This window comes from Pleurodeles waltl, chromosome 12 (assembly GCF_031143425.1).
Source record: "Pleurodeles waltl isolate 20211129_DDA chromosome 12, aPleWal1.hap1.20221129, whole genome shotgun sequence".
Taxonomy (NCBI): Eukaryota; Metazoa; Chordata; class Amphibia; order Caudata; family Salamandridae; genus Pleurodeles; species Pleurodeles waltl.
In genome coordinates, this window is record NC_090451.1 from 620313976 (window position 1) to 620890691 (window position 576716).

Sequence of the window (576716 nt, forward strand, 5' to 3'; positions counted from 1 at the left end):
CGCCGGCCCAGCGGGAAAGGCAGAATGGCATCCGCGGTCTTCTGTCGCGGAGCGGCCATTTGGCGGTTCCCGCCAGGCGGGCGGCTCCCGCCGCCCGCCAGGGTCAAAATGACCCTCTTTATGCCCCTCCACTCTACAACACTTTACTCCACTCTATGCCCCTCTACTCCCCTCCACTGTCACCCACCACTTTATAACCCACCACTCCACAGCATTCTATGCCACTTCACTCAGCTCTAAGCCACTTTACGACATGTTACTCCACTCTGTGACACTTTACCCCACTCTGTGCTACTCCACCCTTTTTGCACTTCACTCTACAGCACTCCACTCTTTCCCACTCTGCAACACTCCACTCAACTCCTCTCCATTCTACATCACCCCACTCTAACACTTCGCTGTATGCCACTCCATTCTATGCCACCATACTCCACTATAGACCACTCCACACCACTCTACTCCACCCTACTCTACTCCTTTCTATGCTCCACTGTTTTAATCTATGCCACACCACTGTACTCCACTCAACTGCACTCCATAACACACGACCCTCCACTCTATGATATTCCACTCCGCTCTACTCTATGACACTCCGCTCCACTCTATGCCACTCCACTCTATGCCCCTCCACTCTAAGCCACTAACTTTTAGCCATGCTGAACGGCAACTATGCTGATGTACATTATGGCTAAAACACATTAGCAAAGCCAATAGATCTTGCATTGGTGAGAGCTATTGGCTTTATCCAATGCTTGCTGTACTTTTACATGTGCCTTTTTCTGTCTCCTAAACCCTCCAGCACACCATTGAAAACCTAGCTCATCACTTAAAGCTACATCGTATACAACTCCCTGCCGAGGACCTCAAGATCTTTTTCTTTTTTTTGTTTGGCGGCACAGGAAGTCATAGCATCTTACCATTTAAATTTTGGGAAGTCAATTCAACACACTTCTGATACCTGCAGAGGTGCAGCCAACAACTGCTGCAATGACACCGGGGCCCAGTATCCTCTGCATCCTAAATATAGCTGTCTTTTTTTTTTTTTTTCACAACCAAGTCAGAGGTTGGCTGGTGGCAATTTCTTTGTTTGCATTAGGGCTCATTGCAACTTTTTTATGACGCTTATGCATACTGTGTTTGATTTGCCCCTCAGCCTGAGCAGGGATGCATCTGTGGAATGTGCGTGTTTGTTGTCAGTGTGGAACTATAAGCTGTTACATCTTTTTGTGGACGCTCATCAATGGATTCCTAGTTCTGGTGCAGTGTTCATCTTGTAACGCTTCTCTTTCCTTGGGGTGTACTCGGTAACTGGGGGTTGCATAAATATATATTTTATGTTTTTGTTTAAGAGTGCTACCATATCATATTGGCTAAATAACTTGCATTGTTTCAGCTACTTTGGCTAAAATTGGTTGCAGGAGTAAATTACCTATGCAACAAAAATATGCAGTTCATTTGTTGGTTCGGGTGCTAGGCACAATACACCTGATTTAGATTTTCAAACTTTCATAGCTAAGTGCAATACACAGTAGCCAATGGGAATGTAGGTTTTTGAACTCTTGAAGAAAGGTAAAAGGCAGAGTAGCCAATGGGCCCAGAGCAGGTGGTAAATGAGAGCGTGGGGTGGGGCTGGTGTCAAGGACACAGCAGGATCAGGAGTTGCTGGGGGAAGTGTTGCGAGCTCCGGTCGTGGTGTTAGTGTGGTTGGGTGAGGGCCAGACTTTAACTCATTACCCTGCCTTCCCCATTGTCCCTGGTAGAAATTTGCATCCGGTAAAATCGAGCCTGCTGTTCCCATACCAGGTAATTTTGGGTGCGTTATCACCAGGCCACACTGGACCAGCTGGAGAAGTCTCCGACCACCCCGCAGCCCACCTGGATGGATCTCTTCAGCAGGTTTGTAATTGGCCTCAGTGTTGGACAGTCCTGTCTGGCACTCTGGGCCAGATTGAAAGGGCCAGTATTGGGCATCTTTTTATAGTCTTGTGGACCAAAACAAGACAACATTTTTTTTAATGGTCATACAAAGAGGCATAGTACGGGTATCATGGGCCCTAAAGCGAGCAAAGAAAATGGGCCCCAGTAAAATGGTTTGATAACGGAAACATACATTAATTGTTGCAAAATCAGCCCGCATACTTCTGGGCCCTGTGCCACTGCACCTGCGTCCCTGTTGATTGCTGCGTCTCTGCACATCCACTGGCCCTTTCAAGATGGTCTATCTGGCAGTGCCAGTGTGCCTGACGAGCCAGCACTGATTGCCTTTCTAGTCTTTAAGACATATTCCTTCCAAGCCTCTGACCCTATAATCAGCCTCACCCACCTCTTCCGAGGGGCATAGTGCTGGCCCCTGTAGCACTTGCGGCACACGGTGGCCACACCCTTTAGGAGCCCCTCTCAGCTCAAGACCTATAATATTTGTGGGGACTCCACCATCTTTAGGTCTCGCCTGCCAGACAGTTTTTAACTGTCAGTAAGTAAAAGCCTCTTGGGGCCCATACCAAAAACTTAGTGAACGTGGAGTCACCCATTGCTTACCATTAGTTAGATTTCTGGCCCCTCTCATTTCCTTGCTTCTTATTCAATGGCTTCCCATCACATTGTTGTATTTGTCCCTCCCCTGGAGCTTAGCCCCTGTACTGTCCTTCTAATTGTGTCACTAATATCTTCCCACTGCTCTCATTCAGGGAACTTCTTTTAACACTTCAAGGTGAGTTCATGTATATTCTGGCTCTCTCCCTCATATGCTATTTCCCTCAAACACTGCTCGCAACACACCCGCTCCATGTCGCACCCTCATCCCTCCCCTCAAGTTAATCCACTGCTTCCCCAAACATTCCTGGCTTTTGTGTTGTGTGTTTTTTAAAGCCTCTCTGGGCCCCGTCTGAAGGGACTCCCCACTGCCCATTGTTTCCTCCCATCGGATCCTTCATTGGTTCTTGAACCCGGTGCGACCCACATTTATTTTTATTTTATTTGTATTTTTTGAAGGGGACGGAAGTTCATGCTGCTCCGCAGTGCTAAAAGTGCTTTGGTGCCAATAAAATGTATATATATTTTATTTACCAATCCAGGGGGCGTCTGCCATCTTGGATCGGTAAATTAAAAAAGTGCCACCAGCGTCGTTCCTTAGGCCCATATGTGCGCACATACCTCATCACATCTGCAGCCAGCAGCAACAGATACATCAGTGGCCCTTTTTCCCCACTTTTTTGGCAATGCCACACCGCATCAGCAAAAAAAACGACAAAGCCAATAGGTCAAAACGGTGAGATTTACTGGGTTTGCCAATGCTTGTTCGGTACGCCACTGCCGCTTCTTCCGCTCTCTGTCCTTTGCAGCGCACATTCTCCCGCCCTCTCCCTATCGATCCTCACTCTCCATTTCGGAGACAAATAATCTTATTTCCCGTTGATTCGCCTGTCTCCGGCTGGGAGAAGGATGGGTTATTGTCTTATCTCATGAAAGGTGCCATTGCAGGCCCGGATAGTAGAACACAGAAGCTCGGCCTGTGCTATTACTGATTATTTGAATTGCACTAAATGCCTCGTTAGTGCATGTTCCTCTCATCTATTACCTCGCAAACCTCACCTTGAGGTATAGCAGTGTTATGGTGGGTTATTCTTGGCCTCTGAGGTCTGAGCAGGAACTCGGAGTGTATAACTTAATTTTATTTTCCTAGATAGAAAAATGTATACTCTCTTCCCACATACGGATAATAATACATTTTACCTGGTGGTAATCGTGGTGTGTGTTATGAACAGAACTTGCCCAGATAATTCAGGATAAATGAATGAATAAGGCACTTATTCGCCTAATAGGTATCATTGCGCTAAAAAGGAGGTACTCAAGTGGGGTGTAAGGCAGTCGTTCCCAACCCTTTTACTTCTGTGCCCCCCCCCCCTTTTTTTTATCATTACTGGAACCCGGAGGCCCCCACTGAATCATTAGAGGAATCTGGGGACCCTGCCCCCAGTCATTCCTGGAAGCGGGACACCCAGGCCTAAACATTGTTGATGAATTGAACCACAAAACAATAGACAAAAAATAACACATACTCAAACGATAACACAAATTTGCAATAAAAAAAATGTTAACTTTATTAGGAAGGTTGGACCTTTTCTGAATTCAATTGAAGGCACACATATTCCATATTATATTCTGTTTGATGCACAGCAATGCTCCCACAAATAAATCTGAGGATACTAATTTAATTTTTAGCCTATAATTTCAAATTCCTTGACATTTACAGTACGCTTTAAAATGTTCAATTGCACATTCAGCCACTCAATTTAAATACAATTTATTAATCTGTTAATGTAAGTTAATTTTTTAAGCAGTCACAGACCCTCTGAGGAGGCCTTGCCTACCCCATGGGTCCCCGGACCACAGGTTGGAAACCACTGGTGTAAGGGAAGACAAGACAACAACCTGGGAACTTTTTATTCCTAGTAAACTACTTCTAAAAGGTATTTTCTTTTCTTTTTTCTGAAGACATTTTAGCTCGCCTGCAACAGGTAGCTGATTCCAGACCTTCGATGCCAAAAACACAAACCCTCCCACATGACTTCGCCTGAAACGGGGGACTGTTGTCAGAACCATAGAGGCGGACCGGGATGATCGGTTTAGAGAATACCTATTAATCCATGTTTTATTTGGTAGCAATTGGGCCTTCTCATTTTGGACAAAGCCACTTTACTCTGGTATGTAATTAATTCCTAGCACTCAGCCAAGTGACCTCATTCTACTCCAGTGTGATGCAGTTACTCTTTGTTTGGGTTTGTATCTTAATTTCAAGACACTGCAGTATACCTAATGTAAGAAATGGCATTATTATTTGTGGTGGCTGTCTACCCACCTCAAGACACAATCACAACCCTTGTCAGGGTGAACCCTCAAAGTTACTAAATTAACCTGAGCTAAACCTAGCACCAAGCAAACAGGCTTAACTTTGGGTATTGTGTAAAGTATTTATGTAGTAATAAAGTAACAAGCATTTGCAATGAAATGGGTCTCGCATTTGCTCGAGTTAAAGCTACTAGCGTTGTAAACTCCTAACCGGACTTTTCTTGCCACATAAATTGAAAATGAAAAGTAAAACAGTTGACATAAGCGAGCCAATTGAAGGCACCTCTGTCGCCATGAGCATCAGCCTGAATAAACACAGAAAAGGCAAAAAAAAGTTTGATCGCAGCCAAACCTATCGGCAAAAGTGTAATTAGCCATGTAATAGGGGCGATGGCCTATGCGGTAACAAAACCTCTCCGAGGAGGGACAAACTGAAAACATTTACCAATGTCATCAAAGGATTTTTTAAGGGCAAGCCCACGAATAAGTGATAGTGATGGGCGTGCAGTAGGTATGGTTAAATGCCCAGATACATCCCAACACGTCGGAAAAGCAGTGCTGGGGTGCTGCTATGCTCAACCTAAAAATGCCAAATAATAAAATTCCTACATCGAATTAGAAAAATAGAGTCACATTTAATAAATAATGTGAGAACAAAATGACGGAAATCGAACGAGTGGGACCCAAGATATTAATTTTTAAAGTTTTGAGTAGAAATCGCCCCAAGAAGGACTAAGTACCAGTGATACTCTGTGTTCACTGAAGACTAGGACCTAGGTGCAATTTCAGGCTGGCTCCATAGAGCGCAGGTCAGATACACGAATGAGGTATGTCCAAGTCAAAAATTGTAACTTCTGAATTAAGCCCCAATTTATTTCTTGGCAGTCTGCATACTCTGTTGCAATGGCGAGAGAATCTGCATACTTCCAAGATAAAGATCTGCCTGCCAGATTTAAAAGTGGGTGGATTTAGGTTTAATCATGGTGGAAACTACTCCGTCTCTGCCATGATTAAACTGCTCCTGTGCCCCTGTAGAGTAAGGGCCATTGGAGGCAGACCTCTAAATCTGCCCATTTAATCTACATGGATAGAATTATAGGTAATTTTTCACTTCCTGTCACAGCCTCGAAAACCCTGAATGCTGAGGGGTAGTGAAAACTGCTAAATGCTCCCCTCGCCATGGGAGTCCTCTCTTCTGCTTTGGCATTTTCTTTCTGAACATAAAAAAAGAAAACAATTTGGTGCAGGGCTCCAACATTTTGATGGAGTTCTGCATCAAACAGCATTGACAGGAACCGCAGTGACAGAAGTTCCTGCCAGAGCTTTAGGAAAGACTGCTAGCTTGGCGGCCATTTCTAAATTAGGCGGTGGCACCTTTGCCGGGGTGAAAGAGTAATTTTTCTTAATCTCCCTGATGGAGAAATGGGCCTCCCGCCTTTGTATAAATTAGACTCTCAGGGGGTCATTACGACCTTGGCGGGCGGCATCAGCCGCCCGCCAAGATCTGACCGCCGTGCAGCCGCCAATGCGCCCGCACCCCGCCACAGCCATTTGGAGATCCCCGCTGGGCCGGCGGGGATCTCCGCCGCAACATAGGAAACGGCTCCAAATGGAGCTGGCGGTGTTGCGGCCGTGCGACGGGTGCAGTTGCACCTGTCGCACTTTTCACTGTCTGCATAGCAGACAGTGAAAAGCTGCATGGGGCCCTGTCAGGGGCCCCACGACTCCCTGTTCCGCCAGCCTTTTCCTGGCGGTGCAAACCACCAGAAAAAGGCTGGCGGTCGGGGACTCGTAATCCCCTGGGTAGCGCTGCCCTGGCGGATTATCACCGCCGGGGCAAAAGTGGCGGAATACCGCCGGCCCCGGCGGTGCGACCGCGGCGCTTCCGCCGTGGTCGTAATCCGCCTGGAAGCACCGCCCTGTTGGCGGTGCTTCCGTCATTTTTAGCTCTGTTAAGACCCAATTCATCACAGAAGTGTACTTAAAAAGCCCCTCAAGAGACACACTTAGAGACTCACAGGGTGCCATGCAGAGGCCAACAGAAGGGTCCAGTCCAGGTCCAGTTGTCACTGGTCATTTCAGCACTTCCAGGAAAAGAATGCCTGCAGCTTGCTGCTTCCCTGTAGTCAGCAGGAGGTTGGTCAAACAACCATTGGAGCCCACTCCTCTGTCATGGGTACAAGTAGGAGCAAGTCCTTCCTTTCTGGGCTTCTCTCAGATTACAAGCAGGAGGTCCAGTCATCTTCCGATTTAGTGCATGTCCAGAAAGTATTCTGCAGTGGGTGGCTGGAGATGCTACATTTATGACTGGCACGAGCTAGTGGATAGGGGTGACTCCTAGCCCCGCCCTAACCAATGGGGTAAATGTTCCCTGGGGTAACCCTATCCACGATTGCAGCAGTTCCTGTTTGCCTCACTGCAAAAAGAACAGATGATGGACGAAATGTGGAACAGGGAGGACCTGGCTTGACAGTTTGGGCTGGACTGTTCCTATGGGAGCAGGGTCAAGACTGATTTGCATACAGCTGGGTCCAAACTGGGGTGATGTGGCGAGCAAAATAATGATGGATTAAACCCAGATCTGTGACCGGGGGTTGGTGTTTGAAAAGTTTCAACATTCCGTCCATCATTTTATTTTATGTTTTTGCCTCACCGCAAACAGGCCCATAGTGCCATGTATCAGAGCGATTTCAAGATGGTGAAAGTCCTTGGCCACACTAAAAATGGGTTCTCAGGGCTGGGTGTGTGTGTGGGGGGGGAGTCTACCATGTTAATCCTAGTGTCAGCCCACAGCTTATACTAAAATCCATTTTGGGGTTGGCTCTCTGACCACAACAAACCTGGATACAGAAGTCTAGAAGGATAAAAAGAAAAGTCCATCAGCAAACAAAGAGTGGATCCAAAATAATTGTCTTGTCATTGTGTTTTCTACCTTTCAAGTGCACCCCAAGTGTTTCATGTGGCTCAACAGATAAGTCAAGCAGGATGTGACACTGTGCAGTCAAAAATATTCCCATAGCACCCACCCTGCATATTCTGTGGAGTTCAAAGGATCATCTCTGCCCATTCATGTCAGCCTATTGTTCGCTGCTGGGAGGTATTACATACTTTTTCACACTTATTGAAGGCTGAGCACAGCCTGAGATGTGACAGAGGCTTTTGTATTTAGCCTTCTGACAGTTCAGGCAGGAAAAGGGTAACTTTCTAAGTTCCTTTTTCCTTAATATGTATTAGGAATTTGACTTAACTGTTGAATTGTTTTTAATAACTATTAAAATAATACTTTAATTATTCTTCTAGCTGGCTCCATTCCTGAGGTTCAATATTAGCATTTTAATTGTAACTCTGGTTTTCTACAAAGGACAGTTAAGCCCGCCACAGTGAAAATAGCTTTTAGGCCTTTATCACTGTATGAACAGGGTAATATTCATTTTCTACAAGTCCCACTTTAAAAACCATGCTCCCTGCCTCGTGGTCTACAAGGCTTACATGGAGCAATTTACTAATATTGAAATAGGAGGTCTTTACCTGTTAAAGGATTATTTTAACAAGTCACACTGCACCAGTCAGTCTGTGCAGGGTAGCCCTGAAGTTATTTTTGTCTTGCCACTATTGTTGGTAGCACCATAGGTGCTGCAGACCACTAGTGCCACTTAATGTCCAAGCCCTAACTAGACTTTGTACACCATGTACTAGGGATTTATAGACATGTTAAACATAACAATTATGTAAAGGCCAATTCAACAATGTTTTAATGGGGAGCACAGGCACTTTACATTTGGTTAACAGATGTAAAGTGCAGAGAGTTCTAAAACCAGCAAACAAAAATAGGGTCCATCAAAGGGGGGAAATCTGGGATGACCTTGCAGAAAAGGAAGATTTCATGGGGATGATATTCAAGATGAACACCCTTAGTAGTGACAACACTCCTTATGCCAAAACGAAATAAGAACAATTTTCATAGTTCTCATGTGGCTTCAACCAGTCCTGGCTTTTCAACCAACAGCACGTTGTAAGGCAGGTTTTTAAGCACCCATTTAGAGAGGTAACAGTGAACCTATAATTCCAAGAATGCATCATTATTTTATTTAAAATGTCTGGACTAGCTGAAGGTGTCACTCATTATATAGGGGGTCATTCTGACCCTGGCGGTCTTTGACCGCCAGGGTCGCGGATGACGGAAGCACCGCCAACAGGCTGGCGGTGCTTCCATGCCCATTCTGACCGCGGCGGTAAAGCCGCGGTCAGAAAACCGGGACCGGCGGTTTCCCGCCGGTTTTCCCCCGGCTGGGCGAATCCGCCAGGGCAGCGCTGCAAGCAGCGCTGCCATGGGGATTCTGACCCCCTTCCCGCCAGCCTGTTTCTGGCGGTTGTCACCGCCAGGAAGAGGCTGGCGGGAACGGGTGTCTTGGGGCCCCCTAACAGGGCCCCATGAAGCTTTTCACTGTCTACCTAGCAGACAGTGAAAAGCGCGACGGGTGCAACTGCACCCGTCGCACGCCTGCAACACCGCCGGCTCCATTCGAAGCCGGCTTCTGTGTTGCAGGCCACCTTCCCGCTGGGCCGGCCGTCGCTACCATGGGTAGCGCCGGCCGGCCCAGCGGGAAGGTTGGAATCCCGGCAGCGGTCTTTTGACCGCGTAGCGGCCAAATGGCGGTTCCCGCCTGGCGGGCGGCAACCGCCGCCCACCAGGGTCAGAATGACCGCCTTAGTGCCATTTGGCAGCTATGAATATACAGGGAGTGCAGAATTATTAGGCAAGTTGTATTTTTGAGGATTAATTTTATTATTGAACAACAAGCATTTTCTCAATGAACCCAAAAAACTCATTAATATCAAAGCTGAATATTTTTGGAAGTAGTTTTTAGTTTGTTTTTAGTTTTAGCTATGTTAGGGGGATATCTGTGTGTGCAGGTGACTATTACTGTGCATAATTATTAGGCAACTTAACAAAAAACAAATATATACCCATTTCAATTATTTATTATTACCAGTGAAACCAATATAACATCTCAACATTCACAAATATACATTTCTGACATTCAAAAACAAAACAAAAAAAAATCAGTGACCAATATAGCCACCTTTCTTTGCAAGGACACTCAAAAGCCTGCCATCCATGGATTCTGTCAGTGTTTTGATCTGTTCACCATCAACATTGCGTGCAGCAGCAACCACAGCCTCCCAGACACTGTTCAGAGAGGTGTACTGTTTTCCCTCCTTGTAAATCTCACATTTGATGATGGACCACAGGTTCTCAATGGGGTTCAGATCAGGTGAACAAGGAGGCCATGTCATTAGATTTCCTTCTTTTATACCCTTTCTTGCCAGCCACGCTGTGGAGTACTTGGACGCGTGTGATGGAGCATTGTCCTGCATGAAAATCATGTTTTTCTTGAAGGATGCAGACTTCTTCCTGTACCACTGCTTGAAGAAGGTGTCTTCCAGGAACTGGCAGTAGGACTGGGAGTTGAGCTTGACTCCATCCTCAACCCGAAAAGGCCCCACAAGCTCATCTTTGATGATACCAGCCCAAACCAGTACTCCACCTCCACCTTGCTGGCGTCTGAGTCGGACTGGAGCTCTCTGCCCTTTACCAATCCAGCCACGGGCCCATCCATCTGGCCCATCAAGACTCACTCTCATTTCATCAGTCCATAAAACCTTAGAAAAATCAGTCTTGAGATATTTCTTGTCCCAGTCTTGACATTTCAGCTTGTGTGTCTTGTTCAGTGGTGGTCGTCTTTCAGCCTTTCTTACCTTGGCCATGTCTCTGAGTATTGCACACCTTGTGCTTTTGGGCACTCCAGTGATGTTGCAGCTCTGAAATATGGCCAAACTGGTGGCAAGTGGCATCGTGGCAGCTGCACGCTTGACTTTTCTCAGTTCATGGGCAGTTATTTTGCGCCTTGGTTTTTCCACACGCTTCTTGCGACCCTGTTGACTATTTTGAATGAAACGCTTGATTGTTCGATGATCACGCTTCAGAAGCTTTGCAATTTTAAGAGTGCTGCATCCCTCTGCAAGATATCTCACTATTTTTGACTTTTCTGAGCCTGTCAAGTCCTTCTTTTGACCCATTTTGCCAAAGGAAAGGAAGTTGCCTAATAATTATGCACACCTGATATAGGGTGTTGATGTCATTAGACCACACCCCTTCTCATTACAGAGATGCACATCACCTAATATGCTTAATTGGTAGTAGGCTTTCGAGCCTATACAGCTTGGAGTAAGACAACATGCATAAAGAGGATGATGTGGTCAAAATACTCATTTGCCTAATAATTCTGCACTCCCTGTATGTGCAGGATCAAATCCATTTCCATGTAGATTCGGGAAAAGTGAAGAAAAACATGGAAGCACCCATAAATTGAAAAGAAGACAAAGACAGTCAACCTAAATAGTCAACTAAAAGATATGTCTTCAAAGCCTTCCTAAAACATAAGCATGGTGTTTATGTACCAAATATACAGTGACAATTTCTTCCATGGTACAGATGCCATTTCTAAGGACCGATGATCCCCTCTACATTAAGACTAGCAATTTGGCACCATTAGATGGCAGGACTAATGCTATTAGTTCTTAAACCCCATTATGGTACACAAGGAACTTCTTTTGGTACAATGGTCTTCAACCATGGACACATTTGAATATCAGACACAAGATCTGTAAGTAGATCAGCGCCTCACAGATAGCAAGGGAAACCTTGAAAGAGTCTTGAAGATGGGGGCAAATTTCTTATAACAGTGAGAAGTCGGGCGACAGCATTCCACATGTTCTGGATAAGATTAAACCCATAATCTGGGAGTTCTACAAAAAGCAGTAGGGAGATTGCTAAAAAAAATTAGGCAGTAAAGTGTTTTATACTATAAATTGTATAATTTGAGGAATTACGGGAATTGCCTCCAATGATATGCAGGCATTTCCTTCTTAAACACTATTTGAATATAATAAAGTCTTGAGCTATTAAAGGTCCTGCTCTAGACACATCAGTGTTAATAGATGAAAGGCTGAAAATGCAAGAGGAATAAAAATGGGAGAGAATGGGTGAGAAAACTAGTATGTTTTGTAATCAAGGGCCAGATGTAGGAAGAAATGGGATTGCGACTCGCAAATTGCGAGTCGGAGCGACTCGCAATTTGCGAATCGCAATCCCATATGCAGGATCGTGTCCCTGACACCATCTGCGAATTGCAAGGGGGTCGCAAAGACCCAACTCATTAATATTAATGAGGTGGGTCTCAATTTGCGACCCCCTTGCGATTACCTGCACTCACAGGGATGGTGGCCTGCTGGAGACAGCAGACCACCATGTCTGTGACTGCTTTGTTAATAAAGCATTTTTTTTTATGGTATTGCAGCCCGTTTTCTCTAAAGGAAAATGAGTTGCAATACACTTGAGAAAATGAAATCATTTGGTTTCATTTTTTCAGAGTAGGCAGTGGTCCGTAGGACCACTGCCTGCTCTAAAAAAATATTTTTTGGGCCATTCACAAAGGGGAAGGTGTCCCATGGGGACCCCTTCCCTTTTGCGAATGGGTTAGCACCCAATTCACATGGGTGCTAACTGTGAATTGCTTTGCGACCGAGTTCGCGGTCACAAAGCAATTCTGCATTGCGATGCGAATCGAAAATAGGAAGGGGAACACCCATTCCTATTTGCGAGTCACATTCCCATTTTGCGAGTTGGTAACCAAGTTACCGACTCGCAAAATGGGAATGTGCATTGCAATGCTCATTTTGCATGGTGCAAACTGCGAATTTCGCAGTTTGTGCCATGCAAAACGTTTCGTACATCTGGCCCCTAATCTTTTTAAAAAATGTGTTTATTCATTTCAGGAAGGAACAGCAAAGCAAGACAAGATCACAGGAAGAAAACAGAGGGAAGGTGGTAGTGGGTATTATTATACATGCCTCGCATATCAAATGACTTCCTCTTGCAGTAGACAAAAAGTGTGAGAAAACACCATAAGGGATTACTCTTAGTCCTTCTCCCTTGCCTTCCCCCATAACGAATGAAGCTCTCTTGCCTCCAACTAGACTGCTCCCTTCTTTGAAAAAAACGCCTCCAAATCCTCACCTCCTGTATGTAAACAAGCCAAACTAGAAACTCAGTTGTTCTGTGTCAGGAGGGTGGGAGGGAACCTGAAGGAAGGCAAAAGAGAAGAACTAGGAGTAATGCAATTATTATCAAGTAATAGACACATTACCTCTGGTCCCTCCCTCGCCTCCCTTCATAACAAATGAGACATAGGAAGTTAACAGAAATGGACAACTGAGTTGCAATCACACCCAGATTCATACACAGAAGCAACCCTATCCCTTCATAGAGGACAAAACTCTGTGACCCAGAACATTATCAAGACGTTCCAACTCAGCAATCCTATAGTGACTGTATTCTTAGTTCACAGGATTATATTGTGGGTCTTGAATGTTGAGAAGGTAAGTTGGACTCATTTGGAAAATTCATGGCAGTGCTGCAAAAGGATACTTTTATGTAATAAAAAATCTAGACAGAAATTCATTTATGTTTATATTTTCAACATTTTGTCACAGTGCTCAGTATGAATCTTTGCTACCTCTGCATGGGTATGTAAGTATATGTGTATATGATAGTTCCATAGTGCAAAGCCAGCATAAAGGCATCAGAGCGCTGTACAGAGTCAAAGGCAGAGATGCAACGAGAGATTGCTTGCAGGTTGGGGGTTGCTCGGTTCTGAGTGGGTGTGGTTTCTTTACTGTGCCTCAATGTGGTGTTCTTTAAAGAGGTGTGTATTCATCTGCACTCTAAACTCGAGAATGATATGGGTGCTCCTGAGGGTGTCTCCTTCCAGATCCTGAGGCCCATATTTATACTTTAATAGCGCCGCATTTGTGCCGCAAATGTATTTTGTAAGTTTGCGCCGCTTTTGCATCAAAAAATGATGCAAATGCAGCACTTAGAAGTATAAATATGGGCCTGAGTGACCAAATCGGGAAGGCACGTTCATTAGTTATTTTCTTTCCTCCACTTCTCCATCTTTGGTCTGAGGGTGTCCTGGCTGCAGGGGTGCTGCCCGCCACTGAAGACACTGAGCTCATCAGCCAGATAGGAAGAGATACTAGTAACGCTGGCTTTGTGGATATTGCAGCAGGCCTTGCCTACGTGTGGGTGGGCAAGGAGAGCCATTTGAGTATGAGTGATGCAGTCATCTATTTAGACCTTATGTCATTTTGTGTACTTTTTTGACATTTTGCATTTCTCGGCAAATAAAATTTGGCAATTTTCTCCCAAGCTTGTCGTATTATATTAAATATACATCGGAAATAAAAAATATATTATTCATAAAACGAGATGTGTATACAAAGGGATTAATATTGCATCATTGCAAAAGTAACACGACATAGAGCGTGTCATATTCCACAACCGACACACCATGCACTTCTAAGAGCAGTGTAGCAACCAATCCATGACTGGGAAGGAAAAGGGAAGGGGGCGGGGAAGAGGGAGAAAGGAAAAGACAAAAGTTGAGAAGGTGGAACACTTTCTCATAATAAGAACAGATGTGAAGGGAAGATGTTGGTAATATTTAAAAAAAGTAACTTCATAATTTGGTCTACATTTTTGAGGTAAGAAACTAAACAAAACTCATAAAGTTACATTTTTGAGGTAAGAAACTAAACCAAACTCATAAAGTTGCATTTAGCAACAATTCTTTATTATAGTAAATGTTATGCTCTTCAGATCTGTATTATGCAAAATCTGAACATTAACAATTCAATCAAGTGTTCAACTGCTTACACTTAAGTAATAACATTATAATAGCATAATAACATAAGAAGCGAAGACTGTTTTTATAAAAAAACAATAAGCAAAATGATTGTATTATTATTACATGTTGTCAGGGGTCTGATTTAGAGTTGGGTGGTGATAGAAAATGATTGTTTAAAGGAACACCCAATATTGAGGAGGAGCCACATGCAGATTTTCTCCCATTGCATTAGTTCTTTGGTGGGATAAGTTGCACTTGTGATTCTCCTCTGGTTTTAACATTCTCTGAAAAAATGTTTGTTTTCTCCATTACCGGCCCCGAATCTGCATCAGACCCCAAGCGCTGACATTTATTATGTTTTTCCGAGTTGTATATGTTGGTGCTGGATTAAATGCGGAGGAATACGTGTCATTGCGAGTCAAGCTAATCACATTACTATACGCTGGTCATAAACAATGAGGGAATAGTCCTCATAGCATCAATTGACCTTGTTAAAGCAAAACCTTCTGCAAAACATGCGTTAGCTAATTGTGTTTCTATGAACTAATGAATAGAATACCCCATTGCCCATTTAGGTCTTCACATCCTTATTTTTCAGTCAAAGAGACCACTTTTAGCATTACTCTCCACAGCAGTAATCAAGTCTAATGCATTTTGGTGGTGCTTGCGAGTAAGTTGAATGCTATTGCATCAACAGAAACAGACAGCACTTCCAATCAGTGCTCAACCCCTGCGTCTGACTTGCATGGATTGGCCTACACTCACCACGTACTTCTACTCCTAGCTACTTACCTCTTTCGTTCCCAAAAGGTATCCTTCTCCGAGAGCCGATAAAACAAGGTCACAGATTTAGAAAATGAATGGCAATGAAGCAGGCGCTGATAGAATTGGTTGCAGTGAAAAGATTATGGCCCAGATTCAGCAAACTGTCACACAAAGCAGCACAGCAGCAAGTTGCGCGTTGCGTTGCATAACGGAGAGAGAAGTGAAGCACCATGGCTACAGATATACAGCACTATTTTGCTATTTGCCAACAGCTGGCGCACAACTATACTGCAGGGCGACACTCACATACCTTTGCACTGTAGTGTCAGGATGCCTGTGTTAGTCTAGCATATGTTGTGTACTCGAAGGGTACCCTTCCAGTACAAAAAACTATGCTTAGACTAACTTGAAAACTTTTGCCACTTCGGATGTGTGCTGTATAGGGCAGCACACATGCAAACTGGCAAAAGTTAGGCGACTAAGGCCCTTATTTATACTTTTTTAGTGCCGCATTTGCGTCATTTTTTAGGCAAAAGCAGCGCAAATGTACAAAATCTAATTGTATTTTGTAAGTTTCCGCCGCTTTTGCACAAAAAAAATTATGCAAATGCGGCACTAAAAAAGTATAAATATTGGCCTAAAAGTATTTCACCTGTTTAACTCCTCCTTCATAGTGGCGATAATTTGTGGTGCAAAATCATGTCACTATTGTTAGTAGATAGCATTTGTGCCAAAAACCAGGGGTTGTTTCATGGGAACACCCATGTAACATCCATGGAACACCCTTTTGATGCAGCGTAACGCCAAACAGCACTTTGCACTTCTCTGTGTTACTGTCAGGCAACTTACCAGCGCAAAAAAGTAAATCCAACAAAAATCGTTTTGCACAGGTGAAGCAGACCCAGCCCAAAAGATGCAAGAATCTGGCCCCATATGTGGTAGGCACCTGCACAGACCAGGTTAACTATCAAACCACTTTTTTAACAAACCACATGGAGGTAAATTTGTTTAGAAATGTTGACAGTGTTTGCAGGTATCTGGGTTTTGATGGCTCTCGACTGTCACTATTGACTCTCTTGGCCCCTTTACAGCCCTCAAGTGGTGGCTGTGCTTCATTTGTGCTTATTGTTTCTGTTGCTGAGCACCGGCACTTATTTTTGAGGGCCGGCGCTTACTCTTCTGCATCAAGCATTTGCTGCAAGCAAAAGACACATTTGGGAAAGACGAAGAAAGAGAAAAATGAAAAAGCGTCACAATGGGAGAGAGCAGAAAGCTGCAGGAGTGAGCTGAAGGAGCAGGGAGTGGCTTTAAATATATTGAAGAGGCCCGAGATGGCTTTAGGATTACGCTGCCTCAGTATTCCGTGCTCGCACATTTAATTGCAGCAGCTGCATGTTTCAGAGGAGAGCTCTGAGCACCAGAACGTTTTTATTTACAAATTAAACACTGAGTGGTGGTGTGGTGTGACTTGTCTGAGTCAGAACCAGGGGCGGCTCCTCTGTTAGGGTGGAGGAACGTCACCCCCCCTCAAGCCAGCAGCAGAAGCTGCAAAACCTTTAGAAGATGAAACAATAATATTATCGTTTTGTTTGTTAAAGGGGCAGGGCCACATGGGTGACGAGCAGTGAGGGGGAGTGCACAGCACTCCCCCGTGCTGCGCGTGTATGTTTGGCCTGCCAAACACACATGCATAGGCTCTCTCCAGCCCAGCAACAGTTGCCAGGCTGGAGAGAGCCTGCATAGTCTGCCAGCCTACCTGGCAGCACCCTTGCTGGGCTCTCCCAGCTGATCCTGGTGCCACTTTGAGCAGCGTGTTGATTGGCTGCAGGGCAGGCTGGGAGCCTGTGTCTGCCTGCAGCCTGCAGAGAGGAGACGGAGGAGCGGCGCGCGGTGGTGAGTGTTTATTTAAAAAAAATATTTTAAAATAGATTTTATCCCCTTCCCACACACCCCCACCCCCATGCGCCGCACCGGCTCCACCCCATGTGATCCAAGCGAGCTGCTACTGGTTTTTATGGCTGCCGAGAAGCAGTCCTATATGAGGCGGATTAGAACCCAGAAGAGGGGTAAAATATCCAGTCATCACATTTTGGTGAGTTTTTATCACGTCATCACTTTTACACTTTGGTGGTAATTAAAGTGAAATTACACAGTTTTTACCAACAAAAGATAGGTGTAGGTTATGACTCTACCTTCCTGCCATGCCCCATCTTTACCTCACAACCTTTAAACATGGCGGTAAGGGCAGTGCTTAATTTGAGCCAGTGATTGCCGGTGGGGGCACCAGCACTTAGTTTTGGGTGCCAGCACTTATTTTTCTGCCTCAGGCATCTACTATGTGCAAAAGACACTTAAGGAAGAGAAAAACAAAAAACGTCACAAAGGGCTAAAGCAGAAAGCTACAGGAGTGAGCTGAAGGGGCAGGGGATGGTTGTAAACGGATTAAAGAGGCCCGAGATGGCTTCAGGATTAGCTGCTTCAAGGAGAGCTTTGAACACCAGCAAGAGTTCATGCCATTACATTCATGCTTAATTGCTGTCTGGACACACTTCGACCTCACGTTTAATCCAAAGCGGCCACAGCTTGCACCAACACTAGGGGTGCACAAGCGTCTGATTTTCACCATTCACAAACTTTGAGAAGTCTCTCGGTTTCAGGTTAGCTTCACCCCTGCAAAATTATTCTGTGGATTGTAAAATTATTTTTATTCCGTTGCAAAATCGTTTAGTCTCATAAACCCAGACAAAATGGAAAATGCATTCATAATTTTTCTCTGCAAAGTTTAATTTTTGTGACAGAAATTATCACTTAAGCCCAATTTTTAATGTAAATATGGGGAACACCTATAAATTCCCAACTCTGTGGGGGTGCACTTCCATTTAGAGAACCTCACAAAGTTGTGCCGAAGGGCTTTGCACATTATCTGCCGCGTCTGCCACAGTAACCTTCGTGGGGATGTTTAACATTGCTCGATCTGCCGCAGGAGTTTGCAGGTGCTCAGGCCCAGCGATCATATTTGGGGGCCGGAATTTATTTTTCATCATCAGACTTTGATCCAGGGGTGTAACAAAGGCCCCCGCAATGCGGGTGGGGCGCCCAAGCTCCTAGTCCCCCCTTCAGCTTCTGGCCTGAGTGAGTACGAATGGGGGACCCCTTCTTGCTCTTTTGGGGTGTGTGGGGGGGGGGACTTTAATCTCAGAACAAGAAAGGGAAAAGCAGTCAAGGGAGAAAGAACAGAAACACCAGCAGCAAGTGGAGAATAAAGGAGTGATGAGACAGCACCTTCCATAGGCGTTTAAAGAGGAAATGAGTAGGATGGTGGAAGAAGGAGGCCTGTAAAGCTTGGAAGACCTTTTTTATTTTCGGGAACCTTCGGGTTCCAAGCTAAACCTGGGACCCCTGCACTTTTTTCTCTTAATTAAGTCCAGCTTAAATTAAGCACTGCTGGTTAGACACAGCAGGGAAGAGGTCTCGGGAGACTAGTAAGTCACATTTTCGAGAGAGGTAGAAAGAGAGAGAAGTGATGGATGGAACGCTTTGGTGCACAGTTGGGCTAGAGTGACCATGTGTCCCAGATTTGCCAGGATGGTATGGTTTTTCACCACCTTCCCCAGTGGATTTCGGGAAATTTGGCTCATGTCCTGTTTGTTAGAGAGGGTCGCCTGAAAACAGTATGAGGAGTTTTATTTTGTTTGCGAAAGTAGAGATAGTTATCTGGTGTTATCCAGTCGCAGCTCGCTGGAGTTACAGGGTGGTGGGGTGGCGCACGGGGGGAGGTTAATAAAATGAATAAGATATAAAAAAAGAAAAAAAAAAAACTACCTCCGCGCAGCTGATCCTCAATCGTCTCCTCAGTAAGCATGCACAGGCTCCCGGCCTACCCTGCAGTCAATACTGACGCTGCTCAAAGCAGCGTTAGCATTAGCTGGGAGCACCCAGCCAGGGCGCTCCCAGTCAGAATGGGAGCCTGTGCCTGCTCTCGCCGGCCCGGAACACAGTGCTGGTATGGAGAGCACACTGCACATGTGTGTTTGGCCGGCCCGAGGCAGCCGGCAAAACACACATGGTCTCTGAGGGGAGTGCATAGTGCACTCCCCTCACTGCTCGTCACCCCAAATCCTCCGCCCCTTTCACAACAAAAGGATAATAAACATAGATCATTATACTTTCGTTGTGAAAGGTTTGAGGGCTTCTGCTGCTGGCATGGCGGGGGTGGAAATTAGGGCTTCTAGGAGTAAAGCCTCTAGTAGAAAGGTACGTAGTGGGCAGTCAGGGGAGAGAGCTTGATTGAGGCTACTAAGTCCTTGTTTTGTACAGCTTCCCGTTATCTGTTTGATCTGAGAAAAGAGAAGGCAGAGAAACTTGTCTCTTCTGTTTGTGAAATGAGTTTATCAAGCTCGACTACATCATTAGAGCACAATCTAGATCTGCAGTTTGGGCAGAAGTCGGTTGTATGAATAATTGCCCGGCTACAGTGCTTAATTTATGCCGCTCTTGGCCGGTGGTAGGCACCAGAACTCATCCTCTAGGTAGCAGGACTTATTTTTCATCATTAGATGTTGACCAGAGCTTGAGAAATAAAGAGTGAAAAAGGGGAGAAAGATGGAGGACGGCAAGAAAGGAAAACAGTGACAAAGGGAGAAAGGCAGGGATGAAAAAGGACCAGCAAATCGGGATAGTTGTAAGAATAAGATAAAGCAACAGTAAGGGTACGGTGGTTGAAGAAAAAGGCACGAGATGGAACTAAGACCTGGAGAGTCCTGACTTTCAGCAATACTTGCAGGTCCACAGAGGGCTCCTATGAAAAACTACGGCCTCTGCATTTATATGTGGTTTTTCAAATAAAGTATTACCTAGTTAGTGAGTCTGTTAAAAGTTTATTGTTTTGCCAGAAGTGTCCTCATTTTGATCAACTCTACATGCGACCAATAACCAGGGCAACTGGAATTATGTAGCAGAAAAAGGCCAAATTATGTGGCAGTTTTGAGTAAATTATGTGACACGAAAAGTCAAATTATGTGCTATAATGCGGCACATTTTGGTATAGTAATACTTCATTAGCTGGTCATTTTAAAACTTGATAACATTGTCTGGGCTTTGGTTTCACCTCATTAGTACCAATTTAACAACCAAATATAAAAATAAGCAACAGGAAGGTGACCAGTCCAGCGCTGTGTAGGGCCTTCCACCATGCAACAACATGTATCACTCCATTTTATGTAACCTTTGAACCGTTTGAGCTAAAAACATTTTTTTGTTACAATTTGCAGATTATGCGGGAGCTGATGGATTATGTGACAAATGCAGCAAATCTCTAATTATGTGAAAAGTTCAGCGGCCACACAAACATAATTCAAGTGGCCCTGCCAATAACTCACAGAACGCAAATTGTAGTATGTGTGGTATCTAAAACCATTTAGCTACCATCCTGTTTCTGTTTTTAGTCATCGCCTGTGGTCCCTGTGCCCTGTGTCTCATGCCGTACCTCAGCTCTTAACCTACCTTGCTCATTACAGAAGAGCATAGTGTTCCTATGCACCCTACATCCTCTGTCAGGTGGAAGAACTCCCTGCTGTATCTTTCTCCAAATCAAATCAAATCAAATCATTAACATTTATAAAGCGCGCTACTCACCCGTGCGGGTCTCAAGGCGCTAGGGGAAAAAGGGGGGGGTTATCGCTGTTCGAACAGCCAGGTCTTTAGGAGTCTCCGGAAAGCGGAGTGGTCCTGGGTGGTCCTGAGGCTGGTGGGGAGGGAGTTCCAGGTCTTGGCCGCCAGGAAGGAGAAAGATCTCCCACCCGCCGTGGAGCAGCGGATGCGAGGGACAGCAGCGAGTGCGAGGCCAGAGGAGCGGAGGAGGCGGGTGGGGACGTAGAAGCTGAGGCGTCTGTTGAGGTATTCCGGTCCCTTGTCGTAGAGGGCTTTGTGTGCGTGGGTGAGAAGTCGGAAGGTGATCCTTTTGCTGACAGGGAGCCAATGCAGGTGTCTCAGGTGTGCGGAGATGTGGCTGCTGTGGGGTATGTCGAGGATGAGGCGGGCCGAGGCGTTTTGAATGCGTTGCAGGCGATTTTGGAGTTTGGCTGTGGTCCCGGCGTAGAGGGTGTTGCCGTAGTCCAGGCGGCTCGTGACGAGGGCGTGGGTCACGGTTTTTCTGGTGTCGGCGGGGATCCAGCGGAAGATCTTGCGGAGCATGCGGAGGGTGAGGAAGCAGGTGGAGGACACGGCGTTGACTTGCTTGGTCATGGTGAGAAGAGGGTCCAAGATGAAGCCGAGGTTGCGGGCGTGGTCTGTGGGGGTCGGTGCGGTGCCGAGGGTCGTGGGCCACCAGGAGTCGTCCCAGGCGGACGGGGTGTTGCCGAGGATGAGGACTTCCGTTTTTTCAGAGTTCAGCTTTAGGCGGCTGAGCCTCATCCAATCTGCGACGTCCTTCATACCCTCTTGTAGGTTGGTCTTGGCGCTGGCGGGGTCCTTGGTGAGGGAGAGTATAAGTTGGGTGTCGTCGGCGTAGGAGGTGATGATGATGTCGTGCTTGCGTACGATGTTGGCGAGGGGGCTCATGTAGACTACAGTCGAAACGCCAATATTGCCCTCACTACAAGTTTCCCAGAAATCCTGTTTGGACAACACACAAAAATTTGCATCTAAATTGGGATAACGAACTTTACAAAAAAAGAAAAAAATCCATGTTTGTGATTTTCCCAGAGAAAAGTAATTGGAACGAAGGAACATCTGTGGAAATTGAGGCAAGAACATTATTTAAATCTGGTTTCTGAAGTTCTATGTTATCTAGAGCTCTGCAAATGAGTTATGAGACAATCCTGAACCCAGCCATTTAGTCACACCAAGGATTTACCAGCAACATCTCAGTTAAGCATAACATTTCCATTCCCATCTAAGCATCTCATGGGAACTACATACCTGCCTATTAATGAGAGCTGAGCATCAGTCAGAGCTGTATAATGTAAAGGGATAGATGAGAAATATGTTACAGTGGTTTGAAGATCAAAGAATTGCGTGGGAGACATATTTTGGAATCTTGTGCTGACTTAACTACAGCTTGACAGAAAGTTAGCAAAGCTAAACTATACCTCTGTAACTTAAGCAGTTTGCAGAATTATGCATTTAAATTTGTTTTGTAGAAGCTTGATGCATTTATGTAAATTCCCATGCACAATAATTCCAGGCAATCCCCATTTGATGCATGGCAGTTTATTTAAAGGAGTAAGGCATTGCAGTAGTATATTTCTTACATTGCTTGCTTGTAATTTAAAAGTGGGTAGAGCATCAAGGTGTATACAGAAAAGTATTTCGTAGTGCCACCATATCCCATCTTCCAAGACTTGGGTCATAGTTTGCCACTGTGCCTATATTGTTTCGTCATAGTCTTCTTTTTGCGATGATGATGAGGAGGAGGAAGAAGGTATTACAACATTTTTTGTTTCCCAAAGCTTTGTTGTTAAAATAATTTGCATGGGCGAATCTGAAGTTGTGTTGTGGTTCAGCATCTTCCTTGTTGTGAGTTGAATTTCCTCTTCTATCTCGACTTCCTCATCCTTGTCCTCTTCCTCCTTCTCATCAGAGATTTTTTGCACATCCTTGTCACGCATTTGAGAGAGCTTGCCTCCATGCTTCTGCATAGCCTCTTCTTCCAGATAGAACTCTTTCTTCTCTGGACCTCTTGAAGTGGAGGGCTGATCACTACGCGCAACGATTTTCAGTTTTCTAGCAGGAGACCTTTGTCTTGCGGCTTTCTTAAGCAAAATCTCCATGATATATGCTCTGAGGTGCAGATAAGTTTTCTTCATCTATAAAAACATAAGCAAGAAAGGCTGAACCTGGTCCAGAAATGACAAATAACTTGACAAGCATGATATGTGTATAAATAAAAAAATGCATACTAAAGACTTTGAATCAAATGTTAAAATGACTAATGAAAGCAGGTGAAGTCTGATACTCCTTTCTAGTTTTAAGGAACTTTTCAAAATAAGATGGAAGTTGTCTGGACATATACTATGCAGTATCCTAAGGGGCACCATGCAAGCCTTCCTACATCCCTAGTTATTCTCTCATAGACAAGAGACACTTGACGAAGACATTCCAAAGCCAGAGTAAGTCAAAACATGGAAAGGCTCCAGAATCTGGCCCACCCAATTAAATTAGGGTGGTGTCATGGCTGGAGAGCCGCGAGAATGAAGAATTCTAGATTAATGGAATCCAATGACTTGTGTTTTTTTGGTTTAAATAGAAGTTTGTTTGGACATTAGTACATAAAATCATAGCAATCAACACCGCAATCTTAAATCGCATACATTTCATACATTTCTAGTGGGATTCATTTATGACTGTCCATATGTCTCGTAGAACTCAGAAAGCATCCCAAACCCACAACTTCCTCGAGAAAATTAACACTAGTTAAAAACATGAATTTACAAAAAACAAATACATTAAAGTCAGTTTTAAATATTAATTTGTGTAATGTAGATTTCAATAATCTTCAAAATCACTCCAAACCCTCAATTACACCTAAGAAGCGAAAACTCACTAAAACAACGATTGCAAGAAGGTGAGATATTGCACCTTTTTTAAAAGAATGCTCTTAGAAATTTCGAATGCTTAATTAAAAGAATAGGGCAGCCAGTTAGCACATGATTAATAATGCATTTTCTTTGTAAACTGCATCTACAATATCCTTTGTTTTCCCTATTTTTTTCAGCCAAAACGGGGATAGCTTTGAAAGGATTAAGACCTATTCTAATTTTTTTAATTTCTAAATGATGTAAAGGATGCGGCAGGTAAGAGAAATATGGGTACATATCTCAACTACCCAGTGAGGACACTGTCATTTGGATTGAGAGTTTTTCGAGATAAGTACTCCTCATCTTTCCAATAGGTCAAAATCCAGGCAGCTTCCCGGAGTAACTTCATATATGGGAAGGGCTCCCAACTAGCAAAAACCTGTGTGGATAAAATATGATCTTCGAGTTTTTGTACATTTCTCATGAGAGTCCAAGCCCATTTCAGCTCACTCCATTTCTCTCCAATGCAACATGCCTGTTTTATCCTTTCAGGGCTATCAAACCGAATAAAATTGTCTAACATTTTCAAAAAACGTATTTTTGTCATATATGCACAAGAGATTAAATTTACTTCATATATAATACTCTATACCCTAAACACTTTTGGGGGATTCAAAACTCTTTTTAAACACATATTTTCCAATGTGTCTAAAATATCACCTTTAAACATAAAATTTGAAACCTGTAAAGTGCTAAAGAAGGTCGTTTGTGCAAAAAAAGCCTTTAAAAGTGGTGTCAGTGACAGCCCCCCATTTGTATCGATAAACTTCACTAGGGAGCCCGCCTGAAATAAGGCCCTAGATCTTATATCCTACAGATGCTCATTCCGCTTCAACTTGGCATTGAAGTACAACTCCAAATAAATATGTTGTAACTTCTTCTATTTTATATTACTAATATACCAATTGAAACTGGGTACTTTTTACCTCAAAATAGGACCCTTGCCTTATCTAAATGAATCCTCAGATGATTTAATGCACAGTATGCTGACAGTGCATCCAGCTTCTTCTGGAGATCTCTCGAGGTATAATCTGAAATGACAAAGATTGTCTGCATACATCAAACGGGGAATGTGAACTGCTCCCATTTTTGGGGAAAAGGCATTTGTTTCATTCAGACATGTGGGGAATCAGCTACATAGAGACAAGAAAGGACCAGGTTTAACACACAGTCTTCACGAATGTCATTATTAATTTTTATTCTTTTAGTTAGTCTCCCCATCTCAACCTGAGTCCAATTTGAGCTTTGTAATGCCCGAATCAAAAACAGCTATTCTGTCGGGGCATTCCAAGTATGCACTTTATCCCATAGTTCCCCCCTATACACTGTATCAAAGGCCATATGGACGTCACAAAACAACCTCAAAATCTTGGATTTATTTCTATAGATTTTCTGCTTAAAGCCCATAGGGCAAAACAATGATCTATTGTGGAGTGTCCTGCCAGAATGACATCTTGTTCTATAGGAAGGACTGTTTTTCTAGGACCCAATCCTCAAGCCTTTTGAGCAATACTTCAGAAAATATTTTTGCTGACATCTAAAAGACTGATCAACCCATAGTTTGCTGTATTTCTATCATCTCCTTTGATAATGGGTTTTTTCGGAGTCCCTCCAAGACGCCAGGATAATTTCCATTTCAGCTATCCAACTGTACAAGTACTTCAGGTTTTTTGCCACCAATCAATATTAGTTTTTTGTACAATTGATGGGATGATATTGGGTTCTGTGACTTTACATAACTTAAACCCTGCTATTGTATTCTTTATCTGCTCTTTAGAAAATATCTTGGGAGTCTCTAGATCAGTAATGTAGGCATAACTCTGCTCATTGACAGAGAGCGGGCCGTACATTTAGTTCACATATAACACCCGATCATCTTCGGCAATATTGTGTGTGGGGGACACAGCGTGTGTATCAGCTATATTACTCATCAACCCCCAAATTTTTTATGATCCTCAGCCTGTATAACCTCCAGCATTTCATTCCATTTTAATCATAAAAGCTTGCTTTCTTATTTATAATCAGGGTCTTATATTGTCTTTTCAGCTGTCTGACTTTAATGTAAGACACCTCCTATTGAAGTGTCCTATGAATAGCCTGCACTATCCCTAACTCTTTTTGCACTTTTTACACTCTTCATCAAACCATCCTCAATTATGTTTGGTTACATAATTATTCCAAGTATTACCCCTTTCCTTAAAAGGTACTTAGACATCTAAGCGCGCAGTCTATTAAGGATGCAAACCAATCTAGTTTATTAAGAAAAGCACTACAATTAACACCAGGAAAGACATAATTTCAAAGTCACTAAGCTCTCGCACCTGCACTGGGGCTAGCCAAGTGCATAATCAATGAGGAAAGGCTATGACTAGAGGTAATACATGTTCAATTAAGACTGATTCCTTTAATATAAAAACCCTGTGTAAGATCAAATGGTCACTTCCTTCATGATATAAATTTTACAATCCCTAAACAACCTAAATGTCTCACAGGGGATGAAACTTAATTAATTGAGTGAGACTTAGAGCCAAATATATAAGTGGTACCTGCTGGATTATGAAGGTTTCAGCAACCATCTAAACTAATTAGGCCGCTCCTGCTCAACCAGTCACCAGGGAATCACTCCCTGTTATACATCTACAGTATATCATACAATAATTCATCTATTCTAATATGGTATATTTCAATATTGAAGTCACCTGCTATAATTACAACCCCCTCACTGAATTCCGTAGAGATCAATAACAACTTTGCTTCCAAGCATCCCAAAAATTCAGACAAATTAGCCTTAATCTCTTTATGCAAATAAAGGTTAACTAAGATTATAATATCCCATTGCGTTTGTTACATCTGAATTTTAACCACTGAAATGTGGGCCCACAAGCTTAAAGTTTCGACCCTACATACACTCCCTACAATTCTAGAGGAGATCAATGATAAGAAACCCCCACACAATCTGCCCTCACCCCTTGCATGACCTGCTATCATCTAAGAGAGGTTGTAAATCACCTTACATTACACGCTGTTTGTATTCATGTATATTCCAACTGCAGAATTTTATGGTCCTTCACAATACAGTATCCTGTGCATAAAAGCCCTGGCTTCCCCAGGGAACGATTTCAGCACATTTGCTAAGAGGGGAGAAACAATTGCTTATATTTAGGGGATCAGAGCAACTCTCATTTGTAATCACAATCCTAAGACTCTCTCTAGACATATTATTATGACTTTGTGCACAAAGGCTCACATTCCTAAGATGATTGTAAGAAGGGTTCTGCTGTTGGTTAAAACAAACTTGATTGCCTACCACCCCTCCAGGATGCCTCAACGCCCCTTGTAGATGTCTCCTTTGTGCTTTTGTTACCAAATCAAGCAAGGCTGGACAGGCCGTACCGGGTATCGGGTATTTCCATGCAAGGCTGCAAGTGTGGTGGTCCGTTTTTGTTACGGGGCGTTTTATTTGAACAGTGCAGCAGTTTTAGAAGAATGGCAGAGTTCCTTGAACATCCAGCAGTTTTCATACAACAACAAAAGTGCCATAATAATTCTGGTGATTAATGTACTCATCTAAGGGACAGCAGAGGGTTAATATGCCTGTTGCAAGAACATTTACTATGCAGATCACAGAACAGTATTTTATGTGCGTAGCTCAGCTGGATACTGCATTTGTCACAGAGCCCCTTTGTTACTATTCAGTTCATAAGTTACAATCATAATCTAGCACAGTGAGCTATGAAGTGCCATAAAAAAGCTGCATGCAAACTACATGGTAAAAGTTAAAAAGTTATGTTTTTTTCCCAGTCTTTGATTATCCTAATTTTGCTAAAAAGGGGTTGAGTGGGTAGTAATAAATTGTTATTAGTAAAGTCAACCATAACCCCTGTGTTACGTTATGAATACTGAGTTTAGGCTTTCCCAGACCAAGCACTCTTAAGAAATGCCTACAAGTATTGATGGCTTGTGAATAGTACATCTTGGATTAGTTCCCTATGTCTTATGTAACATTTTTTATACAATAATTAACACATGTATGATTTATTTTGTCTGTATGTGATGTAAAGTGCTCCAACAGCAAATGCTGGTAAAAGAGGCACTATAAAACAAATTAAATACATGTGCGAGAGAGGGGCTATGGAGAGATGAGAGGAACTGTTAGAGGGTAATGGTGAGGGAATCATTGAAAAACCCCAGGAAGAATTGTCATATTCTGGTGAACTGTAAGGTCATCATTTACTACGCTTTAGCAACTAATTAAATTTAATACATAATGAAAAATGTTTTGTACAATTCACAGTTTTTGCCATTTTTTCCTAAATTGCCTGGAGGGGGTACCCCCAGACACATTGTAGTGAGCAAGCTCACACACTATGCATCCTATGGGGGCTGGCCTGACACAATTTGATAGGGCTGCTGTGGGTTCCCAGTCCCGCCCTGAAATCAAGTGACACAGATAACCACAAACAGTTCGAATTCCCTTCTGCCTTGCAAACTATATTAACCATCAAAAGAGAAATAAAACAACTTAAATTAAAATAAACTTTAGTTACTTCTCTTTCATCATTATTTGTCATAAAACCCACAGATTTATGTCGGTAGACCTGATGTTTGATAATCAGGATTTTTTTTAACAGGGAAAGGACCTCTGCTCTATTTAGAGGTTGAAGTTACCTATCTTTTTTCCTTTTGTGGAGAAAGCCAAACACCAAAGAATAGTGACCATGGTGCTACTGAATCTGAAGAGTCGACACTGAGTGACTAGAATATTTTTTTCTTTCTCTAGTTCTGACTTTAACTCCTGGCCTTAGTTTTTTGTTCTTCTGGCCAGCTTGAATGGTACATTTCTGCTTATTCTTTTTGAAGGATAATTTTGAAGCACCCACAATTTTACCTTTCACTTTCTCAGAAGCGCCATCATCATCATAAATACCATTGTTAGATTGCTCCAGAAGTTGTTATTTTTGTCTTCTTTATTTTTCCGGGTATTATCTCACCTGTCTGAATAGGTATTTTTTTCCTTTAATTTTCTTGGCTTCCTTAGCTGTAATTCTGTGCATTTGTCTGCAACCACCTTCTAATGTTAGGCAGAAGATTTTGATACCCACCATCATATATTCTACTCCTGACCAACATAGGCTTGTAGATGAGATATATGGAGCCCTTTTTCCCTTCAATAGTATCTGAAGTTCCCTCTTGAGCTTTATTGCCATCTATTATTTTATCTTCGGTCTCCTTTATTGGCACTTCCACTTCTGTATTCTCCAGAGATTCAATTACTGGTCTTATAAGCATGGGTAGACAAATATTCACCTTTTGTAATTCCACATTTATGCTTTGCAGTAAGAAAGTGTGGTACTCTTGATGATTTATGGAGATTGAGAGCTTTCCCTGGAAATGCTTGCCTTCTAACAATGATGACTTTATAAGCAATATTGGATCACAACCAGAACTAATTTAGCAATTCTACAATGCTTGAGTTTTGCTGTCACGTTTAAAATCTTGAGGCATGAGAGTAATGACTCCCGAGTCTTGTTGACTGTTTCTTACACTTTGCTGCTATACAGCACATTGATGAAGTCAAGCTCAGAAGGTAACTTATTAATATTAATTAATCACAAGCAAAAACAATTGTTGGCAAGGCCAATAGGCCTGGCATTGACAACATGCCTTTTATCTTTGTCAGTGCTTGCTCCCTTTTGTCATAGTTCTTATGAAGCTTTATTGCTGGGTAAGCTGCTGGGCGCTTAACAATGAAAACACATTTTTGACTCAAAATGCACACATTGCCATAGAAGACCCTGGGTATTAAGGGAACTATTTTGTGAATGGATGTGCTCCTTGTGAAAGGGCAGAATGCCATCACACTCAGCGAAGTTATCCAATTGCTGAAGTGGGCTGACCCATTCGTAGTGGGTGGAAGAAAAATGTGATGTAACAATACAGACCAATGGAGGAAGAGGGCTGGCTGAAAGCTCCTATAAGTAAGTATATTATATATACAATTTTAGTAAAATCAAAATGTCTTTGATAATGCCAGACCTAAAAACGCAATGCATGACACAACAGCTAATAATTTCACTGCAATTTACATAAAATCACAAAGGACAGGTATAATAAAAATCTATTGCATGATTCCTGTACCACATTCTACTGCATGTACACATCACACTGCTTAACAATAAATAGATATTACAAGTTAACTCAAATCTACTGCAGAATATTATAACTGGCAGCAAGGAGGAACAGGTCTGTTCATCTTTAAGGGTTGCCTCATTATAATATTCCGAGACGGTAACATAGATTTTATATGTTTTATGGACATTTTATGCTTTGCCTTTTGGCTCATTTCGCACCACCTTTTCCACCTCTTTTCCTCACAATTATCTTTTGAAAATTGGTCGTCTGTCATCTGTGTCTTTTCATCAGAGGAGTACATTTATTAAAACCTGAGGATACCGTATGTTGTACATTAAGCGACAAAGATCATGGATACAATATTTTGAGTTTTTATTTACTTATTTCTTTAAAGAGGTTCATAAAGCTTGAACATGACCCAAGGGTATCAGAGAGCTGTAACTAGAAAAAAACACCCTGTTACAAAATGATTATAGTTCAAAGACAAAGGGTTTGTCGCCTGTGGTCATTCTCCGGAAGCGAGCCCGGAGGCTCAAGGCTTTTGCTTTTCAGTAAGAGTGCGTCAGTTAACACTTATCATTGTATGCTTTTCTTTTATTAAAAACAAATAGAAATTGTTTGAATAAGAAAAAAAGTGAAGGCCTTCAATGTCTGATTCTTTTCTTGAACATCATGTACAAGAATACTGTGGCACACACACCGTGGAGAAAATTTCTAAAGGTAAATGCAAGAGGGGAGTATAGATTTACTCTCTTAACTCCACACCTGTACCTTGAAGATATATATATCGGGACGGTACCTAAATGTAGAGTTAGGTATATAAAATCTATGCATACTTACCTGTTGATATTTACTTCCTCAACATGTTTCCATGATATGTCTCCCATGACCAATTGCTTCAGTATCCTACCTGGAATCACTCTAGGATTACGGAAGCACGCTAGCAGAAGGAGGAGTCTCGCAGCCTCGCAAACCGCAGCCGAACCGCTCCCACCCACTTTTACCGCCCTATCAGAGGGCACTCGCCACTGATTCACCCACAAAGCTCGCAGGTCACACGCAGCCCTGTCTACAACCGCATTGGGCCTTGGTCTGCAGCTTTGAGCTCTGCCCGAGAGTTGCTGAGAGGCCGAGCAGTGGAGCAGTCCCGGGGCGGTCTTGGAACAGAGCCATAGTGTGCACTAGGGAAGCAGCGAGGTGGATGGCTCAGGGGTGTTACTGGTGACAGTTGGCGGCAGCAGGAGCAAGGAGGGAAGCTGCACAATCCAAGGGGGAGCCGTGCCCAAAGACCCCAAGTACAGAAGTAAGCAGCCTTCCTTTCTACTCCAGCAAATCACCTGCCCTCACACTGCGCTTATTGCTGCTCACCAACCCAGCCTGTTGCTGCTGTCTGTTGCTTGTCATGACTAGACTACATCGGACTGTGGCACTGTGAGGTGTGTATGACCCTAGGTGTCGCTGCACTAGTAGGTACAGCCTGGTAGCCATGGAAGTGACCTGACTAGGGTGAGGTGGTGCTTGTGGCCTTGGTGTGCTCCCTCCCTCCCATGCCCCCTGCCCTGTAACCAGTTCATCGGTGGTGTGTTGTGGTGAAATCACTTCTGTTTGTGCTCTATACCAAGACAAGCACCTTTGTACTCCCGGTTCCGCAGGCTGTGTGGCAATGAGGTCTGGTAGGACCAGGAGAGCATTACCAGTGGCCCTTTAGAGGAGGAAGAGCAAGGCCATCTGCTCATCTGCAAACACTAGAACAATAGGTGTTTGATGGCTGGCAAATAGCGATCGCCATGGTGGATAGCATTCGTATTTCTAATATTTTCTAATCCCACATTCATCTCATAAACCTGACGGTATTTCTCTAATCTCAACATTGCTCTCGCTTGAATCACGGTATGTTAATTATTTTATACATTATTTGCACATAAATGTGGCCCATATACATTGTGAGTATTTAGATATTTTCCAAGTGCTTTATACCAACAATGCAGTATTGACATGGAGTCATGGAACTTCATTTACTTATGTGCATTACAATACAAAGCGATCACACTCATACCAATTAGTTCAATTATTAATAGGATCACGCACTTCTAATTGTAATTTAAAATCCAAGACAACAATTTGTCATTTAAAAGTTTGTCATTTAGGAAGGATGACACCAAATTCTCTTACATTTCCTATAAAATGATAGATACTAAGGTTCGTGCTAAAATATAACTCTATCATTAAAGTGACATGTGCCGAAATCCATCCATATCCTATTACAATGCAGTGATGTTCACCAAGTTGGTCATCTATGTACTGCTATAGCCTGATGGAAAATTGGTTACTGTGTGAAGACTTAGATGTCAAATTAATTAATTGCATGCAATGATCTTACTGGTTATCATCCCTCTAATAAAGTGACATGTGCTGAAATGTGACCATGTTGTTATTATGAAAGGACATGAGTGTAAATGTCAATTAATTCAAAAACATGATATTATTCGTTGTCCTTCCCTCAATGAAATGTCATGTGCTAGAGCGTAATCGTGGCGTTCCATCATGTCATTCATGATGATGATGATGATGATGGAAAGATGTTTGAATTTCAGAACTCCCATAATGGATGTTTGCTATCTTTATGTACATCCATAATGCTAAAGATAAAGTGACATGTATTTAAAATGCAATTGTATGATCCCATCCCGTCATCCATAACATCTAGATCTCAATCAATACAGTAAAATAATGCTATTAATTATTCTTCCTTTCATAAAGTGACACGTAATAAAACAATAATGTTGTTCCACCATATCATCTATGGCAATGAATTTGGGATAGATGCTACCAACCCCAACAGTACATCCATACTATGATCGATAAAGCGAAATGTTAACTAAGTGCGATTGTGTCCTTTCATCACATCATTCAGAACATTGGTTAGGACGTGATGTTCTAATTCCATGATTCAAAATAATTATTCCTCATCCTAGAAGCTAAGGCTTAGTTCTCCTATTAGCCCAGCCAATAAAGTCCAGTAGTTGACATGAGACATATTCTATCCACTGACTTCATACAAATACAATAATAATTCAGATTCATAAAGTGAAATATGACGACTTGATTTTATGCAGACCGAAAGTCCAATACCTTCTTTCCACAATTTCCTAAGAAAAACGTAATCTTAAAGATCATTAACATGCAGGTGAACATGGATTTCTATATAGTAGTAATTACCTGTTTTGACCTCAAAGTGCAGCGCACTTATACATTTCTCAATATAAAGGCTTCTGGGTGGCATTGGAAGATGTAATGCCATTCCCAATATTGAAATATATCAACTCTATAGATGGACATGTAGTTCAGCGTCTGTACTGTGTCCCCACGGGGCTTCTGTACCCAGTAAAACAATTGATTTGGATTCTTCTTTTCTCAAGCCTTTTTCTCTGTCACCTCCTTGTACATGTCTTTTTATGCACTTTAATCCATAAAATTTGAACCCATTCAGGGAACGGCCCTGAAATTTCTCAAAATGATTAGGTGTGGGGTAATTTTTGTCCCCATTCATTATTGCACACATATGTTGCAACACCCTGATTTTCAGTTTGTGAATAGTGCTGCCAACATATAACATCGCATTCACATTGTAACGTATAAATTACATAGTCCATATTGCATGTTATTCTGTCCCATATGGAGATAATGCGGCCTTCAGATGTCCAGTATGCTTTCTGGCTCACGCCATACTGACAGGCTTCGCACAATGGCATTTTGTGAAGCCCCCATCCATATTCGATAGACAATTTCCCTTCAAGGGCTCAAGGTGACTACGTATGAGGCTGTACCCCAACAATTTGTTTTTTTTTTTAGATGTTATCCCAGGGCCATTTCCAATTACCAGTTCCAAATGTTTGTCTTTTTTGTAAAACATGCCAATTTTTTGTAATATTCTTTTCACTGTAGATAGGGCTGAATTAAATTCTAAAAACAATCTTTTTAGGTCCTCCTTCTTTTTATCCATCACCCCTCCTTCCACATGATATAACACTAGCTCTCTAGTTAAAATTTTTGCTCTTAATTTAGCATCCAGTAATACACTTTGATGGTCTCCCCGTTGTCTGAATCCTTCCATCATCTTTGTTGTCTTTGACTCAAACTCTTCACTTGTAGAGCAAATTCTTTTTGCCTGTAACATTTGTCCATATGGAACGTTCTACTTCAAGACAGCAGGATGCCCACTATTCATGCCTAGAATTGAGTTGGTGGCCATAGAATTTCTATGAATTGTTGTTATCAATTTTCTATTCACAACATTCATTTCTACATTGAGGAATTCACAGTGTGTGCTACTCAACATCATAGTCAGTTGGATATTTACATAATTACAAAATAGTTTCTTAGTGAACTCCTCCAATATGAATAAATCGTCTATGATTTGAGACCACAGTACAACATTCTCCATGTGCATGTCATTGCTCTCAGCCAAGGAGACCTCCTTCTCCCACCACCCCATGAACAAGTTCAGATAGGTGGGGGCAAAGGAGGTGCCCATGGCTGTCCCTTGCTTTTGCAGACAGTATTGACCATTAAACATGAACACATTGTGTGTGAGACCGTATCTCAGTATATCCAGTACTATCTGTGCATACTCAAAGTGCTCAAGGGATCTGTATCTGAGGAAGTGCTCACATGTTTGTATGCCATCCTTATGATTGATGGAAGTATAAAGAGATACCACATCAAGTGTTACCATAATGTATTCCACACAATTCCATCAATATTTTCAGGAAGTCAGTAGAGTCTCTTAAATATGAAGGTAGGGCTGTCACATAGGGCTGGAGAAACAGGTCCAAATATCGTGAGCAATTTATATATATATATCCACCAAAATTCCTGCTGGTTGCCGACTACTACCGGCAAGGGGGTTGGTGCTCAGCAGCGGGCACAGGACCCCTTAAATATCCAAAATAAGTAAGACTGCAACGGTTGAAACGCATCAGCCGATGTAATACAGCCGATGATGGATGAGATGAAAAATAAATCAATTGGATAAACCGAGTCTGGAGTGCCGGCTTTTCCTTTCTGAAAATATGTGGAAGGTTATTTTGCATATATATATATATATATATATATATTTTTAATCAAAAATTAGCAGTGCACTCCATTAGGGGTGATAATTCTCACGTTTATTTCAAGTTCAAGCTGGAAAAATAAAACGAACGACGCGTTTCGACCGTCTGGTCTTTTTCGAGTTCGAAGAAACTCATTACTCTTGCAGCTTCTATTTATAGAAACGAACAGTGCTTTACAGTGCATGTTGGGACTCGTGGTTCCAAACCACTTAATCCTTCGACAAATATAACAAACAAACAAAAGTAATGTGTGTAAATATTATTACATTTCAAAAAGAGGACATGGGTCAATTTATTTAAACACCAATGTTTTGAATTCAAGGACTGTAGTACCACCATATGTTGACAAATGATTATAAATGCATGTAGTCGAAAATAAAAATAAATTATTGAAAATGTATCAATTTAATTCTCAAATAAATTCTTTGATTTTTATTGAAAATAATCATTATTGTTGTACTACCGAAAGTAGTGCAAAATTTCCTCCAAAATTGGTTAATTCATTGATATAATTCTGTGTAACTTATACTAATATAGCTATTGAATTGTAAGAAAGAAAAAATATAAAGAAAAATTATAAAGAAAAATTATAAAGAAAAATTATAAAGAAAAAAGAGAGAGGAGAGATCCAAAGGAGTCAAATTCAATAATTTTCAAAATAATATATCTTATCTTATGTTATACAGGTGATAAGAGCAAATGTTATTGTGGTAGAATTTATAACTCCACATTAACATTAGATATTCTTTTAAAATTAAGGCTAGAACTACAAATGAACAAATAATTCTTCATCATTGTTCATCCCAAAAGGGACCTTAGTTTTCATCTGTATTATGAATCTTGATTCAAGACGCTTTAACTTTTTAACTCTATCACCTCCTCTCTCATGCTCAGGAATGTGAACAATACCATAGTATCTCAGAGTTCTCCAATCATTCTGTGTGTGAGTTTGTAAGTGTCTAGCTGTGGCATATGTGAAATCCTTATGATTGATTGCTCTTATGTGTTCCAAAATTCTTTTCTTTAAAGCACAAATTGTGCTCCCAATATACTTGGAGCCACAATGACATTCAATTACATACACCACAAATTTTGTGTCACATGTGATCTTATGCTTAATTACCAACTCTTGTCCATTTGGAAATGTGACCTTTTTCAAAGATTTTCCAATTTTACAAGCTTTACAATGATTACATTTAAAGAACCCCTTTTGGGTTTCCCCCAGCCAAGTGTGTTCCTTCTCCAGGCAAAAATGACTTTTAATAATCATATCCTTTATACTGGGTGCTTTCCTGTATGAAAATAAAGGCATAGGGCTCACTAGGGATCCTAAATCTGGATCTCGTTTTATAATTTGCCATGTTTACATAAAATGTTTTTAATAAAATTACTTTCTTTGGTAAACTGCATTATCATTCTTATTGGCTCTTTTGAAGTTTTCTCCTTATTTTGAAACAGGAGGACTTCTCGTTTTTTTGACTGAATTAAATTGAGATTTTTCTTGAGAATGTTCTCATTATAACCTCGAGTTTTGAACCTCTCATAGGTTTGATAACATTTTAATAATGACTCTCTTTCACTGGAGCAATTTCTCCTCATTCTAATGAATTCACCCAAGGGTATACTATTAATCAGAGATTTGGGGTGAAAACTTCTACCATGTAGTATACTGTTGCATGCAGTCTCTTTTCGAAAAACCGTGGTTTCTATTTTGTCATTCTCAATATAAATCGTAATGTCTAGAAAATTAATCGTTGTATTACTTATATCACAAGTGAATTTAAGACCCACTTCATTGTTATTCAGAATATCAAAATATTCCATAAATTCCTGCCTTGATCCATTCCAAATGATATATATTATAGAGTTATATATAGTGAAACCCTGCTTGCATTTAGAAACTTACCTTCGCAATATTTTTGTCCTCGATATTCTTTTACGATATTTAGTCTGCTGTATTTTTGGTTCTGATATTCTGTCTAAACACCCTAACAACACCCAAACACCTATAGAAAAAACCTACAGGAAGGTCTGTTACAAACACTGGGACAGCCATTCCAGAGTAGAACATCTGCAGCAAGGACTCCACAAACCAAGTTTAAAAAAAATTGTCAATGGTGTAATCACCCTCAAATTCCTTTACCATAAGGCCTACCCAACCCACCCTGTGTATAACAGAACTTCACTGAACAACCACAATCCTCTTATTGGGGTTCCTGTGTAGCCAGTGTAATACTTTATTCATGAGCTGCTCTATAGCTTCAGGCTTGTTGCCTGTGAGCTGTGGCATGTTTGCCAAAACATAAGAACTGGCCGCCGGGTTAAGTGACAAACCAAATGAGCTGCATTTTTACCTATGGCATCCCTTGTTGTATCAGAAGAAGTTGTGCCCAATCTAGCGCCCTGGAATTCGCCTAGAGCAGAGTTGACAACGTCTCACTACGTTCTCAGAGACAACAGATATCAATGGACCAAAATCCCGACCCACAAACACCCTACTGTTCTTAGAGAAAGGGATGGGGTAAGGGATATAAGGAGGGGGGGGGATTTTGTTGTGACTCTCAACCACAGTGACCACCTTTCCTCCGTCCTGATCATGGGTACAACGTTGTCAATCAAATACGATTCTGTTTTGTCCAAACGTAAAATTAAAGGGTGAAGATGTTGTCCAGAGCAACCATAATTTGCTCCATGTTTTTGTTCATAATGTCGAAGTTAAGAGTTTCCAGTTCAACTTCATATCCAGACAGAGGTAAAACCGGGATGGAGCTGTTTGGTGGCACACTATCTGTAGCTCTGGGTCCCCTTTTTTCTCTTTTGGCATTGGTGCTGCATCTGTCACAGGAGAAGAAATAGGGAAAACAGAGGTGGATGCCGCCCGACTATTTTCACTGGGCCTTCTCACATCAGCAGCAGGTACCTGCCTCACAATAGAGCCCCAAGGACTGCCTGCACTTGGCGACCCCAGCGACACTGGGGCAACTGAAGAGGCTGAGAGGGAGAGTTGCCATTGTGCTAACTGAATCTTCTGAGGCCTATGTCTGATGAAGACGGGCCTGATATTGGCTCAGCCACATGTCCGGGAGCATCCTACGCTGCGGGAGAGAAGTAAGCACTAAATAGCGCTGGGGCAGAAATGCTCCTCCTGCTGCTGAATTATGGGCCTGAGAGTCCTGACCCCGTTCTGGTGATAATGCTGGTGGCCTACGCTGCAGGAGAGAAGTAATCGCTAAATACCGCTGGGGGTGGAAGTGCTCCTCCTCCTGCCACAGAATTATGGGCCTGAGATTCCTGGCCACGTACTGGTGATGCTGGTGTACTTTGACTGATTCAATGTGACTGCTACTTCATTTATATTTCTTCACATCTCTGTATTACACATAGATTTTAATAAGCCTTCATGGTTTCTAATTTCTGATCTCAAACGTTCTTTTTGAGTCAAACCTTTCTTAATGACTGTATTTTAAAATTCTGTATTGAATCTTGTCTCCAGGAACATATTGCCTCATAGTTTTTGAGGTTAACATTGTCCCCGACCTCACAAACTGGGAGCCTTTATAGTGCTGATTATTTGAGAGCGCGCCAACCAACTCATTCAATCAGACAACAGAAAGACCATAATGCTACTCAGACCGCACATACACATGAATTAGGAAAAAAGTCAATGAATGAGGAGGAGGGACCTCAGAAAAGAAAGTCATCAAATGACGGGCAATGGGTGGACACAAATCCCCCTCTAAGGCTATTTCGGTTACATAAGGTCTGTTGCCACGGAGCTATCTGTAAAAAGATCAGGGTGTGACTGAAATATAGATACCACTTGTAGTCACCCCTTTTTCTCAAGCCTCATGTTTCTGTGAGGAGGAGACGGTTCTCTAAAGCTGCTTCTATTTACACAGGAACCGATGAGCTATTACTGTACTTGCTGTCCTAATGGGGCAGGCCAGAGTGGAGATAAAGCATTTAACGAGAGCGCTCTTGAGAGGCTGGGAGCGGCGCGAGACGGCGGGGTTTAATTTCCTATTATGGGGAGAGTTCCACCAGCGGCCCGTGGTGAATCTGCGCGGGCTCTCATTAAAGACAACCCCTCGGTACCCATCAGCACCGCTCCCGCCGAAGAATCATAATTACAAAAGAGATGTGAGAGGGCATGGAAAAGTACAGTGATGGTTTCAGAGCTGGGCACAGTGTCTTTTTATTTCTCTCTCTCCCTGCAGGTCGCCGGCTATTCTAATGTTCAGGTCAAGTACACAAAAGCGATATGTCTTGGGCAGGAATATCCAGAAATTGGACGAGTTCTTCCTTAGACTGAAAGGCAGCCGCCGTTTCACAAAACTCGACCACTGAAAATAAAACGTTTGTCTTTACGATTTTTGCAGGTCATTCCCTCGATTGCTGGTCCCTCAATTACATGAGTAACCAAGCCGGTGAGATGGGAATAGAACATGATTAACCGCCTCTGGAACCCCTGGGGGGCACTTCTTTCAGCTTTCACTATGTGTCATATTTAGGCCTAGGCAGGAGCTTTTGCTTTCTCAGCAGCCTCATGTTCTCCCCCAAAAAAAACACATTTACATAAACATGCAAGGGATTTAGGTCATCCTTATTCATCAATCGGTCTGTTCAAGTGTGATCCACATTTTGCTTATTTATTTGGATGTTGTTATTTATTTATTTAATAAGGCTCACTGCCTCAAAAACTGGGTTCAGCCCCTGCGCGAAAGAAATACGAGTCACAGGGATGGGGATCAGAGAGTGGGATAAGGTGAACGGCAGGAACTGCACTGCGCTGATGGATGGAGATTCACAGAAGAGATGTGTTATAAAGGCCTTGCAGGAATGGTGTTGACATTCATTATTTTGAATGTTGCATGGGAGCTGGACCTATGGCACTGCGGTCATATATCCAACGGGGAAACCTCTAATAGGCACCCTCAATATATGAGGGCCCTTAAGAGTGGACAGATTTGAAGCTACAGTTTACGTGAGGGAACACGTATGTCAAGGAACAGGGAGAGTGAGGATTTTTCTGTGGCAAAGAAAATTCTATAAACAAATCAGAGGAACTTGAACTGGGTTGCCATTTAAGGCCTCTCCATGCTTCTGAGAAATGGTTATCCTGGCATGGACTCCAAAAAATCGATACTGTAAATGTCTGTATTTTCTCCAGCAGTGCTAAAAGAATCTGGTAACCCCCAGGTATAAGCCATGGCAGTAGTCTAGCCTGGACAGTACACAAGTGGCTACTACCTGGGCATGCACAGCCTCAAAAATAAAGGGTAGGATTTTTTTGAACGGCAGGAGCACCACAAAACATCTGGAAGCCATTCAGCATTCCCGGTGACCCCCTAAGGTTGCCACCTTTGTAAGAGAAAAAATCTGGACATTTGTTGTTGTTTTAAGAGTCTGAAAAGGCCCAGACATGATACTAAACAGGACTTTAAACAGAATTGAATGTGTTCATTTGTAACATGACTTTTCTGCCTTTCTTAATTTGAATTATTAGTCAGGGATTGTTAACGTAGCTCTTGAACACATTCAAAAGTGCTTGCTATTTATATATGCAGTTTGAGGTATGTAAAATAAGAGCTAAAACACCAGCTTTGGGTGATTTCATTTATTTTTGTATCAGCGGGACATTAAAATACTGGTGGTGCCAATAGAAAACAGGCCAGGTGGCAAGCCTGATCGCACATGTCCCTCTGCGGGCACTGCTTTACATTGGAGACATCAATAACTCCTACGATAGCTTATGCAAGAAGCATCTGATTCATTTATCAACAGTCTCTGTTATGAAACGGAGTCCTGTAGATTTTCCCTGCATATTTATTATGTGAAATGCAACACCACCAAGGATGTCAGCCAGCCAGTAGAGCTCCCAGTCCCTAACTGACACACATGAACTTCACCTCCACGGAGACTGTAAACTTTCCTGGCATTCGCTGCTTACATGTGCTTAAAGAACACTACACATGCAATACAACCACAAAACATCCCCCTACATAACAATAAAGAAAGTAAAAAGTATAAAGGAAGGAAAAAGGAACCATATTGTACTAGAACCAGAAAGGCACCAGCAAGGTGAGTAATTATTTCATGTCAAAATCTTTAAATCAAACCGGTACCCTTCTAAATTTCATGATCGATTTGACTCTAAGACCGTTCCCATAAGCACCCCTCCTGGAAGAGGTATCAGATGATCCCTATATTTATGAGAGTACTGACAAGCCACCAATCAGTAGTGGGGATGGAGATCCCTCAGATGACTTTGAGATGCCAATGAAAATGTTAGAACAAAACTCTGGAACGCAAATCAACATTGTGTTACAGTGACACACATTTTGGTGAAGGCCTTTTGCAGAGAGCTATGAAGACCAGAGTTCCACTCAAGGGGGTACTTAGAGACATGTGATGGGCTCTACCATGCTAGCAAACCCCTTTATGAATTTTGAGTACTGAACAGCAAGCCCAAGAAATTACCTTACTTGTTCTTTTTCACATAGTGTTGGGGAACTCACTATGCTATCTGCCAACTCCAATTTTTTCTGGATGCAGTCACCTGATAAAACATGACCTAAGGAACTCCAAAACTGTCCTGGTTCATACCGTATCCACACACCAGATTGTCACCCAATCTGAAGTGTGGTCCACTAACAACAATACAAACCTTTCTCTTGGTGGCAACAACTCGAATGGACCCATAATATTTAGATCAAACTTGGTCCACGGTTTGTCAGGCACAAGAACAGGTGACAGGAGAACCGAGTTGGAGATGCGGGTCTTATCATTAGAGGCCCAGAGACAGCATTATTCGACCACTGGCTACACCTGACAAGCCATGCCTGACCACCGATATCTCATCCTCACCTGGGCCTTTGTGAGGCTCCTACCAAGATGTCCCTCATGGCTCAAATTGATTACCTTGGATCTTGTGCTTTTGGGAGGGACAATTCTTCCCCCCTTATAAGGCCATCTTGGTACAATGTGAGTTCATTCCTTACCAACCAAAATGGCTTCAAGTCCAGATCCAAACCCCTTGCAGTCAGGCCAATCCTTTATAATATACGTCTTGATTGCAGAAAACAACTCATCATCCTGCTCACTCTTCACCCACTCATCTTTGTAATGGGAGGCTCTTAAACACAGCTTACACAACTCAAATCACTATTGATCCCATCCTCGTCGCCAGTTTTATGAAGCTGAGTCCTGTAGATTTTCACATTGTATTTATTAGGTCACATGCAACACCACCAAGGATGTCAGCCAGCCAGTACAGATCCCAGTCTACAGCTGCCAACCATGGAACTTCACCTCTATGGAGACTGTAAACATTCCTGGCATGAGCTGCTTACATGTACTTAAAGGAAACAGCACATTTATTGCAACCACAACACTCTCCTAGTCTGTTTACAAAGGTTGTAATGGGTAACTGTATCAGATGCCGCTGCGAGGACTTAGAATATCATTCCCGCAGTATTTCCCTTGTCTAGCGGTCATTTATCAAAAGAAGATTTAGTTTCCCATCTTTGGAGAAAATAAGTTTGCCATGGACTAAGAAACCCGTTTTATTCTTGGTTGGTGGTCAACTGTTTTGCTTTTTTGGCATCTTGGCTAAGGCTGGCGGTAGGCTCACTGACCTTTTATGGGTCCTACGCTGTAGGGGACAAGTAATATTTTTTTTGCACTACAGTGACCCGGGCAATTTTCCATTGTCGGGCTGTTCATGGCAGAAGGCCAGCATTAATGATCTTAATAACCTTACTGGTAATAGTCAAAGCAAGTTTAAGTAGGGTTTCTTCCGAGCTCGCATCTTCCAGAGACACTGACTAAATGCTGGACATTAACACATTTGTCACTTTCAGAGAGGGGCCGAACGCAGTGCCAAATGGTATCTACCCATTAAACTCCTTGCGAGGTGGGCATAGCTTTGTTAGATGCCTATGTTAATCCTTCTAAATAAGCCTCTGTGTTCATTCGTTAAGATGTAGGTATTTTTGGGTGCTGAACACTTTACAATTGATCAGTTTCTAAAATTCATTATGTGCCTCAAGAAGTACCCCATCCAAAAGGCTTTTGGAGTGCAAACACCCTATGACCTGCTATTAACCTCCAGTTTGCTAATAAGCCATCCTGTTACTTGAAATCTCTTTGGCGTTAGAAGGAAACAATTAATAAATTATGATAAAAAGGTTTCGTGCAAAGTATGAATTTACCAGGATCATGTAGTCTAATAAATTAGCCTCAATGTTTAACTATCATATTTTTGCCCAGGACCCAGCTCAATATATATTTGCTAGGATTCATGCACGGTTTAGTTCAATTTCTGCTTCTATCAGTCTTCTTATAATGAAGTACAACAGTTTTTGGGTGCTTGATTGCACTATATAATTTAGAACATACATATAATACATTTTATAAAAAACACTACTCATGTTCCCTCTCTGGTAAGTATGAGAAGGCCTGAAGGGACTAACTCCACGTAACCACTGAGAATGGTGAAATATGGTCACCAGTGGAAATCTTTCACTAACTATCTTGGCACTTGAGTCAGGTCATCATAATGCAGGGATGATTGCATCCAGGATTGGCTGCTCATTTGTACAAGGGATTTAAGATGCAAAAGTCACAATGAGAAAACAAGAAGTTGTGTTTTCTGGTCACTCGGATTACTGTCAAAAACATCTGTTCCAGCAGACTGATCATGATTCCAGCTGGATGCAGTGCTTAATTTGAGCTGGTGGTTACCGGTGTTCGGCACCAACACCTAATTGTCAACACTGGCTCTTATTGATAGTCTGCCACATGGTGGTGCTGTTTTTTTTTTATTTAGAGACGTGCATGCCAACAGTTATTTGTTAATTAAATGTAACTTCAAAATGACTACTACCTGCCACCCAAGCCATTCCAATAGCTTTAGGGGCCTGGAATAGTCTAAACTGTCACAGTTGCAGATTCTGTCATGGTTAGTTGTTGTGTTTGTATTGTCAATGGCTACGCTGACAACGGCAAAGAATGGTCAAGCTGCATTGCCATCCTGACAAGGGCACCAGCACTTATTTTTTCACAAATTAAGCACTGGCTAGCTGGCTCTTATATCTGATATGTGTTGATAATAGGGCCAATGAAACCCTTGTGCTCATGAGGCAAAAGGGGCCCATTCTTGAGGTTGAGCCTCCAACCAAAGAAGCTTCAACTTTCAGATTTTACTCTTAGGTGAGAGCCACGTGTACTCGCCAGTATTCAAAGTATAGATTGACTAATACTCTCTGCTTAAAGAATGGGCACTAATGTTTCAAAAATATCTTTGAATAGACTTCGGCATAGGAGCTGTCAAGTGAGGTTGGAATTAACCACCTTGACCACTGAGGGCAGAAGGAAGAGGCAGTGGCAGTACATCCATACATGGCAGCAGATCCAAATCAAGCAGGAGACTACCAATGTTTTTAATCCCAAAAGGGCTCTATTTGTTCTGCCTCCTGCCTGAAATATCCTCTTTTTCAATGTAAGTCAATGGGGAAAATCAATTCTCAAGGTTTTGTTTTCAAATACTCCCTGTTACCAACTTCAAAGTGTCAGCAAGTATGGTACATTGGATCACCAAGGGCAGGAATAATGGGCTAGGGATATGGAGTCAGATAACAGATGGCAGGAGGGAGATGGGCAGGGGCACCAAACTGACTGTACAAGGCAAGTGTCAGGGGTTGCAGCATCACAACACACCACACAGGGCAAGTGGGCAGCAGTGCAACACAGCAGGCTGTAGAAAGCAATAGGAAACGGACAGGGCCATGCACATGGACAATAGAGTGCAGAGGGGAAGGAGGCAAAAGCAACAAGCTGACCATACTAGACAGACAGGCTGCAGCATAATGGTCCATGAAGGGCAGGAGGGAGGGGGAAGTGGCAGCACATTGAACCATATAGAGCAGCAGGAAGGGGGATGGCGCATGGACCCAGGAAACAGAGGATAGGGAAGAGGTGGATGTGGCAGCAAGCTAACTGTTCAGGGCAGGCGAGAAGAGCAGTGGCAGAACAACAGCCACACAGTACTGTGATGAGGGACCAAGGGCCTGGACGTGGACAATGGATGGCAAGGAGGAGGGGGGGGGGCAGGAGTAGAAAGGTTGGGTGGGGGCAGAACAATGCCAGGCCAGAGCATGCGTCCAACCCACCCCCTGCCTTGCACGGCAATAGGCATCTTACTTAACTTAAAAAAAAAACTAGAAATTCACAGTAAAAAACAAAGGTTAAAGGAACATTATAGTTAGGAAATAGAATTTAAAAAACTTACAAATTCACTAAAAAAACAAAGGTTACAGGGACTTGTAGCTAGGTTCAAATTTTACACTAACAAAACCATAGCAATTCAGCTGTTAGAGTTATTTCAAGTAACTATAACGTGTGCCCTAAGGTAACTATAACTCGTAAACTCGTCATGCACTGCTAATTACCCCAGATATCACATCACTCATGACATCTTCTATGACATCATTGATAATATCACTGTAACATTTGCAGTATAAATTTGATGAGAAAACTGTGCATGGCGAGGGCGTGAATCACATACCCCAATCAAGAAACCACTTCTGAATATATATATATATATATATAGATATATATATATATATATATATATATATATATATGTATACATATACAAACATATATATATGTGTATACATATACATATATATATAAACTCATTTTTCCATGTTAATCCAACAGGTTTTTATTTTTTATTTTGGGAAATGATAGAGAAAAAATGGCTGAATGGAATTGCAGCAAATTTGGCAAAGAAGTTAGAACTCTATTCTGAAGGTGTTGTATTCATTATTTCCTGTAAATCCGTGTCTTTTCCATGAAAGTCACATTTAAAGGGGTGCTTGGGTGGTCATGAAGGGTTTAAAAATAAGAGATATTTGGACGGGTTGTTCCAGGGGAGTCCTGCGGTACTGAAAATTTTGGTACCACACATTGAAAAACTGGGGCTTTCTGATTCACCATTGGAGGTTTTTCTTTCATCTGCATTTTGGTACCAAGGGGCCCCCAGTATGGAGCAATCTGGCCACAAATTGAGCAGAACATTATAGCTGCCTTTACAATGCACAGGGATTTGGTACACGTGTCCTGAATTTGTTTTAAAAAACACATAAGATGGAAAGAAACAACACTCAGACTCCTCGGCACTCATGTGGTGGACCCAGGCGGTGTTGGCCAGGATCACTGGCAATGTAATGATGCCACAGGCTCAGGCAAGTAAAATGCCCCTTGTAGGAAATATGCTTTTTCTGCATGGTTGCCCCAGATTTTGCACCATTTTTCACCTTTTGCTGGACCCTATGTTTATGCTGGAATTGGTATGTTCTGGAACTAGGGTGTGACCTGAAATCATCTTGCCCACCTAGCTGGTTCCAGACATAAATGTGGCATCTCCAGGAATCCACTTTAGAACACTAATAAACAAACTGCTGAAGTTCAGAAGAACAACTGGCTTGCTGTCTGTGACCTAAGAGGAGACCTGAAGGGCTAGATCTGCTCACTCTAGATCTGTTTTTGTCACTGAACAAAAAAGTGGACTCCAAATGTCATTTTGCGGACCTCTTATGTGGCTTCAGGGAGACAAGCTGCAAAAAGCCTTTTCCTATAAGTACCCAGCTGATGAGTGCCAATGACCTGGAATGGTCCCTGCTCTTGTCCTCTGCTGGACACCGTGTGTTTCTAGTGGTTGCCCCTGAGGTCTAGGGTGCTTTATAAGTATACGAGTTCAGCAGACAGGTTACTCAGTCACAAACGTGAGGAATTTCCCATCTGCCATCTTACAAGAGCCATTGGATATTGTGCCCTTGCAGGATATCCGGCTCATTTGTGGTGGAGTAACCTATCTGCCGAACTCTAAATCAGGAAGGACAAACCTGGCTAGTGTATCCAACCTGCACTTCATCACCATCCGCCTTTAATTGCACCTAGGCCACAGTCTACCCTGACTATTGAATAACATTGGCACTTTGTGGTTTTTGGTACTCTTTCTTCTTAAAACATTAAAAAATAATTTCTCCCGCTCCCATTATTATTTATTTTGCATTTTGATGTCATTTTGTTTACAAAATGTACTCTATATTTTAATTTGGTTTATTGATTTTTATTGTTTTGCATTTTTACTTTATTACTGTTTTGGTACATCATAAATACTTGGTACACCGCCTTAAGTTAAGCCTGTCTGCTCCATGCCAAAGCTACCAGGAGGTTGAGCTTGGGTGAATTTAGTCCACTTAATGGATCACCCTGTCAAGGTCTGTTTTTATTCTTTGAAGTGGACCGTCACCCTATCCAAATAATTATCCAATTTCTTACACCCCTGTACCTTGTATACTTGGTGCAAGACAACTATAATTGGAGTGCATGGGGTCTGTTACAGCTATGGGACCCGGTGCCACTGTACCTTCTGCGCTAGACAGCTACAACCCTGGCCAAGGCATTAGTGCACCACTTCCCATTCTTGTTCAGTTATACTCTGTAAGATCAATTATGTAATGTCAAAGATTTCATTGTGTCTTTACCATGTGAGTAACTTCTGAATGCAAATGTGTGCAAATTATTGCTAAAATGTGAGTGATCCATTAAATAGCAATATTTGTTTATAATGACCGGGGATTGTTTTGGAGTTGGGGGTTTACGTTTGAGTTCTGGATTAGGGTTAAAAGTGTTTTCAACCAGGTGTCAGTTCAGAGAAAGGGGTATCATAAGGTTAGCAGGAAGATTTGTCACACATGCCAGTATCTGATTATTTTCAACAGCATAAAGGCTGCCAGGAAATCCACAAGCCTCTTCTCTGGTTTTAAAATTTGTCTCGGTCCATAGTTCATTGGAACATGAAAATTATTGGGTACAGACACATTATTTGCTATTCTAACTCGGTAAAGCAAGCATATTATATGAACAAAGCACAAGAGCCATTACCTAGAAAACTCAAGCACTTGTTTTGCTGCTTCTAATTTGTATAATTGACCAAACAAAGAAGTGCCCTGAAATGCTCAGGGGATAAACTGTTGCAATATGAGATATGAAACAAATGCAGAGAGGATGGAATGAATAGAAATCATTTTGGCAATCTTGGCTGACAAGCAGGGCAAGTCATTAAGTGCTGTGGTTCTGCGCGACCGGCACAGGGCGCCACACAGCTTCTAAACATAACAATTCTACTTTTCCTCATCACTTCTCAGGGCATTACGAGCCTTGTCCAAACCAGGCTCAAAGGGTCTGCTTTGGAGACCCTTTATGTTAGAGGGTAATGCTACTGTGTGGTGAGGCAGCACTCAGGACAAGAGGTTATGGCATCACTTTGCAGCTTCCCTTATCCCGAACACCTTACTCAACCCTCAAGCAAAGCTTCAGGTCACCACCTCATCCCACCAGCCCAACAAAAGGTCTTATCAACCAGTCATCCTCATGGCACACCCCCTCCTTCTGTTGCCCCTGCACATTTATCCCCATAAGCCACTTCCAATGAACCTTCTCCTGAAGACCCCTTGGCACCCTCAAGAGGGGACCATGGGAGAGCTAAGGGCTGTAGACTCCACAATTCCCTACTCCAGGACGTCCGGCCCACAGGGCACCATGGAAGAGGAAATGGTCGACGAGGCTTTCAGAACATCTCAGGGAATCATATAAACTTTTAAACCTTTGTTCATCGCTAAACAAAGGAAAGACATTTAAAGATGGACGCTGCTACACTTCTACAGGATAGCAACGGAAAAGTGTGTGAGCCTTCACTGCTGACCTTTAGAGTTTCTTTAACAACAGACTGGTTAGCTAGGGCTGGTGACAGACTGGGGCAGCGTTACCAGGGACTGTGGTTGTAGCCCCTTCGGCCGACTACTAGTGTATGGTCCACCTCTGACTTTTGAGTCATGAAGCTGTGAGACAGCTCAGACCTCTGAGGCAGCTAAAAAGTCTAGCAGGGCAGTAGCCAGCATTTTCCTGCCCCAACCAAACTTATTTGCTCAGTTGGACACCTCCAACACCTGTTTGACCCCGTTTTGTCTTTTAACAATGGGACGTTTAGTTCTTCAGTTGTGTAAAACTCTGCAAGAGGGAGCCACACTGGTGTGAATCTGGTTCTCCCACAAAGAAGACCTTGCCTAGGTAAAGCACCTTCACTCCCACAAGGTGGGAGCGGTTCTGTGTCTACTCCAGGAAGTTCCCAGACATTTTGAAATGAGAGCAAAATACTAAAGAGCCCCATAAGCAGACTTGCTGTAGACATTTTCTCTCTTTTTTGACTCCCAAGCCTGGCAATCCACACACCTTTTGGACTTCCACTCATAACTAACAGCATTTAAAATCACTCAAAAAACACATTTCCCTTTTTTATCCATGTTTAAAGAAAAAATAGCTGGATTTCTGTCTGTATTTCTCTATAAAAATAAATTAAAACGAAAAACTGGGAACCTTGGTTGTGATGCAGCAATGCCATTGGTTCTACTGGGGGACTTTACTTTTGCCCTGCTGCACCCCTATAGGCTTATTTAAACCTCACCCGCTGTAGGGCGTTACAGTTTTCTACCTCTTTGAGCTCTTTTGGCGCCACTTTTCCTGCGCTTTCTACTGCGCCTCCCCTCTCAGCTCCCAGCTCAGTCTCCCCCTGAGGGGGACTCGGTGACAGGGCCTGACCATTGACCAGCAGCGGGGGTAGCCGCGCTTTTGGCACCGTCTAGGCTGGGACTGCAAGGTTGGCTTGTTGTTCTGTGCCTTCACTCATGTCATTGTCTATCTGTCACACACCTATAACTTGCGCAGCAATAAACCACCTGCTCTTTGCTCATGATGACACTCTAGTTGGGGATCTCAAAATGAAATTTACAGACAAATAAAATAAGCCCAACTCTTTCCTCCAGCATGGTGGATCTTCAGCCTACAGAAGTATCTGATCCACTGTGTGACCTACGACTTCATCGTCAAGGTAAATATATAGGGGGTCATTCCGACCCTGGCGGTCATAGACCGCCAGGGCCGGGGACCGCGGATACACCGCCAACAGGCTGGCGGTGCATCCAGGCCAATTCTGACCGCGGCGGTAAAGCCGCGGTCAGAAAAGGGAAACCGGCGGTTTCCCGCCGGTTTTCCCCTGGCCTGAGGAATCCTCCATGGCGGCGCTGCAGGCAGCGCCGCCATGGGGATTCCGACCCCCTTCCCGCCAGCCTGGTTCTGGCGGTTTTGACCGCCAGAACCTTGCTGGCGGGAACGGGTGTCGTGGGGCCCCCTAACAGGGCCCCACAAAGATTTTCAGTGTCTGCATAGCAGACACTGAAAATCGCGAAGGGTGCAACTGCACCCGTCGCACCCTTTCCACTCCGCCGGCTCCATTCGGAGCCGGCATCCTCGTGGAAGGGGGTTTCCCGCTGGGCAGGCGGGCGGCCTTCTGGCGGTCGCCCACCGGCCCAGCGGGAAACTCAGAATTACCGCGGCGGTCTTTTGACCGCGCAGCGGTATTCTGCCGGGGGAACTTTGGCGGGCGGCCTCCGCCGCCCGCCAAAGTCAGAATGACCCCCATCGTTATTATTCTTAACTCCATATAGACTTCCTCTATACTTATGCTAAAGGTAGTGGTTTTGTTCGAGATAGCAGATGCTAATTTTTTATCATGCAATATATGGAGAGGACCAAATTATGCAGCAGGCCTGACTATGTTATGTGGTAAGAAAAGGTAAATTATGAGACATAATGCAGCACATTTTGGTGGAATATTTACGTCACTGTTTTATCATTTTTACACGTTTACACTGACCTAATGTTTAACCTTATTAGTAGCAGTTTAACACCTAAATACTGAAATCAGCAACTTAAAGTCACTGCGCAGCGAAGGATATGCCACTGTGCAGCAACACCGTGGCGGTGTTTTCAGTAATTTGTAATCCTTTTGAGTAGGAAATATTTGTTTCTAAAATGTGCAATTTATCCGAAAGATTATGGACTATGTGATAGTGTGGTAAAATTATAACTATGAGTAAAATGCAGAGGACGCAGAATTGCATAATTCGGGTGACACAGGATATAATTAATGCATGCAATGTAATTGGAAAGTTTTTATAAGCACTTCTGCTTGAGTGACAATTTCCCCAGCACTCAGTGCCCAATCAATGACGGGTGGTAGTGGGGAAGATATGTCTCAAAGACGATGTTCTGCGACATGCACCACACCAAGATGGCATCTGGCGAGCATCAGTGCTCTGCAGAAAAGCCCTTGCAGATTCATAGACAGACTGATCACTGAATACAGTGGGTGCTCCTCGCCCTTGTCTTATTTCCTAAGTATAAGGTCCACAGGAACTCGAATCTGTGAACATGATCGAATTTACACAAAATGTCACACTGCATAGCTCCACCGTAGTGTGCATTAAAACTGCGCTTGCTTCATTCTCTGAAGTCTTTCACAGTTTCAACAAGATATACAATCAAATTAATAAATAGTGACTGTAAGACTTTTTTCTATAGATAGCGATGGTAGTAGGGGATACCAATCCGGTTCAAATGTAATAATGCATATCCTCCGTACTCGCTGGATTCTTGCATAAGAACTGCAATCATTAGGCAAAAATCTAACTTCCGTCACTATACAGTGACATCTGCGATCAGATGAAGGTCGAAATCAATAAAGATAAGTGGCCAGTACGAGATAGTATTTTTTTAAAGTTATGTATCCTTTACAAAAATAATATAGTAAAAATTAAAAAACAAATAAAGCCTTCGAGTTCTAGCCAGTTCCAGAGGTATGATCAGAATCAGCTTTGACTCAAAAGCGAGGGCTACCGCTCACGCGGAATGTGGTGGCCTGTGTTATCGATTGATGTAATGTTGCTGAATTTGGGTATTCATGAGTTCTTCAATCAGGAAGAGTCATGTGTTATCACAGGGATATCCTGTGAACTTTTCAACACCTTGGATAGCTAGAGAGAGATTTAAAATGCTGATGTTCCACATAGTGGAAGGAGATAAAAGGACTCAGTCGACATAAAAAATAGAGTACAAAGCATAGTGATCATCATAGTCTTGCTATTCAGTTTTTCACTATACCCTTTGATGGTTTGTGAGATAAGCCAGGGGCATTTAAAACAAGTAATTTCTTCATATTACTTCATGTTCCTTATGTCATATTTAGTTTTCTTTCCCAGGGACCCCTTCTATGGCTTATCACTAAGGATTGGTGCCATCGGGGTGTACAACTATCCTTTATTCAAAGTGTTAACAGCCATGACCAAATATGTCTAGTGCCCAATGTGCCTGGCACTTTGTGATTAGGCTTGTGGCCCACTGGTACAAAGTGGAACGGTATCTGCATTTTAGGAGACTGGTCAGGATTTTCTCGTTCAGAATCGCCCTGAGCCGTGAAGGTTTTTCATCATGGACCTCAGGTAGGCTGTACCTTCGTCATAAGTGGCTTTATTTTCTGAATATATGGGCTCATCTGGCCTTTACTGCTTCAGGGTTGGAGTCAGGGGCTGCAGGAGAAACAGAAGACTTGGAACTAGAAGTTGTGTAGGTTAAGTGTTCATAAATAAATATATGGTACATCAGACACCAGCAGTACATTTATACAACACTAGGCTGAATTCAAAAGAATACCTATTGTACTTATGCATAGCCACAAGACTGGGATGTCACAGACAATTGCTCAGCGTGTACTCATGTTGGACATGAGCAGCGAACGTCTTATAGGACGGCATCTTTTTCAAAGGAGCAGGAGGAAGGTCTCACACACAGACTTCTGCTGGGACTCTGTGGTCTATGTGGTGCTTTATGAGGGGTGCTTCCAACAAACTGATCACAAGCCTTCGACGTAGAGTTATAGATTTGCTGGTACCGGTAAGTGCTCAAGACTGAGTCACTACAGTTTTCTCACATGTATGTATACCCAGGTTTATCTGGTCAGTCTCCTAAATTAGGGAAGCACTGTATTTGGCATCAACTTAAACTGAGATTATGGGGGTCATTCCGACCCTGGCGGTAAAACCCGCCAGGGCCGTGAACGACGGAAAGCACCGCCAACAGGCTGGCGGTGCTTTCCTGCCCATTCTGACCGCGGCGGTAAAGCCGCGGTCAGAAAAGGGGATCCGGCGGTTTCCCGCCAGATTTCCCCTGGCTGGGCTGAACCTCACCGCCAGGAGCAGGATGGCGGGAACGGGTGTCGTGGGGCCCCTGGTGGCCCCTGCACTGCCCATGCCACTGGCATGGGCAGTGCAGGGGCCCCCTAACAGGGCCCCAGCATGATTTTCACTGTCTGCATAGCAGACAGTGAAAATTGCGACGGGTGCAACTGCACCCGTCGTACACCTGCAACACCGCCGGCTCCATTCGGAGACGGCTTCTGTGTTGCAGGGCCTTTCCCGCTGGGCCGGCGGGCGCTCCCTTGGCGGGCGCCCGCCGGCCCAGCGGGAAAGTCTGAATGGCCCCCGCGGTCTTTTGACCGCGGAGCGGCCAAGTGGCGGCGTAAGTTTGGCGGGCGGCAACCGCCGCCCGCCAAACTTGGAATGACCACCTATGTCTTATACCAGCTCAGGGTGCACTTGCCCTCCCAGCTAGAAAAGGAAGAAGGAGCCGCTCCAGCTTCGTATTACCGAGCTCTTAATGAATTTCTGTGAGTCCTCAAGATAATTTTGCTCTCTGGCTCAATATATATATAAGTTGGAAAGCTAAAGATTGGCTAACGCTCCCACACTGGAAGGAGCATTGGTCAGTTTTCAAAGAGTCGAGGTACTAGAAATCCATGCAGTATGCAGGTTTTTTCCGACGCACATGTAACTGAGATGGCTCGTGAGAAGATTGTGTATTCTAGCTAAACCGTTCACCCATGCACAAAAACATATCCTTATTTAGTCATGTTCCCATGTACAAAAGCGACAGAGGAGACTTCGTAGGGATCTTAGTTGGTTTGCACACTGCAGGGTTACGTTCCTCAAAGAGCGGACTGGCTTGGGAAGGACCAGGATCGGGGAGAGTTGCAACTCCCAGGTACTGGACCCTTAAAAATGGTAACAGACTAACACCTGCTAACCAACTTCCCCACAAGACGTCTAAGGAAGATGCTGCTCTGCACAAATAGGATAGCTCAGCTCTCCTGGTCACTCTGGCCCCTTTCACCCTATCCCCACCTCAGCTAGAACATCCTGATGCTCATCGACTACAAGCACCTTCACAGCCTGGCACTGCGGCGGAGCAGCACTCTCACGGTGTGGGTGCACCTGCAGAAATCAAAGATAGGACAGGTTCTGCTCACAGTTTTTGTTTTTCACATTAGCAACCCCCAAAATATTGACCTGTATATATTATCATAATAGCGACACCCAAATACCATCAGTGTAGGTGTAGATTTGTAACATTATACTCTGCTCTCACGAGCTGTATTAGTTGCTAAAGGTCAAGTTGAAGGCCCACACAACAGACATGAGTCTATAACAAATAGGAGGGCTTCAACAGCCAGTATAACCCAAGGCAGAAGGGATATAACACTATTAGAGCATCCCCCCATTGAGAATAGGATGTTCTAAATGAAGAAAGGAAAAACAGAAAGCCAAACGCTGGGATGTTGGAGCTGTAGGTCTGGTCTCTACAAGCTGTTGTTGACCCTGTGGTGCTTCATTGTCTTCAATGGAACTCCCAACGTTCCAATGTCATACTGTACATTATTAAGTAAGACACGACGAGGAGTCGGTATTATGGTCGTATGTATAGGTCGCCATTACAAACACGTGGGTCAACACCCTTATAGCAGTGGACTTTCGTCTTTACATTAAATACATATGTCATAGTGATAATGAGCGTTCTGAAGGCCCAGGCACAAACATCCCTGGCTCCTCCTCATCTGTTCATCACACAGCATAGGCGTCCCACAGTCGCTCAAATTGTTTCATCGCATTTGGTTCTCTGTTTTGTCAAACGCCTCCAGATAGATTCACTGTGTCTTAACCAGAGAGAGACAGAGAGAGAGACGGAGGGAGAGAGAAGGCGCCACCCAATTACCCAGAAAGGAAACGGCGAACGGATAATACCTTCCTGTTTAATTAGCACACCTTGGGGTTTCTAGGAGTTCAGACGCTGCAGCTTCCAGACATTTGTTGATTGTTTGCCTCGGTTATTTTCCATTCATGCTTTTGAAAAGGACCTGCTCAGCTGTTTTTTTTTCTTGTCTATAACCTGCCGCACAAACCTCAGTGACAAAGGTGAGGGCAAATGCATGCCGCAGCTCTCTTCAGCGGTAAGTTGGGATATCTACGCTCTGTTGGTTGTATGTAAGGAACTCCCCACATACATGTGAGAAAACTGTAGCAACACAGCCTTGACCAGTTACCTGCATACCTGCAAACTGTTTGAAGCAAGAAAGAGGGAGATTTAGAAAAAAAATAGGGTGACAATTTTCTCCATCAACATAGATTGCAGTAAAGGCAACTTTAAATGGGATAGAGCTCAAATAAAGCCATTTTTGGCTTTAAAAAATCGCGAGTCTCCCACCTGATTCCAGTCTGTTAGCATGTATGCTTACCTGTAACACCAAACCTAGAAATCTGATCCCAGGCCTCGTAATCCAGCCTGCTGTGTTTCCAAACGACACATTTTTTTGTCTTAAAGCAGCACCAGGTCCTTTAGTGGACATGGTCTGATTAAAAAATGTTACTGGTTTGGGAAAACAAATGAAGTACTGTGGTATGCTGCTTTCTGCAGGCCTCCTTCCCTGCATTCATAGGTAATCATAAATTGAAACCTGGTTAATTAACCTTTATTAGGCCGGTGCTCTGTTATCACCTAGTGAATATACAACTCGTGATGCAACCAATTAGTACATAGGTCCTGTTACAAAATGCATTCCCACTCGCAAAGTAGTATGTGTTCACAATGCACATCCCTGTTTGTAAACTGGAACAGGGCATCAGGGTCCTGGTTCCTGCACAAGCATAGCTTAGAGGCGTTTCTACAACAAGATTAAGGGAAATTCAAACAACAGTCAAAGTAAAAGGGACCATACTTTGGAACTTGCATTTTTCATTTTCTCTGGCAAGAGGAGGGCTGGAGTTACATTAAGTGATAGCAGGCAACCATCTTTGGGTGTAGCATCCTTGTGGCTCCATACTGAAACAGAAGGGACCTACAAAACTGACATGTTGAATGTCTGGAGCTTCCAATATCATTGAACCTAACCTAAATTTGAGCAAGCTATCTGAAAACAGATGTAATGGCTTAGAACAATGACAACACCAATTCTGCACAATGACACACAGATCTTTGCAGTGTTTTCGGGGTGCAGTGTTTTTCTGAACTATTCACAGAAAAAGAACATGAACATGTTCACCCATTGCAGTATTAAAAGGAATCACAGATGGTGGTCTACTCTAGGGACGAAGACAGAAATAAATGGGAGAATGCATTTTTGTTGCAAGTCCCATCATAACCAAGTTACAAACTGTGTATCGTCCAGTAGAACAAATTACTTGCCTATTACACACGAGGAAGGGCTTGTTTTTAGGGTCGAGCCTGTGTAGCATGCGCTTGCGAGAAGAAAAGGGCTCGGAGCCCTGCCCATGTCACGTCAGTGTCTTTCATTGGTTCGTGGGCTTGCCTTTTAAAATCTGCTTGCTTTCATTAGTGAAAGGCATGCATTCGTCATGACTTTTCCGGTGGTTAGCCTTCCTCGAGCGCAGCGACCAAGTACTGAAAACATATGAGGCTCGCTGTTTTCCGTCCGGTTTGTGGACTACTTTTTCTCTTTTTTCGCAGTGCGATCTCACTTGTTTAGCTGCGCGATCGTGCTTTTTTTCCATTTAACGAGGCAAGAAAATTCCAGTTGGGAGTTTACAACTGCTAATAGCTCTAACTCAGAGAAATGCGAGACCCGTTGCATTGCAAATGCTTGTTTAATATTGAAAAATAACTATTTATTTTTAAAACCATATTTACCACTTCAGTTTGCAGTTTCAAAAATGTTACATATATAACATTAATTCCTAGAAGATACAGAAGTCCTTTTATTTCATTCTTTATGAAGACAACAGTCAATTTTTCAATGTGTATCAAATTGCTGGAAATGCTCTTATTTTGGGGGGTTGACTTTCTGCCTCCTTTCCAAAATGCCAGTGTTACTGTCTAATTATTTCTTTTAAGGTGTATAGCCTATTTGAATTGTTTATGCATTTCAGCCTCTTGATAATTCATTAGTCTTCCTCAGAACATACAAGGACCTATGAATTTAAAAAAAATCAAAATGAGTAAATGGATTGCTGCGCTCCCAAAGAATGAAATACAAGGACCCCTAAACATATTGCTCTTTCACACCAGCAGGAACACGGCCTGAGTAAATGGCGGACAGGAAAGATTCTGGGATATTGAATGGTGGCGAGAACATGGTCACTCCATCTTTGTGGCATGAGCAATGACCTCCTGTTGCACACCGGATGTCATCTTAACTTGTATAATACAGTTTTCCGGCTCATTATTGGGTGATCGACATAAGAGAGACTCTATATAATTACCCAAATATCAGGTAGCCCTTTGCAAGAGCTGCAAAGGGTGACTACATAAGAACTTGCTATCACCCAACTGTTTAGGGGGTGACTGATTCTCTGGCTGCCAGTATCAGTTGCATTAGTTGAACCACACTGTCATTACCGCCCACTATGTTTTTAATTTTCTTGTTTCCATTGAAGTTTCCTGATCCATTTAACTTGGGCCCACAGTCCGACTCACCTATCTGGACGAGCCGTAATGTGGCTGACCTTCTACGGTAGGACACCCTGACCTGGACAGGATGCCAGTTGTTTTGATCATGGGCTGGAAATCTTTGCATGAGTGAAATTGGGCCAAGGAAGAAAATTCCACCCAACTTCGCCAAAGCGAACATTTCCAAACTGACCGCGACTTGGGAGGCAAAGGTTATACTCTCGCCCACCCCTAGTCAAAATTTCATTAGAGCTGGTGCCTGAATGTATAAAATTATGTGTATACTATGTCCACCTTTAGGGCTTAAATCACACAGCTAGTTGCACAACTACATGTAATTTAGATTCACAAATAGAAGCATCAATAAACGCAAAATCCTGTGAGATCTTGCCCTGGTAAGCGGATAGAGGTGGCTTGTGAGGCTTCCACACTAAGGAGTTTTGTCAGTCAGTCCGAGTATCTATTTTTAAGACATGTAAATTAGGGCAATATCTAGGTTTTTTTTCTTGCAAGGTGTAATAATTGGACTTGAGCCTGCTACTCACTGCTCCCAATGTTAGCAATGTAGGAACCCAATAGCGAGGAAGCTGCTGGCCAGAAATCGCTCAACTTGGACCTGCACAGAGGCATTCACGGATTCCGCCCTTTTCGGGTCAGCTGAGGGTGTGGTTTGATTCGAATGGTTTGTAAAGAACACAAATATAGCCAGCGCTGCCGAATATTTTGTAATATCATTCATCAATATAAAATTGTATTCTGGCTGAAGAAACGTGTATACCAAAAGACATAGAAAAGTCCGTAGATCTTTCAAAAGCATAAGTATATTCCCATCCCATCCTTACTCTCAATTATCCTTGTGCGAAATTTGAATTAGGAAGGTTAAATCTCACAAAATTGATGAATACTGAATTATGCAAATTCCTCAATCGCTTTTTTTTTCCTTTAACTGCTAACTGTCATCTTTTTTTGTATATGGGAAACTGTTTGAGCACACAATAACTCATGAGAGACATTTTCTCCTTCAACGAGCCTATTACGTGCCTTTGTTTGGGACGAATGTCCTCTTGTGAAATCTTTTCACAAGACATACTGGCCAAGTAAATAATGCAAGATAGGCTCATTTTCTATAAAAAAAGTAGGAGTATTTTCACAAAATGTTTTTTGAAACTTTGCCCACCCACCCCTCCCACCTCTACAGAGGACATTCTGAGAGGTAGACCTCTACACAGCCTCACATAAGGCTGTAAATAAGTGGACCGGACTTAATGCAGTCATGAGTGGGTCAAAAAGGTGTTTAGAATGCATGGTCATCCAGTCCGTGGCCCCTCTGCAGAGCGCACGGAGTAATGGTCACATATTCCAGTTGCAGTGGTGATTCTTTGCAAAGGTGTGTGAAGGAGGTACACATCTGTCACAATATTGACGATGCAAAAGTAAAAAAAAAAAAAGGGTGCTTACATGTGAGCCGTGAATGTATGAGGCAGTGAAGGGAAGGAGATGTGATGAGGTGCATTCCTGAGAAAGTGAAAGAGGGTGCTGAGATCAAAGTGGTGAGGTGTAAGATATGCAGATGGGCGAGATGTGGAGAGAAAAAGGATTTACATGTCTCACAACCAGTAAACATAACAGGACTGTTTGAGACATTGTGAGGACCAGTACCCCTTCCACAGGCATCAATAATGCTTAATTCAGAGTCTCACAATTTGAGAATTAAAACATTTTCAGTATTAACTATTTATAACAAAATCATTGTTGTTGCTTATTAATCTTAAACAGTGAACAACCACCGACAAAGACAAAAGTCCTGGCTGGTTTTAGGTATATGTCATTTGTTGTACTTTATATCTGATGCAACAACAAGAATCTCAGAGGGGACCCAAAATGCTGCTTGAGTGACACACTATGCATGTCATAGAAACTTTGTTTACATGTTTGGGCCACACCGTTAATTATATAGGCCCGGTCCCTTTTAGAGACCACCTCCCGCTTTTTTCTAGTCACTGAAAACTGGAGCTAGATGCTGGCTCCATCTCAGCTTCAGGTCCTCTTGCACCATCAAGCCCAAGATCAGCCAAGCTTTCATTTAAAAAAAATAATCATTTTTATTAGTTTATAACACAAATAAAAACAATACAAACAGTAGGGACAGCAAGTCCAATTGCACCCACGGATATACAGTCAAAGTGTCCCCCAATGCCGTGCATAATCTGAAGCACGAGGCCGGGGATAAGGAAAAGTGATGGTAAAGGGAAGGGGCGCGGGCCCCAGTCATGATCAATGTCGAATACTAGTACATGGGGACCGGCGTTGGGATGAGGGTGTCAATGACTTGGACTCTGGAGAAAAATTAGCAGAACTGTGAGAGGTAGGCTGCCAACGGCAGGAGGGCAGGAAAGTTGTAGAAGGAGCGGGGAAGGTAATGGGGAAGAACACTAAGGGGAGGGGCTCCCTGTTTCGCAAGTATTTTACAGGTTCAAGGGGGCCGGTGCTGGTCAGGACAGCTAGCTGGCTGTGAGGACCCAGAAGAGCCGGGGGGTCAGTTAATCGGGCAACAGGTGTTTCCAGGCGTTGACCATCGGTATGGCGCAAGCCTCGTACCTCCTCCTGATGAGGGGCTGCAGCTACGGCTCCTGCCCAAGGAATTAGAGTCGACTCCCAGGCTGCAGCAGTGGGGGGAAGTGAAAGCTTCCACTTTATTTTGATGGAGTGTTCAGCCAGAAGAAGGGCCATCAATGTCCAAAACCCGAAAGGCTGTCATACGAGGTTTAGGGAGAGTGGTGAGTCCTAAGGTACAAACCTCCCAGGAAGTGATCCCACCTATGCCCATGGCCCTCCCAAAACAGAAGAGGACCCCGTCCCAGAAAGGCTGGACATTGGAGCAGTCCCAGAGGATATGTTTTAAAACAGCGGCTGAGCAGAACACCTGGAAAACACATCCTGGGCTTCCTGGAAGATCCTGGAACTGCTTTGGGAGGGGAGATACATCCAGTGGAGCACATAAAATTGAATCAGCTGGTGATGGGCATACTTACAAGCCCTGCTTTCATGTGGCTTTTGTCTGCCACCCATACTCTGATCTTAAATTATTTAAAACAGGAAAAAGCGACAGTTAAATAGATACTCATCTAGTGACTGAATTGCACAATGTTTAACCAGAAAACCTGGAATCAATCAGGGCTTTCCGACCTGTCCAAATTGCATGATCTTTGGGCAAACTTTTTTCTCACAGAGACTCTTGTTTTTTCATTATCCCATATGAGAGCACCTGCAAAAACGTGCGTTCAGGATGTAGTCTGAAGAAAAACCTCATGTTTGATATTAAAGACAATAACATAGCTCTAGTTCTAAAAGCAGTGATGTTATCGATTAACTAAGCAGAATTGCTTCAGCATGTTAAAGAAATACACTTTTTACAATTCTGAAGAGACTTTACCATATTTTTCACATGATGTTTGTTGTATAATCTCCATGGCAATTATTTTCTCTGCTCGGCTCGTGCAAGAGCTCTTGGAGACAAGGCAGAGCCTAGGCTCCAGCGGCAGCACCTCTGCTATGGCTGATGAGAGTGATTCCCCCCAACCCCCTCCTCCCGCCAGCAGCTGAAACCCTCAAAAATATATTTATATTAAAATATGCTTATTATCGTTTTTTTTTAAACGGGGCGGGGCCATGGGGGATTACAGGGACACTCCATTCAGTGCGCATGTGTGTTTGGCCAGCCGTCTCGGCACTTTGTTGCCGGGTTGGAGATAGCAGGCCCAGGCTCCCAGTCTGCCTGGGAGCGCCAAGCCAGGGCACTTCCGCCAATCCTAACACTGCTTTCATGCTGCCAGCAGCATTAGAGCAGCGTTAGGATTGGACGCAGGGCAGGCTGGGAGCCTGTGCCTGCAAGTTGAGCAGGAGGGGCGGCGCGGCTGCGGGGAGTCAAGTATTTTTTAATTTAATGTTTTCTGTCCCCCCCGCAGCTTGCCTCCTCGCCCCTTTAATGCACCGGGAGCTGCGCCTGCTAGGCTAGGCTCTGGCTCGACTCTCCCTGTTAAATTGTGGGCTCGCCTAGCTCTACTTTTTTTGTCAACCCACTTAAAGCCCTGGTCTCACACGATGTAGTCATGCTGGCTCTGCATGCGCTCCCGGAGCTTAGGTAGTGTTGGCAGGTGACAGAAATTGATGAAGGACTCGTAGATTCTCTGCAGCTCAGCAGCAGCGCTGGGATTCCTCCTGCTCGCTCCTGTCAATGGAGGCCCAAATAATTCCGTGACTAAGACTGAGAAGCGATCCCTGGTCACCTGCTGGAACATTGGTGCTCACATGCTTCGCATGACTCAGACACGAGGCAGGCCGCGGGCATTGCCCAATTAACTAAACTGCCGGGGAGTCTAAATCAGGAGAGGCACCTAATGAAAATAAATTTAATTTGTTCTGTAAATCTCAGTCCAGTTCCGAGGTTGGAATTGGTTTCAAAGCGTACATTGCAGTCCATGGGCTGGGATCATTTTATTGTGTTACTAGTCACGTGTAGAGAGCATGAGGCACAGAGAACCGGTCAGACAATTCAATAGCCTTCAGCTTATTTCAAATAACTGAACGCTAGGCAGAAACCATCAAACCCTGATCTTAGAAGTAAAATTGAAAGCCTGGCTTGTACTGCTCTTCTTTATCACTCAAGTGTGAATAATACTTATGATTAAAAGGAGGTGGGCGAGCCAGCAAGTTCATAGGAAGTGCCATTCTTTAACCGAGACAAAGGTCTGGCTTGGCTGTAACGCACCTGCCCTCACAAAGGGAGATCCATCAGCATATTTGGCATGTACATTGTGCAAAAATGTCTTATGCAAGAAAGATAAAGGCTCTCCAAAATTAGGGGCGCAGCTTAGTCAGTGAGACTCCTGGAGTGTGAATCTCAAATTTCCTAACTAAAAAAGCAGTGAGCTGCACGGTGGAGGGATGAAGTGGTCAAGGATTAGGGTGGATTGTTTCCATGAGGAACTAAGGTTGGTACTCGTTTGCAAGAGGGGGACCTCTGTCTAGAGTGGCACAGTGAGCGAAAAACAATTGGTTGGATTGCTACCCCGAGCGAATGCCACTGATTAGACTATTTGCAAACGTTCATTCCATTAACGTTTGATTGACTGATTGCCAGTAGTATGCCTAGAAAATAAGTGCCTATGGGAAGGGCTCCATGTTTCTAGACCTTGACTTTTATTAATCATTTTATCAAATGACCGACGACCCCATATACTAAGTCTGACTGACAAATAGACTAGGAAGTGCAGGTAAATTAATAGAATGTGCTGAGCCAGAGCCGAGACGTGGGTGTGTCTTGGGTCTAAGTGTCCATGCACGAGCCGAACCATGAATACGTTTGGCAGGTATATTGTGCAAAAAACATAATGTAAAAATATGATACAATCTCTTCAACATCTTAGTACATCAGATTACATCACAGAACAAACATGCATTTATTAAAATGTTAGTGTTTAGAAATATCCCTTGCTATGCCCCCAAAGACAATGCTATTAGTGAACTAAGAGGCAAGTCAGTAGTCATGCAAACCCTAAGCGGGGCCTAGATTCTTATTATTGATGGAGCAACATTACAGTCAAATAATCAAGTATAAAAGGAGCTTGTCAAGCACTCTCATATCCTGAACTCAAGTATTTTAAAGTGTCCTCATAAGTGAAAACAAAGAAAAAGGATGCTCTGTGAAATAAAATATGTGCCTATGATTGCACAACTTGAACAAGCAGGGAACAGGTATTGAGTTCAGGTTCTCTGACTTCACATTTTGAATTTCAGCCACCCGATGGGTGTCTCTGTCTCTCTCTATCCCTTTTAGTTCAAAGGGCACTGTTTTGTCTTTCATTGTTGGCTCACAATGAGAAAAACCAACACATAGATATCAAACCTGGCTCAGGACCTCCCACCCAACTACCAAGCCAAGAATTTATCTATTTGGGGGTACCACACCAAATACACCACCCCACTGAAGCTGGATGTTTTTTTTATTTAGTATAGTAGATTATTATGCTGCACTGAGTGCCATTTGTTAAAAACGATTCTTTCTAAACAGGAACTTAGAAACATTTATGATCTGCCATGTATGCCAAAGGATTTTTTTTATTTTTTTTGCAGTTTTATGTACTGCAAACTTGACGCAAAGGTACTGGGGAGCTTTATATGAGCACCAGTTATGACACACAAAGTCAATTTTTTTTCAGGCACAGGGGATTAAATGATTTGTTCCTAATTCGCAGGATGTTTCGCCGAGACTTGAACCTGGTTCCCCTGTTGCGAAGTCGGTAGCTCTGGCCATACCCACCCGTTTAATTAAGCAAGATGGCATTTTCATATGCCCGCTATACATTTTCAATATTGTGAAATATGATAGATCATGATGGAGCAACAGGGCTGGACTGGGACAAAAAACAGGCCCAGGCACCAAAATAAAAGTTGCCCCAAATAGTGGTTTAGGTCGATAAAAAAGTTTACAGCGCACATACTGAAAAGTGCACTCAGGTGTGATGATAAAGCAAAAAGAGGCCAGGAGAACTGAAGTAACTGCCAATGTAGCCAAGCAGGGAAATCCAAATCCGAGAATGAGCTCAGGTTTGGCAGAGGCCACCCTCAAAATGGGCATCAAGGGCCGGCGTCTTAACAGATGCCTTCGACCTAGGAAAAACAATTTTTTGCACTAAAGCATGTACACACCCTTGTGATAATTAGATTGGATTATGGTAACGCATTGTTTTTTGAGATGTGGAACCTTCTTTTCTCGTCTGCAGGTAATTCAAAATATGGCTGCTAGACTCATTTGCAAAAAGATAGATTTAGCTCGTACTCGGCTTGCCTAAAAACCTTGCACTGTCTTCCTATTTGGCTAAGGACTAAATTCAAACTCTTGTGTCATGCACACAGGGCACGTTATAGCACAGGCCCTGCAGTTATCCAATCCAAACTGGAGTTCCACAACCTCTCAAGAGGTCTGTGATCTACGAATCTTGCCCTTCCTAAAACTAAGCGAGTGAAAAAAGCAAGATCTAGTGGCCGCTCTTTTACCTTTTTGATGGATGTTCATTGGAACCTACTGCCATTAGACATCCATTGCACTAACGATTATCTCACATTTAGAAAGAAGCTTAAAACTTGACTCTTTCCTTATTAATGACATTTCTAGTCTTGCCTTATTCGGTAATTTGGCTATGTTACTTGGCTTGGTTTAGTGCAGTAATATCCCTTCCAAGATTAATATAGCGCTTTATAAAAACTGGAAATATATAAATAAATAAATTGGTTGACATACATGTGAGGGCAAACAGCAGGCCAGAGTTCAGGGACCAGGAGCAAAGCTCTTTAGGCCTGAAGTCCTACAACATCAGGCGAGCCCCTATCACCCATTGAAGTGTGGGGAAGCACAGTAGGGAACAAGGGCAAAGGGCATGGAACCGAGCATTGATGGGGCAGGCACCAGTGGCATACACAAGGTCCACACTAGGGCAGCTCTCAATGGCCATGAGGGCCACAGTCTTGGCGAGCCTCATTCCCCTGCCAAGGAAGGAGAGGATCTGGAGGAAAGAATTTCTAGATTTCTTTACCTTGTTAGAAACTCAGCTGGAGGGACTAGACTTGGTGGTGTATGATAAGAAAGAGGAGGATGGGGAGAAAGGAGGACAGTAAGAAAAGAGGGATACTTTGACAATTGATTAGATGCATTAGAATTATGCCATGCATCATTGTGGAGAAATTCCGAAACTCCCCCACAGGATCTATAACTTTATAAAGTGAGGATACATGAGGCACACAGACAATTTGCAGGGGGTGTGTGACTGGAATACTATGAGGGTTTTAGATTGAAGATGCTGACACACCCCGATAGAGGTGGATGAGGAAGATGTATCTGGGTTCATCCATAGGATTATGGCAGCTAAAGAAGCCGAGCTATGGTCAGGAAAAACAGAGCAGCCCTTTTGGAGCACCCCATTTAGAGTTAAGCAGGACAAACAGAGATCCTTTTAGAATTCAAAGCTGTACTCATACTGGATGCCAGAAGCAGACAAGACTAATTTTAAAGGTTTTAATTAAAAATAGCACTAAGAAGCATAAAGTACTAAAAGTGGTTATGTGGTTGCGCTGGACCGGAACAAAGTCAAAAGTTCAGGGCAACCATGATGGAGCGGGGGCCTGCTACAGGGACCCATTAAGGCCAGCTGATCAAAAGTACCTTAAACTGAGGTCGCAGAACGCTGCGTGGATTCGGGTCGGAGATGCATCGCACAGCTGGTCCCAAGATGCGGCGAGGCTGCAGTGCAAGATCCTGATGCCTTGATGTCAAGGATCTTGTCAACGGGGTTTGTGATGTGAAGTCCTGTGATGCACTGCACAGACGAGGCAATGCGTCCGTTCCAATGAGCAGTGAAGCTGTGATGTGGAGTTTTGTCGTTGAGGCTGCCATTGATGGTGATGCAAAGAACAGGAACCGCAAAAGTGTCTTGCAGTGGCGGTTCTCAAGGCGATGGTTCCAAGATGCCGGGTGCAGCTGTGATAAGAATCTTTTCCGATGAGTCCAATCCACGTAGCAGCACGATGCGCCAGTTCTGCTCGAAGATGTGCTGCTAAGCCAAGGCTATATGTCGGTTCAGCTCGGAGATGCGTGGTCGAACAGAAGATGCATTTGTTCCATTGGATCAAACACCTTAGACCCACTTCCAATGATCCAGGACTAGGGTGGCACAACCTGGCTGGGAAGACTCACAGATGGCAGAGTCCAGGTGCAGGAGCAGAGTGTTTGGAAGTCTTTACTGTGTCTGAGACTTCATATCAGGAGGCCAGCCAGCTAGCCCTTGGAGTCACTCTGGGCTGCAGGTCCAGTCCTTCTCTCACAGGCAGGGCAAATAGCAGGCAGCAGGGCAGCACAACAAGGCAGGAGTCCAGCAAAGCCGCAGTCCAGCAGAGTGGCAGTCCTTCAGCAGTACAGCAGTCCTTCTTCCTGGCAGGGTATTCAGAGGTCAAGAAGTGTAGTGAAGTGGCGGTGTCTGAGGTCCAGTACTTATGCCCACTTGGGCCTTTGAAGTGGGGAAAATTTCAAAGATAGGCCTTTGAAGTGCACAGAGGTCCTGCCCTGGCTCCAGACTCACTACAGGTAGGAATGCATCCCTTTGTATGGGGACAGGACACAGTCTACTCAGGTGTAAGTGAGGCTGGTCCCAGCTCCTCCCTCCCATTCTGCTGAGGTGCCCATCAAGTCACACCTAAGCTCCCTTTGTGTGTGGCTTTCGAGTGGGAATACACAAAACCTCACCCACCCCAGACATGTGATCAGATACAGGCTGCCAGGACTAACATACACATAAACTCAGATGGCTAGCTAATTGTTTAAACAACAAGAAAGAGGCAGCACTGTTGACATAGAGCTTTGAAGAAGGCTTCAGGATCCCATGTGAAGGTTCCATCACCACAAAGATAGCAAAAAACCTAAGGTCGGCCTATGATTACCCAGAAATAGTCAGCCAAATGATTCAGAAAGAGAAATCCTTGAGTCCTATAAAGAGCCCCCTACCCCCCTCCCCCTTTCCCCACTAAGGCTAAGGATATCCCTGCTGGGGGTGGTGCACAAAAAAGAACTTGACTACTTCAGATTAATACATCACCTATCAATCCCAGAAGGAGGGTGGTGCCCAAAAAGGAACCTGGCCAATTTAGATTAATACATCACCTATCATTCCCAAATAGAGAATGAGTGAATGATGGGATCGATCCATAGGCTTGTTCGGTGTGTTTCTCAACTATAGACAATGCCATAGGCTTGATAAAGGCAGCAGGAAATGGGTCTCTCATGGAAAAGGCAGATATCGAGTCTGCTTCCCGGCTCCTTCCGGTACATCCCCAAAGTTACCACCTCCTTGGTATTTAGTTTGAAGGGCAGACATACTTTAACAAGGTGATGCCAGTGGGCTGCTTGGTGTGTTGCTCTTACTTTGAGTGGTTTAGCACATTTCTGGAATGGGCCCTGCACAAACAATTCCTGGTGGAAGGCAAATTACTCAACCTGGATGGCTTATTGTTTGTGGGGAGGTGAGGGACAAGTCAGAGCGGGAGCACCTCGATGGTATTCCAAGATCTAGCCACAGAGCTGAGAGTATCCCTGGCAGCAGACAGCACAGTGGGCCCAGCAACAAAACTAGTGTTCATATGGATTTAGTTAGACTCCATAGTGCGCACGTCCAGAATACCAGATGACAATGTGGTGCTAGATCCTGGAAGATTTTAACGGCCTACTCATATGGAGAGAAGAGAGGGTGACTGCCAAACAGATAGCCCTCTTTACGAACGCAGCAGGAAGCCAAGGTTTTGGAGCAATACTAGAAAGAGCATAGAGTGCTGGGAGATGGCCCAAGAGGTGGGAGAAGCTAGCCGTAACCAAGAACATCACTTTTCTAGAGTTGTTCTCCATAGTGGTGGCCATGACAGTCTGGAGAGAGAGGCTGGGAGACATTAATTTAACACAGTGGTCAGATAACCGACGGGTGGTGAATGCAATCAACAAAATGGCCCGCCCGGTGTCCTTATGTATTGAGATTGATGAGATACATGGTAAGGTTCCAGCTGGAGGGCAACTTAGACATTAAAGCGAGGCCCGTTCCACAGGTGGATAACTCACAAGCAGATGCGCTCTCTCGATTTCAGATGAACAGGTTTAGGAAGCTGGAGGCAGAAAATCAGATGAGTCCGTTCCCAGAAGCAATGTGGGAGCTAAGAGAGCAAACTTCTCGGGTCTGATACAACACACACTGACACCCAATTTAGCAAGGCGTTATGAAAATTACACAGCCACATTTATGGGGATGACAGGGCTGCAGACACTTGTTAACCGGAACACACGACCAGAGCTGTGGAACAATTCATCAAATGGGCTTATGACCAGAAACAATCAAAGTCATGGGCTCAAGCTCATCTATCAGCAGCGGTGTGCTGCACCAAATTGGTCCAAGTAAACGATCCTACCACCTCCCACTAAATAAGGTCAGCAATGAGAGGCTGGAAACGCCTGGAAGGGATGAGACAGGACACCAGATTACACATAGATTTCAAAAGTCTGACCCAAATCATGGATGCAGTTGAACCAGTGGCACGGGACGCATTTGAGGTCTCCCTTTTTAGGGCGACGTTTGACATTGCATTAGTTGCGGCATTCAGAGTGAGTGAGCTGGTGGGTCCATCAAAAGGGGTAGCAGGCAAGGTATGCTTGTAAGCATCAGACATTAAGGAAGGCTTAGCAGAGGTGGAGCTGCTACTGAAAAGATCCAAGACAGACCAGCACGGAAAGGGGACCTGGGTGAAGGATTGCCCAGTGTGCTGTTAAAGGACCGATGTGGCAGTACGGCCTGAAGGGGGAGGGCCGCTGTTCAAACACAGGAATGGCAAGCTGCTGTGCAAAGTTCAGTTCACAGCAGTGATGCTCAAGGCCAATGGGAGGGCGGGCCTGCAAGCGTCACAATTCAGGTCCCACTCATTCAAGATAGGGGCGGGTGACAACGGCTACACAACACAGGATGCCGGTGGTGGAGATCAAAGAATTGGTCAGATACATACAAATCATATGTGAGGCCACAAAATTTAGAACTATGCATGGAACACGTGGTTCCCGAATTGATACATGTTGTTGTCGTCTTTTAAAGAGACAGGCACAAGACAGTCTGGGCCTGATTACAACTTTGGAGGACGGTGTTAAACCGTCCCAAAAGTGACGGATATACCACCTACCGTATTACGAGTTCCATAGGATATAATGGACTCGTAATACAGTAGGTGGTATATCCGCCACTTTTGGGACGGTTTAACACCGTCCTCCAAAGTTGTAATCAGGCCCTCTGTGTGGTCCATCACTGAATCATCCATCGGATGCAGGCTTGTTGGAACGGTTGCTGGAGTACCCGGGTGGGCCAACCACACTCAATCATCATAAAATGGGGGTACCACAGGAATCAAATGGGGACAGCTGGTGGCAATACTGTCCAAACTACAGGCGGCAGCTGCCCAAAACCCAGATATTTTGATTATGCACCTATGCAGCAACGACCTTACTCAGATGGGGAAGAAGGACTTCCTGCAAGACATCCAAGTGGGCCAAGAGAAGCGGCAGGATTGTTTGGAAAGATCTCTATCATTTGATCTGAGATAATCCCCAGTCAGAAATGAGCCATATCAATTGGGGCAGTGGATAAATCAAGGGGGAAGCTCAACATGGCAGTCAGCATATTTTGTAGAGCAAATGCCTTTGAGGGCATCAGGCATGGGCTGATCAACCTGAGGCACCCAGAATATTATGCAGAAGACATGGTGCACCTCTCAGGAGAATGCACAGAGGAGTTCTAGGTGAACCTATGACCAGCCATGGCAGTAACAGGCTTCTCTTAAAAGCAAGGAACCTGCACATGGAGGGAGCTGCCTGAGGACAAGAAACTCCCACAGGTGGCGGTAAACCAAGGAGCAAGTATTAGCAAAAGGACACACCCCAGCAGGCGGGGGTGACAGATGGAAGCTACGTACCTGAGGATGCCTTATGGCAGGGTAAGAGGGCTGACAGGGTGGAGTGCAGCACCCGCAGCCCAGACTCACGGCCGGACAACAGGGGACAAATGGACAGGCAAGGTAGCGAGTTGAGGGTAACATCAGAGAGATGTTACTGCCGCCTCGCGGGCAGAAGATAATTCCAACACAAAAAATACAGTTACCTTCCAAGTTAACATGTATGACTTGTGGGATATCGATGATTGATGCTTGAAATTATTTTTGACATGATTTACAACTAACCTGTGACTGATTTATGAGTGGGCGTGATTTATGACCATGTCAAAAGGATTTACGGTCCTTAGATAATGGACACTTGTCAATCATACATGAGAATAAAACTGCGGGCATTAATTTGAAGCACAACCATGTCTCATGTCTTTCTAATGTAAATATTCAAGATTTGAAGGGTTTGGAGTGGACCAAGTACGGGAGTTATCTCAATTACACATTTTACAGTTCAGCCACAGGACGGGCAGTGTCTTCCCTTCCCCAGTTTAACACCCAATGAAGGCAGTGCTTTGTAATTTGAGAAGCAAAGTCAGTCCACTGTCTTAAATAAATACACCTATCACATCCCAATTCAAGCTAAAACAAGAGGTCACAATGAAAAAAGAGAAACTTAAGGGAAGGGAGCACACTCCTTTTATGCTGATGTCAGGGCTCCCCCATGCACCACCTGGACCTAACAAAGAAAATGACTTCAGGAGAGCCTCAGCACCTCACAACTAAATGAATTATCAAACCATGGAGCCTCAGAACACAAAGGTTATTGAGTACGGTTATCAATTTTTTAAAAGCAAAAGCCGGGCACTGAAAAGAAAAAGAAATAGGATTTCAATTCTTCGAGGATCAATGGGCACAAAATTACTTAAATCAAACACAGCTTTTAAACCCGGCATTAACTGTTTTAATTAACCTGGTGTCTGATACACAATGATAATTAATTCTGCACTGGAACATATGAAAACATGTCTCCTCGGTTCTCTGCAAACTAGAAAGTGCTAAATTTACTGAAATATGCTGGGACAGATGGTGGAAAACCACGAATGTTCTAACAAGCCCAAAACATCTGCCCAACTTATCATTGAGACATAGGTGAAGTGCAGAGGCCGGCTGCAGCCGGACATCAAGGCAGAGCTCACACTTTGTTTTGTTTTTCATTAAACGCCGTGGGTGATAGGTCGGTGGTTCACTTCAGATAGGCTGATTGTGAAGATGTTGCTGGATGCTAAGGGAGTGCTCAGAGAACACTTTTCATCACTCAATGATGTCCACACAATCAGCCTATCTAAAACTTCCCCCTATCAGGAGAAAGGTCTGGGCAGAAGCATCATTATTGTGCTACATGTTTTCAACTCAAAGGTCCAAGAGAGCCTTGAGCTGAGCTAGAAGAAAGCATCCTCCTGGAGCCTGGTTCAAGCCTTCAGTGTCTCGCCCACCTCTATTATTAGAGGATAATGTAAAACCTGAAGTTTACAACAGAAGTGCACAAGCTGCCTAGACTCTTGGCATGTTGTGTGACATACTTGGAAGACGTTTACCAACCAGATGCATGCAATAGATTCCTTGATAAAAGATACAGAGGCGATCCTAAAAGCCGCACACGTCCCTGGTGGCGATGCACCTAGTAAATTGCAATACCACTATGTGTGATATTTACTATGTGCACAATTATTGCACCACTCTGAGTTTTTTTACACCAAAATGGGGATGTTTAACCATGGGTAAATTTTAACTATGGCACTAAAATTGCAAAATGTTCAGATTTCTTTTCACATGAAAATCTCACAATATTCTGATATTTTTCATCATATGATTTTGTGCAATATTTGGCTGCAGGAGACTGTTTTACAGAGAAAATGTTATAGTTTAAGTGGTGTCTGTACTCCAACTAGTATCCTAACAGTATTCTGTATGACTTTTTATGCTAAATATTCCCTCATGTGAAGCTGCTATCTGCAAAATGGTTTAAGTGTAATTGTGTGCAATTTTCCGGAAAGTTTGTAACACAATTTAAAAAAATTGCACACCCAAAATTATTTCTGGAAATTTTCTAAAATTACTCAATTTTGCTTAGTCCCAGAAGGATAACAAAGTAATAGGGCTTATTACCCCTGTGTCGATATGGGCCAGTTGGGGGGGGGTTCAGGCAGCTTTTATTTTATAAAAAGTGACAAAAACATGTTACTACCACACCAGTTATAATCGAGATTGGACGCAAATTCTTGAATCGGAATTTGCAGGGCACTCAGAAGAGGCTCATGGTCTCTGTAACGCTTAACAATTAAAGGCTGAAACCCAAACTCTTAACAGAAAGTGATTCCTAATCTAGGCCTAACTATTTAACTAACCATGGCTTCCACCTTAGGCTATTTAACTGTGCATTTTCACTGCCTAACCATTTAATTGTGTTTATTCGTCTAGGCATAACTAGCTACAGGTACTCTACGGTAGCCTAACTACTAAACTATCCTTTTTTCCTAAGACTAAAAAGTAAACACATTTTTTAAATCCCTCTAACTATAGCTGTCTAATTATGGGCCCTATTATGAGCCTAATGATTTATCTAAGGGCCTGACTTTAGGTTTGGTGGACAGGCTACTCTGTCACGAATGTGGCGGAGTACCTTGTCCGCCACGCTAACAGTCCGCTTCTCTGTTTGGGGCCGGGCAGACCGTCATGTTTCTAATGTCGGCACCCCTGATGGCTTCGCTGTTAGAAACACTATACGGATGGCTGACAGAGGTGGGGCTGTTAGTGTATAATGCGATCGGTCCTAGTTAGTGTTCTAGCAACTCCAGTTGAAGATGTGCGTGATTTTCTTTTCCATATTTAAGGAACATTTGAGTGTTTGATCCTCTCCGTTGCTGAGCACGCAATCAAGGGCACTAAACACTTCTTTGACATTTTGTTGCAATTTGGATAGGAGTGCACTGACAATACTCTGGCCACCCAACTGCTCTTCACGTTTTTTTTCCAGTTTGGGACTAACAGGGGAATCTGGGAAGTCGCAAACATAAAAAATGCCCCACAATCTAGGAGAAAGCTCCCAGGATGTCAAGTTCATTAGATTTTTGTTTTTTGAAAAACAAATTGCCACTTTTAGAGTTTGTTTTTTAAAAACAAAAAAAGTTTTCTTAGTGGGTACCTGAAACATGGTGACTGCTCAACAAACTGTTAGTGCCTTAATAGAAGCCATCATGGAGGCTGCTCCTCTGAAGGCACAGACATTTCTACATGGCCTGTGGAGATCTTTAAACATGATGTACCATATTCTGGAAAGGGTGGCTGAAGTAATTTAACCGTCATCCTGACAGATGAGGGGGTCTGCACTCCATACTTTAAATGAGGCCCTAAGTGTAGGGTTTTTAACTATGCCTAACTTATTGCCTCACTGACTAGCAATCTACTTTTATGCCTGACCATCCTGCTGAATATGGGTTGTCATCTAAGCCTTAATATCTCTCCCACAACATAGCGCTTCATCAAATCCATACTGTCCAATTCTCCCTCAAACTATTTTTTATGTGAGCCTTACTATCTAATGATGGGGGGTAACCGCTTGACTATATAACTCACACTGTAATAGTGGGGACTGTGACGGTAGGATGAGCGCTGTCCCCTACAAAGCCTCTTATCTTACAGTTCAAGTGCTTCTCCAAAACTAATATAATTCACTTAAAGATGAAACACCTTGGACAGAGACCACTGACTTGAGCCAGACTGGCCCATCTGAATACTGTAAATCCATCTACTGTGGATATCCGACTTACACTCTAAAAGGGACCCACACCTCCTGGACCTAAGTTGCACATCCCTCTCTAGAAACACGTATGGTGCATGGAACTGAAGCTACATGAGTCGTACCATCCTTCCAGGGATATCATACATCTTGGAAATATCTCCATCGACTTAAGGCCAATCTATCCATCCACTCCACATAGGACAAAAAAATGTATTTTAAGTTAGCATTGAACTGTAATGGTTATCTGTCAGTCTTAAATTACTAAGGCGGTTATTCTGACCGCGGCGGGCGTCGGTAGCCGCCCGCCATGCAGTCACCACCATTTGGCCGCTCCGCGGTCAAAAGGCCGCGGAGGCCATTCTGGCTTTCCTGCTTTGCCAAAGGAGCGCTCGCCGGCCCAGCGGGAAAGGCCCTGCAACATAGAAGCCGGCTCCGAATGGAGCCGGCGGTGTTGCAGGGGTGCGACGGGTGCACCCGTCGCGATTTTCACTGTCTGCTTTGCAGACAGTGAAAATCATGCTGGGGCCCTGTTAGGGGGCCCCTGCACTGCCCATGCCAGTGGCATGGGCAGTGCATGGGCCCCCAGGGGCCTCAAAACACCCGTTCCCGCCATCCTGCTCCTGGCGGTAAAAACCGCCAGAAACAGGGTGGCGGGAAGAATCGGAATCTCCATGTGGAGATTCAGCCCAGACAGGGGAAAATCTCCTTTTCTGACCGCGGCTTTACCGCAGCGGTCAGAATGGGCAGGGAAGCACCGCCAGCCTGTTGGCGGTGCTTCCGTGGTCCTCCACCCTGGCGGTCGATGACCGCCAGGGTTGGAATGACCCCCTAAGTACCGGAAGTGAATCCGAATCAGGGTGAAAGTAAGAATGCAGTTTTCCTGATGTACCATCAGTAGTTGGTAATCTATGCACACAAAGGTTTATCTTTATTACATGGTATTTACATTCCTATGACAAAGATACGGTACTCAATTGAAAACTCCTGTTTACCAACAATAAACCACTTTCATGTATAAAGTGATAGTCATCACGTCTTCAACAGGGCAGTGCGGTCTGTAAGAACATTGAAGGTGATTTTTTTTTTTATTAATGCCTATCAAGCTTTAATAAGCATCTGCAAAGTCAATAGCTCTGTCTCTAGCAAGCTGGTACAATGGCCATTTTTTATTGTAAGCATATAACACAAGAAAGAAGAAAAGAAATCGCTATTGCGGCCAAAACATTATGGCCATTTGCTTGGAATAAAAATTACAAATGTAAAAATAAATTCTACATTGCATATCATTTTGATAAAACGCTTTGGGGGTCATTACAACCTCGGCGGTCTTTTAACAAGACCGCCGAGGGACCGCCGTGCGGAAGACCGCCAGTAGTGGCGGTTTGCCGCTCGACGTATTATGACTGTTGGCTGCTCTCCGTCCTTTTTACGACAGAGAGCCGCCAACAGCCATACTGGCGGGCGCGGGGAAGTGGAGGTTGCTCCACCTCCACCGCCACGCCAACAGAACACCGCCCAGCGAATCACGTCCTGTGATTCGGCGCGGCGGTGTTCTGTTGGCGGTGTGGTGTCGGCAGAGCATGCCCCATGGCTCCCGTCCCCTCCCGGAGGATCGGCGGACAAGGTAAGTCGATCGTCCGTTAGGGGAGGGGGATGGGGAGGTGTTGTGTGGGTGCATGGGGGTGTGCATCTGTGTATGTAGACGTGAGTGTGTGTATGCTTGTGGGTGTGTTGCGTGTTTTGGGAATGAGTGCGTGTATGTCTGTATGTATGTCTGTATGGATGTGTGCATGTATGTCTGTATGTGGGTGTGCGTGTCTGACTGAGTGTGTGGATGTAGGCATGTATGTTGATGTGTGTGTATGTATGTGTGTTGGTGATGCCTGCGTGCGTGTCGTGTGTGTGTGAGTTATGTGATGTTGGGGGTCGGGGTGGGGGGCCCTGCCACCTTTGGGGGTTGGCAGGGGTGGTGGGGGGTGTAGGAGAGGAAGTCGGGGTGGGGGAGACCCCTATCAGTGCCAGGGAAGGAATTCCTTGGCACTGATAGGGCTTACCGCCATGGATTTCATGGCGGTTCCTACCGCTGGAAATCTACGGCGGTAAGCTGGGTCAAAATACCGGCGGCGGTATTGTGACGTCTGCCGGGCTGGAGACCCAGGTCTCCAGCCCAGCGGTCGTCTCTGCCCTGGCAGGCGGAACGGTGAAGCGGCGGATGACCATGGCGGTAACCGCCATGGTCATAATACTGAAAAAAAGACCGCCAGCCTGTTGGCGGTCTTACCGCCGCTTTAACACCATCCGCCAGGGTTGTAATGACCCCCTATGTGTGCTTCCTAGAATGCCAGTGTTCATGGAACAGGCTTAACAGAGGTATAGTCACCCTTCTTTGCTTTAATGCACAATATCAGGAACATATGATTGTCATTTCAGCAAATAGAAGATAAAATAGGCTTTGAATTACTATAACCTGAAGACGTCATTTAAACATGAAAGGATGACAAAAAATAAGAAGGGATGAAGAATAGAAATTAAAAAACATTGTCCAAGTATAATAATTGTCTGTTTGGTCTAAACTTAGAACAAAAGCCTAACTTTACTACGAGCAAAGTTAGACTTTAGGTCTAAACTTAGACTTTTAGTCTAAGTTTAACTTTGTGAATCAGGCCCATTGAGTAGCACTTCATATGGTTTTAAGGTAGCTCTATGTTTTCCCCCTGGGATTTTTTCAGAAGTTAGTTGCCAGTAGTGCAGCTGTAATGACGCTAGGCCTATACCTTTGGTCAGAAAGGGTAGGCTTTATGGACAACACTGAAGATGGTTGAGGCTCTGTATGCCTCTAAACAGCTTGTTAGGAGCATTTGATGAGTCAATTTTGATGCTTATATGGTCTTGCAGTGCTAAAAGAGTTTGGTTGTCCTTCAAACCTGGTTTTGAAGATTCCACCGCAGGCCAAATCTCGTTTGGCTTCTGAAGAAGTTCCATCAGTGGTGTCCTTAGCAGTATTTCTGCTGTGTTTTTTTATTTCAATGAGACATCATATGTAATTTCTTGGCCTCTGATGGATAATGCCACAGGGCTCGACCACATTTTTTATGTGGTTCTTCTGGCTGAAATGTGGTGAGGAGCTCCCTACAAGTCTCTAATTAGTAACAAAAAAAAGTGAAAGGGACAGAGTTTTCTTATAACACTGCTGATGAGGCTGTGAATGTTAGGAGAGACCACCTCATGTCTCTGTTTCCACCACCCTATACTTTATGTTTCGTTATCTCCGACTTGCGCATTATTCTTAATCTCAGCTTTCTCTATTTGTCATTGTATTCCAAAATTTCTCTACCTACTTTTTTTGTGCCTTTCTCTGAATCAAAAGTCTGAAGATGTAAAAAATTCTTAGTCCTCAAAAATGAGCATTGATGCACATCTCCTGAACCAAATTAGGCTTTGCTCTTAATATGCTTCACTTCAACCACAGTAGAGTGCCATTTCATCCACCATAGCCACAGTATCTGCCGTGCTATGTAGAATATCACCCCCCTACTGCTCCAGCACACTACATGTGCTTCGTGCCAGAGACGTGCTGAGCAGCACGCGTTAGTCCTCCGCCTTATATGTGGAGCCCCATTGAGAATTAAAAATGTATCTTCACGTGTCCACGTGCACAGAGGAAACAGATCGACTTAAGTCAATTAATTTGCAATGCTGCAGGCAACGGCAGCTAATTGCCTAATGAATCAGTGCTTCTGCTTCTCATCTCAATTCCTGGTATTTCATTCCACTGCCTTCCCATCCCTTCTCTTTTGTACTACTACAATCGTACTCCAACAACCCTGGATTTTTGAGGACGTGTGATTGTTTTGTAATGTGTTATAACATTTATATAGCACTTCATACCCGCCACTGTGTGCAGTGCTTAGCAGTGGGATGGAGGAGGGAGACTTAAAATTATACACACAAATTACACCTGTAGTTGGCTGGTGCTTTTAATTTACTCTGAATGTCCAGTGTGATGTTTCATTGTTTTTTTATGTTTTCCATTTATATCCCGTGCTGACTGCAGGAGTTAGGTCAACCACTCTAAAGTTTTGTGAATCTGGGAGGAAGACTTGCAAAGAGAAGAGGGGAAAAGAGGCAGAGACCTCTCTCCATGGATGGTCTGTTTTATAGGTAGTCCAGTTGGTTGGGGGTGAGGGGACTAAAACAGATAGGCAGATGAACCATAGAGGCAACCTGGGGCTGTCTGCATCTACACCAGAAAAGGAGCAAATCAGAATAAAAGTTGGTGACCTGATCAGTAGCTATGCATCCTTTTAACAGCTGGAACACTGCTTCTTGCTGTACAAATAAACCTCATGAAGGAGGAGGGAAGTGGAAGAGCTGTACTAAGCCACTAACATGCTCCAGAGAGTGGATGAACCCTAGATGGAGATTAACCCTAGTTGGGTCTATATTCAGATGGTAGCCTGACTGGCACCCCATACATATGTGGGTGAGTGACAAAACACGTGGTAGGTTGCTGCCCTGCCAGAACATTAATGAATCCCCCCCAGAATGGGTTCCCATTCTGTTCTTACACTTCCATGCTAGCCAGTGGTTTCCTGAGATCTCAGAGTCCCTGCTCCTTCTATATCACAGGATGAAAAATCTTGATGTCCTTGTAGAATTTCTCACTCTTATTATTAGTAGGAAGTGATATTTTGTGGCAAAAAGAAGCAATCTGGGGGACATACCATGCTTCCATTGTTTCTGCTGGGACAGCTGCATGGCCTAGATTTAGTAGTTCTAATTTTGATACATTTTAACCTACCTCTTTTGTGACCTGAGAGTTTTGTGAAAAACAGCTTTTATAAATGTCTCCACAAGTTACTTTGATTCCGATCTCCTCTGCCTAGTCTCTTCTCATTCTCCACGCGAGTCGCCATGAATGGTGGTCTCGCCTCTAGCAAGATGTATTTGTTTGAAACAGTAGTAGCTAAACAGATGTCATTTCCAGTCGTAAACAACTTCTGATTCAGCCTCTCTGAAGGCCAAGCCTAGCCAATAAAGGGTGTTGATGGGGTCTACTGGACACAGCAGCTCACATCTGCCCATGAGAAAGGACGCATTGTCTGCCATGTTCATCAAAGAACTCTGACCTTGGGGCCCTCTAAGAACATTTTAGGAAAAAAATCTGACTTTCTTTTTGCTGGTTGCAATGTCTCTGGATAGTTTTCCTGAGTCCTGGGCAATTAGAAGCGTCAAACTGACCCTTACATTTGCAGAAATATTACTTAAGGCTTTTAATGGAATCTGAAGGTTGAAAACTCCACCTAATCCTACCAACTAGTAATCTTCACACCTCTATCGGGAAGAGCAAAAACACCTTTAGGATTAGATGAAAATCCAGATCTACGAACCTAGCATGACCTTGGTTTGCTGCAAATGAAAACAGGCACAGACAATGGGAGAGCAAAGTATTGTGTGATCGGACGATGTGTAACGTGTCATTTTCAGAATATCACACATTTTACCTACCTTATCTTGGCTGCTTGTCAGGGTGTACAAACTTGTGCTGGAGGGCGTCATTCAAGTACACATCTGACACAAGGCACTGCTTGCTCGTCTTTGTGCCGTGGCATAACAATTAGCATCACAATAAACTGCCATTTTTTTCATGGCTGATGGCATCACCAACACATGCTGTCTCAATATAATGCGGTTTAATTTTTCTGAATTTATACAGCACTGCAGTGCAGCTATTCATGCAGTGCTGGGCCGTCTAAGTAATTTTACAACTATTTTCTCAAGAATTGAATTAAGTGGCAACAAAAACTGCAGAATACACCACTGAAGATTGTGGGTGGAGTCCTCTGCCCCAAGTAATTCACTGTAAAGCATTAATCTGTTTAGGTGACAAATGTCAGAAAGACCAACTAACAAAAATCCGCGTTGTGCCGAGAATTGAGTCCAGTTCATGTCCAAAATTCAGACAGTCGTTCTCGATTTTGGGCGTGCTATTAATCAGCAAAGCACTTTAGCGCCTCATTAGTAGTAGTATGAACTATACAGATACTCCTACCAGTATTTAGTTATTGCATTCTGTTGGAAAAGGACTTCATCAGTTGGTTGTATGTACACTATAAATTACAGGTACATAAATAATTGTGTTGGGGGGGGGGGTAGGGACGTAGCTACTGTTGGTGAGCTGGCACAGTGGCACGGGGCCCCAGAGCCCTAGGGGCCCACTGAACCCTCATACCTGCAGTATGTACTCCCCCAGCAGCAACCAAAGGAGCCCTTTTTTCCTGCTTGTACCTTCACGTGTATTCCTAGCTCCGCACCCCTCCCCTGCGCTGCCTCTGAGTCATGCCTGCCCTGTGTTGGCCGGCTTTCTTCTCAGCTGCCGAGGTGTGATGGATGACATCCCCTGGCCCCCTGCGGCTCGGAAGTCCTTCGGATGTCAGGAGTGGCGAGGAGGCGAAGTACACACCAGTCTCGGGCCCCGTCCACCCCTGGCCACGCTCCCGCTGGGTGGGAGGCATCACCTCTGGGCGAGAAGCCGAGAGTGCGTGCCGCACATCCCTCAGCCTCCATTAGACGTCCTCACGCTCCTATCTGGTCCCTGCCACGCATGAAGCGTGGGCCGCTGTGACATCAGCGAGCGGTGCCCCGCGGATCTAACATTGGCTGGTTTGGCCAGGGCCACTTGAAATATTCGATTCTGCAGTGTTAGCTGCGTAATTATAGGTGTGCCTGACTTTCTACATACTCCATCATATTCTGTATAAATTGCAAATTTAACCAACAAAAATGTCTCTAGCTCGGAAGGGGCAAAAGTTACTAAACCACTGCCCTACGAGTTGCTGCGAGGTCAGGTGCTTTGGTGGCAGTGGAAGGGCACTTGTCAGTTGTTGGTTGCTGTATTTAGTAGTAAGATGAAACATCTGCCCAGACAGTGTTAACATGTATAAAAATGACACAATAGTGAAGGAATACTGTCATAAAATGTGCTACATTATGCCATATAATTTGCCTTTTCTTGCCACATGATTTAATCATCCTTGTTGTGTAATTTGATACTCAGGTGCCGCATGATTGCAGAGCACCTGAGTATATCTCCTAAGTATGCAGAAGGGGGGCAAAAAGGGTTCACCATCACTAATGTCAGATTTATTCCATTTGTGGTAAACCACTTGATGGTCCAAGAGCTGGAAGAGGAATTTGCACCCCAATGATTATTTAACAGTCGTATTTGGTAGCAGACTCAAGAGAGCAGCCTGAAAAATAAAACACCTCCCTCTTTGAATATCTGAAATAGTACTGAGCAAGCGAGTGATGCACGTGAGCCTGCCAATCTTTTGGGGGGAAGTTTATCATCTATGTTTTTTCCTTCCAGCCATTCCTCCCATCTTCTTTTTGTCTATTTACATCTGTCCTTCCTTCCAACCATGCATTCTTCACAGTCTTTCTTTCTTTGTGTTTTTCCATGTATTCTTCTCTCAATCCATCTTTTTTGTCTGTCCCTTCCACCCTTCCTCAAATTCCGTTACCTATAGAGCCATCATCCTGCCTTCATTTTCAACATCCATCTCCCCATCCTTCCTTCTTCCCATCCATCCAATCTACTCTCTGTAATTCTCCATAGCCATCCTTCTTTTCTTCATCCATTCATAATACTCTGACACCCCTTTCCATTTATCTATCGATCCTTCTCTCCTTCTGTCCAACCATCCTTCTCTCCATCCATCCACTCATTTCTGCATCCAGCGGCCCATCCACATTTATCAGTGGGGTAATGAAACCTTAGGGGCCCACTTTTAAGAACCATTGAGTGGGCCCCTATCGTACCCACGCCACATGCCCTGCAGATGTACTTCACCCCTTTCACCTTGGCAGCAGCGGTGCAACACATCTGTAGGAAATTCAGTGATAAGTGTTAGCTGTGGATGAATAGTTAGTTGGATAGCTGGATGAAGGGTGAATGTATGGAAGGGTGTTCAGATGAAAGGGCTTGACAGACATTGAGATGCAGAGAACACTGTGAAAAGAAAAATTAAAGAGGAAAGAAAACATGGAAAAAGAAGTGGGAGAATACTGCAGCAGAAGGAGAAAGATTCAAAAGGAAGCGCCAGAGAGAAAAAGAGAGATGGAAGACAAAGAGAAAAATCTGAAGAGTGGGGAGATATCCTGATAGAGGGAATCAGAGAAGTAGAGGAAATTATAGCTGTGAAGAGATGCAGAGAAAAAGAGGCTAAGATGGTGACATGGGGAGCCGTGGTTTGGTCGTCCAACATGCCGGGCGCAAGACTCTGAGATCCTGTCGACTCCGCTCCTAAAACCCCATCTGAAGGTGCTAGCGTGCCGTATACCCAGGGAGAAATCAGCTGTTGCAATCTGAGTTCTGTTTCTCTCCCTTCCCGGACACAAGGCAACAAAGTATTTGCCTGCCTGGGTCATTTCCAACACTCCTGAACTCTGGTGTGGCACCAAGCCTGTAAGAGCTGACTTCAACATGGTGGCCAGCAGAAAAAGGAGGCTTCCTTGCAAGGTTGCAAAGACTAGGACGACCACACATTCTTTGCGGAGGCCCTTGTGTGACTATTTGCAGGTGTTCTGCCCAAGCGGTGGAGGGTCACCCTCCCACCAGGGACCTGCTGGATCTTTCCCTTTGGGCCTGCCGGGACTTCGGCTGGTTGGACCTCATGCGGATCCCCAGGTAGACCTGCCAACACTGTTGCAGGACTTAAGACTCCTTCCCCTGGGTCCCAAGGACTGCAGGACCAGATGAGGTGAGCCGCTGACTGGGGGAGCCATAGACCAGGGCTGTGCGACCTTCCCTGCACCACTACAGGCCCTGCTTGGTTGTGGGACACTACCTGGCCTGCCTGCCCACATCGATCCCTGGTGATACTCTATGGGGACCCCTCAGACCGGGAGACACTTGAGGATTGGACGCATACCCGGGGGTCCCCACTTTTGTTGCCCTGGACCCTCCAATTGGCTCAGTGACCTCCTGGCTCTGCGGGGTAGGCTGGACCTGCTCCCACTCACCATAGGTAGGGTCCTGTACTTGTGGGGGCCCCCAGGTGGCACCGTCACGTGGCCCGGAGATTCCTGCTGGCCGTTTCTAGGCCCTTTATTAATCTTTGACCCCACCTGTGCAGCTTCTCAGCCTTGGGGGGGGTGGGGGTTGAGGGGGGGGGGGGGAGGGCTCCTGTGGCTACCAGTCTGTTATCCACTAGACTGGAAGCTTTTTGTTTGGGACATGCGACGGGGCACTCCCCGCATCACATAGGCTGGACCTGGAAACTGGTACCAACTGCTCGTGCTGCCCAAGCACCATGTCTGGCGCAAGAAGGTCGGACGCATCTCAAAACATTACCTGTCTGCACACTCCCTCCGCTGTCGCAGGGGTGAGTCCTAATCTCACTGTCCACTGCATCATATTTTAACTGCAGGCCACAGAGATCTGACCAAATAGGATGGGCCAAGATAAGGGTCAATCTGGCAAGGCCATGATGGACAAATACACGGCACCTCTCATGAACACTGGGGGCACCTCGGGGACAGGTTGGGAAGCTCTCCCACTGAACACAGCACATCCCTCATTTTACAAGCCATTAATGACTCTAAATTACTGCTGGAAACTAAAATTAAGGAGGTGCGGACGGATGTTTCCCTGCTGCATCAGGACCTTCGCCAAACTGTCAAAAGTATCTCAGAGGCAGAAACCCAATTTTCCATTCTAGAAGACACTGTTAAACATCTCTCCTTAGAAATAACACAACCTCTCCCAATGCAAAACGTCTTCAGGACTGCGCTGAGGTCGCTGAAAATAGAGCCCGGCTAATAACTTACACTTTATTGGGTTTCCCGAGGGGTCCAAAGGGCAGTCCGCCGAAAACTTTTTGAAAAAATGGATTCACGCCTGGTATCAACCTGTAGAACTCTCTTCTTGCTTTTGTCCTCCAACGGGCACATCGATCGTTGCCCAACATGCCCGCACCGGGATCCCCTCCCCGGCCTATGATTGTTTGTTTTCTTAACTACGGGGATTGTGATGCGGTCTTGAAGGGCAGTAGGGCTCGAATACTGATTTTCCCAGACAACACTCGCTCGGTCCAGGCCCAATGCAAATCTTTTGATCAAGTCAGACTAGGTTGCATACCCTGCACATTTCCTATATGCTTGTATATCCTCCCAAACTCAGGATTATTCATCAATCCAAAACGGTCTTCTTTGAATCCCCGCAACAGGCCTGGACCTGGCTGACTGAGCAACATTCCCTCAGTATTAATGCTCCTGTCCCTTGGGAGCCTCCGATTCTCCCCAGATGGAAAGGCAGTGCCGGGGAGGAGGGGAGCCAAAGTCTCAACATCAGCAGAAACACTTATGTCACCACCTGATTGGCCACGTGGATATGGATGCCACTACAGACTCTGAGGGGGAGAGGAGCCGCCTGCCCAAGAATTCCATGGGCGAGGAACATCCAATACCACATCCCATTCCACATACACAATCTGGTTGACTGTTCATCACAAAATTAAATTTCTATTTGCACGCAAGAGCCATTACACCCTACACAAATATTGTTTTAAGTAGTTTGGGCACACCAGACAGGAGACTCTTTGGTCTGCTCAGAATTATCTCCACTCAATAATTTTGTTTTTCTTTTGTTGGGTACGTGCGACAGATGCTTCCTATGGGTGGGAAGTATAGGGTGGGGGGTTGGAGATGTTGGGGGAACGTTCAGCTTGTTTTGGTTATGTTTATTTTGTATTTTTCCTTTGCATTGCATGCATTTCAATATCAATGGCCTACTAGAATGCATTAAGAGGGGGGCTGTATTCCGATTCTTTCAGCGACACTCAGCTGGTAATGCTACAGGAGGCGCACCTCTTAGGAACCAACTGCCATTCCTGGCCCGCAAGGGTTACGACAGGGTGTTCCACAACGGGCCCGCTAGGAGCTCTAAGGGGGCTGGCATCCTTCTTCACAAATCCCTCCCAACGGCAGTTACCATGGTCACACAGGACACCCAGGGAAGATATATCCTGCTGGAGGGTTCACTTGAAGGCACCTTGCATAATCGTCTATGTTCCCCTCACCCTACACCAGACTACATTGGCAGCCCTCAGGGACCTAATAGTTACTCTTCCCCAGGCAATGACGATCGTAGGGGTGATTTTAATGATACCATGGACCCGCGAGACTGGTGTGGGCTGGAGAATTCCAACCCTAGATGCAGCCAGGGCCTAAGGGATTGGACAAGGGGACTTGGCCTTTGCAACTCCTGGCGAATGTTGCACCCCGATGACTTAGGTTTTACACATGCCTCAGTAGCCCACGGCTCCCACGCCCGACTGGACTATCTGCTTCTGGCAGCTAACAACCTTCTCCCATTGACCTGTCCCCCAGGGGCACCTGCCCTGTCTGGCGACTCAATGCTTGGTTCATTCGGGACGAAAATTTCACAGACCACCTTTTCACTGAATTAGATTCTTACTTTGTGAATCACGAGGGCCCAGTGGAGTCAGCCACAACCCTGTGGGAGCGTGCAAGGCATACATGAGTGGGATGGCCCGTTCCTTTATTCAGGGAGCAGACTGGGAAAAACGTAACCGAATAGGTGAGCTTGAAACCTCACTGATGCATACTGACTGTAGGGAATGGGGCAATTACATCCAGGGAGACACACCAAGCAGAACTGGATAGGACCTTGCTGTGCCAGTTGTGCTAGGAAGAGGCCCACAAGTGTTGGATAGTTTCCACACGTCGGGTCTATGAATGGGGCGAAAAATCACGTTAACTGTTGCACAGGCTCACTACACACCAGGCAGAGAACAGGGTAATACCCTGCATCACAGGCAGCTCTGGAGCATGGGTGGAGGACTCGATGGAAACTTCCAAAGACTTCGTCCAGTATTATAAGGAGCTTTATGCTCATAAAAAACACCCCGAGGATGCCACGGCGAGCCCTCTGGTAGAGAAGCCTCCCATTTCCCGTCTAAACCCCCTTAGAACAGGAAATTACTGCAGAGGAAAACTGGGAGGCCTAGGCAGGCTTCAACCCAGGGAAGACCCCGGGAACCGATGCATTCCCTATGGAGTAATATCACAGGCTCTGTTCTGGTTTGGTTCTGGCCCTCCTCGAGCTGTACAAATTGACAATATCCCTTGGCCACTTCTCCCCAGAGATCAACACGGCCACAATCATGGTGTTTTCCAAGCCTGGTCGAAACCCTGCTACCTGTGCTTCATTTTGCCCCACCTCCCTCATCAACAGCAAGGTCAAAATATATGCTAAGATCTTAGCTAATCGGCTAATGCAGGTCCTTCATGTCTTAGTCCACTACCCCGACGTAGCACCAGACACTGTGGGGGTCATTCCGACCCTGGCGGTCCATGACCGCCAGGGCCAGGGACCGCGGAAGCACCGGCAACAGGCTGGCGGTGCTTCCTGGGCCATTCTGACCGCGGCGGTAAAGCCGCGGTCAGAAAAGGGCAACCGGCGGTTTCCCGTCGGTTTACCCCTGGCCCAGGGAATCCTCCATGGCGGCGCTGCTTGCAGCACCGCCATGGGGATTCCGACCCCCTTCCCGCCATCCTGTTCCTGGCGGTTTTTACCGCCAGCAACAGGATGGCGGGAACGGGTGTTGTGGGGCCCCTGGGGGCCCCTGCACTGCCCATGCCGCTGGCATGGGCAGTGCAGGGGCCCCCTAACAGGGCCCCATAAAGATTTTCAGTGTCTGCAAAGCAGACACTGAAAATCGCGACGGGTGCCACTGCACCCGTCACACCCCTTCAACTCCGCCGGCTCCATTCGGAGCCGGCTTCATTGTTGAAGGGGGTTTCCTGCTGGGCCGGCGGGCGGCCTTCTGGCGGTCGCCCGCCGGCCCAGCGGGAAAGCCAGAATGGCCGCCGCGGTGCGGTCATTTGGCGGTTCCCGCATGGCGGGCGGCTCCCGCCGCCCGCCAGCTCCCGCCACCCGCCGGGGTCAGAATGACCCCCTGTATCTGTTGTGTACACAGTAGAGCTCTTGGAGGCACAGCACTTCTCCTGCTATTAGATTTTGAAAAGTCCTTCAACACGGTGGACTGGGTCTACCTCGATGAAGTGCTTGGTGGAATGGGCCTCGGCCCTCTGTTCCAAGCATATGTAAGAGTTCTCTTCTCGGGTGCCTGGGCTCAGGTGTGGGTCAATGGTGTCTTATCAGACCCCTTTCCGGTGCAGACAGGCACTATGCAGGGGTGTCCGCTGTCCCCACTGTAATTTCCACTCTCTATTAAGCCACTGGCAGTGCAGATTTGGCGTGATGCCCAGGTGTGGGGTTTCGACTGGGGGATATCGCTGGAGGAGTGAATAACCCCATACGTGGACTATGTCCTCTTGTTCATGTCCAAACCACCTGATACAGGGCCTAGAGTGCTACAAATCCTCATTGTTTTTGGGAACACCCCAGGGTTCCAAATCGACTCGGGGTAAATCTTTGCTGGTTGCCAAACAGTGGGAAGAATGCAGAGACGAAGCTTGGGAAACAACCATTCTGGTGCACTGAGTCAGTTATCAGTACCTTTGGTGAATATTTCTTGGGAGCTGGATTTGATATGGAGTTTGAATCTCACTCCATAATGTGCAGGGCCAAGGACAACATTTACGATGGCTTCCTCTCCCTCTCAACACCATGGGTAGGATAGCCCTGTCCAAGATGGTGATTTTGCCCAAATTTCTTTATGCCCTATGAAATTATCCCTGCTACATCCCAAAATCTTAGTTCAATTCCGTCCAGGCCATGGGGCGCAGATTTATCTGGGTTGGAGGATCCCCGTGTGGCTTTTAGGAAGTGCAACACGTCAATGTATGACAGCGGTTTGGCCATGGCGGACCTGCAGTTATACTACTGGGTTGCCATTTACTCCTCATCAATGACTGGATGCATGGGGTGTGGGATGACCCAACCCACAGGGGCGAGCTGGCTCAGCTGGGACTTGATAACATGCTTCATGTCCAAATATGGCAGTCCCATTCTCTCAGATCTTCCTGAGGGCACCCAGGTGGCCTTTGAAGTTTGGAGGGAAACACTGCCTGCTGGGCTGGGACTGTAAACTCACTTCTGAGACCCCACTTTGGGTGGGCAAGTGGTTGTGGCAGGTGCCCTCACTTGAGGGTTTCAGGATATGGGACTCTGTCACCCTCTGAAGACGTGGCAGCATGTGAAAAGGCCAAAATATGAGATCTTTCCAGGAACATTAGACAGAATTTCAGATGCTGTCCCCACAGTTCTATTGCTATTTGAGACTTTGCCAAGCCCACAGTGACAAACTCCACGACCTCCCTGAATACAGTCCCCTGGAAAATAAAATCCTTATGTGTCCCCTGTGGAAGGGCTGTATATCCCAAATCTATATATCCCTTGTGATACATTCGCCAACTTCATTACTCCCGCCGAAGGAACATTGGGAAGGCTGGCTGGGATCACTAGTCGAGGCTGATTGACGCAAAGCATGTGTGGCTCATTGCACCTTGGCTATATCAGCCAGACTCAACTTGATTCAATTCAAATACTTTCTTCAGGCCTATATGACCCATCTCCACTTTTGGCAGGTAGGGCTGACAAACTCCCCAGCTTGGTGTATGTGTAAGAACCAAATGGGGGACCTCTTTCATGTTGTACGGCAATGTCCTGTAAAACAAAGATTCCGGTCTGCTGTTTTTACTGTGCTATCTGAGATGGTGGGCCAAAGTGAGACAGAACCTTGGTGGGCCTGGGCACATTGATTGCTGAGCGTGACACTGCTCGCAACTGGAACTCCCCAGGGGCCCACTCAATAGCGGCATGGGCAAAAGGGATGGATAGGTGTGGCAAGATGGAGGAGACGATTTATGAGGCCCTTGGGTGCCCCAAGAAATATGATAAAGTATGGACAAAATGGTGGGACTATCATGGACTGGCAATGTGGATGCTCTCTGTGATGCCCCTGGGCTGTGGGGGGTCATCTTGTGGGATTTATTCTTATTTCATGTGATACTGTTGATACATTGTCTATTGATTCATTTTATGTACAATGCAAGAGGTTTCTATACAAAGAAAATTATGGTGACGTGGACTAGAATGAGGAATAGAGGAAACTCAATAATGGGAAGCATAAACAATGTGCGCTTCACTATAGTAATAATTGCAGCATATTTCTGTGGAAAACAATCTTTGCAGAGGTGTCCCACCCAGTGTGCTAAGGAGCCTAACCCCCACACCCAGACTCAGGATTCCTGAAAATTAAAGTAACAAAATGTTTTGTTTCTTTCAATATGTGAGTTAATAGGCATTTGTCCAGCATAGCACTCCACCATGTAGCTTTGGACATGAGTATGCATGTATTTATGTACGCATTTAAAGAGCTTTGCTTTCTGCAGCCGCTGATAATTTTATTTTTGTTATGTTAGCTTGTCTTAAAGCAGCAGATCAGACTAAGGGTCTTCTACAGGATGAAGAAACTTGTGGGCCAACCCGCACCGTGGGGTCTGCGGTGCTTTGTATTAGGCCACTAACTTTTATCCATCCATCATCTGACCTAATCTCCTTTTATATATTCATCCATCTCTCCAGCCATCTCTCCATCAACCCATCTCTCTGACTTTTATTCATCCATCCATCATCCAATCGAATCTCCTTCTATCCATTCATCCATCTATCTAGCCATCTCTCAATTCATTGACCCATCTCTTGCCCTCTTTCTGTCCATTCTTCCCTCCATCCTTCTCTCCTTTCATCCTTCTCTCCATCCTGCTCATCATCCATCCCTCCATCTGCTTCTCCCGGCCCTTCCTTCATTTTGTGCTCTTTTATTCCTTTAGTGCTCCAAGTCCCACCCTATGGCTCCATCATACGATTGTCTTACAGTGGCATTTTTGTGCTTCTAAATGAGAAGAAATAGCACAGAGACCTTTAAAAACAAAAATCACAAACTTCAATGACAATCATAAATGGGAAGAAAGCAACAAAGATCTCTACACCATGCCTACCTCCAATTTATGGCTGCTCACTGCCATGAACTTTAAACTATACATTTCAGAATTGACAACCAAGAACCATACTCAGCTAAGTGGAGTGCGATGATGATAAAACAATACTACAAAGAGACTTGCGGAGCTGCTCAAAATATTCTGGCAAATGGAAACCATAAACAGCGCACCTATCACTCACACTTCTTCATACATCACGGTGCTAAGCACTGCATCCCTTAACACAGTAACAACACCCTGGTAGTCATCATACATGACATGGAAACAGTTCACACATAAAATCCAAACAAAGACAACCCCTTTCCAACCACAAACTCTAAATGGTGTAGCATGCGACCAGTGTAGACATGCACTTCAAAGCCCTACATTGGGGTAGTAAGTGCTATATAGATCTTACAATACAATACAGTACAAAACAGGGACAGAAGTGACCCAAAGAGAATATTCTCCTGGATGTCCAGCACTGAAAAGGGATATGTCTCCCACCAAATTTACCATAAATATAATGGATACTGTTAGATATGGGGTCTCTGTTTGGCAGTCAGTTTGCACTCTGTTCAAGCAGGGACCCTGCCTCCAGTCAGGGTAAGGGAGTTATGCTCTTCAGATAACCCCTGCTCACCCCCTTCGTAGCTTGGCACAAGCAGTCAGGGTTATCGCAAAGGCAATGTGTGACGTACTTGTACAAACATACACAGTAACACAGTGAAAACACCACAAAAGCACTCAACACTAGGTTAGAAAAATAGCCAATATTTATCTGAGTAAAACACTTCCGAAATGATAAAAGTCCAACATACACAAGCAAAGTTATGATTTTTTAAAGACTAAACTTCAATATAGTGCTTCAATTTGGTGATATTACGGTGTTGTGACTGAGTCGTTCCCAACAATCCAATGCCAATGGCACCGGTCATGGAGTCGCACGCACCCCCAGGTGCAGCACATTGTGAAAATGCGGAAACAAGCTGGTGCATGGATTCAGGGATCGAGGCGTCGCTGGATCCTGTATGGTGTCGGTTCCTGGGCTGCGAAGCAGAGGCAGGTCCTTGCTGCAGAGCTGTGAAGATGAGGCGGCATCGGTGCAAAGCATTGGTTCCTTATACTTCCGGCAGAGTCGGGTGTCACGGACTTCGGTGACACAGCACTCCGAGAATCATGGAGTCGAGGACTTCAGCGAGGCAGCATCAGGCCTGTGGGATTGGTTGGAGTCGTCGCACTCCAGTGGGGACCACAACTTCACTTGCAGGTGGCGTCGCTGGATCCAGCAGCAGTGTCAGTCCGGGCATCATCCGAAGTTGGTGCACTTGTTTATTCTTGGCTTTTCATCAGCTTCTCCTATTAAGGGCCCAGGGACTGGATTAGGCACCATTTGGCAGGGTAGGAGTCTCAGCAAGAGAGGCCAGAAGCTGGTAGGTGAAGTGTTTGCTGTCCCTGAGACTTCTTAACAGGAGGCAAGCTCAGTCCGAGGCCTTGGAGAAACTTCACGAGCAGGATACACAGCAAAGTCCGGTCTTTGCCCTCTCTGAGACAGAAGCAGCAACTGCAGGCCACCCAGTAAAGCACACACAGCTAAGGGGCAGTACTCCTCCTCCAGCTCTTCTCATTGGCAGAATTTCCTCTTGATCCAGAAGTGTTCTTTAAGTATGGGGTTTTGGGTCCACTACTTATACCCCTTTCTGCCTTTGAAGTAGGCAAACTTCAAAGGAAAGTCTATGTTGTTAACAAGATCCTGCCTTGCCCAGGCCTGGCCCCAGACACACACCAGGGGGTTAGAAACTGCATTGTAAGAGGACAAGCCCAGTCCTTTCAGGTGTAAGTGTCAGCTCCTCCCCCCCCCACTCTAGCCCGGGAGACTCATCAGGATATGCAGGCTACACCCCAGCTCCATTTGTGTCACTGTCTAGGGCAGATTCACAAACAGCCCAACTGTCAGTCTGACCCAGACAGGGAATACACAAGCAGGCAGAGTCGGGCAAGAAAATTCCCACTTTCTAAAAGCGGCATTTTCACACAGACAATTTTAAAAACAACTTTACCAAAAGATGTATTTTTAAATTGTGAGTGCAGAGACCCCACACTCCACATCTCTGTCTGCTCCCAGTGGGAAACTGCACTTGAAAGATATTTAAAGGCAGTCCCCATGGTAACCTATGACAGCGATAGGCCTAGCAACAGTGAAAAACGGATTTGGCAGTATTTCACTGTCAGGACATGTAAAACACATCAGTACATGTCCTCCCTTTAAAACACACCGCACCTTGCCCATGGGGCTACCTATGGCCTACCTTAGGGGTGCCTTACATGCACAAAATGTGAAGGCTTGTGCCTAGCAAGTGGGTACACTTGCCAGGTCAACTGGCAGTTTAAAACTGCAGACACTGCAGTGGCAGGTCTGAGTCATGTTTACAGGGCTACTCATGTGGGTAGCACAATCAGTTCTGCAGGCCCACTAGTGGATTTGACTTACAGGCCCTGGGCACCTCTAGTGCACTTTACTAGGGACCTACTAGTAATTCAAATATGCTAATCACGAAAAAACCAATTACACATACTGTTTTTTCACAGAGAGCACTTGCACTTTAGCACTGGTGAGCAGTGATAAAGTGCCCAGAGTACCAAAACCAGCAAAACAGAGTCCAGCACACAGTCAAAACATAGGAAGCAGAGGCAAAAAAGATAGGGAAGACTATGCCAAGTGTGCCAGGTCTAACATATGCCCCCCCCCCCCAGCTGAAAGTGGGAAGAACTACCCAACCTCATGGGAGTTCTCATCACTAAGGTGGAAGAATCTGGACAGACCATCAACTTTGGTGTGTTCTTCACCACGGTGGTGTTCCACTGTAAATTCCACTCCCTGCATTAACCATCTGGGGGGCATGTGGTCTGTCTGAACCCGGAAGTGAGTCCCAAACAAGTAGGGTCTTAGATTCTTCAGCGCACAGACCACAGCAAAAGATTCTTGCTCAATTGCCCTCCACCTACGTTCCCAGGGAAGTAACCTCCTGTTAATTAAAGCTAAATGCTGGTCTAGGCCCTCTTAATTTAGCTGTGCAAGTACTGCTTTCACACCATGCTCTGAAGTGTCAGTCTGCACAACTTTTCCTTGGAGAAGTCGGGTGCCTTCAGCATGGATGCCTTCAGGGCATCATAAGCAGTCTGGCACATTTTTGGGTTGTTTTTAGAGGTCAACTCAGTCAAGGGAGCAACAATAGTGCCATACCCCTTGACAAACCTCCTGTGGTATCCTGTGAGACCTAGAAAGGCTCTCACCTCTGTCTGGGTCTTCGGAGGCTCCCATGCCAGAATGGTATCAATCTTTGGTTCCAGGGGTGCCACCTGGCCACTCCCCACCTGGTGTCCCAGGTAAACCACAGATCCCTGCCCTATTTAGCATTTATTAGCCTTAATAGTGAGGCCTGACTTCTGAAGAGTGTTCAACACTTCGCAGAGTTGCTGCAGGTATTCCTCCTATCAGGAGTTGAACACTGGAATGTCATCCAGGTCGGCTGCACTGAAATCCTCCTGGGGAGGGTATGCGTGTCAGACTTTGTGACAGCGTGAAGTCCATGGTAGTCCACACAGACCCTGAGTTTTGGGGTGGCACCAGGGGCAGCAGCCTTTAGGACCAAGACCACTGGGCTGGCCCAAGGACTGCTGGAGAACTCAATAACTCCTAATGCCAACGTTTTGGAAACCTGATCCTTGATGCTAGCCCTGACCTTGTCAGTCACCCTGTAAATCTTGTGTTCTGCAGGTAGACTGTCCCTAGTGTCCACGTCATGTGTACATAGATGAGTGACCCCTGTGGTCAAGGAAAACAAGAAGGCAAACTGTCTGAACAATTGGTGACAGTCCCTCTGTTGCTCTGGGGTCAGGGCGGAGGAGAGGTTCACACCCTGCAGAGACCCATCTTTCTCCTGGGCAGACAGGAGGACTCTCCTCTTCCACCCCATCATCTGTTGCCAAGAGCATGGTTAGCTCAGACCTCTCTAAGTGAGGTTTGAGGTGGTTCAAATGCAGGACCCTTAGAGGGCCCTAGGAGTCTGCATGTTCACCAGATGGGTGACACCATGCTTGCACTCCACCACCTCAAAAGGCCCAGTACACTTATCTTGAAGAGCATGAGGCTCCACTGGGGCCATGACCATCATTTTCTGGCCAGGCTTAAGCACGACCAGAGGGGCATTCTGGTCATACCAATGTTTCATGTCCTCCTGCTTTGCTTCTAGGTTCTCCTGAGCAAGTCTCCTGAAGTGGGCTGTCTGATTTCTAAAGGCCAGCATGTAACTAAACACATCCTGGGAGGGCTTACTGGAGGTTTTCTCCAAGCCCTCCTTCAACAGACTCAGAGGTCTCCTCACAGGGTAGCCATACAACAGTTCAAAGGGGCTAAAACGAAGCCCCTTCTGTGGTACCTCCCGGTAAGCAAACAGATGGCATGGAAAGAGTACGTACCACTTACCCCTCATGGGCCCTGACAGACCCATAATCATACCCTTCAGGGTTTGGTTGAAGCTCCCAACCAAACCATTTCCGTTGGGGTGGTAAGGAGTGGTGAACATGTAGGTCATCCCACACTCCTACAGAGACTTTATATAAGTAGATATGAAGTTGGGACCCCTGTCAGATACCACCTCCTTGGGGAATCCCATGCAGGTAAAAATCTCCATCAATGCCTGGCCCACCATAGGGGCTGTCATCGACCTCAGATTGATGGCTTCTGGGTACTGGGTGGCTTGGTCCACCAAGACCAAGATAAATCCATTGTCCATGGCCGTCTTAGGATCCAGAGGCCCCACAATGTCAATCCCCACCCGCTCAAAGGGTGTGCTGACCACAGGAAAAGGTTGGAAGGGAGTCTGACATTTCCCCCCAACTCTTGCCACATGCTTGACAAGTTTTGAAAGACCTGCAATATGCATCCAAGTGCCTGCGCATTTGGGGCAAGTAGAAGTGGGTGACAATCCTTTCAAAGCTTTTGCCTACCTCAAATGTCCTGCTAAAGGCACACCATGAGCCAAACCCAGTAGGAAAGCTCTGAAGCACTGGGATACCACCAGCACATGGGCTGCCCCAGGATCAGCAATGTTAGGCTCACTATACAAGAGGCAATCCTCCCAATAGATCCAGTGTGATCCAGACTCTTCACCAGATGTCTAGTCTGCAGTATGCCGCCGCAGACCCTCCAGAGTAGGGCATGTCTTCTGTGCCTCACAGAATTCTTCCCTGGTGGGACCCTCTTCCTGCTGCCAATGGGTCAGTTTGGGCTCCTCCCCAAGTTCAGCCCCCTGTTCTTCTGTAGGCTCTGGGGCGCCCCCCTCATGTTCCGCCTCCCCCCAGACCATGGGAACTTCTGGGGCAGGTTCCCGCACCCCTTGCCCCTCCTTTTTCTGGCAAATACCTGGGCCACTCTTCAGGCTCCAGGGCCTCCTGATCACCCTGACTGGCTGCCATAGATCAGGTGGTCACACACGCCCACCCAGGCAGACCCAACATCTCCAAGTGTTCCCGGAATTCCACCTCACTCCAAGGGGAATCCTCCAGGTCACTGCCTAGCCGGCCATCAACAGGCATGGTTGTACTCACAGCTACCCTCAAGGAACCTGAGACCAAACCCCACTCAAAGGGAACCTGTGCCACCTTACACAAGTGCTTTGAGTTGTCTACTGCAACTACTTGGTGAAGTACATGGGGAACTACCTGCTCTTCAGATACCAGGTGGCACCTTACAGTAGTCACCGTGGCTCCTGTGTCTCTCAGAGCCTCCACCCTCTGTCCTTTGATGGTCACCTACTGCCTGTACATTTTAGTGTTCTCAGGCACGAGGGTCCTCTGGACCATCTCACTGCCTGTTAGTGAGACAAGGGTAATCTCAGAGGGCTCCCACCCTTCTCCTGGAACCAACTCCTCCCCAAGGCCTACACTGGCCAAACCCTGTGACTGAGCACCAGTGGGTGCATGTGACCACTTGGGACATTTGGGGTCCCCCCGCATGTGACTCACCTGATCACATGCATAGCTCTTGCGGGGACCCTTCTCTGCAGGATTCCCTGTAGAGACCCATGGTTTTTTCTCACTGGGGGGCTGGGAATCCTTATCCGGGGAACTAGGTTGGGGCTCTTTAGAGAACTCACCCTGTTTACCCTTAAATCCCCCCCAACTTCTTCTGAGAGGGACCCTGCCCACCCTTATAAAATTAACTATAGCACCTTTCCAGGATATACTTCATGTAGCTGCTCGCCTTGTTTTTGGTGCTAAGAAGGGGCCTATGTACCCCAAAATCTACAAGTGTTCTTTTATCTCCCCCTTATTTGCCAACATATGTTTATCGTGGTGGCATTGCAGAGCTTCCCACTCTGCACCAAGAGTGCTGCCATCTAACATCACATTGGCAGGCCGCAATGTTTTGACGAATTAGCTTCTCTGCTACAATTTATCTTTACCGATGTGTCAATGTAATTGGTTTGATTGAAATAATCAATGACTACGACTCCCATAATGCATTTGGGTGTCAAATAAAACCGTAGGTCTCGAAACATTGTGTTGTGACCTCATGTGCTTAGGTAGAAATCCTGGCATCAGGACACTCTTCAACACTGCCCAGATAAACAGGGAGTAAAGAGTGGTAAAACTGTTAAAACTCAAAATATAACCAGCTAACCAAGTCTTAGAGGCCATGTGGTCCTCATGTTATGGGGAGCCAGCCCTGGCTTTTTAACAAAGAACATGTTACATTTTGGGAATTATGGTTTAGCTGTTAACACTGAAAATGTGGGCTCGAAGATCCCATAGTACAAGGTGTTGTTGGTGTAAAAGTCATGCAAGGATGAAGGTGTCACACATTTGTATTGTATTTATGTAGAGCTTACTACTCCTGACAAGGAGATTAAGTCCTTTTCAGTGAGTAGCATGCTACTCTGGAAGCCAAAGTGGATTAGCAATGGATTAGTAGAGGAAAATCCAAGTTGTTAGTTCAAGCGGTGGACATGTGAGCCTGTTAGTCTGATTGAGCAGGATAATGGATGGATAGAGGAGGGAAGATTCTAGAAATGTTTTCAAGGAGATTATAGTAGTAAAATGAGATTTGGGCTGAATCAAAGAATGGGAGATTCCAGAAGCGTTTATTAGCGATTTCTTAGGGGTAAACAAGGTTTGAGAAAAGTCCGTGCATGGAGGTAGAGGATATGCTAAAAGAGGTTTAGGATGAGGCACGGAGTAGTGAATTGGAGTCAATGGGTTTTTAAAGGCCCGTATGTACATGTATGGATAAAAAGTTAGAAACTTCAAAGCTAATATATTTATATATATTTTAATTAATGACATGGGCCACTTGCTATCTATGAATCATTGAACAACTGGACACCTAGCCAAGCCGCAGTGAGGGCTGTAGTACCCAATATATCACAACAGTTTTCAGGACCATTCCAGTGTTTTGGAGAGGATAGAGAGAGCTTTACGAGAAGAATATATTTGCTCTTTAAATTCAAAAGAAGAAAAATAATGAAACCTAAAGGAATAGCGTGAGAACTAGACTACGCAACATAATACCGGCCTCTGTGGTCCTTACAGTCCCCTAGCTATTGTCTACCTGAGAACTCTCAAGTTTTTAAGTCCACATGTGAGTAGCTAATCTAGTCTAGGTCTTTCCCTTGGCATTCTGGTACATTTAATGTTGTTGATTTCATTATGAAATCGGGACTACAAGTCCCAGAATGCAAAAATAAACTCTGAACTAGATAAACGAGTCACTCATGAACCGAGGAAGCTAGAGGCTCTTCCTGATCCCAAGAGGTGCTAAAGACATTCTGTCATTGGTGGCGTAAGCCAGTTGCTGCAACACTTATCATTTAGATGTTCACAAAGTACATCTGTAACTACATGTCCCGGGGTGTAATGTGCTTTTGGCTGTGATATAGGGTTAGCAGTAGATGGACCTTACGTCGTGCAACGAGATGTCAATCCAACCATTATCAACAACTGGAGATTTAGGCCCATATTTATACTTTTTTAGCGCCGCATTTTGACGCAAAAAAGTCTCAAACTCACAAAATACAATTGTATTCTGCAAGTTTGCGCCAAAAAATGACGCAAATGAGGTGCTAAAAAAGTATAAATCTGGGCCTTAGTTCACATGTGGTGAACCAGGACTACAACTGCCAGGGTGCATTGTGTGCTTGATTGAACAGTCAGGTTTGACACTTGGTGACAAATTATCATCTAGCTACACCTCTTTACTTTTTTTTGCTTTCCATCGGAAGTGGAGGGCAGCATAGGGGGCAGAAATGCACTGTAATCATTAACTCTCCAGAGCCAAGCTCGTGCCCTCCCGCCTCTTGCATCCAAGCTCGCGCTCCCCGGGGATCACTTATTAACTATTAAACGCGCCCCCCTGCCACGGTCCCCTCTAATTAGACAGCAGAGAGGCTCCCGGCTTTCGCCCCCCTCGGTGCTGCCTTCTCGTGAAGTGGTGCGGGGGGCAAAAGCAAGGATTGTTTCTGTGTGGGTTGCATCCGCCCCCCTGTACAGAGGCATCCAGAAATACTCCCTGTGCCCATTAATGTTGCGCCATTAAAAAGGACATTACACTGTCTTTTATCGATATCGCAAAAACGTGACATTGTTTGCAGACAGCAGAGACTGCATAATTTATGCGGTGAGAGGCGGTGGTGGGGCGGTGTTAATGAACATACCATGACGAATGCCAAACGTTTGGTAACGCCCAAGGTGAGCAGAGACTCACGCAAAAGCGGCCGACTGCTGCGGTAGAGCGCAGGGTTCCTTGTGACTGCCGCGGTAAACTTTCGAAGTTTGGATTTATGTGGTTGAAGTACTGCCTCATCACACCGAGTGCCACGCGTTGGGATGGGCAGGAACAAGTGGCCTTGAGAGTAGCTCTATTTCATCCTCTTGCCTTTTCCGCACCATTCACGCATAATTTTTTATGCCAAATCATGCTACTACGAACCCTCTTCACAATCCCAATGAAAACACGCACTCTGCACCAGCCCCTACACGTGTGCCGCATAAACCAACATCCTTTGCTTCCCCTGATGCATAGGAGCCGAGGGTAGAAAAAACAGCGCTTTGGCCACACTGGAACAGCAATGAGGTATAAACGACAAAACTGCTGACACCCCACACGTCCAGCTAGGAAGAAAATAGTTGCTATGTTTTGGTAAATAGTACTTCTTGATTAAAAAACGTATTGTAAGAGCTCTTTCCCATCGTGCCACTCCAGGCTCTCATCCCACCCCGAGCGCTTCTTTCTCTCTGGCCCTGGGTGTGCGTTGACTCCCCTGAATGTTCAGTGGCGGACAGTGTCATAGAGTGGAGTGGGAAGGAATAGGGTGGAATAGGGTGGAGTGGGTTGTAGTGGATTGAGGTGGTGGGGTGGATTGGATTGGGGTAGAGTGGGGTGAGTTGGTGTGGTATAGGCTGGAGTTGGGTGGATTGAAATGGGGTGAGGTGGATGGGATTGGGGTTGATATGAGTGGGGTGGATTAGATTGGATTGGGGTGGGTGTGAATTGGAGTGGTAGGGGTGGGGTGGATTGGATTGTGGTGGGGTGGACTGAAACTGGTGAGGATTGGATTGGGATAGAGTGAGTAGATTGGGGTAGAGTGTGGTGGAATGGAGTGAGTAGGGTGAATTGGACTGAAATGTGGTGGGGGTGTATGGTGGGCTACAGTGCAATGGATTGGATTGGAGTAGGGTGGGGTGAATTGGATTGGGTGGGGTGTGTTTGGATTGGAGTGTGCTGGACTGAACTGGGAGGGGTGGATTGGAGTGGGGTGGGGTGAACTGGAGTGGGGTAGGTTGGATGGATTGGATTGCAGTGGACTGAACTGGGATAGGGAGGGAGGGATTGGGGTAGAGTGCAGTGGATTGAAATGGGGTGGGGTAGATTGGGGTGGTGTGAGGTGAAGTGGGTTGTATTGGGGTGGATTGGATTGGACTGTGGTGGGGTGGATTAGGGTGAATTGCATTGAGGTGAGGTGAATTGGATTGGCGTGTGGTGAATTGGACCAGAGTGGGGGTAGACCGGAGTGGGGCGTATCAGACTGGGGTGGATTGGATTTGGAGTGAGGTGGATTGGATTGAGTGGGGTGAGTGGATTGGATTAAGTGCAGTGGGTTAGAGTGAGGTAAATTAAGGTGGGGTGGACGGGATGGAGTGTGGTGGATTGGATTCTTATGGGGTGTGGTGGATTGGGGTGGGATGAATTGGAGTGGGGTAGCCTGGATGGATTGGAGTACAATGGAATGAACTGGGATGGGGTGGATTGGGGTATGGTGGGGTGGATTGGAGTGGGGTTGATTGGAGAGGAGTATAGTGGATTGAAATGAGGTGGGAAGGAATGGAGGGGGGTGTTAGATTGGGGTGGGTTGATTAGAGTGAGTGGGTAGGTTGGACTGGGGGGAGTTAGATTGGAGTGGTGTGGGGTGAACTGGAGTGACATGGAGTGGAGTGGGGTGGATTGGATTGGGGTGGAGTGGAATGGATTTGAGTAAGGTGGATTGGACTGAGTGGGATGGATTGCAGTGGGGTGGATTGGATTGGGGTGGGTTGGATTGGAGTAGATGGGGTGGAGTGGATTGTGGTGGATTGGACTGGAGTGGATGTTGTGGATTAGATTGGCTGGGGTGGATTGGACTGGTGTGGGGTGGATTGGATTGGAGAGGAGTGTACTCTATTGAAGTGTGGTATATCAAGGTGGCTTGGAGTGGGGTGGGTTGGACTGAAGTACGGTGGATTAACGTGGACAGGATTGGACTGGAGTAGGGTGGACTGGACTAGAGTGGGGTAGATTGGAGTGGGTTGGATTGGGTAGCAGTGGACTTGATTGGGGTGGGTTGGATTGGAGTGGGGTGGGTTCAATTGGAGTGGGGTGGATTCATTTGGAGTAGGGTGGGTTGGAATGGGGTGGATTGGACTGGAGTGTGGTGGACCGGACTGGAGTGGGTGGATCAGACTGGAGTGGGGTGGATCGGTATCAGACTGAAGTGGATCGGGTAGAGTGGGGTGGTTTCGATTGGGCTGAGGTTTATTGGATTGGGATAGATTGGACTGTGTGGATTGGGGTGGAGTTGATTTGTGTGGGGTGAATTGGATGGTAGTGGGATGGATTGTGGTGGGGTGAATTGGGAAGGAGAGGAGTGGATTGGATTGGGGTGAGGTGAGGTGAGGTGGATTGATTGGAGTGGGGCAGATTGGAATGTATTGGAGTGGAGCAGGTTGTTTTTGATTGAAGTGGGCAGATTGTTTTAGATTGGAATGGGGCAGATTAGAGAAGGGCCGATTGTTTAGAATTGGAGAGGGGCAGACTGGAGTTGGGAAGATTGTTTTGGACTGGACAAGGGAAGATTGTTTTGAGTTGGAATGGAGCAGATTGCAGTGGGTCAGATTGTTTTAGACTGGCGTGGGACAGGCTGGAGTGGGGTGGATTGGAGTGGGGCGGATTGGTGTGTGACAGATTGTTTTGGATTAGAGTGAGTCAGCCTGGAGTAGGGCGGATTGGAGTTGACAGATTGTTTTGGTGTGGAACTGGTAAAATGGGAGCAGGGCAGATTGGAGTGGGACAGATTAATCCAAAACAATCTGCCATACTTCAGTCCACCTCACTCCAGTCTGCCCGACTTTACTCCAAAACAGTGAGGCAGACTGGAGTGAGGTGGACTGGAGTGGGGCAGATTGTTTAGGATTGAGTGAGGCAGATTGTTTTGGATTGCAGTGGGACAGAATGGACTGGGGCAGATTGTTTTGGATTGGGGCAGATTGTTTTAGTTTGGAGTGGGGTGAATTGGAGTGGGGCAGATTAGACTGGGGTGGGTTGGAGTGGATATGTGGTGAGTGGTTTGGATTGGAGTGGGGTGGATTGGGGTGTACTGCACCATTATGTGTTAAAGCATCATTTCAGAAATTACACATAATAAAGAAACAATGTTGCTTTGCAATATTTCAAACAAATTGATTGTCATCTTTTGAGAACAGCTCCCACGAGCAAAAACAAAAGAAAACATGAGTGGAAAGTGAGAAAAGATGACTTGGCAAAATAAAAGAAAGTTAGCTTTAAAAAATAAACCTTTGCAATCTTGTTTGTCCTGCTATGCACGTTTTGCCAGTCACAAGCCTTCTGTTTGCAGGGCACTAGAAGTTAAAAAGAACACTAGTACTTCGATCACGTTAGGAGCACCAGAAGGGCACTAATTAAGTTGAATCAATTTGTGCTTGGTCCCTACCCCACACAGTGGAATAGAAATGATGCCTGGTCTGACTTGACGAATTACGAGGCTGTAAAGAAGAGTGTCACGCTAACAAACAAATGTTGAGCAGCAGGCAGGCTTCAAGCCCTTTACTGTACTCAACAGAGTCTCGCAAGCGAGACGCATGCTCGACCATAAATTTATTTTTATTTTTGGGGTAAATCGCAGATGGGGAGTAAGCAACATGGAGGCAAGGGTGTGGGGTTGGAAGGTGGGGACCCAATAGCAACAGAAGGGCTTGTTTGGGGAAGTAGAACCAATGGGTGAGCAAGAAGGAGGTGGCAGGAAGCAAGTCAGAGGGCAGGGGAGAATAAGCAATGGGCAAGACAGCAGAGATAGGTTGGGCAAGCAACACAGAGGGCAGGGGTTGGGAGGAGAAGCAACAGGTGAGAGTTCAATATGGAGTTGCTGGAGCAGAAACACACGTGAGGAAGCAATGGGAAAGTACACAAGGGTATGTACAACATGAGAAGGTGGGGAGAATCACATGGTCGGCAGAGAGCAGAATGGAGTGCAGTGGTAGAAAAGTACCCAAGGGAGACAGCTGGAAAATACATGCACTCCCATGGACTGATTAGCTAAAAGACATACATAGTGCTTAATGTAGGCTTAAAATGCAAACAATGGAAGCATAGAAGTCAGCCAATCAAAATATATTTTAAAGTGCCAATGCTCCATGAGTGGCATGAATACAAGACTGACAAGCTGGAACATGAATAAGAAGCAGCAAATGAGAGCTCAAGGAAAGCCCACCAATGGTAAGGAATGGGAGGGCTTCAAGCCCCTGTATGTTTTTGGTAAGCCCACACTATGTCTTGCAACAGACAGCACATGCACTTGCTAGAATTCTGGACCTAAAACGTACATATGCACTTTTTTAAAACAAGGGTGGGTGTAGCAACCCGGAGGGAGCTGGTGGGGGAAGGAACAAGGAGGGCACAAGTGGGGCAACATAGAAAAAACTGATGCGGGAAAGCAGGGTGGCGGGGTGGAGAAGAGAAGCAGTGGGTGTCAGAGAAGGAAGGTGTGGGTTTGGAGATGCCACATGGAGGGCAATGCCGATGGAAGCAACATAGAGGACTGGGGTGGGGAGAAGAAGCAACAGGTGATATTGCAACTTGGAGCAGGCGGGTGACAAGCATACGGGCAAGAAAGAAACAGAAAGAAGACACAAGAGCAAGCGCAACATGAGGGAGTGTGGGAAGAAGCACACGGGTGACGGTGAGCAACAGAGGGCAGGAGGAGAGATGTAGACGAGGGAGACTGCTAGAAAGCACATGGTCTCTCATGGAGTGCTTAACCAAAAAGAAAAACGTAATGCGTTAAAAGCAAGCAGAGGAAGCACAGAAGCCTGCCAATCAAAAGAGATGGTAAAGGGGCTATCGTCCATGGGAGGAACAAACACAAGAGTGACAAGCTGGGACACAAATAAGTAGGCAACTAAAAGTGACAGGCAAGCCAACCAATGGTAAGCAGGGGGTATGTTCCAAGCCTCTGCATGTTCCTGGTAAGCCACAATCTAACTTTCACAACCACACAACTGTGCTGTGTTGTAGGCTTAACCTAAACAGATAATTGGAGGTGGAGTGGAGTCTGTTCTAACTAATTTGTAGGCTCCCACTCAACTCTTTAAGTCAATCCTTGTTTGATAGTTGTTGAAAAGATTCACTGTGTACCCTACCTACATTTAACACTTTCTAGCATGATCTGAAGACTACTGTTGCTCCACTACTGGATTTTCTGCCTTTAATATTATGCATCACTCCACCCTACTTTAGCGACTGAGCGACTTCAGCATTCAGAGTACCATCCTGACCTAGTCTGGACTTCCTCCCACTGCACCGAAAGACCCAACATCATCATGCTTCCACATTTTTCTGGAGTCTTCTACACCATGTGGATTGTACACCATGTCTTTCAGCACAGTGTCCAAGCCTACTGTGACTTGACTATGTCAATGGACTATAGCTTTGACCATTTAAAAACCTCCAGTGGAGACTCTGTGTATCTTAGACATCTCTGCTGCTCATTATGCTAAAACTAGTCTTACACGGGCTAAAGTCATGCAAAATTTTGCACCAACATAAAATCTCACAGTATTTGAGGAAGGTTTCCTATAGTGAAATTCACAGGTTTCATAAAATTTGGCCCATGTAAAAACTTTTTGCCTACATACAACTACACCACTATGGAGGGATGGGGCACCACCTCAAAGGCACAGGATGTGTTCCATGGAAGAAGGGGAAGCTAGGACAATTCTATTAAAATAAAAGGTTTTTAGAGCTCATTGTTGAGCAGTTAGATGGTGGGCAGAGAAAATCTCAATAGTGCTCCAATGTCGTTGCATTGGTGGGACATCATTTGGTAAGTAAGCTACTGCACTGTTGCACAGTGGTGTAACAAAGGTCCCCACAGCCCCTGCAGTGCGGGGGCCTGGCGAGCTTCAGGGGGACCCCTCAGCACAGTTCCCTGGCCTGAGAGCTCATGAGTGAGTTCGGAGGGGGGGCTCCTTCATGCACTTTGCAAGGGTGGGAGAGCTCAGGTTTCCTTACGCCTCTGCTGTTTCCACGGTAATTTTGAAACTAACCATCGGTGCACACCGCAATGATTTTTGTTTGCTGTTTTATTTGGCGCAAACCTGTTTCAAGGGCATTAGAGAACGTTACAACAGAACCAGTTTACGTCACATTTTCACATTTCATATGTCCTCTGAATCATGAGTGTTAGCTGGTACAGTCAGTGATTGTATCTTGCATGGTAAAGATCTTTGGTGACCCCCTGTCTTGCAAACCCCCCTTGTCTCTTCCAGTGCACACACACACACACATTCCTTTTCCAAGACAACAGGCAGCCCTGGGAGAGGTATTACGGTACTTTTCCACTGTGCACGGTCTGATCATGGCCCTCCCAGACAGCGATAGCTGGTCAATGTTTAACAGGCAGGAATTCAACCATAAACCCGTCCTCCTCGCCCCCTGCGATGTATGCTCCAGCTGCTGCAATATTTACCTCCTCTAGAAGATCAAATATATTGTCTTTGATTAGCAATTAACTATGTAGAAGTAATGTGTTACTTTCTGTTTTCCCAAACTTGGATTTGATTGGCCTAGGCTGAAATTCAAGTTTTGAGTCTGATTTATCGACTCCAGCTTCTCCTGCATAGATTGCAGAGTAAATAAACACGCATTGACAAAACCAATTGGTTACTTTTTATATATCTATTTTTATTACGAGCGTATGGCACCAAAATATAAAAAAGAAAAAATACTAACATCTAAACGTGACTGCTTATGCTTGCAATAAAACATTAATTGATGTGACTCTTTTACAAGTGGCTGATTTGAAAAATAAGCCTTTCACTTTATTCATTTGCTTTTTTTGTGAAGGAAACATGATGTAATCACCACCTGATTAAGCACTCAGATCACAGGAGGCAATGCTACAATGTAAATACTTTAGAATATATACTGTAAAAAGAAGAACAGGTGAGATAAATAGCCAGTATTTAAAGTTAATATAAAAAAGCAATACAACAAAAACCGTCTCTGAATCAGCTCCACAACTGAAGAGAAAGGAACTATATTTAGGTGAGTGTGAACCATGTGCACAGGCTTTGTGCAGTCAGTCAAGGTGCCCTAGGCAGTATGCTGTGGTGAGCAGAAGCAAAATGAGGGTGGCAATTTAACAGGCCAACAGAAGAAGCCCCCTAACCATAAGCCCCTTTATGTATGTATATATGTATGTATGTACGATTGTTTGAGAGAAACAGTAGTCTGGCGAGATAACGAAAGCTGCCTCAAAGGCCAGACCTAAAAGTTACGATTGCCCTGTACATGCACTGCGTGCACAGTAACAGCGGTGGATTGTAAATGTCCAGCAACTGATACAAGGCCTACCACTATCCGCTTTGATGTATACTGACTTTTAGGGTTTTGGCTTCTAAAGTAGACAAGTGACTGTGCAAATAAAACCTATGCTCTCTGAAGTTTGGAAACATTGAGTAAGACCATATTAGTCTCTTCAGAACCTTTCAAGAGTTCTGAACAATGCACCTTCTACCCAGGGCCCCAGCTATCAGTGGTACAGCAGGTGCAGTGGTGCCGGTGCCCACAACGATGAGAGACCAACCACAGCCCATTTAAGTATGTCTTTTACAACCGAACCAGGGTACACAGGTGGCACTTTCATTTTTGCATCAGGGCTTAGGGTTTCATCCGTTTCCACTGTTTCCACTGTGCTTCTAAGGCGCTTCTGATGTCGCCCACCACTGCCCTACAGATTTGAGATTTACCGCGAGTCTGGGCCATGCATAGAAGGCTGGCAGCCTAGGTATGGCCACCCTGGGATTTAAAGGGAAAGTCTCTTAGGAGCACGGAGAGGTCCTTTCTAGATTTCTAATGTGTCTTGCCTCCCACATGCATATAGCAAAAAGGGAAAAGACGGGCTGCATAACTGGCAGTACCGTAGCTCTCACCCTTCCAGCCTTGTGCTGATTACTGTGAGGGAGTAGAAACAGCCTGTCCCTACAGCCTTCTCCGTAAGAGTTTAAGTCAGAGAGTACACATCACTCACACAAAGGGACAGAGTGATGCTGATGTGCAAACAATAAACAAAAGACCAATATGCCAACTATTGACTTCTAGTTGATGTTATACCTTGAAGACGGGCTCAATAGGAAGATTGGGGCTTAGCGACCTTCCAACTTCTTAGTATGAGTGTGATCTGCGCATGTTCCCACATATTCCAAGTGTGTTCTAACCAATCCATGCTATGAGCTTTAATCATATGACATACTTTTATTCTCTCCAGCTCATCCCATGTACTGTGCCGGATTTCAAATTGTAGCTTTCCCATTTGACATTTGATGTGATCCTAGGCAAATTATGTTATCTTCTTTTGAGTTACGACCACATGTACTAAACATTTTATTGGTGTTTAAGACTATAAAAATGCCTTTTCAAACATACTACTCCCATTTTAAGAGTCAATAAAATTTTATTTCAATAATGATTCACCCAAGCTTTAGAAGTAGCTTACAAGCCCTGGTGCATTTTCACCTGAATAGTTAGAAATAATTTCTTGCAGGACTCCCGTAAACCACCACACACCTCTCGGGGCTATTCTCAGCCCAGCTTGTAACAGATGCTAAAAGGGTAGACCACATAACCTCCCATCCTGATGAAACGGCCACTGGCTACCACAGTGTTAGAAACTGGGTTACTGGTTGACTGGGATATTAGACCTGGTCATGCAGCAAGCACAACTCTAGTCAGGGTAAGATCCAGGCAAACCGTAAATTAACCTGTGCTCAAACTTCGGGAGCTTGGCACAGACCGTTCAGGCTTAACTTGCGAGGCAGTGCTTACATTATTTGTGCAACAAGTCAAACAGTAAAACAGTGAAAACACAACATAAAAAGATTCCATACCAGGTTAGAAAAATAAAGCAAAATTTAAAGAATAAAACAAGTCAACAACAAAAATTCAATTTGTAAAACCTGAGTCATGCATTTCTAAAGAATAAACCACAATATAGCACCTAAAGTCACTGCCAGGATGGCCTACCAAGTCACACCTAAGCACCCATTGTGTGTGGCTGTCTAGGTAGAACACGCAAAGCCCAGCTGTTACCCATCCCAGACATGTGATCAGAGACAGGCAGCAGGCACCAAATGGCTAAAGCAAAAAATTTTCTAAAAGTGGCATTTTTGAATTGCAATTTAAAATCAGAATTCATCATAAGTTTGGATTTGAAATTGTTATTCCAGAGACACCAAACTTGACAAGTCTATCTCTTCACAATTGGGAATTACACTTATAGAATGTAATAAGGCAATCCCAATGTTATCCTATTGGAGAAATAGGCCTTGCAGTAGTGAAAAATGATTTTGTGAGTATTTCACTACCAGGACATGTAAAACCTAAAAGTACATGTCCTGCCTTTTAAATGCACCCTGCCCTCTGGTTTGCCAAGTGTCTACCTTCAAGTGAGACTTATATGTATAAAAATGGAAGGTTTGGGCCTGGCAAAAGTTTTTTTTTTTTGTCAGGTCGTCATGGCAGTGTAAAATAAACACACACACAAGCTCTGCAATGCAGGCCTGAGACATGGTTAAGAGACTACTTAAGTGAGCAGCACAATCAGTGCTGCAGGCCCACTAGTAGAATTTAATGTACAGGCCTTGGGCACATGCAGTGTACTTTACAAGGGATTTATCAGTAAATTAAATATGCCAATTGGAGATAAGCCAATACTACCATATTTAGGGCAGAGAGCACAAGCACTTTAGCACTGGTTAGCAGTGGTAAAGTGCACAGAGTCATAAGGCCAACAAAACAAATCCAATAAAAATAGGAGGAGAAAGGCAAAAAGATTAGAGATGACCCTGCAGAAAAAGGCCATTTTCCAAAACACAGGAAGCAAGAATTACCTTCAAAATTATGGGTATTACATATACATCAAGCATTCTGTTGTCTGGCCCTGACACAATGGATCCATCTATAAAAAAAATCAGACGTATTACTACCCCCTCTGCATGCAGATTGACTTATAGACTGCCTTAAAGACTGACCTTTTCCCTTCTGATTCCGTTACACATAAACTCCCTATCTCACTTATGCAACTGTGTTCTTCCATCCCAGTGTTACCTGTAAAGCAGTCCTCTGCGCTTGTGGGTCCTCACTAAACAAATACTAACAACAAATTCTGGATTAATTGCATCTAGTGCTATGCATTGCATTTGTATGCCACATCCCAACCAGTTTGTTCTATGCACTTTGCTCATTTTCTCAACATGTACTTTCTCCATCTCACGCTACATAATGTACCCCATATGGCCTATGCACGGCAGACATATAGAGTCTATGTAGCCTGTGTAGTCCCTGCTTAGCACTGTATCCATTTACACCATATGTAACCTGTCTACTTCATGCTATGCACTGTATCTGTTCTTCTTGGCTATGTGTAGCCCAACTAGCTCATGCTATACACTGTGACCTTTTACGCTATATGTGCCCTCTATGGCTCCTGCTACGCACAGTATCTATATGCACAGCACATAGCCTGTCTAGCTCAAGCTATGCACTGTACCTATGTATGTTATATGTAGTCTGTATAGCTCAAGCTATGCACTGTACTTATGTATGTTATATGTAGCCTGTATAGCTCAAATCTTGCACTGTATCTATGCACATTATATAAAACCTGTCTAGTTCATCCTACAAACTGAAACCACATATGCTATATGTAGCCTGTCAGGCTCCCACTACGCACAGTACCTATATACATAGTACATAACCAATATAGGCCAGGATGTGCACTGTATGTTTGTATGCTGTACGTAACCCATCTAGTTCATGGTATGTAGTGTACTCGCTTACACTGAATGAACCCCTATCACAGCATGGAACCCTGTGCAGATCATGCCACGTAGTTTACTTATTTGCTATAAATGAGTCCCATCCGCTGTGTGCTGTGCATTGTACAGGCATTCCCCCACAGCATCAGTGGCAGCTCCTTCACTCTGGTGAAGGAGTGTCGCCCCACTGGCTGAGCCAGTAGAAAGAAAAACAAAACCATATTTGTTTTATTTTACTGCTGCTGGATCAGGCAGCAGTGCAGGGAGGAGTGGGGCTGAGCCACGGGAGGTGGGAGGGGTTAGAAGGAGAGAGTGCACCTAAGTGCGCATGTGTGTTTGGCCGGCCCGAGACTTGTGCTGGTGTCCCAGTGAATGCTGGGATACCACATCGAGGGAACAGGAGCAAGATGGCGGGAGACAGCGGTGAGGTAAGTTAATTTTTGTGTTTATTTATTTTTACATTTTCCCCCTCTGTCTTCTGGTGGACCCCAACGCCTCAGAGTTTTCTAGAACCTCATACTATAGAAACCTTGGGCTTCTGGGTAATAAACCTAAAGGAGCCCCTGCGAAGGCGGACGGTGTCCTTGAGCTGACATTACATTGAATCGAGTGGGAGGGAGGTTGGAAACAAAGGTCACACTGTTAGAATCTAAAAAATGTAAGACGCTGGCTTAGTCTCTTTCTGACGCAGGGCATCGTAAGCTTCTCTTTTCAGGTTCTAGAAATCTGTATTGTTGTATTGTGTTTATTTCAGCACCGCAGAACCTTCCAAGAACACGATATCGGAATTGGATTCCAGTTCAATTCAAAGACAGAGAGAGCAGCAGTTTGTCTCTGAAGGGCACCAAAGAGCTACAACGAGGAAAGTTATACAATCTGCAAAGTCAGTAAAAATGCCTTTCTCGCATCATGCCTGGAGTACAGATGAGACCTTTTTAAAAAGTGCGTGTAGGGATTCATATTTTATATGCCATATCATTTCATATCAGAATATAGATTAAAATAACAGGTATATTTGAAGTTCCACATAACGGATGTTTTGTGTTGCCCAACTCATTTTACTGATTTCGAAAGGATGAACTGCTTGCTGAGTGTCAGAGTTCGTACCTTCTGACTACGAAGTAATAAAACAGATTCCTGATAGTGGGTGCATTGGTATAGAGGGCCACCAGAACTGACATATAGAATTGACATAAATATTCACAGGAGTAGGGCCCCATTACCACCGCCTGCCAAATTCGTTCCTCCATCAGGCCGCCTGTGCAGCCTGAACAGCGCTGGCACTATTAAGAGTTCACCGCAGGGCCTGCAGATAACAGGTCCTTAACACTAACGCCAGCGCCAAGGTGGCGGTGCGGCGGGTGCAGCAGCACCTGTTGCGCATTCCACTGCCTGTAATTCGGGCAGTGGAATGCACAACAGGGCTGTGCATGGGGGCCCTTGCACTGCCCATGCCAAGTGAAAGGGCCGTGCAGGGGCCCCAGGGCCCTCCGACACCCCCATTCTGCCAGCCTTTCCACGATGGTGTAAACCTCCATGGAAAGACTGGCCACATGGGGACTCATAACCCCCAAGGCAGCACTGTTTGCAGAGCTGCCCTGGTGGATCACAACCGCCGGGACCGTCAGGCTGCTGGCTGGCGGCAGCCTGGCGATGTGTCAGCCGTCAGATCGTGGCGGCTCTGCCATGGTCATAATGTGACGGTCGGACCACCACAACCGCGGCGGTCTGAACGCCACCATGGGTCTGACGGTCTGAAAACTGCCAGACTCATAATGAGGCCCATAGTGTTGAGCTCACACTATGCACTGTACTCATAGGTCAATTGTAATTTGAGACTATTTTTCCAGTGGTCTTGGCATACTTAACTCACACACTTCGTTATGTAGAGTTTGGCAGTCACACAGATGTTCACCTTTTGGCAGATAAGTTTAGATTTTTTAGACCAGAGGGTGGTCACCAGCCCTAGTGTGCTGATTGTTCCATTTAACATATGAGTGACGTACTCTAGGTTAGTTTGTGTCAAGGGATGATGTTGACATTTATTGAAGCTGTAGATGGGTGGGGACAGATTCTGTCTGGTCGTCATCTTAGGACCTATCTACTACAAAGTAGAACCTGATTCACAAACTGAATTTTGTAGTATGTAAAGCAGTGCTTCTGTAGTACTACTCACAGATTACAAAATGCAATTCACACACCCACTGCAAAAAACCTCCATCTCTCCTGTCTTTTCTGCGAGGAGTACTCCACCATGTGTGCAGAGATCTCAAAACACAGGTATACAATAAATGTGGGAGGGACAAGGTGCAGAGGCAGAAAAATTGAGAATTCTTTGTTTTTAATAGGAGGGGTTTAAGACAAATTTAAGGAGGGGATTGAGAGGGATTGGTAAATACAAAGCAACAGCCGCAAAAGAGTAAGACAAGTGTAATTCACAAAATACACTTCCAATTTACCACTACTGAAAAGGCGTTAAAACAGGTATAAATGTACAGACCAGGCTTGGAGTAAGTCAAGCACCACACATGGCCAACCACTACTATGCAACACGCTCACATAGAAATTAATGGAGTCAGGTAAGTATAATAAACCTACACAAATGAATTAAAGTAGTTGAAAATGCTTTTAAATGAATATATATTTGTGTGTATATATTTATAGATAGTGAATAAAAATATATAATAATTATATACTTTTTAAATGTAAAAATACACTTTTTTAACAATACAGTAAACTTCAAAGCAGCAAACCAATTAAAGAATCTATAAATTAAAAATATATATTACTTCTAACAAATGTTCCTAAACAAAAAATGCAAATAAAAATGTTAGGGAGGTTGAGTCATTTTCAAACTGTTTTACAAAATATTTAGAAATATTTTTTAATATACTTGTATTTTTACATTATTTAGAACATATTTAGTTTAAACAAGTCATGTGCTGTAAAATTTTATTTAATTATCTCCAAGTTAATAATAAATATTTAGAATTAAGTTACATATATATTCTACATAAAATATTACTTATTTAAAAAAAATAACATTTCTCTCTACTTTCTCACAGGGAATATCTTCATCTCCATGGGAGAGGTTTCCGCCCCGTGGCATGCATGTCCTCAACTAGTCAGAATGTAAAATATGGTGGTAATGTTAGCAGTAGTATCTTCACTGTTGTAAATACAATTCTAGAAGATTCTACCTCTCTTTGGAGGGGTTGAAAAAATATGTCTACACCTAGGTGTACCACTCCACTTTGAAATGGTGACTAGCATAAATGTGGGGAGTTACACCTAGGTATGATAGTAAACATACACTAGTAAATAAATACATGTACATTCACCTTTGTGAATGGGGACCAGAGTGTAGTCACTCTTGCAAACTGGGCTCCACCTGGTTTGATTGCTGAATATTTGTTAATGTATTTTTTACTTAAATATTGTCTCATTAGTTGAGATCCAGTATGACTCACATTGTTCTTCAATATATGCAAGTCCTGATGACAACCCCCAGACTTTTATACCACTGTTAACTAATCTTACTGGTACCAAGAGTGTTCAACACGCTTGAGTGGCTCTACTATGAGGACTGTCATGAAGATACTCCTTTCCTTCTCAGTAAATTGAGGCCCACACCCTCAATGTATTTGGCTTTTCATTTTTTCACATATTCTAAAACTCATTACAGGGTCATGATTAGTGATTTGCTGGATTGCTTACTCCTTTGAAAAATGTACTTGGTGTACACAGCTTCAGGGAGGCCTTAGTAGATTTTTTAGCCAACAATCCTTGTTGGGCGCACATCACCCGTCTTGATTTTCACACACAGTTGCCCTTAAAACTTCCCAGCAGCACCTTCGCCTGTAGCGTTAGCCCCCAGGGGTTCACTAAAGTTCAGAATCGTGAACAGTGCTGCTTTTGGGTACACCGCCTTCCAGTCCCTGCACAGTTGACGCCCTCACCCAGAGCTGCAGACTGCCAAGGCCGCCTCCCCTCAGGCCAACTCACTCCCTCAAATCCCCAGACTAAAGCGGGAGCTTCTAGCTCTGCAGCACCTGTTTTATGTGGCTCTGTGGCGGCGGGCCAAGCCTCAGGTGGCCGCTGGTACTGGGCGCTGCACCGCCAGTCTACACAGCCCTCCCCACGCTGCCATGCGAGGTAGCCTTCCAGGGGGAGTCAGGGCCTTTCCAGCATACCATCTTCTTTCTGCTCAGCACCAGCATCATCACCAACGGCTTCAATGGGCTCTCAGCGGTCTTCCTGTCCGCCACCCCGGAACACCGCTCCCTAGAGGAACACTAGCCTGCCACTGAAGAAGCAGGCAGCGGGATCCTGGAGGAGAGCGGGTGACGCCGCTTCCGGCTTGTGCGTGCTGTATGTGTTGCACTCTCAGAGTAAGCCGTTTCCACCCACACTTGCATGCTTTGTGTTTTGTTTGTTTATGTGTTGAGACTATGCAAAAGCAACGTATGTTTGGTGGACTCTGCAAGTTTCACCCTCCCTTAGTTCATTCCTGACAGCATTTCCCTTGAGGAAGGAAAAGCCCTACAGACACTTAAAATAACAGTTCCCTGATTAACAAGCCTGCTGATAAGGGAGGATGGATAGTTCTCTAGGACCGGGAATCCTATAAAAATGAATTAATGCATCAACTGAATAACATTGAGCATGATGTTAAGCTGCCTTCTGGCACCACAAAAGAACTTCAAGAAACAATTCCGACGATCATGAACAAAGGGTGAGAGAAAGGTGTTTGGAGTCAGAACAAATTTCTTGTTTTTTAAAACAAAAAATAATCATACCCCCAGGATATACATGCTCCCTAAAATACATTTTTTTTTTTTTTACAATCTTCCCCTGGAAGACCTATAGTTTCCAGTTGTAGGGTTATCCTTTAACCCACTGGAAAATACAATTATTTCTTCATAAAGAACTTTATATAGAATACCCCCTGTTCTGTGGGCGGTACAATGGATTTTATTAACATGATAGAAAACTATTTTTTGACCACTCACATTCCATCTTAACAACAATGGACCATAACACCCCCAGCCTAAAGGTATTGCAGTGATGGAGAAAATATTAGACAAGAGACCTAGGCCTTATCAAGTCCCCACATCATTCATCATTGAGCTACTTCAACTGGCACTAACTAAGACTTGTTTCCTGTTTGATAATGCTTTTTACAAACAGAAGAAAGGGACATCAATGGGAGGGGTTTTTGCTGCCAATTTTGCAATTCTTTTATGAACAGCATAGAATCAGAGACCATTCTAATTGGCTCCAGTCCTTTACGTAGCCATGTACTTTTGTGGATGTGTTGTATATCGATGACACGTTTTTGATATGGCAGAGAGAGGAAGACCAGCTGTCAGAGATTATTAAATGGCTAAACACAGACTGCAAGGGACTGTAATTTACATTGCTTTGAAGTAAATCTGAAATATCATTCCTTGACCGTTGATCAGTGCAGAGAAAGGCAAATTGTGCAATACTTTATATTGCAAGCCGACAGAAAGGAATCTGCTCCTAGCCTATTCTAATCATCACGCACTAGCTTTTCGTGATTCCCTCCAATTTTCCAAAATCCTCAGAATCAGGAGAAATTGCCAAAATAAACAAGATTTCTTCGAAGAGGCAGAAATGTTTTCACAAAAAATGATAGACAGAGGCTACCCAGGACGACTAGTAAAACAATCCTTAAAAAGAGCATGGTAAAGGTCCAGGGAGGGCTTTACTAACATCTAAACAAAACAAGAACGAAAGAAAATTAATGTGTCATTACCTTCTCATCCATTCTCAAACAACGTCAAAGTATTTTGAAACACGGGAGTGTGTTGAATACTGATGACCTTACACTTGAGTTACATTTCTTTACATTCCTAAAAAGGGAAAATGTAAAAGACCATCGAGGTCTGGCAGCAATACCACAGCATAATCCCAATCTAACCATCAACCACCTCTGGCGACTCCCCCCACACGCTGGGCACTTTAAATGTGGCCAATACAGCATGTATGCTTTCACTATTGAGTCAAACATGACAGACAATGTGCTCTCCAAATTAAAACCATTTTCTAATTGCAACACCACTAATTTGATATATGCCAAAACCTGCCCCTGTGGTCTGGTTTGTACTGTGCAAACTACCCAGGAGATCCGCAAAAGAATTTGCCAACACACGAGCTGCCTCACTAGTAGAAGATTTTACACAAAATAATCATACTGAAGATGAACTACGTTGGCAAGTTATTTCAGTCAAGGCAGCATTTTGTTGCTGCTAAATAAGAGGAGCTGAAATGTATCCTACGAGTGCCTACCCTGAATTCGAGCCTCAACAGAATAGAGGACTGCACATCTTTGATATAACAATGTCACTTGTTCATTGTAGAATTGCTCCTGTTAAATCAGATATAATGGAGGAAAGCAACATATGCATGTTATTTATTTTTATATTTTCTGTAATTCAAATATTGAAAATATCTCAGTTTTTCTCTGTAAAATATAAACATAGGTTGTCCTCACCTATATATTTTCCTCAAGATGGCGCCTGCTTATTTAGTCCTATTTTCATTTCAGCCCTACCAGCCTGTTGTAGTTCCCATAGCCTCAGCCACGTGAGTCCCTTCTTTATTGCAGCTTCCCGATAGACAGGCAGTACAGCAGTCCTGTTTTTTAGGTCAACTATGCGCTGTGAGCAAGACATGCTGTATTCAATCTATGGGCTTTTAACCATGCCCACTACTGCCATTCTTTCTTTATTGTGCTTACCTTAAATGTTTCCTTTTTTTTTGGTGCACTTTTCTAAATGTCCCCCCCCCCTGTGTGCTTAGTTCTCTCCCAGGCGATTTCACTAAGTGAACATTTTTGTTCCCTCCTCCCGAATGTTCATTGCAGCCTTAGTGTTCTTTTGCTGGCACTAAGCGGCGCTGATAAACTCTGGGATCATCTCTGGTCAGCCACCACCATTTGCCAAAGCAGTTACATTCCAACTGTGACAGAGGTGTCACCAGCCCTTTTTTTTGCACACCTGTGAAATCCGAGCAGCAGTTCCTGGAGTCAGTGCGGTCTAGTCGCGGTCTAGTTATATGCAAGACTTCCAGAAGCAGGTGAGTTGTTATCAGTGTGTCTGGGTTGCTGGGGGCCACGGTGGGTGGTTCAGGGGCAGAGGGAAAGGAAGATGCACGCAGACAATGGAAGTTGGGTGAGGGCGAGCAAGGCAGAGAGAGACTCTGGGCCTTCAAAAAGCAACAGCGAGGGTAGCTTCTTGAGACATGTTTGGAGGTTCTAGCAGGGGAGCGCAGCTACTCGTATACCCAGGAGACGGACCGGAGACCGGTTCTTCGATCGGGGAGGAGCCGTCTTCTACGATCGAGCTCACAGCTTCGGGAGGGACGCACATGGAGTGGTGAGGGAGGAAGGGGACACCTGCCTAGCCAGTCAGATCAGCCGAATCAACCCTAGCGATCAATGGGGTGACAGATGCCGCAGCCAAATCGCCCTCACATCCTTCTCGAGCGCAGCCTCTTTTAGTGAACTCTTCCACGCTGGCTCCTCACCATGGGCAGGACATTATTATTTTAGTAAACAGTGCGACAAAAGCAGCTCACGTTATTTCAGCCTCCTTTTATTTTTCGATCTTGGTGCCTGTTACTCTTGTCCCACATTGCGAGTCTGCAAGCCTACTTCCAAAGAAAGCTACACAGCTGCGATATTTTTAGGCAGAAACCATATTTTTCTGATTAAGGTTAAACATGAGGTAAAAGTGACTTCCCAACTATTGCCACATACTGAACCTGTGAAGCCAAAGATATTAACATTTTCACAAGAGAAATGTATTAGACCGCGATTCTGATGCCTGGCGTGCTTCGTTTGTGATATAGGGCACAAAGGATCAAATACTGGGCACATGAATGCAGATAAAATTAAAAGATTGTTTGTCCAAGGCTTTCAGCACATGCTGACTCTAAGATCTATAGATTCATTAAGTAAAATATCATCTTCCAAGCTTCTTATATTTGTATAAAAGGAGCCAATGGCTTCTTTCATGTATAAGCAGGTCAACAGGGGTGGGGGTCCAATGGGGGTGAGCGCCTCTCCTTAGGAAATTATTTATAACCCTGCATTTGCCAATTGCATGGCCTCTGGCCACAACTGAGTATTTCTGAGATGCATGTTGTAGTCTGCTGTTTACTGCATACCCCGAAAACTCTGTTTGGGATTAGGTCTCGCAAACGTGTTTGATTGTGATCAGTAGAACTTGTGCTTCAGGTACAGTGCATGTTGTTCACTTGTCTCAGTGTACATGACTGTGGGGGTCATTCTGACCCTGGCGGTAATTGACCGCCAGGGCCAACGACCACGGAAGCACCGCCAACAGGCTGGCGGTGCTTCCTGGCCAATTCTGACCGCGGCGGTAAAGCTGCGGTCAGAAAAGGGAAACCGGCGGTTTCCCGCCGGTTTTCCCCTGGCCAAAGGAATCCTCCATGGCGGCGCTGCAGCAGCGCCGCCATGGGGATTCCGACCCCCTTCCCGCCAGCCTGTTCCTAAGAGGCTGGCGGGAACGGGTGTCGTGGGGCCCCTGGGGGCCCCTGCACTGCCCATGCCACTGGCATGGGCAGTGCAGGGGCCCCCTAACAGGGCCCCAGCAAGATTTTCAGTGTCTCCTTGGCAGACACTGAAAATCGCGACGGGTGCCACTGCACCCGTCGCACCCCAGCAACTCCGCCGGCTCCATTCGGAGCCGGCTTCATCGTTGCTGGGTCTTTCCCGCTGGGCCGGCGGGGGGCCTTTTGGCGGTCGCCCGCCGGCCCAGCGGGAAAGTCAGAATGACCGCCACGGTCATTTGACCGCGGTGCGGTCTTCTGGCGGTCTCCGCCCGGCGGGCGGCGCACGCCGCCCGCCGGGGTCGGAATGACCCCCTGTGTCTCTTTGTCAAAGTACTGCCAGTGCGTTCTTTCTCAGTGTGCGTCTGTCACAGTACACTGGCATATTCTTCCTGACATTCTGCTGCCAGTATCTCCTGTCTGTGTCTACCTTCCTCTATGTTGTGTCCTAGTCGCATGTACCAGTGTGCGTGTTAAAATTGCCTGGTCACATTGCTGTGTCAGCGTCTCCACCATTGCATTGTCAGTGCCTCCTGTCCCAGTGTGCTGTCAGTGTCGTGGCCCAGTGGGCGCTTCAGTGTCTACTGTCTCAGTGTGCATCAGTGTCTGCCCGTTGCTGTGCACTGTCTCCTGTCCTAGTGCCTTATCAGTCCTGTTCCAGTGTGCTCTGGCCAAGTATTCATAAGTGTCTCTCTTCTCCATTGCACCTTCACTGTGAGGGAAGCTTGAGTTGTACCTTCTCTGTGAGGGAAGTTTGCATTGTACCATTTGCGTGAGGCAAGCTTGCATTGTATCATCTGTTTGAGGGAAGCTTGCATTGTACCTTCTGTGTGAGGGAAGCTTGCATTGTACCTTCTTTGTGAGGGAAGCTTGCATTGCACCTTCTGTGTGAGGGAAGCTTGCACCAGTTCCTAATAAACTACCTATCCCTCCCTATCTTCCTTTCTATCTATTCTGTGCAGCTGTCACCTATATATATATATTCACCATGCCACATAATTCCACTACACAAATAAACTCTGTTCCACACAACTCCACATTGCACAAGTAACAATTAAACTACAAACCACAAATTTCAACTCCACACCACATACATCCCCTACACTCTCAACCAAAACACATGAATAAAAGACATTGGCCCTCATTACAACATTGGCGGTAAAAGGCGCTTACCGCCGTGCAGAAGACCACCAATACACCGCCGCGACTGCGGTATTCCGCCACAGCTATTATGACACACATCTTGGAATCTGCCGAAATTCAGACACCCACACAACAACGCCACACCAAAGGTCAGTGATAAACTGGCGGAAACAAATCCTCCACGCCAACAGAAACACGCCCATGCTATTACGACCCACGAATCCACGCGGCGGTCTTTCAAACGCGGTATTCCATTGGCGGTACACACCCCCACGCTCAAAATACACACACATCTCCAAAACACCGCCATATTGGACAATTCCAAATACACACACCTGATACACATACAAACAACACTCCCACACACCCAATACTATATAAAACACATACCCACATCACCCACAAACCCCTACGACCATAATTCACAAACGAAGGACAGAGAGAGAGCACAGAATAGACAACCCCATCACACAGAGGCACACAACACCATCACCCACACAACATCCACGCACAAAACACCACACACCACTACACTCACCACACGCATCACCACATACACCACCCCACACATCACCCACACCACCCCATGTCACGCCAAAGACACCCCCGCTTCTCCAAGGAGGAGCTCAGGGTCATGGTGGAGGAAATCGTACGGGTAGAGCCACAGCTATTTGGCTCACAGGTACAGCACACATCAATAGCCAGGAAGATGGAGTTATGGCGCAGAATAGTGGACAGGGTGAACGCTGTAGGACAGCACCCAAGAAATAGGGACGACATCAGGAAGAGGTGGAACGACCTACGGGGGAAGGTGCGTTCAACGGTCTCCAGGCACAACATCGCGGTACAACGGACTGGCGGTGGACCCCCACCTCCTCCCCAACAACTACAACATGGGAGGAGCAAGCCTTGACCATCTTGCATCCTGAGGGCCTCGGAGGATGGGACACTGGTAATTCAAATCTTATCTATCATATACCCCACCCTACCTGCATGTTATCACACACCCCCACCCTCACACCCTCCCCTATCACTCCAAATCCTCACTAATCTACCCATAACACAAACCACCCATCCCAACACCAAGCCCTGCATGACACAACTAAGAATGAACACCACTCACTAAAGCATGCCCACTGCACATACCCAGAACACCCCCCCAACCATCATCACACAAACCCACACACAGGAATGCTTGCACTGGGGTACACAAACACCCACCCATTGCACACCATCACACACACACATGCAATAATCATGCTCTCATGCCCCTGCAGGAACCCGAAGGACCGTCACCACACCAGAGGGTCCAGACAGCACCACTCCACCCCCAGAAGAAGCCCACAGTGACAACAGCAGCTGTGCCCTACTGGATCCTGATGACCAGCCCGGACCATCGTGGGCCTCGGGACAGTCGGTTCCCCTTGCACAGGCAAAGCCCAGCACCGACCTTCCACCCTCTGGTAACACCAGCATAGCACCCACCCAGCGGGCCCAAACCTCCCTACCCAGTACAGGTCAATCAGGGGTGTGTCCACCACTACAGGGAACCCAGGCTAACCCGCCACCCCAACAACAACAGGGACCTGGGGGCAGTGGTAGTGGGCACACGGTCCAGGGGACGGAGGCACAGGAACACAGGGGAACTGGGAGGGCTGCTGTGCGACAGGGGGAGGACAGGCCAAGGGAACCCACTCTCCACGAGGCCCTATCCTCCAATATGGGAGCATACCACCACTCCCAGGAGACGATGGCGACGGTCCTGGACAAGTTGCAGGAGACCCTGCGCCTGCAGGACGAACTGTATTTGGGGTTCAGGGAGGAGCTCAGGACCATCAGCTCCGCCCTGGGCACCATCGTAGGGGTGCTGAAGGACATACAGCAGACCTTGAGGGACACCGTGGCACTCCAAGGGGCCCCTGACACTAGCCAGGACGATGAACTGCCCACCATCTCCGCCGGCGCAAGTGGACAGGACGCCCTGCCACAGGACCACCACACCAGCACCCCACCCCCTGCAGACGGACAACCACCACGCAAGCGGGCCCTGAGATCCAGGAACAGGACAGAGCAAGATGGCAAGACCCCCACCAGGAAATGAGACCAACCTGATTGTCCTCCCACTGTCCCACTTTGTTACCCTGTCCATACTTAAACTGCACCAGCTCCACTTCCTATGCCCAGATGGGCAGTGCACCTGTGAGACTAATAGACTGGACTCTGCCATGGACATTCCTCCACCGTCTACCATCACCATATTACTACCCCCCTCCATTTTTGAGCACTTAAATAAACACCCTTGAACCACAAAACAATCTGGAGTCAGTCTGTGATTTAGTAAATATGTATTATCAATGACAGTGGCATAATGGGTTTACCATTGTAAGGCTAACATACCTATGTCATACATCACAAGCCCTTGAAGGATGCAAGCAGTTGACACGTAGGTAACCACACCTGTGAAACCGTAATGGAAGGGTACAACTCAGTTACCAAATAGTGATTTAAATCGAGAAACAGGATAGAGGGAGTTGTGTGAAAGTTAATGTAATGTTAAAAATGAAAATGTTCTCACCTGTGTCTCACTGGAAATATTGCTGTATGACTGACTCCCTGTTGTCTTCTTCCTCAGCTTCATCCTCATCACTGTCCACAGGCTCAACAGACTCCACAGCTGCCACAACACCGTCATCTGGATCATCCTCCTGCAGAAAAGGCACCTGGCGTCGCAAAGCCAAATTATGGAGCATGGCGCAGGCAATGATGATGTCGCACACCTTCTTCAGTGAGTAGAATAGGGATCCACCTGTCATATGGAGGCACCTGAACCTGGCTTCAGGAGGCCGAAGGTGCGTTCGATCACCCTCCTAGTTCGCCCATGGGCCTCATTGTACCGTTCCTCTGCCCTGGTCCTGGGATTCATCACTGGGGTCAATAGCCAGGAAAGGCTGGGGTAACCAGAGTCCCCCAATAGCCATACACAGTGCCTCTGGAGTTGACCCATCATATCAGGGATGCTGCTATTCCACAGGATGTAGGCGTCATGCACTGAGCCAGGGAACATAGAATTTACCTGCGAGATGTACTGGTCTGCCAAACAGACCATCTGGACATTCATGGAATGATAACTCTTCCTGTTCCTGTACAGCTGTTCACTCCTGTGGGGGGGACCAGAGCTACATGGGTACCATCAATGGCACCTATGACGTTGGGGATATGTCCAAGGGCATAGAAGTCACCTTTCACTGTAGGCAAATCCTTCACATGAGGGAAAATGATGTATCTCCTTACGTGTTGCAGCAGGGCAGACAACACTCTGGACAACACATTGGAAAACATAGGCTGGGACATCCCTGATGCCATGGCCACAGTTGTCTGAAAAGACCCACTTGCTAGGAAATGGAGCACTGACAGCACCTGCAGTTGAGGGGGGATTCCAGTCGGATGGCGGATTGGTGACATCAGGTCTGGCTCCAACTGGGTACATAGTTCCTGGATTGTGGCACGGTCAAAGCGGTAGGTGACGATGACATGTCTCTCTTCCATTATCAACAGGTCCACCAGCGGTCGGTACACCGGAGGATTCCGCCATCTTCTCACATGTCCCAGCTGACGGTGCCTACGAAGGACAACAGCGAAGAACCAGTCATTATTCCTCCAGGTATGTACCCACAGTTACACACAAGACTACACCACTCACAAAACCCTTCCTGTATGTGTGGTGAGTGTAGGGCTAGCTATGTGTGACGCAGTAGTAAATTAAGCCATGTGGGCCCCTGAAATGGCGGCTGCCTGACCTCTAAACTGGGACAATGGGATTGTGGGGTAACAGCGCTGGAGTTGCACACCATCGTGGTAGGTGGTCGTAGACCGCGGCGCAATGCTGCATTGGTTAACATTGGACCCTATGGGTCCCAGGAGCCAATAAACAGGTGCGCCGACGGTGATGATGTGCACCGGCACGGACGTCACCGCCATTTTCTATCTGTTCAATCACTAGATACCTGACCTTTGACAGGAGAGGACCTACACTGCAAGTGCTGCTGTGACCTCGGTCTGGAAGCGACGATGGCTGCTGCGTCTGGGAAAAGGGCCCCTGCCTTCACTGCACAGGAGTTGGAGAAACTGGTAGATGGGGTCTTCCCCCAGTACACGCTACTCTACGGCCCTCCAGACCAACAGGTTAGTACACAGGGAGCACGTTGTATGGGCTAGGCCTGGGTGGAGAGGGCTGGTTGGAAGAGGGAAGGGGGCAGAGTTCATAGAACAACAATGCATGGGAATGAATGGGCCACATGGCCAGAGTAGGGAGGGGGCCACTCACAACGACGGTGCAGTTGGTAATGACTGTTCCTCTTCCCTTGTGCATGTCATGTAGGTCAGCGCCCACCAGAAGAGGGACATTTGGCGTGCCATCGCCAAGGAGGTCTGGACCCTGGGGACCCACCAGAGACGAGGCACCCACTGCCGGAAAAGATGGGAGGACATTCGCCGCTGCAGCAAGAAGACGGCGGAGGCTCAGCTGGGGATGGCCTCCCAACGTGGGAGGGGTGCCCGACGCACCATGACCCCCCTGATGTTACGGATCCTGGCGGTGGCCTACCTGGAGTTGGATGGGCGCTTGAGGGCATCACAGCAGACACAAGGGGGTGAGTACAACCTCATTCTGCTGACTTTGCGCGCAGTGGAGGTGTCTGGGTGGGGGAGGTGGGCTGTGGGTGTCCCTACGCCAGGGCGAGTTAAGATAGGCAAGGCCCCTCTGTAATGTAGGCCATGTGGCACTCTACCCCACCTCAGCAGAGTGCCAAGTCGAGGTACAGTTGTCCCTGTGGCATCCATGTGCGCCGATGTCCACCATTGCCATGTAGGCCAGATCCCAGAAATTGCATGTGCAGAGGGCAGGAGCACGGCGTAATGCAGGGTGCTGCTGTGTCTGTCTTGTCCGCCAACGGTAGCGGTAATCCATGCACTAAAACTCTCTTTCTTCTGTCTCCCCCCCTTTTTCTACTATCCCTGTCCTTTTGTACATCAGCATCAACAGGTGGAGGTACAGTGGCACCGGAGCACGAGGGAGCTGCATCCCACATGGCCATGGAGGGCCACACCACGGACTCTGAATGCACCAGTGGGACGGAGGCGAGGGGAGCTTCACGTCGGCCACTGGATCACCAAGCAGCGACACGGACTCGTTCGCAGATGGTGGCTCCCTTGTGGTGGCGGCACCATCTGTGCCCCCCACCTCTACAGGTACAGCCGCCACCTCCCCTACCAGCACCGCCCTCCCAGCAGCCCCTCAGCGTTCGCCCCGTGCCCGCTCGCCCAGGAGGGTGGGCATCACCTTCGCCCCAGGCACCTCAGGCCCTGCCCCAGTCACCCCTGCTGCCCTCAGTGAGGAGGCCATTGACCTCCTCAGGTCACTCACTGTTGGGCAGTCTACCATTGTGAATGCCATCCAGGGTGTAGAACGAGAGTTGCAACACAGTAATGCATTCCTGGAGGGCATTCATTCTGGTCAAGCTGTCCTTCAGCGAACCCTGCAATCTCTGGCCTCAGCACTGATGGCAGCCATTGTCCCTGTGTCTAGCCTCAACACAAGCCGCTCACCTGCACTCACCACCTCCACTGCCATTTACACGTCCCCTGTGTCCTCTCCCAGTGTTTCTGTGACGCCCCCTCCCAAAGTACACAAACGCCGGCAATCACTCATCCAACATCCATCCACCTCACGACAGCCTCCAGTACCTGCACCCAAAACACCTAAAGTGACACCTCCGACAACCACCTCCTCTTCCTCCACTCCCAGACCCCCTCCAGCTACCCATCCCAGTGTTCGTCAGAAACTGTCCCTGTGTAAAGTTGACCTTTTTGCCCACACCCCCCCCCTCCAATTCATCAGTCCCGTCGTAGCGCCTCAGCCAAAAAGCCTCCAATTCCAGTGGTGCCTGTTCAAGGTTTGTGGAGTGCACCGGCCACCAGGGCAGGCTGTAGGACCCGGAGCCAAGGCACTGGCAGCCCACCCCCTGTAAAGGCTCTAAAACTGGAGAGTGGACGACGGGACCGTGTTAAGACTCCTGGTGGGAAAACAACTGACATGGGTTCCAAGGGGATTGGAGAGTCAGCTGTGACTCCACCAAAGGTGGGGAAGGGCCAGAGGAAGTCTGCCCCGCCTGTTGTGAGTGTCACGGCGGAGAAGTGCGCCATCATTTCCGGCGGTCGACACACAACCGCCAGCACAGTCATCACTGGTCAGGAGACCACCGCTGGAGTCATATCCCCGGAGGGCCCAAGTATCGTCACTGTTCAGGAGACCACCGCCGGAGTCACAGCCCAGGAGGGCCCAAGTATCGTCACTGGTCAGGAGACCACAGCCGGAGTCACAGCCCAGGAGGGCCCAAGTATCGTCACTGGTCAGGAGACCACCGCTGGAGTCACAGCCCAGGAGGGCCCAAGTATCGTCACTGGTCAGGAGACGACCGCCGGAGTCAGTGCCCTGGAGGGCCCCGGCTGCCACAGCCCCGCTGGGCAATGATGGGACGTCATGCCACACACCAATGCCCAGTTTAGGGAACGTCATACCACACACCAATGCCCAGTGTAGAGAACGTCATGCCACACACCAATGCCCAGTGTAGAGAACGTCATACCACACACCAATGTCCGTATCAGAACCGCCATGGCAAAGCACCGCTGAACAGTCCGGAACCGCCATGTCAAAACACCGCTGAACAGGGCAAAGACCGCCATGTCAAAGCACCGCTGAACAGGGCAAAGACCGCCATGGCAAAGCACCGCTGAACAGTCCAGAACCGCCATGGCAAAGCACCGCTGAACAGTCCAGAACCGCCATGGCAAAGCACCGCTGAATAGGGCAAAGACCGCCATGTCAAAGCACCGCTGAACTGGGCAAAGACCGCCATGGCAAAGCACCGCTGAACAGGGCAAATACCGCCATGTCAAAGCACCGCTGAACAGGGCAAAGACCGCCATGGCAAAGCACCGCTGAACAGGGCAAGCACGGGGTAGGAATGAATGGACTGCCACATCAGGCATCCTTATCCCATGTGCAGCTGGGACAGTGACAGGACAGGAACTTTCACGGGGAGACTCATCAAGTCTGGGCACCAGTCCCCCCCAGTACCAGTAGAGACCTGCATCTACTTGAGAGACTGTGGCTTTGCACTCCCCAGAATTGAACAGTGGGCAACCCACCCACTGTAGACACTTGAGAGACTGTGGCTATGCACTCCCCAGGATGGTAGAGTGGGCAACCCATCCACTGTAGAGACTTGTGAGACTGTGGCTTTGCACTCCCCAGGATGGTACAGTGGGCAACCCACCCACTGTAGAGACTTGTGAGACTGTGGCTTTGCACTCCCCAGGATACATCAATGGGCATGGAGCCCTGTCGTGGATCTGGCTTTGTAGTCATCCGGCTGAGGTGCCCCCCCTTCCCTTCCCCCTGAGGTGCTGTAGTATTTCTATCTGATGCCCCGGCAGTGTTCTCTCCGATTGTGGTCAGGTATCCTTTGTGGGCCTTGCCCATGCATTTTTGGACTGTTGGTGCACGGACATTGTTATGTACATATCTGCACTACTTCTCGTATTGTATATAATTATGGCTGATTTTCAAATATATATCTGTATATTTTTGTATGACATATATATTGGCACATTACAATGTTTGTCCGAATTTCGCATTGTCTTTTCATTCTTCCGGGGGGATTGTGGGTTGTTACTGTGATTTTTGTGGATGCATTGGTGTGTACGTTGTAATATGCGAGGGTGGGGGTGTTTGGTGGGTGTCCCCCTAACTTTTGCCTCCCCCATGTCGTAGGTGCAGTACTCACCGTTGTCTTCGGCGCCTACGTAGCTGTTGGTCGTAGAGGAGCAGAAACACAAGGGCAGGGAGTATTTGGAGTTCCGGCTCCATGGAGTCCTCGTTCCTCGTGGGATGTGTTCAGGTGAGCGTTTTCCCATAGCAAAAGCTGTTTCCGCCGTGTTTTTATCTGCGGTGAATCCGCCCCAGAAAAGGTGGAGGATTGGCGGGTTGTGATACTGTGGGCGGTAGATTGTCTTCCGCCTGTCTGTTGGCGGTGACCGCCGCGCTGTTTGTTTATACCGTCGTGGCGGGCGGTGTGTTAAAGTGGCTGTCTTTGTTGCCGGTTTCCACCAGGGTGATAATTCCCTTTTTTTGTCCGCCGGCCTGTTTGTGGTCTTACCGCCGCTTTAACACCGTCCGCCAGGGTTGTAATGACCCCCATTGTCATTTACAAGGCCAATAGCTCTAACTCTCGCCAATGCGGGACCTATGGCATTGCAAATGCTTGTTTGCCTACTCATTCCCTGTATTCTGTTCATTTTGACAGAGTATGCTGACATAGGACAGCGGCCTAGTGACAGAGCTGTCTTGATTTTTTGCTACATAAGCCCTCACTAATTTTCTGAGTGGCTCTAGCACTAAGGATGCCTGACACGGATCAAGGCCACAGCGTTCCTCGCGTTTGGGTGTGACCGATCTCACAACCATCAGCACCTCATAACAAGTAACTTTGCCTTGTCTGAGCTCATTGTCACTTCATATCTGTGTCCAACTTTCCCTCTGATGTATTTTTCATCCCATTTTCAGATTCAGCCATATCTGCCATTATTTGCTACTCCACCTTCTGTGGAACTTTTCAGATAATTTTCCTAATTACACCTTTTAACATATATCCAGTCTAGCCTGCCTTGTTCCCAACCCAAATTTGTGATATTTGTCAATGAACAGACTTCACTGGTGCCTCACTCTTTGAGTGACTGTTTTATCTGTCAACAGACACCTACATGCCGTTTGGCAAGGCATTTTTGCACATATGGTTTATTAGATTGACAACTATAGATAATTTATTATATTGTGGGACCATAAATATGTACATATTGTACCTTGTGCAGGTTAATTTTTTAAAACGTGTTTGTGTTTGTATGTTCTTTATGTATGCCAGTCGCTGTCACTCAGGCTCACATTATGCTTGCCATGATGATGATCGTACTGTTCTAAAGGATTCAAATTCCATCATCAATATACAAAATCTCAGTCCCTATTCACAGATTGTATATGTTATCGGCTATGTCCATGCTGATGTAATTGTGATACACACATTGCACTTTTGATTCACATATACCACATCTTGCCAGAGAACTCTCTTCACCCTATGCACGTCACGTTTTCTCAAATCACACTGCAGAACTTGATTTTGGAATTGTACTTATTAAAGGATTGCTATATATTAAAAACATTGTTTTAAGTGGAAATATTGTTTGGTATTCTATGTCATCCTTTTTCGCTACGGACCGCCGTTGTTCTACAATACCTTTACTGAGGAACCAGCATTGGTCCCGGTCAGATCTGGTATTCTTTTCAAAACTAGGACCCTCATTCATATAGCACTGGCTGGCGACGTGCAAAGTGGAACAACTTTTCACTGAATTCTTTCTCACACCTCTTCAATTGGGTGGTAACCCCCAGCACATCTCCAGAGAAATGGTAACAAAATGCAAGAGAGATCTCCTGCAGTGGATGCAAGTGCATTAGAGATCACTCTGCCTGAAGCTCTTAGACATATAAAGGGGTTTCTGGATTTAGGAGAACGATAGGGCTGGCAGACGTGTTCCAGTACTATGAGGCCACCGTGCGCCAACATGCACTGAGATGATTTGATGACGACCATAACGTGAAGAAATCTCAACTGGGTCAAATCTCTTCAGAACAGCTGGAAGATGCACTTGTTTTGATTTTCTACGTAATTCTCTTTTGTGCTTCAATGCCCATTTTGGGGGTCTTTAATGCTATATAAACAACTGACTTCGTGCTTGATGGTAAAGAAAGTGATTTACAAAGCCGGGAATGGAGGCAAGCAGGTACTAAAGGCTTTCTGAAATTCCAGCTTCTTTTCCCAACCTGAGAAATATCAGTGGTAAAGTTCCACCATTTTCTGAGAAATTCTGTAATATTTTATGACCCTCTTGGGTAAGTCAGAATTCCAGAATGCAAATTGATGATCAGAAAAGAGTCCCTTGCCTTACTAGGCACATTGTAATATGTTGGGCATCTTAAATCTCATTACGTAATGAGACATACAGCCAGTTTAAACATTTTATTGTGGAAAGAGTTCCTTCAATGTATTAAGACTGCATCCAAAACAGGCTTCAGCGCTCTAGAAATAGTGTAGTCATGCTCCTGACCAAGATGAAATGCCAGAGTAAATACTACTCATTTAATAAAACCGGGAGAAAATCACAGCGTTCTCCACCATAGAGGGACACAGCACGGGAAGGTAAAAAATGGATAATATTGCATGAATAAAGATAATTAAAGACTATTGGCCTTGGTATTGGGCACGCTGACATCTATTTGCACATGCTGCCGGGTTCTGAGCAGAGCTTCAGCACCGGCACTCTTTCTTTCACAAATTAAGCACTGAATATGGATAGGGTGTATGTGGCATGGACCCGGATATGAGTCCTGATTCCACAGCAAACATAGCTGTGACTTCTATGGTCAAGTACTGTGCTGGTGGCTCTAAGAGACAAAACTGAAATGCTCCACATGCATAAGACTTTCTATATTTAGATAGGAATTCTCAACATTTGCAAACTGTTACTATTTTCACCATCCTATGCTGAGATGTCGATCGGCTTCTTCGCGACTGACCCTGTTAGTGTACGCCCTGCTGTTAGTTGGTAACAGGCGCAGCGATGTTCGCGTCTCATGTTGTGAAAATGAGTCAACACTCTCAAAAAATAGGGCACGCACAGAAACAAAACACCATTACCAGGTAATACTGAAATAAATGTTATGTCTCAGTTCAAACAATTTTTCAGATAACCTACATATTGTCCAGTTAGTCCTGTTTGAACACCCAAACAACTCCAGGTTTTCGATGTATTTTATTAAACTACTAGAGAATGGCTGACAAAATACTTCTTCTGAGGCGAAATACAGAGCTGCCTTGGCCATTATGAATTTCTGCACAGAAGAAATAAATAGGTGTTGCAGCTCAGGACAGCAGATCTCTAGGTTGGGTATCCTCATTGGTGCCTAGATGCCAAAGTGAGGATACCCAGGCTTGTCATGTTACTCTTGGTAGCACCAGTGCTTCATGTGTTTAGAACATAAATGCAGAGACCCATAGTTCTTCCTCGGAGCTCATCCCCGGCACTGTTGAAGTCTGAGGTTTCTAGACCCCAAGGCGCCATCCGGAGTAGTTGGGTTGGAAGGAGAGAGCAGAGCACTGCCAAATTTACTAAGAAAGGGTTCTGTCTTATTCACTCCCACAGTCCTTTTAGCTGCCACCCACCAACCACAAACCCTCGAACCATACTGCAAGGGCATTAGTGTGTTATTTCTAGTACAGGGCTTGTAAATAGTTGAATACTTTTCAAAATTTCTGCGTGTTCTATACAGTACAGCACGCATGCAAAATATAAAAAAGTCTGCAGAAAGAAAACTTTTCTCCAACATTATGCCTGCCTCGAATAGGCATACATTTTTGGTGCAAAGACCTGTCTACATTTCTTAATAGATCGTGCTTTGCATCTAAATCCACGAGTGGGTGCATGGGCATGCCCACGTACAACCCATGACACGCTCCTTGGCCCTAAGTAGTTCATATTGCTACTTTGCATTACTTTTGTGCTGCTTTATACCTTAAAATACGTTTTGCACTGAGAACTAAGGGCCAGATGTATTGAAAGCATTTTGCGTTTGCAAACAGTGCAAATGCCCGTTTGCGAATGCAAAATGCCATTTCAGAATGTATGAAATACATTCTGAACGCAATTTTAAGGAATCGCTAAAATAGCGATTCCTTAAAATTGCGACCCTGTTTAGAGAGTCGCAAATTGCGACTCTCTAAATTAGAAATCTCAAATAAGGATTCCTTATTTGCGATTCCTTAGCACATGTATGAAGCATTTCCTAAATGCAATTTTGGCATTTAGGAATCGCTAATTACCATCAAGTTGAACTTGGTGGTAACCATGTGCAAAATTTAAAAATGCATTCAAAATGCATTTATAAATTGTACATGTAAAGCACACATGCCCTTTTGGCATGTGTGCATCTTACATGTACCCCAAAAAAATTTGGGGTGCAGCAGAGGGGGCCTTAGGCCCCCAGCACCCTGGGGTTTTGCATTTCCAAAATTGCGATTTCTGGTTCAGAAATCGCTATTTTGGAAATGCAAAAAATTCGCAAATATGGGCCAACAGGCCCATAGGTGCGAATGGGGCCGGTATCGCAATTTGCGAATTGGTTACAGCATTTGCGATTTTTAAGAAATCGCTATTACCGATTCGCAAATGTGATACATGGCACTTTGCGAGTCGGAAATAGTGATTTCTTAAAAATCGCTATTTCCGAATCGCAAATGGCCTTGATGATACATCTGGCCTCTTATCCCAATTCAACACTTTGCGTCAAATAATACAAATGTGCAAATTCCTCGAAAATCTGGGCCTAAGAATTCCTGGTGTTGAGTACACATTATGCCTCCTTTTTCCACCACTACACTTCCTGTCTCTGTCGCACTTTTGCAGTTTCTTTCTCGTTCCTTCTTTCTCTGTAACTGACTCTTTGCCTGTCTCTCACATCCTACTCCTTTGGTTCCTTTTCAGCCTTTCTGTCTCTTGATCTAGACAACACTCTGATGATGAAAAATACATTCTGGTCCCCAAAAATGAGCTAAATCTTTAGCGCGGTTCCCCTAGAACTAGGTTCTTCAAGGAACAGATAAGTTTGGGGTTGTGGTATGTGGCAATCAAGTGACATGTGCCACTCACATAGGGCCAGTTGTATCAGAGGAATTCACATGTGCAAAATCTATGCTGCGTAAAGTGGCAGGCTTTGCACACACCAACTAGAGGGGAAACAAAGGCACACAGCTTGTCAGCACTTTATGCATACTTGAGAGGCACGCTTTCGACTATGTTTAGCCTCTGTATATGAGAGATATGCAGGCACTGTAAGAATGTCAGATGTGTTGGTATGTCCCAGTATTTACACAAAATAATTTAAATAATGCTATTTTGTATTTCTGTTATAGTGCTATTCATCAAAATGCAGGGTGTGAGAGCGCTGCACACCACACATACTCATTACATTGACAATAAATCTTACAAATTTGTACATCAATGTGCAGGGTATGTTACATAAGACAGTGAGGGTTATGAGGTTTAAGAGTCACATATAGTCCTTCATAGTTCACTGTGCTATATTAGAAGGATTACAGTTTATGAACTGCAATTCATTAAAGAATCTCTGTGTTAAAGGCAGTAACTCGCCTATCTACATAACTGTCATCTGCATGTTACATGATGTGCTTTGCCGGAGAGACATTAACCCTTAAGTTATTTTGAGTCAAAATGGGCACTAGACAAAAAACAGATCCTTCTAACAATTACGTTAACCACCAAAGTTATCTTACCATTATTATTATTCTCTCAGATTTACTGGGAACCCAAAGATCTCTGCAGCAGCTGCCTTTACCCCATAAGTTATTTTAAAATTCTGACTCTGCAACCAATTAAGCAGAGCATATTGACTCTCCTGTTTCTCCTTGTTGCCAATTTGTTTGTGGCAGACATTTTCCAAACAAATGTATAAGTTGAAGCGCACATTTTGCGTCAGAGTTGCCTCACTTTTTTGGCACAAAACTGATGCAAAATCTCTTTTGGGATTTAGAGTGCCACACAAATCCTGGTTGCGTTGATTTATTTAAAAAAAAAACACAAACTCAAGGCAGTACGTTGCCCTGCATTGCGTTACATTGCAACAGGCAGCTAAAGCAATTTCATCTACATGGAAATGTGGTAGATATGGACTAATATGCCTGGTGGAAGTAGTTTGTTCAGTCCTTGGGTAAAGAAAGCTGTACGTTGACAAAAGACAAGATTGTTTGATGTGTAGCTTACAAAAAGATGAGTCTTCAGTGTAAATCAGAAGTGTTTTGCATGCATACTCATAATGTGCTCAAATGTACTTATGATAGACCTGCTAAACATATATGTGAGGTCTTAAGATCTGATGTCACTTCTTATGATGTCACTTCTTGTAAAGTCACAGGGTGTGCTGCCACTTCCTGTTATGTCACTTCCTGTAATGCCACGTGATGTCACTTGCATACTGCCTAACTTGGTCAGACCTCCCACTTCTGTTTTTTAGGACTTTTGCCCTGGTGATACTTCTGGGAGATCTAGTGGGTGAGTAAGGTGTGTCTATTCATTGGTATTCTACTAACATCCAACTTTATCTATTTACGTCCTCCAGATGAGAAATGTCTGGGGTATTCAACCCAAGAAAGAGTTTCTTATTTGTCCCCCTGATAGGAACAAACTTTCAGTTCAGCCCTGTCTTTCCGTTCTTGCACACCTGCACCTTCTCTTGTTTTCACTCTGATAGGTCAATGTGGTTTCTACTTGACTCTAAACTGGTAATACAAGCACAAATCACCTGAAAAGCTCATTAAGTTTGCCATATTTTATGGCACTTAACAACTTCTCCCACTGGCCTGCATTTTTGATTTCTAGACTGTCCAATTTCTAGCACTGTCTTGTTTAAATGTTGGCAATGTATTACTCTCCATATGTGCTCTGTGGTTCATAGGAATGTTGCATTCTGCTGCCAGGCTCATCCCCGATGCCAGTAAGTTCAAACGTTTTACACCAGTACTTAAATCCTTATATTGGTTGCCCATTTAAGAGGATGCATTAATCTTGAGCTGAATTCCATACAGCAACCATTGAAGATTAAGATCTAAAGATCACTTGCAGCTAGCTTATAGCCTCTCTCTCGCCATGGCATTTAACAAGAAATCACATATCTCCAACAGGCTTTTTTTGTTACCACCACTGACATGTTTTGGAATTCCCTACCGCCTTCCCTTAGACTCCAGCCAATACTTGTTTTTGGAAACTTTGAAACTTATACTGTTTAAACAATCATTGACTTGGGTTCTTAATTTTATTATGCTGTCTTTCTCTGCTTTTTATAAATTATTTTGCACAAATTACACGTCAGGGCAGAATTGACTCCATGAACAAATAAAATGAGAAACATCAAGGCATAGAGCCAGTTATATATCAGTTGAGCAAACCCCACTATTAAGTCAGAGGGAAGTAAGGAGAAGAGACTAGAGAGAGTGTGCAGTGAATCAAAAGCACACAGGATCCTTTTTGGTCTACCTGGATCCTCATATCATTAACAATAAACCCATTCTGAAAGTGATCACATCAGGAATGTGTTACGTGTAGTGCAAACCGGACAGTTAAAACAGTGCATCTCAATAGATTCAGCCTAAAGTAGAATCATACCTCTGGATGGTTCATGCCATTGATAGGTTGTTTTTCAAACTATTGAGAAAGGATCTAGCAGACTGCACGTAAGAGAAGATATATAGAATTACAGATGAGTAACAATGATTTATAAGATGTTTTTTGCGAAGTGGTTCTGAATGACATCAGATAGACAGCGAGAGCGAAGCTTGAGTTATCTATGATTAAGATGACCAGGCTTCCCGGATTTGCCTGGACAGTCACGGTTTTACGGGCGCCGTCCCAGCAGATTTAATCAAATTTGGCTCGTGTCCCGGTTTTTAGAGGGGGTCGACCGAAAAAAGTGAGAGGTACTTTTTTGGGTATTATAAAGCAGGGCTAGTTAGCAGTTGTAAAATGTAAGGAATTCAATTAACAGGTATGATGTTGGTTTAAAAAAAATACATTTTATTTTATTTCATTTCTAAGTGCTTTTTCTACGTTCTGATGTTGATTAGAGCTGTCATTATGCAGTGCTCTGTTGATGTAGAAATTTAGTCCTTCTTCTATTTTTGCAAAATGTCACGGTTTTTGGTTCTCAAGATCTGATCCACCATAGCTATGATGTCACTTAAAACCCCAAGGTGAAAAACATCATCGTAATTACTTTTTACCCACTTATAATTGACTTGCTTTCCAGAGCTGCTTTGACAGGCTCTCAGAGTGCCCAGCCAGAACAGCCTAGAATTCCTCTATGATATAGCAACAGTGGTTAGAAAGTTCTGTTTCATTTGTTACATCACAGCAGTGAATAACTATATTTAGAATCCAGTCAATCTCGCTAATGGCGCTCGATGACAGCCATATAGAACATAAGGTTTGGTCCCATTACCACCTCAATTTAGCTGACTTCACACTGAGCTTTAACTTAACCAAATTAGTCTTAAACAAAACCAACTAATAAGGATAGGAAATTTCTAGAAAATCTAGCAACTATATCTTGTAGTGTTCCACAAGGTTCCATCTGTGCTGCTACTTTTTTAAATTTATAAATTGAATCAATGAGATACCATTTAGGGAATTTTGATGTCACAAACCACTAATACACATATGACATCCTGAATAATACTAAATATTACCTTTTCAAACTTCTCAAAAGGTCAAACAACTTAAAAAAAATAAACAGGATTAATCATGTTTTGCCACCACCATAAATCCAAATGAAACCACAACTGGCTTGCAGAAAAGCGCTTAGTTGACCCCCCGCCTCCCCAACCCCACCCCCACTCTCTTCACTGAAGTTAGATCTCTGGGGCATTTGGCCAGAGCAGTCTCCTTTCCTTGAAAAATGTATACCCCAGCTCAAACCTAATGACTTTTGCATTATCATCCAGGGTCTTGTCATTCCATGGCTCAATTATATTAACTTAATTCTGTCAGGCATAGACAAATCCCCCTGGCTCCTCTCAAAGCTTAGATGAACGTTGCTGCCAGACTACATTCGGGAGTCAAAAAATTTGACTGTATCACACCTATTTATTGTGACTTACACAGCATTCCTGTGGAAGTAAGAATTTATTTTATTCTTGCCTTAATCACATTCAGATCCATTCATATGTAAAAACCTGCCTATTTGTCTGCTGCCTTAAAAATCTCAGATGGATTTAAAATCTTCTGGAGCAAACAGATCTTCAGACTTGAAACCAAGAAGTTCAAAACCCACTCCCTCGTCACCCAGTCCTTTGGTGGCGCTGCTCCGTATTTCTGTAACTTTCTCTATTAGAAGACCTCCATTGTCTTGAAGGCCTCCTTCTGTTCTCCAAAATGCTAAACCCCTCCACTTTGAACTCAATGTTCACCTGTAACCCCACTTCTCCATTCTCATTTTCCTCCTGATCTCCATTATTACAATTCTTTGTCTCCCATGTTACTGTCAATATGGTCACCACCACATTGTAATCCAGAGGTGGAGTCAAGCCACTAAAAATGCGCAATATATAAATAAATACATGGATGAAACTCCAACGTTCAACAGTTCCTTGTACACCACAAAGATGAGTTTGCTACTACATTGAATCTCCGCGCTAATGCCCTGGACAGAAAGAACTCGCTCAGCTTTGTGTTACAGAATGTATTTCAGAGCAACTTTCAGATATTTCCATTTCCTCCTTCCGCAGGTGAATCAAACACATGATGGGAAATTTTGCAAGCTGCTTTTGGTTTATTACGAATGACTGAGCTTTGGCTATGCATGTTCTCATTGCATGTTTGATATCACTTTGGAGGTCAGAGTGAAAGGCTAAGCCTGGCAGCAGTTCTAAGCACTGCGTACTAGAGTATTTGGTTAACTGTACACACTGAGAGTTGCCTTGGTAACTACACGTGTTGACCTGAGAGTTGCATTTTGAGGTTGAGTCTGGTTAGATTCTATATAATTCTGCATGTGTCAAAGCTGATGCTTTCATCTAAATCTGCAAGGAGATGTGCAAAGGATGGTGCATACACATAGGTGTCCAAGCACAGATACAATGGTGCAAATGACGTCGGGAGTATATGAAGAAAGTAACAGCATAGTTGGCATATAGAACTATAAATTGACCCTGGCACTCCAGGTGAGGAAGTCAAAGATAACAGTACTGCTGGACAGGAGAAAGAAGGTAGCATTTGTTGTGTCATTGGACAGCAGATTTTCTGTTCCTAGTATGGTTAGGAAACATATTAAGTAGGGCATTGGTTCTGGGGAAGGAAGGTGAACAGCAAGATAGTATAAAGTGTGGAAATTTACCCAATGAAATGTGTGAAGTATCTGATTGATTGCAGATGAAAGTTAAATTATGAACAATGGTTACAAGATGAGCCCAATGTTGGTAAGATGAACTGAGAAAAGTAAGGAAAAGAGATCAAAATGCAACAGATTGTCAATGTGAAGATAGAATATTCCCAGTACAGTCTCCCTGCTCATTTGACTATTGATAAAGTGTGTCCTGTAACGGGGACAAAGCAGGTGTTGTTAATGGGACAGGTAGAGTGGATAGAGAAGATATAGAAGGTAGGGTGATGTGGTGTGACAATGGAAGAGGTATGGAGATCAGAATAGGCCTTGCCAAGTTTGCTGAACAGTCAACCTAATAATAAGATGGTAGCCTCTTGTTCGCCAAATACCATGATTTCCTACAAGTTATTTAAAGGTGGTGTTTGGGGGACATTTAGTTCAGTAAGCACCAACAGGAATTACCCTGAGGGACATGGGAATTGACCTTTAGTAAAAAAGAGCGATAAAGGTTTAGAATGGGTACTGAAGATACAGCTTTGGGGGAGATAGGTGTCAGTGAAGGTGAAAGAATATACTTGGGGACAAACTGTGTCAGTTTGTAGGTCAAGGGAGTCCATTTTTCGCTGTTTCTAAAAGGTTGTGCTACTCTTCTCCTGACAGCAAAAACCATACATCCAACTGGGTAACATATGCACTCCTCCAGACTCCTCTGTCAAATTAGCAATCAATTCTATCCCCCATATGGTTGAAGCAAGGATTAAGAAGAGACTAACCACTCATTCAGTGAGTGATAAACTGCAGGACAGGAAATAACCCTGCTCTAACTCCTGGTAACATCTACTGAATTGTTGGAATCAAAGAAGCAAAGCAGATGATGTGATCTCTCGCTGAAATTACCCCAGTGATCTGAGGGGTTGGCAGCTCCTGCTGATCAACGGTCCCTTAATAAAACCACTGCAATAGGATGAGAAATAAATAGCCCTGACGTCCTTTCTCTCCAGCAGATCCTGGGTGGTGTTCTCTTGGCCTCCGTGACTTCACCTGTTAACTCGTGGCATGAGTAAACCAACACACTTTGTTTTCCAGGAGCCCACCTCCACCAGGTTCCATTGGGGCAAGATTTCCCATAAGCGTTTCCTCTTTCCATGGCGGAAGTTTCTGATCAACCAGATACAGAGTCAACCAAGACGATTTTGTTAGCTTTGTCTCTAGCTTCCTGAGGCTGTACTTCACAAAGGGTCCCATGTGTGCAATTGATGTTTGCCCCTGTTTTCTTCACCAGAGAACACTTTAGTATTAACAGATGCTTGTGCAGCCAGTTCTGTAATATGGATCACACTAGTTCACATGAAGCAACAGGTTGAGCTCAATGGAGCAATGTCCTCATTTGCCTGGGGATGTGGCCCCCTCATAATTGAGGGAATCGTTTGTGTTTCTGCTAGTGCCAGAGAGGCAAAGTGGTCATCAGGAGACACACTGACTGTGCACTACACAGAAAGGACATGTGGATCTCCAAGTGTGTTTCTTGGGAGGGGTGCACGGGGTCAGTAGGACTATCAGACATCCTCCTGAAAGAGTGTGCCCATGCCTGCTGGTTGATTCTTGCCCCTTTAAATATGAGGCTATATCTACCATCTCATTGAGAAAAGGAATAGTGGCTTGAAACAGTTATTCCGTTTTTCACTAATGCATTCTTTAAAGTGTGCCAGACTGACCCAGCACTGGAAACATGGCATGGACAGCAGGAGGGCACCATGTCCCAGTCTGCACCTAACACACTCAGTTATTAGTGCACCGTGGCATGCGCAGGAATAGTGCACCCTATTGATAATTTGGTCAAGGGACTTTTTCATGTCAACCTTCAGGACCAAGTAATATAATGGAACCAATACCGGTTCTTCCAGTTTTTCACAGCTAGGGCCCATCCACACTGGTAGACCTCTTGAATCCCACTGGGACCCCAGCCAGCCCTACAAAATGACAAGGCTCAAAATCATCAATGAGGAATGTGATAATAAGGACTTGGATTCCACAAGAAAACTTTATTAACTGTAGTATACTAGACAGTTAATCGCAGATCTTGTAAATGTTTTGCAGTCATGGTACGTAGAAATCACAACTCTTACACCAAAAAATAAAAAAGGTTTATACCTGGGTAGCTACATATGCTCCCAAACGTAAGCATTCACTCCATTTTGAACCAAAAATACTCACACTGCCACAGGAGGTGTAGCTTTTTGTCTTTTTTCCATATGTTCCTAATCTAGTGGGATGAAGAAGGTCTGTGTAACATTGATGTCAGGAGTTAACCTAGACTTCTAGACTTTACTGAAGAACGCCAATCCTTTGATCAACTCTTGTTTATATGTAGAACTGATGTGGTTAGAGTACCCTTGTGGATCACTGTTGACCGATGGATAAACTTCTGTAACCAACACTGTTACACCTTACATGTCCACGCACACTACTGGAAAGCCGAGGTGGCTCAATTGCAATCTCAATCTGACAGTGTGACAGAGATGCCTTCTGGGTGGCTAAGCATACAATTCCACAAGCATTCTGAAGGCATATTGTGCTTTAGGTTTCTCACTGAAGCAATGTGCAATTCAGCACGAAGTCTTATTCCACATGTTTGTTTCAGCCATTAGTTAGATGTGAGGACGTATATTAATAATACCAATCCAATCTACCGCTCTTCCATCTTTTGGAATAATTACATCAATAGGCTCTTAATTATGAAGGAACTGGTTAGAGTACAAACACATAGGCCCTCATTATGAGTTTGGTGGGAGGCGCAAGCCACCCGCTGAACTCATCCCGCCGAAGACCGCCAGTGCGGTCATGACCCCGCCGGCCCTATTATGTGTTCCCTGCAGGGCAGGCAGGCGGAAACAGTGTTTCCGCCCGCTGGCCCTGCGGTGAACAGGGCCTTTATATTGGCGGCAATGTGGCGGTGAAGTGGGTGCAGCAGCACCCATCGCGCATTCCACTGCCCGTAATTCGGCAAGTGCATGGGCGGTGCAGGAACTCCCAGGGGGCCCCCAAATCACCCATTCCACTAGCCTTTCCCTGGCAGTGTAAACCGTCATGAAAAAGCTGGCAGAAGGGGACTCATAGTCCCCATAGTGGCTCTGCACACAGCTCTACCCTGGAGGATTACAAACGCTGCGACTGCCAGGCTGCTGACTGGCGGCAGCCTGGCAGTGGCGGCGTTTCAAACATGGCAGCTCCACCATGTTCATAATATGGTGGGCGGCGACCACGACCGCGCGGTCTGCTCGCTACCTTGGGTATGGCGGTCCCAGGTCTGCCAGACTCACAATGAGGGCAATAGTTTGGAAGGGGAGCTGCAATGCCCTGCATGGCCAGCCATGTCTAGGACCAAATGCGCATGACTGCTGTTTTTTATGATGTGGCCTGACGTAGCAGCTGAGGCCAGCCAATTATGTGAGAATTATCAGGAGAAGGGCTTTAGCTCTGCTAGCAAGTTGGGAAGGAATGGTTTCTTACCTGTAACTCCAGTTCTCTCGTAGGGGTATTTCCATGATAGTCATAAGCACTGAATAGTTCCGCGCGCCTGCGGGGACCCCGGAGCACTGTTGTGTAGTATATTCTTAAGTGCAATCATCAGCTCCTTGACAAAAAAGGTCTGTGAAAAACACTTAAGAATAACAATGTGCAGCCTATGTGAACAACTACACAGACCAAATTGTTAGAAGAAAAAACAGTTGTAGTGTAAATTCACGTTTAAACCTCTATTTATTCTATAAATACATAAATAAATACATTCTCATATTTTATTTACACCTCTCATGAGAGTAAAACAATGTAGGGCAGTGTAGCCCATAGGCTGCCATTATACAGAATGAAAATAGAGCTGTGCCTTTAAGAAAGTAAAGTCTTCCTGTTTCCCATCATGCACAGCAAAAGGCAGTTGCCTCAGTTCTTTTTTGGAGGCTATTAACCTGACATGAAGAAAAACAAAACATTTGTTGGAGTACCAACCTCCATAATATTCATGTTCTATGTCAACTCCACCGGGGAGGAGGGAGGGTTGCTTATGACTATCATGGAAATACCCCTACGAGAGAACTGGAGTTACAGGTAAGAAACCATTCCTTCTCTCGTAGGGGATTTCCATGTATAGTCATAAGCACTGAATAGAGTAGCAAGCCCATCCCCATAACCGCGGTGGAGTAGATATAAGAATACTGAGAAAAACATGAATCATGCAAACAAATTCTTGAGCAAAGCCTGCCCAACCTGAGCATCTGCCCTAGCGTCTGTATCAAGGCAGTAATGCTTAGTAAAGGTATGGACCGACCTCCAAGTGGCAGCCTTGCATATTTCTGCCAAAGGGACATTTCTCATCAAGGCTACAGTAGCTGCTTTCCCTCTGGTAGAGTGGGCTTTTGGCCTACCACCAAGGGATTTGTTTGCTAACTGATAACATAACATTATACATGAAACAATCCACCTGGATAACGATTGTTTAGATGTGCCCAAACCTGTTCTGATTGGGCCATAGTTAATAAAAAGCTGTTGTGATTTTCGAAAGCTTTTTGTCCTGTCCAGGTAAAATTTCAAGACTCTCTTTACATCCAGAGAGTGCAGAGTTCTCTCAGCAGGGGTAGCTGGATTCTGAAAGAAAGTCGGTAATGAAATTGTTTGGTTCACATGGAAGTCGGAGACTACCTTAGGTAAAAATTTTGGATGAGTTCTCATTACCACTTTCGCAGAATGAAAAACCGTGTAGGGTTCCTGAGCGCAAAGGGCCTGGATTTCGCTGACCCTACGCGCTGAAGTGATTGCCACCAGAAAAGCAGCTTTCCATGTGAGATGCTGCAGCGATGCCTTATGTATCGGCTCGAATGGCGGCAGCATCAGACGTGATAAGACAACGTTCAGTTCCCATGGAGGAGAAGGCTTTCTAATGGGAGGAAAAACCTTCTTTAAACCTTCTAGGAAATCCTTAATAATCGGAATCCGAAAAAAGGAAGTTTGTGAAGGACTCTTTCTGTATGCTGTTATCGCCGCCAAGTGAACTTTTATTGACGACAGTTGTAAGCCCGATTTTGCCAAACTTAACAAGTATGGCAGGATAGATTGTTCCCCACAGGAAACCGGGTCAATGTTGTTGTGTAAACACCAAATGCAGAATCTCTTCCACTTGCTTGCATAGGCTGATCGTGTGGAAGGGCGCTTTGCTTCCTTCAGAATTTCCATACAGTCCTGAGGTAGGTTCAAGTGTCCATATTGCACTAGCTCAGGAGCCATGCTGCCAAACTCAACGATGAGGGGTTGGGATGAGATATCTGCCCTCTGAACTTCGTGAGAAGGTCCGGACGATATGGTAGCCTGATGTGTGGTTTGAGTGACCGGTGAAGAAGGTCTGGGAACCACCACTGGCGTGGCCACTCCGGAGCAATTAGGATCATTTTGGTCTGAACATTGGACAGCTTCTGGAGGACCACCGGAATCAGGGGAAGCGGTGGAAAGGCGTAAAGAAATGCTCCTGACCAGCTTATCCACAGGGCATTCCCCAGTGTCCCTGGATGGTAATATCTGGAGGCGAAGTTTTGGCATTTTTTGTTTTCTGGGGTTGCGAATAGGTCTGTAGAGGGGGTACCCCAGAGTGCGAAAATGGAATGAACGACGTCGTCGTGTAGTACCCATTCGTGGTTCTCGTCCATTACCCGACTGAGGGCATCCGCTTGAACATTCTGGATGCCGGGCAGGTGAGTTGCCACTAGTGACAGGTTCCTGGCTAGAAGCCAATGCCAGATTGTCTGAGCCTCTCTGGATAAAATTCTGGACCTGGTGCCTCCTTGTTTGTTCACGTAGTACATAGTGGCCACGTTGTCTGTCTGGAGAAGGAGAGTTTCCGTTCTCAGAGAGGGAAGGAAGGCTTTGAGCGCAAGGTGGACTGCGCGAAGTTCCAGCAGGTTGATGTGATAGAGACTCTCTCTCTGTGACCACTCGCCTTGGACTCGAAGATGTTCCATGTGCGCCCCCCATCCGATCAGTGACGCATCTGTTACGATGGTTTGAGATGGAGGCCGTTGTTGGAACGGAATCCCCACCAAGAGATTGCTGGGTAAACACCACCACTTGAGGGATTGTAGGGTGTGAGGAGAAAGAAGGACTTTGTTCTCTCAATCGTCCCTCAGTTGACACCACTGATCCTCCAGATTTTCCTGCAATGGTCTCATATGGAGGCGAGCATTGGGAACCAGATGGATACAAGACGCCATCGAGCCCAGTAGAGAAGCTATTATTCTTGCAGTGGCTTGAGGTCTTTCCTGCAGTTGTTTGCACTTCTGGAGAATCGATAACCGTCGTTCCTCCGAAGGAAACACCTTTCCTAGCCTGGTATCTACAATGGCCCCTAAGTAATGCAACCTCTGAACAGGTGTTGCTGTAGATTTCAGGAGATTGACTTGAAGACCAAGTTTTTGCAGCAGTTGTAGAGTCCATTCGAAATGTTGCTGTGTCTCGAGACAACTGGAGGCCTTTATGAGCCAATCGTCTAGATAGGGGTAGACGAATATTCGCTGTTTCCTCAAGTGGGCGGCTACTACCGCCATGCATTTGGAAAAAGTTCTTGGCGCTGATTTTAGGCCGAAAGGTAGAACTGCAAATTGGTAATGGCGTTTTCCGACGGTGAACCTTAGGAATTTTCGATGTTTCTTGGTTACTGGGATATGAAAGTAAGCGTCGCAAAGATCTATCGCACATAGCCAGTCGCCCTGACGTAGATGTGGATAAATTTGGTGTAAGGCTAACATCCTGAATTTTTCTTTGCGAATCCATTTGTTTGCTGTCCTCAGATCTAAGATGGGATGAAACTCTTGTTTGTCTTTTTTCGGTACAAGGTAAAATCTCGAATAAATCCCCTTCCCTTGTTGGCTGATGGGAACGGGTTCTATGGCTCTTTTTTGCAATAGGATATTGACCTCTAACTGTAGAGCTTCGAGATGGCGGTTGGCTGTTTTGGGTGGAACAGATGGTGGAGAACTGGTGAATCTGAGAGCGTAACCATGTCTCACAATATTCAATACCCAGGCGTCTGTTGTGATGCGTAGCCACTCGTCCAGATGATTTGAGATACTTCCCCCTACCGGAGTGGATAACGGAGGAGGGGGAAGCAAAGATTCAGGGCTTAGACGTGGGAGCCTGTCGAGTTGCCTGAGTTTGAGGTGTTGAACGACCCCTTGTCGACCTTCGCTGAGTAGAGAAACCCCTTTGATACTGCTGTTGTTGCTGCTGCTGGGGGCGCGAAGACATCCAGTGTGGCGACTGATACCGGTGGGTGAAAAGTCGTCGTTGATATGGCCGGAAAACCTTTCTTTGTTCTTTCGGTCTTTCCATGCCTACCGCTTTCAAGGTATCTAGCTCAGCTTTCATTCTAGCCATCTCGTCATCGGCATGAGAACCGAACAAGGTGGAGCCCGAGAAAGGCAGGTTTTGTATTCTCTGCTGCGCTTCAGGTTTGAGTGATGTAAGTCTCAACCATGCATGCCTTCTGAGCGCTATCCCGTGTGCATAATTGTGTGCGGATAGCACCGAAGAGTCAGCAGCAGCACTTATAATTTGGTTAGACACCATGGCTCCCTCGCCCACGACCTCCAGGAAATCTTCCCTTTTATCCTTAGGAAGATGTTCCGCAAACTGCATTAAAGAGTCCCAGAGGGCACGGTCGTACCGCCCTAATAACGCAGTAGCGCTGGCTGCCTTCATCGTGACGGCTGCAGTAGAGCATACTTTTCGTCCTGCAGCATCTATCTTTCTGCTCTCTTTATCTGGAGGCGAAGAAGAAGATGGTGAGGTTGAATGCAGTTTCTTTGCCGCTACTATGACCACCGAATCAGGAACTGGGTCCGACCTCAAGAATAGAGGATCTTGTTCTGGTGGACGATATTTTTTAATAAGTCTGGAAGGAGCAGACTTTGTTGCGGCCGGTGCAAGGAAAATATCCATTGCTGGTTCAAGGAGACCTGGAACCAGTGGAAGCAAAGGTCTGGAAGATGTCCTGTGATGCAAGGTCTCGAAGATCACTGACGTCGATGGGGCAGGTACCGCCAGCGGGATGTTCAGCTTGGTTGCCCCTCGTACTAAGACCTCCTGGAACGTATTCACATCATCTATGGGGGACACTCTCGGGGACGGTGAGTCCGATAGGGTTGGAGAGTAGTCCCGTGTAGACGAAGAAGAACGCCTGTGATGTGAATGCTGAGATCTCTGTGAGTCATGACGGTGCCGAGAGGAAGAAGAGCGTCTAGAGGAATGTCCCGAACGTCTTACAGACCGCGTTGGAGTCCTCAAAACAGACTCTGAAGGCGGAGCCGGAAGAGGCGCCATAGGTGTTACCGGCGTCTGTGGCAATGGTGATTGTCGAGGAGAGAGTTGTGGAGACGCTGGAAGGAGGATGAGTGAAGCCGAGGATTCTGAGGTTGTATAAACCCTCCTAGGTCTTTTTGATTGTCTCGACGTCGACACACTCCTCGACGTCGAAGTACGGTGACGGCGAGTGCCCTTCGCCGTCGATTCTTCTCGCCGTTGAGAATCTCTCGACGACGACCCTCGACGTCGCCGTGATGACGGTGAACGTCTACGACGTCGATCACCCCTCGACGTTGATCGATCTCGCCGTTTCGACGGCGAACCGGATTCAGATCTCCTCGACGTGGAACGTCCTCGCCGTGTCGACGGTGACCCAGATCTCGACGGCGAAAGTCCACGCCGTCTCGACGGCGAAATCGTCGTCGACGGCGAGCGATGTCTCTTTCTCGCCGGCGAACCACTCCTCGACGGCGAGCATGTTGGCGCCGTTCCTTGCCTCGACGTCGACGCCCTCGACGTCGTCGGAGACCTGTGCCGTTTTTGAGCCGGTCTGGTCGGAGTTATAGAGGAACCAGTGTGAGCCCTGGTAGAAGACTGACCTTCTCCTCGCTCTGTGGTAGAATGACCACTTTTCCTCCTGTCCTCTTTCGCCTGGAGTCGGATCTTCTCCCTGTCACGAAGGGTCCTTCTGGAGAAGGTTTTGCAGATGTCACACGACTCCGGTTTGTGGCTGGATGGAAGACAAATTATGCAGACCCGATGTGGATCTGTTTTGGCCTTTTTTCTGCCACAAGAAGGACATTTGTCAAACAGTGAAGGCATTTCTGAAGTAGAAAAACCTCAAAATTCTGTCAGAATCTAACAGAAAAAAGCAGAAAATTATCACTCAATGTTAAAAACGTCGAGTGAAAATGAAATTCAAAAGATTTTAAATGAATTTCTGTCACAAAAGGATTTTGTGAGGTAGAGCTCAATGCTTCAGGGTCCTGTCAGAAAGGAGCCGGAAAAAAGAACTGAGGCAACTGCCTTTTGCTGTGCATGATGGGAAACAGGAAGACTTTACTTTCTTAAAGGCACAGCTCTATTTTCATTCTGTATAATGGCAGCCTATGGGCTACACTGCCCTACATTGTTTTATTCTCATGAGAGGTGTAAATAAAATATGAGAATGTATTTATTTATGTATTTATAGAATAAATAGAGGTTTAAACGTGAATTTACACTACAACTGTTTTTTCTTCTAACAATTTGGTCTGTGTAGTTGTTCACATAGGCTGCACATTGTTATTCTTAAGTGTTTTTCACAGACCTTTTTTGTCAAGGAGCTGATGATTGCACTTAAGAATATACTACACAACAGTGCTCCGGGGTCCCCGCAGGCGCGCGGAACTATTCAGTGCTTATGACTATACATGGAAATCCCCTACGAGAGAATCAGGAGTACACGTTTTGATTGGGCAGAGGCTGTGTGCCTCCACAAAAAAGGGGTTTCCTTCCACAAAGCTGTGATGGTTTTGTTTATTGTTCCTGCTGCCTGAGCTTGCACTTTGTGGCACACATAGGCCATTGCAATGCTATTAAATTGTGTTAGATAACTAAATAATTGATAGTGCTTTTCTCTGAAAGCAGCACAGATGTGAGGAGGCAGTCATTAATGTAAATCGATTTTTCGCTCTGACTTGACAGTGCATTTATAAACCACACCTATTGGCATTGCTAAAGTTTGTTACAATCTTTGAGTAGCAGTTTTCATTTAACCATTAGGGGGTTAGGTACCCATGGGCTGGGAATAGGAGAGAGCCTTACAAGGACCATAACAGATGCACCATAGGGCAAGGTTATCCTTTTTTGAAAAAAAGACTCCCTGTTTGATAATTGAACCACACATGAATCTATCAAATAAAATTCTGAAGAATTCAATTTACAGATAAATTATATTTTTTTCATACTATGTCAGAGGTCTCACATGTAACGTGAACGTCCTCCCACATGTTGTACCTGTCCTTGATAACCCATTCAACTCCAAGCCTTCACCTTCATTTTTGGAATAGCAGCCTACACAGTCGCCAAGGCAACTTCTCATGATCCCAGCACAGGTTAGGTTGGAATTCAGAATTTCTAAAGACCTGGCATTTGAAAAGAATATGACTCACTGGTCCTCGTTGTTGCTGTTCCCTGATACCTGCACAGCATCTTGCGCAGGGAGGGGGGGGAATTGTAGGATGATAGATAATTAATTACAACCTTGTAAATACAGCCCTAGGTGATCAACCTGTTGGAATAAGGAATATCTTGGAAAGTAATATCTTGGAAAGTTTGGGAGAAGGGTGAGCGAGCAATGAGTACTACCCTATCTGTTATCTGTTATTCTCTGAAACATGCACACTTAAAAATGAATAACTGCAGTTTGCAAGCTGGTTCAGTATTACGCGTTTACCTGATGTACATATCAGATGTTTCTTTAAAAATTCTATTTGATGCATGCCTTGCTTGGGTTCCTCTGTTATACGTTTTTGCACAGCGCAGCATTTTTCAGATCCCAGGCCTCTTGGCACCATCAAGGTTCTAGGGTGCAATTACCATCTGTTGGTGGAGGGGTCCCTCACTGGATGAAGCTTTGTGAGGAGGGAAAGTGGTTCTTACAAATTTCCACATGACCCATTTGAGTGGAGTCAGTGTCTCCTGTAGATTGTTGGTTATCCTGGTGGCAGTGTTCACAACTTACAACATTTCACATAGTCTGTGTGAGTATGAAGAAGGTGATTGCCACCGTGTCCTCCCTGTGTCTGTCCCGGTGTCTAAATATCCCTCTATTCCTCAGTCTCTGTCCTTGTGCCTTCTTGTCTCCCTTGTTCCCTTACCCTATATCTTTTTGTTCCCCTTTCGCCATGTGCCCGTGTCATTCTAAGCCAATTGTCAGCTACGTTTCCTTCTTCCTGATGCAAAATCTTCCTTTAAGGTGCTCCCAAATGTACGCATGCATAAGAAACTCATGCCTTTTCTGCCACCTCCCTGCATCAGCTACACTTCTCCATGGTTAATCCACTCATTTTCCTTAAGACCAAGGGGGTCATTCCAACCCTGGCTGTCGGTGTTAATCCTGCGGCCAAACCGCAAACAGGCTGGCGGGGTAAAAAATGGAATTCCGACCCTGGCGGAAACCACCAACAGAGACCGCCACATTACCACACCGCCCGCCACGGCGGCACAAACAGCGCGGCGGTCACCGCCAACAGACAGGCGGGAGACAATGTACCGCCCACTGTATCACAAGCTACCAATACGCCACCTTTTCCGGGGCGGTAGCCCCGCCGATAAAAACACGGCGGAAACAGCCATTTCGAAGGGAAAACGCCCACCTCCATATACCCCACGAGGAATCAGGACAGCATGGAACCCGAACTCCACATACTCCCAGCGATAGTGTTCCTACTCCTCTACCAGGAGCACGAACGCCGGCGCAGAAGACAACGGTGAGTACAGCACCTACGACACAGGGGAGGGGGGAGAAGAACATATTACGGGTACACACATACGCGACACACCCACCCTCACCCACTACAACTCACACATCAATGCATAGCAACACATCAGAGTGACACCCCCAAACCCGCCGGAAGAATGCAAATACAAAAGGAAATGATTCTAAACATTTGAATATATTGTATAACTGGCTTAAAAATATATCTACACATCAAAAAATCTTATATAAATAAATGTACAAGTCCGAGCATTGTAGCATGCATTGTCCGTGGACCACTGGGCCCAAATCACATGGGCAAAGCCCACACAAGATACCTGACTCCAACGGAGAGAACACTGCGGGGGCATCAGATAGCAAAACTACAGGCACCTCAGGGGGAAGGGAAGGGGGGAACCTCAGCCAGATGAGTGAACGACGCCAGATCCACGAGGGGCCTCCATGGCCACTGTTCAATCCTGGGGAGTGCAAAGCCACAGTCTCACAAGTCTCTGCAGTGGGTGGTTTGCCCACTGGACCATCCTGGGGAGTGCAAAGCCACAGTCTCACAAGTCTCTGCAGTGGGTGGTTTGCCCACTGGACCATCCTGGGGAGTGCAAAGCCACAGTCTCACAAGTCTCTCCAGTGGGTGGTTTGCCCACTGGACCATCCTGGGGAGTGCAAAGCCACAGTCTCACAAGTGGATAACAGTCTCCACTGGTTCTGGAGGGGGCTTTGTGCCCAGAGTGCTTCGTGCAGCCCTGCCCAACACAGATGCCGGCCAGCCCCTGCCGCTCATGGGGCAGCGGTGCTTGAGACGGCAGTGCCCAGTTCAGCGGTGCTTGAGATGAAGGGCCAAGTTCAGCAGTGCTTGAGATGAAGGGCCCAGTGCAGCGGTGCTTGAGATGAAGGGCCCAGTTCAGCGGTGCTTGAGACGGCGGTGCCCAGTGCAGCGGTACTTGAGACGGCGGTGCCCAGTGCAGCGGTACTTGAGACGGCGGTGCCCAGTGCAGCGGTACTTGAGACTGCGGTGCCCTGTTCAGCGGTGCTTGAGATGAAGGGCCCAGTGCAGCAGATCTGGCCATGGCATGGAGGTCATTTGCCACCTGTCCTGTGGCTGGCGGAGCCTTCCTGCCCATCTGTCCTGTGGCTGGCGGGGAACTCCTGGGCTGCAGTGCCGGGCCTGTTGGTGGCCTCCTGCCCACCTGGGATGGGGCTGGCGGGGCCCTCCTGCCCACCTGGGATGGGGCTGGCCGGGCCCTCCTGGCCAGCTGGGCTGATGGCGGTGTTGTCGGGCGTGCTGCCCTTCCCAGCCTTCCCTGATCGCCTGTGTCCCTTCCCCACCTTGGGCGGTGTGCCAGCTGTCTCCACACTTCCTGCCGGAGCCATGATAGGGGTTTTAGTCCCTGCTATTTTCACCCTCTCGCGCCGGCCACTGCCTATCTTTGGATGTTTCTCCGGGGGTGGGCTGCCCGTGCCTTGGCTCCGTACTGAACTTGCTGCCCTGGAGGGTGAGGGACTCCACAGTCCATGGCAGACTGTCATGACAGGGCCCGGTTTTGTTGTGGCTGAGGTGCTGACTATAGTCCTATGACATGGACGGGGTGGGGGAGTTGGTGGAAAGAGGTTGAGTTTGGACAGGAAAAGCTTCTTAGGAGCAGTGGGACGGGTAGGTGTAGTGGGTATGGGAGTGGAGGAAGAGGTTGTGGTTGAAGGAGTATGAAGTCTGGTGTCTTTGGGTGCAGGTGCTTGGGCTGGAGGCTGTCGTGAGGTGGATGGCTGTTGGGCGGGTGGCTGCCTGCGTTTGTGTATCTTGGAAGAGGGGGTCACAGACACACTGGGAGAGGACACAGGGGATGTGTAAATGGTAGTGGGGGTGGTGACTGCATGTGTGCGGGGGGTTCTGGTGTGTGTGCTGGTGATGGATGTAGTGGCTGAAGATGTTGTGCATGCAGGTGTGAGTGGAGACGTGACAGGGAGGGAGGAGGGAGACGAGGAGGAGGGGGACACAGTGGAGGCAGTGGGTGTTGGTATGTCTGTATGTGGATGTTGCTTGGGTGAATGCCTGTGTGATGTGAGGTGCTTATGTCTGCCTGAGCTTCCCTTGGGTGTTGAGGTGTGTGCAGGCTGGTCTGATGGTTTGTCAGGGATAGGCAGAGGTACAGGTGATAGGGTCTGGGTGGAGGAAGTTGGAGGGGGGAGGCTAGAGACAGGGACAATGGCTGCCATCAGTGCTGAGGCCAGTGTTGAACGATCGCTGTAGGGCAGCCTGACCAGAATGAATGCCTTCCAGGTATGCATTACTCTGGTGCACCTCTCTTTCTACACCCTGGATGGCATTCAAAATGGTAGACTGCCCAACAGTGAGCGTCCTCAGGAGGTCAATGACCTCCTCACTGAGGGCAGCAGGGGTGACTGGGGCAGGGCCTGAGGTGCCTGGGGCGAAGGAGATGCCCACCTTCCTGGGTGAGCGGGCACGGGGCAAACGCTGAGGGGCTGCTGGGAGGGCGGTGCTGGTGCGGTGGGTGGCGGCTGTACCTGTTGTTGCGGGGGACACAGATGTTGCCGCCACCACAAGGGAGCTCCCTTCAGAGGACGAGTCTGTGTCGCTGATGTCTGCCCGAGTCCCCGCTGTGGAGCTCCCCTCGCCCTCCGTCCCACTGGTGAATTCGGAGTCCGTTGCATGGCCCTCCATGGCCATGTGGGATGCAGCTCCCTCGTGCTCCGATGCCACTTCTCCTCCGCCTGATGATGCTAATGCACACATGAACAGGAAGACCACAAAAAAGGGGGGGGGAGAAAATAATGACATGTTGAGTGCATGCATTGGCGACACCGTTGGCGGACAGGACAGACACAGAAGCCCCCTGCTCTACGCCGCGCACTTGGAGTCGACTACTCAATCCGTGGAACATGGCCTGCAAGCCTATGGACAACATCTGCACACATAGATGACACAGGGCCTTGATTAGCTGTACTTGGCACCCTACAGAGGTGGGGGGCGGGGGCACAGGGCCATGCCTTACGGAGGGGCCTAGCCTACAGAAATCGCCCTGACACAGCCCTCCTCCCCCACCCAGACACCTCCACTGCGTGCAAAGTCAACAGAATGAGAGTGTAATCACCCCCTTGTGTCTGCTGTGATGTCCTCACGCGCCCATCCAAATCGGGGTAGGCCGCCGCCAGGATCTGGGACATCAGGGGGGTCAAAGTCTGACTGGCACCCCTCCTACGTTGGGAGGCCATCCCCAGCTGAGCCTCCGCCGTCTTCCTGCTCCAGCGTCGGATGTCCTCCCATCTCTTCCGGCAGTGGGTGCCCCTGTCTCTGGTGGACCCCCAGGGTCCAGACGTCCTTGGCGATGGCACGCCAAATATCGATCTTCTGGTGGGCGCTGACCTATGTGAAATGTACAGGGGGGGAAAAATAGTCATCACCATCTGCATGCTCAATGTGAGTGGCCCCCCATCCCTACCCTTGCCATGTGGCACATGCTCTCACCGTCGTTTGATGCATGCCTCAATCGCTCCCCTCCCCACCATCATTCATCCACCCCACTCAACACAGGCATCGCCCACAAAGCATGGTCCCAGTGTACTTACCTGTTGGTCTGGAGGACCGTAGGGTAGCGCATACTGGGGGAGGACCTCATCCACAAGTTTCTCCAATTCCTGAGCAGTGAAGGCAGGGGCCCTTTCCCCAGTCGCATGAGCCATTGTCTCTTTCAGACCGAGGTCACAGCAGCACTTGCAGTGTAGGTCCTCTCCTGTCGAAGATCAGGTATCGAGTGATTAAGCTGATAGAAAATGGCGGTCACGTACGCGGCGGTGCGTACCGCAGCGGTGCGTACCGCTGGCGCACTTCTTCATTGGCTCCTGAGACCCATAGGGTTCAATGTTAACCAATGGTGCTTAGCGCCGCGGTCTTCGACCGCCTACCGCCACGGTGTGCCACGCCAGCGCATTTACCTCACATCCCATTGTCGCACTTCACAGGTCAGGCAGCCGCCATTTCAGGGGCCCACATGGCTTTCTTTCTACTGCGTCACACATACCTAGGCCTTGCATCAACACTCATACAAGCCATTCAATGCATTGGGAATCGTGTTATGTGCAAGCTGTGGTTACGTACCTGTGGGTTGATTGACTCTGTGCTTGCTGTTGTCCCTCATAGACACCGTCCGCTGGGACATGCGAGGAGATGGAGGAATCTTCCCGTGTACAGAACGCTGGTGGACCTGTCGACAATGGAGGAAAGACATGTCATACTGACATACAGGCTTGACCGAGCCACTATCCATGAACTGTGTGCCCAGCTGGAGCCAGACCTGATGTCACCAATCCGCCAACCCACAGGGATCCCCCCTCTAGTGCAGGTGCTGTCAGTGCTCCATTTCTTTGCAAGTGGGTCATTTCAAACAACAGTGGCCATATCATCAGGGATGTCTCAGCCTATGTTTTCCAAGGTGTTGTCCAGAGTGTTGTCTGCCCTGCTGAAACAAATGCGCAGCTACATCGTTTTCCATGAGGTGGGGGATTTGCCTACAGTGAAAGGTGACTTCTATGCCCTTGGACATATCCCCAACATCATAGGTGCCATTGATGGGACACATGTGGCTTTGGTACCCCCCAGCAGGAGTGAACAGGTGTACAGAAACAGGAAGAGGAAGAGTTATCATTCGATGAATGTACAGATGGTGTGTTTGGCAGACCAGTACATCTCCCATGTGAATGCCAAGTTCCCTGGCTCAGTGCATGACGCATACATCATGCGGAATAGCAGCATCCCTTACGTGATGGGTCAACTCCAGAGGCACCGTGTGTGGCTAATTGGTGACTCTGGTTACCCCAACCTGTCATGGCTACTGACCCCAGTGAGGAATCCCAGGACAAGGGCAGAGGAACTCTACAATGAGGCCCATGGGCGAACTAGGAGGGTGATCGAGCGGACCTTCGGCCTCCTGAAGTCCAGGTTCCGGTGCCTCCATATGACAGGTGGATCCCTATTCTCCTCACCAAAGAAGGTGTGCCAGATCATCGTGGCCTGCTGTATGCTTCACAACCTGGCTTTGCGACGCCAGGTGCCTTTTCTGCAGGAGGATGGTCCAGATGGTGGTATTGTAGCAGCTGTGGAGCCTGTGGAGAGTGAAGACGAGGAAGCCGAAGAGGACGACATAGACAACAGGAACACAGTAATACAGCAGTATTTTCAGAGACACACAGGTAAGAAACCACACCGGCATATTACATATACTTAACCACTACTACGTCTCTACTGTCTGTCCTTTTCCCCCAGTGTATGGTAACTGAGTTGTGACTTTCCCCTCCGATTTCAGAGATGTGGGCCCCACTGCGTGACATCTGCTTTGTTTCCCCATGGACTGCAGCTGTGTGACAGTGGTATGTTGGCATCACAATGTAAATATGCATTTTGGCACAGTAATCTCTAATACATTTGTACTAAATCACAGCCAGACTCCAGAATGTTTTGTGCAATAACTGTGTTTATTTCTGTTCTCTATATTGGTGGGTGGTTGCAAATCGGTGAGGGGTGATGGTGGAGGATTGTCCATGGCAGAGTCCAGACTAGTATTATCACAGGTGCATTGTCCAAATGGCTGTGGGAAGTGGAGCAGGGGCAGTTTAAGGATGGACAGGGTGACAATGTGGGTCAGTGGGATGACAATCAGGGAGGTATCCTTTGCTGGTGGGGGTCTTGGCATCTTACTCTGTCTTCTTCCTGGATCTCAGGGCCCGCTTGCGGGGTGGTTCTCCTTCTGCAGGGGGTGGGGTGCTGGTGGCCTGTTGGTCCTGTGGCGGGGCCTCCTGTCCACTAGCACCGGCAGAGGTGGTAGGCAGTTCTTGGTCCATGCTAGTGTCAGGGGCCCTTTGTGGTGCCACAGTGTCCCGCAATGTGGTGACTACCTGATTCAGAGCCCCTACAATGGTGCCCAGGGCGGAACTGATGGTTCGTACTTCTTCCCTGAACCCCAAATACTGTTCCTCCTGCAGGAGCTGGATCTCCTGAAACCTGGCCAGGACCGTCGCCATCGTCTCCTGGGAATGATGGTAGGCTCCCATGATGGAGGAGAGGGCCTCGTGGAGAGTGGGTTCCCTGGGCCTGTCCCCCCCCTGTCGCACAGCAGCCCTCCCAGTTCCCCTGTTTCCCTGGGCCTGTGTCCCCTGGACTGTGTGCCCACTACCACTGCCCCCAGGTCCCTGTTGTTGTTGGGGTGGTGGGTTAACCTGGGTGCCCTGTAGTGGTGGACACACCACTGCTTGACGTGTCCTGGGGACAGAGGTATGGGCCCGCTGGGTGGGTGCTGTGCTGGTGTTCCCAGAGGGGGGAAGGTCTGCTGTGGCCTGTGGCTGTCTGAGGGGAACCGACTGTCCCGAGGTCCCCGATGGGCCGGGCTGGTCATCTAGATCCAGGTCGACAGAGGTGCTGTCATCACTGTGGGCCTCTTCTGGGGGTGGAGTGGACATTTGTGGACCCTCCTGCGCGGTGACGTGGCGTTCGGGTCCTGCAGGGGTATAAATGGATGGTTATTGCATCTGTGTGTGCCATAGCGTGCAATGGGTGGGTGCCCGTGTACCCCAGTACTGGCATTCCTGTGTGGGGGCTTTTGTGACGGTGGTTTGGGGGGGGATGGGGATGTGCAGTGGGCATGCTTTGGTGATGGGTGTCCATGCTTTGTGGTCGCATGCAGGGCTTGGGGTTGGGATGGGTGGGTTGTGATGGTGAGACATTTGCAAGGAGTAGGTGTGATGGGAGTGAGGGTGAGGGTGAGGGTGGGGGTATGAGTTGGCATTCTGGTGGGGTGGGGGGGATGAAGTTGTGAAGATGAGACTTACCAGAGTCCATTCCTCCAGATACTCCTGCGAGGCCCTCAGGATGCAGGATCGCCAAGACCTGCTCCTCCCATGTTGTAAATTCTGGGGTGGGGGAGGAGGTGGGGGTCCGCCGCCAGTCCGCTGCACCGCGATGTTGTGCCTGGATACCATTGAACGCACCTTCCCCCGTAGGTCGTTCCACCGCTTCCTGATGTCGTCCCTATTTCTTGGGTGCTGTCCCACTGCATTTACCCTGTCGACTATTCTGCTCCATAGCTCCATCTCCCTGGCAATGGTGGTGTGCTGCACCTGTGTCCCGAAGAGCTGTGGCTCTACCCGTACAATTTCCTCCACCATGACCCTGAGTTCATCCTCAGAAAACCTGGGGTGTCTTTGCGGTGCCATGGGGTGGTGTGGGTGATGTGTGGGGTGGATTGTGTGGTGTTAAGTGTGGTGATGTGTATTGGTGTGTTGTGTGAAGTGCGTGGTAATATTGCTGGGTGAAAGTAAAATGCGCGTCTGGGTGCTCGGATCTCTATTTCTCTGTGCGTGGTCCCGATTCTGGAGGAGTGGGGGTTTGAGGGTGATGTGGGTGTGTGTTTTATATTGTGTTGGGTGTGTGGGAGTGGTGTTTGTATGTGTATCAGGTGTGTGTATTTTGATTTGTCCAATGTGGTTGTATTTTGTAAGTGTGTGTGTATTTTGAGCGCGGCGGTGTGTATCACCAATAGAATACTGCGGTTGAAAGACCGCCGCGTGGATTCGTGTGTCGTGATAGTGTGGGCGTATTTCTGTTGGCGTGATGGTGGAGGTTTGGTCATCGCCAGTTTCTCGCTGGCCTTTGGTGTGGCGGACTTTTGTGGATGTCTGTATTTTGGCGGTTTGCCTGTTGTGGGTCAGAATGACCGTGGCGGTTTACCGCGGCGGTATGTTGGCGGTCTTCTGACAGCGGTAAGCTGATTTTACCGCCAAGGTTGGAATGACCACCCAAATGTATTGTATTGTATAGGTGTAAAGGAAGGACATCCAATATGTCCACTGAATGCTAATCAACACTGTTACCTCATTCGTTTTTTGTACAGTGGTGGGGGGACCTTGTCCTTAAGGAATCATAATATTGTGTAAACATATGTAGTAGGCCATAGCCGTAAGAGAAAAAGCCTGGAGGATAGAAATACGAGAAGACAAAACTACAAAAGAAGCCTAGAGACAATGGGAGAAAGTGTACAAGAGTTAGAGAGCCCAATGAAAAATAACCAAGTGCTAAGATTACAATGGGGCTGATTACTATGAGAAAGGCACCAGGCCCATGGGCAGGAGTTGTGCCCTTTTCACATTATACTGCTCGCCACCTTAAGTGAGATGCTCGCAGGTGTACCTTATATTTACAAGAATAATACATTTGAGATAGACCACGAAAGCACTTCAAGAACCATTACAGGAAATTGAACAAAGATCTTTGCTCCAGGCCAGTGTAGCAATTGTTGTGCTTCTAAACCCCAAACAGTCCCAGATACCAAAATCTGCGTACATTTAAACCCAAATGCTATCGCTGTAATTCAAAATATAAATTTACACATCAACACCCAAATCAGTTTCTGGATAGCAGAAATGAACCAGCACTCCAAAACATCCTTGAACATATACTTGTGTTCCAACACTCATACTACTCATAAAATACAAAAAACTGAATTCTAAACATGAGACCAGACTTCAAGTACCATCAAATAAATATACCTTTTGGAATGCACATATGCTTTATGAACATAACTGTGCACCAATGTGGACACATTATTTGTACCAAGTCACTGTGTATTATTTAATGTTTTTGTTTAAATGCATTAGCACAGTGAAACCAGACCTACTAGCTTTACAATGCTTGGATACTTTTATAATTGAGATTCCTTATTTTCAAAGATATATCCAGACATGAGTCGCATGCAGACTGTGCCACCGGGCTCTGGCTCACTTCCCTGTTGGAAGCCCAATAGGACTAGGCATGTTTTGTATGGCACATGTTCCAATTCAGAAGGAAATATAGGGGGTCATTCCTACCCTGGCGGTCCGAGACCGCCAGGGTAGGGGACAGAGGAAGCACCGCCAACAGGCTGGCGGTGCTTCTGGGGCTATTCTGACCGCAGCGGTAAAGCCGCGGTCAGAAAAGGGAAGCCGGCGGTTTCCCGCCGGCTTCCCGCTGCCCCTGTGAATCCTCCACGGCAGCGCTGCAAGCAGCGCCGCCATGGGGATTCCGACCCCCTTCCCGCTAGCCTGGTTCTGGCGGTTTTCACCGCCAGAACCAGGCTGGCGGGAACGGGTGTCGTGGGGCCCCTGGGGGCCCCTGCAGTGCCCATGCCACTGGCATGGGCACTGCAGGGGCCCCCTAACAGGGCCCCACATTGATTTTCAGTGTCTTCTTGGCAGACACTGGAAATCGCGACGGGTGCAACTGCACCCGTCGCACACCAGCAACTCCGCCGGCTCCATTCGGAGCCGGCTTCCTCGTTGCTGGTGCTTTCCCGCTGGGTGGGCAGGCGGCCTTTTGGCAGTCGCCCGCCAGCCCAGCGGGAAAGTCTGAATGACCGCCGCGGTCTTTTGACCGCGGTACGGTCTTCTGGCGGTGCCCGCCAAAGTAGGAATGACCGCCATAATGTACTAGTTCAGGTGACTTCTACTTTCTGGAGCAGAACCAAGGCCGGTTTGCATATGGTTGACCTGTGTCTCAAGTGGCAGTGTGAGCATAAAAGAAGGATGGACAGGTGTGAGGTCACAATAGCTACTACTGGCTGAGATGTATTCAAGCATTCCATTAATCATTTTTTGTTTTTCTCAGTGATTTCAACTATTGTTGCTGCCCAACTGAAAGGCTTTGTTGTTGTTCCTGCAATCGTAGCAGATGCAGTCCCTACTGTGATCACTCCTGTCAAGACAGGTGTTGTTGCGGCTGTGGTTGTGGTGGCAGAAGCAATTGCCCCTGTCATAGCTGCTTTTTCTACACCTGTGCTTGGTTTTGTGGTCCCTACTGTAGTGCATGTCATACCTGGCCCTGTGACAGCTCTTGCCTACTGTTGTTACAGTTGTGATCACTGCCACTGTGCATGTTGTGGTGGTATCATTTATCACCACTGTGGTTCCTTCCCTGCCTGCAATTATTGATGCAGCTCTTGTAGCTAATGTAAGGCTGTGGTGAAAGCTGTTGTGGCCACTAATTTGGCCTCTGTTTTTACAGCGGATGCCCTCAATGGCAGAAGCTGTTGTTGTAGCTGTTGGTGCTGGTGGGGGCTGCCATTACTGATGTTGCCCCTGGTATAGGTGCATTTGGGTCACTGTCCTGTTCCTTGCCATGGTGGCAGCTGTGGTCTCTGCTGTCAGGTGGCTGTTGTGGTACCCATTATGACAGTGGTGCGTCAGCTATTGTTGGTTCTGTGGTTACTACTATAGCGCCAGTTGCTATTGTTGCTATGGTCCCGCTTGTGATTCCTTTTATCTTTGACTCCATGGCAGGTTTTTTCCTTGATTGCATGACAGCTGTTGTAACTTCTGTGGTCTCCATTGTCCTGGCAGCTGCTTTCCATACTGTGAGAGAAAATGGTTGGTGTTTCTGTTGTCTCTGCTATGGTGACAGGTACTGCTCTTTGCTCTGGCACAGTGTGCAAAGTAATGATGGACTGGCATGTGGCCCTATCAATTACTAGCTGCTGAGATTAATTCAGGCATTCCATCCATCACTTTTTGTATTCTTGAGTGTGCTACAAACGGAGATGTGTATGCCCAGACGTGGGTACCATCCACACTGTGTCACTAAAACCAAGCTAGGGCGAAACCGCAGTTAGGTTGCTTGTGACCAGGCTCAGGAAGGGGGTGACCTGGTCATTCTGGCTGAATTTTTCCCATTGGAGAAGGGTCAAGACTGATTTGTATATGGCTAGGTCCAAACTGAAGTGCATAGTGTACAAAATAACGATGGACCAGGATGTGGCCCAAGTAATTACCAGTGACTGAGATTAATTCAAGCATTCCATCCATCCCTTTTTGTATGCTTCGCTGTGTCATCCCAGGTGGAACAAGTATGCCCAGACCTGGGTCCCATGCACACAGTGTCATTGGAACCAAGCTACAGCTGGCTGATAAGCCTTAGGGGGTCATTCCGACCCTGGCGGTATATACCGCCAGGGCCGGGGACCGCGGGAGCACCGCCAACAGGCTGGAGGTGCTCCCTTGGGCATTCTGACCGCGGCGGTTCGGCCGCGGTCAGAACAGGAAAACCGGTGGTCTCCCGCCGGTTTTCCGCTGCCCTGGGAATCCCCCATGGCGGCGCAGCTTGCTGCGCCGCCATGGGGGATTCCGACCCCCTCACCGCCATCCTGTTCCTGGCGGTTCCGCCCGCCAGGAACAGGATGGCGGTGAGGGGTGTCGTGGGGCCCCTGGGGGCCCCTGCAGTGCCCCCCGGCCCCACTTTGTATTTCAGTGTCTGCATTGCAGACACTGAAATACACGACGGGTGCCACTGCACCCGTCGCACACCCTCCACTCCGCCGGCTCCGTTCGGAGCCGGCATCCTCATGGAGGGCTGTTTCCCACTGGGCTGGCGGGCGGCCTTTTGGCGGTCGCCCGCCAGCCCAGTGGGAAACCCAGAATGACTGCCGCGGTCTTTTGACTGCGGTACGGTCTTCTGGCGGTTCCCTCCAGGCGGGCGGCTCCCGCCACCCGCCGGGGTCAGAATGACCCCCTTAATGAAGGTGAAACAGTCCTGGGTTAATTGTGTTCTGGTTCAGGGTGGACCTGGCCTGGCAGTTCCAACTGCTCCCATTGGAGTAGGGACAAAACTGATTTACATATGGCTGAGCCCAAACTGAACTATCATGGTGTGCAAAATAACAATGAAACTGGGTTGCGCCCATGTAATTACCAGTGTTTGAGATTAATTCAAGCATTTCATTTGTCACTTTTTGAAGGCTTCAGGATGACTGCTGAGGGCACAGCTTTCTCCCCTTTATGATGGCTACTACTGTTGCTCTTGAGGTTGTGGCAGGTGTTGTTGCTACTCTGTTTCTTACTATGTTGGCAGTTGTTACTGCTGCATTGGTTTGTATCTTGGAGTATCTATAATGAAAATATTGCCTGACATAAATATTGCGGCCTGAATAACATTTGAAAAGATAAGCTATGGTGGCTGTAAATTTCTGAGATATTTCTGTAAACATATTTAGGACAAAATATTTTGTCAGACAATATTCAGGCCACAATATTCTGATATCATACCCACTGTGATCCCTACTGTGCTAAATGCTGTTGTCATTAATGTTGTCCATACCATGCTTACAGCTGTACTATTTGTTGTTACAATCTGCTGTCTGCTGCTATCCTGGATGTTATGGCACTTGTGGTTACGCTTGTGGTCCCTGTCGTGGAAGCGGCTGTTGTGGAAGATGCTGTCACTGCTTTCATCCCTGCTATGCCTGCAACTCATTTTTCCAGCTGTTTATTGCTACTGTGGTGGTGGCTGTGGTTACACGTTACGGATCCTTATTTGCTGGTGTGTTCTCTTCTGTGGTACAAGCACTGTCACTGATGTATGGAATGGTGTTAGAACTTAATTCACGCCATGGCCCCTGTCGAGATTTCAGGTGATGTTGCTGTTGTGGTGTCTTTTTCAGCAGCTGACATGGCTGCTGTGGTGACAGCTGTTGTTTCTGGTTCCTGCTGTGGTGGTAACTGCTGTTGCTGCTGTGTTTTTTCAGTGATTTTTCTTGTTGTTTTTAACTATTGTACATTTTTAAGGGGGAAGTTTGGTCGATGATGTAGTTTCCCAGTTGTTGAGAGGTGTTGACTTTCATGGTGCCAGTGCTGGTCACTGCTGTGGTCACTCCTGGTGCAGCAGCTGTGGTCTTTGTTGTCATAACAGCTGTCGATGCAGCTGTAGTTCACGCTGTAATTAAAGATTTGCTGGCTACTGTGGTCTCTGCTGTAGTTACAGCTGTTGTTACTGCTATGGTCCATATCATTGTGTTAAATGTTGCACCTGTGTCCCAGCAGCTGTCTTTCAGCTATGGTCCCTAATGTTATGACAGTCGTTGTCATTGCTGCTGCTGCTGGTTGACCTGCTCTGGTCTTTACTATTGTTTTTGCCTGTGGTTACTTTTGCCTCCCTCGTGGTGGTAGATGTGTTAACCGCTGTGGGCCCTGGTGTGCTTAGAGCTGTTTTGGAAGCTATAGTTCCTCCTGTATCCAACTATAGTCTTATGTGATCTTGCTACTGTGGTGTCTGTGTTTGCAGCTGTGGTGTTTGTTTCAGCAGCTTTTGTGACTGCTGTAGTATGGCGATTATTGGTGATCCCTGCTGTGGTAGCATTAGTTGTTGTTGCTGTGTTTTTTGTCTTGCTGTTTTACTGTTGTAGATTTGTACCATTATAGATTTCACTACTGAAAACGGTGGTTCCTAGTTTGCTGACAGATATTGTTTACCTTCCATATTGCCAGCTATGGTCATTGCTGCGGTCCCTGCTGTGGTCACTGTTACTGCGGCAGCTGTGGTCCCTGTTATCATAACAGCTGTTGGTGCAGTGTAGTTCCTGCTGTAATGACAGATGTGGCTGCTACTATAGTCCCTGTAGTTTTTACAGCTGTGGGTGTTGATATGCTCCCTGTCATAGTGGCAGATGGTGCTGATGTGGTTCCTTGCTGTGCTAGCAGCTGTTTTGCTGCCTTGGTCCCTAATGTGATGAAACTAGTTGTCACTGCTGTTGTCCCTGCTGCGGGCAGCTCTTGTCTTCGCTCTGTTTTACCTGTGGTGGCTGCTTTTATCCCTATCATGGAGGAAGATGTGTTGACCACTTCGGTCCCTGTGGTGCTTACAGCTACTGTGGAAGCTGTTGTCACTTGCTGTTCGGGCTGAACTGTTCGAATTTGGACAAAACCAACCTACGCTCCAAAACATATCTGAGCCTGCAAACACGGAATTCTAAAGCAAGATCTGTCATCAAATCCCAAAAATCAATTTATGTTCAAGCATCGAGATTATTCCTAAAATACCAAAATGCAACTTGTGTGAGGAAACAAATTCAAAGCCCTGTGGGTCCCAGTCACAAGCGTCTAGAGCCTGTGGGGTTTGAGTATCAAAATGTTCCCCAAATAGAATGCAACATGATGCTGGCACGCATGTGTGTGTGATTTTTTTGGGGGGCTTTTTTTAAATAAATACTAACCATTTGTGCGCATGCTTACATTCCAAGTAATTCACCCTTCAAATTGTGGCACCTTTTCAAATGTCAAGCCCTGAGTGTTGGTGAAGTGTAGCACACCAGGACACAGCCACCCATACTAAAGGGAACATCATTGCAACATGTGACTGTGCAAACCTAAGTATTTGTGTCAATGAAAGTATGAGACAACCTGCAAGGGGTGCCATGTAGTAAAATGCCACAGAATTGAGGCATGCAGATGTGTGAACCAAAAGGAACTGCGTAATTACTTTGGATGTATTTTCACTGTTGTTGCGAATCAGTCTTGGCCCAAAAAGGACAGTGGAGTCCAGCAGCCAGGTCCCTTAGCCTTTGATGGGGATTACAAGAAACTCCAAACTGTTCCCACTTCATGGACTCTCGTCAGCGAGGCCTAGTTGGAACCTTGAAGCACCGCAAGCTCGGAATGCAAATCTGGGCATACCCGTGCCAACTCATTAGAAATGAGTAAAGGTCACCCAGCAGGAAAATTATCCAGCACAGCAGGCACCCTGCCTGCAGACGTTCTGCTGGGTGCTCGCTGCAGAACCAGGATGAGTGCTGACGATGCATATGTTCACCAGGCAAAGTTCACTTCTCGAGTTCAATGATTCCAGGTAAAAAGCTGAAATAACCACCTATATTAAAGCGGTGTCACCATGGGCTTTTTTTTACCACTAGCGACTGGCACTGCTCATGTATGTTCAACAATCACAGATACATTCCACAGTGTGATGCTGCAGACGTGCATTGACAGTCATAGAGAGTGGCTAATGTGACTCGACCTCAGCCTGATATGGTGACTAAAGGATGGGAAACGTAGCAGATACTTCCTCACATTAGTCATCACACACAACCCAGCAGCTCCCACGGGCGGGGGAGTGACACGGTGTTCGACTAGGACTGGCGCCCCCTCCCCACTTCCCAAGTGCCACTTAAAAACCAGAGCCAGGCTGCCTGGGGGAATGTGGCTTTGCTTGCATTCTTCCCCGGTCAGGTATCTCGGATGCTTACCTGGTGAAAATTACCATTCCTGACATTCCACACATTCCAAAGGTGGACCAGTCTGATGTCACCTACCCCCCTGGCCCGCCCCCTGCTGAGTGCCAGCGTCACCCGGTGCCGGAAAGGACAGGAGGGGAGCCGGCCGAGGGGGCAGCTTGTCCACCAAGCCTGTCTGATTACTTCGTAACCATACCTCCGGCCTTTCGAACTGTCGGGGCGCCCAGACTCAGAACAAGGCACTTATGGCGCAATGCTCTTCGTGCCGGAGATGTGAAGGGTAGAGCGACTTGCAACAGGGGCCAGTGAAACGAAATGACACGAGTTAACGGACGCGATGTCCCCTGCCCCCCTCACCTTCTCTCTCTGTCTCTCACACGCACACACACCCACATCCCCCCCCCATACACTCTCACCCCGCAAGCACTGTGTGTGCTCCATTTCAGTCCCTCAAAAAGGCAGCTGACAGAAGTTTTGATTTTGGGGGTATGGGCAATTATTTACTTGTGTCATTCAAGCAGGACTCCAAATCCAACCCGCGTCAAAAATATGACATTGGGAAGGTTTAATGTAGGTTATGGTCTTGTGCTGACTGGCAGTGCTTAATCTGTAAAACCATAAATGCTAGCGCCCAGTTCTTTTACGAAGCCCGCTAGCGCTGCTGCTGAATGTCGGGGTTGCTGAACACCAAAACTTCCTACTTCTACCTTGCCTCGTGCCTTTCATCCAATCTATCTACTTTTCCTGCCGGCACCGTTGCGGGTTCCTTTAATTCCCCGGGTGCTTTCTCTCTCCCTTTACCACGTTATGTATTTCTTGTCTCATTCTTTCTCCTTTGATGCTTTCCCTTTCTTGTTCTGAGTCACAGTCTGATGATTAAAAATGAGTCCGGGCCACTAAAAAGAGAGCCCGTGGGCCCCACCACCTGCAACCACCGGTTTGAACTGAGCAGTGCTGATTGGAGCACGGACTTGCCCTAGAGGCGTTAGTTCGTTTAACGAACTAAAAAGACTAGTTACACTTGTTTAGACGCAGGGCGACGGGATGATTGCCCCAAGTTCGCTGGAATTTAACCGAGCCTGGGATTCGCCTGTACAAAGGTCGGCAGCGCTAAGACCTGTACTCTTCCTGTGAAGAGCAGCAGGTGACCATCTTTAGCAACGGTCCATCTTTTTTCACTTGACAGTTAATGGAATGTGCAGCATTTTTCTGGAAAACCAGTAGCTTCTGAAAAGTCTGTAAATGGACCTCATAACACAACAGAACACAATAACAGCTCTGTAAGCCAAAATAGCACACATTAAAAACAGAATAGAACACAACAATTACAATCTAACTAAACAAACACAATAGAATATATAACAACATAAAACATCAAAACTCAACACAACAAAAATGTAATCCAATAATGCAGCACAAAATAAGACAACAGTGGCAAAAACAATACTATATACTACCACACAAAATGTTTCACTAAAACAGAATCAGCAATACCCAACAAAGCCACACACAAACACAATTTAACATGAAACCAGAACATAAACTTACACAGCCATTCAAAAGAGTAACAACATAGCAATGACACACAAAAAAACGGCACACAGAACTCAACAATAGAACACTACACACAAAACAACTGCAACAAAAGACAATAACAACTGAACCACCATAAAACAATAACACAAAAAACGCCATAAGAACATTATGGCGTAGCATAGCAATATGTAGAATGGTACAGCAGAAGAGATATCGGCGGGAGTGTGGTGGGATCTTGTCGATTCTGAGGACTATGCGGAGAAGTGTAAAACAGCGCGGGCATTTACTTTGGGATGGTGCAGTTTAAAAAGAATGTCTTGCGGTTGATACTGAAGAAGAGGGGGTTGGGGGTTCAATTTAACCTTTTCAGGGATTTGTCTCCATAGTTTGGGACCCAAGCAGGAGAAGGCTTGATTCCAAGGCATGCTCTTCGTTGCTTTAGGAACTTTAGATAACAGGCTGTTTATTTTTCTATTGCCATCCTTTTGCTTTTGATGGTGTGATGTTTGGTAGAAGGTAGGAAGTGAGCCCATATATCGGGGACCATGTTGTTAATGCAGGCTATTTTTACATTAATGCACGGCCCTAGGTGTTGCCATGGCAGTAGTTGTAACATTAGAGAGATGTGGTCTGATTTTTTAGCATTGGAGATCAGTCAGGCTGCTAATTGTACGGTGACTTTGAGAGGCATAGTTTTGTTTTTGTTTAGGCTAGCGGGGGTAGTATTACCTTTGGGGAGATGGGAGAGAACAAGTGATTGGCTCTTACAAAGTGTAGCTGGTATATATTTTTTTTAAACACATTTTTATTGGTATTTACAAAAGGTTAATGATATCACATTTATAGCTTCTAACAACTATTCCCATTGTAAAGACTCAGTCTATGCAGATCTTGTCAACAGTTTCCATTTCACTGATTCTCTAAAGGGTTACTGTTACTCCCTCCCTTTGGGTAAGATAAATTCAGGCTTTGGCTCTGGAGGGTCTCTGCTGTCAGGTGTGGGGTGGCTGAGTCTTATCAGTGTCTCTCACTCAGGGTCCAGAGCATTCTGGGTCGTCTCTCTCATAGCTTCCGCTTTATTGTCCCATGATCTTGCTACATCTAAGGGTCTCATCCCTCTTTAGGCCTCTCTGAGTAGGGTATCTTCTTCACATCTAGCCCATTTTTAGGGGCGAGCGCAAATCTCTCTTTGGGCTTCAAACCACGCCCATGTCACGTCAGTCACTTTCATTGGTTCGTGGGCTTGCCTTTTAAAATCCGCTTGCTTTCATTTGTGAAAGGCATTCATACGTCATGCTTTTCCCGGTGTTTAGCCCACCTACACAGCACCGGTAAACTACTAAAAACATAAGAGGCTCGATATTTTCAGCATGGTTTCCGGATTGCTTTATCTGTTTATTTTCCACGCAGCGCGATCGTGCTGGGGTTCACATAGTGCGATCGTGCTCGGTTTTTCTGTTCTCAATTTCAGCACGATCGCTCTGCATTTTACATAGTGCGATTGTGCTGCGTTTTTTTTAAATTTTAATTTGTGTGGCAAGAAAAATCCAGTTAGGAGTTTACAACGCTAATAGCTCTAACTCGAGCAAATGTGAGACCCGTTGCATTGAAAATGCTTGTTCTAATTCCCTGTGTCAGACAGTTATTCTCGGACCTAAGGGGTTCTTCCAATTCATTGGAAGCTGCCCCTTGGCTAAAATATAAGCTAGGTCCTGGAATCTGCTGGTAACCTTTGTTTTAGACGTATGTAGAAACCATCCAATTAGGCAATGACCCATTGTGCAAGGACCCACCTTGTCTATTCGCATCTGCTACCATTTGGGTCACCTCCTTCCAGAACGTCCCAACCTGTGGGCAATCCCAAAACATGTGTTTAAATTCTGCTCCGAGGGCCCCACATCGTGCACATTTCACTCCTTCCGTGCTAAAATGCCTATTAATCTGATCGGGGGTTAAATATACCCGATGCAACACATAAAAGTTAATTAGCTTAAACCTGCCATTTCTCGACCCTTCAGGGGTTCCCTCTAATATTTGCTCCCAGGCCTTCTCAGGGATATTGGTTCCCAAGTCTCCTTCCCATTTTAGCCTCAATGAAGCAAGCAGGAGTCTTGTATCTGTTCGTATTCTATTATATAAATTTGTGATGGCCTTTATCTTACCCGTTGAGGTTTCCAGATAGGTACAGGTTGTCTTTGTTTGGAGTTCCCCCAGTCCCGCCCACCAGTACTGTCGTATACCGGCAGTGACCGAGCCATGTAGCAAGAAGCGACCCCCCTGGCAGGTCGAACTCTGCTCTCAGTCCCTGAGATCATTATTCCTTCTTTAAATATAGTACCAATTGTCAACACTCCTGCTGCATAAAAGGCATGTAGCCTTCCCAATTGCCACATTGCGGCAGTGCTGGCAAAAACAGCAGGGGGATGTCTGGGGAGTAGGAAGTCTTTATCCCCAATTTGCGCAGGTAGCTAGACCAGCATTGTATGATTGTTTTAAATTCGGGGGAGTCCTCGCCCTTGTTACGACAGATTCCCAATAAGACCTCCCCTAGTCTTGTCAGTGGAGGGGTGAATGGCCTCATCAATGTCTCGGGATCCGGTCTGCTCGCTATCCAATGTGCGAGCACTTTGAGCAGTGCTGCTAGGTAGTAGACCTCGAAGTCAAGGACAGCTAACCCTCCGTCTGTAGACGGTTTTTAAAGTTTAAACAGGGCCACTCGTCTTCGCCCGCTACCCCAGACGAATGATATTACTAGTGCATCCAATTCCTTGAAGGTTGCCTTGGGTATCCATATGGTCAATACTGTAAAATAATAAAGTAGCCTAGGCAGGACTATCATTTTGAGAAGCGCTACCCTACCTGCTACTGACGATGGCAGCGCTGCCAAAAGGCCATGCTAGTGTGAATAGATCGTAGGGCTCTCCCCACATTTCCCTCAAGGATGTCTTGTGGGTCGTGATATATTTTAACCCCTAATTAGGAAAAGCAACGTGGCTCCCAGATTACAGTGTTCAGCTCTGGGAGAGGGAGCCCCAGCAGGTCCCAGGGGGAACAATCAGGTCTTGTCCCAGTTTAATCTGAGTCCCGAAATATCCCCGAACTTGGCCAGTATCAGTTAGGCCCTTTGCAGGTCCCTTTGCATTTCCCTCAAAAAGATTAGCAGGTCATCCGCGTACAGGGCAATGCGGTGTCTCCTCCCGCCCGCTCGTTTCCTTGGCCTTCCTCCCCACTGCGAGCCACAGCTGCCAATGGCTCCATTGCTATCGCAAACAGCAGCAGACACAGGGGGCAGCCCTGCTTGGTCCCCCTGCTCAACTGTATAGCTTTCTGATATTTTGCAGCCAGTAAGGACTCTAGCTGTTTGTTCAGCGTCGAGTAGTCGCACCCATGGAATATAGTGTTTCCCCAATCCCATCCTTGCCATCACCGCGTATAGTAAACACCACTCTAGGTTGTCAAAGGCCTTCTCAATGTCCACTGCCAGTACACCCGCCATCATAGGAAGGGTCCCTCATGACCCCCAGCAGTCAGCGTATGTTACCTGCCTTATTCCATCCTGGGGCAAAGCAAGCTTGGTCTGGATGTATCAACTTCGACATGTGAGGGAGAAGTCTCATTGCCAAGCTCTTACTAAGGATCTTGTAGTCCAGATTCAGCATGGACAATGGCCTGCATTCTGACAGATATTTACCAGGTTTCAGTAGGGGTATTACCACTGTCTCTCTCACTGTTGCTGGCAATATTCCCCTTTCCCTTGCAGCCATATAGAGGGGTTCCAGCCTTGGGGCCAACAGATCCACTTACAGGAAATAAAACTCTACTGGAAAGCCATCACTCCCCGGTGTCTTGCCTCTGGCTAATTTCTTAATGGCCCCTTAATCTTTTGTAGTGAAATGGCTCCCCCAGCTGCTCTGCTATCTCTGGTGTGAGTGTGGTGAGTGGTATCTGTTCCAAGTATGCTTCTGTGGCTTCACTATCATACTGAAGGGTGCTTCTATATAGCCGCTCGTAAAAAGACAGGAAGTAAACATTAATCTCCGCCTGCTTGTGAAGTCTATTTCCCGTTGTGGTTATCCCTTCCATAATGATCGATCCTCTCTTGGTCAGTGACGCCACCCATGCCAGCATACGGCCCACCTTATCTCTCTACATGAGCTCTAGCTATGTAATTCTTATAGTCAAAGCAGCGAAGGTGCTCAACATGTTCAGCTACTATTTCTTTTAGTTCTAAAATTCCCTGCTGATGGTCTGGCTGCTCTGATCTAGTCTCTTCTGCCTCCCTCAGTTTGCTCTCAGCCTCATGGTGTCTCTGAGTAATGTTCTCCATACTCTCACCGAGCCCGCCATGCACCTACCCCTAAACACTATTTTAAAAGCCCATTCTATCAATGGGCTACTGGCTGTGGCCTCGATATCCACGAAACATTGAGCAATATGTTGTCTCACCTCCTCCTGATATTGTGTGTCCTCCAGTGATTCTGGTTTTAGTTTCCATGTGGGAATGTGGGGGAGAGGTGAACCCCACCTCAGTGCCAGCAATATTGGGTTATGGTCTGAGATGGTGCGGGCCAAATTTTCAGCATTATGTATGTTAGAGAACACCTCAGGTGTGCAGAGGAAGAAATCCAGTTGCACATGCAGCTCATGTAAGTAGGAAAAATATGAGTAATCTCTGGTGTCTGGGTATGGCCTCCGCCATGCATCAACCAGGCCCCAGTGTGATTGCCAGGCTGTGAATTGCTGTGCTACTCTTGTGATGGGGGAGACATGTAATGGGGATGGGATCGATCTTTAGTGGGGTCCGCCATGCAATTAAAATCTCCACCCAATACTATTGATTGCTGTAGAAATGGGGCCAAGCGGGTAGAAAGTTGTACAAAAAATGTTCCCTGGTCTGAATTGGGTGCGCAGACATTAACCAATTCAAGCTCCCAGCTCTCCAACCTCCCTCGTACAGCTACGTATCGGCCCTCTGGGTCTAGCATTTGAAACTGAACCCCTGCTTGTATCCATAACAGGGTCCCTCTGGCATACGCGGAGTGGGTAGTGTGGTATGCTTGGGCCCTCCACCGTTTCTGTATAGCAGTCCCTTCTGCTTGTGTGAAGTGCGTTTCCTGTAGCACTGCCACTTGGAGTCCTCTCCTCTGTAAGTACGAGAATACTTTTTACCTTTTAGCCATTGTGTTCGTGCCCCCGATGTTCCATGAAATTAATTTATATGAGTTTAATGTGACCATAATACTGCCTAGCGCACAGGCGTGTCAGCACTCATCTTTTCCACCCAGACACCTGTAGTCGGTCCCCCTGCACCACACACTTAGATTCGCAGTGAATAAAAAGTGAGACTCATAATTCCCTATGTAACTAGCCCAACAATGAACTTCCAACTCCCCTTCCCCAGGACAAAAGGATTATTTTCTCTCATCCAAAGCTAAGCAATTACGTCAACTAGTCTATCGAAGCCGGGAGCAGTCCTCTAGTTCATTTAGAGGAGTCTGCCGTGTTGCCTGGTTCTCCCCCCCATCTTACTTTCGTGACTGTTACTGCGCCCTCCCTCTTCCCATCAAGTTTCACCCACTCATTCCCTTTGATTCAAAAGGGTAATTCCTGGACAGGTCTCAATAGCTGTATGGTTTTTGTATGGATCTCCTAGAAAGTCAGGGGAGAAAGGATTAGATGATACAGTCCGATGACACAGGCGTCACCTCTGGTCCCGCCTCTTCAGATGTGCGCATCATGTTTGAGTCTCGATCTGACCCTGATTGTTCAATTTCCTCACTCAGCGTATGGGAAGGGCATGGGTCCGGTCCGCGCAGGGAAGCCACTGCTTCCATTACCTTCTGGCGTTCTTGTTGCACTTTTCTGTGAGAAGGGTCCGGTAGTCTGTGGGTCAATCTGTGCCGGGTTCGCCTATTGTGTCACTGCTCTAGGTTGCTTGGGGGATGGACCCCGCTAGATGAAGATTGAGTGTCTATCTACTGCCATATTTCCTCCGGTGAGGTAAAGAATTGCATTCCACCCTTGGTCGTCACCCTCAATCTTGCCGGGAACATCATTCCGTACTGTATCCCCATTTGTCAAAGCTTTTGTTTAGCTTTGGTTGTTGGACAGTGCAGAAAAAAGGTTGTGACAGACCATCATTTGCTCATGAATAACCTCTTTATGGGGGAATTAATTGTCCTCCAGTATAGGGCAACAGAAGTGCTAATAGGGATCTCGGTAAGTAGTGAGCTGCCAGAGAATAAATATTTGGGAGCCTGTGTGTGAATTCTGTCTTTCCAGCCAGAAAGCCCTTCAATAGGCTGGGCCAGGATTTCTCATACATTTATGTACTTGCTAGCCAGATATTGCACAAGAAGCCTTTGTATACAAGATACATCAGCTTAGTCTAATGGTACTTTTGACATGCAGTTCAGAAGATGCAGTTAGCTCTGACAGACAGCCATTGCAGTGAAATTAAATCTATGGTTCTGTGTTTAATAAGCGGCTTCCAAGATAAATCTGATTCCTGTTAATTTATTCTAAACATGGTCACTGTTTGCACACTTGTGCACAGTGAAGAGTCAAATTAATGTCTTTACTTTCCACAGTATATATAGTTAATATTAAACTTCTATTTCCAGAATATTGGTATGCGCTTCCAGATGTAGTTTTTTGCAATTTGTCAATAAAATGAAAGTTGCTGACTTTAGGTTCATTCTTAGATGTTTTTTAAATGCCATTCCCAAATAATAAAGCGATTTCATAGCCTTTGCAAAGTTGATCAATAGGGCAACTAAATGCCTCATAAATGCTTGGCAAGTCTTTTGGGACTTGTGGGAAACATACGGACTAATCTTACGGATGTAGGGCAGAGGTGTCCAAGGTAGATATCTGTAGATCTGCCACTGAACCTACATGTTTTTTACTCTCTATGACAACTAAAGAAGGTTTCGTAGAGAAAGGAGCCACAAAAAAGGCAGTAATTAAACTGGTCGAATAGTCTGGATTTGTTGAGCAGGCATTCATCTCTGAACTGTATTGGCATCATCAACTCTTAACTTTTGGAAGCTATCAGAAGAAGGCCCTAAGAACTGATGGGCAGATTCTTCTAAGGTGCCTCAGCTGTAAGGATTACTCTCAAGCTGTCACGTTTATTACAGATCATGCTGAGTTTGTTATCTGCAGATCCTATTCAGAACGTCATGTGGTAAGCAAGTGGTATGGACCAAAAACTGTGCCCATCCTACTGTGTGTATGCACCCTTTCTTTACATGATACTAAAGAGAGTGAAGAAGAGCAACCAAACTCTCCTCAGGGAGGTTCAGTAGGTCACAAGAGTTAGAAACTCAACAGTCAACCAAGAGACACAAAAACACATTGCCAGTACCAGTGCTTATATTTGTCTTAAAAATAAAGTATTTTATTCTTGGAGCAAAACAAAACACTAGCTATTTCAATGAGGTTACAGTTACCAGGTTGTGACTGCATCTCTGGGTTTCATTTTAGTGCTACAGCCACTTCGTTGTCTTCTAGCCACTGTATAAAGTCCCCCAAAGTCTATAGTAACATATGTGCTGTACTAGGACAGGTATTAACCAAGCACAGGTGCAGACCTCCAGCAGTTAACTCACTAGATAATTTGCAGGGTTGTTCAATACTTCTATGAGCCAAAAGAGATTGCAATGGCAAAATGTAGTGGTCTAATTGCAGGCTCATATTTGCACAAGTAAGTCACTGTATATCAGTCATTGTGAGTTCACTCCCCATGTTACCTGCTCAATGAATATGAGGCTTGTGCTGTGTTGTGCAAAATGGTGCATTTGGCATTCTCACACCTTCAGCATCAGCTCAGTTGATGAGGGACCACAGATAGTGTTCTTGCACTGCTCTCAGCCACTGTGGTTGAACAATGTGGCAAACCTCTTGGTGGGTCTCTGGCAGATGCAGTTGCTCGGACAGGATGCAGACAGTTGCTTGTCTTTGGCAATTTTGTCTTCCATATCATGAGTTCATAGGTGCTCATCTTCTGCATTTGTGTCCTTCAGGCAGAGTATAGATGCATGCTCGTCTTTGGCAGTTGGGGGCTGGTCTTTAGCAGTTGCAGCCTCTGGGCCAAGGACAGGACTTCCACTTCAGTGATGATTCCTCATGAGAGTATGCCATATTGGGTTGGAGCTGCACCAGTTCATCAAGCATGCTGCAAGTTTAATGGACGGTATGGGAGGTAGCCTCTTTATGCAGCACACGATGGGAGAGACCCCTCAAAACTTGGCTCAACACTGGCTTCAGCTCATATTGGTAGAGGCTGGCATCTGGCAGTTCCACCTGCCCCAAACTTGCTGGGTTTCTTCTCTAGGGCAGTCTCTGCTGCTGCAGGGCTCGGCACTCTCCCACAATCTATGAGCAGGCAGGCTTCTCAGTGCTAGGCAGACTTTCAGTTTCTCCACAAAGTTGTGCAAACTTCAAGTGATGTCCCTTCACCTCTGTCATGCAGATACCAGGCTGTTCAGAAAGCAACTCTTCAAGTACTCTGTAGAACACTCCCTTCCTTAGATCTGGAACAAAGTGGGTTGGTTTGGGTCCCAATCTTACACCCATTTTGGCTCTCTCAGCAGGTAGTGATAATGCTTGCTTCAAGCAGAAGAACCCAAAACATGGACATAATGAAGTGTGAAGTTTCTTCACCTGGCTTTCATCAGCCTTCCTGAAGTAGTAACCAGGGTAAGACATGAGTACAGGCCCTGCTTAGAAACCTCTTCTCCTTCACCAACAAAGGTGGCGGGCACACCTCCAACACAAGTGCAAGATTGTAAGAAATGAACTTCTTCTGCCTGAACACACTCTATCTTGTGCCATGTCAAATTAGGAGTCATCCAAAATGGACACCTCTGGTCCCATTAAACATACTCACATTTAACAGTCTTGTTCTCAGTCACACATGCACAATGTACACACACAATCCACACTCTCATGTAATGCTGATACAAGGATCTGGCTGCCACAGTGAAGCAGAAATCATACTCAAGTGAAGTCAGTATGCAATACTGCTTACTGACACAGAAAAACTGTCTGGTCTGGACTATTATTAAGCAGAAATCAGTATGTTTTTACCCCTGCTTTAAGTCAACAACCCAGGTCATGGAGAGTACTCACATGCCGACAAATGATGCAGTGGTCATTCCAGTCTAAATAGTTTTCTAAATAGACAATTAAGTTTATTAATGTTTCGATCTGTTTGCTATCGGTCTGGGTGCAAATTGTTATGTAAATATAATTTCGGGTAAATCCTGACTATTGGGTTTTCCATATTTTGTGTAATTTATTTTTCTTTTTTATCTTTGATACAGTGTTTTTTTGCAATTTCTGCCTACCGGTCTGTGGTTCGAACACAAAATAGCTTGAAGTAAAAGTGAAATTAAATGTTTGTAGTAGCTACATGAGTTGCACAAGCAATGTTCACCACATGACAATAGAAACTGTGCTAAAATCCTTCAAGCATGTATTCTGCATGACTTTGGAATGCATAGGTCTGCCTTAACTGCAGTTTTCATGCAAATTACCACCCAATCATATTCCTTGGTGTAATTTCGGCAAAAATTGGGCATATTACACTTGAAAACATTTCGACCAGCTCTACACTAACTACTTGCATGAAAGAGACTGGGGGGCAGCAGCGGGTGGGTGAGCTGATGATATAGGGAACTACAAGGAAAGAATGAATGTACCTATGTCAATTATTTGGCCAATCGAGCTGCTACAATCCATGTACAGGATATTCAGGGTATTTGACATGATGATTTTTCTGACTCACCACCTTCCTTGTTGTCAAAGCTCGAGCTCTCCTCCTTGCCTAATCAATCTCCAAATGTCCTGCCATCTTCAGCAATTAATTTGTGCAAACAGTAGCCGGTGGCAAGCACAGGCACTCATTTTTGTGGAACAGGATTTATTTATTTTATCATTAAATCTTAACCAAGAGCAAACGAGAGAAACTAAGAAAAGGAAGAATGAAGAGAAAGCTAGTAAAATGGTGACAATGAGTTAAAGCTGAGATGAAGAAGTATTTTCAATATTGAGATAAAGAGACAGGAACTACTGGTGAGGTGTGGAAGAAAAAAATAATTAGGTGGATTCAAGCCTAGGAAGCCTGGTATTTGGTAACCCTAGCATTTGGCAACACCAGTGATGGGCTCCTAAGGAACAGTTTTGAGCCCTTGCACTTATGGTTTTGATACATTAAGTCAAAAGTGAGTATTCAGAAGACTGAGATGCATTGAGTCACTGGCTGAGTATTCGAGTTTACCAGTCGTTGATGCTCACAGACACCTTCTCACCCACCACCTGCCTTCTTGCAGAGGAACCGGGATCTTCCTTGCCCGATCAACCAAGTTATGTACTCCGATTAATATGGAGTTTATGGGTTTTAAGATGGTCATAAGACGTCTAGGAGGTTCTGCGCTACACAACTACAGTATTTCTGCAGTATTTTCAGTATTGCCCACACAATCACAGTATTTCTCTTATCAAGTGTGCAGCTGTCACTCAAGTGTAGGGTACTCGCCAATTTTACGGCCCAAACACAAAGTGGGAGAAAATCACCTCACCCCTGAAGAAAGTTAGGGAGGCGGAGTGTAAGGAATGCTATATAGACGAAGTGTATACGATGTGTTCCAGGTCTGGATGCACACTGATAATGCATATAGCACTTTCTGGTGACGAACAGCACTGCAGAACCGTCTTTCGTTTACCTTTTGTAGAACTGTGTGAATATAGCTTAGTAGCAGCTTTTGAAATATAAAAACCGTTGAGGTCACTGAAAAAAAGATATTTGCAGAAACATGTACCAGGTGATTTGTTAATTCAGTCTCCATGCTGATTGAGGGTGGTTCGAAGGGTAAAACGTGTCTTTTGTAATCGGCCTTCCGCTGAAGGAAAAGAGCCCTTTGGATCTTTGCAAGCAAAGCCCTTGCAATCTGCTACTCTCCATAGCAGCGCAAGGTTTGAATCGCTCACATGCCCACTCCACTGTCAACCTGCCCAAGGCCTCGGCTGCCATTGGGTCCCTTTCACCGCTCTCATTCAAGCTGCGCGACGACAATGCCTATTTCGGGCTCACAAAGCGCTCCTGGCCACGCTCGGCAGTCACATGCCTCGCCTCGCTCCCGTTTCATTTGGTGCATATGTCTCCTTTCATTGGGGGAGCCTGAGGGAAGAGCAGAAGGGGCCCCTTTGTTATCCTCGTGGCACACACTGCGCCACGTCGCGCGCCAGCGGCGCGGCCTCATGCTGCAAATGACAGGCGCGCGGCCCTCGTCATGCTCGCAGCCACCTGAGCTTTGTTTTTTGCTCCCATGCTTGTTCCTCACTGCCTGCCTGACGGCAGATCAAGACAAATACAAAGCAGGACGTTTAACTTTGAAGGAGGCGATTAAGTCCCGTTGAATCAAAAGAACAATAATAGCTCGGCACGTTAGAACTACAGAAGCAGAGAAAAAAGGACAGGGAGCTATCAACTTTCGGTTAACGGGAAAGCTGGATGGAGGATAGTGAGGAAACAAGCATTGACAAAGCCAATAGATTTCGCCTAGGCAAGTTCTATTGACTTTGTCAATATTTTATTTAGCCATGTTACAGCGAAACTGGTATGCATTGTATGGTATGGCCTGTCACCGTATATATAGCATGGTATGTGTGGCCTGTCTTGATATAATATGATATGGTATGGAAAGCCATGTCTGTGTATTATGGTATGGTAAGGTATGGTATGACCTGCGTTTTTACGGATGTCCACTCACAGATCTGTGGTATGTGCGATAATCCCATCCAGATTAGATTTTGCTAGTGGACTTTATTTCGGGGTACCAGACAGGTTGATCAAAAAGATGCAGGATCTACAAAACGCAGCAGTCTGTTTGACCTTGGCATTCCCTTTAAATCACACACCCCTGTTTATCTGCGAAAATTACACTGGTTTCCTTTAAAGAAGAGAATTCTCTCCAAAGCCCCTCTGATCACATATCGAGCTCTTCACCAATAGGGACCAAAATATATAATCTCACAATTTCAACATTACACACCCAAGAGAGACATTTGCTCCACTTTTGCCTTACTTCTTTTTGTCCCTAGATTCTCTCGCTCAGGATGTGTTGGATATTCTTTTTCTGTTTTGGCCGGGGCTGCCTGGAATTTAGTTCCTATTGCACTCCACAAGATCTAACCAGAGTTGGCTTTCTGTAAATGGCATTACATTGTATGTCATGTCACTGTATGGCAGTGGTCTCCAAACTTTTCAATGCTGCACCCACCCCCAGTTGAAGAATAAAAATCATTGGACCCCCCATTCAGAATTTTTCACAATTATTTTATAAAGATGGCGGTGTTTAAATATGTCTAGACCTATCTAAACATTGCAGTTAAGTACTGTTACCTTTTTAAAAATGTAATAACATGTTTCTGCTCAAAACAAAGCCCTGTTATCTGTATAATGCTTCTTTTGGCCAGAGTCTGGCACCCCTCCCCCCCCCCGGGATCACTTAAGGCCCCCCAGTTTGAAGACCTCTGCTGTATGGTATGGCTTGTAATAATAAGGTGTGGTATGGTCTGCCATTGCATAGTATTTGTATGCTATGACATGAAATGGCCTGTCATTATAGAGTGTGGTAATGGGATGGCGTGGCCTGTCATTGCATAGTATAGTATGGCATTGTATGGTGCGGGATAGGATAGGATGGGAGTCACTGGCCTTTCATTGTATAGTATGGCTTGTTGTGATATGGTATGGCCTCCCATTGTATGGTGTGGTATGACCTATCATTGTATGGTACAGTACAGTACGGTACGGTATTGTAATTGAGGGAAGGATCAAAAGACACAGGGACTGAGGGTGGGAGGAAGAGGGGCAAAGGCACATGGATGGAGGGAAAACAGGTGGGAGGGACGGAGAGGTGGCAAAGGCACAGACAGATGGAGGTAAAGAGGGCAACACAAAGGAATATCATTTTGCAATATAACTAAAACAACAAAAGTCTGAAAAGTGTGACACACTTGATAATACATTTTCTCAACTGTGGTGTGGTTAAAGCTGTATAATAGATGGAGATACGGTGAAAGAGGTCAAATGCAGCAGGGACGGAGGGTGCGAGGGAGGGTGACAAAGGCAATACAGGCAGAAGAAAAGAGGGTGGGAGGGAAGGGGGAAAGGGACACAAACGGAGAGTGGGAGGGAAGGAGTGTTTAACGGCAACACGGACACACAGAGGGATAGATGGCAAAACAAAGGGATATCACATCTTCAGTACAACTACAACAAGAAGACAGAAAGATGTAAGTAATAATCACACTCTGAAAGTAAACTTTCTCAGCTATGGTGTAGGTGTTTGAAGCAATAAAAAAGATGGAGATACAGAGAGAGGGATAAAAAGCCACAGAGACAGAGGGTGGGAAGGAGAGGGGCAAAGGCAATGTGGATGGAAAGAAGGGAGAGAGGGAGAACTGGAAAAAGCAGAGAGATGTAGGGCAGGAGGCAGAAGAGAGGGAGTGGGTAAAGGTAAAACACGGACAGAGGGATACAGAGCAACACGAAGCAATATCACGACTCCATGTCTTCCTCTAGTGTTACATATAGTCAACAGACATGTCGAGCAGAATTTGAGACTGTGCTGTCAAGAGGGGACCCACAGGCCCCATCCTGCATATTCTGTGGAGTTCATAGGAGTCATCACTACCCTTTCAGGTCAGTCTAATGTTTGCTCCTGCATTTCACGCCTATGTCACACCTGTTCACAGCTGAGCACAGTCTGAAAGCCTGTAGAGATGTATGCTTATTAGCCTCAAGAACTTTCAGGCGGATAAAGGGTAACTTTTAAAAAGTTACTTTTCCTTAATATTCATTAAACATCCGATGTCACCTTTAAATTTGATTTTAATGACTATTAAATATAGTTATTTAGTTAGTTTTTTAGGAGACCCTATTCCCGAGATACAGTATTAATATTTTAATCTGTACTCAAGTTTTTCTACCTATGACAGCTAGATCTGCCATAGTGAAAATTTCTTCTTGAGTCTTGTCACTTTAGGGGCATGGTAACATTAACTAATTTACACTTTTAAATATCATGCACCCTGCCTTGTGGAGTACAAGGCCTAGTAGTGACTTACTAATATTTTGAATGGAAGGATTTTACCGGCACATTGCTATTTCAACATCAAGGAAAAATACTTGTTATTGTCCATCACTTCATACACAATCTGGAATTGACTATATTTTTGCATCTAAATCTTTAGTTTAACATCTTCACCATGTCTAAAGTGGGTCTATATTGTTTTCTGACTATGCCCCTGTAATTTCTGATATTTATTTATTACCTATTCGAGCATCCCCAAGGAGATGGAGATTTATCATTCTCTTCTGTTAGACTTATCTTTTAATAACCGATTTAAGCACTTTGTGTCAGAATTTCTTGCTATTAACAATACTCAGCTTGTGTCCTTCCCTACATTATGAGACACTTTTAAGGCTATAACCCAAGGGTTTATTATTAACTATGCTATAAATAAAAGGAGAGAGCGTGACAAAGGCTCCTTGTCTTTATTACTAGTGATTAAAAACTTGGACTGTACTTATTATCAATGTAAATCTCACACTTCTCTCCATAATTTCATTCAAGCACAATTTAAATGTAATCAAATTTCTATGGAACAAGTGTGTTCTACGCTTTCACAACAAAATGCTAGGCATTATGAAGGTCAAAATAAGACAGGGAAACTTTTAACCAATCACATAAAAGTCAAATAAGAAAGGAAAAAGATGATTCAATTATCACTACATCTAACCAGACTGTTACTAAGGATGAAGACCATTTTACAAGAATGTGTTACCTTTTAATGAACACTGTACACTCCCAACCATACCCCTTCACAAGTACAAACTGCTGCATACCTACACTCTATTTCAAAACCCAATCTAGAACAGATCAAGTGCCCCCTAATTGAAAAGGAAACCTCTCTTGGTGATATTTTAGATGCAGTTAAACAATTTAAACCTGGTAAAACACCAGACCCAGACGGTTTCACAACCAAATTTTACTCTCACTTTTCTGCTCCTTTATTTCAGTGGCTCTTGAAACTGTATCAAAATTTTGCTCAGCCTAATGATGCTTCACGTACCTTTCATGAAGCTATTATTTGCCTAAACCCCAAGAAAAATCCTAGTTTACAATTATGTAAGAAATAACGCCCTATTTCCCTGGTTAACATAGATTACAAGTTTTTTGCTAAAATACTAGCCCTCCACCTAGAACCCCTTGTACCTCATCTAGTTAGCCTAGAATAGGTTGTATTTATAAAAGGCAGATTTTATTTCAGATAATACTCTATGTTTTTTGCAACATTATTAGTAAAGCCTCCAAATTATTCCATGAATTAGGGGTGATTGCTCTAGACGAAGAAAAGGCTTTTGACCGTGGTGGATGGAAATTTATCTTTAACTCTTTAAAATAGTTTGGCTTGGGACCAGACATATTAAATCTTATTTTTCTTCCCTATTCCTCCCCAAAAGCGTCTATTTTTTGCTAATGGAAGCATCTCTGATTACTTCATGTTTACACAGAGGAGTGGGTCAGGGTTTCCCTCTTTCACCACTTTTATTTATTCTTACTTAGAACCTGTTTTATTAAAAATGAGACAAAATAAAGACATTTATGGCTTTCCTTAAAACAATTCTCAACTAAAATTATCAGCATATGCAGATGACAAACTTTTATGGCTCTCCAATCCAGACTTATCAATCCCTGCTCTTCAAACAGAAATCAAGAGTTTGCAATGGTTTCTGGTTATAAACTGAATCTGGATAAATCCAAGATATCAATCCCTCATAAATTTCGTGCTAAAGCTGCTTTTAAAGATTTAGGTTTTGTGTGTAGCCCTTTCAGGCTTAAGTATTTGGGCTTGTGGTATACCAATTCTATCCCTGCAACTATTAAAGGTAACTTTGACACTTTAATCCAGAAATTGGAACGTTATTGTTCAAAATGGAATCCTCTATTCTTGTCTTGATGGGGAAGGTTAAGCACTATTGAAATGATGCTGCCCACTCAAGAGATGTACTTCATTTCTATGATTCCAGTATGCATTCTATTACTCCTATTAAATTACATTTTATTCTAGTTTACCTGTTGTTTATGGTATGATAAACCCCTTTGCTTAGCTCTTTCAAAATTGAACCTTAAAAAACAGTATGGGGGGTAATTTCCCTAATTAAAAAAAATACAATGGCTTTTGGCTTAGACATTTAGCTCATTGGATATCCCATTATACTGATACCCTCACCCGTTATGGCACACCATTGAAAAAGCCTTCATCTCAACCTTTTCTTTTGAAGAATTCTTGTTGTTTCCAACCAAAACAACTTTTCTTTCAATTCATAATACTGAAGGGGCGGCTGCTGCAATTGAGCCCTTTCCCCCTCATGGTTCAGGTGCCAGTGCACTGGCTGCACCACTGATAGCTACTCCCCTAAAGTCAAACGTGGCAGAATATAACAGGGAGTAAACACCCAGTAATTACTAGAACATACATATTTTTGAGCGGTAAAATACAAATACCCACCTATGGCATCCAAATGCATACCCGCTATGTGCTTTAACAGTACTTTTTTTAAAAACACAAAACATGGACTCATTTCCGCACTACCCAGCCTGATCTCCATTGTCCAAGCCTATATATGTATAGCTCTTGCAAGACAGCTAAGCCTAAGTAACATAAAAAGGAGAAAAAGACTCTTATTCAATATGAAGCACTTTAAACAAAAATATTTTCCCTCATGAACCCCTCCCATCAACGATGTTGCTTCTCCACTCCTAAGGCACCATCTGCTTTTTTCTCTCTTCCTCTCAGAATACAGTATGACCTTCACGGGAATACAGAATAAAGTGTTTCTGCTAAGCATTTCTGCTAAGTGTTTTTAGCTTTTAAAAATTACGCTCTAGCACGTTTGTCGTTTTTTTCCACATGGTTAATGGTCTGCCCTACTTAACTGCCTGAGATAGAGAGAGCCCACATACACCACGTTAGGTGATAGGCTCCATCTTGTTGCCTGTCCCTGGCATGGCAGTCAAACAACACACCTGTGTCCGGTACCTAAGAAATAGGCTGTATAAATAGGAAGGCTGTCAAGTGACTGGATAACAATGGCAAGGAGTAACCATGCATACTGGAGCAGAATATTGAGTTTTAAATATTGTGCTTCGAAATATTTGTAGCCAAAGTATTGACGAGCAGAAGGGAGATGGAGACTGTCTTAAAGATTTTTCTGTGATGGCCAAAGCAAATTTGTCTGCACTGGATATATGGGGCGATACTTCCCTACCAAGATAGCAGAAGATATTCTATACCTTGGGTCTCATGGTGGCAGGAAGAGCTATAACCAGGCAGTGGGGAGCCAGTGCCACTCCTGAAACAGAAACATGGAAGATGGACAAGGAATGGTGTAATGTGGCAGAAAAATAGGTACACAAAATGTGGATTTCACCCAGGAAACAGGAGTAGACATTTCTGCCATGGAAAACGTACAGGGGCTTAGTGTAAGCTCTAATGTGTTAGGGGACTTTCAGCCCATCAAAGAGACTACAGGGACAGCGAGGGTACCGACGATAACATTACAATTAATGAGTCTCCTGTTTGGTATAGGGACATGATGCTATTTATCCCTGCACTTTTTCAATAAAAATATGTTTAAAAAAATATCGAGGACCAAAATATCAACAAGGTAAGGTTATATAGGTAAGATTAGGTTTACTATACTTGAATCCACGTTTATGTCACTTGACAATATATATATATATATATATATATATATATATATATATATCACTTCAATGTATGTGCATGTGTATTTAAGAATATCAAATCCATACTTACCAATATATACGTACTTTCAAAAATATTTTGGTTTAATATTCCTGTAGCTTAAAGTTTTTGTAGTCAATGTTTTAAGATACTGTTAAGTGTGGACAATAATGTCATCATGTTGGCATGGTCCTTCTTTTGGTGAGGAAGGGTAACCCGAAGATATTATCTCAATCACCAGTCCAAATATCCAGGAGATGATTGCTCCTGCTGTGGCATCTGCCATTTGCATGCAGATGTGCCTCGTAAGCAGCCCTATTTTGGAGCAGGATCTTGGGAGCGACCCTGATCCTTTATCAAAGGGTGCACAACTACAAGCTAATATCAAAGATTTAATGGATTTTAAGAAGTCAGTGTATGAGGACTGAGATGATTTGATGTATTTATGTGGTGTTTCTAGAGTGCAGACACAGCTAAAAGGCAGCAGAGAGATGTACAGATTCAAAAACAAGCATACAGTAAACAAGCAAGAGAGGTAGGTGGTGGTTAATGCATAGTGATGCTATGATCTTTAAAAAGGTGCATCTTCAACTCTTCCTAAGTAGGAGTAGTGTTCGAGTGATCCTGATAGATAAACGATTGTTATTCCAGATCCCGGGTACAGAAATGGAAAAGCTCTGCTGCCTTGTTTTTTTATTTTTTACACTGCTTGCTTAGTCTGCAATCTGATGTTGTTCTGGCTGCATGTGTGCCAAGAATTATCATATATGATGAGCTTGTCTGAAGATAAATGGGGGTGCTGGTCATGGATGGCTTTGTAAATGGCTCAGCTGGTTTTGAGATGGTGCAGGTCGACAAGTGGAGCCAATGGAGTTTCACCCGGATGGGAGTGATGTGATCATATTTCTTCAAGCCATAGATGAGAATTGCTGTGGTCTGTAGGATGCCCATGAGAAGCGCCACAATGGAGTCTGGAAGGCCATAGGAAAAGGTGTCACCGTTCCAGATGCAGGAGTATGAGTCCCTGAAAAGCAGTTATGAAGCCTCTTTTTGGAAGAAATGATTCTATATACAAGAGGGCTGGTACTACGCTATCTTTGTTATCTTGGGGTTCAGGGTCAAACTAAGTGATTTGGCATTCAGTGAAAGTTCAGGTGAGAAGGCATCAAGGGACATGTTATTGAGCCATGTTTGTACTCTTTCATGTTTGTTGTTCTTGGTATATAACAGCAATACTGTCTTGGTTGGGTTGAGCTTCAGGTAGGCCCAGGACATCCAGGTCTGGATGATGTGCAGCAGTGTTTGAGGTGCTGAATGCCTGAAGCAGCGGAGGCTTTCAAGTAGAATTGTGTATCATTGGCATACTGGTGACTCTTCGATGCTGCTACTGGTAGTAGAGCAACAATCGGCTCCACATAGATGTTGAAGATGAGAAGGGATAGTATGGAACTCTGTGGGACTCCACATGTGGTAGGGATCGTTTGGGACATGGAGGTACCCAAGTGAACAAAATGGTGTTGACTGGAAGGGTATGAAGAGAACCAGTGAAAGATGTTGTCAGTGAATCCTGAGATGATCGACTGAATTCAAGAAGCTGAGAAGTCCAGCAACATCTGAAGGCAGGGATCATCTCCATCTGTTTTCAGGATGGCATAATCTATCATGTGCAGCATAGCAGTCTCCATGCTGCAGAATGATCTGAAGCTAGACTGGAAATCATACAAGAGATGACTAGAATTAATATGATCTTGGAGGAGAGTATAGACTGCGTTTTCAATGATCATGATGATGAATGGTAGGTGAGTGATGGGCTGGTAGTTGGGTGGATCATCAGGGACTTGTGTAGGTTTTTATAAGTGGGAGGATTTGGCTTGTTTTGAGGCCTTCTGGGAATATTCCTTGTGTGAGGTAAGCATTAACTATAGTGTTGGTGCACCATTGGTGAGGGATTTGATAATGGGTGAGGATAAGACATTATGGGGGTCATTCTGAACCTGGTGGTCCATGACCGCCAGGGCCTGGGACCGCGGAAGCACCGCCAACAGGCTGGCGGTGCTTCCTGGGCCATTCTGACCGTGGCGGTAAAGCCGCGGTCAGAAAAGGGCAACCGGCGGTTTCCCGCCGGTTTACCCCTGGCCCAGGGAATCCTTCATGGCGGCGCTGCTTGCAGCACTGCCATGGGGATTCCGACCCCCTTCCCGCCATCCTGTTCCTGGCGGTTTTTACCGCCAGGAACAGGATGGTGGGAACGGGTGTCGTGGGGCCCCTGGGGGCCCCTGCACTGCCCATGCCAGTGGCATGGGCAGTGCAGGGGCCCCCAGGGGCCTAACGACACCCGTTCCCACCATGGCAGTGGCATGGGCAGTGCAGGGGCCCCCTAACAGGGCCCCATAATGATTTTCAGTGTCTGCTTTGCAGACACTGAAAATCGCGACGGGTGCCACTGCACCCGTCGCACCCCTACAACTCCGCCGGCTCCATTCGGAGCCAGCTTCATTGTTGAGGGGGGTTTCCTGCTGGGCCGGCGGGCGGCCTTCTGGCGGTCGCCCGCCGGCCCAGCGGGAAAGCCAGAATGGCCGCCGCAGTCTTTTGACCGTGGTGCGGTCATTCGGCGGTGACCGCATGGCGGGCGGCGACCGCCGCCCGCCGCGGTCAGAATGACTGCCTATATCATACATAGCGGCTGCGCATAGCATGAGTCTCATGTGACCGATTCTCTCCCTAACGTCATTCAAAATATGCTAATAAGGGAATGGAAGGATGTGGACAAATCTGGATTTCCATGTTTCTTGGTCACATGCATACGAACTGGAGGGGTTGAATATGGGATTTCCCCAAATTTCTAAAGTACAGATTGCCCAGCATGGCTTCTACATCTGCCCAAGTGTACTGCCAGAGCCACTGGATAAAAAGGTGGAGGTGCTTAAAATGATCTTTCTTAGCTTCACATTTTGCTATATTACCATGAACTTATACAGCCTCTGCTGCAAAGTCTCTTTTAAAAGATTTGATTTAAGTGAGAAAACTCACACTGCACATCTTATTGCTCTGTCTGGGTTCTATGCAATTGTTGACATGTTAAGTTTGAAAGTCTACCTTTGCTTTCATTCGCTGTCTGCCACTTCCCCTGAAGTTGCTCCTGTTACAAAATGTCAGTCGTTGTTGAAATTCCTGAAGTTGGGTGGGGGTCAAGAGTGTTCTCAACATCACAGCTCTTCCTTGGCCCAACATTGTTTGTTCCACACCTGAATGAAGTGGTCCATACAGTTAGGGTACCAGAGTACTGCAAATAAAATATAGTATCTTTGTAATATTGTGCACTAAATACTGTTTACAAAAATATTGCCCCACTGGATTAAATAATATACAATCTATACTCACTGGGACAATATATTTGTAAACAGTAATTAGGAACATGGTATTTCTGTTAGACAATATTTTTGCAAATTATATTTTGACATAGAACCATCCAGAAAGCAGCTGATGAGTATAAAGATGTTTCAACATTTCAGAACTGCACCAATGTGTTTCAAGCCTTTTGCGTCTTAATATTTTCTGCATGAAATTCCTGAGTAGAAGCATCCTTTTCGTGACTGGTTCCATTGCCATGCTTGCAGAAAAATCCCAAACCGTGTCTCCTAATGAGCAGCCAGCAAAGCAATAACTATGCCTCTCCAGTAGAGTCTCACATAGGAGGATGCCTTCAAGAATTTTCTCTTTCTGGGAGGCCTTTCATTCAAGATGGTCGTCTACACTGGATATACTTATCAAGTTCCTAGAATCTCCTCAAGACCTTCTGCTAAGACTCACTCCCCAGCCACATCTTCTGATATTTTTCCATACTCTTTTGGAAGGGATTCAATCACTGTTGAAAGAGATATCTTAGTATCCCAGCTGAAACAGGATCAGGGAATTTAGTAATATGTTAGTTCCGAAATTAGGAGGAATCTCCTGACCAATTCTGGAGCTTTAGTTTCTCAATCACTTTGTAAGACACATCCACTTAAATAGTCATTATTCAGACTGTGATTCCGCTGATCAGTTCATGGAATTTCATTGTAACTTTAGATTGATCTGCAAGATGCCTACTTTCATGACCCTATTCACAAAGACAGACTACAACACAAAGAAGGTTGGCAGTCATTTCTGGGGTGTACATTCCTTCTAAACCTGAAGAAATCACACTATGTGATGGCATAGGAGAGATATTTTATAGACCTCAGTTCGGAAAAGGCTGTAGAAAAAAGTGTCTCAATAACAGATTGATTCTAGCTTCTTCACCAGTCTTGGCCCAAGACTGACTAAAAGTTCAGCGTTATAAGGCAGCCACAACTGAAGTGTCCCTTACACTCACCTCGGCTGTATCATCTCCTGTCCGCTAGGAATCCACAGTCCAGGAACTAAAATTATTCAGTGCTGGCCACTCCAATGGTGGCTGAAGCCCTGGCCTGGAGGTTAATTCCAGCACACCTTCATGAGGATGTCCCTCTGCATCCAGCGCCAATGTTCTTAATATAGATGCCAGTTGCTGGGAGAGAGGGTGTCATCCTAGAGGATCAAGAAGGCAATGTCTTCGGCCACAACCAAATCCTGCTATTTGTCGAATTGGCAGGAACTTTTTACCATTTATCATGTTCTTGAGTGGTGAGCTTCTTAATGGAAGGGAATGCAGTTCTCACCCACAGACAATCAAGTGGCAAAATCAATGCAATTTATTGGTGTGTTACAAAGTGGCCAATTCTGACTTGACTAGAGCTGGAGTCTTCTTCATAGGCATAAACCTATTGCAATTCCCTTTGAGCCTTTTACTGTATTGGGAGGGAAAATTCCACCACAGCATGGTCGTTCCCCCATCATGGATATATTTGTTTTCTCAAACAGCTTTCCAGCTATTGTTCACCCAGCTGGTCATTCATGGTTGCATCTCTGTGGATCCCTGGGAAAGACTTTCTGCCCCACATTTGCACCAACACCAGAGGCGTGGAAGCATGGGGACAGATGTGTTGTCTTTCACCTGGCAACAGGAGCTGTTGATGCCTTCCCTCCCACTTCCTTTCTCCCAGTGGCGCTGCAGTAGGGAGGCAATGATGGTCACTCTGGTAGCCCTTTTTGTGGGCACAGCACCCTATAGTCCTCATTCTCCACAACGTGGCAGTTAGCTATTCAGTCTCTTGTGCAATATCTTCCTCTCCATGCCAATGTCCTGTTCTTTTTCTGCAATCTCCACGTAAGGTTCACTTCATGGCATTGAGGTTGAACTGGCAGAATTACGAGAAGAGGCTGCTTGGGGGGAGTTGCTTTTTCGAGTCAGTGATCCAGATCCTTTTGTGGTGGCATGATACACTTAGCACTGGTATCATTTTGAGGACTGATGCAAAAACCATAGTCTTCTTCCAAAATCGTGTAATCCTATATATATATCTTAGACTTTTGAGGGATGGTTCACTCAAAGGTCTAGCTCCCGCATCTTTTTTTTCCCAGTGGACAGCTATTTTCAACGAATCCTACGAATTGGTAAAGGAGATTGGTCCTTTGGCTTCCAGGCATCTATGCAGTTTCCATACTGGTAGATCTATTATTCCTTCTCCTCCTCCTCTTGGTGCATTCCCTTAGTACTTTACGCATGTGCAAAGGCCTCAGTTTGAAGCCCTGGCTTCAGCCCCTTTTGCAGTGACTTTCAGCTATGGTAGGCTTCTTACTGGTGTGGAAAGAAACCCATTACTGCAACCCTAAGTGATTTGATTTGTTCAGCCATTTTATAGGCATATCTGACTTGGGTGAAAAATACCCCTGAAGGGGTTCAAGTAAGTTCCACCCAGGGTGTTGCTACTTCTGGGACATAAGCTGGTAGGCTTCTATCCCAGGGAAATCACAGACACGTTGGTTGCTTCTAATACTTTTGCGGCCCTTTGCAGCTTGGGTGTTCAGTGTTCCCAAGATACAAGACTTGAGTCTGGAGATCTGAATGCTGCTGTTGCTTAAGCATTTTTTGTTGATGAATTAAGATCTGTAGGCTTTGCATCCAGCCTTCCTAAATTATTTGGCTGCATTATTATTCTTAGGCTTTTTATATCCTAAATTATATATGTACCATGTAGTATGGAAGATGAGTCGAGGGGATAGTGGTTCTCTTATTTATCAGTAATCTCATTACTCAGGGCCCCTATCTTCCACATCCCAGTCCACGTACCCTTTCGCCCTCCTTCCTCTGTATCTCTGGACACCACTTCACGCTGTTGTATGCTAAAGATAACATTTCTTGGTATGTTTAGCTGGTGTTTTATGTGGAGGAGAGGCTAATGTGCTGCGGGTGATCTTCATATAAAAAAGAGAAAAACACGTCCTTAAAGTGCTTCAAGTGGGTTACAATTCTTTTTTGCTCTCTTGTGTACATTAGGCTTAGTTGTGTCGAGAGACGGTAACACTCAATTATATATGGAAAATTACCATTAAAGAGTCAGGGCTTTACCATATATTAACATACTCAAAAAATCACCATGCCCCTATACCTCTATGAATTCTATGTACCATACGAACATTATGAAGTATGATTAAAGTATATTTCTTTGTCTAATTATTGAGGATGAAAGCATCAACCGCGATTTTTTTTTTATTTCTTTCATTTTTTAGGATATGCAATCATGAAATTAGCACTCCGACCAATAAGGACACCTCCAGCCCTTGGAATGCATTGACATTTGAAAGTGATGTAATTTCATTATGGATCAGATTGGGAAGAGTATGAAACTTTTTGCCATATTTTTGATTTGAATATCCGCCAAGTTCAGCAGACTCTATTCAAAGCAATAGTCATTCCCACTGAATGATTTTCTGCTGCCTGCACAAGTAAATCCAACTTTAATAAAATATTTGTTCTCTATTTTCCGTGTAAAGTAATTTGTTAAAAACGTACACATTTTGAACTCACAACTAGGAAAAACACGACTATTCAAATTGTGCCTTTTTCTGTGGAACTCAGTTATATTTTTAAAAACTTATGATCAGTGGTGGGATTACCCTAATTTCACCACACACAAGCATAATTTTGCAAAATGAGACAAGTAAAATGTTTTTATCACAAATGTGGGATCGTTCTTTCAAGCTTCTTTGAATTTCGTTTAGGTCTGTGTTTCCTGCTCCTAACGCTTTTTTTCACCCTGTCCATTTACCTGGGAATGTTTCTACCATCTTGGCAAAATGTTTAACTCTTCATGTGCTGTATACAACAATCGACAGCTGGAAGGTGACAAGTTAACTTTTAGAAACTGTCTGAAAAGAGCTGCTTAGCGAGGGCAGCGTTTTATACAATCTTTGATCTACTTGAGCGAAAACAAAGTTTTTTTTCTACTTTGTCAATTACGTGTCAGTTGTTTTATATCTACTTTTGCAGAGAAAATGCTGCGGTCACCGAATCTCCATTTGCCACGAGTATACAGTAATCAAGTTAATTGTAAATTATTATAATCCTTCTTGTATTATGTTATTCCGGCTTGCAATCTTTGGGTGCCACATGTATCATGCCCCCTGTCCCCTGAGCATCCTCCTCGAAGTGCCAATGATTTCGAATATAGTATGTGGAAAGAGTTTCACCATGCTTATCCTCCATCTCAGGCCCAACATGGTCTTCAGCAGTGCAAGCTTCCCTAATACAAAGAGCAGTTGTGGCACAGATGGACGCACACACGTACACACGCTTGACACAACATGTGCAGCAGCAGCGCAAGATTTACTGTATGGGGAAAATTAGGGTTACTGTCAATTTTCCTAAGCATTGCACCCTCTCCTAACCTGGCAGCCATCAGATGCTCTGAATCTCTGTTCTCCAAGGGACCTTTGTGCCCTCATCTTTCAGAGGTTGATGATCCAAAGAAACAGGCTTCTAATGCGAAACGTGTCCGCAAGACATGATCCCATGCCAACACATACATGTTTCACATGTGGGTCTAAAGTGTTTCACATGTGGGTCTAACCAATTACATTAATTATTCTGTTTCTTAAGATGATTTAAATAGTTGAATTCATGCCATTCAGTTTATCGTCCAAGTCACTCCTCTCTTTTGAGTCTAGGGAGCCCTGTTTCCTGGCATAAATAAAACCCGGCCTAACAGATTTGTTATTTTGTTGAAGACTGGATCGTAGTGCAGATCTCACCTTTATCAGTTTTATAGTTTGTACTTCAGTAATGAAAGATAAAAGAACAATTCAACTATAGTTCTATGTCTAAAACATATACCTGTAAAGTAAAATGTAAAATATAACACGCTATTCGAACGAATGTAAGATCAATTATAAAAGCAGGTATAGTATAATGGAATACAGTGAGATATTGAGAAATACAGAATGGATTAGAAATCTAATAGAATTTAGATAAGAGGAGTACATATTTTAGATTTAATTTAGAGGCCAAGAAATGAAATACAGATAAAAGAAAAGACAAGAAAGAAAACAAAAGTACACCATCCAAACCTCACTACACCTGGCAGTGCCAACAGATTTTAAAATAATAAATACTTAAAAGACGAAGAATGTGTTCAGGCGGACGCCAGAGTGCCCAGGGCTCTAGCTTCACAAAGCCATGCTATCGGCGAGACAAAGGAGCCCAGCAGGTAACCTGGTGTGATGGCCCTCTTAGCAGGGCTCCAACAAGGGCCTGTTCTCTTCTGCTGGCCCAACACCAGAGTCTTTGTGCCTGCAGAATGAAATGCCCTTGAGTGCGTTGCCGGTGAGTCTAGAAGGAGTGCTGGTAACAAGGCCGGCAGCCAGCCCAGTCAGAGCTTACTGAATAGGCGTGTTGTTAATGCTGAAGGGAGCAGGATTTGATTTAAACATTAAGGTGGATATTGGTGTTAGAATCCTTTGCGTTTTTGCAAAGGATCCGGTTATTCTGTTTAGGCTACTATGCTAGTTCGGTGGGATGATTGCTTGTTACATACACCTTTGACCCACCACAGGCAATATTTTGACGCCTGACAGGTCAAGTTGATAGTTTTATTCCTTTTGTACTGAAATCAATAGGATGACTACAATTTAGCTGGGTTAGAAAACACCGATGATGTAAGAAGCAGAGGAAAATGTAATTTCAGTTTTTGATATGAAATATCTAACTTTTTTTTTCGCCAGTGGCAATGGCACCATAAGAATTAATCTTACGGTTGCAACAAGGATATCGTGGCCTAAATGGCAGCCAAGAAAAATAATATGACCAAAATATCTTTTACAAAAATATTGCACAACTGGAGTCAACAAACTAACATTTTACCACCAGTGGTCTTTGGTTTCTGTGGTCCGAGGGCAATTAGAGGTTATGGGTGTGACAATCTGAGTTGTTTAGCAGTGGTGTCCTGGGCACTCAGGGCTACTGGAACCCAAACTGAATTACCAAGCTCTCACTTTTGTCAGAATCCGGACACAGATCTGAAGGATCTGTATGACGAAGAGACTGCAAGGCTCCAACCTTGGCCTTTCTTGTCTGCCAGAGATAAACGTGACCCCTTCAAGTAGCCACAATGCCACCGACACTAGGTAGCGCCAAGCAAGTAGTGCCTCCAGGAAGGAGCCCCAGATGGAGGAAAACGCCAAAGGGTGAAAGAACCTCAGAGCAACAGTAAGAGATCCAGAGGCAACAGAGTTGGGGCACCACCAAGTAAGCAAAAGGCAAGATCGCAGGAGCAAAAGATAGAAGCATTAGAAACATCTCCAGGAAGATTTAGAGACTTCTGAACAGGAATCAAGAGTGAAGAAACATGCCTAACACTAGGAGGTGTGCAACACAAATGAGGATGGACAGGCTTCCTTGTATGCTGTTGGAAACAGGAAATTGCATCAAAAAGCAGGCCTTTGTCCTTTTAGATTGGGAGAAACTGGTAGGAGAAGAAGTAGGGTGGCCATCTTGGATTGGGTTGATTATTTTCTTTAGGGGCAATTCTGCAACACAGAATTCCCCAGGACAGGAGAAAGACCTAGTATCTTCCCTCCAATCAGGAACCCCCAGACAGAAGAATGGTGGCGAGGATGTTGTACAGGTGGATTGGCTGCATACAGGTAAGTGAAAGAAGGAAAAGCCTCAGACCACCGGCCTCTACCCGTGCAGGGCATCATTCGAGCCAGCATGCACCTCGCCCATCCGAAGGGGCTGCGGAAAGCCGTGTCAGGCAGGGTGCCAGCAGTGCAAGAGATTTTAGCATTTGACTCTCAGTGGTAATAAGTCAGAGCAGGCCAAGACTTACTCAAGGAGATGATTAGACTGGTTAACACGGAGAAACATAACAATACCTAAATGATTCAGCACCATACTTCACATAAAGTAATCATACACAAAGAAAATCATAACTCTTAAGTTCATTACTGGCCAGAGATCTGACTCAGAACATTGTTATAGTACCTATGCCGTGTTACACACTCTAATAATTGTGCAGTCTATCAACAATGTGATGTCTATGTGTGGTGCTTGTGACCACTGAAACCCTTCATGAGCATGTAACCAAAGGCAATGGGTCAAGGATAACTTCCTTCAATGTGGCCGGGTTTATAAGTTCTCGTGAATATGAGTTTTCATACTCAATTTCGGATAATCCCCAATATCATGTAACCCCAAAGAGTGGCTAACCCTGCAGTTCTCTAAGGATATTTTTTAAAGGATTCTTTTCAACTCTCTACTCTTAAAATATGGACAATCTTTCTCTTTGTGTTTCACTTACTTGTGCTGTGTGTTTTTTATGAGCTCTGTTACACTTGCCGTGGGATGTCAATGGACCCAAAGCGCTACCCAAGGAATCCACCTCATAAAAATGCAACACCATGCCCACACAAGAACTTGGTACAATGGTAAAAAAGTTGTGGAGAGAGTGGGCAACGTAGTTAGCATGTTACCTGAAGCTGGCATAGCCCATAGGAGTCTGTAAGCCCAATGGCTAAGTTGGAGGACTACAGACATTTCTGGTGCTGGGGCCCAGATTCCTAGCACAGGGTACAGGTTTCTAAAATACCCGTAACTTATGAATCGCTGGATGCAGTTGGATTTTCTTGGTGCTTTGAGCCAGGGGCACTAACTCTCACTGATGCCACAGCCAAATAAAAAATGAGATAAGAGACTGAGCGTTCAAGTGTTAATATCTCAGGAACTACTTGATGGACTCCAATGCATTCAGCTGTTCTGGATTCAGTATGGCCTTGTACCGCCACCTCTTCCACAGAGCAGGAGAAGGCACTCCAGAAGGCAACTAGGTGTACTCACAAGTGGCCTTGCTGCACTGATGAGGTCAGGGATGCTAAAGGCTCAGCATCAGATGATACAGGTGACGATTCTTCCGCTGGGCCAAGGGTGACGCTGACATATGGGGTTGAATTCTTCCCCTGCACAGCAGCTAGGCGAGTGCATGTCCTGAGCAGCTCAAACCTAACAACTGTTCCTAAAGAGCCTCAAAGCTGCTGGGCTAACAAACTCAACTTAGCACACAGGGCCTGCTCTATTGGGAAGAGTCCATCATTCTTTTCCACAGTAAGCATATCTATTGCTTCTGATGGCAGTCAAGCAGAATTTTTAGCAGGTTTATAAGGGACCTAAGTTTGCCCCAAGTCTGGCAGGCAGGTACTAGAATGTCAATCTTTACTCATTTGTCGCAGTGCTTCTCAATAAAACAAGTGTGCATCCTTGACCTTGGTTAATGTGAATTTATTGAACAAAATATTTATTGAAGAGGGTGAGTATGTATGATCAGAGATAATAAATCAGCTTTCCTACAAATTCTGGGGGGGATCTTCTAGTATGAAACCACATGTTCACTGCATGAAGAGTTGATGCCACAGCCATGAGGAATAGAAGCCTCTCCCTGACTGTTCTAACCAGCCAAGTTTTAATGTATATTTGATCCGGGACAGGAAGCCTCATCACTAGCAGATGCAGAAGAGGCAGGAAGAGGAGGTGCTGTGTACCGGAAGTAGATGTAGAGCAGCAAACTTCACAAGAGGAGCCTGATGCCCCAGACTACTGGAGCATTGTATCTTTACTTAAGGAATGTATGGGTGGGCCAGAGACTGGGCATCCTTGCACATATCTTTGCACCATTTGTAGGTTGTCACACTTGCCTTTGACTCCTAAATGGTTTTACCATGCCCTTTAAAAGAAACGCATAAAGGCTTCCCACTAAACCGAACACAGGTAGCCTGTACATAGACCTTCCAGAAGTGACCCAGACATATGGAATTTAAAAAAGCCTTCATCAAATGAGAGTCACAAACTTTATACTTGTCCGAGGACAGTGGGCATCTCACTCATTAGCTGTCCTTCAACTATGATTTATTCTGCAACCAATGCTTATCCCACAGGCCGTGGTTAAAATGGCAGTAGCCCCTCTCTTAAAGAGTTCTGCACTTTGAGTGCCTCCTCCACCTCACAGGGGAGCACTACTAGTGTCCCAGGCTTGCGACCAGAGAGAGACCTCAGCCAGCTCACTGGTATCAGGCTCACAAGCCAGGATAACAAGGCTGTCTAGAGCCATACAGGCGTCTTCCTATCCTAGCTGCATGTAAAGTTTTAGCTAAGAACCAGTTTCCATTGTAAAGGCGATTTTTGATATCCTTATAACCTTGTCACCACTAGACGCCTTGCACAAAATCTTCAGTCTAAATAGCATCCGTGAATACTTATCAGCATTTAAAGGTTTGTGTAGAACACTCCAGCATGAAAATGTTAAAGAGGGGTTCACAAAACTTTGTTTTTCAAACTTTGCTCGTAGCTAAAGCAAAAACACTGAAGGGAATTACATCACACTTAGGTGGTCATTCCAACCTCGGCGGTAAAAGTCGCTTACCGCCAGACAGAAGACCGCCATAACACCGCCGCGGTAAACCGCCACGGTCATTCTGACCCACAACAGGCAAACCGCCAAAATCCCAACATCCCCAAAAGTCCGCCACACCAAAGGGCAGCGATAAACTGGCGATGACCAAGCCTCCACCGTCACGCCAACTGAAATACGCCCATGCCATTACAACCCACGAATCCACGCAGCTGTCTTTCAACCGCGGTATTCCATTGGCGGTACACACCGCCGCGCTCAAAATACACATACCTGTACAAAACACTATCACATTGGACAATTCCAAATACACACACCTGATACACATACACACATCACACCCACACACCCAATACAATATAAAACACACACCCACATCACCCACAAACCCTTACGACAACAATTCACGAACGAAAGCCAGAGAGAGACACCACTATCAACAAACTAGCAGCCACAGGCACACAACACCATCACCCACACATCTCCCACGCACAAAACACCACACACCACCACATATCACCACACTAATCACCACACACACAACCCCATACATCACCCACACCACCCCATGGCACCTCAAAGACACCCCAGGTTCTCAGATGATGAACTAAGGGTCATGGTGGAGGAAATTGTACGAGTAGAGTCCCAGCTGTTCAGGACACAGGTGCAGCACACCACCATTGCCAGGAAGATGGAGCTATGGAGCAGAATAGTGGACAGGGTCAACGCTGTGGGACAGCACCCAAGAAATAGGGACGACATCAGGAAGAGGTGGAACGACCTACGGGGGAAGTTGCATTCCATGGTATCCAGGCACAACATCGCGGTGCAGAAGACTGGCGGCGGACCCCCACCTACTCCCCCAGAATTTACAGCATGGGAGGAGCAAGTCTTGAACATCCTGCATCCTGAGGGCCTCGCAGGAGTATCTGGAGGAATGGACTCTGGTAAGTCTCAGCTTCACTACTTCATCCCCCCACCCCACCAGCATGCCAAATCATACCCCCACCCTCACCCCCATCCCCATCACACCTACACCTGGCAAATGTCTCACCATCACAACCCACCAATCCCAAAACCTGGCCCTGCATCCGACCACAAAGCATGGACACCCATCACCAAAGCATGCCCACTGCACATACCCATCCCACCCCCCAAAGCACCGTCACAACAGCCCCCACAAAGGAATGTCAGCCCTGGGGTACACGGCCACCCACCCATTGCACACTATGGCACACACAGAAGCAATAATCATACGTTTGTACCCCTGCAGGACCCGAACGCCACGTCACCGCGCAGGAGGGTCCACAAATGTCCACTCCACCCCCAGAAGAGGCCCACAGTGAGGACAGCAGCTCTGTCGACCTGGATCTAGATGACCAGCCCGGTCCATCGGGGACCTCGGGACAGTCGGTTCCCCTCAGGCAGTCACAGGCCACAGCAGACCTACCCCCCTCTGGGAACACCAGCACAGCACCCACCCAGCGGGCCCATACCTCTGTCCCCAGGACACGTCAATCAGCGGTGTGTCCACCACTACAGGGCACCCAGGTTAACCCACCACCCCAACAACAACAGGGACCTGGGGTCAGTGGTAGTGGGCACACGGTCCAGGGGACAGAGGCCCAGGGAAACAGGGGAACTGGGAGGGCTGCTGTGCGACAGGGGGGGGACAGGCCCAGGGAACCCACTCTCCACGAGGCCCTCACCTCCATCATGGGAGCATACCACCACTCCCAGGAGACGATGGCGACGGTCCTGGCCAGGTTTCAGGAGATCCAACTTCTGCAGGAGCAACAGTATATGGGGTTCAGGGAGGAACTAAGAAATATCAGTACCACAATGGGTATCATCGTAGTGGCCCTGAATGACTTAATCACCACATTGCGGGACACTGTGGCACCACAAAGGGCCCCTGACACTAGCATGGACCAAGAAATGCCTACCACCTCCGCCGGCGCTAGTGGACAGGAGGCCCCAACACAAGACCAACAGGCCACCAGAACCCCACCCCCTGCAGAAGGAGAACCACCCCGCAAGCGGGCCCTGAGATCCAGGAAGAAGACAGAGTAAGATGTCAAGACCCCCGCCAGCAAAGGATACCGCCCTGATAGTCATCTCACTGTCCCACATTGTCACCCTGTCCAACCTTAAATTGCCCCTGCTCCACTTCCCACAGGCATTTGGACAATGCACCTGTGATACTGATAGTCTGGACTCTGCCATGGACAATCCTCCACCATCACCCCTCACTGTTTTGCAACCACCCATCCCATTTAGAGCATTTTAATAAACACACTTGTTGCACAAATCAATCTGGAGTCTGGCTGTGATTTTGAACAAATGTATTAGACATGACCGTGCAAAAATGTTAATTCACATTGTGATGCCAACAAACCGCTGTCACACAGCTGTAGTCCATGGGGAAACAAAGCAGATGTCACGCAGTGGGGCCCACATCTCTGAAAACGGAAGGGAAAGTCACAACACAGTTACCATACACTGGGGAAAATAGTCAGACAGTAGAGAGATAGGAGTGTTGAAGTATATGTAAAATGACGGGTTGGACACTTACCTGTGGGTCACTGAAAATACTGCTGTATTACTGTGTTCCTGTTCTCTATGTCGTCCTCTTCGGCTTCCTCCTCTTCACTCTCCACAGCTGCTACAACTCCACCATCTGGACCATCCTCCTGCAGAAAAGGCAACTGGTGTCGCAATGCCAGGTTGTGAAGCATACAGCAGGCCACGATGATCTGGCACACCTTCTTTGGTGAGTACATTAGGGATCCACCTGTCATATGGAGGCACCTAAACCTGGCCTTCAGGAGGCCAAAGGTTCGCTCGATCACCCTCCTAGTTCTCCCATGGGCCTCATTGTACCGTTCCTCTGCCCTGGTCCTGGGATTCCTCACTGGGGTCAATAGCCAGGAAAGGTTAGGGTAACCAGAGTCCCCTAATAGCCACACCCGGTGCCTCTGGAGTTGCCCCATCACATAAGGGATGCTGCTATTCCGCAGGATGTAGGCGTCATGCACTGAGCCAGGGAACTTGGCATTCACATGGGAGATGTATTGGTCAGCCAAACAGACCACCTGGATATTCATGGAATAATAACTCTTCCTGTTCCTGTACACCTGTTCACTCCTGCTGGGGGGACCAAAGCAACATGTGTCCCATCAGTGGCACCAATTATGTTGGGGATATGTCCAAGGGCATAGAAATCACCCTTCACGGTAGGCAAATCCCCTACCTCAGGGAAAACTATGTAGCTACGCATGTGTTTGAGCAGGGCTGACAACACTCTGGACAACACCTTGGAAAACATAGGCTGGGACATCCCTGATGATATAGCCACCGTTGTTTGAAATGAACCACTTGCAAAGAAATGGAGCACTGACAGCACCTGCACTAGAGGGGGGATCCCTGTGGGTTGGCGGATGGGTGACATCAGGTCGGGCTCCAACTGGGTACATAGTTCCCGTATAGTGGCTCGGTCAAGCCTGTATGTTAGTATGACATGTCGTTCCTCCATTGTCGACAGGTCCACCAGCGGTCTGTACACAGGAAGATTCCTCCATCTCCTCGCATGTCCCAGCGGACGGTGCCTAGGAAGGACAACATGGAGAACAGAGTCAATCAACCCACAGGTACGTTCCCACAGCTTGCACAGTACACAATTTTCAATGCATTGAATGGCTTGTATGAGTGTTGATGCAAGGCCTAGGTATGTGTGACACAGTAGAATTTAAGCCATGTGGGACCTTGAAATGGCGGCTGCCTGACCTGTGAAGTGTGACAATGGGATGTGAGGTCAATGCGCTGGCATGGCACACCGTGGTGGTAGGCGGTCGAAGACCGCGGCGCTAAGCCGCATTGGTTAACATGAAACCCTATGGGTTTCGGGAGCCAATGACGATGTGCGCCGGCGGTCGCGGTACGCACCGCCGCGGGCGTGACCGCCATTTTCTATCTGCTTTATCACTCGATACATGATCATCCACAGGAGAGGACCTATACTGCAAGTGCTGCTGTGACCTCGGTCTGGAAGAGACAATGGCTGCTGCGACTGGGGAAAGGGCCCCTGCCTTCACTTCTGAAGAATTGGAGAAACTCGTGGATGGGGTCCTCCCCCAGTATGCGCTACTCTACGGTCCTCCAGACCAACAGGTAAGTACACTGGGACCATGCTTTGTGGCCAATGCCTGGGTTGAGTGGGGTGGATGAAAGATGGTGGGGAGGGGAGCCAATGAGGCATGCATCAAACGACAGATGAGAGCATGTGCCACATGGCAAGGGTGGGGATGGGGGGCCACTCACATCGAGCATGCAGAAGGTGATGATTTTTTTTTCTCCCCCTGCACATGTCACATAGGACAGCGCCCATCAGAAAATCAACATTTGGAGTGCCATCGCCAAGGACGTCCGGACCCTGGGGGTCCACAACAGACGGGGCACCCACTGCCGGAAGAGGTGGGAGGACATCCGCCACGGGAGCAGGAAGACCGCGGGGGCTCTGCTGGGGATGGCCTCCCAACGTAGGAGGGGTGCCAGTCGTACTTTGACCCCCCTGATGTCCCGGATCCTGGCGGTGGTCTACCCCGATTTGGATGGGCGCGTGAGGACATCACAGCAGACACAAGGGGGTGAGTACAAGCACATTCTGCTGATTTTGCGCACATTGGAGGTGTCTGGGTGGGGGAGGAGGGCTGTGGGTCTCCCTAGGCCAGGGCGATTTCTGTAGGCTAGGCCCCTCCGTTAGGCATGGCCCTGTGCCCCCGCCCCCCACCTCTGTAGGTTGCCTAGTACAGCTATTCATGGCCCTGTGTCACCTATGTGTGGAGTTGTCGTCCATAGGGTTGTAGGCCATGTCCCACTGATTGAGTAGTGTACCCCAAGTGCGCGGCGTAGTGCAGGGGGCTTCTTCGTCTGTCCTCTCCACCAACGGTGTCGCCAATGCATGCACTCAACATGTCTTTATTTCTCCCCCCCCCCCCTTTTTTGGTGCTCTTCCTATTCATGTGGGCATTAGCATCATCAGGCGGAGGAGAAGTGGCATCGGAGCACGAGGGGGCTGCATCTCACATGGCCATGGAGGGCCATGCAACTGAATCGGAATTCACCAGTGAGACGGAGGGCGAGGGGAGCTCTACAGCGGGGACACGTGGTGACACCAGCGACACAGACTCGTCCTCGGAAGGGAGCTCCCTTGGGGTGGCGGCAACATCCGTGCCCCCGCAACAACAGGTACAGCCGCCACCCAGCGCACCAGCCCCGCCCTCCCAGCAGCCCCTCAGCGTTTGCCCCGTGCCCGCTCACCCAGGAAGGTGGGTATCTCCTTCGCCCCAGGCACCTCAGGCCCTGCCCCAGTTACCCCTGCTGCCCTCAGTGAGGAGGTCATTGAGCTCCTGAGGACGCTCATTGTTGGGCAGTCTACCCTTTTGAATGCCATCCAGGGTGTAGAAAGGGAGGTGCACCGGAGTAATGCATACCTGGAGGGCATTCATTCGGGTCAGGCTGCCCATCAGCGATCGTTCAACGCTCTGGCCTCAGCACTGACGGCAGCCATTGTCCCTGTCTCCTGCCTCCCTCCTCCAAGTTCCTCTACCCAGTCCCACTCCCCTGTACCTCTGCCTATCCCAGACACACCTACAGACCAGCCTGCACACACCTCAACACCCAAGGGAAGCTCATCCAGACATAAGCACCACACATCACACAAGCATTCACCCAAGCAACATCCACATGCAGACATACCAACAGCCACTACCTCCTCTGTGTCCCCCTCCTCCTCGTCTCCCTCCTCCCTCCCTGTGACGTCTCCACTCACACTTGCATGCACAACATCTTCAGCCACTACGTCCATCACCAGCACACCCACCAGAACACTCCGCACATGTGCAGTCACCACCCCCACTACCATTTACACGTCCCCTGTGTCCTCTCCCAGTGTGTCTGTCACCCCCTCTTCAAAACCACACAAACGCAGGCAGCCACCCACCCAACAGCCATCCACCTCACGACAGCCTCCAGCACCAGCACCTGCACCCAAAGACACCAGACTTCGCTCTCCTACACCCACATCCTCTTCCTCCACTCCCATACCCACTACAACTACCGGTCCCTCTCTTTCCAAATTGCTTTTCCTTTCCAAACTTGACCTCTTTCCAACAACTCACCCACCCCGTCCATCTCATAAGACTCCAATCAGCACCTCAGCCACCACAAAACCTGGACCTACAAAGACGATAGTCCAAGGATTTTGGAGTCCCCCACCTGCAAGGCCAGCTAGTTCGGCTAGAAGCAAAGAGACGGCCAGCCCACCCCCAGGAAAAAAAGCAAAGAAAGCCAGTGCCCGGCACGAGATGCCAAAGACAGCAGGCTCCAAAATCACAACCCTGGCACCGTCAGGTAGTGGGGTGCCACCTGGCACACTGCCAAAGGGAGGAAAGGGCCACAGACGAGCAGGGAAGGGTGGCAAGGGCAGCACGCCCGACAAGTCCGGCAGCAGGCCAGCTGCCCAGGAGGGCCCCACCAGCCCCATCCCAGGTGTGCAGGAGGACACCCACAGGCCCGGTACGGCAGCACAGGAGGGCCCCGCAAGCGAAAAGACAGATGGGCACGAAGGGCCCGGCAGCCACATGTCAGGTGGCGAGTGAAATCCATGGCATGGCCGGTTCTGGTGACCTGGACACTCATGTCAAGCACCGCTGAACAGGGCCCTTCAAGTCAAGCACCGCTGAACAGGGCCCTTCAAATCAAGCACCGCTGAACATGGCCCTTCAAGTGAAGAACTGCTGAACAGGGCCCTTCAAGTCAAGTACCGCTGAACAGGGCCCTTCAAGTCAAGCACCGCTGAACAGGGCCCTTCAAGTCAAGCACCGCTGAACAGGGCCCTTCAAGTCAAGCACCGCTGAACAGGGCCCTTCAAGTCAAGAACCACTGAACAGGGCCCTTCAAGTCAAGCACCGCTGAACAGGGCCCTTCAAGTGAAGAACCGCTCAACAGGGCCCTTCAAGTGAAGAACCGCTCAACAGGGCCCTTCAAGTCAAGCACCGCTGAACAGGGCCCTTCAAGTCAAGCACTGCTGAACAGGGCCCTTCAAGTCAAGAACCGCTGAACAGGGCCCTTCAAGTCAAGCACCGCTGAAAAGGGCCCTTCAAGTCAAGCACCGCTGAACAGGGCCCTTCAAGTCAAGCACCGCTGAACAGGGTCCTTCAAGTGAAGAACCGCTGAACAGGGCCCTTCAAGTCAAGTACTGCTGAACAGGGCCCTTCAAGTCAAGCACTGCTGAACAGAGCCCTTCAAGTGAAGAACCGCTGAACAGGGCCCTTCAAGTCAAGCACCGCTGAACAGGGCCCTTCAAGTCAAGCACCGCTGAACAGGGCCCTTCAAGTGAAGAACCGCTAAACAGGGCCCTTCGAGTGAAGAACCGCTGAACAGGGCCCTTCAAGTCAAGCACCACTGAACAGGGCCCTTCAAGTCAAGCACCGCTGAACAGGGCCCTTCAAGTCAAGCACCGCTGAACAGGGCCCTTCAAGTCAAGAACCGCGGAACAGGGCCCTTCAAGTCAAGCACCGCTGAACAGGGCCCTTCAAGTCAAGCACCGCTGAACAGGGCCCTTCAATCAAGAACCGCTGAACAGGGCCCTTCAAGTCAAGCACCGCTCCGCTGGGCCCTTCATCTCAAGCACCGCTCCGCTGGGCCCTTCATCTCAAGCACCGCTCCGCTGGGCACCGCCGTCTCAAGCACCGCTCCGCTGGGCCCTTCATCTCAAGCACCGCTCCGCTGGGCCCTTCATCTCAAGCACTGCTCCACTGGGCCCTTCATCTCAAGCACCGCTCCGCTGGGCACCGCCGTCTCAAGCACCGCTCCGCTGGGCCCTTCATCTCAAGCACCGCTCCGCTGGGCCCTTCATCTCAAGCACCGCTCCGCTGGGCACCGCCGTCTCAAGCACTGCTCCGCTGGGCCCTTCATCTCAAGCACCGCTCCGCTGGGCCCTTCATCTCAAGCCCTGCTCTGCTGGGCCCTTCATCTCAAGCACCGCTCCGCTGGGCACCGCCGTCTCAAGCACCGCTCCGCTGGGCACCGCCGTCTCAAGCACCGCTCCACTGGGCACCGCCGTCTCAAGAACCGCTCCGCTGGGCCCTTCATCTCAAGCACCGCTCCGCTGGGCACCGCCATCTCAAGCACCGCTCCGCTGGGCCCTTCATCTCAAGCACCGCTCCGCTGGGCCCTTCATCTCAAGCACTGCTCCGCTGGGCCCTTCATCTCAAGCACCGCTCCGCTGGGCCCTTCATCTCAAGCACTGCTCCGCTGGGCCCTTCATCTCAAGCACCGCTCCGCTGGGCACCGCCGTCTCAAGCACCGCTCCGCTGGGCACCGCTGTCTCAAGCACCGCTCCGCTGGGCCCTTCATTTCAAGCACCGCTCCGCTGGGCCCTTCATCTCAAGCACCGCTCCGCTGGGCACCGCCGTCTCAAGCACCGCTCCACTGGGCACCGCCGTCTCAAGCACCGCTGGCCCACTGGCAGAAGGGGCAGGCCCGCATCTATGTCGGGCAGGGCTGCACGAAGCACTCTGGGCACCATGCCTCCTCCAGAACCAGTGGAGTCTGTAATCCACTTGTGAGACTGTGGCTTTGCACTCCCCAGGATGGCACAGTGGGCAAACCACCCACTGTATGGACTTGTGAGACTGTGGCTTTGCACTCCCCAGGATGGCACAGTGGGCAAACCACCCACTGTATGGACTTGAGAGACTGTGGCTTTGCACTCCCCAGGATGGCACAGTGGCCATGGAGGCCCCTTGTGGATCTGGCGTCATGGACTCATGTGGCTGAGGTGCCCCCCCTTCCCTTCCCCCTGAGGTGCCTGTAGTTTTGCTATCTGATGCCCCTGCAGTGTTCTCTCCATAGGAGTCGGGTATCCTGTGTGGGCTTTGCCCATGTGTTTTGGCCCAGTGGCCCACGAACAATGGCTGTTACACAATTCGGACTGGACTTTTTATATAAATTTGTCTATAGTTATAGATGTTTAATATATTTTTTTACTCAGCCGTACAATATAATTCCAATTTCATCATCATTTCCTTTTGTATTTGCATTCTTCCGGGGGGTTTGGGGGTGTCACTCTGAGTCGTTGCTATGCATTGATGTGTGTGTAGTGGTGGGTGAGGGTGGGTGTGTCGCGTATGTGTGTGTGCCCGTAATCTTTTCTCCTCCCCCCTCCCCTGTGTCGTAGGTGCAGTACTCACCGTTGTCTTCTGCGCCGGCGTTCGTGCTCCTGGTAGAGGAGCAGGAAGACAATAGCTGGCAGTATGTGTAGTTCGGGTTCCATGCTGTCCAGATTCCTCGTGGAGTGTGTTGAGGTGAGCGTTTTCCGTTTGAAATGTCTGTTTCCGCCGTGTTTTTATCAGCGGGGCTACCGCCCCGGAAAAGGTGGCGGATTGGTGGGTTGTGATAGGGTGGGCGGTACATTGTCTCCCGCCTGTCTGTTGGCGGTGACCGCCGCGCTGTTTGTCTGTCCCGCCATGGCGGTCGGAGTGTTAAAGTGGCGGTCTCTGTTGGCGGTTTCCGCCAGGGTCAGAATTCCATTTTTTTTACAGCCCGTCTGTTGGCGGGTTAGCCGCCGCTTCAACACCGACCGCCAGGGTTGGAATGACCCCCTTAGTGTTAAACTAGTACTTTACTGAGGGAAGTGTCCTTCCTTTGTTTAGTAAAAATCTTTTCAGTAGATTTTGTGCTAATTTTATCACGCATTGGTTTTCATAGGCTTACCTAACGGGATGCTTTAACTGTTTATTGGTGGATCCTTCGTGGATCAAAATAGCCAAATTGTCTAAGCACAATACACTTTAAAAATGGATCAGTCTGTATGGAAGAGGGAGCTTTTTTTCATTCATTCAATGTCGAAATCACAGGTCTTCAGTGGATTTGATGAGCCAGCGATCTGATTGGCGGCCAGCAACTGAAATTTTTGTTGCAGCAACCATTTCATCCCACCAGCACCAAACCTGTGCCCTGAAAAATAGCAGCAGAGGTTGAATAAGAGGGCAGAGTGAGCGACCCCCAAACACAGAATGTGGGAGGGTTCAGGCGAAGCTTATATTGACCAAAAAAATTAAAACAAAGTCCCCATTTTTCCTGAAGGAATTGCTGATCCAAATTTAGATCCTGAGATCTGCAGATTCACAAGCAGATCCTAAAAACGTTTACAAATCCTGAAGATAAAGTTACAACATTAAAAACAAATTGAGGGCCAGATGTAGAAAGGGTTTTGGGCCTCGCAAACAGCGAAAAACGCCGTTTGCGAGGCACAAAAGCCTCTCCGGTATGCAGAAATGCATTTTGCAAGTCGGATGCGACTCGCAAAATGCATTTCCGACTCGCAAATAGGAAGGGGTGTTCCCTTCCTATTTGTGACTCGCAATGCTTTTCATTTTCATTTGCGACCGCGAAAGCGGTCGCAAATGACAGCGCAGTTACCATCCACTTGAAGTGGATGGTAACCCAGTTGCAAACGGGAAGGGGTCCCCATGGGACCCCTTCCCCTTTGTATCAGGGAAAAAAAGAAAAATTCAGAGCAGGCAATGGACCACTACCTGCCCTGAAAAATACCAAAACAAAAGGTTTCGGGTTTTTTTCTAATTGCAGCTCGTTTTCCTTTAAGGAAAACGGGCTGCAGGTAGAAAAAAAAAACTGCTTTATTAAAAAGCAGTCACGGACATGGTGGTCTGCTGTCTCCAGCAGGCCACCATCCCCGTGAGTGCCCATACTCGCAATGGGGTCGCAAACTGCGACCCACCTCATTAATATTAATGAGGTGGGTCTTTGCGACCCCATTGCGAGTTGCAGAAGGTGTCTGAGACACCTTTCTGCATACCAAATTGCGAGTTGCAATTTGCAAGTCACACGGACTCGCAAATTGCAAGTCGCAATTTGTTTTTTTGCTACATCTGGCCCCATGTTGCAACTTTGCATGATCTGTGGATTCCGGGGCTCTTCACCCCCTGTCTACAGGACACGCTCCGTGCCCAGTTGTGCACTGTCAAATGGCATTTATACCTTAAAAATGGCTGTAAAAATTAATAAAAAAATACAGACATTCAATACATCAGTTTATATCAAGAGGTAAATGGCATACATGTAGAGGTTTCAATTAAACATTTTAAGCATTATGGTTTCTTAGAATTTACATTCTTTGAGATTTTTTCTTGGAAATCACAGCTGATTACAACTGTTCCAGGAGTTATAGTCAATAGTGTTTGGAGAAAGAGGACAGGGGAGAAGATGGGAGAAGAGTTTTGGTGAAGGGGTCTTTAAGCATCCCCCGGAGAAGCAGGTGCGAGTGAGAAAGGTTCAAAGCAAGCAAAAGGACATCAAGCACGCACACAATTGCAATAGGGAGGGGCCTATAGGAGCCCACCTCACAAATGTAGATGGTATGGGCTGGTGCAGCTTCCCAATGATGGTCTGAAGAGCAAATGGGGTGGAGAGCTTCACCAGAGGATGAGATACAAGTACGAAATAATGCGACAAGTATCAACAAGTGGGAGGCTGGGCAAAGAGGAGTGAATAAACTACATCAAGCAGTCGTGGTGAAGGAATTACTAGGTGGAGAAAAATGGCATTGTGATCAGCAAAACCAACAGTTCAGGCCGGCCGCAGCATTGCAGGCCAGCTATGGTGTCGGGAAGACCTGCAAATGGTACCTTGGATTTGCAGGGCGTCGTGGTGAGCTCTGGAGAGCGGCGTCGCTAACGTCATGGTGTCGGTTCCGGAGTCAGTGCAGGAGTCATCGGGTCCTTGAGGTGACATGCGTTGCGGGTCGAACTCCAGGCTGATGAAGTCAGGTGCGTCGGCGTGGATGGCGTCGGGGCTGCGGTGCGAAGTGGGACGATGCGACGTGCGGTGCCACAGGTATGGGGGTCATTCCGACCCTGGCGGTCCAAGACCGCCAGGGCCGGGGACCACGGAAGCACCGCCAACAGGCTGGCGGTGCTTCCAAGACCATTCTGACCGCGGCGTTAAAGCTGCGGTCAGAAAAGGGGAACCAGCGGTTTCCCGCCGGAATACCCCTGCATGGGCTGAATCTCCATGGCGGCGCTGCAAGCAGCGCCGCCATGGAGATTCCGACCCCCTTCCCGCCATCCTGTTTCTGGCGGTTTTTACCGCCAGGAACAGGATGGCGGGAACGGGTGCTGTGGGGCCCCTGGGGGCCCCTGCACTGCCCATGCCACTGGCATGGGCAGTGCAGGGGCCCCCTAACAGGGCCCCATAAAGATTTTCACTGTCTGCTTAGCAGACAGTGAAAATCGCGACGGGTGCAACTGCACCCGTCGCACCCCTGCAACTCCGCCGGCTCCATTCGGAGCCGGCTTCCTTGTTGCAGGGCCTTTCCCGCTAGGCCGGCGGGCGCTCTTTTGGCAGTCGCCCGCCGGCCCAGTGGGAAAGCCAGAATGGCCTCTGCAGTCTTCTGACCGCGGTGCGGCCATTTGGCGGTTCCCGCCAGGCGGGCGGCTCCCGCCGCCCGCCAGGGTCAGAATGACCCTCTATGTGGTTACACCGGGTAGAAAAGTGGGTAGAAGTGAAAGACATACTTTTGCATCTGCTTCTAAAACTTAACATGATAGTGTACATTACACGTTGTTCCTAGTAGTCTGCTGCAGGACATATTCATAGTATATAGATTTTATTAAAACCTTAAATCACTAGCTTTGGATAGGAAAGTGCTATTAAAACTTCATTTGGAGCATGAAGTTAACTTGGCTAGAAAGCACCAATTGCAAAGTTAAGATGATGTTTGCCTATTTCCTTCATTCCAGTTTGATGAAATTATTTGATTTTTATTGCGTACCAGGTGGTCATACTGCCATGGAGAGTGCAGAAGATTGATTAAAGCATTTCAAGATATCGTGCAAAATTTGGAAGTGCCTCTATAACCACAGAAAACACTGATCTTTGTTGGCAGAACCATTTCAGGATGTAGTAACTTCATGGGCATAGTGAATTTCTCCTCCACCCTTTTCTTTCGGAAATAACAATATCGTTTAGCGTTGAGAAGACAAGAAGATGTGGATATGGATTAGTGGTAATTATTTAAGAAAGTAGGCCGGTGACAGGCACAAAAGAGAGATTGTTGTCAAAACTCGGTGAGATCTTTTTTAAAACACAAACGTACTTAATGAGGAAAGATTGAATACACTTGGATCAGTTAATGATGAAAATTCTGGATAAAAAAAGAGGACGTTTTTGCCTTGATGACTGAAATTGAAACTAAGGGAGAATAAAATGTTGTTGGACGCAGTGTTGCAGGTCCTGAGGGACATTACAAAGTGTTTAAGTTTATTTGAAATGTATAAGGCCACACTGCAATCTAAATGCGGCATCTCCATCCAGAGGACTAGGGAAGTCTCCTCCTATTGCATAGCACGGGTTAGTGAGCTGGGCTATGGGTTATGAACACGAGCATCATTATTGGGCACATGTTCACCCTCCTCAAGGGCCCGAGATATCTGAGGTGACTTTGGTCTGTATTTGGCTGGTATCGCAAGCGAATTTTATGGATCAATGAAGGGGCTGTAACTTGGTGATGCAATGTGATTGGCTGTGGCAGGAATGTAATTCTTCGGCTGTGGGATCTTTTGCTGTAAGTCTCTAGGGTAGTTAATAAAATGCCCTTTTCCTTCACATAACCATATGTCAGGGTTGAATTTTGACTTCTGAAGTACATTGAAATGATATGCCTCTGCCTTTACCATTAAGCAGGGCCACTAGAATTATGTGATTGTGCAGGCGCGGTGATTTTTGCATAATTATAGATTTGCCGCATTTGTCACCTAATCCATCATCTTCTGCATAATCTGCAGATTTTAACAAAAAAAATGTTTGTAGCTCAAATGGTTCAAAAGTTACTAAAAACGCAGCTACACGCGTCCTCGCGCAGTGGAAGACCCTTTGCAAGGGTTGACTGGTCACCTTTCTGTAGCTTATTGCTATATTTAGGGCTTATGATGTGCAACCAACACTCTGATACTGTTAACAAGTTTCAAAATTACAAAATAATAAGATAATATTATCACAAATTGTGCCGTACAATGCCGCATAATTTGTTTTTTCTTGCAGCATAATTGACTTAACCCTGCAGCAAAATGTGGCCTTACCGTTCCATATAATTCCAGTGGCCCTGCCATTAAGGTAGAGCTACTAATGGATTATGAGGTCGAGTGTGAGATCTCTCTATTGCTTTTGTAGTTCGCTTACGTGATCACTGATAAATATAAATAAAAAAAATCCGTTTCATTCCAGTTTTAATCTGAGTGAAGTTAAACGTGACGAGGTTTATCGAGTGAAAAATGTCTTATAGTTATTGGGACATGTATAATTTGGTTACCAACATTCGCTTTACTCACTTTTTCAGGGACAACCCTGTAATTGGGAGTTATGTATTGCACCTAATACATTCTGACTCAGTGGTGTCAGATTTATCTTGTCATGTTAATTTCGACTCAAACACCAGGGCACTCACTACTGGGGCCTACATGGGAAATTCTCACCTATATACCTTGTGTACAAGTTTATGGATAAATACACATTGTCAGTTTCAGTGCTCTGAATCTGTAAGCTTATACCACTCCACAAATAATCTTGCTGTGTTCACCAGGCTATATTTGCAGTCCTTCCCCTGGCCCTGCAATAAAATGTTCCTTTAACAGAAGCCGTCCGGCACCCAATTGTCTAGAAGAAGATGAATGCTTCTGTCCAGATTCCTCTTTTCGCCACTTTAAATTCCAGAACAGCAGTGTGACCAGGAAGTCTCCAGGCAGGTTAGGTTTGCAAGTTATTTCTTTTTTAAGTGTGCCGGACTTTTGTCAAATACCATTTAAAGGTGCAGGAACACCGCCACCTTGTGCTCATTATAGGAAACTGTGCCAAACAAATTAATGCCAGTGACCTAAACGTGGCCTCTAGGCGACATTTTTAGGTTGGGTTGAGACAGCTTTTTTCTGGCTTGCCACCCTCACATAATTAAAACATGAATACATAAAAAATGCATGCATAAATGATTGCGACTCCAGAAGATTTACCAAAAAACTTAGCTACACTGGGGATCTGATGAGATGCTCTGAAGTGAGCAAAGATGCTGTGAAACCTTGGGCTGGTCATGATGAGAAGGGATATTGCAAGATTATGGGGAGCACAGATGACGCCAGACTTAGTTTCCTGGGGTTACATTTACTAATATATCACACAAAGCTGCTGTGTTGCATTGTGTGAAAGGGAGAGAGCAGGACAGTGCTACATTTACTGGGATATGGTGCTGCTGGTCTCCTTCCCAGAGCTGGCAGACAATTAGGCTGCCTAGCACCTCAGATGTTCATTTGCATCATAGTGCAAAGGTGCCAGCTTGATGTCTAGCATCGGCTTGTACTGAAATGTTACCCTTCCAGAACAAAATACTATACTGAACAAATGTTAAAGCTGTTCTCATTTTAGATATGTGCTCTACAGTACAGCACATAAAAGTATTAGGAAATAAACATTTTGTATTTTAAATGGCTGCTTGAAGAGTCCCAATGTTGTGTGTTGCTTATGTCATTGTCATGACTTAAAGGGGTTCCAAGTTTCAAAGATAGCGAGGCTTGACTGGGAGACGGTTGGGACTCTCGGTGTCTGAGGAGCGTGGTGCCCTCTTTCCTGTATTGATGCAACTTACATTAAAGAAGAATCCATATGTACTTACCGTCTGGTATCCATTTATGAGATTAACATACCACAATATGGCGACGAGCTGGTTGATGGGCCGCGAATAACCTTCTTTGTGGAGAATCTGTGACGGTGTTGCCAAGACTGGAGTGTGTTCTCAGATCTCAGTCTGGCGAGTCATTGGACTGCAATGGTCGGAGTTAGCCTTTGCGGTAGGAAGGGAGGTTTGGCTGGATTTGGGGCCACGTAAACTGGATTTTGGGGCCACTAGTTCACCGTTACAAGGTGCAAGGAAACGCGTGTGATAGACACTTCTTACATGTGTGTGATGTTATTGTCATGGGGCATACACTGCCTATGTTACGTGGCGGCCATCTTGATTGCCAGGACAACGGAGACGCTTTTCAATGCTGCCTACGTTACATGGCGGCCATCTTGGTTGCCAGGACAATGGAGACGCTTTTCAAGCCGCATTCAGAGTATTGAGTATGCGCTTTGCTTGAAGTAGGTGTGTTGTTGTAAGCTTTTATGACGCTTAGCTGAAAATGTGATAGGCATCTTGGCATCATAAGATGTACAGCAAACAGGGGTAACTGGGGAAAAAAGTAAAGTAAAGGAATAAAAAGGACCTTGAGTTACAGGGAAACAGAATATACAGATTGTATCTCTTCCTGCATATTGCAACATGGCTCAGCAGAATTTCACTATTAATCCGCCACTATTAATCCACCACAAGCATTTTGGTCCACAGGGAATGAACCAATCCTAAAATGGGTAGAGTGGAAAGACTATTTTTTTTATTATATTTATGCAATAGATGAAGAGAATAAAATGACATCAAAACAAAAAAAAAGAATTCTTCTGCACTCGTTAGGTCCTCTTGGCCTAAAAACGTACAACAAAATGCCAAAAAGTCCTGCAAGTGGTGATTTGATTGTGTTTAATGCTGCTCTACAGGAGCTTGATAAATATTTTTCACCAAACGTTTGCATGGGTATCGTCAGATGTAAATTTATTCAGTGGAAACAAAGTAAGGAAGAATCCGTAGACGATTATGTGGCTGATTTAAAAAGGCTAGCAATTGATTGTAAGTTTGGTGCAATTTAGGACGATTTGATAAGGCACCAACTACTTAAGCATACTTGTAAACCAACCATACAAGAAAGGTTGTGGATTAATGGAGATTCACCTTCGGAGGATGTCCTATGAATCGTACGGAAGGCGAAGATTTCCACAAGGTGTGCCTTGGAACTTAAGCAATCTGAAAATGGAAGTTAATGTGTTTATAAAGTGACAAACCAGAAACAAGTGAAGGAACAGAGAACAAGTCACAAAGAAAAGAATGATACTAATGAGAGAAGATGTTATAGATGCGACAGCAAAGAACTTTTAGCATGCGCTAAAACTTGCCCTGCGTTGAAACAGAGATGTAGTAATTATGGCATTAGTGGGCATTTTGCAAGAGTGTGTAGAAGGAAAGATAAATATGTTAAGTACATATATGAGGGCTAGAGTCAGAGTGGAAGTGATGATGAGGAGAACAATATGTATTCAGGAGAAGTTGGAAATGTATCAGGGAAGTTTGTGCTAAATATAAATGACAACAGTACGAAGGACAAGCCTGTATGTGAAATGGAAATTGGTGGTGTATCTATTATGATATATGAGGATTCAGGGTTTGCCTTTTACCATCATCAATGAAGAAGTGTGGAGGAGGAATTTTGTGGAAAAGATTGTTACATAATTGTTGGAACTGGATATAGGTCCTGAAAGTTATACCGGCGAGAAGATCGACCTTTTGGGGTTCAGATGGTTACTATTTTCATTTAAGAATAGAGTTAAAGGTGGACCATCGATCGTTGGATGGAAGGACCAAGGAAATTTACATATGGTCTTGGACCCTAATAGTGAAGAGAAAGTTTTGGTGGTGAACGATGGTACTGTGTTGAACAAGGAAATGGAGGAAAAATTCCTAAAAGTTTTTAGTAAACAATTGGGGAACTTGAAGGAATTTGAACATGACAGTGTGCTAAAGGGTGATCCTGTTCCGAAAATACACAAACTGAGGACTGTATCGATAATGATAAGGGACGATGTGTCTAGAGATCTAGAAAAACTGGTACAAATGGATGTTATCGAGCCCATAGAGAGCTCAGAATGGATTTCACCAATGGTAGCAGCTCGACGTAGCAATGGACAAATTTGTCTATGTATAGACTTGCGTCATTTGAACAATAACATTGTTGTTAATCATTTTCCATTAACTAGGATCACAGAAGTGGTCTCAAGTCTTCAGGGGGCAAAACCGTTCTCAACTCTAGACTTATCTGCAGCCTATCACAAAATTTCACTCTCCCCTAGGTTAAGGAAACTCACAGCTTGACATAATGGGGTTCCAAAGATAGCGAGGCTCGACTGGGAGACGGTTGGGATTCTCGGTGTCTGAGGAGTGTGGTGCCCTGTTTCCTGTATTGATGCTACTTACATTAAAGAAGAATCCACATGTACTTACCGTCTGGTATCCGTTTATGGAATTAACAAACCACAACCATCCATAGACACCCCTTGACACAAAGCACTTTTATGACGCAAACCTGGAGTTAGTAAAATAGCCCATTGTTATGATGTTTCTGAACTGGTGTTTGAGTGCTGAGAAGGTTGTTTATGAAGGCAGGGAGTGCCTCAAGACATTCACTAAAATCCCAGGTAATGTCAGGAAATCCAGGACTGGCAAAGAACTATAAAATGGGTCAATTACACTGCTGCCTGAACTGCACAATGTATCAAGACCAGCAGAAGAAGGGAGATGGCAATACTTCTTAGATAAAGAGGTAATCCACATGCAGAGGTACTTTATGGGTAATCAATAATACCAGACCAAGGGCTTGATCTTCATGGCTGAATTGTTAATTACCGAAGAGTGCAATAGCTTTGGTTCTGCCCTCGTCATTCATTGGTGTGCTCAGCTGTCATTCACGTTTTACTTCTACGACCACACCATACAGACTAGGGCCACAGTTCAGCCCAATGCAGCCATTGGCTCTCATGCACTGTGAGCAATGACATCTTCTGGATCACATGTGCACATCCACCTACAAAGAAGTGCACGTTAATGCCAGTGGACCATCACTTTACATTGGTAATGCATTTTTATTTCCATTAATCCCAACCTCAGCTCTACATCCTGTGATTCTGGGCAAATCACTTCATCTCAACATGCCTCAAAAAAAGTGCAACACGGTGGTGCTCATGAAATATATTACAATGCCTTTGTGGCCCTTGTGTGTCTTACCTCCCCATCTCTGCTTACCCTAGCAGCCCTGTGTCTATAATTGCAGTCCTTGAGGTGCCAGATTGCAGTTTCTGAATTCTATTTCGGTCTGTACTGATTGTTTTCGGTTTGATCGTCAGCCCCTCCCACAATCATGACTTTTTAGCCACATTCAGGATGCATTCTGGGACTTAGGTGGGACTTAGGTCCTCACTTTTAACATTTCAAGTATGAACTAAAATGGCCCCCATGTAAAATGCTGTTTTATAAAAATAAAAAAAGCGAGGACTGACTGAAGATGCCCTGCGTCACGTAAAGCCACGCTTTTGACACACCCTCTGTGACTAGACCTAGTGCTTGAGGTTGAGCATCAGTCTGTTGAACAGTTTTCTTCTCCTTCTGCATAAGTGACAGTGAGCAAGGACCATGCCAGGCACCTGCCCATAAACTTCACCAGAGAACAGTTATAAGTTGGAATTGCTTTCCACATCTAAGGCCTTCAGTATGAAGGTACTGGAATTACAAATACGTTAATTTTTGTAACCAAAATTACCGGTGCTGAAGGGATTGGCAATTTTAGAAAAGTATAATTATCCAGGAATCCTCTCTGGTATGGGGAATTACTGGCAGAATCCCGGTTCTACAGAAGGGATGTTCTGACATGCCCACCGTGCGCTCGCAGGAGGCTCAGAAGTCACTCCAGAGGACACATAAGGAAGGGGAACTTCGGCAAGGCACCCAGCAGAGTCTAGCGCCCTCTCCTGGACCTGCTACGGGCTTGTCTCAAGCATTTGAGTCTTGAAGCATTTACTATGTCGCCTTCTGAACTGAAGTATCTCACACTATATAAAATACTGTCCATCGTATGCCTTTTAGAGTTAAGTAATATGAAATAGTAGTTTAAAGTCCAGCTCTCGTTCTGTTGTCTATATGTGGAAAATGTTTTTAAAAGTGGGGAAATTAGGGGGGATGCAGCATTATATGTTTAATACTGCTGAGGAGGCAAAGCTCTGCCTATCCACGCTGTGATATCTTTGTTTAGCTTATGTTTGCATAATAAACATGTTTTAGACTTCAAAGCGTAATACATCACTAACCTTGAAGGAGGGCGGGATTTGCCATGGGCACTGAAGACACGTGCTTTGCCATAACAGGGCCCGGGGGTCGTGGGTCGGGGCTCCAGGCTCTCTGTCCTGCACAGCAATCGGTATTCCAAGTGATGCTTTTGGCCGCAGGTGACATGCAATGACAGCAAATAAGTGGGAGATCTTTTCCCAAGGAGCTTTTGGGGTTGACTGAGGGTGGGTAACATGGCATGTTTGTGCTAAGAGCACTAAAGACAGTGCTTAATTTGTGCTTGTTGTTTCCGGTGCTGAGCACCGGCACTTATTTTTGAGGGCCGGCGCTTATTCTTCTGCCTCAAGCATTTGCTGCGAGCAAAAGGCACATATGGGAAAGATCGAGGAAGAGAAAAACAAAAAAGCGTCACAAAGGTAGAAAGTTGAAAGCTGCAAGAGTGAGTTGAAGGGGCAGGGAGTGGCTTTAAATATATTGAAGGGGCCCGAGATGGCTTCAGGATTGCCTCAGTATTCCATGTTCCCACATTTATTTGCAGCAGCCGCATGTTTAAGAGGAGGGCTTTGGGCACCAGCACATTTTTATTAACAAATTAAGCACTGACTAGAGAGTTACATTGACCCTACCTTGAAGATCAGCTGGCCCTTCTCAGAGCTGATTCTGAGAAATAACCTTTAAATAGCTTCAGATATGCATCATCGACAGAAAGGATGCCTCAAATCTTTCTTCCATTCTAAGGTAGACTGCAGTAGACCTCTCCTGTCCATAAGTTCATATCAGTCACATGAATCCATGTCATGTTTGACACCATCAAGCACTTCTTGATTTTCAAGCACTTCTTGATTTTCCTATGGGGGAATCCAAGGGCCAGGGTCAATTTTCTGTTCATTCAAGTATCTAAAGGGGACAAAGGTATTTAGCAGAACCAGGCCCTTCGTCAGGAATGGAGGAGCTAGCACTACCTGTACTAAGTCTAAGTGATCATGCCAAAAGGATGTTAGGCAAGTGAGCAGAGCCGGTGTTCAGAGAAGCTCTCAGCAGCCATGTAGATTAGGCAGGAAATCACAAGAGAAGAGACATGAATGGCCATCAACGATTGGCTAGCAAGCAGACTTTAATCTTGCTCCTATTAGATATGGTAGCCAAAGTTCATGACATAATCGCTTTTTATGGATTAAACACTTCCTACTGCAGTTATTCGGTCCTCTATCGCTAGATGGCATTAGATTAACCCAACTGAACTGTTGTAATCTAATCAACATCAGAAAGATGAAGGGCTGATTTGGCTGTGTTGGGACTTAAGCATGTCCTACAGCTGCAACAGATTTTAGGAGAAAGCCAACTCACCAGAGCAGCATAGTGGCATTAGGAATAATTTTATCTGAGAGACTACTTTCTTCCAAGCCAAGAAAAGCTATTCCTTCTGCCTCTGTTGCACCCATCATTAAGAGTTGGGAGATGTGGAAGGGGATCAGGTCTCTATAAGTGTGTTTTATAAATGTTTACAGTTACTCATTCATGACATTTACCACTATTGCAGAAGACAGCTCCATGGTCTCCCCCCGTCGTCAGAAGTACATTCTGTTTTTCTTTTGGTAATGAGCTGTCTTGCTGTTTGGCGCACAAGTGACTAAAAACCATGGCACAAAGCCTGGTAGACGTGTGCCCAGTTCCTAATAGGGAGGGAGCTGTAAAGATGATGCCAGGATCACTGTGGAGATTTTGTTGAGAGGTTAATCAGTGATTAATTGATGCCCGTTGTTGCATGCAGTGGCAACTGGAATTCATTTTTAGGCTCAACAGTAAAAACAAATTTCCCCTTTGCGAAAACCAATCAAACATCTATGGGTCTCTGGACCAAGAGCCACCACTCTTCTCTCATAGCCCTAATTCTTTACAGTCATAAATCTTTATCACATCCACATAAAGTTAGCACAGAACTTTAGTCATATAAAAATCTGCACATTACAGTCCATTATAGGATGCTCATCTTCATTATTGGGCAGTAATACCCCCACATATTAAACACATACAGTGTTATAAAGGAGGATTCACAATACAAAATGTCAATCATACATGACTATAACTCCCTCCCCACAGTATGACACCAAATATATTCTAACAATAAAAATATTTTTCAAAAACACAACTGCATTTAAAAAGGGAGAAAACACAAAACTGTACACATACATCTATTCCAGTGTTTCTGGCCCATTGTAACCATAAATTGTAATATGTTGTGTTTCACTGAAATAATCATCTACCATATTACAATATTAAGTGCATATTTCTTGAAAGAACACAGAGATGGTGGTCTGTAGGCCACCATCCCTATCTCCGTAGCAAATCACAGCTGGTTGCAAATAGTGACCTGTCTAAATAATACTTATTAAGCAGTTTTTGTGATCCCTGCTAATGTGGATGATGGGATTCAATGTATTAGTATTTAGGCTGCAACACAATATAATAGACGAGTCACAAAATGTTGCAGCACAATTTTCACCCACTATTTGTCATTTACTGCAAATGACCCATAGTCACAAGCCTCTCTCGACAGATGACCATTATACCCAATAGGGAACGGGAAGTTTGATGTGTATCCTTTGTAAACAGACTTGCTCTGTCTAAGAGCCTTGTGACCTGAACAAAAGGATTCTGGTAAGGATGTAACCAAGGGAAGAAAGGTGCCATAATTGTCTACCAAACTGTCCCAAAAATGTTGGCATCTAAAATATGATGAAAAATCGACTAGGAACTGCAAAATGGTGATGTTTGTTTTATTTAAGAAACAATAGTGCCAGAATAATCAACTCTTAGTAGTCCCTAGCATTCTATTCTACAGCAGTATTACTAAACAACCTGACTAGACATGGGGCCAAGGCCACTGCACTACACTTTCAGAATTCAAGACATATCCCAACAGGCCAATCACCCTTATCAGTCTTTAGCTCACTTTCACCCTCCAAATACTCTATGATCTCTGGGGTGATATTAGAGACATTAAGGGCCATCTGTACAAAGCCCTTTTGCATTTCTTAATGGTTCAAATCAGTATTTTGTTTGGTTAAGAAATGCAAAACAGCCTTTACAGATGTACAAAAGCCATAGGGAAATCGCAACTTGCAAATTCTACCCTATAAAAATTGCAATTTGCAATCCACACTGTAGTAAATTGCAAATAGGGATTACCTATTTCCCATTCCTATTCTGATGTACAAAGCATTTCCTAAATGTGATTTAGGCATTTAGGAAATTCAATTACCATTGTCTTGAAGACAATGTCTACCAAGTGCACCTTTAAACAAGCATTTGCAATGCAATGGGTCTCGCATTTGCTCGAGTTAGAGCTCTTAGCTTTGTAAACTCTTAAACTGACTTTTCTTGCCACATAAACTGAAAATGAAAAGTAAAACAGTTTCACATAAGTGAGCCATGGCCGCCATGAACGTGAAGGAGACATACAAAAGGATACAGAAGTTTGCTTGCAGTCTAACATATCGGCAAAAGTGCAATTTTCCATGTAACAGGGTCGATGTCATGCAAAGCACTCGACTACTGCCCAGCGAGATCGCGCTGCGAAGGAAAGAAAAAGAAAAAGTAGACCAGAAGCCATGCGGAAAACACGGAGCCTCAGACGTTTTCAGCAGTTTACCAGTGCTCTCGAGGAGGGCTAAACGCCTGAAAAGGCATGACGTATGCATGCCCTTCACTAATGAAATCAAGCAAATATTAAAAGGGAGGCCCACGAACCGACCAAACTGATGAGCGTGACATGGGTGTGGTTAAAAGCCCACAGAGAGATTACAACAGGGGCCAGAGTGCTTGAGCGCTCGACCCTAAAAGGCACCCCAAAATGCTTTTTTTAATCACAATAAAGCAAATACATGCCCCTTCGGCATATCTGTACTCTACATGTGCACCACTATTTTTGAGGTGCACCAAGGGGGGGCCTTTTGCCCACTGCCATCCATGGATTTGCATTTTCCAAATAGTGATTTCCCAATAGGAAATTGCTATTTGGGAAATGCAAAACTGGCCCATTGACACAACTGCAATGGGATTCCTTATTTGCTAATTCCTAGTAGCGATTCCTACTTTGTAGGAATCGCTATTAGAAAATCGGTATCTTTACATAGCTTTTTGCATTTCCTAAATAGCGATTTCTATGAAGTCGCTATTTAGGAAATGCAAAATTGCATCTTAGTGCATCTGGCCCTTAGATTCTGGAAGCGATGACAGTTATGGTTTTCCACTATATCTTCAGCTTTATATATAACCTTCACTATTGAAACTGAAAACATTTACTAATCTTAATGAAGTCTTCCACTTAACCCTGTTCATGGGTCACAACTTTCGACTGTACTATGGAATATCAGGTTTAGGAACATCGAGGTCACTAATATTGTGGACAGAATATCGAAGGACAAAATATGGAAAGGTAAGGGAATATAGAAGAATAGATTTACTATTCTTTACTCCACATCTATGCAGCTTGTCGATATATATTGTCAAGGTCTGTAAATGTGGAGTTTGGTATAGAAAATCTATAGTTACTTACATTTTGTCCTTCAATATTGTATTCACGATATTTTGTGCCTTTGAGATTCCTACCTCGATATTCTGGCGGCGCACTCACAATTCATTTTGTCTGCGGTGACAAGCACTTACTCTCACTCGAAAGCGCAAATAAAAGTTGCGTTCAACTTAGAACACTTGGGGCCATATGTACGAACACATTTTCCCATAGACACAGAATGGGCAAAACTGCTTGCTACATCTGGCCCTTGGAGTGCAAGGAATACACGCCAGTGGCAATTCAACTACAAAGGTGTATAGCATGACATGGCATGAGGTGGGACTGGGTGGAGAAGTGCCAGAGTGAGGCAAAGATGTGGCGTGTATGTGCGGTTGGACTTCTGTAGTGTTGCGCTGTAGAGTGGAGGGTGAGGCGTAATGACCTATGGAGTGATACGGTATGGTCCAGCCAGCAGTGTGGAATGGTGTGGTATCACTGTAAGTGGTCTTGTGATGTGGGGATGTTACAGTTTGCCGTCTCCCTGTATCCACCCCACAGTTTCATCTTTCCAAAGTGAGTCTTCTGTCCTCACTAGGGGGCTCTATACGTGGCTCTATACGTGGTACCTCAATATGTTAATCCATTCGGGTAAAACACCATACACTTAGGGAAAGAAACCTGATGTAGGGGACACACCCAGCTCGCACCTGATATTCAGCTCTCTTTGTGTTCCTGGCCTAAGAAGAGTAAGAAACTGAGGCCCATATTTATAGTTTTTTAGCGCCGCATTTGCGTCATATTTTTTTAAGCAAAACTGGCGCAAACTTACAAAATACAATTGTATTTTGTAAGTTTGTGCCGCTTTTGCGTCAAAAAGCGGCACAAATGCGGCGCAAAAAAAGCATAAATATGGGCCTGAATTTTAATAATGCGAGGCAATAGAAATGTCGATAAACTGGTTATTTCTGGCTCTTCAGCCTAACAGTCACATGTTGCTACTGCACCGAAGCATTGCTATTTTTTTCGCGACCGATTTTCTTTTTATAGCACGTTAAAAATGAAAAAAATCATGATCTTTTGTCGCACAGACTCTGCAGGCCCACGGCAAGGGCGGTGCTGCAACGAGACAAACATACCTCGGTTAGGTAAACAGCTTAGACCTCTGATGTCACATGTTGGTAATACGCGGAGCAGCTGATGGTCCCGGACCACAAACAAAAGCTGGGTCGATGCTCCGTGCGCCTTGCCAGAGAGGCCTGATCTGGGCGCTGCGCCGGCTCTCAGCGGGCAGCTTGAGAGGACATGAGAACATGCGGCGGCTGCGCCGGAATACACGAGAAAAGGAGGCGCCGGGTAATTGTCTCTGTAGAACATCCCTGCAAACACGTGCCTCAGGCAGGGTGTTGCCTCGAGGCGCTCTCAATATCATGATCATTTAAGAGCAGATTGTGTATCGCATTGGAATTCAGATGGAAGAGACAACTGAAAACTTCCTCCTCGTGTGCCCTCGTGGATGGGATATTCCACTCTCTTTCACGGAGGGGCGCTGTTTATTTATTCTCCATCTCAGAGAGTGAACAAAGGGGGTAATCTAGACGTACAGTTGATACTGAACTCCCATAAAGTGGCTGGCCACCTCCCGTGCCACGCCAACCTAATGCTTCCCTTGCCAGATTAAAGATGGGAAAATATTAGGGCCAAAATATAGCCACAGTCTTCTGCCACGGAGGTGCTTAGAAGCCCTACTGCTACGGCATCCGGTGGGGAAAAATGGGCTGTTGATGTCAGAAACCTTTTTGAAAACGTGAGTTTGTAGGGTGCAAATAATCAATAACCGAGGAGAAAAAGACACTATCAGCAAGTTACGGTTGTATATCAGAACACCGTCTCCGGAAATATCGTCTGAAAAAAAGGGTGTTCTAAATAATGTTTACGGAGATATCATCCCTTTGGGACAATGTTATTTAATATTCATTCCTATTGGCGATATTATTTGTAGATCACATTTAGAAGGTGGTCTATGTCGAACGATATCCATGTTCCAACTTGGAGAAGCAAGACCACAGGACCACAGGGGCTTCAAGATATTCCACAATATTCACGCAGCGCAGCATTTCCTGAATTCAGCCAATTGAGGCCCCGGCCCACCCTTGACGCCATCACAGGTGTTCCACCAGGACCAATGGAGTCCGCCTGGTTACAGAAAACCCTACCAAGAGTACGTGTTTCCCAGAATGCACCGGTTGCGGCGCGTGCCATGCTGCACTCAGATCAGCTATTGGTCGCTTTCATTGAGGGTCAGCTCTATGTACATCGTCCCGCCGGTGGCAATAATTAATAATTTCCCAAGAGTAAGGCGACGCAGATAGTGCAGCGCGTCATAATTATTTCTCACGGGGACTGGAGCTCGAGTTTTAATAGGAACAATTTGACACTTTCTTCGAATTCCAGTTTTCTGGTAGCCATTTCCGATTATTCAGCTCTGGGAACATCTGTCTTGCATCACGAACACATCCCCATGTTTACATCTAACCATGGTGGTAGCAAAGAGAGAGAACAGATTCTGGCAGGAGAGTCCATCCTCGGGTTCTCACGGGTCTACAGGGCCTGTGCGAGATTCACTGAAGGCTCTTGCCTTCAATGCTGGCACGGCTGGGGCAGAGACAGTCACATGTCAAGGGCCTCTGACTGATTCAGCCCCCTTACCATCCACAGGGCCATTAGAATTATGCGGCAGGAGAAGATCAAGTTAAGCAGTAGGGTTGGCTAAATTAAGCAGGAAGGAAAGTCACATTATGCAGCTAATGCAGCATATTTTGGGGTACTATTTCTGTATTATAGTACATGTTAGCACTGCCTGGGCAATGGTTTCACCTCATTAGAATCAGTTTCACATTCAAATACACTGAGCAACTGAAAGGTGACAAGCCAAACTTTCCGAAGAGCCTTCCACTGCACGGCAACACATGTTGATGCACTTTTAGTAACTTTTGATCTATTTGAGCTAGAAACTTTTTTTGTAAAAAACTTCAAAATATGCTGAAGAGGATGAATGATGTGGCAAATATTGTAAATCAATATTTATGCGGAATAAACAACAGCGTCATAAACGCATAATCTCAATGAGACTGTCCTAAAGGACTTTAAGAGGAAAAGGTAAGTCTTCCCTTTTCCCAGTCTGACCGACTGCCCCTATAAATGGTTGCACCATCAACCAGAAGGCACAGCAGTACTTACAATGGCTGCTCAGGATGGGTCATGCGGGAGGCTGGGGAAGGGGTTGCAGGGTGAGGTTGGGGCTGTAAAGTTCTCATTAAGTGCTTAAAGATTTAATAACATCTTGGTCATAATTTCAAACTTTCCTAGTTTATTCGGGATTCATCCATATAATAGATTATTTATATAACATTAATGTCGCACTACAAACAAGCAGGAGTGGACAGGAGTAAATGTCTGAAAGCTGCATATAAAACAAGTGTTTCAACTTCAATGTTGTTTCAAAGAACTGTGCAAAAAACAGTAATAGACAAATCAAATGAATGATAGAGAAATTGCACCGATTAACCTTAAAACATATCTATCTATCTATCTATCTATCTATCTATCTATCTATCTATCTATCTATCTCAATGCCCCTCTGATACATTATACATTGGACTGAGCAAGCACCCTTGAGAGACCTGGGGGAAGGGGAGACCGCTGGGGCAAAGGTGAATTTTCCCTCACATGGGGCTGTGTGAGCGAATTGTGTCTCTTGGGATATCACTCCAGTGAGTAATGATATCATTAAATGTGTTACGTTCCAAACATTCAGTTAATTCCTGACTGTCTCCCAAAAACGTTATGAAGATGGTAATAACAAAAGCAGTGCTTACATGGTCAGAAATGGAAGAAAATTGATAAGAACATTAATACCCGGACTGATTATGATGCGCTACCATTCAAAAAAAGTAGTTTCCTGTTATGTTATAGTTTATAGGTCTATAGTTAGCCCTATGTCCCGATGGCCCCTATTTGAAGTCTCTATGAGTTTCTGTATTTATAGATACTTTTGGAAGAAAGAACTGGGAATGTACCTGCTGGAAATTCATTCCTGGCTCAAGGTTTTAACTACATGCATGCAAGAGCACCCAGACTGCAGTGGAACTGATGTGGTAATGATGAGATATGAGATTGAGGCAATATGCAACAGAAAGGCAGACAGACAGACAGACAGACAGATAGATAGATAGATAGATAGATAGATAGATAGATAGATAGATAGATAGATAGATAGATAGATAGATATACTCTTAACTCAACATCTACTTATCGTGACAATATAATGGTAGTTAATATCATAGATGCACTATTTCGGCAGGTTAATATTTCGACTGTGATATAGTGACATATCCCTGGGGCCATCTTTGCTCTCCATTGACTGCAGTTTGCTGCGGACCAAGCTTGTGACCCAAAATATGAATAACAATGGGGAATCGTGGAGGACAAGCTCCTAGTTCCGCACGCCCCATGGCATAGAGCTAACGAGCGCCTATAAAGCCTTATGAGCCATAAATGGACTTCAATGAATGTTTGCTAACAGGGCATGAAGAGAACTGAACGGTCCAGCTGCTGCCTGCTCTCCCACACTTCAGGCCTCACGTAGGCCGTCCTCTGGGCTGACTTATCTCCTTCCAGCATCACTGGGAGGAAGGGATCAGCAGCAGCATGGCCTTCCGGGGACAACATGTTCCCAGCACCGCGGGCAGTCTCCGGATGGGTGCAGGGAGGACCACTCACAGCCTCACAGGCTGCCTGCTGTGCTTCAGGCCTTCCAAGGAAACATCTCGTGCTCTTCTAGGGGAAGGCATCCCAACCCTTCTCCTCTTCACTTAAGATGGTATAAGACTGTCTTTTCTCTCTTCTAACCAAGAAGTCAAGTCATTTACACACATTTTAATATTGGTTTTCATATTATAAAGTGGGGAAAATACTTGTACTCCTCCGTTCAAATTTGGAAGACGGGACAGAGTTTGAAGAAGAATTAGGCTGTACCATGAATATTATATACGTAACAATTATTAATAAATACACTTATATTGAGAATTGTGCTCTATATGCTTGCCCTGGCGAGATCTCTGGAATAATGTTGCTTCATTTGTTCTGACGGTATAGCAGGTTCACTAGATACTAAAACTCAATCACTCTCTTATACAGCAAACCTGCCACTCACTCAATGAACCTTCCTAATTTTTAGCACCTACTGGTCGCACTACAGCTAATGCAGGGACACTGCTTCGGTATTCCAGGACCAACAGGTGTTGATACTGTGAGTAACACACCTTCCGGGCGGCAGGAGCGTCCGCAATCGTAAGTTATTCTATAAGACATGGAGAATAATATGCAGGAATTGGTGTTTCTGCAGCACCTCCCACACGTGTGCCCCATTTTGGAACATGTTTTCCCCTGCACACTTGGTCTGTTCTGAAGAGGTGGGATGTCCTTGGAAAACCTCGCAAGCCTCAGATTCAAGCAGTGTTCCTTCATCATAAGTAACCCTGCAGCATCCAGTTAATGGGGGTTACCGGCCACGTCCGGTTTACTTTCCACCTGGTATTGGGCCCTGTATGTATTGCAATTTAAACACCACTCTAGACAAGAAGTGTTTTCTTTTGTTTGAATAAGATTTGCTCTGAGTACCTCCCTGGATAAGGACATGATGCCAAATATTCACTGGTCTGCCTGGTACTGGGGCAGTGCCGGAAGGGCTAGCTCAGGACGCTAGTGTGGGCTGTTGTTTTGGGCAAATATTGGCTGATTACCTTGCCAAACAGGGGCGTAGCTCCAGTTGGGGGTCTTTGGGGTCTTACACCCCCTATCAAATGTATTTTCTGGAAAATAGTTGGGTACAAATGCTTTCAGACGGGTATGTTGAGGAGTCTGGAGAATGTCACAAGAAATGTTTACATAAACACAGTCAAAAACGCAGACCCACGCTCTCCCTCTCTCCTTCGAAAGTCTTAAAAAATGTTGGTTATTTTACAAAATATTATGTTTTCTTTACTTCGTACCCCTGCTAATCCGCATTGGTCTCCCTTTGCACTGCCCTTTTAGCCCCTCTTATGTGTCTTGCTTGTACTATAATGCATTTTGACATTGTACGCCAGTGTGATTGTTGGGGAATCTGAAGCTCACACCTCCCCAGTCTTACTGACCAAGCTATGCCCCTGTAAGTGACCAGGCGTCTGTATGGTCAGTGCATTACTACTGTACAAGGTGAAACAAACTTGCAGATGATATGCCCAAAATTCCTTTATTGAATACTCTTCATATCTCTGTGAACGATGTTTTAGAATCCTACCCAGTTTGGCACAGTGTTACAGACCTAACCTGCTTTCAAGTGCACCACCTCACAAGCATTCCAAATGGTGCACTGCACCAAAAACATAGTTTCACCAAAAGTCTTGATTTCGGGCATGCTTCTTGCCTCAGACTGCTACTGGTTAGTTAAAACACCTGCTTGCCAAAAACACCACCACAAATATCTTCTCTGCAAAATAAAGCATAAAGGTAAGGCAGGCATCACTTTTACATCTGTTGACATTTGTTGTCGTTTGTGTTTGTTGACGTTGGAGTGGCGTCGGTATAATTGGAAGGAGCGACAGTGCATTGTGGGTAGCCGGCCTCATTTGATATGTAGGATGAGAGGTTAGACAAAGGTTGAAGGGCACCGCAGGCGTGACATAATAGAAATCTAGAGCTGCTCAAGAGATACCACGGCAGGTCAGAGAGAGTAACAGATTGGTAGGTGATTGAATTCTCATAAAACTGCAAAATGCATTGAAAGGAACCACCGTGATGGCTGTTCCTGGCAATGCTTTGAGACATGACTGCCTGCTTGGTGGTCATGTCTAAATCTGAGAGACAATACCTCCTTCAGCACAACAGAATAATTTGCGCAGGAGAGAACACCAATGTCGCAAGGTGTGGAGAGCAAGGGTGACTGCTCTGATCAGACTCCAGGGATGGTGTATAGCTTGGGGAGGAGGAGATAAATGTCCCCAGCCCTAAGTATATTATTGGTCCCACTGGATGGGGCCCTGCGATGGGAAGGGAGCTGCACGCCCATCTCCCCATAATACAATAATGTGTACCAGGGGATGTGGTCCCCAGGGTCTTGCCGAGGCTCAGGGATAGGTGCAAACAACACTCCCTTAAATATAATGTCAGTCCTGGTGAAAGGGGTCCCCCGAACCATCTAAAAACTGGGGGAAGAGGGGCCACACACACCATTCCAATAAATTGTCCTACTGGCCCCAAAGGATGGGATCCCTGGAGCCTCCTGAAGGCTCAGCGAGGGAACCGCACTCAAAATCTCCAAAACAAATGTTAAAAACTCACATTGCTGCCTCCCGGCTCAGGCCCACCCCTGGGGGTTTATATTTTAACGGTGGGATCCCGCTTTGTGTTCTTTTATAATGGGATCATGTGTTCTACATAAACCTGCAGTTCTGTTAAAAAAATGTTTTTGGCCCCAAGAGACGCCTCCCAACCAAGCTTATGAGGGTATGGTATCCTTACCCTGCACCCCATAGGTTTTCTTAAATATTTTTACAGGACAGGGGAATAAGATCCTGACTCCTACACTGGTTGCCACCATCTTTGTTGAGGTGGTGATAGCCAATCAGATCTTATCTTTAGATCTGTTAGATACATAGATCCTCCACAGTGTGTTCTATATAAAAACATTTTGAATCTTTATTTCTAAGAAACTACTGAATGGATTTACACCAGATCACAAAAAGTACACTTTCTAGGTAAAGATCTAGTTTTCTGCCAAATTTGGTGTAATTTTGTTCAGCAGTTTTGGCTGGAGTTGTGTCTAATCGTCCTGTGGAAAACTCGTTTGGGTCCCTCCCATTTTTCCCAGCCCCTGTTTGATGGCTCAATTAACATTTCTAGGAAGGGGCTAAGATGGATGAAGTTTTCTTTTGAAAGTTTTGTGAAAATTCTTCAACTTCACCACAGTCATTAGCAAACCAAAAAATACATTTCCTATGGAAATATGGTCCTAACTATAACTACCTTGTGAGTGACAACCACCACTGAGTAATAAAAAAACAGAGATATCTGGATGGTTAGTGCTGCTAGAGTCCCACAGGACTGCAGATTAAAAAATAGAGCATTCTCATTGGACAAGAAGTTTTTTTTTTCTCATAGGCCATCTCCGTACTGGAGGACAAAAGCAGTTATGTGGTAACAAGCAATCTGCCCGATACCAACCCCAATATAAATGTTGCATCTGCTCTTACAGGTCAAGGGGTTTGGGCCCTGTGTCCTGAATTGGAATCAGTCCCCATGTCTTGAATCTTCCAAAAAACATAAGATGCAAGGGGGCAGGGTAAGCGGTACCCTGATAGCCAAGCAAGCATGGGGGCCATCACCCAGGGGCAAAATAAAAAATTGCTAGGTCTGCCCTGACGTATTTAAGCGTGAACCAGCACAGATCCCAGTGTGGCTCAGACTGGGAAACCCCATTAAGTAGTCAAGTCGCAACTACACACACCTTTTGCCTTGCACAAAGGTATTCACGGAAAGTGCACTCCCTCCAGACACATGAGGACAGCCAAGCCCTGAGTATGCACACACTTCTCCTTGTACATAAATATTCACAGACTCCCTCCAAAAACCACAGGCCCATTAGGTGGCCAAGCCCCTACTATGCACACACTTCACCATCTACAGAGGTCTTCAAAGAGAGCCCATTCCCTCCAGATGCCCAAGTTTCATTAGATGGCCAAGCCACTAAAAAGCATACCCTTTGCTTTGTCCTAAAGTTTTCATATAGAGCCCACTGCCTCCAGACGTAGAAGCCCCATTAAGTGGCCATGTCCATACTACAGACATCTTCATCTTGTACAAAAGTCTTAGCGGAGAATGTACTCCTTGTAGACACCTGATCGCCACTGGATGATCAAGCCCATACTATGCACACACTTGGCCATGTACAGATGTCTTTGTGGAGATCCCACTCCCTCCAGACATCTAAGCCCAATCAGGTGGCCAAGCCAATACTTCACATACCATCTGCTTTGTATAGACGTTTTTACAGATTAACCACTTCTTCCATACTCCAAAGCCCCATTAATCTTGGTGCAGAGCCAACTCATTACACACACTCAAACCCCTTTAGGTGGTGAGGCCCCTCCTACAATACTTTTCACCTTGTACAGAATATTCACGAAGAGCCCATTCTCTTCAGACACTCAAACCTCATTAGGAGGCCATGTCCGAACTAAGCACACCCTCTGCCTTGTACTGATGTTTTTACGGAGAGCCGACTCCTTCCACACACCAAGGCCCCATTAGGTGGGCAAGCCCCCTACTACACACACCTATCCCTCTGTGCACAGGTTGTCATAGAGAGTACACTCCATTCAGACACCCATATTAGGTGTTTAAGCCTCTACTATACAAACCCTTCGACTTGCATAGAAATCTTCAGGGAGAGCCCACTCCCTCCACCCACCCTAGCCCCATTAGGTGGGCAAGCCCCCCAATTTTATTTTTCTTTCTTTGAACTCTCCCCATTTTCTTTCTCCCTACTCATTTGTGGGATAGAGTGGCATCATCGAGAAAAGATCTCCGGCAAAGAGCCCCCCGGAAGGGTGGTGCCCGTCAGACATTGCAGCGCCGGTCTGACGAGGAGCTTGTCCGATGATGAAGCATGACACCCATTTGGGTGTGTGAGGACTCTTGCTCCTATTAAATAGGACTCCAGAGTACTCGTCCTGTCTTCCCTTGTGACCTAGGAACAGTGTATTTCAGTAGTAGTAACTGTCATTGGAGGGTATACACTGGACCTTTAATCCTCCATATCCCCTTTATTTTTTATGTGTTCAGTACAGCAGCTTTGCTGTGGGATTATACATTAGTCTACTCTAGACTCCCCCAAGATGGATAATTTCCAGGGGTTAAGCTTTGACGATGATATCGTATCAGCAATTTTACAGACCCCTTCCATTCTGGGAAATGAGGGTGCTGGACCTTCGGGTCCCACAAAAGCAGAATGGGATAAATTGTCCTCGCTGAAGCGAGATTTGATCAAGACAGTACTTCATGGTACTATCATGACAGAATACTTGAGAGCCATTATAGCCCCTAATGGACTACTGGTGTCCAACATGCCGCGGATTTTCCTACAGGACTTGGCCTTTAGGAAAGACTGGGCTCAAATCACCTGGAAATGCACCCGCGACTGGCTGGTACTTATCATCAATACCTCCAGGCGGATAGCAGATTCCATGGCTGTACAGATCACCTTTATGGAGAACAAACTGAAAACCACAGTTTCTATCGCAGCATTCAAGAGTCGATTAGCGGAAATCAATTTAGAACTGAATGAGTCAAAGGAATTCTTGACACAACAAAAAATTACTAAATTGCAGAAAGACATCAGCAAATTTAGCAGAGAAAAAGTCTATCCCTATATCAAGGAAGACTACTCTGCGGACACTCAATCAGTCTCGTCAGATGAGTCTTCCACGTCGCTTAGAAGACCACGTAAATACAGTCACAGTTCTTCATCTGACGGGTGGAGCACCGATGACGAGAGACCACAACCATATTACAATTTTCCTCAATATCATCCTGGTCAGCCCTTGGGTTGGCAACAACCCTTCCCCTTCTACCAACCCCGCCACATGTTACCATACATGCCTTTTTTAGGCAGGGGCAGGGGACGAGGCAGAAGGCGAGGAAGAGGCAGAAGAGTCCATTGGGCCCAAGAGGAACCACAAATGATCACGCGGAGCCAGGGCAGAGTCCAACAACCAAAGACTTAGTCGTCAACCTGTCTGCAAGACCCCTCTCCCCTGAAGAAACCATGGTTCTTAATAGGGGTTTGGGATTTGTACCAACCCCGAGAGAAGACTTATTTCGCCTTCAATGTGAACTTGCACAATTTTTTAGGAAAATCCGATTACAGGCCTTTTTCAAAGACAAACCCATTGGTTCTGTCCCTCCGGACTCGGGCCTCAGAAAACCGTCCAAATTTATGCCCCCTTCCACCTCAATATCGTGTGAGATCTTGGCATTTGAGAAGGCGGTTAATACCGATCTTAGTAAACTTCAACCCAAACAGAATTTCATAAATATACCTAAAAATGAGAATGATGCTCTCAAGAGACTGGCAGCTGACAATAGCATTACCATCAAATCAGCAGATAAAGGGGGCGCTATAGTCATAATGAACTCTGAAGACTACAGACAGGAATGTCTCCGCCTCTTGAGTGACTCCACGTATTATGCACGAATCAACAATGACCCTACAACTACTGTAGAATCCAGGCAGAGATAAGAGGAATGATAAATGAGGCTTCCAGTAATGCTTGGATCTCACAAAAAGAAGCAGAATTTCTGGATACTGCGAACCCGAGAATCCCGTACTTTTATTGTCTCCCCAAGATTCACAAAGGGAAGACTCCCCCTCCGGGTCGCCCAATAGTCTCAGGTATAGGATCTATCCTAGAACCTCTTTCTATATATTGTGACCATTTTTTGCAACCTCTCGTGCAGCAATCTTCTACATATTTACGAGACACTAAAGATGTCCTAAACCTTATAGAATCTATCAATGCCACAGACAATGTCCAAGCTATGATCACCCTAGATGTCGAGGCATTATACACCAACATTCCACAACAAGCCACCTTAACAGTAGTCGAAACAGCCCTCCTCTCTGCAACACTCGACACGGCGACTCCTGTGCATTTCATCATGCACTGTGCTAATCTAGCCATGACAGAGAATTTTTTTCAGTTCGAAGACCTACTATTTCATCAGATTCGAGGTACTTCGATGGGCAGCACTTTTGCCCCCAGCCTAGCATGTCTCTACATGTATGATTTCGAAAAACGATTCATACTACCGGACTCGAACCCCTTCTCTGACAACATCAGAATGTGGCGTTGTTATATAGACGACATTCTGGTCATCTGGCAGGGCCCCATCGACAAGGTAACAGCCTTTACGACTTGGGTCAACAGTTTGGACCCTTTTTTGCATTTCACCTCCTCGGTCTCGACCACTATGATCCCTTTCCTGGATCTGGAGATCAGCATTGATAGAGGCAAACTGAAGACTTGCACTTATCAGAAAACTACAGATCGTAATAGCTTATTACTATACGATAGCTACCACCCTAAAGCACTCGGAGACAATTTGCCTTTTGGCCAGTTCCTGCGGTTACGCCGCAATTGCAGCAACATCTGCTCGTTTGACACACAAGCTCAAGAATTGAAGCATAAATTATGTGACCGTCATTACCCCACCAAAGTGGTTAATACTGCCTACAAGTGAGCTAAGTACAGTGACAGAGATTCACTACTGCATACGGCCACCAGAGACACAGCAAATAAACTTACGTGTGTTACCACCTTTACACCATTGTCCAATACCATCAAGAAAATCATTAACAAAAGATGGGATATCCTCTGTAGTGGTGGTGAGAATGTCTCAAAACCGTTATTTGCCTTCAAAAGGACCACTAATTTAAAGGATATTCTGATCCACACGCGCCCTAAACCCCAGGCTGCGCCTAGTAAACAAGGGACCCTCTGGGAGTTACCACCAGTTAGGGGCCACTACCCCTGTGGAAATTGCAACGTATGTCCACTTACAAAACAAATAGACACACTAGATTTAGCACCCATTGGAAACTGGCGGCTACTCAAACATACCAACTGCAATACTAGAAACTGTGTATATTTGATCACTTGCCCTTGTGGCCTACAATATGTAGGGATGACCACGAGAGCAGTTAAACTAAGAATCAATGAACACCGCAGCAACATCCGTTGCGGTCGAATTTCGACAAAGCTTAGCATGCATTACATTGAGTTACAACATAGCCCTGATGACATGTGGTGGGTTGTATTACAGACAAGTACCCAGCAGGGGACAGGGCCTCTCTTTGAATTAGAACAACGATGGGTTTTTAAACTTGGAACCCACCGCAAGGGACTGAATGATGATATCCCTTGGACTAGTCTCTCCTCCTGATCTAGGTATCAGGACCCAGAATAGCCATGGTGACCCTCCAGACATGTGAGTTGTTTATAGACTAATTGATTGTTTGCTTTATACAAAATATGACCTCCGATAACATCTTATTTAATATAACAGACAAATGCCACATGATGAGATTCGACGAGTCAGTCTTTGATCCCTCCCTCCATTTCCATCACAGTGTATGGAGATAGATGCCATAGTTGGCTGTTTGCAAGTTCCTTAACTTTAAGATGGCCGCCGTCTTTGCATGTACGAATGAACCTCGTCGTAAGCCCGTCATTTATTTCCATTACCAATTATCTTCGGGCGCGAGACGCACTGCCGTCACTTAGCAACGGACGCGCCAGACGCCCCCATCGATTTCCGGGCTCGATGGGATTTCTACCCCCGGGTTCGCGCTTCCCTTTTACTTCCGGGAGCGCGTCCAGGGGTAGGTGTAGCCGCCCACTGCCAGGCTCTTTACAGTAAGTGTTCCGTCGCGTTGACTTGTTTGAACACTCTCACGGCACTGGGTTACGCTCGCTTATCGATCGAACTGGTGACATTTTGACTACCTAAAACGCCACGTAGCTGCTCTAGAGATTTTACCTCCGTCCCTGTTTGATAAATTAAGTGATTTCGGCTTTTTTCTATTGTAAGACTAAGTTAAGTCATAATACACTCACTTTTGTTGACCTGTTTGCTGCGTGGATCATTTTCTAACTAGAGATATCATAAGCAGGTACATAGTAAAGGTTTTTTTGTCATAGAAATCCCACATACCCTGCATTGACTACCTGATGGGCCAGATACTAGGCTTTTAACATTTTTTAAACGCCTGGTAAGCATCGATGGACTGCCCCCACCATCCATAAAAGTGGAGTTTGTTACCTTGTTTGTAAGGGTAGAATTCCTGACACTTCTGTGCTAATTTACATATGCTCCCTGACTCACTCATTTATCTATTTTTTCCTTACCGCTAGCAGTGTGTTAACTGAACCTGGCCAATGGCCCGCGTGAACCCATGAAGCCCTAACTCAATGTGGGAGGGTAAGCATATTTCTGTTTATTTGGCATGAGTGTGTCACCATCAGCACTATCACCGTGTGCCACACAATTTATCGTACATTCTGCTGCAATTGAATCAAGAATATTTTTTAGATACAATTCACGCTTTAATCTTTTCTAGGGTGACGAATAGGAATTACACTAAGGGTCACAATAGACTTAAGTAAGTGACTGACGATAATTTTTTGTTTGACTGTCAGCTCTGATATATGATAGCCAATTTAGCTTGTAGTTGGAGAAGTCTTTTATACTAGGTCCTGAAGAAGCGTCATTGGATCCACATGGACCACAAAGACGCGAAACATGTCGAACCGATTTTGAGGTGGGTCCCATAATTGTCTGACCCACCGCTATTAGATATACAGTTAGAGAGTGACAGAGCATTATCTCTATCTCACTCTCCTGATCTATATTTTAACCTTGGCCTTCACCCCACATAGATAGAATAAAGTTAAGTACTCATTAAGGGTCCTGAGCCAATTTTATTTTTCTTTCTTTGAACTCTCCCCATTTTCTTTCTCCCTACTCATTTGCGGGATAGAGTGGCATCATCGAGAAAAGATCTCCGGCAAAGAGCCCCCCAGAAGGGTGGTGCCCGTCAGACATTGCAGCGCCGGTCTGACGAGGAGCTTGTCCGATGATGAAGCATGACACCCATTTGGGTGTGTGAGGACTCTTGCTCCTATTAAATAGGACTCCAGAGTACTCGTCCTGTCTTCCCTTGTGACCTAGGAACAGTGTATTTCAGTAGTAGTAACTGTCATTGGAGGGTATACACTGGACCTTTAATCCTCCATATCCCCTTAATTTTTGATAAGCCCCCTACAATGCCTACCCTATGCTTTGTACTGACGTTTTCACAGAGACCTCACTCCTTCCAGACATCCGCGCCCCATTAAGCGGCCAAGCCCATATGACTGAACCCTTTGACCCAAGCCCCATTGCACGCACCTTCTAGGCACAAACTTCACCTTGTACAGAATGTGTTACAAAAATCTCACTTCCTCCAGACAAACATGCCCAACTAAATGGCCAAGACCATAATATGCACACTGTTTGTCTTGTGCATATGTTTTCACAGGTTGCCCACTTCCTCCAGACACCAAAAGCCACATTAAGTAGCCAAGTCCTCACTACACACACCCTTCACCTTGTACAGATGTCTTAATGGAGAGCCCACTCCCTCCAGACAATCAAGCCTCATTAGGTGGCTATGCCTTTACAACTGACATATTTTGATTTATACCGATGTCTTCACGGCAAGCTGACTCCCTCCACACACCCAAGCCCCATTAGGTGGCCAAGCCCACTACTACACATACCCGTCACTCTGTGCACAGGTTGTCATGGAAAGTACACTCCACCCACACACCCAAGCCATCCTAGGCGTTCAAGCCTCCACCAAGCACACCCTTCACCTTCTAAAGTCTTCAAAGAGAGCCACCGCCCTCCAGACACCCAAGCTCAATAGGTTGCCATGTCCCCTTATATGCATACCTTTTGCCTTGCTCAGAAGTGTTCAAGGAGAGTCAACTCCATCAGACAGCCATGCAAATTTAGGTGGGAAAGCCCCTACTTTGCATACCCTATGACAGAGGCCTTCATGGACAGCCCATATCCTCCACACACCCAAGTCCCATCACGAGGCCAAACCCCTACTAGACACCCCCTTTACTCTGTATTCAGATTATCATGGAGAGTTCACTCTCTCCCAACACCCAAGCCCCATAAGATGGACAAGCACCAACTACGTACATTCTTCACCTTGTCCAGAAGCCTTCGCTGAGAGCCCTCTCTCTTCTAGGCACTCAAAATTTATTTTAGAATTTTTGTCATGCAAGGGGTACCTTTTTCTGCATAATAAATTATTTAAAGCTACTTCCTCTAATGTGTATTCACTGTAGAATGTAGCACATAGTCAAAAAGGAAAAACAAAGAGAAATAAAACTATTTCTCCTCGTTATATCAGCTTCAGAGAGATGCAAGATTTTTACGAGTGATTGTAGATATGGATTTCCATAAAAGTCTATGGGTGGATTTGTGGGAATGCCCATACAACACTTATGTAACACCCTCTTGACACAAAGTAATGCAAGGCAGTGCACTGCACTGCATTGAATCACTATGGTTATAACACAAAAAATGTGATTTCTGTTTATAAATACAAAACTACATTTGTAAGAGGCCTGCATTCAAAAATGATACAAACCTGATGCAAAATTATTATGAATGTAAGCTAAATCTATTCTTATAAGTGTTTGGGTATTATTTATACTTACACCATCAACTTACCTTTTATTATACAGCATAGACTGCTGTAGTGGACTATTGTGATAGAACACATAAAGATGCAGTGTTGGAAATGGTCCTTTTTGTAGGGTTATCCCCAAACTTTTCACCTTCTTCCTCCTATTTTCTCTGATCTGTTTTTGCTGGTTTATTGTCTCTGCGAAGTTTACAACTGCTGATCAGTGCTAAAGTGCAAGTGCTACCTATGTAAATTGTACTGGTGATTGGGTTATCCATGATAGGCATATTTGATTTACTAGTAAATCCCTAGTAAGGTGCACTAGAGGTGCCCAGGGCCTGTAAATCAAATGCTACTAGTGGGCCTGCAGCACTGATTTTGCCACCCACATGATTAGCCCTGTAAACACGGCTCAGACTTGCCACAGTAGTGTCTGTTTGTGCAGTTTTAAACTGCCAAATCGACCTGGCAAGTGTACCACTTGCCAGGCCCAAACCTTCCCTTTTTGTACATGTAAGGCACCCCTAAAGTAGGCCCTAGGTAGCCCCAGGGGCAGGGTGCAGTGAATGTTAAAGGTGGGACATGTACTGATGTGTTTTACATGTCCTAAAAGTGAAATACTGCCAACTCCGGTTTTCACTGTTACAAGGCATATCTCTCTCTCATGGGGGCTGCCTTTAAATATCCTCAAAGTGCAGTTTCCCTTTGGGAGCAGAAAGAGATTCAGGGTGTGGGGGTCTCTGAACACACAATTTTTTTCACATCTTTTTGTGAAGTTAGTTTTTAAATTGCAGTTTAAAAATGCCACTTTTAGAAAGTGGACATTTTCCTGCTTAAAACATTCTGTGCCTCTGCCTGCTTGTACAGTCCACGCCTGGGTCAGACTGACAGTTGGGCTTTTGTGAATTCCCTCTAGACAGTGAGTGACACAAAGGGAGCTGGGGTGTAGCCTGCACATTCTGATGAGCCATCTGGGCTAGAGTGGAGGGAGGAGTGGTCACTTACACTGGAAAGGGTTGAGCCTGCCCTCACACAATGCAGTCTCTGACCCCCTGGGCAAGGCAGGATCTTGTCAACAACAGAGACTTTCCTTTGAGGTTTGCCTCCTTCAAAGGCAGAACAGGGTATAAGTAGAGGGCCCAAAACCCCAGCCTTGTAGAACACTTCTGGATCAGAGGAACCTCTCCCATGGAGAAAAGCTGAAGAGCAGGAGTAGGAGCACTGCCCCTTTGCCGTGTGTGCTTTGCTGGGATGGCCTACAGTTGTTGCTTCTGCCTTAAAGAGGGCAAAGACTGGACTTTGCTCTGTACCCTGCGTGTGAAGTTTCTCCAAGGGCTTGAAATAGAGCTTGCTTCCTGTTGAAAGTCTCAGGGATATCAAAGACTTCAGCTTCATCTTCCTACAGCACTGGGAACTGTGTGTTTTGTGCTGCAACAGAAGAAAAACCACTACGACGTTGTCAACGATGCTGGTGCCTACACCGTGACCTGATGACGCCACACAGAGCCGTGCCTTACGTCGCACCGCAACCCTGGTCTCACTGACGACACCACCTGACGCCGTCACCAAGCAGCTGCTTGCACCATGACCTGTGGGCCCCGCACTCCGCATCGCCTTGCTCACACCGCAGCCTTCGCATCCCTGATGACGACTCTCCACACTGACACCAACGCTACTGCCTGCACCGTGGCCTGTGGACACTGCTTGTGAGATAAACAAAGCACCATCCCACACTGCAGCCCCAGTCCACCGACGCCAGTGCCATCGACTCCAGTGTCGTCAACAGATGCCCTTGTCTGCACCATGAGCGCTGCACGGAGCCCGCCCCGCACCGCCACCTTGGGCCTACCGACGACAGCGCTTCAGCAACGACGACGACCGTGACCTGGAGACACTGCACGTTGCACTGCCCCACTTCACACCGCAGCCCTGGTCTCACCGACGCTGCAGGACACCGTTGCTGGCCCGCGACACCGCATCCAGCCTGAACTGTTGGATTTGTTGTTCACGATGCTGTGATAGCCCCAGACAGAGCTATCGACTTCAAGGAACTATATTTTTAAGTTAATCCTTGCAAAATTCATATCTTTATTATTGTATGTTGGATTCTTCCCATTTTGGTCTTGTTTTACATAGATAAATATTGGCTATTTTTGTAAAACTGGTGTGGTGTCCTTTTGTAGTGTTTTCACTATATTACTGTGTGTTATGTGCAAATAATTTACACATTGCTTCTGAGATAAGCCTGACTGCTCGTGACAAGCTACCAAGGGGGTGAGCAGGGGTTATCTGAGCTGGGTATCTCCCTTATCCTGGCTAGAGAGAGGGTCTCTACTAGGACAGGGTGCAAACCAACTGCCAACTAGAGACCCCATTTCTAACATGCAGTCCTGACAAACAGCATGACATTTTTCTATTTTTGAACCAGAATCGGAAGTTCTGAAAAGAAACATTGTTTTCTTCTTTTTCAAACTTTTTTATTTTTATTTTGTTTAACTTATGTAACTTTTTTAAGGGAAATTAAAACACAGAAAAAGGGCATCAGAACTTGGAGATTGTAGAAAAAATAAATTACTTCCTAGCATACTGGTCCTGCATCACAAACTTGTTTCATACAGATGTTGACTGCTCTCCGACCACGACTATCTTGTTGCATGTTCCACAGTTGCTCACCTTGTGCTGGTAAGAAAGTATGATACAGGGAATGTGCTACAGGATCTGTGGTGGGACAGTGTCCCCAAGATCTATGGAGAGTCCAGATGATAAGGCTGACACCTCTGCAGCATCACAATACCAATCTGCTCTTGCCAGGTAGCTAGTATGAAATATGTGCTTATGCTTCCAGTGCCTCTTGTCCCATGGAAATATATTTTTTCCAGTACCACATGAGAATACCTTTTCACTTATCTGTCACTTGATCATTTTAGCTGTCACTTTTTCCAAAAGGGATGTTAAGAATAGACACACAAATTATTATTTTGGTGGGAGAGGCAATGTCTTTCTGCTCCTCCTGGAGATCTTCTCTCTCCAGACCTGATGCAATGAATTGTTGAATTCCCTTTAGAAATCCACAAAAGCAGCAAAAAAGGAGGGCCCAACACAGACTGTCTTCACAGACAAATGTTAATCCTAAATGAGGATGAAATGGTGTGAACCTCATGTAAAAGGAGGAAACCAGTGATTTTAACTAATAAATTATTTCATGTGTGTGTCATAGGTCCCAGGGTAGTGGCCACAATTTGTGCATTGACTTTTTCTGAATGCATTGGTATTTGCAAAATAACCTATGTACTTGTAGATTGGTTCACAAAATACCAAATCTTAGCGGGCAAAATTTGACTCACCTCATTAGTACTAATAAGATAGGTCACAAGTTGCCACACACAACGATTCATTGTCACCACAGGTATTGTGGCATGTTAGGATGAGGTGACCAGAATGTCTGTCATTGCTGTTAGGAAAATCTATCTTTTTTTAAATTAAAAAAAAGGCAGCTCATTTTTTTTTAAGGAAAACGGGATGCATTTAAAAAAAAGAAATGTTTCAGAAACTTTTTTTAGGAGTAAACAGCTGTATTACAAATACTGTCTACTCCTAAAAAATGTTTTTTTCAGCATACAGGAAGGAGAAGGGGGCCCTTGGGTGCACTTCACATTTGCGCATGAGTTACCATCCATTTTGAGGTGTCTGTAAAATATTAAAGTTTTGCGACCAGATTTCGGTCGAAAAACATTAATACATACCATAATGAATCAGTACTTGGAAGGGATGCCCTAAGCATGCTCCTTCCATACACAAATTCAGTATGGTTTCCTAAACTCATTTAACAATTGGTAAAAGCTTTATTGAATCATTAAATGGGCTTACTACATTTGTAAAGGCGCTTTAGCGTGTGCCAATCCTATGATTTATCACATCAAAGAGTCTGCGAAAGCTAGAACACTTTGTACGTCTCACCCTTTGTTTTTTCAGTGCCAATTGAAAAGGATGTTTTGTGGATAACAAATGTTATGATGTATGGTGTGTGTTGTGTGTGTCATATGCCATAACTGGAGAATTTTAGTGTTTTTTTAAATTTCAGGCATCACCATTACTCAGTTTTTAACTATGTGTTTTTTCAGTGAATTCACTTGATGACACGCGTTTTCGAATACCTGCTGCGCATGGCTTGTCATGTAGATTGGGATCTGGATAATTTTCTGACAGAAAGGAACAGAATTTTTAAGTGCCTTAAACTGAGACTCATGCTCTAGTAGGGAGTAAGAATAAAGATTTTAGTGCTAGTATCTCGTGACCCTTCTGCCTGTCCTCCTAACCACCTAGCTGTCCTTCCGCAATATCTACAAAGTAATAGTTACTAGTACAATATGACAAACAAGGTTTCACAGCAGTAGTGCAGGCAGATGTGAGGAATTATCCAGAGAGGATGAGTGTTGTAAGGCCAATTAAAGACTGAAAATGGTCACTATCTTGACAGACATCCCCTGGAAGACCATTCCACAGAGATGGTGCATTCACACCTTGCCCTACTTGCACCGGCATCAAATGCTAGGAACACAAAGAACATTTGTTTGAGTAAACCACTGTGCAAGTGAAGGGATCTCGACAATCTCCCTTGGCCTTTGTCGTTGACAGCAGCCTCCAAACTGAGCTAGGTGTCCCAGGAGGACCCTTTGGCAGCCACTTTGCATTTATTCCAACTTTAACTTGTTACAATAAATGTAGGCTCTGCACATTTTCACAATAAAACTAATCGAGTTAGAGAAAGGAAATGTAAATAAAAAAGCAACATCACAGCAATGACAGGACCATCCAGCTGCCATGTTCTCCTCACACTTTAAAAGCCTGAAAACAGAGTTTGCATAAGACATCACGTAGACCCTTCTATGGCCTGGTCTATCTCTTCCCAGCATCAGACGCAGCTGACAGTAACGAGCTGCTTATGAGGTTTCAGGAGCTTTGGCCTTGTTTACAGGGCGTGGGGATGCTGCTGGCTGCAACCTTCCACTAAAGACCGGTTCCTGAAAATGGGCTGCACGTTGGAAGCCATCTGTTTCCAAACTTAAAAGGAAAGAGCTGGAACACTTACTGTGGAACATCCAGTGGTCTAACTCTCAACAAATGGCTGTGAAAATCGTGTTCCATTCCAAAAGCAGTCTCCCAACAAGGCCTGTCTGCACAGTGTCGGACATATTCCGTCACTGCTGTTTGAAGTCCTTGTTTACCCTAAATGTCCTCAAGTAAGTTCATGAAAACAAACATGAAGGTGTGTGATGACTCAATTTTTGTCTTTTAGGAAATTGAAGTTTGGTTGCTCAGTGCTAGCATGTTAATAGTTTAGGCAGTTGGCTGAGAGCTGTTGGAGGCTAAGTCTAAGTAGGTCATTTATTTGAAAAGGTGCTAATTTCCACATTATTGTTATATTTATAATAAAACACCAGTGAGAGGCCATTCATGCTATAAGAGCGATATAAGAGAATGCTTGCCCGCCTGATTTGCTTTGGTCTATGAGTGGAATGTGTGGGAGTAGGGGACCTGCGGAATGGAGGTGTCTGGGTGGTTGGTGGAAGGAAATGCAACTGTTCATGTAGGCGGGGCCTAAGCTGTGTAGCGCCTTGAATATTCATATGAGAAGTTCTTAAATTAGCACATTTGTTTATCGGGAACAGCGGAGTGCAGAGGGGTGTGGAGTGATGTGAGTTCTGTGCGGAAGGTTGAGAATGACTCTGGCTGCCAAATTCTGGATGCAAAATAAAAAACTTGATGAATACCAAAGAACAAACCTCTTGCCTCTTTCTTCTAATACACTAGGCTAACCTACCTCTTTTTCTTATCATCCCTGGTCTATTTTGGCACTGTTTTCTATTTATCTTTTTGTAGATATATCCTGCCTTTCTATGTTGCTGTAGGGGCAAAGTCTGAAAAAAAAGTTCCAAGTGCCAAAAATAAGTGCAGATGCCACCTGGACAAATTAATCATTGCCTACAAGACACTGTGAGTAGAACTGATCTGCGCTGTCTGGCTAGAGTGCAGGGCTGTCCTGAAATCCCTGCTTTAGCAGGTACAGTGGGGGTGCGGCTCTTCATGGGCCTCTTCTGACTGCATCTTGACAAGCAAATGCTCATAATTATCGCTATAAACGCTATTTACCTTTGCCAATAGGAGGGCAAACAGGAGCAACGAAGAACAAAAGATAAGAAGATATAAAAGTGAAGGAAGAAAGCTATATTAAATGAAAGCAAGGGGGAGACACGGTGAAAGAATGGTAGGACATGTGATAGAAAGGATGAATGGATGAGTAAGTGGATGAATGAGTAGGTAGATCAATGAGTGAATGGACAGTAGATGGACAGGTGAGACGGTGGCAGGGTAAAGGGAAATATGAGAGCATAGATAGATGAATAGAAAACCGGTTAGCTGGCTTTATTGATGAATGATTAGGTCACATCATGGATGGGCGTGTGGAGTTTTGGATGGCTGCATGTTTTGTGATGGTTGTGTGGACCAATGAATGGATGGAAAGAGGAAAGACTAAATAATAGATGAAAGAATGAATGGATTCCAGAATGTAAAGGTGAAATAGTGGATATCAGTAGGTGGATGAAAAGGTTAAAGGATGAATGGATAGATGCTTGGATGCATGAGAAAAGGGAGGTTGCAATGGGAGGATCTGTAAACCTGCTTTGCTTGCTTGGTGTTATCAGGCTTTGGTTAAAAAAAGAGAGAGAGGGAGAGGATGTTTTTTTGTTGTGGAGAGTATTTTCGTACTCTGGCTTCTCCCTTGCTAATATATATGTTTCGATTACGACCTGAAGACAGCAGTATCTAAAATTGTAGAGGAATTTGGGGTTTATATTTTGGGCGGTTTGGATAATTATTAAGCTTGCTGTGTGTCACACGACTTGAGACATCAGTCTACTCTAAGGGCTTGTTGATGTGTTGGAGCGTGCAAGATGAGGCAGGTCAAAATACAGGGGTTTGAAGAGTCCAGTGCGGACAGAATGATAACTCTGACTGCAGATCCTCGAAGGTGGGTGAGATGTTAGAGTGAGGCTGCTGGCAAGACTTTACTGGATTTTAATATCACACCATCATTTAGCATTGGAAAAGAGACATAAGGCCCAATTCACAAAACAAAATTAAAAGGCCGGACATAGATTTGCTTTTACACATAAAAGTATTTTTTACTTTTCTTTCAATTCACAAGTATTATCCTTGATTCGTATGGAAAGCAGAGTCGGGCATTTGCTTCCAGACATACTACTGGGAATATTAGGCAACATCTTTCACAGGCTCCTATATCCACGGCGCGGAAATAAACACAGCATACATTTTAGCAAAAGGAAAATGAAATCCTCTGTGCAAAGGTACATTTTTTTCTCTGCATAGAAATCGTGTTACCCCAGGAAAAGTCCCTGCTCCTATTCCCCACCTAATGTGGGGGTGATCCATTCCCCTCCCCGTATATGCACGGGGGTTACTACAGCCCTTGTAGGTGTAGAAAGCAGTTGATAACAGTTTGCCAATCCCCACAAACGTACATGAGGTGTTTTTGTCTCTTAACCTGTTTACAGTCGAAAATACTTTTGTGAATTGGGTGCTCTTAAGTTATGTTCACTCCACTGCTGGTGTGCACAGTGTGATTCTCCTATACTCGTTGACCTCAGAATGTATAAAAAATCAACCTGGAGCCTCACATAGCAAGTGGTTTCCACTTTTTGTCTTTTGCTCCAACAGATTCAGGTGTGGACGTTTTTAACTTAACCAAAATATGTAATGCTTTCTACATTTCTATATTTCCAGCGCTGGTATTGGCTGCGCCCTCTTTCGAAAGGGTTAGTTCAGTGCTAAACACAAAAAAAAAGCAAAGCGATGAATTTACTACAAAGCGAACCTTCAACAAACAATTCATGAGCGAAAACAGGACCCCAGGAGGGGATTTTGCTTGGCGCATATTTTAATATCTATTTGTGAGAGCAATACAAGCCGCGGCATAAAGTATGCAAAATAATAGGAACACATCTGCGAGGTTATACTCAACAGTGCAGCCCGACAAAGGCGGACAGAGGTTATAGTAATTCTGGAATAGGATATCCGGGAACGGATTATATAGTTTGCAAGAGTGTTCTGTAATTTTATACTGACGCCATTTTGCAATGTGTAGGACCCGGCCTAATAGTGGGAATACATCTCATTCCACTTTCCCGGTATTCGGCATTCATTATGAAACTAATTGGCTTATTATAATAATTCTCCAAGGCATGTCATTTTATGTGAGCATCTCCCGCACTAGCAGGGCTCACTGAATCAATTTGAAAAGAACTTGAATGGTGAGGCAGTATCCTTTGTTCATGTCTGTGCCCGTCAATTTAGTAAGAGAATGTGCCACCGAGGGACCCTGATCTGCACTATGCCTGCTGCGGACGTGCCAGGCGTCACCGAAGACGTCCTGGGCCTGCCATGGGGACTATTTCTGAGAACGTGGCCAGCAGTGCCGTGCGCAGCTTCCTGGAAGCGGCAAACTCCCCATCCCTTTTTCTTATAAATAACAAAGGCTTGGGCTACAATTTTCCTGCAATACTTTCTGCCAATTTACATATGCACATGTTTCCCTCTGTGTACAGTGGCAGCCATTTTACCCTCTTCCCAAAACATGGGTAACTCTGCAGTGGCGACCGGCAGCTTTAGAAGGGAGGGGGGGGGGGGGGGGGGCGGGAAGCACACACACACACACACACACTCATTCTTTCACAGACACGCACACACATCCATTAACAACACTCATAACATTCAAACATGCACGCACGCACCAAACATTCATTTTACAAGATCACACACACTCATTCTTACACACACACACGCACATCCATTAACAACACTCATAACATTCAAACATGCACGCATGCACCAAACATTCATTTTAAAACATCACACACACACACACTTACCTTCAGCCTCAGAGGTCCCAGGAGGGATGGGACTACTGCCGTCTATCACTGGCTGACCTTAGGTCAGGCAATGAGGGAAGTCAGCAGTCCCAGCCTAGTCACAGAGTGGGATGGGGTCAGCGAGACTGCTGACCCCACCCCACTCTGTGACGAAGTGTCATTGATTGACACTCGCCCTGGGCGCTTCAGGGCTTAAACCTGAAGCGCCCAGGTCGAAGTCAATGGGTGACGCTTTCCTCGTCACCCGGGGAGGGCCTTGAGGCACCTTTGCTGAGCCGAGGAGGTCACACCCATAGGAGCTGTGACCTCCTCAGCCCAGCAAAGTTCAGCTCAGGCAGCCAGGAGTCTACGCAAATCACACATGTCTCCTCCTGGATGCCTGACCTGAACATGAAGAGTGTCTGTCAGGCTGACCTTTGTTCAGCCTGACAGACACTCTTCATGAAGGTGGGGGGGCGTGGCCCCTCCGCCCTAAAGGACGGGCCGTGCCTGTATCTCTGGATGCAGATGTGGCGCGTACAGAAACTGAGGCTTGGGGGCCAGGAAGAGAGTGCGATGACGTCTACGATTCTCCACAGAGCAAGAGGAAGTGAAATGGCATATACTACTCTGCTTAACAGGGTACCAGCACAACTCCGTTTCACCTACCAGAGCATGCTTCTCTCAGGCAGTTTGTGGCCTGTTACCAGGTGAGGAGCTGCCCAGACAATATGCGGTAACTTTGTGCCGAACAAAAATACAGTGTGAGTCGCAGGGGGCACAAAGACGCGCTATGTGAGGTGTATCAACCTGTGCTTAATTTGTACCGGAGGTGGTCACAAGCACACATTGTCAGGGTTCGGGAATTATCTTTCATCATCAGACTTTGATCCGGAGAAATATCAAATAATGGAGAGAGAAAGAGATAGATAGGAGAACAGTGACAAAAGGAAAATGCACAGATGAAAAAGAACCGACGAGAAACAGATAAAGAAACAAGAAGTATAAGCTGGTGCAAGAAGAGGTGGAATCTAGACTAGGCAGACGTGGTGTGCGGCAACAACCACATCTGGCAGCCCAGACACAGCAAGAGTAACACAACCTTTGACCCCTGCGCTTAGTCATTAATTTCTTCATTTTTTCAATTAAGTCCTCCTACGTGAGGCATACAATTGGTTGAGTTATAGCTTGAGGATAATCAACAATGTGAAAGGTTAATGGAACATGGAAGGATGTTGTGAGGAACACTGACAGAAAGAGAGAGAAGTACATGGTTCACTGACAGAAATAAGGAATACAGTCAAATACATGGGCAGGCAATGTGAGCAGCCTGGCAAATACCGACAGAGCAGAGCGCTTAAAAATAAGGAAAAGCTGATGTGTTTGTGCGATGAGAAGCTCAGGGAACGTGGGTATGCTGTGGGAGTAGTTTGATATATGTGGACAAAATCAGGCTTGTTTCCCACGCTCTAGAGGTCCAAAGGCGTTACTAGCAGTAGTAATGGATGAGCCTGAATGTGTCACCTACTAATTAGGACCTTGGGTACTTAGGGCCTTATTTAGAGTTTGGTGGGTGGGACATTCCGTCACAAATGTAGTTCATGTCACATCCACTGCATTACAAGTGCATTATAGCCTATCACCCCGTAATAAGCCCAATGGAATATTCACCACGTTTTGAGAGAGAATCCCATACACCATACTTTAAATAAGCCTTTAGTCTCAGATGAGAAGACAAGATTCAAAAGCTTCTTCTACCCTCCTTGTAAGCTTGGTTGATCAGTCAATGCAAAAACTCTGTGCCTCTCAGTGGTCTGAATCCAGGGGCGTAACGCAGGCCGCAACGGCACAGGTGGGGCCCTCCACCCTCTTAGGGGGCCCCAGATACATAAAGGTAACCCCATTCAGCCCAATGTCAAAGAATGTCTGTGAGACATGGGAGATTTAGGGACTCCACATTTTGCAAGGGGCCCCATCATTGTGCATTATGCCACTGTCCAAATCTGAGATGCCTGAATTGCCTGGGAAGTGTTCATTGATCTTTCCTCTCAGTTCTAGATTGCCTCACACAAACTCCAACTGTACAGTCCATGGGTCTTTATGGCTCTGTCTACAATCCTGGACCCTCCTCCCTTGACTCTTTAGTCAAAGCTGAATGTGTCTGCAACCTCTACAAAGTTAATGCTTAGGAACTTTCTTGCCACCTTCCTGTTCCTTTCCTACAAGACCCTTTGTGCACCCTGTGCCATGATGACTGGTCATGTGGCACCTATGCTCCTCACCTATGCTCTTCAGGACATCCTAGGTTTATCATCTTTGTTTTTGTCTCATCTTGGCTCATCTTTCCATGCCTCATGTGACACATGTGCTCCACAAGTGTAAAAACGTTTTCCCTCCCTTCTTGATGCCCTGTTCCTATAACCTTGGTGCCCAAAGCTGAGCTGGTATTCTACCTCCAAACCACGTATTGACCATGCTTTACTCCTCCTGCTCTTGACTCACAAACCATTGCAGCAGCCTCCATCCTCTGAGTCTCAGCCACCGTGTTTCTCCAGACACCACTGGTTTTAGAGAATTGTTTTACAGTTCTCCAATCTTATTTCCCTGTGTCGCAATGGCACAAAGCAGAGGAGGTCCACAACTGCCAACAGGGGGCCACTGTCAGATTTGTCAAATTCTACCCGTAATTCTATCACATCTACTGTGTCACTGTGCACCATGGGGTTGGACCCCTGGGTTTGTCTGACCCAAAGTCATGTGACCGTCAGGTTTCCATGAGCACATCAGCTTTTAAAGTGTTTCCCAAGATCATCTTCCACTATTTCCCAATGTGATGAACTGGGTGGGTCCACAAACTCTACCCAGAGGCTGCTCACTGACATTTCATCATCCTGCTTGCCGCCTCTCCTGGAATCTCACAGCACCCTTCATGCCAGGCCAAGCCTAATAACCTTACTCCTCTGGACTCTCGTCCCCAGCCCCTCCCTCACCTGCCTGACTTGACTCACCACATTGGCTCAAATTTGAGCTACGGTAGTCCAAGTTCTATAGACATGCAGAACTCAATGACCATTTGGTCCCCTGACTTTCCCGATCCAGGCAGCACCCGGCACCATACTGCCAGTTTCCTTGGAAACCCAAGACTTTAAAATGTCTGCCTTTCTCAATCCGTATTACCTGAGGCACACTCACTGATGTTCCATTGTTAGTCTCCCAAACCTCTGGGACATCCTGCACTCCAATACTAAAATATTATACTCGCCTGGATAGCCCAGGCATAAAACCTTCAAGGCACTCCCCTGGGCCCTTTCCAGGCGTCATGCAGCCCAATGCCTTCTGAGTCATTGGGTGGATGTCTGAGTCCCACTCAATGACCTCCTTCCATATCCATCTCCCTCCCACAATTCCCAATAGCATTTGCCTTCTAGGAATTGGATCCTGGGCATGATGTCATGTTACTGCTAGGTTGCCACAGGCACTACAGGATTAAAAGTTTTTTTACGCTGCTGGACCCTTTCCCAGCCTCCCTAGAGCCCACCATCAAGCGTTACCCATAATGCCACCTGGGGACTGCACTTGGAGTCTTCCTGCCCCCGCACTTCCCTCTTCTGCAACCTTCATGGTTATCTGGCCCTGGATCACGTGACAGTGTCCCATTGGTAGCATGCTCCCGAGTTTCGTTTTCCCCGAGTATATAAACAAATAGCTGAAAGAGCCAAGGGCAACATCTCTTATCAAACTCCCTGTGTCTCTGTTAGAGCTGGGAATACCCGTCCCCTCTCCCCCCGCCATCAGTGGCCAAGCCCAGCTAGCCACGGTCGACTCTGAGCCCCCTGTAGACCTTGGGACTAAGGTGGGTGAAGCGATGCTCGGTACACACTAGTATCCACGGAATACAGATTGAACAGGGAAACGCAGGGGAAAAACCTGAAAAAGCACAAGTGAAGCAGGTCCACATGGCGCAGCAAAGGTCGGTACCTACCAACAGCGCGCTTTTACCGGCGGTGAACGCACCTCTGAGCTAGTGTGTATTTTACAAAAAGATAAGAGCTGCGACCCTGAGTGTTTCTTAGCAGACATTAAAGTAACATTGATACAGCTTGGGCCTATGAGCCAAAGGTTGATGGATTGCCCTTTGTTGTTTAGGTTGGTGGTAGGTTCTCGGGGTTTTAGTCTTAGAGGAAAAGACATATTTTAGTACAGATGGCAGGAGCATTGTTACAAGGACTTCATTATGTTATACACTGCGGTAACAACACGCACTGACAGCAACACTAGATACCAAAAAAAAACACAACAGAATTTAATGGATAAACATGACCTAACACCGCTTTATTCCCGACTTCTAGCCTGCAGCTCCATGAGAGTACTGCAGGTTCTCACACTCCAGCGAACGCCTCCCTGAGCCAAGATGGCGTAATACAGGTTTCTGTGTTTTGATAGGAAAATAGTCACGGAAAAAAAGCACTGATTAACTATAATTGCTCGAAATGTATTGTGAAGAACTGTACACTGAAATTGTGTTTAAGGCGTTAAAATAGTAGCTACTAAATTAATACTGTGTCATGTCTCATGGTGCGCCTAAGTTGTGTGACAAACACCATGCGCTAAACTTTCTAGGACTGTGGTGACAACGGTAATGTACATGTCCCAGAACATCACTGAGGAAAGACAATCTACATTTATAATTATGTGTTGGCAAACAAGTCATTAAAACCAAACATTCCAAGCAGTGGAAGGTAATGCAAAATGTATAATTTCAACCTAAACTTCCAATAATGGCGATTTCAACTACTTCCTTTCACTAACATCACATAGATCCCTGCAATAGAACAACCTTCAAAATGGCCTTCTTTCAAAATAGGACAGAGTAATAAATAACTCTTAGCCTGAGAGACTCCTCCAAACTGCGTCACTTCCTCTCTGAGCGCCGATAGGAACTCGTCGACCGTGCGTGATGAAGTCACTGGAGTGATAATCGCCATGGAGATGGAAGAAGCAGCACATTCATCTGCCTCGAGTGCAGTATCACAAAGCCTCTCGGTACAGCATTGCGTGCAAGGGCCTGAGTATGGCTGTCTGTTAGTTGGAGGAGGCATGGAAGAACTCACGCACAGAGGTTAGAGAGGCATTACGCCATTTCTGCCCCATTAAAGTATTAACATACAACATTTAGATGTTCTAACATCCTCACAGCTCACTAAATACAGGCAGAAGGAACCCAGCCTTGCAATTGTTATCGTCATACACAGATTAATATTGAATCTGAAAGGGGCCCCAATTCACCACAAGTGGGAGGAGACAATGAAGCGAATGGGCGATTATATTCCTCATGGGGGCAAGTGGAGTTTTTGAAAGGATCCAGCATGTTTTAGAAGGAAATGTGTGCTCGTGTATAATGGACCAATTTACCAAACAAGTTTATGCATTTAGGTGCATAAAATGTCATATCCCAGAAAGAAGGACGGATAACTTGCCTAAACTCTCGATCTGTGGACATTTAGCATTGTACATAGGACTCAGAACTATAGAAAAACTGGAAGTTAGGAGTTAAAGGTAAGACCAACTGTGCTCTCAGTGGAGTGGTCATTACACTCATAATACCCCTTGTTCTACTTCCCAACTGGCTCTGTCATTTCATGTCTTCGATCAGACTATGACCGGCCTGATTGTGCCATCACTCACACTGACCCAAAAGGGGTCCTGAAAATGTCCCCCCTTCTCCCAACTAGGGGTACATTTCTAGGACCCACATCCCACATTGGAAAGGTCTTTAAAGTACTAGAACTTTTATCATGCATGTTATTTTCAGGCCCCTCTGTCACACTCCGCCATGCCCTGAACAGTGGCTTGTCACAGTGTAATGCTGTCAGAAACTGTTGTGGACAAGACGGACTATCTGAGAAGCCCATATGAGACCATTTTTTCAGGCCCTCATAGCTTCAAAGCGGCTATTCCGAGTGGCGGAGCACAGAGGGTCAGACATCGCCCATTTTTGGTAACTGGTCATTACTACTCTGGCCTCTATAGGGTACTTTAGACTTTCTGTTTGAGGTAAGTCTTGTTAGCACCTCAAGCGTATTGAAGCAGAACATCTTAATGCATACAAAAAAGTAGACTCTCAAGAATCTTGCCTGGTTAAATAAGGTCAGCTGCAGCTGCCACTATAAGGTCATCATCTCACCACCTGTATCTTCTACAGCCAATAAATGGTTTTAAATGTGTACAATTGAAGAAGTCCTGTGAATTGTTTAAAAAAAGGCTGCTATTACCAAGTGAATAATTGTACATGCCGTAGAGAGGTAAGTGTTGTACAATTGCTCATTTAATTGCCATGGAAAGGCTGGCGGAAAGCCAGTGTGGAGGGCCACAGAGGGGCCCCTGCCAGCACCCCTGGAATGCGCACTGTCTGCTATGCAGACAGTGCTAGTTCCGAGGGTGGCGGTGTGCCATTGTAAAGGATGCTGCTGTGCGACTGTGCTGGTGTGTGTTGGCATTGGCTTTGGTTCTCTAAAGGAGCCGAGGCCAAAGGAGCCGAGGCCAATGCTGCTGCCCTGTTTCCACCGGGCTGAACGACGGAAACATTGTAATACGATGTTTCTTCCGGTCAGCCTGGTGGAAACATCATAATATGATGGGGGTGAGGCCGCTGCCTTGACGGCAGTAATACCCCGCCATATTGACAGTCTCCACGGCAATGTCGCCAAGATCATAGTTAGACCCTTAGGGGGTCATTCTGATCCCCGCGGGTGAGGGAAGCCGCCCGCCTGGCGGGAACCGTCAAAAGACCGCAGCGGTCATTCTGACTTTCCCGCTGGGCTGGCGGGCGACCGCCAAAAGGCCGCCCGCCCGCCCGGCGGGAAAGCCCCAGCAACGAGGATGCCGGCTCCGAATGGAGCCGGCGGAGTTGCTGGTGTGCGACGGGTGCAGTTGCACCCGTCGCGATTTTCAGTGTCTGCCAAGCAGACACTGACAATCTCAATGGGGCCCTGTTCGGGGGCCCCTGCAGTGCCCATGCCAGTGGCATGGGCACTGCAGGGGCCCCACAACACCCGTTCCCGCCATCCTGTTTCTGGCGGTGAAAACCGCCAGAAACAGGATGGCGGGAAGGGGGTCGGAATCCCCATGGCGGCGCGGCTTGCAGCGCCGCCGTGGAGGATTCCCTGGGGCCGCGGGAAACCGGCGGGAAACCGCCGGTTTCCCTTTTCTGACCGCGGCTGTACCGCCGCGGTCAGAATGGCCCCAGAAGCACCGCCAGCCTGTTGGCGGTGCTTCCGCGGTCGTTGGCCCTGGCGGTCCATGACCGCCAGAGTCAGAATGACCCCCTTAATGTTAAGAGCCGCTGTCCTTTAGCACCACGAGCATGGCACACTCCCTCTGATGTCAGACAAAAGCTCTAGACTGCACTGCCACATCGTGCCATCTTGAGAATTTTTATGCCCCCAGTGAGGCCATGACATATTGTCAGACCACCAGTTTGGAACAACTTTGAATTTTTCACCATTTTCAGCCAATTAAAGCCCTCACACTAACATTTCCACAGACAAGGGAATGCATAAATGTCAAAAACTCAAGGTGCCCATCCTCCACCCATCAAATAGTGCCAAAAGAAAGCCTGAACAATATTTTGTGCTTGAATCAAAAACTGTTTTGCAGCAATATTGTATGTCAAACTTAGCGTGTAACCAGCCTGTTGCTCCTACTGTAGGAAAGACACAGTAGGTAAGAGTGACTTGGTGGAAGTTTAATGCATTAGTGAATAGCAGTGAAATAAGATCTCCGCACACAGCGCCTGAAAGTATTACTTTAGGTACTGCTACACATAATCACAAGTACTCCTTAAAACTTTACTGAATCTTTGCAATAGTGAAAATCAAAGAACTGCTTTGAGGTTTTTCATGGTTTTATCAGTTGAAATGTGATAAATTTCCCCTTAATTCCCTTCTTCTTCCTTGTCCCTTTTCTCCTTTTTCTATGTATACTTCCCTTGTATACTTCTCCGGTTAGAGAGAGACCTCCAGTTCTGCTGAGTAACAGAAGTAGAAGACATGAGAAGGCTTTAGACATAATCAGATTGGCAGAAGGAGAGAGGTGAAGTAGAGGAAGACGGAAGGTAGAGATTGGGATAGCGATCAGGATGAGAGATGGGTTGAGAGAGTTGTATGTTAGAGAGAAAAAGCCAAGGTTGCCAGAAAGAAAAATACAGAAAGCTAGTAAGAGAAAGAGAGGTAAAGTGAAAGGTGGGGTCTGGTGTGAGGAAGCCAGGCAGAGATGCAGAGAGAGCTAGGAGTTTGAAGAAGTAAATATAAAGAGAGAGAAGGCTGTGGTACACAGAGGGAGGAGGGAGGGAGAGTACAGGCGGCAGTAGAGATAGGCAGGGAGAGAGGCAATGTATCAGAGAAATATAAAGAAATGTAGGGTAGAAGGAGAGCGGTGAGATCAACGATGGGCAAAGAGATGAGTAGGGTTTATACGACAGGTCAGGCAGAGTGAAAGTTTGAGGGAGAGAGGTAACGAGAAGGAAGAAATGCTTAGTAGAGTGAAAAGAGGTGAAATAGAACAAAAGGCCAGGATGTGAAAGAGAGATATGTATTGAGAGATAGATGGAGATGCCAAGGTAAGATAAAGAAACAAGTTTGAGAGGCCGGTGAGGTAGACAGAGGTGGTGAGAGGGAATCTGACCAGTGAGGTGCAGAGAGACGGTGGAGGTAAAGAGAGGCGACGGCCAGAGAGGTAGGCACAGAGAGTGGCCGAAAGACAGGTGATGCCATGATAGTGAGGTAGGAAGAGGTGGGATGCAGAGAAGTGTATTTGATTGTGAGAAGTGAGGTAGATAGAGGGGAAGGAGAGAGCTGAGATAGCTGAAAAGGTGGAGGGCACATAAAGAGATGGAGAAGGACAGAGAGAGATGAAGAAGAAGCATCTGTGAGGGGGAAGTACAGAGAAGGACACGCAAAAGATAGGTCAGGCAGTGAAAAAGGGCTAGAGGGTGATGCAAATGTTAACCAGAGGTAGTCATAGAGAGAGGAAGACATGAAATCGGTTCAATGGAGATGTAAAAGTTTGGGAACAACAAGACAGAGTTAGAGAGAGCGATGAAATAGAGAAGAGAGAAGCAGAAAGAGAGGGGAGAGGTAGCAAGAGAGTCACAGTAGGCAGAGGAAGGCGTAATGAAGACTAAGGTAGCAGAGTTAATAGAAAGAAAGTGGTAAAGATGGGCAAAATCAGACAAAGAGCCAGTAAAGAAAGACCTAGATCAGTGGTTCCCAACCTGTGGGCTGGGGACCCCTGGGGGTCCGTGAAGCCTCCTCAGGGGGTCCGCGACTGCTTAAAAAAAATCATAATATTAGGTCCCAGCTATCAGTAATGACTCAGTGGGGGTCCCCTGGGTTCCAATAATGATTCAGTCGGGGTCCCTGGGCTCCAGTATTGATAAAATGGGGGTCCACAGAACTCAAAAGGTAGGGAACCACTGACACAGATGATGAGGGAAAGAAAGATAAGCAAGGACGTCTCTTCCAGATGTGTAGAAATCTGCAGCTGAGGCGGTACAGAAGAGTAAATAAGGTTGGGTATACATCAGAAGCAAATTATTTTAGCATCAGTCTGATCTTAATGTGGACGGCAAGCTAGCCACTTCACTCTCTGAAGTACCAGACAGAGAATCCAGGATGAGGGCCGATGGAGTGCAGCGCCCTTGGCCGATGTAACTTCTAAAGGACACTTGTCCTAATTGCAGATTGTTGTAAACAATACCTTTTAGATTTGTAAGGAGGCCGGAGTGTACTTGTTGCATATCTCATGTTGTGAGATGAATGGCTTGTAGGCGCTGCTATAAATTGTGTAAGAGTGTGACAGGAGTCACTGATGACGCCCTCTGCAGGAGTGCCATCGTACATGTCAGTAGACGAGAACCCGCTTAAAATGGGCAGTTTTATTCATATAGCTCAGCGGGCAGGGCACATTTTGCAAAATTTTGTGTTTTTCCTGTTGGTCACTGGTTTTAACACCAGCCAAGTATGTTAACAGTTTCTAAAGACTCAAATACCATTGCTTTGATTCATAAAAATTCATATTAAATAATTGCCGAGGGGCCAGCCATTCCCTGTGCGCTCTATAAATGGTCAAATCAAAAAAACACTCCCTGCTCAATAAACCTGTGGCCTCTCTGCGGGGTGCAGTTGGTGCAGCGGAGGTCCCAAGCAGACATGAGGATGCCTGTCCACAGCACGGCCTTTCTGCAGGAAGATGCTCTTTCAAAGCCTTGAGCTCAGTGCCAGAGAGATTAAAGCTGTGGAAGAGTGTTTTTAAATCAAGCCCTGGCACCATCACCACGCAGCAAAAAACACTATGTATTCAATTTCCTCTTCTTACTAGACAATTTGACACCTCACTTTTCTTTCTGGAGGCTGTAATGAACAGCAAATAATAAAGTATTTAAAGCTGTTCCTCCATAAGCGAATATTTAAATTTTTCTTCTTGATAGAAAGGTAATAATTAATTTAGACACATTTCTTAATTCTGGTTTGTTGAAAAACAAACGCAGTCTTTCAATTTAAGCAAAGCAGCACTGGCCTAGGAAGCCAAATTAAGTGGGGTCTAAATTCAAGAAAACAATGTAATAATATACAAAAACGAGGGAGCCATTTTATTAATTTTCCTATGGCACCAGGGCTGACAATTTGATGAGGGCTACCCTTAAAGAGCAGATCTCATCAGCTTCACCTCTTTTCCCAATCTTCATGGCACAAATATTCTCTGGGCCTATGTTAGGCCTACAGTCGTCAGTTTTGTCCACAGCATCTACAGGGAGTGCAGAATTATTAGGCAAGTTGTATTTTTGAGGATTAATTTTATTATTGAACAACAACCATGTTCTCAATGAACCCAAAAAACTCATTAATATCCAAGCTGAATATTTTTGGAAGTAGTTTTTAGTTTGTTTTTAGTTTTAGCTATGTTAGGGGGATATCTGTGTGTGCAGGTGACTATTACTGTGCATAATTATTAGGCAACTCAACAAAAAAAAATATATACCCATTTCAATTATTTATTATTACCAGTGAAACCAATATAACATCTCAACATTCACAAATATACATTTCTGACATTCAAAAACAAAACAAAAAAAAATCAGTGACCAATATAGCCACCTTTCTTTGCAAGGACACTCAAAAGCCTGCCATCCATGGATTCTGTCAGTGTTTTGATCTGTTCACCATCAACATTGCGTGCAGCAGCAACCACAGCCTCCCAGACACTGTTCAGAGAGGTGTACTGTTTTCCCTCCTTGTAAATCTCACATTTGATGATGGACCACAGGTTCTCAATGGGGTTCAGATCAGGTGAACAAGGAGGCCATGTCATTAGATTTCCTTCTTTTATACCCTTTCTTGTCAGCCACGCTGTGGAGTACTTGGACGCGTGTGATGGAGCATTGTCCTGCATGAAAATCATGTTTTTCTTGAAGGATGCAGACTTCTTCCTGTACCACTGCTTGAAGAAGGTGTCTTCCAGGAACTGGCAGTAGGACTGGGAGTTGAGCTTGACTCCATCCTCAACCCGAAAAGGCCCCACAAGCTCATCTTTGATGATACCAGCCCAAACCAGTACTCCACCTCCACCTTGCTGGCGTCTGAGTCGGACTGGAGCTCTCTGCCCTTTACCAATCCAGCCACGGGCCCATCCATCTGGCCCATCAAGACTCACTCTCATTTCATCAGTCCATAAAACCTTAGAAAAATCAGTCTTGAGATATTTCCTGGCCCAGTCTTGACGTTCCAGCTTGTGTGTCTTGTTCAGTGGTGGTCGTCTTTCAGCCTTTCTTACCTTGGCCATGTCTCTGAGTATTGCACACCTTGTGCTTTTGGGCACTCCAGTGATGTTGCAGCTCTGAAATATGGCCAAACTGGTGGCAAGTGGCATCGTGGCAGCTGCACGCTTGACTTTTCTCAGTTCATGGGCAGTTATTTTGCGCCTTGGTTTTTCCACACGCTTCTTGCGACCCTGTTGACTATTTTGAATGAAACGCTTGATTGTTCGATGATCACGCTTCAGAAGCTTTGCAATTTTAAGAGTGCTGCATCCCTCTGCAAGATATCTCACTATTTTTGACTTTTCTGAGCCTGTCAAGTCCTTCTTTTGACCCATTTTGCCAAAGGAAAGGAAGTTGCCTAATAATTATGCACACCTGATATAGGGTGTTGATGTCATTAGACCACACCCCTTCTCATTACAGAGATGCACATCACCTAATATGCTTAATTGGTAGTAGGCTTTCAAGCCTATCCAGCTTGGAGTAAGACAACATGCATAAAGAGGATGATGTGATCAAAATACTCATTTGCCTAATAATTCTGCACTCCCTGTACACCCATGATTTCCGTATACTAAGGTTCTTTCTGTTACAGAATACCTAGGCACAACTTCAAATTTTTCCCGGAGTACCTTGTGCCCATGAATCAAGCACCAGCAGTGCGCTAAACATCCAATTTTTTGTTCACCTCTCGCTGCTTTGAAAGGATTTGTAAATGAAGAATGAATGACATGTTTGAGGTGCATTTCTAAAAACAAGCCCAGGTTACAAAAAGCATGAATACCGATCAGGTATTAGAATAGAGGAAACAGAATTCAACAATCCCTTTTTCTGTATGTGCTGCAGAGAGGCATGTTATGAACAAAAGCACATATAGGTATGACATAACCAAATCTGTTTGGACAGTAAAAATGTTACCCTCATTGTCATGGAATGTCTCACTCTGGCTGTACCACTAAAACATGCACGGTGCAGGGGGAACACACAGCCCTTGTTGTTTACGCTGGTAGGGGCAGTTTCCCTTTATTTTACATGTTCCATTTTAGAGAGCCCTCGCTTTTCACATCTCACTTAAAAACCCATCTGCACATATTTCTATATGACTGAATGCAGCCAGCAGCTATGGGTGTTTCCCCAAGTGTGGTTAGAACATCTTCTTCCAAAGTTGATGCTGCATGCAATGCAATGCAAGACACTGAGCAAGCACACACTTTAAAGGACCTGAAGTTGTCACACTGTGTAATTTACACATTAACTTAACTGTTGAAAATATTAATGCAGTAAGATATATAAAACAGTTCTTAATGTGTTTAATTTTTCAAGACTTACTGCTTTATAGACCTTGTTTTCTCACTAAATTCACTTGCTTTCAAACGCACCATTTGTAAATATTTTTTCTATTTTTTTCACGGGAGGAGGATCTACCCTGGACACCACGTTTGTCCATTAAGCTTGCTCGCTTTGCTTGCTACATAGTCATACCCAACTTTTACTCCCGCCACTTTCAGATGTCACTAGCCTCCGCTGATGGATTGCCCCATCCATAATACAGAATGTATATATTCTGGTCCCGTGCCTACGTCCCACTTTCACACGAGGGAGTGCCCATTTTGGGTTGGTGGAAGCAGGCTAGAGCTACCATGGAACATAAGAAATGTCTGCCATCCTAAAGGAGACCAAAACATACAAACCTCCCTGGGAATGTCTTTCGAAAGTGTTTTGTGGGTTCTTGGGGTGTCCAACTCGCTCCATCTTTCAAAAAACACACAGTTATAGCATATAAACTCCACACAGTGTCTCACCCAGACACATCCAAAGTGTCTCCTAGGATGACTATACACTAGTTTCCATCAGTACAAGCAGAACTATGTGAACAGTATTTGTACATGTGCGCATACACGCTCATCGGCCTTTCAAGGACCTTAATAGGATAATTGGGACCTTCAAATCTTAGTAGCCTTCGCCATACACCCACTGTGGCACAGTACTTTGCACCAGAGGTGAGTTGCATTTTGTGAGTTCGTATTGGTGCCCATGGGAAATGCCCTGAACAACGCATTAGATACAACGCAAGTGGAACGATGTTTGCCAGAACAATGCAGGCCTTTTTCTCTGCTTTAACCACGCATGTGCTGAACTACGCATATGCATGGTTAAGGCAGAGAAAGAGAGAGTGAATCAGGAGAGGTCGCAGTCAGGTAAGTGAGTCTGGGGCAGGGTTGGTGGGTAGTTTTTGGGATGGGGGGTCAGGCTATTTTTTTTTTTTAAAGGGGCGGGTGGGGCGGTTGGGTTAGTTTTGTTTTTAGGGGTGGGGTGGGGGGTCAGGGAATGTTTTAGGCTCAGGGTGGGTGGAGGGTGTTTATAGGGGCAGGGTGGGGAGTCCAGGTAGTTTTATTTTTAGGGGTTGGGTGGGGGTGGTTGTTTTTAGGGCGGATGGGGGTTTGAGGAAGGTTTTAGGGCTCAGGGTGGGTGGGGGGTTGGGATAGTTTAGTTTTTAGGGGCAGTGTTGGGGGGGTTATGGTAGTTTTGTTTTTAAGGGTGGGTGGGGGATCAGAGTAGTTTTATTTTTAGGGTGGGGTGGGGGTCGAGGAATGTTTTAGGGCTTAGGGTGTGTGGTGGGTGACAGGATAGTTTTGTTCTTATAGGTGGGGTCGGGGTAGTTTTGTTTTTAGGGGCTTGGGTAGGGGTTCGGGGTAGTTTTGTTTTTAGGGCAGGTGGGGAGCTGGTTGTTTTTAGGGCGAGCGGGGGGATTGGGGAAGGTTTTAGGGCTCAGGTGGGTGGAGGGTGGTGGGGTAGTTTTGTTTTTAGTGGTGGGGCTCGGGGTGTAGTTTAAATATTAGGGGTGGGGTACTTTTGGGCCTTAGGGCGGGTGGCATGCTAGAACCACGCATGCCTTTGCCACACATGCCTTTACTAGGCATGCTTTTAAAACAAAAAATCATTGTAAAGGCATGCATGGTAAAGGCATGCGTGGAAACAACGCTGTTGTTGTTCCAACCGTGTTGTTCAGGCATGCGTGGTTCTAGCATGCGATGTTCCATCATATAACCGTGCACACTAACTAAAAGTATTTTGCTTTTTACCGAGGCTGTACAGCATCATAAAAATTGAGTTGGTAATATACATTTAACATACTGGCGGTTGCCACTGTATAATTATAGGTCAGTGTTTCCTTAGGAAAAAACTTTTTTTGCTTTGCTAATACCTTTGGTGACATTTGACAAATCTTCAACAAAGTTTCCAAAAATAATGTTCATTCACCTCAGTGCCTTCCAAGAAAGCTTTCTGGTGATCCATCAAGCAAGGGCCCATACAAAACAGTGGTTCCACTGTGAGGGTCAGAACTCGGCTCTTATTACCTTATATTAGTCCAGTTCTGACATCGTGCCTTTTCTTTTTAACTCGGCTACTTCACGTGTCACAAGCCACCGATTATAAAGGAACTAATGACTGCCATTTATACAGGGTTTACAAAATCCCATGAATTATATATATTACACATCATTCGTTTCTAAGCAGCTACTCCACTGACCTCAGATGGATGGGAGGTTGAGTTGGCTTTGTCTGTTTGCTTGGAGAAGGCATGTTTGCAGGTGGAGGGTGAGTGATGATTTCAAAAGTGCTCTGGCACGAGAGGTTCCACCCCCATTGAAACAAGCCCCTTGTTATCCACATGCACTAGTGAAACAGTGTTTGCAATAATCCTCCTTTTACCAGTGCCCTATCTGCCAAAAACACAGATTTATCTATGTTATTCAGTCGAGCCTGATTTTCAGAGGAGCCTGTCCTAGGGTTTTACAGCACTGGTCAAGGAGTTATGCCAAGGCCACTCTGCTCCATAAACAGTGCTTAATTTGAGCCGGTGGTTGCCAGTGGGGGGGACTGGCGCTTATTTTTGAGGACCTGCACTGGTTTTCCTGCATCAGGCAATTACTGCAAGCAAAAGTCACATATGGGAAAGACGGGAAAGCGTCACAAAGGGAGAAAGCAGAAATCTGCAAGAGTGAGCTGAAGGGGCAGGGAGTTGCTGTAAATGGATTAAAGAGGCCCGAGATGGGATAGGATTACCCTTCCCCCAGTATAATGCGCTTGCACATTTAATTGCAGTATCCGCATGTTTCAGAAGAAAGCTTTGGGCACCGGCGCGGTTTTATTCACAAATTAACCACTGTTCATAAACCATGATCTCCGAGACCCGCCGCACCATCCCTTAGCGCCGGGCCCAGTCCAGGCCTTGACACTGCTCGACTGTCTGACCAGGCGAGGCTGGGTCCCCAGGGAGCAGGTGAAAAATGGAAGGAAAGCCTGATGCGTAATGTTCCTGCAGCCCCTCTCCATGATGCATCACCTGAGGACTCTGGCCTGTGGCGACCACCTTAATGAGAGATGACGTAAGGGACAGTCAGCGCGCGAGCGTCTGGGCTCCTACGTTCATTGTGGAGAGCCTAGCAAAGCGTGACCGACCCACACAGTGCAATTCTTGGACACGCGAGTACAGGTACGCAGCGTTCAATATTGCGCTCTGAAGCATCTTCTATGGCATACAGCACTATGAGTATATCAAATAAATAATTCACCGAGGTGTTCTCATTTAGACCTCTGCAATGCTATTAAAACAGGTGCAGACGGTATCGCCACCAGTTTTGGCACGATCACCAATTCAAAGCTTTAGTACGATCTACAACCTCTTTGCACGCAAATAATACTGGAAAAATGTGTGGCCAACAGGCTTTACGTGGGCCGGGTCCGTCCAGATCCCCATAGTAATTAAAAACGGACATCAAAACGAGCCCTACCATGTCCTTGACTTTACAGACAAAATCACTGCTCACTTCCTGAGCAATGAATGTAAAAACATTAAAGCAATCCATGTCAGTTCATTACTGTTTATATTTCATTTCTTTCACTTAATCTTTCCTTCCCCAACAGTTTTAGCTTTTTTCCAGGACGTTGCGCTTCTTATATGCTATTTTTCCTGCAGCATGGTACTCTTGTATGGTGCTTTCTTTGAAATGAGACACATTTAGGTATTTAGAGCAGAGTTGTGGCTGAAGGCAGTGCAAGTTTCTCACAGTGCCTGTCAGAGGGTCAAAAAATGTGTTCAAGATACATGGTCATCCAATCCTTGGCCTCTTTGCAGAGCGCACAGAGGTCTTGCATTTCAGTTGCACTTGTGATTCTGTAGTTATGCGAGTAAAGGAGGTACACATTTATTGAAATATTGGCAAGGTGAAAGTAAAAGAAAATTCAGTGCTTATAGGTGAGTGGGGTGTTTTGGAGGGGGTGGTAAAGTGAAGGAGAAGGGAGGAAGTGCAGTCAGGAGAGAGTGAAAAGAGAGTGCTGAAGAAGAAAGAGAAGAGGTGTAAGATATGCACATGGAGGAAATGTGGAAAGAAAAACAGAAAACAAGGTTAACACACAGTGAACATAAAGGGAGCGATTGAGACATTCTGAAGACCACTACTCCCTCCAAAGACCTCAGAGATGTTTAATTCACAGTCGTCCAATTTTAAAGTCGAAACAGTTCTAATGTTAATTATTTACAACAAAATAAATGCTGTTGCTCATTTTTCTTAAACAGCAAATAAACATTGACAAAGCCAATAGTCCTGGCGGGTTTCAGGTGTAGGTCAGTTCGCGTTATGTATCTGGATACAATACCAAAAAGCTCAGAGAGGCACCAAAATAAGAGTTGGGAAGCCCACTATGGAAATCACAGCAAATGTTTAAGCCAATGCCTTAAATACATAGGCTACACCCCTTTTAAAGACACCCCCTTTTGACACTTTTTTCAGCCCACTTAAAGCCCGGATAGCCAATGCATGTACAATGAGCATGCACAACATTTGTGCTGGTTAATTCCCACTTGTACACAAAACTATAGTAAAAGCTCAGTTTGCACCCGAGGCAACCGTAATTTGAGCCCAGGAGATTTTGGAACCAACTTTTAAACCACACACTAGGTCAGAGGTGTCCATCTTGGGCCAGGAGGACCAGATCTGTGCCAGATATTCAGTATATACCACATAAAATGAATTTACATACAATGACTCTAGATGGAACCTATTTACATAATAAGGAATTATTCAGAAAAACTGGCATGGGTCCGGCCAGTGCTTAATTTGAGCCAATGGATGTCGGTGGAGCCAATGGGTGATCATTTTTCAGGACTGGCGCTTATATTTCCTCATTAGACAGTTCCAGAGAGAAGTAAATAGAAAAAACGCACAAGGAGGAAAAAAAAGAAAGACAAAAAAAAGCATCACAAAGGGAGGCCGCAACAACCTGTAGGAGTGAGACAAAGGGCAGGAGGGATTGTCTTGTAGTGGGATAAAGAGGCATGTGGTGAATTCAAGATTACGCAGCCTTGGAATTCAGCACATCAACATGCAATAGCGCCGGCCACGGGCTGAGATTTGGGCACTGACCTGGGCATTATTATACAAACTAGGCACTGGATCCAGCCCTCCGGAACTTCTGATGGAGACTGCTCCTCCAAAGAGGCTAGTCTGATACACAATACAATATCATCACTTACTCACAAGGACTTTTTCCCTCCTTCTTAGCCTTTGTTGCTTTCAAACTAGCTGGACGAAGCACTCTTTCTGAATATAAAATTTCCATCTCCTCTGTGCCATCTGACTCCTGCTTGACTGTCCTGTAGATCTCCTCTTCAATTTCCTCTTTTTTAATTGCAAATCTCTTTTGAGGTTTGAGAATAAAGGGTTAAGTTGTGCCATGTGCTATTCTAAGTTTTGCGGCTGGTTGAGGAAGAGAAGTGTGCATATTTCAAGCTTCCGGAATGCATTGATCACTCACTGATAATTGACATTCCTCCACTTACCTTTCCTCATCCCAGTTCTTTCTAACTGAGGCGTGTCCACTTCCTCCGAGACACCATATGGGCTTGCTAAAGTCGAAGCAGTCCCCCATCCTCTTTCTACTTCTCTCCTCTGGTTCCTCCTCTCACGAGGACCATAACGGAAGTGTAGATCTTCCCCAAGCCCCAAGGACCGAGGTAGTGATCATGGCAGAGAGGCTGGTTCATGAGGACTTTGACGAAGAAGGGTACTTGGAATAAAGACGTATACCAGTAAGTAATTGGTGCATTACCTCCTCATCCCGGCATTGTTTCATTACTTACTAATTGATGAAGTACCAGAGCAGTGCACCTAACTACGACAAAATAGCTATCTTTCAGCAATACAGCCTCACCAAAGGTAATGGCGGAAGAGACATGAGCTGCAGAAGCTAAACAATTGACAGAGATCATTGTGTACTCAGGACCATGAGGCAGCACACAGGCACACCAGGACAGATACCCCATCCTGTCTGGACCAAAGCCAGGCACAAGTGAAGCCACCAGTCCCATGACCTGAAATGTGAAGCAAAAGCCCAGAACAACCAGCCAAAGACTGAAATCTGAATGGAGGGTCCCCATGAATCAAGAAAAACTTATCATAAGAATTGATCCCTAACCAACAGCCCTAGAACCTTTCTAGAGATGCTAAAGAGAAACAAGGCTAAACTGAAGATCATTTAAAAAAGAGAACCAAAAATCACCAGAAACCCAGTATTAGATGATGACCAGAGAACAGTCAACTATCTAAAGCACCGACAAGGGAGTCATCTTACAGGTGAGCAACATGTCAACCAGAGAAAAACAAAAAGGAATCTAAGCAAGTGATCCACCAAAAAAGTGATCCATGAACCAACCAGCCAAGCTCCCCACCTGCCACGCAAAGAGATGACCAAGGGCCTGATTTATATTTAGGGGGATGGATTACTCCGTTACAACAGTGATGGATATCCCGCCTGTCAAAATATAAATAGGAAATAATAGGGTTTATATTTCGGCAGACGGATATCCATCAACTTTGTGACTGAGTAACCTGTTCGCTGAAATTTAAATCAGGCCCACATGTTTAGGAAGGGCATCAGACATGCATGAAAGACCACCCCAAAATCCTGATGAAGCAGAGAGCTCAGAGAAGGACATCCATTGCCAGGCAGACCATATATACATTAGGCCTAAAGCCTACAAAGGCTAGTAGCCCAGACACATGGTACCATTTTAAAAAATACTATATGTCTCAGGGTCAACTGTTCAGGTCTCTTAGTTTACATTACTCAGTAATCTAGGCCAGTCTCATGGCATCATCTTACACACTATAAAGTAGAAGGTGCTAACAGTAGAGACCGTGCGATCTATATGCTTCATACAACCGGTGTTAAAAGCATTTAACATACTCATTTATCAAATGATGAAAAGCTGAGTTAATGCTTTTGAATCAGAATCTGTGACTTCTCAAAATACCCACAGTTTTACGCAGAGGATGCACCAGATTTTTGAGCTGCATTACATACCATTTGATAGTAGGTTCATGTAGCATTTATTACCCCTATTGCACGGATGAAAAACTTTGCCATTGACCAAATTATGATAAACATGACAAAGGTCAGAAAAACATAACAAATGACTGTGGAGGAAATGGAACGTGAAGCCATTTCAGACTGAGGAACAAAGACTGAAACCAGTAGGGCACAAGCGTCTCTTTCCTGAAGCTAAACCATGTCAGCACACTGAGGTCCACTCGAGCCACAGACATTCCACTGCTCATAGCATAAGGCCCACAAGAAGAACAGAAGCAAGGAGAATACAAGTACTGAATTAATTTTGATCCTATTACAAACTAAGAGTAAACTGGAACAAGATTAGGCTCTTCCTTCTGGATCCACTTCCTACTTAACTATCCTGAGCTTCCTTCATTGATCTCAAAATCAATACACATTCTGCTAAATGCCTCGATCGTCAGAAGTCCAATAAGGGAGCAGTGGTCTGTGCAAGGAACATAACCGAATACTGGACCATGTTCAGATTAACACTAGCTTTTCCTATCATAGGGATAATCGCTCTTTTTAAAACGATACTACCCTAATATATTAAAACCATTTTCCCAAATTACCCATATTGGCTCCTTAGTCCATTTTTTAAAATTCTAACCTCCCACTAAGGTCATTATATGACATGGATGTCGCTCTGAATGACCAGATGCTATAAATCCATGTATGATGGTGGTTTCGCCATGGCTGACTCCTTATCATGCAACAGAACTGCTTATCTGCAAATAATAGATGATTGGATTTACGTGCCAAGTAAAGAGCCAGCGTACAGGCTAGAGCCGTGGAACCTTGGAAATACTTCATTGATTCAATATCTATACGGAGGGACAGTCCCTCAAAGGATTTCCCCAACAATTAAGAGTCGTTTCTGATGCCTGGAAGGTCTCTCTATCTCAAATACATTGGCAGGCCACATTAGGGATGAAACTCCACTTTGGCTTGGAGCTGTAGTCCCACCGGCAGCTACACTGAACAGATTCAGGGACTAGAATCTTATCCTTGAAGGGTGTTACCGTGCCTGGTATCATGACATCTTTCGAGGAACTGTGTGAGGAATTCAGCTTCAGGCATTCACAGTTTCATCATTATCTGCAGTTGAGACACAGCCTGACACTATATCACAAATCCCCATAATTTAATCCAATAGAGGCTAAGATTACTATGTCACAATTTGCAGCTAAGAGACAGGTCTCCTCAATTTACAAATCCCTAATCATAAATACTCGTGACACCATGAACAAACTAAGGCAAGCACGTGCAGACGACCTGGGTCACTTAGAGGATGAGGAATGGACTTTCATGCTGAAAGAATCTAGAGAGGTTGTGATATCAACAAGCCTGCCTAATCCAGTTTAAATATCTCCATAGAGTATACTTGACCCAAAAACATTTATGGTGACATAATGTGGTCCAGACCCATCATGTCTTATGTTATCTTAATGCATTTATAGAGTGCATGGCTACCCAAAGGCCTCTCAGCGCTAGGAGAGAACGAGCAGCATAACCTGCAGAAGGTATGAGATACAGATCCAGCTTTATTGTGGGAAGAGCCAGGCTTTAACTAACTTCCTAAACCTTGGTTCCTCATCCAAAGCCCTGAGCTCCATCTGCACTGAATTCCAAAGCATAGGGACCCAATATGCAAAGGATCTTCCTCCCCATCTAGCTCTCGGAATCTTTGGAATCTTCAGAAGGCGACTCGTGGAAGAACGGAGAGGTCTCCAGGGATGGAATGGGTAAATCAGGTCTTTCATCCTGGAAGGGCCTTTAGTATTCAGTGCTCTATGTGCTAACCAGAGTTGTTTAAATTTAATTCTGGCTTCTATAGGTAGCCAGTGTAACTTTTTCATCGCTTTTTCACTGGTTCCCATCTGGGAATATTAAGAAGAATTCTGGCATTTACGTTCTGAATCACCTGTAACTTTTTTGTTACATACGTTGGTGATCCGAAGTAAAGAGAATTCCCATAATCCAGATGGGAAAGCACCAAAGATTGGATTACTATTCTTCTGGAATTTTCTGGAATCAAATCTAGCATCTTACGCATGGCCCTTAGTAGTCCAAAACAGGTGGCTGCAAGCTTTTTTGCTTAGGCATCCATGACCAGGAATGTGCCCAGCCACATTCCCAAATTTTTCACGAGAGAATTCAGGGTCGGAGCCCCAAACAGTCAGGCCATCCAATCTTTGGGAACAGAGCTGCCTAGTTCCCTCAGATCATTAATTCTGTTGTGTCGCCATTTAATTTTAGGTGGCGTTTTGCCATCCAGCTGGCCACTTTTTCCAGACAAGGGGCTAGCTGGTGCAGGTCTGGCTTTTGGCTGCCGGTGAGAGAGACTACCAGCTGTGAATCATCCACGTAGAATATTATGGAGAGCCCGAACTCCTGAACAATGTTTGCCAGAGGATGTATGTTAACATTAAAAAATGTGGGACTGATAGCTGATCCCTGTGGTACCCCCTCATATTATGGGTGTGATATCAGATAGGCAGGAATCGTCCATATCTTGGAAGGTTCTGTCCTTCTCAGATGTCATACTGATATGGACGATGTTCTCAACACAATATGGACATGTTGGGTTATCTGTATCTTTTGGTCTGTGATAGCTAAGACTCTACAATCAGTCCTGGGCTGCACTATCAACCTGAATCCCAAAATGGTTTGCTAAATATAATAGACTATGAGGGATTCACTTGTGCTGAGAAAGCACTCATTAGATTTGGACTGGGACTGGACAAGCACAACATTGCCAAAAACTAGAAAAGCCCTAATGCCCCAAGCATCTCAAAATGGAAAGCTAGTTTAGACATGTGCTGTATTCTTGAACCACCTGCCTATGAACCTGGAGGATGATCTCAAATACACCACAAAATATGTTGTAAATTGTGGTAATATAGAAAGGAAGTGAATGGGTAAACGTATGCTGTGGATTTTGCCAGGTGGCCATGATTAGAATCCTATTTGATTGAGAAGCTACTATACATAAAAGGGAATCGAGAAACATCAAGACTTACCCATGAGATGTTGGTTGAAATATCGTATATAGTACAATGCTTATGGACCTTGGACATTGTATTGACCTCACAATATTATGTGTTCATGTTATAGTTAATCAAAAATCCCAATAGAAACAGTTACACAAAATTAAAGAGAACTCATGGGAAAATACCAACCACAATCCATAACATGATGGCACACACATTACAGGGAGGCCAAAGATCATCACAGCCGGTTCTGCCAGCCTTCATGCACAGTGACCCGGAAGTTAAGCTTGAAGGGAACAAACCAGCCTCTGAGAAGAACACACAGCGACTCTGGTAAACAGGGCAGATTCCAGGGAAGAAGCCCCAATCCCCAGCTTCCGGCAGAGGGATCCAAACATCTGCCATACGGGGCACAGAAAGTTAAAAAAGAAAAAAAGAAAGTAACTAGGAAAAGTAACCTTACCCAACCAGGTACACATAGAAATGTCTGCTGGATCAAAAAAACAAGAAGTCCTAGCGTCTTCACCTCCTTCACGGACACTGTGATATGAGGAGCCGGGGCGGGAGCAGGAAGGGAGGGCGCAGGAAGGGAGCGTGCAGGAGGGCGCAGGAAGGGAGGGCACAGGAAGGGAGAGCGCAGGAAGGGAGGGCGCAGGAAGGGCGCAGAAAGGGAGTGCGCAGGAAGGGAGGGCGGGTGCAGGAAGTGAGTGCGCAGGAAGGGAGGGCACAGGAAGGGAGGGCACAGGAAGGGAGAGCGCAGGAAGGGAGGGCGCAGGAAGGGTGCAGGAAGTGAGTGCGAAGGAAGGGAGCGCGCAGGAAGGGAGGGCGCAGGAAGGGAGGGCGGGCGCAGGAAAGGAGGGCGCAGTAAGGGAGGGCGCAGGAAGGGAGGGTGCAGGAAAGGAAGGCGCAGGAAGGAAGGGCGCAGGAAGGGAGCGTGCAGGAAGGGAGGGTGCAGGAAGGGAGCACGCAGGAAGGGAGGGCACAGGAAGGGAGGGAGGGTGCAGGAAGGGAGGGAGGGTGCAGGAAGGGAAGGCGCAGGAAGGGAGGGCGCAGGAAGGAAGGGCGCAGGAAGGGAGCGCGCAGGAAGGGAGGGAGGTTGCGGGAAGGCGCAGGAAGGGAGGGCGCAGGAAGGGGGTGCGCAGGAAGGGAGGGGGCGCAGGAAGGGAGGGCACAGGAAGGAAGGGTGCAGGAAGGGAGCACGCAGGAAGGGAGGGCACAGGAAGGGAGGGCGCAGGAAGGGAGGGCGCAGGAAGGGAGGGCGCAGGAAGGGAGTGTACGAAGGCCTATTTCGAGTTTCGCTAGGTCACGTGCTGTCTTGGAAGCCGTGGGCACACTTCACTTACTACTGGGATGAGGAATGGATGAGGGGACTATAATTTGCCTTTTTCGCCACCATATATTATCTGATGTTTACATTTGTGTATTCGTATTACTTTTGTAAATACATTCAGTGTTAAAAGTAACCATTAGAGTGAGGCATTTGCTAAGATAGCCTATGTGCATTTAATTGCACTACTGTTGCATTCGGACTCGTTCGTAAGAACAGGTTTACAAAAATGTATTAAGGGATCATTTAAGGAAGAAAATACTAAGTAGTTCTCATCAAAACATATTTGTAATCACATTTTCTTTCAGAATATAGGGCAACCAAAAAGCAGAGAACCTTTCAATATAGGAAAGAGCAGACTGGTCAACATTTATTTTTGCTTGTGAAAATCAAAAAATCAATTTCCCTGACGCGCTGGGAGTTTTCTCCTACTGAGTGCTTTAAATAGGACAGGTTTGTTGATGTCAGGGAGCTGGCCAGCTAGGATACTGTTTCTTAAGGTAGAGCTGTATGACTCTCCACCATCAGAAATAAAGCAGTTCACAAACTTCTACAAATTAAGGTGGAGAACAGAGAAACAAAGTGATGCTCACCAACAAAGTTAGTTTTAATTGCTCTCCTGAAAGCCACGTGGCCAGAGAGTTAGTGGATATGTAGAGTGATAGAGTTCTGAAGCCATGCCACGAAGAAAGAGAAAATACACAGCCACACTAAAGACCACCTTAGACACCATGAGGCAAGAACGTGGGCAGTGTAATATGGCCTCACCTTTGTTGCGGATAAAAATAAATTAATTTTCACTGAAACAGTAATGGGCAATTGAAATGTTTTAAAATTAAATGCGCTGAGGAATAGGCACCTTCTTTCATGCCTCAAAGTGATAAACTTTCCTGAAGCCAAACACAATCTCATTGGGTTTCAACTCTAAATAAAGTAGTTTGGAGTATAGAGGATAATACATTGCACTAATCTGGTTGTCACACTGAGGAAGGTGTTAGTCAAGAGGGCATGCGGATCTGAAGAAAGAAAAGGGAGGATTCTTTAGCAGTCACAGATAACTATGGAGTTAATTTGTGTGGTAAGGCAGCGATCTTTATCTAGAGAAGCACCTAGATGTTGGAACGAGTTCAAAGAAGAGGCTGGGATTTCCTAATGCCATTGCCAGTTGGATGAGTTCCCAACAAGCTCATCGCCTTGCATCACTAAAACCTCAGTTCTGTTAGCTTTGAACTTTTGGATATCCTTGCCATCTAAAGACATATGACCAACAAAGCATCTTCTATAGCGAGCTGCAGTACTTAAGGACCTCATATACAGGTTCAGCAAAATGTGGTATCTCTAGAATTGAAAAAAGTTTACATACACATGAGGAGTGCAAAAGGCTGAATGCATTCATTAAAAAGAAGGGAAGTAAGACAGAAACCCAGTAGAATACTACAGGCAATGGCAAAGTGTCAGCAGAGAAAGAACCTATTGATCTTACTTATGCCTGGTCCTTCAAAAAGCATCAATGCTACACAAGTATTGGTCCCAGTATTGGTAAAATGATCTGGATAGCATCATTAACTATGAAGAAAGATCATGCAGAGACTGAAAGGGCAAAAGCCTGCATCCTAAATCAGCTGGTGACCATCATGGAAATCCACAGGACTGAATTGTGTCCCCTGAGGTACCTGCACTCGTACAGGTTAGTGTCAAAGAATCCCATGGATTATAAAAGTAAAGTGAGCTGTGTCAGTAAGGAGTGTTTCAAGTGTTTATTGCACTTGACTAATTCTTTTACCAAACCAGAATAAAGTAAGAACGCTCCGTGTACCTTAACATAACATTGTAAAAACCTCCAGGCATTCTTTGAAGCAAAGATCAACATAACATAGTAAAACATTTGTGACAACCTTGAAGAACAACCAAGAAAATAAGACCTAAATCATCAACTGACTTGGGCAAGTCTTCCAGTGCGTGAAAAGTTGGCACCTTTTTTTCCATATAAACACAAAAATTAGATTATGTGGCCTGAAATGCACTTCAGACACCCTTTCTCATTTTGTTGTCCCCAACAACTAGGCACAATCCAACCCCAGCACTGAAACTAAAAATGTAGGCTTCTGGTTTATCTCTGCAGAGGCCATGATGTGTGGTTTCATAAAAGAGAAGAGGCACACGGCCAGCAGGATGTCACAGCTCATGATGCTGAGCTGAGGAAGCTCTTACAACCATTCCAGGCAATTCTTTAAATAAAATGAGCCATGGCAGCGCATTATGGCCAATGAATGACCACAATAGAGTCTATGCAGGAGCCCCAGTGAAAGAGATTAAAAAAACTCTACTAATCAAAATCAGGCAGTCAGACTGTGCTTGAATGAACTTGAGGCGGTCGGACCACATCACCCAAGCACTGAAAGCATCACTTTCTTTTGGTGAACTGTAGGATACAGCTCAAAGCTTTATGCATTGTTTTTGTCATTGAGGGAGAATGTGTTTAGCGCACACCAACATATCCCAGCTTCTGGAAGGACAGCTAAGTGGCCCTGCATAGCAGCACTGGAATTGTAAAGATACTTTTATTTCCACAGGTGAAAAGTAATAAGTTTTGCTCCAGGCACACGAAGGAGGTCATTTAGAGTCTCAGTTCGTGCTACCAGCAGATGGGAGAAGGTGACTCGAGGGCAGAGAGTTCTTGTCGATGGAATAAATTCAACTCTCCTCAATTCGCTACTCTATGTCTCACCCGATGTCTCCTTCATTAAATCCTCACTCTCTGACTTACCACAAATCTCTACCACTCTGATCTCCCTAATACTCCTTCTAGACTTTTCCCTCCTCTAGCCCTCCTTTGACTCATCCCAAACCACTTTTTTCTACTATGATTTCCCTAATAACACTTTCTAGACTCTTCCGTCCTCTATCCATCCTTTATCCTATTCAATCCGACTAACAGACTACCTTGTCCACTCCGGGAATTAACAATTTAGCTTCCCAATACTAATCCATTACTAATGCACTCTGGATTCCGGAGTAGTGTGCTACTCCCCAAAAAGCACTTCGCTTCACCAGGGGTAGCAAGCGCTATATAAATACAATTACGCCCAGCTGTAATCGAATAACAAGCAATGGTTTTCTGGCAAAGAGTGATAAAGCACTCATGGAACTGAGCTTGGAGCTACAGCTCCATAAACTGAACCCTTCCCAGCCCTTTAGTCAGAACATCAAGAGACAGGTGGGAGCCCATTACAATTCACAATTTGCACCTCCGTCTGTGACTGTTATCCAGCTGCACTGTTCCCTTCTAATTTTGCCCTGCATTGGCACTCCTCTTGACACAATGTATGTCAAATATATAACTGTGACATCTGCTATATTATGTTAAGTGTTCTTTACAAGTGCAGAGTGTATTTTATTTACCCTTGTAGAGTCATTTGTCTTTGATTAGTGAGTGCCTTTGAGGAACGCAGAACAGGCCATGGCACTTTCCTACTCAGCTTTCAATTACCCTACGTTTGTCTATCAGCACCCATTTTAAAGTGGCATGGGCTCACTTGTTATCTGGCTTAAAGAAGATCCCTTACAGACAGTATCTGATTGGCTAACTCTAACCTATACATGCAGAGGCATCCTTGTGCCAGCCTCTCGTCAGGTGTTCAATCTGAATTATTTGGTAAACTGTGAAAAAGGCCAAGACCCTGATTCTTAATTTGAAAGAGTTTTCTGACTCCTGCCCCATCCCTGTTTGGAATCAGAAATCTGAGTTGGGTGATATTTACTACACCCTGTCATTACCGTGTGCATTCAATACCTCATGTTTCCTTATATTTCTGCGGGTCTAAACAAAGGTAAACAATATGGTATTTTCCAGAACATGCAGATTTTGGTGCAGTAAGAACCAAAATCTCTATGTTACTCCCAAAAATCTCAGAATGGCTGCTATTTATTGTACCGGATCAATTCCGAACCACAGGGAATCAGAGTTTATGAGGTGCAATTAACAGCACTTTCAAGCCAACAAACTATGACTTGGGCTATCTGAGTTACTTCCATCTGTGACATCCCTCTTTGGCCTTGCTCAGTCCTGGATGATTTGATCAGAAACACTGCCACCCAGTCGCCCCATCCTCATATTATATTTGACTTCACCTACTAATAACTGAAAGTGGAGGTTGCATCTTTCAGTGGTCATATCTCCTTCGTAACCTAGTAGTCTTTATGTAACATTGGTTTGAGCTACGAAGCCCTAACTTTCATTGGCTGATTGTTTGCAGCTCTTAGATGGATCTCACAGCCGACATGCAATATCACTTTTTAACTTGGAAGCAATGTGTTCTGTGGGTCCCAGGAGTGGTGCAGTCAACCTCTGAAGAAGTGTGCTATCACTGGCTCATACCACACTAATACCACTGTGCAGCTCTACAGGTACCCATGTGGCCAGTTCAACTTGGACGACCCTTTCCAGGCACAACCTCTCCTAAGTCCATGCACCAACGGGGTGAGAGCTAGCATCTTCTAGGAGACTTCTTCACCTATCAAACAATCAATTGGTTCTGACTCAGGGCCTGATTTAGAGTTTGGCGGTGGGGTTACTCCGTCACAAATGTGACAGATATCCCATCCGCCTTTCCATTGGCTATAATGTAATTGAAATGTGGCGGGAGGGGTATCCATCACATTTGTGACAGAGTAACCCCCTCCCCACACCTCTAAATCAGGCCCTCAGTCTCGGCAAATATTCTGGATGGTTCATGCCCATCCTTCTACCTGGCCAGTTACATGCCTACTCTGTGTATACAAGCATCTAGGCCCTTACGATGCAGTGCATCGGGCCACTATCCATTGGCATGATGCACTGCATGGGTTATTCTTAAACCTACATAGCCTTTGTGTGGTTGTGGCGCCAAATGGAACCAACTGGGAGATGCACACATGGTACACTCACTTGCCTCACTGACATCAAACCATTGCCAAGGGACAACACCGATCTTTCCACTCTGTGGGGTAAAGGGTATTAACTGAGCTAGCTCCGGAAGGACAGGCAGGCTTACCTTTTTTTTTTTTTTTTTAAGTTTTATGTAGCTCAAACTTGGCCCCTGGGCATTAGAGTACCTTACTGGAGAACCAGATTACACTATACATTTTTAGGCACTGAGAGATTATGTGGTACGAATCACAGTATGTTGAGCAGAGGCCGGGACTTGAGTCTGGTTCGCTCGTTCAAGGTTAGCAACTCTGTCAATTAGGGTGTACCTCCTCCCCTTCGGTGTTCTGGTTGCTTCATTTTTGTTTTTACTTGCGCTGCAGGTAGATGCCCCACCTGAGGCAAATGTGCATCTTTCTCAGCCTCCAGGTCTTCCCTGCTGCTTGCGCCAATGCGCCAACACTCACTGATGGAATGAGGGGAGACGAAGCATTCCGCAAACTGACATCACGCTCCGCATTTACCTGCTCACCCATGCAAGGAATGGGTGCATTATGTGTGAACGGACTTACGCACACACACTCATGCACACACATACACACACATACAGGCACAGAGTTCAGAGTCTCTTAAATCCCCCGCAACTCTTCAAATGCTATTTAATTACTCAATTGAGGTCCTGATAACCGTAATACGAAGCATAAACTTGACTTCCAATTATAAGAGGTGGGTTGTGCATTCTATAAAATACCTTGGTGGCAGCCTAATTTGTGCCAGCGGTTGCAGGTGGTGGGTACTAGCACTCATTTTTAGTTTATTTTTCAACAACAGACTTAAACCCATAGCAAGCGGCAGAAAGGTACAAAGGGAAAAAGGATGAGGAAGGCAAAGATAGGAAAAACAGTGACAAAAAGAAGAAGCGAGGATGGAAAGAACCTGAAACTGAAATAGAGAGACTGGAAGTGCCTGGCGCATGAAATGGACTCAAGAGTGTACAGCCTTGGTGTTCATCAAATCTTGTGCCCCTGTATCTATATTATAAATTAAGCACTGATGGGGTGCTAATTTAGATCCCGTTTTCAGTGCTGCATTGCACATTGTAATGAGTGATACTATGTCCCTTTTTTGTAATAAAGAATGAAGGTGACTGGACTTAAATCCTTTCCACTTTCAGTATTGTTCAGCTAAATCCCAGTTGGGCTTGTGTCGCACAAAGCGATCCAGATGTTGTCATGATTAAATAGAATACTGTTTCGTAAGTGGATGTCAATGAAAGTGCCAGCAAGGATGGAGAACTTATGTTTTCAGATTGGGCTATTCCTCATAAACTTGATTAGATGGGTCACTTCTAAGACTCAGATTCACAAACTATCACTTACTGCTGACAATAGACCTTTTCAAACCCAAGATACGTCTGTCTTCCTCATGATCTCACAGGGACAGTATGAGTAATGCCGTAACCGTAAAGGTAATTTGGATCGCCGCTCAAGCATCACTTACATTGTGTCGCTCAGTGCTGATGTGTATGCGAGCTGTCTCTTGTATTACCATCGATGACGCATTTCTGGGTCTAGGTTGGCCAGATAGAATGAATGCCGCACCAGCTCTGGTTTCAATGCAAACAAGGAGATTTGAGGCTCTCAAGGCCGTTGCGCGGGTTTATTTCAAAACATAGCCTTGTGTACTGATTATTGTATCTGTACATCCTACATTAAATTAAACATCATTGTGCGTAAAGTGATTGCTCACGCAGAGATCCCCAACCCTGTGGATCCTCCTCCTCTTTTACAAAGTTCATCCAGAGAACTTCTCAACTTTTGTGAAGGCCTCGGCATGTTATAGAGTTGAGTTGACACATTTCAAACCTCCATTACTTAACTTTAAGGCCAGCAATGACTGCTGGGTCCTGTAATCTGGTGGTTCTCGACGCACCCGCAGCCAGCGCATCATCAGACTGCAGATTAAGAAGTGTAAAAAAGGAAAAAACAAGAAAACAGGCCTTTTTCAACTGTGCATTCAGAATCTGGAACACCACCCAGGTATCCATCAGGACCACCCAAACGCTGTTCCAATTTAGAAAATAATAAGTAGGACTGCAGTACAGTTTCTTAGGGAACTAGTTTTAATAAAAGATGATGATATAAAATATATGGGATGCAAACATGAGAATTTTTTTGTCAAAATTTATCAAAATATTTTAAACTAGATGAAATTATGGGAATGGTGTAAAATGTGGCTTGCCTATTTCTCGCATTACATTTTTTAAAGAGAGAAATACATTGCATAAAAAGTCAGATGCTATGAGGTGACTAGTTCTGGCAGAAAATGTCACTTGATGGCATATTTTCTGCTCAAATCAGTCTCCCTCAAGAAAAAATGACACAATAGTACATAATGAGAAATGTTATGAACTTTGTGCATTTTTCATACAGAGGAATCAACATATTAGGAGAGTATAATTAAAATTTCACACAGGTTTAATACAATCCATTCTCATACACAGAAAAACAAGCACTGGCAAAGCCAATATGTCTCACCTATGCAAGTTTATTGGCTTTGTCCATGTTTTTTAGCCATGTTGTACGACAGTGCAGCTGTTGTGCATTGTATAGTATGGTATGGTATGGCCTGTCATTGTATTGTATGCTATCTGTAACCTGTCTTGATATGGTATGGTATAGTCTGTCATTATATAGTACGGTGTGGGTTGGTATAGCCTATCATTATATGGTAAGGTATGTTATGATATGGTATGGTCTTTAATTGCACAATATGGTTTGGTTCGGCCCGTCATTGTATGGTATGGTAAGACTTCTCATTGGATAGTATGGTATGGTATAGTGTGGAATGGCCGGTCATTGTATAGTGTGATATGGCATGTTATGTTATGGCCTGTTGTTATATAGTACGGTGGTATGGCCTTTCATGTTATGGTATGGAATGGTATGGTATGGTACAGCCTGTCATTATATAGTATGGCATGGGATGGTATAGTCTGTCATTATATAGTATGGTACGGTATGGTATGATATGGCATGGCATGTCATTGTATAGTATGGTATGATATGGCCTGCCATTGTATAGTATGGCCTGGTATTGTATGGTATGGAATGGTATGGTATAGCCTGTCAGTATATAACATGGTATGGGATGGTATAATCTGTCATTATATGGTATGGTATGGTATGGTATGGTATGGTATGGCCTGTCATTGCATAGTATGATATGGTATAAAATGGTATGGTATGTCCTTGTATAGCACAGCATTGCATGACATGACATTGCATAGTATTTTACGGAATGGCCTGTCATTGCATACCTGTCATTATATAGTATGGCTTGGCTTGTCATTGAATGATACGGTGTGGCCTGTAATTGTATAGTAGGGTATGGGTGTGATTGTACGGTATGGTACAGCTTGTCCTGGTATGTACGGACTGTCATTATATAGTATGGTATAGTATAACATGGTATATCAATGTATAGGAAAGTATCACAGGGTTGTACTTCACCAATTACAGTTTGAATGACATACACATACAGAGTGGATAACAGCAGCATCACTGAGACAATATGCATGCTCTCCACCGTTCAATGTGAACACTGCAAGTGTGATTTCTGTCCTTCACCAAATCACTACTAAGATTACTGAAGGGTGTTCTGCCCCTCATCGGGAGTTTTATGGCATGCATTGTTCTTTGCAAAGTCACTGTTCCTGTTCCAGGATGGGGATGGTGTTGTGGCTCGAGCTCCCGACTTTAAAACTGGGGAGCCAGGTTCGAATCCTGCCATCAGCTCACCTTCCTGTGATTCTGTGCAAATCACCTGATCTCCCCATCCTTAAAAAAATGAATGTGACCTTGTTCAATGTAACTGGTGCTCACATAAAGCGCTCCAATACCTTTGGGTCGAGTGTGCACCGTGTAAAATCTGCAAACAAAAATGTCTTCTGATCTAAGTTGTGCATTGGAGGCGCTCATCTGCTTGCCTACAATCAAAATCACACAAGGCTTCAAATATCACACCTGAAAACCAATAAAGGTATTAAACAACACTTTGTAGTTACATGATTATCAATGGGGTAGTTCTAAAAGTGGTTACTTTTATGAACCCTCAGATCACTTTAGTAAGTTATTGGCTTCTAAATTTAAAAAATACACACACATAACTTATACCCTGCATGGGCATACTCACTCCAAAAATCTGCATGGTTTTATTTTGAAGTGGACTAAATTCTCAGTTCATGGACTGAAGTTTAACATAACATATGTTGGTGCTCCGAACACCAACCGAATGACAACCTGTGATTCCATGATGAGTTCAATGGGTGCACTGAACTCATGAGTTGTGGAACGTGTAAGTCTGTTAATGTTTATTCCTATAATATAGCTTCTTACATAGTGCTTAATTATTATCTAAATGCTTTAAATGGAGCATTAGTGACACAAAAAAGGTGTCATAGTTTCTATCTCTAACCTTTAGCTCGTCCAGGGATGTCAAATGCAGAGGTGCAACAACCTGCATGGAAAGGGTGGGAACTGAGACACAGTACCGTGTATGGTGGGACGGAGGTTTACAGCAGGAGACTATAAGGGTACAGACAGAGGCAGAGGAACCCATTGATATTCTGAAGCAGAGGAGTGTGCATGGAGGGGAGGTGAATGAGTCTATATGGAGTGGAGCAGAGGTCCAAAGGCCTGTAAGGGGGAGAAGTGAATGAGTCTATGTAGAAGCCTGCGTGGGGTGGTGGAGGTGTGCATGGGACATTATGGAGAGGACAGATGCAGAGGACTTTATGGACAAGGATGAGAGCAGATGTGCGGGAGCCTAGAAATGGAGGGGAACAGTCCAGGAGCCAGTATGTGAGGGATAGATGTGAAGAAGCTTGTACTCGAAAAAACCTTGGAATTTTGAAGACTACCTGGTAAAATAATTTGTAATATAACATTTTCACAATTGTGATATACTAAACGATATGCTGCAGCTTTACAATAAGTATGGGCTTTAAGCAAGACATCAAGTAGTAAGCATTTAATCAAATTTCTAAAAATATGTTTTCATTTATGAGCTTGCAGCAGAACAGCAAGTGAGACTGAAATGTGTATTTTGTACATTTTTTTTTTAACTGTTTGAATGATGCTACAGCCAAGATGCTGTAACATTAAGCTCAGTGCCGGGCTGGGGACCGAAAGTAGCCCTGACAAAGTTTGTTAAACCAATCCCCACAGGGTGCATAGCGAGCCAGCTTGACCACTACAATGGGGTTGGAGGGGTCCTCCCCCCTCAAGACTATTTGGGAAAATGGCAAAAACGGTGCAAAACACGTTTTTTGTTATATATTCAATTGTATTAGTTTTTAAAACATAGTACATGATGACCTTCCACTGCACCAGAATTCACCAATCTTTATTGGGGCTCCTCAATGAGTCCCTCACCATCACCCTTTAAAAGCGCCTCTCATCTCTCCACAGCCCCTTTCTCAGATGTGTTGTGTTTGTTTTGTAGCGCCTCTATTACCAGCGTAGGTTGTTGGAGCACTTTACATTAAACACACATACAAAGACAATGAATCACACGAGTGTAAATCAGTGTATAGAAGGTGTTGACAAAGGGGACTACAAAGTGTAAGATTCACCCCTTATCCTTGTGGGAGGCATTTTTAAGAGTGTACAGTCTGGGGAAGCATAAGCTCAGGATTCAGAACATAACACAGGGGTTAGGGTTGACTTTACTAATAACAATGTATTTCTACCCAAACAAACCTTTGTTTCAGCAAAATTGGAATAATCAAAGACTGGGAAAAAACATAACTTTCTAACTTGGATCATGCAGTTTTCAAGCAGCTCTTCGATGGCAGTTCATAGCTCACTGCGCTAGATCATGATTGTAACCGATAAACTGCACAGTAACAAAGGAGCTCTGTGACAAAAGCAGTATCCCACTGAGCTATGCACATAAAATACTGTCCTGTGATATGCATAGTATTCATTCTTTGGAGCAGGCATATTAACCCTCTGTGAAATCTTAGATGAGTAAACACTGCCACTAGACAAAGCCCCATCCCTCTCCAGCAGGTGCATTAATCACCAGAGTTATCTTGCCACTTTTACTATTGCCTGCAAACTGTTGGACATAGGAGGAACTCTGCAGTGCTTTTAAAACTACTGAACTGCTATAAAACCAGTCCCCAGAAACAAAAGCACCCCACCCCCACCCTTCCAGCCTCCCGTGGAAAAGCCTGATGCCCAGTACGGCCAGCCCGGCCTTGATTACGTTTTGTTTAGGGAAAGCTTAGTAAGTGGTGCATCCACGGACCCTGCAGTTGAATGAAGTCACCAGAGATTTAAGTGAGTTTGAAACAGTAAGAGGGGCGGGGAGTCTTGGGAGGTGTCTCTAAAAGGGGTGTGTGCTATACAATTCAATTACATGACTTAAACATGTAAACTAAATTTCTCTGACTCTGATAGTGTGCCAACCGACTAGTATTCTTGTTCCACTCTGAGCTTTCCAGGTTGGACTCCTGGCATTGTTGATGGTTGTTAGCTGTTTAAGATAAACGAGTAACAATAAAGATTGTGTTGTAAACCATATTGAAAATGTTTTAATTCTGAAATTGTGAGACTGTGAATTAAACATCAATGAGGCCTTTGGAAAGGGTTGTGGTCTCTTTATGGTCTCTCCATGCTCCACATGTAAGCTCCTTTTCTCTGCACATTTCGTCCATCTGCATACCTTACATCTCATCTCTTGCCACTCTGCAGGATGCACTCCCTTGCATCTACTTCACTTAACCACCCCACCCACAAACACACAGTGCGACGCCTCACCTGCAAGCAACGCATTTTGCGTAACTCCAACACATTTGCACAGAATCATAATTGCAACTGGAATACGTGTGACTATTGCTCTGTGAGCTCTGCAGAGAGGCCGAGGATTGGACGCCCTTATGTTTTGAACACTGTTTGTCATGAAAGTGAAGGACACCAACATAGGACCAGATATGGACCCTTTACAATGTCCATTTTAAAATACTAGAGGGTCTGAGACATGGGGGGACCAGGCCCACTCAAAACCCGGTTTTCTATTTTAGCAGCTCCACAAGCAGCATCTCAACAAGTTTTAGAGGATGGACATCTGGCAGATCAGTCAATAAATCACGATCCAAACTCTTGATGAACCACTAGGCTATTATCATTATTATAGAGAGGATATGGTGCTACAGACAGAGTTGCAAATTTGGCACTAGCTTCATGCCCTGGCACCAACTCAACATCTGGTGATTCTGGACAAATCACTTAGGGCCAGATGTATCAAAGAATTTTGCATTCGCAAATGGTGCGAATTGCAAAATTCGTCCGTTTGCGAATGCAAAATCACCTTTCTGAATGTAAGAAAGGCATTTGCAGTGCAATTTTAAGGAATCGCTAAAATAGCGATTCCTTAAAATTGCGACCCCATTTAGAGATGCGAATTGGTCATTAAGGAATTGCTAATTACCACCAAGATGAACTTGGTGGTAACCATGTGCAAAATTTAAAAATGCATTTAAAATGCATTTTTAAATTGTACATGTAAAGCACACATGCCCTTTTGGCATGTGTGCACCTTACATGTCCCCCAAAAAAATTGGGGTGCAACAGAGGGGGCCTTAGGCCCCCAGCACCCTGGGGTTTTGCATTTCCAAAATTGCGATTTCTGGTTCAGAAATTGCAATTTTGGAAATGCAAAAAATTTGCAGATATGGGCCAACAGGCCCATAGCTGCGAATGGGGCCGGTATCGCAATTTGCAATTCGGCAAATAGCATTTGCGATTTTTAAGAAATCGCTATTACCGAATCGCAACTGTGATACATGGCACTTTGCGAGTCGGAAATAGCGATTTCTTAAAAATCGCTATTTCTGAATCGCAAAGGGCCGTGATGATACATCTCGCCCTTAATCTCTCCAGGCCTATCTGACCTTGTGTAATGTAAGTGACATCAGGTAAAAAACTCCAGTGCCCATTTGCTGAGTTTGTGCTAGATCAAACTTCAAAAAAAAGCAACATTGGAAGGACACTAATCAAAGATAGCAAGCAATCAGTACTTGCGCCATTCTTCGTGGAAGGGAAACCAAAAGAAGAGAAGGTGAAACCGACACATGCCAACCAATCAGAAGCCAGCAAATAAGGGTACCGATGAGCCAGCAAATGGTAAGTAAAGAGTGTCATGGCTTTGACAGAAAAGATTTCCCTCCTTTTTATGCAGTTCTAACAGGTTGGTGAAAGCAAAGACACTGTAAGGCAATCAAAAGCCTAGAACTCTGTATGAATGTCTGACACTGCTATCACCAAAGACGCCTCTACACAACCAGCAGGTAAATGCTGAGAATAAAGAACACACCCTTAGCTATTTCTTGTACATGCAGTGTAAGCTGGCTCACTGGACTAGCGCACCCACACCAGGATTCTGCGTTTCACCTTACGGTGTACTCAGCCTTCCAAGGCCAATAAAATGAGTACCATTGAGTTGGGTAACAATAAACATCTGTTATGTCAGAGCAAAGCTGGGTAAATGTCTGCGTTACAAATGCACAGCATATAAAAACACACCTGTCGCCACAGCTGGATTAGAGAAGTTTAAAGTGCACATGTCAGGCTGGCCATTGCAAGACGGCCGGCCGAAGGGACATGCGCACTTTAAACAAGTCCACAGCTCCCTGCTGCCACTCGGCAGCAAATGCCCCGCTCCGTCCTGACACTCGGTTCACGACAGGGTGCTGCAAAATAAAATGGTAATAAACAAAGTTTATTACCATTTTATTTTTCCGTTCCGGTGGCATTTTGTTTTTAGGCGTGCAACGCTCCACCGCTCTTATGGAGGGGATGCCACTGTCTTACAGGACAATAAATTAGACACAAGAACAATTCCTCTGACCGCAGAATCTCTCTTTGGATAGCAGAGCTTAGGTCAGGCTATCCAGATTTTACTAACCCCAGAACCCTGAAGTTACAGTGTTTACCAGGCTATAGGCACATGGCAACAAAGCCCTCCTTCAAGTTATACAGATCATATGAGTTTATCACACTGACCTCGGAGCTATCCGTCAGGATACAATGAGAGTTTCAGACCTCTGAGAGCTGAGCTGTAGAGATCTGATATGAAAAGTTACAGAGACCAGCAGAGCTATCTGTCAGGATACAAACAATGAACGTTTCCCACATCTGAGAGCTTAGTTACAGAGATCTGATATCGAAGAGTACAAGCAGCAGAGCTATCCCTCAGGGTGCAAGTTTCAGCTATGTGATATCTGAGTGACAAGCACAAACAAACCCTGCAATTTCAGACCCGTGAGGGTTGAATTACAAAGATCTTAGATGCAAGGCTGCAGGCAGCGGTGAGTTCAGGTTAAGGTACGGTACAGGTGCAGGGCTCAGACGGCAGAGGAGTTCTCCTTCATTTACTAATCTGGTTAAAAGCCTAACTTTCTGAGGGACAGCCGTTCTAATCTACACGCACGTCTGTATAATACACTGGGATGTGCAGCACCTTTCCGGAGGGCAAACGTTTATATGCAAAAAAAATATGAAACGTCAACTCTCAAAACACCACTTAAAATACGTGTAAAAGTAATGTATATATATATATATATATATATATATATATATATATATATATATATATATATATATATACATATCCCATGCATTCGTCACATATCCGTTGGTGTATTACCTGGGCCATTTTATGAAGGATACACTCTAAATTGTGCGAAGGAACGAAGTTTAAAAATGCTAAACTTCGCGAATACATTTTTAAACTTCCTCGAGGGCCAAAGATGACGCAGCGGTTCAGCAAGGGCTATTGAATGTGCCCCCTGACGCCCCGGGCTAGGGCAGGAAGGAGTGGCATGGGGGCATACGGTGCCTTGCAGGTTGAAGTCACCGCCACCTTGGGGTTCGGATTTGGCTGAAGAGAATTGGGCGCATGAAGTGATGTTTGACAATGGGGGGAGGTGGGTATATTCACCATCTTCACGAAGGATGAAGTTTCCTGATTCCAAGCAGTTTTAAGGGTGAATAGTTTCTCTTCATCCATCCTAAATCTGATAAAAAGCACAATCGTTTTAGTAAATCTTGACTTGAAAGGTTAGAATGTAAGTATCATTAACAGACACATACACACACGAACTACATTACACACACACTCGCGCGCGCGCCCCAGGTGGCTGCTTTGCTGCGGAGCCGGCGTGGTATATTTTGAGAGAGACCCCTTCTTCTTGCATCCAGGGGTGTCGCTTCCATTGATGCAGCAGGTGCAGTGTCACCGAGGCCCAGAGGTCCGAGTGGCCCTCTGAACCCTGATTATTTCACATTTCATACAGCGGCCAGGGCGCCCAGCGAGAGGGCCCGTGGCACCCTGGCTACGTCACTGCTTGCAGACGTGAATAAGCCATTCGATAACCTAGCAGGAGCGGAAGAAGTTAATGTTGAGAGATATTTGTTTTTATATTATACGAAAAGACATGATGACTTGACCAGGCACGGAAGGACAGAATATAAATACTGCTTTAGTAGCAATAGAAAGCGGACTACATTTCTCTGAGGGGCATCATAGAAAACACCATAAATAAAAACAGAAGGGTGGAGACAGGTCACCGCAGGTGCGCAGACAGGGAGTGATACCCGAGTTAGAGAACACACTGGGCTCGGGGGGTTAGGCGCCTGCTGCGGAGATTCGTGCGTCACGCGCAAGACACTGATGCCTGAGCAGTGCCTGCTGCTGCCCTCCGGTACGTGTTCTGCAAGCAGGCGAAGCTCTTGCTGCTGTGGGTGAGGAGGGAAAGCGCGCACAGGAGCCCTGCTGCACTTGTTCTCACTACACCGGAGCATGGGCAGATGCACAAAGAAACCTATATCTGGCAAAACGATTGCACACTGTGATCATGAGCCGCATGGAAGTGCCTGTGAAAGGGGAGAATTTGTGCGTATGTTTCAGTAGAAGAGGATGTCCTGAACCACAGTTTATCGCCATTCATGCTTATCGGGCGGAATGTGTTCACATGGGATACGTGCTCTTAACCCTTAACCCCATATCCTTAACCCCTTAATATTGCCATTATTCCTAACACCTTATGCCGTGCCCCTTCCCCTTACACTATTACACTTACCCCTCTACCCCTAGCCCTATTCCAAAAACCTTATACAGATACTGTTAGTTACATATTTATTCATCAAATGACTTTACAATGAAATGTCAAACAATGGGATAGTCTATGCTACGTTGTAGTACATTGGGAAATGCCACAAGGAAATGACATGACAAATAAAGAGATGCAAACATCCATCTCACATGCAGACTTCCCCTTACGCCGTGAGGTGACCATAAACCTCAGGGGATTGAACGTCAATCCTTTAATCAAGCCGGCCACCCGGGCTCTAATCCAGCAAAGTGACCGCCGTTCCGCCTCATATTAACTGTGATATCTTTGGGATAAATGCAAAGTTGGGCTGATAAACCATAAACAGATTTAGACATTGTCATGATTAAATAGGATCTAGTTTCATATACAAATGTCAAGGAAGTGCCAAAAAAGAAAAAAAATACTTCAATTTTCATTTTTAGGCCGTCCAGGCGTTAACTGGTCAGGTCAGCTGCAAAAAACATGTACACATGCTCACAGTTGCTGCCGTAAGTAGACCTCGTCAAACCATTTTTACGTCTACCATCATATTATCACAGGTACAATGTGAGCAACGCTGTGATTCTCACACAAGGACTTTTATCGGGTCAACACTCGAACATCACTTGCTTTCTATGGCTCAGTTCTGCTGTATACACAGTGCTCTCTGCAAGTATTATGTGTGATGACGCATTTCTGGAGCTTCTTGGCCCAGATTGAATGGAAGCCTCGCTGTTTTTTTTCAAATCAAACAAGGAGATTCTGTAGATCTCAGGACTGTTGTGCAATCTTCCATTTGTAAGGATACCCTTGGCTCGTGAGTTCACTGCGACCTGCGCTCATTGTATTTGTAAATAATGCACTGCATCGCCCATACTCCCTACTGCACACCCACTGTGCATATATTTTTACATAATACTGAAGCGGCGACAGTCCCTTGCATGGAAAGGCCCAAAAGTATGTGACTTTTCTTACGCAAAGTTCTACCATGGAACCATACAACATCGCAGAAACTTTGGATGTTTCTTAGAGCTCAGTTCCAACGTTTCTAAAGCTCTTGACTTGTGCCAAATCAGCTGCTGCTTCTCTATGGGAGAGGATCTTCCCCTTTTGGTAAAATTGTTACCATTTCATCCCCTTCCTTGTCCCATACCTTACTCTCACAGGGAAGGACTTCCCCCTGTCAAAGAAAGTATAGGTGTAGGGACAGGAGAATGAGAGTAATGCAGATTACCAATATGTACTACCGCCAAAATAGAAGACATACATACCATGGACGAAAGGGTCCAAGTGCAGGGCAGGAAATACAAGATTAGGCCCTGACATCAAATCATTTGACAGGGCCATTAGGGGAGGGGATGTCTGTTGTAGCTGGGTGGGTCTAAGAGCAGAAGTCACACCCCTGTGGCAGGCCGCTTGTCCGCACCAGCCTGCTAAAAATGACTTGCAATAAAAGACGATATATAAAAGATAGAGAGATCTTACAGGTTCAAGCTATTGACAACAAAACTATCGCTGGTGTTGTGCAGATTGGGCATGACAATGACAGAGAAAACAACAATACGAAGCCAAGACAGTTAAGAACATACGAAACTGACGGGAGCGAAAACCCCTTCACAAAATGTATATGTACATGCTACACAATAAATAAGAATGATTTTACAATACCATACAAAATAAACAACTAAGCTTTTTGGAAAACAGGCATGTGTAAGCATGCCTTACACAATCATTATATTATATTATTGTATCCATATCCAAATATCTTACAGGCTAAGGTCATAGACAAAAGAAACATGCTTAGAGTTAAAGGTAACTCATAGGATCAGATTTCAGAGTGATGAATTATCCAGCAGGCTACACACAGCACTTTGCGGCTTGGAAATTCACTCTGTCTCTTCTGCCCCAAATGTGCACGTTTGCCTGCCCGTTTTTAGGGCATCACATTTTTGTGTCTACTAGAGTCATGCTTCGAAATCCAACGGAGGTGATCTGTATCCAGGTTGGCTAATTGGTGGATGGATACCCTCTGGAAAAATAGACCACTCCTCAGAGCAACTTTGGGACGAGCTAATAAACTAATGACATGTGGGTGCATGGGTGGATCATCTGCGGGATGAGAAGTAAGGAGGGTTGAATCAACTGAAAGCGACGTGTGCTGATGGATGCATTGTTAGATTCCAGATTTTGATTACGAAGCCTGATGATTAATTATTCTTAATAAGTAGTAAAAGTTATCTCCTATTATTTATTACTGAAAACTTTGAAATGTGTTTTCATGGGAAACCAATAAAATATTTGATTTCCTTTATTTTTATTGTATTTGATATAGCACGTTCAATAACGAGCCAAGCACTGTGCAGAGATTCCTTTTCATGGTAACCAAAGTGTCTCAAATCTGAGGAGTTATGGTGTGCAATACTGAAATTAGAGGTGTTGGGCAGGGGTGTGAGACCCTGCATTTGGGAGAGTGACTGATATCTTGTATTAATGTTTTTTTTTTCACACTAATACAAAGATGTATATACTTTGAGGAACACTGAGTGAAAGTAATTTGCAGAGAATAACGCAAATCAATTTTTGTAAAGTTCCAATGCTGAGATTTCATATGTGGTTTCTGGACTCCAAGGTCATCATTTGGCCACTGGACATCAAGCCTTTCCCTTTGGATCGTATTGTCTACCATTATTCTCTTTATAGATAGCCTGACTCAACTAGCCTATCGGCCATTCCTGTCTATGGTGGGTCTGGTTGCTTAGTGGTCTAAGGAATCCACATACGGAATCTGTTTGATCTCCTGATCACCGATTTGAATCCCTCCAGGTTCACTCAGGCTTTCATCTTTCGAGGGAGATAAAATGGTTAGCATTGATTTGGGGAACAATAAACATATTTTATTCAGTGGCAAAACATATGTATTGTATTGTATTGTAATAGTATTTATATAGCGCTATATGTATTAATTAATTCTATTCCATGAGTGATTGGACGCAACTTGTGGGTTGATTTGAGTACAGGGATGGGTTGGTAGAAAGAAGTATGTTTGATGAATGTGAAATAGTTTGATTTGTATAGGTTGATTGTTGTTTATAAGATGATGGCTCATCAAGTCAGTCAGGTGTGTGTGTTGTGTGTGTGTGCATGTACCAGTTCACATAGTGAGTAGAAATGGGACTAGGTGTTTTTTGGTATGTGAAAGATGACTTTTCGGTATGAACTTGATGGCTCCAGAGGTTTCATAGATTAACTGATGGACGTTTTTACACAAAGAGTTCATTAGAGACGTGTGGGTGATTGAGCATTTGTGTTGGACCGTTAAGTGAAACTATCAAGTGTAGGGGAAGCTGAAGATGAGTGAGGATCAATGCTTATAGTCCACAAAACACTACTTCCTGCAACGTGCCTCTCTGATCAGGCTGCAAGTTAATAACCTGTACATATTAGAGTAACCATCTCCCCAGTGTTTCACCAAATAAAGATGACTAGTTGTACAAAACATTTCCTTTCGGAGTCTAATAAAACTTTACCTATGTTTGTAGTATAACTTAAATTCACATACCGTGTCCTGAAGTTCCAGTACTTGGCTAACAACGCCAGTCATCTTTACCCACCAGCTGTCTAGATATTCAGTACCACGACTGTAGGATCTATGAAGAGCAGTGGTGACCAGTGTCTTCAGCCTTGATGGGTACCCAAGTTCAACATTTTCAGCCTCCTTCTTTTCTGTCTGCTCATCATTTGGGGGTTCCCCGCGATTCTGCCCTCCTTGTGCTTGGGGTAATGAAAGATATGTCAGCGATTTTATATGACATGGCCAACTTTAGCAGCATAGATTGTTTCTCATTTGAACTTAGTATCATTGGAGAGAGAGAGAGAGAGAGAGAGAGAGAGGGTGCGCGCACGTGTGTGTGTTTACCCAAAAAAAAAATTAAAGTGGCAAAACAGTTAGGAAAATATGTCAGTTAAAAACTAACATTTTAAACTAAAAAAAAATCACTGAAATTCACCAGTTACTTGAATTAACTATAACTTGTACACTCACCAGGCACACTAAATGGCAAAATTGTGAGCTATAGTTACTTCAGTTAAAAATTACTGGTGAATTTTAGTGATTTGTTTAGTTAACTGTCAGGTGGTAAGTTACATTTTTACCTAACTATAACAATACTTTAAATTTGGTTTGTTTTTCAGTGAATTTCTAGTGTTTTTTTTTTTTTACACATAAGTAAATTTATATTACCATACTTAACTACATCATCCCCCGAAGGCCGTGTGCAGCGTGGGGTTGGCCACAGAGCCTAGCCTGGGACCAGGCCTCCCACCCAATTCACCCATTGGCGCTTAACTCACCTGCTGCACACAGCCTTTAGCCATATGCAGTGTGGAGTTGGCTGCAGGGCCTGTTCATGGTACCCTGCGTCTCTAAATATCTGTACATTTTGAACTTTAATTCCTCCCCGCCACTTTGTCAGGGGATTACACATCAATAAATAAAAAGTATGGCTATTGGCTTTGTCAAGGAGCCACCACATCAATATATAAAGGCTAGCATATAAGCTTTGTCAAGAAGTCACTCATTTTAAGAGTCAATATTCAAAGAAATTCATTATTTATAAACATTATGAAAAAGCATTTTTGTTCAAAACAACAGAGTACAGGTAGCAGATGTGTTTTTATATGCCTTAGAGTCCCATCAATACTTAGGTGTAGATCAAAAGCTCCAGCTATAGGACTGTTGGAAAACTGTGTACAAACTTCCTGGGATCACATTTTATAGACCCCAGGAAACATTCATTTCATGTTAAAAAATAATTTCCTTGGGGCTGATGCACCCACTGCAGCCCCACACAATACGCACAACACATCTTGGTGTAACCCCTGTCCAGACTGGGACACCAAAAAACAAAAGAAAATAATCAAATTAGCCCATGAATGGCATTATGGGGCGCTCCTCATCTCTCATTTATTATTCTTTTCAACAGCTTCATACCACATTTTTGGGGTGTGTCCCAGTTCCACCTGGAACACCCAGAGCTTTGTGTTTCGGTTGGGTCCTGCTGGTGCCTACCCTACGTTCCCCATGGCTAAAGGCCTTGTGCGGCAGGAGATTGGCCGTCTGTGGGTTGACAGGCAACATGTCAGGTCAGGACAATAACATCACCTTAATCTTTGTTCTTGTCAGTGAAGATAGATAGATAGATAGATAGATAGATAGATAGATAGATAGATAGATAGATAGATAGATAGATAGATAGATAGATAGATATGTTCTGTACTATTCTAAGAATTAAAGTGAGGTTTGGGTCAGCCCATCGCTTAGCTTTGGATGACTTTCTTTTCAATCTCATTTGCTTGCTTCTTACTCAATGGCTTTCTTCCACTTCTTATGTATGTGCCTACTCTGGAGCATAGCTTCTTAACCATCCTTTTGATCAGAAGATGTATCTCCTTGGCTCTCTTAGACTGTTAGTGACAGCATTTGACCAGGTCACGTGTGTACATCCACCTAAAAAAGATGTACGCTTCAGTAAAAAGGCTGATGGGCCAATACTTTTATTTGCAAATGTCTTTTATTTTATATTCTTTTTATTTGTTTGTATTATTTTTCAATTATCTCTATGTTTAAACTATGCCTTTGGTTTACAGTATTCCAAAGGTCATTGTACTTTTTTTGCTCCAGTGACAGAGGTAATTATATGGATTGGGTATTACCTTTTTTAATTCAAAATTTTTAATGTAGGCATATGGGTGTTACGAGTAGGCAGAATTGTGTTCCTACATTTTATTATTGTGGCATGTTCTTCCAAAAAAACAAAAAAAATTAAATTAATCATCCTGCCACCTTGTCAAGGCCAAACCTATTGGCTTTGGCAGCGCTTGAGGAGACTGTTGACCACTTGTCCACTACATACGGAATAAATTACCCCTGAAATTTGATGACCATTTTAGAGTCAAGATTTTAGAATAATGTCATATATGAATTTTAAATAAGCATATTTTTACCCAGTGACTGACAGACCTGGCGCAGGTGAGATGCCATGTGCCTGGCTCTATTCCACTCTAATGGCCTTTCAGAGGCATCCACTTGTAGTGAAATCATCTACTATTGGTCGCCTCCTTCTTCATGCGAATGAAGCGCTGAGGCCTGGACCAATGAGCAGCCAGCCCGCCAGGGCGTGAGGTGTGCCTGGCACATGCTTCTCACATCATGCTCCAGAACACATGCTTCCCAGCGCGGCCGCTAACAGAAAGGCCACCAAATACATATGCTACGACACGAGCGGGGGTCGTGGAGAACAGACAGCAATGTCATTCTTCAGGCCTGCGGGCTGCGGCGTCCTTTGTGTGGCACAGCCGCCGACTCCCCGCCGAGCACCGATTGAAAGAACACGATGGAAGCCGCCGGCGGCACGGGCGGCAAAGCATGTCTTTGAGGCCTCCGGCCGAGGGGGCTCATGCGATCCAGTGTCACAACACCGGACTCGTTACCTGGACATGGAAAAACGTGTTTCGAAGTAGGGGTACCGTAGAAAACCCTCGAATTTAAAAATAAATACATGTTCCCGGGGTCCTGCTGTGTTCTAACCTCGTGTGAGATCTGACAGATGTTTTTCAAAGCCCCGCTTAAATGGTTTATTGATCAAATGTGTGAATTGCGGAGCTGCTTGACAACACATTATCTGTTCCACGTCGCAGTCCTTACTTATTGAGGCTTCGCTTTGTTACGTGGACAGTGTGTATTCTCCAGTGCAAAGAACAAGCATAGGCAAAACCATAGGTCCCGCCTTTTGGCTTTGTCAATGCAGAGCTATTGACTGGGCCACTGCTTTTTGACAATGTTGTTCAGCATCTGCAAAAAGCAAAACAAAAATGTTATTAATTATGCTGGACAGCATCAACAAAAAAAAGTGTGATGCTGTATATATTTGCAGGCTTCATCATCGCACATGTGCATTTATGCGTTATGATTGGCAGCCCCAGCATCAGTATGCACATGCATCATGACGCGCAGCCATTTTGCATTTTGTTTTAATTGTCCCTTCCAAGATGGTGGATGCTCCATGGAAACACTCTGCTAAGTTTGAACGGGCGCACTAAAACGCCACCATAAGATCACCTTGCACACTGAAGCCTTTCAGCTATTTCAGAACACAACTCGCAAGCAAACAGACACGACAGCGTTCGAAGGGCTACACAGCCTCAGTGCGCTACAGTGCACCGTCCCTAAATGCGCAGGTATTGGCCAGATGTGTTTTATATGGTTTATTTTAAAGAAAACCTGCGCTAAGATATTCTTCAACAATGAACGGACATCTGAAAACACAATAATGCATTTTTTTTTTTTTTGCACAATCCACGAGGCCTGGTTCGTGCTGTAGAAAAACCATGTAGGCTTGCGGAGGTGACAAAGATGCTGCACTGGGGGGGATGGGGTGGAGGGGCAGCTGTGAAATGTTACTCCTCCAGCATTTCAACAATTGGCCTAAATATCTACAGCCAGGAGCTTACAGACATGAGTTAGTCCAGCCGCAACCACAGCAGTGCCTCACAATAGGAAATACACTGTTTCCAGAGGGGACACGCTGCTTTAGAAAAGGAGAGAGTCCGTTTCTAATTAGGAGAGACATTGTTTCCAAAGAAGAGAAAGCGCGATCCAGAAACGCACAGAGAGACACAATGTTCCTGCGTTCAGCCCTCCTGGCTCCGCTTCTGAGCTCACACCTCCGCTCAGTGCGGAGACAGCGCGGCAGCCCTGCACTCTGAACCCTGCGTGGGGAGAGGTGGAGGGGCGAACGCGCTATTGCAAAGCGGAGCAGCGGAGAGAAGATGAGGGGATCTATGGGGGCGCAACAGAGATGATGGAGGGGCAGTGGGGTCGTTTCAAGGACGGGAGAAATGCACACCGGGGAAAACACCATCTAGCGTGCAGTGAGGGGAAGCTACCGTGAGGAGAGAGCTGAAAAACATTCTCCTGGAGGGCGTTCGCACCTATACACGAGCTATTAGATTTGGCATGTACACCAGCATTGCTGCTGTTTAGCACGGCTAAAAGTTAGTGGTATGGAGTGTCAGAGTGGAGTGGGAGAATAGTGTCATGGAGTGGAGTGGGGGGGTAGAGTGTCATAGAGTTAAGGAGAGAAGAGTAGGCTTAAATGGATCAGTGGCAGAATTGAGTGGGGTGGAATAGGGTGGAGTGGGTCAAAGTGGATTGATGTAGTGGGGTAGATTGGATTGTGGTACATTGGGGTGGAGTGGGTGTATTGGTGTGGGGTGGATTAGATATGAATAGGGTGGATTGAAATAGGGTGAGGTGGATTGGATTGGGGTGGATTCGAGTGGGGTGGATTACATTGGACTGGAGTGGGGTGGATTTGATTCACTGGACTGGAGTGGGGTGGACTGGAGTGGGGCGGATTTGATTGAAGTGGGGTGGGCTGGATGGATTGGATTGGAGTGGGGTGGGGTGGACTGAACTTGGATGGGATGGGTTGAAATGGGCTGAGATAGAGCGGGATGGACTGGAGCAGAGTGTGGTGGACTGGAGTGAGTGAGGTGGATAGGAGTGGTGGAATGGAGTGGGGTGGATTGGAGTGGGGTGGATTGAAATGGGGTAGGGTAAAATGGATTGAATTGACGCGTGGGGGGCTGCAGTAGGATGGATAGAACTGGAGTGGGGTGGGGTGGATTGGACTGGATTGGAGTGTGATGTGTTGGATTAGACTGGGGTGGACTCGTCTGGGGTGGACTGGAGTGGGGTGGACTGCACTGGATAAGGGTAGGGTTGATTCATGTGGACTGGAATGGACTCAAGTGGGGTGGGATGCCTCAAAATCAACACGGACAAGACAGAGATCCTTGTAATTGGCTCCACCCCTTCTGCCTGAAATGATTCCTGGTGGCTCAACAGTCTGGGAAACGCCCCCACCCCCACAGACCATGCACGCAACCTGGGCATCATCCTGGACTCCTCTCTCTAAGTCAACGCCGTTTCTTAACCATGCTTTCACACCCTCCGACTCCAGCAGAAGATTTTCAAGTGGATTCCCTCCGACACAAGAAAGTGACCCACGCACTCCTCACCAGCAAACTGGACTACGGCAACCCACTCTATGCCGGCATCATCAAGAAACATCTATCAAGACTATAAAAAGACCAGAATGCAGCAGCCAGACTCATCCTAGACATCCTGCATCACAGCTGCATCACCTCCCACCTCAGAGACCTACACTGGCTCCCGGTCAACAAGTGCATCACATACAAGCTCCTGATCTTCACCTTCAAGGCACTGCACAACATAGGACCGGCATACCTCAGCCACTGCCTCGCCTTCAATGTACCCAACAGACATCTCAGCTCCTCCCAGCTCACCTTGCAGCCGTCCCCAAGATCCGGAAAAGCACAGCAGGAGGAAGATCCTTCTCTTACCTGGCAGCCCGGACATGCAACACACTACCTCTCAAGCTCAGGCAGATGGCATCACTGAAGCAGTTCAGGAAGGACCTCAAGACCTGGCTCTTCGACTGAGCAGCACGCCTGCAAACAGCGCCTTGAGACCCTATGGGTGATTGACCGCGCTCTACAAATCTATGATTGATTGTTTGATTGATGGGGGATACAAGTGGACTGCATGGAGTGGGATGGACTGAGGTGGTGTGGGTGGACTGGATTGAAGTGAGGTAGTCTGGGTAGCAGTGGACTTGATTGGAGTAGGGGGTTGAGTTGGATTGTACTGGAGTGGGGTGGGATGGGTTGGAGTGGAGTGGGTTGGATTACAGTGAGGTGGATTGGAGTGGGGTGGATAAAAGTGGACTGTATTGGAGTGAGATGGATTGAGGTGGTGTGGGTGGAATGGGTTGAGGTGACGTACATTGGGCAGCAGTGGACTTGATTGGAGTTGGGTGGATTGGAGTGGGTGGATTGGGTTGGATTGGACTGGAGTGGGGTGGGTTGGACTGGAGTAGGGTGAGGTGAATTGGAGTGGGGTGGGAAGGCATGGATCGGACTGGAGTGGGGTGGAATGGACTGGAGAGGGATCTATTGGATTGGAGGGGGGGTGGGTGGATTGGATTGGGGTGAGGTGTATTGGAATGGAGTGAGGTAGACTAGATTGGGCTTGATGGGGTGGATTTGCGTGGTGTGGGTTGGACTGAACTGGTGTGGGGTGGGCTGGATTGTAGTGGGGTGAAGTGGGATGGAGTGGGGTGGATTGGAATGGGGAAAATTGGAGTGGAGCAGATTGGAGTAGATTGGAGTGGGTTGTTTGGGATTGGAATTGCGCCGGGTGGAGTGGGGAAGGTTGGAGTGGGGCAGATTGGAGTGGATTAAAGTGGGACAGATTGGAATGGGGCAGACTGTTTTGGATTGGAGTGGGTATAGATTGGAGTGGGGCAGACTGGAGTGGAGCGGATTGTATTAGGGTGGAGTGGGGTGGATTGGATTGAAGTGGGGTGGACTGGGTTGGTGTAGGGTGGATTGGATATGAGTGGATTGGACTGGGGTGAGGAGGACTGGATTGGGGTGGATTGGAGTGGGGTAGGCTGGATGGAATGGATTGGGCTGCAGTGGACTGAACTGGTATAGGTTGGGTTGGATTGGATTAGGGTATTGTGGCGTGGATTGGGGTGGACTGAAATGGGATGAGGTGGACTGGAGGGGGTGAAGTGGAGTTGGGTAGACAGTGCTTAATTTGTGCTTGTTGTTTCCGGTGCTGAGCACCCGCACTTATTTTTGACGGCCGGCGGTTATGCTTCTGCCTCAAGCATTTGCTGCGAGCAAAAGACACATATGGAAAAGGCAGAGGAAGGGAAAAACAAAAAAGCCTCACAAAGGGAGAAAGTAGAAAGCTGCTAGATTGAGGGAAGGGACAGGGAGTGGTTTTATATGGATTGAAGAGGCCCAAGATAGCTTCAAGATTACGCTGCCTCAGTATTCTGTGTTCCTACATTTAATTGCAGCAGCCACATGTTTAAGAGGAGGGCTTTGGGCACTGGCACGTTTTTAATTACAAATTAAGCACTGGGGGTAGATTGGATTGGGGTGGGTTGGATTGTGGTGGGGTGATTGGAGTGGGGTCAATTGCATTGAGGTGACGTGAATTGGGCTTGCGTGGGGTGGACTGGATTGGGGTGGGGTTGATTGGAACGGGGAGGACTGGAGTGGAGCGGACTGCAGTGGGGTGGACTGGAGTGGGGTGGATTGGAGTGGATTGAGTGGGATGGTTTAGACTGAGTGAGGTGGATTAGGGTAGGGTGGGGTTGATTGGATTGAGTGTGGTGGATTGGATAGGGTTGGGGTGGATTGGATAGGGGTGTGGAGGACTGGAATGGGGTAGACTGGAATGGGACAGATTGGAGTGGAACAGATTGTTTTAGATTGGACTGGGGCAGACTGGTGGGCTGACTGGAGTGGGGCAGTCTGTTTTGGATTGGAGTGGGGCAGAATATTTTGGTTTGGAGTAGGGGAGATTGGAGTGGGGCGGATTGGAGTGGGACTGATTGTTTTGGATTGGAGTGGAAGAGATTGGAGTGGGGTAGATTGTTTTGGGTTGGAATACAGCAGATTGCAGTGTGGCAGATTGTTTTGGATTGGGGCAGATTGTTTTAGACTGCGGTGGGGTAGATTGGAGTGGGGAAGATGTGAGTGGAATTACTGTTTTGGATTGGTGTGGGGCATATTCTTTTGAATTGGAGTTGGGCAGATTGTTTTGGATTGGAGTGGCCAGATTGTTTGGGATTGAAGTGGGGAAGATTGTTTTCGATTGGAGTGGGGTGAAATGGAGCGGGCAGATTAAATTAGAATGGCTTGGGAGGATTGGAATGGGATGGGTTGACTGCATTGGATTGGGGTGAGTGGTATGTTGGAGTGGGGTGAATTGGTGTGGGGTGAGGAGGAGAGGTTTGGGGTGGATTGGTGTGGAGGGGATTGGAGTGGGGTAGTTTAGGGCATACTGCACGATTATGTGTTAGAGCATTATTTCAGGAATTACACTTAATAAAGAAACAATGTTGCAATATTTTAAACAAGATAATCGTCATCTTTTGAGAACACGAGAAAAAACAAAAGAAGAATGCAATGTGAGAAAAGATGACTTGGCAAAATAAAAGAAGGTTAGCTATAAAAAATAAAACTTTGCAAATTTGCTTGTCACGGTTTTGCCAGTCACAAGCCTTTATGTCTAGAGGGTACTAGAAGTTAAAAAGCTCAAAATATTACCTCAACCACACCGGAAGCAGCGGACGGGCACTGATTGAGTCAAATCAATCCGTGCTTGGTCCCTGCTCCACACACAGGAACAGAAGTGATGCTTGGCCTGCAGAGATGAATTGTGAGCCTGTAAAAAAAGAGTGCCAAGCAAGCCAACAAATGGTAAGCGACAGGAGGGCTCCAAGCTCTTTAATGTACACAACAGTGTCTCACAAGCAAGACGCATTTGATAGAACATCCGCACTCTCTGAGCAGTGGAAGTATACAAGCCAGCCAATAAGCCAAGCAAAATGATGGTAAAGAGGGCATGCATGAAGGGTGGGACAAACAAAGGATGGGAAGATACGACAAGGAAAGCCATTGAATAAAAAGCAAGCAAAAGAGAGCAACAATCAAGCCAACCAATGCTAAGCAATAGGTAGACTGTAAGCCTACTGTAAATTCTTGGTAGGCCAACATAGGTCGTTTGCAACATGACAACGCTCTAGGAGACTGTCCACTCTAAATGTGTATTCCAAGATGGTGTGCATCTAAAGATATGATGCTTCCTTCAGTGTTCCTGCAATATCTCTCGATTTTCTAAAGGATGTTTTTGGCCAGGCTGGGCAATTTCAACATTACAAGCCAGTGGGCTGCTTGTAGAAATTCTAGCAGTCAGGGATCTTCTATTCAGAGATTTCTTCGCTTCTAGGCTCTTGAGAAGTTTTTCCAATCGCTGACCAGTAGTTCCTTCTCCAATTCAATTGAATTTACCACAGATTTTAAGATGCCTCCAGAAAGCACCTTTTTGACCCTTTAGAGAATGTATCCTTCAGGGTTTTTCCCTTAAAATGTTTCCCTGGTAGCTATATACCAGATCCAAGACAAGAGTATATTTTGTTATGCCACGACCCATTTATCAAGATTTTGTCTGATAAAATTATGCTACAAACAGATCCAACAACTTTACAAAAGATTTCTTCTTCATTTCAAATAGAACAGGTCAGGATGCTTCAGGTATATTTCTTAGGACATCTGGGAAGGGTTTACACTCATTGACAACTACTTTAAATAGATGTGAAAGAGAACTAGTTTCTTTGCCTTTGAATTTCAGATTCCACATGTGCTGCTTCCATTTGGGGTAGATCAACCAGGGAAATGGCAACATCACATGCAGCTTCCCAGGGAGTTTCCCTGAAAGATATCTGTAATGCTGCTACTTAGTCTACACCTCTCACATCTGTATTGCATTACAAATTACAACTGGTATATATGCATTGGTATTTATATAGTGCAAACCTAGCTATGAAACAACGGAGTGCTGTGCATTACTTAAGCGATTTACTAAATTGCGTACAGCAAGTAAACATTACACAAATACATATTAAATTTCACTTTTTTAGGCAAAGGAAGTGATTTGCCCAGCCTGACTTGATGTTGGGTCAAGTGCCAGGGCTGGGAATTTAGACATGGGCCTCCAGACTCCAGGGGTGGCAGCTCTTGCTGCGAGGGCGCATTTCCTGCCCTTGGAGGTTCACTTTCAATTTTTTGGCGCCAGTGTTTGTCAGCCACCCGGTCACATTTTTGGTTTATGATTCTGTTGAATACATGTTAAAATGTTCTTTTCTCCTATGTCGGAATAAAACACATGATCTGCATTATGATCTATTAATTATTAGTTATTAATTATGTACTGGTACAAGTTTATATGAAACTATAATCACATTAATAAAGTCACTTGGGTTGATCCTCTACAGGTAAGGACCGTGATCAGTGATTCATTTGTAAAATGAATAACTGCTGGTGCCCATAGCTTGACTCAGAAGCCCAGGGCTGGCTCGAATGAATGTTGGTGTGCTGAATACCAAGGCTGGCTGGTCTTGAATCCATCTCTTGTCTCTTTAATCCACTACTAGACACTCCCTGCCCTTTATCTCACTCCTGCAGGTTCCTGCTTTCTCCCTCTGTGATGGTTTTTCTGTCTTTCTCTTCCTCCTTGTTTCCCATTTGTGTGTGTCTCACTCTCGTGCTCTGAGTAAATATTTGATGATGGAAAATAAATGCTGGTCCCCAGAAATGGGTGCTGGTGGGCCCCACGGCAACCACCGGCTCAATTCAAACACTGATTATGATGTGACAAGGAAGAAGACGGAGGAGATAATGTCCATAAACTTACTGGCAATCTTCATTACTCTGACTCATAGTCTTCGTCACCACAGTTCCCTCCCTCCCCACCATTAAAAATGGAATATAAGACTATGGATTAAAACATATCTAGCTAGGTATTACAAGAAGTCGTAAGAAAAATGAAATTTTCAGTGTCTTGTTGAAGCGGAGCATTCCCAAATGTATCACTGTAAGGATTCATTTTTTTAATACTTTATTTATTGAACAGGAAACAATGTCTACACAACGAGGCAACGTCTCAATAAGTAAGGCCCGTGACCAGGAGGACTATGAGTTGGAGTAATGAAGATCAGCAATAACTAATCTAGGCATCCTCCAATTCTGGCTCCACACGCATGCCAAAAACATGGCACCAACTGATCATTTTTAGGCCTGGGTGGAATTCCAATTACCCTGGAGTATTCACAGTGATTTTGTCAGTTCCATATTACTCTTTGACACTGAATAACCCATAATTAAACAATTATGCCAGCTTGTGTAATTAAGTAATCTGGAGGAAAAAACCCTACTACAAGAGCACGTTTAGTGATCGGAAGCGGCTGCTCACATTCGCTATTCGTGTTCTGTTGCATATGATGGTATTCCTTAGTGTAGAATGATCCATTTTGAATTGTGAAGGGTATTTATGCACTGAGAAATAGCTCTAAGGGCAGCATCACTCTTCTCCAGTAATTCCATGTAATGTTGCTGAATTTTTGGGTCATTCTGTTTGATTATCCGACCTGCAATTACAGGAGTTGCACCCACCCCTACTCATTTTTGCACTGCCACTAGATTCCAGCTTAAAGTGTTACCAACAACACCCTGGTCATACCCTGACTTCCATCACGAGTGACTCTCCCGGCTGAATCCAGGACAAAAGTGGGACTGACAACACCCACGCTCCCTGCAGGCCAGTGCAGCACACTGCTCCAGTTCTATGAAGTAATCCCATGTGCTCCTTGAGTTTTACCGTATTCTCCCTGGTTCCCTGAGTCATAGGGCAACCTTGTAGTACGAGATTCATTGCTCTACATCAGAGACGTTTTAAGGCTTTGGCAAAGTGGCCAATTGCCCAGGGCTCCCCACATTCAAAGGACCGCTCTGGTACAATGAGTGGGAAAGTCAGAAGCCCTTCCATGTAGTGTGCACTCCTGCACGCTGTGCTACCCTGTGCACAGCTCTGAGTTCAAAGGTTTATGTATCTGTAAATTTATACCAAAGGTCTACACAAATCCTAATAACGAGTCCAAAGAAAACTATCATATGCCACTTAGCTGATAGGTTCCAGTTTACATGCCTTGTGTTAATTTAGCAATTGTCTACACAGATTTATGTATATAATTTTAGCAACTGATTCAGGGCCTCCAGATGAAGAGTTATTGTATTCAGAATTCATTGAGGCAATTAAGGTCTGCCGAAGAACTAAATGGAATGTGGTAGTCATATACAGAACTGTTGCAAAAGTATCTCTTTTTGATTTTGTTTTTCACAGATAGTGAAAGTGGCAGGTTTGCTGTACATTTGGAAACAAAAAAATCACAATAGCGTGTTGCTATCATAATTTAAGAAGAATCATAAGTATGAGATAAAAGCCACAAGTTGGTGAAGATAACTTCTATAGAAAAGTGAAGACAAAATTAAGGCCTACGGACGCCACAAGAGATCTAGACAGGTACTGATGAAATGGTGGAATGGGAACCTTAGGTTCTATCAGACTAGAGCATCTACCAGGCCAAGGGAGAGATAATAGACACCAAAGACAGACTATTATGGACTGGACTAGAAGCAAGAACACCAGCTAGGACTATGTCAGGAATCTAGCCACGCACAACGCCTAGTCCACTGTACTCTGTGGTAAGCCTGTAGAAAGGCAGGACCTTGCTGGGCACAGGGACATGGAGCAAACGCTGGAGTCTCACATTAACGCAAGTAGTGCTTTACCCAGTTTGTACATCAGTGCCTGTCTAACTAATGGCTGGTGATGAAGTCACCCGAGCCATGGTCCTCATAAGTGAGGAGGTACGTGACCACAGTCACAGAGCCCGCGCACATGGACCTCCAGCGCAGCTGATGCGATAACTAGATGGAGATGGGAAACTTACTCGATTAGCCTTGGCATGATGGATGGATGAGCCGTGACTCTGCTAAGATTCATGAAACCCCACTGGGGAAATAACCACTGCCACGGTTCAAAGCTAGTCTGCCGCGACAGTGGCTCCTGCCTGTGACCCTGTGCACAGCCGGGCAAAATTAAATGCAAATAAGGACCGATTTCAGTGTTCTTGTTAGAGACATCTGGCAATTAGCGAGGCGAGGCGAGGCAGCCATCTTGAGACCATTATAGTCTATGTTTAGCTACTCTCCCAGTTCATTAGCGACCTATAAAAAATTCCTCTGTGAGAGACCCATCGAACTCCGAATGAGTCAGACATTCGCTGGTCAGAGGAAAACACGTTATTTTGTGTCGCTTTCTTTTATTTTCCAAGCTTCAGGTTAAAACTGACCAGTAATTAAAGGTTTCAGACGGAGAGCGCCGTGCAGGCAAAAATGGCACACGCAGAGCAAGTGCAGCACAGAGCGCAACAATTCAGCCCTCTTACGCTGGGACGCCAGGAGCTCAGTCTAAGAGTGGCTTTGTTGTGTACCCTTCTAAAGAGTGTTTCAATTATGATTAATTTATCGTTCAGTGAATTAATGGAATTAATTAGTTTTAAGCTGTCCCTTGATCACAGCTGTACTCTAGTTGCATTCTGCTGTAAAAAAAGGTTTGCCATCTAATAGATCGAAACTAGGAAAAAGAAGAAGGATTCGTAGTGCAATTGTTCATAGGGGCATTTTTTTCATGCTTCAGTAAGAAAGTTATAACATGGGTGTCACAATGCAAGTTTATCTTTCATACGCAAAACGTGAACTATATGGAAATCAACAGAAAAAGCTTCTTTCACACATTCACCATGTGTGCAACATGGGCATCAGCGGTTCGCGTTTTCCACAGATATAAGCATTGGGTGACACCTGGGCATCAGCAGTCTAGACTTCGCTTCACACTCATTAACAGATTCCACAGTGGCATCATCAGTGCAAGCATCCCTCACACACAACAAAGTCTACAAGAGTCTCATAAACACAAGCTGCCCTCCCACACAGTAGATTCCACAGTGGCATCATCAGTGCAAGCATTCCTCACACACACAGCAGATTCCACAAGGACATCATCAGCACAAGCTTCCCTCACACACAACACATTCCAGAGAGGCATCATCAGTGCAAGCATCCCTCACACACACAACAGATTCCACAAGGGAATCATCAGTGCAGGCATCCCTCACACACAGCAGATTCCACAAGGACATCATCAGCACAAGCTTCCCTCACACACAACACATTCCAGAGTGGCATCATCAGTGCAAGCATCCCTCACACACACAACAGATTCCACAAGGGAATCATCAGCACAAGCTTCCCTCACACACAACAGATTCCAGAGTGGCATCATCAGTGCAAGCATCCCTCACACACAGCAGATTCCACAAGGACATCATCAGCACAAGCTTCATTCACACACAACAGATTCCAGAGTGGCATCATCAGTGCAAGCATCCCTCACACACACAACAGATTCCACAAGGGTATCATCAGTGCAAGCATCCCTCACACACAACAGATTCCACAAGGTTATCATCAACACAAGCATCCCTCCCACACAGTAGATTCCACAGTGGCATAATCAGTGCAAGCATCCTCCAAACACAACAGATTCCACAAGGGCATCATCAGTGCAAGCTTCTCTCACACACAACAGATTCCACAAGGGCATCGTCAGCACAAGCTTCCCTCACACACAACAGATTCTAGAGTGGCATAATCAGTGCATGCTCCCCTCACACATTCCACAAGGGCATCATCAGTGTAAGCTTCCCTAACACAACAGATTCCCAGATTCCACAGTGGTATCATCAGTGCAAGCTTCCCTCACACACAACAGATTCCACAAGGGCATCATCAGCACAACCTTCCCTCACACACAACAGATTCCACAGTGGCATCACCAGTGCACATTACCCTCACACACAACAGATTCCACAAGGGCATCATCAGAGCAAGCATTCCTCATACACAACAGATTCCACAGTGGCATCATTAGTGACAACATCCATCACACAAAACACATTCCACAAGGATATCATCAGCGCAAACATCCCTCACACACAACAGATTCCACAGTGGCATCATGAGTGCAAGCTTCACTTACACACAACCGATTCTATAAGGGCCTCATCAGTGCAAGCTTCCCTCACACACAACAGATTCCATAGTGGTATCATCAGTGCAAGCTTCCCTAACACACAACAGATTCCATAAGGGCACCATCAGTGCAAGCTTCCCTCACACAACAGATTCCACAAGGGCATCCTCAGTGCAGGCTTATCTCACACACAACAGATTCCACAATGGCATCATCACTACAAGCTTCTCTCACACACAACAGATTCCACAGTGGATTCATCAGTGCACGCTTCCCTCACACACAATAGTTTCCACAAGGGCACCATCAGTGCAGACTTCCCTAACACACAACAGATTTCAAAAGGGCATCATCAGTACAAGCTTCCCTCACACAAACTGATTCCACAAGGGCATTGTTAGAAATGGGGTCTTTGGTTGGCAGTCAGGTTACCCGCTGTCCAAGCAAGGACCCTCACTCTAGTCAGGATAAGACACACACAATCCAAATTATTCTGTACCCACCCTCTGGTAGCTTGGACTGAACAGTCATGCTTAACTTAGAAGGCAATGTGTAAAGTATTTGTACGAAACATCATGCAATAAGACAGTATAAGCACCACAAAAATACACCACACAGGTTTAGAAAAATATAGAATATTTATCTGAGTAGAATAAGGTCAAAACGATCAATGTTTGATAAGTACAAGTTGAAATATCACTTTTGTAACGATAGAGTCTTTAGTTCTTGAAAAGCATTAAGTGTCTCTTGCAAGCACAAAGTACCTGGGTTGCGTCTACATTATCCGCACAGGACCGCAGAGGAGGAGATGTGTGGAAAACGGGGAGGTGTGCGTTGGTTTCTCTCAGCGCACACAGATGATGCATCAATGCTTTTTCACGTAACAAGGGCTCTGCGTCGATTTCTGTCACACAGACTTGGATCCTCTTCAGTTTGCGGGGTATTTGGACACCCTGGGAATGATGCAGAGAAATCCTGGGGAGCGGGGTGCAGTCACAGGAGCTGCGTCGATCCTTTGGGTGATGCAGGGAAATTTCTGTTGCACAGCAGGTTCTGCGTTGATTCCTCTCGCAGGAAGTCAGGCTGTGTCATTCTGGCTCAGCTGTGCATTGATCTAGTGGGCCGTGCATCGACGTTCCTGTCGCAATGCTGGCACAGCGTCGATTTCTACTCGGGAGGATGGGCTGCGTCATTCTGGTTCGGTGTTGCTGTGATTTTCTCACCGCAGGGCAGGCTGTGCATTAATTCCGGCAGGCTGTGCATTGATTTTTGCCACACAAGGTGTTCTTTGCAGAGATGAAGTCTTTTTGGCCCTGAGACTTCAGAAAACAAGAGGCAAGCTCAATTCCAAGCCGTTGGAGAACACCTCTCAGAAGAGCCAGAGGGCAGCAAGGCAGAAGGGCAACAGCAAGGCAGCAGTTCTTTTCAGCAAAGCAGTCAGGTGAGTCCTTTGGGCCACCAGGCAAAGTCTCTTGGCAGGTTGCATGTTCTGGTTCAGAGTTTCTTTCCCAGTAGGTATCTTGTCAAGAAGTGTCTGAAGTGGTAGGGTCAGAGGCCCTGTTTAAATACCCAAATGTGCCTTTGAAGTCGGAGAGACTTCAAAGAGTGGCTTAGAAGTGCACAAGGTCCCCTTTCAGTTTCATCCTGTCTGCCAGAGTCCCAGTAGGGGGTTTGGTAGTGCATTGTGTGAGGGCAGGCCATTGTCCTTTGACATGTAAGTGTCAGGCCCTACACCTTCCCAGCCCAGGAAGACCCATTCAATATGCAGATGTGTGCAGGTGTGATTGAGCATCCTGTGTTTGAGGTTGTCTGAGTGAAATGCATCAGGGAGCTGTGAACTAACCCAGCCAGACGTGGATTGTAAGGCACAGAAGGATTTAAGTGCAGAGAAATGCTCACTTTCTAAATGTGGCATTTCTAAAATAGTAAAATTAAATCCAACTTCACCAGTCAGCACCTGCAACTTCAGCATCATCTTGGACAGCAAGCTATCTATGTAGAAACATGTGAATTGCAGTATTGTCTGCTTGCTTCCACAGCCAACACATGCTCAATAAAATTGTCAGGTGGCTCCCAATCGTCACCAGGACTGTCACTCAAGCCCTTATCACCAGCAGGTTGGACTATGGTAGCACTCTTTATGTATATATCACTACACGTCTCCTGAAGAGACTACAGACAATACAAAACTCAGCAGCAAAACTCGTACTTGACCTCCCCAGTCGGTCTCACATCAGCCCACATCTGAAGAACACCCACTGGCTCCCGATCCAGACATGCAAGTTCAAGATGCTGACCCAAGCATACAAAGCCCTGCACAACAAAGGACCAGCATACATCGACAAATGAATGACCTTCCACCAAGCAACCTGACACCTGCAATCGGCCTCCCTTTTCCTCGTGGACACCCCCCCAGATGAACTGATCCAACAGCCGAGGTCGCTCCTTCTCTCACCCGGCGGCCAAAGCCTGAAATAACCTTCCCCTGCACCTCAGGAATGCCACATCGCTCTGGGAATTCAGAAAAGGACTCAAGACAGAGATGTTCGAATTAACAGAGCACTGCGAAGCAGCGAGCAGTGCCAGCACATTGACACCCTTGAAGGTGATTTGCTGAGCTTTTCAAATCCTGATTGATTGATTGATATTCTCTTTGATGGACCAATTTTCTTTGTTCACTTTTTCTCACATTATTGCCATCGGTGAGCTATTTTAGTACTAACACTCTATCATATATTCTCAGTCGTGGAGTGCATGTCACCCATAGTCAACATCCATAAAGTACATCCAAATCTAATTACTGTCTTTTGTAGTTTATAAATTGCCATTTTCTGTCATGTTTACTCCATTGTTCACCCATTATAATCACTCACTAGCTCTCCAGCTATCTGGTATCAAAGTCACTATGTCAGAGGTGCAGATGAAGGTCCTTATTTTGGTTCAATCACCTTGGTGTCAGAGTACGAAGTAGCATGATATAGTTTGATTCTTTTTTAAGCAAGTTTTTTTCTCTGTCTCATCCTCTCTCCAATTTCACTACTTGGTCAATTACGTAGTATCGTAGTTCTTCCCAATTACTCAGATTTGTTTTCTATATGTTTGGCCACAACAGTTCTTCTATCTTTATTAATAGTGGCTATAATGTGCTCCTAGATGCGCTTTTTGATTTCACAAATCATGCTCCCTACATATTTCAGTTTCCATGGGCATTCTATGTGTGTATATATATATATATATATATATTACTTAGTGGCGGTTGCCGCTAGGTAATTATAGTTAGGACCATGTTTCCATTGGAAAAGCGTTTTTTGACTTGCCTATATCTTTGGCACCATTTGACAAATCGTAACAAAATTTTCCCCAAAAAGTTTCACAATGATTCTTGTTGCACATGGAAGGTTTCGGGGTGATTTGTCAAGCGGGGGCTGAGAAAAAGGAGGCTGAAAAAAGTTTGCATTTCTCATGTTAATTTCCATGTGAATATTTAAACACGACTACAGGCCGAACCACTGGACGGAATTACACCAAATTTGGCAGAAAGCTAGCTGTCGGTATGCAGATCATGCTTTTGATCATTTGGTGTGATTCTGTTCAGGAGTTTATGAGAAATTTAGAGAAATTCAAATTTGAATATCTCTGGTCGTGGCGACTTCGAAACTATTTCACGGAGACCATTAATTATTCGTGAATACGCTGAACAAAGAGTTCTCTGATTGGCTGGCTGCAACCTGACCAGAAAGTTGCGGTCACCATTTTATATGTCGGGACACGGTCCCTGGGGCTGAAAAGTTGTTTTAGAAATTGAAATAGTGGGTGAGAGTGGAGTAAGTCTGACCCCTGGGCCATAAAATAGAAGTGTTTGTAGGTAAAGTTAATATGTAAAAAAATATTTTTTGGATGCCACTCGATATTCGCGAACATGTCGCAAATGCCCTGCGTGGACCCCGTGTAAAGTGGCGATGAATTCGAGAATAACGGCGACAACAACAAAAAATGTGCAAAGTGTCAAATACCTAATTTTCTTTAGTGATAGCAGTAGTGAGACCTCTCATGCTTGCCCGAATAGATGTACTCAGATACTGATCCACACGAGAGACACAATGAGACCCTGATACAGTGACTCACAGAGTGAGTGAGACTCTCATGCACTCACGCACAGATTGTATCAGACTGTCATGCAGTCACTCAGAGACTCACTAGTATAGGCTCACACACCCATTTTCGGACCTGCTCAGACACTCATGCACACACTCACACATCCGCTGACAGAGATAATGCTGGTGGCCAACCTGCGCTGCGCACGCCCAAAGGCCATGCCTGGCGCGGGGTTGGGTGGTTGTAAGGGCTTGGCTGTGACCAACCCACGGGTGGGGTTGGAATAACTTCTAATAATTTAAATTACGTTAAAAAACCATAGAAATTCACAGAAAAAAACAAAGGTTACAGGGACGTTCTAGTTAGGTTCTGACTTTACTTGTACAAAACCACAGAAATGTAGCAGTTATAGTTAGGGTTCTTTCAAGTAACTATAATTCGCTCTGTAAGGTAACTATAACTCGCGCCTTTACCATGAACAGCTAATTACTCCACATATTATGTCATTGATGAGATTTTATATGGCATCTTTTAAATCACTGCAACATTCTAAATAACATTATTGATAAGAATGGCAAGGGCGCAAGTTATAGTTACCTTAGCGAGTGAGGCGAGTGAGTTATAGTTACTTGAAAAAAATCTAACTATAACTGCGGAATTTCTATGGGTTTGTACAAGTAAATTCAGAACCTAACTATAACATCCCTGTAACCTTTGTTTTCTTCAGTGAAAAATAAATAAAATATATATAAATATATATATATATATACATATATGAGTCACCCACACTTCAGCTAGTAAAGAGGGGTGTTCACTACGCCACTGGTGTGAAACCAATTTTAGAATCTCTGCCACACATTAGTGGAGTAGTGAACACCTCTACTTATCAGCTGAAGTATGGGCCCCATAGGCTGTGAACTGACTCCCTCAACAACATTAATTTATGTGCCTCGTGTGTCTGCAGACAAATGTTTATAAATAACAAACAACGCTGTGGTGTGCAAGAGCCATTGTTGGCTACCAATGAATCTTTAGCACTATAGGCATGCTAGCCAACGGGCTACCCAAATAATTGGTGGAAGAGATCCCCAAGTAAAGTGATCAGTTAATCCGTTAGATGCCTTCTACTGCTAATAGGTTGCCATGAGAAATGGAACAGATCAATCTTACCAAGGAATTACTAAATGTCTGCAGAAACCTACTTGTATATATTTTCCGTAGTAATAACCATTTCAGAGCACTTGTTCTTACACAGTGGCTGTCCAAGTGGATTACAGATCTACTTGTGGTCTGGCTTCATGAGCACCCAATGCACCGTAGGTCTCAGGGAGAAGCAGAGCTTGGTCTCGGAAAGGAGGTATGGTGACCTTTATATCAGTGTTTGGTGTTGGTAAGGCTGACTAGTGACCTCACCTGGATCGAGCCAGTCTCCACCCTCTACTTAGAAAACCATATTTGATGCCTGCTCCCCAACTGAAGGATAAATGTGCCTTACTCCCAGTGATTGGCAGGAGCTTTGCCAGACACCCCTAGTAGAGAAGAAATTCAAAAGCACCCTTTAGGAGGGACTGTCTTTCAGGCTAGCAAGAGAGAAGAATATCAGAACCGCAGTGAAGTTTAAAGCCCAGGGAGACCCACATTAAGCAGCCCATCCCCAGACCCTGCCCTACCAGTGTCGACCCAAGAGGAAAGCCTCATACAGTGGTATTCTGAGAGGTCACTAGATTCCTCCTTGCTGATGTGCTTACCACTGCCGAAATGAAGATACATGATTAATGGCTCATATGACCATCTATTGGCTGACGGGGCTAGGAAATGCAGCAGTTTGCAGAGAGACCTGTTATGTCCAGTTATCCATCTAAATGGTAGTTTGAACCAACATCCTTGCCAGCACCTAAATGAAGCTCAGCCTACCCAAAACAGAACTCTTGTTATTTGCCAAGAACAAAAAATTTGAAATAGTACAAACCTTGCTCAATGCCAAGAAGTCTTAAGGCACATAACTCCAACTTTCATGAAATATCAAGTCACTTGGATTCACCTTGGACACCAACCTCACCTTCATGGAACACATAGCCATAAACGCCAAGATGTTCTGGTACAAGCTCTTTCTCCTAAAGCGATTAAAACAGTTTCTTCCAGAAAACAACTTCAGAACTGCTATTCAAGCCCTCATAATCTCACATCCGGATGATGGTAACGCCCTTCTACATGGCCTTCCAGACTCAACAATGGCAGAACTTGATGGCATCCTACATGCCACAGCCTGACTTATCCTGGGTTGGAAGAAATGTGTTTCCATCACCCTCGTCCTGATGGAACTCCATTGGCTCCCCATGCTATCTGCACCACCTTCAAAACCAGCAACATTATTTACAAGCCATCTTACAGACAAGTTCACCTTCTATGGTGACTCTCGGCACCCCCACAGCCATGCCGCTGTCGGATTGGAGAATAAGAAGCATAAAAAAAGAAAAATCAAAGCAGCAGGCTTTTTCCATCAATGCTCCTGGATCTAGAACAACACCACTGTATCCATCAGGACTGCTCCAATAAGGCTTAAAGAAACTGAAGAGGTTGTTGTAGATTACCTCACATGATATCCTTGGATTCTCCCTTGAATTACTGTGGAATTATGCCACTGCATTAATCTAACATAAGAACAATCACAGAAGGATGCATAAAAAGCATCAGGCAGTAGTAGTGAAGCCACAATAGGAGACAGGATGCATCCAGAATACAAAGGTGTGGCTAAGGCTTAGTTCATGGTGGTATACAGTTCTGTAGATATATTATCTGACTTAGAAATGAGATTCAAGACGGTCTTTTCTGAAGATTACATTTAAAATTGAACACATTGAATGTAATCAAGTGATTGCAACATTTTCTTGGGCTGTGTTTTGACTCCTACACTGTCCTGTTTTCTGTTCTAGTTCTAGTCGGGATTGTAAGTATCTGGACATCTTTACCAAAGCTTCTGTGGATATTTTTTCTTCACTGTCTCAAACACAGGTTAATCTACAATTTGGGAGGATCAGGGAGGCTGAAGTGCATTCTGTCATTACTGAAGTCTCCCTCTTGTATTTATTCTAGGCATTTATTCCAGCCATCCTTGTGTAGCTGTGCCTTGCAAGTTGTACCTCTACTCCATCTCAACTCATTTCACCTTGAGGAATTTCCAATTCAGAAAGCAAGTGAGTTCTGACCTGGGAGGCAGTTCATTTTCATCCTGTACTCTTCCTGAGCCAAGTTGTATATTCGCCCAAGGAACAAGAACCCAACGAAACAGCCTTGGAGTGAGACATACTTGTATGTGCCACCAGCAGTGCTTAGAATGAAAAAAAATAATAATTGCAGCACACTTTTTTCTTAGGCTCCTAACCACAGTGCGGCCAAATGACAGGGTTTCTGACTACCAAGGGCAACAAGTCCTGATTCTATCTTATTATTCCTCTACTTTCCCTTTCCCCTTCCCATTTTCTTATCTATCTCTTGCAAGTTTGCTTCATTCCTTATTCTATCATTGTCACTGCTCCCATCTTACTTCATCTCCTTCTTCCTATTTCTCTTGCTGTGGATCAAAGCCTTGTAAGGATAGATAAGTTTCTGTACACAAACATGAGTACTAGTGCCAACCATCTGAATTAGTGAACATTAAGTACTGGTCATCAGCATGACTATTGCTGAACAAGCCCTTGTATCGTCATATGAATGTCAGTAGCAGCAGACTCTTCAAAAAGGGAACACACAGACCCTAAGGGATCCTATCAGCCTTCTAACAGAAGTGATGAGAATCACAATATCACTAATAAATAACTGCATTTCCATCTGTTCTGTGTTATTTGTTATACCCCAACAAACAACTGGTCAAGTTATCACCTGATTCACAAAAAAGGAGTTGCAGACCTAGGCTTAAAGTCGATTCAAGTATATCTATCAATTCACAAACTCCCTAAGTACATGTATGGGGAGATAAGGCAAGAATATATTTCTAGGTATAACCCTAATCCTTCATTTGTACCCATTTTTATTTTCCACTTGAAAAAATTCCTACAGGGGTAGACATGCTACAAATGTGAAAAAGCAAGTTTTTAAATTCTATTTGTCTCCCTACATGCAAGAATCACCCCAGGGAGTAACCATTTGAATTTTGGGGTAGGAAGGTGTATCTTTCCCTTCCCCACTATTGAAAGGGACCTCTGATCATCACAGGAAAATACCATTACTGACGGGAAGGGGCAACAAAATATTTATGGATACCCATAACCATTTGAGTTTGTAGTTGTACAGAATCCTTTTGATAGGCAACCATGAAGGAATGTCCTCTATCCTGCCCACGGTGGAGATTTATTACAATAGATCATCTGCAACACTGGCAGATTTTTTGCTGGTGTCCCCAATCTGCATGCACAAATACTCACCAAGGCCAACACAACAGGTAGACCAGGGACAGGGAAAATTCAACCCATTCTGAATTTAACCCCTAAGGTGCACTAAGAAAAAAGGAAATAACCAAGGAATCTGTAATTCCTTGTTCGATTCACCCACTAATTCCCCATGTTCCCATGTTCCCATAGACGTTGAATGGATCTCCTAATTCCACTGAAGCAATAATTGGCATTTTAGATAACATTGAAATAAAGTGACACTTGTAATATGGCCCTGTCCCAGTTCTCTGACTCAAGATTATAGGGTTTCTGTACAGATTAGATTTTTAAGTGGATAGGTTCCACTTACATATGCAAAAATCTTTGAGAATCAGGATCAAAGTTAATTTCTGTTGTCGTAGTGTCCTCTAATGGGAATAGGTAACCTCCCCGACTTCCCAGGGGTGTTGTGACACTAGAAGTGAGAGTTTTTCTGTATCAGATTTCTTCCAATGTGTACTAATAAGTGAACTGCGATGTTGTCAAAAAGTATGTTTTTAGAATCATAACCTTTAGGATTACCATTTTTAGAACCTGAAAGATGCGCCTATACAATCAAAAGGACAATATTTTTAAAGGTTACAAGTAAAAGCTTGTATTACAACATACTAGATGCACACCCTTAGCAACTGGTTTCAGTGGGGTCATATAACTGCCTCTATAATAGTGAGGGGGCTAATTTATGGCGCCTGGTCACAATACAAAAGTAATGCCATCATAGTAGGCAGTCTTTCTTTCTTCAATAGTGGGATCCTTCCTTATATGCAAACTTATGAGAAATACGTTACTCCTTGTCATGGAGATTCACTTCATTATTAACAGGGAAAATGTTGTTAAAGATTATGATGCAGAGAAAGAACATATATTGGTGTATTGGCATTACAGTCAGGTAGCTCCTTTCTTTTCCATTTAAGGATCTTTCTTAATTTATGATCTTATGAAATACCTTCTTTGCCACCTATGTAAGGGATACTAAAGATTTTTCGGCTAAAATCCATAATATCCATAGGGAGAAATTGTTTATTATGGCCTGCTTCAATGTTGAAACCCTATATACAAGCATAAGGCATAAGGATGGCCTAGCAGCCTGCAAATAATTTTGTGAGCGTGGGGCGATCAATTTACTATCACTTACACATATGATACTAGACATGGTGAAGACATGTTTGACAAAGAACATTTTTTTGTTCAATAAATGTCAATTTTGGTACAGACAAATTCAAAGGACAGCAATGGACACCTGTTTCGCCCCCAGTTATGCCAATCTATTGGTAGGCTAGTAGGAGGAAACAGTGTTTGGGATGTCAACATGTCTCGGTGGACGGACCAGATTATTATCTGGCTCAAATACATCAATTATATTTTTTGTATTTGGGATGGTACAGAATCTGATTTGTTGGAATTCGTAACCGTGTTGAACAATAATGATTTGAATTTGAAATTCACAATGACACATAGCACAGAGTTAGTATATTTTGTGAATGTAAGGTTGCCAGCTAAATGCCAAAATCTAAACACCAGTCTATTCAGAAAAGAAACAGCGAGCAATTCGATTCTTCATGCCTAAAGTAGTCATGCTCTGAGCTTTCGATGGAGTGTTCCATGAGGAGAATTTGTCAGGGCTAAACGCTATTGTAGTTCTGAAGAAGATTAAAATAGAGTACAAGATGCTATGATCACTAGGCTTCGGTCAAGAGGTTACTCGCACAAGCATCTGAAAGTTGCGAGTGATGTGCTAATCAGGTGAATAGGGAGATTATGTTATTTTGTAAATCTAAATGCAAACCCACTGATGCTCAGGGATCTATTCTTCTCATTACTAAGTACTCTAGAGAGGGTAATGAGTTACAGTGTATTTTACACAGAAGATGGGATATCTTAACCAGGATCCCATATTAAAACAGAATGCGGACAACCATCCCTCTATTATATATAAGAGAAATGTTTCTTTGAAAGATCTATTGGTACACAGCTTTCTTGATTCAAAAGATGAGATATGGTTTTCCAAAATGAAAGGCTACAAGATACGCGGACGCTGAAAGGCTTGTAAGTTTAGTAGGAATGTATCCAATGGGTTGTTGGGGGGTACAAAATGAAAATAGGAGATTTAGAAGTTTATAACATGTATGACTGATCATGTAATATATGTCATGAATGTCCATGTGCCAAATGGTATATTGGGTTAACCTTGTTTCTGGTTAAAAAAACAAATTTTGGAACATTGGCACGCCATTACCAATAATGACAGTACATACAATACAGCAAAGCATTTTAATGAGGCACATGCAGGTGACTGGAAGGAAACTAGATGTTTTTCTCAGGATTCGGTCACCGAAAAGTGTGAGGGGTGGAAACAGACTAGTGACCCTACACTAGTTAGAATCCTGTTTTATTTTATTTTGGAAGCAGGCAATGTATGTCCAAATGGAATGAATGTAGATGAAGGACTGGCAGTTGTTCAGAGGGATAACCATGTGATAATAATTCAGTATTAGTTATTTTATATGTCTCCTTCTCTCTTCATTCTTTTCTGCAACTCACATAGTAATTAGTGCAGCAATGAAAATTGATTTGCCTATAGAAATGAGTAATTTTATAAAGAAGAAGAATAATGAAGATTCCAGCCAATCCTTTGAAATAAGACAGTGACTGATATTACTCATCCGGTTGAGGGCTATATAGATAAGTAATTGGCTACTGTAGTCGCAATTTCTCTTTCTTTTTCTTTTTCTCTTTTTATTTAGGGAAATGTTCACAACAGATATTGCTCAGATACTTGTGAATATTTTGAATCAATAACCAGGTGGTTGAGAATGGCGAAATAGTCTGATTAATTGCTGCTATAGCTTAATTATGTGAGAAAAAGAAATTCAGTTTTTCACAATCGTAATACATACTGTGAATGTATTGTAAAAAGTGTTATTCATTTTGCGAGAGTAGTTTTGTGAGCTAATGAAATGAAAGGTTGTTGTAGTCCTTGACAAGCGTACACGTTATATCAAAATAGCAGAAAAACAAGTTGTTTATATAACTTTCGTTATATTAATTTGATTGGTTTATTATGATTTATATATGAAAATATTTTTGTATTTTTGAGAGAAATTGAGAGTATCGATAAAATGTGAGTATTTAGTTTATTTTTGTTGAAAGTCTCTTGAAAACGAGTATCTGTTGGTGGAAAGTCATGTGATCAATACCAGGTTTGTTCAAAACGCATTGGGTTTCCTTGTTGTCGTTCCTACAATAAAGACCGTTTGATTATACTCCAATGGCATGGCTCCTACATTTTTTATTCGATGAAGATTACCGGATGTCTATTTGAGAGTTATTTGCTGTGACGCACACAGTGGGAACTCCAGTCCATTGGCAGGGCTTCTCTTGCACGTTGTATGGATGTTGCTATGACATATATATATATATATATATATATATATATATATATATATATATAATAAATTTAACCACTCCGCAGTCCAGTGCTTTCCCTACTGTTGCACAGACTGGAGTGGAAATAGTACATTTTACCCCTCCAAAGTCCAACATTTTCCCTATTCTTACACAGACTGGAATGAGAATAGTAAATCTTACCCATCTAAAGTCTAACACTTTCCCTTCTGTTTCACAGACTGGAGTTAGAATGGTAAATGTAACCACTCAGAAATCGGATGTATTTTCTTACTGTTGCGCTGTTTCGAGTGGGAATAATATATTTACATTTTCTCTACTGTTGCATAAACTGGACTTGGAATAGTATATCTATTATCAATCCCTAATATTGGTTAAATATATTAATATTTGTTTACAATTTATTAAATCTTTAGAAATTGTTTTGTAAATTTATTTTTTTGTTTTTTTTAAATTTGTTAATTTTATTTGTTTGGTAACTTATTTAATGGTTTTGGAAATCAATTGTTAATATTTTAGGTTTTATGTAAATATATAAAAAATTATTCCAGATGTACCAGGGCTCACCCCACTGTGGATTCTGCTCAACTGGGTCAAGCACCTCTTCTGCATCAGAATCAGTCTTAGTTGGGTAGATACCTCAAGCAGTCAAGGCTCCTTTGTGGGAAGCTCACATAAAGATCAGTGAACACGACTCATAACTCAGCATGCAAGCAGAATGAACAATAAATCAACGTCTAGTCAAATACTTGTTTTTATATAAAAAGAAGTATTTTAATTCTAAGTCTACACATGAAAAAGTAAATGATAAAAAAGTAATAACAGGTTGGGGCCCTAATTGTGTCATTATCACAAAACACATATCCACATGATTGATTTTCAGTCAATTTGGATATTGTAGCAGAAAAATATTGCTACTGGTATACTCATACAAAAAATTCTTAAATGAAGACGAAAACCATCTGTCTTTTAAAAAGGTCCACTGAATCCAGTATCAACACATATGTGAAAAACTATTTTTAATGTTTTGGAATCTGCATCAGCATATAATGGTGAATCATTTCTATAATCAAACTTTAGGAAAATAAACAAAGCGTGATAGTTGAAAAAAGTGATCCCAAAGTGAGAAAAGAGACACCATAAAGCAATAAAGAAATTCGCTTGTAGTTCTGTGATCTTTGGTGTATCTCACAAAGACAACCTCTTATTAAGTTATAAAGTGAGTTTCACGTGGATATGTGTTTTGTGATAATTATACCCAGTTCACATGGATATTCTCGGTTGCTCTTGTATTTGTTTAGTGTCTACTAGTTGTCAGGTCCCTCCCTGTTGGCCAACCTGTACTGCAAATGGTTTGGTGCTATTTCCCATTCTCTGATGGTCGCATCCAGAGAATGTAAACTAGTGGGCCGTACTCAAGAGTACTTTCCTCTGACTCTGCTAGTAAGTCCAGTCATCAGAGTTTAGAGGTTTGAAGCACCAATGACTGTATGGCCCCCTCGGGCCAAAAAGGCCCAGTTCTTGACTTACCCTCTCTGGTAGTAGCAAACCCATTGGAGGAGCAGTGCGGTCCTGTTCTGGATTGGTAAAGTTGGGCAGCGTGAGATCACATGGGGCAGCATCTGGCAGGTGCCAGCTCTCCCCCTTGAGCCATGCTACCTGCAGATTTAAATGGTCAGGGCTGCCCCAGGGGTCACACAGCAAGTCACTTTTCCCTCACTGGGATGGGTGGTGGTGTCCTTGCTCCGAGGAGGCTCCGGTAGTGTCCTGTTGTTTCTTGGGCCTCCCACGTTGCAGTTCACAGAATGCTTATTGGTCCCAACTTGGTCTCAGCAGTTTCTTGGTCTCAGTATCTGTCTCGAGTGACAGCCTGAACCCCTTGCCTCAGTGCCTCCGGAGGTCCCTCCTGGCATACAGGGTTGCAACTTTGTTTCTCACACATCCGGTCACACTGGCCTGATGTTGGCATCCACAGCGACACCCTACTTCAATTAGGGGGTCGCCAAAGCAATCTGGCATATGGGCTAAAGCTCGATTGGTGCAGTAAGAGGTTTCTCCTTTCACACTCCTTGAGTCACTCTACGGCAGCCCCTCCTGACATATGGGGTCGCTAATTCACTCCAGCGCATGGGCAATGGACCAATCGGTGAGGGTTTCTTCAGCCACACTCTCAGATTCAGTTACATGCGCCCCCTTCTGCTTATAGGTTTGCTGACTCAATCCAGCACACGAGCTACGGCCCAATCGGTGCAGAGTGGGTTTCTCCCACTGCACTCCTACGTTCAGTTTGCAGCGGCCCCTCTGGCATACGGGGTCGCCAATTCAGGCCTGTACATGGGCTTTAGCCCAATCAGTGCAGGGATGGATTCCTTACACATGGAGTCTTTACATCAGGGCTCCCTTCTGGACCTTCCTCCCTCCAACGCTCTCCTCTTCCTCATCGGCTCAACGGTCTTGGCGGGCAGGTAGGTGCTGGCACTCCAGGCTCCAAGGAAGGTGATATTGGATTCCCTGGGTGTAGTCCCCTCACCCAAAAGGGAGACTAGCAGGCTTGGGCCCCTAATCCTGATCACAGGTAGAGGTCTTGCAGAGTTTCCCTCCTCACACAGTCTGTCTGGCTGCTCAGCAGATGACAAAGTTTTGGGGTCTCAGACTCCCCTATTTATAGTCCTTTTCCAGACACAAGATGGAATTTAGCATCTTGTACTTTGAAGTTTAATGTTGTGGCTCTGCTTCTCTGAAATGGACATCTCTCCTCTTTCTTCTTCCTCCTTAATAATGTTTGTAACATCAGGGAATATTTCAAAGCTGATTAACCCACAACAAGATTCATGGGAGTGATCTGGATGTCAAACACGGTGATATGTGCATCAAAACGTTAATCATGGGCCCTCAGCCCTACTATTTATGATTCCCTTATCAGCCCCATCTCCCTCTTCCTAAGATGTGTCAAGGCCCATTCCTTGTGATCTTTAACTAATTCAAAGAGCCCTTAGAAATGCAGAGAGACAAACTGGCTCTCCCAACATCTAGTGCTTGTCCCACCCAGCTTACAAGTATGCAGCAATACACACATCTGTCTGGGGGATTCCTCTACTCCTCATGTTCTCATCAGGCAGTCCTGGGCTTCCCAAAAAGAAACCCAAGGTTCGCCATGTAATGTTCTAGTGCACACAATTCCGCACTAAGTGTACATCCACAGCACTCTGGCTACCTAGTACTGTTAAACTCATGTATTATGCTACCACCAGAATACCCACATACAGCACACACACTCAGTCTGTGCATACTGTTCAATACTGCAGCCTCTTTGTTCTGTACCAGAGTGTATTATTTTAAAACCACACACTGCCAACACACACATTCACCATGTGCAAACTGTACCACACTTCACCCTTCCGTTTAGTGCATTTCTTGAGAGCACGCAAGCACTCAGGACATGTTTCTACCATGCACGCTCTTCCACATCAACCTGATGTAGGCAAGGGGTGTATTAAGCATGCAGCAGAAATGTTAAAAATGTGAGTGAGCCTGTATGCCTCACTCCAGTAACACACTGAAAAAAGGACCTGTTCACTACTACTGATCGCTACACGGCATATTGCCACCACTTAGATTGTGCTGCTTATCTCCTAGTGAAAGCAGTAGACTTCCTTTACTATGTGGGTAGTGCTTTGGGCACCCCTCATGGTCCAACAAGACCGCAATCAGCGAGGCAGGCCTATGTCATGGGGCACACGCATGATTCGTGTTAGAAATGGGGTCTCTGGCTGGCAATCAGTTTGCACTCTGTCCAAGCAGGGACCCTCACTCTAGTCAGAGTAATCAAGATACACACCTAGGATAACCCCTGCTCACCCCCTTGGTAGCTTGGCACAAGTAGGCAGGCTTATTTCAGAGGCAATGTGTAAAGTATTTGTACCAACACACACAGTAATACAGGGAAAACACTACAAAATGGACACCACACCAGTTTAGAAAAATAGCCAATATTTATTTAAATCAAACAAGACCAACATGACAAAATTCCAACATACACAAGACAAGTTATGCTTTTTTTTAAAGTAAAAAGAGTCTTACTCCTTAGAAAACAATGGAAATGTTGTTATACAAAGTACCTGGTTTGCATCAAAAATAAAATTGCATGGGCAAGCGTGCGTCGGAAAAGTCAGCAATGCGTTGATCCCTTACTCGCAAGTGAGGCGTGCGTTGTTTCTTCTCTAGTCGGATAGGTGATGTGTCTTTTTGTCTCCTGCAAGAGTGATACGTCGATTTCCGTACGAGGCAACTCGGATCCGCTGAGGTTCACACTGATTTTGACGCCCAGCGATGATGCGTGCAAAATCTGGCCCCACGGTGATGGAATACTGCGCTGCGTGTGGTTTGGGTCGATTTTACCAGCCACAAGCGGGTGTTGTGCCATTTCCCCAGCAGCGATGCAGGTGATGCCCTGATTTCCTAGCCTCCATGCAGGTGAAGTGTCAATTTCAGCCTTGAGGCGGGTGTCTCGTCATTTTTACAGCCGCGTTGCAGGTGTTGCGTCGAAGTTTTCCCCGCACGGCTTCCTGTGGGTGGATTTCAGTCCCTGTTCTATCAGATTCACCTTTCAAGGGCCTAGGGATTGGATAGGGCTCCACTTGGCAGGGCAGGAGGCTCAGCAGAGAGTCCAGTTGCTGGCAGAGGAAGTCCTCAATGGCCCCGAGACTTCAAAACAGGAGGCAAGCTCAGTCCAAGTCCTTGGAGACACTTCACAAGCAGGAATATACTACAAAATCAGGTATTTGTCCTCTGTCAGGCAGAAGCAGCAAATGCAGGCCTACCCAGCAAAGCACAGTCACACACAAAGGGGCAGTACTCCTCTTCAGCTCTTCTCCTGGGCAGAGGTTCCTCTTTGTTTCAGAAGTAATCTAAAAATCTGGGGTTTTGGGTCCACTACTTATACCCCTTTCTGCCTCTGAAGTAGGTAAACTTCAAATGAAAGTCTCTGTTGTTCACAAGATCCTGCCTTGCCCAGACCTGGCCCCAAACACACACCAGGGGATTGGAGACTGCATTGTGTTAGGGCAGGCACAGCCCATTCAGGTGTGTCAGATCCTCCACACACTCTAGCCCAGATGGCCCATCAATATGCAGGCTACACCCCAGCTCCCTTTGTTTCACTGTCAAGTGGATATTCACAAATAACAAGCAGGTAGAGTCACAGAATAGTATAGGCAAGAAAATGCCAATTTTCTAAAAGTGGCATTTTCAAACAGACAATTTAAAAACCAACTTTACCAAAAGATGTATTTTTAGATTGTGAGTTCAGAGACCTCAAACTCCACATCACTATCTGCTCACAAAGGGAAACTGCACCTAAAAAAAGTTATTTAAAGGCAGCCCCTATGTTAACCTATGAGAGAGATAGGCCATGCAACAGTGAAAAGATAATTTGGACAGTATTTCACTGGTAGGACATGTAAAACACATCAGTACATCTTACCTTTAACATACACTACACCCTACCCATGGGGTGACTACCTAGGGCCTACCTTAGGGGTGGCTTACATGTATAAAAAGGGACTGGTTGGGCCTGGCAAGTGGCCAGGTTAAATTGGCAGTTTAAAACTGCACACACAGACACTGCAGTGGCAGGTCTGAGCCATGTTTACAGGGCTACTCATATGGGTGGCACAATCAGTGCTACAGGCACACTTATAGCATTTGATTTACAGGCCCTGGGCACCTCTAGTGCAGTTTACTAGGGGCTTACTAGTAAATCAAATATGCCATTCATGGAAAAGCCAATTACCCAGGGAGCACTTGCACTTTAGCACTGATTAGCAGTGGTAAAGTGCCCAGAGTACCGAAACCAGCAAATACTGAGTCCAGCACACAGTCAAAACATGGGAAGCAGAGGCAAATAAGACAGGGGAGAGTACGCCAAGGATGCCAGGTCTAACAATTCATGTTCGCCTATGACAATAAAATCTGCATTAGAGATCCAGGCACCAACACAGTTGGGCTCTCATGGCAGGGGTACACGTCTCTCACCATTCAGAGGATTTTTCCATCCCAACAATATGTATGTGTGTTTATTTAAGTATATATTTATATTCAGTATTAAGTATTGGTCAGATGCATTTAACTAACATTACATTTGTGGAATATATTAAAATATTTAAGATTTACTACTTTAAACTATATATAAATTAAGAAGCGATACTTTTGTATGTTTTTAACAATATTTGTGTGAAACAATATTTTTTTCATTTTTGTACTTATCATAAGAAAGACAGGGAAACAAGATTTGTGTAAATGATATTTTGACACAATATTTCTGTTACACTGTATTGTTGATTATGATATTGTGTCAGTGATTCACAGGTACCAGCTATGTTTTGCTAGGTGGCAGTGGATGAAACTGGATGGTGGTCAGGTCATGCAATACTGGCTCATTCAGAGGAAGAGGAAAGGCCTCAGTACACCAGGAACAAAGGAAGCAGGATTCATGTTTATGTGATTTGAAGACCTAAAAACGTTAGTGCCCACAATTTTGCCATGATGAATAACAACTAAAAGGTATTGGACCATGAAAAATCTAGTCAGCCTCCAATTAAAAGTAATCGCCACAAAGAGAACAGACCATCAACTCAATAGTCCTATCTATAGGATTAGCTGAAAGAAATCCACCTACCCAACCAGCCACATACACTCCACTTACTCATGCATGTCCCCTGGGCAATCAACAATATCAACCACGATGTGGGGTCTGCCAAGACCCCACAGCAGATTTCAACACTTAGTTGATACTGAATAAGCTGAGGTCAAAGATCTGCACCACTACTTTGAACCCTAAAAAGACAACTTTAAGACTTCAGCCTCAAATGTGTTTGTACAGTTGGTCACATGGCCCACATCCCCACTGCAACACAAGTCCAGTGAAAAATAACATCCAGCACAAAACCAAAGGCATTAGACAGGTTCATTTTAGTCCTCAGACATTCCCCTGGGAGCATCCCGTGTGCAAACCTTAACCAAAGGCCCAAATGTTTGTATCCAAATGTGGTACAAAGCCAAGTAAGTGATGTGAAACAGTAACATATAAGCCTCGTAACAAGGCATGGTGTGAGGTTTGAGGGTCCCAGTTCACTTACCAGCTTCCTCTCTCATCTCTGGAAGCAAGTAGTTCACTAGGCGTTCGCCTTGCTGTAAGACGGTCTCTGCTCCTAGCTTGATGGCATCCCCAATACTGAGCTGTGTCACGCCACTGACGGTCAGAATCAGTGCAGTCTTAACTTCATCCATGGTGGAGCTGGTCCTCCCCATCATGTTATTCAGTCCGGCCTGAGCCATGTCTCGGAATTCTTCCATCTTCACCACCATTTTGTCTGTTAGGTCAAGTGTTACCTAGGAGTGAAATGAGCACGGGGTGAATGCAGAAGCCAAGAAAAAAATGAATGTAGTCCAGTGGAGATGGATGCCATTTGTGATTTTGTAGGAAGAGGCCACGTTAAAAATATATACTAGAGGACCACTGTTGATTTGAACAATCGGTGCTGGTCAGGGGAGTCATGAACACTCACTTTATCAACGTGAGCTGGGAGCTGGTGCCACCTGGCATTCCTGATTAATATAAAACATGTAATTTCTTCTTTTTACTTTGATCAGTCTGCTGACCTCCATTCAGAAGCTCATAAATACCATTTTACGATGCCTATGTGGTGGAGGTGTGGGCCGAAGAGGGTTGGGGGAGATGGATGAATGGATGGATGAATGGATGGATATATTGATGGATGAGACAGGTAGCAGGATGAAAACAAGGGAGGACTGATGGTTGACTGAAACTAGGGATGTTTGGTGGAGGGATAAAAATACTGAACTAAGGATCAATAGAAGGATAGAAGGAAAAAAGAAGAGTATGAACGAAAGAAAAAAGACAAATAGTGTTTGACGAATCAGAAGAAGGAAACAAGATTGAAAGAAGGATGAAGAGAAGAAAGGAAATTTCAGAATTGCCTTGTGGAGAGCAATCTCCTGAATGACTGCTGAGCTTGCTTGCCGCAAATGCTCGCTCTGTTGCTATTTGTGATATGGGTCAAAGTGGGGATTATTTTTCAGGTTGCACCCTCATTGGTGGTGGTAAAGGGTTCAAGGTACGAAACCGTGCCAGGACAATTGTTGTGGCCTGTTTTCTTTCACACTATACACCTCTGTTAGGGCTCACTTCCGTGGGGAAATGGGACACCTGCCATATAGAAACATATACAATGTTTGTCTCTAAAGTTTTGCCGATGAAAGCTTACCATACAGAGTAACATACAGAGATGTTAAGGAAAAATGGGCAACTGTCCAGGGCCCCCACTTTCTCTCAATCACACTTGTCGCTACTCTACCTCTCCCATGACCTCACATCTCTCTTCCATTCTCTGTTGGAGCCTCTAATCTCTTCTTCTGTAACCTCTGCCTCAACTGTCGGCACCACACAATACGGTTTCCATCTCTGCTCCCTTTTCTTCTCCTTCATCTACTTCATCTCCTTCAATCTGATCCCTCTCCTTTGCTCACCTCTCTAGCTATTTGTTAATTTTCTGTGCCTCACTTCTCCTCTATTTCATGCCTCTACCTCACCTCTCAAGTTACGACACCATTGGTTTCCTACCTTATCTCTCCAACTTCTTCACCTTCTTCCCATCTTGGTTTCCTCTATCTCACCTCTTTCACTAACGTATGCCTTTCGGTCTGCGGCAGGTTGGGCTGGACTGTTCCCATGGGAACAGGGTGAAGACTGATTTGCATATGGCTGGGTCCAAACTGCTGTGGCATGGTGAGCAAAACAATGATGGATTAAACCCAGATTTGTGACAGGGAGTGTTAGAAAAGTTTCAGCACTCCGCCCATCATCCTTTTGTGTTGCTAAAGCCACTAAGACACAAGCCTGCCCTGACCAGGGGTCTGCAGGGGTACCAGCCAGAATTCGAGATTTCAATCCATTGGTATCCGAGCATCAAATTCTGTCAATCAGTAATGAGGGTCTATGCGTAAGAGAGGTCCAGGCCCAAGGCAGGGAGTGCAGCGTAGACTGAGGCCCCTATCCTACATCACTGCAGCTCCAGTGAGTAGTGTGTGCAAGCAGGCTCTAAGCCCCGTACGTTCTTTACACTGCGTTTGTGATGCCATCTATGTTTGCTGTGGTCATCCGCTGCCACACTAGCTCACTCTACCACACTCCCACCGTAATGGATCAAGTGCGCTCCGCGTTATGGCGCATACTAGCTGAGGGCCACAAGAGATGTACACTCTGTGCTCTAGTACCGTTGAAGGAAGGTGTGGGTAGCAGGAGACTAGCTTGTTCACTTGGGGGTCGCTTCCTCTTTAAGACACTCCTAAAGCACTACAATAGTATGAAAGTTCTGCTGGTTTGAGTTCTGTGCTAGACACTAAAAAAAAACTATGGGACTTCACATACCCTTTTTTTCCTGGATGCTGCGGGGGAGGGCTAATGCATCATGGTGACAGGCAGGTAACAGGCAGAGTTGGTATACTAGAAACTGCAGCAATTTTCAGAAGGGCTACATTTATGCTTAGTAATAGTGTTTTTATGTAGAAAGCAATTATTTAGGAAAAGAGTGAAAAGTCTGCACTGCGCATCGTGTTTGGCACTGCAATGATCAAATAGCCATGTTATTATTCAAAAAATATTGCAAGTCAAATAAACTGGAGTAAATGCGTGGCATGGCTTCCTTGAGAAGGCACATGTGCAACACAGCAATTAGCCAAATCTGTTGCCCCCTCACATTTGCACAGCTGGCTTCAGTGCTAGTAAATGAATGCTACAACAGAGAATTCATTAGTAGTGATCAACCTGTCCTCGACATTGCGAAGGCTCTTCTTGGCAGCCAAGCTGATGCCGCGTGGGCAGATTCTGGACAAGCAAGGGGTCATCGCTCACCTACACAATGGCAATTTAAGAAACAGAAACAGTGCCTCCCACAGGGCTGACTGGAGGATAAAAGGCACTAATGTGACAAGGGCTTTTGTATTGCTTCAAACTGTTCCTTAAAGTTATTTACCCCCGTTCAAAAGACTCATATCCTCAGTGGAGATGTAAGTCTTCAAAAAGGCAAGGACGATTTACCAAATGTAATCCCATTTACGTCAATTAAGGGTTAGAATTAGCATTAAATTTAGGTTCATATACTCTAGTCCTCGCTGCACCACCAAGCCTCACCATGAAAGTACCAGTATATTGACTGAGTGCCCTTTCAAAGCCTATGGGTTTTTAGTAAATTTCAGTGCAAACTCAGCGGTAAAATACACTTGAAGATCGACTTTTTTCTTTTTTTTCTGGGGGGAAAGGCCCTCAATTCTGCCGAGAAAGTTGGGTTCACTTACTTCACTTGCTGTCATCGATCTAGTTTTGGGTATTGACCAAGGTCGGCAGCTCCAGTGGGACAAGCGTGCTTGAGCTTCCTTACAAAAATTGTGGACCCCTGCAAATACTTTCCTTATTACGCACTGGGGATTTATTTCATGCATTCGACGTCATCTTCAGTATCAGCGGCTCCTTTGTAAAAGGAGCAGCCCCTGCACATGTGGGCATACTGAAGGTAATATGAAGGCCCACAGCATTTGTAATTGCAATTGAATTTATATTGCACTTCCTAGCCCTGATGAGATGTTGCAGTGCTTCGCAAGAAATCGCGAGCTACTTGGGAACTCAGAGTTAGTGGTAGTCGACTGGTTTTTTCTCTTCTTTGTAAGTTAGTTATTCTTGTGCTGTCAGAAATCTCAAGCATTTACTGCCAGTTTTGTGACAGAAGTAGATAATCGCTGGAAGGAGCTCCCCAAGCAGGTCTTGGTTGGGGCGCAGGAGCAGGGAGTTTGAGCTTCACTAGAGTGTGGCATATGTCCTATACCTTTGTAATTGTCGCTGGTGAATCCCCAGGCGAGTAACTATGTAGATCCAAGAAAAAAAAGGAAGGTTTACAAGCTGTTGTCACTAGATGTGGGTGAGCCACTAAAATCTCAAGCAAGGCTTGGGCCAAATGCCTGGCTCTGACTCCGGCCCAGCTTGAGGTACTTTTAGAACCTAAAGCCCGAAACAATCCGTGCTTTCACGGCAGGCGATATGGCCTGGTGGTTCCATCTACCGAATACCGATTAGGTATCATCCAGAGATGGGCTTCAATGATGGCCTCAGCTCATTTTCCTCTGGATCCAGTCAAAAATTCCTTGTGTTGGAAAAACAAGTAAACATGTAAAATTTTCAGTGTTAGGGGTGGGTGATAAATTCCATTCTGCCAGCGGAGCTGGCTGAGTTTTGGCCACTTCGCATTAGACTTGTAATGCAGAGTTCCAGCCAAACTCAGCCAACCACTGAGTGCTGGAGTTTTTTCTTGCATGCAGCTCCCCAGCGGTAGGTTGGCAAGCAAGAATTAGTGTTTCCTAGCGTGATTTTCAGGCACTAGGAGGACACCCGGTGAGAGTTTCTCAATGCGAACGGTCACGGCGATTGCAACCATTTGTGGTGAAAAAGCAGCAGCTTGAGTAGAAAATCTACTTGAGCGGCAGAAAAATCAACTCGAGCAGCAGCGTGCTCTGGTGTGTCGTGTGGTGCAGTTCGCACTGATTTTTCAGCATGGAACGAGCTGCCGTTGCAAAAAAAACACCGGAAGCAGCACGACGTGCCGATTTTGCCCATTCACGGAATCTAGCAGCGTTTTAATGTAACTCCACTGATTTCCGCAAAGTGAAACTCCACGCGTTCCACCCACCCCTACTCTCAGTCTGTTGTGAATCACTGTTATGACCTTGTACATAAGTAAAACTGTCTAAAATAAAATGTGAAATCTGTCTGACTTTATCTTATCCTCCAGGAATTAAGCACAAAGCATTAACCTTTGTTGCCAGAAAGAGATACCCGTCCACTGGCTGAATTATGTGGCGTGAAACTGGAAAATTTGAGCATAGTCTCAACTTCCCTCCCTGGCCAGGGTGCCTGCGCATAGGCAAATACTTTATTTCACCGAACATTATTTTTGTTCATTCTCACATATGAGAGCAGCTCCATATACGTGTGTCCAGGATGAACGATTTACAAAAAACTGTTTTGTATTTGATTTAATCGATTACAAGTTACGCAACCTGTATGGTACACGACAACCGACTTTTCCTCTTAGTTCACTAGTAACATTGTCATGCAGTGAGTGTTGCAGAAGGAATGTTGCCCAGTTCATTTCCCTCAGTTCATGTTTAAAGTTCTCACTATTAATAAATAACTTTCAGTTAATCTGACGTACTAAGTCGAAACGTTTCCGCGTGCTAAATAGTACAATTCCTTGAATCTTTAAGACAACTTATCATATTCTTACATGATCTTTGTTAAATGATTTACAAGTCAAATATTTTCGGGGCTCGGCCCTTGCACGGGCGCTTAGAGCCGGAGCCGACCCTGGGCGCAGCTCTCCTTGTTAAGTTGTCGGCTCGCCCAGCTCTAGTTGTAACACACATGGCGGGAGCCTCCATCGGACGAGATGGGTCAGCAGCCTTAGGTCGCCGACCAGTGGCCGCACGATATTAGTCGTTTGGAAGATTGTTATGAAACGTTGACGAAAGGGAGATTAAACATAGTATGGTGGGGACATCTAGTGGTTAACGGAAGGTCATACAGTAAGTAGACTCTGCTGAGGATCTCGTGGACGTCCGCCCTGGGTATATTTTATACCTGTTGCCGATTCCAGCGGAGGATCTCCGGAATCTTGCATTTAATCGTCCTTCGGCCTCTGCAGACTGGAAATAGGACCCCTAATGCCCCGCATGAGCAGAAACCGTGTTCTGATCCAAACATTCTTAGCAATATTAAGACTATCTCATTACTGCTATAAGTAGCTAAAAAGGATGAATAGGTAGTCAGCTGATGGGTGCATCAGCTCTAATAGTAAAGATGCCACCTAGGCCACAATGTAGTGTCTAATTTCAGACGATGTTTACCTGTGCACGGCAGCAGTACTTATTTCTCAACACCGACACTAACTAACTACTACATGACACAGAGGTTAACCAGGTTTCTGTGCTTAATCCACTCAGAACCACCGCTGATCAAGCCCTGGGCGCCACTCTGACTTTTCTTGACCTCTGTGGCCTTTGATTCAGTGTCTGTTACAACATCCTTGACCCCTGTGCCTGATGGCAGGTCTTAGGCCCTTGCCTGGATATTCTATGCTGTCATGATGCACCCAAGCGGTTACTCTGTCAAGTGGCATCACGTTGGACCCCCCCACAAACTGTATTGTTCCGTAGGGCAAGCCTTTAATCCCAACTCTTTATAATCATTACATGTCTCCGCTGGCCTTCTTGATTAAGTATGCTGGCCTTTCCTTTGTGGCATACGCAGGTGACACCAAGATGTTCTTCAGACACAACATTAGTGTTTAAGTTCCCACATCGATTTACGTAAACGCATGATCGCCATCCCTCAGTGGATGAACCAAGCAACATGGGTCATCACGCCTGATTGAGTAGTGTCTTTCTGAGCTGGTCCCATTTATACATATAGAAGATTGTGACTCACTATTTTAAGGAATGTTCAGTAGCTACTACTATAAAGAAGGTCTGGATTGGCTCACTCCTGAAGAAAGATTTTGAAGAAGAATGGATGCCCTCTAAGTATCACTTCATCTTTAATATCCCCAATCACAGCAACTTCAGAAGTACATTGAAAACTCTGGCATTCCAGTGGACAGGCAATCAGGAATCCGACCACACAGGGGCACAGGGTCTGCCCTGATTAATGTTAAGTCAACTTTCCTTGCTATCGTAGGTCCTTGCTATGGACCCCTCCAGGCCTCTGACACCACTGACTGACCTAAGCAACTAGAAAGACTTGCTGAAATGGTGAGTGTGCTAAAGAAGGAGCTAAGTTAGAGGGAATCTTTTTTGTCTGACCGGAAAAGCAGAGTGGTGACTGATCTGTGCCAAGCTGAGACCATAATGGTTACCCAAGGCCCCTGCCTATCTCCACTATTTAAAAAAATAAATTCATGTACAACCATTGCATGACTTTTTGAATACTATGATGATGGATTTGCGCTGCTATGCAGATGATACTCAGATAGTGTAGCAAACTAGTCCTACACATTTAGGTCACCATTTTTTTTTTGCTTTTGGCTACCCGTTTTTTTACCTTTACTTTGGGTAAGTCTCACACCTACTCGAGTCCTATTCGCTATGAATTCACAGTAATTGGACTGTGCGTGTTTACCACCAGTGTCCAGTGTTTTAAGATAAAGCTGTTGGGGTGCATCTTAGGGAAGAGCCACTGGGCTGGTTAGAGGTGAACATGTGTGCACATGCATGTGAGCACTTCTGCTGGCTGTACATAAGAGTAGAGTTATGCGCAGTATGGTAATGGCACACAGGTAGACTGGCACCGAAGGAACTCTGCAAAGATTGGTGCAGAGCCAGGGTAGTCCTTATAATATTAGTGGGCATTCATAGATAGGCCATTATGGCTTACTTGAACATCTGTAGTGAATTCACTGTATTATACATATAGGTGAATTCTGCCCTAGAGAGTAGTTTCTCTCCATTTAGGCTTACACTGTCCAGCAAGGTGTCAAACTGGGGTAAAACATGCACTCAGTTTAATTTTTCAGTTTCCAACATACTAAATCCATATTTTATTGGAATTCGGTAATTATCATATTTGGCTCAGCTCGTAATCAGATTTCAAACTCTGCCCTCACCTATTGGGTCAAGTTACTTACTCTGCTCCCCAGCAGAGGGAATAAAAGACTCTCGACACAAAAAGAGCAATAATTAGCAGTTGATTCTTCCTGGTAACAGAAGCAGTATGTGGGGAAACCTGCATCTTATAATTAACTTGTCACACTGCACCTAAGCCGGTACAGCCCTAGCCCACTAGAACAAAAATAGAACAAAGAGGAAGGACCTGACCTCTTCAGCCAACAGAGGAGGGGCTTGTCTTTTACATTTTGGTGATAAGGCAGTGATGTCAGCTTGGGGCAGAGCTGAAGCCCTCACAGGAGCTCTTTTCAGAGGTAATTTGAAGCCACCACGTAGGACTGTCCCAGAATACAGTGCAGGAGGGTTGGAGCAAGAATGGAGGGATGAAGGGGCATCCTACGATCGGACAGATGTGCATGGCATCTAGATGTTTCCACCTCCACGATGGTGGAAAGGATGCCCAGCTGGAAGAATAGGCCACCTGATGACCTGCAAGGATGGACCAACGACTTTGACTCCAGCTGAACCCAAGAACTAGGGTGGGTCTCTCCAGAGACAGCAGCTCTGGTCCCTTATGCCCCCAGAGGACCAGTTGGGGGAATGACCTTGCGCCTTGAGACCCTCACGGGTGAGTAGCGCGCTTTATAAATGTTTTTGATTTAATTTGAATGACCTTGGCTTCACAACCCTCCGAAAGGTGCTCTACAAGACAGCCAGGAGGCTCTGGGGCCCGTGGAGTGCCTGCAGGAGGGTGTTCTGCTCACTAGTTGCAAAGGGGCTGCACAAGATGCCCCCGTGAGCAGGTGAAGAGCACCAGGAGCCAGACATAGGAGAAGGTGGTGCAAGGAACCAGCAAAACCAGCTCTGTGCAGAATGTGGCCCTTTAGAGGCCAGGGGGCCTCTTGAAAGTGCTCCTGGTGACTTGGACTGGTCAAAAGGAGCAACATGAGCCAAAGGTGATATAAACTAGCCAAACAAGGCCGGAGATCTGCATACATAAAAATGTGCTCTTTTAAAATTGTAAGACGTGAAGAAAAAAAGGAGCTGAGCACTCTGCTGCATCTTAATAGACCACACCCTGGAGGCCATGGTCTGGGGTCGGCACATTGCGGTTTGTTTTTTTCCACAAGAAGAGGGGCTTGCAGGGACCAGCCGCCCTCTCCCCCCAAGCTAGCCACCTTTTGGCCCTGGGGACCCGATTTCCAGGGCCCTCTGCAGTTCAGGATGTTACAAGGGACCCCATCACCCTAGGGCAAAGAAGAAACGCATGCGGCTAGGGTTAGTGCAAGCATTCCCTTCCTGCCGTCAGGACCACATCCCCTGGGGCAGGGATCACTTCCCTGGGCACATGCTGGAGGCAGAGTTACAGAAGGCTGTACACCCAAACTCATACTAAAAAGGAGAAATCGAAACAAGGGGATTGTGTCTGCAGACGTTAACATAGAAAGCAAATTCACATATTACTTATTCAATACTCTGGCAGGGAGTGTTCCATAATACCCTGCAAAGGCTCATTTGCATGGCCTGTTTTATTTCTGTGGTGCCCCAAAATGGGCAGGAACACCACCTAATTCTACCAATGTGTTGTGGTGGGCTGTAGGAGGTGCAGCAGTAACCCAGGAATGTGTTACACAAACTTGCCCTATGGAAATTACAACACCAAACCATCACTCTTCCCTGCCTCATGGTGCCTCTTTATTAACACTGATTAATAATGAACATTGGAATGCTTATATTTATGATTGAATTTGAATATGATAACTATTGGTCTTAGTTAAATGGCCCTATTGGTCTCAATTGTGGATCCTAACATGATCACTGTTTTAATAATGTGGTGGTACCCTGACAAAGCAAGTGGGCCTGCCTTATTTACTGTATAATGACACATCCTCATACTTATATTGTGTATGCTGCACGTGGTATCAGTGGGATGTATTGTGATTATGGGCTGTAGGACCTACTAGCGGTGAAATACTATATGAGGTATCATCAAATGTAATTCAATCTACCTGATGTATATATTTGTAAATTAAAGGGTATTAATTAGTAGGGTGTGTTTGTGTTTGTAATAAAAGTATGTTTTGCTTTTAAAAGAAAAAGTACTTACTGGGCAGTGATTTACTGAGTGCTGCTATGTGCCAGAGAACTGAGATTGCTAGCCCACACCATCCCCCCTGAGTAGGCATTGGAAGGCTCTGCTTTGCTACCCTGACATAGTCAATAGGTACAATAGGGTACTTGGTTCTATTGCGGACCTATTATTTGTGAAGAACTCATATCATTTGCAAGTAATAAGCCAATTTCTTATAGTTGGTATTTCAACTGCCAAATGATTCTAATTAAAATGGACAGAAGATAGCCAGGGTTGTTGGTGATATTCAAGTGTGGATGAATGATAACTGGTTAGCCTTTCATGCTAAAGGGACTGCATTTCGGCAAGTAACATATGTTAGAATATTGCTCAGTTTCCAAATGAACCTCAGAGGTAAAAACAAAGCAAAGGTCTTAGGATTCTATTTTGATTAATTAAGGATAACGGATGGTCAAGTGAACCAGATCATTCAGTCTACAAACTAGCATCTTAAGCTCCTGCTTTCACAGAGCAAACATTACAAGAGCAATCACCTGCTCTAGAATTGACTATGGAAATGTTCTGCCGGTCTGTGCCATGAAATCAAATATCAAAAAGTTGTAGGTACCACAAAACTCTGCAGTGAGAGTAGTATTCATCTTTCTTATATTTTACATATCTCTGAAACTCATTCAAGCTTATAGTTGCTGTTAGTAGCTTCCAGGATTATGTTTAAAATACTTGTGTGCTGTAATCTTTATATGTGGATGTAACTGCTTAGGTAAACCAGAGACTCGGCTCCTATAGTCCCTAAAGAACCTTTGGATCTGTCGGAAGCAGATTCTGATCCCACCAAAGAGAACACTCCTTATAGAACTCATTCCCTGATTGTATTAGACAAATGCAACAATTTCTACCATTCAGATGAGCTCTAAATACTCCTCTATTTGAATATATACACGGACTGCTAAAGTTAAAAAGCACCCTGCTGGCCTATGGCAGAGGTTCTTAATCTGGGGGCCCATGACAGTTTCAACATCTAATCAGTGGGTCTGCAAAGTGTATATAAATAAACAGGCGAAATTTAAAATTGAGCATTTTGAAATGTTTTATAAATGTGAAGGAATTTAAAATTAGAGACTAAAAATTAAGTTGGTATCCTCAGACTGATTTGTGTGAGTAGTGCAAGTGCATCAAAAAGAGTGTAGTATGGATGATGAGTGGCCTCAACTGAATCTAGAAAAGTTAAAAATCTTCCATTAAAATTAATATTTTGTTTTTTTAAATGTGTTTGTGAATTAAATAAAATATTTCATCTTTTATGTACTTGCTTGATGAATGCCTGTTTCTGTATTTTTAGGACCGGGTCTGTGAGTGTGTGCGCCAGCGCATGCATCTCGCTTGCAAGACTGTTGTGTAAAGTAAAGGGCTTGGAGCCCGCCTGTTGCTCACCATTTGTTGGTTTGAGTGGCACTCTTCTTTATAGCCTCGTAATTCGTCAAGGCAAACCTGGCATCATTTCTATTCCTATTTGTGGAGCAGGGACCAAGCGCCAATTGATTCAACTTAATTAGTGCCCGTCCACTGCTCCTGACGTAATCGAGGTACTATTTTGTTCTTTTTAACTTCTAGTGCCCTGCAAACAGAAGGCTTGTGACTGACAAAAACTTGCCTAGTACAACAAACAAGATTTAAAGTTTTATTTTTTAAAAGCTAACTTTCTTATACTTTTCCAAGTCATCTTTTCTCATTTTCCACTCATGTTTTCTTTTGTTTTTACTCATGGGCGCTCTTCTCAAAAGATGACAACTTGTTTGAAATATTGCAAAGCAACATTGTTTCTTTATTATGCATAATTTCTGAAATGATGCTTTACCACATAATCGTGCAGTACACCCCAATCCACCTCACTCCAATCCACACCAATTCACCCCACTTTACACCCCACAATCCACCCCATTCCAATCCAAACCACTCACCCCAATTCACTCTACTCCAACCCACCCCACTCCAATTCTCCCAACCCACCCCAATCTAATCTGCACCACTCCGATTCGCCCCACTCTAATCAAAAACAATCTGCCCCACTCCAACACAACACAATCTGCCCCACTCCAATCCAAAACAATCTGCCCCACTCCAATGTAAAACAATCTGCCCCACTCCAATGTAAAACAATCTGCCCCACTCCAAAGTGTCCCAAACAATCTGCCCCACTCCAATCCAAAACAAATTGCCCCACTCAGTCCACCTCACTCCAATCTGCCCCACTTTAATGAAAAACAATCTGCCCCAGTCCACTCCGCCACACTCCCATCCGCCCTAATTCAATTCAAAACAATCTGTTTCACACCAATCTGCCCCACCCCAGTCCAAAACAATCTCCCCCACTCCAATCCGCCCCACTCCAGTCCACCCCACTCCTGTCCAAAACAATCTGTCCCACTCCAATCTGCCTCACTCCAATCTGCCTCATTCCAATCCAAAACAATCTGCCCCCTCCAATCTGCCCCACTCTGATCTGCCCAACTTTAATCCAAAACAACCTGCCTCACTCCAATCCAAAACAATATGCCCCACTCCAATCCAGTCCACCTCACCCCAATTCAATCCACCCCACTCCAAAACAGTCAGTCCCCCACCAATCCACCCCACCCCACACACAATCCAATCCACCCCAATCCAGCCCAGTCCAATCTACTCCAATTCAATACACTTCGTCCTAATCAAAATCCCCCCACCCCAATTCACTCAATCCAATCCATCCCACCCAAGTCCTATCCAGCCCACTCCAGTCCAACCCACAGCACTCCAATCCAACCCACCATACTACAATCCAACCCAATCCACACGAGTCCACCCCGCTCCAATCAAGTCCATCACTACCCAATCCACCTCACTCCACTCCAATCCACCAGATTGCAATACAATCCACTTTAATCCACCCCACTCTCATCCACATTATTCCACCATACTCCAGTCCAATCCATCCCCACTCCAAACCACCTAATCTATCCCACTTCAATCCAGTACACCCCTCCCAATCAATCCACCACACATCAATCCAGCCACCCCACACCAATCCAATCCACCCGGCTCAAATCCAACCCACCCCACTCAAATCTAATCCAATCCATCCCACTGCAGCCCACCGTACCCTAGTCCAATCCACCCCACCACATTTCAAACCACCCCACTCCAGTTCAATCCACCTCACTTCAATCTCCCCACCTCACTCCAATCCATCCATTCTATCCCAATCTACCCCACCCCAATTCAGTCCACTCCACTCCAATCAATCCAGTCTGCCCCACTCCAATCCATCCAGCCCACCCCAATTCATTCCACCCCACTTCAATCTAATCCACCCCACCCCTATTGCTCCCATCCAAACCACCTACCCGGATCAAATCTAATCCACCCCACTCGAATTCCACCCCAATCCCTTCCACCTCACCCCATTTCAATCCACCCAACTCCAATCCAATCCAATCCACCCCACACCAATCCAACCCACTCAATCCATCCCACTCTACCACAATCCAATCCACTCTACTCCAATCCTATCCACCCCAGTCCCTCAGTCCACTCCAATGCCCTCCACCATATTGCACCACACTGTACTTCACCCTACAATATTCTCTGCCACTGAACCACTGTACTCTTCTCAACTCTACAACACTCTACTGCTCTTACTCCACTCTACGACATCCCAACAAATCCCCTCTATGGCACTCTACTCCCCCACTCCACTCTGACACTCCAGACCACTAACTTTTAGCCATGCTGAACAGCAGCCACACTGGTGAACAACACAGCAAAACACATTGCCAAAGCCAATAGCTCTTGTATAGGTGAGACCTATTGGCTTCGCCAATGCTTGTTGTGTACTGTTTTGCATGTCAAGTCACTGAAATTGCTTACCCTGGAGTCCCCAGATTATAACAATGACTGAGTAGAGGTTCCCAGACTCCAATAACGACTCAGTGGGATTTCCTGTAGTCCAATAATGACTCACTGAAAGTCCCCCAGATTCTAATAATGGCAAGTTAGGGGTCCACAGAATTCAAAAGGAACCACCGCCCTAGGGTTTTGGAGCTATATAAACATCAATTTGATTTTGATTTGATTTGCTATGATGGCATGCAGCAAATGATGTCTCAAATGTGGGTACTAGAAATGTAACCCCAAGTAGAGGTCCATATCCAGTCACTGCACTTAAAACACATGACACAGGCTGGAAAATTTCTACCTGAATGTCAGACGTTTTCATGTTTAAGTGTGCAAGACCACTCATAGCAGTCTTGCAAAGAAATGAAGTCACCAGAAATGATGGAGGCATCTACATCCTAAATCCGGCAGCTGGTCTGTGAGCATTACAAGCAGTGTTGTACCCGCCTTTGAGTTTTGCGAGATCTAGTGATGGCTATGCATCAGAAATAACATCTTCTGCAGGTCTTTAAGTGGAGCAATAGAATGATGAAGAGGGCGGGTAGAACTCTGCCTTTTTGTACCTGGTGTCTTGTTACTCCCCTACTCTAAATCAGACCATTGGTTGCTTGTTCTTTTTGGTTAAAGATGTGTTTGCATTGAACAGAAATGTGTAACTTAAGTTTCTTGCAAACTCATGCTTATAAACCGTTTATCTAAGTAATTTTCAAAGATAGTTTTGTGCTGTAAAATTGGTGGTAACATTCAAGAAGATCCATGTTCTACTGCATTGAGTTTCACTGGTACAAATTCTACCTGTCAGTCTATCTATGTATCTGTCTATCAATCAAATATATTACTGCTCTACTGTAATGGTGTTGTGGGGTGCACTAAGTACACTTACAGTCATAGATGTCTCTACATCAGCTAACAAAAGTGGGGTTTCCAGATAGACAGTTTTAAAAGTGTAGCATAAAAATTAAGAATAGAAGAGTCAGAAAAGTCAAAACTAGTATTAGTTGGGTCAGTCTACAGTAGTGTTCTTCTGCTAAATGAGTTTAGTTGTACACTATGTTCTGCTTCTTTCATTGTTATACCACAACCGTACTGTAATATGTTCACACAATTAGGGAGTGATGTGATTGTTTTAATATAGTTGACAACTAATTTCACAAGCAGGGAATAATTAGAAAATAAAGAAGTGTTGCTTTATAATGTGACTTCAGGCTTCCTTGTATTAAAATACAATAATTCACCCTGGCGAAATTACTCAAGAGCTCCTATGTTTGAATAGATACTTTTTGAAGAAACACCCACTGAAACACTAAAGTGTACTTTAATTTAAAGAGCAAGATTACAATTCTCATAGACTTGGTGTGTTGTTTTGGCTCCTTGTTCCTCTGGGCCTCTGTTTTTGTGTCTTTTCTCTCCTTGTTTAAATGTATCGTTGGGACATATTAGGCCCAATTCACAAAGGGAAAACCACCAATCACATATTGTAGGGTGTTAGACATACTTACAGTTGAATACACGGGCTTGCTATAATAATTAAGTAAAATAAGAATTACAGGTTTATGACCTGGTTACTCTCTTTTACAACTCTAAGAAAAATCAATGGTGTATTTATCTCAATGTTATAATCCATAAATACTTTATTCATAGACTTTGATCATGCCTACTTCTTCCACGTAAGGTCTCAGATGAGGGCATATATTCAGTCTCCCTAAGGGCCCCCACGTCCGTTACAGAGGCATTTTAAGTTGCATTCATGTTAAGTTTGTTTATAAACGTTGTGAATTACAGATTCTTTGCACACTGTGATTCTTTTAAAACAACATGATTATATCTCAGTGATATTTATGATGTGCATGTTTTCCCCAAAGTACAACAATGCTCTTGATATTTTCTTCATCTAACTCTATATACAGCTTGTAGCATGACAAGATGCAATAGGTATTCACCTATAAAGAATTTAAAATAAAATCTGCTTCTTTCGCTAACAATATTGACTCATGGGTTCAAGAATCTTGAACCAGAAACATTAGTGTAAATTCTGGATCATTTCACTCCCCATTTGAGGAAAGTTTTCTCCAGTTTCAAAAGTTAATTTCCATCACATGTGCCTCAAAAGATCTCTTCCAGCTTTTCACAATGAGTTACTTATATCCAGGGCCACTGCAATTATGTGATTCGCAGCCATGGCGATTTTTGCATAATTATAGATTTTATGCATTCGCCACATAATCCACCATCTGTTGCATAATCTGTAGATTTTAACAAACAAAATGTTTTAAAGCTCAAAAGGTTCAAAAGTTACTAACAATGCAGCGACACGTGTTGCTGTGCGCTGGAGGGCCCTTTGCAAAGCTGGACTGGTCACCTTTCTGTTGCTTATTGCTCTCTTTGAATATTCATCTGGTATTAATGAGGTGCAACTAATGCCCAGACAATGTTGTCAAGTTTAAATATGATGAAACAGTGAAGTAATATTATTAGAAAATGTGCTGCATTATGCCACCTAATTTGCATTTTCTTGCCACATAATTTACTCAACCCTGACGCATAGTTTGCCCCTCTCCTGCTGCATAATTCCAGTGGCACTGCTTGTAATTGTAGCTAAATCTGGTGTTGTGGGTGAATCTATGGGATACTTGCGAAGAGTAGTATTTTTAATTTCTGAATGATCTGGTGCAATATTGTAGACAAATCTGTCACTGATTTCATTATTTTTAAGTCTGACTTCTCACACATTTGTACACATGCCATAAATGACTAAATGAGTTGATCGCAGATAAGTACATTTATTTCAGATCCTCGTTTCCTTTCCCATTTACAGACTGCCTACTGCAAGAGCACATCCGCCTTACTTCAAAGATGCAGGTAGGGTTATTCATTTAATCCTTTGTATATTCTTTTTCTAAATAATGTTGCTTATAGTAGATTTAAAGGGTGAAGTAGATATTTGAATATTATGAGCTTCAAACTTGAATTAAATCTAGGTTAAAAAACAACGTAGATCACATCAATTATAGTAAATGAGAAATGTTAACACCTCCTAGGAGTTTCTCTTGTCTTTTCAGCAGCCGTCAACAGTTCAATTCTATTGCACTACTTGTACTTTTTGAATGTCACCCACTATCTTATTAGTTCCATACCTATTGAATTATTTTGTTTAATGCTCCAATGTTTTGTATCCGCTTTTCCGTCATACCTTCATAAGTAAAAAGTTGCTAAATTCTTTCAAGCTCCCCATTTCTTTTTTTTTTGGAGTCCACAAGTCGCTGGAATACAATATTAGATCAATATATACACGTGTTTCTCAGTTCTTTCCCTACTGAATTCTCCACACCATGGATTCCTTTTTCGTTCCTAAAGAGCACATTGTCCTAACTGTTGCACATCAGATTTTCTTCCGGGTATGTGTCACTCTATTTTCAGTTTAATTCTTTGGTCCTGATAGTACTTGTGGAGCACCCAAAAGGTAATTCTGGATGAATGGGATAGCCCCATTTACTTCTATAAAAAAAGAAGATGCGAGTACGTACTTGTTTTCAGACAATTAGCCATTGAAAATCTGCTTGAATTATTATTTTAATTGAATGTCTGTTATCTTTTCTAAATATAAAATCTCAATAAATATTACAGTTGAAGAAAATGTGGAGAGGGGGCCTAGATATACAACAATGAGACTGGCTGGCTTCACCAAGACTAGGACGAGCTGCTACAGTTCCTTACTGAATATTTGAGTACTCTCACCGACTGTTCCCATCAATGTTTCCAAGCAAAAGCTACAATTGTCTAGATTTTTCAGATGTTATGTAGAGTACGTGGGATTTGCAGAAGATAACAGAGCCAGTGACTTATTTAGAAATTAAATCTAAATGTATACTTCATTAATCAATCGAGAGATACTTCATTGATCATTACAATAACTGAGCAGCAATGCACTGTAAAAGCTTTAAAGCATTGCCGCACATAATTAAGTTACATGCTAATTTGATCAGTCAATTGTCTTTATATCTACAATAAATAAGCTGCATGCCACTGTTAAAAGGTGAAGGGACTCACCTCATCTGCTGGTTGATCCAGGACTGGGAATCTCTCTTCCAGCTCATTAACAGCTCTCAGTGCAAGGTTGTTGACCATGGCCACTAGAAAGGGAGCAGAAACATGTGTCTTCGCATAAGTGAACTTGACAGATGTGACACATTCATACGTTTAATGTATCAACATTAGTTATGACAGACTATTTTCTGACACAGCAGTGTCCTCCAGTTCTAGGATCTTTTGTGTTCATTCATTCAATCTATAACTTGGATTCGGAATGCAACATATATATATTAGCGAATGGTCAGTGAGAAGGACTTCAGGGGCCAGACTAGACAATTGCCTTGCAACTCCCTAGAAGTTATGCAAACTCCCTAGTGAATGGACATTTAGACCTACGTTTTGCATCCAAGGGCGTATTTAAATTACAGAAGGGGCTGCAGATGCTTGTGTGGCCCCCTTCAGCAATGATGATTACACAAATTTACGAGGCGATGTGCTCTCCCGCACCCCACATGCAAACGACTGGATGCACCTGTGTCGTATTACAGACTCAGGAGCCGAGGAAATCAAGCTGAAGGGAAGCATGCTTACTGTGTGCCTGATAGGAAGAGATGCATACCGCCCAACCAAAGAATGCTGCTGGGACAGAGCACGTGGTCCGAGGCTCCTCTCAGCATGCGGTGCAGTCACACACTGTACCTGCATGTGGGTAGATTGCTTAATGCTCTTTAAAGTCCTGTAGACCACCCTGCTTTGAGAGATGAGTTGGTTACTTGAAACCATCAGTCCATTTGTCAGTTCTGTACTGTCCACAGTGTAAGTGTGAGCTCCTGCCTGCATGGGAATAACATTTTTTTAATGAAAATGGTTCACAGTCTTGCTGTACATGCAGTTTGCCCTTAGCCATTATGTATTCTAGGATTTGTGACAGATCTATTGGTCATAAGTTCATCTCCAAGTGATCAGTCATACAAGTGGCGTTAAGAAGACCTTTTATTGCCAGTCCCAACAAGGATGTCGAAGTATGGCTGGGCACAACGTTCTTATGATCCCCAACACCCAGGTACCCATATCGTTGGTCCGAAGTCTATCACACAGGGTAATGGCGTGCTGTGGGTCCACCACCACCGCTGTAATACATATAAGCATAGAATAAAGGACTTTTGGGTGCTTTGAACAGACACCCAGTTTTCTGCTTTTATGCAAATTGCATATTTGTAGGACATTTGTTATAGTCCTCTGATGCCTGCAAATGTTCAAAAACCATAAAAAAGGAAACAATCCTCCCTGTGGTGTTCACTTTCTTTGTTGTCAATGGAAGGGTAGCCGAGGAGCTCATTGACTCGCCCCTTCCTCATAGGCAGCACATCTCCACACAACACTTTCTAGAAACACATCTCAAGAAAACTGTGCTAAGAGTAATGAATATCAATATATGGCTTTGAAATTGAAGCAGCTGCACTTCTCCTGAACACTACGCAAGAAAGAGCTTCTGGCTCGGCCATTATAAGGAGCAATGTCCTCACCACTCTATCCACGTGCAACGCTGTAAAAATAAACACACAAAAAATAGTAGGTAATTTTGCAAAATCTTATGCTGGCAGCGCAACAATACACTGACCACGTAATAGACTTGATAACCAAGCCTGTGTTGCCAGGCCTCAGGCAGGGAGGGACAATTACTCACCGGGATCTGGAAGAATAGAGCAGGCTGCGTCCGCTGGTTTTAATTCCCGGTTCCCGGCGCTGATTGGCGCCTACCGAGAGACGAGGGCGCGAGCGCGGGCGTGCAGATTGCCTCACAGCGGCAGTGGGCTGCGGCCCTCGGCGCGCCTTCACGTGTCGGGCCAGGTCCCACCGTGGCTGGGGGGCAATAATCTATCTAGCTTTGTTTTATTTAATTTGGAGGGCTGGCAGTGCGCCGCAGGTCTGGTTTCAACTCTGAGAGGTAGTGCCGGCGATAGAGGCCTGGAAACCTTAGTGGGTTTCACAGGACACGCTGACGGCCATGTGCAGCAGCGTAGGCGCTGGAAGTATGGGGTGCAGGGGAGGGCTGAAGCACCCCGATAAAAACCTGCTGGAGTTCAGAAGGCGAATGAGCAACAAAGATGTCTTTAAAGTTTGTTTTTATTTGGTAACATTTGGTGGTTCAAAGGCAGAGGTCAAGTGTCAGGCAATAACATGGGGACTGGTGTTTATTTTCTTTGACTGCAAAGTGAGAGGTCTATTTTTCTAACACATAATAACAATTTAAATACCTGTAAGTGAGCTGTACAGAAGTTTCAGAGTATATCAACAGTTCGAATGAAGCACATTTTGTGCAGTTCTGAAGTGTCATGAAACTAGATTTTAATAGGATCTAACTAAACAAAGACATACTTATTTACTGAAACCCGATTTTCACACATTACATTTTGTACGCTTTTTATCAGTAAAAACGGTATGCTTAAGCACATTCAGTGGCCATTTCAATGGAGAGTGTACTGTCTGTAAATGACACTGCGCTACCATACCATGCTCCAATAATATATTTTAGACAGTGTTGTAAAAAAAGAACACCAGCCACATTCTACAGCCTTACTGTACATTTCCTGTACTTGTTCTTTGTGTGACACTTGGATTTTTCACAATCCCTATAACTTCAGTGATTTAACGTTCATGGCAGGACCCCCAGCCTGAAATTTGCTCCAGCACCACTGTCACAGCTGCGTGAGCATCCTAAGCCCACCTCGGCGGTGCGATGGGTTTTATTTCCAAGCACAGCGAGCTGTTTGCAGCAGTTGTGCTCCAGCCTGTCGCTCTACATCAAGGAAGAGTGCATGTAAGGAAGAGTGCATGTAAGGAAGAGTGCATGTAAGGAAGAGTGCATGTAATCGTGGTTTGCTCTTTGGCTCCAGGGCATTTCGCTCTCTGTTGCTTCTCGCCGCTAAGCACCACTCTTTCTCTCTCTCTCTCTGTGGTGCCTCATCATAAAATGGACATACTTTCATTTTTTTAAGTCTTTCATTTGATCTCCTTCTACATTTGGCTCATTATCTCTTCTCTTTACGTCATTGTCTCACTCTCACACAGGGTTTCTCCCACTGACTTTCATTCTGTGTATCTTTCATTCAGTCTTTCTTTTTCTATCTTCATCCTCTCTCTCAATATCCTTCATTCTCCCTGTCTCTCTCTCTCTCTCCGTCTCGCTCTCTTCATACCCCTTAAACTCTTGACTCAAAAAATGTAGATGTAGTCAAGCGTTTTTGAGAGTGACCCCATTAAGATGAATGGAGAATGTAGGTACATGGAGTATTATGCAGTGCGGCCGGTTAGGCTTCACTATGCAATACTCTCACAATACCCCATATTGGATCCTCTGGATTCACACCAATAAATCTCTAGCTCAGTCCTGATAGTGTGGCACACAGAAGTCAGGCTCTACTAGAGAAAAATGTGTTAAGTATTTCAGAGTACCAACATGGACAATAAGCAAAAGACACCACTTGAAAGAAATCCAAACCCAAGTTATAAGAATAGAGAAGAATTTGATATAAATTTAGACACCAAAACAAACACAATCAGATTAATAGAAACAGAGTTACGGATTTTAGAAGGAAAAATAAATCAGTGAACTAGTGCAAAACTTTAAAGTCGCGGTCAACAGAGAAAACAGCAAGTGAACAATTGGTCACTTGCAGGTCGAGTCCAGTGGAAGCCAAGGGGGAAGGTTAAGGTGATGCCGCCTCAGGACCAAGCCAAGAAAGTCAGTTGAATTTTACCTGGCTCTTAAAGTCCATAGTGCAGTGTTGTCCTGGCTGCCCTTGGTGCTGAAGGGGAGTGGCGGGAGTGCTGCTTTTACCACTTTGATGGTATTGGTGAGGAAACATATGTAAAACTCAACAAGAGGGCCAATGATGTGGATGTTTGTAGTTGCTGCAGAGTTACCTCAAGGTGCAGTGTTGAACAAAGATATTGGTAGCCTGGCTGGCCACTAAAAAGCCTTGGTAGTAGCAAACACAGTGTATGGTTACTTCTATGTCCTGGAGTACGGGGAGAAACAGTGCCTGCTGCCATCTATTTACTTTGGTCACTGAGGGTGGCACAATCAGTGCTTCAGGCCCAGGTGACCTCTTTAACTCCAATGCCCTGGGTACCTCTGGTACCATTTAGTCCTTGCCAATTGGGGATACCAATGCACATACACCATATTTAGGGAGAGAGCACTGGTGGCCTGGTTAGCAGGTACCAGTGAACTTTCAGAGTCACAACCATCAGCAGTGGGGCAAAACGTGTGGGGGTGACCATACAAAAGGGCACTTTCCTTCAGAGAATGACTTTTTTTTTAATGATTCAGTTTTGAAAAGTGGGAGAACCTATAAAAGTCTTCATATGCATTTTGTTTCTCAGGCATGTGAGCAGAAGTTATAATAACAGATTTGAAAACTGAAAAATAGGAGTGAGTTGACAGGGCTGTATCTTGTAATCATTGTTCCTGACTCTTTCCCTCCAAAAATCTGGGCTGTAAATCGAATGCCACTAGTGGGCCTGCAACACTTATTGTGCCACTCACTTAAGCAGCCTTTTAAAACATGTTTCAGGCATGCCATTGCTGCTTGTGTGCAGATTAAACTGCCAATTCGACCTGGCAATATCACCCCCTTTGCCAGGCCTAAGCCTCCTTTTAATGCATATATGTCCCTCCACAGTTACGCCCTAAACAACCCATACATAGGACAGGGTGCAGTGTATTTAAAAATCTGGACATGTACTTTTAATTTTTACATGTCATAATAGTGAGAAACTCTTACATTTGTTTTTCACTACTGTGAGGCCTACCTCTCCCATAGGATAACACTGGGTTACCTTATTACTTATTTAATAAGTGATAACGTTAGTTTGCAAACAGGTAGAAATATAATGTTTGGCCTCAAAAGAATTGTAATGTCAAATCCTCTTTAACGGTAAAGTCAGATTTTAAGTCACAATTCTGAAAATTGCACTTTTAAAAATTTAGCATTTTCCTGTCCTAACCATTTGGTGCCCACAGCCTGTGTCCTGGGTCACAGCATGATGATTTGCATGGCAGTTGGCCTTTGTATATTTCTGCAGATAGTGAGCCAAAGGAGACTAGGTGTTGGCAGGATGGGCCATCTTTCGAGGAATGTGTGGGGCGGAGTTATTCCCTGCAGCACTTGCATTTCAAAGGAGCTGCCTTAGCACACTCGCAAGGAACTTCATACTAGCCTTTTGTCACCCCAGACCCATTTGAGCCTGGACAGGGAGGAAGGACATTCTGGAACCATCTGTGGGTTAAAAATTCCAGACGTTTCTTCTACTTCAAAGCCGGTACCAGTTATAAATAAGACTTTATTAGTGTTTAAGTGTCGTATACATACTTTATACATTATCTTCAATTTAAGAGTGACTGATTTTTTGCCAGTCTGCCAGTGGGTTAAGCACAAGTTAATTTAATTACTTTTTGTAGTTCACCCTGACAGGGATTGTGGTTGTTGTCGGAAAAGAGTTTTTCACCCCCTCAACCAAAAACCCAATTTCTAACACTCTTTCTCATGAGGTCTCACCCACTCTCATGCTCTATCTTTATCATTCTCGTTCACTATCGTCCTGTTTTTCTCTCTCTTAATCTCTCAGTGTCTCACTCATGTACCCTTATTGCGCCCTCTTTTTACCTTTCTCAGTCATCCTCTCTATGCTCTCTATCCCTCTCTCCTGCCTCTCCCAGTTTCTCACCTGCACGTTCTCTCTCTTTCTTCCTTTTCTCTGTGACTGTGTTTCCAAGATGTAAAATTTACTTGTGCGCTTTTCAGGTGTAGAAGAAACACGGTGCCTAACATTCTACCGCAAAGGTTTCGCTGAGTGTATATGACCCTTTTAAGTACATCCCCCAGATTTAATGTTTCACTTAGAGGCTTGCAGATGGTCCACAAATTCTATAGGGTTGAAAACAATCATTCATATTTTTAGTGTTGTTTACCGCTGTGGCATAACGTTTTTGTTGAATGTGCAACCTCTACCACCATAGGAAATCTTTCAGTAAATCTGCCCTACCCAGTGGGCTTCCATGTCATGACAGCAGGCGTGCAATCGGTTTTGTTCACAGAAGTGAATGTTTGCGCCTGAAAAACAATAAAGAAACGTCCTTGTTGCCCTGGTAGTTTATACCCATTACATCAAGGACTTGTCTGCATTTTTCATCTTCCAAACGCTATGGTTTATATGGCGGCTGCAATGATGAAATATCTGAGCTGGAATGGTTGCTCTAAGCAGGGCAGGGCTTCTGATACTGGTGGCCCTTTGCGGGTTGGGCAACAAGCTAAAGGTTTGCGATGGTGGAGGCAGCTGAGGTTCAACCCTCAGAAAGGAAAAGGTTGCTCCAACCCCTGAATGAGGTGAGGGAATTATGGGAATGCTGCAAAGAGCATCCGCCAATTTTTTTATAAATGTTCACAACCGTCAATCCGTAAATTATCCATTTAGTTTTTTCACTGGTACATACTTACCTTGAGGTTCCATTCTTTGTAGCACTGGAGCTGCAACCATCACTGCTAATCCTGCCACCGTTTTTGCACTTCCCTCTGCAACGCCACCAAGGAAATTCAGGACTGGGTGAATTTTCTTCACATCAGTGTAGGTGTAGAAGAGAATCTGATAGGCTGACTGGAAGAGTGGGATACTAGCCACACGCTGAAGGGCACTTTCCTAGAAGGAGAAATATGAAGTCATTTCAGTCATACAGCACCAAAGCTCTTTAATCCTTTCTAATCAAAGATATCTCTCACTCGGCTATCACGGTAGCTTATCGTAGTGAGTTTTCTGCAAGTGCTTATAAAAAAGTATTGTGTGAATTTAGTAACTGTGATAAAGGGCAGTAGTGCTGAAAGCTTCTTCACACTGTCCTTCCACTAAACCTGCCTTTCATAGGGTGACTACCGCCCTCAAAGGTTTTATGTACGTTGTTTCCAGTCCTGGAATTTTGTGTTATATCCTATTGCACTCGGGGCAATATCATTTTGTCTTGCTTCCATTGAACTAATTAGACTAACACACCTGAAATTAATTATTTATAGGCGAAACGACAGTGCCCATAATGACCTAGATTAAGCTAGTTTTTATAGGGTTAGATGTCCTGGTCTTCATGAAAACATTCCATGTTCAATTAGCCCATGGTTTCCCAGTTCGAATTCCAATACATGTGTTATATAAAGCCATTTTTTGTTTTAGTTTTCAATACAGTGATAAACAACAAGGTGGACGTAAACAGAGACCCTTTGGCCAAAATATACATTGCTTAATTGGAAAAGGCTGATATCTTCTCACTTAGACCAGATTCAATTTGGCAGAGCTACAGGTAAACAGTCTGTAATCTTTCACCAAACTGCTGAGACCAAATACCCCTGGCATTTGCTTTCACATGTTTGTAATGAAAATTGATTAAACTGCCATGACATGTTATAGACACCAAGAAGTGCCTTCCTTTATCAGTAAATGAATCTTTAAATTATTTTATTGGCTATAACACTATGAGCACTTATCTTCCTAATAAATTACAGTACATAAGAAAGTGTTCAAAATCAACTAAGATATCTCTCTAATATTGAATAAAATGCACCTTTTCATTCCTATTTAGTGTATTAGAAAGGAAACATAAAGGGCACCCAAACACATAATCAGTCAGGACACTGCCTATTTTAGCATGCAATAGATTTCCTGTTGAAGGGGAGTAAGAAAAAGTTGACCAAAACATATCAACAAAAGACTTCAGCTGAATCTGTCCCCACTTAGGACTGTATGCATAAAATGAGGTGGTTGCAATAAACGTGTATTGTTATTGAGAGAGAAATAAATATTTGCCTAAGGATATGACTCAATTTAGGAACACCTTACAATCTCAATTGTATTTGGTTTTATGTTTTAAACTACTTAAGTGTTATATTTAAACTGCATAGGTTAAGTACCTGTTGCTAACTTTGTTTCCAAAAAATGCAGTTGCTATGAAAATGTTTGTATGTGACCAGTTGTTGATGTTTGTTTCTAGCTAGCAGCTATGTCCTTATAACCAAGGTGATATCAGGGATTAATTACATCTAATTTCTCTATATTTTTACACATACTCACTTGGACACAACTTGAGAAAGCACATTTTCATAGGTGATAGTTACAAAGAAGGTTCTACCCCCTACTCTAGAGTAGAGTGCTTTGGTGTTGAGTGGTGCACAGTAGAGTGCAGTACTGTGAAGTGGTGCAGAGTAGACTGGAGTGGTGTAGAGTGACGTATTCATTGTGTGGTAGCACACTGCCATTACAGAAAGCACATTTTCAATTGAAATGACCATTACATTTGCACAAACATACAGTTTTACTAATAAAACTATACAGTGCACAGACGAAAATGTGCGGAAATTGCATCACCTAGTGTAATGATTTGTTTTGATCATGTTAAAGCATTTGTTTCCAACACACTTCAGACATAACAAAAATGTGTTTTATTTGTCTTCCAAATTCTGATATATTCTGAATTACTTAGTAGTTCATTTAAATGTTGTTGTGTGCTAGCAAAAAACTCTTGCCTACTCCCAGTATCCTCCAATATTGCCATATAAGTCGTATCACTTTAAAGTCAGAGAAAGACAAGCAAACAAGCACCTTTGAAAGATAGCGCCTGACTTTTGACCTTGGCCTTTGAATGTACAGCAAATGTGACAAGATAATAACAAGATTTACAGAAAGGGAGCTGTCAGAAGGTTATTGTAAATAAGGTTTGAGCAAGGGATGGTATGAACTTAAGCTGGACGGACTAAGACAAATAAAGCCAGTAAATGGAAAGTAAGAAAATGTGAGTTAAAAACTACAAAGTGACTGGCAAGCAAAAGTCACAATGCACTCCATCGGTCAGCTTTCTGAATGTCCACAATATGTGTTTAGCCAACCAGACAGCTGTGCTGTATGGCAGGCTGCGACCTAGACATGTTAGGAAGCCAGAGAAGCAGAATGGTATTTAAATACTCAAGTGGTCTCTTTTTGCTGTATTAAATATTAATAGGTTTTGCAGCTTTAAGTATTTATTGTTTTTACATCTCTAGCTATATTTTTCCATACTTTTTTGGTCTGTGAAAAAATTAAGTTGAAGTTAGTCTATTTTTATATTTATTTAACTGATAAATGTATGTGTTCTGCGCTATCTGTAGGACTATAGCACCTAAGGAGTCCGACGCCATAAAACAACAGGCTCACTGAAAGGAATGTATGATGGAACAACGCATGCGCCAACCACGCATGTCTGAACAACGCGGTCGGAACAACGATCACGTTGTTTCCACGAATGCCTTTACCACACATACCTATGCAATTATTTTTCATTGTAAAGGCATGCCTGGTAAAGGCATGTGTGGAATGGCATGCGTGTTTTTCGCATACCATCCCCCCCACCCGCCCTAAAAATACAAATACCCCGACCCCCTACCTTCCCCTAAAAACTACCCCAATACCCCCACCCTGAGCCCTAAAACCTACCCAAACCTCCACCCGCCCAAAAAACAACCGACACCACCCCAAAAATCAAACTACCTCACCCCTAAAAACAAAATTACCCCACCCCCAAAAACTAATGACCCCCTCACTCCCAACCCCAAAAACCAAACTACCCCAATCCCCCACCCCCAAAAACCAAACTTCCCCGACCCCCACTCCCAAAAAACAAACTACTCTGACCCCCCACCCCCAAAAACGAAACTACCCCGATCCCCCATCCCCAAAAAACAAATTTCCCTGAACCCCCACCCCAAAACAAAACTACCCCGATCCCCTACCCTGCCCCTAAAAACAGAACTGCCCCAATCCCCCAGCCCTAAAAACCAGAACTACCCCAATCGCCCCACCCTTCTCCTAAAAAACAAACTCCCGACCTCCCCCCAACCCAAGCCCTTAAACTACCCCGCACCCCTATAAAATAACGCCCGTCCCTGCCCCAGCCCCAGCCCCACTTACCTAACCGTGTCCTCTCTCAATGGTGACTCCCCTTTTCTCTGTCTTAACCACACATGTGTGTTGTTCAGCACATACGTGGTTAAGGCAGAGAAAAAGGGAGTAATCGTTAACGCAAGCATGGTTCCGCTTACTTTAGCAACATTGGTCGTTGTTCCGGAGTCATCATTCCGGATGTTTCCCACCTAAAACCACCTATTTAAGCTTCTTTAGAAAGCTGTGTTCCTTTTTCACATGCTTTCCTGCCAGTACGCCTAGGTATTAGCCAGCCCATCATGCTTGGCAGCACGGAGAGACACTCAAAAGACAACTGTGTTAACGTATTTTTAAAATAAATATAGACAGGGAAGCATATTGTTTTCCATCGCTATTTATGTGTAAACATCATTTAAGAAGAACAGGATGAGCCTTAATTACTAACATCCGAATTTGAGGTTACTCTTGTCCCATCTTGGAAATACTTTCCATGGGAAAAAAAGCATAATATGCAGACAAGGAAGCCAAGATTTTGTCTACTAAATGGTATTAAAGTTAAAAATGGTATTAAAGTTAACCTCCATGACAGAAAGATAGCCCATGTTGACTTCCTAGGATTCAAAATGTATCTCCTCCAAGTGACCCTGAGCTACAGATCTGTGAGAAGTCTACACTAATAACTTAACCATCTGAGGATCTTGCAGAAAGCCTAGCCTAATATGTCACTGCTTACCATGGAGTTTAGCTTTGTAACTACAACACAGATAATAACTTGAAAAATGACCCTTCTGCATGAAGAATTACATTACTAAATACATGGCACATTTGGAAGAAACTTATGGTGTTTTGTAAACTGTTTCACGCATCACAGCAACCCATCCAAAGTCATGATACATTTTTAAACTGCTCTTTCATTGGTCAATTTTATGATGCAAGGGTGCCAGAAATGGATCTGACCAATTGCAACGCTCTGTTGTATAGGCAGCATTGACTAATTACTACATGTTACTTACAGTTTCGGCTTCCATTGCTGTAACACCTTAGTGCTGTCTATGTCGGCAGTTGGGACTGAGAGCTGTTGTGAGAAAGAAAAATATTTGAAATCAAGGGAAACGCTGGATACATTCTAGAACGCCTTAACAATATTTCTGTGCAATTTCTGAAACAGAAAACATTTCAATATGAAATGACCAATTAGTTATAAAAGAGGATGGACAACTGTGCTCTTCACAACACACAACACACCATCCCATGCAAAAGCAAGCAGCAAAGTGAGCAAGCCCAGTGATCGAACCAGCATTTCATGGAGAATTGAGGAAAGAAATACTTTACCTGGAATAATTAGGCATCAGTTACAAGAATCTCACAAGGCTACAGCAAGAGTGGTCAGAGGGAGAATCGGGTTCTGCTTATTTTAGAGCGAATTCCACTCAGTGTCCCAATTTAAAACTAGTTGGATTCCGCAAGATATTCTGAGACCATCCGAAAAATGTTTCCAAATAAAAGATAAAGGGCTTGATTACGAACTTGGAAGAGGTGATTACTGCGTCACAAGGTCCATTATATCCAATGGAACTTGTAATACAGCGGACGGTAAAACCGTCACATTTGTGAAGGAGTAATCAGGCCCAAAGTGCTAAATCTGTACCCGTGGTGTATGATAGGCAACTCAACAGTATGCAACAGCTCCTCGACGTAAGAAAGAAAGTACAGGTTTAATTGTATTTGGAGTAGCCGGTCATGGAGTCTAGAATGCCCACCACTCGCCATCCCAGTGAAGCCCAAATGTAATTTAACATACTACGAAAAACACATATTTTCGTAATCAGTAATGGCATACAGAGAACAAATTCTGCCACTTTACCAGTTGATATAGAAAGCATTTGTTAAATCAGGATGGTAAGTGCTGTATAAATAGCCCAAGCGTATGCACTTAGTGAAAGCAGGAAAACTGGTTGGTGATAGCAAAAAGACAATGCACTTTTGCTAATCTACTCTTTCATCTTGAAACTTGATGCATCTTCGAGTTTCACAATATTACTCCATGTCATAAGGGCACCAAGGTTTCCAACCCTGCTGGTATTTAGGAGCAGGGGCTGCACCGCCAACATAGAAGTGAAGCGATATATATATATATATATATATATATATATATATATATATATATGTATATATTTATATATATATATATATATATATATTCACTGAAAATAACAAAGGTTAAAGGGATGTTATAGCTAGGTGATACTGTCAGTTAAAACATACAATTTTAAACAATAAACCCATTGAAATTCACCAGCTTTAGTTAAATCAAATAACTATAAATCATGCCCTAAAGTAAAGAGAACTCACACCCCCGCCGTGAACAACATTGTGATGCTCATGAATCATGTCATTTCAGATGTTGCAGTGATGTTATCAATCATATCCATCATCAAACATGTCATGAGAAATATGTGAGGTAATTAGCAGTGCATGGCTAGGGTGTGAGTTATAGTTACTTTATGGCACAAGTTAAAGTTACTTATGACAACTATTACTGATGAATTTTTAATGGTTTTGTTAGATGAAAACTATGTTTTAACTGACATTATCACCTTCCTGTAAGATCCCTTTGCCCTTTGTTTTTTCAGTGAACTACTATATTTTTTTTAATGTAAAGAACAGTATAATTACCATACATTACTATAACATTACTTTAACCTTTGTTTTTTTCAGTGAATTTCTTAGTTTTTTAAAACGTAAACAGCATTTTTTGGCAGTGCTGCTACGTTTTCCAAAATGCACCACCCTCAGCTTATCACCTGTGGGGACCTTGAACCCATAAAAAACACATACATACCTGGTTTCCCAAGCGTTCAGGAGGCCCAAAGGAACAAAGTTAGGAGTAAGCTGTGGAAGGGATATGTTCATGTTTAAGGGAAACATGGGGGATTTTTGGAATAAAATGAGCTAAAAATCTGATAAATTATTATTCAGTGAAATCTAATGGCCAGCGAGTCAGGGTGAGGCAGATCTGGCATACAGCAATAAAAATCTTGGATGTGTAAATGTTAAAAATATATATTTGTGGTAGGTTTCCATAGAGCCCATGGTTGATGTCTGTGTCCAAAAGAAAGGTACCCTCAACTAGCACCTTGTAGCTGCTTTCCAGCTTTCTAAAATGCAGTGATCAAACGTATTGCAAACCCATTGAAATCCCATACATGTCTGGTACCCCACACACTCTGGATACCCAGAGGAACAAAGCTTGGTGTCAATTCTAGGCAAAGATATATTGCTGCATGAGGGGAATTACCATGTGTTGAAAAACATGCTAAAACCTGACAAGTATCATTTTTAGAGGATTCCACTAGTAAGACATTCGGGGCAAGGGAGTGCCGGCTTGCACCAATATATTACTTAACCTGTTCTGAATTAGAAAATATATCGTTTTTAAACTTTCCATATTGTCAAGAGTTTTCTATCTCTCGTTAATGAACATTGCACAATATACAGTGATGGTACCACAATTTTGTGATATGCTTTAATATTACGTATTTGATTGTACAGACTAGATTCCCACATGCTTGTATTGCTGGACTCAAGGTATTCAGAGCATTCCTTTCTTGGTTAGTTGTCGAAAATTTATGTTTCTCCATTTGTGAATTGCAGTAAAATACTGAGCAGATTTGCTAAACATATGAAATGATCCCCACGTGTATATTATATGTTCCAGATGTAATGAGATATTGATGCTGGGTATGCAACAATTCTTAGCCTTGAATGTACCGAAAAAACATTTCGTTTTGGTGCACAGAAAGACCACAGAGGTACATGGGTTTGAGCAACTTAAAGCCAACATTTTGGGGGGAAAAACCCGACACAGATTATTGTCTTCAAAAAATTCCATATTCAAAAAAGCAATAGAAGCAGCGCACCATACATCATAAATTTAGACACTGGAATTATGCTAACTTCATTTTCCGTATAGTAATGGACTTATCACACTCGCCGCCGAACCTAATACCAGCTGCATAATATTCAGATTACATTTTTCTTAATTAAATCCAGTAATGATTCCTAATCAAATGAACATAGCATACCTTCAAAAGAGAGCTGGGGACTATTTCGGGGACTAAAATTCAACAGAATTGGGTGTCTAAAATACAACAGAAAGTCAATTAGTCTTCACTGATGGGTTTGGTGATCCCATAGGGATGATTTAATACCTATTCAACTAGGCAAATGTATTCAATTGTGAAACAAAAATGTGTGCAAAATCTGTTTAAACACCATTTCAATTAAAACACTTCATATTCCATATGCTCCTGCTGCAATTAACAGGACTTGTGCAAAGCACTCTGCTGGTGTTAGAATTGCTCTATATCTAATGTACAAAATAAATACAAAGTAAAAATGTTTCAAGGTTTGGCAATTCAATTTAAAGTGTCAAAAACCAGAGTCAATAAATCAGAATAGACGAGGACTAGTTGAACATATTACATTATGTTTTTATTATCCTTGTTAATTTCGAGCTAATCCAGAATTTGGATGTCAAGTGCCTATCTAATACTCAGCTCAATTAAGACACAATTACTAATCACTAACACCTACAGACAGCCGCAGATTCAAGTATGGCTCTGCCACATGAACACTCTAGGTCCATGTCTGAACATAGGCTCTGACATGCCTGAAGCAAACTATGCGAAATCACTCAGGTTCACCACCGAGGCAGCTCTCACGGGCACTTCCTTTCAGAAACAGACTTCAGAACATCAGTGCAACCCACGATCTTTCCACCTGTGTGGAGGCAGGCCTCTGCAGCCCACCAGCACCACTCTGGCACCCCTCTAAAGCAAGCTACATGCTGTGGCACACCTCGCAAAGGGTTTAAAGAATTTCAACCACATCACGCCACCATTGGAGGAACCTCACTGGCTACTATCAAGGCCCATATCATCTCCAAGACCAGTTGTGTCACCAATATGACCGGCAAGAATACTCTATACTACATGGCGAGGGAACTAAACGCATGTGGCAGTCAGTGCCATACCAAGGGAAGATATTGCAATACTAGAGTCTAAAATATAGAAAGAAAATCAGAGGGCAGGCTTTCTTCGCTAACATCCACGGAATACCAACCAGCATCCTTACCGACCTCCGATCTTCTCCAACCTCTTGTTTCAGACAGGAGCTGCAACTCATCTTTTCAAAATCATTACCCACACTGGATACAAAGCCACTTGTTAACCACCTCTGCTGTAAAGAACCTTGGCTTGTATCTCTCGACCCTCTGCCATTTTTAAGAGCGCCGGTACTTCCTATCTAGGTTTGAAGCATAGAAATACTACTACATACTGTACCGCTGGTGGTCCTTGGCAGCTGGTGTGAGGTCCACTTCTAAAGAACTATATATAAAAATAAGTTACCTGTTCTTTGACGATTTGGTCCCTCCAAACAACAAGGTAGGCCAAATGTGCCACCCCAAATAACACCAAATTGCATAAAAAAAGCAGGAACTGTCTTTTTATTAACAGACTGACAGCGCACAAGCAACAAAACTATATCTTGCCTTGAGAGACAGATATAATTGATTGTTTCTGCTGCTGTGCGTGGACCTCGGCCTTGAAAACAGAAAATACATTTTTCAGAAGTGCCCCTCCAGTAATTTCCACAGTCACCGGGTAAAAAAAATTTTTAAGTCTGGCTGCAAGTGCTGAAAAATCTGGCTCGAAATAGCAAAAGCAGGACAAGCCTGGCCACAAATGTGCAATAAAATCGATGACTTTACCTCCTCCCTTATTGCAGCTGCCCCTTCTACCTCCTGCTATCTCACAGGTCCGGAATACTGTATAGAAGGCGGCGGCGCGACGAGGTTGTCTTCTCCCAAGACGGTGACAATCAGCGCTTCCTCAGTCCGTGGAAAGTCTTCCTCACTTCGGCGAATCGCACAACAGGGCGTGCGTGTCATGAACGATGTGGATTAATCTTAGTGCATGTCAACCCTTGATTTATGAATGTGACTATACAGCAGGCATTGGTGGAACCAATGAAGCCACAAACAAGGGCAAAATGCCACTGCACGCAATCCTCCGTCTACCCTGATCTCACGGAAAACCACACTTGACAACCATGGGCTGCGTAACCGAGAAAAATCAAGTGGAACCGTGTCTCAAATGTCCGTGCGCGTACTCCGCCCACGAACGCACACTAGGGCCTTTCACGCGCTTTTCTGCAGAAGTCTCCGGTCACGAGGAACAAGGAAGCCCGAGCACGTTTTTATTGCAACACTGTGAGAAAATGTGTGAATGTTTTTCTGTAAAAGAACGTTCAAACTAACATGAGTGTTAGGACTTTTATTAGACCTTTAGAAAGATAGGTTCAGGGACCCTCAGTTCATAGGAGCCACGGTGCTACTGAACGTCGGAGTTGCAGAATGCCAAGGCCTTCTGGTCTCCAAACCCAGCTGGCGCGTGTTCCTTCCACCACCCTACACTTCCTGTCGCTATCTCACCCTGCACTTTCCTTTCCACCCCAGTTTTCTACAATTGTCATCGTTTTCATATCTTCATCTTTATCCGTTTTTCTCCTTTGCTCTCTCTTGCTCTCTGTCAGAGTCGTGATGACAAATAAGTCCCTGCTGGTTTCGACAGCCAAAACCCATTGGCTCACATTAATCACTGGAAATTGGTTGCTGCTAAGGACATTCAGCCAATCCACTCATCCCGCGTTTCCAGCTACAGCACTTGTTCTACTTGCTCCTAGTTACCTTTCGGATGTTTCTTCACTATGTTCACCTCCTCAGTCACACTGCTGCATAGATTTCCTGAAAGAAATTAACTCCGTTTTTTAGTGTGGGGAGGGGGGGGGGGGGGGGGGAGGGGGTATTATGATGCTGTGCAGAGGAAGAAGCTGAATACCAAGGATTTTAAAACTTCACCTGCCCAGTACTGTTTTCAGCAAACATGGCTACCTACTTTGTGACTTTGAACTTCTTTCTCCAATTGACATCTCTCATGGTTGATGTTTAGAACCGATTGGTCAAAATTCATCCGACTCCAAACCCCTTGATACATAGGATTTACTGTACCCTCCTCTAATTATCAATGCCATCATGGCTTGCCCTGTGTTTCAATAGTAATTACTTGGAAGAGTGTCCTTCATCCATCTGTGCTTTAAATTTTGGAATTTGTCTGTGGCACATCAGCAGTGATTCACAAGTCGCAATGTACTTGTGTGCACTCCCACGTGAACGTGTCAGTCTGGAAGTCTAAAGGAAGAAAACAGAATTATCCAATCTTGAGCTACCTTCTCATTTGGAAAGATCAACTAATGATACTAGAACCAGGCCTTGCTCGCCTTCCCCAGTGCCAATTAAGAGATTTGTCAGGTATGGAAGAAGTCTGTAGGTCGGTCCTCACATCTCAATGCTATCACCATTTTCTGTTGCACCTGTGTTTGGCTTGTCATCTAGGTCCCATATGAATTAAAAGAACCATCAGACTAGGCTGCATAATTCTAATCTCAGAACACTCCATCTCAGTGCTCACACCATGATCATGTTGGCTGCAGACTTCTGATTTGAAGGTGTCTCCTTCCTGTGAATTGAGGAGTTGAAGTACAGTCTTGTAATGACTAAATATTGAACTCCCATTTTTCTCTTGCAAACTGTCTCACAAAATATGTTTTAATTAACCTATGAAAAAACTCTACAATAGATCTATAAGACTGTAACAACGTAAAAAGAAATTCAAATGTAACACTCTGTGCACATCCAGAGACATCCATTGGGAACAACTACTTAAGCCCAACAGTTGGTGATATCACCACTGATCTACAGTTCTATGCTACTGAAAACATTGCATATGAGAAAACATTAAAACTTCCCTATCTACCTCTTGAATATCAAATATGTGGTGACTGTATGTGCATTGTTTCATGATCAAAATCTTTTAAAGCCTCACTATAAACATGTCCAATAAAATTAAGATAATGCAGATTAAGTTAGTCATTGACAATTCCAACGAATCTTCTGTAAACTGAAGGAAATCCCCTCAATCCATTCCTCTTCCAGTACCTTCAAGGACATCTTAAAATCCTCCACCCCGATGGTCCAGTCTCTACTCCTTCTGTTCCCCTGCATGTAACTCAATCCCTCATGTTTCTAATATTTCACCCTCCCTCCAATCTAGTCTTAGCTCAGCACCTTACACAACATTTTCTAATAGCCCTTAGCAATTCTACCACGACAGAGCACAATGAACATGCGAGCAACCAACATCCTTGGTCTCCAGAATGGCCATTCTTGCATCTAGTTTCTGTCACAAAACTACATCTGATGTGGTCAACTGGCTACTCCCAACACAGTCACCCACATCCTCAATAAAATAACTTGACTCCTTGCCATCTCAAATCACCACCCTCTTACCTGCCCTTCTAAATACAAAAGTTGACTTTCAAAATAACTTGAGACATTTATGAATTCACACTAAATCATGCCTAACACATATTGATAATCACTGGACAATAGTCCAATGTCTCTTTTATGTCTGATATTCTCAATCGCCTACCACCTATTTGTCAGTAATCTATCTATGAGGACTGACCATAGGCGATAAAAAACGAGGTATCAACCTGCCTTCAGGGATAATAAGGGAAAGTAAACCTGACTCGACTGCAAGTTTTGCACCCAAGCCTACAGAGCTGCAAAGGAAGAGATCTTGAATTCCATGATGTTAAACAGTTGTCGGTCAATATATTGCCCACAGAGGCTAGTGCACCCTGGCAATCATAGGAATCAATAATGACACCTGACGGTTTAAAAGGATGAAATCCCACAATGGACTTTCAATTGTATTTTAATTCAAGGAGCAGGGAGGAGGCTCTTATGTGTAGTCTCACGTAGTACCATGTTAAAGCGCTCTTCCTGAAGATCACCATTTTGGTATTGTTGATGTTCTGCTTCAGATAGTTGGTCTTCATCAGGTGGGTGATTTAGTCATGCAGGTATTGGCCTTAATCCGGGTACTGAGCATTATTATTTACTAACCACCACACTCAAATAAGCATGACCATGTCAACTATTTCAGGTCCCCTCAAGCTGTATAAATGACCTGAAATGCTAGTTTAATTGTCTTTAAAATTAAAATTAAATTGAATTGTTAAACACTGTACTAATGTGCTGTAATGAAAAATACGCAGACAGTGCGAATGTCAAGGATTCTTATAAATAAGTGGCAGTGCAGAGCACCGGCAAACACTAGCACAAATTAAGCACTGAATCATAGTGTGCACCTTACCATGCGTTGCACCACCAGGACTTTAAATGTAGCTTGACAGCTTAGTCCTCACCGACCTTATGTAATAAACAGAAAAACACATTTTAGAAATTCTAATGCAAGAGGGGGTTTTAATTCTACCCACATACTGATTTCTTGTTAGGTCTGGCTCAATGGCACAGCTGTCGGCAGACCTTTGTGATCAACAGAAAAAAAGCTTTCTGAAGTGCTAGTGAGAGAAGGATTTTGGCTCCACCCACGTGTTGATTCTCTTGAGTACAGTATTGAACTGGAGAGAAGTTATGTGCTTCCACTCAAAAAGAGTGCTTGTATTGCACTTTTTGACTTGTGAACATAAGTATGCTTAACACAGCTGGACTGTGTTGGCTTTGGTGGCAAGCCAATGATCAAGGCTATAGGCCTGATCTGTTTCTCATGAAAAGTTATGATAAAGGCAGTAGGCCTGACATATTTGTTGTGAAAACTATATGACTTCGTCAATAGACACTTAAGGGTGGATTGTTGTTAATCTTAAATTAAGCCTGCAGAGAGGTATTTTGTCACACAGAGACCATCAAGAAAGCACTGCCTTGCCCTGCCTAACTTTTGCCTGATCCTTCGACCTAAGCCTGGCCATTGTGGACCCTGCATCTGTGCAGCTGAGGCTCCAAGCCATGATATCCTCCTTCACTCCGTGGTCTCCCTCCCTCTCTCTCACTCTTGCTTTCACCCCCTTCCTCTCTCTCTGGTTACTTGAGTAAATTGTGGGGATAGAATATTTGCACTATGAATCTATAACCCCTAAAGTGCCTGAGTCACAAGGGAAAAGGAAAGAGTTTTTTCCTTTCCCCCTGTGCCTGTTTTGAGGGGATTCCTGCCTGCGATCATGGAGCAGGAACTTACGCACTAGACACCAGGGATTGTTTTTTATTTTGGGGAGCGACCCCTTGGGCAATGGTTACTCCCCTGGGGGCATAAATATATCCATGTTTCAGCCCCCCCCATGGGAGTAGATCAGTTGTTTTTTTGGCCGATCTGCCTCAGGTGCGGTCGAAACTCACTAGACACCAGGGACTATGTTTGAAATAATGTTTTAAGGCAACAGCCCCTTAGGCAAGGGTCGCTGCACTCGGGGCAATATTTTTAAAAATATTTTGGCTCCCCTGGGGCTAGATTGGCCATGTTTTTGGCCAATCTCGTCCCCAGGGGGGTCAAAACCCAATAGGCCCCAGGGATTGTGTTGTGTGTGTTTTTTGTGTCTTGGGGCACCCCTTGGGCAAGGGTCACCCCCACAAAGGAGAGACATTAGTGTTGGCCATTGCTGCCCCAATCTGCCTATTTTTTTTAGGCCCATCTGCCTCTAAGGGAGGGGGGAGGATCCCCCAAGACGCCAGAGAATTTGTTTATTGTTCCCCTTTGTTTTGTTTGTGCTGGGGGCAACCCCCATGGCAAGGGTCATCCCCCCAAAGGGGGCACAGAACTGTTGGCCATTTCTGCCCCCCTTGAGGGCAGATCGGCCTATTTTGCCTGCAAGGGGGGCAGAATCCACTTAGGCACCAGGGCTCTTGTGTGTGTGTTTTGTGTTTTGACAAGGTTTGCCCCCCCAAAGGGGGCATATTATTGATGGCCATTTCTGCCCCACTGGGGGCAGATTGACCTATTTTTTGTAGGTCCGTCTGAACCCAAGGGGTGCAGAATCCACTTAGGCACCAGGGAAAATGTGTAAATGCTTGGTGGCAGGAGTTTGTCAACTGGCGAAGTATCTGTATTTGTGATTATAACTATTTATTTCTCCTTTTTAGTCTAGTTCTAAGCCTTTGTTTCCTTTGCTGTGGATCCTTGTGGTTTTGGCAGTAGTTGACCTGCGGTTTGCGTAATTGCATGTTTTAGGTAAGCAATTTACTCCAAAGGAATATTGTTGACATGCATGAATGACAAGTTTGTAGGTGGTGTACTAAATGCAGGATTGTGTGTGAAATTGTCCTTAGATTTGTGCACAATGATATTTGTGTCGTCTTATGTGCTTTTCTTTTTTGCTTTTTAGTGGGATATCATTGGTGATTGCTGTGTCTGTGCAGAGTAGTTGCTGGTGTGTAGCCTTTTCAGGGAAGTGATTGGTATCAGTTTTTAGTACATAACTCTTTGTGGTACAGCCACACTTTGTTTATTACATATTTTAGACAGTGATGGTTGTTGTTGGCAATCCATTTGTTGTTAGAAAGGATCATGGCTAGCCGTAGAGTGACTGCTCAGCAGGTTGTTGGCATGCTTTTTGAGTCGTCTTCTGACCATGATTATGAGACTGACTCTGCATTCTGAGGCAGAGGAGGAAGTGAGAGATTCTGGCAGTGTGTTTTCTGTCCGATAGGAATCTTCTGGTGAGGAGGCTACTCCGAGTGCAGATGAAGGGCCTGTTTTAGAGGACACTGATGTGCCAATAGTGCAGCAGCCTGGGAACAGAAAGGTTTCCCATTGGAAGACCTGACACCTTGGTTGCCCCAAACATGGAGCAGCCACAGTTGCCTGCCTTTACTGGTCTCCCAGGGTGTACAGTAAATACGGAAAACTTTTTGCCTGTCAATTTCGTTGAACTGTTTATGGACAATGTATTTTTGGAAGAGATTGTTGAGCAGACTAATTTGTATGTGGAGCAGTATTTGAGGGACAATGCTGCCAGACTTAGGCCTCAGTCTAGAACTACCCATTGGGTTCCCACAAATCTGGAAGAGATGAAAAGGTTCTTGGGTTTGACTTGTTTGATGGGGTTGATAAGGAAGCCATCACTGGCTTCTTATTGGACTACTAGTCCTTTGATGGCAACGGCTATATTTCCTGCAACCATGACTTGTAATCAGTATTTGCTTCTTCGGATGCTACATTTTGTTGACAAAGCTTAAGCCTTGCCACAAAATCACCCTGATTGTAACCATCTTTCTAGGATTAGGCCAGTCCTTGATCATTATGTATATCTATTTTCAGAGGTATATGTTCCAGGCAAAGAAATAAGTGTGGACGAGTCTTTGGTCCTGTTCAAGGGGCGTTTAGTTTTTAAGCAGTACATTCCTACCACGAGCACACAATATGGAATAAAAATGTATATGCTGTCTGCAAGTAGTACAAGATATGTGTATAACTTCCGGGTCTATACTGGTAGGGATTCCAGTATTGACCCCCCCCCCCCCCCCCCCCCCCCTTGGCTGTCCCCCCACTTTTGGAGTTCGCAAGAAAATTGTGTGGGAACTTGGTAGATGACTGTTTAACAAAGGTCACTATTTGTACGTAGATAACTTCTACACTGGAATTGAGTTGTTCAAGGAATTGTCAGAGTGGACACTGTTGCTTTTGGTACAATCCGTTATAACTGGAAAGGCTATCCAAGGGAGCTTGTCTGTAAAAAAAAACTTGAGAGGGGACAGTGCAGTGCTTGGCTGGTGGTGTGTGTGGAGTGGCGCTTGGCTGGCAGTGTGTGTGGAGTGGCGCTTGGCTGGCAGTGTGCATGGAGTGGCGCTTGGCTGGCAGTGTGTTTGGAGTGGTGCTTGGCTGGCGGTGTGCATGGGGTGGTGCTTGGCTGGCAGTGTGCGTGGAGTGGCGCTTGGCTGGCAATACCACCCAAATGCCAGTCCACACACTCCCATCAGCTGGTGTGATTGCGGTTTCAGGCATGTGGGCGTATGTAAATGATGGGCCCTTGAGTGGCACTGTCTGTCGATGCGAGTGTTATAATGTGCTGGGCCCGTGGCTGGCGGTGTGAATGGCCTTGTGCATTTCATGTATGAAAGGTGTGAGAATGGACTGTAAAGTGGTTGGTGCCTTGTCGTGGCTTTACAGCTCATGAGTTGTGAGTCATTGGTTCAGTTTTTGGCCTTTCAGTTATTAACAGTGCATTTCATTTTTGTGAAATCTCTTGTTAATAAAATTTGATCTACTGAATCATCACTCACCCTCCTGGCAAATCCATCCAGTATGTGTGGTAAAAACCTGCTCCGCTGTAATCAGGCATCGCAGCACACCGGTGACACGCTAGGTGTCTCGGGTGGTGTAGGAGGCTGGCCTGGCTTGTAGTGGGTACCAAGGGGTACTTACACCTTGCACCAGGTCCAGGTATCCCTTATTAGTGTAGAGGGGTGTCTAGCAGCTTAGGCTGATAGAAAATGGTAGCTTAGCAGAGCAGCTTAGGCTGAACTAGGAGACGAGTGAAGCTCCTACAGTACCACTAGTGTCATATGCACAATATCATAAGAAAACACAATACACAGATATACTAAAAATAAAGGTACTTTATTTTTATGACAATATGCCAAAAGTATCTCAGTTGGTACCCTCAGTATGAGGATAGCAAATATACACAAGATATATGTACACAATACCAAAATATGCAGTAATAGCAATAGAAAACAGTGCAAACAATGTATAGTCACAATAGAATACAATGGGAGCACATAGGGATAGGGGCAACACAAACCATATAATCTAGAAGTGGAATGCGAACCACAAATGGACCCCAAACCTATGTGACCTTGTAGAGGGTTGCTGGGACTGTAAGAAAACAGTGAGGGTTAGAAAAATAGCCCACCCCAAGACCCTGAAAAGTGGGTGCAAAGTGCACCTAGGTTCCCCAAAGAGCACAGAAGTCGTGATAGGGGAATTCTGCCAGAAACAACAACACCAGCAATGCAACAACGATGGATTTCCTGACGAGGGTACCTGTGGAACAAGGGGACCAAGTCCAAGAGTCACGATCAAGTCGGGAATTGGCAGATGCCCAGGAAATGCCAGCTGTGGGTGCAAAGAAGCTGCCACCGGATTGTAGAAGCTGTGGATTCTGCAAGAACGACAAGGGCTAGAAACTTCCCCTTTGGAGGATGGATGTCCCACGTCGTGAAGAGTCGTGCAGAAGTGTTTCCGTGCAGAAAGACCGCCAAGAAGCCTTGCTAGCTGCAAAGGTCGCGGTTAGGGTTTTTGGATGCTGCTGTGGCCCAGGATGTCGCCAATTGCGTGAGGAGACAGAGGGGGCGTCCAGCAAGACAAAGAGCCCACTCAGAAGCAAGCAGCACCCGCAGAAGTGCCGGAACAGGCACTACGAAGTGGAGTGAACCGGAGCTCACCCAAAGTTGCACAAGAGGGTCTCACGAAGCCGGAGGACAACTCAGGAGGTCGTGCAATGCAGGTTAGAGTGCCGGGGACCCAGGCTTGGCTGTGCACAAAGGAAATCCTCGAAGATTGCACAGGAGCCGGAGTAGCTGCAAAACACGCGGTTCCCAGCAATGCAGTCTAGCGTGGGGAGGCAAGGACTTACCTCCACCAAACTTGGACTGAAGAGTCACTGGACTGTGGGAGTCACTTGGACAGAGTTGCTGAGTTCAAGGGACCTCGCTCGTCGTGCTGAGAGGAGACCCAGAGGACCAGTGATGCAGTTCTTTGGTGCCTGCGGTTGCAGGGGGAAGATTCCGTCGACCCACGGGAGATTTCTTCGGAGCGTCTAGTGCAGAGAGGAGGCAGACTACCCCCACAGCATGCACCACCAGGAAAACAGTCGAGAAGGCGGCAGGATCAGCGTTACAAGGTCGCAGTAGTCATCTTTGCTACTTTGTTGCAGTTTTGCAGGCTTCCAGCGCGGTCAGCAGTCGATTCCTTGGCAGAAGGTGAAGAGAGAGATGCAGAGGAACTCTGATGAGCTCTTGCATTCGTTATCTAAAGAATTCCCAAAAGCAGAGAACCTAAATAGCCAGAAAAGGAGGTTTGGCTACCTAGGAGAGAGGATAGGCTAGCAACACCTGGAGGAGCCTATCAGAAGGAGTCTCTGACGTCACCTGCTGGCCCTGGCCACTCAGAGCAGTCCAGTGTGCCAGCAGCACCTCTGTTTCCAAGATGGCAGAGGTCTGGAGCACACTGGAGGAGCTCTGGGCACCTCCCAGGGGAGGTGCAGGTCAGGGGAGTGGTCACTCCCCTTTCCTTTGTCCAGTTTCGCGCCAGAGCAGGGCTGGGGGATCCCTGAACCGGTGTAGACCGGCTTATGCAGAGATGGGCAGCATCTGTGCCCATCAAAGCATTTCCAGAGGCTGGGGGAGGCTACTCCTCCCCAGCCTTCACACCTATTTCCAAAGGGAGAGGGTGTCACACCCTCTCTCAGAGGAAATCCTTTGTTCTGCCTTCCTGGGCCAGGGCTGCCTGGGCACCAGGGGGGCAGAAACCTGTCTGAGGGGCTGGCAGCAGCAGCAGCTGCAGTGCAAACCCTGAAAAGGCAGTTTGCAGTACCCGGGTTCTGTGCTAGAGACCCGGGGGATCATGGGATTGTCTCACCAATGCCAGGATGGCATTGGGGGGGGGAATTCCATGATCTTAGACATGTTACATGGCCATGTTCGGAGTTACCATTGTGAAGCTATACATAGGTAGTGACCTATGTATAGTGCAGGCGTGTAATGGTGTCCCCGCACTCACAAAGTCCGGGGAATTTGCCCTGAACAATGTGGGGGCACCTTGGCTAGTACCAGGGTGCCCACACACTAAGTAACTTAGCACCCAACCTTTACCAGGAAAGGTTAGACATATAGGTGACTTATAAGTTACTTAAGTGCAGTGGTAAATGGCTGTGAAATAACGTGGACGTTATTTCACTCAGGCTGCAATGGCAGGCCTGTGTAAGAATTGTCAGAGCTCCCTATGGGTGGCAAAAGAAATGCTGCAGCCCATAGGGATCTCCTGGAACCCCGAAACCCTGGGTACCTCAGTACCATATACTAGGGAATTATAAGGGTGTTCCAGTATGCCAATGTAAATTGGTGAAATTGGTCACTAGCCTGTTAGTGACAATTTGTACAGAGAGAGCATAACCACTGAGGTTCTGGTTAGCAGATCCTCAGTGAGACAGTTAGGCATCACACAGGGAACACATACATATAGGTCACAAACTTATGAGCACTGGGGTCCTGACTAGCAGGGTCCCAGTGACACATAACAAACATACTGAAAACATAGGGTTTTCACTATGAGCACTGGGCCCTGGCTAGCAGGATCCCAGTGAGACAGTGAAAACACCCTGACATACACTCACAAACAGGCCAAAAGTCGGGGTAACAAGGCTAGAAAGAGGCTACTTTCTTACAGGTGGCACTCAGATGATGAAGCATGCCACCAACTTGGTTGGTGGGTGAGGGGTGTTTTTTACATAATCTAAGTGCGTTTCTTTTCACAATTTTAGTGTTTGGAACATCACGGAGTATGTGGACACATCAAAATGATATATAACAAAACTACCTCTGATTGGGGGGGGGGGGGGGGGTGCCGGGGCATCTATGTTTTTGGTCCCAGGTGCGGCCTTCATCTAGGGAAACCTACCAAACCCAGACATTTGTAAAACTAGATGCCACAAGGAGTACACAGAGGTGTGGCTTGAGTGGATCCCACAACATTTTCTTACCCACACTCCTCTGCAAACCTCAAAAGTTGCTTAAAAAAAAGCATCTTTTCCTCACTTTTCTTTGTAGGATCAGCCCTCCGGCACAAATTTGCTACTACCCAGCGTTCCCCTCAGTCTCCCAAGTAAAATGATACCTCACTGTTATAATGAAAAAAGATCAATGGTTCTTTAGAATCACGCTTTATTTTCATCTCCACTTCTCCTCATCAGCTCTTCACATCTCCTCTTCTCTCAGCTCTCTCTCCCAACATTCTATTGTGAACTCCTCTACCTAACAGTCAGAACATTCCATTCTAAAGGGAAGGTGGGGGGGGAACGTACCACTTATATTTAAATATGTCATAACCTCTAATCTAACAAAATCTGCCTATATGTAATTACATGTTGCTACCTTAAAATATTACAACTAAATTACAACACTCACTTATGTGGGTCCCCAAAGCAGAGTCAGCCTTAATAAGTATAAAAGAAACATATGTGCTTATCAACTCGCTGTGCTATCCCCTCAATCTCTACAGGTGTTTGGCTTTTTTTCTGTTGCAGGTACCTGGGCCACCCACACAAGTGAGGTATAATTTTTATCGGGAGACTTGGGGGAATGTTGGGTGGAAGGAAATTTGTGGCTCCTCCCAGATTCCAGAACTTTCTGTCACCGAAATGTGAGGAAAAAGTTTTTTTTTTTTGCCAAATGTTGAGGTTTGCACAGGATTCTGGGTAACAGAACCTGGTGAGAGCCCCACAAGTAACCCCATCTTGGATTTCCCTAGGTGTCTAGTTTAAAAAAATGCACAGGTTTGGTAGGTTTTCCTAGGTGCCGGCTGAGCTACAGATCAAAATCCATAGCTAGGCACTTTCCAAATAACACGGCTGTTTCTAGTGTAAAAATGTGATGTGTCCACGTTGCGTTTCCCGTCACAAGCATTAGGCCTACCCACGCGAGTGAGGTACCATGTTTATCGAAAGACTTGGGGGAACACAGAATAGCAGAACAAGTGTTATTGCCCCTTGTCTTTCTCTGCATTCTTTCCTTCCAAATGTAAGGCAGTGTGTAAAAAAGACGTCTATTTGAGAAAAGCCCTGTAATTCACATGCTAGTATGGGGACCCAGGAATTCAGAGACGTGCAAATAACCACTGCTTCTCAGCACCTTATCTTGTGCCCATTTTGGAAATCCAAAGGTTTCCCTGATACCTATTTTTCAGTCTTTATATTTCACCAAATGAATTGCTGCATACCCGGTATACAAGGAAAACCCATTGCAAGGTGCAGCTCATTTACTGGCTCTGGGTACCTAGGGTTCTTGATCAACCTACAAGCCCGCAACCAGAAGAGTCCAGCAGATGTAACGGTATATTGCTTTCAAAAGTCTGACATCGCAGGAAAAAGTTACAGAGTAAAACGTGGAGAAAAATGGCTGTTTTTTCAGCTCAAGTTCAATATTTTTTTATTTCAGCTGTTACTTTCTGTAGGAAAACCTTGTAGGATCTACACAAACGACCCCTTGGTGAATTCAGAATTGTATCTACTTTCCAGAAATGTTTAGCTTCCTGGGATCCAGCAATGGTTTCACACCCTTTTTTGCCACTAATTGGAAGGCTAAAAGCACACAAAAAATTGTTAAAATGGGGTATGTCCCAGTAAAATGCCAAAATTGAGTTGAAAAATTTGTTTTTCTGATTCAAGTCCACCTGTTCCTGAAAGCGGGAAGATGGTGATTTTAGCACAGCAAACCCTTTGTTGATGCCATTTTCAGGTAAAAAACCACAAGCCTTCTTCTTCAGCCCTTTTTTCCCCATTTTTTTTTTTTTTTTTAAACGAAATATTTGCTGTATTTTGGCTAATTTCTTGGTCTCCTTCAGGGGAACCCACAAACTCTGGGTACCTCTAGAATCCCTAGGATGTTGGAAAAGAAGAACACAAATTTGGTATGGGTAGCTTATGTGGACAAAAGTTATGAAGGCCTAAGCGTGAACTGCCCCAAATAGCCAAAAAAAGGCCTGGCACCTGAGGGGGAAAAGGCCCAGCAGCAAAGCGGTTAAAAGGTCTTCTAGGAGGTATTTCATATTATTTTGACAAATTTAATTTTGCACAGATTTTAAATTTGAAGATTGCTTGCCTGACAATTGCCTTTGGACAAAGTGCATGCTCAGTACAGTAGTGTTCAAGTTGGTTATGGTGATGAGCCAGTAAAATACTAAATCCTATACTGGTTTATTGGGAAAATGTATATGAGATGCCCTAGGTCTGATCTACTTACGAAACATTATGACAAAAGCAGGTCCAAATTATTTATTATGAAGGACACTGTGTTACAGCCCGCAGACATGCATTTTGTTACATGAAACATCAAAGATTAACTTAATAGGCAAGGGGTTTGTTACTGATTTCCCCCTTTGTCAAAGGTTCAAGAATTGCACTGTAATAATTCTTGTTAGACTCTTTGGAAGGCCTGAGAGACTGGGTTGTCTGCCTGGATCTTAGGATCTATGTATTAAAAAAACTCTGAAATTCACCTAATAACCACATAAAGTGCAGTTATAGTTAAAAATTCAAACAGAAAAACAGCACTAAAACTCACAAGTTATGGTTAGGGGCACAGACGCACCTCACAGAACAGCCATGCAAACCATAACTAGAACACCAAATGCAAACTTCAAGGGTCCAAATATCTCTAAAATGTAACCTCATTATGCCCAAACTGATCACCTTTTAAACACTAATTTTGCTAAGAAAATTTACTGAACATATTTACACCAAACCAACAAAAGGCCCTTCCTTTAGCAAAGTTCTGTTTTCACATGAAATTCAGTGTAATTCAGTTCAGACCTTTTTTCTATGTCGAGGAGCAAAATAATCCTATGGGAGTTAAATTGGCAATCCTTATTTTTGCCCCGCATTTGACGGATCTGCACAAAGCTTGCCAGGAATAACCCAACTTGGATGTATTTATTTATTTGGAAAGTTTACTGCAGAGTAAGTGAACAGAGTCAAAGTTAGCAAGAAAACATAAAAAATGCCTTTGCAATGGAACTTTGGTATAACCATAACTACAGACTCGCTATCGCAATGTGTGTGTGGGTGTGTATTCACACACACAGACACACACACACACACTAATATTCTTAAAGGCTTTGGGTCAGCCCTACTCTTCCACTGGATTGTATGAATGTCATTTACACTCTGCTTCCATCCACAACAACACATGCATGCAGCAATGGTACAGCCCACTTCAGCCATTGACTGAACATTGTTGTCCTGTGAATGATGGCAACTTTCTGATCACATGTGCACACTGCCTGAGAAGGAGTGTGCTTCAGTGCTAGGCCACACTTTTCATTTCAATATTCCTCTTTTATAAGCTCCCCTTTAATTCCTTTCCTTCTCTTTTAGTTTTTTAGAGCATAATAATCTCCTTCAGACAGTGCCAACAAGCAGCTTGTTTGCCGCTCATTTCATCAGCAGACTACAAAGCAAATATCATGGAATGGTATTACCCATAGTTTATCATTGTTTTACCATTCAAAGAGGGCCAACAACGTGATTCTACACGTGGCCACCATCCTGGCACTTTAAATCAACAACACAATATGTTCAATGCCACTTAAGGTATGTTTAATGTGGTTATTGCAAGCGAAGGCCTGCCATGTTTGGGTGGCAGCATGATTTGTTTTTTCAACGCTTAATTTATATTGCAAGTGTTGTTGAGTTGGTACTTGGTATATTGTGGTTGTGCAGGAATAAGTCAGTGGATGGGTGAATGGATGCATGAGTGCAAGGATCAGTGACTGAATTAATATGATGACGGTTTACTGAGTGCCTAAACCCATCAATGACTGGAAGCTTATTTGCATTGCTAATGCTGGTTCTGACAAATGTAACGGAGTTGACGAATTGACACAGTGTCAGCACTTATCTGGTCAGGTTCTGTTTTTAATTGGTTGTAAGGTTTATGCAAGATTTTCTGTTGTGTTGTTTGCAATCTGTGCCCCATTTTGCTTCTGTCAAGATTCACGGGTGAGGGTTTCCAGCTGCTGTGCTCAGACAGTCTGCTCATGCTTTGTAGGGGTCTCGCTTCTTCTCATCAGCTTCGAGTGTACTACTCATGGCTTCTAAATCTCATTATCAAAGAAAGAAGTACTCCCGTCCAAGAAGACGTTTTTGACAGTTCTTCGGTACAGGCAAGGAATGTTTTCATTCTGACTGAATCCAAACTTTAGACATTCAAGGATGAGAAATGCACTATTCGCCTTAGTTTGGAGAATGCTAATCTACATTCTTAATAGAATCATTGTTAGGGGTGAAAAATAGGTTTATTTTGCAAACATGGACAATTTTGTGGCAATCTATAATGTATTGTGGCCATTACGTCACATAAATGTAAAACGATGTTTTCCCGTTTTCTGATGAGGCAAGCCTGAGGGTGGATTTCTTCCTTGTGACTCCGTATGTGGAGCATTAATCTGGAAAGGTAGAAGCTACGACAGGCTCCTGCTTCCCTGTTACTCTCAGGGCCTGGTTATGAAATTGCCCTATACAGGGGGGCACAGGAATCCTGGGTCTTTAAATATTTCCTGCGGGTATTTCCGCCTTCGTAGAGTGCAATCGAGGCTGCGGGCCCAGAATGTGGAATATCCTGCAGGTCCAGGAAATACTGGGGCCATAACTGCATGTGATTCCTGAAACCCAAGCAACTTTCTGCTGTGAAATTCCACTTGTTTTCAGGAGGCGGAATCTGTAGTTAACCAGGAGCAAGTCCACAGCAGTTCACCTCGTAATCGTGTGAGGCAGAATCTCCTACTGATATAGCTCCAGGTACAGCAGATCACAAAATGTGGATGACAGCCTTGTCTCTGGCCTCGGGTCATTCAATCGCATACTGAGGGTCATAAAAAAAAAAAACTCCTTCGGCCCCTGTTCCAAAATGCGGTGTGGACACAAGTTCCTCTAGGTAGAGCCACGCCCCTGTGTTGGCGGGTGTCCACTGTGTTCCAAGGGCTTGCTGAGTGGGTTAATACTTCACAAACAGGACAGATACCCAGTCCAACTTACTACAAGCACTATGGAATATACAGGATAGCCGACACTTGTGTGCCAAACTCTAAATCAGGCCCTAAGACAGATTTTGACACAATTAAAGTGACATTTTGTGGGGGAAGTTCGAAAAGTTGGAGGCGAGGAGTGCAAATTCATTATCCACAATCGAGAAGTGTAACAGGCCTATTTTAATAACAATTATACATAGGTTGGAAACATATGTGCATTTTACTGTAGCCAAGAGCAGCCCATTGACCCACCAAAAGTGGAAGTAACTGATCTGGACATTGTTGCTCCTTCTCAGTAGGTTGCATGGACACCAACTTTAAAGCCCATCTGTTTAGAGGAACCCACACATATACCACACATTCAATTAAGGTGCCACAAGGGTGGGAAGCAATTTTACTTTAACCTAATTGCTTAAAAAACTTTGGGGGTCATTCTGACCCTGGCGGTCATGGACCGCCAGGGCCAACGACCGCTTGAGCACCGCCAACAGGCTGGCGGTGCTCCCATGGCATTCTGACTGCGGCGGTACAGCCGCGGTCAGATACGGGAAACCGGCGGTGTACCGCCGGTTTCCCGCTGCCCAAGGGAATCCGACCCCCTTACCGCCAGCCTGGTTCTGGCGGTTTTGACCGCCAGAACCTGGCTGGCGGTAACGGGTGTCGTGGGGCCCCCTAACAGGGCCCCACCAAGATTTTCAGTGTCTGCCACGCAGACACTGAAAATCGCGACGGGTGCAACTGCACCCGTCGCACCCCTTCCACTCCGCCGGCTCCATTCGGAGCCGGCATCCTCATGGTAGGGGGTTTCCCGCTGGGTTGGCGGGCGGCCTTCTGGCGGTCGCCCGCCAGCCCAGCGGGAAACTCGGAATTACTGCGGCGGTCTTTTGACCGCGCAGCGGTATTCTGCCGGCGGGACTTTGGCGGGCAGCCTCCGCCGCCCGCCAAAGTCAGAATGACCCCCTTTGTGTTTCTATGAGTGTCCCGGCAACTTCACATCCAGCAGCCTGCAAGTTTCAGACATGGAAAGCATAGATATGTTAAAAAGCACACCAACAATTTACTGTGTTGTCAAGCGGCAATTTACTTTTTATTAAAACGATTTTATATCTACAAGATGTTATTGTACAGTATTTACATTAGACTGAAGAAAAGCAGAAGTGAGCTTGTGATTTCGAAACAGAACACTGTATTTTAGGATATTAAACGTTTTGTGATCACAAACATCTTACAGGAAGCTGCAGGCCAGAAACATTGAAGGAGCTAATTTATGACTCGAATGCATTACTACATACTGAACTCTCTGCAGCAAAGAACCAAAATAGGGCCAGATGTATCAAAGGTTTTTACCCATTCTATGTCTATGGGAAAATGTGTTCATACATATGGCCCATAGACTTCAATTCCGACAGCATTCACATGGATTCCATGGACGTTTCACAGACGAGATAGACCCAACCCGGACACACAAGGAACAGCTTCCCATGGAAAACTCACAATTAGCAGGCACTAATGATCGCACTCACAGTTTACGCTCCATACAAATCAACACTACTGGGAAAACCTACAGATGGTACTAAACAACCTCATAGATGAGGTGGAAGGTCACACAATGACACCTACCAGGTCCTGTAGAGGGCTTTCTACTCGTAAAGCCTACATAAGATCCTAAACAACCTCACAGGTACAGGGGAAGGTCATAGAATGCCACCTACTAGTTCCTGTAGAGGGCGCTCTACTGGGAAAACCTAGAGTGGATCCTAATCTATCTCACAGGACAGGTGGCAGATCACGCACAAAAACATACCAGGCCCAATTACGTTCTCTCTATTGGGAAAAACTATAACCTTATATAAGTTGAATGCACATAACATGATTACAATCTCAGTTAGAGATGTAGAGCGTTCGCCTGTCATTATGGTACAGCAGGTTGAGTCTTTGCTCCTTCATGTACATAGCATAATGGCTTCTTTTCTGGCGAAGAAATGTCTTCCCTTAGAAGTGCTTATTTTAAGGAAATATGTACCGTAGCACAAATAAGCCTTTATCCTCTCCCACAAGCTTCAGGAACAGTTAGTCCCACAATGTAAGGCACACAACTATGAGGTTACTTCTTTCCTATTACAATTTCACAGAGGTAGCACAAACTAATCAATGTTCTGCGCAATACGTTAGTGTGGTGTAAAGAAGAGCAATACCTGCAAAACATTAAAAATTACCAAAGGCTACAACTGTTGCTGCGTATGCTTCCGCCTAGTTAACTGCTACGAGAAAGAACCAGCAATTGGCCTCAATGTCCCTTGCTGTCGAGGGATGTGATGGACTTCAAATTTTGGTAGGAAATTTACAGTTCCTCAAGCCAAATGTCTTAAATGGTATTTGCACTTGCGTTATCATTATGGCCTACTGAGAGACGTGAAAAAATGTTCTTGAGCAATGCGCATACACTTACTGACTGCCTTTGGCGGCTGATAATTGCATGAGCAAAACTAGAAAAGTGGGCTAATATCGCAGGCTATAGGGGTACAGATACTGGTTGCATTCATTATTTGCCAATATTTGGCTCAGTAGGTGAAAGCACACTCCTTAATGACCTTAATTGTAATTCTCATTATAGTTTTTGTACAAACGCCTTTAATATAGTTCACTAGATGCGTCCTGAAGTATTTTCCTACAGTTTTCTGGAGATACAATTGGGAGGCGAGAGAATGCTTTTTGCAGTGATGGAGCAAGAAGGAAACCTCACCTTACCACTCAAACACAACAAACAGAAAGAACTGTATCCCCGCTGTAAGATGGCCACTAATGTTATTCCGACAGCATGACAGCACTAGAGTCAAAGACTGATGTTATTGCGCCCTCAGTTAGGACCTAATGCCCAGCCAGCACAAAGACGAACTACGAACAGGGAAGTAGACGTGATTTCATCACCAAAGAAAGAAAAAAAACCTAGGGAAATGGTATGACCAGAAAGGCTGCAATGCTACTGCAGACAAACCTCACCTACAGTACATCTAAGACGACAGCAGGAAGTTCAATGAAGGGAGCGTCCGATGGAGAAAAAAAATTATATTACCGCTATCCACATGATGCTAAGCACAAAATGGCAGATAACAACTGTAAAAATATATTTTTTAAAACATACGTTTTAAATTTTGTAATCCAAATTCCATGAGAAACTGCTCAACACTTACTGTTTGATAATCCTGACAGCTAACACCTGGACCTAAAATACACAGAGGGTGCAGGGATTAAAGTCTGAGGTCCAAGTATGAATCCAAAGCTTGCACTGGCTGCTTCCACACGCCATCCCATTTCAGATCTTCTGTCTAGAGGTATGAGAAGAGTAGATGAAACACAAAAAAACATGCTACCTGCCAGCGCTCTTCTACTGACCTGAAGTACAAGTAGTTTGCCCTGGAGAACAACAGTCATTACTTTAGAACAGCTGCTGTGAGCTACCTCAATGTCCCATTCGGTGACGGACGCGCACTATGACGGAGGAATCCTCTGGAGAAATTAAAGCCCAAAGCATTAAGAACCTGGAGCATTAAGCTTCTTTCGGTGGAACTGGTTGAGCTACAGACACTGATTAGTTACTGCTATTTCTTTCTCGAGGGATGGTTTGAATGTAGAATAAAGGGAATGAATTAGCTTCTCTACAACTCGGTTTAATGAAGAGATTGGCTTCGCTGCTACTCCTGACACCCCTTGATCTCATTCCCGTAAGCCGCGTCTGCTGGTGACGCAGGTTTCCGCCAGGGTAACTACTTTATGAAAAGAACATTGTCTCTGTGAACGTTCTGGTCTCAGAAAGACCATAAATGGGGGGCTATTGGAGAAAAGAGTGCAGAGCCCAAGGCAGCTTGTTCTCATAAAAAAGGCATAAAAGGAAAACAGCGATGGTGTTAAGACATGCAACTCTTTATCATACGTTAATAAGCAGTGCTCTAGTGAACCCAGCCGATGGGCTTTGACATTTTGGTTGATAGTTTGGTTAAGGTAGTTTCCTATATTGTCTACGCGGTGTGAGGTCTGGATTATGTTCTATAACGGGAGTAAAAGTGTGTTCGGCCAGGTGGGTCCGCCCTTGTGCTTCCACCACAGAGGATAGCAACAATTTCCAAAGTATCTCAATGGCCCTGTCTCTTGTACGGCTCACTAGGCATTAGTGACTTCTCCATGTATTGTCCAACACATACACTCTTTAATGGTACCATTTTCGTATCTTACTGAGTGACAGGTGGGGGCAGCACTAAATACTGACTGCCCTGCAAAGAGATAATCTGTGTACACAAATAAGAGCACATTAAATTCAAACAGCGCAGGGTGACTTCATGCTCTCATCAGTTAAGCAACTCAGCTCATCCTTATCACGAAGAGAAAAACTCAGGGTGCTTTTTGACTGTATCTCTAAAGGGAGAGCGCAGGCATCAACTACAGTCAAATCAAATTTTCCCCGTCTAAAATGCTCAAGAACCTAAAGCCACCAGTGTCCAATCAAGCCCTGGAATCGTGGACTGACGCCTTTCCAAAGACAGATTGAGAATATGAAAAGCATTTTGTAATCAGATCTTTTTGGCCAAAATCTAGCTGGTAATAATTGAATGAGTACCTTGCTCAAAGCATTTAATGAAAAATGTCTACAGTCTGCACTGGCTTCTTGTGTCTTAAAAAAAACTGAAGGGACTCATTTTGGCATTAAGGGGGTTATTCTAACTTTGGAGGAGGTGTTAATCCGTCCCAAAAGTGACGGAAAAGTGACGGATTTACCACCAGCCGTATTACGAGTCCACTATATCCTATGGAACTCGTAATACGGCTGGTGGTATATCCGTCACTTTACTGGCACTTTTGGGACGGATTAACACTCCTCCAAAGTTAGAATAACCCCCTATGACTTTAGACGCAAGATCATCTGAATGCTTTTGCCTGCTTTTCCAAATGGTCATGCAACCTACAGTGATTAGACATATTTCCAAGAACAGCTCCTGGTACCAGATTATGATAGGGGTGCAGAACCCCAATTTGCATTGGTACGCACTGTTTTTTTGGTGCACCAGAAAAAAACTGGGCCTGGGATTTTCATTCCAACAAAATATGCTGTCAGAAGCACATGCACAAAGTCAATGAGATATGGTGAAGCAAGACTTGCTGCAGACACACCAATCAATAAAAACACGGAGTAGTGGTTTACACAAAGTTCAGAAGTTCTGGCTAGGTGTCCCAAATCTTGAGATGTACCTGAAGGAACCCAAAAGACTAGTAGCTGTCAGCCCCTGCTCTCACACTCTCAGGGACCTTCAAAGTCCCTTAGAGGTGCACAGTGTAGAACACACCTGCATAAACCCTGACAACACAGCTCCTGCTTCAATGTCAATGTCTTTCTAGGAGCTCCTCAACCTGCCTTTGGGACGGACTAAAGAAACCCTCACCCATCAACGCAGTTATACACTCTTAGAGGTGGTGCTCCTTGGGACACTCAATGCTTCCTCCACAAGGGCTCTCTTGAGCGGCCACTAACAGGCAGCACTTGTGTTTGTAGAGCACAGGTAGCATCTACCACTGGTGTCTTTTTGCCATGTGCCTGTGTCTGTAATAAAGTGCAAGGGCACAGAACGATGCATTCTCTCAGCAGAATGAAGGCATGTCTTCATACAAACGGGGGAACCCCGTTTTCACACAACATGGGCGCTAACCGCACACGAGTAACAGTGATTAAAAAATGGGTTACGCAAATGTTTGTGGACCCATCTGCAATACCAACTTTCTTGAGCTGTCCAGGGCAAGGTACTTGACCCACAATTTACATTACACGTTCACGTTATTGGTGGTGTTAAACTTGTATTGCTTATTGCAATGGGTATTGCTTCCCCTCCTAATTGGAGGAGTGATCGCAATTTAAACATGAGAATACAATACTGGATACATTACAGATTTGGATTTCCGTCAAAAATTATACTTATCCCCTGTGGCCTTGACATCAGTAATAAACTTGGCAAAATCCAGTGCAACCGATTGCGAAATCTCAGCTACAAAAGAAAATGGAACAACGGATGTCTTAACAGGCATTTGCTAAAATAAGCTTCATATATGGTGTGTTCAAAATAGCATGAAACTCCAGCGTGTAAACGGAAGCTTCCATCAGTCGGGCAAGAATGACATGCACAAAGTCAAGCCAGACACAACCTGGTTTTCCATTGAATAGTAACGCTTTAAGTGCTATTCTCTTTTAATTGTTAGCAAAAGCACTTTGCAGAACAATTCTGCATGCCATATTTCTTTTCAGTTTGGACATGACCTTATTGCATCTAGCTTCAAAAATTGAAATGCTTAGAATATTTCACAAAGATGGGAAATTATTACAACTTGGGTTTTAAGAACATTGATGATCATGCTGATTTCAATGAAGCCAGGTCTCTCCATTAGAATACAAAGTGTACATCCAAAATTAGGATGTCACTCTAAGGTGTACATCACCATTAATGGTCCTTGGAGGCATCCATGGTCATGTTCCTAATTTCCTTGTACTGGGAACAACATTCATAAAAAAGGAACCAACACTTTTTTCCAACTGGAAGACTTGAACGTGAAAGAAGGGACACAAGACTGAACATTTCAAGATAGGTGCTACGAAATTAGAAAGCTTTGCTGCCTTTCCCATAAAAACCAGGAACGAGCATCACATGTGCACAATTTCCTGGTTTTTAAATGGTTAAACCGTTTAAAGTCAGTTAGCTTCTAGGAAACAGTCCCATTAGAACTTCTGTCTACCAGCCAAATTTGATCACAGAAGGACTCTGTAGGTGTCCAAATATCTTACACTGAACCTCAGCTTTCTAGGCAATCAACAATTCTTTGAATCAACAGGCTTAGAATTCCCTGGGCGCAATGCAACTCTCATGGTTTAAGCTTAAGCCAAGGTTGAACAATTGAAAGGATAGACAGCACAGATGATGCAAGGCCACAGAGTCCCACAAAGCCTGGGTTTGTCCGGTAGAGTCCTAACTTGTCGAGAGGAATGAAGATGTCGCATGCATTCTTCAGCACATCCAGGAGTAGCGGGGGATTACTCCTCAGCACATGGATAAGAAGCAGCAACTGCATTCGCAGTCTCCGCTCCAAGGGCTTGGTATGTTGCTCAGCTTCTTCCATGCCTCCATTCTCCATTACAAAGCATCCCTTGTGATGCTGGCTAGCTGCCTCACGCTCTATCAAGAGTCTGATTTCATAGGCATCTCGGCTCAGGTTCATGATCAGTGCAAAGAGGTAATACCTGCAGGTTGGATAAGAAACAGAAAGGATGCACAAATTGATGAACCAGAATTACCGGTATTTAATGTGACAACATTTGCCCACAAAATCCCCTTAGAAATCTTTGAAAGATAGTTCATGGCTTAATCACAGCAGAAACAGAACCAATGTGTAAACGTCTATGGCAAAAAGTACAAGAACATTGTTTTTAGTGAAAGAGTCAGAATACCGGTTGAATCTCATGATCACAGCACTACTTTCTGTGTGTACCAATGTCACCCACTTTTCAGGGTCGTACAAATGTATTTAAAGGTTCATCGTTGTGACATAGAGTTCATATACTTAGAGAGCAGAGTGTTCAAGAGTCCACTAATCTCAGTGTCAAGTATTAAAAAAAAAAAAAAAAAAAAATGTGGAAAACAGAATCATGCACTAATTTTATTCAGCATGTCAGAGTCAGAACTTACGGTTTAACAAGCCAGAGGTTAGCCAATAACTGTAAATTATCTGCATTTAAAGATGTGCTTGACTAACACTATCAGAAAAAACTATGAGAGTCTGTTGAACACAGAAATGTGTGTTTCCCTTACAACACATTCAGGAAATGTGAAACACACGTGTTCTCTGGTGGTTAAAGGGTTGTCAACCCTTTGTTAAGACTCTGTGATCCTGAGCAAGCCATTCGAGGTAGCTTTACAGTATGGCGGACAACTGGCTTGGTTGGCAGAGAAGCTGGCATCTCTCAACCTGTTGCTAGACAGTTCAGTACCTTTAGAGATCTCCCCCGGCATAGCAGTTATTTCTATGTGCTCAAGGCATCTACAGAGGCCCTGAAGTTAATTGCTGAATGCCGAGCAAGTTAGTTTCACCCTCTCAGTGTATTCATTTTTTTGTTTTACTGCAACAAACTCTAGCCCAAAAGCTAGAGTTTGTTGCAGTAAAACAAAAAACACAAAGGTTGTGGTGCTCATTAAGTTGACTCCCTCTGCTGTGGGACGACGGCTTGTTTTCCTCGCCTAGATCCCCAATGCTTTAGATGGCAGACTCAAGCTGAAAAGTCTGTGACAGTCGCCTCATCCAGATACTGGAAGGGTGACCGCTACTACGACGTGGAAGTCCCGAGGTTCTCAGTCCATTAAGTTAAGGGTTTCCAACAGTATATCTTCAATAACCCTGCGGTTGGCCAAACTGTAATTGGGGGACCTCCAGTCTAGTAGGGTGGAACCACTGCCAGACTCCTACTGATCCCAAACTCTGAACGATAGCTCAGATATCCTCAGTGTGCTTGTGCCTCTGTACCTCATACATTACTGCAGCACCTTCTATGATCCCCTGGGGCCCCCAGATCTGGCATGAGAGCACAGACCTATGCAAATGGCGGAACACCTTTGACTCTGTTACCATGGTATAGCACAGACATGAGCACACATGCAAGCATGCTTCCAGAAGAAATACTAACTGTGCCCCCACATCCCTGTGAGCTCCTTCAGAAGGAGTCACAAGTATGACCATTATCATCACACAGTTTATCTGCCCGTGTAGAAGCCCTACGATTACTCCAACATGCTGCCGGTCAATCTTCAGTTAAATGTAGACTGGCAGTACCTTACTACGGGCTTGGCTTTAAAGGCAGACTGCAATTTCTTGGCATCTCCACTTGGAACACAATTTGTTCTCTATTACACAACAAGGCACACAATGCCTGAATTCGCGGACCAGATCAGACAGACAAAGTACACCATTTTATGCAATATGGTTACACATCTGTTCTATGTTTTAAAATGGCTAATTTGGGAATAACCACTAAACTCTCCTTTTACCCACTAATCTGTTTTACTGGCACACATAAAAAGGGAGGTTTCTTTACAGGAATTTGAACACCTCCCATTTGGTAAAGATCGCACCTTACAAGAGGGAAGATCACACCATACAAGAGGGTCTCATTTGATGAGAGAACTCATCCCACCCCCAAGAAGTGCTCCATTTTCTATACCAGACAGCATAAGCTTGCACTTAAAATTGCCTAAATATAAATATGGAAAACAAATTAGAAGTCAAAAAACAATTTATCTCCAAGACTTTAAAGCAAGGAACAATGTAGTCTGCTTGCTTTGAACAACAGAAAGGGCATCACCTCCAGCTGTTCAAATTCTGCCTAGAGGTCGACACATGCATTCATTAGCTTTAATAAGAAGTTTCAGATTGCCATTCAAAGCCTCTCTCTCCACCACTCCTAAAAGTCATAAAGTGCACCTTCATTAGGGTCGAGCCTCTGCCACTTCATTAGGGCCGAGCCTGTGAGGGCAAGCGCTAGCGCATGTGTATCGCTTACGAGACACTGTTGTAGTTAAAAAAGGGCTTGGCGCCCGCCAGTCACTCACCATTTGTTGGCTTGAGTGGCACTTTTCTTTACAGGCTCGTAATTTGTCCACTTCAGGTCTGACATTTCCGGTCTGTCCATGGAGCAGGGACCAAGTACTGATTGATTTAACTTAATTAGTGCCCGTCCTCTGCTCCCAACGTCTTTGAAAGCATTTCAACAATATCGCACACGAACACTTCCTTGATATTTAAGAGAGAGAAACAGATATGGCACGCCAAGCAATTATATATCAAGGAGGGTTAGCAAAATATTGTGATGGCAGCACAGCTGCTTGTTTTACTGGTATAATCTGTTTTTGTGACATCATTATTGTAAAAAAATCATACCCCTGATTTAATGCCCTTAATATCTCTGAAATGCACCTCGTAGCTCGAGTCACCCTATTGATTTCCATGAAGCCAACTCTTTTGGCATGAAGCCATCACTGGAATTCCCTGGATCATGCTTTGCCACTTCCGTGTAAATGGCTTGCCGTCGATAACATGAATGAATGTTCCAGAAACACTCCGCGTCAGGTTTTGTCACAAAAACAATATCGGAGGATTTTAAACATGGTTTATGGCAATTCCACTGACAGAACACCAGGATTTTCAAGGCTGTGTCTTGGCCGTGCTGACAGTATGACGCTGGGCAAATCTTGTATGGAAAAAAACAGTTGTGAAAGAAAGGGATTTATTTTTCTGCCATGGGACTGTGACCGCAGAACACTGCAGATAATTAAGGCTTAGGACAAACAGTGGGTGGTGTCAGCACGACACATTAAAACAGAAACACCACAACAGCAGTGGTGGGGAATAAAGACTTTGGCGTCTCAGTTTTCTTCCGACCCCTCACAATGTCTGTAGGACTATTTACCAATATTCATATTTTACCATACTTTATGAAACCTAAAATGAATTGACTGTTACGTTGTCAGCTTTCACGAGTATTTTACAGATGTTAAGCATTTTCCCTCCTAAGGAATAATATTTGATAACATAGCAAAGTGCTCCGAAAGGGATTCTGGGAATGGCTATTATTGATGATGTGTCATAATGACAAGTTTGATTATGCTGTGCTTAGTTCTTTATTCCTCAGTATAATATTCTTCATGATTCAGTGATACGTGGCTCGAGGTAGGAGAGCACAGATATGACCTTCCAAGTGACACCGAGTTTACTGTAAAAAGCAGTGTAAATTAGCACAAACAGACATAAAAGCATTTTGCCATTTTTGCATGTTAAGTCAGCACATCCGAGAAGAGTGGAATGCATTTTCCAATCAAGCAAGATTCTAAGCATTTTTGCTGACATCGCTTTTTAGGGTTGAGCCTGCGATAGCATAGGCGAGCGCATGCATATCGCTTGCAAAACGCTATAAAAGTTAGAAAAGGGCTTGGAGCCCACCTGTCACTCACAATTTGTTGGCTTGCAGCCTCCTAATTTGTCCACTTCACGCCTGACAATTCCAGTCTGTCCATGGAGCAGGAACCAAGCACTAACTGATTTAACTGAAATAGTGCCTGTCCGCTGCTCCTGATGTGATTGAGGTACTATTTCTTCCATCCTCCGGCTGCCTGCTTCTCCCTCGTTAGTGTTTTTTTCCTTGTTTTTTGGTTACATGAGCAACCAATTACATTACACAAGTTTAGATTATTTATTTATGGGCGACTGATTTGCCACTAACCACAGGTTGTTGAGTTAACGCCGGCCCTCAAACCTGGTTCTGAGGTTCTAAAGTCAGCTGATTTGGTGTTAGGCCACAATTATTTTGTGTAATTCCTTTGTCACATGACCACTGTGAACTCCATGAATTGGGTCTCGGTTGGCACGCTGGCTTTCCCATGGGTGGGCTTAGTCTGACCAGACTCCTCCCCACAGCATGTTCCCTAGCTCAGTGTACAGCTGCCAGTCACCCAGACCATACATCACTGTGTGGTGCGTCACTTCCTGTGGTTCCTCGGCTTCCCCTGTTGTCCATGTGTCTGAGAACCTCAGTTCTTCGTACTGGTTGAGACTTTGGTTGTTACTTGTTGCCTCACATGTTGTGTGCATAGGGCTCAACTCCTGAGCTGCCGGCTGGACAATCCGTTCTCTACTCTTCTAACCTCCAGCCCTGTTTTTCTGCCACTGCCTGGGGCTACTAATGCGGTGAATGAGTTACCTACAGACAGGGACTGCCTTCAGGCTCCATACCACATCACCTTTTCTCCAAACAACATGACAAAGCTGGTATCACTAAAGACTTCTCGGAGGGCATAGCAAAGCCTTCCAGTTGGTAACGCTCAGGCTCCTGCAAGACTGCTACTGTGCACCTTGCAGTTAGTATTGCTTAGCTGTATCTTCACTACCTGGACACATTAAGGTTGCTGTTTTTTCTCATGTTGTACTAAATGACCATATTTTATTAATTTAAAACTTTTACATATCCAACCCCAAAGGACTATTGACTAAACAAGTGCAAGGTATGTTTTAGTGTACTACATCTGTCTGGTACTTGCATGCCAGTATTGCTAAATATCAAGCTGTCTGGTTTCAGTTTTTCGTGTTTTTGGTTTGGAGAGTCGCATAGCGCTATTTTGCTATACATGTGTGAGACCTTTCGAGTGAAGATTTGTCAAGAGAACAATTTGGCTTATCTATTGTTAGGTACAAAAATTCACCACGCAATTCTTTTGTGGCCTCAAAATTATAGAACCTTCTCCTACATCACCTTCAGCTGCACTCTCCCTTCTCCAACACTCTGGGATTCTTGTCTACAATGTCTTGGATACTTTCCAGTCCATTCAATGTGATCTCTTCTCTGCCCCTACTTGTGTGCCCCAGTCCATCATAACTGCAATATTCTCATCCCCATCTCCCAGTAATCTTAAATGCCCATCCGATATTCCCACATCTACCTTTCCAGTCCTCAAAGTGTACATTTTTGTCACCTCTGTGTTGTAACATCAGTCCTTTGAGTAACCGGATGAACATCCCCTTCCATTGTCAAAGACTTGAAACTGAAACAAATTGGGATGATTTTGGTCCCACGTTTATACACAGCTTTTAGAAAGGGAAAGTGGATCCCCTGTCTCAAACTGTAGACTTCGTTTCAGTTGTTTTTTCTTTAAAATGTCCTCCTCATGCTGCTCTCTAAAAACAGCCTTTGTGTATAGGAGAGATATCCAACCTTTTTTGTAATGAGAGCTACTTATGTGCAATGAAACTTATCAAGAGCTACTAATGTTATTAGTGGCTGTATCAGACGAGATCACCTTAGTGGTCATCATATGCCAGGATCCTACCAACACTGATCACCAAGGTGCATCAGGCATGTTTGCCACCAGTAATTTCATAAAGGCTCTGTCAATATGGAATGACTCTTCATGGGTAATACATATCAGCCATAGCTGCAATGCCTCTGGTATTAATATAACACCATCTGTAAAAAGTCTCCTCAGAGCCACATGATTTATCACTCAAATATAAGCTTTACATATATTTTGGAAACGCAGCCAAAACACTTTGCAACATAGCTTAGACATTGGCAAAGCCGATAGCCCTGGCCAAACACACTCTTTCTGCTCTTCCGTCTCACGTTCATTCACCACTTCCTAAACAAACTACCTATACCTCTCTATCTTCCTTGCTATCTGTTCTGTGCAGCTCTCACCGCTATCTATTCCCCATGCCACACAATTCCACTACACAAATCCACTCCACACAATTCCACAACTAACAATTCCAATAAAACCCACATAATTTCACTCCACACACATCCACAACACTTTTAACCAAAACAAATAGGTAAACAACAGTGTCATTTACAACGCCAGTAGCTCTAACTCTTAAATGCAAGACCTACTGCATTGCAAATGCTTGTTTTTTTTAATACTGTTCTCCTGGAAAGTGACTGCCTCTCGAAAAGTATCTATTTCCTCTACTGATTTATGTCTCCACCACATCTGCCTCTTACAACCCCGGCCACATCGCTCTAGTCATAAGGTCAAAGCAAGCTGAAGATAACACAGCATGTTGGTGGAGGACAGGAGCTTTATTCCATTCTTCTGCTTCATAGAACAAATCCCTAGATCCCAGGGTTTGCAACTTCTTTGGATCCTGAATTGGGCATTCGTCATACCTGAAGGACCGCTGGCTCCACTTGTCCTGATCCATATCAGGAGCCAGGCCTGACTTCCCCAGCCAGAGGATGTTGTCGCAGGCGAAGTACATGGCACGGTTGAGATTGCTGACGGTTATGCAGAACCGCAGGATGATGTCCGAAAGGTGGATGGCACGCTTAGCGGACTCCAAAGCATCCACAGAGTTGCCCAGTCTGAACACTGAAAAAAATAATAATAATAACATGACAAAGCGAGCATTAAATAGAAGATAAAGAGTGCTATAAAGTCAATGAATAAAACAGTTTGTCCAGTAATGAAGGAGTTGTTATTGTGTGTTTAAGAAACAGACAAGACAAGACAATAACGCAAATAATTTTTTTCTGCGAGAAACAGCAATGCCATCATTTATCTCAACAGCTAAAGAGACAGCTAATATTGATCAGGACTCCTGGGGTACCTTAGAAATTAGGGTCTTCAAATGTTTTTTTAAAACGTTGCTGTAGATTCATTTTCAATTTAGAATTTGTATCTGAATTACAATGTGTTTCTATATTGTTTTGCTTCTTTTTAATGTATCATTTGTTATCATTGTTTATGTGAAGTGAAAATACTTTAGATAAATATTTTCAATTCAACTTAGACTGTTGACGCCTTGCTGAATCAAGGATATCAGATACCGGTTGCACACATGCGGCCATTATTGAGGCAAGCAGCATGGCCTGAGTGTCTGTCCTTGTGCTGCTGTGCTCAATTCAACACACATTTTTAACAAAAAGTGGGCAAACCCTAGGCAAGTCTACCTTGCACTGCAAAACACATGGCAGCCCACACACCACCACCACTACACTGCGAGGAGAAGCCAGAGCCCTCACCATGCAGCCGAGCCGCATACTGTGCTCACAACCTGCAAGTCGCCACGGAACAAAACCTGAACAGCAACGTTCTTCACCCAGCTCCCTTTCTCCCCAGAAAGAGGCAGACACCATTATGTTGTTCTATCATGATGAAACTCTTTCATTCACAAAATCTCAAGCAGGAATGATACCTGCAGTTAGATAAAATATGAGCATTAAATGAAGAAGGTAAGGCAAAGCAGCCTACAGGATGAATAGCAATTGCCTCTTGAATTATACATTGTACAAGTCACGTTTGCTCCTAAAGTACAATCATGTCGACCAATTCTTTCAAATATACATCCCCACAGGGGCAAGCAGTGATGCCAACAATACATATACATCTGCCCCCGATCCCACAAGGGGTTCTTGAGAAAACAATTCAGAGTTTCATTGAAAGCAACCTTCCCCAGTCACACACAGGAATGTGAAATACACACAGTTTGATCCTCTATACCAATAGTTCCCAACCTTTTGACTTCTGTGGACGACCACTTTTTAATTACTGGAACCTGAGGACCCCCACTGAATCATTATTGGAATCCGGGGACCCCCCACTGAGTAATTACTGAAAGATGGGAACCATTTCTGTTAGTATTATTTAATGTTCCAAGCAGTTGCGGACCCCCAGGGGTCCCCGGACCACAGGTTGGGAACCACTGCTCTATACAAAACACCAGGGCTCTACATAACGCTCTCTCCATGCCGGGGCACCTGTGGCCAGGCGACGTCCCCTTCAATGATCAAATCCAGGCAACTCAGGGTAGGGCAGAAAGGTCCTAAACCACCAGCAGGCCAGTACCCCCTCCTACCAGCCCCGTGCCCCAAAAGATCAAAACACCCTGACAAGGGGACAAAATCTGCAATCCAGTCCAATTTTTGTATAGCCCCCAATAATCTTCTGCTTAACAATGCAACCATTCCGCTTTGTCTTAGGAGAGGGTGGGTAGGAGATGTGCCTTTACGAGATGAAGCTCCTACAACCTGTTCACCAGTCCGCAAGGAGCTGCTCCGTGCATGGTCGGTGAAGGGATGAATAGGATGATCCCTTGTAAGCCCCCATTTAAAAAACCCTCCATTCTTGGCACACTCCGATGACGTAACTCCAAGCTCGCGAGCGGCTCCACCACCGGCCACCTCCAGCTTGCTCCTGTTGGGGGCGCAATATATGACGCACTTCTGCTACGTGCAGCGTGGCCCCACCCACACTGCTCTCACAATGCGCAAGTCGCCATGCAACAAAACCTCAACAGCATCATTCTCCACCCACCTTTTTCCACAGTGAGAGAGAGAGGCACTCACCATTATGTGGATCTAACAAGACATAGCTCGTTAATTCACAACATCTCAAGCAGGAATGAAAACTAAAGTTAGGTAGACTTTAGATATGAGCATAAAAGGAAGAAGAGAAGGCAAGGCCTACCGGCTGTATGCCGATTATCTCTTCAATTACACATTGTGCAAGGTGCATTTGCCCCCCAAAATACAATCATGTCAGAGCAATTCTTTCAAATACACATCCCTGCAGGGGCAAGAATATGGTGCAAACAATATATGTCCCTCTCCCCAAGGGTAAAAGGGAAAACATGTCATAAACATCTATTGAAAGCAAGCTTTCCCTTTAACTGACGGAGGAATGTGAAATACACACAATTTGACCCTCAATACATAACACCAGGGCACCGCATATTTGCTCGGTCCCTGCCGGGAAAACTGCCACCAGGTGAAGTCCCCTTCCAGGCAACTTAGGGTAGGACAGAAAGGTCCAGGACACCAGCAAGTCAGCCCCCCTCCTGCCAGCACATGCCCCAAAAGATCAAGACGCACAGAAAAAGGGACAAAATCTCCTATCCAATCCACTTTTTTTGTAGCCCCCACTGTTTTCTGCATGGCAATTTCACCACAGAGTGAGAAGGTTATTGCCAAACTTGCCCTCGCCCCCCACCCCCTTACGCTGCTGAAATGCCTCGCTATGGCATCTAAGATTATCTGAATGAAGACCTTGTGTCCTCTGCGACACAGATGCACTCCGTCCCTCTGGACCAACTGTGGCCTAGAGAACTGGAATAAGCTATGCGTATAGGGCCCATAGATGACCCTGCCAGCACCTTGTGCACAGAGTGGTCGCTCTTCCTTTCATTTGTTCAGCGTACTGATAGGTACCCAGCCTGGCCTACTGGTCGGGGTACGCCCACAGACCACAATATGGTGGCTCCCCGGGAGTCTCCATCTCACTTTGGAAAGGGCTGAGAACAGTGATTTCCACATTGGTCGTCGCCCTATGGAGGCCATGTCATTACCCCGAATGGATGACCAAAATATCCAATCGATATCAAATAGGTTCTCCAACCTGAGTTCCTCGCACCTGCGTGGTGTTTCACTCCCGCAGCCAACTGCACTCTCTCCATACTGAAACCGCAAAAAAGCTCGCTCTCTATGAATAAAGGAATGCCAGCAGCAGCAAACATTCACCAGGCTTTGACAGGAGGCTGCAAGGAGAATTGGGAAAAGCTGTCACCGGTGCACACAAGGGACAGAGGTGGTGCCAGTCAGGGGGTGGGGGGGCTCACACCATGTGCGTTATGACATATCGCTCAAAGAACGCAGGTTTCCACCTGCCCACTCCCTTAACGGCTTCGGGAGATAAAGCCAAGACAACTGCTGTGGTGGCAGCCCCAGTCCTGAAGGAGTGAGAGGTGAAGCACGGTGTTTTCTCCCAAGATGCCAAGGCCCTCTTGAATAGCTACGTAAATTGAAAGCGCATGAGTGGGACACCGTCCTCATGCACTAACAGACTGCTGTGCCTGCTCGGGGGAGTGTATAATATAGACCACGGAGGGTAACCCTGCAAAAACCCAAAAGGGGCTGGGTAAAGAATATTGTCAATAGACTACATTGCCCACTCTTGGACCCACTCAACCATAAAAAAACACTCATATATACATGCAGAATCATAAAGTAATAATCAAACAAAACTTCCTTTATTTACATACGAAATTAATTAACATAACTCAGATAACCCTATCAGAATCATAAGAAGGACAGAAAAAGTATCAAAAGTAAGTGCTCGTTTAAAAAAGAGGGGGAGTGTGGCAGAGATATTCCTGCATCAGGGCCACAAGGCAACAGGCAATGCCTGTTGCAGTGAAGAGATGTACCGACAACCTCATATACATGTGTTCAGTTTTGGACCATATTGTCCTAATTTGGAGGGAATTCCCAGCTAGTATTACGTCTTAGGTGGAGAAGTCTGCGTATTGATCCAGTTTGGACACCGTGACTAGTTCAAATATTTTGAGAGGCCCAGAGAATGCAGGGGAGTAGCCCGGGCTGAATAGCAGGGTGTCATATCTCGATCAGCATACAGCAGACAGAGTGGCAAAGATATGCGCCAAATCTATTGGATCCGGCGCCACCGGAACCAGGCGCTCCCAAACTTTTATTGCCCTCTCAACCCTAGAATCCTTTTTTGGGCCCCTCATGCCCTTCAAGCCTGTAAAGAAAACGATGGCTAACAGCTGCCTCTTGATCAATGCCACTGACTTGCCTAAGCTTCTCTGCTTAGTTAGAAGCTGTGGCACCCTCCTCCGCGCGGAAACGTTTGGATCTCTCACTAGCACTAAAAAGACGAGTTGCATGCTTGCCATGCTGCCTCATATACACCATTAGTCCTGGGGTGAGCAAGGCCGCAATCGGTTCTGGGACAAAGAGACACCAAGCTTCCACAAGTCCAGAGGAAATTCTATCATCACCTTTGTCTGTTTTCAGCCATTGTGCTGGGAACTCTGCCAACTAATAACGGGGCAAGGCATTAGCAGCAAGTCAACTCCGGATTCTGGCCTTGCGTTGCCTCAAAACAAATGGGCAATTAACACTTTGGTTGTTGATGACTGCTACCGCAGATATAATATCAGATCAGAAGACTGTCCTCCTGTTAGCCAAGAGCGGCTCTCAGATGTGCAGTGCCACCACAACTGAGAACAGCTCAGGGAATGTGATATTACTCTTTAGGACGGACGTAAGCCACTTTGCCTGCCTGTGTTGCATGCACGAACTCGATGTCTAAAACACCCGTGAAACCCATGCTCCCCGCTGCGTCTGCGTACAGTGCCAAGTTGGAGTTGGATTAGGCGACCTGGCGCCACATAAGCATACCATTAAAGTTCTTCTCCAGGAACTCCTTCCAAATGGCCATATCCCCAATGCCCTCTGCAGACACGCATTTGTGGTGATGTTTGGCTTGAAAGCAAGTCATAAACCTGCCAATGCTTATTCAGAATGCCATCCCCACTCGGACGCCCTTCAGTGGAAAATTCAGTTGGTCCACCAAGATCTGCAGCTGGTGAAGAATGACACTTTTTTTTTTGGCAGCCAGACATGCATGGAGGCATATCCGAAAATCTGTGACCTTGTTTTGAGGAAACCCACAAACACCCACCACCTAATCTACCTCTATACCCAGAAAAGAAAGAATAGTAGTCAGGCCTTCACTTTTGTCCTCAGCCAGAGGCATCCTGAGAGCTTGTGCTAGCTCGCGAAAACCTTTAAAGCCCACAAGCTTGGAGCCCGGCAGCCACATGAACATGAAGCCATCCAAAGAGTGCACCATGTCATCTGCCAGGAGGTGCCAGTCCTAACAAGCAGCCGACCTGCATGCGCAGCACAAGGCCAAGACAGCATTATAAAGGTGACCAGCCCTACCCCCTTCCCCTGAAAACGTACCTGTTGTGACTTTTTCCCATCAGCCTCTCTCTGCTCAGTGCCATACCTCTGGTCCCCTACTTGTGCCCTTGTTTCCTGCCTCCGCCAGCGCTACTTACCTTTTTCTGTCTCCCGTTCTCCCACCTCGTGCTCCCCTCCATGCCCTGCTCACCTCCACCCAGCGCTTCTCCTTTCTTCCAGGTCCTACCAGTGCAGATGCGACAAAGGTAAGTTTGTCTGTAGCCGTCAGGATGTGGACAGAGCCCAGCATCAGAAACCCTGGTTCTCACCGACCCATTGCATTCCTCCAAGAGCTCAATGCGGCCACTTCTCGTTGCACTGCTGCAGCGCTACTCCTCGCAAACACAGAAAATACTTTCACCTGCGCCTCTTGCAGATTTGCGAGCATTCTCACTTCGAACCATACCACCGCTTCAACCTCCACTAACCCCTCACCAACCTCATCGAACCCCCCGCCACTCAATACACACCTGAACCAGCTACACTCCCCACTCACTTGCATAGGACTCAACATTTTCTTGCACCACAACTAGCTACATCGAGAACCTCACCTTCAAGCTCCAGATCACAGCAAGCTTCACTCTGTAAGGAACCCTCATCTGCGGACAACCAGGACCCTGCGTATATTTTGCCAGCAACATTACGGATTTTGTCTCACTCTCACCTCCTCATCATCGACTCCAGCACCTTCATCCTTGAACTTTCACTTAGAAGACCGCACTGACCCCAACTACATCGCCCACCTCAAAAACATCAGCCTCACCCAGCATGTCTGCAAACCCACCTACGCTACAGGGCACCCCGTGGATCCAAATTTCTTCTCGCTCTGCAATGTTAAAAAATCCCACCACCAGTCACCTGCACAGGCCAAGTCCTCGTCAGCTTGAACATCACCATCCCATACCATAGAAGGTCGAGTCCCTCTGGACTCACCCCCACGCCGCCTTTGAGCACCACCCAGAGCAAACCAGTAACCTAAGGGTCAAAGATTTCAATGCACGGATCACCACCTATGCCGAAACCCTGGCACCCCTTAAGTGTGGCAAAACAGCAAGAATGGGAAGTCAGCTGGTATAGAGAACTCCGGATGACGAAGCAGCACTTCAAGCAACTAAAATGCAAGTGGACAACATGCTAAAACTCCACAGAAAAGGACATCTACAAATCCACCCCGAGATGCTACCACCAGCTCATCTGGAACACCAAGCTAACATCCATCCCAGACCACACAGAATCCAGCTCCAATAGCAGCAAAGAAATCTACTATATCATCAGAGATTTCACCATAGCTAGCAACATCAACCCATAGCAATCAATCAATCAATCAATCAATCAAGATTTATAAAGCGCTGGTAATTATCCAATAGGGTATCCAGGCACTTGCAGGCTCAATCGAACAGCCAGGTCTTGAGGGCCATTCTGAATTCCGGAAGTGAGGTGATGGCCTGGAGCTGTGTGGAGAGGATGTTCCAGGTCTTTGCTGCAATGGAGAAGGAGAGTGTTCCACTTCTACTTCGGTAGATGCGGGAGTGTGGGCAATTGATAGGGAGACGGAGCATAGTTTTCTCGATGGTTGGTGAAAGTTAGGGCGGTGGTTAATGTTGCGGTTTCCTTGTTTGTGTACCGCTTTGTGTGTATGAGTCAGAAACTTGAATTGGTATCTCTTCTGTAGGAGGAGCCTGTGGAGTTGCCAGAGGTGGGATATGATGTGGGTTCGTCGGGGGCCGAGGTGGAGTCTAGCTGTGGTGTTTTGTATGGTATGAAGTCTCCATAAGAGGTGTGTGGTGATTCCTACATACAGAGTGTTGCCATATTCTAATCAGCTGGTGATTAGGCATTTGAAGATCATATATAGCATGCATAGAGTGAGGAAGCAGGCGGAGGAGACAGCACTGATCGAATGATTTCATGGTGAGCTTGTTGCTAATGAGGATTCTAAGGTTCCTAACATGGTCGGCGGGTGTGCATCCTAAGTTTGATGGCCACCAGGAGTCGTTCTAATGGTGGTTGTTGTTGCCGAAGGTTAGAACTTTTGTCTTGTCAGTGTTGAGTTTCAGGTAATTATTGTACATCCAGTCATGCATTAGTGGAAGTTGGTCTTGGTGATGGCGGGGTCATCAGTGAAAGCGAGGATGGCCTGGGTGTCGTCTGCAAAGGTAATTATGTTGAGACCATGAGCTTCGCCGATGTAGACCAGAGGGGTCATGGATGCAATGAATAGCATGGGGCTGGCAGTTGGGTTGGAGAATTACTTAATGATGTTGACAAGTTCCTTGCTAGTGTTAGCGTTGGTTTTGATGCTCGAGGCTATGGCTGTCTTCTTTATTGCTCTCAGTAGGCGTTGGTAGATGTTGAGGGAGGTCTTGAAAGCTGCTCTGTTTGAGGTGTCCTTGGTGGCTCGCCTTCTCCTCTCCAGCTGTTTGCGGTCATGCTTCACTGATTTAAGTTCTTGGGTGTACCAGCTGGCCCTTTTGGAGGATCTTCATTGCTTCTTGTTCTTGATGGGGAAGATGCTGTCTTCGCAGGTGGTGATAAAGGCATTGAAGTTCTTGATTTCTTGTTCCAGGTTGGAGGCAGCAGCTGTGTTTGAGGGGTTGAGGGTGTCTGCACAGCTGGTTTCTGTAATTTTGCTCCAGCTGTGGCGAGGGGTGCTGGTCATCTTAGGGGTGGCGGTGCAGGGGCTAGAGATGCTGAAGTGGATGATGGAGTGATTAGTCCATGCAAGTTCTGTGACGTGGCTGTATTTGTTGCAGGTGTTGCAGGTGAAGATACAGTTCAGAGCGTGTCCTGCAGTGTGCATGGGATGTGGATGAACTAGGTCAGTCCAAGGCGGTTCACACTGTTGAGAAGGTGGGCAGTGTTATTGTTGTTGGGAGTTGTCGATATGAAAGTTGAAGTTGCCTAGGACAATGTGGCCCTTATAGTCCAGGGTTAGGGGTGCAATGCGGTCTGCGATGGTGTTGTAGAAGCTGGCTTGCGAGTCTGGGGGTCAGTATGTGAGGGTGTCGCTGATGGTTGTCTTGTCTGTGTGGAGCTTGATGTTGAGGTGTTCCATGGGGGTGGTGTTATTGATAATGGTGGAGCTGCACCCTAGGCACTCTTTGCAGATAATGGCTATACCACCTCCTGATTTATTGTGCAGTCCTGGGTGGGTGATTTTATATCCGTGTTTGATCGCTGAAGCGATGTCCGGGGCAGAGGCCGGGTTGAGCGGCTAGACCTCTGCAATGATCTTGCAGACTTCTTAAGCAACAAGATCACAACCATCACTAAAAACTTCGCCTTCCAACATGACCCCATCAATCACAAAGCAAGCCAAAGAACGAATCCTGACCAAATGGACTGCCATCACCATAGACAAAACTGCAGCCCCCATGAAGTCCATTCACTTCGGACCCCTTCAGACACTCACCTCACCAATCCTTCAACAAAGGACTCCACATCAAGTACTCACTCACATCCTCAACACCTCCATCAAGGCGGCCACCTTCCCAGAAGCCTGGAAACTAAAGAACCCTCAGCAGACCCAGCCAAGGTCACAAACTATACATACCATATCCAGCCACGATCCAGGAAGAAACAATCAACAGATGCTTCACCAACCACCTCATCAACGACAGGCTCCTCAACACAATGCAGTCCGGATTCAGAGCTGATCACAGTATGCAAAGAGCTCTCATCACAACAACTGACAACATATGCATGGTCTTGAACAGAGGAGAAACTGTTGCCCTCATCCTACTGGACCTCTCAGCTGCGTTTTACACAAGTTTCACACCGAATCCTCATCGGACAACTACACAAGATTGGCATCCATGGACCTGTCCTTCACTGGATCTGCTCCTTCCTGACAAGAAGAAAACGGTAAATCTGGCTCTATACACTTCAGAATCCCAAGTACTCATTTGCAGAGTACCCAAAGGCTCATCATTAAGACCCACTTCCTTGAATGCCTACATGACCCCTCTGGTCAACGTTGTTCTCAGTCACAATATCAAGACACTCTCTTACGCTGACAACATTCAACTTGTACTACTGTCCCTCTTGGGCAAAATCCCAAAACGAAGAACAAATTCAGCACTTGTATGTCTGAAGTAGCCACCTACATGAAGTCTAACTGTCTGAAACATAAAACAGACAAAACACATGTAGTGAACTTCGGGTTAAAAAAACCCACCTCACCTGGGACTCCACATGGTGGCCAGCCAACCTCAGCTCACATTGCTGAAACCTTGGGATTATCACTGCAACATGGTGGGCATGTCCACCTTCTTCCTCACTCTGAAGATGCTGAGGAAGAACTTCAAATGGCTTCCAGGCAACACCAGAAGAATGGTCACCCATCCCCTCATCACCGGCAGACTGGACTATGAAAACTATCTTTACGCCGGGATAATCAAACATCTCACCAGAAGACTGCAAACTATCCAGATGGAAGCAGCAGCCTCATCTTCGACCTCCCATGCAACACTCACATCACAACAGACCTGAGTGCACACTACTGGCTCCAGCTACACAAGCGCTCAGAGTTCAAGCTCATCACCTATCCTTTCAAAGCACTGCACAATGTGGGCCCGGCCTATCTGAACAGCTGTATCTCCTTCCACCACCCACCCAGGCACCTGCTCTCAGCCGCACACCTTCTTTCACACACCCCACACATACACAGGAACAGAACTGGAGGGTGAGCCTTCTCAGACATCACTCCCAAAGCATGGTACAACCTCTCACTTCACACCAGAGCCTCCTCCTGTCTTTCTGAATTCAACAAGAGGCAGAAGACCTCACTCTTCACTTAGCTTCCATTCCCTGCCCGCTGGCTATGTTCCTACACATGTACAGTAGCAGGATACCCTCACAGTGACAGTGTGCTCTACTAATACACATCACAAAATATACCATTACACAGGATAATTAACCTGGCTTATACTCAGTCACATAACCAAGTCATTCTCTATTGCAGTCAGCTGGGAATATGTGTAAGAACACCATGAAGCTCAGTAAAAGTACGCTTAGAAATAGGCTATTGGTACATTAACAATGAGCCTACATTACCCCTTCAAGATAGCAAAGCTAAAAACAAAATGGCCAGAGCCTAAGCAAACAAAAACAAAGGTCTAGACTTTCCCCTGGAAATCTGTTTGATCACTAATTTGTTCTGCATGTTTCCTGAGGCATCTGTCCCCTTATCTACCAGTTTGTTCATTGGATGCAAGTCTGGAAATGTCAAAAGCCAAACACAAGCTCCCTGCTTTTGACAAATAGGAAAATCAAGCAATGTCAACAGTTGGCTTTAGCTGTCACTTTTAAGTAAAGGAGCTAAGGAAATATCCTTTAAATGTGTCAGAAACAACTATCCAGTGGCCATGGAGGCCCCAAGAGTGGAAGCTTTCACAGAGTGCCACTACTAAGTAAACTGTTAAAGCAGCATCTGCCTACTGAGTTACAGGACATTTAAACTGAGCAAATCTTTCTTGATGGAGGGTGGTGGGAGAACCTTGGCACAATGTCTTGCCGGACCATATGGGGTCTCTATGGGCATGCATTTGTGGATGATGAATACAGTCCAGCCTGAGGCTTTTACATGAGCCTTGATCTTGGCCCAACATTTTGTACTCAACACCAAGTGGCTTAATCTATCTAGCAATTGATCTATGAACAATGCAAATTTGTTTTTCTTCAGTGTGAGATAAGAGATGCATAGTACAGGCAGATGCGTCATGGTGGTTTGTTCCTACAACTACTTTACTGCCGGCTTGCCTTCTGATGGAGGAAGTGCATGAGGAAACAATGGGATCAAGAGAGAGGAGATAGTGGAGAACACCGACCACCAACACAGTCCAGGCATAGAATATCACAGAGAAGTTCACTTTGGGGGTTATGGAGGTGACTTGTAAGAGTAGGTACTTCAGAGTTGAGGACCAGAAGATCCGTTTTGGACCACTAGTTAAGAGAAAGTACAAAGCAATGCCAGGGTGTCCATATCAAAGCACTAAGTACATTTTTTAAATAGGAAAATAGGTTCATGAATGTGCAATGTCTCTGGGGCAAACTGGTAAATGGCTAATTGGAAGATTGGTGTAAAAGGTTTAAAGCAAATTCAGGTTGTAGAGCAAAGCCGTTGTGGATCCCTATTTCTGCTTCACTCTTGTCCATAACACACACATGATCAAGCTGTTCTCCATTGCCTTTGATCTCTCTCACCAATACTACAGTGTGCTACTGTTTTGTCAATGGCTATTGCTTTCTTTAAATCAGGGTTGCGTACTAATAGTTTCCCCTGTATATGAGAATTGTTAGTACAACATCCTAGATGTGTTCATTATTCCTCACAAAAGAGCTATGCAACTAAGAATGGCTTATTTTTTCTTTGCATCCTAAAACTGCATATATACCCTGGCCACAATTATTATCTAAAATTTACGTGACCTTACATAATCCTTTATAACGTCTTCACCAATGCAAAGCTGTCATTTGGGAAGGCCTTAGTGCACCTTCTTAATTTCTATCACTAAATTATATAGCACCTGATGGGTTGTGAATGTTGTGAATTTCTCTTTCACATTGATTATTAGAGAAGATTAGAATAACTTGACCACTCTTTCCACTGCAGGTATAACTCTTATACCTGAATTAGGAGCATAGGTGGCCTTGACATGATATCAGCTGGCCTGGCGTCAACAGATACAAAACTAACATAAAACTATAAATATAAAAAAATAAAACAAACAGTTGACACAATAAACTAAAGCAATAAAATACATGCAGTATACCGTTATCTTTTTCTTAACTCTTGTTTGCATACAATGCAGCATAAAAAGTCTATGGGTGAATCTTTCTTGGAATCATACCACAATCAAGTCTTCAGACACCCAACGTCCAATCAGCCTGTTATGCAGTCCTGTGGCTCAGCAGTGAATGCCTCTGTACCCCTCACTACAGTGTCTGGCTGCCAACATGCTTGTGGTTTAGCACTGCCATCCTCTTAAGTGCTATACTCTTCACACATGTCAGAACTTCCCTTGGATCGGCGAGCTTCCTGTTTCACTTCTTCAGAGGGTCCTACTTCACAGCCTTGTCGCATATAGTCCACAATTATCCACAAGTCAAATTTTTGTCCAGTTAGTGGTGTGCAAGCACCAACAACTTTACCTTCGCAATCATGATGTAATCTCAGTACAGGTGAACAACTACATATTCCTTATCGTGATGTAATCTCAGTGCAGGTGAACAGCTACATATTCCTTTTTTCTCTCGCACACAATACCTAGGCCCAAGCACACCCAGTCTTCGTGGCCTTAAAGGCAAAATTACTCTTATTTACTTCTCAAAACACAATTTTAAGGGAGAGTGCTCTGCCTAGGTATCATTACCAGTAAAAAACAACATTTTACCTGGAACAAGTCACATCCATAGTCACTCATTATTTTACAGGTTAAACGTAATGATCAGAAAAACTGAGTATTCTGTCTCATCACCAGTGAAATATGATTTGCTGTTCAAAATGGTCTTGTTTAATGAAGAGGTGGCTCGGGCATCATCAACCCTTGCACACCCTAATGGGGATCGACTACCTTGCAAAAGCCAGAAAGCTCACTACAGAACTATTGCAAGGAAAATGTTCTACTTTCCAACATATTCCACTAGAAAGAACAGTGTGTAACCATCCCAGTATAACCACAAAAACACCAAACACCACTCAGAGGTCCTACAGTCATGAAAAGCAATAGATTCAAATTAATCCATGGTGCTCCCATTTTTCTTCCTCAAGACAGGTGTCCACTTAGGAAAAATAGAAGATTTCACCAAGCTTCACCAAAGTTGACCATGTCTCTATAAGTTTATAATACTAAAGTGAGTCTCAGGCAGAATGTGAAGATACTATAAACCTATGGCATCTAGCATAATATGGTACAGTATCTGAAAACATTGTCATTAAAATAAGGACGACATCACTTACACTTCCGTCCAAGGCTCATGTGGGCTTCCAGCTGTTTGACTCTAGCAATAAACTCCGGATTTGTTCTATTCTTCTGAAGGGTGTAGCTAAGAAAGGTACAGGCATATTGTGCAGCCCTGCAAGGAGAAAGAAAGGAGTATGAAAACTTGCAATAGGCAGTGGAGTGACCTCCACCACGCTTTGCACAACTGTTCTATACATTTTCCATCTGATGCAAAGCAGTGGATCGTACTTATACTCGAGAACATTCAAAATTTGTGAGGCCACTATATGCTAGGCAGAAATTAAATTGCAATGCATTTGAACAAGGTGTACAGGTGATGCCTAATCTTCATAGGATATTTGGACAATTCATTCATATGAAGATGTATCAAGGCTAAAATATTCTCCCAAAAAAAAAAAAAACTGTATGAGCAATGTTTCTCAGCATGTCACGTAAATCATGTAAAGGTGTGTTATCCGGAGTCTTTGATAGTGCACCTGCTCTGTTCATACTTACTAGCAACCCTAAGAACTAGAAGGCAACGTACTAGCTCTCTCTAGACCACATAAATACAGAAAAGGACAAGACTAAAATTCTTGAATCACATGACAAGGGATTTAGAGAAGGAGAGCTGAACCAACCACTTTAAGATCATGCAGGACTGGTACAGGACGCTTAAAAATATTGAATAAGGCAGGTCTAACCAGCGATATTAAGTGATGAAGGGGTCAACAGGTTGACTGTGACCTACTACATGTATTATGGAACTGTCCTAGCACACAAACATATTGGTCATCCATTTGCACCACCTTTCAAAACTCCATAGAGCATTGGTTTGTCAAATCCAGCAGATTGGCTCTGCTGCATGACATGGCAGAAGTAGTCCGTTTTGATTCACATATCAGGAGATAGATCGAGTATGAGCAGTTGCAAAAAATATGTATATTGCACCACTGGTGCTATCCCACCATACCAACCTTGGAAGCGTGGATGACTACAATGTACAAAACGACCCGACATGAACAGATTATGTACAGTGTGCACGATAATATGCCACTTTTCTGTGAATTGCGGTCGCCTTACTTGCAGCCAGAGGAGAGCACAAAGTGGTTGAGGGTGACAGTGTGTTTACAGCACAATAGTAAGATGAGTGGACTACTGGATACACAGTGGGTGAGAGGGGGGATGGGGTCTGCCATGGGGAAGCGGTATGGTCAAAGGTCAGGGACTACACAAGTTTATCCATTGTGGTAAATCTCAGTTATTCAGGGAGTTGAAAGAAATATCAGGGAATGTGGAAGATCCATTGGAAAATATGAGAGAAGCATTGGAGGAAAAAACAGCGGGGGAAAATTAAGGTCCAGTGGAGAAAGATACAAAGTTCAATGCAGAAAAACAGGAAAGGAATGGAAGAGGAGAGACACTCTGGGGAAGGTCATTAGAAACGGGGAAAATAATTGCATTGGAAAAGGGTGACAAATATTGAGGAAGATGAGAAACACTGGAGAACACTGAAACCTGAGGGGGGGGGGGGGCTGCACATAAGAGACATTTCACCAGAAAGAGGAATAAGTAGGGAGAGTATGAGAGCTATCCGGAGAATATGAAAGGCACAATGCAAAGAAAGAAGCACAAAAAGGTACTTCAAAATAAATGGGGGAGGGGCGGGAAGGAAGATGAGATATGGAAGCATCTAACTTTGTTTTCAAATTTTGGCGATTTCTGTTCTTAGTTTACAGAATAAGCCAGAAACTATGCAAATGGGATTTTATTAAACATTACAAGGACCTAGCCCTCTTGTCTCACATAACACCTTGTTCTTCATTGGAAACATCCCAGCTTTTATAATATTCTTTATTAATTTAGGTTTCAATGGCTAGTTGTGATTACCGCGTCATTTGTAATCCAATTATTATAGGTTCCCATACCAGATAGAAAATGAAATCCCATTTGGTACGCTTAAAATAAATTATAAATGGAAAGGTCCTTGAAGCCCCACTTGGAAAAGTAGTATCCCACTTGCTCAGTGACCCAGGCCAAGGGCTCTGAGACCCATCACTTTTTAGAACCCACATAAAGTACTGTATGTTATGAATGACATTCTGAGAGACCTTCACTGGCTCCCGATAGAAGCTTGGCTACGATTTATAGTTTGTTATCTCACTTAAAAAGCCCTCCACAGAGGCAAACAGAGCTACCTTGAAGACCTACTGACAATTTCAAGTTTCTCAAGGGAGTCCTTAAGTAAGAACGTTCTCAAATTAAAGACGCATACATTTCAAACTGTTTAAGCTCAAAGGCAAATCTTTTCTGGATCTGCTGCATCTATCTGGGACACCCTGCTGACCCAACAAAAAAAACATCCTTTGACGTCCTATCTTTCTGAAAAGGGATAAAAAAAATCACCTGTCAAGAAGTACCTATGATGATGATCCGCCACAACTGATAACTATTTCTAGAATTCAGAACTATTCACTATAGGAATTCTGATGTCCCGGTGTCCTCGGTCACCGAAGGACCTAAATGAATGGCTGATTTATATTAGAATCTTTAGAACAGGTGTTTCTACCAATCAGACTCACTAGATTCCCTCATATTTTCATAACACACCTTATTTCCCCCCATACCATCTTCTAAGTCTTACATTAGAAATGTATCTGTTTTTAAATAACAAAAGCATGCTTCAAGTTGAGCACTTTACATATTGCTACATTTGTTTTTCATACTTTCTAGCAGTTTTCTTCGGATTGCAGATTAGAACAAGAAGCAACATTCTCGCCTCATTTGTTTCGGTGTTCTGTTGGATGCAACTTTACCAGTAGGCCCCAATGTACAGGTCCATAAGAGGGCACATATGAATATAAAGGTCCAGTTGTTTGGACAGATTCTAGATGAAAGTGTGGAGTCATCAACTGCCATGAAGTTCCACAGTTGAAAGCACTGGTTATAAAAAAAATGTATTTAGGGGGCAATAATTGATCATGTGTGTTAGAGAGTGTAATAGAATATACTGGGCAAACGTGAGAAAATATATAAATCAATAACATTGATAATTGCCAGGTATACGGCAACCATTAAAACCTCAATCAACACTTGATGCGTTTACAGTATCATATTATAAGCCAACTCCAAAGTACTTGCTGATCTACCATTGGAATCCAAAAGACTGAGGCAGCTAAATTTAAAATAGAGGTACTACAGTTGCATAAAATCTCTAAATTGAGTTCCTGCCCCACTGAGCTGCTCTTACTGGCTTACAAACCACAAAGATTGTATAGTAGATACATTTTAGCTAATTAACCCTTTTCAACAGAGATTAAAGATGGAACATGCATACACTTTAAACTAAAAATGTCACATCTAAAATGATGCCACATGTTTTTTCTATTATATGCATGAAAATCACATAACTAACTATTTCTATCACCAACTTACACAAGAGAAAGAGTTCTGTTTGGCATGCATACATACAATTTCATCCAGACATAAAGCGACAGCCATTCTTGGGGAAATCCCTTATGTTAGCAACTGTATATTTTATTTTTATTGTATATTTTAGTTTATATTTGCTGAGGAACATGTGAGGATGCCTGACATCTCAAAGGAGATTCAGAACCAGATGTGACTTCAGGAGTCTTGTACATCAAACTCTGTTCGCTTACAGAAAGTTCTAATCTAAAGTGAACAAAGTCAGTTTCCAAACAATTCTTAGAGTGGGGGGCATTTGAGGCATCTTTTAGGCTACTGTCGGACTGATGTATAAACTAAGGAGTAAATAATGTTGATAAGTGTCAGAAACATTAATTTAACTTATACCTTAAAAATTATTATTATGAAGCAAGTGCAGAGAGGAAAGACAAATGTACAGGATCTGCTACAAAACCAACTCTCACAAGGTAAAGGTATGACAAAGAGTTTGAAAAGCTCCAACTCATTTTGTCCTTGGCCTCGAGCATCTTAGTCAAGGTGGAACCACAGGACAAGAGATAATTCACCCAAGATGTCAGAGCCTATCTCCACCACTTCGGTCAACGGTTTGCCACAAATAAATCAAAACGAAAATAGGATTTCATCTTATTCAAAGTGATCAAAGGACTTTTGAACTTGGCCATGTGCCACTTGGGGAGAAGGTACATGAACTCCCATACTAGATGGTCAGACTACCAACGAATCAAGGCATTAGTCAGAGTGCACAACAGATCACATCTGCGCCCAGGGCAGCTGCAGCAGTGTTGAAGATGTGGGCAGGTAAATTCTGGTAAATGGAGGTTTCTCCTATTGTGGGAGAAACAGCCCTTGTGGCAATGGCTCGTTCATGGAGGGTGATGCAAGGGGTGTCCAACACTCTCTGTCACAAACTATATGCAGACTGGCTTTATCACCAATGGTGCTTCAAGTGACCGCTGGGAGTAAGAGTAGAATGCAGAAACTCCAATTGTTCAGTTTTCAAGTAACCAGTTGGAGATGCCTGGAGAACTAGAACCAATTTCCATTTCAATCCATGATGCAACTGAAAGCACGCTGGCAAGGAGACTGCCCCTCTCTGGCAGAGTCTTCGTCTGAAGTCATGTTTGATCCCATTTCCTTCCTATTGGACCAGCAGCTATGACTATTTTAAAATGTACCCACCAAGATCCGGCTTATCAACATTATCGTTACTCAAAAGTCAGAGGCGATCATAGAAGTATAATCATAAATATACAAAACACAAATAAAAGCAATTGCCACAGGACAATAATTAAAAAGGTATACATTTGCAACAATAAACAGCTGATTTATGAACACATCCTACCCAGCAGCACACTTTAATTAACAATTGCTAAAATCGAAGGGCTACTCTGCATTGCGTACAATTGTATTCTCTTAAACGTGGTAACAACAAACAACAATTGCTTTGTAAAAGCTACTGAAAATTTGCAGTAGAAAGGTAAACTGCAAAATAGTTTGGGCGGAGATGCCATAAAAGGGGAACACAAATCCACTCAGATTGCTAAACTGACCCAGAGGGAAGATAAGAAGATGAAAGATCATTGTAGCTAAACCTTAATAACAGAACCAGCTTCCCTGCACAAAGGTCAGACGTGGCTCAGTTTCACAAGATTTCAAAATTGCATATTGCCTCACAGACAGTATACTCAACACTGCACTTTCTCCTTGATAGGCGCTTTAGTTCCAGAAACATGTGCTTAGCATGCGTCGTATCCCTCTTACACACAGATAGAGGGTTCTCAAACAAGGAGAACCTGCCTAACTCTTCAAGGTTCCGCTTACCATGTGCGAGCCAGGGTACTTTTCATTCTGTGATCGCAAAATAAGCAGTCCTTGATTACTGCCTGATTTAGGGCAGCATGGGAATTATTCCAGATGAAAAGCCACTGCAACAGGGGGGCACGTTTTACATAATCCTGAATATTGGGCAAGCCTAGTTCTTCATGACAAATATAACGTGAGGTGTGCTGCAATCTGCATAACCCCAAATACCATCCTTACAGGCCGAAGTCAGTGCTCACTGGGTCCTGTGTATCTCCAAAGGGGTAAGGGTTTGCCACTCAGGGAAAGATTGAGGTTGAAAAATAGCAGTAACAGCTTGGGTAAACTTTAAACAGCAAGTGAAGAAAGATGTGCTGGATTCAAAAACAAACTCCAAGTATGGTAAGCTCCACACAATTACAAGCTTGTAGTTATTTCTAGTAAGGGGACGTAATTTTACGCATTTAGGGCCACACACCATGGTACTTGATTTAGAGGAATTGGTGCACAAGTCCAAGTCAGAGATAAATAGCAAAAACGCTCTGAATAAGCATGGTCAAGCACTGGGGGTGATTGCGAACAGGACGCTGTTGTACCCATACAAGAGAATAGGCATAGGAACAGAATTAAAAAATGGTACATCTTGAAAAACTACTGTCAAACAATGGTTGAACTTGTTAATATACAAAACAGACAAGAAAGAAACAATGACACAAGCTTACCGCACTCCTCGTCGTAGATTAAAAGAGTTAGAAAGCATCCCCTTGGGTCCAAACCTGACCCTGGCACATATATTCTGATGCATGATCGATATAACATGCATAAGGGTGGCATCCAAACCAAAATCAAGCAACCATATTTTGGTACGATTAAACTTATCAAACTCACATAATAAGTCCATGAGGCTAGGCACAATGGGTAGCGCTTTGCTATGGTGTATTTAACTAAAAACGCTAAACTTTTCCATGGTACACAGCCATTCCCTGAATACGTATTTGCATGGACTCAAACATACTGTGCATCGGAACCCAATCCTGTATTCTATTAAATAAAATCCTCCCAATGATCCTAATAGAGGAGTCTATTCACAAATGGGTGTGTAGAATTTTAGTTCGATGCAACTAACTTTCTTAAAGATTGAAACAATGACTGAGCTTGACCACGAGGGAGAGGGTCCATCCCACACAAATATCTAAAAGCATTGGTAAGAAGTGGAGCCCATAAACAACACTGCATTTTAAAATATCAAGAAGGACCCCTTCTGGCTGAGGTGCTTTGGCAGCAGGTGTAGGGCAAGGGTAAATTCACCCACAGTAAATTTTAGCGAAGTACTCATGTTACAACAGTTACAAAAAAATCAATAGACAAGTCACCGGATGAGATCGCAAAGTAAATATTTGTAAAATGGGAGACACATTGTTCTCCAGTGAGGTGCCTGATCATAGTAGATAGAGTGCTTTTGCTCTTTGAGTGAATTTACTATCCCCCAAAACAATCTAGGATTTTTTTTAATGGCCTCCAGGATCAAATGCACCCAGATGCTATTAAGTATATCAGTTACTTTTCTTTAAGGTTTTTTAAATATAACAACTGGGCAGCTAAGACCTCACTAGGATTTCTTGGACAAGAAGACAGAGTCCGCTAAAACGCTCCAGGATAAATTAATGTGGGTTTTTAGAGCCCACAACCAATCAGCCAAGGGATCTGTAATTTAAGTGGTTCAGTGACTGGTTTCTGGAAAGCCCGGAGATAGATCACAAAGAAGAAAAGCCCATTTTCCCAACCCTAGCCTTGGAATGAGGATGGGATGAACACAATGGCAGTATACATCCTTACAAAAGTAGTACCAGAAAGCTTGCAATCAGTCCATGTCATGACAATCAGTCTCCATCCATGAAGGCGCAAGCCAATCCCAGATTAAAAGGTAGTACCATCAGGCCACGGAAGCTAAAACATATATAGCACAATTACACTGCAGTACCCTGGTCAGTACCAGGTTCTCAACCTATAATTAAAATAACGTAGCTACTGCTGGAAACAGAATTACATCAAAATGACAGACTGAAATGCATATTGTTTGGTACAACCAGTTCTGTCATTGACAGATATGTTTTGCGTTCCACTCTCATCAATAAAACATCCAAATTTTGAATTGAAGCAGTGTATTCTTTCAAAAGGCTCTATTTTATCATGGTAAATCAAATAGGTCATGAGTTAGTGTCTTCACGCCTTGTTTATTTCTGTCCATTAAACCACTGCCAATTCAAATACTTGTGACTTTCTCATCAACACATTCCTTTTTCAGCTCCACAGTTAACCCAGACATTGGAATTTTAGCATCTTTGCCCGTGACCACACACAGGGATTCACATTTCATAAGACGCCCTTGAACCAGGGATAGAAAACCACATGGCCAGATTACTTGCTACTCGAATCCAATTACAGTCTTTATTTCGAGCACATTTTTGTTATTTTATTCACAGTCATGGCCAGCAAGTGTGGTTGTAGCAGGGACATCAGCTCTTCCACACTGCCTCACTAATCCCATCCTCTGATCCTACCACTGGAAAACATCCAAACTGTTGTGTGATCAGCTGCTGTGTTACAATCAGTGTAGAAGGGTCTGACTATCAAACTACAAAATGGAGGGAAACAGATGGAAAAGGACTGTCAAGGCTTTGAGAGGGGGCGAGAGCGCAGGGCACACTCCTGTTCTCTTCTTTAATACTCTCCAATCAATGTACCCGTTTCCAGCACAGAACGTGGAACAGCCAGCAGCTCTCTGAGGTCAGGTAGCCTAGGAGAGACATAACCTGCCCTTCGTTGCACATAATCAGAAGGCAATTAAAAAGGGCTCATTAAACTGTATGATTGTAAAACCAGTTATTTATCACACCTAGAAACAGCTAAACTGTTGTATTGAATGCTATATCAAAATAAAGTGGTAAATAACAAAATTGGTATTAGATTTGTGGACCCAGATGACCATCAACGGAGTAGCATAGCCTGGGCCATTCTCCCATTGGCAGGGTTTCCACTGCTCTATTGAGGGTAGGAGGACAGGATATCTCTCTTGGGTGGTTTGTGTAGGATGACTAACTGTTCCACTCTCTGTGTGGAAAAGTAGGATGTCTGCCACCATACTCTACTGGATGAAGTAAATGAAGGAAAGTAGCATAGGTTTTAATGTATCCCACTGGTAGGAGAGTGTACAATGATGTGTGTGGTTTACATTACGCTGCTCATGGCCAGGGAACATGTACACCATAATCTTCAACCACAGATTGGGCTGGCTGCTGTGTGTCGGACAGTGAGATGGCTTCCAGTGGTCACTCCTAGCAGGGAGCATACAAGTGGGGCACAGGAATATATAATTGTGTGCATGTGCAAGAGACTGACAATGTCTTCCAGTATCCGCTCGTGTGAATTGAAGAGCAAGGCGGCAACCACTGCATTCTCCATCGGGTGGGGGGTGGGAGGGGGGCAGGGGAAGGGAGTGAGAGTGAGAGTGAGAGTGAGAGAGTGAGAGTGAGAGAAGTCTTATACTGATCTCTACAGAACATTCTTTAAGTCAGACCCCTCAAACTCTCCTGTGCAGAGAAAAACACCACTCCCTCCTGTGTGTGGCTGAAAAGGATGGCCTTTGATAAGTATTCCAGGATATGAAAGCAGTATAGCTCCAGTACTCTTTCCCTGGTGAGGTACACATTGGTTTTTACTGTTCCCTTCCCTCTATTGAATAGTTTGGTGGCCTATGATTCTTTCTTGAGGGTATGAAAGAGTGCTAGGGCTCCCATTACACCATCATAGGTAGGGAGCATAGGATTCCACGTACTAATGCTTCCCGTGCTGGCAGTGTAGGTGGTGTCCATTCTGCTTTCTGTGTAAGGGAGAGCAGAATATCTTCCACTGCTCCATTAAGTGGGTGGAAGAGCAGGATGGAGTTCAAGATCATTAACTGAGTAAGATAAATTAGTATAACTTCCAGTATTTACTCCTGTGTAAGAAGCACAGGATGAATTCCCACTGCTCCTTCCTGTGTGTGGGACAGTAGGGTGGCTTCTACTTCCCCAAAGTGGGAGAGCGGTATGGTTTCCATTAGCCTCTCTTGAGAGGCAACCTTAGGATGGCCTCCGCTAATCCTTCCCCCATATTGGACAGTAGCATGGTTTCTAATACTCCTCCCCTACCCCTCTCCCAGGTGGCGAGCATTGGATGGGTTCCACTGCTTTTTCCTGCATATGTGACTACAGCATATCGTCTAGTACCCCCTGGGTGACAAGTGTAGGATGGCTTCTAATCCGTCTTCCTGCGAATGGGACAGTAGCATAGCATCCAATATCCTTCACTGGGTAGAACACAGAGGTACAGCTTTCTGTACCTTCTTTTGGGAGAAGAGCACAAGTTGGATTTGACTGTTCCTTCCAAGAACGTAGGTTGGCCTTCGCTGCTTTTGAAGTGTAGGACTACTGTCTTACTGCAGGCTACTGCATTGCTTCTTCTACCCTACCAGCATTAGGGAGAGTAGCATGACTTCCACTACCGTCACCTGGGAGGCAAGCACCGGATGACTTCCACTACTCTTTCCTGCATGTGCGACAGTAGCATGGCTTCCACTATCCTTGCTAGGGTATGAAGCGTAGCATAGCTTCCCTTGCTCATTTTTGCCTGTGGGATAATGACACGGCTTCCACTGCCCTCACCAGTATGGTGAGCACAGGCTGTATATACAGCTTATTCCTGTGCGAGGGAGAGTGAGATGACTTTTGCTTTCCCCTTGATATACATTTCCCAAAACTATTCTCATTAAGGCAAGCAGGTTTGGGACCTGAGTGAGGTGCTTGTACTGTCAAGGAGGAGCCTAACACTTCATCTTTTGAGGTCACAAATACTCTACCGCCTAGAGATGAATTAACGCCAACTGTGTGCTATGAAAAGCGAAGCATATTACTTTAAATGACGGCACCATACTGTGATGTACCATGCATAAAACACCACTAGTCGGTAAGAACACTATGTATGACTACACCAAATACATAACAGGCATTACATACTCAGCTTTGATCAATAAGAAGATTCTAGTTTGCTTCGAAAGGAGGAAAATATATATGGAGAAAAGGAACTAAACTGCAATGACATTTATTCCCTCTGAAAGCTTTCATAGATGATCGGGGTTTTAAATGCAATTGAACAAATAATATAATATCGGTGTTTCCAAGAAAAAATTAAATTTAATCAGGATGAATGATACTACCTCATATATGAGCAGTGGAGTGAGGTTTACAATCTTGCAGTTTAGTAATGACAGTTGGTAAGAGAAGTGAAGCTAAGAACCTTGAGCCAGTGATCCCGATGAGGCTCTAGATGGGTCAGTTGGCGCTTAGCTCTGGAGCAGAATGACGAACTGCTGCCGGCTCAGGTGAAAGTTGCGTGTTTATGATCAAAGGTCAAAGAATACTGAAATAATACATTCAGTGTGGCTGGACTACCCAGGATGAAAAAGAAAAAAAGAAAAGAAAAAGATTTCTAGTGAGAGGTCGAGGAGTAGATTGGCTGAGTGAGAAAGGCCTATCTATCAGGAGATTTCTACCACGAAAATACTTAGTCGGGCGCATGTACATTCAGTCAGACATACACCTGATCTGCCCGTGAGACAAAGATAACTGATGTATCTCTAGGGTCTGCAATGAAAACAAAAGACAATTTCTTGTCATTTTACACACTGATGTCCTGACTGCAACAGCAAAGAAAGATGGGTGTGTCTGTGACAGCCAAAAGCAACTCACTTGCCAGCATTCTCTTTTATGTCATGAGTCCACAAGATAGATAATAGACAAAGGCTTGTCTTTTTATCTTATTGTTGGCCTTGCTTAGGGCAGGTGAAACATTAAGTACACAAGCCAATCAGTATGTCACACCACCTGCCTCGTGCTGTCCAAGGGGATCAGCTGCTGCTTCTCCAGTGTGGCTCTGGGACACCGAGATGTGCTGCCTCATTCGAGGGGTGGAGTGGATTCTCATTATAGTGGGCGAGCGAAACTACTGCGACCAGACTCCTGCGCAGGATGTGCACCCACTTCCAGTTTCCTCTTCATATGTTCACAGGCACAAGGGCACACCCAGAGCCCACCATAAAGGGATTCTAAGAGGTTTGCCATTTCTCTGGCCACTGCAAGTTGCTGCTAGGCCCAGCAAGCCAGAAAAATCTCCAGATAGGTCAACTGCATTGTGATACCCAAAGACTGCACTTGTTAACCACAAGTACAGCCTCATCTCTTCTCCCCAAGAGCCTGGGTACAACTCTTTAGTCACCATCCCCCCAAGGGGTTTGAGTAAGATGATCATAACTAATTGTGATGCCTCCACAGTACTTACTATCTTTCACTGCAGCATGGGCTGCAGCATGGTTTCATCTCTCTTCCAGCCTGAGAAGCACCAACACGCTTCACTACTGAAGGGCAGCAGTTCTTTATTCTCACTGCACCCTACCCACCGTAACTATCTGCATTATTAGTGCCACTTGGGCTACAGTCTGTAGGTACACTTAGCATACTACTCTGGTCTACAAGCATGCCAATAGGTGAGAGCTTTTGAAAAATACCCAGAAATTATACTTCCTGATGTTGAATAAATGAGGTAATCTTGTATAGTGCAGAGCTACTCAACAGAGGTACTGGTACTCAGGTAATGTGAAGGTGGGAGGCAGAAGCAGAGAACTACAGGAGTCCTAACAGCTGTTAATGTCGAAATAGGAATGTATTCAGATCTTTCTTGAATTTTACTTACTCCGTGATAGACCTCAAGTGTCCAGGTAACTTATTCTACAGGCTGGCTGCTTTGATGGTAAAATATGTGCTTCCTCTTCATTGTTTTTTTAAATGGGAAATCACAATTAGGCTGACATTGCTAGACGCAGGGGCCTTCTTAGACGGTAGCTCTTAATCCTCTCGTTTAGATACAGAAGGCTCTTGTTAGAAAGAGCTTGATGTGTCAATGCCTTATATCTTATCCATTGTTGAACTGGCAGCCAATGTATTTTCTTATGCAATAAAGAGACTGATGAAGACATAGGGATTTTATAAAAGTAGATGGACAGCCATATTTGGCAGGAGAGCCAAGTATAGCATATTGGCACAATCCATCTTAGAGAAAATCAAAGCCCTAACTACTGTAACTTGTGCCTCGTGCTGGAGAAGAATGAAGACATTTCCCCAGCATGCAACAAATCCAGAAGGATGACTTTACCACTGCTGCCACTTGAGAGCATAACAGAGTTGGGAGTGAAACAATGCACCCAGATTTCTGGCCACCACTGTTGGAGGGGGCGGTGGGTGAACTTTGTTGGGCCAGGCTCCTTCCCAGCCTTGGAGGGGATTCTGCCCAAACAGTAGGATTTCTGTTTTATCAGAGTTGCACTGCATATTGTTGGTCCTGAACCAGTCAAGTAGTGCAACCATGCATCGTGTGAAGCATCCTTAGCTTTTGCAGAATCTCCATTGTAGACGAGCAAGAGCTGCATATCTTCTGCCTACGAGATTACTTTAACGTCAAAGGATTCCACCAAATAAGCCAGCTGAGTCATATAAATGTTGAAGAGCGAGCATCTTAGTTAACTCAAGGCCAAGCCTTTGACTCCCAGATGACCCAGCCTGTGCCGCAGGATAGTTTGATCTACTGTATTGAATGCGGCAGACAGTTCCAACAGCACAAGGGCAATATTAGGCCAGAGTCTGAACTAAACTTGAGGGATTCTGAAACCTCTAGTAATGTTTTTTCTGTGCTCTGGCAAGATCTGAGCCCCGATTGGGAAGAATGTATCAGGGTATCAGACAAGAAGGTTGTTCGTTATTGATTCACTATCTTTTCCAAGATGTTAGAAGCCATTGGAAGCAAAGAAACTGGTCTAAAGTTCATCATTAACTCCGGGTCTGCATGAGCCTTTCTGAGCAGAGGGATCACATTAGCTCTCTTCCAATCAGTCGGCAGAGTACCTGAGTGCAGAGATAAGGTAAATAGCTCCTGATACAGCGGTGCAATGATGTCTGGGATGGGATTCAAGATATGAGGTGGCATAGGATCATATGGAGATCCTGATTAACAATGTGTAAAGGTAGCCATTACTTCCTCCAAAAACTGAGCAAAAAAAGACGACAACTTGGCATCCGTGGTTGGACCTCCAAAATATTGCTTCCCCATCCTCAATGCTGAACTATTCACCCCAATAGATTGGCCTGGATTTTGAAGATTTTATCCTCAAAGAAATAATTACATTGAGAACAAAGTGACTGACTAGGACCTGGGATGGGGAAGACGGAGAGGGTTAATGCGGGGACAGGGGGAGGGGGCACTGTTTTAGGGTCCGTGTAGCCAGCAACAATTTTAAAAATCTCCTTCCCATCGGTATCCACCTCTTTGATACAAAGGGAATAAAAAGTGCAATAAGCACTCAAGGTTCTTGTGATAGTTTTTCAAGGTTAGTTTGTAACAAACTTTGTACGCCTCCATATACAGGGAGTGCAGAATTATTAGGCAAATTAGTATTTTGACCACATCATCCTCTTTATGCATGTTGTCTTACTCCAAGCTGTATAGGCTCGAAAGCCTACTACCAATTAAGCATATTAGGTGATGTGCATCTCTGTAATGAGAAGGGGTGTTGTCTAATGACATCAACACCCTATATCAGGTGTGCATAATTATTAGGCAACTTCCTTTCCTTTGGCAAAATGGGTCAAAAGAAGGACTTGACAGGCTCAGAAAAGTCAAAAATAGTGAGATATCTTGCAGAGGGATGCAGCACTCTTAAAATTGCAAAGCTTCTGAAGCGTGATCATCGAACAATCAAGCGTTTCATTCAAAATAGTCAACAGGGTCGCAAGAAGCGTGTGGAAAAACCAAGGCGCAAAATAACTGCCCATGAACTGAGAAAAGTCAAGCGTGCAGCTGCCACGATGCCACTTGCCACCAGTTTGGCCATATTTCAGAGCTGCAACATCACTGGAGTGCCCAAAAGCACAAGGTGTGCAATACTCAGAGACATGGCCAAGGTAAGAAAGGCTGAAAGACGACCACCACTGAACAAGACACACAAGCTGAAACGTCAAGACTGGGCCAATAAATATCTCAAGACTGATTTTTCTAAGGTTTTATGGACTGATGAAATGAGAGTGAGTCTTGATGGGCCAGATGGATGGGCCCGTGGCTGGATTGGTAAAGGGCAGAGAGCTCCAGTCCGAATCAGACGCCAGCAAGGTGGAGGTGGAGTACTGGTTTGGGCTGGTATCATCAAAGATGAGCTTGTGGGGCCTTTTCGGGTTGAGGATGGAGTCAAGCTCAACTCCCAGTCCTACTGCCAGTTCCTGGAAGACACCTTCTTCAAGCAGTGGTACAGGAAGAAGTCTGCATCCTTCAAGAAAAACATGATTTTCATGCAGGACAATGCTCCATCACACGCGTCCAAGTACTCCACAGCGTGGCTGGCAAGAAAGGGTATAAAAGAAGTAAATCTAATGACATGGCCTCCTTGTTCACCTGATCTGAACCCCATTGAGAACCTGTGGTCCATCATCAAATGTGAGATTTACAAGGAGGGAAAACAGTACACCTCTCTGAACAGTGTCTGGGAGGCTGTGGTTGCTGCTGCACGCAATGTTGATGGTGAACAGATCAAAACACTGACAGAATCCATGGATGGCAGGCTTTTGAGTGTCCTTGCAAAGAAAGGTGGCTATATTGGTCACTGATTTGTTTTTGTTTTGTTTTTGAATGTCAGAAATGTATATTTGTGAATGTTGAGTTGTTATATTGGTTTCACTGGTAATAATAAATAATTGAAATGGGTATATATTTTTTTTTTGTTAAGTTGCCTAATAATTATGCACAGTAATAGTCACCTGCACACACAGATATCCCCCTAACATAGCTAAAACTAAAAACAAACTAAAAACTACTTCCAAAAATATTCAGCTTTGATATTAATGAGTTTTTTGGGTTCATTGAGAACATGGTTGTTGTTCAATAATAAAATTAATCCTCAAAAATACAACTTGCCTAATAATTCTGCACTCCCTGTATTGACGCCTCCAGGCTAATCCCAAGTTTTTTATATGCAGCTCTTTCCTGCACCAACAAGTGTGTGTACCACTGTGCTGAATGGCTAGTTTTACTATTACTCGTTGCCTAAAGCGGGGCAACGGCTACAGCCGCCCTCCTAAGCTCCTTATGTTTGGGCATGCTTATACCTTTTCCTTCTCCATGTAGATTTTGTGTTTAGAAATTGGTGTACATCTTAAATTGGGTACCTGTAATCCCACCTTAATATAGCAAATATTTCTTCCATTAAATGAGAATTGCTAGAACTTCCTGCATTTGATTTTGCTGGGTTTCTGGTTTTCAGATTCCATTTATCATGAATTCAGTTAGGGTTCTGTTGTGTATTCCAGGTTTATAGCACTTGCAAAAAGAAAAAAAAGAAAAAACTAGTGGTTCAGTGTTCATACTGTTTTGCACTGTAAACAAATCCCAAGGAGTTATTTGTCTGATGCTTAGAAAATAATTTTGCTCTAACTGGAGTACGTTTTCAGCACTGCATGATATGCAGTGTATATGTGCTGGAGAAGCATATTTCAGATTTGGTCCTAGAATATTCTGTTTATTTACATACCACTTATAGCTTTCCTGACCTTTTCAAGTTTTGCTTTGAACAGGCTGGAATTTGTGTACTGCACACATTTAATCTATTTATTACCCACAGGGTCGGGGTGGTCTGCCACACCACACAGCCATTAAGATACACGTCCTATCAAGTAGCAATCAGCATTCAATGAGATCTTTCTCAGTGTGCCTTACTATACAGCTTCTCAGGCCAACAAGATTTTTAAGGGTTGGAAAATGTGATCCTTTGTAAGCATAGTGTACTCCTGCAGCAGACGCTAGCCACCTTTCTTGCCCCTACCTCCCATCTCCATCTATAAAAAGTGCCAAGCATTAAAAGTGTATATGGTGGCTAAGCCAGTGCTCCACATAAACATGCAGTCTGCTGTCAGGGGAATTAGGAGGTGGGAGTTGCAGTAGAGGAACAGGAGCATTAGAAGAAAGGGCTAAAGCTAACGTAGACAGAATGATTATTCACCTCAGAAGGCATTCACCAGGTTGGTTTTGCCAGAATAGTAAATGCCGTTGTTAGTGGTCAGTTAATGTTAGAACTGTTAGCCTTAAGGAGGTCTCCCCCCCGAACCTTTTGCCTTCCTTCTCCAGTTTTGCTGATCTAATTTTTGCTAGATTTAGGGGTCTGAACACTGCTAACCAGTGCTTAAGTGCATTGCTCACTCCTTCAAACATGGTAACATTGGCTAATCCCCAACTCGCATATCTAACTTACTTAAAAGTCCCTAGTATAGTGGTACTACATATATTGAGGGCCTGTAAATTAAATGATAGAATTGAGCCTAAAGCATTTCCTGCTCCGCCCACTTAAGCAGCCCTTGAAACATGTCTCAGGCCTGCCATTGCACCATTTGTGCGCAGTTTTTAAACTGCACTTTTGACCTGGGAAAATAATATTTAATATACCCCTGGGGTAGACCCTGGACAGCCCAGAGGACAATGGGCAATGTATTTAAAAAGTCGTAAATGTGCTTTTATTTTGTCCTGGTAGTGAGAAACTCTAAAATTTGTTTTTTTCACTACTACAAAGCCTACAGCCTTAATATGATAATATTGAAGTTACCTTGTTAAATTTAATAAGCTGTCATTTCCAAATGGAAAAAGGTAACCAGTTCATGTTTGGTGTCTCTGGAATTGTAATGAAAAGTCTTCACTTATGGTAAAGTCCAATTTAAAATTACAATTTTGAAAATGCCACTTTTATAAAGTCAGCATTTTTCTTGGCCATTTAGTGCCTGTAGCCTCTCCCTGAGTCACATGACTGGGTGTAGCTGACAGATGGGCTTTGTGTGTTATTCCTAGACAATCACACACAATAGAAGACCTTAGGTGAGCCTGGATGGTCCATTACTGGCCCTACTTACACTTGAATAGGCTGTGTCTTATCTCCACAAAAAGGGCTGCTTACCCCTCTGAAGTTAGTCTTTAGGCAGGAAAGGGAAGACAGGATGCTTGGGTACTTCAAAGGGAATTTCTAGAAGTTCCTCCCACATTCCATAAGAAAGGTATCAGGTATAAATATTGGACCTCAGACATAATTTGTCATTACACTCCTGGGCCCTGGGATACTCTGCCAGGAAGGACTGCTGTGCTGCTGAAATCACTGCCACTATGCTGGACTGCTGCTCTAAAGGACTGCTATCCTGTTGTGCTGCTTTACTGCCTAGGGGAGAAGGACTGGACCCCTGCATCTGTTGAACCCAGGATCACAAAGTGACCTCAAGGACTATATGGCTGGCCTCCTGACCTAAAGCCTCAATGAGAGAAGACTCCAGCAACCAGAACCCAGAACCCGGACTCTGCCATCTGTGAGTCTACCCTGCCAAGTGGTGCTACCCAAGTCCTGGACTCTTAGAGGTGGGCCTATGGTGCTCTAGCAGCCTCCGTGGATCCAAAAAGAACAGATGATGGACGGAATGGTGAACAAGTCAAACACTCACCTCCTGTCACCTCAGACCGCAAACAACTCCTCTGCTGTGCGCAGAGTCTAAAAACCAGCAAAAACAGTATCCAAAAAGTGGAGGGAGGCAGGCAAAAAGTTAGTGGTGACTACCCTAAGGCTGTCAGGTCTAACATGTGTCCCCACCAGCTGAAAGTGGGGAGAGCTATCCGACCTCCTGGGAGCTCTCATCGCTAAGGCGGAAGTACCTGGAGAGACCATCAGCATTGGCGTGGTCAACCCCTGGGCGATGTTCCACCGTAAAGTCCATCCCCTGTAGGGAAATGGACCACCTCATGAGTTTTGGATTCTCACCCCTCATCTGCATGAGCCATCTGAGGGGTCTGTGGTCTGTCTGAACCCGGAAGTGAGTCCCAAACAGGTAGGGTCTTAGCTTCTTCAGTGCCCAGACCACAGCAAAAGCTTCTCTCTCAATAGCACTCCACCTCTGTTCCCGTGGTAATAGCCTTCTGCTAATAAAGACTACCGGTTGGTCTAGGCCCTCCTCATTTAGCTGTGCTAGAACTGCCCCTATGCCATGCTCTGAAGCGTCTGTCTGCACGATAAATTCCTGGGAGTAGTCAGGAGCCTTGAGCACGGGGGCCGTGCACATGGCTTCCTTCAGGGCATCAAAGGCTTTCTGACAAGCCTATGTCCAATTCACCAACCTAGGTTGTTTCTTGGACGTGAGTTCTGTTAAGGGTGACACAATGGTACCATAGCCCTTGACAAACCTGCGGTAATATCCTGTGAGGCCTAAAAAGGCTCTCACCTCAGTCTGTGTTCGAGGTGGTTGCCAGGCCTTGATAGTTTCAATCTTGGCCTGGAGTGGCTGCACCTTGCCACCACCCACTAGGTGTCCCAAGTACACCACGGAACCCTGCCCAATCTGGCACTTACTAGCCTTGATGGTCAGGCCTGCCTGTTGCAGGGCCTGAAGCACCTCCTTGAGGTGAAGCAGGTGTTCCTCCCAACTGGAACTGTAGACAGCTATGTCATCCAGGTAGGCTGCACAGAAGGCATCCTTGCCAGCTAGGACCCCGTTAACCAACCGTTGGAAGGTAGCGGGGGCATTTTTCAATCCAAACGGCATCACCCGGAACTGGTAATGGCCATCAGGGGTTGAAAATGCGGATCTTTCCTTAGCCCCCTCAGTCAGGCCGATCTGCCAGTACCCTGAAGTAAGATCAAACGTACTCAGGAACTTGGCAGCGCCCAGCCTGTCAACGAGCTCATCATCTCGGGGATGGGGTGAGCATCAGTCCGTGTGACTGAGTTGAGACCCCGGTAGTCCACACAGAACCGGAGTTCTGGCTTCGCACCTGGGGCAGTAGCCTTAGGGACCAACACCACTGGGCTGGCCCAGGGACTACTGGATTTCTCAATAACCCCTAGAGTCAACATCTTGGAGACCTCCTCCTTGATGCTGGCCTTCACCTTATCCGACAACCTGTAAATTTTGTTCTTCACAGGGAGACTGTCACCGGTGTCAATATCATGAACACAGAGGTGGGTCAGTCCAGGAGTAAGGGAGAACAGGGGGGAGAACTGCTCCAACAGCTCATAGCAGTCTCCTTTCTGGTTTAGAGTCAGGGAGTCAGACAGAATGACCCCGCTTACTGACCCATCAACTTCTTGGGCAGAGAGGAGGTTGGGGAGAGGTTCACTCTCCTCTTCCATTCCTTCATCTGTGACCAGAAGCATGTTGATCTCCGACCTCTCAAAATGAGCTTTTAGTTGGTTCACATGGAGCACCCTTAGGGGATTCCTAGGGGTTTGGAGGTCCACTAGGTAAGTGGCCTCCCCTTTCCGCTCCTTTATTTCAAATGGGCCAGACCAGCGGTCCTGGAGAGCTCTGGGCTCTACTGGCTCCATTACCCACACTTTGTCTCCAGGTTGAAACTCTACCGGGGTGGCCTTCTGGTCATACCAGTGTTTCATTACCTCTTGACTGGCCTCAAGGTTACTTTGGGCCTCTTTCCAGAAGCGGGTCATCTGGTTGCGGAGGGCCAACATGTAGCTGACCACGTCCTGAGGGGGTGTCTTTGGAGCTTTCTCCAATCCCTCCTTGACAATGCTTAAGGATCCCCTGACAGGGTACCCATAGAGAAGCTCAAAGGGACTGAACCCTACCCCACTCTGGGGGACCTCTCTGTAAGCAAAGAGAAGGCATGGTAAGAGGACGTCCCACTTATGCCTCATGGCCTCAGGGAGGCCACCAATCATGCCTTTCAGGGTCTTGTTGAATCTCTCCACAAGACCATTAGCCTGGGGGTGATAGGCTGTGGTGAACTTGTAGGTTACACCACACGCATCCCACAGAGACTTCATGTATGCAGACATGAATTTAGTGCCTCTGTCAGACACTATCTCCTTGGGGAATCCCACACGGGTAAATATCCCCATCAGAGTTCTGGTCACCACCGGTGCAGTTACGGTCCTCAGAGGGATTGCCTCTGGGTAACGGGTGGCATGGTCCACCAAAACCATGATGAACCTGTTGCCTAAGGCAGTTTTGGGGTCCAATGGACCAACAATGTCGATGCCCACCCTTTCAAAGGGGGTGCCAATGGCAGGAAGTGGAATCAGGGGGGTTTTAACCCTTTTTCCTGCTTTACCACTGGCCTGGCAGGTAGGACAAGATCTGCAGAACTTATCCGAGTGTGTCCTCATTTTGGGCCAATAAAAGTGGGTGACAAGCCTGTTAAAGGTCTTGCCTTGCCCCAAATGTCCTGCCAGGGGAATGTCGTGAGCCAGACCCAGTAGGAAGGTTCGGTAACATTGGGGGACCACCAGCGTACGTGCTGCCCCAAAGGCTGGAACCTTAAGCTCACTGTAGAGGAGATCATTCTCCCAATATAGGTGGTGATCGCCAGAGGCGTCACCTGCTGCCTGGTTTGAGGCTTGTTTCCTCAAACCTTCCGGAGTGGGACATTCTTTCTGCGCCTTGCAGAATTCCTCCCTGGTGGGTCCACCCTCAACTTGCCAGCCAGCAAGCTCAGGTAAGTCACCTAGGGTGGCAATGTCTTCCCCAGTTGGCTCGGGAGCCTCCTCCTCAGGAGCCCCGTCAGCCACTGTGGGAACTTCTGGGGCCGGTTTCCCGCGCCCCTTGTCCCTCCTCTTGGCAGCTCTCTGGGCCATCGTCCCAGGCTCCAGATGCCCTTGACTTCCCTCTCGGTCAGCCATGGACCGTGTGGTCATGCAGACCCACTCAGGTAACCCTAACATCACCAGGTGAGACTTGAGCTCCACTTCTTTCCAAGCAGTATGCTCAAGATCATTGCCTAACAGACAATCTACAGGCATGGCAGGACTCACAGCTACTTTCAGAGTACCAGAGACCCCCCCCCCCCACTCAAAGGGAACCAGAGCCACCGGTAGGTGACTCTCGCGATTGTCAGCGACTATGACCTGGTGGAATGTATTAGGGACTATCTGCTCTGTTGACACCAGCTGACTCTTGATAGTAGTCATACTGGCTCCTGTGTCACGCAGAGCCTCCACCTTCTGCCCATCAATGGTGACCCACTGCTGGTACTTGGAAGTATTTTTGGGCATGTGGGCCTTGGGCACCATTTCTCCTTCTCCCAGGGACACTAGGGAAATCTCTACCTGTTCCCCAAAGCTATCTGGGTCCATCTCCCCCCCGAGCTCTACACTAGTCAACCCAGGTGCCTGTCTGGTAGTGGACGGTGCCCTCTTAGGGCACTGGGGATCGCCTTTATAGTGACCATACTGGTAACACTCCATGCATTTGGGGTTAGATTTCCCTGACTTGTCATATGTCCCTGGCTTTTTCCCAAATCTGGAAAAGGAAGGGTTGCCACCCCCTCCCTGGGAATTATTTTGGGGGCCTTTGGAGAGTTCCTTATCTGCAAGTTTATCTCCCCCCTCTTTCTTCTGTTGGGAACCCTGACCACCTTTGTGGGAGTCCCCCCCAGGTACCTTCTTGGACACTCTGGTGCTAACCCAGAGGTCTGCCTCCTCAGCAAGCTTCCTGGGATCAGTCAGCTTACTATCCACTAAGTGCTGGCGCAACTCTGTATAAGTAGTATTAAGCATATGCTCTCTCAGAATCAAGTCATATAAACCTTTATAATCAGCTACTTTGTTGCCCCGCACCCATACATTCAGGGGGTCATTCTGACCCCGGCGGTTGGCGGGAGCACCGCTGGCGGTGCCCCGCAGGGCATTCTGACCGCGGCGGTTTGGCCGCGGTCAGAAGTGGAAAACCGGCGGTCTCCCGCTGGTTTTCCGCTGCCCAAAAGAATCCTCCATGGCGGCGCAGCTCGCTGCGCCGCCATGGGGATTCTGACACCCCATACCGCCATCCTGTACAGGATGGCGGTATGGGGTGTCGTGGGGCCCCTGGGGGCCCCTGCAGTGCCCATGCCAATGGCATGGGCACTGCAGGGGCCCCCGTAAGAGGGCCCCACAAAGAATTTCAGTGTCTGCTCAGCAGACACTGAAATTCGCGACGGGTGCAACTGCACCAGTCGCACCTTCCCACTCCGCCGGCTCCATTCGGAGCCGGCGTCCTCGTGGGAAGGTTGTTTTCCACTGGGCTGGCGGGCGGCCTTTTGGCAGTCACCGGCCAGCCCAGTGGAAAACCCAGAATCACTGCAGCGGTCTTACGACCGCGGTGCGGTATTCTGGAGGGGGGGAACTCTGGCGGGCGGCCTCCGCCGCCCGCCAGAGTTAGTATCACCCCCTCAGTGCCTTACTGGAGAAATCAAAGAAATCTACCCATGTTTGTGTGGTTTGTTTGGTGCTGTCCCTGAACCTCTGACGGTATCCCTCAGGGGTCAGCCCAAACTTGGCAAGTAAAGTGGCTTTCTGAAGTGGGTATGTGTTTTGATCCGGTGGATCCAATGTGAGGAGTGTATCCCTCCCCAATGGCGGTACATAACCCCACATAGCTACCCCCCATTGCCCTTCAGGAACCTCATGAGCCCTTAGTGCAACTTCATAAGCAGCTAACCATTTATCTACTGTATGTCATCTCCCACCACAAAACTGGGCACCACATTTTTGGGTATACGAACCTTCTTTTCTCCAGCAGGTCCTGTCAGTATGCTGCCACCATTATTGCTGGATTCAGACTGTCTCGCCTTGATCTCCAGCTCCTTGAGACTCAGTTCATGAGCCAACAATAGTTTCTTTTCAGCCAAAGCTCTCTCAGCCTCCACCTGTTTGGTTGCTCTTTCAGCTTCAGCTTGTTTGGCTTCTCTTTCAGCTTCAATTTGTTTGGCTGCTCTTTCAGCCTCAGCTTGTTTGGCTTCTCTTTCTGCCCTTCTCTCCTCCTGTTGAGCCTCAATTTTCAGTTTTGCCATTTGCAATTGGAACTCCCTTTCTTCTCTCCTTTCCTCTGCGGTCAGGCTTTGCACAGAGACACTGCTCCCTGGTCTGGAAGGGACAATTGCAGTGGTAACACCATCCACAGATAGTGAAAATCCCTCTGAGGGGCCATTTTCTGGCTCCTCTTCCTCATCATCCTCTAAATGGGCTTCTGCCCAGGCCCTCAGCGCCACTTGAAAGTCCTCCTTTCTGGAGGCCCCTTGGGTGGGTACCCTCAATGCCCTGCAGAATCCTCTTAGTTGTTTGACCGTATATGTATCCAACTGGACTAGGTCAAAGTCCCCTGTCTGAGACCCAGTCAGAGACATGTTGAGTGAGGATTTAGTTTTTGAAAATTGTCAGGAAAAAAAACGGATTTGCAAAAAGAGATAAAAACCAAGTTGACCTTCAACTGTGGGTAGGTAGTGAAATACTTAGCTACTGTATGTCACTGCACAAATACAAGTCCTATCCTCACCAATGTTAGAAATGGGGTTTTAGGTTGGCAGTCAGGTTACCCCCTGTCCAAGCAAAAGCCCTCACTCTAGTCAGGGTAAGTCACACACAATCCAAGATTATCCTGTGCCCACCCTCTGGTAGCTTGGCACGAGCAGTCAGGCTTAACTTAGAAGGCAATGTGTAAAGTATTTGTGCAATAAATCATACAATACCACCATATAGCACCACAAAAATACACCACACAGTGTTTAGAAAAATATATAATATTTATCAGGATAATTGTAGGTCAAAAAGAATAAAGTTGCAATGGGAAATTGTAGAGATATCACTGAAAAGTGATATAGAGTGTCTTAAGTCTTTAGAATATAAACAATGTCTCTTTCAAGCACAAGTACCTGGTTTAGCGTGGAAATATCAACTCAGAGGGCCACAAAAGAAGAGGTGCGTGGAAAAAGGGTGTGTGCGTCGATTTCTCCTCAGCACACACAGACTTGTGTCGTTATTTTCCACGCGGGGAAGTCGTGCGTCGCTTTCCGGCGCGCGGACAGTCTCTTTTCGTGGATCGCGGGGATTACCAGATGTCCCGGGTCTGTGCGTGGATTTTCCTGCTTGTTTTCCGGCTGCGCGTCGTTCTGCGGGGCTGCGCGTCGAAATTACGATCTCACGGCAGGCGTCGCGTCAATTTCTCCTCTAGAGGTCGGGCGTCGTTGTCCTTGCGAAGCCGTGCGTCGGATTTTCGGTCGTCCCAAGAGCGTTGCGTCGATCAGCGTCGGTGTGCGGCGTTTTTCTCGCCGCGGAACAAGCTGTGCGTCGAAATTTTCTGCGCACGGAGCTTCCAAGCGAAAGAGGGAAGTCTTTTTGGTCCTGAGACTTCAGGGAACAGGAGGCAAGCTCTATCCAAGCCCTTGGAGAGCACTTTCACAGCCAGACAAGAGTTCAGCAAGGCAGCAGGCCAACAGCAAGGCAGCAGTCCTTTGTAGAAAGCAGACAGGTGAGTCCTTTGAGCAGCCAGGCAGTTCTTCTTGGCAGGATGTAGTTTCTGGTTCAGGTTTCTTCTCCAGCAAGTGTCTGATGAGGTAGGGCAGAGGCCCTGTTTTATACCCAAATGTGCCTTTGAAGTGGGGGAGACTTCAAAGAGTGGCTAAGAAGTGCACCAGGTCCCCTTTCAGTTCAATCCTGTCTGCCAGGGTCCCAGTAGGGGGTGTGGCAGTCCTTTGTGTGAGAGCAGGCCCTCCACCCTCCCAGCCCAGGAAGACCCATTCAAAATGCAGATGTATGCAAGTGAGGCTGAGTACCCTGTGTTTGGGGTGTGTCTGAGTGAATGCACAAGGAGCTGTCAACCAAGCCCAGCCAGACGTGGATTGTAAGGCACAGAAAGATTTAAGTGCAAAGAAATGCTCACTTTCTAAAAGTGGCATTTCTAGAATAGTAATATTAAATCCGACTTCACCAGTCAGCAGGATTTTGTATTACCATTCTGGCCATACTAAATATGACCTTCCTGCTCCTTTCAGATCAGCAGCTACCACTTCAACAGTGTATGAGGGCAGCCCCAATGTTAGCCTATGAAGGGAGCAGGCCTCACAGTAGTGTAAAAACGAATTTAGGAGTTTTACACTACCAGGACATATAGCTACATAGGTACATGTCCTGCCTTTTACCTACACAGCACCCTGCCCTAGGGGTTACCTAGGGCACACATTAGGGGTGACTTATATGTAGAAAAAGGGGAGTTCTAGGCTTGGCAAGTACTTTTAAATGCCAAGTCGGGGTGGCAGTGAAACTGCACCCACAGGTCTTGCAATGGCAAGCCTGAGACAAGGTTAAGGGGGCTACTTGAGTGGGTGGCACAACCAGTGCTGCAGATCCACTAGTAGCATTTAATCTACAGGCCCTAGGCACCTGTAGTGCACATTACTAGGGTCTTATAAGTAGATTAAATAGTTCAATCAGGTATGATCCAAAGTTACCATGTTTGAAGGGAGAGAGCATATGCACTTTAGCACTGGTTAGCAGTGGTAAAGTGCGCAGAGTCTAAAAACCAGCAAAAACAGTATCCAAAAAGTGGAGGGAGGCAGGCAAAAAGTTAGGGGTGACTACCCTAAGGCTGTCAGGCCTAACACTTTCTCTAATACCACATTTGGCGACTTCCGCTTTCTTCAAAATCTTTCCCACGATGTTCTTGCTTCCCTAACATCCCTTTCTTTGCTTCCCTAGTCCAGCTCACCTGCTGTTGTCTGTTTTCTTCCCAACCCCTCTGCCTCACCATTTGTTGTCTCACTCTAGCCCTCCATTGTCCATGTGCTGCCCAAGACACACCCGACAATCCTCTGTTTGTCAGCTTTCTGCCCCATCCCCAACACCTTCTTTCCAGACCATAATTGTGAGTTTCCTTACCCAGCCACTCCCGTTCTCCCCAGTCATCTTACTTTCCCAAGCCCTCTTGCTCACCCTCCACTGTCCATGTGCTTTCCTACTGTCTCACCTGTAGCCTCTCAAACCAGCCATGCCCTTTTATCCCACCCGGCCATTGTACCTTGTTCCCCAAGGTGTATTAGAAGTTGTTGATTCACAGCTATTTTAAATATATATATTTTTAGCCATGCTCACAGCAGCCGCACTGATGTACAACCTGCCTAAAAAAATCAGTGCTGAATCCATTAACTCTCATAGGCAACACCTAATGAGTTTGAATCCATTGTCCACTTGGGTACTACTTTTATTCAGGGTAAGAAATAATTTAGTTTTATTCATATTCACCTTTTAAATGGTGTCTGAATCACCATGACTGTTAATTCTAGGCCTATCTGTAGATTTTGCTAGTTTTATTCAGTGGTCATTTGTAAACAGAGAGAAGTATCATGGCTGTCAGGTTGTTGTTCCGTCAGGGCAACAGAGTAAATACCTCCGTCAAACTGGTGGAGGTCCTGCCCACCAAATTTATCAATGACCACCAAGTTGGTGGTCATTTACAAAGCATTGGCAGGAACATCCGTCACGGTGGTTCCAGCAAAAGCAACTTGCTGTTTAGTGCAGGGCTCCGTCAGCATGATGCAACCCTGCACCAAACAGTATTCGCCTCGCCACTGGAGTCGCCTCCCATGGCGGGGGGAGCGTTATTAGTATTTTAATGTCCCTCACTGGCAGGATTTGCCCGGGGGTGATGGACAATTAAAAAATGGCTACATGTCCCCCCATCTTGACTGGGGCATTACGGGAGACATGTAGTCATTTCTGCATACTCCTTTTGGCCGGCCAATGGCCAGGTTTGGCTATGGTGAGACAGATTAGACACATTTAAATTGGGCAGGTGGACCTTCATGTTGGCGGCATGTATACTCCATCGCAGGTGCGAGAATAAAGTAAACTGATTTGCCGACAGTCACACAATTTTGTCAGTCATGGACCAGAGAATTTGAGCCTTGATTTCCAAATAACACACTGTGCAACTAATCAATTGGATGGTTTTCTCATTCTCTCTTTCGAGTTTACTACCTCAGAACAATATTCGTAATTAAACTGTTTACCAGTTCACTGTTTTTAATAAATCTGACTTGCAAAACATATAAATCGGAATTGAAAAACATGGAGTATCTCCCCGATCAATAAATCTTACACTGTATATGAAGCCTTTCTAGAAAAAGAGTTACATGACTGAGTAGGAAGGAAAAAAAAAAAAATCACAGAAGAGAATGACTAACTGGAATATATAAGGCACTTCGACAAACCAGTTAAAAAAAGCATTGGAACAGTTTAGCATACTAATCATTTAAACTTAAAAATGGCGGGAAACGCTGTTTTTAAGTTAATAGCACTGGCTTCTTCTGACTTAAAAACTGATTCATGAGTCACCCAGAACCACATAGAGGGCAATTTAATATACTAATAAAGAAAGAGAAAAAACATGAGCAAGTGACAGAGAGTGCATTCATTAACTATTCAAACATAAAAGTACCAATTCAGATTTGTATTTATGCCCCGAAATGGTATAAATGCTAGCTGCCCTTCATTGCAATTTTTTTTGCCTTTCAGAACAGTGTGGTATATTATGGATCGTCAACCCCATGATGCAAGAGTTAGACCGGTGCCAGATATTTGGCTCAGTCCTCACTTAGCTCACCCAGTAATTAGCTGGCTTAATCTGTGTTATAAATGGGGTTTCTGTTGGATAGGGTAAGCACCTAAGCCAGGCAGAGCCCAAAACTCTAGTCAGGGCAAGTAAGTTATACACTAAAGATAACCTGTGCTCACCCCCTGGTAGCTTGGCACAGAGCAGTCAGATTCACCACCAGTGGTCATGTGCAAAGCGTTTGTGCAACACACTCACAGCAGCGACACAATAAATACACCACAAAGTGAGACTCCACACAAGGTTATATATAAAAGAATATAGTATATTGTGCTTACAGCGTAGACTAAAATTACATTACTCATAAATACTGTGAGCATTATGCAGATCCTGAGTCAGTACTCATTATCTAGGCTAGGCAAGAATCTAAATGTCATACATCACAACATCAGGGCATGAAATGCAGCTGTTAGGTTAGAAGAACACATATGAATCACTAGGTATCACGGATTATCCAATTCACCAAATATTACCATAAACACATGAGGCATGATAATGGTGCATATCCTTCCAGTACTAAGACCATACAAGGATTAAAACTATATCAATCACAAACCAGGCAGGCATGAAATGTAGTAGCCAAGTACATGACCCCCAGAAGGCAAGTACAGATGTATGCCCACCTGCCCTCCCAATAGTAGAGATACAGTAATAATGAGTTTCCAGCTGGGTGCAGAGGCACTTGCGCGCCTATTAGGTACATTACGGTAATTCACCTGCTTTAGAAAATGCAGAGAATTTCCTAAGAATCGTGGATCTTCGTCGAGGTTTCACCCCAGCTCAAAACATCATCAAGGCTCCCTAGTTTGGGTGAGGCGCTGTTCCCTTGGGGCCAGGGAAAATAAAACACAGGTCGGCCGCACAAAAGTGTGTGCCCCCGCAGCCATCGGTTTACAAAGAAGGTCCTCCTCATGGGGGTAGATGACTTCCCAGCGCCATTGCTTCCCCCCAGGGCATGGGCAAGCCGGAGATGTCTTTAGAGCACTCTCTCCTCAGTGGATGAGACCCATCCACAGCTAATGTAGGCAGAGGTCTCCACTATACAGGACTTCCTTTTTGTTTATAAGACCAGGGCTTCCCTTATAACAGTGGTGTCCCTCACTCACATTCACAAAGCACTTAGCACACCACCCGCACCAAAGAAATATCGGGACACCCGTCACACACTGGAAATCTTGCAGAGGGTTGACCATGGGATGTGACAGATGTAATAACAAATTGAAGCACTCACCAAGCGCTAAGAGGGAAGTGGACCATTGGTTGCTTATGGAGAACAAAAGCTCTGAGTGAAAGCATGCCGAAGTGGGCTGCTCGGTCTGGGCAGCAGCGCCTGCTCTCCAGAAAAAACAATGCTTACCACGCGCTGGTTTGTAGGTCATGGGCAAGGCCCCAAGCCACAGGAGAACACCTAGAGGGGGCACACGAGATGCAGTAGGCAGGCAAACCAGCACCATTAAACCTTCAGTCTTAAGGGCGATCTCTTCTTGCAGCACCATGGTGTCCTTACAGAACAGAGTCAGGGAGCAGCTGCTACCACGTGAACAACAGAAAAGCAATCCAGTGAGTCCTTTGTGCAACCCAACAAGTAGTGGACAGCAGGGCAACAGCAGTAGATCAGTCCAGATGAGTCCTTTGTGCAGTGCATCGGTCCTTCTGACAAAGGTTCAGTCCCAGTTTCAAAGTGCTCTAACAACATGGGGCCAGAGCCCCTGTACTTTTATACTCAAAAATGTCTTTGTTCAAGGCGTGGCTTCAAAGAAACCCTTAAACACAGCCCTGGCATCAGACATCAGTAGGAGGTAAATCAGCCCTTTGTGTGAAGGCTGGACACAGCCTATTAAAAAGTGCACCCCGCTTCCCTCTCTCCAAGCCCAGGAAGACTATCAGTATGCAGATGCCTCTCCTGTCACACCCAGCCCCTCCTGTGTCGTGGCTGTCTGGAAAGTATGCACAAAGTGTGGCTGTCACCCTGCCCTAGACGTGGATTGGAGTCAGGCTGCAAAATACTAGAAATTCCCACTTTTTAAAACTTGCACTTCGAAACCCAACAAGACCACCAAGCAGGATTTCTCACTACCATTTCAAACATACTAAACATGCCCCTCCTACTCCTTTCAGATCCGAAATTACCACTTAAAAATATATAAGTAAATTCCCAATGCTAATCTATGAGAGGAGCAGCCCTCACACTAGTGAAAAACGAAATAAACTGTTTGTCACTACTAGGACATGTAAAACATAAAAGTACATGTCCTACCTTTACATGCGCAGCACCCTGCCCATAGCGCTACCTAGGGCTTACCTTAGGGGTGACTTAGGTGTAGTAAAAGGGGAGTTTAGGCCTTGGGGAGTAGTTTGGAATGCCAAGGCAATGTGGCAGGAAAGTGTGCACGCAGGCACTGCAGTGGCAGGCCTGAGACAGGTTTGAAAGGCTACTTCTGTGAGTGGCACAATCAGCGCTGCAGGCCCACTAGTAGCATTTCATTTACAGGCCCTGTGTGTATGGTAAACCACTTTACAAAAAGCATTACATGTAAATCAAATATGCCAAATAGTTGTAAGCCAATCATATGAAGTTTTTGGGGAGAGAGTACATGCCCTTTCGAACTGATTAGCAGTGGTAAAGTGCCCGGAATCCTACAACCAACAAAAGGAAGGTCAGAAAAATAGGAGAGGGAAGGCTAAATGTTTGGGGATAACCCTGCAGGAAGGGCCATTTCCAAAAATCTGGTACACTAAAGCTTAAGTATAGTGAACAGAAAAATGGCTTCAGCACAGAAATGATTCTGAAAACAACCTACAACTCAAAAATTGACTGCAGAGATTCGCAAGTATTGATGCTGCACTTTTGAAGTCGGTGGGAAAAGCTATTCTGTTCAACCTTATGCATTAACATGGTAAAACTGCTGCTAAGGTATCATTGAAAATGTCACTCTAGCAAATTACACTATTTCTGAAATAAGGGGGCCTTTGATGGCTTGTTTTATTGGATGGCATAATTAGAGCCACTATGAAACTATATGTTACCAAAGTCAAAGTGCTCCAATCTTGGACATTCATCTACAGACCCCAGTAATCTGGTGTTTCACTAGCAGTTATGAGATATAAGACTACACTTCTAAATACATTCAGTTGTTAAACAAAAGCCGATGGTAAAATGGGGTCTACTTCTATTTCTACAACTTCTATATTTTGGTTTTAATTGTTTTCTGCTTCTTTTTCTAAATAAACCATATATATATATATATATATATATATATATATATATATATATATATATATATATACACACACATATACACACACACACACACACACACACACACACACACACATATATATCATCAAAAGGCAATCCTGTGTTTGTCGGGAAAAATATATATTCACATGTATGTACCTATAGATATGATACTTTAGTTCCAATTCTCTCCTCCTTTATCTGAATCCCAGTAAGACTTCCCTACTGACCTCTCTGACACCTATGCCAGTTGTACAAACAAACCTCTCCAAGCCACGTTGTTAAGTTTAGCTCGGTCTCGCACTTTTAGTTCAGGCAGTCAGCAACCCAGCCCCTTTCCTTTAGGGACCACCTGTTGTCTGTGCACGTGTTCATGCTCGCACTGCATTATGTATATTTTACACTATGGACTTTAAGTTGTGTGTATGCAGCATTTCTTTTGTGCCCATGTTTGGACTGTGTCCCCTTTTGGGGTTGTGCTGTGACAGCACTTATTAACATATATAAGTGCCTGACTTATATGCTTCAAGGCAGAAGATGCCAGCTTGTAAGGCGTTACACTGGGATGTGCGTCTGCCTTCTGCCTTGGCCTGCCAATAAACCTTGGTACCTCATAAAAGCATTTCATCTGTTCCGGAGCCTTGCCTGGTGTTTGTGTTTTCTTTGCGTCACTCTGAGGAGGGTTGAAGAATAGTTTCCTAACAGTGTTCCTTCCAGCGCTCGCCTATCGAGGTTGGTGCTCAGTAAATCGGCACAGGACCCATTTTAAATCCACGCCAAAAACAAATCAAAATCTGGCACTCCTTGTAAATCAATGGCCTTCATTTATTTCAAAAATCCATTAGACAGAACATGGGGCAACGCGTTTCAACCTTCACGGTCTTCTTCCTTGGCCCAAAATACAACAGAGTATATATATATATATATATAACTACAAAGCAGTAACTACAAATATAATAGAATTAAAATTTCTTGTAGTATGTCCACAATTGTATCATTGTGATGATGAGAGTGGAACGTCCTCCCAGAGACTTTGAGAAGCTGTCCTTCACTTACGACCCTTCGAAGCCAGCTGAAGACCTGGTTGTTTTGAGTTAGCAAGACTTGGATAAACCGAACCTGTCGTTCAAGCATCAGGAAACACCAAGTGGGTAGCTGAGCGCTATATAGAACTCCATAATAATAATAATAATAATAATAATAATGACTCAATAAGTGGAAACTATGGTACTACTGGAAAGGTTAGATGATGCATTTGGATAGGGGGCAAACCTTAACCACTTCATAATATTCTCAGTTACCTTTCTGCACTGGATATTTGGTGGAATAAACAGTTGGCAGTCTGAAGGTATAAGCAAAAGTTATTTAGTGGAAAAATAACAGCTCTCAAATTGTAGCATGGTACGGCTCTACTAATTGCCACATATATTGGGTTAGAGCAACACATATTACAAAATTTACTACATCACTGCACTTATGGAGGTTAATCGCACAAGTCTGCTGAGTTCAGCTTAAAGAGTGCTTTCAGGTATTTTGCATACTTTGTAACTTAGAGATTGTATGGCAATACCTAGCTACAACAGGCCAAACAAGATATAGATAAAGACAGCCAGGCTTCAGTCCATCTTTGAGTAACAGCCTCCCACTCATGGAAATCTCTTTTCACCCTGCCCTTTCTGTCAAGGACTGCACACAAGTAGCCATGCAAGTCTGCCTGGCCAGCATTTCCTTTACTTTTCAACCAACATCTCACCAGTCTTCAGAGAGACAGCTGACATCCTCATCCCCAACCAATAGACTGGTAGAGTTACAAATACAAGATTATGTTCCAGCAATGTCTCGAACTGCAGTGCCAGGACCAAGATAGGAAACACACTGTCTTGAGTGTGTTCATCTGTCTGCTGCAGATTTTATACTGTGATCAATAATGCCATGCTAGTAAGAATCAAGTAATTTATATAACAGACTGCCTGATGGTGGTGTATTTCGTGGGAAGGCTAATAAAGCATTAATTAACAGTTAAAGTAAGCCATTGTCACACGAAGGCCATAAACCTTCTAAGATAGGTGTGAGGGCCACCGAAAGCTCGAGCCAGGCGCAAACCTTAATCCTGGCTTGGCACAGCTCGAGGTCCTGTTGAAGACTCAAGCCCATAACGAGTCTACCTTTCGTGTGGCTTCTGCTAGCCTCCCTCTCTCTACCCCGGATGTGGCCTTAAGCCAGTGCTGCTGGTAGCGTCCAGGCTATTGAATAATACAGAAGGACGTAATAGGTCACACCTGCCAGACTGCAAGATCATAACTGCTTCTTTTAAAATAAAGAGTCCCTAAAAGTGTCACGTGTGGCAATGAAAAGTCACATTAACACATTTAAAAAATGGAAGAGCAACACACAAGTAGTCTGAAAACTTGACAGGAATGAAAAAAGAAGGCGGTGGCTTATCCATGATATGTAAACGAATGCATGCAGCATGTTGGCACGTGGGTTTTTAGGTGTGCAAAAAACATCACTGTTAGACTAGGAAGTATGACTTGTGTGGGTGTAAATTTGATCACCATGGAGGATTTGGGGGGAGGACCATTCGGAGTTAACTTGACAGGCGCCTGAAACTAAAATCGTGGTATATCATCTTCAGTTTCCCGAAACGCTGCTTATTTAAATACGTACCTGAACAGCCGTTCTTTGGCCTGGCTCTGTGCACTGAAGCGAACCCAAGACTCCATATCTGCTTGCGGCAGAAAGACTGGAGTACACCTGGAACAGTCACAAACTCCAGACCTTTGAAACCCTTCCGGGAAGAAGAAAGTTGCTGTCAGTTTCGTTGAGGAAACAAGCGCAACTCCATGAGAGGGAATCTCCGTGACAAGCCACGCCCATTAACGATGTGGATAGGATAGCAGGAAACGAGGACGAGAATTATGGCTGTGCCTGAAATCTACAGCGTCACCTAACGACCAGTTTTATATAAACTTTACAATTTCATATAACACTTAACCTATTTATGAATTGAGATGGGCGAGCCTACAAAAAGATAACCTGAGCCAAGGGTCTTGCTTGGCTCGAAGAGCCCGAGCCGAGCCACAAAATGTTTTCGTGTAAATCACAAACATCACGTAAAATATCTTCGAAATTCACAAAAAGTGTATTTCTTTAACATGCATAGCTTTCACATTAATACGTCACGTTACATCAACGCACTTGGTAAAAGGAATAGTTTTTTAAAATGAGCTTAGAATCACGGGTGCCTCTACCTTAGTGGCAAGTCAGTTGTCATATGTACCTTGTGTGTGGCTCAGATACTTATAGATAGAGCAACATCATAGGCGGTCATTACAACATTGGCGGTAAAAGCCGCTTACCGCCGTGCAGAAGACCGCCAACACACCGCCGTGGCCGCAGAATTCCGCCACAGCTATTATGACCCACATCTCGGAATCCGACAAAATTCAGACACCCACACAAGTCCGCCACACCAAAGGTCAGTGATAAACTGGCGAAAAAGAAACCTCCACCGTCACGCCAACAGAAATACGCCCACACTATCACGACCCACAAATCCACATGGCGGTCTTTCAACTGCGGTATTCCATTGGCGGTACACACCGCCACGTTCAAAATACACACACATCTCCAAAACACAGCCACATCGAACAATTCGAAATACACACACCTGATACACATACACACACCACTCCCACACACCCAATACAATAGAAAACACACATCCACATCACCCATTAACCCTTACGACCACAATTACAGAAAGAAGGCCAGAGAGAGACACCATCCACAGGCACACCACACCATCACTCACATAACTTCCACACACCTCACACTACACACCACTACATATCACCACACTTATCACCACACACACCACCCCACACATCGCCTACACCACCCCATGGCACGGCAAAGACACCCCAGGTTCTCGGAGGAGGAGCTCAGGGTCATGGTGGAGGAAATCATCCGGGTAGAGCCACAGCTATTTGGATCACAGGTGCAGCACACTTCCATTGCAAGGACGATGGAGGTATGGCGAAGAATAGTCGACAGGGTCAACGCAGTGGGACAACACCCAAGAAATCGGGAGGACATCAGAAAGAGGTGGAACGACCTACGGGGGAAGGTGTGTTCTGTGGTCTCAAGACACCACCTGGCGGTTCAGCGGACTGGCGGCGGACCCCCACCTCCTCCCCCACAACTAACAACATAGGAGGAGCAGGTCTTGGCGATTCTGCATCCTGAGGGCCTCGCAGGAGTCGGTGGAGGAATGGACTCTGGTAAGTCAATTCTTAACTGTTACATCCCCCACTCTACCTGCATGCTATCACATACCCCCACCCTCGCCCCCACCCCTATCACTCCAACTCCTCACAAATGTACCAATATCACAAACCACACATCCCAACACCAAGCCCTGCATGCAACAACAACGCATGGACACCCATCACTAAAGCATGCCCACTGCACATACCCATACACCCCCCTAAACCATCATCACACAAGCTCCCACACAGGAATGCCAGCACTTGGATACACGGTCACCCACCCATTGCACACTATGACACACACAGATGCAATAATCATGCCTTTACACCCCTGCAGGACCACTTCCCAACTTCACCAGACAGGAGGGTCCAGACATGTCCACTCCACCCACAGAAGAGGTCCACAGTGATGACAGCACCTCTGTCCACCTGGATCTAGATGACCAGCCCGGACCATCGGGGGCCTCGGGACAGTCGGTTCCCCTCACACAGGCTCAGGCCACCACAGACCTTCCCCCCTCTGGAAACACCAGCACAGCACCCACCCAGCGGGCCCATACCTCCGTCCCCAAGACATGTCAATCAGCGGTGTGTCCACCACTACAGGGAACCCAGGATAATCCACCACCCCAACAACAACAGGGACCTGGGGGCAGTGGCAGTGGGCATGCGGTCCCTGGGACGGAGGCCCAGGAACACAGGGGAACTGGGAGGGCTGCTGTGCGACAGGGGGCGGACAGGCCAAGGGAACCCACTCTCCACAAAGCCCTCTCCTCCATCATGGGAGCATACCACCACTCCCAGGAGACGATGGCAACGGTACTGGCCAAGTTTCAGGAGACCCAGCGCATGCAGGAGGAACAGTATTTGGGCTTCAGGGAGGAACTCAGAACCATCAGCTCCGCCCTGGGCACCATCATAGGGGTGCTGAAGGAAGTACTCAAAACCAGGAGGGACACTGTGGCACTCCAAGGGGCCCCTGACACTAGCATGGACGATGAACTGCCCACCACCTCCGCCGGCCCTAGTGGACAGGAGGCCCCACCACAGGACCACCACACCAGCACCCCACCCCCTGCAGAAGGAGAACCACCCCGCAAACGGTCCCTGAGATCCAGGAACAAGACAAAGCACGATGCCAAGACCCCCGCCAAGAAATGAGACCACCCTGATTGTCATCCCACTGTCCCACTTTGTCACCCTGTCCATATTGAAACTGCCCCAGCTCCACTTCTTATGCCCATATGGGCAATGCACCTGTGAGGCTAATAGACTGGACTCTGCCATGGACACTCCTCCGCCATCACCCCTCACCATTTAACTTCCCCCTCCAATATTTTGTATATAAATAAACACACCTAAAGCACCAAAAGATCTGAAGTCTGTCTGTGATTTCAAAATAGTGTACTTGCAATTACAGTGACAAAATGTTCATGAAATAGTAATGTCAACATACCTATGTCACACAGCTCTAGTCCATGAGGAATCTAAGTAGATGAGACACGTTGTGACCCACACCTGTGAAACCGTAAGGGAAAGTGACAACTCAGTGACCGTACACTGGGTAAAATCGACTGACAGGAGAGAGGTAGAAGTGTAAAAGTACATGTAGTAGGCAGGAATGTATTCTCACCTGTGTTTCACTGGAAATATTGCTGGATGACTGAGTCCCTGTTTTGCATGTCTTCTTCCTCTGCTTCCTCCTCATCACTGTCCACAGGCTCCACAGCTGCCAAAACACCGCCATCTGGACCATCCTCCTGCAGAAAAGGCACCTGTCGTCGCAAAGCCAAGTTGTGAAGCATCCAGCAGGCCACGATGATCTGGCACACCTTCTTTGGTGAGTAGAATAGGGATCCACCTGTCATATGCAGACACCTGAACCTGGCCTTCAGGAGGCCGAAGGTCCGCTCGATCACCCTCCTAGTTCGCCCATGGGCCTCATTGTAGCGTTCCTCTGCCCTTGTCCTGGGATTCCTCAACGGGGTCAGTAGCCATGACAGGTTGGGGTAACCAGAGTCACCTAATAGGCACACACGGTGCCTCTGGAGTTGACCCATCACATAAGGGATGCTGCTATTCCGCAGGATGTAGGCGTCATGCACTGAGCCAGGGAACATGGCATTCACATGGGAGATGTACTGGTCTGCCAAACATACCATCTGTACATTCAAAGAATGATAACTCTTCCGGTTCCTGTACACCTGTTCACTCCTGTGGGGGGGACCAAAGCCACATGGGTCCCATCAATGGCACCTATGATGTTGGGGATATGTCCAAGGGCATATAAGTCACCTTTCACCGTAGGCAAATCCTCCACCTGAGGGAAAACGATGTAGCTCCGCATGTGTTTCAGCAGTGCAGACAACACTCTGGACAATACGTTGGAAAACATAGGCTGGGACATCCCTGATGCCATGGCCACAGTTGTTTGAAAGGACCTACTAGCAAGGAAATGGAGAACTGATAGCACCTGCACTTGAGGGGGGATTCCTTTGGGATGGCGGATTGCTGACATCAGGTCTGGCTCCAACTGGGTACACAGTTCCTGGATTGTGGCACAGTCAAACCTGTAGGTGATAATCAAATTTCTTTCCTCCATTGTTGACAGGTCCACCAGCGGTTGGTACACCGGAGGATTCCGCCATCTCCTCACATGTCCCAGCGGACGGTGCCTATGAAGGACAACAGCGAGCACAGAGTCAAACAACTCAGAGGTATGTACCCACAGTCTACACAGAACACCATTCAGACACAAAGGGGGTGATTCTAACCCTGGCGGTCGGTGTTAAAGCGGCGGCCAACCCGCCAACAGGCTGGCGGTAAAAAATATGGGATTCTGACCCTGGCGGGAACCGCCAACACAGACAGCCACTTTAACACTCCGACCGCCACGGCGGTACAAACAAACAGCGCGGCGGTCACCGCCAACAGCCAGGCGGCAGCCAATGTACCGCCCACACTATCACAACTCACCAATCCGCCACCTTTTCCGGGGCGGGAGCACCGCCGATAAAAACACGGCGGAAACAGACTACGGACGGGAAAACGCTCACCACTACGCACTCCAGGAGGAAGGAGGACAGCATGGAACCCGAATTAAACATCCTACCTGCTCTCGTCTACCTTCTCATCTACCACAAGTACGAAGTCCGGCGCAGACGACAACGGTGAGTACTGCACCTACGACACACGGGAGGGGGGAGGACGAAAGGTTACGGGCACACACATATGCGACCCCCACCCCCCCCCAACTATGTACACACCAATGCAGAGCAACAAGTCACAGTGACACCACCCAAACACCCCTGAAAAATGCTAGGACATAATCAAATTTGGAATAAATATTTATGTACCAAAAAGCTCCTGAAAATTATCGTACAACCATGAAAGATATTCACAACAAAACTAATGACATACACATCAGTGTATAACTGAAGTAACAAGTCCTGCACATCCTACGAATTCATCATGTCCGTGGGCCAAAGTTTTGAGAAACAAGGGCAAAGCCCACACAGGAGACCTGAGTCCTTTGGAGAGAACACTGCAGGGGCATCAGATGTAAAAACTACAGGCACCTCAGGGGGAAGGGAAGGGGGGGGCACCACAGCCACATGAGTCCACGACGCCAGATCCACGAGGAGCCACCATGCCCACTGTACCATCCTGGGGAGTGCAAAGCCACAGTCTCTCAATGTCTCTACAGTGGGTGGGCTGCCCACTGGACCATCCTGGGGAGTGCAAAGCCACAGTCTCTCAATGTCTCTACAGTGGGTGGGCTGCCCACTGGACCATCCTGGGGAGTGCAAAGCCACAGTCTCTCAATGTCTCTACAGTGGGTGGGCTGCCCACTGGACCATCCTGGGGAGTGCAAAGCCACAGTCTCTCAATGTCTCTACAGTGGGTGGGCTGCCCACTGGACCATCCTGGGGAGTGCAAAGCCACAGTCTCTCAATGTCTCTACAGTGGGTGGGCTGCCCACTGTACCATCCTGGGGAGTGCAAAGCCACAGTCCATCAGGTGGATGACAGTCTCCACTGGTCAAGGAGGAGGCATGGTGGGCACAGTGAACCATAAACAGTGATTGAGACAGCGGTGCCCAGCGGAGCGGTGCTTGAGATGAAGGGCCCAGCGGAGCGGTGCTTGAGATGAAGGGCCCAGCGGAGCGGTGCTTGAGAAGAAGGGCCCAGCGGAGAGGTGGAGAGACAGCGGTGCCCAGCGGAGCGGTGCTTGAGATGAAGGGCCCAGCGGAGCGGTGCTTGAGATGAAGGGCCCAGCGGAGCGGTGCTTGAGATGAAGGGCCCAGCGGAGCGGTGCTTGAGAAGAAGGGCCCAGCGGAGAGGTGGAGAGACAGCGGTGCCCAGCGGAACGGTGCTTGAGATGAAGGGCCCAGCGGAGCGGTGCTTGAGATGAAGGGCCCAGCGGAGCGGTGCTTGAGATGAAGGGCCCAGCGGAGCAGTGCTTGAGATGAAGGGCCCAGCGGAGCGGTGCTTGACAGGAAGGGCCCAGCGGACCGGTGCTTGAGATGAAGGGCCCAGCGGAGCGGTGCTTGAGATGAAGGGCCCAGCGGAGCGGTGCTTGACAGGAAGGGCCCAGCGGAGAGGTGGCGAGACAGCGGTGCCCAGCGGTGCCCAGCGGAGCGGTGCTTGAGACGGCGGGGCCCTGTTCAGCGGTGCTCTTCTCCACGGCGGGCCCTGTTCAGCGGTGCCTATCTTCACGGCGGGGCCCTGTTCAGCGGTGCTCTTCTGCACCGCGGGCCCTGTTCAGCGGTGCTCTTCTCCACGGCGGGCCCTGTTCAGCGGTGCCTATCTCCACGGCGGGGCCCTGTTCAGCGGTGCTCTTCTGCACCGCGGGCCCTGTTCAGCGGTGCTCTTCTCCACGGCGGGGCCCTGTTCAGCGGTGCTCTTCTGCACCGCGGGCCCTGTTCAGCGGTGCTCTTCTCCACGGCGGGGCCCTGTTCAGCGGTGCTCTTCTGCACCGTGGGCCCTGTTCAGCGGTGCTCTTCTGCACCGCGGGCCCTGTTCGGCGGTGCCTATCTCCACGGCGGGCCCTGTTCAGCAGTGCCTATCTTCACGGCGGGGCCCTGTTCAGCGGTGCTCTTCTGCACCGCGGGCCCTGTTCAGCGGTGCCTATCTTCACGGCGGGCCCTGTTCAGCGGTGCTCTTCTCCACGGCGGGCCCTGTTCAGCGGTGCTCTTCTCCACGGCGGGGCCCTGTTCAGCGGTGCTCTTCTGCACCGCGGGCCCTGTTCAGCGGTGCTCTTCTCCACGGCGGGCCCTGTTCAGCGGTGCTCTTCTCCACGGCGGGGCCCTGTTCAGCGGTGCTCTTCTGCACCGCGGGCCCTGTTCAGCGGTGCTCTTCTCCACGGCGGGGCCCTGTTCAGCGGTGCTCTTCTGCACCGCGGGCCCTGTTCAGCGGTGCTCTTCTCCACGGCGGGGCCCTGTTCAGCGGTGCTCTTATGCACCGCGGGCCCTGTTCAGCGGTGCTCTTCTGCACCGCGGGCCCTGTTCAGCGGTGCCTATCTCCACGGCGGGCCTTGTTCAGCGGTGCCTATCTTCACGGCGGGGCCCTGTTCAGCGGTGCTCTTCTGCACCGCGGGCCCTGTTCAGCGGTGCCTATCTTCACGGCGGGCCCTGTTCAGCGGTGCTCTTCTCCACGGCGGGGCCCTGTTCAGCGGTGCTCTTCTGCACCGCGGGCCCTGTTCAGCTGTGCTCTTCTGCACCGCGGGCCCTGTTCAGCGGTGCCTATCTCCACGGCGGGCCCTGTTCAGCTGTGCCTATATTCACGGCGGGGCCCTGTTCAGCGGTGCTCTTCTGCACTGCGGGCCCTGTTCAGCGGTGCTCATCCAGCAGGTCAAGGGAGCCAGACCTGGCCTGGACTCCCGGCTCAGTCGCCCTCGGACCGTGACGTTTCTGGACCCTTCGGGGACGGACTCCTGGCCTCCTTAGTGTCCTCCTTCCCAGCTGGGATGTGGCATGTGGGGTCCACCTTCTCCACGCTCCTGCTGCCCTTCCGCTCCTTTGATGGGGCTCTCGGGCCCTTGCCTCCCCTAGATGGTGTGGGTGGTGAAGTGGCCGCACATTGCTCCTTGGGGGCAGCCCTGTCGGTCCTCGCACAGCGGCCCTTGTTTTTGCGGGTCCTCTTGCCGGGGGGGGGCTGGACGTGTCCTTGCTGCTGATCGATGTGTCACTGCTGGCAAAGGGTGGGCTCCAGAACCAATGCACAACAGTGACACCCGAAGCTGGGCTGGTGGTGGCTGCGGTGCTCTTGGGACTCTTTGAAGATGGATGGGGGAGCTCATCGGGGGGAAAGAGGTCAAGGTTAGCCAGGAAAAGTTTTTTAGGGCCAAGGTAAAGGGTAGGAGAAGTGGAGATGGAAGTGGAGGTAGAGGAGGTGGTTGTAGGAGAGTCAGGTGTGCTGTCATTGGGTGAAGGTGCTGGTGCTGTAGGCTGTCGTGAGGTGGATGGCTGTTGGGTGGGTGGCTGCCTGCGTTTGTGTGTCTTGGAAGAGGGGGTGACAGACACAGTGGGAGAGGACACAGGGGACGTGTAAATGGCAGTGGGGGTGGTGACTGCACGAGTGTGGACTGTACTGGAGGGTGAGGTGGTGATGGAAGCACTGGCTGATGTTGGGGTGCATGCAGGTGTGAGTGTAGACGTCACAGGGAGGGAGGAGGGAGACGAGGAGGAGGGGGACACAGGGGTGGCAGTGGCTGTTGGCATGTCTGCATCTGGGTGTTGCTTGGGTGAGTGTTTGTGGGATCTGTGGTGCTTGTGTTTGGATGAGCTGCTCTTGGGTGTTGAGGTGTGTGCAGGCTGGTCTGATGGTGTGGATGGGATAGGCTGAGGAACAGGAGACAGAGAAAGGCTGGAGGCAGTAAGAAGAGGGAGGCTGGAAACAGGGACAATGGCTGCCGTCAGTGCTGAGGCCAGAGCAGTGAACGCTCGTTGATGGGCAGCCTGACCCGAATGAATGCCCTCCAGGTACGCATTGCTCTGTTGCACCTCCCTTTGCACACCCTGGATGGCATTCAAAAGGGTCGTCTGCCCAACAATGAGCGTCCTTACCAGGTCAATGAGCTCCGCACTGAGGGCAGCAGGGGCAACAGGGGCAGGGGCTGAGGTGCCTGGGGCGAAGGAGACGCGCGCCTTCCTGGGCGAACCGGCACGGAGCGCAGACTGAGGGGCTGCTGGGAGGGCGGGGCTGGTGTGCTGGGTGGCGGCTGTACCTGTAGAGGCGGGGGGCACGGATGTTGCCGCCACCGCTAGGGAGCTCCCATCCGAGGACGTGTCGCTTTCGCTGCTCTCACCAGCGGTCCCCGTCGTGGTGCTCCCCTCGCCCTCCGGATCACTGGTGCCCTCGGTGTCTGTTCCTGGGCCCACCGGGGCCTTGTGTCCTGCAGCTCCCTCGTGCTCCGATGCCAAATCTCCTCCGCCTGATGATGCTAATGCACACATGCACAAGAAGATGAAGAGAAAGGGTGGGGGGAGAAAAAAGAAGACCAGGTTGAGTGCATGCAATGTCAACACCGTTGGCGGAGAGGACAGACACAGGAGCCTAATGCACTAAGCCGTGCATTCGGGGTACACTACTCAGTACTACTGACTAGGACAACAGGCCAAGAGACGTCAAACGCGCACATGGGAGATGCTGGACCTTCAATGGCTGTAATTGTCACCCTACCGAGGTGGGGGCCGGGGGCACAGGGCCATGCCTAAGGGAGAGGACTACACTACAGAAAGCGCCCTGGCCTAATGTCACCCACAGCCCTCCTCCCCCACCCAGACGCCTCCACTGCGCAGAAAGATAGGAGAATGTGCTGATACTCACCCCCTTGTGTCTGCTGTGATGTCTTAAAGCGCCCATCCAATTCTGGGTAGGCCACCGCCAGGATCTGGGACATCAGGGGGGTCATGGTGCAACTGGCACCCCTCCTAGGTTGGGAGGCCATCCCCAGCAGTGTTTCTGCGGTCTTCCTTGTTCCGCGGCGGATGTCCTCCCACCTCTTGCGGCAGTGGGTGCCCCGTCTGTTGTGGACCCCCAAGTTCCGGACTTCCTTGGCGATGGCACGCCAAATCTCGATCTTCTGATGGGCGCTGACCTATTTGACATGTACAGGGTGGAAAGGAGGAAATCATCAATGACCTGCATGTTAGATGTGATTGGCCCCCCCACCAACTTTGCCATATGGCACATGCTCTCATCTGTCGGGCGTTGCACTCCTCATTTGCCCCCCACCCCACCAACTTACATCCACCCCAATCCACACAGGCATAGCCCATTCCATGTGCACCCGGTGTACTCACTTGTTGGTCTGGAGGACCGTAGAGTAGCGCATACTGGGGGAGGACCCCATCCACGAGCTTCTCCAACTCTTCAGACGTGAAGGCAGGGGCCCTTTCCCCAGTCGCAGCAGCCATTGTATCTTCCAGACCGAGGTCACAGCAGCACTTGCAGTATAGGTCCTCTCCTGTGGATGATCAGGTCTCGAGTGATTAAGCAGATAGAAAATGGCGGTCACGCCCGCGGCGGTGCGTACCGCGGCGGTGCGTACCGCGACCGCCGGCGCACTTCGTCATTGGCTCCTGAAACCCATAGGCTTCAATGTTAACCAATGCGGCTTAGCGCCGCGGTCTTCGACCGCCTACCGCCATGGTGTGCCCCGCCAGCGCATTGACCTCACATCCCATTGTCCCACTTCACAGGTCAGGCAGCCGCCATTTCAAGGGCCTACATGGCTTAATTTTGACTGCGACACACAGGCCTAGGCCTTGCATTGCCACACATACTCGCCTTTCAACCCATTGCCATTCTTTAACTGTGCAAGCTGTCTGTACGTACCTGTGGTTTGGCTGACTCTGTGCTCCATGTTGTCCTTCCTAGGCACCGTCCGCTGGGACTTGGGATGAGAAGGAGGAATCCTCGCGTGTACCGACCGCTGGTGGACCTGTCGACAATGGAAGAACGCCATATAATACTTCGATACAGACTTGACCGTGCCACTATCCATGAACTGTGTGCCCAGCTGGAGCCAGCCCTGATGTCCCCCATCCGCCAACCCACAGGGATTCCCCCTCTGGTGCAGGTTTTGTCAGTCCTCCATTTTTTGGCAACTGGGTCATTCCAGACCACAGTGGCCATGTCATCTGGAATGTCTCAGCCTATGTTTTCAAAGATTTTGAGTAGAGTGTTGTCTGCCCTGATGAAACTCATGCGGAGCTACATCATTTTCCCAGAGGAGGGTGACTTGCCTACAGTGAAGGGTGATTTCTATGCCCTTGGACATATCCCCAACATCATTGGTGCCATTGATGGGACCCATGTGGCTTTGGTACCCCCAAAAGACGATGAGCAGGTGTACCGAAACAGAAAAAGTTATCATTCGATGAATGTCCAGGTGGTCTGTTTGGCTGACCAGTACATCTCCCATGTAAATGCCAAGTTCACAGGGTCAGTGCATGACGTGTATGTGATGCGAAATAGCAGCATCCCCTATGTGATGGAGCAGCTACAGAGACAACGTGTGTGGCTAATAGGTGACTCTGGTTACCCCAACCTGCCTTGGCTACTGACCCCAGTAAGGAATCCCCGGACCAGGGCAGAGGAACGGTACAATGAGGCCCATGGGCGAACTAGGAGGATCATCGAAAGGACCTTTGGCCTCCTGAAGGCCAGGTTTAGGTGCCTGCATATGACTGGGGGATCCCTGATGTACTCACCAAAGAAGGTGTGCCACATCATCGTGGCCTGCTGTATGCTTCACAATCTGGCATTGCAACGTCAGGTTCCTTTCCTGCAGGAGGATGGTGCAGATGGTGGTGTTGAAGTAGCTGTGGAGCCTGCGGAGAGTGAAGAGGAGGAAGACTCAGAGGACGACACAGACAACAGATTCAGAGTAATAGCACAGTATTTCCAGTAGCACACAGGTAATGATCACCCATGCCATTTTACATTTCCTGAAAGCCTCCTGCATCTCTACTTTGTCGGTTTCCCCTCAGACCTATGAACATGATGTTTGATTTTCCCTTCCCTTTTCTGTGCTGTATGAGCCACTGCGTGACCTCGGCTTGGTTGGCCCATGGACTAATGCTAAGTTACCTCGGTATGTGTAATTCACAATGTTCACAATACGTAATTGATATGTAATGTGTCATACATTTGTAAATAAGACAGGCTGAGTCCTGATTGATTTCAGTGCAATGTGTGATTTATTATTAGTGCATAGATATTGGTACATGATAGTGAAACAGTGATGGGTGGGGGTGGAGTAATGTCCATGGCGGAGTCCAGTTCTCAGTCTCACAGGTGCATTGTCCATATGCCTGTGGCAGGATGGAGCAGGGGCAGTTCAAGGTTTGACAGGGTGGCAATGTGGGACAGTGGGAGGACTTCAGGGGGTATGTGATGCTGGCGGGGGACTTGACATCCTACTCTGTCGGTTTTTTTGATCTCAGGCTCCTTTTGCGGGGCGGTTGTTGTTCAGCAGGAGGTGGGGTTCTGGTGGGCTGTCGTTGTGGTGGGGCCTCCTGTCCACTAGCGCCGGCGGGGGTGGTAGGCTGTTCTTGTTCCTGGCTAGTGACAGGGGCCCTGTGTGATGCCACATGGTCCCGAAACGTGTCCTCTATGCGGTTCAGGGCCTGGTCTATGCTCCCCATAGCGGTTGAGATGTTGCTGAGTTGGTCGCTGAACCCCATGTAGCGTTGCTCCTGCTGTGCCTGGATCTCCTGGAACCTGGCCAGTACCGTCGCCATCGTCTCTTGTGAGTGGTGGTAGGCAGCCATGATGGTGGTGAGGGCCTCTTGGAGAGTGGGTTCCCTGGGCCTCTCCTCCCCCCCCTGTCGCACAGCAGCCCTCCGAGTTGCCCTGTTTCCCTGGGCCTCTGTCCCCTGGACGGTGTGCCCACTCCCACTGCCCCCAGGTCCCTGTTGTTGTTGGGTTGGTGGGTTACCCTGGGGGCCCTGTAGTGGTAGACACACCGCTGCTTGACCTGTCCTAGAGACAGAGGCATGGGCTCGCTGGGTGGGAGCTGTGCGGTTGTTCCCAGAGGGGGTTGGGTCTGCAGTGGCCTGTGTCTGGGTGAGGGGAACCGACTGCCCAGAGGTCCCCGATGGTCCGGGCTGGTCGTCAGGTTCCAGGTCGACAGAGCTGCTGTCATCACTAGTGGCCTGTTCCGGGGGTGGGATGGACATTTCTGGTCCCTCCTGACCGGTGTGTTGTCGTTCGGGTCCTGCATGGGGTAAGAGGGTATGGTTATTGTTTCTGTGTGTGCATTAGCTTGCGTTTTATAGGTGCCCTTGTCCCCCAGTGCTGGCATTCCCTTGGGGGAGGTGTTGTGAGGGTGTTTTGTGGGGGGGGGGGGGGTGATGGGTATGTGCAGTGGTCATGCTTAGGTGATGGATGTCCATAGTTTGGGGGTGGCATGCAGGGGTTGGTGTTGGGTGGGTTGTGCTGGGGAGACATTCTCAGGGAGGATGTGTGCTGGGGGGTTGGGGGTGAGGGTGGGGGTTAGCATGCTGGGGGGGGGTGAAGTGGTTGGCCTTGTACTTACCAGAGTCCATCCCTCCGTGTACTCCAGCGAGGCCATCAGGATGCAGGATGTTGAGTACCTCTTGCTCCCATGTTGTGAATTCGGGTGGAGTGGGTGGGGGTCCCCCGCCAGTCTTCTGCACTGCGATGTTGTGTCGCGAGACCATCGAGCGCACCTTCCCCCGTAGGTCGTTCCATCGTTTGCGGATGTCCTCTCTATTTCTGGGATGCTGTCCCACCGCGTTGACCCTGTCCACGATCCGCTGCCAGAGCTCTGCCTTCCTTGCTATGGTGGTGTGCTGGACCTGTGAGCCGAAGAGCTGGGGTTCCACTCTTATGATCTCCTCCACCATGACCCGGAGTTCTTGGTCCGAAAAGCGTGGGTGCCTTTGTGGTGCCATGGGGTGGTGTGTATGAGGTGTGGGGTGGTGTATGTGATGATGTGTGTGTTGGTGTGTGGTGCTTTGTGCTTCTATGTGGTGTGTGTGATGTTGCGGTGTGCCTCTGTGTGTCTGGCTATCTATTCTCTGATGTGTGTCTCTCCTTCGTCTCTGGTTTTTGTTGGTAGGGGTTTGTGGGTGATGTGGGTGTGTGTTTTATATGGTATTGGATGTGTGGGAGTGGTGTGTGTATGTGTTTCAGGTGTGTGCCTTTCAAATTGTCCAATGTGGTAGGGGTTTGTAAAGGTGTGTGTATTTTGACCGCGGCGGGGTCTACCGCCAATGGAATACCGCGGTTGAATGACCGCCGCGTCGATTTGCGGGTCATAATGGGATGGGCGTATTTCTGTTGGCGTGGCGGTGGAGGTTTGGTGTTCTCCAGTTTACCGCTGGCCGCTGATGTGGCGGACTGCAGTGGAGGGCGGATTTTCGGAGGTTTTGCAGTTGTGGGTCAGAATGTCCGTGGCGGCTGACCGCGGCCGCGGCGGTATTGTGGCGGCCTTCTGACCGGCGGTAAGCGGCTTTTACCGCCGAGGTCAGAATGACCCCCAAAATGTGGCCTGTATGTGTGTTGAGACTAGGCCTAGGTATGTGTGACGCAGTTGGTAATTAGGCCATGTGGGCCCCTGAAATGGCGGCTGCCTGACCTGTACAGTGGGACAATGGGATGTTTGGTAACTGCGCTGGCGGTGTACACCGTCGCGGTAGGCGGTCGAAGTCCACGGCCCAATGCTGCATTGCTTAACATTGGACCCTATGGGTCCCCGGAGCCAATGACGATGTACGCCGGCGGTGATGGTACGCACCGCCGCGGACGTGACCGCCGCGGACGTGACCGCCATTTTCTATCACTTCAGTCACTTGCTACCTGATCTTCGACAGGAGAGGACCTACACTGCAAGTGCTGCTGTGACCTCGGTCTGGAAGAGACAATGGCTCATGCATCTGGGGAAAGGGCCCCTGCCTTCACATCGGAGGAGTTGGAGAAGCTCGTGGATGGGGTCCTCCCCCTGTACACGCTACTCTACGGTCCTCCAGACAAACAGGTAAGTTCACAGGGAGCATGTTGTATGGGCTATGCCTTTGTGGAGAGGGCTGGTTGTAAGAAGGAAGGGGGCAGAGTTATGCATGCATGAAAGACGGTGGGTGCATGTGCCACATGGCAAGGTTAAGGATGGGGGCCACTCACTTTGACGGCGCAGTTGGTAATGACTTCTCTTCGTACCCTGTACATTTCATGTAGGTCAGCGCCCACCAGAAGAAGGATATTTGGCGTGCCATCACCAAGGACGTCCGGACCCTGGGGGTCCACCACAGACAGAGCACCCACTGCAGGAAGAGATGGGAGGAAATTCGCCGCTGGAGCAAGAAGACGGTGGAGGCTCAGCTGGGGATGGCCTCCCAATGTGGGAGGGGTGCCCGTCGAACCATGACCCCCCTAATGTTCAGGATCCTAGCGGTGGCCTACCCGGAGTTGGATGGGTGCTTGAGGGCATCACAGCAGACACAAGGGGGTGAGTACACTCTCATTCAGCTGACTTTGCGCTCAGTGGAGGTGTCTGGGTTGGGGAGAAGGGCTGTGGGTTTCCCTAGGCCAGGGCGAGTTCCGTAGGCTAGGCCCCTCCGTAAGGCATGGCCCTGATGCCCCACACCCCACCTCTGTAGAGTGCCAAGTACAGCTATTCATGCACCTGTGTAATCTATGTGTGCAGATGTTGTCCATATCCTTGTAGGCCATTTCCCAGGAATTGCACTGTAGAGCCCAACAGCGTGACGTAGTGCAGGGGGCTTCTGTGTCTGTCTTGTCCGCCAACGGTAACGGTAATCCATGCACTCAACATGTCTTTCTTCTGTTCCCCTCCCCCTTTTTTGTGGTCTCCCTGTTCTTGTGTGCATTAGCATCATCAGGCGGAGGAGCAGTGGCACCAGAACACGAGGGAGCTGCATCCCACATGGCCATGGAGGGCCACACTACAGACTCAGAATACACCAGTGGGACGGAGGGCGAGGGGAGCACCACGGCGGGACAGGAGCTGAAACCAGCGACACGGACTCGTCCTCCGATGGGAGCTCCCTTGTGGTGGCGGCAACATCTGTGCCCCCCCACTTCTACAGGTACAGCAGCCACCCCCCCCCCCCCACCAGCACTGCCCTCCCAGCAGCCCCTCAGCCTTCGCCCGTGCCCGCTCACCCAGGAGGGTGGGCATCACCTTCGCCCCAGGCACCTCAGGCCATGCCCCTGTCACCCCTGCTGCCCTCAGTGAGGAGGCCATTGACCTCCTCAGGTCCCTCACTGTTGGGCAGTCTACCATTTTGAATGCCATCCAGGGTGTAGAAAGGCAGTTGCAACAAACTAATGCATTCCTGGAGGGCGTTGATTCTGGTCAGGCGGCCCTTCACCAATCCTTTCAAACTCTGGCCTCAGCACTGATGACAGCCATTGTCCCTGTGTCTAGCCTCCCCCCTCCAACTTCCTTCACCCAGACACAATCCCCTGTACCTCTCCCTATCCCAAGCACACCATCAGACTAGCCTGCACACACCTCACCACACAAGGGAAGCTCAGGCAAACATAAGCACCACACATCCCACAGGCACTCACGCAAACATCACACACATACAGACACACCAACATCCACTGCCTCCACTGTGTCCCCCTCCTCATCGTCTCCCTCCTCCCTCCCAGTCTTGTCTACACTCACACCTGCATGCACTACCTCTACAGTCACTACTACCATCACCATCACCAGCACACCCACCACCACACCCCACTCACGTGCAGTCACCACCCCCACTACTATTCACACGTCCCCTGTGTCCTCTCCCAGTGTGTCTGTGACGCCCCCTCCGAAGATACACAAATGCAGGCACACATCCACCCAACATACATCCACCGAACCACAGCCTCCAGCGCATGCACTTGCACCCAAAGCCACAAAACGCACACCTCCTACAACCACCACCTCTTCCTCCACTCCCAAACCCCCTCCAGCTACCCGTCCCAGAGTGTCCAAACAACTTTTCCTGTCCACCCTAAACCTATTTCCCACCCCTGTCAAACTCATAGGTCCCGAACTAGCACCTCAGCCACACAATCTATGGGACCAGTGGTGCCTGTTGTCACAGGTATGTGGAGTGCACCGGCCACCAGGACAGCCAGTGTGTCACGGAGCCACAGCACAGCTAGTCCCCCCCTGTGAAGCACCAGAAGTTGGCCAGTGCCCGGCGGGAGAGGGGGAAGACTCCAGCCACCCAAGCCGCTCCCAGGGGTCCCGGTGGGAGTGTGGACTCAGCTGTGACTCCTCCCAAGGTGGGGAAGGGCCACAAGAAACCCGGCAAGTCTGGGAGGAGCAGCACGGCGGAGAAGCCTGCCATCATCCCCGCTGCCCAGGAGAGCCCCGCCAGTGCCATCGTCGCTGCCCAGGAGGCCACCGCCAGCCCCATTGTCGCTGCCCAGGAGGGCCCCGCCAGCCACAGCCCAGCTGCCCAGGAGGGCCCCGCCAGCCACAGCCCAGCTGCCCAGGAGGGCCCCGCCAGCCACACCCCAGATGCCCAGGAGGGCCCCGCCAGCCACAGACCAGATGCCAGGGAGGGCCCCGCCAGCCACAGCCCAGCAGCCCAGGAGGGCCCCGCTAGCCACAGTCCACCTGCCCAGGAGAGCCCCGCCAGCCACAGCCCAGCTGACTAATGAAGGACCGCCAGCCCCAGCTTAGCTGGGCAATGAAGGACCACCAACTCAAGCACCGCTGAACAGGGTAAGCACCGCTGAACAGGGCAAGGACATCCAAGTCAAGCACCGCTGAACAGGGCAAGGACCCCCAACTCAAGCACCGCTGAACAGGGCAAGCACCGCTGAACAGGGCAAGGACCGCCAACTCAAGCACCGCTAGCCGATGAGCGGCAGGGGCACTGATGCAACAGGGACCGTCACGGGGTGAGTGATGCACTCTGGGCACCCGTCCCCCTCCAGAACCAATGGAGAGATACATTCACTACCTCAGTCCTTGGCAGGATGAAGCACTCTGGGCACCAGTCCCCTCCAGAACCAGTGGAGAGATACATCCACTACCTCAGTCCTTGGCAGGATGAAGCACTCTGGGCACAAAGCCCCCTCCAGAACCAGTGGAGAAAGACATCCACTACCTCAGTCCTTGGCAGGATGAAGCACTCTGGGCACAAAGCCCCCTCCAGAAACAGTGGAGAATGTTTTCCACTTGAAAGACTGTGGCTTTGCACTCCACAGGATTGATCAGTGGGCAAACCACCCACTGTAGAGACTTGAGAGACTGTGGCTTTGCACTCCCCAGGATTGATCCGTGGGCAAACCACCCACTGTAGAGACTTGAGAGACTGTGGCTTTGCACTCCCCAGGATTGATCAGTGGGCAAACCACCCACTGTAGAGACTTGAGAGACTGTGGCTTTGCACTCTCCAGGATTGATCCATGGGCAAACCACCCACTGTAGAGACTTGAGAGACTGTGGCTTTGCACTCCCCAGGATGCAGCAGCGGGCAAACCACCCACTGTAGAGACTTGAGAGACTGTGGCTTTGCACTCCCCAGGATTGATCAGTGGGCAAACCACTCATTGTAGAGACTTGAGAGACTCTGGCTTTGCACTCTCCAGGATTGATCAGTGGGCAAACCACCCACTGTGGAGACTTGAGAGACTGTGGCTTTGCACTCCCCAGGATTGATCAGTGGGCAAACCACCCACTGTAGAGACTTGAGAGACTGTGGCTTTGCACTCCCCAGGATACATCAATGGGCATGGAGGCCCCTCGTGGATCTGGCGTCGTGCACTTATCCGGCTGAGGTGCCACCCCCTTCCCCCTGAGGTGCCTGTTGTATTTCTATCTGATGCCCCTGCAGTGTTCTCTCTGTTTTGATCTGGTATCGTGCATGCGCCTCGCCCATGCATTTTGGGCCCAGTTGTCCACGGACTATGAATGGTGCAATACCTGGACTAATAATCTTGGTGTATATTTTGTTAATAGTGTATATATGTATATTTTTGCTTACTGAATCTTGATATATTACAATGGTTACACTCATTTCCTTTTGTCTTTGCATTCTTCCAGGGGGGTTGGGGGGTGTAACTATAATGTATAAATATGTATTGGTGTGTGTGTTGTAGTGGGTGAGGGTGGGGGTGTTGCGTGTGTGTGTCACTGTTTTTTGCCTCCCCTGTGTCATAGGTGCAGTACTCACCGTGGTCTTCGCCGCCGGCGTTGGTGCTCCTGGTACAGGAGCAGGAAGACTATCGCAGGGAGAATTTGGAGTTCCGGGTCCATGGTATCCTCCTTCCTCGTGGAGTGTGTAGAGTTGAGCGTTTTCCCTTCTAAATTCCTGTTTCCGCCGTGTTTTTATCCGCCCCAGAAAAGGTGGCGGATTGGCCTGTCATAATATTGTGGGCGGTACATTGTCCTCCGCCTGTCTGTTGACGGTGACCGCCGAGCTGTTTGTTTGTACCGCCGTGGCGGTCGGAGTGTTAAAGTGGCTGTCTTAGTTGGAGCTTCCCGCCACGGTCATAATTGCAAACTTTTTACCTCCGGCCTGTTGGCGGTCTTACTGCTGCTTTAACACCATCCGCCAGGGTTGTAATGACCACCATAGGGGCTAAAATGACGGAAGCACTGCCAACAGGCTGGCGGTGCTTCCTGCCCTATTACGACCGCGGCAGAAGCGCCGCGGTCGCACCGCCGGGGCCGGCGGTTTCCCGCCGTTTTAGCCCCGGCGGAGATAATCCGCCAGGGCAGCGCTGCAAGCAGCGCTGCCCTGGGGATTATGACACCCCTAATGCCAGCCCGTTTCTGGCGGTTTGCACCTCCAGGAAGAGGCTGGTGGTAAGGTGTGTCCTGGGGCCCCCTATCAGGGCCCCGGCCAGCTTTTCACTGTCTGCATAGCAGACAGTGAAAAGTGCGACGGTTGCAACTGCACCCGTCGCACGGCCGCAACACCGCCGGCTCCATTAGGAGGCGGCTCCTATGTTGCGGCCTCATTCCCGCTGGGCCGGCGGGCGCAAACTTGGTTTGCGCCCGCCAGCCCAGCGGGAATGTCATAATGGGGGCCACCTGGTTGCGGCCGCCAATGACGGAAGCACTGCCAACAGGCTGGCGGTGCTTCCTGCCCTATTACGACCGCGGCAGAAGCGCCGCGGTCGCACCGCCGGGGCCGGCGGTTTCCCGCCGTTTTAGCCCCGGCGGAGATAATCCGCCAGGGCAGCGCTGCCCTGGGGATTATGACACCCCTACTGCCAGCCCGTTTCTGGCGGTTTGCACCGCCAGGAAGAGGCTGGCGGTAAGGTGTGTCCTGGGGCTCCCTATCAGGGCCCCGGCCAGCTTTTCACTGTCTGCATAGCAGACAGTGAAAAGCGCGACGGTTGCAACTGCACCCGTCGCACGGCTGCAACACCGCCGGCTCCATTAGGAGGCGGCTCCTATGTTGCGGCCTCATTCCCGCTGGGCCGGCGGGAATGTCATAATGGGGGCCGCCTGGTTGCAGCCGCATTGGCGGCCGCGCGGTGGTTACCGCCTGGCGGATGGCGGTAGCCGCCCGCCAAGGTCGTAATGACCCCCATAGTCTTTAAAATCTAGCGGTATACGTTTTTGTACAGGTGGTTGTCACCAGTGCTGGATTAAACCCTGTGGAGGCCCCTAGGCAGTCGAAATTTCGTGCCGCCTAAATTATCTCCTAATATGTTTTTAATTTTACAAACCAACAATTTAAGGAAACTAATTTTATTACACAAAACTATACATTACATATATGTAGTTTGCACCAAATTTTAATTTTGATCTGTTGTCGTGGGGCCCCTAAAAGGAGTGTGGCCCATAGGCCAGTGCCTACTTTACCTATTTGGTAATCCGGCACTAGTTGTCACAGCTGGTACATGAAGACACAGTAAGTTTCTTCCAACTGCTTGTTTAGTCTTAGGAAAAATCATACAACAAGCCACCAATGGCATACACAAGACAGCAACCGACCGCCAACCGTCATCTCAACATTCCTTAAAGGAACTTGGAACAATACATGGCCTCGTTCCAGTTCCTAACATTATGGGGGTCATTCTGACCCTGGCGGCCGGTGACCGCCAGGGTCACTGACCACGGGAGCACCGCCAACAGGCTGGCGGTGCTCCCTCGAGCATTCTGACCGCGGCGGTTCAGCCGCGGTCAGAAACGGAAAGTCGGCGGTCTCCCGCCGACTTTCCGCTGCTCGGGTGAATCCTCCATGGCTGCGGAGCGCGCTCCGCAGCCATGGGGATTCTGACACCCCCTACCGCTATCCTGTTCCTGGCGGGTCTCCCGCCAGGAACAGGATGGCGGTAGGGGGTGCCGCGGGGCCAGTGGGGACCCCTGCAGTGCCCATGCCCATGGCATGGGCACTGCAGGGGCCCCCGTAAGAGGGCCCCACTGTGTATTTCAGTGTCTGCAAAGCAGACACTCAAATACGCGACGGGTGCAACTGCACCCGTCGCACCTTCCCACTACGCCGGCTCCATTCGGAGCCGGCGTCCTCGTGGGAAGGTAGATTTGCCCTGGGCTGGCGGGCGGCCTTTTGGCGGCCGCCCGCCAGCCCAGGGCAAATCTCAAAATACCCTTAGCGGTCTTGTGACCGCGGAGCGGTATTTTGACGGGGGAACATTGGCGGGCGGCCTCCGCCGCCCGCCAATGTTAGAATGACCCCCAATATCTTAAAACACTACATGGGTTTCCCCTTTTACTAAATGGAAATGATATTACAGGTCTAACAAATAGAATATAGACAACATTTAATAACCTTACTGGTACTATACAATAAATAAATATACACATTAGTTCACATAGCATCTATAAATCTTACAGCCCCAACATGGTGTAGGGATCTTAAAAAAACACCCTACAACATTGGCTTATATTTATAGATACAATTGCCAAGGTACACACTTTTTGAGAACACCCTAGATCACACTTTGAAATGCAATAGTATATTTCTTGTTCTGTTACTTCATCTTATACCTTCAGTTACACGCACTGCTTCCATTCCATCTCCCACATCATCTTTATGCTGTTCCTCCTTGTCACTTCTTTCTTCCACCCAGTTTACCCTTACTACCTGACAGATATTCCACCATTGACCGCCCTCATCCTTTACGCTGTTACTTTTCACTTTTATCACCTTGACAGGTGGACCAAACCGGGACCTCCCTTTCTTCACATGCACAGGTTTTTTAACACGTATGGTATCACCTCTCTCGACTTTGAAAACCATAACCTTATTTTTTTCATAAAATATTTCTTTTGTTTTTCTTCGACTTCTTCAACATGTTTCCTTACATTCTCTTCCATCCATTTGGCGTGCCTGACCCATTTGTTCATCCAGGCTGGACAAAAACATGTCGTAGCTCTACGTCCACGTAACAATTCCCAAATGGTAAAACACCAGTTGACTTATGTGGAGTACTGTGATAAAACACAAAAGGATGATGGACGGAGTGCTGAACAATGCAAACACTCACCCCAGATACAGATCTGGGTTTAATTCATCGTTCCTTTGCTCACCATGCCACCCCAGTTTGGACCTAGCCATATACCTTGCCTGTTACATAACTTGCAAGTTACATTCTTAGCTGGGCATTGTTTGTCCCTTTCACACTGGCAAGGTTTCCACGTCAGAAACATATATTCTGTTGGGAAAAAACTGGATTAGACTTAACTTGAAAAAACAAATAGCATTTATCAGCCTGTTTTTTGTCTTTAGCATTTTTACTCCCACTCATCTTAAGGACAGCAACTGGTTCTGTATTTTTACCTTCCAGTTCTTTGGCTGACAACTGGGAGGTTTCAACACTCTTAGCCAATGTAATAGTTCCATCCAATGTGGGATTGCCCATTGATAATAACTTTTGTTTTTTCATTACAGTGGCCAATAAATTGATCTCTAACTAACTGATCTCCAAAGATTTCAAACTGACACTCCACAAAAACCCTTCTGAGTGCAGTAATGTATGTGTTCACATCTTCCACATGATTCTGAATCCTTGTGAAGATTTTATTGTGAAGTACAACCAAACTTGGTACACATCAAATCTAATCTAGAGTGTTTTTTTATCATCTCCTGGTATTCATCCAACTCTTTGTTTCCCTCCACAACTGTTTCAGGTAAGTGTTTCAATATAGCTCTGCCCTCAAAACCTAACAAATGAAGAAGTAGAAATGTCCTCCTCTCAGCATAGAAACAAAGTGCTCCAATTGCACCCAACTATAGCCCTCATTATGAACATGGCGGTCCAGACCGCCATGCCGGCGGTGGCGGAAATTACCTCCTCTGGCATGGTGGTCTGGACCGCCATATTCCGAACACAGGGAGACCACAGGCGGCCCTCCTCCACTGCGAAGCTACCACCGCCGCCAGGCAGCCGGACGATGGCAGAGTTCCTCATCCGTCAGGGCAGCGCAGATAAAGAACCCATGTTTCCCCAGCCTTTCCCTGGCAGTTTCCCCTGCCAGGAAAAGGCTGGCGGAAGGGGTGCTCCGGGGACCCACTGGGGGCCCCTGCCCATGCACTTGGCATAGGCAGTGCAGGGGTCCCCGTGCACAGCCCCATCGTGCATGTCACTGCCCAATTTACGGGCAGTGATATGCGCGACGGGTGCTGCTGCACCCGCCGCACTGCAGCATTGACGACAGCTCCATGTGGAGCCATTGGCAATATCCAGGCCCAGCATTCCGCTGGGCCGGCTGGCGGAAACACTGTTTCCGCCCGCCGGCCCAGTGGAATGTTCATTATTGGGCCGCCAGGGTCTTCAACGGGCTGGCAGTCTGTGTTTAGACCACCAGCATGAACACAGCGGGGAATCCCGCCATGTTCATAATGACCCCCTATGTCTCAAAAGTATCAAGCAATTGTTTCCATGTTATCGGAAGATCACCTGGTGATTGCAAGAAGGGTGGTGGTGGTGTTACTGCCTACATATTCCTGGTATAGATGTTTTTCTTTTATATTGATTTTAAGGCTAGAACAGAGAGATGTGATTTATTACATACAACAACTAATTCTATGTAACATTCTATCTTAAGACACTATAGTGATATTCTGAACTCGGGTATGTGAAGGTGATTTCATATGTGGGAATGCACAAAAACAAGGACTGGTGAAATAATATATTTACCTAAGGTCACACAATGTGGTTAGGCAGGGAACACCAACAGAAAGTACAGGTTTTCTGGTTTGACTTTGAACAACCCGAAATAGGTCACTAAACTGGTATCTATCAGCCTCTCATTTTTACCTCAAATGTTATTGCTCTGCTTATACCTCTTTGAGCATGAAGGCAGAGAAGCATGGCAGCAGACGTCAAATGAAAACTCTACTTGTTTTTGGCTTGAGCTTCCGAGGAGACCTCAAGCTGAGTCAGAGCTAGGCATCTGGCCTACGCCTGACTCAAGCTTTCAGTGGCTCACCCACCTGTATTCATACATGTAAAAACTTTAAATAACAAAGAGGGAGATTTTGGAAAAAAATCAGGGGACTGTACTTTCCATACCGATTTTCATTGACACATCGGAAAATTCAGGCAGAAGACTGATAAAATATAGCAGATATTACCTTTAAAAAATCAGAGTCTCCCCCTGAACCAGGTATGTTGACACTTGTGCATATTTATATTTAAATACAGTTATGAGATGTGAAGGTATGGGCACTGTAAATTCACATATATTTTGGGATTCTGAAAGTCACATGCAACAGCTCATCAGCATATAGCAAAGTTAACTTGATTCCTTATATAATACATGGATGAATCATATGTGTCCCCCCCCAAAAAAAAAGTTTAAGGGGGTGATTCTAACCCTGGCGGTCGGTGATAAAGCGGCGGCCAACCCGCCAACAGGCCGGCGGTCTAAAAAATGGAATTCTGACCCTGGCGGGAACCGCCAACACACCCTGCCACTTTAACACTCCGACCGCCACGGCGGAACAAACAAACAGGCTGGCGGTCACCGCCAACAGGCAGGCGGCAGACAATGTTCCGCCCACCCTATCACAACTCACCAATCCGCCACCTTTTCTGGGGCGGGAGCCCCGCCGATAAAAACACGGCGGAAACAGACTACGAACGGGAAAACGCTCACCTCTATACACTCCACGAGGAAGGAGGACAGCATGCTCTCGTCTACCTGCTCATCTACCACGAGTACGAACGCCGGCGCAGACGACAACGGTGAGTACTGCACCTACGACACAGAGGAGGGGGGAGGAGGAAAGGTTACGGGCACACACATATGCGACCCCCACCCCCCCCCAAACTATGTACACACCAATGCAGAGCAACAAGTCACTGTGACACCACCCAAACCCCCCGGAAAAATGCAAAGACATAGGGGGTGATTCTGACCCTGGCGGTCGGTGATAAAGCGGCGGCCAACCCGCCAACAGGCTGGCGGTCCGAAAAATGGAATTCTGACCCTGGCGGGAACCGCCAACAGAGACCACCAACTTAACACTCCGACCGCCACGGCGGGACAAACAAACAGCGCGGCGGTCACCGCCAACAGGCAGGCGGCAGACAATGTACCGCCCACACTATCACAACTCACCAATCCGCCACCTTTTCCGGGGCGGGAGCACCGCCGATAAAAACACGGCGGAAACAGACTACGAACGGGAAAACGCTCACCTCTACGCACTCCACGAGGACGGAGGACAGCATGGAACCCGAATTGAACATCATACCTGCTCTCGTCTACCTGCTCATCTACCACGAGTACGAACTCCGCCGCAGACGTCAACGGTGAGTACTGCACCTACGACACACGGGAGGGGGGGAGGAGGAAAGGTTACGGGCACACACATATGCGAACCCCCCCCCCCCCAAGATGTACACACCAATGCAGAGCAACAAGTCACAGTGACACCACCCAAACACCCGTAAAAAATACAATCACATAACCAAATTGAGAATAAATATTTATGAACAAAATAGTCTCAGAAAAGTATTATCATCCATCAAAACGTTCTTCTGATAAACAAATTATTTACACAGCAGTGGATAACTGAAGCAAGTAGTCCTGCACATCTTACGAATCCATCATGTCCGTGGGCCAAAGTGTAGCGAAACAAGGGCAAAGCCCACACAGGAGACCTGAGTCCTTTGGAGAGAACACTGCAGGGGCATCTGGTGACAAAACTACAGGCACCTCAGGGGGAAGGGAAGGGGGGGGCACCACAGCCACATGAGTCCACGACGCCAGATCCACGAGGGGCCTACCATGGCCACTGTGCCATCCTGGGGAGTGCAAAGCCACAGTCTCTCAAGTCTCTACAGTGGGTGGCTTGCCCACTGTGCCATCCTGGGGAGTGCAAAGCCACAGTCTCTCAAGTCTCTACAGTGGGTGGCTTGCCCACTGTGCCATCCTGGGGAGTGCAAAGCCACAGTCCATCAGGTGGATAAATGTCCCCACTGGACAAGGAGGATGCATGGTGGGCACAGTGAACCCTGAACAGTGCCTGACAGGAAGGGCCCAGCGGAGCGGTGCTTGAGACGGCGGGGCCCAGCGGAGCGGTGCTTGAGACGGCGGGGCCCAGCGGAGCGGTGCTTGACAGGAAGGGCCCAGAGGAGCGGTGCTTGAGACGGCGGGGCCCAGCGGAGCGGTGCTTGAGACGGCGGGGCCCAGCGGAGCGGTGCTTGACAGGAAGGGCCCAGCGGAGTGGTGCTTGAGACGGCGGGGCCCAGCGGAGCGGTGCTTGAGACGGCGGGGCCCAGCGGAGCGGTGCTCGACAGGAAGGGCCCAGCGGAGCGGTGCTTGAGACGGCGGGGCCCAGCGGAGCGGTGATTGAGACGGCGGGGCCCAGCGGAGCGGTGCTTGACAGGAAAGGCCCAGCGGAGCGGTGCTTGACAGGAAGGGCCCAGCGGAGCGGTGCTTGAGACGGCGGGGCCCAGCGGAGCGGTGCTTGACAGGAAAGGCCCAGCGGAGCGGTGCTTGAGACGGCGGGGCCCAGCGGAGCGGTGCTTGACAGGAAGGGCCCAGCGGAGCGGTGCCTGACAGGAAGGGCCCAGCGGAGCGGTGCTTGAGACGGCGGGGCCCAGCGGAGCGGTGCTTGAGACGGCGGGGCCCTGTTCAGCGGTGCTCTTCTGCACGGCGGGGCCCTCTTCAGCGGTGCTTGTCTTCACGGCGGGGCCCTGTTCAGCGGTGCTCTTCTGCACGGCGGGGCCCTGTTCAGCGGTGCTTGTCTTCACGGCGGGGCCCTCTTCAGCGGTGCTTGTCTTCATGGCGGGGCCCTGTTCAGCGGTGCTTGTCTTCACGGCGGGGCCCTCTTCAGCGGTGCTTGTCTTCACGGCGGGGCCCTGTTCAGCGGTGCTCTTCTGCACGGCGGGCCCTGTTCAGCGGTGCTTGTCTTCACGGCGGGCCCTGTTCAGCGGTGCTTGTCTTCACGGCGGGGCCCTGTTCAGCGGTGCTCTTCTGCATGGCGGGGCCCTGTTCAGCGGTGCTTGTCTTCACGGCGGGGCCCTCTTCAACGGTGCTTGTCTTCACGGCGGGGCCCTGTTCAGCGGTGCTCTTCTGCACGGCGGGGCCCTGTTCAGCGGTGCTTGTCTTCACGGCGGGCCCCTCTTCAGCGGTGCTTGTCTTCATGGCAGGGCCCTCTTCAGCGGTGCTTGTCTTCACGGCGGGGCCCTGTTCAGCGGTGCTCTTCTGCACGGCGGGGCCCTGTTCAGCGGTGCTTGTCTTCACGGCGGGGCCCTCTTCAGCGGTGCTTGTCTTCACGGCGGGGCCCTCTTCAGCGGTGCTCTTCTTCACGGCGGGGCCCTGTTCAGCGGTGCTTGTCTTCACGGCGGAGCCCTCTTCAGCGGTACTTGTCTTCACGGCGGGGCCCTCTTCAGCAGTGCTTGTCTTCACGGCGGGGCCCTGTTCAGCGGTGCTCTTCCAGTCAGTGTAGGGAGTCTGACCTGGCCTGGACAACCTGCTCACTCGCCCTCCGAACGTGCAGTGTCAGGCCCCTTCGGAGACGGAGTCCTGGGCCCTTTGGTGTCGTCCCTTGCAGCCGGGATGGGGCGTGTGGGGCCCTCCTGCTCCGCGCTCCTGCTGGCTGGCCTCTCCGCCCTGCTGCCCTTCCGCTCCTTAGATGGGGCTCTCGGGCCCTTGCCTCCCCTGGCTGTTGTGGCAGGTGAAGTGGCCTGAGTCACCTCCTTGGGGGCAGCCGTCTCAGTCCGCTCACGGCGGCCCTTCACTTTCCGGGTCCTCTTGCCTGGGGGGGGGCTGCCAGTCCCCTTGCTGCTCAGTGAAGTGTCACTGACGCCAAAGGGTGGACTCCATATTCCATGCACCACTTGTACCTTGGAAGCTGGGCTGGTGGTGGCTGAGGTGCCTTTGGGACTTTTCCCAGATGGAGGGGGTGGGTCAGGGGAGGGAAAGAGGTCAACATTTGTGAGGTAATATTTCTTTGGACCAGGGTAAAGGGTAGGAGTAGTGGAGATAGAAGTGGAGGAAGAGGATGTGGTTGTAGGAGAGTCAGGTGTGCTGTCCTTGGGTGCAGGTGACTGAGACGTAGGCTGTCGTGAGGTGGTTGGCTGTTGTTTGGGTGTCTGCCTGCGTTTATGTGTCTTGGAAGAGGGGGTGACAGACACAGTGGGAGAGCACACAGGGGACGTGTACATGGCAGTGGGGGTGGTGACTGCACGTGTGAGGACTGTAGTGGAGGGTGTGCTGGTGATGGAAGAACTGGCTGATGTTGGTGTGCATGCAGGTGTGAGTGTAGACGTCACAGGGAGGGAGGAGGGAGACGAGGAGGAGGGGGACACAGAGGTGGCAGTGACTGTTGGTATGTCTGCAACTGGGTGTTGCTTGGGTGAATGCTTGTGTGTTCTGTGGTGCTTATGTTTGGATGAGCTGGCCTTGGGTGTTGAGGTGTGTGCAGGCTGGTCAGATGGTGTGGATGGGATAGGCTGAGGAACAGGAGACAGAGAAAGGCTGGAGGCAGTTAGAAGAGGGAGACTGGAGACAGGGACAATGGCTGCCGTCAGTGCTGAGGCCAGAGAAGTGAAAGCTCGTTGATGGGCAGCCTGACCCGAATGAATGCCCTCCAGGTAGGCATTGCTCTGTTGCACCTCCCTTTGCACCCCCTGGATGGCATTCAAAAGGGTAGTCTGCCCAACAATGAGCATCCTCACGAGGTCAATGAGCTCCGCACTGAGGGCAGCAGGGGTAACAGAGGCAGGGGCTGAGGTGCCTGGGGCGAAGGAGACGCGTGCCTTCCTGGGCGAACGGGCACGGAGCGAAGACTGAGGGGCTGCTGAGAGGGCGGTGCTGGTGCGCTGGGTGGCGGCTGTACCTGTTGTTGCTGGGGGCACAGATGTTGCCGCCCCCGCTAGGGAGCTCCCAAACGAGGACGTGTCCGTGTCGCTGGTGTCTCCACCGGCCCCCGTTGTGGTGCTCCCCTCGCCCTCCGGATCACTGGTGCCCTCGGTGTCTGTGTCAGTGCCCACCGGGGCCTGGTGACCTGCAGCTCCCTCGTGCTCCGACGCCAATTCTCCTCCGCCTGATGATGCTAATGCACAAGAAACAAAGAATAAGGGTGGGGGGAGAAAGAAAACAAAGTTGAGTGCACGCCTTGTCAATAGCCTTGGCGGAGAGGACAGACACAGGTGCCTCATGCACTAAGCCGCGAACTTGGGGTACACTACTCTGTACTTCTGACTAGGCCAACAGGTCTAGGGACAACAGACGCGCTCATGGGTGATGTTGGACCATGGATAGCTGCACTTGGCACCCTACAGAGGTGGTGGGCGGGGGCACAGGGCCATGTCTAAGGGAGGGGACTACACTACAGAAAGCGCCCTGGCCTACTGTCACCCACAGCCCTCCTCCCCCACCCAGACGCCTCCACTGCGCGTATAGATAGGAGAATGTGCTGATACTCACCCCCTTGTGTCTGCTGTGATGTCCTCAAGCGCCCATCCAAATCAGGGTAGGCCACCGCCAGGATCCGGGACATCAGGGGGGTCAGGGTACGACTGGCACCCCTCCTAGGTCGGGAGGCCATCCCCAGCAGTGACTCGGCGGTCTTTCGGGTTCCGCGGCGGATGTCCTCCCACCTCTTCCGACAGTGGGTGCCCCGTCTGGTGTAGACCCCCAGGGCCCGGACTTCCTTGGCGATGGCACGCCAAATATCGATTTTCTGATGGGCGCTCACCTGTTTGACATGTACAGGGTGGGAAAGAGAAAACGTCACATTTCTGCATGTTTGGAGTACATGCCCCCCCTCCCCACCCTTGCCATGTGGCCCATACTCTCATCAGTTGTGCTTTGCATTCCTCATTTTCTCCCCACCCCACCAACTGACAGCCACCCCACTCCACACAAGCATTACCCATTCAATGTGCACTCAGTGTACTCACCTGTTGGTCTGGAGGACCGTAGAGTAGCGCATACTGGGGGAGGACCCCGTCCACGAGTTTCTCCAACTCTTCAGACGTGAAGGCAGGGGCCCTTTCCCCAGTCGCAGCAGCCATTGTCACTTCCAGACCGAGTTCACAGCATCACTTGCAGTATAGGTCCTCTCCTGTGGATGATCAGGTCTCGAGTGATTAATCAGATAGAAAATGGCGGTCACGCCCGCGGCGGTGCGTACCGCGACCGCCGGCGCACATCGTCATTGGCTCCTGAATCCCATAGGGTTCAATGTTAACCAATGCGACTTCGTACAGCGGTCTTCGACCGCCTACCGCCACGGTGTGCCATGCCAGCGCATTGACCTCACATCCCATTGTCCCAGTTTAGAGGTCAGGCAGCCGCCATTTCAAGGGCCCACATGGCTTAAATTCTACGGCGTCACACAGGCCTAGGCCTTGCATTTGCACACATACAAACATAGCAGTCAAAACATTTTCGTGTACTGTGCAAGCTGTGTTGTACGTACCTGTGAGTTGATTGACTCAGTGCTCCATGTTGTCCTTCCTAGGCACCGTCCGCAGGGACTTGCGAGGAGAAGGAGGAATCCTCCCGTGTACCGGCCGCTGGTTGACCTGTCGACAATGGAAGAACGCCATATAATACTCCGTTACCGACTTGACCGAGCCACTATACATGACCTGTGTGCCCAGCTGGAGCCAGACCTGATGTCACCCATCCGCCAACCCACAGGAATTCCCCCTCTAGTGCAGGTTCTATCAGTCCTCCATTTCTTTGCAAGTGGCTCATTCCAGACAACAGTGGCCATGTCATCTGGAATGTCTCAGCCTATGTTTCCAAAGATTCTGTCCAGAGTGTTGTCTGCCCTGATGAAACTCGTAAGGAGCTACATCATATTCCCAGAAGAGGCTGATTTGGCCACAGTGAAGGGTGATTTCTATGCCCTTGGACATATCCCCAACATCATTGGTGCCATTGATGGGACCCATGTGGCATTAGTACCCCCAAATGACGATGAACAGGTGTACAGAAATCGGAAAAATTACCATTCTATGAATGTGCAGGTTGTCTGTTTGGCAGACCAGTACATCTCCCATGTAAATGCCAAGTTCCCTGGGTCAGTGCATGACGCGTATGTTATGCGTAATAGCAGCGTCCCCTATGTGATGGAACAGCTACAGAGACAGCGTGTGTGGCTAATCGGTGACTCTGCTTACCCCAACCTGCCGTGGCTATTGACCCCAGTGAGGAATCCCAGGACCAGGGAAGAGGAACGGTACAAGGAGGCCCATGGGCGTACTAGGAGGGTCATTGAAAGGACTTTCGGCCTCCTGAAGGCCAGGTTTAGGTGCCTGCATATGACAGGTGGATCCCTAATGTACTCACCAAAGAAGGTGTGCCACATCATCGTGGCCTGCTGTATGCTTCACAACCTGGCTTTGCGACGCCAGGTGCCTTTCCTGCAGGAGGATGGTCCAGATGGTGGTGTCGTAGAAGCCGTGGAGCCTGTGGAGAGTGAAGAGGAGGAAGACGACGGTGAGGAAACAGACAACAGGGAAGCTGTCATACAACAGTATTTTCAGTAGCACACAGGTAAGATTCAGCCACGCCATTTCCCAGTTACTTAGAGCCTCATGCATCTCAACTTTATGTATTTCCCCCCAGCTCTTTTAAATAACATATTCTTGTTCCCTTCCCTTCTCAGTGCTTAATGACTCATAGCCCGACTTCTGCTTGGTTTGGCCATGTACTACAGCGTATTGACATTGGTATGTTGTCATCACTAACTGACATCACATATTGTGAACTGTTATGTGTTGTACGATTTTTTGAGAATACAGCATGACTCCAAACGGTTTTCTGTGCAATAATTGTTTTATTTTGTGTGCTCAGATAATGGTACATTATATGATGACGGTGATGGGTGGGGGTGGAGTGATGTCCATGGCAGAGTCCAGTTCTCAGTCTGACAGGTCTATTGTCCATATGCCTGTGGAAGGACGGAGCAGGGGCTGTTTGAGTTTGGACAGGGTGGCAATGTGGGACAGTGGGATGACTTCTGGGGGTATCTCATGCTGGCGGTGGTCTTGGCATCCTACTCTGGTTTTTTTTTGGGTCTTAGGCTCCTCTTGCGGGGTGGTTGTTCTTCAGCAGGAGGTGGGGTTCTTGTGGCCTGTCGTTGTGTGTGGGCCTCCTGTCCACTAGCGCCGGCGGAGGTGGTAGGCTGTTCCTGGCTAGTGACAGTGGCCCTGTGTGGTGCCACATGGTCCCGCAACGTGTCTTCTATCCTGTTGAGGGCCTGGACCATGCTCCCCATGGCGGTAGCGATGGTGGTGAGTTGGTTGCTGAACCCCATGTAGCGTTCTTCCTGCTGTGCCTGTATCTCGGTGAACCTGGCCAGTACCGTCGCCATCGTCTCTTGGGAGTGGTGGTATGCTCCCATGATGGTAGTGAGGGCCTCTTGGAGAGTGGGTTCCCTGGACCTCTCCTCCCACCCCTGTCGCATGGCAGCCCTCCGAGTTGCCCTGTTTGCCTGGGTCTCTGTCCCCTGGACGGTGTGCCCACTACCACTGCCCCCAGGTCCCTGTTGTTGTTGGGGTGTTGGGTTAGCCTGGGTGCCCTGTAGTGGCAGACACACCGCTGCTTGACCTGTCCTAGAGACAGAGGCATGGGCCCGCTGGGTGGGAGCTGTGCTGTTGTTCCCAGGGGGGTTTGGGTCTGCTGTGGCCTGTGTCTGTGTTTGGGGAACCCACTGCCCAGAGGTCCCCGATGGTCCGGGCTGGTCATCAGGTTCCAGGTCGCCAGAGCTGCTGTCCTCACTGGGGGCCTGTTCCGGGGGTGGGATGGACATTTGAGGACCCTCCTGACCGGTGTGTTGGCGTTCGGGTCCTGCATGGGGTGAGAGAGTATGGTTATTGTTTCTGTGTGTGAAAAAGCGTGCGAATTATGGGTGCCCTTGTCCCCCAGTGCAGGCATTCCCTTGTGGGTGGTGTTGTGAGGGTGGTTTGTGGGGGGGATGGGTATGTGCAGTGGTCATGCTTAGGTAATGGGTGTCCAATGTTTGTGGTGGCATGCAAGGGTTGGTGAGGGGTTGGGTGGGTTGTGCTAGGGATACATTCTCAGGGATGATGTGTGATGGTGGGTTGGGGGTGAGGGTGGGGGTGTGGGTTGGCATGCTGGTGGGGTGGGGGGGATGAAGTATATGAGATAGGACTTACCAGAGTCCATTCCTCCGTGTACTCCAGCGAGGCCCTCAGGATGCAGGATGTTTAATACTTCTTGCTCCCATGATGTGAATTCTGGTGGGGTGGGTGGGGGTCCTCCGCCAGTCTTCTGCACCGCGATGTTGTGTCGCGACACCATCGAGCGCACCTTCCCCCGTAGGTCGCTCCATCGTTTGCGGATGCCGTCCCTATTTCTGGGATGCTGTCCCACCGCGTTGAACCTGTCCATGATCCGCTGCCATAGCTCCGCCTTCCTTGCTATGGTGGTGTGCTGCACCTGCGAGCCGAAGAGCTGGGGTTCCACTCTTAGGATTTCCTCCACCATCACCCTGAGTTCTTGGTCTGTGAAGCGTGGGTGTCTTTGTGGTGCCATGGGGTGGTGTGGATGAGGTGTGGGGTGGTGTATGTGGTGATGAGTGTGTTGGTGTGTGGTGTTTTGTGCTACTATGTGGTGTGTGTGATGTTGTAGTGTGCCTCTGTGTGTCTGGCTCTCTATTCTCTGATGTGTCTCTCTCTCCTTCGTCTCGGATTTTTGGTCGTAGGGGTTTGTGGGTGATGTGGGTGTGTGTTTTATATTGTATTGGATGTGTGGGAGTGTTGTTTGTATGTGTATCAGGTGTGTGTATTTCAAATTGTTCAATGTGGTAGTGTTTTGTAAAGGTGTGGGTATTTTGACCCCGGCGGTGTGTACCGCCAATAGACTACCGCGTTTGAAAGACCGCCGCGTGGATTTGTGGATCGTAATGGCATGGGCGTATTTCTGTTGGCGTGGCGGTGGAGGTTTGGTCATCTCCAGTTTATCGCGGGCCGCTGATGTGGCGGACTGCTATGGCGGTCGGATTTTTGGAGGTTTGGCAGTTGTGGGTCAGAATGACCGTGGCGGCTGACCGCGGCCGCGGCGGTATTGTGGCGGTCTTCTGACCGGCGGTAAGCGGCTTTTACCGCCGAGGTCAGAATGACCCCCATAATTAAATAGAGAAACAAAATTTATGTAAAAAATAGCCTCTGTTAAGTCATGGTCAAATAGCAATAAAAATAATACAAAAGAAAATAAATATTTTGTGCAATTGATAAACCGAGGCAATTAGTCCTGCACATTTAATGAAATTCCAAGTGTCCGTGGGCCAAAGTGTATCAACACAAGGGCAAAGCCCACACAGGAGACCTGAGTCCGTTGGAGAGAACACTGCTGGGGCATCTGATGATAAAACTACAGGCACCTCAGGGGGAAGGGAAGGGGGGTCACCACAGCCACATGAGTCCACGACGCCAGATCCACGAAGGGGCCACCATGCCCACTGTGCCATCCTGGGGAGTGCAAAGCCACAGTCTCTCAATGTCTCTACAGTGGGTGGTTTGCCCACTGTGCCATCCTGGGGAGTGCAAAGCCACAGTCTCTCAATGTCTCTACAGTGGGTGGTTTGCCCACTGTGCCATCCTGGGGAGTGCAAAGCCACAGTCTCTCAATGTCTCTACAGTGGGTGGTGTGCCCACTGTACCATCCTGGGGAGTGCAAAGCCACAGTCTCTCAATGTCTCTACAGTGGGTGGGCTGCCCACTGTACCATCCTGGGGAGTGCAAAGCCACAGTCTCTCAATGTCTCTACAGAGGGTGGGCTGCCCACTGTACCATCCTGGGGAGTGCAAAGCCACAGTCTCTCAATGTCTCTACAGTGGGTGGGCTGCCCACTGTACCATCCTGGGGAGTGCAAAGCCACAGTCCATCAGGTGGATGACAGTCTCCACTGGTCAAGGAGGAGGCATGGTGGGCACAGTGAACCATAAACAGTGATTGAGACGGCGGTGCCCAGCAGAGCGGTGCTTGACAGGAAGGGCCCAGCGGAGCGGTGCTTGACAGGAAGGGCCCAGCGGAGAGGTGGAGAGACAGCGGGGTCCAGCGGAGCGGTGCTTGAGATGAAGGGCCCAGCGGAGAGGTGGAGAGACAGCGGGGTCCAGCGGAGCGGTGCTTGAGATGAAGGGCCCAGCGGAGCGGTGCTTGAGACGGCGGTGCCCAGCGGAGCGGTGCCTGAGAAGAAGGGCCCAGCGGAGCGGTGCTTGAGAGGAAGGGCCCAGCGGAGCGGTGCTTGAGAAGAAGGGCCCAGCGGAGCGGTGCTTGAGAGGAAGGGCCCAGCGGAGAGGTGGAGAGACAGCGGTGCCCAGCGGAGCGGTGCTTGAGATGAAGGGCCCAGCGGAGCGGTGCTTGAGAGGAAGGGCCCAGCGGAGCGGTGTTTGAGACGGCGGTGCCCAGCGGAGCGGTGCCTGAGAAGAAGGGCCCAGCGGAGCGGTGCTTGAGATGAAGGGCCCAGCGGAGCGGTGCTTGAGACGGCGGTGCCCAGCGGAGCGGTGCTTGAGAAGAAGGGCCCAGCGGAGCGGTGCTTGAGAGGAAGGGCCCAGCGGAGAGGTGGAGAGACAGCGGTGCCCAGCGGAGCGGTGCTTGAGATGAAGGGCCCAGCGGAGCGGTGCTTGAGACGGCGGTGCCCAGCGGAGCGGTGCCTGAGAAGAAGGGCCCAGCGGAGCGGTGCCTGAGAAGAAGGGCCCAGCGGAGCGGTGCTTGAGATGAAGGGCCCAGCGGAGCGGTGCTTGAGACGGCGGTGCCCAGCGGAGCGGTGCTTGAGACGGCGGGGCCCAGCGGAGCGGTGCTTGAGATGAAGGGCCCAGCGGAGCGGTGCTTGACAGGAAGGGCCCAGCGGAGCAGTGCTTGAGACGGCGGGGCCCAGCGGAGCGGTGCTTGACAGGAAGGGCTCAGGGGAGCGGTGCTTGAGACGGTGGGGCCCAGCGGAGCGGTGCTTGACAGGAAGGGCCCAGCGGAGCGGTGCTTGAGACGGCGGGGCCCAGCGGAGCGATGCTTGAGACGGCGGGGCCCTGTTCAGCGGTGCTCTTCTGCACGGCGGGGCCCTGTTCAGCGGTGCTCTTCTGCTCGGCGGGGCCCTGTTCAGCGGTGCTCTTCTGCACGGCGGGGCCCTGTTCAGCGGTGCTTGTCCAGTAATTCAAGGGAGCCAGACCTGGCCTGGACTCCCTGCTCAGTCGCCCTCCGACCGTGCAGTTGCTGGACCCTTCGGTGACGGAGTGCTGGGCCCTTGGGTGTCCTCCCTTACACCCGGGATTGGGCTTGTGGGGCCCTCCTGCTCCACGCTCCTGCTGGCTGACTTCTCCGCCCTGCTGCCCTTTCGCTCCTTAGATGGGGCTCTCTGGGCCTTGCCTCCCCTGGATGTTGTGGCAGGTGAAGTGGCCGAACTTTGGTCCTTGGGGGCAGCCGTGTCAGTCTTCTCACGGCGGCCCTTGAGTTTCCGGGTCCTTTTGCCAGGGGGGGGGGGGCTGGCTGTCCCCTTGCTGTTGACAGATGTGTCACTGCTGCCTAAGGGTGGACTCCAGAACCCATGCACTACAGTCACACTTGTAGCTGGGCTGGTGGTGGCTGAGGTGCTCTTGGGACTCTTAGCAGATGAAGGGGGTGGGTCAGGGGAGTGAAAGAGGTTAAGATTGGAGAGGTAAACGTTTTTAGGACCAAGGTAAAGGGTGGGAGTAGTGGTGATGGGAGTGGAGGAAGAGGCTGTGGTTGTAGGAGAGTCAGGTGTGCTGTGTTTGGGTGCAGGTGATTGTGACGTAGGCTGTCGTGAGGTGGATGGCTGTTGGGTGGGTGGCTGCCTGCGTTTGTGTGTCTTGGAAGAGGGGGTGACAGACACAGTGGGAGAGGACACAGGGGACGTGTAAATGGCAGTGGGGGTGGTGACTGCACGTGTGCGGACTGTACTGGAGGGTGTGGTGGTGATGGAAGCACTGGCTGATGGTGGTGTGCATGCAGGTGTGAGTGTAGACGTCACAGGGAGGGAAGAGGGAGACGAGGAGGTGGGAGACACAGAGGAGGTAGTGGCTGTTGGCATGTCTGCATCTGGGTGTTGCTTGGGTGAATGTTTGTGTGATCTGTGGTGCTTGTGTCTGCCCTTGGGTGTTGAGGTGTGTGCAGGCTGGTCTGATGGTGTGGATGGGATAGGCTGAGGAACAGGAGACAGAGACAGGTTGGAGGCAGTTAGAAGAGGGAGGCTGGAAACAGGGACAATGGCTGCCGTCAGTGCTGAGGCCAGAGCATTGAACGATCGTTGATGGGCAGCCTGACCCGAATGAATGCCCTCCAGGTAGGCATTGCTCCGATGCACCTCCCTTTCTACCCCCTGGATGGCATTCAAAAGGGTAGTCTGCCCAACAATGATGGTCTGAAGGAGGTCAATGACCTCCTTACTGAGGGCAGCAGGGGTAACAGGGGCAGGGGCTGAGGTGCCTGGGGCGAAGGAGATGCCTGCCTTCTTGGGCGAGCGGGCACGGAGCGTAGGCTGAGGGGCTGCTGGGAGGGCGGGGCTGGTGCGCAGGGTGGCGGCTGTACCTGTAGAGGCGGGGGGCCCGGATGTTGCCGCCACCGCTAGGGAGCTCCCATCCGAGGACGTGTCGGTGTCGCTGGTGTCACCACCGGTCCCCGTTGTGGTGCTCCCCTCGCCCTCCGTATCACTGGTGCCCTCGGTGTCTGTACTATGGCCCACCGGGGCCTTGTGAGTTGCAGCTCCCTCGTGCTCCGATGCCAATTCTCCTCCGCCTGATGATGCTAATGCACACGTGCACAAGAAGATTAAGAAAAAGGGTGGGGGGAGAAAAAATAAAACAGGTTGAGTGCATGCAATGTCAACACCGTTGGCGGAGAGGACAGACACAGGAGCCTCATGCACTACGCTGCGCAATCGGGGTATACTACTCAGTACTTGTGACCAGGCCTACAGGTCTATGCACAACAAATACACACATGGATGATGCAGGACCATGGATAGCTGTACTTGGCACCCTACAGAGGTGGGGGGCGGGGGCACTGGGCCATGCCTAAAGGAGAGGACTACACTACAGAAAGCGCCCTGGCCTAATGTCACCCACAACCCTCCTCCCCCACCCAGACGCCTCCACTGCGCATAAAGATAGCAGAATGTGCTGATACTCACCCCCTTGTGTCTGCTGTGATGTACTCAAGCGCCCATCGAAATCGGGGTAGGCCACTGCCAGGATCCGGGACATCAGGGGGGTCAGGGTACGACTGGCACCCCTCCTAGGTTGGGAGGCCATCCCCAGCAGTGACTCAACGGTCTTCCTGGTCCCGCGGCGGATGTCCTCCCACCTCTTGCGGCAGTGGGTGCCCCGTCTGATGTGGACCCCCAGGGCCCGGACTTCCTTGGCGATGGCACGCCAAATGTCGACTTTCTGATGGGCGCTGACCTGATTGACATGTACAGGGTGGGAAAGGAAATATCATCATTTATCTGCATGTTAGATGTGATTGCCCCCCCCTCCCCAACTTTGCCATGTGGCACATGCTCTCATTTGTCGTGCGTTGCATTCCTTATTCGCTCCCCACCCCACCATCTTACATCCACCCCACTCAACACAGGCATAGCCCATTCAATGTGCACCCAGTGTACTTACCTGTTGGTCTGGAGGACCGTAGAGTAACGCATACTGGGGGAGGACCCCATCCACAAGTTTCTCCAACTCTTCAGACGTGAAGGCAGGGGCCCTTTCCCCAGTCGCAGCAGCCATTGTCTCTTCCAGACCGAGGTCACGGCAGCACTTGCAGTATAGATCCTCTCCTGTGGATGATCAGGTCTCGAGTGATTAAGCTGATAGAAAATGGCGGTCACGGCCGCGGCGGTGCGTACCGCAGCGGTGCGTACCGCGACCGCCGGCGCACATCCTCATTGGCTCCTGAAACCCATAGGCTTCAATGTTAACCAATGCGGCTTCGTACAGCGGTCTTCCACCGCCTACCGCCACGGTGTGCCACGCCAGTGCATTGACCTCACATCCCATTGTCCCACTTCACAGGTCAGGCAGCCGCCATTTCAAAGGCCCACATGGCTTAATTTCAACTGTGTCACACAGGCCTAGGCCTTGCATTGCCACACATACACGCCTTTCAATACATAGATAACCGTGTACTATGCAAGCTGTGGTGAACGTACCTGTGATTTGCTTGACTCCATACTCCATGTTGTCCTTCCTAGGCACCGTCCGCTGGGACTTGCGAGGAGAAGGATGAATCCTCGCGTGTACCGACCGCTGGTGAACCTGTCGACAATGGAAGAACGCCATATCGTACTACATTACCGACTTGACCGTGCCACTATACATGAACTGTGTGCCCAGCTGGAGCCAGCCCTGATTTCCCCCATCCGCCAACCCACAGGAATTCCCCCTCTAGTGCAGGTTCTGTCAGTCCTCCATTTTTTGGCAACTGGGTCATTCCAGACCACAGTGGCCATGTCATCTGGAATGTCTCAGCCTATGTTTTCAAAGATTTTGAGTAGAGTGTTGTCTGCCCTGATGAAACTCATGCGGAGCTACATCATTTTCCCAGAGGAGGGTGACTTGCCTACAGTGAAGGGTGATTTCTATGCCCTTGGACATATCCCCAACATCATTGGTGCCATTGATGGGACCCATGTGGCTTTAGTACCCCCAAAAGACGATGAGCAGGTGTACAGAAACAGGAAAAATTACCATTCTATGAATGTCCAGGTGGTCTGTTTGGCTGACCAGTACATCTCCCATGTAAATGCAAAGTTCCCTGGTTCAGTGCATGACGTGTATGTTATGCGTAATAGCAGCATCCCTTATGTGATGGAACAGCCACAGAGACAACGTGTGTGGCTAATTGGTGACTCTGGTTACCCCAACCTGCCTTGGCTATTGACCCCAGTGAGGAATCCCCGGACCAGGGCAGAGGAACGGTACAATGAGGCCCATGGTCGAACTAGGAGGATCATAGAAAGAACCTTCGGGCTCCTGAAGGCCAGGTTTAGGTGCCTGCATATGACAGGTGGATCCCTGATGTACTCACCAAAGAAGGTGTGCCAGATCATCGTGGCCTGCTGTATGCTGCACAATCTAGCATTGCGACGGCAGGTGCCTTTCCTGCAGGAGGATGGTCCAGATGGTGGTGTTGTAGCAGCTGTGGAGCCTGTGGAGAGTGAAGAGGAGGAAGACGACGGGGACGACACAGACAACAGGGACACAGTTATCCAACAGTATTTTCAGTAGCACACAGGTAAGAATCACCCACGCCATTTAACATTTACTTAAAGCCTCCTGCATCTCTACTTTGTGTATTTCCCCACAGTTCTTTTTAACTGATTTTTGATTTTCCCTTCCCTTTTCAGTGCTGTATGACCCACTGCGTGACTTCTGCTTGGTTAGCCCATGGACTAAAGCTTATTGACATCAGTATGTTGTCATCACAAATTGACTGAACATTATTGATCAGTAATGTGTAATACATTTGTAAAAAATACATGCTGACTCCTGAATGATTTCAGTGCAATGAGTGATTTATTTATAGTGCTAGATATTGGTACATGATATTAAAACGGTGATGGGTGATGGTGGAGTAATGTCCATGGCAGAGTCCAGTTCTCAGTCTTACAGGTGCATTGTCCATATGCCTGTGGAAGGATGGAGCAGGGGCTGTTTAAGGTTGGACAGGGTGACAATGTGGGACAGTGGGATGACATCAGGGGGTATCTTATGCTGGCGGGGGTCTTGGCATCCTACTCTGTCTTCCTGTGAGATCTCAGGTTCCGCTTGCGGGGTGGTTGTTCTTCAGCAGGAGGTGGGGTTCTGGTGGCCTGTCGTTGTGGTGGGGCCTCCTGTCCACTAGCGCCGGCGGAGGTGGTAGGCTGTTCCTGGTCCTGGCTAGTGACAGGGGCCCTTTGGGGTGCCACATGGTCCCGCAATGTGTTTTCTATCAGGTTGAGGGCCTGGTCCATGGTCCCCATAGCGGTACTGATGTTCCGGAGATCATTGCTGAACCCCATGTACCGTTCCTCCTGCTGTGCCTGGATCTCCGTGAACCTGGCCAGTACCGTCGCCATCGTCTCCTGGGAGTGGTGGTATGCTCCCATGATGGTGGTGAGGGCCTCTTGGAGAGTGGGTTCCCTGGGCCTCTCCTCCCCCCCCTGTCGCACAGCAGCCCTCCCAGTTGCCCTGTTTCCCCGGGCCTCTGTCCCCTGGACGGTGTGCCCACTACCACTGCCCCCAGGTCCCTGTTGTTGTTGGGGTGTTGGGTCAGCCTGGGTGCCCTGTAGTGGCAGACACACCGCTGATTGACGCGTCCTGGAGACAGAGGCATGGGCCCGCTGGGTGGGGGCTGTGCTGATATTCCCAGAGGGGGTTGGGTCTGCTGTGGCCTGTATCTGTGTGTGGGGAACCGACTGTCCAGAGGTCCCCGATGGTCCGGGCTGGTCATCAGGTTCTAGGTCGACAGAGCTGCTGTCCTCACTGGGGGCCTGTTCTGGGGGTGGGATGGACAAATCTGGACCCTCCGTGGCGGAGTGTTGGCGTTCGGGCCCTGCAGGGGTAAAAGAGTATGGTTATTGCTTTTGTGTGTACCATGGCATGCATTTTGTGAGTGCCCTTGTCCACCAGTGCTGGCATTCCCTTGTGGGAGGTGTTGTGAGGGTGGTTGGGGGAGGTGGATGGGTATGTGCAGTGGTCATGCATAGGTGATGGGTGTCTATGGTTTGTGTTGGCATTCAGGGGTTGGTGTTGTTTAGGGATTGGTTGTGCTGGTGAGACATTGGCAGGGAGGATGTGTGGTGGGGGGTTGAGATTGGGGGTGAGGGTGGGGGTGTGGTTTGGCATGCTGGGGGGGGTGAAGTAGTTGAGAATCGACTTACCAGAGTCCATTCCTCCGGGTACTCCAGCGAGGCCATCAGGATGCAGGATGTTTACTACCTCTTGCTCCCATGCTGTGAATTGGGGTGGAGTGGGTGGGGGTCCGCCGCCAGTCTTCTGCACAGCGATGTTGTGCCTTGACACCATCGAGCGCACCTTCCCCCGTAGGTCGTTCCATCGCTTTCGGATGTCTTCCCGATTTCTGGGATGCTGTCCCACAGCGTTGACCCTGTCTACGATCCTTTGCCATACCTCTGCCTTCCTGGCTATTGTGGTGTGTTGCACCTGTGTGCCGAAGAGCTGGGGCTCTACCCTAATTATTTCCTCCACCATGACCCTGAGTTCTTGGTCCGAGAACCTGGGGTGTCTTTGGGGTGCCATGTGGGGTGGTGTTTGTGGTTATGTGCGTGGTGATGTGTGCGTAGATGTGGTGTGGGTGATGATGTTGGGTTCCTGTGTGTGTTGTGCTTTGCGTTCCCTGAACAGGGCCCGCCGTGTGCAGGCTGGTCTGATGGTGTGGATGGGATAGGCTGAGGAACAGGAGACAGAGAAAGGCTGGAGGCAGTAAGAAGAGGGAGGCTGGAAACAGGGACAATGGCTGCCGTCAGTGCTGAGGCCAGAGCAGTGAACGCTCGTTGATGGGCAGCCTGACCCGAATGAATGCCCTCCAGGTACGCATTGCTCTGTTGCACCTCCCTTTGCACACCCTGGATGGCATTCAAAAGGGTCGTCTGCCCAACAATGAGCGTCCTTACCAGGTCAATGAGCTCCGCACTGAGGGCAGCAGGGGCAACAGGGGCAGGGGCTGAGGTGCCTGGGGCGAAGGAGACGCGCGCCTTCCTGGGCGAACGGGCACGGAGCGAAGACTGAGGGGCTGCTGGGAGGGCGGGGCTGGTGCGCTGGGTGGCGGCTGTACCTGTAGAGGCGGGGGGCACGGATGTTGCCGCCACTGCTAGGGAGCTCCCATCCGAGGACGTGTCGCTTTCGCTGCTCTCACCAGCGGTCCCCGTCGTGGTGCTCCCCTCGCCCTCCGGATCACTGGTGCCCTCGGTGTCTGTTCCTGGGCCCACTGGGGCCTTGTGTCCTGCAGCTCCCTCGTGCTCCAATGCCAAATCTCCTCCGCCTGATGATGCTAATGCACACATGCACAAGAAGATGAAGAGAAAGGGTGGGGGGAGAAAAAAAGAGACCAGGTTGAGTGCATGCAATGTCAACACCGTTGGCGGAGAGGACAGACACAGGAGCCTAATGCACTAAGCCGCGCATTCGGGGTACACTACTCAGTACTACTGACTAGGACAACAGGCCAAGAGATGTCAAACGCGCACATGGGAGATGCTGGACCTTCAATGGCTGTACTTGTCACCCTACTGAGGTGGGGGCCGGGGGCACAGGGCCATGCCTAAGGGAGAGGACTACACTACAGAAAGCGCCCTGGCCTAATGTCACCCACAGCCCTCCTCCCCCACCCAGACGCCTCCACTGCGCAGAAAGATAGGAGAATGTGCTGATACTCACCCCCTTGTGTCTGCTGTGATGTCTTAAAGCGCCCATCCAATTCTGGGTAGGCCACCGCCAGGATCCGGGACATCAGGGGGGTCATGGTGCGACTGGCACACCTCCTAGGTTGGGAGGCCATCCCCAGCAGTGTTTCTGCGGTCTTCCTTGTTCCGCGGCGGATGTCCTCCCACCTCTTGCGGCAGTGGGTGCCCCGTCTGTTGTGGACCCCCAAGTTCCGGACTTCCTTGGCGATGGCACGCCAAATCTCGATCTTCTGATGGGCGCTGACCTATTTGACATGTACAGGGTGGAAAGGAGGAAATCATCAATGACCTGCATGTTAGATGTGATTGCCCCCCCCACCAACTTTGCCATATGGCACATGCTCTCATCTGTCGGGCGTTGCACTCCTCATTCGCCCCCCACCCCACCAACTTACATCCACCCCAATCCACACAGGCATAGCCCATTCCATGTGCACCCGGTGTACTCACTTGTTGGTCTGGAGGACCGTAGAGTAGCGCATACTGGGGGAGGACCCCATCCACGAGCTTCTCCAACTCTTCAGACGTGAAGGCAGGGGCCCTTTCCCCAGTCACAGCAGCCATTGTATCTTCCAGACCGAGGTCACAGCAGCACTTGCAGTATAGGTCCTCTCCTGTGGATGATCAGGTCTCGAGTGATTAAGCAGATAGAAAATGGCGGTCACGCCCGCGGCGGTGCGTACCGCGGCGGTGCGTACCGCGACCGCCGGCGCACTTCGTCATTGGCTCCTGAAACCCATAGGCTTCAATGTTAACCAATACGGCTTTGCGCCGCGGTCTTCGACCGCCTACCGCCACGGTGTGCCCCGCCAGCGCATTGACCTCACATCCCATTGTCCCACTTCACAGGTCAGGCAGCCGCCATTTCAAGGGCCTACATGGCTTAATTTTGACTGCGACACACAGGCCTAGGCCTTGCATTGCCACACATACACGCCTTTCAACCCATTGCCATTCTTTAACTGTGCAAGCTGTCTGTACGTACCTGTGGTTTGGCTGACTCTGTGCACCATGTTGTCCTTCCTAGGCACCGTCCGCTGGGACTTGGGATGAGAAGGAGGAATCCTCGCGTGTACCGACCGCTGGTGGACCTGTCGACAATGGAAGAACGCCATATAATACTTCGATACAGACTTGACCGTGCCACTATCCATGAACTGTGTGCCCAGCTGGAGCCAGCCCTGATGTCCCCCATCCGCCAACCCACAGGGATTCCCCCTCTGGTGCAGGTTTTGTCAGTCCTCCATTTTTTGGCAACTGGGTCATTCCAGACCACAGTGGCCATGTCATCTGGAATGTCTCAGCCTATGTTTTCAAAGATTTTGAGTAGAGTGTTGTCTGCCCTGATGAAACTCATGCGGAGCTACATCATTTTCCCAGAGGAGGGTGACTTGCCTACAGTGAAGGGTGATTTCTATGCCCTTGGACATATCCCCAACATCATTGGTGCCATTGATGGGACCCATGTGGCTTTGGTACCCCCAAAAGACGATGAGCAGGTGTACCGAAACAGAAAAAGTTATCATTCGATGAATGTCCAGGTGGTCTGTTTGGCTGACCAGTACATCTCCCATGTAAATGCCAAGTTCCCAGGGTCAGTGCATGACGCGTATGTGATGCGAAATAGCAGCATCCCCTATGTGATGGAGCAGCTACAGAGACAACGTGTGTGGCTAATAGGTGACTCTGGTTACCCCAACCTGCCTTGGCTACTGACCCCAGTAAGGAATCCCCGGACCAGGGCAGAGGAACGGTACAATGAGGCCCATGGGCAAACTAGGAGGATCATCGAAAGGACCTTTGGCCTACTGAAGGCCAGGTTTAGGTGCCTGCATATGACTGGGGGATCCCTGATGTACTCACCAAAGAAGGTGTGCCACATCATCGTGGCCTGTTGTATGCTTCACAATCTGGCATTGCGACGTCAGGTTCCTTTCCTGCAGGAGGATGGTGCAGATGGTGGTGTTGAAGTAGCTGTGGAGCCTGCGGAGAGTGAAGAGGAGGAAGACTCAGATGACGACACAGACAACAGGGACAGAGTAATAGAATAGTATTTCCAGTAGCACACAGGTAATAATCACCCATGCCATTTTACATTTCCTGAAAGCCTCCTGCATCTCAACTTTGTCGGTTTCCCCCCAGACCTATGAACATGATGTTTGATTTTCCCTTCCCTTTTCTGTGCTGTATGAGCCACTGCGTGACCTCGGCTTGGTTGGCCCATGGACTAATGCTAAGTTACCTCGGTATGTGTAATTCACAATGTTCACAATACGTAATTGATATGTAATGTGTCATACATTTGTAAATAAGACAGGCTGAGTCCTGATTGATTTCAGTGCAATGTGTGATTTATTATTAGTGCATAGATATTGGTACATGATAGTGAAACAGTGATGGGTGGGGGTGGAGTAATGTCCATGGCGGAGTCCAGTTCTCAGTCTCACAGGTGCATTGTCCATATGCCTGTGGCAGGATGGAGCAGGGGCAGTTCAAGGTTTGACAGGGTGGCAATGTGGGACAGTGGGAGGACTTCAGGTGGTATGTGATGCTGGCGGGGGACTTGACATCCTACTCTGTCGGTTTTTTTGATCTCAGGCTCCTTTTGCGGGGCGGTTGTTGTTCAGCAGGAGGTGGGGTTCTGGTGGGCTGTCGTTGTGGTGGGGCCTCCTGTCCACTAGCGCCGGCGGAGGTGGTAGGCTGTTCCTGTTCCTGGCTAGTGACAGGGGCCCTGTGTGATGCCACATGGTCCCGAAATGTGTCCTCTATGCGGTTCAGGGCCTGGACTATGCTCCCCATAGCGGTTGAGATGTTGCTGAGTTGGTCGCTGAACCCCATGTAGCGTTGCTCCTGCTGTGCCTGGATCTCCTGGAACCTGGCCAGTACCGTCGCCATCGTCTCTTGTGAGTGGTGGTAGGCAGCCATGATGGTGGTGAGGGCCTCTTGGAGAGTGGGTTCCCTTGGCCTCTCCTCCCCCCCTGTCGCACAGCAGCCCTCCGAGTTGCCCTGTTTCCCTGGGCCTCTGTCCCCTGGACGGTGTGCCCACTCCCACTGCCCCCAGGTCCCTGTTGTTGTTGGGTTGGTGGGTTACCCTGGGGGCCCTGTAGTGGTAGACACACCGCTGCTTGACCTGTCCTAGAGACAGAGGCATGGGCCCGCTGGGTGGGAGCTGTGCTGTTGTTCCCAGAGGGGGTTGGGTCTGCAGTGGCCTGTGTCTGGGTGAGGGGAACCGACTGCCCAGAGGTCCCCGATGGTCCGGGCTGGTCGTCAGGTTCCAGGTCGACAGAGCTGCTGTCATCACTAGTGGCCTGTTCCGGGGGTGGGATGGACATTTCTGGTCCCTCCTGACCGGTGTGTTGTCGTTCGGGTCCTGCATGGGGTAAGAGGGTATGGTTATTGTTTCTGTGTGTGCATTAGCTTTTGTTTTATGGGTGCCCTTGTCCCCCAGTGCTGGCATTCCCTTGGGGGAGGTGTTGTGAGGGTGTTTTGTGGGGGGGGGGTGATGGGTATGTGCAGTGGTCATGCTTAGGTGATGGGTGTCCATAGTTTGGGGGTGGCATGCAGGGGTTGGTGTTGGGTGGGTTGTGCTGGGGAGACATTCTCAGGGAGGATGTGTGCTGGGGGGTTGGGGGTGAGGGTGGGGGTTAGCATGCTGGGGGGGGGGGTGAAGTGGTTGGCCTTGTACTTACCAGAGTCCATTCCTCCGTGTACTCCAGCGAGGCCATCAGGATGCAGGATGTTGAGTACCTCTTGCTCCCATGTTGTGAATTCGGGTGGAATGGGTGGGGGTCCCCCGCCAGTCTTCTGCACTGCGATGTTGTGTCGCGAGACCATCGAGCGCACCTTCCCCCGTAGGTCGTTCCATCGTTTGCGGATGTCCTCTCGATTTCTGGGATGCTGTCCCACCGCGTTGACCCTGTCCACAATCCGCTGCCAGAGCTCTGCCTTCCTTGCTATGGTGGTGTGCTGGACCTGTGAGCCGAAGAGCTGGGGTTCCACTCTTATGATCTCCTCCACCATGACCCGGAGTTCTTGGTCCGAAAAGCATGGGTGCCTTTGTGGTGCCATGGGGTGGTGTGTATGAGGTGTGGGGTGGTGTAGGTGATGATGTGTGTATTGGTGTGTGGTGCTTTGTGCTTCTATGTGGTGTGTGTGATGTTGCGGTGTGCCTCTGTGTGTCTGGCTATCTATTCTCTGATGTGTCTCTCTCTCCTTCGTCTCTGGTTTTTGTTGGTAGGGGTTTGTGGGTGATGTGGGTGTGTGTTTTATATGGTATTGGATGTGTGGGAGTGGTGTGTGTATGTGTTTCAGGTGTGTGCCTTTCAAATTGTCCAATGTGGTAGGGGTTTATAAAGGTGTGTGTATTTTGACCGCGGCGGTGTGTACCGCCAATGGAATACCGCGGTTGAATGACCGCCGCGTCGATTTGCCGGTCATAATGGGATGGGCGTATTTCTGTTGGCGTGGCGGTGGAGGTTTGGTCTTCTCCAGTTTACCGCTGGCCGCTGATGTGGCGGACTGCAGTGGAGGGCGGATTTTCGGAGGTTTTGCAGTTGTGGGTCAGAATGTCCGTGGCGGCTGACCGCGGCCGCGGCGGTATTGTGGCGGTCTTCTGACCGGCGGTAAGCGGCTTTTACCGCCGAGGTCAGAATGACCCCCTAAATGAGCAACTTTAGAAAGGCTCTGTGATTTAATCATAGGCTCCCTAAAAAGGGAGCTACCACTCCACACAACTGAATGACAGCTCATTCCCGAGTCTATAATGATAAAATGTTTACCTCCTTCTTCGAGTGACGTCTTTCATTTTTCCTCTCTCTTGATTTACGTTGTTTAATAACCCCTGACAGATTTTGATTGAAGCTTATCTCTGTTCAGATGCATTTATAATAAATGCTAGTTAGGAAGTAAGATTTTAACACTTTAGGCCTCATGTAGAACTTGGCAGAGATAAAAAGCACTAGTGTAAACGAGTGAGTGGACCTCCCAATATATGAATAACAGCTTCTCGGTTTTCGAATGCTGATTATGCTGTCCTTTTATCACAGCCTCCTAATGGGCTACATCACGTAGTCTGCAAATGTGTCTCCATTATGAAGTCCATTTGCCTTGCTACTCACTTCAGGAAGTCTAAAGTAGAGCCAATTGCACTCTCTGTGGTAACATTGAAGTCAATGTGTATCACTGATCAAACAATAGACAGAGTGGATTTTCATCTATTACAGACAACGAAAACGAATTTTTAAACAATATTCTGGGCCTCCTCCTAGAAATCGTAGTGTAAGTATGCAACCAAGCATTCAGGCTACAGTTTATTTTTGATAATATCAAGTGGCCGGCCAACTGTTTGAGACTGTTTGGGTGGAGGAACCCCCACGCCTCTTGATTAAGAAAAACCATTGTGGATTTGCTTAGGAACTCCAGCATGGACTTTATTCTATGATTTGCTATATCAGAAAGTCAATAGTTCAGTTATGCTCCTACTCTATTGTTGCTTACTCTCTGTCAAGGATGTAAAGCTTACTGCTGATAAACATTTTATTTTGGATAATGTAGATTTTCCAAGTAATTGATGATGAAAAGTCTTCATTCTATTAAAGACACTGAGGTGAGTATTATGCTTTCTTTTCCTGCTTTATTTCAATAGCAGCTCCAGCCAAGAAAAATTAACCAATCCCAGAAGGCTAGTGAACAAGCTACCAATGGGAAAAAGGTAACGAAACAATGGAGCAATAAAACATGCGTAACACATATAGAATACCTAACTTGACTGCAAACAGTTCTCTTTTCTTCTGCAAGACAGTTATGAATAAGGTTTCAAAATTGGAAATATACATGTGATTATACATATAGCCAAGATTAAAGATAACAGTTCTTGAATCCAGTCCAAATGAAAAACGTTATCAGTCTTGATCTGAGATGGAAGAAGTGAATCCTTAGACGTCGCTGGGAAAGGCAGGAAATCTCATCTTGGAAAGGGTATGGAGTGAGGAAACTTGCTATGTGGAAGGTGTTGTAGCATTTGTAGAAACTATAAGGTGGGAAAGAGACAAACACAGTTAAGACAATTATGAGGTGGGATAATAATCACCTCAGTGTCTTTAATGAAATTAAGACTTTCCATCATAAATTACTTGGAAAATCTACATTTTATGTCGACCGGAGGCTCCTATTATGCTTGTTCAAAGCATATCAATTATCACAGAAGATGCAGTATTAATAGGTTTACAACAGAAAGTACGAAAGGTAACATCATTAGACCAATCGGCTGATCTCAGAATGTCCTCTAAACGGGATCTAGCCCAAAAGGCTTTGGAAGCCATGGCTCCCCGGGAAGAATGGGCTCCAAATTTAGACGTATCAATTCCAGCAAAAGACATAACCCATTTAACCCAAAGGGCTAAGGCGGGGGAAGAAACTGATTTATGGGGTTTCCTAAAGGTTATAAGGAGTTGGGTGACAGGATGTCCTGAGATGAATAGTTCTTTGTTCATAAGATTTTAAACAGTTACCAACACACAATTTTGGATAACTGGGAAAGAAAAGGTAAACCACAGTAGAGATATTGGTTTTGGTACATCTTGTAATGTTAAACAGTACACCATTAGGAGTGAAGTGGCGAGACGAGATATCAAGGGCACTGACATCTGAAAGTCGTTTCATAGAGATTAGACACAATGGGGGTCATTCTGACCCTGGCGGTAATTACCGCCATGGCGGAGGTCGGCGGTAGCACCCCCAACAGGCTGGCGGTGCACTGCTGGGCATTCTGACCGCGGCGGTTCAGCCGCGGCCAGAAACGGAAAGTCGGCAGTACGCTGCCCTTGAGAATCCTCCATGGCGGCGGAGCGCGCTCCGCCGCCATGGGGATTCTGACACCTCCTACCGCCATCCTGTTCCTGGCGGGTCTCCCGCCAGGAACAGGATGGCGGTAGGGGGTGCCGCAGGGCCCCTGGGGGCCCCTGCAGTGCCCATGCCAATGGCATGGGCACTGCAGGGGCCCCCGTAAGAGGGCCCCACGAAGAATTTCAGTGTCTGCTTTGCAGACACTGAAATTCGCGACGGGTGCAACTGCACCCGTCGCACCTTCCCACTCCGCCGGCTCCATTCTGAGCCGGCGTCCTCGTGGGAAGGGTGTTTCCCTCTGGGCTGGCGGGCGGACTTTCGGCGGTCGCCCGCCAGCCCAGTGCGAAACCCAGAATGACCGCTGCGGTCTTTTGACTGCGGTACGGTCTTCTGGCGGTTCCCGCTTGGCGGGCGGCTACCGCCACCCGCCAAGCTTAGAATCACCCCCAATATCATTGTTAGTTTAGCAGAGAGCATTTTGAGTAATAACAAATCATTCTCCTGCCAAGACAAAAACAACTGTAAAACAAAGTTAACTTCCCACAATTCACTATATTTGGGGATAGGAGGATTAGAAAATTTTACTCCCTTTAACAAACAGCAGATGAGAGGGTGTTCGCCAACCGGTTTACCATTTTGTTTTTTTTCACGAATAAGATTGCGTATAAGAAAAGATATACTTATCTTGACTGCGAGCAGCAAGAAAAGAGGGCTGCTTGCAGTCATGTTATGTATTCTATATGTGTTACGCATGTTTGATTGGTCCATTTTTTTATTACCTTTTTCCTATTGGCAGCTTGCTCGCTAGCCTTCTGGGATTGGTTAATGTTTCTTGACTGGAGCTGCTATTGAAATAAAGCAGGAAAAGAAAGCATAATAGGAGCCTCCGGTCTTCGCATAAAATGAGGAGCTCAAACCATCAGTGAGGGCTTACATCCTGACAACGGACCTTGTTTAAAGTTCAGCAGAATCGGGGCATCACACAGCCCTGCCTGTAGTACGTATAGCATCAACGCAGTCTGAAAAGGCTAATGGGACATCTAATTCTTTTTAGTTAATGTCCAATATCTGCCCAACTTTCAATAACACCTTAAGTCTTGCAATGGCGTTCTTCGTCATCTGACTGGGTGATGAGCACCTGGAAACCAGTATTATTAACCAACTTTAAGATGGAGTTAGTGGCTGGTCAGCTTAGCATTTTGAGGGCCAGAGATCCTGAAATGTTTACTCCACACTATCCCTTTGGCTGTACCTTCACGAAATCGTGTATGCAATTTTTCTATTTTTGCCAATTGTTTTCGCTCAGGGGACAGTGTTTGCACCCAGTTTTAGTTACATATGGAATTCACCATTGTAAGCCAGCTTTTGTACTTATTTACTAAGTTTATTGTGCACATATATGGTTTGCAGCTCCCAGGTTTCATCTGGTGTTGGTGTTGTTAAAGGAGATTTTGAAATAGCTATTTGACTTATCTAGATTTAGCAGAGGGTTGTGAACTTTTTGCTTTGTACAACCAATGAATTTAAAGCTGTTTTAATTGTTTTATAATTCCACTTGTCATATTAAATATTTTGTACATATGTCTATATTTTTCTATACATTTTTTATGACTTTAGTCAAATGAGCTGATAATATTTTTTGTAATGAACTCCAGCAGTGCATTAAAGAAACATACTGGGATGAAAGTTAGGTAACGATGTCACAGTTAAACTCAGGATGGGCAAAGTTTCAAAGTCAGCTGACTTGCAACGTTATTCAGTTTGGTTTAACTTCCAAAGCGTCACAAACAGTTGTCATGTCTTGTGAGTATGTATGATGGAACTTTTTCAGATCCTGAAAGACTTCATAGACTGATGATGTAAGTTGCAGAACGTAGTGAAATGAATGCAGGATTAGAATGTGGAAGAATAAACATATGTAATACATAGCTCCATGTGTGTGGGTGGAGCATTCATTGGAGGGTACCCAGTCTGGGGAGGACGCTACAACTGGCGATGAGATAGGGAATACATAACCCGATGATCAACAGTGCTCTCCCAGGGAGTTTGCCATGGTCCAAGCAAACTGCTTGTGCATGCCATGTGTGCCTTCGTCAAAGTACCAACTCGACAGTTGGCACATGTGGAGTCAAAGCGCAACTCCAGCCAGTGTAAAGCATCTGAAGATAAAGAAAGCTTTGCTGAAAAGTCCACGCATTATTAGTCAAGAAACTATGAACAAGGACATACAAAAAGGGACCATGCTACTACACAATATAAAGCTACGCAGTGCATTGGGTGATAATGCTAAAGTAAGCCAACACAGGTACAGAAAAGAGCGCTAATTGACATAACAATTAGTAATGAAACACGTAGTGCAAGGGGAGAGAGAGCACACTGCTTCTCATCCCAGCACAGTTCACCCAATTGCATCCTGGTAAATGCATTACACTTACTTCAACGTTGCTGTAGGTTTTCACCAAAATTGGTGCAGATAGTGCTGTTATCTCTAGATACTGGTTTCTGGGGTTAGCCCTTCATCAGTAGCGAGCAGAAGTAGAAGAGATCAGAGAAAAGCAATCTGGGGTTGCTGAAATGCAGCCCACGTCTTCACAGGTCACAGTACCACTCCACAGGCACACAGTTGCATTCCATGTGAGCTTATCAGCTCATTGGCTCAGTGTGCTCCCAACTGTTTCCTGCTTAAAAAGGCTCCCTTGCACCAGAAAGCTGACGAGCTTTGGTTGATGTACCTGAGTGGTACTGAGACCTGAGAGGACTTTGGCAGCATTTCCAGCAACCCCAGAAAAAAAGCCTACTGCTCTCTACTGATGAAGGGATAAACCCTGAAACACATGTCTAGAGATATACAGCACTAGGTGCACCCACTAAGGTGAAAAGCTACAGACTACAAATGAAGTAAGCACCAATTCGTACTGCATTTGCCATAATGCAATGGGGTAACTGCATGCTGGTGAGTGAGGCTGTGTGATCCCAACTGTTTCCTCATAAAAAGGCACCCTTGAGCCAACAAGATGACAATCTTTGGTAGATGCACCTGTGTGCCAGTGAGTGACGCTGAGCCCTGAGAGGACTTTGGCTGCATTTGCAGCAACACCAGAAAAAAGCATGCTGCTCTCTACTGATGAAGGGCTAAACCAAGAAACATGTGTCTAGAGATATACAGCACTAGCTGCACCCACTAAGGTGAAAAACTACAGACTATAAATAAAGTACGCACACATTTATACTGCATTTACCATAATGCAATTGGGCAAACTGCATGCTGGTGTGTGAGACAATGTGCTCCCAACTATTTCCATGAAGCACATAATAGTCACACTCACCAGAGCCTTGAAAAGACCTTTACAACCTCAGAGGTGGGTGAGGAGAACCAAGAAGAAGCACAGGGATTGTGTTTATGGAGCTATCCGATCCCTGAAGCAGCACACCAATGAAGCTACGGGGTAGCGGCTCAGCACAACTCCAAAGGTCTTCAAGAAGTGAATGGCCCCAATGGAGACCAAGAAAGAGGCCAGCTCCGTAGACTGTTGAAGACGATCCAGAGACCAGTATGTCACAAGACGTCAGAGATGGTGTGCATAAACCAATTCACCAAGACTACCAGGTGGAGTCAGAGACTTACATCCCCTGTATTAGCCAATCCAGTGAACAGCTACAATACTGCTGCCTTCCTAAAACCACCACATCCTTTAATACTGCCAAAAAGCTGAATATTGGTGACAGGTAGACTGCTTGGATAGAGACAGTTGATGATTTCATTGATGCACCAGAAGAAAAAGATTATAAAAAGATTATCAAATACCTTAAGAATCTTGCTTGTGATTGTTAAAAGAAGTCATAAAGAAAATGCTGTGAAGTCATGAAGTTACGTACTGGCAAGTTAAAACCCTGTGAATCTCAAGTTCAATTCAGTGCGAAATGTATATTACGAAAGGTACATTTTCAGTCAAAAACAACAAAGAATTTGTGAAACCATAGATGAATTTGTTGATAGACTGAATACGCTTATAAAACACTGTAAATTCAATGAGTTTAATGATGAAGAAGTAATCCGTCTCAGAGTTATTGTTGGATGTTTGTCAGATTCATTCAACTCTTTGGCGGTCATTACAACATTGGCGGTAAAAGCCGCTTACCGCCATGCAGAAGACCGCCAACACACCGCCACGGCTGCGGAATTCCGTCACAGCTATTATGACCCACATCTCGGAATCCGACAAAACTCAGACACCCACACAAGTCCGCCACACCAAAGGTCATTGATAAACTGGCAAAAAAAAAACCTCCACCATCACGCCAACAGAGATACGCCCACACTATCACGACACACGAATCCACGCAGCGGTCTTTCAACCGCGGTATTCCATTGGCGGTACACACTGCCGCGCTCAAAATACACACACATTTACAAAATACTACCACATTGAACAAATTCCAAATACACACACCTGAGACACATAAACACACCACTCCCACACACCCAATACAATATAAAACACACACCCACATCACCCACAAACTCCCACGCTCACTATTACAGAGAGAAGGCCAGAGAGAGACACCACCATCAACAAACTAGCATCCACAGGCACACAACACCATCACCCACACAACTTCCACGCACAAAACACCACACACCACTACAAATCACCACACGTATCACCACACACACTACCCCACACATCACCTACACCACCCCATGGCACGGCAAAGACACCCCAGGTTCTCGGAGGAGGAGCTCAGGGTCATGGTGGAGGAAATCGTCTGGGTAGAGCCACAGCTATTTGGAGCACAGGTGCAGCACACCTCCATTGCAAGGAAGATGGAGCTATGGCGAAGAACAGTCGACAGGGTCAACACAGTGGGACAGCACCCAAGAAATCGGGAGGACATCAGGAAGAGGTGGAACGACCTATGGGGGAAGGTGCGTTCCGTGGTCTCAAGACACCACCAGGCGGTTCAGCGGACTGGCGGCGGACCCCCACCTCCTCCCCCACAACTAACAACATGGGGGGAGCAGGTCTTGGCGATTCTGCATCCTGAGGGCCTTGCAGGAGTCGGTGGAGGAATGGACTCTGGTAAGTCAAACCTTTAACTACCATATCCCCTACCCTACCAGCATGCTATCACATACCCCCACCCTCGCCCCAACCCTATCACTCCAACTCCTCACAAATGTACCAATATCACAAACCACACATCCCAACACCAAGCCCTGCATGCAACAATGCATGGACACCCATCACTAAAGCATGCCCACTGCACATACCCATACACCCCCCTAAACCATCATCACACAAGCCCCCACACAGGAATGCCAGCACTGGGGTACACGCTCACCCGCCCATTGCACACCATGACACACACAGATAATCATGCCTTTACACACCTGCAGGACCACTACCCAACGTCACCAGACAGGAGGGTCCAGACATCTCCACTCCACCCACAGAAGAGGCCCACAGTGATGACAGCACCTCTGTCCACCTGGATCTAGATGACCAGCCCGGACCATCGTGGGCCTCGGGACAGTCGGTTCCCCACACACAGGCACAGGCCACCACAGACCTTCCCCCGTCTGGAAACACTAGCACAGCACCCACCCAGCGGGCCCATACCTCCGTCCCCGGGACACGTCAATCAGCTGTGTGTCCACCACTAAAGGGAACCCAGGATAACCCACCACCCCAACAACAACAGGGACCTGGGGGCAGTGGTATTGGGTACACGGTCCAGGGGACGGAGGCACAGGAACACAGGGGAACTGGGAGGGCTGCTGTGCGACAGGGGACGGACAGGCCAAGGGAACCCAATCTCCACGAGGCCCTCGCCTCCATCATGGGAGCATACCACCACTCCCAGGAGACAATGGCAACGGTACTGGCCAAGGTTCAGGAGACCCAGTGCATGCAGGAGGAACAGTATTTGGGCTTCAGGGAGGAACTCACAACCATCAGCTCCGCCCTGGGCACCATCGTAGGGGTGCTGAAGGAAGTACTCAACACCAGGAGGGACACTTTGGCACTACAAGGGGCCCCTGACACTAGCATGGACGATGAACTGCCCACCACCTCCGCCGGCGCTAGTGGACAGGAGGCCCCGCCACAGGACCACCACACCAGCACCCCACCCCCTGCAGACGAAGAACCACCCCGCATTTGGTCACTGAGATCCAGGAACAAGACAGAGCACGATGCCAAGACCCCCGCCAAGAAATGAGACCACCCTGATTGTCATCCCACTGTCCCACTTTGTCACCCTGTCTATATTAAAACTGCCCCAGCTCCACTTCCTATGCCCATATGGGCAATGCACCTGTGAGACTAATAGACTGGACTCTGCCATGGACAATCCTCCGCCATCACCCCTCACCATTTAACTTCCCCCTCCAATATTTTGTATTTAAATAAACACACCTAAAGCACCAAAAGATCAGGAGTCTGTCTGTGATTTCGAAATAGTGTATTTGCAATTACAGTGACATAATGTACAGGAAATAGTAATGTTAACATACCTATGTCACACAGCTCTAGTCCCTGAGGAATCTAAGCAGATGACACACGTTGTGACTCACACCTGTGAAATCGTAAGGGAAAGTGACAACTCAGTGACCATACACTGGGTGAAAACGACAGACAGGATAGAGGTAGAAGTGTTAAAGTACATGTGGTAGGCAGGAATGTATTCTCACCTGTGTTTCACTGGAAATATTGCTGGATGACTGAGTCCCTGTTCTGCATGTCTTCTTCCTCTGCTTCCTCCTCATCACTGTCCACAGGCTCCACAGCTGCAACAACACCGCCATCTGGACCATCCTCCTGCAAAAAAGGCACCTGTCATCGCAAAGCCAAGTTGTGAAGCATACAGCAGGCCACGATGATCTGGCACACCTTCTTTGGTGAGTAGAATAGGGATCCACCTGTCATATGGAGGCACCTGAACCTGGCCTTCAGGAGGCCGAAGGTCCGCTCGATCACCCTCCTAGTTCGCCCATGGGCATCATTGTAGCGTTCCTCTACCCTTGTCCTGGGATTCCTCACCGGTGTCAGTAGCCATGACAGTTGGGGTAACCAGAGACACCTAATAGCCACACACGGTGCCTCTGGAGTTGACCCATCACATAAGGGATGCTGCTATTCCGCAGGATGTAGGCGTCATGCACCGAGCCATGGAACATGGCATTCACATGGGAGATGTACTGGTCTGCCAAACATACCATCTGTACATTCATGGAATGATAACTCTTCCGGTTCCTGTACACCTGTTCACTCCTGTGAGGGGTGCCAAAGCCACATGGGTCCCATCAATGGCACCTATGATGTTGGGGATATGTCCAGGGGCATAGAAGTCACCTTTCACTGTAGGCAAATCCTCAACCTGAGGGAAAACGATGTAGCTCTGCATGTGTTTCAGCAGGGCAGACAACACTCTGGACAATACGTTGGAAAACATAGGCTGGGACATCCCTGATGCCATGGCCACAGTTGTTTGAAAAGACCCACTAGCAAGGAAATGTAGCACTGATAGCACCTGCACTTGAGGTGGGATTCCTGTGGGATGGCGGATTGCTGACATCAGGTCAGGTTCCAACTGTGTACACAGTTCCTGGATTGTGGAACGGTCAAACCTGTAGGTGATTATCAAATTTCTTTCCTCCATTGTCGACAGGTCCACCAGCGGTCGGTACACCGGAGGATTCTGCCATCTCCTTGTCGCGTTAGATCTCATTATCCTAATGAGACTACTGGATTTTTGGGTGACAGGGTCGTTCTCAGTGCGGGGGACTAAGGGGGTCATTCTGACCTCGGCGGTAAAAGGCCCTTACCGCCGGTCAGAAGTCCGCCATTCTACTGCCGCGGCCGCGGTAAACCGCCACAGTCATTCTGACCACCAACTGTGAAACCGCCAAAAATCCGACATCCAAGGAAGGCCGCCTCATCAGCGGGCTGCGGAAAACTGGAGATGACCAAACCTCCACCGTCACGCCAACACAAACACGCCCATGCCATTCTGACCCACGAATCCACGCAGCGGTCTTTCAACCGCGGTATTCCATTGGCGGTACACACCGCCGCGCTCAAAATACACACACAGCTCCAAAACACAGCCACATTGGACAATTTGAAATACACACACCTGACACACATACAAACAACACTCCCACACATCCAATCAACTATAAAACACACACCCACATCACCCACAAACCCCCACTAATTGGAAATCGGAGAGAAGGCGATAGAGATAGAGATAGAGAGAGCGAGCACAGCAATCGAAAACCCCAACACACACAGGAACCCAACTTCATCACCCACACCACATTTACGCACACATCACCACATATCACCACGCACATCACCACAAACACCACCCCACACCTCATCCACACCACCCCATGGCACCCCAAAGACACCCCAGGTTCTCTGACCAAGAACTCAGGGTCATGGTGGAGGAAATTATAAGGGTTGAGCCCCAGCTCTTCGGCACACAGGTGCAGCACACCACTATAGCAAGGAAGGCTGAGCTATGGCAAAGGATCGTAGACAGGGTCAACGCTGTGGGACAGCATCCCAGAAATCAGGACGATATCAGAAAGCGATGGAACGACCTACGGGGGAAGGTGCGCTCGATGGTGTCGCGACACAACATCGCTGTGCAGAAGACTGGCGGCGGACCCCCACCCACTCCACCCGAATTCACAGCATGGGAGCAAGAGGTAGTAAACATCCTGCATCCTGATGGCCTCGCTGGAGTACACGGAGGAATGGACTCTGGTAAGTCAAATCTCAACTACTTCGCCCCCCCCCAACCGCCAGCATGCCAACCCCTCCCCCTCACCCCCAATCTCAACCCCCCAGCACACAACCTCCCTGCCAATGTCTCACCAGCACAACCCACCCTAAACAACACCAACCCCTGAATGCCAACACAAACCATAGACAGCCACCACCAAAGCATGATCATTGCACATACCCATACACCCCCCCCACCACCACCGTTACAACACCTCCCACAAGGGAATGCCAGCACTGGGGGACAAGGGCACTCAAAATGCACGCCATGGCACACACAGAAACAATAACCATAATCCTTTACCCCTGCAGGGCCCGAACGCCAACACACCGCCACGGAGGGTCCAGATTTGTCCATCCCACCCCCAGAACAGGCCCCCAGCGAGGACAGCAGCTCTGTCGACCTAGAACCTGATGACCAGCCCGGACCATCGGGGACCTCTGGACAGTCGGTTCCCCACACACAGACACAGGCCACAGCAGACCCAACCCCCTCTGGGAACACCAGCACAGCTCCCACCCAGCGGGCCCATGCCTCTGTCTCCAGGACACGTCAAGCAGCGGTGTGTCCGCCACTACAGGGCACCCAGGCTGACCCAACACCCCAACAACAACAGGGACCTGGGGGCAGTGGTAGTGGGCACACCGTCCAGGGGACAGAGGCCCGGGGAAACAGGGCAACTGGGAGGGCTGCTGTGCGACAGGGGGGGGAGGACAGGCCCAGGGAACCCACTCTCCAAGAGGCCCTCACAACCATCATGGGAGCATACCATCACTCCCAGGAGACGATGGCGACGGTACTGGCCAGGTTCACCGAGATCCAGGCACAGCAGGAGGAACGGTACATGGGGTTCAGCAATGAACTCAGGAACATCGCTACCGCTATGGGGACCATAGTCCAGGCCCTCAACCAGATAGAAACCACATTGCGGGACCATGTGGCTCCCCAAAGGGCCCCTGTCACTAGCCAGGAACAGCCTACCACCTCCGCCGGCGCTAGTGGTCAGGAGGCCCCCACAGAACGACGGCCCACCAGAACCCCACCTCCTGCTGAAGAACAACCGCCCGCAAGAGGAACCTGAGATCTCACAGGAAGACAGAGTAGGATGCCAAGACCCCTGCCAGCATAAGATACCCCCTGATGTCATCCCACTGTCCCACAGTGTCACCCTGTCCAACCTTGAACTGCCCCTGCTCCATCCTTCCACAGGCATATGGAAAATGCACCTGTGAAACTGAGAACTGGACTCTGCCATGGACATAACTCCACCCTCAGCCATCACCATTTTAATATCATGTACCAATATCTAGCACTAAAAATAAATCACTCATTGCACTGAAATCATTCAGGAGTCAGCCTGTATTATTTACAAATGTATAACACATTACTGATCAATAATGTTCTGTTATTTTTGTGATGAGAACATACCGATGTCAATAAGCATTAGTCCATGGGCTAACCAAGCAGAAGTCACGCAGTGGGTCATACAGCACTGAAAAGGGAAGGGAAAATCAAACATCAGTTTAAAAGAACTGGGGGGAAATACACAAAGTAAAGATGCAGGGGGCTTTCAGTAAATGTTAAATGGCGTGGGTGATTCTTACCTGTGTGCTACTGAATATAGTTGGATAACTCTGTCCCTGTTGTCTGGGTCGTCTTCTTCGTCTTCCTCCTCTTCACTCTCCGCAGGCTCCACAGCTGCTTCAACACCACCATCTGGACCATCCTCCTGCAGGAAAGGCACCTGACGTCGCAATGTCAGATTGTGAAGCATACAGCAGGCCACGATCATCTGGCACACCTTCTTTGGTGAGTACATTAGGGATCCCCCTGTCATATGCAGGCACCTAAACCTGGCCTTCAGGAGGCCAAAGGTTCTTTCTATGATCCTCCTAGTTCACCCATGGGCCTCATTGTACCGTTCCTCTGCCCTGGTCCGGGGATTCCTCACTGGGGTCAATAGCCAAGGCAGGTTGGGGTAACCAGAGTCACCAATTAGCCACACACGTTGTCTCTGTAGCTGTTCCATCACATAAGGGATGCTGCTATTACGCATCACATACGCGTCATGCACTGACCCAGGGAACTTGGCATTCACATGGGAGATGTACTGGTCAGCCAAACAGACCACCTGGACGTTCATAGAATGGTAACTTTTCCTGTTTCTGTACACCTGCTCATCGTCTTTTGGGGGTACTAAAGCCACATGGGTCCCATCAATGGCACCAATTATGTTGGGGATATGTCCAAGGGCATAAAAATCACCCTTCACAGTGGCCAAATCAACCTCCTCAGGGAATACAATGTAGCTCCGCATGTGTTTCGTCAGGGCAGACAACACTCTAGACAACATTTTTGAAAACATAGGCTGAGACATTCCAGATGACATGGCCACTGTTGTCTGGAATGAGCCACTTGCCAAAAAATGGAGGACTGACAGAACCTGCACTAGAGGGGGAATTCCTGTGGGTTGGCGGATGGGGGACATCAGGGCTGGCTCCAGCTGGGCACACAGTTCATGTATAGTGGCTCGGTCAAGTCGGTATCGTAGTATGATATGGCGTTCTTCCATTGTCGACAGGTCCACCAGAGGTCGGTACATGCGAGGATTCATCCTTCTCCTCGCAGCAAGTCCCAGCGGACGGTGCCTAGGAAGGACAACATGGAGCACAGAGTCAAGCAAATCACAGGTACGTTCACCACAGCATGCCGAGCACACAATTATCTATGTATTGAAAGGCGTGTATGTGTGGCAATGCAAGGCCTAGGCCTGTGTGACGCAGTACAAATTATGCCATGTGGGCCCTTGAAATGGCGGCTGCCTGACCTGTGAAGTGGGACAATGGGATGTGAGGTCAATGCGCTGGCGTGGCACACCGTGGCGGTAGGCGGTCGAAGACCGCTATACGAAGCCGCATTGGCTAACATTGAAGCCTATGGGTTTCATGAGCCAATGACGAGGTGCCCTGGCGGTCGCGGTACGCACCGCCGCGGTACGCACCGCCGCGGGCATGATCGCCATTTTCTATCTGCTTAATCACTCGAGCCTGATCATCCACAGGAGAGGACCTATACTGCAAGTGCTGCTGTGACCTCGGTCTGGAAGAGACAATGGCTGCTGCGACTGGGGAAAGGGCCCCTGCCTTCACATCGGAGGAGTTGGAGAAGCTCGTCGATGGGGTACTCCCCCACTACACGCTACTCTACGGTCCTCCAGACCAACAGGTAAGTACACTGGGAGCATGCTGTATGGGCTATGCCTGTGTGGAGAAGGCTGGTTGTAAGACGGAAGGGGGCAAAGTTCTGAGTGAATGAAAGACGGTGGGTGCATGTGCCACATGGGAAGGGTAGGGATGGGGGCCACTCACTTTGACGGTGCTGTTGGTAATTACTTCTCTTCTTCCCCTGTACATTTCATGTAGGTCAGCGCCCACCAGAAGAAAGATATTTGGCGTGCCATCGCCAAGGATGTCCGGACACTGGGGTCCACCACAGACGGAGCACCCACTGCGGGAAAAGATGGGAGGACATTCGCCGCTGGAGCAAGTAGACGGCCGAGGCTCAGCTGGGGATGGCCTCCCAACGTGGGAGGGGTGCCCGTCGAACCATGACCCCCTGATGTTCCGGATCCTGGCGGTGGCCTACTCGGAGTTGGATGGGCACTTGAGGGCATCACAGCAGACACAAGGGGGTGAGTACACTCTCATTCTGCGGACTTTGCGTACAGTGGAGGGATCTGGGTGGGGGAGGTGGGCTGTTGGTGTCCCTAGGCCAGGGCGAGTTCGGTAGGCAAGGCCCCTCCGTAATGTAGGCCATGTGGCACTCTGCCCCACCTCAGCAGAGTGCCAAGTCGAGGTATAGTTGCCCCTATGGCATCCATGTGCGCTGATGTCCACCATTGCCATGTAGGCCATATCCCAGAAATTACATGTGCAGAGGGCAGGAGCACGGCATAATGCAGGGGGCTGCTGTGTCTGTCTTGTCCGCCAACGGTAGCGGTAATCCATGCACTGAAACTCTCTTTCTTCTGTCTCCCCCCCTTTTTCTGCCCTCCCTGTCCTTTTGTACATCAGCATCATCAGGTGGAGGTACAGTGGCACCGGAGCACAAGGGAGCTGCATCCCACATGGCCATGGAGGACATTCGCCGCTGGAGCAAGTAGACGGCCGAGGCTCAGCTGGGGATGGCCTCCCAACGTGGGAGGGGTGCCCGTCGAACCATGACCCCCTGATGTTCCGGATCCTGGCGGTGGCCTACCCGCAGTTGGATGGGCACTTGAGGGCATCACAGCAGACACAAGGCGGTGAGTACACTCTCATTCAGCTAACTTTGCGCGCAGTGGAGTTGTCTGGGTGGGGGAGGAGGGCTGTGGGTTTCCCTAGGCCAGGGCGAGTTCCGTAGGCTAGGCCCCTTGTAAGGCATGGCCCTGTGGCCCCCAAACCCACCTCTGTAGAGTGCCAAGTACAGCTATTCATGCACCTGTGTCATCTATGTGTGCATATGTTGTCCATAGCCTTGTAGGCCATTTCCCAGGAATTGTACTGTAGAGCCCAACAGCGTGACGTAGTGCAGGGGGCTTCTGTGTCTGTCTTGTCTGCCAACGGTAGCGGTAAGCCATGCACTCAACATGTCTTTCTTCTGTTTCCCCCCCCTTTTTTTGCGGTCTCCCTGTTCTTCTGTGCATTAGCATCATCAGGCGGAGGAGCAGTGGCACCGGAGAATGAGGGAGCTGCATCCCACATGGCCATGGCGGGCCACACTACAGACTCTAAATACACCAGTGGGACGGAGGGCGAGGGGAGCACCACGGCGGTGACAGGAGCTGAAACCAGCGACACAGACTCGTCCTCCGATGGGAGCTCCCTTGTGGTGACGGCAACATCTGTGCCCCCCACTTCTACAGGTACAGCCGCCAACCCCCCTACAAGCACTGCCCTCCCAGCAGCCCCTCAGCCTTCGCCCGTGCCCGCTCACCCAGGAGGGTGGGCATCTCCTTTGCCCCAGGCACCTCAGCCCCTGCCCCTGTCACCTCTGCTGCCCTCAGTGAGGAGGCCATTGACCTCCTCAGGTCCCTCACTGTTGGGCAGTCTACCATTTTGAATGCCATCCAGGGTGTAGAAAGGGAGTTGCAACAAACCAATGCATTCCTGGAGGGCATTCATTCTGGTCAGGCTGCCCTTCACCAAACCTTTCAAACTCTGGCCTCAGAACTGATGGCAGCCATTGTCCCTGTGTCTAGCCTCCCCCCTTCAACTTCCTCCACCCAGACCCAATCCCCTGTACCTCTGCCTATCCCAAGCACAACATCAGACCAGCCTGCACACACGTCAACACACAAGGGAAGCTCAGGCAAACACAAGCACCACACATCCCACAGGCACTCACGCAAGCATCACACACATACAGACACACCAACATCCACTGCCTCCACTGTGTCCCCCTCCTCGTCGTCTCCCTCCTCCCTCCCAGTCTCGTCTACACTCACACCTGCATGCACTACCTCTACAGCCAATACGTCCCGCACCAGCACACCCACAAGCACACCCCACTCACGTGCAGTCACCACCCCCACTACCATTCACACGTCCCCTGTGTCCTCTGCCAGTGTGTCTGTGACACCCCCTCCCAAGATACACAAATGCAGGCACACACCCACCCAACATACATCCACCTCACAACAGCCTCCAGCGCATGCACCTGCACCCAAAACCACAAAACCTACACCTCCTACAACCACCACCTCTTCCTCCACTCCCAAATCCCCTCCAGCTACCCGTCACAGTGTTTCCAAACAACTTTTCCTGTCCAACCTTAACCTATTTCCCACCACCCCCCGTCCAACTCATAGGTCCCGAACTAGCACCTCAGCCACAAAATCTACAGGACCAGTGGTGCCTGTTGTGACAGGTATGTGGAGTGCACCGGCCACCAGGATAACCAGTGTTACACGGAGCCACAGCACAGCCAGTCCCCCCCCTGTGAAGCACCAGAAGTTGGCCAGTGCCCGGCGGGAGAGGGGTAAGACTCCAGCCATCCAAGCTGCACCTAGGGGTCCCGGGGGAAGTGTGGCCTCAGCTGTGACTCCTCCCAAGGTGGGGAAGGGACAGAAGTAAGCCGGCAAGTCTGGGAGGAGCCGCACGGCGGAGAAGACCGCCATCATCCCCGCTGCCCAGGAGGTCACCGCCAGCCTCATCATCGCTGCCCAGGAGGACCCCGCCAGCCCCATTGTCGCTGCCCAGGAGGGCCCCACCAGCCACAGCCCAGCTGCCCAGGAGGGCCCCGCCAGCCACAGCCCAGATGCCCAGGAGGGCCCGGCCAGCCACAGCCCAGCTGCCCAGGAGGGCCCTGCCAGCCACATCCCAGCTGCCCAATGAAGGACCGCCAGCCCCAGCCAGGCTGGGCAATGAAGGACCGCCAAGTCAAGCACCGCTGAACAGGGCAAGCACCGCTGAACAGGGCAAGGACCGCCAAGTCAAGCACCGCTGAACAGGGCAAGCACCGCTGAACAGGGCAAGGACCGCCAACTCAAGCACCGCTGAACAGGGCAAGCACCGCTGAACAGGTCAAGGACCGCCAAGTCAAGCACCGCTGAACAGGGCAAGGACCGCTGAACAGGTCAAGGACCGCCAACTCAAGCACCGCTGAACAGGGCAAGCACCGCCTACTCAAGCACCGCTAGCCCATGAGCGGCAGGGGCACTGACGCTACAGGGACCGTCACGGGGTGAGTGATGCACTCTGGGCACCAGTCCCCCTCCAGAACCAGTGGAGACATGCATTCAATACCTCAGTCCTTGGCAGGATGTAGCACTCTGGGCACAAAGCCCCCTCCAGAACCAGTGGAGTATCACATCCACTCCGTCTGTCCTTGGCAGGATGAAGCACTTTGGGCACAAAGCCCCCTCCAGAACCAGTGGAGTATCACATCCACTCCATCTGTCCTTGGCAGGATGAAGTACTCTGGGCACCAGTCCCCCTCCAGAACCAGTGGAGACATGCATCCACTTCCTCAGTCCTTGGCAGGATGAAGCACTCTGTGCACAAAGCCCCCTCCAGAACCAGTGGAGTATCACATCCACTCCATCTGTCCTTGGCAGGATGAAGCACTCTGGGCACCAGTCCCCCTCCAGAACCAGTGGAGAAAGGCATCCACTTGAGAGACTGTGGCTTTGCTCTCCACAGGATGCAGCAGTGGGCAAACCACCCACTGTAGAGACTTGAGAGACTGTGGCTTTGCACTCCCCAGGATGCAGCAGTGGGCAAACCACCCACTGTATAGACTTGAGAGAATGTGGCTTTGCACTCCCCAGGACAAAGCAGTGGGCAAACCACCCACTTGAGAGACTGTGGCTTTGCATTCCCCAGGATGCAGCAGTGGGCAAACCACCCACTGTAGAGACTTGAGAGACTGTGGCTTTGCACTCCCCAGGATAAAGCAGTGGGCAAACCACCCACTTGAGAGACGTGAGAGACTGTGGCTTTGCACTCCCCAGGATGCAGCAGTGGGCAAACCACCCACTGTAGAGACTGGAGAGACTGTGGCTTTGTACTCCCCAGGATAAAGCAGTGGGCAAACCACCCACTTGAGAGACTTGAGAGACTTTGGCTTTGCACTCCCCAGGATAAAGCAGTGGGCAAACCACCCACTGTAGAGACTTGAGAGACTGTGGCTTTGCACTCCACAGGATGCAGCAGTGGGCAAACCACCCACTGTACTGACTTGAGAGACTGTGGCTTTGCACTCCCCAGGATAAAGCAGTGGGCAAACCACCCACTTGAGAGACTTGAGAGACTGTGGCTTTGCACTCCCCAAGATGCAGCAGTGGGCAAACCACCCATTGTAGAGACTTGAGAGACTGTGGCTTTGCACTCCCCAGGATAAAGCAGTGGGCAAACCACCCACTTGAGAGTCTTGAGAGACTGTGGCTTTGCACTCCTCAGGATGCAGCAGTGGGCAAACCACCCACTGTAGAGACTTGAGAGACTGTGGCTTTGCACTCCCCAGGATAAAGCAGTGGGCAAACCACCCACTTGAGAGACTGTGCTTTGCACTCCCCAGGATGCAGCAGTGGGCAAACCACCCACTGTAGAGACTTGAGAGACTGTGGCTTTGCACTCCCCAGGATGCAGCAGTGGGCAAACCACCCACTGTATAGACTTGAGAGACTGTGGCTTTGCACTCCCCAGGATAAAGCAGTGGGCAAACCACCCACTTGAGAGACTGTGGCTTTGCACTCCCCAGAATAAAGCAGTGGGCAAACCACCCACTTGAGAGACTTAAGAGACTGTGGGGGTCATTCTGACCCTGGCGGCCGGTGACCGCCAGGGTCACCGACCACGGGAGCACCGCCAACAGGCTGGCGGTGCTCCCGAGGGCATTCTGACCGCGGCGGTTCAGCCGCGGTCAGAAAGGGTAAACCGGCGGTCTCCCGCCTGTTTACCGCTGCCCCATTGAATCCTCCATGGGGGCGGAGCGCGCTCCGCCGCCATGGGGATTCAGACACCCCCTACCGCCATCCTGTTCATGGCGGGAAACCTGCCATGAACAGGATGGCGGTATGGGGTGCCGCGGGGCCCCTGGGGGCCCCTGCAGTGCCCATGCCAATGGCATGGGCACTGCAGGGGCCCCCGTAAGAGGGCCCCGCAAAGTATTTCAGTGTCTGCTTTGCAGACACTGAAATACGCGACGGGTGCAACTGCACCCGTCGCACCCCTGCAACTACGCCGGCTCAATTCTGAGCCGGCGTCCTCGTTGCAGGGGCATTTCTGCTGGGCCGGCGGGCGCTCTTTCGGAGAGCGCCCGCCGGCCCAGCGGAAATGTTTAAATGGCCGCCGCGGTCTTTTGACCGCGGTGTGGTCATTTCACGGCGGTACCTTGGCGGACGGCCTCCGCCGTCCGCCAAGGTTAAAATCACCCCCTGTGGCTTTGCACTCCCCAGGATAAAGCAGTGGGCAAACCACCCACTTGAGAGACTTGAGAGACTGTGGCTTTGCACTCCCCAGGATGCAGCAGTGGGCAAACCACCCACTGTAGAGACTTGAGAGACTGTGGCTTTGCACTCCCCAGGTGTGCTGCTTTACTCTTCAGAATATCAAAACTATGCACTTCAGGATATTTTAAGGCACAATGTAAAGCAATCACTCTCAAACACCTTCGTAAGTAGAATAATCAAGTTTATTTAAGGGGCAAGTTCTCAGCTAGCAAAACTAAACCACACTAATATATATATATATATAGACATCAGGAGAATAACATGCGAATAATGATAAAGATATAAGCACTCTGTGAATAATTGCAAGAGTAAGTGCATATAATACAAGCACACACAATATACCTCAATGCTCAATAGCATGAAAATGACTGCAAGAATAAGTACATATTACGCGCGCACACACAATACACTTAATAAATTGAAAAGCTTCACCGAAAAGAGCGTCTGCATCCCTCCGCCGTACACAAAGCTGGGGAACCCAAATCAGCTGGCACAGGGAGCCTCTGTTCGGGACAATCAGTCCTCCTGGCGTTGCGTCCAACCCAGAAGAGAGTTCCTAAACCTGCCCATCCAGGCCCCCAACTTTTATAGTATTTACTAACGCCCAGGAGTCTTTTCTAGAAAAAGACCCCCTCCTTTACAAATTGTGCAATCGGCGGTACCTTGTTCACCCTTCGAGACGTCTCCTCAGAACGGGCCAAGTTCCCAGGAGAGGACTCCAAGGTGAAGCTTGCATTCCTCCTTGTGTACAGGCGCATCCCCCTGTTGTTCTAACTGATAGCTCGTGGAATGTAAATAGCGCCCTTCGTACCAGGCAGATGGAGCGAAGTTGAGCAGAAAAACACCCCACCCTTCAGCTTGCCGAAGCTTGTGGAAAAACACAGAACAGTGCCTTACGCACCGAACCAGACTCGACAAAATGGAGTCGTGAACCAAAATGGAAGCGAAGGCCAATGAAAGCAGAGGCCAATGGTCCACACTCTGCACCACTGTTTACCTTGCACGTAGTGCTGCCACATGCACGTAGTGCATGTAGCAATACATTTCCACCCTTGGACCATTTGGCCAACTTACAACTAAGTATATCCTATAAGCTGAAATGGCAATGCTCTTGGGCGAAACTGAGATAGAAGGTTAGGCACACACTGAATACAACAACATAATGAAATTAAAATAACGGTTATGATAATGATTACACCAAAGATATAACGCAGTTGGCCTAAATTAGGCAGCCATCCAAAAGCCCAATCCCACCACCCCTTGTCAACATCCTGCTGCACCCCCTTCACCAACTTATGCAGGGCCTCTATGTGGGAGTTGATTGATATGGAGTGGTCGGATAAATTGAAGCAACATAATCCTTCAAAATCACTGCAGCCATGGTTGTGTTTAAGCAGTAAATAATCAATAGCAGCGCGATTCTGCAAAGCAGCTCTTCTAATTCCCTGTACATCCAATAACAGCTCAGCTAAGGCAGCTGATGTATAGTTAATATTCTTGACTACTAAACATGCAAGTTTATTAATAACTCTGGTATTATATACTGCAAGTCCTGGCACCCCTACGATAGAACCAGCTAAACTAACATATTCTGTTTTGGACAGCAATGAAATTTCAGAATCACAGTCCGTAGGTAATTGAATAGTGTCTCTGGTATAGCGAGGGTGTAGAGCAGTATCCATAGGAAACATGAGAAAGCCTAAGCGTGACCAGGCACAAGGCCCTCCGGTTAGATTGGCTGGAATATAAGTAAAAGAAAGATTACCACAAGAAAAGAGCCAACCTTTAGGCAACTTAACATTTTGAATGTGGCTGGCAGCAGGCACCACATGTTGGCAAAACATCTAATTATTTACATTCAAACAGGTTAGGTCAGTCCGTGAGTGGCACAACGTCCGTTGTGCAGCAGTTAAGTTTTTGTCTCTTTTCTCCAATTTGAGCTGAGCACATTTACCTATTTTCATAGGATCACAGGTCAATGAATAGCACACATCCCCATTTGAGATGTTAAACGTGAGTATAGATGTCATGTTCCTCCACAACCGCCTGCCCACCTCCGGGCAATGACGGCAGTACTCATAGAGTGACAGATGGGAGCGAACGTCACTCACATCCACCATTCCATCCTGGTTTGTATTGTTAAAGATGTGTAATAATACAGCAGCAGGAGTGGGCACTGCCACTAGACAAGTGGTAATCAATCTTGAACGCTTTGCATGTTACTCATACAGAAGTGAGATATATTCAGCACTTCCTGCGCTAGATGAATCCAAACATTGTTCGGTTGATGCAGCAGCGTTGGCATCTGCGGCTGACGGTTGAATTTTTGGGCTATGAGCCCCTCCCGCTCCCCGGTGGAGTCTCCCGAACGGGCTCCATACACCACACTCATGGCACAGGCACTCCACAGGATGATCTGAAAAGAACAAAGGACAAAACACGTATTATCATTCTCGCAGATAGCATTTGTCAGCGGGAACATGTTCCCATTTGTCTTGACCAGGTCGCATAACTACCAGGACATTGTCTGGTCCAGTGGCGATGACATCAGCGGGTTGAGGAGGGTTATTTGGGGATTCAATCCACACTTTGGCCCCTGGGTTCTTGTCAGTAGATCCAAACCCTCCTTTGCCTCTCACAGTGAGAAGAGCTGGGGCGCTCCCCTTCTTAACAACACCTCCATAAACCGGCATGATGACAATTTGGGCAACGCGATCACCAGGTTGCACCACTAGGTCTGTGTCACCACTGTTCAAAAGAATGACTTTCAACTCGCCTTGGTAGTCTGCATCTATCACGCCTCCTAAAACTTGGATGCCCCTCAAGGCAAGCCCAGATCGAGGGGCGATCAGACCGTAATGCTCAGGGGGAATCTGAATTCCCACCCCAGTTTCAATCAGAGTGATGTCTCTAGGTTTCAATCGATGCATGTGTAAAGCATGTAAGTCAAGTCCTGCAGATTCTGGTGTAGCTCGATATGGGGCCAAAGCTCCTGGAGCTGTTTCCCAATACATAATGGTATTGCTCGTTGTAAACGGATTAATCTGTAAAGCAGGTGTCAGCATTCTCATGAGAGGTGTCTCGGCATTTGTTAGGGGTCGGTTGTTCAAAATTTGCAAAGCATCATACAAATTATCCCTCCACCCCTTCAGTGTCCCATCATTCAGTTTACGCAATTGTTCTTTCAGCAACCCATTCATTCTCTCAATCAGTCCGGCTGCTTGTGGGTAGTAAGGTATGTGAAAAATCCACTCAATATTGCGTTGTGCACAATAGTCCTGCACTAGTCTGCCCTTGAAGTGGCTGGCGTTATCACTTTGAATCTGGAGTGGCACCCCATAGTACAGAATCAACAGATCTAGGGGGTCATTCTGACCTCGGCGGTAAAATGCCCTTACCGCCGGTCAGAAGACCGCCATAACACCGCCGCGGCCACGGTCAACCGCCACGGTCATTCTGACCCACAACGGCCAAACCTCCAAAAATCCGTCCTCCACTGCAGCCCGCCACATCGGCGGGCAGCGATAAACTGGAGATGACCAAACCTCCACCGTCACGCCAACAGAAATACGCCCATGCCATTACGACCCACGAATCCACACGGCGGTCATTCAAACGCGGTATTCCATTGGCGGTACACACCGCCGCGGTCAGAATACACACACATCACCAAAACACAGCCACATTGGACAATTTGAAATACACACACCTGATACACATACACACACCACTCCCACACAATCAACCAACTATAAAACACACACCCACATCACCCACAAACCCCTGCGACCCTAATTACTGAGAGAAGGAGAGAGAGACACAGCAGACAATCCAAAGCAAGACACACTGAGGCACACTACACCATCACACACACCACATAGTAGCACAAAGCACCACTCACCAACACACCCCTCATCACATACACCACCCCACACCTCACCCACACCACCCCATGGCACCCCAAAGGCACCCACGCTTTTCGGACCAAGAACTCCGGGTCATGGTGGAGGAAATCCTAAGAGTGGAACCCCAGCTCTTCGGCTCGCAGGTGCAGCACACCAGTATAGCCAGGAAGGCGGAGCTATGGCAGCGGATCGTGGACAGGGTCAACGCAGTGGGACAGCATCCCAGGAATAGGGAGGACATCCGCAAAAGATGGAACGACCTACGGGGGAAGGTCCGATCGATGGTCTCCAGGCACAACATCGCGGTCCAGAAGACTGGCGGGGGACCCCCACCCACCCCTCCCGAATTTACATCGTGGGAGCAAGAGGTCTTGACCATCCTGCATCCTCAGGGCCTCGCTGGAGTAGCCGGAGGAATGGACTCTGGTAAGTCCCATCTCAACTACTATATCCCTCCCACCCCACCAGCATGCCAACCCACACCCCCACCCTCACCCCCAACCCCCCAGCACACATCCTCCCTGACAATGTCTCACCAGCACAACCCACCCATCCCAACACCAACTCCTGCATGCCAACACAAATCATGGGCACCCATCACCTAAGCATGACCACTGCACTAACCCCTCCCCCCCACTAAATACCCTCACAACACCTCCCTCCAGGGAATGCCTGCACTGGGGGACAAGGGCACCCACAACACTCATGCTATTGCACACACAGAAACAATAACCAAACTCTCTTACCCCATGCAGGACCCGAACGACAACACACCAGCCAGGAGGGTCCAGAAGTGTCCATCCCACCACCGGAACAGGCCCACACTGAGGATAGCAGCTCTGTCGACAGTGAACCTGATGACCAGCCCGGACCATCGGGGACCTCTGGGCAGTCGGTTCCCCTCAGGCAGCCACAGGCCACACCAGACCCGACCCCCTCTGCCGACACCAGCACAGCTCCCACCCAGCGGGCCCATGCCTCTGTCTCTAGGACAGCTCAATCAGCGGTGTGTCTGCCACTACAGGGCACCCAGGCTAACCCAACACCCCAACAACAACAGGGACCAGGGGGAAGTGGTAGCGGGCACACCGTCCAGGGGACAGAGGCCGGGGTAAACCGGGCAGCTCGGAGGGCTGCTGTGCGACAGGGGGGGGAGGAGAGGCCCAGGGAACCCACTCTCCAAGAGGCCCTCACCACCATCATGGGGGCATACCACCACTCCCAAGAGACGATGGCGACGGTACTGGCCAGGTTCACGGAGATCCAGGCACAGCAGGAGGAACGCTACATGGGGTTCAGGGAGGAGCTGAGAATCATCTGGACCGCAATGGGGACCATCGTCCTGGCCCTCAACAGGATAGAAGAGGCGTTGCGGGACCATGTGGCACCACACAGGGCCCCTGTCACTAGCCCGGACCAGGAACAGCCTACCACCTCTGCCGGCGCTAGTGGACAGGAGGCCCCAACACCACGGCAGGCCACCAGAACCCCACCTCCTGCTGAAGAACAACCACCCCGTAAGAGGAGCCTGAGATCCAAAAAAAAGACAGAGTAGGATGTCAAGACCCCCGCCAGCAGGACATACCCCCTGAACTCTTCCCACTGTTCCACATTGCCACCCTGTCCAACCATGAACTGCCTCTGCTCCATCCTTCCACAGGCAAAAGGACAATGCACCTGTGAGACTGAGAACTGGACTCTGCCATGGACATTACTCCACCCCCACCCATCACCCTTATAATCACATGTACCAATATCTAGCCCTGTAAATAAATCACATATTGCACACAAATCAGTTTGGAGTCATGCTGTATTATTAGCAAATGTATTACATATTACTGTTCAATATCTGTTCTGTCAATTAGTGATGACAACATACCAATGTCAATACGCTGTAGTTCATGGGCAAACCAAGCAGAAGTCAGGCACTGCGTCATACAGCACTGAGAAGGGAAGGGAAAATCAAAAATTACCCAAAAATATCTGGTGGGAACTACAGAAAGTACAGATGCAGGAGGCTAGAAGCAATTGGGAAATGGCGTGGGTGATTCTTACCTGGGTGTTACTGGAAATACTGTTGTATCACTCTGTCCCTATTGTCTGTGTCGTCCTCTGAGTCTTCCTCCTCTTCACTCTCCACAGGCTCCACGGCTTCTACAACACCACCATCTGGACCATCCTCCTGCAGGAAAGGCACCTGGCGTCGCAAAGCCAGGTTGTGAAGCATACAGCACGCCACGATGATATGGCACACCTTCTTTGGTGAGTACATTAGGGATCCATCTGTCATATGCAGGCACCTAAACCTGGCCTTCAGGAGGCCAAAGGTTCGCTCAATCACCCTCCTAGTACGCCCATGGGCCTCATTGTAGCGTTCCTCTGCCCTTGTCCGGGGATTCCTTACTGGTGTCAGTAGCCACGGCAGGTTGGGGTAACCAGAGTCACCTATTAGCCACACACGTTGTCTCTGTAGCTGCTCCATCACATAGGGGATGCTGCTATTTCGCATCACATACGCGTCATGCACTGACCCTGGGAACTTGGCATTTACATGGGAGATGTACTGGTCAGCCAAACAGACCACCTGGACATTCATCGAATGATAATTTTTTCTGTTTCGGTACACCTGCTCATCGTCTTTTGGGGGTACCAAAGCCACATGGGTCCCATCAATGGCACCAATGATGTTGGGGATATGTCCAAGGGCATAGAAATCACCCTTCACTGTAGGCAAGTCACCCTCCTCGGGGAAAATTATGTAGCTCCGCATGAGTTTCATCAGGGCAGACAACACTCTGCTCAAAATCTTAGAAAACATAGGCTGAGACATTCCAGATGACATGGCCACTGTGGTCTGGAATGACCCACTGGCCAAAAAATGGAGGACTGACAAAACCTGCACCAGAGGGGGAATCCCTGTGGGTTGGCGGATGGGGGACATCAGGGCTGGCTCCAGCTGGGCACACAGTTCATGGATAGTGGCACGGTCAAGTCTGTATCGAAGTATTATATGGCGTTCTTCCATTGTCGACAGGTCCACCAGCGGTCGGTACACGCGAGGATTCCTCCTTCTCATCGCAAGTCCCAGCGGACGGTGCCTAGGAAGGACAACATGGAGCACAGAGTCAGCCAAACCACAGGTACGTACAGACAGCTTGCACAGTTAAAGAATGGCAATGGGTTGAAAGGCGTGTATGTGTGGCAATGCAAGGCCTAGGCCTGTGTGTCGCAGTCAAAATTAAGCCATGTAGGCCCTTGAAATGGCGGCTGCCTGACCTGTGAAGTGGGACAATGGGATGTGAGGTCAATGCGCTGGCGGGGCACACCGTGGCGGTAGGCGGTCGAAGACCGCGGCGCAAAGCCGCATTGGTTAACATTGAAGCCTATGGGTTTCAGGAGCCAATAACGAAGTGCGCCGGCGGTCGCGGTACGCACCGCCGCGGTACGCACCGCCGCGGGCGTGACCGCCATTTTCTATCTGCTTAATCACTCGAGACCTGATCATCCACAGGAGAGGACCTATACTGCAAGTGCTGCTGTGACCTCGGTCTGGAAGATACAATGGCTGCTGCGACTGGGGAAAGGGCCCCTGCCTTCACGTCTGAAGAGTTGGAGAAGCTCGTGGATGGGGTCCTCCCCCAGTATGCGCTACTCTACGGTCCTCCAGACCAACAAGTGAGTACACCGGGTGCCAATGGAATGGGCTATGCCTGTGTGGATTGGGGTGGATGTAAGTTGGTGGGGTGGGGGGCGAATGAGGAGTGCAACGCCCGACAGATGAGAGCATGTGCCATATGGCAAAGTGGGTGGGGTGGGGGCAATTACATCTAACATGCAGGTCATTGATGATTTCCTCCTTTCCACCCTGTACATGTCTAATAGGTCAGCGCCCATCAGAAGATCGAGATTTGGCGTGCCATCGCCAAGGAAGTCCGGACCTTGGGGGTCCACAACAGACGGGGCACCCACTGCCGCAAGAGGTGGGAGGACATCTGCCGCGGAACAAGGAAGACCGCAGAAACACTGCTGGGGATGGCCTCCCAACCTAGGAGGGGTGCCAGTCGCACCATGACCCCCCTGATGTCCCGGATCCTGGCGGTGGCCTACCCTGAATTGGATGGGCGCTTTAAGACATCACAGCAGACACAAGGGGGTGAGTATCAGCACATTCTCCTATCTTTCTGCGCAGTGGAGGCGTCTGGGTGGGGGAGGAGGTCTGTGGGTGACATTAGGCCAGGGCGCTTTCTGTAGTGTAGTCCTCTCCCTTAGGCATGGCCCTGTGCCCCCGGCCCCCACCTCTGTAGGGTGACAAGTACAGCCATTGAAGGTCCAGCATCTCCCATGTGCGCGTTTGACGTCTCTTGGCCTGTTGTCTTAGTCAGTAGTACTGAGTAGTGTACCCCGAATGCGCGGCTTAGTGCATTAGGGACCTGTGTCTGTCCTCTCCGCCAACGGTGTTGACATTGCATGCACTCAACCTGGTCTTCTTTTTTCTCCCCCCACCCTTTCTCTTCATCTTCTTGTGCATGTGTGCATTAGCATCATCAGGCGGAGGAGATATGGCATCGGAGCACGAGGGAGCTGCAGGACACAAGGCCCCGGTGGGCCCAGGAACAGACACCGAGGGCACTAGTGATCCGGAGGGCGAGGGGAGCACCACGACGGGGACCGCTGGTGAGAGCAGCGAAAGCGACACGTCCTCGGATGGGAGCGGGGGCGGCAACATCTGTGCCCCCAGCAACAACAGGTACAGCCGCCACCCAGCGCACCAGCCCCGCCCTCCCAGCAGCCCCTCAGTCTTCGCTCCGTGCCGGTTCGCCCAGGAAGGCGCGCGTCTCCTTCGCCCCAGGCACCTCAGCCCCTGCCCCTGTTGCCCCTGCTGCCCTCAGTGCGGAGCTCATTGACCTGGTAAGGACGCTCATTGTTGGGCAGACGACCCTTTTGAATGCCATCCAGGGTGTGCAAAGGGAGGTGCAACAGAGCAATGCGTACCTGGAGGGCATTCATTCGGGTCAGGCTGCCCATCAACGAGCGTTCACTGCTCTGGCCTCAGCACTGACGGCAGCCATTGTCCCTGTTTCCAGCCTCCCTCTTCTGACTGCCTCCAGCCTGTCTCTGTCTCCTGTTCCTCAGCCTATCCCATCCACACCATCAGACCAGCCTGCACACACCTCAACACCCAAGAGCAGCTCATCCAAACACAAGCACCACAGATCCCGCAAACACTCACCCGAGCAACACCCAGATGCAGACATGCCAACAGCCACTGCCACCCCTGTGTCCCCCTCCTCCTCGTCTCCCTCCTCCCTCCCTGTGACGTCTACACTCACACCTGCATGCACCCCAACATCAGCCAGTGCTTCCATCACCACCTCACCCTCCAGTACAGTCCACACTCGTGCAGTCACCACCCCCACTGCCATGTACACGTCCCCTGTGTCCTCTCCCACTGTGTCTGTCACCCCCTCTTCCAAGACACACAAACGCAGGCAGCCACCCACCCAACAGCCATCCACCTCACGACAGCCTACAGCACCAGCACCTTCACCCAATGACAGCACACCTGACTCTCCTACAACCACCTCCTCTACCTCCACTTCCATCTCCACTTCTCCTACCCTTTACCTTGGCCCTAAAAAACTTTTCCTGGCTAACCTTAACCTCTTTCCCCCCGATGACCTCCCCCATCCATCTTCAAAGAGTCCCAAGAGCACCGCAGCCACCACCAGCCCAGCTTCGGGTGTCACTGTTGTGCCTGGGTTCTGGAGCCCACCCTTTGCCAGCAGTGACACATCGATCAGCAGCAAGGACACGTCCAGCCCCCCCCCCCGGCAAGAGGACCCGCAAAAACAAGGACCGCCGTGCGAGGACCGACAGGGCTGCCCCCAAGGAGCAATGTGCGGCCACTTCACCACCCACACCATCTAGGGGAGGCAAGGGCCCGAGAGCCCCATCAAAGGAGCGGAAGGGCAGCAGGAGCGCGGAGAAGGTGGACCCCACATGCCACATCCCAGCTGGGAAGGAGGACACTAAGGAGGCCAGGAGTCCGTCCCCGAAGGGTCCAGAAACGTCACGGTCCGAGGGCGACTGAGCAGGGAGTCGAGGCCAGGTCTGGCTCCCTTGACCTGCTGGATGAGCACCGCTGAACAGGGCCCGCGGTGCAGAAGAGCACCGCTGAACAGGGCCCCGCCGTGGAGAAGAGCACCGCTGAACAGGGCCCCGCCGTGGAGAAGAGCACCGCTGAACAGGGCCCCGCCGTGGAGATAGGCACCGCTGAACAGGGCCCGCGGTGCAGAAGAGCACCGCTGAACAGGGCCCCGCCGTGGAGATAGGCACCGCTGAACAGGGCCCCGCCGTGGAGAAGAGCACCGCTGAACAGGGCCCCGCCGTGGAGATAGGCACCGCTGAACAGGGCCCGCGGTGCAGTAGAGCACCGCTGAACAGGGCCCTGCCGTGGAGATAGGCACCGCTGAACCGGGCCCCGCCGTGGAGAAGAGCACCGCTGAACAGGGCCCCGCCGTGGAGAAGAGCACCGCTGAACAGGGCCCGCGGTGCAGAAGAGCACCGCTGAACAGGGCCCCGCCGTGGAGATAGGCACCGCTGAACAGGGCCCGCGGTGCAGAAGAGCACCGCTGAACAGGGCCCCGCCGTGGAGATAGGCACCGCTGAACAGGGCCCGCGGTGCAGAAGAGCACTGCTGAACAGGGCCCCGCCGTGGAGATAGGCACCGCTGAACCGGGCCCCGCCGTGGAGAAGAGCACCGCTGAACAGGGCCCCGCCATCTCAAGCACTGCTCCGCTGGGCCCTTCCTCTCAAGCACCGCTCCGCTGGGCCCTTCCTCTCAAGCACCGCTCCGCTGGGCACCGCCGTCTCAAGCACCGCTCCGCTGGGCCCTTCCTCTCAAGCACCGCTCCGCTGGGCCCTTCCTCTCAAGCACCGCTCCGCTGGGCACCGCCGTCTCAAGCACCGCTCCGCTGGGCCCTTCCTCTCAAGCACCGCTCCGCTGGGCCCTTCCTCTCAAGCACCGCTCCGCTGGGCACCGCCGTCTCAAGCACCGCTCCGCTGGGCACCGCCGTCTCAAGCACCGCTCCGCTGGGCCCTTCCTCTCAAGCACCGCTCCGCTGGGCCCTTCCTCTCAAGCACCGCTCCGCTGGGCACCGCCGTCTCAAGCACCGCTCCGCTGGGCCCTTCCTCTCAAGCACCGCTCCGCTGGGCACCGCCGTCTCAAGCACCGCTCCGCTGGGCACCGCCGTCTCAAGCACCGCTCCGCTGGGCCCTTCCTCTCAGGCACCGCTCCGCTGGGCCCTTCCTCTCAAGCACCGCTCCGCTGGGCACCGCCGTCTCAAGCACCGCTCCGCTGGGCACCGCCGTCTCAAGCACCGTTTATGGTTCACTGTGCCCACCATGCCTCCTCCTTGACCAGTGGAGACTGTCATCCACCTGATGGACTGTGGCTTTGCACTCCCCAGGATGGTCCAGTGGGCAGCCCACCCACTGTAGAGACATTGAGAGACTGTGGCTTTGCACTCCCCAGGATGGTCCAGTGGGCAGCCCACCCACTGTAGAGACATTGAGAGACTGTGGCTTTGCACTCCCCAGGATGGTCCAGTGGGCAATCCACCCTCTGCAGAGACTTGAGAGACTGTGGCTTTGCACTCCCCAGGATGGTCCAGTGGGCAGCCCACCCACTGTAGAGACATTGAGAGACTGTGGCTTTGCACTCCCCAGGATGGTCCAGTGGGCAGCCCACCCACTGTAGAGACATTGAGAGACTGTGGCTTTGCACTCCCCAGGATGGTCCAGTGGGCAGCCCACCCACTGTAGAGACATTGAGAGACTGTGGCTTTGCACTCCCCAGGATGGTCCAGTGGGCAGCCCACCCACTGTAGAGACATTGAGAGACTGTGGCTTTGCACTCCCCAGGATGGTCCAGTGGGCATGGTGGCTCCTCGTGGAACTGGCGTCGTGGACTCATGTGGCTGTGGTGTCCCCCCCCTTCCCTTCCCCCTGAGGTGCCTGTAGTTTTTACATCTGATGCCCCTGCAGTGTTCTCTCCAAAGGACTCAGGTCTCCTGTGTGGGCTTTGCCCTTGTTTCTCAAGACTTTGGCCCACGGACATGCTGAATTCGTAGGATGTGCAGGACTTGGTACTTCAGTTATACACTGTTGTGTATGTCATTAGTTTTGTTGTGAATATCTTTCATGGTTGTACGCTAATTTTCTGGAGCTTTTTGGTACATAAATATTTATTCCAAATATGATTATGTCCTAGCATTTTTCAGGGGTGTTTGGGTGGTGTCACTGTGACTTGGTGCTCTGCATTGGTGAGTACATAGTTGGGGGGGGAGGGGGGGTCGCATATGTGTGTGCCCGTAACCTTTCGTCCTCCCCCTCCCGTGTGTCGTAGGTGCAGTACTCACCGTTGTCGTCTGCGCCGGACTTCGTACTCGTGGTAGATGAGAAGGTAGACGAGAGCAGGTAGGATGTTTAATTCGGGTTCCATGCTGTCCTCCTTCCTCCTGGAGTGCGTAGTGGTGAGCGTTTTCCCGTCCGTAGTCTGTTTCCGCCGTGTTTTTATCGGCGGTGCTCCCGCCCCGGAAAAGGTGGCGGATTGGTGAGTTGTAATAGTGTGGGCGGTACATTGTCTGCCGCCTGTCTGTTGGCGGTGACCGCCGCGCTGTTTGTTTGTACCGCCGTGGCGGTCGGAGTGTTAAGGTGGCTGTCTGTGTTGGCGGTTCCCGCCAGGCTCAGAATCCCATTTTTTTTACCGCCAGCCTGTTGGCGGGTTGGCCGCCGCTTTAACACCGACCGCCAGGGTTAGAATCACCCCCTAGTGTTTTCAGGGTGCTCTGCTGAGTTGCGCGCTTGCAGGGAAAGGCTATGAGATAACCAGAGTAAGGTGGTCATTCTGACCTCGGCGGTAAAAGGCGCCTACCGCCAGTCAGAAATTCTCCTACCGCGGTCAGAATACACACAAACGAACAAAACTCAGCCACATTGGACGATTTGAATCCCACACACCTGATACACATACACACACCACTCCCACACACACAATACAATATAAAACACACACCCACATCACCCACAAACCCCTACGCCAAAAAATTCTGAAAGAAGGCCAGAGCGAGACACCACCATCCACAAACTAGCAGCCACAGCCACTCCACACCATCACCCACACACTATCCACTCACAAAACAACACACACCACCACACTCAACACACTTAACTACACATACTCCACCCCACACATCATACACACCACCCCATGGCACCCCAAAGACACCCCCGCTTCTCCGACGAAGAACTCAGGGTCATGGTGGAGGAAATCGTTCGGGTAGAGCCCCAGCTGTTCGGCACACAGATACAATACACCAGCATTGCCCGGAGGACGGAGCTATGGCAGCGGATTGTCGACAGGGTCAACGCTGTGGGACAGCACCCCAGAAATCGGGAAGACATCAGGAAGCGATGGAACGACCTACGGGGGAAGGTGCGTTCCATGGTATCCAGGCACAACATCGCCGTGCAGAAGACTGGCGGAGGACCCCCACCTCAACCCCCACAATTTACATCATGGGAGGAGGAAGTCTTGAACATCCTGCATCCTGACGGCCTCGCAGGAGTCGGCGGAGGAATGGATACTGGTAAGTTGAAGCTTCACTACTGCTTCCCCCCACCTGCATGCCAAATCATACCCCAACCCTCACCCCCATCCTCGAACCCCACCCTCACCCCCACCCCCATCCTCACCCCCACCCTCACCCCCACCACCATCCTCACCTCCACCACCATCCTCACCCCCACCCTCACCCCCACCACCATCCTCACCCCCACCACCATCCTCACCCCCACCCCCAGCACACCTATTCCCTGCCAATGTCTCACCATCACAACCCACACATCCCAAAACCTAGGCCTGCATGCGTCCACTAAGCATGGACACCCATCACCAAAGCATGCCCAATGCATATACACATCCCCCCCACAAGCCACCCTCACCAAAGCCCCCACACACGAATGCCAGCACTTGGGGACACGGGAACCCACAGATACACCCATATGCCACACATTGAAACTATAACCATACCTCTATACCCCTGCAGGACCCGACCGTCAACACACCGCCGCGGAGGGCCCAGAATTCTCCACACCCCCCACCCAAGAGGCCGTCAGCGATGACAGCAGCTCTGTCGACCTGGACACCGATGACCAGCCCGGACCATCGGGGACCTCTGGACAGTCGGTTCCCCTCACACAGGCCCAGGCCACTACAGACCCCAACCCCTCTGGGAACACCAGCACAGCTCCCACCCAGCGGGCCCATGCCTCTGTCTCCAGGGCGCGTCAATCTGCGGTGTGTCTACCACTACAGGGCACCCAGGATAACCCACCACCCCAACAACAACAGGGACCTGGGGGCAGTGGTAGTGGGCACACCGGCCAGGGGGCAGAGGCCCAGGGAAACAGGGCAACTCGGAGGGCAGCTGTGCGACAGGGGGGGGACGGGCCCAGGGAACCCACTCTCCACGAGGCCCTCACCACCATCATGGGAGCATACAACCGCTCCCAGGAGACGATGGCGACGGTACTGGCCCGGTTCCAGGAGATCCAGGTACTGCAGGAGGAACACTATCGGGGGTACAGGGAGGACATCAGAGCCCTCACCTCCACCCTGGTTACCATGGTAGGGCTGCTGCAGGACCTCGTCAACACCAGGACGGACACTCAACAACACCCAAGGGCCCCTGCCACTAGCCTGGACCAAGAACAGCCAACCACCTCCGCCGGCGCTAGTGGACAGGAGGCCCCCGCACAGCAGCAGCCCACCAGACCCCCACCTCCTGCAGGAGAAGAACCACCCCGCAAGAGGGCCCTGAGATCTTGCAAGAAGACAGAGTAGGATGTCAAGACCCCCGCCAGCAATGGATACCACCTGATGTCATCCCACTGTCCCACATTGTCACCCTGTCCATCCTTGAACTGCCCATGCTCCATCTCTCCACAGGCCTCTGGACAATGCACCTGTGTGACTGTTACTCTGGACTCTGCCATGGACATTCCTTCACCATAGCCCCCACCCACTTGAAACCCCCCATCCCATTTTGAGCACTTAAATAAACACCTATTTTGCACAAAACTATCTGGAGTCTGGCTGTGATTTCAATATATTGTAATTGACATGACAGTGCAAATATGTCCTTGTACATGGTGAAGTCAACAAACAGCTGCCACAAAGCTGTAGTCCATGGGGAAACGAAGCACAGGACTCGTAGTGGGGACCCCAGATCTGAAATAGGGAGGGAAAAGCCACAACTCAGTCATCATACACTGGGGCAAATAGACAGGCAGCAGAGATGCAGGAGAGTAGTTCACATTTACTAAATTATCTTTGAATTGTTACCTGTGTCCTATTGGAAGTACTGTTCAATGATTCTGTCCCTGTTGTCTGTTTCAGCCCCGTCGTCTTCCTCCTCGTCACTCTCCTCAGGTTCCACCGCTGCCACAACACCACCGTCTCGACCATCCTCCTGCAGGAAAGGCACCTGGCGGCGCAAAGCCAGGTTGTGAAGCATGCAGCAGGCCACGATGATGTGACACACCTTCTTAGGTGAGTACATTAGGGATCCACCTGTCATATGCAGGCACCGAAACCTGGCCTTTAGGAGGCCAAAGGTGCGTTCGATCACCCTCCTAGTACGCCCATGGGCCTCATTGTACCGTTCCTCTGCCCTGGTCCGGGGATTCCTTACTGGGGTCAGTAGCCACGACAGGTTGGGGTACCCAGAGTCCCCCACTAGCCATACACGGTGTCTCTCTAGCTGTTCCATCACGTAAGGGATGCTGCTATTCCTCAGGATGTAGGCGTCATGCACTGACCCAGGGAATTTGGCATTTACATGCGAGATGTACTGGTCAGCCAAACACACCACCTGGATGTTCATTGAATGGTAACTTTTTCTGTTCCTGTACACCTGCTCCCTGTCTCTTGGGGGAACCAAAGCCACATGGGTCCCATCAATGGCACCAATGACGTTGGGAATATGTCCAAGGGCATAGAAATCACCCTTCACTGTAGCCAATTCGCCCACCTCAGGGAAAATGATGTAGCTCCTCACGTATTTCATCAGGGCAGACAACACTCTGGATAACACCTTCGAAAACATGGGCTGAGACATCCCAGAAGCAATTCCCACTGTTGTCTGAAATGAACCACTTGCCAAGAAATGGAGTACTGACATGACCTGCACCAGAGGGGGAATCCCTGTGGGTTGGCGGATGGGGGACATCAGGTCGGGCTCCAGCTGGGCACACAGTTCATGTATAGTGGCACGGTTAAGACGGTAGGTCAGGATAATGTGGCGTTCTTCCATTGTCGACAGGTCCACCAGCGGTCGGTACACGGGAGGATTCATCCGTCTCCTCGCCAAACCCAGCGGACGGTGCCTAGGAAGGACAACATGGAGCACACAGTCAAGCAACCCACAGGTACGTACTCACAGCTAGCACAGTAAACGATTCTCTATGCAGTGAATGGCGTGTCTGAGTGGCTATGCAAGGCCTAGGCCTGTGTGACGCAGTTGAAATTGAGCCATGTGGGCCCTGGAAATGGCGGCTGCCTGACCTGTGAAGTGTGACAATGGTGATGTGAGGTCAATGGGCTGGCGTGGCACACCGCGGCGGGTTTCAGGAGCCAATGGCGAAGGGCGCCGGCGGTGGCGGGACGCACCGCCGCGGTACGCACCGCCGCGGACGTGACCGCCATTTTCTATCTACTTATCCACTTGCGACTTGAACTTTCACAGGAGAGGACCTATACTGCAAGTGTTGCTGTGACCTCGGTCTGGAAGGGACAATGGCTGCTGCGACTGGGGAAAGGGCCCCTGCCTTCACTGGAGAGGAGTTGGAGAAACTTGTGGATGGGGTCCTCCCCCAGTATGCGCTACTCTACGGTCCTCCAGACCAACAAGTGAGTTTAATTCAATATGGATTTGGGGCCACTGGCTGGCTTGGGGGCCTGGCGGGGGGCCTGGTGGGGATGGGGGGCATGTTGGGCCTGGCGGGGGGCATGGCGGGGATGGGGGGCATGTTGGGCCTGGCGGGGGGCCTGGCGGGGATGGGGGGCATGTTGGGCCTGGCGGGGGGCATGGCGGGGGGCCTGGCGGGGATGGGGGGCGTTGGGCCTGGCGGGGATGGGGGGCATGTTGGGCCTGGCGGGGGGCATGGCGGGGGGCATGGCGGGGGGCCTGGCGGGGATGGGGGGCATGTTGGGCCTGGCGGGGGGCATGGCGGGGGGCCTGGCGGGGATGGGGGGCATGTTGGGCCTGGCGGGGGGCATGGCGGGGGGCATGGCGGGGGGCCTGGCGGGGATGGGGGGCGTTGGGCCTGGCGGGGGGCCTGGCGGGGATGGGGGGCATGTTGGGCCTGGCGGGGGGCATGGCGGGGGGCATGGCGGGGGGCCTGGCAGGGATGGGGGGCATGTTGGGCCTGGCGGGGGGCATGGCGGGGGGCATGGCGGGGGGCCTGGCGGGGATGGGGGGCGTTGGGCCACTGGCAAGGAAAATGCAGACAAACTTGAACGTGGTATTTCTCCCTCCCTGTACGTGTCACATAGGTCCGCGCCCATGAGAAGATCGGGATTTGGCGTGCCATCGCCAAGGAAGTCCGGACCCTGGGTAGTCCACCATCGACGGGGCACCCACTGCCGCAAGAGGTGGGAGGACATCCGCCGCGGGACCAAGAAGACCGCCGAGTCTCTGCTGGGGATGGCCTCCCAACGTAGGCGGGGTGCCTGCCGTCAACTGACCCCCCTGATGTTCCGGATCCTGGCGGTGGCCTACCCTGATTTGGATGGGCGCGTGAGGGCAGCACAGCAGACACAAGGGGGTGAGTACAAGCATTATCTACTCTGTTGTCGCGCAGTGGAGGTGTCTGGGTGGGGGAGGAGGGCTGTGGGTCCCCCTAGGCCAGGGCGATATCTGTAGGCTGGGCACCCCCGTAAGCCCCTGTGTCCCCAGCCACCACCCTCAGTAGTTTGTCAGTACAGCCATCCCTGGGCCGTGTCATCCATGGGTGCAGTTGTCAACTCTAGGCGTGTAGGGCATGTTCCACGGAATGCGTAGCGGACCCCAAGTGCGCAACTTAGTGCAGGGGGCATCTGTGTCTGTCATGTCCGCTAACTGTACTCAATATCCCTTTATTTCTCTCTCCCCCCCCCCTTTTTGTTTGTCTTTCTGTGCTTGTGTGCATCAGCATCATCAGGCGGAGGTGAAGTGGCATTGGGGCAGGAGGGAGCTGCATCTCACATGGCCCAGGAGGGCCATGCCACAGAGTCAGACTGGACCAGTGAGACGGAGGGCGACGGGAGCTCCACGACGGGGACGACTGGAGCCTGCAGCGACACGGACACGTCCTCGGAAGGGAGCTCCCTTGCGGGGGTGGCACCATCCGTGCCCCCCGCCATTACAGGTACAGCCGCCACCCAGCGCACCATCTCCGCCCTCCCAGCAGCCCCTCAGCGTTCGCCCCGTGCCCGCTCTGCCAGGAAGCCGGGCATCTCCTTCGCCCCAGGCACCTCAGGCCCTGCCCCTGTTACCCCCGCTGCCCTCAGTGAGGAGGTCATTGACCTCCTCCGAACGCTCATTGTTGGGCAGACTACCCTTTTGAATGCCATCCAGAGGGTGGAGAGGGAGGTTCATCGCAGCAATGCGTACCTGGAGGGCATTCATTCGGGTCAGGCTGCTCATCAGCGATCGTTCCAGGCTCTGGCCTCAGCACTGACGGCAGCCATTGTCCCTGTCTCCTGCCTCCCTCTACTAACTCCCTCCTCCCAGTCTCCTGTTCCTCTGCCTGTCCCACCCACACCATCAGACCAGCCTGCGCACACCTCAACACCCAAGAGAAGCTCATCCAAACATAAGCACCACAGATCACGCAGACATTCACACACGCAACATTCCGATGCAGACATGCCAACAGTCACTACCACCTCTGTGAACCCCACCTCCTCGTCTCCCTCCTCCCTCCCTGTGACGTCTACACTCACACCTCCATTCACCTCACCATCAGCCAGTGTTTCCATCACCAGCACACCCTCCACTCCAGTCCGCACACGTGCAGTCACCACCCCCACTGCCATTTACACGTCCCCTGTGTCCTCTCCCACTGTGTCTGTCACCCCCTCTTCCACACCACACAAACGCAGCCACCCACCCACCCAACAGCCATCCACCTCACGACAGCCTATCCCTCCTGCACCTGCACCCAAAGACAGCAAACGTGACTCACCTACAACCACATCCTCTCCCTCCACTCCCATTCCCACTGTACCTACCACTCTCCATTGTCCCAAGAAACTCTTCCTCGCCACTGCTAACTTCTTTCCTGACCCTGAGCCCCCCCCTCCTTCTCGTCGGGGTAAGAAGAGCACCTCAGCCACCACCAGCCCTGCAGCCCCCTTGACAAGGGTGCAGGGGTATTGGAGCCCACCAGCCCGCATGTCTGGATCTTCGCCCAGCAGCAAGGGGACAGCCAGCCCACCCCCTGGGAAGAGGAGCAGAAGGCGGAAGGGGCGCCGCAGGAGCCCGGCTTCTACATCCCCCCCGGACACCACCCAGAGACAGTCACCAGCCACAGCTCCAAAGGGAGGAAAGGGCCACAGACTCCCGACTAAGGAGGGCAAGGGCAGCAAGTCGGAGAGGTCAGGCAGCAGGCCTGCTGCCCAGGAGGAGCCCACCACGCCCATAGCCGCTGCCCAGGGAGGACCCAGCCCAGCTGGCCAGGAGGGCCCCACCACCCACAGCCCAGGTGGGCATTGAAGGAGCACCATCCCCGCTGCCCAGGACGGCACCACCAGGCAATGAGCAGTTGGCCATAGACCGGCCGCCGTCTCAAGAACCGCTGAACTGGGCCCCGCCGTCTCAAGCACCGCTCCGCTGGGCCCCGCCGTCTCAAGAACCGCTGAACTGGGCCCCGCCGTCTCAAGAACCGCTGAACTGGGCCCCGCCGTCTCAAGCACCGCTCCCCTGGGCCCCGCCGTCTCAAGAACCGCTGAACTGGGCCCCGCCGTCTCAAGCACCGCTCCCCTGGGCCCCGCCGTCTCAAGAACCGCTGAACTGGGCCCCGCCGTCTCAAGAACCGCTGAACTGGGCCCCACCGTCTCAAGAACCGCTGAACTGGGCCCCGCCGTCTCAAGCACCGCTCCACTGGGCCCCGCCGTCTCAAGCACCGCTCCCCTGGGCCCCGCCGTCTCAAGAACCGCTGAACTGGGCCCCGCCGTCTCAAGAACCGCTGAACTGGGCCCCGCCGTCTCAAGAACCGCTGAACTGGGCCCCGCCGTCTCAAGCACCGCTCCCCTGGGCCCCGCTGTCTCAAGAACCGCTGAACTGGGCCCCGCCGTCTCAAGAATCGCTGAACTGGGCCCCGCCGTCTCAAGCAACGCTGAACTGGGCTCCGCCGTCTCAAGCACCGCTCCCCTGGGCCCCGCCGTCTCAAGAACCGCTGAACTGGGCCCAGCCGTCTCAAGCACCGCTCCCCTGGGCCCCGCCGTCTCAAGATCCGCTGAACTGGGCCCCGCCGTCTCAAGAACCGCTGAACTGGGCCCCGCCGTCTCAAGCACCGCTGAACTGGGCCCGCCGTCTCAAGAACCGCTGAACTGGGCCCCGCCGTCTCAAGAACCGCTGAACTGGGCCCCGCCGTCTCAAGAACCGCTGAACTGGGCCCCGCCGTCTCAAGAACCGCTGAACTGGGCCCCGCCGTCTCAAGCACCGCTCCCCTGGGCCCTGCCGTCTCAAGAACCGCTGAACTGGGCCCCGCCGTCTCAAGAACCGCTGAACTGGGCCCCGCCGTCTCAAGCACCGCTCCGCTGGGCCCCGCCATCTCAAGAACCGCTGAACTGGGCCCCGCCGTCTCAAGCACCGCTCCGCTGGGCCCCGCCGTCTCAAGCACCGCTCCGCTGGGCCCCGCCGTCTCAAGAACCGCTCCGCTGGGCCCCGCCGTCTCAAGAACCGCTGAACTGGGCCCTTCAAGGCAAGACCCGCTGAATGGGCCCTTCCAGGCAAGAACCGCTGGCCCTTTGGCAGACGTGGCAGGGCAGGATCTATCTCGGGCAGGGCTGCAGGATGTCCTCTGGCCAACATGCCTCCTCCAGTGGCAGTGGGGTCTGTTATGGACTGTTTGGACTGTGGCTTTGCACTCCCCAGGATGGCCCAGTGGGCAGGCCACCCACTGTATGGACTGTATGGACTGTGGCTTTGCACTCCCCAGGATGGCCCAGTGGGCAGGCCACCCACTGTATGGACTGTATGGACTGTGGCTTTGCACTCCCCAGGATGGCCCAGTGGGCAGGCCACCCACTGTATGGACTGTATGGACTGTGGCTTTGCACTCCCCAGGATGGCCCAGTGGGCAGGCCACCCACTGTATGGACTGTATGGACTGTGGCTTTGCACTCCCCAGGATGGCCCAGTGGTCATGGAGTCCCCTCGTGGATCTGGCGTCGTGTACTCAAGTGGCTGAGGTGCCCCCCCTTCCCTTCCCCCTGAGGTGCCTGTCCGATTTTCTTTCTGATGTTTTTATCGGCGGTGCTCCCGCCCCGGAAAAGGTGGCGGATTGGTGGGTCGTGATAGGGTGGGCGGTACATTGTCTGCCGCCTGGCTGTTGGCGGGGACCGCCGCGCTGTTTGTTTGTTCCGCCGTGGCGGGCGGAGTGTTAATGCGGCGGGCTGTGTTGGCGGTTCCCGCCAGGGTCAGAATTGCATATTTTGGACCGCCGGCCTGTTGGCGGCTTGGCCGCCGCATTATCACCGACCGCCAGGGTCAGAATGAGGGCCTAAGTGTCTACCACAGTGCAGGCATACTGACACCCTCTGCTCACTGGCATTGGTCCAATGTAATCAATCTGCCAAATCTGTCCTGGCAATTTACCTCTACCTAGCTGGCCTCTCACCACCTGTGGGACCGGTCTGTGCTGTGCATGCTGACAAATGGGACATTCAATGATCGCTGTTTTAATCAAATCTAGGGGAAGATGCATCCCTCTAATCTCAGCCCACCTGTGAGTAGCCTTTTCTCCAAGATGTCCGCATTTCTGGTGTGCCCATTTAGCCATTCCCACCAAATCAGAACTCTGCGCCTACACTTCAGCCTCTTGAATCTTGGCTCGATCGTCTGCAAGACAATTGAACCATCGGTCTAATGAATCAGTTGGACAGTGAGCGTCCACATGATAGACAGTCACGGTGCTTTGAGGTAACATTTCCCAGATCTCCTGCCATAACTCCTTCCCCCATACCTCTTTGTTATGGATTTTGTACTGATGTGCATGTCACGTGGGAAGCCAAGTAGCTAACCCATTGGCGGTAGACCAGGAATCTGTATAAATGTGACATTTTCCGGGTAGCTCCTGTTTTAAAGCCTGATACACGGCATAAAGCTCTGCATACTGGCTACTTTTTCCCTGTCCTGTAGTTGTCAAAAGCTTCTTGGTAACAGGATTATAGGACACTGCCTTCCAGTGCCTTTTCGCTCCAACATATTTTGCTGAACCATCTGTGAACCACACATGTTTTTTGTCATCTGCAGACAAGTCTGCGAACGGCTGGCCCCACCCTACTGGGGATTCACACACCGAAGGTACATCATGCAACATTTCGGAATTCTCCACTGGAGCCTGCGCTACCTGCTCATGCAAAACGGCGGTCCCTTTTGGACCCGCTCGTGCCCTGTCCTGGACATACCATTTCCATTTTATAATGCTGGCTTCTTGCGCATGTCCAATTCTATGAGTTTTTGGGGAACTCATCACCCACTGCATGATGGGAATTTCAGGCCTTAAAATCACATTGTGTCCCAGTGTAATTTGCTCAGTATCAACCAGGGCCCAATAGCAGGCCAGCAGCTGCTTCTCAAAGGGAGTATACCGCTCTCCTGCCTCAGGTAACTTCTTTGTCCAAAATCCCAGGGGCACCCTCTTTCTTCCTTGTTTTTGCCATAAACTCCAATTGGCATACTGCCCCTGGACTGTCACATTCAACTCAATGTCTCCCTCTCGAATCGGCCACAAATCCAAAGCATGCTGAATGGCGTCTTTCGCCAATTCAAACGCGCGCTGCTCCTGCTCTCCCCATTCAAACGCATTTTTCTTTCGTGTAACTTTGTACAATGGGGCCAAAATCTGAGACAAATGGGGTATATGTTGTCTCCAATACCCGAATAGTCCAATAAAACTCTGGGCTTCCTTCCGATTTCGCGGTACTGCGAATTCCTTAATCTTTTGTTTCACTTTTGGCAACACTTCTCTGTGTCCCTGATTCCACTGAATGCCCAAAAATTTCACGCTCTGAGACGGTCCCTGCACTTTCTCGGGGTTAATCTCCCACCCTTGATTCTGCAAATGTTCCACCACCCTGTCTAGCTGAATTTGCACCTGTTCTTGCGTCTCTCCCTGCATCATCACGTCATCTATATAGTGAGAAATTTGCACTCCAGGAACCACTGGTACTTCATCCAAATGCTCTGCCACCAGCCGGTGGCAGATAGTGGGGCTATGTAAATACCCCATGGGTAATCTACAGAAGGTGTACTGACGCCCCGCCCACTGGAATGCCAGCTGAGGCTGGCTCTCAGTAGCTATTGGTATCGTAAAGAAGGCATTGGCAATGTCAATGGTTGCATACCAAGTCCCACTGTGTTTCTGTATGTTCTCAATCAAGGTAATGGTGTCTGGGACCGCTGCAGTCAGAGGAGGTGTATGTTTATTCAATTGGCGATAATCAATGCAAATCCTCCAATTGTTATCACTTTTACGAACAGGCCAGAGGGCATTATTCCACGCAGTGGTGATGGGAACTATTACCCCGGCCTCTAGTAAATCATGTATAGTCTGGCTAATCTCCTCATGTCCTCCCGGTATTCTGTACTGTTTCATTTGAATCACCTTAGTAGCTTGGGGAAGTGTTACCGGAGGAATCTTCAACAGCCCCACCCTTGCGGCGGCTATTGATATAAATCTTTTGGAACCAAATTGATAACATCCATCTTCCAAATGTAGGGTCATCCCTTTCAAAATATCAATTCCAATAATGTATTCGGGAATGGGCACAATCAGGACAGTGTATTCTCTCTTTGGAAGTGCCCCTATTTTCATGGGAACCACTATCTGCACTGCCGGGGTTTCTTTTCCGCCCAATCCCGTAATGGTGAAGTACTGTCCCCTGAATTTTCTTGGATTGCCATGAATCAAAGTGGCCTCCGCTCCGGTGTCAACGAGGGCTCGAACTTTTTGAACATTTCCACGTTTCCAATAAATTTCTACTTTGACATGAGGTCTGTTATCTTTGCGAGCCCATCCCTGCACCGGAGTTTGGCCTGTTTCCTAATCTATTTTCACTCTGCGCACATCAGAGTCTGCCCAAGTCAAATCTGGATACAGTTTGCGGTAATTCTCAGGGAACTCCTCCTCCCTGTCTCTGCTTCGCAACCTCTCTGAGCTTACCAGCTCCCTCTCCCACTCTCTTCCTCGAGTTTTCCCAGAACCTGTCAGTTCCCGGTCTCTCTCCCTGCTCCGGGTTCCCTCTGCGCTTCGGTGCTCTTCCTCCCAATTTCCGTCCTCTGGGGATCTCTCTCTACGGTGGGGTTCTCTCCCTCTCTCTCCCTTTTCACCCTCACGCTCCTCCCCTCCTGCCTTTCTCTGGTTCACCACTTTGTTATCCTTCTTGTTCCCTTTCCTGCTCCCCTCCTTTTTATCCAAACCGCGTTTGCGGTACATTTCCCACATGTCCTTGGTGCTTATCCCATCAATTTCATTCCTGGTCACCCCATCTCGCAGCAAGGCCTGAAACATGTCTCGCCTTGTCACCCTGTTGTTATCAGTACGATTCTCAGACCGTGAATTCCTCTCTGGCTTAGCCCATTCTCCTAAATCACTTAACTCACGCACCGCTTCTACCACCTGAGACAATGGGTTACCCGTCTGATTAATTAACAAAGTCATGATGACATGCTTATATGCAGGAGGAGCGGCCCTAATCAGCCGGTTTCGCACAGACACACTTAAAATTCCATTCATCAAATCATGGGCATTACCCATAAAGATAGCTGTTTTCATCCCTTCTTCCTTCAATCTCTGTACTGCATCTCTCAAAGTATACCAAGGTTTATCATTAGGCGGCCAGTCTGACTCTGTCGGATACTTCTGAGCACACCCTTGCGCAGCTAGCTCTAACAAATTGGTCATGGGACCATTCCCTGGATAGGTTCTAAACTCATTTTGAATAACCGGGTCTGTACTTAACATACAAAGCCTCGGGGCGTCGCCGTGATCCAATTGGACCCCCTGGCCCCCCATATCGTGCACCCGCACCAACCACGTAAGCAATGTTTCCCCAGACCTCTGTCGAAATCTGTCTATCACATCACTTAGTTCTTGCTGTGTATAATCCTCCAGGGCATCCAACATCACCCCTCCAGGATTAGCTGGGCTATGCTGTAACTTTCGCCGATATATGGGCTGCGCACGGACAACATTCCTGCGCTCTGTCTTCTCCTGTCTAACATCTTGGCAGTCATCGCCCCCGGACCCATCTGAAAAATCAGATGTATCCCAGATGTTTCCATCCCAAAATTCAGGGTCAAAGGCTAATCCTGCCTGAGAGATAGCTAAATGCACCTTCTTTTTATTAACTTTCCCTCTTCGTTTCTTGTGTTTATATTTAGCTATGCTTACGGCCGTTCTCTCTGCAACCAGTTGGTACATTTCCAACTTATCACTTAATAATTTATTTTGACAAGCTAGCATGGTAGAGGAATTTCGGGCTTCTACTAACTCCTTCCCCAGCTGCTCGTGGTCTTTTTGTAACTGTAAACATTTTTCATACAACTTTCGGTACGCAGAAAGCAAGATCCAGCCTCGCCTCCCCAACGCACAAATCTCCCTTCCCTTGTCAATTGAAACTTTCCGTAAACATATAAGAAGATCTTCAGGTTCCACATTCAACATACACGCATTCCAATTTTCACACAAACCAGCACAACGTGACCATTCCTGAGCTAAAAGTTTATACGGGGCAGTTTCCCATCCCGGTATTTCTATGTCTGGATTTGCTACCTGAGAACCTGCTTTTGAGCTCGCTTTGATCTTATTAAGCATTTTCCCTTTTTTTTTTTTTTCGAATCCTGCAAACGACTACGCCAATTTGTGCTGCTTTACTCTTCAGAATATCAAAATTATGCACTTCAGGATATTTTAAGGCACAATGTAAAGCAATCACTCTCAAACACCTTCGTAAGTAGAATAATCAAGTTTATTTAAGGGGCAAGTTCTCAGCTAGCAAAACTAAACCACACTAATATATAAATATATATACATCAGGAGAATAACATGAGAATAATGATAAAGATATAAGCACTCTGTGAATAATTGCAAGAGTAAGTGCATATAATACAAGCACACACAATATACCTCAATGCTCAATAGCATGAAAATGACTGCAAGAATAAGTACATATTACGCGCGCACACACAATACACTTAATAAATTGAAAAGCTTCACCGAAAAGAGCGTCTGCATCCCTCCGCCGTACACAAAGCTGGGGAACCCAAATCAGCTGGCACAGGGAGCCTCTGTTCGGGACAATCAGTCCTCCTGGCGTTGCGTCCAACCCAGAAGAGAGTTCCTAAACCTGCCCATCCAGGCCCCCAACTTTTATAGTATTTACTAACGCCCAGGAGTCTTTTCTAGAAAAAGACCCCCTCCTTTACAAATTGTGCAATCGGCGGTACCTTGTTCACCCTTCGAGACGTCTCCTCAGAACGGGCCAAGTTCCCAGGAGAGGACTCCAAGGTGAAGCTTGCATTCCTCCTTGTGTACAGGCGCATCCCCCTGTTGTTCTAACTGATAGCTCGTGGAATGTAAATAGCGCCCTTCGTACCAGGCAGATGGAGCGAAGTTGAGCAGAAAAACACCCCACCCTTCAGCTTGCCGAAGCTTGTGGAAAAACACAGAACAGTGCCTTACGCACCGAACCAGACTCGACAAAATGGAGTCGTGAACCAAAATGGAAGCGAAGGCCAATGAAAGCAGAGGCCAATGGTCCACACTCTGCACCACTGTTTACCTTGCACGTAGTGCTGCCACATGCACGTAGTGCATGTAGCAATACACCAGGATAAAGCAGTGGGCAAACAAACCCACTTGAGAGACTTGAGAGACTGTGCCTTTGCACTCCCCAGGATGCAGCAGTGAGCAAACCACCCACTGTAGAGACTTGAGAGACTGTGGCTTTGCACTCCCCAGGATGCAGCAGTGGGCAAACCACCCACTGTGCCGACTTGAGAGACTGTGGCTTTGCACTCCCCAGGATAAAGCAGTGGGCAAACCACCCACTTGAGAGACTTGAGAGACTGTGGCTTTGCACTCCCCAGGATGCAGCAGTGGGCAAACCACCCATTGTAGAGACTTGAGAGACTGTGGCTTTGCACTCCCCAGGATAAAGCAGTGGGCAAACCACCCACTTGAGAGACTTGAGAGACTGGCTTTGCACTCCTCAGGATGCAGCAGTGGGCAAACCACCCGCTGCAGAGACTTGAGAGACTGTGGCTTTGCACTCCCCAGGATAAAGCAGTGGGCAAACCACCCACTTGAGAGACTTGAGAGACTGTGGCTTTGCACTCCCCAGGATGCAGCAGTGGGCAAACCACCCACTGTAGAGACTTGAGAGACTGTGGCTTTGCACTCCCCAGGATGCAGCAGTGGGCAAACCACCCACTGTATAGACTTGAGAGACTGTGGCTTTGCACTCCCCAGGATAAAGCAGTGGGCAAACCATCCACTTGAGAGACTTGAGAGACTGTGGCTTTGCAGTCCCCAGGATGCAGCAGTGGGCAAACCACCCACTGTAAAGACTTGAGAGACTGTGGCTTTGCACTCCCCAGGATAAAGCAGTGGCCAAACCACCCACTTGAGAGACTGTGGCTTTGCACTCCCCAGGATAAAGCAGTGGGCAAACCAACCACTTGAGAGACTTGAGAGACTGTGGCTTTGCACTCCCCAGGATGCAGCAGTGGGCAAACCACCCATTGTAGAGACTTGAGAGACTGTGGCTTTGCACTTCCCAGGATAAAGCAGTGGGCAAACCACCCACTTGAGAGACTTAAGAGACTGTGGCTTTGCACTCCCCAGGATAAAGCAGTGGGCAAACCACCCACTTGAGAGACTTGAGAGACTGTGGCTTTGCACTCCCCAGGATGCAGCAGTGGGCAAACCACCCACTGTAGAGACTTGAGAGACTGTGGCTTTGCACTCCCCAGGATAAAGCAGTGGGCAAACGAACCCACTTGAGAGACTTGAGAGACTGTGGCTTTGCACTCCCCAGGATGCAGCAGTGAGCAAACCACCCACTGTAGAGACTTGAGAGACTGTGGCTTTGCACTCCCCAGGATGCAGCAGTGGGCAAACCACCCACTGTGCCGACTTGAGAGACTGTGGCTTTGCACTCCCCAGGATAAAGCAGTGGGCAAACCACCCACTTGAGAGACTTGAGAGACTGTGGCTTTGCACTCCCCAGGATGCAGCAGTGGGCAAATCACCCATTGTAGAGACTTGAGAGACTGTGGCTTTGCACTCCCCAGGATAAAGCAGTGGGCAAACCACCCACTTGAGAGACTTGAGAGACTGTAGCTTTGCACTCCTCAGGATGCAGCAGTGGGCAAACCACCCGCTGCAGAGACTTGAGAGACTGTGGCTTTGGACTCCCCAGGATAAAGCAGTGGGCAAACCACCCACTTTAGAGACTTGAGAGACTGTGGCTTTGCACTCACCAGGATGCAGCAGTGGGCAAACCACCCACTGTAGAGACTTGAGAGACTGTGGCTTTGCACTCCCCAGGATGCAGCAGTGGGCAAACCACCCACTGTATAGACTTTATAGACTGTGGCTTTGCACTCCCCAGGATAAAGCAGTGGGCAAACCATCCACTTGAGAGACTTGAGAGACTGTGGCTTTGCAGTCCCCAGGATGCAGCAGTGGGCAAACCACCCACTGTAAAGACTTGAGAGACTGTGGCTTTGCACTCCCCAGGATAAAGCAGTGGCCAAACCACCGACTGTATAGTCTTGAGAGACTGTGGCTTTGCACTCCCCAGGATGCAGCAGTGGGCAAACCACCCATTGTAGAGACTTGAGAGACTGTGGCTTTGCACTCCCCAGGATAAAGCAGTGGGCAAACCACCCACTTGAGAGACTTAAGAGACTGTGGCTTTGCACTCCCCAGGATAAAGCAGTGGGCAAACCACCCACTTGAGAGACTTGAGAGACTGTGGCTTTGCACTCCCCAGGATGCAGCAGTGGGCAAACCACCCACTGTAGAGACTTGAGAGACTGTGGCTTTGCACTCCCCAGGATAAAGCAGTGGGCAAACGAACCCACTTGAGAGACTTGAGAGACTGTGGCTTTGCACTCCCCAGGATGCAGCAGTGAGCAAACCACCCACTGTAGAGACTTGAGAGACTGTGGCTTTGCACTCCCCAGGATGCAGCAGTGGGCAAACCACCCACTGTGCCGACTTGAGAGACTGTGGCTTTGCACTCCCCAGGATAAAGCAGTGGGCAAACCACCCACTTGAGAGACTTGAGAGACTGTGGCTTTGCACTCCCCAGGATGCAGCAGTGGGCAAATCACCCATTGTAGAGACTTGAGAGACTGTGGCTTTGCACTCCCCAGGATAAAGCAGTGGGCAAACCACCCACTTGAGAGACTTGAGAGACTGTAGCTTTGCACTCCTCAGGATGCAGCAGTGGGCAAACCACCCGCTGCAGAGACTTGAGAGACTGTGGCTTTGGACTCCCCAGGATAAAGCAGTGGGCAAACCACCCACTTTAGAGACTTGAGAGACTGTGGCTTTGCACTCACCAGGATGCAGCAGTGGGCAAACCACCCACTGTAGAGACTTGAGAGACTGTGGCTTTGCACTCCCCAGGATGCAGCAGTGGGCAAACCACCCACTGTATAGACTTGATAGACTGTGGCTTTGCACTCCCCAGGATAAAGCAGTGGGCAAACCATCCACTTGAGAGACTTGAGAGACTGTGGCTTTGCAGTCCCCAGGATGCAGCAGTGGGCAAACCACCCACTGTAAAGACTTGAGAGACTGTGGCTTTGCACTCCCCAGGATAAAGCAGTGGCCAAACCACCGACTGTATAGTCTTGAGAGACTGTGGCTTTGCACTCCCCAGGATAAAGCAGTGGGCAAACCACCCACTTGAGAGACTTGAGAGACTGTGGCTTTGCACTCCCCAGGATGCAGCAGTGGGCAAACCACCCATTGTAGAGACTTGAGAGACTGTGGCTTTGCACTCCCCAGGATAAAGCAGTGGGCAAACCACCCACTTGAGAGACTTAAGAGACTGTGGCTTTGCACTCCCCAGGATAAAGCAGTGGGCAAACCACCCACTTGAGAGACTTGAGAGACTGTGGCTTTGCACTCCCCAGGATGCAGCAGTGGGCAAACCACCCACTGTAGAGACTTGAGAGACTGTGGCTTTGCACTCCCCAGGATAAAGCAGTGGGCAAACGAACCCACTTGAGAGACTTGAGAGACTGTGGCTTTGCACTCCCCAGGATGCAGCAGTGAGCAAACCACCCACTGTAGAGACTTGAGAGACTGTCGGTTTGCACTCCCCAGGATGCAGCAGTGGGCAAACCACCCACTGTGCCGACTTGAGAGACTGTGGCTTTGCACTCCCCAGGATAAAGCAGTGGGCAAACCACCCACTTGAGAGACTTGAGAGACTGTGGCTTTGCACTCCCCAGGATGCAGCAGTGGGCAAACCACCCATTGTAGAGACTTGAGAGACTGTGGCTTTGCACTCCCCAGGATAAAGCAGTGGGCAAACCACCCACTTGAGAGACTTGAGAGACTGTGGCTTTGCACTCCTCAGGATGCAGCAGTGGGCAAACCACCCGCTGCAGAGACTTGAGAGACTGTGGCTTTGCACTCCCCAGGATAAAGCAGTGGGCAAACCACCCACTTGAGAGATTTGAGAGACTGTGGCTTTGCACTCCCCAGGATGCATCAGTGGGCAAACCACCCACTGTGGAGACTTGAGAGACTGTGGCTTTGCACTCCCCAGGATGCAGCAGTGGGCAAACCACCCACTGTATAGACTTGAGAGACTGTGGCTTTGCACTCCCCAGGATAAAGCAGTGGGCAAACCATCCACTTGAGAGACTTGAGAGACTGTGGCTTTGCAGTCCCCAGGATGCAGCAGTGGGCAAACCACCCACTGTAAAGACTTGAGAGACTGTGGCTTTGCACTCCCCAGGATAAAGCAGTGGCCAAACCACCCACTTGAGAGACTGTGGCTTTGCACTCCCCAGGATAAAGCAGTGGGCAAACCACCCACTTGAGAGACTTGAGAGACTGTGGCTTTGCACTCCCCAGGATAAAGCAGTGGGCAAACCACCCACTTGAGAGACTTGAGAGACTGTGGCTTTGCACTCCCCAGGATGCAGCAGTGGGCAAACCACCCACTGTAGAGACTTGTGAGACTGTGGCTTTGCACTCCCCAGGATTAAGCAGTGGGCAAACCACCCACTTGAGAGACTTGAGAGACTGTGGCTTTGCACTCCCCAGGATGCAGCAGTGGGCAAACCACCCACTGTAGAGACTTGAGAGACTGTGGCTTTGCACTCCCCAGGATGCAGCAGTGGGCAAACCACCCACTGTATAGACTTGAGAGACTGTGGCTTTGCACTCCCCAGGATAAAGCAGTGGGCAAACTACCCACTTGAGAGACTTGAGAGACTGTGGCTTTGCACTCCCCAGGATACATCAATGGGCATGGAGCCCCCTCGTGGATCTGGTGTCGTGCAATCATCCGGCTGAGGTGCCCCCCCTTCCCTTCCCCCTGAGGTGCCTGTTGTATTTCTATCTGATGCCCCTGCAGTGTTCTCTCTGTTTTGATCTGGTATCGTGTGTGGGCCTCGCCCATGCATTTTGGGCCCAGTGGTCCACGGACTATGAATGGTGTAATACATGGACTACTAATCTTGGTTTATAATTTGTAAATAGTGTATATATGTATATATTTGCTTACTGAATTTTGATATATTACAATGGTTACACTCATTTCCTTTTGTCTTTGCATTCTTCCGGGGGGGGCTGGGGGGTGTAACTGTAATGTTTAGATATGCATTGGTGTGTGTGTGTTGTAGTGGTTTAGGGTGGGGGTGGGGGTGTTGCGTGTGTGTCCCCTTGTTTTTTGCCTCCCCCCTCCCCTGTGTAGTAGGTGCAGTACTCACCGTGGTCTTCGCCGCCGGCGTTGGTGCTCCTGGTAGAGGAGCAGGAAGACTATCGCAGGAAGAATATGGAGTTCCGGCTCCATGGTGTCGTCGTTCCTCATGGAGTGTGTAGAGGTGAGCGTTTTCTCTTCGAAATTTCTGTTTCCGCCGTGTTTTTATTGGCGGTGAATCCGCCCCGGAAAAGGTGGCGGATTGGCCTGTCATAATAGTGTGGGTGGTACATTGTGTTCCGCCTGTCTGTTGGCGGTGACCGCCGCGGTGTTTGTTTGTACCGCCGTGGTGGTCAGAGTGTTAAAGTGGCTGTCTTTGTTGGTGGTTTCCGCCACGGTCGTAATTCCAAACTTTTTACCGCCGGCCTGTTGGTGGTCTTACTGCTGCTTTAACACCGTCCACCAGGGTTGTAATGACCACCTTTGTCTTGAGTGAGTTCTCATGGCTGTCAGAGCTGAAGAGTGTGCTGATCGACAGGCCACTGACATGGAGGCCCAAGATGCTCAAAGTGATTCAGTCATGAACGTGAAAATTAAGCAGAAACACAAAGCTGAAAGAAATAATGTGATGTCTCTACAGAAAAATAAGTCATGTTTCAGATGTAGATTGTTGTTTCCACACAAAGGTAAACATCCTGCCATGGACAGATATGTAAAGGCTGTGGTAAAGAAAACCATTTTGTGATGGTTTGCAAGGCAAAAGAAAAACTAAGGCCCTGTGGTGGGCTGATATACGAGCGGATCAAGCAGAGTCAGAGAGGTTGTATATGGGTTTTATGCTTTAAGTTTTATTCTCTGTTTCTATTCACAGGATATTCACTTGTTCAGGGTTTATCGGTTCGGTAAGTCTCGGGGTTTTTGGCTCTTCTTAATTTGTTTCTTTCTTCCTTAGGATTCCTCTCCCTTTGGTCTGTCCCAGCGGTGGAAGATGTGGACGTCTCCCTCAGATTTCGGCCATGAAGGAAAAGAAAGAAACAGGTAAGTCCCTCTGTGGGATCGGGTTTTGTTTATTGTGTTCATAGAGGGAAGGGCAGCAAGCAGGGCGGGTCTGTGAGGGGGTGTCGGATGTGGGGTTTGGGGTTCCGGGTGTCCGTGCAGTGCCGGGTTCCTTTTCTTCCCCTTCCCTTGTACCTCAATAACCCTCCCCGGCCTTCCTCCCGCCTCCCTGGTGCCCCTTCCCAGTGCTCGCGGTTCCCCGTAACCCTCCTGCCCCAAGGAGGGACCGTACCTTCATAAGCCACGACCCTCCGGGGTCGTGGCGGAGTTCTCGCGTCCTCGGCGTCTCTCCTTTCGCCGTTTCCAGCGTCTCTTCTCTCCTTCTGAAGTCGGGCTCCTGCATCTTCGGTATTGCTGCCGGTATGTCTGCTCCCGCGGTCGGCGTTCTCTCCGTCTCGTTCTCTCCCTCAGGATCGTTGTCCTTCCTCTTTTCACCGATCGGAACCCGGAAGTCACTGCAGCTGTTACGGCGCGGCGTCCCCTCGTTGCCAGGGGAACGCAACGCCGTCTCGGGGAAGCCTGCCGAAGAATGGCGGATCCTGGGTAAGGAAGACGCGGTCTCCGAGACCCGTCTACAGTCCCCTTCCCATGATCGGGACTGTTCGAGGACCGAGGAGGATGAAGGAGGAAACCGGGAGAGGTAGTCGGCGGGACCCTGTTGGGAACCAGGAATGTGGCGTACCTGGAACGTAAATGGTTGCAATTCTAGGAACCATCTCAGTATTCTAGCGTTGGAGTCCTTGTGAGAGGCAAGCCAGGTGAGAGGGGCATGGTCAGTAAAGAGGACGAAGGACCTGCCCAATAGATAATACTGCAAAGAGTCAACTGCCCATTTGATGGCGAGACATTCTTTTTCGATAGTCGGGTAATGGGTCTCTCTTGGAAACAGTTTTCTACTTTAAAAAACTACGGGGTGGTCGAAACCCTCTTCATCTGGCTGGGTGAGTACCGCTCCGAGACCGACGTCCGAAGCATCAGTATATAAGTGAAAACTTTTTGAAAAATTGGGACATTTTAGTATTGGGTCTGTGGTAAGAGACCGTTTTAATCGTTCAAAACTACCCTGTTGGGTGTCGGTGAATGGGGCAAGTTTCGTGGGGCTTTGTTTAGTAAGAAGGTCAGTCAGAGGGGCTGCAATGGTCGAATAACCGGGGAAAAATCGTCGGCAGTATCCTACTAAGCCTAAGAATGATCGTAGATCTTTCTTCGTTCTGGGTTTCGCAGCTTGGAGTATGGCCTCCACTTTGTTTTTCTGCGGTTGTAGAGTGCCGTTCCCTATGACATAACCTAGATATGAGACTTCAGTGTTTCCTAGTAAACATTTCTTAGGGTTGGCAGTTAAACCGGCCTCAGTTAAGGCGGAAAAGATTGTATGAAGATGTAGTAAGTGATCTTGCCAGGTTTCGCTAAAGATAATAATGTTGTCTAGGTAGGCTGCAGTAAAGGTCTGGAAGGGTTTTAAGATTCGATCCATCAGGCGATGGAAAGTTGCGGGAGCGCCGTGAAGACCAAAAGGTAAGACTGTGAATTGATAGAGACCAGAGGAGGTTGAGAAGGCTGTTTTTTCTTTGGCATCGGGATGGAGGGAGATCTGCCAATACCCCTTTGTTAAATCAAGGGTGGATAAGTAGCGGGCTTTCCCTAGTTTCTCTAGGATGTCATCTACTCTGGGGATAGGGTATGTGTCGAACAGGGAGATCTCATTAAGTTTGCGAAAATCAATACAAAATCTAATCGATCCGTCTGGTTTAGGAACCAATACAACAGGGGAATTCCAGGGACTGTTAGAGGGTTCAATGACACCTAGTGCCAACATTTTTTCGACTTCGGTTTCGATTATGGGTTTTCGAATTTCAGGGATGCGATAAGGACGAAGACGTACTACGTGTCCTACCGGTGTTTTAATGTGGTGATATATCAAGGAAGTTTTTCCCGGTATCTCTGAAAAGAATTGGGGATGTTGTTCGATCAGGGCGTATAATTGTTTTTTTTCAGTTTCGGCTAGTTCCTTATTAATAGTGGGTTTCTCTTCTGGATGTGTTATTCTTAAAGGGCATAGGTCTATTTCCCTTTCTTTGAAGGAGGAGACAAAACAACCAGTGGCCGTTTGTTCCTCCGTCTCCTCTGAAGGTCTCCATTGTTTTAGTAAATTTATATGGTAAATTTGTGTTTTCCTCGGGCAGGTATTCATCTCTAATAGATAGGTAACAGGAGAGACTGCTCTAATAACCCTATAGGGTCCTTGCCATTTAGCAATCAGTTTATGATCAGATGTAGGCCGCATGATGAGGACCTGGTCATTTGGAAGAAAAGAGCGTATTTTGCTTCCCCTGTCATAGTATGATTTTTGTTGTGCTTGAGCCGTGACTAAATGACTATGGACGTCTTCCCAGAGGGTCTGTAACTGACTTTTGAGTTGGTGGATATAGTCAATCAGGGGTTTCCCTTCTTCCTGCTCTTCCTCCCACGTTTCGGCGGCCATATCTAGGAGACAACGAGGTTGTCTCCCGAAAACTAATTCAAAGGGACTGTGTCCCGTAGAAGACTGTTCGTGGGTTCGTATGGCATACAGGACCAAGGGAAGCTTCTGATCCCAGTTGCGACCGGATTCATCTACAGTTTTCCGCAGCAGTGTCTTTATAGTGCGGTTATATCGTTCTACCAACCCGTCTGTCTGGGGGTGATAGACCGAGGTCCTTAGTTGGGTGATCCCTAGTATCTGACATATTTGTTTCATGAGTTTTGACATAAAGGGTGTACCTTGATCTGTCAGTATTTCCTGGGGAAAACCTATTCGGGAAAACACTGTTATCATGGCTTGTGCTACTGTCTTGGTTGTCATGCTGGAGAGGGGTATGGCTTCGGGGTATCTAGTCGCATAGTCGACTATGACTAAAATGTAAGTGTTTCCTTTAGAAGAGGGAAGTAGGGGACCGACTAGGTCCATACCCACTTGTTTAAAAGGGATATCAATAATGGGTAAAGGGTATAGCGGTGCTTTCCTGGGCATTCCTGTTTCAGTTAATTGGCATCTAGGACATTGGGAACAGTATCTGCGTATCTGAGCATACACTCCGGGCCAATAAAATGTACGCATAAGATATTCTTCTGTTTTTTCCCAGCCATAATGACCTCCCCCGGGTTGGTTATGGGTCCCAACCATTTTAGAGCCAAGTCCTTTACCCCAAAGTAGAAGGAGCGAGGGTCTTCATTCGTACTCCACTTTATTTTCCTAAATTTTAACCGATAATACTCCGTATCATGTCCTACTCGCACCAGGATACTTTTTTTTATGTCTTTGTAAGGGGTCGTACCATCAGGGTTGGCGGACTGGTATGCTGTCTGTTGGAATCCAGTAAGCAGGGGTGCCACATACTGACCCCAGCGATCCTCTGGCCATTGAGCAGATGAGGCTACCCTTTCAAAGTTAGTAAAAAACTAATCTGGGTCCTCCCCCTCTTGGTATTTTTGTAGGACCGAACTAGGAACGTTTGGATGCCCCTTACTGGCCGCGATTGTATCGGTTAACTTTTGTAATGCGGTTTCATGCACTAGTTGGTTACTGACTAAAATTGTAGCCTGACTCTTTAAGGCCGATTGTAAGGCCTCACGGTCTTCCTTGGCCTCTCTTTGGTGTGCTTCCCGCACCAACTGCAGATGTCTTTGTCCTTCTGCAAGTTGCTTAATCATATCCTCAAGGGATGGGGATTCACTCATGATGTCTCTCGCTCGTAAGCCCACCAGGGAATTGCGATCCCACTTCTGACACCACTGTGGTGGGCTGATATACGAGCGGATCAAGCAGAGTCAGAGAGGTCGTATATGGGTTTTATGCTTTAAGTTTTATTCTCTGTTTCTATTCACAGGATATTCACTTGTTCAGGGTTTATCGGTTCGGTAAGTCTCGGGGTTTTCGGCTCTTCTTAAATTGTTTCTTTCTTCCTTAGGATTCCTCTCCCTTTGGTCTGTCCCGGCGGTGGAAGATGTGGACGTCTCCCTCAGATTTCGGCCATGAAGGAAAAGAAAGAAACAGGTAAGTCCCTCTGTGGGATCGGGTTTTGTTTATTGTGTTCATAGAGGGAAGGGCAGCAAGCAGCGCGGGTCCGTGAGGGGGTGTCGGATGTGGGGTTTGGGGTTCCGGGTGTCCGTGCAGTGCCGGGTTCCTTTTCTTCCCCTTCCCTTGTACCTCAATAACCCTCCCCGGCCTTCATCCCGCCTCCCTGGTGCCCCTTCCCAGTGCTCGCGGTTCCCCGTAACCCTCCTGCCCCTAGGAGGGACCGTACCTTCATAAGCCACGACCCTCCGGGGTCGTGGCGGAGTTCTCGCGTCCTCGGTGTCTCTCCTTTCGCCGTTTCCAGTGTCTCTTCTCTCCTTCTGAAGTCGGGCTCCTGCGTCTTCGGTATTGCTGCCGGTATGTCTGCTCCCGCGGTCGGCGTTCTCTCCGTCTCGTTCTCTCCCTCAGGATCATTGCCCTTCCTCTTTTCACCGATCGGAACCCGGAAGTCACTGCAGCTGTTACGGCGGGGCGTCCCCTCGTTGCCAGGGGAACGCAACGCCGTCTCGGGGAAGCCTGCCAAAGAATGGCAGATCCTGGGTAAGGAAGACGTGGTCTCCGAGACCCGTCTACAGGCCCTCATTACAACATTGGCGGTAAATGCTGCTTACCGCCGTGCAGAAGAACGCCAACAGACCGCTGCGGCCTCGGAATTTCGCCACAGCTATTATGACCCATAGCTCGGAATCCGCCAAAATTTAGACACCCACACAAGTCCGCCACACCAAAGGTCAGTGATAAACTGGCGAAAACAAAACCTCCACCGTCACGCCAACTGGAATACGCTCACACTATCACGACCCACGAATCCAGGCGGCGATCTTTCAACTGCGGTATTCCATTGGCGGTACACACCGCCGTGTTCAAAACACACACACATTTACAAGACACTACCAAATTGGACAATTCGAAATACACACATCTGATACACATACACACACCACTCCCACACATCGAATACAATATAAAACACACACCCACATCACTCACAAACCCTTACGACCACAATTGCGACTGAAGGCCAGAGAGAGACACTACCATCTACAAACTAGCATCCACAGCCACTCAACACTATCACTCACACAACATCCACGCACGAAACACCACACACCTATAAACATCACCCCACACATCACAACACACACCACCCCACACATCACCCACACCACCCCATGGCACCGCAAAGACACCCCAGGTTCTCTGAGGAGGACCTCAGGGTTATAGTGGAGGAAATCATCCGGGTAGAGCCACAGCTATTCGGATCACAGGTGCAGCACACCATCATAGCTAGGAAGATGGAATTATGGCGCAGAATCGTCGATAGGGTCAACACAGTGGGACAGCACCCAAGAACACGGGATGACATCAGGAAGAGGAGGAACGACCTACAGGGGAAGGTGTGTTCCGTGGTCTCAAGATACCACATCGCGGTTCAGAGGACTTGCGGCGGACCCCCACCTCCTCCCCCACAACTAACAACATGGGAGGAGCAGGTCTTGGCTATACTGCATCCTGAGGGCCTTGCAGGAGTAGCTAGAGGAAAGGACGCTGGTAAGTCAAATCTTAACTATTACATCCCCCACCCTACCTGCATGCTATCACATACCCCCACCCTCAACCCCATCACTCCAACTCCTCACATATGTCCCACTATCACAAACCACCCATCCCAACACCAAGCCCTGCATGCAACACCAAAGCATGGACACCCATCACCAATGCATGGCCACTGCACATACCCACACAAACCCCTAAACAATTATCACACAAGGTCCTACACAAGAATGCAAGCACTGGGGTACAGGGTCACCCACCCATTGCACACCATGGCACACACAGGTGCAATAATCATGCCTTTACACCCCTGCAGGACAACGTCACTGGACAGGAGGGTCCAGACATGTCCGCTCCACCCACAGAAGAGGTCCACAGTGATGACAGCAGCTCTGTCCAACTGGATCTAGATGACCAGCCCGGCCCATCAGGGATTTAGTGCTGGGTGTCCATGCTTAGTTGTGTCATGCAGGGCTTGGTGTTCGGATGTGTGGTTTGTGTTATTAGTACATTAGTGAGGAGCTGGAGTGATAGGGGAGGGTGTGAGGGTGGGGGTGTGTGATAGCATGCAGGTAGGGTGGGGGATATGATAGTTAAGATTTGACTTACCAGTGTCCCATCCTCCACCGACTCCTGCGAGGCCCTCAGGATGCATGATGGTCAAGACTTGCTCCTCCCATGTTGTTAGTTGTGGGGGAGGAGGTGGGGGTCCGCCGCCAGTCCGCTGAACCGCGATGTTGTGCCTGGAGACCGTTGAACGCACCTTCCCCCGTAGGTCGTTCCACCTCTTCCTGATGTCCTCCCTATTTCTTGGGTGCTGTCCCACTGCGTTGACCCTGTCCACGATTCTTCGCCATAGCTCCATCTTCCTGGCTATTGATGTGTGCTGTACCTGTGAGCCAAATAGCTGTGGCTCTACCCGTACAATTTCCTCCACCATGACCCTGAGCTCCTCCTCGGAGAAGCGGGGTTGTCTTTGGCGTGACATGGGGTGGTGTGTGTGATGTGTGGGGCGGTGTGAGTGTTGATGTGTGTGGTGATGTGTAGTGGTGTGTGGTGTTTTGTGCGTGGATGTGGGTTGGGTGATGGTGTTGTGTGCCTCTGTATGGTGGTGCTGTCTTGGCTGTGCAGTCTCTCTGGCCTTCGTCTCTAATTTGTGGTCGTAGGGGTTTGTGGGTGATGTGGGTGCGTGTTTTATATTGTGTTGGGTATGTGGGAGTGGTGTTTGTATGTGTGTCAGGTGTGTGTATTTTGAATTGTCCAATGTGGCGGTGTTTTGGAGATGTGTGTGTATTTTGAGCGCTGCGGTGTGTACCGCCAATGGAATACCGTGGTTGAAAGACCACCGCGTGGATTCGTGGGTCGTAATAGCATGGGCGTGTTTCTGTTGGCGTGGAGGCGGAGGTTTTGTTTTCGCCAGTTTATCACTGACCTTTGGTGTGGCGGTGCTGTACGGCGGTAAGCGCCTTTTACCACCAATGTTGTAATCACCCCCATTGTCTTCCGCTTGGCTGTTGGCAGTAACTGCTGCGGTGTTTGTTGCTCCCGCCGTGGCGGTCGGAGTGTTAAAGGGGCTGTCTATGTTGGCGGTTTCGCCATGGTTGTGATTGTATTTTTTTTACCGCCGGCCTATTGGCGGTATTACCGCCGCTTTGACACCGACCGCCAGGGTTGTAATGAGGGCCTTAATTCTAACGAGGACAGAAAATGGAGGATAACTCACTGCCATTTTAAAACACAGGCACAAAAACTAAACGACTTTCAAGATCAGGTCATTCATTTCAGTTACTGCATGACTGAAGTCTTTCACTGTTTCTCTTTGTGTCCTTTCAAAATGGAAGGGATGCAATATAAACCTAACGCACATACAGCAGCATTCAGTGATGGAACTACTCCCTCTTAGGGAAAGGAGCACATATCATACCTTATCTCAATTTTTGTGCTGTATTTTTCACAGAAAACATTTTGGCGTGAAGTCCTACACTGTGCATGCCATTCACAGCATCTCCAAAGGAAGCTGCCCTTTTCCAGATTTTCCAATGCGTGTCAACTCAAGACCCAAAAATCAATCTGCTTACAAAACAAGCTGCTGCAATATCAAGCCGGCCCATCTCGCCGAGCATCTAAGCCGATTCCAGGGTTTAGGGGAATTGCAGAAAAGGATGTGGAGGGCATCTACTGCCCTTGTCCACCCTAGAACAGCGGTGCCTGGGCATGGGTCTGCAGACGCAGGTTACAAGCCAGATTGTCAGGATTCTCCTTTGGACTCATTGCAAGCAATGCATCTCCTGTGGCTAGCATGGTACCAGCCCTATTGGGCTATCACTGGACCCCCTGCTCTACACTCTCAAACGTGTTGCCTTCGGACATTAGCTCTATTTTAGGATACCTTACATCACCTTCTGCACTGGTGTGGGCCACTTCCACAACCGGCGCAGGCTGTTAACTCATAGGAACGAACCTCCCATATATTGTAAATGAAGCAGTTCTTTAGTTGTGACTGACTTCAAGGCACTAAGTACAATCAGCCACAATACCGTTTCGGTAACAATATATGCAGTTTCCCATGGATGCTAAATGGTCAATCTTGCATGAGTGACGCTACTGGCTGCAGTTTGTAATTCTGCCACAAGGTGGAGCCAGTGAAGTTACAGAAGCATATTTGCCAGTTCTGATTACTGCTAATCCACATACAGCCACATACAAACTGCCTGGGTCTCCCAAAATAAGTGTACTACCTTTGCAAGTGCTCCAGTACTGATATGTATCTTCCAACTGCAGGTTATGAAGTCCATGGCGGTCATGGAGGGGGTATGACTACTGATCACTGTCCAGTTTTACCGCCTGTCTGACGGATTTACCACCTGCCTGGCGCATTCATCGCCGGCCTGGCGGTGTTACCACCCGCCTGGCGGTGTTATCGCCGGGCTGGCGGTGTTATCGCCGGCCTGGCTGTGTTACCGCCGGCCTGGCTGTGTTACCACCAGCCTGGCGTTGTTATCGCGGGCCTGGCGGTGTTACCACCCGCCTGGCGGTGTTATCGCCGGCCTAGCGGTGTTACCGCCTGCCTGTCGGATTTACCCCCTGCCTGGCGCATTCATCGCCTGCCTGGCGGTGTTACCCCCTGCCAGGCGGATTCATCGCCGGCCTGGCTGTGTTACCACCGGCCTGGCTGTGTTACCGCCGGCCTGGCTGTGTTACCACCTGCCTGGCGGTGTTATCGCCGGCCTGGCGGTGTTACCACCAGCCTGGCGTTGTTGTCGCGGGCCTGGCGGTGTTACCACCCGCCTGGCGGTGCTATCGATGGCCTGGCGGTGTTACCACCTGCCTGGCAGTGTTATCGCCGGCCTGTCGGATTTACCCCCTGCCTGGCGGTGTTATCGCCGGCCTGGCTGTGTTACCGCATGCCTGCTGGATTTACCCCCTGCTTGGCGGAACCATCGCCTGCCTGGCGGACTCACAAACACTGACCAAAACGCACTATACTGAGCAAGCTACGCCCCTGATTAAACCACCCGATTTACAGTTTACATGCAACCCTTTTGCTGAGAGGTCTGCGAGGTGGCTTCCTGCGCTTCTAACGTTGGTGTGCAGGGCCTGCTTGTGTTATGAACATTGGCGCGGCAACGGTCTGACAAGCCTCCAGAATTAAATTCTACCTCTGAGTAATATCACTCGGTCCCTGCGGTTGATCAAAATCAATGAAGTATCCGACTCTAAAAATCTCAAGGACCCAGAAAATGGAAAATCCGGTCGCGCAAAAAGTAAACTTGTATCAACAGCGCTAGTCATCACATGGACTCTTAAGGTAATAGTTTTCACAAAATCTCCACTTCTCAGGACTGGCTTGGTAGCACAAATGTCAAAGGGACGCATTGCTACCAATTGTTTCAGATATACACAGAGTGGGCAGAGGCTTCCCTCCACAGCAGCGAAACTACCCCACCTCGTGCCATTCGCTATTTAGCTCCTAGTTCTGCCTTCCAAGAGGCGCTTTCATTAGTATGCACTGCCGACCATTTTACGTCTGAAAAGTAAACTCAAACATGACACTTTCAATTATTTATCTCCTACATGCATTCTGTTCAGGTGCAACCCTTGTTTGGTGGTTCTCCAGACACCCCCCCGCCAAATATCTGGCAGGCTTTAACCTACCGCAAATATATTGGGGAAGCACAGCCAACAGGCTGGCGGTGCTTCCTGCCCTATTACGACCGCGGTGGAAGCGCCGCGGTTGCACCGCCGGGGCCGGCGGTTTCCAGCCATTTTAGCCCCGGCGGATATAGGCCCTCATTCCAAGTTTGGCTGGCGGCGGTAGCCGCCAGCCATACGGGAACCGCCACTTGTCCGCTCCGCGGTCAAAAGACCGCGGAGGCCATTCTGGCTTTCCTGCTGGGCCGGCAGGCGACCGTCAAAAGAGCGCCCGCCGGCCCAGCGGGAAAGGCATTGCAACAATGAAGCCGGCTCCAAATGGAGCCGGCAGAGTTGCAGGGGTGCGACGGGTGCAGTTGCACCCGTCGCGATTTTCACTGTCTGCAATGCAGACAGTGAAAATCTTTATGGGGCCCTGTTAGGGGGCCCCTGCACTGCCCATGCCAGTGGCATGGGCAGTGCAGGGGCCCCCAGGGGCCCCACGACACTGTTCCCGCCATCCTGTTCCTGGCGGTAAAAACCGCCAGAAACAGGATGGCGGGAAGGGGGTCCGAATCTCCATGGCTGCGCTGCTTGCAGCGCCGCCATGGAGATTCAGCCCATGCAGGGGAAATGCGGTCAGAATGGGCTGGGAAGCACCGCCAGCCTGTTGGCTGTGCTTCCGTGGTCGTTAACCCTGGCGATCGATGACCGCCAGGGTCAGAATGACCCCCATAATCCTCCAGGGCAGCGCTGCAAGCAGCGCTGCCCTGGGGATTATGACACCCCTACCGCCAGCCTGTTTCTGGCAGTTTGCACCGCCAGGAAGAGGCTGGCGGTAAGGGGTGTCCTGGGTCCCCTGGGGGCCCCTGCACTGCCCACGCCACTGGCATGGGCAGTGCAGGGGCCCCCTAACAGGGCCCCGGCCAGCTTTTCACTGTCTGCATAGCAGACAGTGAAAAGCGCGACGGGTGCAACTGCACCCGTCGCACGGCCGCAACTCGGCCGGCTCCATTAGGAGCCGGCTCCTATGTTGCGGCCTCATTCCCGCCGGCCCAGCGGGAATGTCATAATGGGGGCCGCCAGGTTGCAGCCGCATTGGCGGCCGCACGGCGGTTACCGCCTGGCGGGCGGCAAGGTCGTAATGACCCCCATAGCGTTTGTAACTTGTGTTGGCACATTAAAGTCGGACCTATGGGCTTATACAATGAATGCTAATTTAATTATCATTATTTTGTATTCTATATTAGTTTGTTCATCTCCACTGGACAAACGCATTTCATATATGAGGGTGGCAACTACAGTCCGTATCCATTTGTGGCAAGTTGTAGCACTAAGACAGCAGCAGTGTCCTGGTGTACCACCTCTAGAAGAACACACCACGGTTCATTCAGAGGTTTTCAACTCTTCTAAGATATAGGGAATTAATCAAAGTCTCCGAACGGCAGGAGCTCTTTCTGAGAACTGAGGCCTGAGCCAAACCAGTTTGGCTGCCCAGGCACCTCTGTCCCCATAATGGCATCACTACATAGTAACCCAGCCCAGGATACCTGAACTGACCAGGACTGAATACACATCCGTGTAAATAACCCCACCCTGTCTGCAGTGTGCTAGGACCTGACCACTAACAGCCGAGACCCCATCCAGGAAACCTGTGCAGAGCATCACCCATAATTTCTTTCCTTTGACTATTTAGGGGGTCATTTTGACCTCAGCGGTCTTTTTGAAAGACCGCCGAGGGACCACCGTGCGGAAGACCGCAAGTGGTGGCGGTTTTCCGCTCAGCCGTTTATGACCATTGGCAGCTCTCCGTCTTTTTTCGGACGGAGAGCCGCCAACAGCCATACTGGCGGGAGGTGGGAAAGTGGAGGTTGCTCCACCTCCACCGCCACGCCAACAGAACACCTCCCAGCGAATTGCGTCCTATGATTCGCTGTGGCGGTGTTCTGTTGGTGGTGTGGAGTCGGCGGAGCTGCCCCCATGGCTCCCGTCCCCTCCTGGAGGATCGTCGAACCAGGTAAGTCGATCGTCCGTGAGGGGAGGGGGTGGGGGGGTTGGGTGTTGTGTGCATGCATGGGGGTGTGTGTGGGTGTATGTGAAGGGGGGTGTGAGTGCGTGTATGCTTGCAGGGGTGCTGTGTGTCTGGGAATGAGTGTGTGTATGGATGTGTGCGTGAATGTTTGAATGTGGGTGTGCGTGTCTGCCTGTGTGTGTGTATGTAGGCATGTATGTTGGGGTGTGTGCCTGCATGCGTGTCGTGTGGGAATGGGTGATGTGATGTTGGGGGTCGAGGTGGGTAGGGGAGCCCTGCCACCTTTGGGGGGTGGCAGGGGTGGTGGTGGGGTAGGGGAGGGAGTCGGTGGATGGAGACCCCTATCAGTGCCAGGGAAGGAATTCCCTGGCACTGATAGTGCTTACCGCCATGGATTTCATGGTGGTTCAAACCGCAGGAAATCCACGGCGGTAAGCCGGGTCAAAATACCACCGGCGGTATAGTGACGGCTGCCGGGCTGGAGACCCAGGTCTCCAGCCCGGCGGGCGGAACGGAGAACCGGCGGAGGACTATGGTGGTAACTGCCATGGTCATAATTCCATGAGGGGAGACCGCCAGCCTGTTGGCGGTCTTACCGCCAGTTCTCCGCCTTCCGCCAGGGTCGTAATGACCCCCTTAGTGCTAGACTCTCCACTCCAATGACGAAGATGTGCTCAGGAATAGTTGGTTTGGACTTGAATTTTAAAAATGGTGCACACAAGGACTGCCCCTGCCTTCTAGCCAGCCCCCCTTAGTGTACCAACCCATAAATACTCACATTCCAAACTCAATATTTTGTATTTATCAGGACCTTAAAAGAATCAAGACAGCAGTAGCTAAAACAGTTGCTTGACAAGGCTCACAACTTTGGACGTTCATTTTCCCATCCCAATCGGGGCTAAGCCTAGAACATGGAGGAGCTGTGTTGCCGGGTCCTCCACAAATGAATGCTGCTGAAATGTCAACCATTGAACTTTACAGAGGGACAGTTTCTGACGAACACTGGGATGGGTAGTTGGAGGGGGCCTGGGAGTGGAGGAAGAGGAGGTGGTTGTCGGAGGTGTCACTTTAGGTGTTTTAGGTGCAGGTACTGGAGGCTGTTGTGAGGTGGATGGATGTTGGGTGAGTGATTGCCGGCGTTTGTGTACTTTGGGAGGGGGCGTCACAGACACACTGGGAGAGGACACAGGGGACATGTAAATGGGAGTGGAGGTGGTGAGTGCAGGTGAGTGGCTTGTGGTGCTGGGTGTCCTTGTGCGATTCATGGTGCCTGTAGATGTGGTGCATGCAGGTGTGTGTGTAGACAAGACTGGGAGGGAGGAGGGAGAAGAGGAGGAGGGGGACACAGTGGAGGCAGTGGATGTTGCTGTGTCTGTACGTGGGTGAGGCTTGCATGAGTGCCTGTGGGTTGTGTGGTGCCTATGTTTGCTTGAGCTACCTGTGTGGGCTGACTTGTGTGCATGCTGGTATGTAGGTGTGCTTGGGATGGGCTGGGGTACAGGAGATTGGGTCTGGGTGGAGGAGGTTGGAGGGGGGAGGCTAGACACAGGGACAATGGCTGCCATCAGTGCTGAGGCCAGAGATTGCAGGGTTCGCTGAAGGACAGCCTGACCAGAATAAATTCCCTCCAGGAATGCATTACCGTGTTGCAACTCTCGTTCTACACCCTGGATGGCATTCACACTGGTAGACTGCCCAACAGTGAGTGACCTGAGGAGGTCAATGGCCTTCTCACTGAGGGCAGCAGGGGTGACTGGGGCAGGGCCTGAGGTGCCTGGGGCGAAGGTGATGCCCACCCTCATGGGTGAGCGGGCACGGGGCGAACGCTGAGGGGCTGCTGGGAGGGCGGTGCTGGTAGAGGAGGTGGCGGCTGTACCTGTAGAAGTAGGGCACACAGATGGTGCCGCCACCACAAGGGAGCCCCCATCGGCGAACGAGTCCGTGTCGCTGTTTGGTGATCCGGTGGCCGACGTGAAGCTCCACTCGCCCTCCGTCACACTGGTGCATTCTGAATCCGTGGTGTGGCCCTCCATGGCCATGTGGGATGCAGCTCCCTTGTGCTCCGGTGCCACTGTACCTCCACCTGATGATGCTGATGTACAAAAGGACAGGGAGGGCAGAAAAAGGGGGGGAGACAGAAGAAAGAGAGTTTCAGTGCATGGATTACCGCTACCGTTGGCGGACAAGACAGACACAGCAGCCCCCTGCATTATGCCGTGCTCCTGCCCTCTGCACATGTAATTTCTGGGATATGGCCTACATGGCAATGGTGGACATCAGCGCACATGGATGCCATAGGGGCAACTATACCTCGACTTGGCACTCTGCTGAGGTGGGGCAGAGTGCCACATGGCCTACATTACGGAGGGGCCTTGCCTACCGAACTCGCCCTGGCCTAGGGACACCAACAGCCCACCTCCCCCACCCAGATCCCTCCACTGTACGCAAAGTCCGCAGAATGAGAGTGTACTCACCCCCTTGTGTCTGCTGTGATGCCCTCAAGTGCCCATCCAACTCCGAGTAGGCCACCGCCAGGATCCGGAACATCAGGGGAGTCATGGTGCGACGGGCACCCCTTCCACGTTGGGAGGCCATCCTCAGCTGAGCCTCTACCGTCTTCTTGCTGCAGCGGCGAATGTCCTCCCATCTCTTACGGCAGTGGGTGCCCCGTCTCTGGTGGGCCCCCAGGGTCCGGACCTCCTTGGCAATGGCACGCCATATGTCCCTCTTCTGGTGGGCGCTGACCTACATGACATGCACAAGGAAAGAGGAACAGTCATTACCAACTGCATCGTCGTTGTGAGTGGCCCCCTCCCTACTCTGGCCATGTGGCCCATTCATTCCCATGCATTAATGTTCTATGAACTCTGCCCCCTTCCCTCTTCCAACCAGCCCTCTCCACCCAGGCCTAGCCCATACAACGTGCTCCCTGTGTACTAACCTGTTGGTCTGGAGGACCGTAGAGTAGCGTGTACTGGGGGAGGACCCCGTCTACCAGTTTCTCCTACTCCTGTGCAGTGATGGCAGGGGCCCTTTCCCCAGACGCAGCAGCCATCGTCGCTTCCAGACCGAGGTCACAAAAGCACTTGCAGTGTAGGTCCTCTCCTGTCGAAAGTTAGGTATCTAGTGATTGAACAGATAGAAAATGGCGGTGACGTCCGCGGCGGTGACGTCCGTGGCGGTGCGCATCATCACCGCCAACGCACCTGTTCATTGGCTCCTGGGACCCATAGGGTCCAATGATAACCAATGCAGCATTGCGCCGTGGTCTACGACCGCCTACCGCAACGGTGTGCAACGCCAGCGCAGTTACCCCACAATCCCATTGTCCCAGTTTAGAGGTCAGGCAGCCGCCATTTCAGGGGCCCACATGGCTTAATTTACCTCTGTGTCACACATAGCTAGGCCTACACTCAACACACATACAGGAAGGGTTTTGTGAGTGGTGTAGTCTTGTGTGTAACTGTGGGTACATACCTGGAGGAATTATGACTGATTCGTCGCTGTTGTCCTTCGTAGGCACCGTCAGCTGGGACAGTTGAGAACATGGCGTAATCCTCTGGTGTACCGACCGCTGGTGGACCTGTTGACAATGGAAGAGTGACATGTCATCGTCACCTACCGGTTTGACCGTGCCACAATCCAGGAACTATGTACCCAGTTGGAGCCAGACCTGATGTCATCAATCCGCCATCCGACTGGAATCCCCCCTGACGTGCAGGTGCTGTCAGTGCTCCATTTTCTTGCAAGTGGGTCTTTTCAGACAACAGTGGCCATGGCATCAGGGATGTCCCAGCCTATGTTTTCCAACATGTTGTCCAGAGTGCTGTCTGCCCTGCTGAAACATGTAAGGAGATACATCATTTTCCCTGAGATTTGCCTACAGTGAAAGGTGACTTCTATGCCCTTGGACATATCCCCAGCGTCATAGGTGCCATTGATGGGACCCATGTAGCTCTGGTCCCCCCCCCACAGGAGTGAACAGGTGTACAGGAAGAGTTATCATTCAATGAATGTCCAGATGGTATGTTTGGCAGACCAGTACATCTCGCAGGTAAATGCTATGTTCCCTGGCTCAGTGCATGACACCTACATCCTGCGGAATAGCAGCATCCCTGATATGATGGGTCAACTCCAGAGGCACCGTGTATGGCTATTAGGAGACTCTGGTTACCCCAACCTGTCCTGGCTATTAACCCCAGTGAGGAATCCCAGGACCAGGGCAGAGGAACGGTAGAATGAGGCCCATGGGCGGACTAGCAGGGTGACCGAACGCACCTTCGGTCTCCTGAAGGCCAGGTTCAGGTGCCTCCATATGACAGGTCGATCCATATTCTACTCACCGAAGAAGGTGTGCGAGATCATCATCGACTGCTCCATGCTTCATAATCTGGCTTTGCGACGCCAGGTGCCTTTTCTGCAGGAGGATGATCCAGATGACGGTGTTGTGGCAGCTGTGGAGCCTGTGGAGCCTGTGGAAAGTGATGAGGAGGAAGCTGAGGAAGAAGACAACAACAACAGGGAGTCAGTCATACAGCAATATTTCCAGTGACACTCAGGTGAGAACATTTTCATGTTTGACATTACATTAACTTTCACAGGTCTACCTCTATCCTGTCTGTCGGTTTCAACCACTATATGGTACCTGAGTTGTACCTTTCGATTACTGTTTCACAGGTGTGGTTACCAACGTGTCATCTGCTTGCATCCTTCAAGTACTTGTGATGTGTGACATAGGTATGTTAGCTTTACAATAGGAAACGCATTATCACACTGTCATTGATAATACATATTTACTAAATCACAGACTGACTCCAGATTTTTTTGTGTTTCAAGGGAGTTTATTGAAGTGCTAATTATTGGAGGGGGTGGTAAAATGGTGATGGGTGATGGTGGAGGAATGTCCATGGCAGAGTCCAGTCTATTAGTCTCACAGGTGCACTGCCCATCTGGGATTAGGAAGTGGAGCTGGGGCAGTTTAAGTATGGACAGGGTAACAAGGTGGGACAGTGGGAGGACAAACAGGGTGGTCTCATTTCCTGGCGGGGGTCTTGCCATCTTGCTCTGTCCTGTTCCTGGATCTCAGGGACCGCTTGCGTGGTGGTTGTCTTTCTGCAGGGGGTGGGGTGCTGGTCCTGTGGCGGGGCGTCCTGTCCACTAGCGCCGGCAGAGGTGGTGGGCAGTTCATCGTCCTGGCTAGTGTCAGGGGCCCCTTGGAGTGCTACGGTGTCCCTCAAGGTCTGCTGTATGTCCTTCAGCACCCCTACGATGGTGCCCAGGGTGGGGCTGATGGTCCTGAGCTCCTTCCTGAACCCCAAATACTGCGCAGGGTCTCCTGCAACTTGTCCAGGACCGTCGCCATCGTCTCCTGGGAGTGGTGGTATGCTCCCATGATGGAGGATAGGGCCTCGTGGAGAGTGGGTTCCCTTGGCCTGTCCGCCCCCTGTCGCACAGCAGCCCTCCCAGTTCCCCTGTGTTCCTGTGCCTCCTTCCCCTGGACCGTGTGCCCACTACCACTGCCCACAGGTCCCTGTTGTTGTTGGGGTGGTGGATTAGCCTGGGTTCCCTGTAGTGGTGGACACACCGCTGATTGACCTGTCCTGGGTAGGGAGGTTTGGGCCCGCTGGGTGGGTGCTGTGCTGGTGTTACCAGAGGGTGGAAGCTCAGTGTTGGGCTGTGCCTGTGCAACGGGAACCGACTGTCCGGAGGCCCACGATAGTCCGGGCTGGTCATCAGGATCCAGTAGAGCAGAGCTGCTATCGTCACTGTGGGCCTCTTCTGGGGATGGAAGGGTGTTGTCTGGACCCTCTGGTGTGGTGACGGTCCTTCGGGTTCCTGCAGGGGCATAAGAGCATGATTATTGCATGTGTGTGTGTAATGGTGTGCAATGGGTGGGTGAGCGTGTACCCCAGTGCAAGCATTCCTGTGTGGGAGCTTGGGTGATGGTGGTTTAGGGGGTTGTATAGGTGTGTGCAGTGGGCATGCTTTAGTGCTGGGTGTCCATGCTTAGTCGTGTCATGCACGGCTTGGTGTTGGGATGTGTGGTTTGTGTTATTAGTACATTAGTGAGGAGTTGGGGGGTCATTCTGACCCTGGCGGTAGACTACCACCAGGGCCAACGACCGCGGATGCACCGCCAACAGGCTGACGGTGCATCCCTGGGCATTCTGACCGCAGCGGTACAGCCGCGGTCAGAAACGGAAAACCGGCGGTGTCCCGCCGGTTTCCCGATGCCCTGAGGAATCCTCCATGGCGGCGCTGCAGGCAGCGCCGCCATGGGGATTCCGACCCCCTTACCGCCAGCCTGGTTCTGGCGGTTTTGACCGCCAGAACCTGGCTGGCGGTAACGGGTGTCGTGGGGCCCCCTAACAGGGCCCCACTGAGAATTTTAGTGTCTGCACCCTTTCCACTCTGCCAGCTCCAATCGGAGCCGGCATCCTCGTGGATGGGGGTTTCCCGCTGGGCGGGCGGGCAGCCTTCTGGCGGTCGCCCGCCCGCCCAGCGGGAAACTCAGAATCACCGTGGCGGTCTTTTGACCGCGCAGCGGTGTTCTGGCGGGGGAACTTTGGCACCCCCTTGGAGTGATAGGGGAGGGTGTGATGGTGGGGGTGTGTGATAGCATGCAGGTAGGGTGGGGGATATGATAGTTAAGATTTGACTTACCAGTGTCCCATCCTCCACCGACTCCTGCGAGGCCCTCAGGATGCATGATGGTCAAGACTTGCTCCTCCCATGTTGTTAGTTGTGGGGGAGGAGGTGGGGGCCCGCCGCCAGTCCGCTGAACCGCGATGTTGTGCCTGGAGACCGTTGAACGCACCTTCCCCCGTAGGTCGTTCCACCTCTTCCTGATGTCCTCCCTATTTCTTGGGTGCTGTCCCACTGCGTTGACCCTGTCCACGATTCTTCGCCATAGCTCCATCTTCCTGGCTATTGATGTGTGCTGTACCTGTGAGCCAAAAAGCTGTGGCTCTACCTGTACGATTTCCTCCACCATGACCCTGAGCTCCTCCTCGGAGAAGCGGGGGTGTCTTTGGCGTGACATGGGGTGGTGTGTGATGTGTGGGGCGGTGTGAGTGTTGATGTGTGTGGTGATGTGTAGTGGTGTGTGGTGTTTTGTGCGTGGATGTGGGTTGGGTGATGGTGTTGTGTGCCTCTGTATGGTGGTGTTGTCTTGGCTGTGCAGTCTCTCTGGCCTTCGTCTCTAATTTATGGTCGTAGGGGTTTGTGGGTGATGTGGGTGCGTGTTTTATATTGTGTTGGGTGTGTGGGAGTGGTGTTTGTATGTGTGTCAGGTGTGTGTATTTTGAATTGTCCAATGTGGCGGTGTTTTGGAGATGTGTGTGTATTTTGAGCGCTGCGGTGTGTACCGCCAATGGAATACCGCGGTTGAAAGACCGCCGCGTGGATTCGTGGGTCGTAATAGCATGGGCGTGTTTGTGTTGGTGTGGAGGTGGAGGTTTTGTTTTCGCCAGTTTATCACTGACCTTTGGTGTGGCGCTGTTGTGTGGGTGTCTGAATTTCGGCAGATTCCGAAATGTGGGTCATAATAGCTGTGGCGGGACTCCGCGGCCGCGGCGGTGTATTGGCGGTCTTCTGTACGGCGGTAAGCGCCTTTTACCGCCAATGTTGTAATGACCCCCATTGTCTTCCGCTTGGCTGTTGGCAGTAACTGCTGCGGTGTTTGTTGCTCCCGCCGTGGCGGTCGGAGTGTTAAAGGGGCTGTCTATGTTGGCGGTTTCGCCATGGTTGTGATTGTATTTTTTTTACCGCCGGCCTATTGGCGGTATTACCGCCGCTTTGACACCGACCGCCAGGGTTGTAATGAGGGCCTTAATTCTAACGAGGACAGAAAATGGAGGATAACTCACTGCCATTTTAAAACACAGGCACAAAAACTAAACGACTTTCAAGATCAGGTCATTCATTTCAGTTACTGCATGACTGAAGTCTTTCACTATTTCTCTTTGTGTCCTTTCAAAATGGAAGGGATGCAATATGAACCTAACGCACATACAGCAGCATTCAGTGATGGAACTACTCCCTCTTAGGGAAAGGAGCACATATCATACCTTATCTCAATTTTTGTGCTGTATTTTTCACAGAAAACATTTTGGCGTGAAGTCCTACACTGTGCATGCCATTCACAGCATCTCCAAAGGAAGCTGCCCTTTTCCAGATTTTCCAATGCGTGTCAACTCAAGACCCAAAAATCTATCTGCTTACAAAACAGGCTGCTGCAATATCAAGCCGGCCCATCTCGCCGAGCATCTAAGCCGATTCCAGGGTTTAGGGGAATTGCAGAAAAGGATGTGGAGGGCATCTACTGCCCTTGTCCACCCTAGAACAGCGGTGCCTGGGCATGGGTCTGCAGGGGCAGGTTACAAGTCAGATTGTCAGGATTCTCCTTTGGACTCATTGCAAGCAATGCATCTCCTGTGGCTAGCATGGTAACAGCCCTCTTGGGCTATCACTGGACCCCCTGCTCTACACTCTCAAACGTGTTGCCTTCGGACATTAGCTCTATTTTAGGATACCTTACATCACCTTCTGCACTGGTGTGGGCCACTTCCACAACCGGCGCAGGCTGTTAACTCATAGGAACGAACCTCCCACATATTGTGAATGAAGCGGTTCTTTAGTTGTGACTGACTTCAAGGCACTAAGTACAATCAGCCTCAATACCGTTTCGAGTAACAATATATGCAGTTTCCCATGGATGCTAAATGGTCAATCTTGCATGAGTGACGCTACTGGCTGCAGTTTGTAATTCTGCCACAAGGTGGAGCCAGTGAAGTTACAGAAGCATATTTGCCAGTTCTGATTACTGCTAATCCACATACAGCCACATACAAACTGCCCGGGTCTCCCAAAATAAGGGGGTCATTCTGACCCTGGCGGCCGGTGACCGCCAGGGTCACCGACCACGGGAGCACCGCCAACAGGCTGGCGGTGCTCCCAAGGGCATTCTGACCGCGGCGGTTCAGCCGCGGTCAGAAAGGGTAAACCGGCGGTCTCCCGCCGGTTTACCGCTGCCCCATTGAATCCTCCATGGCGGCGGAGCGCGCTCCGCCGCCATGGGGATTCAGACACCCCCTACCGCCATCCTGTTCATGGCGGGAAACCCGACCATGAACAGGATGGCGGTAGGGGGTGCCGCGGGGCCCCTGGGGGCCCCTGCAGTGCCCATGCCAATGGCATGGGCACTGCAGGGGCCCCCGTAAGAGGGCCCCACAAAGTATTTCAGTGTCTGCTTTGCAGACACTGAAATACGCGACGGGTGCAACTGCACCCGTCGCACCCCTGCAACTACGCCGGCTCAATTCTGAGCCGGCGTCCTTGTTGCAGGGGCATTTCCGCTGGGCCGGCGGGCGCTCTTTTGGAGAGCGCCCGCCGGCCCAGCGGAAATGTTTGAATGGCCGCCGCGGTCTTTTGACCGCAGTGCGGTCATTTGTCGGCGGTACCTTGGCGGACGGCCTTCGCCGTCCGCCAAGGTCTGAATGACCCCCTAAGTGTACTACCTATGCGGTTAGTATTATTAAGTGTTGCAAGTGCTCCAGTACTGATATGCATCTTCCAACTGCAGGTTATGGAGTCCATGGCGGTCATGGAGGGGTATGACTACTGATCACTGTCCGGTTTTACCGCCTGTCTGGCGGATTTACCCCCTGCCTGGGCGCATTCATCGCCTGCATGGCGTTGTTACCCCATGCCTGGCGTTGTTATTGCCGGCCTGGCTGTGTTATCGCCGGCCTGGTGGTATTACCGCCGGGCTGGCGGTGATACCCCCTGTCTGGCGGTGTTATCGCCTGCCTGGCGGTGTTATAGCCTGACTGGCGGTTATACACCCTTCCTGGCGGTGTTATCGCCGGCCTGTCGGATTTACCCCCTGCCTGGCGGTGTTATCGCAGGCCTGTCGGATTTACCCCCTGCCTGGCGGTGTTACCACCTGCCTGGCGGCGTTATCGCCGGCCTAGCGGTGTTACCACCTGCCTGGCGGATGCATCGTCGGCCTGGCTGTGTTACCGTCGGGCTGGCTGTGTTACCGTCGGGCTGGCTGTGTTACCGCCTGCCTGGCGGTGTTACCACCTGCCTGGCTGTGTTATCGCCGGCCTGGTGGTATTATCGCCGGCCTGTCGGATTTACCCCCTGCCTGGCGGTGTTATCGCAGGCCTGTCGGATTTACCCCCTGCCTGGCGGTTATACCCCCTGTCTGGCGGTGTTATCGCCGGCCTGTCGGATTTACCCCCTGCCTGGCGGTGTTATCGCCGGCCTGTCGGATTTACCCCCTGCCTGGCGGCGTTATCGCCGGCCTAGCGGTGTTACCACCTGCCTGGCAGATGCATCGTCGGCCTGGCAGTGTTACCGTCGGGCTGGCTGTGTTACCGCCTGCCTGGCGGTGTTACCCCCTGCCTGGCAGCTTCATCGCCTGCCTGGCGGATTTACCCCCTGCCTGGTGCATTCCACCTGCCTGGCGCATTCATCGCCTGCCTGGCGGACTCACAAACACTGACAAAAACACACTATACTGAGCAAGCTACGCCCCTGACTAAACCACCCGATTTACAATTTATATGCAACCCTTTTGCAGAGATGTCTGCGAGGTGGCTTCCTGCGCTTCTCACGTTGGTGTGCAGGGCCTGCTTGTGTTATGAACATTGTCAGCGTCTTCGTCTTTCATCCCCGACTGCGCGGCAACGGCCTGACAAGCCTCCAGAATTAAATTCTACCTCTGAGTAATAATATCAAGGTCCTGCGGTTGATCAAAATCAATGAAGTATCCGACTCTAAAAATCTCAAGGGCCCAGAAAAAGGAAAATCCGGTCGCGCAAAAAGTAAACTTGTATCAACAGATCTAGTCGTCACATGGACTCTTAAGGTAATAGTTTTCACAAAATCTCCACTTCTCAGGACTGGCTTGGTAGCACAAATGTCAAAGGGACGTATTGCTACCAATTGTTTCAGATATACACAGAGTGGGCAAAGGCTTCCCTCCACAGCAGCGAAACTACCCCACCTCGTGCCATTCGCTATTTAGCTCCCAGTTCTGCCTTCCAGGAGGCGCTTTCATTAGCATGCACTGCCGACCATTTTACGTCTGAAAAGTAAACTCAAACATGACACTTTCAATTATTTATCTCCTACGTGCATTCTGTTCAGGTGCAACCCTTGTTTGGTTCTCCAGCCACCCCCCCCCCCCCCCCACCCCCGCCAAATATCTGGCAGGCTTTAACCTACCGCAAATATATAGCGTTTGTAACTTGTGTTGGCACATTAAAGTCGGACCTACGGGCTTATACAATGAATGTTAATTTAATTATCATTATTTTGTATTCTATATTCGTTTGTTCATCTCCACTGGACAAACGCATTTCATATATGAGGGCGGCAACTACAGTCCGTATCCATTCGTGGCAAGTTGTAGCACTAAGAGAGCAGCAGTGTCCTGGTGTACCACCTCTAGAAGATCACACCACGGTTCATTCAGAGGTTTTCAACTCTTCTAAGATATAGGGAATTAATGAAAGTCTCCGAACGGCAGGAGCTCTTGCTGAGAACTGAGGCCTGAGCCAAACCAGTTTGGCTGCCCAGGCACCTCTGTCCCCATAATGGCATCACGACATAGTAACCCAGCTCAAGATACCTGAACTGACCAGGACTGAATACACATCCGTGTAAATAACCCCACCCTGTCTGCCGTGTGCTAGGACCTGACCACAAACAGCTGAGACCCCATCCAGGAAACCTGTGCAGAGCATCACCCATAATTTCTTTCCTTTGACTATTTACGGGGTCATTTTGACCTCAGCGGTCTTTTTGAAAGACCGCCGAGCGACCACCGTGCGGAAGACGGCCAGTGGTGGCGGTTTTCCGCTCGGCCTATTATGACCTTTGGCAGCTCTCTGTCCTTTTTCGGACGGAGAGCCGCCAACAGCCATACTGGCGGGAGGCGGGGAAGTGGAGGTTGCTCCACTGTCACGCCAACAGAACACCTCCCAGCGAATTGCGTCCTATGATTCGCTGTGGCGGTGTTCTGTTGGTGGTGTGGTGTCGGCGGAGCTGCCCCCATGGCTCCCGTCCCCTCCTGGAGGATCGTCGGACCAGGTAAGTCGATCGTCCGTGAGGGGAGGGGGTGGGGGGGTTGGGTGTTGTGTGCATGCATGGGGGTGTGTGTGTGTGTATGTGAAGGGGGGTGTGAGTGCGTGTATGCTTGCAGGGGTGCTGTGTGTCTCGGAATGAGTGTGTGTATGGATGTGTGCGTGAATGTTTGAATGTGGGTGTGCGTGTCTGCCTGTGTGTGTGTATGTAGGCATGTATGTTGGGGTGTGTGCCTGCATGTGTGTCGTGTGGGAATGGGTGATGTGATGTTGGGGGTCGGGGTGGGGAGGGGAGCCCTGCCACCTTTGGGGGGTGGCAGGGGTGGTGGTGGGGTAGGGGAGGGAGTCGGTGGATGGAGACCCCTATCAGTGCCAGGGAAGGAATTCCCTGGCACTGATAGTGCTTACCGCCATGGATTTCATGGAGGTTCAAACCGCAGGAAATCCACGGCGGTTAGCCGGGTCAAAATACCACCGGCGGTATAGTGACGGCTGCCGGGCTGGAGACCCAGGTCTCCAGCCCGGCGGGCGGAATGGAGAACCGGCGGAGGACTATGGCGGTAACTGCCATGGTCATAATTCCATGAGGGGAGACCGCCAGCCTGTTGGCGGTCTTACCGCCAGTTCTCCGCCTTCCGCCAGGGTCGTAATGACCCCCTTAGTGCTAGACTCTCCACTCCAATGACGAAGATGTGCTCAGGAATAGTTGGTTTGGACTTGAATTTTAAAAATGGTGCACACAAGGACTGCCCCTGCCTTCTAGCCAGCCCCCCTTAGTGTACCAACCCATAAATACTCACATTCCAAACTCAATATTTTGTATTTATCAGGACTTTAAAAGAATCAAGACAGCAGTAGCTAAAACAGTTGCTTGACAAGGCTCACAACTTTGGACGTTCATTTTCCCATCCCAATCGGGGCTAAGCCTAGAACATGGAGGAGCTGTGTTGCCGGGTCCTCCAAAAATGAATGCTGCTGAAATGTCAACCATTGAACTTTACAGAGGGACAGTTTCTGACGAACACTGGGATGGGTAGTTGGAGGGGGCCTGGGAGTGGAGGAAGAGGAGGTGGTTGTCGGAGGTGTCACTTTAGGTGTTTTAGGTGCAGGTACTGGAGGCTGTTGTGAGGTGGATGGATGTTGGGTGAGTGATTGCCGGCGTTTGTGTACTTTGGGAGGGGGCGTCACAGACACACTGGGAGAGGACACAGGGGACATGTAAATGGGAGTGGAGGTGGTGAGTGCAGGTGAGTGGCTTGTGGTGCTGGGTGTCCTTGTGCGATTCATGGTGCCTGTAGATGTGGTGCATGCAGGTGTGTGTGTAGACAAGACTGGGAGGGAGGAGGGAGAAGAGGAGGAGGGGGACACAGTGGAGGCAGTGGATGTTGCTGTGTCTGTACGTGGGTGAGGCTTGCATGAGTGCCTGTGGGTTGTGTGGTGCCTATGTTTGCTTGAGCTACCTGTGTGGGCTGACTTGTGTGCATGCTGGTCTGTAGGTGTGCTTGGGATGGGCTGGGGTACAGGAGATTGGGTCTGGGTGGAGGAGGTTGGAGGGGGGAGGCTAGACACAGGGACAATGGCTGCCATCAGTGCTGAGGCCAGAGATTGCAGGGTTCGCTGAAGGACAGCCTGACCAGAATAAATTCCCTCCAGGAATGCATTACCGTGTTGCAACTCTCGTTCTACACCCTGGATGGCATTCACAATGGTAGACTGCCCAACAGTGAGTGACCTGAGGAGGTCAATGGCCTTCTCACTGAGGGCAGCAGGGGTGACTGGGGCAGGGCCTGAGGTGCCTGGGGCGAAGGTGATGCCCACCCTCCTGGGTGAGCGGGCACGGGGCGAACGCTGAGGGGCTGCTGGGAGGGCGGTGCTGGTAGAGGAGGTGGCGGCTGTACCTGTAGAAGTGGGGCACACAGATGGTGCCGCGACCACAAGGGAGCCCCCATCGGCGAACGAGTCCGTGTCGCTGTTTGGTGATCCGGTGGCCGACGTGAAGCTCCCCTCGCCCTCCGTCCCACTGGCGCATTCTGAGTCCGTGGTGGGGCCCTCCATGGCCATGTGGGATGCAGCTCCCTTGTGCTCCGGTGCCACTGTACCTCCACCTGATGATGCTGATGTAAAAAAGGACAGGGAGGGCAGAAAAAGGGGGGGAGACAGAAGAAAGAGAGTTTCAGTGCATGGATTACCGCTACCGTTGGCGGACAAGACAGACACAGCAGCCCCCTGCATTATGCCGTGCTCCTGCCCTCTGCACACGTAGGGGGTCATTCAGACCTTGGCGGACGGCGGAGGCCGTCCGCCAAGGTACCGCCGACAAATGACCGCACCGCGGTCAAAAGACCGCGGCGGCCAATCAAACATTTCCGCTGGGCCGGCGGGCGCTCTCCAAAAGAGCGCCCGCCGGCCCAGCGGAAATGCCCCTGCAACGAGGACGCCGGCTCAGAATTGAGCCGGCGTAGTTGCAGGGGTGCGACGGGTGCAGTTGCACCCGTCGCGTATTTCAGTGTCTGCAAAGCAGACACTGAAATACTTTGTGGAGCCCTCTTACGGAGGCCCCTGCAGTGCCCATGCCATTGGCATGGGCACTGCAGGGGCCCCCAGGGGCCCCGCGGCACCCCCTACCGCCATCCTGTTCATGGCGGGTTTCCCGCCATGAACAGGATGGCGGTAGGGTGTGTCTGAATCCGCTCCGCCGCCATGGAGGATTTAATGGGGCAGCGGTAAACCGGCGGGAGACCGCCGGTTTACCCTTTCTGACCGCGGCTGAACCGCCGCGGTCAGAATGCCCTTGGGAGCACCGCCAGCCTGTTGGCGGTGCTCCCGTGGTCGGTGACCCTGGCGGTCACCGGCCGCCAGGGTCAGAATGACCCCCGTAATTTCTGGGATATGGCCTACATGGCAATGGTGGACATCAGCGCACATGGATGCCATAGGGGCAACTATACCTCGACTTGGCACTCTGCTGAGGTGGGGTAGAGTGCCACATGGCCTACATTACGGAGGGGCCTTGCCTACCGAACTCGCCCTGGCCTAGGGACACCCACAGCCCACCTCCCCCACCCAGATCCCTCCACTGTACGCAAAGTCCGCAGAATGAGAGTGTACTCACCCCCTTGTGTCTGCTGTGATGCCCTCAAGTGCCCATCCAACTCCGAGTAGGCCACCGCCAGGATCCGGAACATCAGGGGGGTCATGGTGCGACGGGCACCCCTTCCACGTTGGGAGGCCATCCCCAGCTGAGCCTCTACCGTCTTCTTGCTGCAGCGGCGAATGTCCTCCCATCTCTTACGGCAGTGGGTGCCCCGTCTCTGGTGGGCCCCCAGGGTCCGGACCTCCTTGGCAATGGCACGCCATATGTCCCTCTTCTGGTGGGCGCTGACCTACATGACATGCACAAGGAAAGAGGAACAGTCATTACCAACTGCATCGTCGTTGTGAGTGGCCCCCTCCCTACTCTGGCCATGTGGCCCATTCATTCCCATGCATTAATGTTCTATGAACTCTGCCCCCTTCCCTCTTCCAACCAGCCCTCTCCACCCAGGCCTAGCCCATACAACGTGCTCCCTGTGTACTAACCTGTTGGTCTGGAGGACCGTAGAGTAGTGTGTACTGGGGGAGGACCCCGTCTACCAGTTTCTCCTACTCCTGTGCAGTGATGGCAGGGGCCCTTTCCCCAGACGCAGCAGCCATCGTCGCTTCCAGACCGAGGTCACAGAAGCACTTGCAGTGTAGGTCCTCTCCTGTCGAAAGTTAGGTATCTAGTGATTGAACAGATAGAAAATGGCGGTGACGTCCGTGGCGGTGCGCATCATCACCGCCAACGCACCTGTTCATTGGCTCCTGGGACCCATAGGGTCCAATGATAACCAATGCAGCATTGCGCCGTGGTCTACGACCGCCTACCGCAACGGTGTGCAACGCCAGCGCAGTTACCCCACAATCCCATTGTCCCAGTTTAGAGGTCAGGCAGCCGCCATTTCAGGGGCCCACATGGCTTAATTTACCTCTGCGTCACACATAGCTAGGCCTACACTCAACACACATACAGGAAGGGTTTTGTGAGTGGTGTAGTCTTGTGTGTAACTGTGGGTACATACCTGGAGGAATTATGACTGATTCGTCGCTGTTGTCCTTCGTAGGCACCGTCAGCTGGGACAGTTGAGAACATGGCGTAATCCTCTGGTGTACCGACCGCTGGTGGACCTGATGACAATGGAAGAGTGACATGTCATCGTCACCTACCGGTTTGACCGTGCCACCATCCAGGAACTATGGGGGTCATTCTGACCCTGGCGGCCGGTGGCCGCCAGGGCCACCGACCACGGGAGCACCGCCAACAGGCTGGCGGTGCTCCCACGAGCATTCTGACCGCGGCGGTTCAGCCGTGGTCAGAAGCGGAAAGTCAGCGGTCTCCCGCCGACTTTCCGCTGCTCGGGGGAATCCTCCATGGCTGCGGAGCGCGCTCCGCAGCCATGGGGATTCTGACACCCCCTACCGCCATCCTGTTCCTGGCGGGTCTCCCGCCAGGAACAGGATGGCGGTAGGGGGTGCCGCGGGGCCCCTGGGGGCCCCTGCAGTGCCCATGCCCATGGCATGGGCACTGCAGGGGCCCCCGTAAGAGGGCCCCGCAAAGTATTTCAGTGTCTGCCATGCAGACACTGAAATACGCGACGGGTGCAACTGCACCCGTCGCACCCCTGCAACTACGCCGGCTCAATTCTGAGCCGGCGTCCTCGTTGCAGGGGCATTTCCTCTGGGCCGGCGGGCGCTCTTTTGGAGAGCGCCCGCCGGCCCAGAGGAAATGTTAGAATGGCCGCCGCGGTCTTGTGACCGCGGTGCGGTCATTTGGCGGCGGAACCTTGGCGGACGGCCTCCGCCGTCCGCCAAGGTTAGAATCAGGCCCTATGTACCCAGTTGGAGCCAGACCTGATGTCATCAATCCGCCATCCGACTGGAATCCCCCCTGACGTGCAGGTGCTGTCAGTGCTCCATTTTCTTGCAAGTGGGTCTTTTCAGACAACAGTGGCCATGGCATCAGGGATGTCCCAGCCTGTGTTTTCCAACATGTTGTCCAGAGTGCTGTCTGCCCTGCTGAAACATGTAAGGAGATACATCATTTTCCCTGAGGTGGCAGATTTGCCTACAGTGAAAGGTGACTTCTATGCCCTTGGACATATCCCCAACGTCATAGGTGCCATTGATGGGACCCATGTAGCTCTGGTCCCCCCCCCCACAGGAGTGAACAGGTGTACAGGAACAGGAAGAGTTATCATTCAATGAATGTCCAGATGGTATGTTTGGCAGACCAGTACATCTCGCAGGTAAATGCTATGTTATCTGGCTCAGTGCATGACGCCTACATCCTGCGGAATAGCAGCATCCCTGATATGATGGGTCAACTCCAGAGGCACCGTGTATGGCTATTAGGAGACTCTGGTTACCCCAACCTGTCCTGGCTATTAACCCCAGTGAGGAATCCCAGGACCAGGGCAGAGGAACGGTAGAATGAGGCCCATGGGCGGACTAGGAGGGTGATCGAACGCACCTTCGGTCTCCTGAAGGCCAGGTTCAGGTGCCTCCATATGACAGGTCGATCCATATTCTACTCACCGAAGAAGGTGTGCGAGATCATCATCGACTGCTCCATGCTTCATAATCTGGCTTTGCGACGCCAGGTGCCTTTTCTGCAGGAGGATGATCCAGATGACGGTGTTGTAGCAGCTGTGGAGCCTGTGGACAGTGATGAGGAGGAAGCTGAGGAAGAAGACAACGACAACAGGGAGTCAGTCATACAGCAATATTTCCAGTGACACTCAGGTGAGAACATTTTCATGTTTGACATTACATTAACTTTCACAGGTCTACCTCTATCCTGTCTGTCGGTTTCAACCACTATATGGCAACTGAGTTGTACCTTTCAATTACTGTTTCACAGGTGTGGTTACCAACGTGTCATCTGCTTGCATCCTTCAAGTACTTGTGATGTGTGACATAGGTATGTTAGCTTTACAATAGGAAACGCATTATCACACTGTCATTGATAATACATATTTACTAAATCACAGACTGACTCCAGATTTTTTTGTGTTTCAAGGGAGTTTATTGAAGTGCTAATTATTGGAGGGGGTGGTAAAATGGTGATGGGTGATGGTGGAGGAATGTCCATGGCAGAGTCCAGTCTATTAGTCTCACAGGTGCACTGCCCATCTGGGCATAGGAAGTGGAGCTGGGGCAGTTTAAGTATGGACAGGGTAACAAGGTGGGACAGTGGGAGGACAAACAGGGTGGTCTAATTTCCTGGAGGGGGTCTTGCCATCTTGCTCTGTCCTGTTCCTGGATCTCAGGGACCGCTTGCGTGGTGGTTGTCTGTCTGCAGGGGGTGGGGTGCTGGTCCTGTGGCGGGGCGTCCTGTCCACTAGCGCCGGCAGAGGTGGTGGGCAGTTCATCGTCCTGGCTAGTGTCAGGGGCCCCTTGGAGTGCTACGGTGTCCCTCAAGGTCTGCTGTATGTCCTTCAGCAACCCTACGATGGTGCCCAGGGTGGGGCTGATGGTCCTGAGCTCCTCCCTGAACCCCAAATACTGTTCCTCCTGCAGGCGCAGGGTCTCCTGCAACTTGTCCAGGACCGTCGCCATCGTCTCCTGGGAGTGGTGGTATGCTCCCATGATGGAGGATAGGGCCTCGTGGAGAGTGGGTTCCCTTGGCCTGTCCGCCCCCTGTCGCACAGCAGCCCTCCCAGTTCCCCTGTGTTCCTGTGCCTCCGTCCCCTGGACCGTGTGCCCACTACCACTGCCCACAGGTCCCTGTTGTTGTTGGGGTGGTGGATTAGCCTGGGTTCCCTGTAGTGGTGGACACACCGCTGATTGACCTGTCCTGGGTAGGGAGGTTTGGGCCCGCTGGGTGGGTGCTGTGCTGGTGTTACCAGAGGGTGGAAGCTCAGTGTTGGGCTGTGCCTGTGCAAGGGGAACCGACTGTCCGGAGGCCCACGATAGTCCGGGCTGGTCATCAGAATCCAGCAGAGCAGAGCTGCTATCGTCACTGTGGGCCTCTTCTGGGGATGGAGGGGTGTTGTCTGGACCCTCTGGTGTGGTGACGGTCCTTCGGGTTCCTGCAGGGGCATAAGAGCATGATTATTGCATGTGTGTGTGTAATGGTGTGCAATGGGTGGGTGAGCGTGTACCCCAGTGCAAGCATTCCTGTGTGGGAGCTTGGGTGATGGTGGTTTAGGGGGTTGTATAGGTGTGTGCAGTGGGCATGCTTTAGTGCTGGGTGTCCATGCTTAGTTGTGTCATGCAGGGCTTGGTGTTGGGATGTGTGGTTTGTGTTATTAGTACATTAGTGAGGAGTTGGGGGGTCATTCTGACCCTGGCGGTAGACTACCACCAGGGCCAACGACCGCGGATGCACCGCCAACAGGCTGGCGGTGCATCCCTGGGCATTCTGACCGCAGCGGTACAGCCGCGGTCAGAAACGGAAAACCGGCGGTGTCCCGCCGGTTTCCCGCTGCCCTGAGGAATCCTCCATGGCGGCGCTGCAGGCAGCGCCGCCATGGGGATTCCGACCCCCTTACCGCCAGCCTGGTTCTGGCGGTTTTGACCGCCAGAACCTGGCTGGCGGTAACGGGTGTCGTGGGGCCCCCTAACAGGGCCCCACTGAGAATTTCAGTGTCTGCATAGCAGACACTAAAATTCGCGACGGGTGCAACTGCACCCGTCGCACCCTTTCCACTCCGCCAGCTCCATTCGGAGCCGGCATCCTCGTGGATGGGGGTTTCCCGCTGGGCGGGCGGGCGGCCTTTTGGCGGTCGCCCGCCCGCCCAGCGGGAAACTCAGAATCACCGCGGCGGTCTTTTGACCGCGCAGCGGTGTTCTGGCGGGGGAACTTTGGCGGGCGGCCTCCGCCGCCCGCCAAAGTTAGAATCACCCCTTTGGAGTGATAGGGGAGGGTGTGAGGGTGGGGGTGTGTGATAGCATGCAGGTAGGGTGGGGGATATGATAGTTAAGATTTGACTTACCAGTGTCCCATCCTCCACCGACTCCTGCGAGGCCCTCAGGATGCATGATGGTCAAGACTTGCTCCTCCCATGTTGTTAGTTGTGGGGGAGGAGGTGGGGGTCCGCTGCCAGTCCGCTGAACCGCGATGTTGTGCCTGGAGACCGTTTTGAACGCACCTTCCCCCGTAGGTCGTTCCACCTCTTCCTGATGTCCTCCCTATTTCTTGGGTGCTGTCCCACTGCGTTGACCCTGTCCACGATTCTTCGCCATAGCTCCATCTTCCTGGCTATTGATGTGTGCTGTACCTGTGAGCCAAATAGCTGTGGCTCTACCCGTACGATTTCCTCCACCATGACCCTGAGCTCCTCCTCGGAGAAGCGGGGGTGTCTTTGGCGTGACATGGGGTGGTGTGTGATGTGTGGGGCGGTGTGAGTGTTGATGTGTGTGGTGATGTGTAGTGGTGTGTGGTGTTTTGTGCGTGGATGTGGGTTGGGTGATGGTGTTGTGTGCCTCTGTATGGTGGTGTTGTCTTGGCTGTGCAGTCTCTCTGGCCTTCGTCTCTAATTTATGGTCGTAGGGGTTTGTGGGTGATGTGGGTGCGTGTTTTATATTGTGTTGGGTGCGTGGGAGTGGTGTTTGTATGTGTGTCAGGTGTGTGTATTTTGAATTGTCCAATGTGGCGGTGTTTTGGAGATGTGTGTGTATTTTGAGCGCTGCGGTGTGTACCGCCAATGGAATACCGCGGTTGAAAGACCGCCGCGTGGATTCGTGGGTCGTAATAGCATGGGCGTGTTTGTGTTGGCGTGGAGGTGGAGGTTTTGTTTTCGCCAGTTTATCACTGACCTTTGGTGTGGCGCTGTTGTGTGGGTGTCTGAATTTCGGCAGATTCCGAGATGTGGGTCATAATAGCTGTGGCGGGACTCCGCGGCCGCGGCGGTGTATTGGCGGTCTTCTGTACGGCGGTAAGCGCCTTTTACCGCCAATGTTGTAATGACACCCATTGTCTTCCGCTTGGCTGTTGGCAGTAACTGCTGCGGTGTTTGTTGCTCCCGCCGTGGCGGTCGGAGTGTTAAAGGGGCTGTCTATGTTGGCGGTTTCGCCATGGTTGTGATTGTATTTTTTTTACCGCCGGCCTATTGGCGGTATTACCGCCGCTTTAACACCGACCGCCAGGGTTGTAATGAGGGCCTTAATTCTAACGAGGACAGAAAATGGAGGATAACTCACTGCCATTTTAAAACACAGGCACAAAAACTAAACGACTTTCAAGATCAGGTCATTCATTTCAGTTACTGCATGACTGAAGTCTTTCACTGTTTCTCTTTGTGTCCTTTCAAAATGGAAGGGATGCAATATAAACCTAACGCACATACAGCAGCATTCAGTGATGGAACTACTCCCTCTTAGGGAAAGGAGCACATATCATACCTTATCTCAATTTTTGTGCTGTATTTTTCACAGAAAACATTTTGGCGTGAAGTCCTACACTGTGCATGCCATTCACAGCATCTCCAAAGGAAGCTGCCCTTTTCCAGATTTTCCAATGCGTGTCAACTCAAGACCCAAAAATCTATCTGCTTACAAAACAGGCTGCTGCAATATCAAGCCGGCCCATCTCGCCGAGCATCTAAGCCGATTCCAGGGTTTAGGGGAATTGCAGAAAAGGATGTGGAGGGCATCTACTGCCCTTGTCCACCCTAGAACAGCGGTGCCTGGGCATGGGTCTGCAGGCGCAGGTTACAAGTCAGATTGTCAGGATTCTCCTTTGGACTCATTGCAAGCAATGCATCTCCTGTGGCTAGCATGGTAACAGCCCTCTTGGGCTATCACTGGACCCCCTGCTCTACACTCTCAAACGTGTTGCCTTCGGACATTAGCTCTATTTTAGGATACCTTACATCACCTTCTGCACTGGTGTGGGCCACTTCCACAACCGGCGCAGGCTGTTAACTCATAGGAACGAACCTCCCACATATTGTGAATGAAGCGGTTCTTTAGTTGTGACTGACTTCAAGGCACTAAGTACAATCAGCCTCAATACCGTTTCGAGTAACAATATATGCAGTTTCCCATGGATGCTAAATGGTCAATCTTGCATGAGTGACGCTACTGGCTGCAGTTTGTAATTCTGCCACAAGGTGGAGCCAGTGAAGTTACAGAAGCATATTTGCCAGTTCTGATTACTGCTAATCCACATACAGCCACATACAAACTGCCCGGGTCTCCCAAAATAAGGGGGTCATTCTGACCCTGGCGGCCGGTGACCGCCAGGGTCACCGACCACGGGAGCACCGCCAACAGGCTGGCGGTGCTCCCAAGGGCATTCTGACCGCGGCGGTTCAGCCGCGGTCAGAAAGGGTAAACCGGCGGTCTCCCGCCGGTTTACCGCTGCCCCATTGAATCCTCCATGGCGGCGGAGCGCGCTCCGCCGCCATGGGGATTCAGACACCCCCTACCGCCATCCTGTTCATGGCGGGAAACCCGACCATGAACAGGATGGCGGTAGGGGGTGCCGCGGGGCCCCTGGGGGCCCCTGCAGTGCCCATGCCAATGGCATGGGCACTGCAGGGGCCCCCGTAAGAGGGCCCCACAAAGTATTTCAGTGTCTGCTTTGCAGACACTGAAATACGCGACGGGTGCAACTGCACCCGTCGCACCCCTGCAACTACGCCGGCTCAATTCTGAGCCGGCGTCCTTGTTGCAGGGGCATTTCCGCTGGGCCGGCGGGCGCTCTTTTGGAGAGCGCCCGCCGGCCCAGCGGAAATGTTTGAATGGCCGCCGCGGTCTTTTGACCGCAGTGCGGTCATTTGTCGGCGGTACCTTGGCGGACGGCCTTCGCCGTCCGCCAAGGTCTGAATGACCCCCTAAGTGTACTACCTATGCGGTTAGTATTATTAAGTGTTGCAAGTGCTCCAGTACTGATATGCATCTTCCAACTGCAGGTTATGGAGTCCATGGCGGTCATGGAGGGGTATGACTACTGATCACTGTCCGGTTTTACCGCCTGTCTGGCGGATTTACCCCCTGCCTGGGCGCATTCATCGTCTGCATGGCGTTGTTACCCCATGCCTGGCGTTGTTATTGCCGGCCTGGCTGTGTTATCGCCGGCCTGGTGGTATTACCGCCGGGCTGGCGGTGATACCCCCTGTCTGGCGGTGTTATCGCCTGCCTGGCGGTGTTATAGCCTGACTGGCGGTTATACACCCTTCCTGGCGGTGTTATCGCCGGCCTGTCGGATTTACCCCCTGCCTGGCGGTGTTATCGCAGGCCTGTCGGATTTACCCCCTGCCTGGCGGTGTTACCACCTGCCTGGCGGCGTTATCGCCGGCCTAGCGGTGTTACCACCTGCCTGGCGGATGCATCGTCGGCCTGGCTGTGTTACCGTCGGGCTGGCTGTGTTACCGTCGGGCTGGCTGTGTTACCGCCTGCCTGGCGGTGTTACCACCTGCCTGGCTGTGTTATCGCCGGCCTGGTGGTATTATCGCCGGCCTGTCGGATTTACCCCCTGCCTGGCGGTGTTATCGCAGGCCTGTCGGATTTACCCCCTGCCTGGCGGTTATACCCCCTGTCTGGCGGTGTTATCGCCGGCCTGTCGGATTTACCCCCTGCCTGGCGGTGTTATCGCCGGCCTGTCGGATTTACCCCCTGCCTGGCGGCGTTATCGCCGGCCTAGCGGTGTTACCACCTGCCTGGCAGATGCATCGTCGGCCTGGCAGTGTTACCGTCGGGCTGGCTGTGTTACCGCCTGCCTGGCGGTGTTACCCCCTGCCTGGCAGCTTCATCGCCTGCCTGGCGGATTTACCCCCTGCCTGGTGCATTCCACCTGCCTGGCGCATTCATCGCCTGCCTGGCGGACTCACAAACACTGACAAAAACACACTATACTGAGCAAGCTACGCCCCTGACTAAACCACCCGATTTACAATTTATATGCAACCCTTTTGCAGAGATGTCTGCGAGGTGGCTTCCTGCGCTTCTCACGTTGGTGTGCAGGGCCTGCTTGTGTTATGAACATTGGCGCGGCAACGGTCTGACAAGCCTCCAGAATTAAATTCTACCTCTGAGTAATATCACTCGGTCCCTGCGGTTGATCAAAATCAATGAAGTATCCGACTCTAAAAATCTCAAGGACCCAGAAAATGGAAAATCCGGTCGCGCAAAAAGTAAACTTGTATCAACAGATCTAGTCATCACATGGACTCTTAAGGTAATAGTTTTCCCAAAATCTCCACTTCTCAGGACTGGCTTGGTAGCACAAATGTCAAAGGGACGTATTGCTACCAATTGTTTCAGATATACACAGAGTGGGCAAAGGCTTCCCTCCACAGCAGCGAAACTACCCCACCTCGTGCCATTCGCTATTTAGCTCCCAGTTCTGCCTTCCAGGAGGCGCTTTCATTAGCATGCACTGCCGACCATTTTACGTCTGAAAAGTAAACTCAAACATGACACTTTCAATTATTTATCTCCGACATGCATTCTGTTCAGGTGCAACCCTTGTTTGGTTCTCCAGCCACCCCCCCCCCCCCCCCACCCCCGCCAAATATCTGGCAGGCTTTAACCTACCGCAAATATATAGCGTTTGTAACTTGTGTTGGCACATTAAAGTCGGACCTACGGGCTTATACAATGAATGTTAATTTAATTATCATTATTTTGTATTCTATATTCGTTTGTTCATCTCCACTGGACAAACGCATTTCATATATGAGGGCGGCAACTACAGTCCGTATCCATTCGTGGCAAGTTGTAGCACTAAGAGAGCAGCAGTGTCCTGGTGTACCACCTCTAGAAGATCACACCACGGTTCATTCAGAGGTTTTCAACTCTTCTAAGATATAGGGAATTAATGAAAGTCTCCGAACGGCAGGAGCTCTTGCTGAGAACTGAGGCCTGAGCCAAACCAGTTTGGCTGCCCAGGCACCTCTGTCCCCATAATGGCATCACGACATAGTAACCCAGCTCAAGATACCTGAACTGACCAGGACTGAATACACATCCGTGTAAATAACCCCACCCTGTCTGCCGTGTGCTAGGACCTGACCACAAACAGCTGAGACCCCATCCAGGAAACCTGTGCAGAGCATCACCCATAATTTCTTTCCTTTGACTATTTACGGGGTCATTTTGACCTCAGCGGTCTTTTTGAAAGACCGCCGAGCGACCACCGTGCGGAAGACGGCCAGTGGTGGCGGTTTTCCGCTCGGCCTATTATGACCTTTGGCAGCTCTCTGTCCTTTTTCGGACGGAGAGCCGCCAACAGCCATACTGGCGGGAGGCGGGGAAGTGGAGGTTGCTCCACTGTCACGCCAACAGAACACCTCCCAGCGAATTGCGTCCTATGATTCGCTGTGGCGGTGTTCTGTTGGTGGTGTGGTGTCGGCGGAGCTGCCCCCATGGCTCCCGTCCCCTCCTGGAGGATCGTCGGACCAGGTAAGTCGATCGTCCGTGAGGGGAGTGGGTGGGGGGGTTGGGTGTTGTGTGCATGCATGGGGGTGTGTGTGTGTGTATGTGAAGGGGGGTGTGAGTGCGTGTATGCTTGCAGGGGTGCTGTGTGTCTCGGAATGAGTGTGTGTATGGATGTGTGCGTGAATGTTTGAATGTGGGTGTGCGTGTCTGCCTGTGTGTGTGTATGTAGGCATGTATGTTGGGGTGTGTGCCTGCATGTGTGTCGTGTGGGAATGGGTGATGTGATGTTGGGGGTCGGGGTGGGGAGGGGAGCCCTGCCACCTTTGGGGGGTGGCAGGGGTGGTGGTGGGGTAGGGGAGGGAGTCGGTGGATGGAGACCCCTATCAGTGCCAGGGAAGGAATTCCCTGGCACTGATAGTGCTTACCGCCATGGATTTCATGGTGGTTCAAACCGCAGGAAATCCACGGCGGTTAGCCGGGTCAAAATACCACCGGCGGTATAGTGACGGCTGCCGGGCTGGAGACCCAGGTCTCCAGCCCGGCGGGCGGAACGGAGAACCGGCGGAGGACTATGGCGGTAACTGCCATGGTCATAATTCCATGAGGGGAGACCGCCAGCCTGTTGGCGGTCTTACCGCCAGTTCTCCGCCTTCCGCCAGGGTCGTAATGACCCCCTTAGTGCTAGACTCTCCACTCCAATGACGAAGATGTGCTCAGGAATAGTTGGTTTGGACTTGAATTTTACAAATGGTGCACACAAGGACTGCCCCTGCCTTCTAGCCAGCCCCCCTTAGTGTACCAACCCATAAATACTCACATTCCAAACTCAATATGTTGTATTTATCAGGACTTTAAAAGAATCAAGACAGCAGTAGCTAAAACAGTTGCTTGACAAGGCTCACAACTTTGGACGTTCATTTTCCCATCCCAATCGGGGCTAAGCCTAGAACATGGAGGAGCTGTGTTGCCGGGTCCTCCAAAAATGAATGCTGCTGAAATGTCAACCATTGAACTTTACAGAGGGACAGTTTCTGACGAACACTGGGATGGGTAGTTGGAGGGGGCCTGGGAGTGGAGGAAGAGGAGGTGGTTGTCGGAGGTGTCACTTTAGGTGTTTTAGGTGCAGGTACTGGAGGCTGTTGTGAGGTGGATGGATGTTGGGTGAGTGATTGCCGGCGTTTGTGTACTTTGGGAGGGGGCGTCACGGACACACTGGGAGAGGACACAGGGGACATGTAAATGGGAGTGGAGGTGGTGAGTGCAGGTGAGTGGCTTGTGGTGCTGGGTGTCCTTGTGCGATTCATGGTGCCTGTAGATGTGGTGCATGCAGGTGTGTGTGTAGACAAGACTGGGAGGGAGGAGGGAGAAGAGGAGGAGGGGGACACAGTGGAGGCAGTGGATGTTGCTGTGTCTGTACGTGGGTGAGGCTTGCATGAGTGCCTGTGGGTTGTGTGGTGCCTATGTTTGCTTGAGCTACCTGTGTGGGCTGACTTGTGTGCATGCTGGTCTGTAGGTGTGCTTGGGATGGGCTGGGGTACAGGAGATTGGGTCTGGGTGGAGGAGGTTGGAGGGGGGAGGCTAGACACAGGGACAATGGCTGCCATCAGTGCTGAGGCCAGAGATTGCAGGGTTCGCTGAAGGACAGCCTGACCAGAATAAATTCCCTCCAGGAATGCATTACCGTGTTGCAACTCTCGTTCTACACCCTGGATGGCATTCACAATGGTAGACTGCCCAACAGTGAGTGACCTGAGGAGGTCAATGGCCTTCTCACTGAGGGCAGCAGGGGTGACTGGGGCAGGGCCTGAGGTGCCTGGGGCGAAGGTGATGCCCACCCTCCTGGGTGAGCGGGCACGGGGCGAACGCTGAGGGGCTGCTGGGAGGGCGGTGCTGGTAGAGGAGGTGGCGGCTGTACCTGTAGAAGTGGGGCACACAGATGGTGCCGCGACCACAAGGGAGCCCCCATCGGCGAACGAGTCCGTGTCGCTGTTTGGTGATCCGGTGGCCGACGTGAAGCTCCCCTCGCCCTCCGTCCCACTGGCGCATTCTGAGTCCGTGGTGTGGCCCTCCATGGCCATGTGGGATGCAGCTCCCTTGTGCTCCGGTGCCACTGTACCTCCACCTGATGATGCTGATGTACAAAAGGACAGGGAGGGCAGAAAAAGGGGGGGAGACAGAAGAAAGAGAGTTTCAGTGCATGGATTACCGCTACCGTTGGCGGACAAGACAGACACAGCAGCCCCCTGCATTATGCCGTGCTCCTGCCCTCTGCACACGTAGGGGGTCATTCAGACCTTGGCGGACGGCGGAGGCCGTCCACCAAGGTACCGCCGACAAATGACCGCACCGCGGTCAAAAGACCGCGGCGGCCATTCAAACATTTCCGCTGGGCCGGCGGGCGCTCTCCAAAAGAGCGCCCGCCGGCCCAGCGGAAATGCCCCAGCAACGAGGACGCCGGCTCAGAATTGAGCCGGCGTAGTTGCAGGGGTGCGACGGGTGCAGTTGCACCCGTCGCGTATTTCAGTGTCTGCAAAGCAGACACTGAAATACTTTGTGGAGCCCTCTTACGGAGGCCCCTGCAGTGCCCATGCCATTGGCATGGGCACTGCAGGGGCCCCCAGGGGCCCCGCGGCACCCCCTACCGCCATCCTGTTCATGGCGGGTTTCCCGCCATGAACAGGATGGCGGTAGGGTGTGTCTGAATCCGCTCCGCCGCCATGGAGGATTTAATGGGGCAGCGGTAAACCGGCGGGAGACCGCCGGTTTACCCTTTCTGACCGCGGCTGAACCGCCGCGGTCAGAATGCCCTTGGGAGCACCGCCAGCCTGTTGGCGGTGCTCCCGTGGTCGGTGACCCTGGCGGTCACCGGCCGCCAGGGTCAGAATGACCCCCGTAATTTCTGGGATATGGCCTACATGGCAATGGTGGACATCAGCGCACATGGATGCCATAGGGGCAACTATACCTCGACTTGGCACTCTGCTGAGGTGGGGTAGAGTGCCACATGGCCTACATTACGGAGGGGCCTTGCCTACCGAACTCGCCCTGGCCTAGGGACACCCACAGCCCACCTTCCCCACCCAGATCCCTCCACTGTACGCAAAGTCAGCAGAATGAGAGTGTACTCACCCCCTTGTGTCTGCTGTGATGCCCTCAAGTGCCCATCCAACTCCGAGTAGGCCAC

General features: G+C 47.3%; 2 protein-coding genes across 3 annotated transcripts; both read right to left on the reverse strand.

The window, feature by feature from the left end:
* Positions 1 to 22558: 22558 nt before the first annotated feature.
* On the reverse strand, positions 22559 to 358421 carry LOC138268376 (perilipin-3-like). 2 transcript variants are annotated; one of them, XM_069217951.1, is made up of 7 exons: positions 358107 to 358421; positions 353347 to 353408; positions 348877 to 349075; positions 342392 to 342474; positions 324732 to 324984; positions 290630 to 290841; positions 22559 to 23170 (listed from the first exon to the last, which is right to left on the reverse strand). In XM_069217951.1, exons 2-7 carry the CDS (start codon positions 353359 to 353361, stop codon positions 22730 to 22732), a joined length of 1203 nt encoding a protein of 400 aa, XP_069074052.1. In that variant the 5' UTR covers positions 353362 to 353408; positions 358107 to 358421; the 3' UTR covers positions 22559 to 22729. The 2 variants fall into 2 exon arrangements, with proteins under 2 accessions (XP_069074052.1, XP_069074053.1); XM_069217952.1 differs by lacking the exons at positions 348877 to 349075; positions 353347 to 353408; positions 358107 to 358421 and adding an exon at positions 344061 to 344227.
* A 21845-nt stretch (positions 358422 to 380266) lies between these two features.
* PEX11B (peroxisomal biogenesis factor 11 beta) lies at positions 380267 to 435168 on the reverse strand. The gene is made up of 4 exons (XM_069217953.1): positions 435016 to 435168; positions 401349 to 401464; positions 387791 to 387992; positions 380267 to 381328 (listed from the first exon to the last, which is right to left on the reverse strand). The coding sequence occupies exons 1-4, from the start codon at positions 435069 to 435071 to the stop codon at positions 380953 to 380955; spliced, it is 750 nt and encodes a 249-aa protein (XP_069074054.1). The 5' UTR covers positions 435072 to 435168; the 3' UTR covers positions 380267 to 380952.
* Between the last annotated feature and the right edge of the window lie 141548 nt (positions 435169 to 576716).

Excerpts from the sequence above, each read along its gene's own strand:
- PEX11B (XM_069217953.1), bottom strand. The coding sequence starts at position 435,071 with ATGGAGTCTTGGGTTCGCTTCAGTGCACAGAGCCAGGCCAAAGAACGG. Across the intron at positions 401,465-435,015 it reads GCCAAAGAACGGCTGTTCAG|GGCTGCACAATATGCCTGTA; the intron begins GTACGTATTTAA and ends TTCTCCTTGCAG. Across the intron at positions 387,993-401,348 it reads CATGAGCCTTGGACGGAAGT|TGTTCAGACTGGGCAACTCT; the intron begins GTAAGTGATGTC and ends TATTTTTTTCAG.
- LOC138268376 (XM_069217951.1), bottom strand. Across the intron at positions 290,842-324,731 it reads AGAGATGAGAGAGGAAGCTG|CACAAGGAGGGCAGAATCGC; the intron begins GTAAGTGAACTG and ends CATTACCCCAAG. Across the intron at positions 23,171-290,629 it reads TACTGGAACTTCAGGACACG|ATGAAGAAAACTTATCTGCA; the intron begins GTATGTGAATTT and ends ATGTTTTTATAG.